This window comes from Drosophila melanogaster, chromosome 2R, assembly GCF_000001215.4.
Source record: "Drosophila melanogaster chromosome 2R".
Classification (NCBI taxonomy): domain Eukaryota; kingdom Metazoa; phylum Arthropoda; class Insecta; order Diptera; family Drosophilidae; genus Drosophila; species Drosophila melanogaster.
The window spans coordinates 18549508-19034932 of NT_033778.4; the positions used below are offsets into that span (position 1 = coordinate 18549508).

The 485425-nt window shown below is 43.4% G+C and overlaps 67 protein-coding genes, 5 long non-coding RNA genes and 7 other non-coding genes across 159 annotated transcripts, besides 4 other annotated features; 38 read left to right on the forward strand and 41 right to left on the reverse strand.

The window, feature by feature from the left end:
* Positions 1 to 4611: 4611 nt before the first annotated feature.
* Positions 4612 to 62270, reverse strand: GEFmeso (Guanine nucleotide exchange factor in mesoderm). Of its 3 annotated transcripts, NM_001274146.2 has the most exons (9): positions 61174 to 62270; positions 10017 to 11661; positions 9762 to 9956; positions 9001 to 9166; positions 8783 to 8936; positions 8568 to 8713; positions 8296 to 8509; positions 7217 to 7477; positions 4612 to 6903 (listed from the first exon to the last, which is right to left on the reverse strand). In NM_001274146.2, exons 1-8 carry the CDS (start codon positions 61223 to 61225, stop codon positions 7413 to 7415), a joined length of 2637 nt encoding a protein of 878 aa, NP_001261075.1. In that variant the 5' UTR covers positions 61226 to 62270; the 3' UTR covers positions 4612 to 6903; positions 7217 to 7412. The 3 variants fall into 3 exon arrangements, with proteins under 3 accessions (NP_001261075.1, NP_788403.2, NP_611343.4); NM_176223.4 differs by lacking the exon at positions 7217 to 7477; NM_137499.3 differs by lacking the exons at positions 7217 to 7477; positions 61174 to 62270 and adding an exon at positions 33023 to 33810.
* Positions 26346 to 32475: a mobile genetic element.
* Positions 41416 to 50509: a mobile genetic element.
* Positions 55259 to 55306: a mobile genetic element.
* CG42697 (uncharacterized protein) lies at positions 62138 to 63223 on the reverse strand. The gene is made up of 3 exons (NM_001202038.2): positions 62976 to 63223; positions 62784 to 62919; positions 62138 to 62571 (listed from the first exon to the last, which is right to left on the reverse strand). Exons 1-3 carry the CDS (start codon positions 63186 to 63188, stop codon positions 62501 to 62503), a joined length of 420 nt encoding a protein of 139 aa, NP_001188967.1. The 5' UTR covers positions 63189 to 63223; the 3' UTR covers positions 62138 to 62500.
* Positions 63224 to 63582: 359 nt separating this feature from the next.
* CG10927 (uncharacterized protein) lies at positions 63583 to 64748 on the forward strand. The gene has a single exon (NM_137501.3). The coding sequence runs from the start codon at positions 63620 to 63622 to the stop codon at positions 64700 to 64702; it is 1083 nt and encodes a 360-aa protein (NP_611345.1). The 5' UTR covers positions 63583 to 63619; the 3' UTR covers positions 64703 to 64748.
* Positions 64703 to 65511, reverse strand: mRpS28 (mitochondrial ribosomal protein S28). Its single transcript, NM_079061.4, has 3 exons — positions 65158 to 65511; positions 64975 to 65096; positions 64703 to 64917 (listed from the first exon to the last, which is right to left on the reverse strand). The coding sequence occupies exons 1-3, from the start codon at positions 65434 to 65436 to the stop codon at positions 64734 to 64736; spliced, it is 585 nt and encodes a 194-aa protein (NP_523785.2). The 5' UTR covers positions 65437 to 65511; the 3' UTR covers positions 64703 to 64733.
* Positions 65512 to 65552: 41 nt separating this feature from the next.
* CG5323 (uncharacterized protein) lies at positions 65553 to 66492 on the forward strand. The gene is made up of 3 exons (NM_137502.5): positions 65553 to 65740; positions 65801 to 65965; positions 66063 to 66492. The coding sequence occupies exons 1-3, from the start codon at positions 65654 to 65656 to the stop codon at positions 66249 to 66251; spliced, it is 441 nt and encodes a 146-aa protein (NP_611346.1). The 5' UTR covers positions 65553 to 65653; the 3' UTR covers positions 66252 to 66492.
* On the forward strand, positions 66481 to 68810 carry CG5327 (uncharacterized protein). The gene is made up of 4 exons (NM_166297.2): positions 66481 to 66630; positions 66690 to 66854; positions 66934 to 67647; positions 67704 to 68810. Exons 1-3 carry the CDS (start codon positions 66544 to 66546, stop codon positions 67129 to 67131), a joined length of 450 nt encoding a protein of 149 aa, NP_725807.1. The 5' UTR covers positions 66481 to 66543; the 3' UTR covers positions 67132 to 67647; positions 67704 to 68810.
* CG5493 (uncharacterized protein) lies at positions 67185 to 69821 on the reverse strand. 4 transcript variants are annotated; one of them, NM_001259480.2, is made up of 3 exons: positions 69651 to 69821; positions 67693 to 68251; positions 67185 to 67615 (listed from the first exon to the last, which is right to left on the reverse strand). In NM_001259480.2, the coding sequence occupies exons 2-3, from the start codon at positions 68228 to 68230 to the stop codon at positions 67437 to 67439; spliced, it is 717 nt and encodes a 238-aa protein (NP_001246409.1). In that variant the 5' UTR covers positions 68231 to 68251; positions 69651 to 69821; the 3' UTR covers positions 67185 to 67436. The 4 variants fall into 4 exon arrangements, with proteins under 4 accessions (NP_001246409.1, NP_001246411.1, NP_001246410.1 ...); NM_001259482.2 differs by lacking the exon at positions 69651 to 69821 and adding an exon at positions 68471 to 68511; NM_001259481.2 differs by lacking the exon at positions 69651 to 69821 and adding an exon at positions 68372 to 68511.
* A 1137-nt stretch (positions 69822 to 70958) lies between these two features.
* Positions 70959 to 75537, reverse strand: Atg7 (Autophagy-related 7). Of its 2 annotated transcripts, NM_137506.4 has the most exons (9): positions 75256 to 75537; positions 74678 to 75199; positions 74408 to 74620; positions 74132 to 74276; positions 73723 to 74070; positions 73498 to 73662; positions 71532 to 71825; positions 71332 to 71448; positions 70959 to 71267 (listed from the first exon to the last, which is right to left on the reverse strand). In NM_137506.4, the coding sequence occupies exons 1-9, from the start codon at positions 75450 to 75452 to the stop codon at positions 71214 to 71216; spliced, it is 2055 nt and encodes a 684-aa protein (NP_611350.1). In that variant the 5' UTR covers positions 75453 to 75537; the 3' UTR covers positions 70959 to 71213. The 2 variants fall into 2 exon arrangements, with proteins under 2 accessions (NP_611350.1, NP_725809.1); NM_166298.3 differs by lacking the exon at positions 74678 to 75199.
* Positions 72034 to 73479, forward strand: CG5335 (uncharacterized protein). Its single transcript, NM_137505.4, has 3 exons — positions 72034 to 72376; positions 72494 to 73081; positions 73138 to 73479. Exons 1-3 carry the CDS (start codon positions 72285 to 72287, stop codon positions 73421 to 73423), a joined length of 966 nt encoding a protein of 321 aa, NP_611349.2. The 5' UTR covers positions 72034 to 72284; the 3' UTR covers positions 73424 to 73479.
* A 204-nt stretch (positions 75538 to 75741) lies between the features above and the next one.
* Sec6 (Secretory 6) lies at positions 75742 to 78211 on the forward strand. Its single transcript, NM_137507.5, has 2 exons — positions 75742 to 76807; positions 76873 to 78211. The coding sequence occupies exons 1-2, from the start codon at positions 75836 to 75838 to the stop codon at positions 78115 to 78117; spliced, it is 2217 nt and encodes a 738-aa protein (NP_611351.1). The 5' UTR covers positions 75742 to 75835; the 3' UTR covers positions 78118 to 78211.
* Positions 78212 to 78410: 199 nt separating this feature from the next.
* On the forward strand, positions 78411 to 79888 carry Cth (Cystathionine gamma-lyase). 2 transcript variants are annotated; one of them, NM_001299649.1, is made up of 1 exon: positions 78411 to 79888. In NM_001299649.1, the coding sequence occupies exon 1, from the start codon at positions 78488 to 78490 to the stop codon at positions 79667 to 79669; it is 1182 nt and encodes a 393-aa protein (NP_001286578.1). In that variant the 5' UTR covers positions 78411 to 78487; the 3' UTR covers positions 79670 to 79888. The 2 variants fall into 2 exon arrangements, with proteins under 2 accessions (NP_001286578.1, NP_611352.1); NM_137508.4 differs by having other exon boundaries at positions 78411 to 79772.
* A 198-nt stretch (positions 79889 to 80086) lies between these two features.
* Positions 80087 to 82538, reverse strand: zda (zonda). 4 transcript variants are annotated; one of them, NM_001299651.1, is made up of 6 exons: positions 82243 to 82395; positions 81626 to 82123; positions 81489 to 81571; positions 81122 to 81431; positions 80831 to 81061; positions 80087 to 80769 (listed from the first exon to the last, which is right to left on the reverse strand). In NM_001299651.1, the coding sequence occupies exons 2-6, from the start codon at positions 82115 to 82117 to the stop codon at positions 80692 to 80694; spliced, it is 1194 nt and encodes a 397-aa protein (NP_001286580.1). In that variant the 5' UTR covers positions 82118 to 82123; positions 82243 to 82395; the 3' UTR covers positions 80087 to 80691. The 4 variants fall into 4 exon arrangements, with proteins under 4 accessions (NP_001286580.1, NP_001286581.1, NP_611353.1 ...); NM_001299652.1 differs by having other exon boundaries at positions 80408 to 80769; positions 82243 to 82538; NM_137509.4 differs by having other exon boundaries at positions 80408 to 80769.
* A 282-nt stretch (positions 82539 to 82820) lies between these two features.
* CG30122 (uncharacterized protein) lies at positions 82821 to 89763 on the reverse strand. 3 transcript variants are annotated; one of them, NM_137510.4, is made up of 10 exons: positions 89312 to 89763; positions 88340 to 89110; positions 87381 to 88232; positions 86833 to 87314; positions 86636 to 86764; positions 85263 to 85434; positions 83919 to 84778; positions 83685 to 83856; positions 83547 to 83617; positions 82821 to 83479 (listed from the first exon to the last, which is right to left on the reverse strand). In NM_137510.4, the coding sequence occupies exons 1-10, from the start codon at positions 89451 to 89453 to the stop codon at positions 83315 to 83317; spliced, it is 3816 nt and encodes a 1271-aa protein (NP_611354.2). In that variant the 5' UTR covers positions 89454 to 89763; the 3' UTR covers positions 82821 to 83314. The 3 variants fall into 3 exon arrangements, with proteins under 3 accessions (NP_611354.2, NP_001163197.1, NP_001163196.1); NM_001169726.2 differs by having other exon boundaries at positions 82821 to 83476; positions 83547 to 83620; NM_001169725.2 differs by having other exon boundaries at positions 83547 to 83620.
* A 286-nt stretch (positions 89764 to 90049) lies between these two features.
* tRNA:Trp-CCA-2-2 (transfer RNA:Tryptophan-CCA 2-2) lies at positions 90050 to 90121 on the forward strand. Its single transcript has one exon. It is a non-coding gene; the product is annotated as a tRNA-Trp (tRNA).
* Positions 90122 to 90218: 97 nt separating this feature from the next.
* On the reverse strand, positions 90219 to 90289 carry tRNA:Gly-GCC-1-9 (transfer RNA:Glycine-GCC 1-9). The gene has a single exon. It is a non-coding gene; the product is annotated as a tRNA-Gly (tRNA).
* Positions 90290 to 90686: 397 nt separating this feature from the next.
* CheA56a (Chemosensory protein A 56a) lies at positions 90687 to 91295 on the forward strand (the record flags this gene model as incomplete). Its single annotated transcript, NM_001032267.1, has 2 exons — positions 90687 to 90740; positions 90807 to 91295. The coding sequence occupies 2 exons, from the start codon at positions 90687 to 90689 to the stop codon at positions 91293 to 91295; spliced, it is 543 nt and encodes a 180-aa protein (NP_001027438.1).
* A 59-nt stretch (positions 91296 to 91354) lies between these two features.
* Positions 91355 to 108715, reverse strand: Ntan1 (N-terminal amidohydrolase 1). Of its 4 annotated transcripts, none has more exons than NM_137511.4 (7): positions 108573 to 108715; positions 92898 to 93255; positions 92625 to 92807; positions 92352 to 92560; positions 92128 to 92289; positions 91952 to 92065; positions 91516 to 91686 (listed from the first exon to the last, which is right to left on the reverse strand). In NM_137511.4, the coding sequence occupies exons 2-7, from the start codon at positions 93148 to 93150 to the stop codon at positions 91675 to 91677; spliced, it is 933 nt and encodes a 310-aa protein (NP_611355.2). In that variant the 5' UTR covers positions 93151 to 93255; positions 108573 to 108715; the 3' UTR covers positions 91516 to 91674. The 4 variants fall into 4 exon arrangements, with proteins under 4 accessions (NP_001163199.1, NP_001163200.1, NP_611355.2 ...); NM_166300.3 differs by lacking the exon at positions 108573 to 108715 and adding an exon at positions 103017 to 103269; NM_001169728.2 differs by having other exon boundaries at positions 91355 to 92065; positions 108569 to 108715.
* Positions 108716 to 108910: 195 nt separating this feature from the next.
* Gint3 (GDI interacting protein 3) lies at positions 108911 to 112041 on the reverse strand. Of its 3 annotated transcripts, none has more exons than NM_137512.3 (6): positions 111604 to 112041; positions 110688 to 111118; positions 110479 to 110617; positions 109413 to 110423; positions 109201 to 109349; positions 108911 to 109141 (listed from the first exon to the last, which is right to left on the reverse strand). In NM_137512.3, exons 3-6 carry the CDS (start codon positions 110530 to 110532, stop codon positions 109030 to 109032), a joined length of 1326 nt encoding a protein of 441 aa, NP_611356.1. In that variant the 5' UTR covers positions 110533 to 110617; positions 110688 to 111118; positions 111604 to 112041; the 3' UTR covers positions 108911 to 109029. The 3 variants fall into 3 exon arrangements, with proteins under 3 accessions (NP_611356.1, NP_725812.1, NP_725813.1); NM_166301.2 differs by lacking the exon at positions 111604 to 112041 and adding an exon at positions 111158 to 111265 and having other exon boundaries at positions 110688 to 111097; NM_166302.2 differs by lacking the exon at positions 111604 to 112041 and having other exon boundaries at positions 110688 to 111107.
* CG42306 (uncharacterized protein) lies at positions 108911 to 112041 on the reverse strand. 3 transcript variants are annotated; one of them, NM_001144228.2, is made up of 6 exons: positions 111604 to 112041; positions 110688 to 111118; positions 110479 to 110617; positions 109413 to 110423; positions 109201 to 109349; positions 108911 to 109141 (listed from the first exon to the last, which is right to left on the reverse strand). In NM_001144228.2, the coding sequence occupies exons 2-3, from the start codon at positions 110971 to 110973 to the stop codon at positions 110538 to 110540; spliced, it is 366 nt and encodes a 121-aa protein (NP_001137700.1). In that variant the 5' UTR covers positions 110974 to 111118; positions 111604 to 112041; the 3' UTR covers positions 108911 to 109141; positions 109201 to 109349; positions 109413 to 110423; positions 110479 to 110537. The 3 variants fall into 3 exon arrangements, with proteins under 3 accessions (NP_001137700.1, NP_001137701.1, NP_001286582.1); NM_001144229.2 differs by lacking the exon at positions 111604 to 112041 and adding an exon at positions 111158 to 111265 and having other exon boundaries at positions 110688 to 111097; NM_001299653.1 differs by lacking the exon at positions 111604 to 112041 and having other exon boundaries at positions 110688 to 111107.
* Positions 112042 to 114941: 2900 nt separating this feature from the next.
* Positions 114942 to 116285, reverse strand: CG33136 (uncharacterized protein). 3 transcript variants are annotated; one of them, NM_001299655.1, is made up of 3 exons: positions 116143 to 116285; positions 115684 to 116090; positions 114942 to 115626 (listed from the first exon to the last, which is right to left on the reverse strand). In NM_001299655.1, the coding sequence occupies exons 1-3, from the start codon at positions 116169 to 116171 to the stop codon at positions 115520 to 115522; spliced, it is 543 nt and encodes a 180-aa protein (NP_001286584.1). In that variant the 5' UTR covers positions 116172 to 116285; the 3' UTR covers positions 114942 to 115519. The 3 variants fall into 3 exon arrangements, with proteins under 3 accessions (NP_001286584.1, NP_788404.1, NP_001286583.1); NM_176224.3 differs by having other exon boundaries at positions 115176 to 115626; NM_001299654.1 differs by having other exon boundaries at positions 115176 to 115641.
* A 1734-nt stretch (positions 116286 to 118019) lies between these two features.
* edl (ETS-domain lacking) lies at positions 118020 to 124029 on the reverse strand. The gene is made up of 2 exons (NM_079062.3): positions 123439 to 124029; positions 118020 to 118882 (listed from the first exon to the last, which is right to left on the reverse strand). Exon 2 carries the CDS (start codon positions 118853 to 118855, stop codon positions 118322 to 118324), a length of 534 nt encoding a protein of 177 aa, NP_523786.2. The 5' UTR covers positions 118856 to 118882; positions 123439 to 124029; the 3' UTR covers positions 118020 to 118321.
* Positions 124030 to 129172: 5143 nt separating this feature from the next.
* CG44435 (uncharacterized protein) lies at positions 129173 to 134691 on the reverse strand. 2 transcript variants are annotated; one of them, NM_001299656.1, is made up of 4 exons: positions 132903 to 134691; positions 132540 to 132759; positions 130623 to 132478; positions 129173 to 130566 (listed from the first exon to the last, which is right to left on the reverse strand). In NM_001299656.1, exons 3-4 carry the CDS (start codon positions 131587 to 131589, stop codon positions 129335 to 129337), a joined length of 2199 nt encoding a protein of 732 aa, NP_001286585.1. In that variant the 5' UTR covers positions 131590 to 132478; positions 132540 to 132759; positions 132903 to 134691; the 3' UTR covers positions 129173 to 129334. The 2 variants fall into 2 exon arrangements, with proteins under 2 accessions (NP_001286585.1, NP_001286586.1); NM_001299657.1 differs by lacking the exons at positions 132540 to 132759; positions 132903 to 134691 and having other exon boundaries at positions 130623 to 131663.
* Positions 129173 to 134691, reverse strand: CG44434 (uncharacterized protein). Its single transcript, NM_176226.2, has 4 exons — positions 132903 to 134691; positions 132540 to 132759; positions 130623 to 132478; positions 129173 to 130566 (listed from the first exon to the last, which is right to left on the reverse strand). The coding sequence occupies exons 1-3, from the start codon at positions 134556 to 134558 to the stop codon at positions 131655 to 131657; spliced, it is 2700 nt and encodes an 899-aa protein (NP_788406.2). The 5' UTR covers positions 134559 to 134691; the 3' UTR covers positions 129173 to 130566; positions 130623 to 131654.
* A 31-nt stretch (positions 134692 to 134722) lies between these two features.
* On the reverse strand, positions 134723 to 137268 carry CG44433 (uncharacterized protein). Its single transcript, NM_001144230.2, has 2 exons — positions 135305 to 137268; positions 134723 to 135249 (listed from the first exon to the last, which is right to left on the reverse strand). Exons 1-2 carry the CDS (start codon positions 137107 to 137109, stop codon positions 134889 to 134891), a joined length of 2166 nt encoding a protein of 721 aa, NP_001137702.1. The 5' UTR covers positions 137110 to 137268; the 3' UTR covers positions 134723 to 134888.
* Positions 137269 to 137864: 596 nt separating this feature from the next.
* CG42855 (uncharacterized protein) lies at positions 137865 to 139134 on the forward strand. Its single transcript, NM_001202039.1, has 3 exons — positions 137865 to 138205; positions 138469 to 138502; positions 138565 to 139134. Exon 1 carries the CDS (start codon positions 137942 to 137944, stop codon positions 138170 to 138172), a length of 231 nt encoding a protein of 76 aa, NP_001188968.1. The 5' UTR covers positions 137865 to 137941; the 3' UTR covers positions 138173 to 138205; positions 138469 to 138502; positions 138565 to 139134.
* Sik3 (Salt-inducible kinase 3) lies at positions 138625 to 156298 on the forward strand. 6 transcript variants are annotated; one of them, NM_001202040.1, is made up of 12 exons: positions 138625 to 139043; positions 142534 to 143355; positions 149798 to 150133; positions 150197 to 150452; positions 150512 to 151104; positions 151163 to 151445; positions 151511 to 151754; positions 151812 to 151978; positions 152414 to 152680; positions 153012 to 153176; positions 153270 to 154372; positions 154485 to 156298. In NM_001202040.1, the coding sequence occupies exons 2-12, from the start codon at positions 143158 to 143160 to the stop codon at positions 155286 to 155288; spliced, it is 4416 nt and encodes a 1471-aa protein (NP_001188969.1). In that variant the 5' UTR covers positions 138625 to 139043; positions 142534 to 143157; the 3' UTR covers positions 155289 to 156298. The 6 variants fall into 6 exon arrangements, with proteins under 6 accessions (NP_001188969.1, NP_001286587.1, NP_001097370.2 ...); NM_001299658.1 differs by having other exon boundaries at positions 138625 to 138861; positions 153021 to 153176; NM_137517.5 differs by having other exon boundaries at positions 139019 to 139060; positions 142989 to 143355.
* Positions 147078 to 147838, forward strand: CG15071 (uncharacterized protein). The gene has a single exon (NM_137516.2). The coding sequence runs from the start codon at positions 147127 to 147129 to the stop codon at positions 147745 to 147747; it is 621 nt and encodes a 206-aa protein (NP_611360.1). The 5' UTR covers positions 147078 to 147126; the 3' UTR covers positions 147748 to 147838.
* A 171-nt stretch (positions 156299 to 156469) lies between the features above and the next one.
* On the forward strand, positions 156470 to 158719 carry CG15073 (uncharacterized protein). 2 transcript variants are annotated; one of them, NM_137518.3, is made up of 4 exons: positions 156470 to 156693; positions 156748 to 157508; positions 157591 to 157785; positions 157846 to 158719. In NM_137518.3, exons 1-4 carry the CDS (start codon positions 156577 to 156579, stop codon positions 158513 to 158515), a joined length of 1743 nt encoding a protein of 580 aa, NP_611362.2. In that variant the 5' UTR covers positions 156470 to 156576; the 3' UTR covers positions 158516 to 158719. The 2 variants fall into 2 exon arrangements, with proteins under 2 accessions (NP_611362.2, NP_001286588.1); NM_001299659.1 differs by having other exon boundaries at positions 156748 to 157421.
* On the reverse strand, positions 158645 to 161358 carry Vps51 (Vacuolar protein sorting 51). Its single transcript, NM_137519.3, has 6 exons — positions 161188 to 161358; positions 160360 to 161111; positions 159663 to 160299; positions 159080 to 159610; positions 158915 to 159027; positions 158645 to 158858 (listed from the first exon to the last, which is right to left on the reverse strand). The coding sequence occupies exons 1-6, from the start codon at positions 161266 to 161268 to the stop codon at positions 158750 to 158752; spliced, it is 2223 nt and encodes a 740-aa protein (NP_611363.2). The 5' UTR covers positions 161269 to 161358; the 3' UTR covers positions 158645 to 158749.
* Positions 161359 to 161883: 525 nt separating this feature from the next.
* On the forward strand, positions 161884 to 162444 carry lncRNA:CR33942 (long non-coding RNA:CR33942). Its single transcript, NR_002547.2, has 2 exons — positions 161884 to 161978; positions 162037 to 162444. It is a non-coding gene; the product is annotated as a long non-coding RNA:CR33942 (long non-coding RNA).
* A 6162-nt stretch (positions 162445 to 168606) lies between these two features.
* On the forward strand, positions 168607 to 205168 carry Hs3st-A (Heparan sulfate 3-O sulfotransferase-A). 2 transcript variants are annotated; one of them, NM_001299660.1, is made up of 9 exons: positions 168607 to 169049; positions 169205 to 169487; positions 183048 to 183077; positions 195759 to 196729; positions 198544 to 198955; positions 199219 to 199434; positions 201296 to 201747; positions 202132 to 202325; positions 202446 to 205168. In NM_001299660.1, the coding sequence occupies exons 4-9, from the start codon at positions 196410 to 196412 to the stop codon at positions 202667 to 202669; spliced, it is 1818 nt and encodes a 605-aa protein (NP_001286589.1). In that variant the 5' UTR covers positions 168607 to 169049; positions 169205 to 169487; positions 183048 to 183077; positions 195759 to 196409; the 3' UTR covers positions 202670 to 205168. The 2 variants fall into 2 exon arrangements, with proteins under 2 accessions (NP_001286589.1, NP_788409.1); NM_176229.3 differs by having other exon boundaries at positions 202446 to 205014.
* mir-4982 (mir-4982 stem loop) lies at positions 170662 to 170780 on the forward strand. Its single transcript, NR_048138.1, has one exon. It is a non-coding gene; the product is annotated as a mir-4982 precursor RNA (primary transcript).
* List (Lithium-inducible SLC6 transporter) lies at positions 178310 to 180774 on the reverse strand. Of its 2 annotated transcripts, none has more exons than NM_176228.3 (7): positions 180236 to 180774; positions 179663 to 180037; positions 179336 to 179525; positions 178997 to 179239; positions 178755 to 178931; positions 178574 to 178674; positions 178310 to 178511 (listed from the first exon to the last, which is right to left on the reverse strand). In NM_176228.3, the coding sequence occupies exons 1-4, from the start codon at positions 180730 to 180732 to the stop codon at positions 179138 to 179140; spliced, it is 1164 nt and encodes a 387-aa protein (NP_788408.2). In that variant the 5' UTR covers positions 180733 to 180774; the 3' UTR covers positions 178310 to 178511; positions 178574 to 178674; positions 178755 to 178931; positions 178997 to 179137. The 2 variants fall into 2 exon arrangements, with proteins under 2 accessions (NP_788408.2, NP_611364.2); NM_137520.4 differs by having other exon boundaries at positions 178997 to 179279.
* CG33998 (uncharacterized protein) lies at positions 188985 to 189636 on the forward strand. Its single transcript, NM_001038870.2, has 2 exons — positions 188985 to 189182; positions 189246 to 189636. Exons 1-2 carry the CDS (start codon positions 188994 to 188996, stop codon positions 189414 to 189416), a joined length of 360 nt encoding a protein of 119 aa, NP_001033959.1. The 5' UTR covers positions 188985 to 188993; the 3' UTR covers positions 189417 to 189636.
* On the reverse strand, positions 189624 to 192151 carry lncRNA:CR30121 (long non-coding RNA:CR30121). Its single transcript, NR_048141.1, has 2 exons — positions 191692 to 192151; positions 189624 to 191462 (listed from the first exon to the last, which is right to left on the reverse strand). It is a non-coding gene; the product is annotated as a long non-coding RNA:CR30121 (long non-coding RNA).
* On the reverse strand, positions 193010 to 194119 carry CG18609 (uncharacterized protein). Its single transcript, NM_137521.3, has 3 exons — positions 194038 to 194119; positions 193794 to 193978; positions 193010 to 193731 (listed from the first exon to the last, which is right to left on the reverse strand). Exons 1-3 carry the CDS (start codon positions 194066 to 194068, stop codon positions 193156 to 193158), a joined length of 792 nt encoding a protein of 263 aa, NP_611365.2. The 5' UTR covers positions 194069 to 194119; the 3' UTR covers positions 193010 to 193155.
* Positions 194299 to 195489, reverse strand: CG17821 (uncharacterized protein). The gene is made up of 3 exons (NM_166304.3): positions 195174 to 195489; positions 194939 to 195123; positions 194299 to 194870 (listed from the first exon to the last, which is right to left on the reverse strand). Exons 1-3 carry the CDS (start codon positions 195214 to 195216, stop codon positions 194310 to 194312), a joined length of 789 nt encoding a protein of 262 aa, NP_725820.2. The 5' UTR covers positions 195217 to 195489; the 3' UTR covers positions 194299 to 194309.
* Positions 205169 to 205487: 319 nt separating the features above from the next.
* Cyp12b2 (Cytochrome P450 12b2) lies at positions 205488 to 207576 on the forward strand. Its single transcript, NM_137526.3, has 6 exons — positions 205488 to 205714; positions 205793 to 205907; positions 205968 to 206214; positions 206273 to 206389; positions 206449 to 206875; positions 206928 to 207576. The coding sequence occupies exons 1-6, from the start codon at positions 205616 to 205618 to the stop codon at positions 207528 to 207530; spliced, it is 1608 nt and encodes a 535-aa protein (NP_611370.2). The 5' UTR covers positions 205488 to 205615; the 3' UTR covers positions 207531 to 207576.
* On the reverse strand, positions 207567 to 211575 carry Jabba. 8 transcript variants are annotated; one of them, NM_001144231.3, is made up of 10 exons: positions 211358 to 211575; positions 209880 to 210115; positions 209437 to 209786; positions 209134 to 209373; positions 208944 to 209076; positions 208718 to 208777; positions 208524 to 208619; positions 208116 to 208421; positions 207941 to 208015; positions 207567 to 207881 (listed from the first exon to the last, which is right to left on the reverse strand). In NM_001144231.3, the coding sequence occupies exons 2-10, from the start codon at positions 210103 to 210105 to the stop codon at positions 207685 to 207687; spliced, it is 1683 nt and encodes a 560-aa protein (NP_001137703.1). In that variant the 5' UTR covers positions 210106 to 210115; positions 211358 to 211575; the 3' UTR covers positions 207567 to 207684. The 8 variants fall into 8 exon arrangements, with proteins under 8 accessions (NP_001137703.1, NP_001188970.1, NP_001188971.1 ...); NM_001202041.2 differs by lacking the exons at positions 208718 to 208777; positions 211358 to 211575 and adding an exon at positions 210401 to 210589 and having other exon boundaries at positions 208944 to 209067; positions 209880 to 210109; NM_001202042.2 differs by lacking the exons at positions 208116 to 208421; positions 208718 to 208777.
* A 675-nt stretch (positions 211576 to 212250) lies between these two features.
* Mctp (Multiple C2 domain and transmembrane region protein) lies at positions 212251 to 225317 on the forward strand. 6 transcript variants are annotated; one of them, NM_001274149.1, is made up of 12 exons: positions 212251 to 212714; positions 218768 to 219417; positions 219640 to 219748; positions 219931 to 220073; positions 220863 to 221057; positions 222233 to 222384; positions 222448 to 222963; positions 223032 to 223391; positions 223451 to 223570; positions 223628 to 223828; positions 223891 to 224098; positions 224156 to 225160. In NM_001274149.1, exons 1-12 carry the CDS (start codon positions 212711 to 212713, stop codon positions 224444 to 224446), a joined length of 2949 nt encoding a protein of 982 aa, NP_001261078.1. In that variant the 5' UTR covers positions 212251 to 212710; the 3' UTR covers positions 224447 to 225160. The 6 variants fall into 5 exon arrangements, with proteins under 6 accessions (NP_001286590.1, NP_001261078.1, NP_001303357.1 ...); NM_001299661.1 differs by having other exon boundaries at positions 219697 to 219748; positions 224156 to 225317; NM_137528.5 differs by having other exon boundaries at positions 219697 to 219748.
* On the forward strand, positions 220624 to 220705 carry tRNA:Leu-AAG-1-4 (transfer RNA:Leucine-AAG 1-4). The gene has a single exon. It is a non-coding gene; the product is annotated as a tRNA-Leu (tRNA).
* Positions 225318 to 225903: 586 nt separating the features above from the next.
* Positions 225904 to 227659, forward strand: asRNA:CR43964 (antisense RNA:CR43964). The gene is made up of 3 exons (NR_073888.1): positions 225904 to 225941; positions 226031 to 226199; positions 226373 to 227659.
* CG15093 (uncharacterized protein) lies at positions 226162 to 227471 on the reverse strand. 3 transcript variants are annotated; one of them, NM_137529.4, is made up of 2 exons: positions 227387 to 227471; positions 226162 to 227319 (listed from the first exon to the last, which is right to left on the reverse strand). In NM_137529.4, the coding sequence occupies exon 2, from the start codon at positions 227315 to 227317 to the stop codon at positions 226343 to 226345; it is 975 nt and encodes a 324-aa protein (NP_611373.1). In that variant the 5' UTR covers positions 227318 to 227319; positions 227387 to 227471; the 3' UTR covers positions 226162 to 226342. The 3 variants fall into 3 exon arrangements, with proteins under 3 accessions (NP_611373.1, NP_001188972.1, NP_725824.1); NM_001202043.2 differs by having other exon boundaries at positions 226162 to 227331; NM_166306.3 differs by having other exon boundaries at positions 226162 to 227471.
* A 6132-nt stretch (positions 227660 to 233791) lies between the features above and the next one.
* On the forward strand, positions 233792 to 245087 carry CG15080 (uncharacterized protein). The gene is made up of 6 exons (NM_137530.2): positions 233792 to 234171; positions 237648 to 237705; positions 239814 to 243166; positions 243224 to 243409; positions 243467 to 243747; positions 243800 to 245087. Exons 3-6 carry the CDS (start codon positions 239825 to 239827, stop codon positions 244614 to 244616), a joined length of 4626 nt encoding a protein of 1541 aa, NP_611374.1. The 5' UTR covers positions 233792 to 234171; positions 237648 to 237705; positions 239814 to 239824; the 3' UTR covers positions 244617 to 245087.
* A 23-nt stretch (positions 245088 to 245110) lies between these two features.
* Positions 245111 to 247171, reverse strand: MFS15 (Major Facilitator Superfamily Transporter 15). 2 transcript variants are annotated; one of them, NM_137531.2, is made up of 4 exons: positions 246970 to 247171; positions 246763 to 246899; positions 245562 to 246659; positions 245111 to 245499 (listed from the first exon to the last, which is right to left on the reverse strand). In NM_137531.2, the coding sequence occupies exons 1-4, from the start codon at positions 247028 to 247030 to the stop codon at positions 245302 to 245304; spliced, it is 1494 nt and encodes a 497-aa protein (NP_611375.2). In that variant the 5' UTR covers positions 247031 to 247171; the 3' UTR covers positions 245111 to 245301. The 2 variants fall into 2 exon arrangements, with proteins under 2 accessions (NP_611375.2, NP_725828.1); NM_166308.2 differs by having other exon boundaries at positions 246763 to 247171.
* A 296-nt stretch (positions 247172 to 247467) lies between these two features.
* MFS14 (Major Facilitator Superfamily Transporter 14) lies at positions 247468 to 254220 on the reverse strand. 3 transcript variants are annotated; one of them, NM_166309.1, is made up of 5 exons: positions 254148 to 254220; positions 252511 to 253776; positions 249566 to 249756; positions 248209 to 249285; positions 247757 to 248148 (listed from the first exon to the last, which is right to left on the reverse strand). In NM_166309.1, the coding sequence occupies exons 2-5, from the start codon at positions 252557 to 252559 to the stop codon at positions 247972 to 247974; spliced, it is 1494 nt and encodes a 497-aa protein (NP_725829.2). In that variant the 5' UTR covers positions 252560 to 253776; positions 254148 to 254220; the 3' UTR covers positions 247757 to 247971. The 3 variants fall into 3 exon arrangements, with proteins under 3 accessions (NP_001286591.1, NP_725829.2, NP_652038.2); NM_001299662.1 differs by lacking the exon at positions 254148 to 254220 and having other exon boundaries at positions 247468 to 248148; positions 252511 to 252898; NM_143781.3 differs by lacking the exon at positions 254148 to 254220 and having other exon boundaries at positions 252511 to 252898.
* A 1867-nt stretch (positions 254221 to 256087) lies between these two features.
* On the forward strand, positions 256088 to 257688 carry lncRNA:CR44468 (long non-coding RNA:CR44468). Of its 2 annotated transcripts, NR_124619.1 has the most exons (2): positions 256088 to 256233; positions 257420 to 257688. It is a non-coding gene; the product is annotated as a long non-coding RNA:CR44468 (long non-coding RNA). The 2 variants fall into 2 exon arrangements; NR_124618.1 differs by having other exon boundaries at positions 256088 to 257688.
* Positions 257689 to 258848: 1160 nt separating this feature from the next.
* CG15096 (uncharacterized protein) lies at positions 258849 to 265512 on the reverse strand. Of its 2 annotated transcripts, none has more exons than NM_137532.3 (4): positions 265097 to 265512; positions 260535 to 260671; positions 259383 to 260468; positions 258849 to 259269 (listed from the first exon to the last, which is right to left on the reverse strand). In NM_137532.3, the coding sequence occupies exons 1-4, from the start codon at positions 265182 to 265184 to the stop codon at positions 259105 to 259107; spliced, it is 1476 nt and encodes a 491-aa protein (NP_611376.1). In that variant the 5' UTR covers positions 265185 to 265512; the 3' UTR covers positions 258849 to 259104. The 2 variants fall into 2 exon arrangements, with proteins under 2 accessions (NP_611376.1, NP_725830.1); NM_166310.2 differs by lacking the exon at positions 265097 to 265512 and adding an exon at positions 261815 to 261953.
* Positions 265431 to 266134, forward strand: lncRNA:CR43418 (long non-coding RNA:CR43418). Its single transcript, NR_048142.1, has one exon. It is a non-coding gene; the product is annotated as a long non-coding RNA:CR43418 (long non-coding RNA).
* A 12-nt stretch (positions 266135 to 266146) lies between these two features.
* On the reverse strand, positions 266147 to 266945 carry lncRNA:CR46234 (long non-coding RNA:CR46234). 2 transcript variants are annotated; one of them, NR_133132.1, is made up of 2 exons: positions 266816 to 266945; positions 266147 to 266731 (listed from the first exon to the last, which is right to left on the reverse strand). It is a non-coding gene; the product is annotated as a long non-coding RNA:CR46234 (long non-coding RNA). The 2 variants fall into 2 exon arrangements; NR_133133.1 differs by having other exon boundaries at positions 266797 to 266945.
* Positions 266946 to 269959: 3014 nt separating this feature from the next.
* Positions 269960 to 272743, forward strand: Phb2 (Prohibitin 2). Of its 6 annotated transcripts, none has more exons than NM_001103902.1 (7): positions 269960 to 270017; positions 270114 to 270258; positions 270689 to 271035; positions 271098 to 271331; positions 271534 to 271611; positions 271677 to 271776; positions 272469 to 272743. In NM_001103902.1, the coding sequence occupies exons 2-7, from the start codon at positions 270126 to 270128 to the stop codon at positions 272591 to 272593; spliced, it is 1017 nt and encodes a 338-aa protein (NP_001097372.1). In that variant the 5' UTR covers positions 269960 to 270017; positions 270114 to 270125; the 3' UTR covers positions 272594 to 272743. The 6 variants fall into 6 exon arrangements, with proteins under 6 accessions (NP_001097372.1, NP_001097371.1, NP_725831.2 ...); NM_001103901.1 differs by lacking the exon at positions 272469 to 272743 and adding an exon at positions 271983 to 272332; NM_166311.3 differs by lacking the exon at positions 272469 to 272743 and adding an exon at positions 272191 to 272332 and having other exon boundaries at positions 269960 to 270258; positions 271677 to 272130.
* CG15097 (uncharacterized protein) lies at positions 272681 to 280192 on the reverse strand. Of its 4 annotated transcripts, none has more exons than NM_001202044.2 (6): positions 279964 to 280192; positions 276512 to 276711; positions 275990 to 276173; positions 275197 to 275293; positions 273730 to 275062; positions 272681 to 273666 (listed from the first exon to the last, which is right to left on the reverse strand). In NM_001202044.2, exons 2-6 carry the CDS (start codon positions 276535 to 276537, stop codon positions 273453 to 273455), a joined length of 1854 nt encoding a protein of 617 aa, NP_001188973.1. In that variant the 5' UTR covers positions 276538 to 276711; positions 279964 to 280192; the 3' UTR covers positions 272681 to 273452. The 4 variants fall into 2 exon arrangements, with proteins under 4 accessions (NP_001188973.1, NP_788412.2, NP_001261079.1 ...); NM_137533.4 differs by lacking the exons at positions 276512 to 276711; positions 279964 to 280192 and having other exon boundaries at positions 273730 to 275293; positions 275990 to 276231.
* Positions 280193 to 280823: 631 nt separating this feature from the next.
* CG15082 (uncharacterized protein) lies at positions 280824 to 283734 on the forward strand. Of its 2 annotated transcripts, none has more exons than NM_001274151.1 (3): positions 280824 to 281793; positions 282665 to 283174; positions 283283 to 283734. In NM_001274151.1, the coding sequence occupies exons 1-3, from the start codon at positions 281739 to 281741 to the stop codon at positions 283606 to 283608; spliced, it is 891 nt and encodes a 296-aa protein (NP_001261080.1). In that variant the 5' UTR covers positions 280824 to 281738; the 3' UTR covers positions 283609 to 283734. The 2 variants fall into 2 exon arrangements, with proteins under 2 accessions (NP_001261080.1, NP_611378.1); NM_137534.2 differs by having other exon boundaries at positions 281586 to 281793.
* A 130-nt stretch (positions 283735 to 283864) lies between these two features.
* On the reverse strand, positions 283865 to 285268 carry CG15098 (uncharacterized protein). Its single transcript, NM_137535.4, has 4 exons — positions 284969 to 285268; positions 284804 to 284889; positions 284458 to 284611; positions 283865 to 284277 (listed from the first exon to the last, which is right to left on the reverse strand). The coding sequence occupies exons 1-4, from the start codon at positions 285153 to 285155 to the stop codon at positions 284144 to 284146; spliced, it is 561 nt and encodes a 186-aa protein (NP_611379.2). The 5' UTR covers positions 285156 to 285268; the 3' UTR covers positions 283865 to 284143.
* Positions 285269 to 285755: 487 nt separating this feature from the next.
* On the forward strand, positions 285756 to 287335 carry CG15083 (uncharacterized protein). The gene is made up of 4 exons (NM_137536.5): positions 285756 to 286005; positions 286773 to 286840; positions 286909 to 287071; positions 287148 to 287335. Exons 1-4 carry the CDS (start codon positions 285885 to 285887, stop codon positions 287246 to 287248), a joined length of 453 nt encoding a protein of 150 aa, NP_611380.1. The 5' UTR covers positions 285756 to 285884; the 3' UTR covers positions 287249 to 287335.
* Positions 287314 to 297112, reverse strand: CG15099 (uncharacterized protein). 2 transcript variants are annotated; one of them, NM_001274152.1, is made up of 11 exons: positions 297066 to 297112; positions 296204 to 296452; positions 295887 to 296065; positions 294596 to 295828; positions 294220 to 294520; positions 293393 to 294161; positions 293228 to 293336; positions 288878 to 293172; positions 288526 to 288721; positions 288127 to 288469; positions 287314 to 288061 (listed from the first exon to the last, which is right to left on the reverse strand). In NM_001274152.1, the coding sequence occupies exons 2-11, from the start codon at positions 296354 to 296356 to the stop codon at positions 287588 to 287590; spliced, it is 8052 nt and encodes a 2683-aa protein (NP_001261081.1). In that variant the 5' UTR covers positions 296357 to 296452; positions 297066 to 297112; the 3' UTR covers positions 287314 to 287587. The 2 variants fall into 2 exon arrangements, with proteins under 2 accessions (NP_001261081.1, NP_611381.2); NM_137537.4 differs by having other exon boundaries at positions 296991 to 297112.
* A 238-nt stretch (positions 297113 to 297350) lies between these two features.
* MetRS (Methionyl-tRNA synthetase) lies at positions 297351 to 301092 on the reverse strand. Its single transcript, NM_137538.2, has 6 exons — positions 300881 to 301092; positions 300672 to 300793; positions 299758 to 300593; positions 299595 to 299699; positions 298387 to 299538; positions 297351 to 298326 (listed from the first exon to the last, which is right to left on the reverse strand). The coding sequence occupies exons 1-6, from the start codon at positions 300981 to 300983 to the stop codon at positions 297576 to 297578; spliced, it is 3069 nt and encodes a 1022-aa protein (NP_611382.1). The 5' UTR covers positions 300984 to 301092; the 3' UTR covers positions 297351 to 297575.
* Positions 301093 to 301336: 244 nt separating this feature from the next.
* CG15084 (uncharacterized protein) lies at positions 301337 to 302456 on the forward strand. The gene has a single exon (NM_137539.4). The coding sequence runs from the start codon at positions 301429 to 301431 to the stop codon at positions 302377 to 302379; it is 951 nt and encodes a 316-aa protein (NP_611383.1). The 5' UTR covers positions 301337 to 301428; the 3' UTR covers positions 302380 to 302456.
* Positions 302400 to 303536, reverse strand: CG18190 (uncharacterized protein). The gene is made up of 2 exons (NM_137540.3): positions 303127 to 303536; positions 302400 to 303066 (listed from the first exon to the last, which is right to left on the reverse strand). Exons 1-2 carry the CDS (start codon positions 303254 to 303256, stop codon positions 302450 to 302452), a joined length of 747 nt encoding a protein of 248 aa, NP_611384.2. The 5' UTR covers positions 303257 to 303536; the 3' UTR covers positions 302400 to 302449.
* Positions 303537 to 303864: 328 nt separating this feature from the next.
* asRNA:CR46485 (antisense RNA:CR46485) lies at positions 303865 to 311756 on the forward strand. 4 transcript variants are annotated; one of them, NR_167877.1, is made up of 3 exons: positions 303887 to 304064; positions 308386 to 308577; positions 310909 to 311756. The 4 variants fall into 4 exon arrangements; NR_167878.1 differs by lacking the exon at positions 308386 to 308577; NR_167879.1 differs by lacking the exon at positions 303887 to 304064 and having other exon boundaries at positions 308080 to 308577.
* Jheh1 (Juvenile hormone epoxide hydrolase 1) lies at positions 303927 to 305580 on the reverse strand. Its single transcript, NM_137541.4, has 4 exons — positions 305337 to 305580; positions 305081 to 305280; positions 304816 to 305026; positions 303927 to 304757 (listed from the first exon to the last, which is right to left on the reverse strand). Exons 1-4 carry the CDS (start codon positions 305544 to 305546, stop codon positions 303954 to 303956), a joined length of 1425 nt encoding a protein of 474 aa, NP_611385.1. The 5' UTR covers positions 305547 to 305580; the 3' UTR covers positions 303927 to 303953.
* Jheh2 (Juvenile hormone epoxide hydrolase 2) lies at positions 306260 to 308738 on the reverse strand. 2 transcript variants are annotated; one of them, NM_176233.4, is made up of 4 exons: positions 308146 to 308738; positions 307697 to 307896; positions 307377 to 307584; positions 306260 to 307184 (listed from the first exon to the last, which is right to left on the reverse strand). In NM_176233.4, exons 1-4 carry the CDS (start codon positions 308341 to 308343, stop codon positions 306399 to 306401), a joined length of 1392 nt encoding a protein of 463 aa, NP_788413.4. In that variant the 5' UTR covers positions 308344 to 308738; the 3' UTR covers positions 306260 to 306398. The 2 variants fall into 2 exon arrangements, with proteins under 2 accessions (NP_788413.4, NP_611386.2); NM_137542.4 differs by having other exon boundaries at positions 308146 to 308433.
* Positions 308784 to 310512: a mobile genetic element.
* On the reverse strand, positions 310868 to 312571 carry Jheh3 (Juvenile hormone epoxide hydrolase 3). Its single transcript, NM_137543.4, has 3 exons — positions 312019 to 312571; positions 311754 to 311958; positions 310868 to 311685 (listed from the first exon to the last, which is right to left on the reverse strand). The coding sequence occupies exons 1-3, from the start codon at positions 312417 to 312419 to the stop codon at positions 310885 to 310887; spliced, it is 1407 nt and encodes a 468-aa protein (NP_611387.1). The 5' UTR covers positions 312420 to 312571; the 3' UTR covers positions 310868 to 310884.
* A 783-nt stretch (positions 312572 to 313354) lies between these two features.
* CG43069 (uncharacterized protein) lies at positions 313355 to 313770 on the forward strand. The gene has a single exon (NM_001259483.2). The coding sequence runs from the start codon at positions 313379 to 313381 to the stop codon at positions 313616 to 313618; it is 240 nt and encodes a 79-aa protein (NP_001246412.1). The 5' UTR covers positions 313355 to 313378; the 3' UTR covers positions 313619 to 313770.
* A 618-nt stretch (positions 313771 to 314388) lies between these two features.
* On the forward strand, positions 314389 to 315051 carry CG43070 (uncharacterized protein). 2 transcript variants are annotated; one of them, NM_001259484.2, is made up of 4 exons: positions 314389 to 314587; positions 314636 to 314781; positions 314836 to 314917; positions 314977 to 315051. In NM_001259484.2, the coding sequence occupies exons 1-4, from the start codon at positions 314485 to 314487 to the stop codon at positions 315024 to 315026; spliced, it is 381 nt and encodes a 126-aa protein (NP_001246413.1). In that variant the 5' UTR covers positions 314389 to 314484; the 3' UTR covers positions 315027 to 315051. The 2 variants fall into 2 exon arrangements, with proteins under 2 accessions (NP_001246413.1, NP_001286593.1); NM_001299664.1 differs by having other exon boundaries at positions 314659 to 314781.
* A 62-nt stretch (positions 315052 to 315113) lies between these two features.
* Positions 315114 to 315711, reverse strand: CG43071 (uncharacterized protein). 2 transcript variants are annotated; one of them, NM_001299665.1, is made up of 2 exons: positions 315633 to 315711; positions 315114 to 315548 (listed from the first exon to the last, which is right to left on the reverse strand). In NM_001299665.1, exons 1-2 carry the CDS (start codon positions 315684 to 315686, stop codon positions 315417 to 315419), a joined length of 186 nt encoding a protein of 61 aa, NP_001286594.1. In that variant the 5' UTR covers positions 315687 to 315711; the 3' UTR covers positions 315114 to 315416. The 2 variants fall into 2 exon arrangements, with proteins under 2 accessions (NP_001286594.1, NP_001246414.1); NM_001259485.2 differs by having other exon boundaries at positions 315312 to 315548.
* A 546-nt stretch (positions 315712 to 316257) lies between these two features.
* On the forward strand, positions 316258 to 316753 carry DptA (Diptericin A). Its single transcript, NM_057460.4, has one exon. It carries the CDS (start codon positions 316302 to 316304, stop codon positions 316620 to 316622), a length of 321 nt encoding a protein of 106 aa, NP_476808.1. The 5' UTR covers positions 316258 to 316301; the 3' UTR covers positions 316623 to 316753.
* A 1130-nt stretch (positions 316754 to 317883) lies between these two features.
* Positions 317884 to 318388, forward strand: DptB (Diptericin B). The gene is made up of 2 exons (NM_079063.4): positions 317884 to 318031; positions 318088 to 318388. Exons 1-2 carry the CDS (start codon positions 317915 to 317917, stop codon positions 318331 to 318333), a joined length of 363 nt encoding a protein of 120 aa, NP_523787.2. The 5' UTR covers positions 317884 to 317914; the 3' UTR covers positions 318334 to 318388.
* On the reverse strand, positions 318341 to 318660 carry CG43109 (uncharacterized protein). The gene is made up of 2 exons (NM_001259486.1): positions 318560 to 318660; positions 318341 to 318500 (listed from the first exon to the last, which is right to left on the reverse strand). The coding sequence occupies exons 1-2, from the start codon at positions 318644 to 318646 to the stop codon at positions 318414 to 318416; spliced, it is 174 nt and encodes a 57-aa protein (NP_001246415.1). The 5' UTR covers positions 318647 to 318660; the 3' UTR covers positions 318341 to 318413.
* A 10223-nt stretch (positions 318661 to 328883) lies between these two features.
* sano (serrano) lies at positions 328884 to 409993 on the forward strand. 6 transcript variants are annotated; one of them, NM_166315.3, is made up of 8 exons: positions 328884 to 329133; positions 330319 to 330621; positions 353359 to 353405; positions 363936 to 363987; positions 405471 to 406619; positions 406750 to 407985; positions 408213 to 408928; positions 409086 to 409993. In NM_166315.3, the coding sequence occupies exons 5-7, from the start codon at positions 406003 to 406005 to the stop codon at positions 408694 to 408696; spliced, it is 2337 nt and encodes a 778-aa protein (NP_725839.1). In that variant the 5' UTR covers positions 328884 to 329133; positions 330319 to 330621; positions 353359 to 353405; positions 363936 to 363987; positions 405471 to 406002; the 3' UTR covers positions 408697 to 408928; positions 409086 to 409993. The 6 variants fall into 5 exon arrangements, with proteins under 6 accessions (NP_725839.1, NP_001137706.1, NP_725838.1 ...); NM_001144234.2 differs by lacking the exon at positions 353359 to 353405; NM_166314.3 differs by lacking the exon at positions 330319 to 330621.
* Positions 359454 to 362388, reverse strand: Vha100-3 (Vacuolar H[+] ATPase 100kD subunit 3). Its single transcript, NM_166313.2, has one exon. It carries the CDS (start codon positions 362205 to 362207, stop codon positions 359493 to 359495), a length of 2715 nt encoding a protein of 904 aa, NP_725837.1. The 5' UTR covers positions 362208 to 362388; the 3' UTR covers positions 359454 to 359492.
* Positions 409994 to 419896: 9903 nt separating the features above from the next.
* prod (proliferation disrupter) lies at positions 419897 to 421626 on the reverse strand. Its single transcript, NM_166317.2, has 3 exons — positions 421289 to 421626; positions 420627 to 421221; positions 419897 to 420560 (listed from the first exon to the last, which is right to left on the reverse strand). The coding sequence occupies exons 1-3, from the start codon at positions 421499 to 421501 to the stop codon at positions 420328 to 420330; spliced, it is 1041 nt and encodes a 346-aa protein (NP_725841.1). The 5' UTR covers positions 421502 to 421626; the 3' UTR covers positions 419897 to 420327.
* Positions 421627 to 421801: 175 nt separating this feature from the next.
* On the reverse strand, positions 421802 to 423030 carry CG15107 (uncharacterized protein). Of its 2 annotated transcripts, none has more exons than NM_145192.3 (3): positions 422738 to 423030; positions 422322 to 422679; positions 421802 to 422256 (listed from the first exon to the last, which is right to left on the reverse strand). In NM_145192.3, exons 1-3 carry the CDS (start codon positions 422924 to 422926, stop codon positions 422084 to 422086), a joined length of 720 nt encoding a protein of 239 aa, NP_660193.1. In that variant the 5' UTR covers positions 422927 to 423030; the 3' UTR covers positions 421802 to 422083. The 2 variants fall into 2 exon arrangements, with proteins under 2 accessions (NP_660193.1, NP_001261082.1); NM_001274153.1 differs by having other exon boundaries at positions 421802 to 422268.
* Positions 423031 to 423104: 74 nt separating this feature from the next.
* Topors (Topoisomerase I-interacting protein) lies at positions 423105 to 427755 on the forward strand. 2 transcript variants are annotated; one of them, NM_001274154.1, is made up of 5 exons: positions 423105 to 423431; positions 423491 to 424215; positions 424276 to 424736; positions 424804 to 426218; positions 426386 to 427755. In NM_001274154.1, the coding sequence occupies exons 2-5, from the start codon at positions 423820 to 423822 to the stop codon at positions 427228 to 427230; spliced, it is 3117 nt and encodes a 1038-aa protein (NP_001261083.1). In that variant the 5' UTR covers positions 423105 to 423431; positions 423491 to 423819; the 3' UTR covers positions 427231 to 427755. The 2 variants fall into 2 exon arrangements, with proteins under 2 accessions (NP_001261083.1, NP_611388.1); NM_137544.3 differs by having other exon boundaries at positions 423420 to 424215.
* Positions 427756 to 428006: 251 nt separating this feature from the next.
* On the forward strand, positions 428007 to 429772 carry CG18605 (uncharacterized protein). Its single transcript, NM_001202045.2, has 3 exons — positions 428007 to 428134; positions 428237 to 428433; positions 428509 to 429772. Exons 2-3 carry the CDS (start codon positions 428321 to 428323, stop codon positions 429641 to 429643), a joined length of 1248 nt encoding a protein of 415 aa, NP_001188974.1. The 5' UTR covers positions 428007 to 428134; positions 428237 to 428320; the 3' UTR covers positions 429644 to 429772.
* An 8064-nt stretch (positions 429773 to 437836) lies between these two features.
* tn (thin) lies at positions 437837 to 459437 on the forward strand. Of its 6 annotated transcripts, none has more exons than NM_001299667.1 (13): positions 437837 to 438184; positions 439877 to 440181; positions 440269 to 440359; positions 444412 to 444552; positions 445504 to 445639; positions 447385 to 447527; positions 447621 to 448880; positions 451585 to 452282; positions 456282 to 457064; positions 458080 to 458239; positions 458592 to 458732; positions 458902 to 458978; positions 459053 to 459437. In NM_001299667.1, the coding sequence occupies exons 4-13, from the start codon at positions 444418 to 444420 to the stop codon at positions 459264 to 459266; spliced, it is 3747 nt and encodes a 1248-aa protein (NP_001286596.1). In that variant the 5' UTR covers positions 437837 to 438184; positions 439877 to 440181; positions 440269 to 440359; positions 444412 to 444417; the 3' UTR covers positions 459267 to 459437. The 6 variants fall into 6 exon arrangements, with proteins under 6 accessions (NP_001286596.1, NP_001137707.1, NP_725843.1 ...); NM_001144235.2 differs by lacking the exon at positions 439877 to 440181 and adding an exon at positions 455098 to 455382 and having other exon boundaries at positions 447621 to 449402; NM_166318.2 differs by lacking the exon at positions 439877 to 440181 and adding an exon at positions 455098 to 455376 and having other exon boundaries at positions 447621 to 448916.
* snoRNA:abba-a lies at positions 445189 to 445335 on the forward strand. The gene has a single exon (NR_048143.1). It is a non-coding gene; the product is annotated as a snoRNA:abba-a (small nucleolar RNA).
* A 13380-nt stretch (positions 459438 to 472817) lies between the features above and the next one.
* 5-HT1B (5-hydroxytryptamine (serotonin) receptor 1B) lies at positions 472818 to 483135 on the reverse strand. 3 transcript variants are annotated; one of them, NM_001169730.3, is made up of 9 exons: positions 482533 to 483135; positions 479111 to 479738; positions 477667 to 477800; positions 477101 to 477210; positions 476826 to 477015; positions 476371 to 476508; positions 475303 to 475482; positions 474355 to 474873; positions 472818 to 474176 (listed from the first exon to the last, which is right to left on the reverse strand). In NM_001169730.3, exons 2-9 carry the CDS (start codon positions 479427 to 479429, stop codon positions 474078 to 474080), a joined length of 1689 nt encoding a protein of 562 aa, NP_001163201.2. In that variant the 5' UTR covers positions 479430 to 479738; positions 482533 to 483135; the 3' UTR covers positions 472818 to 474077. The 3 variants fall into 3 exon arrangements, with proteins under 3 accessions (NP_001163201.2, NP_001137708.2, NP_523789.3); NM_001144236.2 differs by having other exon boundaries at positions 475138 to 475482; NM_079065.6 differs by having other exon boundaries at positions 473864 to 474176; positions 475138 to 475482.
* On the forward strand, positions 480502 to 480743 carry CG43351 (uncharacterized protein). Its single transcript, NM_001259487.2, has one exon. It carries the CDS (start codon positions 480515 to 480517, stop codon positions 480680 to 480682), a length of 168 nt encoding a protein of 55 aa, NP_001246416.1. The 5' UTR covers positions 480502 to 480514; the 3' UTR covers positions 480683 to 480743.
* Positions 483136 to 485425: the final 2290 nt, after the last annotated feature.

Consider the following 485425-nt stretch of genomic DNA (forward strand, 5'->3'; position numbering starts at 1 on the left):
GGTTTCCTTTTGAGCAGAGATTGCTTCGCTTCACCTTCGTCCTTCGCCGTTGTCGTCAGTGGCCAAATCAAACTAATTCCAAGTTCAATAAACAAGCCTAAATGAATATCCCCAACCCGGCGCATTCTTTAATCAGCAGCACCAGCCTCCCGGGCAGTGTAAATTCTTATGAAAATAAGCAACGTTGGCATTGGGCACGCGAAAGTCATTGAGGGTTCCAAGGATGGCCCATGACCCCGCATCTCTTGCCGCATCGCAATCATAATCGAGTCGCTGGAGAGTCGACAAAAATCGATTAAGAGCTTAACCATTATCCCGCTTAAGCTGGTGGTATATGCCGTACAGCTAAATGCCAGGCGCACAATTAAATTTGGGGGTGGATATTGTGTTAATATATATTGGTGTTAATTAAACGCGGGGACAGGTATGAATCTTGTTAAAGATGTCCAACTGGACAGCCATGCCCATCGTATCTCGAATTTCCCATCGATTATATAGCACACGGGATAACGACACACTGCATTATCCTTTTACTTTACCGAACGGATTACTCTGTCCTCCGCAACGGACCTTAAGATCTAGCCGGAAAAGGGATCATAAAGGATGCCAGAGTACATACAATTTTTTAGGGCCAAAAGCTGTTGGCCATCTGCGCACTTGTGAGTGTATGGATGTGTGCCTAGTGCCAAGCCACCTCAAAAAGAAAAAAAAAAACGAAAAAATATAAAAGAAAAAAAGGGCCGGGCCACTCAGACGCACAAACAAACAAACAAACAAACAAACACTCAGGTATTCTCGCATGGCAGATGAAGAAATATTCGCGCCGCTAGCCGTCACTCTCGGGGGATTCATAACCAAATAAGCCGAATTTTTAAAGCATACTTTCCACCCACTGTTCCAACGCCAGCCAGGATTCAGCTGGATCCTTGGCAGGGATTCCCGACGCGGCGACGCAGCTGAAATTTACGAAATGAAACTTTAAGCAGCAGCAGGAAAATGAAATTTAAATAACGATTTATTGCCTTTGAAGTATGATTATTTGCACGGTGGAACGAGGGACTAGGTAAACATTAGCAGGACTGGCCATGTCGACATCTCGCATACCCTAACATTCCGATGGACACCAATGTTCTGAAATTTAACTTCCGCAACAATAATAATGAAATGAGATTCTTAAAAGCCATTTATCAACTGCTACGTTTAGGAAGTAACTACATGACATGAACGTCCCACAGCAGTTAAGCAATCATTATGTTACTATCTTGTAATATTTTAATATTAAACAATTTCGTAATATTAATCTCAATAGCTACTTAAATCTATTAAAAAGAGCGGATTTAGGCAAAGTCCTATAAACTTAGTTCCATTATTTTGTTCTTCCGTGTATTTTTAACAACCTCAGTTGCTCGAAATATGTGTAAAAAAGAAACGGATATATCCTGAAAAAGCAAAGAAACCTATTACCTGTTAGTGGCATTAAAGGTTGTGAGTGGCCGTACTCCGCCATCGGATGCGTCCGTTTTGCGTCCTGCCCCATAAGCGTAATGAAGAGCTGGGCATCTGGAATGGATTGGACGAATAGAGGTCGTCGGCAGTCGGCCCGGACCCACCTATGCCACATATTCCACCGGCTCCACCTGCTCCATCTGCTCATATGGTACACCTGTCCGCCCGTGTGTGCTGGGTTATCAGGATCAAACGCCGGCGGCAGCAGACGAGGTCGCTCCTTTCGCTATCCGGCACTTGCTGCTCCTGCTGTCGCTGTCAATTCATCGCATTGGCATGAAATTGCTTTTTGCGATAGCTGGGAGGCAACAGCCAGCAACAAGTTGCGCCTATACTATACCCATACTATATATATAGGACGTCTACACTCGGGCTCACAAAGGAAATGAGAAAAGGTTGCCCGGGTTGTTTGCCCGCCTGTTGATGTTTGTGGGTCTGGATCTACTTGGAAATTTGCGTGGCACAGGAAACAGGAAGTTGTCGAGGGGGCACGGGCATTGTTTATTCTACGTTGGCAGGCGGGAGGCCGCAAAAAGTCACCGGGAACCCTAACGATACGTAAATGCGTAAAGACCTGCGAAAAGGGGCGCGCGTTGGGCGAGTGGGTGTGGCACTCGCGGCATGCAAATTACAAGCGGAATTTCGACTGCGGCCCACGAACTTCGATCGTTGGTGGGCGGATGGGCAGCGGGGCGGCGCGGCGCAAAGGGAATTAAATGCGAAAAGCGAAAGGACCACGACAAAATAATCTCTCAAATGTAAGAAAACTGGCGGCGGGGTGCCGTCTCCGCCTGCTGCAGCTAAATGCCAAAATGGCAATTTGCTAAAGTTTTCCCAAGCAGACAAGGCAGTGGCCAGAGAGCTCAGATGGGGTGCCAGAATGGCAGGTTCAAGGGGGTTGGGACGAGATTTTCCGGGGGCCATAAAAGTCAAAGCTTGTCTGTTACACTCCCAATATTCTGTTGCACTGGAAAAAATAAATTACTCTTACTTCGAAGGTTTGCAAACAAACTCAACGATGGGCTAATTACTTTTGCCAATCAATCATAATTCACACTCCTTTCATTGTAGCATATTTCCAGAAGAGGAAATCACATAAATCATTCACTTATTCTGCTAAAAATATATACACCACTTTATATGATGTTCCTATAAAAATAATCCTCAGTGACTTGAAATCGGCTTTAAAATGCTCCAAATGTATTGTCTTTTAATAAAGGAAAGCGACCATTACAGCCATATTTAGTTAAAATTTATCCCAAGTATATTTTATGTGAAAGTTAAAAGAATGGAGGAGTTGAAGGTATAAGCGCTTTAATGTACCACCTTTTGTGTAATTACCAAGAACGCATATTTATCAAATTAAAAGTTTGGTAATTTTATATTAACTATCTAAGTGTCCTTATAATTAGACATAATAGGTGCTGCTTAAGTACAAAGACGTGACCATAGATTTTCTTTGAGTGGACGTCAACCTGTAGTAGATACTCGGGCTCCACTGCTCAGCATCCTGGCACTTGTTGAGCGTTTTGCAAACGAACGGCAACAAAAACGTGTCAAAGAAATTGAAATTCTGTGTGTAAGTTAGTGTGTTTTTCTTGTCTCCACAAAAAGTGAGCAGGTAAGCTCGCCTGCGATGTTAGTGGCACAGAACAAAAAATGTGAAGGCGACCTCTACGCCAACGGGGTTATAACATAATGCAGTCAGCTCACGATTGGTAAAATGCTCGGGGCGTTGGGGAAAATGAAGCTCCCTTGGTACTGAAAAACTCAGCTGCAAACCGATTGAACGACTATGCTTGTCTGTTGGATGGAGTTGGTCTTTGGCCTAGACACTCTCGACCTTGCCCCCATGAAATGAGCTGTGAACCCGGCTTGGCCTTCTGGCTTCAGCTGCATCCTGTGGCTTCTGGTCTGCGCCATTAAATACATTCAACTGTCAAGGACATTTGTTCAGTTTAACCAAATGGTATATATCCGGATGATACTTTTGAACTTCTGCCAACTCCAAGTGCGTTAAATAGTTTAAACTGTTTGCACGAATGCGGATTTGAGTGGGCGACTCATAATTGCACGGTCATTTGGCTCATGAATTATGCAAACACAAATTAACGTGGATTTTTGCTGTTTGAAGGTAGAAACACCGTGTTGACACTGTTGATATGTGTGGATACACATCGCAATTAATTTTCCGGCAGATTACGTTAACGGTCGCCAATGGCACATGGCAGCCTGATTTTCATCATTGTTCAATGGCGGAACCTCCAGAGAAATGGTCAAAGTGTGCATAATCAGTGGAAAGCTGCTGCACTGCCGTATATTTCACCCAAAAATATTCCGGACTGTATAAGTGGATTACGCCATGGAACATGTCGGACCGGTCCTGGCATTTGAATTATAAATTTAATTTTGTCGTAATTATCAGGCGAGTGATTGTCAATCAGACCATTTAGCAGGTAACCGGATTAACATTCAAATGAGTTTGAATTATGATAATATTCTGATGCTAGTCATGATTTCGAAGAATAGGAGAGTGTTTGCAAAACAATCTGACTTAGAACAAAAAGGATTTTAAATAAGCTTGAATAATTAAAGAAAGAGCTTTGATTAAATTTTAATTAAATATTTTATATAAAAAAGCGCACCATAAAATGTATAGTTATTAAGGCATTTATCCCAATCAAATCAAACCCTTAAATAAGATTCACAAAGGTTTACCTTAAGGATTTAAACTTATTTTTGAAAAATTTTTAGTGCTTACCTTTTGGCAGTAAATATTCTTCCTCAATGTTTATTTATAGTTGCATACTTTTGGTCAGTTTTTATCGTTTATTAAAAACAAAGCTTTTCAACCATTTTTCAAAAGGTGAAAAGCTGTTTTTTGTTGTAAACAAAATGGTACATCAAAGTAAAATACATTTGACAGCCTCTAGGTAACATGTCAAATAATATCATATATGTTAACATGTAGACTTTAGATAACAGCGCTGTAAAAGTACGCTACAAGAAATGTTACTTTTCAAACTCCTTTAAAACGTTTTTAATACGCTGTTGCTTATTATCCTTGCGATCCCAAAACAAAATTGAAAGTTACACAGCGTTAAAATTTTCAAATTGATTACGAACTTTATTAAATGACTCTGCGGTTATGCAACTAAGCTCTAAATATAAAACAGTCGACTAATACTATCTAAGATTAGCATTGCATACAAAGTGTGTATCAGACACTTATAACTATGTACATGTAGAAATAATAAAGGAATTTCATTTATGGCAATGGGTCGTGTACAACGGCTCGTCTGTGCATCACTAGGATCCTCTACTTGTTGAAGTTCTCAATCTGCTGAAGCACCCAGCTGCGGGAGGCCGACTGGCAGACGATGACGCCCGATCGCTGCTGGATTAGCTGATCCTTGGAAGGCTTCGGCGCAATCTGTGGTGGCTGATGGGGACGCGGCCCCAGCGGAGGCGGTGGTGGTGGCGGACTGCTGGGACGGCGTAGATGGACATCGTAGTCCCCGGAACGCTTCTCGTTGTCATCGCTGTAAATGGCCGAGTCGCGAAAATCATTCTCCAAGCTATCCTCCACCTGCTGCTCATACTCGAAGGTGGCGCCCACGCCGGATCGCTTGCGCTGCTGCTCGCACATGCTGTCACTGGAGGAGGAGGTCAGCGAGAAGACCGAGTCACGTTCCGAGTGGTTCAGGACCCCCAGTCCAAATAGAGCCTTGGGATCAGCGTAATCCACATGGGCCATTCTCTCACCCACCGCCTCGCTGCCCTGGCGATGAAGCACACTCTGACGGCACATCTCGCTCACATCGGACACCCGGCGCTCCGGCGGTCGGTTGGAGCGTCCGAAGGCCATGCTCAGATTGTCTATGGACTTCAGAGCCCGTGGCAGCAGAGAACTCTCCGATCCTGAAACTGAATTCTTCGGCAAGGGACGTGATTCGTGCTCTTGCGCCGCCTCCATCAAAAGATTGATCACTGTGCTCTGGCTGTCTCGTTTCAGCGTGGACCCCGATCCATTTGAGGATGTCGAAGTGGTGGAGGAACTGCAGCTATCCCTCTGCACCACCTCCTCGCCCACTCGCTGCAGAACTCCTTCGGGCGAGTAGACTAGGGTCACGTAATCCGATTCCGGTCGTGAGGCTGCGGGAGCAGTCTTTGATCGCTTCTTCAGTATCTGCGAGGACTTGGCTCGGCCCAACACCGGTGAGAATTTGTAGGGCACATGGACATTGCGCAGCAGAGTCTCGTAAATGGGCTCCTCGCTGACTGAATCCACCTCTTCGACTGGTTTCTTCTCCTGCTCCTCCAGTTCCAAGGGTGGTGGAGATCTCGATGGTGGACGCGGAGGCGGCAGAATGGGACCACGACTTATATCGGGACTCACGGGACTCACTGGACTTTCGCGCCTCTTCTGTTGCTTGTTGTAGATCCTCTCAAATTCCTTGCTATTCTTTAGCAAATCAAGGACAATCTGTGCATCTCGCTTTGACTTCTCTGCTGGGGACAGTAGTTCCGTCTCGTGATCTGGGCTGTAATACTGATCCTGCGTGGACTCATCCAGAGTGGCGGCTTCTTGGGCCAGTTCGATTTCCCCATCTGGACGCAGCTCCTCGGTGGATTCGGTTATCTTGAGTACAGTCGAACTGCTGCTATCGAATTCGCTGAGATCCATGTAGAACCTGGAGCAGCTCTTGGTGGTGCTACTTCGTTGCTTCTTCAAATTGGCTATCTTTTTGGGCATCGTCTTGTGGTTGTATTGCTTAACTTCAAAGAATCCCTTTCCCTTGGTCTTGCGCTCGCTAAGATCGGGCTTGCTGCCCCTCAGAGAGGCTGCGCTATCCTCGTCCTGTTCCCGTTCTCTCTCAGCCTCCTCGTCCAAACTAAAGCCTCCGATCCGGGGAACCGACTTGCTGCGCTCCTTGAGTGCCTTGTAGCTGAAGACAGGAGATTGTGACTTGGCACTGCGACTGCGCTGATCCCGCAGAATGCAGGAACACGGTTCAATCCGCTCGTCCTGTTTCGCATCCTGGTCGCACTTACAAGGCTCCTTCACCGGCGTCTTCGTCTCCTCCTTCACTGCAGCATCTCTTTTGCGATATCTCATAGCAGCAGCAAGTTTCTGTAGAGCAGTATCGTCTAGGCTGTTATTTCTGGCCAGTGGCTTCGAGGGCTTCGCCTGGCTAATCGATTCCTCCTCCTGTTCCAAGGACTCATTGAAACTGTCAAAGGAACTGGAGTTGGCCACCGTCTTCCGCTTGAACTTTGAATTCCGCTGGCGTATCTCACTCCTCCGGCAGGCGTTCCTTCGCTCCAGGTAAGTTGGAGTCGAGTTACTTCCCGAGTGAAGGCTCCACTTCCATGTGCTGCGATCTGGCGTGCGATCTGCGTTTAAGGACAATCCATTAGTGAAGATCTGATTCAGTGGTTCACAGGCAATGATAAGCGATGGGGTGAGTGGTGGGGGATTGTGAGCGAAAAACAAACACCAGTGAGAATGCATTCTAAGATATCAGTCAGCTGTAGATCATGCGGTCTTTGGGATTGATTGATTAGTTAGTGCTGGTTAGTAGTTAGTGGCGTTCTCAGTACGATTATGTGTTTGGTGTTAGGATGCATGCAAACAAAACACAGACCCCGTTCGTGTTAGAAGGCCAATTAAAGCTAGCAATCCAAGTACGGTTCTCGCAATACTTACTAGGCTTTTTGGACACCAGAGTTACTTTTAGCGAACACTACGATTACGATTAGCATGTTTAACAACTAGATGTACGGGGGCTTACAGTTGTCTATTTAGCCCTTCTTTTCTGTCTGATCGGATTTTATTGTTTTTTTTTTTTTGGTGGGTTATCAGTCTCTGGGTGTGGGGATTTAGCCTTAGAACGCCTTAAGCACTAGTCAAAGTTTTTTCGTTTCTTTGTTTTGGGGTGTTTAGTTTTAGAATGCATCACTGGTAGTACTACAACGGTAAACATATAGCATTTCGTAGAGTAAAGTTAGATCAATTTGAATTAGTACAAGAGTAGGACACCAACTAAGCGCGGTAGTTTGTGGGCCAAAACCTCCTAACGATCCAGGAAAGTGGGCGCCCGAGGTCCGCAATTAAAATGCGCCTACATCGCTCCCAAGTAATAAATCAGTCCGCCGCCGAGGCGTCGACAGATCTGGCACGATTTTGGCGAAAGGCTAGCGACTCGCTAGCGACTCGCTTGCCACTTGGTTATGTCACTTGGTCGCAGCTGGAGCGTGCGAATCATAAGTGCACCGCGCGAAAGTCCTCCATGTGGTCGGTCGATTAAGGAGAGCCTCGACAAACGATGCAGTGAGAGAAAATGTTTCTTATTTCAACTATTAACTAGTTGTGCTTGAAGAACACTTCATTCTTGTTCAAATAATTTGAGCTTCTACTTTCAAACTACGTCCAATTAGTTATTCAGATATTAGTTTAGGTTAGTGGAAAGATTTCTTATAAACGACTCGATTTCGCTGCACTTTTCTCAGCGTGGCTCTCCTTCTTCCAGGCCGACAGGCATTACCCAACTATAACAAGTACCCGCATGTGCATAACTGTTAGGCACTTCATCATCTCGTGCAGTCCCCAATCCAAATCGTTAAGTGTTTTGGCCACATGACAAAAAACACAACACAAACGGTGGGAAGAGGGGGTAAAACGAAAAGTAAAACAAAGTAAAAACAAAAAACTAAAACAGCAAGAGCCCTAGAGCCAAGCCGCGGCTAAGCCGTGCTATCCAAGTTAGCCAAGTGGGAAGCACTCACCTTCCTCGTTGCCCAGCTGATAGACCAGCTCCTTGGCGCGCATCGGAATGTCTAACTTCTCCAGCATGACACCTTTGATGTGCTGCGTCCAGATGCGCTTCTGGTCACGATTCCGAGCCGTCAGTTTGATTTGATGGCGCGGCTCGTCGAAGGGGATGACATAGAAGCTGGTCGGTTCACCGGGCAAGTGTTCGCTCAGCATCAGATTGTTTTGCTGAAAGATTGTTGCATTACGAAAATGACTCATGGATCGGAGAAGCATTCAAACTTACCGAAATGTAAGTCTTGAACTGAAGGCGTCCGTCCTCCTTTTGCTTGGTGATGATCAGCATGGTGGCGAATAGCAGTACCAGGCGCTGTTTATTGTGCTGCTCCATCAGCAGGCCCTCTTGGCGCAACTCTCCCAGAACAGTGAGCTCTATAGTTGGTAAGGGTAAAGGGTTTAGTTTGGTGGCCAGGAAGATGCTTAAGTGGCTCCCACACTTACCTGGCCCCAGCCAGCCGTCCAGAATGCCGGACAGCTCCTTGACGCGACTCTGCTGCTCCTGCTTTCGCTTCACCTGGTCAATGTTGTGCGCCACCTGGCGCATGATCACATGGGCCTCGACCACCTCCTTCACATCGCAGTGCTTGCGCAGGCTCTGTTTGGATGGAAAAGAATATGGTTAAGGACTGTCACTTGGATCACCCACTCTTCCCACTTACGTCCAGCAGCAGATGGTACTTGAGGATGCGCTGCACCGGTTTCAGGAGGTAGGATCCCAGGGGCAGGCGATGTTGGAGTAGCTTCTGCGTGGAGGCAAGCAGAGAGTACGTGTGCGTGGCCTGCAGCAACTTGGTCAGCAACGATATGGCTTCCGGGTAGCTTGTGCTGTGGGGAATCGGGATTTATGACATGTGCTTTAGGTCTTCATCATGGTCGGCATTAAATCTGAATTTCAAATAAGTCGCTGGGAGCAGTGTGGTCAGTTTTTGGGCAGTGGGAGGCACGATGATGAATGCGGCGTGTCATTGGAGGCGACAAATCAAACCGCTGCCATCGCATCCCGCTCTCCAAATTGGCATCGCAACCAGGTAAACGTTCGCGTTTAAATGGAACATGGCGTGCTTGGATTGCCAAGAGACGCCATCGCCATCGCCATCGACATCACCATCGCTGGCGTTTTGCGGCGTTTTGTTTCGTGTCATGCTGCTAGCTAACTCCTAGCCTATCGAGATCGTTTTGGCCGTCGTTACCGTTCTTGGCAAACGGCTATGGTCACAAAAACAGTATCGAAGATGGAGCGAACACGCCAAGCCAGAGCGAAGATCTCACCCAGAATACTCAACTAGGTCAGGAGTAGGCCACTATCACTATTCACTTCAATAAATATTAGGTAAGTTTCCAGGATTTCATTTATAGGGACTCCTTAAACTGCTCCCAGGGATTTGTTGAGATATACCGATATACTCTACCATCCACTCACCAGTAGGTTGTGTACACATCAAAGCCATCGCGCAGGTCAATGAAGCACCTGGCGATCCTCCCGGGATCCCTTCCCGTGTTGATAAGTCGCTGCAGAAGCATTGAGTTGAATTCATAAATCTCTTCAATGTTGGCGAAGAGTATTTGCAATTCGTCTACGCGCAGGCACGCACGCTCCTTCCAGTCCTGCAGGTATCTAAAAAAAAAATTAAATGTAAGGTACTTGAACGAAAAGTGAAGCTAGTGGTGTACTTACCCCTTGATGACCTGACCCAAATCCTCGACGAAGCTTCGCTCCGAGTCTACGATCTCTAGGCAGGTTTTCTCGAGGACACTCATCGCCGGCGGATGGTGTTGATCGCCCAGCTCGTTCTCACTCTCCGCCAGACTTTCTACGCTAGCCAAGTAGGAAGTGGCCATCAGTTTTCCATTGAGCAGTTGGTCCGAACCGGAACTGGAACTGGAGGAGGTGGAGCAAATGGAGGAGGAGGACAGTGGGCGGTTATTCAGCCTAGCCAGCTCACTTAGGCGAGCTGCAAACTTGGGCTTGATATCGGTGAGCCTGTCCAGACTTTCCGCCGACAACTTGTTGGCCTCCTCCAGCTCGGCCAGCTGTTCGGCAGTGGGCAGCTTAATAGGCACTCCACCGCCCAAAGTGCTGGCCTTGGCGCCCAAACTCTTGGTGCGGGCATAGGTCAACAGCGGTGAACTGCATATTGTGGAGGCACAGGCGGCGGAGGAGCTCCTAACCAGTGGCTTGTTAACCAGTGTTTTGTTAACCGCTTCTATTAGCTCCGCCCTGGGATCCAAATCTCCTGGATCCGCCAGAGTCAATCTTTCCATATGCTGCGCAACCAGATCGAAGTTAATGGTGTCCACTATATCCACGGGACTCAGTGGCTCACTGCACACAAACTCCTTGGCTTTGGTTGCACTGGGAGTGGGCGTGGCCGGAGTTCCGGGCGTGGCAGGCTTGGCATGCAACAGTTGCGCACTGGTGGCCGCCAGCTGCTCCATTTCGATCAGCTTGATGCTCTGCTGTGAATCGTACCGTGGTAGGGTTAGTTTTCGCCCCTGAAACGGATGCCCATCGAAATGGAAGGGAGTGCCTGGTACCGATTTGTTCGTTGGCGTCCGATCCTCGTCCTGCGGCTTGGATTTCTCGAAAGCGGCGAAGGCCACCGAGTTCAAATACTCGTTGCTGGAATCGAAGGTCGACACCAGTTCGCTGCCAGACTGGGTGGACAACTTGCCGGTGATCTTGGACAGCGGTATGTGCGAGAGCTTCAGCTTGGGTGCGGAACCAGCGGCTGGTGGTGTTCCGCTATGACCGGTCTTTATATACCTGCCCTGGGTGGGACTCCTCTGGGATTGCTGCTGATGCTGTTTCAGTGCCTCCGCGGACACCGCCTCCACTGGTTGAATATCCGAGTGCGTGATGATTCTATGAACATTGGGCGAAAGGATGCGGATGTTGCTGCCCCGTCGACTGCTCCCACTCGAGGCTATGCTGCTGCTGCTGCCGTGAATCTGCGACTCCTGGCTTCTGCGCTGCACCAACCTGCTCAACTGAGCGCCATCCGGTTCGTCCCGCAGGCCCGCAACCACCAGTGGAGCGGGCGGCTCCTGGTGGCCCAAATGAGTGCTGGAGCTGGCTAGCGTGTAGCTAGCAGACTGGTCATCGCTGGTGGGGACACTCGAACAGCTGCCAGTCGATGAGCCAGTGCTGCTGCTGCTGCTGCAGTTACTGTTGCTCCTCTTGGGCGTCGAGTCGCCGCTGCTGGATGCCTTCGATTCGTGAGATGTCGCAGTGGGAGCAGCTGCCACGCCCCCCGCGGCAAAGCTGTTTGTCAATGTGTCGTAGATGCCCAGCAGCGAGGGTGCCAATTCGGTGGAGCTGCCTGCAATTCGAAAATAAGGTAATGGGAACTTTAGTGCACATTCTTAAAAAACTGTACACTTAAATCTAGAAATAAACAAACAAAAATCCGTTTCCTTAGAAGGTACTATAATTTATACGAGAACAAGTTTCCAATGAATTTAGAACGCAATTTTTATATGAAAGCAAGCAAACAGCGTGATGACTAATTTGGATGATAAGTCTCGTCGAGTTCTTAACCTCGTAAGCACGTGGCTAGTGGGCGGTGTCTAATGCCCCCACCCCAGCCATTCTGGAGACCCAACCCAACAATCGATCCCCGGCGACCGAGGTGCTGCAATGTTGATGGGCCTGCGCGGCACACATGCTCGTAATCCCCCGATATTTGCCATAATTTTGTTGCATAAAATGATTTATGCCGGGGCAAACAGCGGACGGTGCGGCATTGGGGATAGCTGATGTATTGAGTTGTTTAGCCCCAGGATGCATGGCCAACGAGACCCAGTCAGAACGTGGCCATCAGTCAGAGTGTGTGCATTCTGGCTCCGTCCGAAACGAAGTTGGAGCTAAAGCTTCGCCTCGGAGCTGGACCTGGAACTGTAGCTGGAGTTACTTGGCCTGGTCTGCTGCATAAATAAGTAGGTTGCTGCTGTTCGCCTGCCTGGCGGCCTGACATGTGAATTGATATGCCAACGCAACATGGCTAAAACCGCAAGGCAACTAGCAAGCGGCAACAGGCAACAAGCAACATGAGGCAACATGAGGCAGGCGGCAGGCAGCAACTGCTGCAACATGGCAGAACAACGACCCGAGTCAACGGCAATTGGCATGAACATTCCGTGGCTCGCTCATCATTTCTCACAAACGGTTCAATTAATCAAATGCGCTCACAACTGCGGATTTAATAACATTATCGACAGGGGGAACTTGATCCATAAATTACAGATCGCGTCAGTCAACAGTCAATGGTGCATGCAGGCACTTTTAATGATGGCCTGCAAATTGCAGTTCAAGCCGGTATCGCATTCTATATGTGGCTTCTAAAAATATAAATATAAAAAATACCAGGCATCTGCAACTCCATACGCGCGAGTGTGAATGCCTCGCTTCGTCTTCGTCTTGGCCAAACTTCATTAAGGCCACTGTTTATGTGATTATCTCTTAGCACATTTGGCTAACAACCCAACAGCGCAACAGCCTAACATCCTAACAGCCCATACATCTCACTTCCCGGCGTAGAGAGGCTGAGCAAATCAGGCAATTAACTTTTTAAGACAAAACTGCGCGGCCCACGTTGCGGCTACCGGTTTTCAGCTATTTAGATTTTTCCTGGCACTAGCATCATCCTCAAGCACATGCACATCCACATCCAGATGCAGCATATCCCCAGTAGCCGACGGGGCACTTTTCTCCTAATTGCGAATGGTGTCAATGTGGCCTGGGTTCTCTTGGTTTTTTCCCCTTTTCTTCGGTTTTTTTTTGCCTGGTTGGGCAACATTTTGCCAAGCCACGAACAACAATTAGTTGGCATGAGTAGTGCCACGCCCACTGTCAGACCGCCGCTGTGCCGCCTGTCTTTTCGGGCAGACTGACGACAAGTCGTAAACATGATTTGTACATTTAATTTTCCATCATTCTATTTGATTATTTTGCGTGGGCCGCAAACGCAGACATTGCAGATATTCGCATTCGCCCATCCAGCATCGAATAGATAGTTTTGCTAACTCGGATGCCAGATACTAACTCGCCGTCATCCTGCAGGCTGACCCAGTTTTCAACGCGAAGCGTTTTGCTTAATTGCTAAAACGTGGGCCGCGACGACAGGTTCTCCAATGGGTTTTAATGCACAGCACAAAATAAAAGACATATTGCTAAAAATATGTACTGCTGCTTATTAATCTAATTCTTATTCATATTGGATGTGTAACACAATGTTTTCCTGCTTAACAAGGAAGCCCCTCATTTCTCTTGAATACGTTATCTAATCTAACCTTACCTTGAATGTAAATCTAAAGTTTAAACAAAAGATCTCGCATTATGTAAATATTTTTTTCTGTGCAATTGTAGTGTCTAATCATTGCCACTTGCCGGCAAGCATTTAATTAAAAACCAACAGCTGTGGTCGTTCCAAACTATTTATGGCATAATTCCGTCGAGACCTGGGTAAAATGTTGGCCATGCCAGGCTAATCTGAAATCTGAAATCTGGAATCCAGGCGGCGATCTCCGCAACCGGAGTGGCCAACAAATTCAGCCTGTCAACCGGGCGAAACAATGCAAAGTAAGCTCTCTGTCATTTTGCAATTTGCAATTGGAGTAGCCCACCTCATGGCTGCACAAAAAGCAAAAAGGGTGTCAGGGCCAGTATGGAAAAAGGAGAAGGAGCTGGACGCGGAGGTGGAGGTGGAGGTGGTGGTGTTTGTGGACACTCCATCCGCCGTGTGGTTTCATTTTCAAAATCCAAATCCCTTTAATGCCCCGGCGACAAAGTGTCTTATGTCCACAGACATAGCCGTAATTTTCTGCAGCGGCTTCAGGTGTCCGCTTCGCACCTGGGGCAAGCAGCAAAAGCCGGCAATTTATGGCCGGCCTGACACAATTTCATAAGGCCCCAAAAGGCTCCATCTCCGAGTCGGAGTCGAACTGGAAGTACGGGCTAAAGATTACGCGATTGTGGCTAAAAATAGCAGGCCATATAGCAGCTAAAGGTCAACCGGCCCGAAGATGCAGCTGCTATCTTCTGACTGATTTACAAGCCAAGTGCAAGTCGCTCATAAGTTGGCCCCACTCGACTTGCCACTTGCGACATTGAATTATGCGCGACGAGCGAAAGTGCTGTCATCGCCAACGGAATCTGTATCTGTATCTGTTGCTGTAGCTGTAGCTGTAGCTGTATCTGAATCCGAAACCGAATCCGAATCCAAATCGAAATCGACAGCGTTCAAACGTTGCACCTCCGGATGGAATGAGACGCAACGGTTTGGTATGCGATGACATTTTATTTATGCACGGCGTGGCCAGCTGTTGAGAGCATTAAATTAATGCGCTTAGTGGCCATCATCGATGTCCCAGCTCCGCGTCTGGCAATTGATATTTTAATCGCCATTTCATTTTGTCTGCGGCAACTTGGCTTGGCGCCATGCTAAGTCCGGTGTTTAGGGAGCTGCTACACAGCCAGAAAATTTGAAACATTCCTTTGCCAGTTAGAAATTGATGTAAAGGAAAGATTACAAGATTGACATTATGCAACACACCTTAAATCTTGTTTATCAAACATTTTTGCAGACCAAATAGTTAAGTATATATAGATATATTTCTCAAGCATTTCTCAATATTAAAATTAAATTCGAAATCAAATTCAACCCTTTTTTCTGTGTGCAGATTATCAACTATCATTACGAACTTGGGCCCATACGTGTCGACTGTTCGCTCGCTTTGTGGGCACGCATTTTGCAACTCCCAATTAAAATGTTATTCAATGCGTCGCCGAACGCGACTTATAAACACATAAACGCATTTCGCCTGATAAGACGACGACCTGAAAGCCACAACTTTAATGGCGCTTAACTCAAACGATATTGCCGTAAACAGAAGCCAAAACAGAAACTGAAACAGCGGCTGGAAACTGAACTGAAATGGGTAAAACGGAAGTGGAATCCGTCTGGCAAATGGTCACAAGAGTTGGCAAATATTCAAGGCACATGTGTCGGGGAAGAACTGCAGGCAATAAAACACAGCTGAGCAACAATGTTTCAACAAAGATGGGGGAAATTCCGATCGATAGGGAAACATTTTGCTCGGTTGAGAAACTAAGAACTGTGTGCCTTCAAGAACTATAATAAAAATATATGGGCCTTTAAAATCAAGTTGTAAAATAGAAAACATACATTTCATAGAAACGTACTGAAGATAAAAGTATATAATTTACACGCAAACATTAAATATATTTTTAGAATGTAATAAAAAGATTGGTTATTAATATATAATGGAATGGAATCACTAGTTTTAAAGATGTCGAAAGGCGTTTTAAGCCCATTAAAGCTTAGTTTTCAAAATCTGATTGCACTTAAGATCTGGCTAAAGTGGCTTTGCTTGGCCATAAAAACTAAGATCCATTCTTCAACCAAGCCAATTGCTGCTAATGTTCGTTAAGCGTCATTGATAGTTTCCCGAGGATTAACGATCGTTTCCGCTTTCCTCCAGCTAAAACTTAAAGAGCCTCCACAAATAGGCTGGAAATTCTTTTGAAATTGAGCGAATCTCACAGACGCATAAGCATAAAAATTCCTGCAGATGCGCCTCCCTCACGGAGGGCAATGGATTTGGTTGTTATTTTTAGCCCGTGCTGGATATCCATGGATCGGAGCCACTTAAACGACGTCTGTGCGCTGCTCATCCAGGCCAACGCAATGGCAAATAACACGGCAACTTTTGCTTTTAGCACAGGCCCCATACCACCAACTCCCCTCCCCGATTTGGCGCAACTCCTCAGAGCGCCCGCGTTTCCAGCGAAAAGTGAAATCCTTTTAAAGCGGCAGCAAACAAAAATCTAGGAAAATGTCGCCGCCAAAAAGTTATAAATCTTGTTCATATTTGCACGTGAAGCTAAAGTCGCGCAGCCACAGCTAAAGCCAAAGCCAAAGCCAGACTTTCAGGCCAGGTTGGGAAGCCATAAATGTCACAAGAGGCGGCCAAGAGCGGCCTGGCATATTAGTTTTCCACGGAGCGAGTGGCAAAACGTGCTAAATTCCATGGGGCAGACGTCCATTAAAGAGCCGCGGCCTGGCCGAAACATGCCACAGCTGAAAAGTGCTAAAATCTCATAAAACATTGCCTGACTGCTGATTCTAAATTAACTTTGGCTTCCCCGCAGGCACAGTGATTCGAGATCGAGGTAAAAACGTGTTCCAAATAGAACGTAGTTCCACTTTCTAGCTAAGATTAAATGGGACATACGTATAACAGAGTCTTACTATTACATTACAAATTATTGCATGACATTTTTGTATTTCATGAGTATATTTTAAGATTTTAAAAGTTTTCTGTTTATTACCCATTTATTCATATGCATTAATATAAAATCTTTCTATGTAAAGCTGCAGCCCATAAACGCACTGTGCCTGCCTCTCTCTTTTTTCTCATCCTGGCAGGCGACACTTCAGCTGAGGAGTGGAGTGGAGCGCCGTGGAGTACAGTGTGGAATGGAGTGGAGCAGCCGGAGCTGTTGCACTTTGCACTTCAGCCCAAGGAGGCGGGTCTGAGGTGCAGCCCGACGTGTTTTTGAGGAACTTCCCTTCGGCGGAAGGCATCTCGTGCATTTTCAATGGCCTCCCTTGACTTTGACATGACGAGCTGCGTGACTGTGGCGTTTTGAGGATCTCCTGGCCGTAAAACACTGTCCATGATGAATGGCAACTGAGCGAAAAATGCATAAATGTGTGAACAAAAATTTGCCCACTAAATATAGCCGCATCGACTGCAAAAACTAATCTCGCGAAAAAGTGCAGGGCATTCACCTAAAGCTTATGCCGTTGGCGGTGCCAAATATGGTGGCTCTTTGGATCTGCATACATGGTCATGACCAGTTCAAGGGCTGGGTGAAATTGCCATGCAAATAGAGATATCAGCCGGGTGGAAAAAAGGCATTGGGATTGGCGCCATTATGTAAGGCCATCGCATTTAATTAGCCACTGAAGCTGCAAATATGGAAAGCGGTTTTTGGTCAGGGCCAACAAACACTAATCTCTGCGGACGGGCAACATTTTCGTGCGGTTTCAGCACGCTGTGGTTTTCGCTTTCGAAATCAATTTTCAATTTTCCCATATCGCACACGCATCGCAGAGCCGAAAGCCAATGAGCTAAAAGTGGCCAGGAAATGTCAGTCAGGGCTTAGGCTTTTTGCCGCTGCTCTGCTGATTGATTAATGTGGAGCACGATTGCATAAGGGATTGCAGTCGCGCTCGCAGTCGCAGTCGCCGAAAATCTCGCATCTACGTGGGCGACACATTGGTAACCCAGTCAAGCCATCAGTCAGTCAATCACTCACTCACTTACCCACTTGGAGGTGGAGTGGTAGGTGGATTGTTGGATTGGTGGATCGCTGGGAGGAGTGGGAGTTGTCGCGCAGATAGAGACCCCCGTCTGTCTGGTTTGAAGGCCAAGATATACCTCACCGATATAGTTGAGTGCGGACCCACTCGAGGGTAGTGTTGACTCTAGATAGGAGCTGGACAGCCCGACGTCCAGACAGTTGGTATTGACTTCTCGGTAATGGCTTACCGCTAATGAGCTTCATAAACAAGCTGCGCTGCGTATCGCTTGGATAAATTTGCATTCGGGCTCTGGGGGTTAAGATATCTCTCTTAACATGGTTAACAAGTTCTGCTGGTCTGCGCTTTATGACAAGTCAATCTTAAACGGTTTAAGTCCAAGACAGCGTCTGGGTTCATCGAACGTCGTTGTCAAGTTCCAAGTAATATTGAATGGCATGAACTCTAACCAGTCTATTTACTGTAGAGCAAACCATTTATAAATAAACTATTATCATGAAAAACACAAAAATCACTCAAGACTACTACTAGACAACTAGACAACTACTATTAAGTGACATGATGTGAAAATTATGTGATTCCTTCTTGCCAGGAATTCCACTTTGGAATGCGATAGAAGTCAGTTACTTTGAAGGGAATCTGCCAGATCACAGGCCGATCAAGAGAAAATTGCACTCCCAGCCGTCCCCGAGGATTGCCAATAGATGCCCCTATTTAGCAAGGCCGCATCCGCGGAATGCGATGCTATCCCCCATTTGGAGCTGCTGCTCCACTATGCTCCATCGTGGCTGTGCCAGATCGCCGCCCAAGGCAGTGGACCACATGCCGCAGCTAGATCCAATGTCAATGCTTTTGAAAGGCATCAATTAATGGTCAATGCTCTTCGCTGCGCGTGGCTGCCAAGATTTTCCAGCGAAAATCTGCGCTGCCGCAGGCCATAAGATTGAGGAGCAGGGTGCGAGGAGTAGGCCAGCTTTGAGGCCATCGACTGTCATCCAGTTCGGGCCAAGATTGGCACAACGACCACCGGCGTGGCAGCTGTTTTGTGGCAGCCATAATTGGCATGTGGAAAACTGGCGGATTGGCCATAAAAAGCAGGTCAGGCCACTGCTAAGACAATCAAATAATGGCCACTTCTTTAATTGATCACCAGTCAGTCTCGTGCTCGGTTTGGTGGCATTATAAAATTTCACTACCCTTCTATTGGCCAGCCATGCCCCGCTTTCAGATGCCAGAATCCAGTGCCAGTACCTAGTACCAAAACCGATCCGCGGCGCAAACATATGTTAATGAACCAACCCAGACGACGATGGCGTGATGGAAGACAGGAAAAGGCGAGCAACAATTTAGCGCTTTAATTTGATGGCCATGAGGAGCAGGCTGCACTGCTCCTTGCTGCAACAGGCCCGGTCCTGGTGCAAATTCTATCAACAGCTACGTTAGATGGCCGACACTAGATGTGGCCGAGTCTGCGCTGGGCAGGCAATTTATTTTAATTACTGCCTGGCCAGGCTGAGAATGTTCAAATAGCTAAATGCCTGAATGCCAGAATGCCTCAATGGCTCGGATGGCGATGGCTATCCGAAAAAGCGCTAAAACCCTAACAAGAGAAATCAATTTTCGCCGGGCCCTGTTGCCACATGTTGCAGCAACAACAGTTGCTCGTTGTGGCGATGTCCCAGATCGTTGAACTCTGGGCCGGGCCCTCGGGGTCTTAATTTGAATTGACTTCCGTCAACAAAGAGGCTGCCCCCGGGGGCAGGCTGTACGGCCCGACTCGAGATTCTAATTGCAACATGCTGCAAAGTAAGTGCGGACACTTGCAATTAATAAGAATTGCTGCCGCTGCACAAGGAACCCATAAAAGTGCCTGCTCTTGGCCTTCGTCTTTGTCTGCTTCTTTTACTGGGAAATAAACTTTACACCGAAAAATATGGAACGTGTCCTGCTTAAGTAACCACTTTCAGCGGTTTGGCAATAAAGCGAATTTTTATTGCTATTTGCAGGAGGAAATCTAAATTTCGTTTTCAAGATTTTCTACTGAGTGGTCCTAAGTCTTACGATTTTTAACGAGCCTATAAATTTGATCTTAAAATTAAAATTTCAATATTTATTTCAAAAGTTATTATTTCTATTATAGATGAATCTTTGAAAGATTCAAGGTTCATCATATGAGATTATGAAAACACATATTTGCCACCCTTGGAGTGGCTATAGTTTTTTATCAGTGCACCTGTGTCCATAGCTGGAGCCGTGGATCTTCCTTCGTGGTCTCGAGTCCGCTTTTATAGCCAAAGGGCTCGAGTTGGTTCAAGGAATGCGGCGTAACGCCAGCAACATTTCACGCTTAATTATAGACGCCAAGCGCTAGGAATTTTTCATAAGACCATCGACCAGGTGGGAGGGGATGTGGGGCAGGCATTTCCTATTGCCATCATCTAATGCCTGGCCAGGGAAGAGCCTGCCACGTTTATTTATGTGTGGGCCGTTGTTTTGTAATTTAATAAGCAATGCAAAAAGGGGCGCGACTAGAAAGTGCAGCACCATCCCACCGATCCGCTGATACCCTTCGTGTTCTGGCCAGGATTGGCATATGCTTTGTGGCGGAATTCATATGGCCAGGTATGCCTGCTGGGCGAGCACAGAGTTGTGCCTATAACGTTCGGCTTTCGTATCGCCTGCCAGCCTGGCTAATAGTCCACCCACCCACACATTCTGGCCAAGAAAGAGACGGGCACACGCCGTTGACGCCTCTGACGACGTTCGGCGCCATGGAGCAAACTGCTGACTCAGATGGCTCCACCGCTCCAAGGTACGGCTCTACCATAGCTTCGTTCTGCCAGGCGAAGGAATGCCGCCGCAATGTTGCATATGCAATTAATAATTGGTTGCACATGCGCAGCAGTGTGCAACATTCTGCTGCCCGCAGCATGATGCGGCAACACGATGGCTAAAAATATCTGGCGGACCTTTGACACTGACCATGTCGCTGGAAATTGTGACTAATTAGTGGCTCCACGGAGTGTCCACCTCCGCAAAACGGGGCCAGTCTCTCAATGGGAGTCCGGCATTGCCACACATTCGAGCGAATTAAGGCACGCAACACATTCATCAAGATCAATTGAGAAGTGCACTCAGAGAAAATAACTTGATTTCCGCACGCTAGCTGAGCGAATCTAATATAATTTCATACAATAAATCACATAAGCATACAAAATCAATTCCATTAAAATGTACATACATACATAATATATAAATTAGATAGCGTTTATATTTTCTTACTGTGCAACACAGATTTATATCATAGGCTATTTCAAATGTGTAAGATTTCGCCAGAATGAAGTTCTCTGGACTTAATTGATCCATAAAACAGAGACAACTCTATTGTTTTGTGGGTCAAGTTTAGTGTCAAAGCCTTGGCCATCGTTTCCCCCTTTCCTTTTTTTTTTTTTTTGGCATTCCCTTTCTGTTATCCCCTGTGTCTGGATCCCTAATTAAATGCCTGGGCATAATATTAATTTATGGTAATTTAATACTTTATTGTCAGAGGAGTGCAGCAGACGCAATAGAAGATTTATGCTGCCTCTGCAGCTGAAACAAATTGCTGGCAATTTCAAAGGCTTCGAGAGGGGCTACAATCTGGAGAAGATCTTTTCAATAATTTGCGCCAATTAGAAGCATATTCAGAGTGGCATTCAAGTGAGTTTGGAGCGCTCTATTCCATTATTATGATGAGGTTGGCCTCCGTCCGTGGGCTTGTGCAACGCCAGAGATCCAGAATCAACTTCAGAAACATTTGGCCCAATGGACTGGCAATCGACTGCAGCTATAAATAGTTCTCCCACTTTTTTTTTTCTGTTTCCCCGGTTGGGGCAACATGATGTTGAAATTTTGATTGCGACATTCCTGCGCTCATTCCTCGAACAAATTGTGCTGAAGGAGTGGAGATGGGGATCGAGATTTGGTGTTGGGATCTCTAGAACTTGCTGCATTTGATTTACGGCAAATGCCCGTGTTGACATGCCGCAAAGCTTTTCGCTTAATGACGGCATTTTCCTCGCATTTTCGTAGCATTTTTCTAGCCCTCTCCCCATGTGGCGTGTGGCAAGCTGATGACCTGGAAAAGCCATGGAAAACTAAACAGAATAGAACGCAGTCGCCTAATTAAATTCTTTTCGTGTGTCCCAGACACGCCATCTTTATCGTCGAATGCGACTTTTTGGTGACTTGACTCTAACCCCGTTTTGGGTTATGCTAATTCGGTCGTGCCGGGATGTAACCACCTATTGCCTGGTTGTTTTTTTTTTCTTTTTTGGCCCACTCTAATGGCAATGGCAACGTGTGGCACCTGCAGCCGGCGGGCGGATCGTGATCGGCGGTGGGCGTGGCTGATAGCTAATGGGCGCGCAATAACAACAACTAATGACTAAATTTCACATAGCTGGCAACCTTTTAGGAAGCAAATGTTAATTAAATTTAATCACGTTTCGCCGCGACAACATGGCCAGTTCAAAAGGTTAAGTGAGTGCGCCAAAAGTAAGTAACCGCATTCGGCTGCAGGCGACACACCCCGCAACCAAAAGCCACAAAATCCAACCAGAAAAACAAAACAAAGTAAAAAGCGGCGAAAATCCAGGCGTATCAACAACGCATCAGCAACATTAGTTGCAGGTTGCATTTCGTCGCTTGTGGCATAAACGCCAATTATGTGCAACATATGCATGGTCTGTGGAGAGCAAAGCGTGGCATGTTTGCCAATTTTTCATTTCCTGCAATGGCCAAAACAAAACTCGAACCTGCTGCTGCTGCTGCTACTCCTGCTGCTTCACTCCCTCCGCCCACAAAATCGCAGTGGCTGTTGCTGCTGCTGTTGTTGCAAGTTGCTGCTGCAAGTTGCCAGCAGATGCGAGCACAGCGATAAGGCGCCAAATGTGCAACAGCCATGAACCAGGTAGCCAGGCGGATAAAGAAACACAATTCAGCCTTGGCAACGGGCGCAGCCTTAGAATGACGTTGCAGCTACGTTGCAGCAATACAACTGCAACACCGCCGCTCTGCAACAGCAATTGTCATTTTTCACGAACGAACGCGGCATGCAAATTGCCGTAAATTGAATTTGTCTGATTACGTTTGCGCCGCAGTCCGGTAATCGATTGTCTTGGGACTTGCAACTTGCGGCGACTCCTCCTAGCATCAATATTTACTCTTTCGCAGGATTCGATCGCCGGTTAAAAGGAAAAAATGAAAAATTGTGCCAGCCAGGCGGCAGATAAATGATTGCATTTGAATTGCATTTCGATGATTGCGAAATTGCCGAGTTGCAGATGCAACGCACCAGAAATTATGTGCTGCATGTGGCAAACGGAGATGCGAGCGCCTAATGGAGATTACAGGGTGCGAGATGCCAATGAAGAAAAAGGGTAAGACACAGAGAGAATAATATTTGTAGATAGTATAAGATCAATACAGTCACTTTAATTTGTTAGAACTTCTTTTACATTTAAAAACTTATTTTGAAAGCACATTAGTGCTAATTTGCATAGGTTTTTTCTTTAATCTGATAGAGAATCTTAATTGTCGAATGCCGCTCCAGAAATCACAGCGTTCCATGTGGTTCAGGTTGCCAAAATCGAATCCGGCGGATGTTTATCATGCCACAGTCACAACAAACAGCATATCGATTACCCCCACAGGCAGTCTGGCTTTCGTTCACACGCTGCTCGAAGTCTGTGAAGTCTGGTTGGGGAGTGATGCATGTTCGACAGGATGAGTCATTTCCATATTGGCCGTAAATTCCAACAGTCTCGGGATCTCGAGGGGGGACAGTAGGAAGCTGTCAAAAGGCGAGTATGAAGCCAGGTTCAGCGATCGGCGATGCAAACAAAGAGCAGCTGCGACTGCTGTTCTGATTCTCGTAGTGCGCGAAGTCAGCGAACAGCAATGCGGCGAACAGGAAACATGTGCCTGCCACGCCCTCGGGCGCAGGGAAACCTTTTTTATTTTCGAAGGTGGTTGATGGAGTTGATGGAGGGGGGATGGGGGTGGAGTCTGGCACCCCCCTATCGATCGAGCTTTTCCTTTCACGAAATGCGTTCGCCGCACCAAAGCCATTAACATAAAAATAAGTTTCGCTTTTGCCGGCCATATCGCGGCTACCAAATCGAAACCAAGGCGAAATGAAGTTGTAAGCATGGATCCGCCGACTTTTTCGCTTTTTTTTTGGCGTTACGTGAGTGCCGAAGAAAAACGATCGAAACGCAATAAATTTCACAAACGCGCGCAACAATTAGAAACCAAGCGGCAATCGCAGCAACAGCGACAACGGCAACTGCAACACAAGCGTTGCAACTGCAACATGGGGCAGACTGCGCATGCGCATGAGCGTCGATAATTTCTTGCTATCGACGCGCCATGATCACGTAAATTATGTCCAAAACTGAAAATAAAATCAGGCAACAGACGAAAAAAAAATGCCATGCGACGGTTTATTTCGTATTGGAATCCCAAGCGATATGCATTTTGGGCATTCAAGCGCTGCCTATAAAATTGTTTTTTTTTTCTCTCTTTTTTTTGTAGTTGGAGGGGGGAGGAGTAGGTAGGCTTTGTATATTTTGTTGTTGCCTTTACCGCTTGATTAATTTTTGGTGCGTTTGGCAACAGCGAAAAACTTTTAAAGCGTCATTTTCTCGATGCCACTTTATGTGAGTGTGTGTGTGCGATTTGATTAGTAAAATCAATTTTCGTCGCTCAGCGATTTCTAATTAATTGCTATTGGCCTATGGGGAATTGGTTTCTCTGGCTTAAGGATACGTACGTAAAGATATACAAGCCATTATGCATTTTTCAATTAAGTTTTCGATAAGCTATCCCACAGATTCTCTGTAAATAAATGAAATACCTATTTTCGACCATCTTATGTTGAGGTGTATACGGAATTCCACAGCTGAACTGCAGTTAAATTAATTCATATTCGCTTAATATAACCAAGTGGTTAGCAGTTAAGCCACGATTGCAGCTGCTATTTTTAGGCTTCCTTTGCGACTTGGCTCTTTCGAGCCTTGTCACTCCGTTCGCCAGTGATTCATGCATTTTTACTTGGCCAACGCCCGCCTAATTAAGATAAATACACAGATGGGGATCTCTGCTGGGCCCATAGAGATGCTGCTGGTGTTGCCGATGTTGCTGCTGTCATGTCATTGTCGCTGCTGCCGGGGAACGTGTGGAAATGCAGCCGCCGCTTTTCAGTTAACACGGTTCTGCGACGGGTTGGGCCCAAACCGTAGCAACGGTTGTTAACATCGCAGCTCCTTTCTAGCCGCAGGTTGCAGGTACTCGTACAACAAATGCCATGGCAATAGCAACACCAACAGCAGCAGCAACAACACCAGATGCAGCAACAAATTGCAGACGACACGAGGCAAGAAGGCAAACGGGAGAATGGAGCGAACGCCTCCTCCTCTGCATAAACAACACTAGCGCCACCTACGTGCTCCGTTCCGTTTCCATCCCCACAGATATCCCCACAAAAGGAGCATGGGTGTCCACAGATGGTATCGCCCTTGCCCCTGGCCCATTCCTGCCTCCGCATCTTGGCCAATTCCTGCCTACGGGGCTTAAGGCCCAACTCGGCTGTCGCTAGTGTTGCAACGTGCTGGTGTTGCCGCAGTTGCCGCTGCCGTCGCTGCAACGGAAGTCAGTAAACTTTCAGGGTTATTATTATGCCTGACTGGTGGGCTTAAAAAACAAAACCTGCGGCCCCACACTTCAGCTGTCATTGCCGATCGTAGCGGGCATGGAATTTCAATTGCCAAAATAAAGCTGTTCTTTTGGATCTACAGCTGCTTTTAGCTAATTCTCGACGAGGAAACAAAGAAACCCACTGCCATTTTCCCAACTGGCATTCACACACATTTCACTTGATAATGCTTGGCTGATATGAAAGCAGAAATTCGTTTCACTTCTAAATATTCCCAAAAATAATAAACAATATTAGTCAACCAAGTAATACTCATGGTATAGCAATCTGATTAGTTAACTCATATGTTTTTTTAAATATGAATGTGTTTTCATATTAAATTATTTATGATAAGTGAAATTATCTTAAAATATCCGGATTTTTTTTCGGTGTGCCGCAAAAACCAGCGAACAGCGCTCTTTTCCGGTATTTCCCCCAATATCCCCATTTGCATGGGCTTTCCCTGCGGAAAGAAGGGCCGGACGGAAAAATTGGTCACGGTGTGGCCTAAATGGCAGGTACTAATGCGAGAAACGCTTATCGGCGACCATCCATCGATTTCGGCGAGGCTTCACTGTAATTTAACTGTTCGTGCGAGCGTTGAACTTCTTTTGTTCGCCATTCTAAATCCACTGGCCATTATCTTGCGTCGCTTTCGCGTCCACCAATCCGTTCACTTTGGGGCTTCTTGTTGATAAGCCAATTGCGCATAGTTCACACCCCGCACGACTTTCAGATACGAGTGACCCCAAATCGCGCGCGTTGATTAATTAACTGCCATGGATATGGCTAATCAATAACTATAACGGCATCTGCGGGCATATGGCTCAATCTGCGCCGATCTAGCTAGGAAATCGTACACCCATTATGCGGTCTTCGCCCGCCATTATCGTCTGTGCCGAGTACTTGGACCCAATATCACTGTTTGGGAACGAGACACCCTGTATACGCGAACAAGTCACCCTTTATCTTTATTTACATTCTTATTTGTCTGCAGCTTCAGCGGAGCTTATCAGCGGAATCAATGTAAGCATCGCACCGCTGTAATTGTCCGCGAGCTTGCCCAGTACTTTTCCAAACTTCTAACTCCCTTCTAACTGTAACTTGTTTACGTCTTATGCTAGACTAATCGTATGGCGTGATTACAGCCAAAGCTGAAGTCAGTCACAATTTTGATCTGCGAGAAAACGTACGCATCGGTGTCGAAATAATTAATATTAAGTGTCTGAACTTAACCAATAAATGAAAATTAACAGTAACACTGGCGGTTTTATTTATAAACATAAAAATTGGTCCTTCGAGCCGGATAACCGGAAGTGCGTTTCGTTCGGGCATTTGATTTTGATTATTGGCCTTTTGGCAAACGATAATCTATAGATTCCTACATCGTGTAGAATCGTTCCCTTCTTTCGACCACCATGCGGAGTGTGATTCAACAACGGGGCTTCTGCAAAAGCCAAATTACTCGTGCGCATAATAATGCCTTAAAATTTGTTGATGACATTCACTCAGTGCAAACAATAGTTGTCCGCCTGGCGCAACTACAGGAAAATTATTTGCGGTTCGTACGGCTCTCGGAAGAGCTGTATGCATTTCAATCGGAAGCCGATTGGGAGAACCCTGACGAGGATTTTGACGCATATGAGGACAAACATTATGCTACACACGCTATTCTCAGCAATACTTTGGAGGAGTTGAGACGGGATGTCACCTCAAACAGTATTGATGCCACAGTTCAAGCCGCAGGCACACCCCAGAGAAGTCATGTCGATTTTCAGTTCGAGAGAATTAAACTTCCGACTTTTTCTGGAAATTATGAGGACTGGAAACATTTTTCGGACATGTTTATTGGATCGATTGCTTCCAATTCGAGCCTGACGGATTGCCAACGATTTCATTATTTAAAATCGTACCTTGCCGGAGACGCGCTTGCATTAGTTAAACATATTCCAGTTACTAATGACAACTATCGGGAAGCATGGGAGCGGCTGGAACAGCGATATAACAAACAATCGCTAATTATTCGATCGTTCTTAAACAGTTTCATGAGCCTTCCGAGTGCTATAAATTCAAATATCGGCACAGTGCGGAAAATTGCCGATGGTGCAGACGAAGTTATTCGTGGTCTACGAGCTCTTAATTGCGAAGAGAGGGATCCCTGGCTAATTTTCATTCTACTTTCAAAATTAGATAGCGATACCCGCCAAGCCTGGGCTCAGTGCGCAGAATCCGAGGAAAAAGGTGTGACCATCAACCGATTCTTGAAATTTCTCACATCACGCTGCGATACGTTGGAGGCTTTTGAATTAACTCGATCAACCCAAGCTCGACGCGCAGCTACCACGCACCACGCAGACACGCATCCAAGACGGGAAGAGCCGAAGTGCACATCGTGCCAGCAGAATCACCAACTGTTTAAGTGTCCTCAATTCATCGCACTCGACATTGCATCTCGCCGAGACTTCCTCAAATCAAGAAAGCTCTGTTTCAATTGCCTCAGCCCGGCTCATATGGTGGGCAACTGTACATCGAGGCATACTTGTCGGATCTGCCGCCGCAAGCATCATACTTTGGTTCATGGCTCGTCGCAGCCAATTCAAAATGGCAACAACATTGACACAGCAAGTGTTGACAGCCGCGATCGACCAGCAGTCTCACATGCGGGATCTACAATTGGCCACAATCAACCGCTAGCTCGAGAAGGTCATCGCTTGGGAAGCGAGACTCCCGCGGAAAACAACTTTACGCATCATACTCTGGAGAATATTCCGGCGGCTGGTTCTCAGACTCTGTTGCCAACCATCCTTGCTGACGTCATCGACGCCTGGGGAAACACTACAACCTGCAGGCTGCTCCTGGACACTGGATCTACAATAACCTTGGCATCGGAATCATTTGTTCAGCGAATAGGCGTGCGTCGAACGCACGCACGGATTTCTATTCTCGGTCTCGCCGCCAACAGCGCGGGCGTTACCCGAGGACGCGCACATATCAAGCTGCGCTCTCGTCATTCGGGCCAAACTGTCGAATTGGTCTCGTTCATTCTCACCTCGCTGACGTCATCACTTCCTGCCCAAGTTATTGACACCTCATCCTCTACGTGGAGGCAAATCTGCGAGCTTCCTTTGGCAGACCCAACGTTCTGCACACCTGGAGCAATCGATGTCATTGTTGGATCGGATCAACTTTGGTCTCTATACACAGGAGATCGGAAACACTTTGGTAACGACTTTCCTATCGCTCTCAATACTGTATTTGGTTGGATTCTTGCAGGCTCTTACTCTGCATTCGATGATCACCCTACTTCTGCGGTTACTCATCACGCGGACCTAGACACGATGGTTCGTTCATTCATGGAGATGGACAGCATTCAGCCTAACCAGGCTCTCCTGGACGCCAGCGATCCCACAGAGCGTCATTTTGCTGCCACACACAAGCGCTCGACGGACGGGGTGTACGTCGTCGAGTATCCCTTCAAGGAAAAGGCACCGCCTATTGATTCGACCTTGCCACAGGCCATCAATCGCTTCTTCTCGCTGGAACGCAAATTTCGTCGGTATCCAGAATTGAAGCAGCAGTACGAAGCTTTCCTGGACGACTACTTGCAACGTGGACATATGGAAAAACTGACCTCGGCTCAGGTTGAAGAGTCCCCAGACACCTGCTTCTATTTGCCGCACCACGCTGTCATCAAACTGGACAGTCTGACTACCAAATGTCGTGTAGTTTTTGATGGATCAGGAAAAGACAGCTCTGGAGTATCGCTCAATGACAGACTACATATTGGTCCACCGATTCAACGCGATCTTTTTGGCGTTTGTCTACGCTTCCGGCAGCACCAATATGTTTTATGTGCAGATGTCGAAAAGATGTTTCGAGGCATTAAAGTCTTTAAGCCACACACCAATTTTCAGCGCATTGTTTGGCGCACGACTGAGAATGAACCTCTGCTTCACTTTCGCCTGCTGACGGTTACCTACGGATTGGCACCGTCACCATTTCTGGCTGTTCGAGTTCTAAAGCAACTTGCCGACGATCATGGCCATGAATACCCTGCAGCAGCTCACGCTCTTCTGCACGATGCCTATGTGGACGATATCCCGACAGGCGCCAACACATTCGAGGAGCTTATGATTCTCAAGGACGAGCTTATAGCCCTCTTGGATAAGGGAAAATTCAAGCTACGCAAATGGAGTTCTAATAGTTGGCGTCTTCTGAAATCATTACCAGAGGAAGATAGATGTTTTGAACCTATCCAGCTCCTCAACAAATCAGCTGCGGATTCACCTGTCAAAGTTCTTGGTATCCAATGGAACCCTGGGAAGGACGTCCTGTATCTCAACCTAAAGGGATGCGATGCGACCATTTCTCCGACGAAAAGAGAACTCTTGTCTCAGCTATCAAGAATTTATGATCCGCTTGGACTGGTAGCGCCGGTCACAGTTCTACTCAAGCTAATCTTCCAAGAAAGCTGGACAAGTGTCCTGCAGTGGGACGACCCCATACCTGAAAGTCTACGTACGCGCTGGAGAGCCTTAGTAGAGGATTTGCCAGCACTTACGCAATGCCAAGTACCACGGTATATTGCGTCACCATTTCGAGATGTTCAACTACACGGATTCGCCGACGCATCCTCGCACGCCTACGGTGCGGTAGTTTACGCTCGAGTTGCAGTTGGATGCAGCTTTCAAGTAACTCTGGTTGCCGCCAAAACACGGGTGGCCCCGATCAAGCCCGTATCAATTCCACGTTTGGAGCTAAACGCTGCGTTACTTCTATCTCGATTGCTTTCTATTGTCAAAACATCACTAACAATTCCTCTTTTCAGCACGAGCTGCTGGACAGATTCAGAAATTGTGCTACACTGGCTTTCAGCTCCCCCTCGACGGTGGAACACCTACGTCTGCAACCGAACTTCTGAGATATTGAGCGACTTTCCCCGTAGCTGCTGGAACCATGTTCGCACGGAAGACAATCCTGCAGATTGTGCTTCCCGAGGACTTCATCCGTCAAAGCTTCTGGAGCATCGACTGTGGTGGAAAGGTCCGTCTTGGCTGGCCACACCCACCTCTGAGTGGCCACCTTCTACAAGCAAGTTCAGCGTATCTTCAAGTTTCGATGTCAACACCGAAGAACGAGCCATAAAGCCCACGACTCTACATAACTTTCCTGATGAAAGTATACACGAGTTACTCATCCACAAATTCTCAACCTGGACGCGTCTTATAAGGGTATCTAGCTACTGTCATCGCTTTATTCACACTCTTCGATCCCATCATAGGAATTCGGCACCATTCCTTACGTCTGAAGAGTTGCTGGACGCACAGCGCCGACTTATTCGACATGTGCAACAAAAATCCTTTGCCAGAGAATATGAGCAGCTAGAGAATCGACGCCAGCTTAACGCTAAATCGCATCTTATCCGGTTTTCTCCGTTTCTGGATGATTATGGAGTAATGCGAGTCGGTGGGAGAATCGAGCAATCTACACTCAACTATAACGCCAAGCACCCGATTCTGATACCTAAAGATACACCACTAGCTGGACTCCTGGTTCGACATTTTCATGTCTCCTATCTGCACACTGGAGTTGATGCAACGTTCACCAATCTTCGTCAGCAGTACTGGATTCTGGGAGCCCGCAATCTCGTCAGAAAGGCAGTCTTCCAATGCAAATCCTGTTTTCTTCAACGAAAGGGCACAAGCAACCAGATCATGGGAGAGCTACCAATTCCTCGAGTTCAAGCTAGCCGCTGCTTTCAACACACAGGGCTGGACTACGCTGGACCGATCGCAATCAAGGAATCAAAGGGAAGAACTCCACGCATCGGAAAGGCATGGTTTTCTATTTTCGTGTGTCTCACTACAAAGGCACTTCACATCGAGGTTGTTAGTGAGCTAACTACACAGGCTTTCATCGCAGCCTTTCAACGATTCATTGCCCGCCGAGCGAAGCCTACTGACCTGTATTCGGATAATGGAACAACATTTCATGGAGGCAAGAAAACTTTGGATGACATGAGACGTCTGGCCATTCAACAAGCCAAAGATGAGGAACTAGCAGGATTCTTTGCCAATGAAGGGATTTCTTGGCACTTTATACCCCCGTCTGCTCCACATTTTGGAGGGATGTGGGAAGCTGGAGTTCGCTCAATTAAACTCCATATGAAACGAATACTTGGATCAAAGGCTTTAACGTTTGAGGAGCTCTCTACTGTCCTGACCCAAATTGAAGCTATCCTGAATTCACGCCCGCTGTGCCCAACTGGGGATAATTCTTTGGATCCACTGACGCCTGCTCATTTTTTGACTGGATCTCCGTATACTGCATTGCCTGAACCCTGTCGTCTGGATATGCAAGTCAATCGATTGGAGAGGTGGAATCAGCTGCAAGCCATGGTTCAAGGCTTTTGGAAAAGGTGGCATATGGAATACCTGACATCTCTTCATGAGCGGACAAAGTGGCATCTGGAAACCGAGAATCTGAAGATCGACACACTGGTAGTACTCAAGGAGCCCAATCTACCGCCCTCTAAATGGATTCTTGGCCGCATCACAGCAGTGCACGCAGGAATCGACAACAAGGTCCGAGTCGTTACAGTGAAGACTGCTCACGGATTATACAAACGCCCAATTGCCAAAATCGCTGTACTGCCTCTGTACTGCTGAACAACCGTTCAGGGGGGCCGGTATGTTTGGGAACGAGACACCCTGTATACGCGAACAAGTCACCCTTTATCTTTATTTACATTCTTATTTGTCTGCAGCTTCAGCGGAGCTTATCAGCGGAATCAATGTAAGCATCGCACCGCTGTAATTGTCCGCGAGCTTGCCCAGTACTTTTCCAAACTTCTAACTCCCTTCTAACTGTAACTTGTTTACGTCTTATGCTAGACTAATCGTATGGCGTGATTACAGCCAAAGCTGAAGTCAGTCACAATTTTGATCTGCGAGAAAACGTACGCATCGGTGTCGAAATAATTAATATTAAGTGTCTGAACTTAACCAATAAATGAAAATTAACAGTAACACTGGCGGTTTTATTTATAAACAATCACATTACCATATATCTTCCCTCCCCCGAACAACAGTCATTGACTTTTGTTTATTAATTTAAAGTGGTGTTTGTCGCTTTAATCCGTTTTATCTGCCGCCTCCGCTTGTTCGCTTCGCATTTGATTTTCGATTTCAATAGAAAAGATTTATATCGCCGCCTCTGCTTGCGGGGGGCCAAAGGTTTTACTAGTGCATAGAGAAATATCTAAAACATTTATATTTCACATTTACTTATAATCATAGGGTGGTTGATTTGCAGTAGTTTCTGCACTGTAATTTGAACCAGCCTCAGCTGGGCTAACCAATTTTCAGTGAATGTATCTTCAGTGCTATGAATAACTTGACAAGCATGTAACCACTATTGAAGTTGGTCCAAAAATAACCCAATCTCTGTGTGTACTTGTACTATCTTTCGGATGCGGGCGTGGGTTAATTTTGGGGGTGGACAGTGACATAGTTCTTTTTGTGGAGAGCATTGCACTCGCTGGAATTCCCGGGTCAAGATATCGATGCGGCAACAATGTTGCTGTCCATGTCCACTTACCTGGCTGTCGCCGTTGTTTGCTGTATCTGGAGTGTACTGTACCCTCTTAACCTGCTTCTATCCACTGGTAATCCGGTAATCCAATAAAGACCAATAAAGACGGGATATAGTTCAAGTGGAGGAGGCCCGATTACAAGGCACAGCAGCCGCGCTGATAACAAGTTGCTGCTGGGTTTTTATGGCATGCAATTATTGCCCGAGACACAGATAGAGATACAGATACAATTGTACAGATACACAACACACTGGCAAATGACCATTTAAGTTTGTTCACTCGAGTGGAAAATTCTTCATTTATTTATGATTTAAAGTAAATGCTTTGGGGCGCTGCACTGCACTTAACTTTGAACTTAACATTTCGGTTTTCGAGCGCTCGTCTCACTTTTTGTTATCGGCAATTGGAAATGCATTGACCTCGTTTCGGGGCAACAAAGTTGCCAACATTGTTGTAAACATTTTTGGTTTTTCGTATTTTTTTGTATTTTTTACTTTGTTATTTTTCTGTTTGCCTGCCAGCGGGGGAGGGCGTGTCACAGGGGGGCGGGGTGCAATAACAATTGGTGCGCAACGGAAGCAAACTATATGGCATGCAATGCATATATCCCAGTGGGGGCTGCCCAGAAACCATTTAAAAACGCATCGCTGCACACACACTGCTCGGAATTTCCACTTCGCTTTTTTCTCATATGTTTAAACAAAAAACGGTCAGCTGCAAGAATGCCCACTTTCGGGGGTTTTCACTTTGGTTTCCTGTACGATGTGCACCGGTCAACGTGAGACTGAAAACTAAAAACTGAAAACAAAACCCAACCGAAAACCCAAATCGAAATGTAACAGTCGCCTCGAGAGAGAGAGTGAGAGAGGCGAAAAAAGAGAGAGAATTGGCGCTTCGGATTGAGTGCTCATGCGCGTGGGCGATGGTCCCGCTTAGAGGGTGACTACTGTCAACTGGCGCTGCACTTGTGCGTGTATCTCGCAGATGCGCGTATCGTATCTGCCGGATGCATTGTGTGGGCCCCTTGTGCAGTCGTATCTGCATCTCAAGGGTTGGACCTCAAACTGGGGTAATAGTCGCATTCATTGCTGCTTCCAGATGAAGATGAAGATGGAGTGAAGTCTTTTGATTTACGAGTATTGACTGCAGTGGAAGCCCCGCTCTTCGGTAAGCGGTGAAAGTGTTTCCCCCCACCTTCCCGCTCCGCCACTCCCCCACATGTGAACAATGGGGAGCAGAAACAGATTTCGTCACACAGCGGAAAACAAGAAAAGCAAATCAACTGCATATTGTCATCTCAAGATTGTTGTATAACACTCAAGATATCAGAGTAACCATTCCTATATTCATATAAGTTAACCACCAAGTTTGAATTCTTATTTGAAAGTAGTTGCGGTCATGAATTATTATTCACAAATTAAACACAATTTTGATTTTGATTTTGAAGGCCGTATATATATTTAAGTAAGTATTATTAGTCAGTAAAAACAACCGCTAGTCAGATTTATGGTTGGTAATTTAAAATCTTTAATAGTAGTATAGTATAGGTCTTTAGCTTTTATATATATATATATAAATTATCTTTTTTATAAGCCCATCAACCCCGGTAAAAGATAACTTTTTTTCTATACAATCAATATTGGTTACAGCAAATATCCATATTAAATATTTATTTTTCGCTCTGTAAAAGTGTCGATGTGGGTTTATTCAACTCTTGAGCGAGGAAGAGAAAAAAAAACAGGGGATGGGATTTTCCACCCATTTCGTGGGGATGCTGGGACCGACCGGCGAAAACTGTTGCGTGCTTTCAGGAGTTCCCGGGAAATTGGCGCACTCGTGCACTGGGACAACAAATAGTCGAGGGCTGGTGAGGTGGGTATCCGTATCCAAGCAGGGGTTGCTCTGCTCGGCCCTTTAAGGGCACTCCTTGAAAACGCAGCTACACTGCACCACATATCGCCATATAAACAGGGTGACTTCGCGCACACTGGCCATTGTAATGGAAATCCAACTTTGACACGCGATTGCTGAGGGCTGAACGCTGTCACTGCAATCTGTTTAATTGAGGTGTTTAGCACGGTGAATAATTAAGACAACAGAAAGAATTCACCATTTCAGGGGAGCAGACAAAGGTCAAAATAATAAATTAGACACGCGTCTGAGTGGAGTTGAAATGGAGAGTGTTTAGGGATGGTAGATGGGCCTAGCTAGATTGACTAACAACAGGATCAAACTTCCTGTGAGGTTGCCTTTGACTTCTCTATACATTCTTCCTCGAAATTTGTCTCCATCCATCTGAAATACATCTCCAGTTCTGAACACACTCGAATTACACGATGTCATCGCTAGCTGCGTGGAGTTCTATTACCATTTGGGCGCAACAAATGTGTCTGGAGCACATTTCGTGACCAGGCACATGTCATTAGCCAAACCAGCCCAAACAAATGATGACTGCACCACGCACTTGGAAGGAATCGCTTGGTTGGGAAACTGTGCCACCGTAGAAAACAAACTACTAAAGGCTAAGCAATAAAGTGTTATTATGCCGGTCCAACATGTCAGCTGCACCGTGAGAAAATGTGTGTCACTGGGACTTAAAAAACTGTTTAAAAATCTATATCCACTGCAAAAAAACAAACTTAATGTATCTTTAAATCTTTATGGCAATTTTTTCAAGGTTAATAACCGGTTGATTTATGTTTCAAACATTTGTTGCACTTCATAGGCGGGGACTACTGTATCTGAAAAAGCGGCGATCGTGTGGGCTCGCAAAGTAATGCGACAGGCGTTAAATGCGCCGGCAATCGATTTGATTTGCAGTCGCGATGCGAATTTAATTGAAATGAAAAATAGCCGCCCATAGCCGCACGGTGGGCAGTTGTGCGCCGGACATTCGACAGTGGGCGTGGCCATCACTGGGCGACTGCGGAGGCTGAGGACATAAAACTGAAGTCAGACCCAGAAAGTGGAGGCCAGCTGTAAGGAAGTCAGTCGGTCGGTCGGCTGGCAAATGCGAATGCAAATGTAAATGCAAATGCAAATGCAGCGCTGCCCACGCGAAATTATGAAAAATTATGAAAAGTGACCAAGTTGCAGCTGGAAAAGCAGCTACAAGGAGCTGGATGCCTGGAGATCTTGAGAGACCTGCAGAGCTGCAAAGCTGACCAAAAGTGCATTTCACGCTGGCTAATGAAACAAATTATAAGTGGCCACTGTCGTCGGAGTTTTTGCGGAAACCAAACCATGTGAGTTGCGTCTGCTTATTGTTCCGCCGATGTGTTGTATAATGTGTAACCCAAGCCCAGGGGCAGTGTTTTCGGGTTTGAGGATCGGGAACGCGATCGGGATCTGGAAATGTGATACTTTCTTCAGAGCGTCTGTTTTGAATTTCTGCTTATTACCGAATATTTTTCTGTCGCAAAACAATGGTTTGTTCGCAGGTTGGTAATTTAACTCTCTCTTTCTCTGGCATTTAGTTTCCTCACGGCTTATTACGAAGACTATGGCCATAATTATGATGATGATGATGATGATGAATGCCTGGCGCGTGACGCATGCGCTGAAAACAAAGAACCTGGGATATCAGGAGAAGAATTTCAGTTCTTGGGCATCATCATGGCATCGAAACCTCAAGTGATTCAGTCTATGGCGTTGAGTCAACTGTCTGAATTATTTCACATTCACCCATGGGCAATAAATAACTTCGGAAATACAATGTTGATAGTACTGTGGGTTTGATTCCATAGGGCACCTAATTTTGGTGGGCATTACGAGCCGAAAGACGGAAGCTTTCCGCACCATATATCTGCAGCTTGGTATCTCGTAAGTGGATTATCTCCAACACTGTCACTGTCTCACGGCTTTTACTTTTGACTCACTTTAATGGGCCTTAAGCTCACCGTCTTCTGGACCGCTTCCTCAGCTTCTTTGTTTTGTGGTAACCCTTTTAACATTCCATTTCGTTTCACTGTCTTTGTGGACCTAAGCTACTTTCGATCTGCCGTTCTCAAGACGTGTTGTCTGGGTCTTATTTTCGCTTTTAATAAGCCACCCAAGTGACTGGAGGACCACTTGACCGTGATTTGTTCTTTGGATCTTAATGTGTCATTAATGTGAGTGTGCGTTGTTCGTTCGAGCTGGGGAAAAGTCGCACTTAAGTTGGTCTTGTTGGCTTGGTTCCTTAATATCTTCGTTGTTGGATAGTATTATGTCAAATTTGTTTTCAGTAATAAAGAAAATTATAACACCCCATTAGCATAATAGGATACTATAGTATATTTTAACATTTTATAAAAATCAGGAAGGGTAAATATACGTAAACTTGATTTAATTCTTCTTGTTTCGAAAAACTCACCAAATTGCCGAGTTTAAAAACTTCTATATTGAATCTCATTTACTGACCAAGTTCAATTTATTTTTCCTCTGTGCGGGTAGTTTCTGTTGTTCCTGCTGCGGACATTAATCACTGTCAGCGGCGCTGTGGCCACCTCATCGTCGTCCGCCCGGGTTCCTGGTATCCCCTGATATACCCTGGTATCCCCGATTCCTGCCCCTTTGCTGCCATTCGAGCGACTCGTCTGCATGTGATTTCATTAATTTCGCATTCCAATGCACAACGGCGAAAAGCAGAATTCCATGCCCACTCCACGAGGAAGTGCAAAGTGTTGAACATGTGCAGCGCATAGCTGGCACTTGCATTTATTCATTTTATTCACTTCTCATTTTATTTATTGCTCTCTGCGCTTTGATCAATCAATTCAGCTCGGGGCTTTGCTCTCTGCGCCTCGGAAATATTTTAATTGAATGATCAGAATCGGGCTCCTTGGGCCTCTGGGGGCTCGTTGAGATCGAATTAGCCGCCGTTGGACATGTGGATGCAGTGCAGTGCTGAAGCTTTATGAATACATACACTTCCAAGCGGACTTAATTGCACGACACCCATATGAAATCAATCGATGCCAACGAGGCGCCAGTCTCAATTTCGATTCCCTCAAACGACCGCCTGACCCACTAAAGCCGCCAATCTCGTCGCCACAGCCAAATCCACACCAAATTGGGCATCGAGAGCGACAGCAGATCCACGGGCACAAAGATCAGTGGAGTCTGCTTGAAAAGGCAAATATAAAATATTTGCTTATTATTTATATTTGAGATTTATTCGCCGAAAGGCAAACACACGCATCCAACATCGATTCCGACCTGGCTCCAAAAAGCACAGCTGCGACTGCGAATGCTGCTAGGGATGGAAATATTTGAGAGATCGCATCGCAATATTTCACACAAAGTGAGGTTTTCTTCAAGGAAAGATATATTTTTTCAACTTTTATTTATATTAAATTTTAAATTTATTAGGTTAAGTAATCTATCTCAATCCGCGCACAGTAGTGAAGTGGTAATAGTGCCTATTCCTTCTTGCAGCTATTAATGGAGTGTACACAAAGATTTTTTTAACATTTTTGAAAGTATCTACTTTCATGTATCTAGAAAGTATTTAGTCCCATGACAGGCTTGTAAAACGAAATAATTGCTCATAACCTTTTTAAGCTATTTTTAAAAAAACAGCAATAAATTTAGTGCAAAACCTTTATAGCTATACTACGATCCATCTTCTAAAGACTTCAGCCTCGACTCCTCCAGTTCCAATCACGCTGCCATCCTCAGCCGGCGAGCATGTCACCATCACCTTGTCGCCTCTGCCTGGCTAAGTCGGTCGCACATGTCGCCGTTGCCATTTTAGGATTTGTGGCCAAAAAGCGCAGAGGAGAAAAAAAAATGAAGTGGAAACAAAAATAATACAAATGTGGATATGGAGACTATATGCAACATGGCTGCTTATTTTTGGACAGTCGGTAGAAAGTGCCGCCGGCGGCACCGTTAAAATAATGAGCTGCAACAGCGGCACTGTGATTTGTTGTTGCCGTGGCCGTTGTCGTTGTGTACCGCTTTCGGTTTTCAGTTTTCCTTTTGCATATCACCATTAGCGTTGACAAGGCAGAACCACAAAAGAAGTCGCCCAAATGCAGTGGAAAGTGAGCGCCAGCTGTCGCCAATTTCCGCATTCGGAGGCCACTTCCCCTGGCAGTGCCACAACCCATTCCCTTTTTCCATTTCAATGGTGACCCCGCTCCGGTGAATTCTGTGACCCCGCTTTCATCCGGCAACTGGCTACGTGCAACATGTTGCGAAAGTGAGTCGCACAAAAGGCATTTTGCATGTTGCCGGCGCTTTTAATTGACAAACAAATTACAGGCGGCTGCCTGCTTGTGTGCTGTTTGTCTCTTTGGCCAAACCCCTCGGACGGATGACATGTAAGACCAGTGCCGAATGACTAATTGGTCGCCGTAATGGTCAAGCCCGGCCAAGCCAGGTTGGGGCCATTAAAGCAAAGCTCGATGCATGGTGGTCAGGCACTCAGAGGTGTACATTATTTTAATTCGTAAGAACCTTAATGGTTTGATCTGTATAAGTGTTTATATAAATCTGGTATAGGCTTTATCTTAACAGACTTACACATATAAGTTTGGTCACTTCGATTTTAGCATTACTTTCGCTTTTTTGCCCCACTGTGCCGCTGCAGTTCGTCAAGCCATTCACACACGATTTAGCGTAGTCGCCCCGGGGTTTAAGAGGTCGGCGACGAGGGACGCGGTTCGGGTTGGGATCTTGGTAGCGGGGGACACTCATGTGATGAATTTGCCGCCAAGGCGCCGCCGCCACTGACGCTTGGGTGGTCAAATGGGGCTGGGCGCAACTCCTGCGGCTTAAATGCTTCCCCCAAAGAGTACGTTTCGTTTGGTTTCCATTCCATTCGATTCCACGGTCGCGACTGGCGAACGACTAAATTATTCATTGCAGGATTTATGCAGCCAGCGGCCGAAATCACTTTCGCTCATGCTTAAGCTCAAGACTCAAGACCGCCCCAAAATCATGAGCTGCTAGCCAGCCAACTGCCCTGCCCTCCGGTTGTTTGTTTTGGGCTCAGAGCTCGGGCAAACATTTGCCACAATTAATGCACATGACGCCGCTTAAACTTTGGCTTTGACAAATGGAGTCAGTTGCCAACCCCCAGGAATTTGGGTCCACTCTAAAAGCCGGGCTCCTCAGAAATGCACAACGAAAAATTATAGGTTCCATGGGTTGGGAAATATGCGAAGCTACGAAACTACTCGAAATTTTCCATAATCTAGATTAATAGTTTTTGAAACATTGTAAATTCCAATCGATGTTAGATTAGAGCATTATCTATCCTAACAATCTTATGAATCTACAGAACTTCTAGAACCTGTATCCCTATTGCGCAAAGTGTGGGTAACTCATTACGCGGATCCTGGGACCTGCCATCATCAAGCAGCCCGGACACACATGGTAGATGACGCCTCCGTTGCCATTGTTGTCTGTTGATGAGGAGCAGGCAGGGGCAGGGAGACATGGTGAAGGCCAGGATGAGGGGCGACGCCCACCTGGGCTGCCGTTTAATGGGCCAGGCAAATGGGGGCTAGGCTCGGCTTGGTTCGGCTCGAAGCTGTCATCGTCTGGCATCTGCATCTGCATCTCCCCGAGGAGCTGGCTGGGTTGGTTTCTTTCTTGGGCCTTATCTGGGCCTTGGCCAGAAGCACGCGCCAGGCTGCATTGTCTGACGACTGACAAGGTGATTTAGAGAGTGGGGCGCGGGGATCTCAGCTTTATTGTTATTGAAAAGCTGGCAGCAGCCACTTCAGCCACTTGGCCGATCGCGGAAAGGTCGAGGACGTGCAGCTGCCAAGTCGAAATCTTGTTTTCAGACCATAACAATCGATGAGTTACTTTCGTAAATATTAAAAGGAATTCTTGTTAAATATTTCTACTTTCTATAAAAACAAAAGTATTTATTTTTTTTCACTGAACTAGCATTTTTGTATGTCATTCATTTCGCTTCTATAGAAAGAAATTCATTTGATTTAAATTAAAACGCCAAGCAATTACTGACCTTTTCAGGCTGTACTGTTTTCTATACCCAAAGTAATGGTACAATAACATTAAAGACTATAACTTCAATGTCGGTTATTTTGGCCTGCCACACATTTGGGCTATCACAGCGGGCAATCGCCTCGCAGCCCAAAAAGCAAAAAAAAGAAATTATAAAAAAACCGCAGCAAATCGCAACGAAACTTAACCCCACCATAATCATAATCAGACGCTGGCCATTTGCCACAGTCACCCACAAAAGACAACTTCCTCATTGCCGCCGAACGCAGCAGCAGATGCAAAAATCAAAGGATCGCGCGTTGCATAAGAGGGCTTCGGGGTGGTGGTGGTGGTGCAACTTAAACAGAGTTTAGCATTAATTTGTGGGCACCCAATGCATTTCCCGATTCAAATTCAGCCCAACGCAAAGTTATGAATGAAAACGAAGCGTTACTGTTCACACATGAACACGAATATATTTAAAGACTTACAATTTTGGGCTCCGTTCATATCTTATGTAAATGAATCGAGAGCGATAAATTATATTTAGGATTTTGTTATCTAAGGCGACATGGGTGCATTGCTCAAAAACATGTAATTTAAGTGCACACTACATGAGTCAGTCACTTGAGATCGTTCCCCGCCTCCTAAAATAGTCCCTTAGTGGGAGACCACAGATAAGGTCCTCGCCGCTCAAGATAGGCAGATGTGCCCGAGCGTGGGACCTCGATAAGGCGGGGACTATTTACTTAGGCCTCTGCGTAGGCCATTTACTTTAAGATGCGATTCTCATGTCACCTATTTAAACCGAAGATATTTCCAAATAAAATCAGTTTCTTACAAAAACTCAACGAGTAAAGTCTTCTCAATTTGGGATTTTACATTTGGTCAATCGAGCCTTTAATCGACTCTGCAGTTTCCCCCTACCAAAGGTAAGGAACTCAGAGAAAGGCCAGCTCCTTTAAGCATCTTACAGCTAAAGGTAGCAAAAATAAGTGACTCTTGTTTCCCCCTACCAAAGGTAAGGAACAGAGTATAAATATAAAAAGCAAAAAGATACAAAAGAATCTTTTATGTTTTAAAACAAGCACCTTATAGTCTATAGCTAAAGGTTGCTTTGTGTACCATTATAAATTGTGGTAAGGCGTGCTTGAGGCCATACATCAGCAATTGTGAAATTAAAAAGTGCATAACAAAAGTGCCTTATAAATGCTCTAATAGCATTAAATCAGCTCATAAATAGAGTGCAGTGTATATGCCATAAGAGCATAAATTAAATAAAAAGTGCCTGAAAACAGTGCCTTATAAATGCTCTAATAGCATTAAATCAGCTCATAAATAGAGTGCAGTGTATATGCCAAAAGAGCATAAATGCCGAAATAAATGGCTAAAAAACAAAAAATCTGACTGGACTACAAAAATAATAAAACGTGCAAAAAAAAAAAAAAAAAAAAAATCATCTTTAAACATCGACGGAGCCTTAAAGAAGAGAAGGAAGTCAAATTCAAAGGAGCCTCTACCAGCAGCAGAAGCAGCAAGCAGCAACAGCAGTAGCAACAGCAGCAACAACAGCAGCAACAGCAGCAGCAACAACAACGACATCAGCTAAGTCAAAACAAGAATTTTCTGTTTATCCAAACACACATATATATATAAATACATATAAAATACATATACACGTACTATATATATTAAGAAATTACAAAAAATTTTCAAAATGATGTCAGAAAAGACTATTCAATTCCTTAAGAAGCAGTCCGAAATTATTTTGGAAATTAGAAAGTTGGAAGTAAAACCAACATTAACAGATGTAGAAATTCTAAAATTAAATGAGCTTCAAAAATGTTTCATTGCTAATCATAGCAATTTGTTAAAGATCGGCGTTGTCGATCATGAATATTTTAACGCGAAGCAGTATGATTTAATAATGATGGTGTTAGAAAAAATTAAAAATAAAAATGAAAAAATTAAGGGCGAGTCGGTAGAAAACACTTTCCCTAAATCAAACACTGTCCCTAAATCAAACCCTCCCCCTACATTAAACCTTGAAATGCGTGGTCACCCTGAAAAAGAGGGTATAGCACAAAACAACGCTTTAAAAGTAGAGCAGGCATTTCGTAATAATGTTGGCCAATTTCGAGTATATCTAGAAGATACGTCTAAACTAATAGACAGTAGTCCAGATTTCCTTAAAATAAGGAAAAATAAAATTGAATTTTTATGGCATAAAATAGATAACCTGATTGAACAGGTGAATAGTCATTTTGAGAGTTCGCTATTCGAAGAAGAAATTAGCGAACTTGAATTTGACAAACAAAATATTCTTACAGCCATTAATAGTCGACTCAGTGGCACAATAAATAAAGCTGAAATGTCGACGGTTGTTAAGGCGGAGGAGTTACCAACCCTGCCTAAAATACAGATTCCCACTTTCTTTGGTGATTCCAAAGAATGGGATCTTTTTAATGAACTCTTTACAGAGCTCATACATGTGAGAGAGGATCTCAGTCCTTCTCTCAAATTTAATTATCTAAAGTCAGCATTAAAAGGAGAAGCCAGAAATGTGGTTACTCATTTACTGCTCGGCTCTGGAGAAAATTATGAAGCCACTTGGGAGTTTTTGACCAAGCGATATGAGAATAAAAGAAACATATTCTCAGATCATATGAATAGGCTTATGGATATGCCAAATTTAAATTTAGAATCCAATAAGCAAATAAAGACATTTATTGACACGATTAACGAGTCAATTTATATTATAAAATTAAAGGCACAATTACCAGAAGATGTGGATGCAATTTTCGCTCACATAATTCTTCGGAAATTCAATAAAGAATCACTCAATTTATATGAAAGCCATGTTAAAAAGACAAAAGAAATACAGGCACTTTCTGATGTCATGGACTTTTTAGAGCAAAGGCTCAATTCTATATCATCATTCTCACAGGAAGTAAAACCTGTAAAGAAAATGATTAATAATAACAAGAATAAAAATTATAGTGACAATTGTGCATATTGCAAACTACCAGGGCATTATTTAATTCAATGCCATAAATTTAAAATAATGAATCCAGCAGAACGGTCTGACTGGGTAAGAAAAAATGGGATTTGCCTAAGATGTCTGAGGCATCCGTTTGGTAAAAAATGTATAAGCGAGCAGCTTTGTTCGACTTGTCGTAAACCTCACCACACGTTACTTCACTTTGCAGGTCATAATCCAGAAAAAGTGAATACGTGTAGAACAACAGGTCAAGCCTTGTTGGCCACGGCCTTGATTCAAGTAAAGTCGAGGTATGGAGGCTTTGAACAATTAAGAGCATTGATTGATAGTGGCTCTCAAAGCACAATTATTTCAGAAGAGTCTGCACAGATTCTAAAATTGAAAAAATTTCGGTCTCATACTGAAATAAGTGGAGTATCTTCCACAGGAACGTGCATCTCCAAGCACAAAGCGGTTATTTCGATAAGAAATTCTCCGAAAAATTTAGAAATTGAAGCAATTATTCTCCCAAAACTTATGAAGGCACTTCCAGTCAACACGATTAATGTTGATCAGAAAAAATGGAAGAACTTTAAATTAGCCGACCCCGATTTTAATAAACCGGGTCGCATTGATTTAATCATTGGAGCAGACGTATATACTCACATTCTGCAAAATGGAGTTATAAAAATAGACGGTCTCCTTGGGCAAAAAACTGATTTCGGGTGGATAGTTTCTGGATGTAAAAAATCCAAAGGAAAAGAAACCATTGTAGCCACAACAATAGAAATAAAAGAGTTAGATCGCTACTGGGAAGTGGAAGAAGAAGAAAAAGATGATATCGAGTCTGAAATCTGTGAAAATAAATTTATCAAAACGACAAAAAAAGATTCAGATGGGCGATACATTGTGTCAATTCCATTCAAGGAGGATGTCACCTTAGGAGATTCAAAGAAACAAGCGATAGCTCGTTACATGAATCTGGAGAAAAAACTAAAAAGAAATGAAAAACTTAAGGTTGACTACACTAAATTCATGAATGAATACATGGATTTAGGACACATGATTGAAGTGAGTGATGAAGGCAAATATTTTTTACCGCACCAGGCAGTGATTAGAGATTCAAGCCTTACGACCAAATTGAGAGTAGTTTTTGATGCTTCAGCAAAAACTACGAATAACAAAAGTTTGAACGACATAATGTGGGTTGGGCCACGAGTTCAAAAAGATATTTTTGACATTATTATTAAATGGAGAAAATGGGAATTTGTTGTTTCGGCAGACATTGAAAAGATGTACCGACAAATTAAAATAGATAATAATGATCAAAAATATCAATATATTTTATGGAGAAATTCTCCAAAAGAAAAAATTAAAACATATAAATTAACCACAGTCACTTACGGAACTGCATCTGCACCATATTTGGCTACCAGGGTTCTGGTAGATATTGCAGATAAATGTAAAAACCAAGTTATTAGTGCAATAATTAGGAATGATTTCTATATGGATGACCTAATGACTGGAGCTGATTCGGTAGAAGAAGCTAATAAATTAATAACATTAATTCCCCATGAATTACAGAAAGTTGGATTCAACTTAAGGAAATGGATTTCCAACAATTCCAAAATATTAACCACTGTGGAGGACACAGGGGACAATAAGGTTCTCAATATTATCGAAAATGAATGTGTTAAAACTTTAGGACTAAAATGGGAACCTCAAAATGATTTATTTAAGTTCAGCGTAAATTGTAATGATGAATCAAAAAATATAAATAAGCGCGTTGTGTTATCAACGCTAGCAAAAATATTTGATCCGTTAGGATGGTTGGCACCAGTCATGGTTTCAGGAAAACTTTTTATTCAAAAACTTTGGATAAATAAAAGTGAATGGGATCAGGAATTATCCATAGAAGATAAAAATTATTGGGAAAAATATAAAGAAAATTTATTATTGTTAGAGAATATTCGAATCCCAAGGTGGATTAATTCAAACAGTTCTTCAGTCATTCAGATTCACGGATTTGCGGACGCCTCCGAAAAAGCATATGCTGCAGTAGTCTATGCTAAAGTAGGACCTCATGTTAATATAATAGCTAGCAAAAGTAGAGTCAACCCTATAAAAAATAGGAAGACAATTCCCAAACTCGAGCTGTGTGCAGCTCACCTGCTTAGTGAATTAATCCAAAGACTAAAAGGATCAATTGACAATATAATGGAGATCTATGCTTGGAGTGATTCCACGATTACCTTAGCATGGATTAACAGTGGTCAAAGTAAGATCAAATTTATAAAAAGAAGAACGGATGACATTCGGAAATTAAAAAATACTGAATGGAATCATGTTAAGTCAGAGGATAATCCAGCAGATTTAGCATCCAGGGGAGTGGATTCTAACCAGTTGATCAACTGTGATTTTTGGTGGAAAGGTCCGAAATGGCTAGCAGACCCAAAAGAACTTTGGCCTCGGCAGCAGTCTGTAGAAGAACCTGTCTTAATAAATACGGTATTAAATGACAAAATAGATGATCCTATTTACGAATTAATAGAAAGGTATTCCAGTATAGAAAAACTTATACGTATAATAGCATACATAAATAGATTCGTGCAGATGAAAACAAGAAATAAAGCCTATTCATCAATTATTTCAGTAAAGGAGATAAGAATAGCGGAAACAGTTGTTATTAAGAAACAACAAGAATACCAGTTTAGGCAAGAGATAAAGTGCCTTAAAATCAAAAAGGAAATCAAGACAAATAATAAAATATTGTCATTGAATCCATTTTTGGACAAGGATGGGGTTCTAAGAGTTGGAGGAAGATTGCAAAATTCCAATGCAGAATTTAATGTTAAACATCCAATCATTTTAGAAAAATGCCACCTAACAAGCTTATTAATAAAAAATGCTCATAAGGAAACATTGCATGGAGGGATAAACCTAATGCGAAACTATATCCAAAGAAAGTATTGGATTTTCGGGTTGAAAAATTCGTTGAAAAAGTATTTAAGAGAATGTGTAACGTGTGCAAGGTATAAACAAAATACAGCTCAGCAAATAATGGGTAACTTGCCAAAATATAGAGTGACGATGACATTCCCGTTTCTTAATACTGGAATAGATTACGCAGGTCCTTATTATGTTAAATGTTCAAAAAATCGTGGCCAAAAAACATTTAAAGGATACGTTGCTGTATTCGTTTGCATGGCCACCAAAGCCATACACTTAGAAATGGTAAGCGATCTAACTTCAGACGCATTTTTAGCAGCACTCAGAAGATTTATTGCTAGACGGGGAAAATGTTCCAATATCTATTCAGACAACGGAACAAATTTTGTAGGAGCTGCAAGAAAATTAGATCAAGAGTTATTTAATGCAATACAAGAAAATATAACGATTGCAGCGCAGCTTGAAAAGGACAGGATTGATTGGCATTTTATTCCCCCGGCAGGACCTCACTTCGGAGGTATTTGGGAAGCTGGAGTTAAGTCAATGAAATACCATTTAAAGCGTATAATCGGCGACACTATTTTGACTTACGAAGAAATGTCAACTCTTTTATGTCAAATAGAAGCATGCTTAAATTCAAGGCCATTATACACTATAGTTAGTGAGAAGGACCAACAAGAAGTTTTAACACCAGGTCATTTTTTAATTGGAAGACCACCTTTAGAAATAGTCGAACCAATGGAAGATGAAAAAATCGGAAATTTGGATAGGTGGAGACTTATCCAAAAAATGAAGAAAGATTTCTGGGTTAAGTGGAAAAGTGAATATTTGCATACGCTCCAGCAAAGGAATAAATGGAAAAAGGAAATTCCTAATATAGAAGAAGGGCAAATAGTTTTATTAAAGGATGAGAATTGTCATCCTGCAAGATGGCCTTTAGGAAAGGTGGAAAAGGTGCATAAGGGGAATGATGATAAGGTCCGAGTGGCTAAAGTAAAGATGCAGGAAGGATATATCACTAGACCCATTACTAAAATTTGTCCCTTGGAAGGAATAAAGTCTGTTGACAAAAATGAGGCTGACCAAGAGCCAAAAAGACGAACTAGAGCGACATCGGGAATGTCCAAGATCGGAATCATTATGGCAATGTTGTTGTTTGTGTTAAGTTGTCAAGTTTCTAGCGCATTACCTAAAGATATAGCACCAAGATATTCTATAGACAAAATAAATAAAACCTCAGCAATATATCTAGACCCGCTAGGAGATGTTGAGATTGTGAGTACTTCTTGGAATTTGGTTATCTATTATAAAATGGATCCATATTTTAAAATGTTAACAAAGGGTAATGCGCTTATACAAAGTATGAGGAAAGTTTGCGAAAGACTTCATAGCTTTGAAGAGCAATGTAGTCTAGTCTTAGATAATATGCAAAGTCAGTTATCGGAACTTGAAGAAAACAATAAATTGTTTATGATACAGTCTAGATCTAGAAGCAAGCGTGCTCCTTTCGAATTTATGGGTTCCTTGTATCATATTTTATTTGGTATAATGGATGAAGATGATAGAGAGCAATTAGAAGAAAATATGAAGAATTTGTTAGATAACCAGAACAACCTTGATAAACTAATTCAAAAACAAACATCTGTGGTTGATTCAACTTCTAATCTATTAAAGAGAACAACAGAAGATGTTAACTCCAATTTTAGAAGTATGCAAATAAGAATTGAGAACATGACAGAAGTTCTTAAAGAAAATTATTATGTTTATAAGGAATCAATAAAATTCTTTATGATTACGAAACAGCTACACTCATTGATTGAAGAAGGCGAAAAAATTCAAGCAGGCATTATAAGCCTGTTGATTGATATTAATCACGGTAGGCTAAATACAAATATTCTCAGGCCAAATCAGCTTAAAAAAGAAATTGCCAAAATTCAGCAGAGTCTTTCGGAGAACCTAGTAATTCCAGGAAAACGGTCAGGTACGGAACTTAAGGAGGTGTATACACTGTTAACAGCCAGGGGTTTATTCATCGACGATAAATTGATCATTAGTGCAAAAGTGCCTCTGTTTAGCAGGCATCCATCCAAATTGTTCAGGCTTATTCCGGTGCCAATTCGAAATGAAGATCGGATAATAATGGTGCATACAACGTCCGAATATTTAATTTATAATTTTGAGATAGATTCCTATCACATAATGACGGAAGCCACATTAAATCAATGTCAGAAATGGCAACTAAATAAGAGAATATGCAAAGGAAGTTGGCCCTGGAATTCAGCGAATGATAATGCATGTGAGATTCAGCCTCTAAAGCCAGATAAAGCGGCGAACTGCATCTATAAAACAGTAGTCGACTCTAAAAGTTACTGGGTAGAGTTAGAAAAGAAAAGTAGTTGGTTGTTTAAGGTTCCTGCGAATTCAAAAGTCCGTCTGCAATGTACTGGCTCTCAAATTGAATTGTTTGATTTGCCTCAGCAAGGAGTTTTAAGCATTGCGCCATATTGTACGGCAAGAACCGACGATAAAATTCTAGTTGCCCACCATAACATTCAGTCCGAAAGTGAAGAATTATTATCAACACCTTATATAGGAGAAGTTAGTGAAGCGCCGAAGATTATTTGGGATCCGCTGAAACTATCAATATTAAATCATACTGAGGAATTTGAAACGATTGAATAATGAAATTAAATTTATGAAAGAGAACCATCAAAAATTGAAAGATTTACATTTCCATCATATTTCCGGACATGCTGGATTAATTATTGCTTTAATACTAATGATAGTATTAATAATATATTTCATACGGAAATGTGCTGTGCAACAAAGAATGCAAGCAATAACCTTTGCAGGTCCGTTGCCAGTACTATAAATATCAATAGTAAATAAACAATAAAATAATATAACAAATAAAAATATACAGTCCACTATATCGTTGTTTAATAGAAAATGTACTTCTACATAGAAAAAGCAAAATGTTTAAAATAAGTTAATTGAGTACAAATTGTTGAATTAAAAATAATATAAACCATAATTGTAATCCAATAAAATTAAAAGCCAGAAAAACTAGGCCCATTGAAATCTTAGTTGCAAAATAAATGAACATATATCAAATAAATACAGTCCACTACTGTTATAAATGCAACTAATATACTAATGTACATCTCAGCTTGCTGGCCCTTTGGCAGAATGTTCACACATGAACACGAATATATTTAAAGACTTACAATTTTGGGCTCCGTTCATATCTTATGTAAATGAATCGAGAGCGATAAATTATATTTAGGATTTTGTTATCTAAGGCGACATGGGTGCATTGCTCAAAAACATGTAATTTAAGTGCACACTACATGAGTCAGTCACTTGAGATCGTTCCCCGCCTCCTAAAATAGTCCCTTAGTGGGAGACCACAGATAAGGTCCTCGCCGCTCAAGATAGGCAGATGTGCCCGAGCGTGGGACCTCGATAAGGCGGGGACTATTTACTTAGGCCTCTGCGTAGGCCATTTACTTTAAGATGCGATTCTCATGTCACCTATTTAAACCGAAGATATTTCCAAATAAAATCAGTTTCTTACAAAAACTCAACGAGTAAAGTCTTCTCAATTTGGGATTTTACAGTTACACAAATAGAAATTGCACTGCGGAGCGGGCAAAAATGAAAAAGCGGCCTCTTTGAGGGCAGGAAAATGCAGGAGGGGATTGGATGGCGGGAATTGGGAATCGGGATTGTATATTGTGGGTGATCGCCGCTGTCCGGGGAGGCATGGCAATTGTCTGCGGCTAAAATGAAAGGCATGAGTGCCTGGCAAATGATAGACAGACGGCTGACTAACTGACTGCCTGACTGACTTCAACTCCATCTGCAATATGCAGTATGCAGTATGCAATTGCAACATGCAACGGAAGCGCAAAAATAGCAACAAATGTGCGGCGTTTACTGAAACCTTTAGCTCTCCATAATTTGTTGAACTTTCGGCGGCGGCGTTTGACTTATTGCCTACCGATTCGCAGCGTGTGTGTGTCTGTGTGTGGGTGCTGGGCGCATAAACAAATTGCAATTTAGCCCGGCACAGGATGCAGCTCACCTCCAGCCACCGTTTCCAGCCCATAGCCACCAACCTCCGACCACCACCCATTGCCAGGCGCCAGCTGTGCCGAGGAGAAAGTGAATGTCTGCTGACGTTTGACAGGTTCATTTGACACAGTCGACCAATGTGAGGGTTCCCAGATGGTCTCGACGAAAGTTTTCTAAACCGATTAAAGATCACTCTTGAAGTTTTACGGAAAATGATTATAACTAGCTGCCCTAATGTCGCATATAATATAGTTGCTACTATGATATTATAAGCTAGTTACAGTTAGATATCTATGGCAAAAACCAGCTATCACTTTTTGGCACTTTTCGCATCATTAAAATGCAATCGAAAATCAGGTCAGTCGGCAGGCTTACGAATAAATCATGCCACTCGCCATTTGCAACATCAATTGCTAAATGGCCAACGCCCGGCTGTGTCGGCTGATTTCCGCCTTGGGCCAGGCCAACTACATTTTAACCCAATTAGAGAACTGGTTGGCACCTCCGCACATGCCGAAATATGGAGCAGTCAATGGATCGGCGATCTCAAGATCTTATCACTGCGGATACCAGCATCATCTTGTCAACCGAGCGAGGGCGAATGGTCGGGAAAGTCGGACTGTCAGCGAAGAGGGAAAAGCGCATTTAATTACCGCGATCTCTCTGGGAATGGGGGACCATAACTCATGAAGGGGCCAATGGATGAGTGGAAAGCACACTGCGATAATGGTGACACATAGCAATAAAGATATCTCCCACATGCAGATCAGATCCAATACATCCCTATTCGATTGGTTTAGGTACGATATCGCCCTGCGGGATTGGAAATCTTCTCGAGATTCCCTGGTGGCGCCACTTGTCGCCGAGCAAGTGGGTCAGTGTTGCTGTCTAGAGATTTGTGGACTGCTTACCTGCAAAGAAAGGAAAATGGTGAAACGAGTGAGAAAAGCAATTAGGCAGCGGCAAGAGCTATAAAAGTAGCTTATAGATACTTTGGCTCAACTCGACTGGAGATGAATTTGGCAAAAACAAAACATGAGAGTGCACTCAGAAAAAATTCAAGCACTTTGAACAATTTAAGTCTAGAATGGGACTACCAAAGAGCAATGAGATCACTATAATTTCTTATATTTTCAGGAATCTAAGAAAGTTTTTTTTTTACGTCCACCATCATAACAATACTTCTTTGTGTACAAAATTCAAACAATTTCTCTGGTAGAAAAAAAATAGCTTCAAAGTAATGAAAGAAAGTCCCGCATTGAACACAGATAATGCTGGCTTAGTCGTAATAAATCGCCCAGAACTGCAGCAGCGATGCTGATGTGAAAGCCAATTCAATCGACCAAACAATCTGGAGAACCAGCATGATCTATGCCAGGCTTGCATATATCACCAGATAGCTAAGTAATTAAAATTCAAAAGTTAAACGTTTTACGGCCTATTAAAGTTACACGAAATTAAAATTTTATGCTTCGTGGATAGAAATTAACATAATATTCCGCAGAGAGACAGACGCAGACAACGAATCCAACACATTAAAATATAATTTTATGAGTCTGCATGTGTTGAATTTAATTGCTTCATTTGCGCCTAAGGCTTGTGTGAGCGGAAAATATTTCTTTATATCTTTTGCCACACTTTGGGATTTGGCTGGATAATAATTGCCTTTCTTCTGTCTTCTGCACTCATAAATTATGCATTTCAATGCAAATGCCAAGGCGACTAATTGGTTTATATAAGTCGAAGTGGTTAAAAGATTAAGGCAGATGAATGTAAGACAGGGAACAATAACAATAATGGCGTAATGCCAACTGCACGACATTGACAAATAAAAGGAAAGCATGCACTCGGAATAACCAAAATGCTCCGAAAAAAAAATTAACGAAATAAGTAAATAAAGAAGCACATTACGCATACGCCACCGATGCCGAAAGCTGCGATTGCGCAAGCGAGAAAATGTTAAATAAAGCATTTACTCCAGTGTTTACTCTACCCAAATTAGTGCTACACCTCGGACCGCAATTAGAGGTGCTAATTGGGTGGAGCTGTTTTGGAGCAGGCCAGGTTCAGGTCACTCACCCACTCCGAGACACGTTCAAATTCAGTGATAAGCTTCCCGAGCCATTTATGTTTTTTATGCCCGTCGTGTGCTTCGCCTGCTAATGGCCATCGATTTGGATTAATTTGATTTGTTTTCGTGTTGCTCGCCAGCTGGTTTCGATTTGATTTGTGTCAAACATGATCGGCCAAAAGGCGCCGACAGATATGTCTCTACTTTTCACTTAATTTGTGCCAGTTTTGGCTTCGCATTTCTTGTTCCCATGTTCGGCAAATGCAAATTAATTTATGAACATTACGTGCGCGTTTCGCTGAGCACTTTACGATCGCTCATTATGGCGCTCGACTTGATTTCTGCAATTGACTGCATTTTTGGCCACTTGAGTGCCAACGCGGAAAATTGATTAAAAGTAATCATTTTGGTAGAGGAATTCAATTTTGCTTTGTCCAAAGTTTATCAATTGAGTGAAGCAACATGAATAAACGATACACACTCTCTATAATGAATTCAAATGGGTCTTGTAAATCAAAAATTCTAATCGCCACGAAAGTGTGATTCTGTAGATAAGGCCTTTGGAAATCCAGTCGTGTTGGCGGTCAGATTTATACGCTGGCCATAAAAATGAGTAGAAAAATGTGTACAAGATGCCTTAGTCTAAGCTGGCCATTAGACCGAAAGCCGAGATGCGAGACACCAGCTTTTGTTGCGGCACCTGACCCGACTCGAGAGGCGTAACCGTAGTCTTTTTGTTCGTTATTTTTCGGTTTTCTGCTTTTCTGGGGGGAGGTCATAAAACCAGGCAATGCCAACCAAATAAGACTGTGCAGCCAGTCGAGAAGAGATAAACCTCGAGTGGGTGTTGTTGCTCGGCTACAAGCTTCACAGACGTGCCAAAGATGAGGAGAAATACTAGAAAAAAAAACTAAGCTCGATCCGGCATTCGAAGGGGGCGTGGCACTCGCATGCGCGCCTTGTTTGTGGGCTACGTGTTATCACGACCAAGTCTTTCGGGCTCTTTCACTTTTTTCTTCCACATCCCAGCTAGCTAGCTAGCATGTCCGCACAATTTGTAGTCCATGGATATTGGACCGGCGTAATCGTTCAGTAATCGCTGCGAAATAAATGTAGGAAATTCATCCGCCAGCGAACTTGAGCCACAGTTCGGATTACAACAAAATGAACGTTGTAACCTTAGACTTGACTGGGTATCATTAAAATCATACGCCACGTTGGCCATTGCCAGCCGACTGGCCGAAATAATGTTGTTAAATAAAAATTCATTTAAATTACAAAGCGTCAGCGACATACAAATGGGTTTGAAGCCCCAGATCGAAGGTGAAGGTGAAGGCTGGGCACAGTGAAAAAAAAAACTAACATAATTCGAAAATAAATCAATTCTCAGATAGATAGATTTTAAAATATACCAGTTAGTAAACTTAGTAGTAACTTAGTAAACAAATATTGCACGATTTCTTTAAATAGTTAGTGATCACATAATAAATTCTCCCAGTACCTTCATTAGCTGATGTTGGCCAAATGGTAAAACTATTGGTTACGGAATGGTCACGCTGATTGCCATTTTTTAATGAGCCCACAAGGCGTGGCGTTAATTTTCCGGGCAAATACGCGTATTGGGAAACTGGTGCACAGGTCATGGGCCCCAAAGCCCCGAACCGACGATCTTCATTCGAATTAATTAGAGCGGCGGTACCTAAAGCAAACTCATAAATTTCGAACCATTCGAGTATACATACAAGTATATACATATGCGTTTGACCCAGCCCCCTGAACAAGCGACTCTTTGTAATTTTTTGACATGATATGCCGCACAGATTGTGTTGGAAATTAATAAGAGGAGAGAACGAGCCGCGATCATCGTGATGATCACTGTTGGGTCCATGACGATGATCTCGGCAGCACTGGAGAACAAGTTGCCGGACTGAAAAGACTATGGACTGCAAACTGCAGCGGGCTGCAGATTGCAGACGACAACGAGTTTTTCCGATTTTCATGCAGCAGTCGCAATCAGTGCTCATGATCTGTACATTAGCGTCGTGTATTGATCACGCAGATTGCTCAAACACCAGACACACACATCACCAACCAGTTTTCACTTGAAACATCGATTTTTGGGCAGACGCCACTATTCATATTAGAAAATTTTCTGTCCTATTCTATGGAAATGAAATATTGAATATTGAATGAATATATGCTTGCTACAGCTCTTGCTTTTGAGTAACGGGTATGTAATAGTCGAGTAACTCGACTAAAGCGTTTTCTATTGTTTTTAATGTGAAAATCATGCAAATGCAGGTATACTGGCATTTAGCAGGTGGGCGTGAGTGAGAGGGGAGTGGCCCGAGAAACTGGAAACTCGACATCGAAATACATAAAGATAGATGCCTACGATCGGTGTCTTCTGCAGCTGATCATGAATCAATGATCGATAAGTGATCACACTTTAAAATTTGATTTAAAAAATTAAACTGATATGGGGTAGTGTGAATTTTACATATTTCAAAACATTGTTTATTACAATGATGCATACGATAAAAACTAGTGAATAAAATTAAACTGCTTACTCATAATTGCTGTCATGAAAAGGGAATTTTGCAGTGCGCTAAGATCGGTTACCAAATAAACTTAACATGTTGTTCTTTTATTTTTTTTTTTTTGGTTATTAAACCCCTTTTAAATATCTTATGTAAGCAGCTTTTGTATTTGGCTTGGGCAAAGTTCAGATTCTCGCTTCTCATTGTTTGCTTTTCACAGCTGCTCACGTTTTCTACTCGCTCTCTTTCCATTTTGTTGAACTTTTGTGCTAAACAGAAAAGGCACAAAAATATAAAAACAAAAATTAAAATAACAAACCTGTTCAGCAGCATATTTTTAGAGCTTTTTCGGCTACGAGAATTTTGCATTTGTTCGGCTTGGAGAGCTAAATAAACACAATTCTAACGCAATTTGTTTTGTATTTGACTCTGGCTTTTTTTGCCAAACAGCTGTGTTTGCCCATGTTTGGCCAAAGGTAAACAATTTGTTTTGGCCATATGAATACTTAAACAATGTCCAGACATTGGCTTTGTTTGATTGGCAAACGAAAAAATGAGAAATCTGAGACAATGTGACTAACATTTGCCCAATAAGACTGCATATTTCGATTGGAATTTCCAGACACTTCACATTGGATGTGTGAATCTTTAATTGTTTATTGTTTTACGTATGCATTTTACAACTTTAAGCCGCAGCAGAGACTCAATGTAAAACAGTCGCTGACATTTGAAGGTTGGCCGCTCAAAAACTTCGTTACACCCAACTGATCGGTATTTATGTATGTGTGTAAATACAGTGCGTTTCAGAACCGTAAGACAGTTGGAAGTTTCAATGCCATGGATCAATGTCATCTCTGTGCCGACTTAAAGTGGTTACAGCAATATTTCAATTATAATAATGGGGCGATTGTGTTAATAAGTAGTTTTGTTTGATAGCCCATTGAATTACTTAGTTGGAAAGCGTCTCATTTATAAAATTGCATTGCCATTGTATGGAAATTATATAAACTTCAACCGTTTGAATTCACTTTCGAAACAACAAAAGAGGGAACTAAAGGCAACGCGGAAATTTTTCGCATTAATAGTAGACTATACGCTTTAATGCGATATGCCTTTTCCATCATAGTTTTTCACTCATCTAATGGGTATCCATTTATTTATTTAGCCATTTTTGGAATTTACTTCGCAGCGAACTAAGCCAATAGAATTTTCTACACTTCAAGTGAGCACTTTTAAAAAGAACGAAAATAAACTCGGGTATTTTGACGCGCAATTAAAAACTTGAGCAATAAAAGCATTTGTATGACTCATTCTAGAGGCATAGGTAAAAGTTATATAGCTCTTCAGGTTTTCACCGCACCAAAGTTGTTCACTAATGATAGTTATGACCTTGACTCCAGTAATGGGCCACCCCCTGCTGTCGGCCGAAATGCGGCCAAGAAAGTTAGTGATACCCCAAGGCACTTAGCTCCCGCTGATTTTGTGTTTTGCCATTTGCAATGACCCAATTCCGTTGCCCAAATCCCAGGCATGGGGGATAATTAATCAATAAATAGAGCTTCGGTTTCACTCGCCAAATGGGAATGAGAAATAGAGGCTCCAATCTTATAAACTATTGAGTAAACGAACAAAAAACGTCGATTGTTCTTCTACAGAGAAAAAAAGGAGAAAGAACGCTAAAGTCGAGACTATTCGATACCCATTACTGGGATAGTGAAGCGCTAGAAAGATATAAAACCAATATAGCGAGTGCTGTAGCATGCAGAAATTGAATGCATTTGTAACATGGATCTATTGATCTGTATAATTATTATAACTCAATCGATTAGATTTATTTGGAAAGACAAAAACTTAATGTTTCTCTCACTGCATCATCCGAATAATAATCGTTTAGCATTAATGCAAATCGTGGCCATTATGTCAGAGATCGGCGATTGCAGTCGATGAAAGCGAAAGTGTGTCAGCAGGATGGGTTTATAGGTGGCCATTAAGAGCAACTGAGACGACTGGAGACATCGGCGAAGCGTGACAGATTCTCTGCCGGTCGTTGCCCACAAGAGCGAGTGAGAGCGGCGACCGATGCTCTGCGCATGCGTGCCTGCCCAGTGAAATGGAATGGAAAAGTGGGAGGGAGAAAGGTGGGGCTCGTGAGGGAGCACGGGTGACTGCAGTGACTACTTTCACTAGGAACGACGAGACCCAGACAAAATAAAAAAAAAAAAAGCGTGTTAACATAACTTTTCACAGCTCTCTTGACCGTCACTCTCTTTTTCGATTCAATGTGACTCACGATCGTGAAGTTTCTATCGATCGGTATACCTATGTATATATAAAACTCAAGTACAAGTATACACGACTATGTAGGTTCTAAGCGGCTTAAGTGCATGTCATAGGTATATCCATAGCCCGCCCCCTCATTTGACGAAGGTGGGCGTAAATTGCCGGAGCAAATGGCATTTCTGCAAGGAAGTTGTAAATCTGCTGCCAAATAGAATTGTGAGCGGCAAAAGCGTTCATTAAACCCCAGGTCCCAATACAACAAAAAGAAAAAACGAAATTTGTGCAGGACTCTGGACAGTCAGTCAGATATCTATATACCCTTCCAGAAAATATGAAGTTCAAAAACATTTTTTCAAGACACAAAATAAAACTATTGAAAGCACTATTCTTAATCCAAAGAAGTATTATAATAACATGCTTGCTATCATAAAAATGTTAAATATTAATAAAAGCTTCATTATATGGTTAATTGAAACGCATTACATGTGCACTTTTATGCAAACAAGAAATCCATTATCTTTTATGTGCTGATTACTATTAATTAGAACTTTTAATTGAAAAAATTTATTCAGTCTATAAAGTTTACAACTTCCTAATGCCCATTTTGGTAAGGGTATATGACTAGACAGACTCTTCAAACTTCATTGAGAAAAACCTTTTGGGACGTGCGTGCACAATACTCGAGTTTTACGACCTTCTGCAACGCCCACAACAAAAGCCGTTGCACTGAGAGAAATGCAATTAGAGAACCGTCGTGGTGCTGGGTGCTGAGAGGACGTCCACAAACGTCGTCAGACGTCAGACAAACGCCGACTGCCGGCCCACACACAGATCACTTCAGGTCTGGTCTGGTTCTCGGATATGACGGCAGCTTCAACTCCAACTCCAAAATCCCAGAGTCTGGATGCAGGCAATTAGGGGGCAAGACTTATAGCCCCGTCTCAGTGGTGCCAACTTGGCTCCATTTGTTGGTTAAAGTGGGATTCCCAAATGTATTTTCTACCTCAAGAACGTGCAAACTGATCAAAATACCACAACTAGATTACAAATGTGTCACTTTTTTTGAGAAAGTTTCAACTACTGATAGTTCTGTTCCCAACACTTGACTTGGGCATTTCCTGCAAACTACGACAACAGTGACTGGGTGAGGTAATGTCATTAACATCCAATTGGCCAATGAACCCGACGATTATGAAACCGAACTCTATGGCAGCGGTTAATTAGATGAACTTTGTCAATTGCCTTAATTGGGACCTTAGGCCCCGCGCCAGCGGAAGTGGAGCACTGCAAAACTGACCCCTTTAACTTTTTGGGTATTTCGATTGGCCGCCACGCACATGCCACAAAAATGTACGAACAGGTCTGTGACTGCTGGCCTTGTCGGCTTTATCAAAAAGTCAATAAATACATGCGGCGAAATCTTATCAACGCCTTAGCCCTACTACCATCGATATCTATTAGTATTTATTGAATAAACCAAATATGAAAGCCAGGCCAGCCAAATAAATGTCACAAGAGAATCGATGGCGAACCGCAGGGCCCAAAAAGGTTTCCTCAGATCACAATCTTTAACAATATCGAATGAACAGACTCCCGTGGTGTTTGTGGTTACGAGTGGTAATTCAACGACTTGACCTGGCACCCTGCCCCCTTGCGCTCATGCACTTGTGTCCACAGATGAAAATTTCTTATTCCCCCGTTTTGTTTGTTTGTCTGGAATTGAAGTTGACTCTGTTGTTGAAGAGGCAAACAAACACGGTGACGGAAAGGGCAAAAGAAGACGAACTGGTGACATTTGATAGTGCATGCGGTCAACTGCTGGCGATATCATTCGGCGGGTTCTATTTATAGGTCGATGCGATCGGTAATATCCTGGACATGCGGCCGACAGATGGCGTCACGTTTGCTGACCCCGCCAAATGTCAACCACTTGCACAATCGTCTATGTCTAAGCTGGTGGGATCAGCAGAACAAACCCATAAATGCCGCAACACCCCCCCATCACCTATACATGATTCATTCGCCCTACTCATGTATGTGTATATAATTGATATAACAAAGGCCACTTGCTGAATTCGCAGTGTCCGTTATCAATAATTGACGCACCATCTTAACCCGTTTTAAACTATTTTCTTCGGGCAGTTTTTTGAAGGTACTTAACTAAATTAGTTATTCTCTCTCTCTCTCTTCACACATTTGGTTTGGAATTGTGTTGGCCAAAAGATTGCTTAAATTCAGTTTTACAGTTTTAATAGAGTTACTTGCAATTAGTATGATAATACATATTACTTATTACATATACATATTACTATTGATTATTATAAGTTTGGAAACCTTCTTTGGCCTAACATGGGTTAACTAACAGAGCTACTTACAGCGCTGTTGCGCTAAGGGCGGCGTTATCTAACATCCGCTGTTAGCGGGCGTGCAATAATAATAAAGAAAGTCAACAAAAGAAACGCAGTGTCAAGACTTATGACTAATGCACTTAATTGAACGAAAGCTTTCGGTGAGAAGAAAAACAAATATGCAGCATGTGCCACAAAGTTACAAGCAAATCGGCGTTACGAATTAAGTGGGTCAGCAAACCGAATGGAGCCACCCAAAACATAAATTGCAAATCCGAAGACAGACCTTTTCTTGGCCACACTTGTATGGTAATATGTGGGTCAAAATGGCCCGAAATTATGTATTATCATTAAATTTCATTACAACCGACTTTTCGAGCGCTTAAATAATGTCGAAAAATTTCGGACTGCGCAAAAGCGGAATGCAAAAACAAAGCGAACCCGTTACACCGCAATTCACGCAATGCCACTCAGTGGGTTGTTATTTTATTTTCCCCCCACTTTTTGTACAGTTATGGGAACGGAACGGTGCCGTCGATCCACCAAATGCATTGGCCCCAGTCCCAGTCCCAGCACCAGCCGCAATCCCCATTCCATCACCATCCCCCAACCCGCCGAGCCAAAGAAAGCCAACTTGATGGTCTGTTCTTGTACGCAAGTCCATATTCGGAGTTTGGAGTTCTTGGAGAATGCGTAGTGTCTCCCACACAGGAAGAAATATAAGATCGGGACATATGTATATTATTCATAATCCTACTGTAAACATATAGTACCCTAAGCTTTTGTATGTTCTTATGCCTTCAATGACGGATTATTAAAATGTAGACTAATGTCGTCTGAAATGCTGAAAACCAATATTACTAGTCTCTATCTGTGATTGATACGTGATTTTTCCTCAGTGCACCTCCCCAGCCCGCTGAGTCATGTCATTTCTGCACGCAGAAGTTCAGTGATCCCGTTCGCTTACCAAAAAAGTCCTCCCATCTCTCCGAGGTGTCCGAATCGGATTCTATGTCCATCTTGGTCTCCTCCGGCTGCTTGATTTACGATTTCCGAGTGCGTCTGGTTTGGTTTTGGCCAGATCTGGTCCCTCGCGCCTGATCTGTCTCTAAATTTAGACGGCGATTGCAGAGCAACTGACACTGAAGGAGGTCGTTATTATCGCGACTGCTTTGGCTGCTGCATTAGATATGGCCGCAGATACAGTATCTAAAACGGGCGAATTGTGGCCAAATGACTTCACCCGGTGCAGAGCGGAAAGGCAAAGCTCAATCAATGGCTGGCCGATAAGATAAGCGCTCGATTTAACTTTAAACACTGGCACCGAACTGTGCGATTTTCTTTTCCGTTTGTTTGTCGTATATGGACGTTTTCGCAGTTTCGAGTACGAGTATCTGGCTTTATTCACCACTAGTCGCCGATATCTTATCGCGGTCTACTAAGCTCCGAGGTAAGGCAAATATCCAGCAGGTACGGAGGCATTGTGGCCAACAGCTGGTGTCCAGCGATTCGGAATGAGAATACGCGAATGTATCTCAATGTTGCGCTCAGTTCTCGGAACTTTCGGATGACTAAACCGGCTCACGGACTTCTGTCTCTGGGGTTGGGGCTTTTATTTTATTACTTTTATTTGGGCTTAGAACAAATTGTGGGGATTCTCCAAAAGCGGGCCACACAACAACCGATCGTTGATTGAATTAAAGTAATGGGCTCTTCACTTGCTATTTGCGAAACCGAAAACAAAACGAAAACACACAAATTGCAGATACAAGTATCTCGCGCTTCGCTGATTTTCCAGTTTCTCCCGTGCAAATCACCTTCGCACCGTTACTTCTAATTGCGGCAAATGGAAAACACTCTCGTCTCACATATACGACTGCACTTGCAGATACACTTGTGTATTTTCAGATATAATTTTTGATATTTTTCCTGCCGATATTTTTATTTCCTTTTTTTTTTCTTGACGGGTAGGGGGCGGTACACTGGCACACACACGCTCATTCGCAGGAACAGCTCGAGCGCTCCAGGAACGACATATCCAGCGCGCGTCTCAGAGTGAACTGACTTACTTGAAAGACACTCAAGTCGGAAGACCCGAGCACGAAGTCACCTCATACACAAATAATGGGGGGATTCGAATACAAGTTCTCTCTCTCTCTCTCGGTGCTCACAGTATTACATCCGATGCGAAGATCGCTGAGAGTTGCATAGTATGCTCATTCCAAGGCGTTCGATCTCCAACATGGTATGTTTGTATCTTCTATGCATGCAACAAGTGGAACCAACTGCAACTCCTAGCAGTCGTGGGTGCATGATCGACAGCACCACCAGGTTGAAATGATGACCCATTCGTAGTACATCTCGACTGGATAAGAGAAAAATATTATTTTAATTAAAAATCGAACGTGAATAGAATTTATGTACTTTTTAAGTCCACTACGTTTTGTTGCTTGTTTGTGTTATATGTTGTGTGTGTGTTATAGAAAGAAGTTCTCGATAGTTAATGTATTAATCTACTTCTCTATCTTCTTTTGTTTTCAGATCCAAAAGAAATTCAAAATTTTTTCACCAACTTACGTATGCTAAGAAAACCGCCCAGAAGGAGGTGCAGAGGGTCCCACAAGAGGATGTAGAAGAGCACCACAAGTGCGATGAGGAGCCCCAGGGCCGCAATACCTATAAAAAAGGACAAGAGCATGGCCCAGCACATGTCCTGTAGAACAGCGATTGGATATCTTTACAAATTTAAGGATAAAAGTATTCACTTACCCACATCGTTCCGAGGAGAAGAAGAATTTTAGCTAGGGCTTGGACAATGCCAAAGACCATTGCCATGACCACAAGCACTGTTTCCGGATTGCCCTTGATCATCTCGAATAGACCCACAGAAAAGACCATTAAAGCTAGAAGCATCCCCGTGAAGCCGATGAAGATGCAGCCAATGTAAAGCGACAAATAGCCGCAAAACAAGCGCAGACACATTTCGATGTTTCCTCTAAGTTTTGACTAGAAATCACAAGCACATATTTCACTGGAATTTTGAATTTAAACTTTGGGTATCAGACTGGGCACTGCTTACATGTAGACATCAAAAAAGATATTGGTTGTAAGGAATTATAATGCAAATTAGACAATTGATCAGATTATTGAGCTGATTAGATTAAGTATTAGGGAATGTATATCAAAAGTAGGAAATATTTGAAACAGCTCCCAAGCTAAATAGCTTTAAAGACTTTTAAACGTATAATCTTTCACTAAATTATTTTTAAATGCATATTTTAAATAGAAGACATTTTTCAAAGTTGGCGCTTAATATCCAAACAGCTGTTTCAACGCCAGCGCTTGGCACTTATCGATAACCTATTTCAATCGATTCCAATTGGCATTCTTCTAATTGAAGAATTAAGTAAATAATGGATATATCCGCGCCACCAAACAAACGTGCTCGAAAATCACCCAATCTGGATGAAGACATAACTGGGATCCGGGCCATCCTCTCCGATGAGTTCGACGAGGATATTGCGCTCATCAAGGCGCACAGTTGCGAGTTGGAGACGAAACAGCAGCTCCAGGCGGTCATCCAGGAGCTCTCACAGAAATTGCCCCACTTTCAACACCTAAAGCGCGTCCAGGATCGCAGCGTGCTCATATGTCCCAGCTCAGAGATCGGAGTGTCTCAAAGCCTGGAACAACACCTTGAACAGTTTGCCTTTTCGGAGCACGTGCTCCGTGCTTTGTGCCAGGGAGTCCGGGTGGTGGAGGTGCCGGAACGGATGCCCCGACTGCGGGTGCAGTACGAGAAGACCCTTAAGCACTGGCCCTGCAAGTTTCACCCTAATCACTACTCGGAGTCACTGAGGAATGGCAGCAACTTTAGCTCCGCACAACGCACATTTCACAAAAGGATCGGGCAATTGCTTGTGAGGCTCTCGCGGGATGTCAATGCCAATCGTCCGGTGGGCATCTGCGTGGATCCGCGACAACCCAGCATTGTGTCCATTGCTGGAACTGGTGAAGTTTGTAGGCCGCACGAGCACTGCTGCATGATGCTCGTCGATTTTGTGGCTCGCAGTCAAGAAGGAGGCGCCACAAAAACGGAGGTTACATTCACCGAAGATTTCAAGAAGGATACCACTCTGCGGGGTATTCCTAAAGCCTACTACGATTACCTGATGAACAATGAAGACTACAAAGACCTGACATTCGGAGCGGAAAAGTCGAGAGAATGCAAAGAAGTGGACGCAGTTCAAGGAGCAGATAACCTGGCCAAATTCGGACCCTATCTGTGCACCGGCTACGATATCTATCTGCTGCAGGAACCCTGCCTTATGTGCTCCATGGCCCTGGTACATAGCAGGGCGAAAAGAGTATTTTTCGTTAAGAACTCTGAAAACGGAGCTCTAGCCACGAGATTCCAACTGCATTCGGTGCGGGAACTCAACCATCACTACGAAGTGTTCCAGTTCACAACCAAGGAGGATGAAGACTTGACGTAACGTTTAACAAACCTTGGTTTTAATAAAGGATTTATAGGATATCTTCGATTTTCGGCGTTGTTTTGGCCGTCGACTGGCGGGTGGGCGTGGACAGGAGACCCAGCAAATGGCAATCTGCCTCTAGAATGGTAATATCCTTGGACGAACCCAGAAACTTGGTGGACAACTCCAAGTCCTTGATGCGCAGTCGAACACGGGCTCCTCGCACATAGTCGCTGAAGTAGGAAAGGCGGTTTATTGGATAAAGAGACAGGAAATTATATTGAACTCACCTGGCATTGCGTGTTGGACGACTGCAGACGCAGTGAAACTTCCAACCAAAGTCTATGTAGAGATCATCGCCCACCACATGAAAGATCTTGCCACTGACCACCTTGCCCTCGGCGTTGTCCAGCTGCTCCAGAAATCAACAAGTTATTACATAAACAATGGGATTACTTAAATAATGTACCCACATCAATTAATTTGGAGTTGCGCAGCAGGGAGGCGAAGGTCTGGTTGTCTTCCGGCAGCTGTGGAGGCGTGGCTGGTGCCGTGTACTTGTCGAAGGCACGGGCGAATCCTCCCTTGCTGCTGCCAATCTCCGCCGTTTCCGTATTCACTGCGGGAGTAGATTCCTCCGCCGGTTTTTCTGTGTTACCGCTGATAAGTCGAATGACCATTGGCATTCGGGAACGACAGGTTAATGAAGCCATCGGTACACCAGATCTGCTTAGTTTTTGCAAGAGCGACATGGTTTTAATTTAATATTGCTCAAAAATATCCACAAGAAAACCAAAACCAAGTGGAAAACCAAAGAAGAAGAGCGGCACCGATAGACTGCTAATCGATTATTAGCAGCTGCGTCGGCTCATCACTAATCGAATATTACAAAAAACACGCTGCCGGCATTTATTTTGATATTACGAAATCGGTTGTAAGACGTAGGTAATTAACAATTAAACAAGCAAAATGATCCAGCAACAGCGCCAGAAAATCGAGGCCGCGGTAACGGAGATGATCGACGACATGGACAAGACGCACCTGCGCAAAATGCAGGTAAGTGGAGTTCGCTTTAGGGGATATCCCGAAACTGACTTGCTTTTCACGAAATTCCAGAATGAGATGCACTTGTGTGCGGCCAAGTGCTGCCAGGATGGAACCTCCAGCGTGGACAGTGTCCAGAGATGTGTGGATCGATGCTCCGCGCCCATGACGAGGGCACAGAACTACGTTCAACACGAATTGGGCGAGTTCCAGGGCAGACTTCAACGTTGCGTCATGGTTAGTATCCATTGCACCAACTTTTTGCCCTGGTGGCTCTAAGAATAATAGAATATTATTAGGCAACGCTCATATTTCACATTCTCCTCTTCCGCAGCAATGCAACGACGATGTGAAGGTGAAAATGCCGCCCAGTCCCAATGAGGATCAGATAGCCAAGTACACCGACCAATTCGAGCGCTGTGCCATCCAGTGTGTGGACAAGCATGTGGGCCTCATTCCCGGCATGATGAAGACCATGAAGGCTGTGCTCTCCAAGGGACCCGAGAGCATTCCCCAAGTCTAACTCAACCTGCATTTACTACATAATTAGTTGTTGAATTCGTTTATTTTAAAACCGTGCAATGAGTCCCATCTCTGGAGTCATTTCAAATTTTGCTTTTAAGAATATAGAACAAAAATTACCTTATTAATTGTTGAAAGTCTTAAGCAGCAACCAACAACTGTTGTGCTAACAATCTTCGGAAGAATGTCAAGTTTTGCCATCAGTAAAAAAAATAAACATACTTTGTACACCGAAAACTGTCAATTCAACATTTTGTTTTGTTCTTTCGAAATTGTTCAAATTTTAAATTGAAATGGTGGAGCAACAAAAAAAGCGCTTGGAGGGCGCCATTAGCGAAATGATCGAGGACATGTACCGCACCCACTTGCGCAGAATGCAGGTGAGTGTGTGGCCTCCACTTGCCTACTATGAATTTCTGGTAAGAACGTTGTTTCCAAGTCCACGATGCACCGCTGTGCCGCCCGCTGCTGCGACGATGATCGAGGGACGCTGGAGAGCGTACAGAACTGCATCGAGAAGTGCGCCGGTCCCCTGATGGATGCCCAGGATTTCCTGCAGCACGAGCTGGGCCAATTCCAGAATAGACTTCAAAACTGCGTTAGGGTAGGAGCTTAAACTATAATTATAAATGCTTAATATTGGATTGATATATCCTATTTTTAATACGATTGCCAACCCGCAGGATTGCAACAGCGATGCGCGGTCTCAGATGCCCAGCAATCCGAGTGACCGGGACATGTCCCGATCCCAGCACATGTTTGAGAGTTGCACGAACAACTGTGTGGACAAGTACATAAACCTGATACCTGGTCTGCTCAAGTCGATCAAGCAAACACTGGACAGGGGTCCGCCGAAAAGATCACGCAACATGGATGTCTAACCGGGATGCAATTCAGGATCTGGTGACATTTAAAAAAGCACATTCAAGCAGTTGTCAATGGTTCACTTATTTATTGAATATTTTTGGTACAGCTAACACTTAAAGTACACTAATCGCTGCTGTGATCCGGGATAGCCAATGGATTGGAATGGGAACTTATCAGCGCCAACGTGGCCCTTGCTCGCCATGTTTGATAGCTCAGCTCCCGGATCTTCTTAGGCCCTAGCTCATTAAATATCTAGTAATAAAGATTCTTAGTATTATGCAACAATACGAGAGGCTATATTTTTAGGATCTTGATGGATCTACTGCTCGTTCTGCTTCGTCCTCACGCCGTATTTGCTCCAGAAGGTGACCTTGGCGGTGGTCTTCTTCAGGTTGTCCTGGAACACGGAGCACGTGTCGAAGGGTGGACAGTATAGGTGAAGGGAGACAGAGGTATCCGAATGGCTGGGGTTCTCCACGCGATGCAGACCCAGATTGTCTATGGATAACAAAACGAAAAAAAAAAAAACAGTAAGTATAGGAATACCCCACTTTTAAAGTTTCTAATTTTCTCACCATTTATGTAGGCCACATCATTGACGGCGATTGGTGTCTCCCCAATCTCCACCAGCTCTCGGCTATCGATCTCGCCATCGGGATGATGGGACCGGCCGTTGTCCCTGGCAGATCTATTGGGATACTCGTAGCGCTTCTCGCGCAGATCACCCTTCAGCATCTTCATGAAGCAATGGGAATCGGCATGGTCGTGCACCGAGGAGCCGTGTCCTTCGCCCCAGCACAGAATCAGCAGATTGAACTTTCCATTGCCAGCATCCACGAGATTCCGCGTGTAGGTGTAACGATCGAACTTGGCATATTTGCGCCACTCCCGCGGATTGGACTTGTAGCTGAGCATAAGGTGATTCACCATCTCGATGTTAACATAGTTCGACTCGAATTCCCGGTGAAGGGCGGCCACCAAGTCCGATAGGGAATTCACCTCCGGTCCGTATTTCAGGGGTTTCTCCAGCGGCTGATAGTAGCTAGTGGCCTGACGCAGGTACTTCTCCTGGTCAACCTGCTCGATCTCGGTGTCGATCTTGGACAGGGCCATTTTGGGCTTGCTCTGATTGACCTAGGTTGCGAAAAGGGAAGCGGAAGTTAGAGTGGTGGTGCATCAGTTGAGGCTGAAGGGCGTGGAAAACTACCTATAAAGTCTATAAAGATCACTGCTCAATTGATTTAGATGAATTACGTTGTAAAGTCGATGATCGCTGATAATAGCTATTGGTATATATATATATGAATATTCCGATTCGTTGCTGTTACAATTGATTGAATTGCTTCGACTAACCGCACACGCTCCACCTCGGATCGCAAAATTCGAACTGAATTCTGGAGATTTCGCTCTCCTGTCCAGGCTGCATAATCAGCTCGGATCCGACGTAAATCGGAGGCGCAAGTCCAAAACAATAACAAAAACAAGAAGTCGCCGGCGATAACCGTCCATCCAACTTATCAATAGCAGATTTTACCAATACCCTCGGCTATATAATACACGTATTTCTCAGTAGATGATGATAGATCGAATGTTGCCAGGAGGGGCTCAACAGATGTGCCTGAATTTGAGACAAGAGGTTAACGGCGATCTAATGGGATCGTTTGGCAAATAAAAAACAAATTTATTCCACAATATACTCTGGAGCCGACAATAAAAAATATTTGGGCGATACGGGCATTGTCACTGATACGTTAATATACCAATTGATAACTGATAGCTGGTTGAATCTGGATGCTGACGAATTTGCTTTCAAGATCTGCGGGTCTTACCAGCCGGGATTTTCCCGCAAATTCATTTGAAAAAAAGAACCGCGACTTTCTCTAGTTTTGGATTATAGTTAACCGAAACACTTTGAGATACTTTTTGTTTCGAGAAAGTATTGCCTACTTTCAGGTTCGTTACAGATTTCTCTCAATTGCCTGCCATTTGTCAGCAGATCAGTCGTGTCTTTGTTACTCAGGAAGTTAATTAGTGACTAACACACTGACCTTACTTTCTCCATTAAAATGTTAAACAAAGAAAATGATTCTGTCATTGTTTCTCCTAACACGATATGAATTGAACTCATAAATTTAATTATATAACTTCAGGTGAAAACTCGAAATAAATAAAACACTTGAGCTTGCATTAAAGGTAATAACTTTTTTACGATCCCCATGCAATGTTGTTAAATCTTTTCCCCTTGGTGCCACATCAAGGTATTTGAAAAATGTTTTGCAATGGCCAAAAAGCATAAACTGCCAAGCTGGCAGCCAACTTTCGCAACAGGTTAAGGCCAATAGCAAAGTCAAAGCAAAAACTAAAAGCTGCGAACTGCCATTTGCGTAAATATTATGCGAACAAATAGCTTGGAAAATTGGTGAAAAGCAGTTGCCAATTTTCGAAACAGTTCAACAAACTACGATTTAAGTTTGATTTTCTGATTTTCGTACAATTTCAGCAGGGAAAGGGATTTGAAGGATAAAGGACTTACCATTTTGTTTGACTTCTTGGAATTTCTCTCTTAGCTATGGCAACTGAATAATTTTTTATGAACTTGAAATTCACTTTTTAAAAACACTTTTAATTTCAGGACTTGGTATTGCACTTTTTCGACTTTTCACTGGGTAGTTGCCACTTGGATGCGCGTCGCCGAGCTTATGTGCCCGTTTTGGGTATCTTTCACCAATTTATGAAGATCTTGGCCAGCAAACCCCGGTTAACCACTCAAAACGCAATTCGAGTGACAAAAGGCGACGCTGGCAGAGGCATCGCAGCTCGAATGGCATTTTGAGCACATTTTGAGCGCTTTTTGGGGCCGCGAGCCAAACTCAAAGCGGCTTCACTCGCTCCAAATTGGCTTGTTGTTGTTTGCTCAGTTGGCCAGGCCCGAAATTTATGCTACCACCACTACCACCACCGCCATGTCGATCCGAGGTTGAGCGGCCAGATATATTTCAATACATTTCTCCCCCAATCCAACTATTAATTATGGAGTCGTGCCGTTTTTTTTTTCTTCTTTCTCGGTCGATCTTCTTTCTTGTTTGTTTTTCTGGCCAAGAGAAATGGCCGGGAGCCTTTTGTCATAGCCAGTGGATGGAATTCTCTAGCTCCATTTTGGCCTGGGGTCAAAATGATGAAAGGCTTTATCATCAAATCGCTTGGAAACGCACACGAATTGTGTGTCAAGTACTTGTTGCCAATATTTGTTCAGCTCAAAACACTTGGCCTAAAACCACTTTGATAAATTAAAGTGGTAAATTTTCATACAACCATTTAATGAAAATTTAAACATTTTATATTCCTGGACTAAAAATATAGTTTTAACTTTACATATCTCTTTAAAGTATAACATTTGTGAGCGTATTTCTAGGATGTCATCTACTTTGACCGAGACATAATAAGCAAATTTACATATGCGATTAGTTCGTGGCTTTCTAACCAGGTTTATTCAACTTTGAACTATTCTTTTCGCATACCTGGCCCACTATGTAAATCATTTGCATATTCCCAAAACAATTTTATACGAACATTCATCTTTGTTTGCGTGTTTTCGCCTTGAATAATGCAGCTAATAACATATTCAATGACCGATCGGGAATTGAAAACAATATTTTGGTATTTGTCAACCACAAAAATGGGAATTCTCAGATCAGAATAATATTTTCGCCTATAAATGAGTGCTCTTATCAGCAGAAACACGTTTCGTACAAACAAACAAAGCTTAAAGGCTGCGACTTGTAAATTGGCGGAAATACATTTGTTCCCGTACTTAAGCACTTTTATTATAACAATTTTCAATAGTAAATTCACACTTTTATTATTACAATTTTCAATAGTAAATTCACATTTTTCTTATGCCTAATTTTCACATCAATTTCATTTGAATGATTCACAATTTGCTTAACGACTAGATAGAATAAAAGCATTGAAGTACACACATTTTTGGTATAGACATTGAACTATAAATGCTGCAGAAAATTAAAGCCACAATAAGCTGAATTTCATATTTAAGATATTTTGCTTTGAAGATAAAACTTGACCAATTTTGTGGAACCTAATCCTCGTCGCTATCGGACATGTCAAATTCTTCATCATCAAAATCGATAATCTGTGCAAAAATATGAATAATTTTTAAATATCTCCATTAGATTAAACACAGGAAACAAACAAACCTCGCTGTTTAACCGCTTGAATTCGGAGATTCCCGTCAAATCCTCCAGAAACTTGGCTGTTTCAAAAGTTTTAAACAGGAAAGCATGACCCTCTTTTTTATATTCATTTAGGACGGCCTGTAAGCGAATATATTAAAAAAAAAATTTTAACAATATTGAAAACGCTATCAAAACCATTTTAAAAGATTGTCAAATCTTACCGCTGAACAGGCTATGCACTGAGCAAACTTTTGAGTGGCGGGCAGAATATTCTCGTAGTTGCACAGCATTCCACGGATGGAGTGAGGCAAAATTCCTAGCAGACCCTCCGGCACCTTTTCTTCCGTCTCCTCCGACCTGCCACGCCCACTCTGTGCATAGTAGGCGGGTGCCAGCTCCTTACGAGGATGCTGCAGCAAAGCCACCAACAATTCCACCGCATAGCTGGCCGCAATGTTGGATACTCCGGGTCGTGTCACTGTGCACTGTTGATCCAAAGTTCGGTCTTTGAGCGACTGAAAATGGAATAGAACGAAATGCAATGAGTATCTGTATCCAAATTTGTACGTACAACTTTATAAAGCGAGTCTATAAGAGATTTTTTTATACAGAGTTTTTTTCAGTGTGATTTGGAGCACATTCGACGCCGGTGCAGTAGTACGATCAAGAGCTTTTGAAAGCTTTTCTGTGTCCACAAACACATGCTCCGAGCAAACAAAGATGACGCCTTCGGGCGAGAACAAAACAAATAGCAGCGCTTAAAAACCAAAAACACAAGATATAGAAAACTTCGGCGTTTGTATCGGTTACTTGAGCAACCCGCCGCTCCGCCCATCACTGATTAGATAAAGTTTTAACATTTGGGAGAGCCGGAGAACTCCGGACTCTCCCACGGAACTATAAAACACATTTTGCGCTTGATTGTTCAGTACAAAGGCGATAGTTAGTTGAATTGGTAATTGCAGGAAGGAATCATGTTGACCGAATTCGCTGGCAATCTATCGCATCCGCTGGAGTTTGGTCATGTTCTGGAGGTCGTGGCCAAGACCATCGATGGAGCAGCCAGGTAAGTGTTGTCCGGCATTAATGTAAGACCGCTTTTCCGTTTTCTGACTAATTACTTGTCAAATTGGGCTTCTTATCAGTACGTGACTAATCGATTGTGATCATTTGGTTCGGATAGGTTCCACATTAACCTCTGCACGGCCAAGAGCACGGTCGATCCGAACGCAGATATTGGGCTACGCTTCTCATGCTATTTTCGGAACGATGTGATCGTTCGAAATTCCCGGATAAACGGCGCCTGGGGCGAGGAGGAGTCCCATGTCATGGACCCCAACACCCTGCCCAATCCCATCGTCAGTGGCGAGTTCTTTTTGGTCTACATTCTTTGTTGCGAGGACAGCTTTGCCATCTCGATAAATAGCCGAGAGTTCTGCAGATTCCGCTACCGCATGCCGTTGGGAACGATTCGTGCTCTGGAGATCCGTGATCAGATCCAAGTCATTAAACAGGTGGATCATCGTACTGTGTTTCCAAATCCGTGGCCAGCCGTTCACGCCTCGGACTACTTTAAGGCGTTCAGTAACGATCAGCCAATTTTGTTTAGTCCGGGCCATGTGATTGTCCTTACAGCTCGGTGTTTCGAGAATAAAAAGGGACAGTTCATAATCAAGTTCATGGACTCGGATACCAAGCGCGAAGAGCTACACTTCAGTGTGCGTTTCGATGAGAAGGCAGTAGTGCGCAATTCCATGAACAAAAATTTTGAGTAAGTTAACTTTATAATGCCGTACCTCTTTGGGCGTTAACTAATTCTTTTTATAGATTCGGAAGCGAGGAGCGTCATGGAGGTTTCCCCTTCGTCTTTAACCAGCAATTCAAGCTGGCGCTTGCGTTTACGGAACGCGAGGTTTTGACTGCAGTGGACGGTTATAACTTCTTCAGCTACACCTGGCGCACACCTAATGCCATGATGAATCTAGTGGGTTTCAAGGTGACCAGCATAAATGGCCTGGTAGTGCAGATAACTGGTGTGGATCACCTGCAGACGGGGGATCCTACGTGCGCTGGCTTCGAAAAATATTCCCGCCATGATTACGAATGCGTTTAGTAACCATGTTAACCCAACTAATGAAGTCTGAAAATACAAATGTTATCTTAAACTATACAACAAATGGGACTTACATTTCCAGGGGCCGTAACATCGTTACAAAAGTAGCAACCTAATTGATCGCCATTAATGCACTTAAGTCCTTCGATTTCTTGGCCATCGTCGCCTGCTTCCTTACGCGTAGTGCCATGTCGCATTACCAGATAACTGTCAAAGCCTAAAGCTGCGTTGATGACAATCTATAAGGGAAACATTTTAGGTACATCTCTTCTGAAAGGTGAGTATATGATTGTTCCCACTTTTTCCTTTGCCGCTCCAAGCAGGGTGGGCAGCCAGCGGCTTTCGCGCGAATCTGTGAGCAGAAAGATGACATCATGGTCCTGCACAAGCTTTTCGATAACCTTCAAATGCTCCTTCGTCTGGGCTAGAAGCGATTCTCCAATAGTATGCCCAGGCATGGGAATCTCCAGCACATAACCCGCCGTTTCCGCAGACGGATTGATCTCTTTCAATCTCTGAGCAGCTGTAGTCGCCTTCATCCGATTGCCTGCCACAGCATCTGCATGCGTGTAGAGATTCTGACGCACTGGATTAGAGAACCCAACCTTGCCGCTGTCCAAAAGGGTTATGTGCTTAAATCCCCAGGACTACAAAATAAATAAACTATTAGTTATCAGATCAGTTAAATCATTTCGTATAAAAGCACACCAGCAGATTTCTAGCTACAGCGCATCCTAAAGTACCAGCTCCAAAGAGCAGGCATTTTGTTTGGGAGATGATTTCGAGATTGAGATCGGGAACAAGGCGCCACTTCATTAGTTTCAGGTTCAGGTTTACAGAGTTCTCAGCGAGTCTACGGAAAGAAATATTGTTAAATTATAAATAATAAACAAGTTACTTTCAACTGTCGTGGTAGCTAACACTAAGGACACACCTCAATGAACTGATAGTTCTTATCATTTAAGTCTATAGCTATTAACTTACTTGGCTGGATCCATGCTGTCCCTCATGCACACCATTCTTGGCCCCATTTTGCCATTTTTATTTAGCTCCCAGCCCACGAACTTTATATTTTCGCTTTGGCTAAGATCGCAAGCTTCAGTCTGAATCACCTTCCATACAAGGCTGTCATCGATGTTCATTTGTTGATTGTGTCGCAGGCCAAGAAACTTCAATGGTTTTCCAACAAAAGAGGGACTGTAATAGACCGACAACTGTGTGAACTGATATCATAACATTGCTATTCCTACCTACCATTGCTGAAGCAGAAAGGCAGCATAGTTTCGCATTATCCAAGCTGGATGCTCATACTCGCTGGGATCAGCAAAACCAAAATAACAGAACTCAACATTTTTATCGTCAAGGGAACTTAAACTACGGGCTTCGAAAATGTTCTTCTCCACATTAGCATACAGAATGAAGAAGTTCTGTGACTCAGTGGGTAAGGCCTTTAGAGCCATTATATAGCTACTACTATTGGGCAAGTCCCGCAGTTTTTGGACGGCTCCCTGAAGCTTTAAGGTGGGCGTCAGCGGGCACGGAAAGGCGAACCAATAGTAGTAGCTGTGACACTTTAAATCGGCAAAGGAGAGAACAAAGAACCGGGTCAATAGACTGGGATCTCTCAAGGCGCCACCACTGCACATATCAGCCAGCAGTTCCTTGCCCTCATCGGCCAGCAGTTGTAATTTGTCCAGGGCCTTGAACTCTTCGATTGTGTTCTTATTGTAGATGGTGCCTATAGCGGAATGGCTGAATTTTGGAGGCTTTGCCATTCTGGAATGTGGGTGGTCAAGCGCTGGTTTCATCAAACTCGTAGTTTTCAAGCTCACCTGTTGTAGGCCGTGTAGTCTACTTCCAAAAGGCATCCACTTGCATTACGATTTGTGTAGTGTCCAGTAATGGAGCGTTTCGAGTCGGACAGGCGATCGTGGTCGAGCTTAAGCTCCGCTAGCTTGTGCCAGAAAGTGGGCGACACAAAAGATTCCCACGGAGCAAATTGCAAAATTATCTCTTTTTCCGTGCTCATGTTTTGCTTAGGGCGTTGTTTACGTTCAAACGTTTGGCTGCAAATTATAAACAAACAAAGCTCTCGATGGCGATAGACCAATGAGAAGATAACTTATCGATAAGTACAGTTTTCCATACTTAGGTCGAATCCTCTGTTGCTTTGGCAAACTAAAAGATATACTTTAACTTCATAATTTTTTAAGCTTGAAGAATAAAATAAAAATTTTAAGACACAATAAAACTATAATAATTTTAAGAGTAGAATATAGCTTATTGTCAAGTTACACTGTAGTTCTTGGAAGTGAGATTGTCAGCCGCACTGCTATATGGTCACACCAGCACTTCCACTGCTGACGAAGATTGACCAAAACAGAGACTGAAAGTGATCCAAATAAATTGAAGATGGATTTACAGCAGCTGGAGGAGCAGGCTCGCCAGGCAGCGCTCAAGGACATACAGAACATGTTGCAGCGACCAGGTCAACTGGAGAAGGTGGAACAATATCGCCACCGAATCGCCCGGAAGAAGGCATCCGTTGAGGCGCTCCTTAAGACCGGAATGCAAGGACAGCTGGACGGGGTCAGGGTGGGACTTAAGCAGTTGGAGACCTGCATGCAGGACGTGCGCGAGGTAAGGCGTCGAATGGACGAGGTGGAGCGCCTGCTGAGGGGCGTTCCCGAAGTCTACGACGCTTTGGAAGTTGTGCGGGAGGAAAACACAAAGCACTCCCAGTACGCCACCGCCATGGAGAATCTGAAGCACATCTTCAACGTAGATGCCAGCGTACAAAAGACGATGGCGCTGATCGAGGATGATAAGCTGCTTAATGCCCATCAGTGCCTGGCGGATCTGGAGAATTCGCGGGATGATCTTCTCTACGAACTGCACAAGCAGCCCAAGCAGCATGCGTCCGACAAGATCACCCTAAAGCGTCACTTCGAGAAGGTTGACACGGTATCCCAAGAGCTGGAGAAAAAGCTGCGACTCATTCTTAGCCGCACGCTGAACACTCTGCGCAAGAAGCCCACCATCATCGTTACCGCCCTACGCATCATAGAGCGGGAAGAGAAAAACGACCAGTTCGCGTTGCAGCAGCAAAAGGTCACAGGATTCCTGCCGCCTGGAAGACCAAAGGCTTGGCGCCGCATGATCATGGACGTGCTACAACAGTCGGTGATAACGCGCATAGAGGGATCCAAGCTAGAGGAGCGGGCCGATAACAAGATGTGGTTAGTACGAGACCTGGAGATATTGCGTCAAATCATTCTCGAGGATCTGCGCGTTGTGAAGTCCCTTTGTGTGCCCTGCTTCCCGCCGCACTACGACATTTTCGGCGAATATGTCAAGTTCTATCACGAAGGACTTTCTAGCTATGTGAGTAATCGTCAATCATTTAAATTGATTAATGTTTTTATACCACTAATATTTACTAATTCCAGCTTGACAACATTGTGCGCTCGGGCTTGGAGGGCAATGAATATGTATCAATGATGGCTTGGGTTACACACACCTATCCTGGCGTCGAGCTGATGTCCCATCCGGATCTTAATGTGGATGTACACCGACAGATAGGTACTCTGCTGCGTCCGGAACATCTCAAAGCGCTGGAAGATGAATATCTGCAAAATATGCAGAGAAACTTCCAGGAATGGATGACCAAGGCCGCAGAAACGGAGAAGCAGGAGTGGTTTACTGAGACGGTGCCCGATCAGGATGAGGAGTACTACCACACTTCAGCGCCTGTCATCATATTCCAGATGATCGACCAGCATCTGCAGGTGACCAACACAATTCATCAGGAACTGACGTTCAAGGCGTTGGTAATGAGCATTCAGCAGGTGGAGATCTTTGGCCAGACATATCTTAAGAACGTAATCGAGCTGAAGGAACACCATTTTCGCAATCGGGACCAGATCAAATACTTCACTCACTACATCATCACCATCGTGAATAACAGTCAGCAAATGGTTGAACTGGCGCAGCAGATGAAACAACTCTACTGGCCCAAGTCACGTACTGAGCATTATGAGGATTTCGAACGTTTGCTTGCCACATTCCAGCGGATCCGGGCTCATGCCGCAAGTTACTTGCTGGAGGAAGCCTTCCTGGACATGGAGTGTCACTTTAACGACCTATTCACTGCCAAGTGGCTGGCCAGTAACATTGCCGTGGACACCATTTGTGTAACGCTGGACGATTACTTCCAGGACTATAATCACCTGCGACCCAATAACTTCGAGATGGTCATCAACGAGGCCCAGAAGCTGCTGGCCAAGCGCTACATTAGGGCACTGCTATCCAAGCGACTGTCTAAGCCACGGGCCGAGTGCGATGCCATTACGCGAAAAATCAAGACCGAAGCCAAGCGGTTTAAGCTCTTCTTTGAGAAAATCGCGCCGAAGATTTCCCTCAGCGACTCTCCATTGGATCTTATATCCACGCTATCGGCACTGCTTAGCTCGGATATCGAACTGCTCGTCTTGGACCTGCACACCTTGCTGGGCAGCTATCCGTCTCTGAACGAGGACCACCTGGTACGGCTCTTTTACATTCGCAACGATGTGAAGGCGGCCGAGGTGCGCGAGAAGGTGCAGGATGCCATGAAGTCGAAGAAGGCAATGGTCAGCATCGCCAAGCAGGATTGCATCTTCAAGGAGATCGTGTTCAGCGACAAACTGTGGTAGACCTTGGAGTATAGTTCCCAACCCATTCCGCATGTCCCTTTCTGTTCAGTATCGTATTTACTCTTAAGCTGCGATTGTAATATTATTGTGCTTTATCAACAAATAAATTATTGTATAAATAATCGAAGAAGTTCTAAGGAAAGTAAGAATATCCATCGTTTCAATGCATATATGTATCGTTACTTTTGAAGGGTTCCGTTTTCTAGCCGTTTAATAGCTAGAGCTCCATCACTGTCGGCGAATGTAGTGTTGTAACGGTCGAAATATTTAATTACCGGCTAGGCGATAACATCTGGCAGGAGTATATATATTCGCGACGGTCTCTCTCCACGTGTCAGTCAGTTCCCAACGATCCTCCTACCCAGACAAGATGAGCTACAGAGTCCAGCCGAGCGGCTTCGCCACCAAGTCCATCCACTCGGGCCAGAGCCCCGACCAGTGGAAGAGTGCTGCCGTGATTCCGCCGATATCGCTGAGCACCACCTTCAAGCAAGATGCACCGGGCGAGCACAGGGGCTATGAGTACTCCCGCAGTGGAAATCCCACTAGGAACGTGCTGGAGACGTGCTTCGCCGCCTTGGATAATGCCAAATACGGCCTCACGTTCTCATCGGGATTGGGAGCCACCACCGCTGTGCTAACTATGCTGAGCAGCGGCGATCACATCATCATGGGCGACGATGTTTACGGAGGCACCAACCGTTTGATCCGACAGGTTGCCACCCGTCTGGGAATCTCAGCCACCTTTGTGGATCCCACGAAGTTGGATCTAATTAAAAGTTCCATCAAGCCGGAGACCAAGTTGGTGTGGATCGAGTCACCAACTAATCCATTGGTAAAGGTAGCCGACATCGAGGCTATTGCGCAGCTGGTCCATGGAGTACGCGAGGATATCGTCCTGGCCGTCGACAACACCTTCCTGACCTCCTACTTCCAGCGACCCTTGGAGCTGGGCGCTGATCTGGTCTGCTACTCCCTGACCAAGTACATGAACGGTCATACGGATGTGGTCATGGGTGGCATCACCATGAACTCGGAGAAGCTCTACAAAAGCTTGAAGTTCCTGCAGAACGCAGTGGGCATTGTGCCGTCTCCATTCGACTGCTATCAGGTGAACAGAAGTCTTAAGACGCTCTCGCTGCGCATGGAACAGCACCAGAAGAATGCTCTGAAGGTTGCCAAATACCTGGAGACGAATCCGTTCGTGGAGAAGGTGTTGCATCCCTCTTTGCCCTCCCATCCGCAGCACAAGATCGCTCTGAAGCAGGCATACGGATACAGCGGCGTGTTCTCCTTCTACATTAAGGGCGAGCTGAAGCACTCCTCGGCTTTCCTCAAGGCCCTCAAGGTGTTCACCCTGGCAGAGAGTCTGGGTGGCTACGAGAGTCTGGCCGAGCTTCCATCAATAATGACCCATGCCTCGGTTCCAGCGGAGGATAGGAAAACTTTGGGCATCACTGACGGTCTAGTTCGCTTGTCCGTCGGACTGGAGGATGCCGATGATTTGATCAAGGATCTGGAGCAGGCCCTTGAAATTGCATCGAAGGCCTAAGTTACTCGCATCACATGTATTTTTTTTATTTTTCGCAGGAATTTGTTTAACCGAAAGCTTATGAATTTGTATATTAATCACCCCAATAAAAGTGTTTTGTCTCAAATGAAAGATATTTATAAACACTTGCTTATAAACATACGTTTGTAAACATATAGACTTTCTGGATAGATCGAATAGATATTACAGATTGTGGCGAACTGATAAGATGTGGTAAATAAAGCTTTGTGTTATTGCTGGTTTTTTTTTCACAATTATTGTTGATATAGTGATCAGATACTGAAAATTGTTGATGTCTTGATAGGTTTATATACGATCGCAGCTGCATTACCTCCACGACCCCCCATAGAAACAGCCTTGGGAGACCCAAATATACCCATTGTCATGTCGATTACCATACGCAAACAATGAATCAGCATGTTTAAATTCGCACCATCATTTAATCATTCTAAGTCGCGATAGAAGAAAATTATATCTCTTGAACGGATGTTCCGATTTGTTTTTACAAAAGTTCGTTTGCCTTTTAGATTAGAGCAGAGTTTAGTTAAATCATGCATTATTTAAGTAACGAACAAAAAAAATCAAGTTAGGAGTTCTTATCAGTGCTGCTCTTATCAGTATCATTACATTCATATGGTATTTCATATGCTTTCTTTCGAACCTTATTGCAAGTTCATAAATATGGTCTGATTTCGATTGTGTTGCTTTATTTCGTTTGAAAATTGTATAAAACATAATGATGAGAATATTGTGTTTATTTTAACAATTCCCGTTACTTGTCTGACAGAATGTAGTTGATTAAACTTAAGCTTTAACATTATATGTACGATATCCAAAACCATACTATTTGAAAGATACATACTATTGTGAAGTGTGCATAGCATTAAATGTACAACGAGAGCCATATCATCATAATAAGCAACTGCGACTTTCCAACATTCATAATTTTGCCTTCTATATATACTTAAAAAATGCATTTCAATTGCTTAAAATAACCAGTAGTTCGTGTGCAATGCTTGTCCTTAGTACTTGTAACGATAAATAGCGACGCCAGCCACTCCAATTAATATCGTACCCATTAGATAGCCAAGCAGCTTCAGCTGAATGACAAAATGAGAATTAACACTCGGTTTTTTTTTATAAACTCATTAGCTATCTCACCTTGGAATTGTCGACAAGCGGCTGCTTTTGCCTGGTGGCAGTATTCTGCTCCATTTTTTTGGCCTGGCCCAGCATCTTTTGATACATCTCCTTTTCGTTGTGCTCCTCACGACGAGCCTTGATGAAAAGTCTGGCCAAATCCGATTGAACGGCTCGATTTTCGGGTTCGAGAGTAGCCACTTTTTGCAGTAGCTTAATAGCACCCTGGGTGTCCGCTTTGCCCTCCAATATCTGCCGGGTAATTTAAGTATTTTGTGAATGAAAATCGATGGTTCTGAGCCAACAACTTACTCTTCCTTTGCGATACAAGGCTTTGGAGTTATTTGGCTGGCACCGCAGCACATGCTCCACGGACTGCAGAGCTGCGTCATAAGCGGCAATCTTGATTTGAGTCATTGCCAAGTTATTGTAAACGATCAACCGATCCTCTAGCAGGGTCTGCGTGTCACTGTTCGAGAGCTCCAAGTCTTCCTTGTCGAACTCGGAGTCCGGATCCCCATCACGATTGTCCAGAAAGTCGAGGGCACGTCTGTACAGGTGAATGGCGGTTGTGAACTCCGAGCGTTTGTAAAAGAAATTGGCACGTTCTTTCTTGCGCGTACTGAAAAGATGAATTATTTTTTAAGAACCGACTAGCAAAGCAAAGAATATAACATACCCATATTTGCGCAGTATTTCAAAGCTCTTAAGGTCCGCAAATTCTTCGTATTTGATATCCAGAAGCTCTATTTCGTAGGTAAGCTGGAAAATTGATATATGTGAAGAGTTCTTATGACAATTTGAATATAAACTTACGTGCGCATCGGGTGGTACCAGGTACTCGGATTCACCCTCTTTTTTCAGTCCTAGGGAGCCGTAGCCGAAGCGGGAATCCACGCTGACTTGGGACACTTCGCCGACCTGCAGCATGGGCAACACCATATCTAATCCTTGGATAACCTCGTAGTCTCCCACGTGACACTGGAAGTTCAACTCGTTCTCGACCACCGTGCCGTTGTCCAGTTTTCCAGTGAAGTTCACGGTGACCAATTCGCCGCGAATCGGACGCCTAAACGAGTCTTGCGGTGCCTTTTTGATGGTGCGCTTAATCAGCTGCTTGTTACCCAGTATATCACATTCCTCCTCTGCATCCTCCTCCTCCGCCTTCTGTCCGTCTCCAGAAACGGATGCCGGGGGTGCGCCATCTCCGGAGGCTGCCTCCTCCGCTGCCACCTTGCGAATGTCTTTGGTGTCCTCGGCGTTGGTCAGGTCCTCGAAGGAGCTGCTGCTAGACTTCTCCGTATCCATAATTACCTATGCTTGGCGAGGCGAAAGTATGTAAATCAGTGGAACTCGGAACAAAGGGCAAAGGCAAAGTGGGAGGGTTGGTCGAGTTTGCTGGTTTCAGAACGGCACACCTAATCTCAACTTACAGCAGTATCTGATTGTGATATCGGATTTTGGTAAAAAAAAAATGATTTAATTTGATTTCAAAAGCAAAATGCGACAAGAAAGTTACTGGGAAACGAAAAATAATTTTACGGACTTCTGCCAGCTAGCCAGTGTGACCAAGTTGCAGTGTGCCCGTTTGCCGAAAATTCCGCTAAGCCGCACTGGTAGTGACTCAAGTAAAAATTTTATCACATTAGTTTATTATTTAAACAGCTTATCTTTAGAAAATATTTATTAGCTACAAATATCCTTTGCTTTATTTTTTTGAATTTCAGTTACTCATAGCACAACTTAAGTTTGAAATCTAAGGCAAACTTACTAATTTTTTTTTGGAAATAAAAATATACATTTAAAAAAAAAAGCAAACGTTAGTTTTTAGTTTAATAAAACTGTTTTAAACACTAAATTAGAAAATACATACTTGCAGACTCCAATATTTCTTAAATTGCATTCGGCCTAATGTAAATTTTAAAATTAGCTGTTTATCGTGTTTTAACGATTTGTCCTTTAAAATGCGAGCGCATTACACACCCTTTCCCAGTAATAAGATCGTTTAAATAGATTTTTTCAATGTATAGATTTATTCGTTAATGTTTCTTCTCTAATGCGTTCATTTCAATTGTTTGCGTTGATTGTAAAAAATAAAACAATAATCGTAATAAACGTTAAAACAAGTTGTACTGCCTAGATACGTAGTGCCAGAGTAAAGACCGCGTTTCATTCAATTGCTTCGTCACTGTCATATAGAAAATGCGTTGTGGAAAATGAAAAGCGAAACATTCACGTTCAATTTCAAATGATATATGTAGTCTTAGTTTTGTACAATCCATCCGAAGGTAAGGTAAGAATTTTGACTTAGGGTTTGGTTAGCCCTCGCAATTGTTTGGTTTCGACTAGCCCAAACTGGCTAAACTAAATTAATTTTGTTTTACTGTTCGTTAATCGTTTAAAACTATTATATAAAGTTTAGTTCAGATTTGTGGTTAACTCCTTTCGGGACAACGCAGAGGGGTCTGGGCCTGGTGGAACACGGCTGCATAGTGTTGCTGCATTCTACTTCTTGTCGGCACCCGCATTGGACTGCGTGGAGTACGAATATTGAGACCAGTAATGATTGGCGGCACCGCCATCATTATTGCCAGCGCCGCCGCCGACATTTACGCCTGATCCGCCACTGGCATTCCCAGCCGCTGCTCCGCCAGAGCCCTGCTGCTGCTGCTGTTAAAGAAACAATATCTTTAGTATTCTCGCTTCCAATGACTTTCATAAGACTCCTCCTGCTTACCTGCCACCAGGACATCCACTGTTGTTGCTGCTGCGGATCGGCACTCTGCCAGGCCTGTTGGTTGCCATAACCTGCTGGGAGAATCAACATAACTCGTATAGTCTTCGCCCTTAAGCAGTCGAACACTGCGTCACTTACTCTGCATTTGGTTATAGGCCCAGTATTGTTGCTGGCCCGCCGCTGCTTGCTGAGGTTGTTGGTATTGTTGTGACTGCTGCTGAGTCTGCCAGATGCCCGTTTGTTGATGCTGCGGCGCCTGCTGTTGCTGATGGTGTTGACTGTACGTACTCCACTTGCCGCTAAGGGAGGCCTACAGGAACGATCGAGATCTTAGCCAGCTGTCATGCGTCGAGGATTTGGTCGCACACTTACCTTGCCTCCGCCAGGTGCTCCACCTTGTTGCTTGTACTGATCGTAGCCACCGCCTACAGCGGTGTTATTGCCATACTTGGGTAGCGATTGACCAGCTGACCGCTCATAGCCACCGCGACTATCTTCTTTGGTGTCGCGGTGGCCAGGCCGAAAATCCCGTTGTTGATGAGTACCACCTCCCGAGCGATAGCTACTCTGGCTGCTGCCCCGGTTCCGGTCGTTACTGCCCATTCGACTGCGGTCGTTGCCACGGTCTCGATCGCGATAGTCCCGCGAGCTGCCGTAGCCGCGGTCGTCATACCCACTTCTGCGGTTGTTCTGCATCCAGTTTTGCTGACCACCACCACCACCACCACCACCGCCGCCGCCGCCACCACCACCGCTGCCGCCTGCGTATCCACGGTTGCGATTGTCGTATCCACGACTGCCGCTTCCACCGCCACCATAGCCGCGATCATCGTACCCGCTTCTGCGGCTGTTCTGCACCCAATTTTGCTGGCCACCGCTACCGCTGTTGTAGTTGCGGCGATTGTCGTAGCCACGACTGCCGCCTCCACCACTATTGCTGGAGTAACCGCCACCGCCGCCTCCCCTGCGGGAGTCGCTCCAACGACTTTCGTGCCGCTGGCCGCCATAATCACGACGTCGGTCATCATTGTATCGATTCCGGTTCCGGTCATCACGACGATAGTTGTCGCGACTTCCTCGGGATCTCTTGTCACGCGACCTCTCCGCGTCAATGGCCTTTTTGCCCTTCTCGTTGTACTTCTTGACCTCGCTCTTGGCCTCGTCACCAGTCAGCTCCGTGTAGTTTATATCATCGAACCAGCCAAACTCCAGCGAGGGAAGTGTGAAGTTGGCTGGAAAAAGATTGCGTGTACATCATCAATAAGGCTGCACAATTGCTAAAATCGCTCATTATCATTACAGATTAGGAATTATTGTAGATGGAGTATAGAGGGAAAGAAGGGATCAACTTTGGCAACCGAACGTAAAAGGGCGCAAAAATTTCGATTTTCAAGAAATCCAGTTGTGAATAAAGTCCATCCTTTATACGTTCCAGTTGCCAAGTGGGGGTTGTTATAGAATAAATGTTAATGAATAATGGTAATAATAATAATCAAATTATGAGATATTTTGAAGGGCTTACAGTTACAATTACGTATAGATACATAAAGTGCAGCTGCTTACAAACTAAATACGTTACATAAGTTTTTATAATGTTTTTCATTTTAACAAGAATGCCTCCTTATTTAGATAGGTAGAATAATAAGTTATACGATCGTACATTATTCTGGATTTTTTTTTTCAATTCGTTGCTTTGGTGTGGTGGATAATATTTACCTCGTAAATTATTAATTGTTGATTCTTTAACTGTAAAAGCATTTCCCTTTTCCTCTTTTTCGGCGATGCGACGTTTCAATTCATCTTCGCTGGGTATGCAAACGACCGCAATTCGCTTGAAGTCGTTAAAACCCTTCATTTTACGTCGCTGGGCCGAGGCATACACATTGGTCTACAAGAATACAGTTGGTTGATCGGTTGGTTGGTTGGTGTTGTTTGGTTGAATTGGGTTCAGATTTTGTCTGCCAGTTGTTGTTTGGTTGGATTTGGTTTGGTTGTTGTTGGGACAGTCGTCGAACTTGAGAAACACGTTGATGATACGGCTCGGTTGGAGACCTCGGTCTACCGGGATCGAACCCAACTCGCATTGAGCTCGCTTGCTTTCAGCGCTTATAATCTAACACATACCTGTTGCACGGCGGGACACCCACTTCCCGCCCACACTCCGCCGGCAAGGGAGCGGGGCCTTACGGAAGCGGTGCGCGCACACCAACATAATACCTAGGGGGCGGCGACGGGTTAATGTTAACCCGGCCACATCTAACAACAGTTGACTTAATACTTTGCATAAGGATAACAGAATGTACTATGGGGGAAAAGTAGTCGCGGTTGGCTGTGCTGCTGGCTGTAGGATGAAGCATCGCATAGCTTTCTGTAGATACACATACATATATATGAGAATAGTTGGCATTTAGAGAGAGAGATAGAGTAGAGATAGTAGGTACTAATACGTATATGTGATTAGATTGTAGGCGAACGACTCGTCGATCGGATTTGTGTTTGTCTACTTACAGTGGCATCCATGCCGCTCGCTCCTCCTCCTCCTCCTTCTTCCATACTTTACTTCACTCCATTCCATTACACTCACTCATCTTTCTCCAATGCCATTTCCATATCCATATCCACTTCCATCCCCACTTTTCTTACAATTCCCTCTTAACTGCCCCGTCAACTGTTGCGCCTGCACGTAAAACTTAAGCTAATGGGAAGTCCACAGATACTTACTGCCTCAAACTTAAGCACTCTAATTATCGGATCGACTTACAATTAGGACATACCTGCACGTTGGTGCCCCTTCTAGGGGCACTTGGGCACTCTATTAAGTTAGAGCGATGAGCAAAAAAAAAATGCATACTCAAATGTACAATTAAAAAATATATAGCGCAACATTGCTGTGCCCCGCTGGTGGAACCCCTCAATCCCGAGGGGATCAGAGCCCCAGTGTGTTGGGTGGGCGCCAAAGTCATCATCAACGTATAATTCTCGCTTGTTTCGTTTTGTGTTTGGTTATCGTTCGTTCATAGTGTAATCTTGTGTGTTTGTGGGCTGGTGTTTTGTTTCGGGTGTATGTAGGTCATTTGTTAATGGTTTACCTGATCAAGTATGAAATTTCGACGCCGCTTCATGGCAATATCTTCCAGAGCCGCCAAGCTATTTAAGCATATCTCGTACACCTTGTCCCATCGACCTTTGTGCACAGTCTTGCGAGAGGCGCCATCGATCTGCAAATATATTGGTCAGTACTGAATATCTTCAGCGCCTAGCTATGTACATTTATTAACCAACTTACTGTCATCTTTGAAATGAATGCGTCGGGTCCAATCAACTCGTAACGCTTGTCAGCATTCTCGGCCACATGCTTATGGGCCCAATGGGTCTTTCCGGCTCCTGGCAAGCCAACCAGTAAAATGACTTCGCACTCCTTGCGAGATCCGACGCGTTGTGGACCGGAAACCAGCTTTTCGACAGGTACTAAGCCGATCAATACATAGCCTTCCAGCAGGGCAGCTGTATCCCTTGGCTCGGGCACGACATCCTCGTACTCATCTTCGGTCGTCTGCGACCTGTCCTTTTCCTTTTCGGATTCAGCCTTTTCCGAATCTCCATCGGTTTTGGGTCGCTTGTTCGGCGAGGGGCCATCCTCATCTTCTTCATCATTGTTTTCGGAGGGTTTCTTATCCTCAGATGCCTTTTCATCGTTTGCCTGTTCTGCAGCAGCATCACCATTTGACACAGCTGCAGTTTCTGACGACTTTTCGGTAGAAGTTTCAGCTAAAAGGAAAACCCAAAATATTAGCATTTTGTGGGATAACTGATTTTCAATCAATCATTACTCACCAGTTTCCGAAGCCTCGGTAGCTTCTGATTCGGGCTTAGCAGCTTCAGCAGGAGCCTCGACTTTAGTTTCGGCTTCTGTTTCCGTTTTTGGCGCCGCCTCATCCTCTTTGGCTTTTTCAGGATCTTCGGCTTCCTCTTCATCTTTCTCCGAAGAAGCCTTGCCATCTTCATCCTTTTTCTCCACCTCATCATCATCCGCCGTGGCTTCGTCCAAGACCTTCCACTTCTCGCCATCGTTGTCATCCTTATCGTCGTCCTTATCCTTGTCTTCGTCTTTACGTGGCTTGCGGCGCTTGCGCGTGGGCCTCTCGGCATTCACCAACAGCTGCTCGGTGTCAGAGAAATTCACTAAGTATTCGTAGCCCTTGGTAACGATGTGCGGAAACAGGGCTCCCTCCTCGCCCAGTATGCTCTTCTCAAACTCGAACGCAACTCCAAGATCCTCGCCGTTCAGAGTGTAGTTAATTGTGCACGGCTCACTTTCCAGATCTAAATAGCAGCCGATAACGTCATCCAGCTGGTAAGGCTTGCCGTAATCGGTAAACTCGCTCTGAGTAGCCTTACGCCCGGTCTCGCAATAGCCAAATGAATGCTCGGCCTCGCCTAGCAACAAGGAGCTCTTGGGCATTGAAAATCCCACGCGGAATCCTCGCACATGCGGCTCATCGCGGAAGTAGTGCGAGTTCTCCGGCACCGACTCCTCGGAAAGGCGCACCTCAAAGCACACTTTGCCTTCGCGCACTCCGTAGTTTGCGCGGGCTCCGGACCAAATAAGCGAGTAAATTTCCGATGTCAGGGGTTTGGCCGATGCAAACGTGGTTGGGTCGATGCGTAAATGCAAGTCAGAGTCCACTGGAATATAAAAACAAAGGGATATTAGTTACTGTGAATGATGGATCAAGCTTTGAACGTTAAGGAATGTGTGTATCGAATTCGTTGCAAACAGCAAGTCTACTTACGCCAGCTCAATCCGACTTTGTTCTCCTCGATGGTTGGCTCGTCCTCAGGAACTGTGCGTTCCTCGGCCGCTGCCTTTGACTCACGCTTGTCACCTACGCTGCCGCGATGTTTGGACGAGCGGGAGCCACTGCGCGATCGGGATTTGGACCGACTGTGTGATCGCTTGCGGCGTTCCGGGGGCTGATCCTCAGGCTTAGCTGCTGGCTCGGTCTCCTCCGCCGTTTTCGGGGCGGCCGAATCCTCCTCATCAACGTCCATTTTCTGGCTGTCGCCATTTGACTGATGCTCGGCCACAGTGCTCTCGGCTGGTTTCTCCTCTACAGGCTCCTCAGTTTGTGTAGGTTCCTGCTCCTCAGGGGCAGCATCATGATCCTCTTCCATGGGTTCATCAGCCACTTCATTCTGTGGTACGACGGCGGGTACTGCCTCTTCGATTGTCTCCTGCTTGTCGTCTGTCTCCGACTTTTCATCAAACTCTTCGGGCTCAGGCTGCGACTCCTCATTGACCGCTTGGTTGACGGTTGTGTCCTCTGTCACTGCTGCAGCTGGCTCAGCTTCCTCCGGCTCACTTTGTTCTGGTTCCGGCTCGGCTGCTGGCTGTTCACTTTCTGGTTCTGGCTGTGGCACTGTCTTATCCTCCGGCTGCTCCTCCTCTTCGAGAGTATCGAGCACTGGTTCTGCGGCCACGGGAGCAGCTTGCACCGGCGATGGAGAGCGGGACATAGAGCGCGTGCGACGCTGACGGCGGCTTGGTGTGACCGGCGCATTTTCTGGACGCGGGAAAAGTGAAATGTGATTACTTTATCATTATATAAGGAAAACTTACAACTAACTCACGCTCAGTCGCACACAAACAGAAACCGAAACACAAGCATGACTTGGACGCGGCAAAGCACACGCACACAGTGACACCCACACACATACACACTGGAACAATCGGGCGGTCAAATGACGCATACACACAAACTTACCACCGTCGCCGGCTCCTCCTTCCACATATGCCCTCAGGCGCTCGACGAGCACCGCTTTGACTCCTTTGGTGTCCAGGCCGCGCGACTGGAGCTCGTTGCGCAGGTCCACCACCTTCATCTTCTCCAGCTTCGCCACATCCATTCTTGCGCTTCAATTTGGATTGGCGGCAGAAACACACACGCTTATTCACTCAATGTGCACCGCTGAAAAGCTGGCGATGTGAAAAACTGAATTGGGGGAATTTCGGGCCAAATCACGCTGTCTGGCAAATGACACCCACACTGGAAATGTCACCGTAGTCAAGTCGCAATGGTTGCTAGCACCGTGCGCGCACAATTAAAACGCAATATTCGTTTTTACATTCGCATTTGTTGCGAATAAATAAATGGACCTAAATATTATACCGAACGCGTTGAAGTGAAGTTGGCTGCGATTGGGAAAACGAAAACGTAGAGCTACCGTGCTTGGGTTCGATACTTGTGCTTGGTGGCTATCGATAACAGGCTGAACATCACTAGCGATAGAAGGCGCTTGTGTGCATCAACCGTTTGCATGTGCGCTGCAAGAAAATATTTAATGATTGAATGATTTGTAGTAAATACTATATCAATAAAAATTAATAGGCAAAGTCAATGTTTATTTCAAAACATAATTAATAGTATTAAAACCTGCATAACAAAGTGTTTTTCGTAAATTGACTTTAGGTATAATGGCTGTTTGGCACAGGCATTAACAACGACTCCGTGGCGCAACGGTAGCGCGTCCGACTCCAGATCGGAAGGTTGCGTGTTCAAATCACGTCGGGGTCAAGCAATTGATGTTTTTTTTTCATTATTTTTAGTTTGCAAACTATATAAAATAAATACGAATTTAAGATTTCAAAAAAAAAAAACAGTATACAAAATTTGCATCGGCCGGGAATCGAACCCGGGCCGCCCGCGTGGCAGGCGAGCATTCTACCACTGAACCACCGATGCTTAAATACTAGATGTCTTACCTTCAATATAAGCTTGGATTGCAAATCCATTGGGTCATTTCTATAAATTGCTAAAATAGTTTAAGGTTGATTAATAAAATGTAATGCTGAAATAAAACTAACTTAATACGCAGCGTTGCTAATATACTTATTACGAAAAACTGCATGTTTTTTATATTATACCATTTTCCTAACTTGTTATAACATCCTAACTTCCTAACTTTTGTAACATCGATTGTGGCCATGCCCCTTCAGCAGAACAAGTGCTCATTAACACTCACTTATAATTAAATTTGAAATATATTTTATCGACATGCCATACTCATGTCGCTATAAAATCTATAAGTTAAAGATGCACAATCCAAAATTTCGCAATTGGAGCGTTTAAATTCAGGAATATGTCTTTTTGGTGGATGATACAAAGCCTTTTGATCCTGTGGACAGTGTCAGTGGTAAGAATAAATAAAATAATCAATAAAGAAATTTGTGGCAATAATATATTTATTTTTAATTTTTAGGGATCAAAAAAAAGCAACTATGAAGTCCGCTTTGAGTCGATAGATGCCGTAAAAGGAAGTACCGAAACCCTTTTTCTATACCAGCTACGATTGCTCGGTAGAAACCGCATGATAAATGGAACTCTTATTTTCTTAGAAGACTTGGACGAAACGTTCGACGTCCTTTTCGAATCCCACGCATTTAAAAATGGATATTGGGTCAAGGGAATCGTGAACGCCGCCGCCAGCAAACCCTGCGAATTTTTCAATCGCTACTACATTTCCTTTTTCCTAGTAAAATCGACCGAATCGAATTTACCCACTACCGGTGCTGAAATGTGTCCTTTTCGAAAGGGTACATATTTTGTGAAAAACGGCGTTGTTTCTACCGAAGATTGGCCACCCATTGTCTTTAAAGGTCTTAACAGATTCACCATTTCGTATCTAAAAAATGGCGAATGTGTTGGTGGAGTTCAGTTAACAATTAGTATAGCAGAAATCATCACATAGTCTTAAAAATTTATAATACCACGAAAAAATATATGGCATAAATGAAAACTCAATTATTTCTCTGTGTGTGTGTGTATGTATAGCCAAGCCATTTTTATATATTTTTCTTCTTACATTTTTGATTACAGTTTATAGTTACAGCTAAAATGATTGCATTCGAAATTGTTTCGTTTCGTTTACACGGAATATGCGCATATATATTTAGCTAAGAATCTCTTTTAAATAGTAATAGGTTCTTTAATGGGGTTCACATAAATATTTACATGCACATTTGCACATAGAATTGTAATAATTATTTATCGTTATATATCGCTTTTACGTTCCCAGTTCAGATCCATTTCTAAGGCTCGTCCCAAGCAACCGTCTCCAGCGTCGGAACTCAATCTTGTATCTAATTGAAGAGAGATTATGTATGTCGCATTCATCAATTGCTATTGCTAATCGGCCGATAATTACAGCAGATACAAATTAATCAGGAAATCAATGACAATTACAGCCGAATACAATCAACTTAACGATCAAAACTTAAACAAAAGGCAAGCAGAAGCATTTGCGGTGGACAGCGACAATTAACACATGCACCAGTCAATTAACACATCTGCGACATTTTCGAACTGCGTAACAACTAAACACTAAAATAAGCTTTAATATCTAACCAGCACCCAGAAGCCCGTGGCGTCATCCCGCCGGAAGTAGCGCGGCCGATTGTCCCTGAAAACGGTGACGGCGGGGAACTGATTCTCCTGTATAAACCTAATGGTGGCACGCGTCTGCAATTAAAAAAAAACTTATGTGTCTGCACAGAAACATATAGTATATAGTATATGCATACCTGAGGCGCAAAGTGAGGCGGCTCCACGTCTGGACTGGAGGACAGGTGCTGCAACAGAAACTCATCCGTTTGTGATAGCCACAGATCAGCGCCGCGCAAAGGATCGTAGTTAAAGGGTCCAATGCGTAGCATGCCCAGCGAGGAGTCGTATATATCCAGAACCTATGAAGCACAGCCAAGTGATTAGCAGGTTAACTCATTGGGAAATTTTGGCCTTTACTTACCGACTGCGCGCCCATGAAGATGCGAGCATCGCGTAGCTCCCGGTCGGGTCCTCGGTCTGGAAAGGAGGCCGGAAAGATCTCACCAGTCTTGATGTTCACGCCCACTCCATAGATGATGGGGCAGTTGATCTCGCCGCGCATCATGGTATTTAGCTCGCCCACGCAAGCCTGCGTCAGATCGATTTCAAGTAGGTGATTGTGGAATGATTCTGAGAAAAATGATAAATGAAATTCATATAAGAACTAAAACACGCAGCTTAGAAATGAACTCACGCATAATGCTGAAGAATACGTCCTCGCCGTATCCCTTGGCATCGCGATAGCCACCAATCAACTGCAACTCGATGCGACCCTCCGGATAGCCGACGGCCAGCTCCTGAACCCGCGACACCATGGTGCACACAGCCTCGTCCACGCCGCTGCCATCGAAGTGCGCCAGGGCCACAGCACCAGATCCTGTCGTGAATTGTTGGTAAACATTATTAGTACGGGTTAATGAGCCAAACGACGCTTATTTATGGGGCAAAGGATATTGGGTATGCTTACCGGAGTGCCGGACCACAACGATAATACAGGTGGTGGCATCGTCGGCACCGATGATGTTGACGTGCTTGTCGTGCGGGGCAGAGGCGGCCATCTCCCGCTGACCCACGTAGAGCAGACCCACCGGACCCACCGACTTGGCCTGAATGGAGTGCAGCTGCTGGGCGTAGTCTCTGTAGACGGGATGCTGCAGGAACAGGCTGTTGGTGTCCATGGGGCAGTCATCCTGCAGCACACCATTCAGCACGAGCACCATCCTGGCTGTCTGTTCGTCTGTTGTATCCTTCCTTGACCCTCTCGCAAGGGTTTCGCTTTCAATTGCTTGGATTTTGGCTCTCGAGCAAGATGAGTAGCAGGCAAACTAGAAGCGGTAGAGGTAACACAAAATGACTTAGAATCCAATGAATATGGGATATATGTATGTATATTTTCCCCCCCCTGGGAACTCAAACTTCAACAGAAGCAGCAGCATAAAAATCAATTTACGATGCCCGCAACCGCCACAGATTTGCATGTTTGATAATAATTTCATGCAGCCGGAGCTGAGAAATATGTTTACACCTCGATCCTGCCACGACTGACTCGTAAATTTAACCAGCTCTCGAACGAGAAGTGCTAATAAAAATGTCAAAAGTTGGGTGCCTGCGGCTGATTCGATTCCCATTCGCTCACCGGTTAACCAACAATGGACACCCTGAAATTGGTTCGCAGAGGCGTGGCCCAGAAGGGGATCGATTCCCATTTTGGCCGGCTCGTGCGTCTCTCCAGCGTGGAAATCTAATGAAACAATTAGAAGGCCACCGGGGGGGTCATCAATTTACGGAGTGTTAACCACTGCCCATATGACGGCCAATTGAGGCGAACACCCCAAGTCACAGATGTCACACGAAAGTTTAATAAACATTAAGTGGACGCTGCGGCAGCGAATTAGCCATCAAATGAACAACAAATTTAATATGTAGAATTTAATAATGCTCAACATCACCCTGTCGCTGAGTGCAATTGCAACTCGACTTGAGTCACCGCCCGTCGGCTAATTGAATTATTTACCTACGGATGCTGTCTAGTTTCAATTAAGTGAAATAAAGACGAGTTAAAGTTCAAGTATAAGTGCATATGCGAATACGAGCAAAGTAACAACACATCGTAAGGGGGGCTGCTCATAAACATAAATGATTACATGGGTAGCGCAAAAAAAAAATGTCTCAAAAAACAATTGTCTGAGCTAATTCCCGATGCAAAAATCGTTGTATGCTTGTCCCAAAAAAAAACAAAAAAAAACCTTAAACGAACACAAAATAATAAACCAAAAGAGCAAACAAAGCCCCAAAGAATCCCCAACCAGGAACAACACTATTAACTTCGTTCGGGGCGGAAAACAATGGAAAACGTTGTGGAAAAATCAAACAGCAAAACGTGAAGAGCCCGCTCTGGATGCTTGACTTGGATTCTGAAGCTGGATGCTAGATGCTGGATGGCCCAGGAACCCAGCTAGGATAGCAATTGTTATGCTGGTCTCCATCTCCGAGTCCGGCCTGGTCTGTTCTTGCCTGGAAGCAATTTAGCCGCGATCATGCATGAATCTTGATTAGATATTCAACGAGAAATAATTTGAAAATGATGACAGTTGGCGATAGGCTCGCTCCACTCTCGTAGCCAAAGGATGGATGGTCACAGTGAGAGAAAAGAGGTGTAGAAATAATAGTTGTAAAATACTCTAGTATTTTGTGAAGATATTGCATATAGCACAAGTGTATCGAAACGATATTGTATTGTATATTGTATCTGCACACAAAACTGATCAACTTCATAGTAATATAAGTAGTATAAGTCCTTTTATTTAACATATTTCAATGGAAGTAGAATTTTCTTTTGTGCAATCCAACCAGCCAGGCAATCGAACCAAGCAGGAAAAGGAACCGCAAAATGCAGCCGATCTATGTAGGTGAGGCAGGATGACCGAGTTTTCCACCAAAACCGATTCCTAATCAAAGACCCAAAAGTTCTGTTGACTCTGGCTGAGCGGGCGGTCTTGCCAGTCAGTTCGTGCCTGGGCCAGAGATTCCCTCCACCTGATAGGCCGTCCAGCCAAGCACAATCCCAAGAAATCCCACTCAGCTAGTCAAAGAGGAGTCCCCCAATCCCGTGCTGATCGATGGCAGTCGAACGGGTATGATGGCTAAGAAGACGAACAAAAATGTGGTAGAAAAGGAACGCAACAAACAAGGCCATCAGAAACGATTCAATTCATTAGGCCGGCGACGAGTCTATTAGGAGCACGGACTGGTCCGTAGAACTCGTTACGGTTCTGTTCTGGCTTATAACAATCACAAATTATGGGTTTGTGGCCGAGCTGGCAAAATGATCTTGTAGATTTAACACTGATAGCCCGGCCAGAAAACAGGTTCCATTTGTCTGTCTACTGTGGCCGGGCATTCTTGGCCACATGATTGATTGCAATTTTGACGAGTGCAACAACGGCGGCGGCAGCAACTGCAACTGCAACTGCAACTGACAGCAGCAACAGCTACAACTGCTACTTTTCTTCTTGGCCCATAGTTTTTGGGTTCTTGGTTCTTGGCTCTTGCTTCTTGGTTTTGGCCAAGTAATTTACACCCAGCCTCAGCCATCCGGCTCATCTGTCCTCGTGTCTGAACAAGCTGGCCGCACACTTGAAATTCTTTTAGACAGCCCTTTTTCTTCTTTTTTTTTTTACACAACACAATTGTCAACGAGAGCGCGAACAAATTTCAGCTAAGAAAAACAAGCTGCAACACAACCGGTTCGGTTCTCCGCCTGGCCAAAATTCCGGGCAAAATGAAGAAATTGCTGGCGGGAAACTTAAGCCAACAGCAACATGTGATGTGACAGAGCGAGCGGAGGAGTTGGAGGAATCAAATCAAAGCAAAGCCACTTGGATCTGGCCAAATCTGAAGGCCTTCTTCCGGGTTCGTGATTTTCCTTTTGTTGCTGCTGCTGCTGCAGTTGCTGATGCTGCTGCAGTTGCTGATGCTGTTGCAATTGTCATTGTTTTCCACACATTTCATGGCCAGCATGCGGAAATATTGTAAAATTAATTTCAATCGTTTGTTAATCGAAAGATAACTCTATACAGACAGTGGAGCTGATTCTGCCCCCCACTTGTGTTGATCCCCAATAATCTGGCATTTAATGCCGCACTGACAATTTAATTTGGCCCATCTGCAGTGGATTGTTTTGGCCGTGGTCCAAGACCCAGGTCCAATGGTTTTGGCCAAACGTGACTGCCAATTGACTTCCACACAATTTTGCTTTGGCACGCAAATATCGTGAGCCCGGCTACCTTCCGAGCTGAGCTGAGCTGAGCTGGGTTCCCCCAAGAAATGGTCACCCATGGAAAAAGAAAAGCAAAGCAAAAAAAAAGAGGAGGAAATCGAAAGTTAACATTGAGTGGAAGCTGGGCTTCGTGTTCCTCCCTGGCGGTTACAACTTTCTGGGATGCCAAAATCCGCCAAAAGAAATAACAACAAGCGAAGGAATAGACCGAATTCAAGTTGACATTTCTGGCCATGTTTTTCGTGTCGTTTCTGTTTTTTTTTTTGTTGCCAACTTTGGTCTAAACCAGCGACTCTGAATCGCTGTGGAAGATGGAAATACATGTACGGTTGGCTAAGACAAAAATCCAAAGTCTATAGTCGAAGATTTCCTGAATAGCTCTAATTAGAATTACCGATCGTCGTGCTCCCCGTCGTGGCTTGAATCAGTAATTCAATTTTATGATTCTATTTCATCCAGATAATGATTAATGATGATAGGTTCATTATACGCGTACTGTCATCGCCTCATTCACTTAGAAATGCAATAAAAAAATAACTGAAACCTATGGCTGTCAATCATTCGACAGTTGAATGGCAATATATACGTTCAAACGAGTGAGGATAGAATAGAATGGAATTGAATTGGTTATGTTATTGGAAATGTGTGATAATATTGCCTTCAAATAGGTAAGAAACTAAACCATACATGGTTAATTTTGATCTAACCAAAGTATGTAAATGATTCTTGAAAGTATCTTTTATCTTTGTAAGGGTTTATTTGCTTCGTAGACTTTGAAGTTTTAAGAAAACCTGTAATAAACAAGTAATGGTGGCCTCTTCCAGTTGTATATTAGTTAAGAACCCATCGACAAAGATCCAATTTAGTAAGTTATTTAGTCGCTCGGGACAAATGGCCTATTTGGCGGCATTTGCATTGCACAATTCCCTCGACTTGGCCGAAAAGGAAATTCATTTTCACACAACAGTGCGGCCCAAGAAAGGCGAATTCTGAGTAAGTCCGTTGTCCCATTACTAAGTTGGGATCGTCTGCCGTTGTTGCTGTCGTGTAGTATCTGCTAAGTTGCCGCTGCCTCCACATTTGATTTTTTTTATTTTTTTGTTTTTTAGCGAATGCCTTGGCAGCCAGTTGGTTTGTTTTTCCTTATTTTGTTTTTATGGCTGCTTATGCAAATGCAAATGCGACTGCGGAGCGGAGTGTGCGTAAACGCTTGCGCCTTTTGTTCACATGGATTTCGATGTGGTTGGGGTCCGTCGATTCCGAAAGCAATGCGCTGCCGTCATGTCCAGTAATTAGCATAGCACACAGTACCAAACGCAGTCGTTGTCTTCGGTTTTATTTTTTTGTATTTACATTTTGGATACCCCCTACTCGCAGAGTAGTATGCTGGGCATGCTGGGCTATGAAGGCAGACAGATCCTTTTGAACTTCATATATGGCTGATCGAGAACGCCATGTCCGTCTGTCCGTTAATCTGTCCGTTTGTCCTGTCCGTAAGTAGAATATCTTCTGCATCTGAAGGTGAAGAAATGCGAGTAATGGGTATCTAATAGTCGAGCCACTGCACTGAAGCATTCCTTCTTGTCTCTGTGATATTGTTGCTGTTGCTGCTTGACAACCGCGGCACTTTGTTTGTCGTCCTCTCCTCCGCAGTTGCACTCGTCAAACAAAACCCGCCGTCGGTTTGCATTAGCTGAAACCAAAGTCTGACTTACTCTAACTAAGTTAAACTCGTTTGGCTTTTATGGACTGCGCTCAACGCTACGCGTACTAAAAAATTAGCTGCGAAATTCTCGGAAAATCGCCGCACTGTTGATATGTGTTATGGATTATTATTGAGCAGCCGCGAATCTGTAATTTCAACAAAATTCGTTTGTGATCGGAAAATTTCATTTTGCAAGCGATCATGATTTATCTGCGCAGTATCTGAGTATCTTTAAGATTATAATTAATATTTTCATATAATTTTTAGCTAATTTTAAGGCGTCTTTGCGCCAAAATATCTCCTAGTAGTCTCGAATTCCCGCAAATTCTGATCAAGGATTGCCCATCTGGTCTTGTCTGATGCGCCGCCAGCGTTGAATATTTGCTAGCGCAATTGGACATGTTTTCCGTGGGCTCATTTCTGTTTTTATGGCCAAAAAGCACACACACCGACATACATATATACAAAACAACTGCAGCAGCAAAAAACGACAAAAGTCCACAGCAGTCGGCTGGCATTTACAACATGCCTACAACGTGGTAATGGTAATGGCAACCCAACTGCAGCACCACTGCCAAAAACACACACAAAAAAATGTACGAGTATTTTGAATCTTATATTTTAAATGCTGAATTTTAAATGTAGATTAAAGTAATCATTTTAATTCACGAAGCTAGAAAAGAGCAATGAATTTTTCTTAATTCTCACAAATTTAAGTTGGATCAAAAATATGGAGTAAGAAGGTAAAACCTTACAGACCTATGTATTTGCTGCATTAATTTAATATTTTTTAAAAGGATGTTTGCCTGATTTTTTTTACAGTGCTCTGCACCACTCAGGCGGCATGTTGGTACGTCTTGGAATACCAAATTTCATAGCGGTACACTGCTAAATATTTTGATGCAACAGGCGGCATGCAACAGCAGTAACAACAACAACAACAGCAACCACAAATGACTACGTGCGGGGGCGGAGGTTTGTTTTTATAGCCGCCCAACCGCCCAATCGACCCTCCCTCCCTCACCGCACCGGTACGGTGATGCATGGCTATATAGTATGTGTGCACCACCGGTTTGATCTTGGGCATTCATTCCGCATGCGGCACTATAATTTATAACAACTGCTGAAGGCGCTCGCCGAATGTGCGACTCTTGCTGCTCCGCGACTCCATCTATCCCAACGCTTCTCTTGCTCTTGTCCCCAACTCCTTTCTCTTCGTCTTCTTTCTTCCCCTCCCTGCCACTTCTTTGCCTCCTTTATTTTATTTTCTTCCCCCAACCGGCGTACGCGATGCGTTCATCCTTTGTGGCCAGAAATTGCAGCTCATTGTTTGACTTTGCCTTTTGTATACCCTTTGAAACGGGTGGCATGTTATCACGGTTATCACTGGAGACTTTAGGGATCTTCTTGGAACATTTTCGTCAATTTGTAGTTTGCCAAATCTTAAACTATCAATTTGGAAAGTCACAGGAATTACCAGAATATATTCTCCATCCAAAAGCGTACTTTTGAATATTAAGGATCAACTCATTACAACATCATATCCTATTATCATATCATATATATATTCCTTGAAGATTTTCTTTTAAATCAATGATGAAACCAAACGTATGGTGACTGAACTATTATCCATATACAAACATTTAATTCCATTCATTTCTAGGGTATATAGATTTCGCCACGAGATTTGTCACTTCTCGATTTTGTGGAGTGGAGTGGCAGGCACGCCTCTATCTGCAATGTGCGATCTATTGCGACGGGCGCTTTCCTTTGAGCGGAGCAACTCGGTCTGCGATGACTGCGAAGCTGGTTGGAATTGTGGGAGATTGGATGGCTCTGCCTGGTTTCCTGCTAACAGAATGGACCATTGCTGGCCGGGATGTTGTAGCTGGGAGCATCTAATGGCCGGCGGACGCAGCTCCATTTCACCTGAGATTGATAGCGGTTGACGACGTGGCAGCTATTCGGCTTGATTTCGTTTTGAAAGGCTTTCGAAAGAAACCTTTGTGATTTGGCCAGGTGAAATATATATATGCATGAATATTTCAGCTCTGAGCGATGAGATCTGAATAGATTCTCGTCGAGGCTGCTGGACGGTGTGTCTCCTTGGTTTGATTTATAGGAAGCGATTGTGCATTTTGCAAATTACGATGTCTCGGGAGCTCTGCGGATTATTCGCTGCCCGGCATTATTAATACGTGAATGCAGGCTGGCAGGCGGTCAGGCACACCGGCTATAACAACATCATCATCGTCGGCTCTTTGGCCTCCAACTGGACCGTGCTCCTTCCGCTGATTGAATCTTTTATGTGTGGATTTAGGAGCCATCAGCAGACGGGGCCGGAGTTGAAATTAAATATTTATTAAATCGACAGCACACACACACACACACACACAATAGCATATAAATCAGCTTAGAAACTATTCAATGAATATTCCAATCAATAGACCATCGCACACAAAATAGATGAGGAGGTGGATGATGTTGTTGCCGAAGCTTTAGAAAATCTGTGACCCCTCCTCCTCTCACAAAGTCACAGGAGGAAATTAAAATGTTGGCCAATGAGATGGTTAAGGCTGAGTTAGATTAGTGAAAGGACTCAGAAGCACCACAATGTAACATACATATATGTATACGAAATTGGTAATTATAAGTTTAAGCAGAAAACAAATACTCCGAAGGTAAATGGTTTGATTTTCTATAACCATGTGTAAATTTCATTGCCGTTTTCTAGTCCCTGTAAGGACATCCTCAGCTGATGCAACCTTTCAACTTCTGTCGAGAATCTATTGCAGCAATTATGTCCTTTTCTTGCAAGGACCTCTGACGAGCAGACAAGTTTTGGGGCCATAAAAGGGAGTCGCAGGCGGTCCAAGTCATTGTCCTCGGGTTACACTGACCAATTTCGAAGAGCACAAATTGAGCTGCACTCACCTGGCTGCCACCGGGGGTTACCCATGCCTTCAGTCCAGCTCGGAGTTAGTTTAATTAATTCAGCATCGGCATCGGCATCGAAGGCTGTAAACAAGCTTTTGGCCAACAGGCCCGTCTTTGACAGCTTACTCGAAAAAGGGGTGTACACTGGACGGGCACTTGTCGTTAGTCAGTCAGGCGACGAGCTCTTTTTCGGCCCCCATTGTCTCAAGGAAATCACACAAATACACACACACACACACGTGCACAAACTGAAAGAACTTTGACCCTTGACCCGGAGGAGCTGGCTGCTGGGAGAGTCGCCTATGAAGTTGTGAAGTTGCCTTCAATTAGCGCTTTGGACACAGATATTAGTTGGAAAAACAGTTACTCCAATTTTTAATGGCATCTTAGTTTTGTGTTTTTTCCCTTTTTTTTTTTTTTGGAACACCCAATGTAACTGGGAGAGAGTTGGCTATTTGGGGCGTTAGCACATCCATATCTATATACGTACATATTACTCGGAGTCTGGCGGTCGCCATAAAAGATCTTCGAGGGAAAAACTAATTACACAAGTCGTAAAGTCTTAACAAACCTAAAAGGCAAGCCAAATTAGATCTCCCGACATCTGACTGAAGTTTACTGAGATGATCTGACTCATGCTTCGTATAGAGACATATGTTGTCCACCGTTGTATTATCAATGTTTTTTTTTATATATATAAGGTGTTTTTATATATTCAACACATGTAAGCTACAATCTTGTAAAAAATAAATGCAATATTTTCTTTGTTATATTTGTATTATTATGAGTTAATTTAACTGCATTAACTTTTAAATCTGTCAGTATCGGCATAATGCAAAATGATTAAATTAAATTAATCATTTGTTTACGTACTTCCTATCAGCGAATGAAAGCACGGGCATCTAGAGAAGTTTCTTTTTTTTTTCCTGACTCAACTAAAAATGTAATCTATTTTTATTTAGCTATATTATGTGCCTGCCTATTAAATAACACACAAACACAACAGTGTAGCCGACTATCAGTTGAAAACTAAACGAACCCATTTAGTTACTTGTTCTTCGCCTCTTTTTCTTCTCCAATCTTATATGGACAGAGATGGCCAGTCTACAATTATTTTTAGACCTGCTAATATTGATCATCTAGCCGGGCTTGATTGATCGCCAGGGATAGCCGGATCCTCAGACTCCTTTTCCCAGAGCCCACGATCATCGATTGCACTGGCGATCGATCCACTGGCCGGTGAAATAAATTGTTGCTACACGTATAAGACATCGTGTACGACAAGTTAAGACAACGATCTGCTCGCCTCTGCAACTTCAGATGGTCTTGTCTTGGTTCTGGCCACGGTATCCAGGCGATCCAGCTATCCACCGATCCGCATCATGTGGCGTTGGTCGCTGCAGGATCGACAAGTCTGTGGATCTGCACAGCGAAGATCTCTAACTCCTTCTGCGATTGCGTGGACACTATTGCGCAGTGTGTCTATATCATTAATTAATTTAATCACTCGAACATGATTTCACTGTGCGCGCCTGCTCGTTGTCGCTGCCAGTTGTTCTCACAAAAGTTATTAATTTCGAACGGGGAACGTTCGAATGGTGATCGATAGGCGGGGAAAACCCGTCGGGAAAATCGAAGATAAGCCGCCTGCGAACGCTGCTAACTGAATGGAGCAACACAATATAGATCTCTGATGCATATTACTGAATAATCAGCGTCGTCGGCTTATCAGCTTCTCGCAGCTCGGATGCCCATCCTCTATGTATATTCCATAAATATTAACGATCTTCAAGCGATGCGAGATAAGAAGGCATTTGTATTTCGTGAGTGTTCCTTCTAAAACTGAGAATTTGAATCTGGAAGCGGATGGTCTGCTAGATAGGCAGAACTCACTTTCGTTGGCTTACATAGATTATTATTTTGGAGGCATATAAATAACCTCATAGGCTCCGTTAGAAGTTACCATACCTCGGAATTGGCAAAATCCGACTTATTTTTCTAGGATGGTGAAAGCATTTTTTGAACATATCTCTACATACTCAAGAATGTAAAAAGAATTCCTTGACTTTACTACTTCCTTGCACATTAGTTGTATTAAAAATGATATATCTTTAAAATTTATGTACTTTGTATTGCTTTCTTGAGCATTAGCTTCTAGAACTTACATTGAATTCCAATTTCTCACTGCACTATAGGAGATCTATGTATATAGACTTTAGCTTAAGGATTGTTATCTTCACTGATTTTCACAAAGCCATCGGCATTTCTTAACAATCGTTTTTTAGGAAACTTTTAGTAACACTTGTGTTTTTAAATATTATTTAATTCTAAATTGTATTTGTCTGGAACTGCGTGTGCGCCAAAGTTTCCGCGAGACGACGAGACGCAAACCGGAAAGAGACTGAAAAGCAACTGAGCCGAAAGTCCAAGTCGAAGTCGACTGGCGAATGGAGGGCCCAAAAGACACTCGGCGAGAATAGAAGAGAGAAGCGCCAGCGCCAAAGCCTTTGGAACAGTTTTCAGTTGAGCGTGCGTTGGGCAGAAAGGGAGCGCATGCTTGTTGCCGGTAATCTAATTGGACCCCACGACGAGTCGCTGCTCTCTCCCGAGCCAAGCTCAACGGCAACGAGCCTCTCGCTCTCCCAACTTGTGGAGCCTCTCTGGAGTGGTGCGAGCGGGACGGCGGCTGGAGCAACACGTGTTCTTATCAGTTGGCTATTGAGTGCTTTCCCTCTAGATGAGTAATCCCAACTCGATTGAAACTGAGTGGAGTGGCTATTGTTTGAGTTTATCTTAATTTCATCAAGTGCCGGTCCACTGTGCCACTCGGTCTTTTTTCTAAGTGGTCACTCATTCAGTTGGGGTTGCACTTCTGTGCTCCTTCTAATTGGTCAGTGGCCAGTACTTTATGTACCAGCAACAAATGCCCCTATATTTTAAGTAAAAGTCAAAAAAAAGGGTTCTTTTATGAAAGAAATTATGAGTTATGCCAATTTATAACCATAGAAATAAATCTAATTTAAGCGTATCAGCTGTGCATTACATTTTTATAAATCTGTTGGTCAAGGGTAATAAAAATATGGGCTAAAATTGTTTTTACTCCTTATCATGGAATCAAGCGACTTACAAATGCATTGTTTCATATTACTATAAGTCTAGAATAATATTTAGATTTCATATTTTTATTCATACATAAGTAAGCTCGTCTTAAACAGCTATTTGTTGGCCTTAAGCCCTAGAAGTGATGAAGTTTCCAATGAAAATAGATTGTATTGTGGAGTGTTTAATTTTACAAAGAATCCCCCGAAACTGGAGCACAAATTGCAGCCCTCTATCACTCGCATACCGACCTCCTGCCAACTCAATTTTGCCAACATTTTAGCCCAAAATGCAACCTTTTCCACACCTCCACCTCCCCCCTCCCTACAATGACCACTTCATGCCGAAGTTGGCTCAAAAGCCATTACGCACCGCTGTGAGATTGTAATCTAAGCTCTTGTTATTGGAGCAGGCAGGGATTTAATTAGACAAATGTCCCACAATTTGTAATGTCATTTTTCTCAGCAGTTGCGGAAAATCCGAATGTAAAACTTTTCGGTGTTGAAAATGCAAAAGGTGAACGAAGATATCGTGGAGGGAGGGAGGCGTGGCGGTGCAGGCAGATAACACCCGAAGTAAAGAAGGAAATATGTCTAATTTTGCACCATGTGGACAGTGGTCATTATTTTGGCCAGTGATGGACGCAGGGGCGTTTCACGAGGGGGTATACCAGGTACCAGAAAATCTTCGTGCCAAGGCAGCTCTTATCGCGCCCTCTCTTTCTCTCGCCCCCATTGCCCGTCTCTTTCAGCATACGAGAGCGTGTGTGTGTGTATGTGTGTGTGTGTGTGTGAAGCAGCATGCGGTCCGTCGACAAAAAATGAGATTTGCTGACCGGTGGTCATTAAAGCACATTTACAATGAGCCAAGCCATGTTGGCTTGTGGCTAACATGGTCTTAGCCAAACTTAGCCACCCCGCCCCCTTCATTTCACACAGCCATGCAAAATGACCACAGAGACAAGCGATCAAATCGATGCCGAAATTAATTTATCTTGGCACTGGCTACCAAAATTTGACAAATTGCAAATGTGTTTGAAATTGACTGCAGTTGCTAGGCCAAGCGATTGGGATGGTTGAGTTTATCGAGGGGGTACGTTATAAATTGAACGAGCTGCTGGTCGCAATAGCCAATAAAATGTACATTCGACTTTTGCAATATCTGATCGTTTTAATTATGCTGTTTAATCGCAGCGAATTCGCTTGTACAACATTGTTGCAACTAGTTTTGCATATTATGAAACTGTAAACTTTTATATCGTTAAGAAGTATCTGAAAGATAGAAGGATTTCTTTCGAAGCCTATAGAGTATATGGATAATATTAATAATAATACTAATACTAATAGTTTGATGGGAAAATTAAGTCTTTTATAAGTCATTAAATTTGAAAGAAAGACGCCAAAACTATCCACAGTTAAATTGAAGTTAGTATATTTGTATAAGTATGTTATGATAGTTTATAATGGTAAGTTATGATAGGTAACTCTTTGAATGAATATTGGTTTAAGCGAAGTTAGGATTGGTACTTTGTAGGTCCAAGCCCCATATTAATATTTCAATAGCTTAAAGTTTCTACCACTACACCAGGGATTGTGTTACATTTTAGCTGACAAACCGAAGGGAGGCCGAGTCAATTAATCTTATCAAGTGAACTCTGTAAGATTTCCCTAGCAATTGCCTAGGTTGAGGTCCAACCAAATGCAACCCGATGAAGCACCCAGTCACTGAGGTCCAGAAAAACCGCACCCACCATCTCAGCCGCACTGTTGATTGCACTAATTGGCGATGAGCGTGACCATCGGACGATGGACATCGAGATCGACTGCTGGACAGCGATGATGATGGCGATGTGGATGGAGATGGGGATGGGGATGAGGAGCTGGCTGAGACAATGAGACAAGATTTTCATTCATAAAACACTCGCTGAGTGGACCGGAAGTTCTTATTTGATTGCGAATTGTGATAGGTTGCATGGTAGGGTAAATTGGAGCATATAATGTGAACTAGTTAATAGTTAAAGATAAAGATGGTATTTTAATGATTATTAAAGTTATATTTTAACTTGTTTTTATTGGTTATATTATAATTATATAATTATAATTATTATTATATAATAATAAGTAGTTAACTTATTATTATAAGCATGAATACAAATATTTATATTCTATTTGTATCGAATGCAAAAGAGTATACTTGCTTCCGGCTTCCAGAAATATCATTTCTTACTATGCCAGTTGTGTCGCCCAAGTTCAGTGGTGTTAATTAAAGCACAAGCCTTAATTATGGTTATTTATTTGTTTTTCCCGTCATAGGGGAAGTATTTCCGCCAGGAGCGAACTAACGCCGCTGTCTTCCTGCTCACTTTTTTGGGATCGCATTTCCTTTGGCCCCTCGAGTTCAGGGTTCAAATGCAGGCAGAAATATGCAAATTCAGGGCGCTTGCGTGGAGCGATAAAAACAAATCGAAAAGCGAACCCACTGCTTGCTAACCGATTTCCACTTCAATTTCGAGCCGGGTCATAAACATGCCCGGCGTATTGGAGAAGTTCTTGGCCACTAGGCAGCGGGAATGGGCATGGGAATGGGTCACGAGCTTGGCGGAGCAAGCTAAATGCTTGTTAAAGGGCGGGTTCGCAATTGTTGCCGTTTTGCGGGCAATGCGGTTGGTTCGTGGCCAAACCACAAAAACAAATCAACCGGAGAGTGGAGCGATGCGAAGGCAGCACGGCAATTGGCAAATTCGATTTGCAATTTTTGCACCGGCGCCGGAGGATTCGCGAAAGAAGTGCCAAAACGGCTGAGCTGCTGGGTTGAGCAAACAATTTAGAATGAAGTGCAATCGGGAGTCAGGAGAGTTGATTTGCAATTTCATGGCAGCGGCAATTTGCACCTCATCATCATCATTATGTACAGCCAGATATTTTGCGCCGGGTGATGATCTTTCAATCGTTCAATCAGGCGGCGCAGCGAGGCGAGGCACGTGCAGGTTGCAACCCGGCAATGGGTAACAGCTAACCCCTAACTCGTAATCCCTATCCACATCCCCATCTCCAGCTCCCCCCCAAAAAATAAAAAAAGAGAAGACAACGATCCTCAGGATGTCCCACATATTTCTCGCTATCTCCCGACAGAAACAAACTATTCGTATCATTTTGGAATTTCTGGCCTGGCTGGGCTGCAGTGGCTGCAGCTGGGCCCAAGAAACCAGGAAGTCTGCCTGCAACAAGTTGCCGCTGCAGCAATGAGAAAAATTTCGCTAGATAAATAATGCATATCTCACGCACTAGCCTCGCGGACCAAAGTTGAAATAAGGCTCTATTGTACACAGGGAGAAAAAGCCGTGTATGCAAGATGTGCTAAAGTTTCAAAAGGGTTTATTTAAATACACATCTTAAAGATAAGGCATTAAAAAAGGTCACTTAATTGGACTGAGTATCATTTAAGAACTGTAGCCTACCAACTTTGGTGACATTTCTCCCGGTGCAACTGCAGCCGCTGCCTTTGGCCGTTTAATGAAGGCCTAGATCCGCTGCCCGGCCATAATAAGCAATGGCCAACAATGAAATCTTTGGCTCCAGCCCAGGCCAATTTATGCGATGGCTTGCAGTCTCTGGCTTTCTGCCTGCTTTTTATTTGGCTTCTCGTGGCTGCGTGTTTCGATTTGGCGCGATTGCTTGGCTTAATTTAAGCCCTGAGCCGTAGAGATTCATTAATGTTTGATTTTGGCTGCTTTTCTATTTACCTTTTCCCAAGATCAAGCGAGATTTACGCCAAATTGCCAGTGCCCGGAGCCTGGGCGAAGCACTCCTTAATCTACCCACTCCTCTCCTCACTCCTCCACAGACTTTTAGTTTGGCCGTTTTCGATGCCGCCGTGATAGACAGTAAAGGCCAACTGCGAAATTGGTTCATTAAATGCAACTGTTTGTTTAGTGGCAGCGAAGAAGCCAGCTTGGGATTAGGATCAATGCTCCAGTTTTGGGCTCCCACGATATACGATATACGATATATGTACTTTCTCATTTCGTGTAAATGTTTTGGAAACAAAGGGGATTCATATATATCTATTATATAGCATAATCTTATCTTTCTAAGGTATCTTTGTTGGGTATATTGATAAGCTACATTTGTTGTAAGTTAATGAGTCTGATAATATGTGTTTAAACTATTAATTCAAATTGATCATATAAGTTCATATCGTATTGTTAAAAAGAGGGTTGATTATTGAGCTAAGTTCCAAGCAGTTTCTAAAATGTGACAGCCGTACGATCAAGCTGCCTGCTTAATTAGTAGTCCGCATCAACAAATTGCACCCACATGCTATTAATAATTCGATAATGGCCAGGAAAAGTCGCGTGGATTGGGAAATTACAGTGGGCCACAAGTTTTCAGCGGAACCACGCGATGCGCTGACCGCACAAAAGAGTGCGGGAAACTTCCAAAACAGGCGTAACATTTGCTCCGCTTATTAATGGCATTATTTATGACTTTTTGAGCCCCGAAACTAATGTGACTAAGCAACAATTAGGCATTTGTTAATGGAATTATGGTCAAAATGCAATTGGCCGCACTTTGTTATTGTTTGGTACAAACATATGATTCTAGACTTGCGTACTCACTAACATTTACATAGCACCAAATAGTTCAGCGATTCGTGCACTTTTCACAATTCCTCACAGCTCACAGTTTAAGCTCATAGTTAAATAATAATTCGTCAATTTCCACTTGCTAGCGTTGCAATTTTTGTTTATTTTTGCAATAAGTAAGACCGTTTGCAGGTAAGCTTAAAAGCCCACCTGAAATACCGCAGCCAAAAAGATACCAAACAGCTGTTTGACGCACAGTGGCTTGAAAGTATGTATTTAGTTAAGCAAATATATAAAAATAAGTTTTTAATATAAATAAATTTCAAGCGAACAAGTAGCAACAGCCAAATAACCAAATTAATTTAAAGAAATTTTCTTTTGTGTAAAGTGCGTTTATAATTGATTTTGAATAATAGATTTGAAAGTAATAAATAACAACAGCTCTGTTATAATATAAGGGACAAATACCGCTGAATATATGGGTTAAAGCACTTCTACATAGCCTGCACCAGCATTAGAAGGTCTTCCTTTAAGTAGTTTATATCCGTTTGCAAAGGAGCGGGTGTATCATTGGCGCTAAACAGCAGCAGAGTGTTCGGAATGAGTCTGAAATGAAGGAAATCATGTAGTGTTGTACCTAAAGAAAACATTATTGCATCACTCACTTGCAGTCATATAGTGTCTTTTCCAAGTCCTCATCGCCCAGTTTGCCATCGCTGTTGGACACCAAGCTAAAATCCAGGCTTTCGTCCGCCAGGCAAGATTGGACAAACTCGAACACATCGGATATTTTTTCGTACACATTGAAAGTGCCCTGAAAATGATTCGGCTTATTACATAAAATTACTTCAGATGACATCATCGCGGAATGGCTTACTTGTATAAAGAGTCCATTGGGAAATTTAACCCTGACTAAAGCGTATCGATACATGCGCAAATTGCGCTGCTCCTCGCGTTCCCGCATCGCCTTTGTCCGCAGCATCTGTGACTGGGCAATGGCCTCGGATCGCAGCTGTTGCTCTTTCTTGATCTCCTCCGGCGACAGGCGATAAAACTCGTCGGGGAGGGCGACACGACATGCCTGCGATGGAAGTAGGACCTTAATGTTGCGATCCAGCTCCAGGGGAATAATCTCCGAGCTCTTGAGAGCTTCCACTAGTGTGGGCAAGTCGAGATCCTTCTCCGTCTGCTCCTTGGTCCACAAAAGGAAGGGTTCGCCATCGATCTGGACCTCGTTGAAGCCCGCTGCTTGCAGAACATCCAGGGCACCCTCCACGTAGCGCACCTTTTCGCTGAAGATTTTGTTGGACATCCGTATCTTGCAGAACTTCTCCTCCTCGGGATTCTTGATAAGATTCTCCAGATATCGGATTAGCGTGGCAATGCACTCGTCGGCCTTCTCCTTAACATTGCAATTGTGGATGATCAGGCAGGCGGTGAGGCCGCGATCTGCCTCCAGCTGCTGGTAGAGGAACTCTTTGATGCGAACCTTCCACACGCTCTTGGGTAGAATCTCCTCGCTGATTAGGGGGCAGCGGAAGAAGACGCCTTCGCAGGCCAGGTTGCGAGTGTCGCCGCCGGAAGCCGATGTGGATGTGCTGGTCGTTGATGGCGTGCCCATGGCTTCCTCTCTCTGGCGACGCTCTGCCTCCAGCTCTCTTTTAGCCTGTGCCTTCACTGCCGACAGCGAGGTATTGAATTCCCTGGATGTTTTCTTGTCAATGCGCGCCAGTGCCGCACTGGCAGCTGCCCTGGCCTCGTTACTTATTTCATTTCGCTTTGGTGGCACATAGGCCTCATACTTTTGGCGGGAACTACTTGAAGGAGTCTCCTGTTTGGGGGAATTCAGCTTGTGGCCAGTGCCCATGCCGCTGCCAGTTAAATTGAGCTGTAAACGAACTTGGTAAGGGATTTCCAATGGCTTGGCTAAAGAAAGAACCCACCTTAAAGGCAGCCTCCGCCTTCTTCCGCGAAAAGAACTTCTTAATCTTGGACATGGTTTCTAGATGCGCGGCGAGTGTTCCTTGGGCAGCTTCAACTTGGCCACCGACAATTTAAGCTCCTCGATTTCCTTGAGCGTGCCTGAAATGCAAGACGTGGCCTTCGTTTAAGTAAACTTATCGTAACATCCTGATTTTAAGCATATTCCTACTTGGCCTGACAAACTTCTCCGTAATGACTTTGCCGTAAATGGACCACGAATAGCCGGCTAGTACGCAGGTGCCCAGAAGCAGCACGATAAGCACCTTCAGCAGTGTCGCCTGCAGATCGGTGAAGGCAATGGGTCCGTTTTCCCAACGAAAGTCACCGGTCAAAGATTCCAGATTTCCGCGCAGATCGACGGCTGCCGTCAGTGCAACGCCAGCAAATTGCTCCACTTGTCGCGCAATCGACTGCAACGTTGAATTGAACGATTCCACGTAGAAATTGAAACTCATTGCCTGATTGGTAAGTGCCAAAGATCGTATTTAATACGTTTTCAACGCAATCCTTTGTTTATATTCGCAGCATTATAATAATTTCGTCAACACTTTTTTCTTTGCTGGTGTGCCCGTTGCTGGTCTGTGTGTAAATACCTACGGGCTAGTAAAAATACCAAATGAAAATGCGTCAACAGCTTACTTATCGATAAAAGTATTTCGCTGCTCTCCAGTGCTGGTTAATTTCCAAATGCTTTGTTTTGGCGCCTGTTTTGAATTTAAATTGTAATTTTCGAATGGGGGGAACAATTATTTATGGATTTCCCTGAGGGTTCTGACCTCATTCGATTTGCCTTGATTTCTGCACCCGCATCCTGTAATTAATGTGTGCACCTGCTATTGACCTTATTCAGTTCCTGAAGAAGTGAATTGAACAATATTTATGGCGTTGTTATTAAGAATATTTTCCACATTTTTAATATAGGCTAAAATATTAAATTGTGTATTTAAATGATTATAAAATTTCAAAAAGTAGCTACCAACTATTAATTTTGCTAAAATATTTGTATATTTAATTCCAAATTTGCAACCTTGGATTCTTTCAAAATAATTTCGAAACCCACCGCTCTTTTTTCACCGTGTGCTTACATAATGATATTTTGTGGAGCACACGCCCATTTTTTATATGCAGGGCCAGCTGTCGTAATTGAATGATTTTCGATCGTTTCGCCAAGTGCTTTTGCTTCCTGTAATTTTCGGCGATTGGAGCCTGGGCATCTCTCTTCCTTTCGCATATTTTGCGATTGATTTTCGATGGCATCCTTGAGTATGTTTTTCGGCCAAGTAGGTAGCAGAGTGAGAGATTGGGGATGCCTATCTGGGGGCGGGGAGATCACGCTCCAGCGATGCGCTGCGGGTTCAACAGCCAGCCGAAAGTCGAGCGGAGGCCAAAGAAGAGAAATCTCTTGCAGCCTATGGCTTCCGTATGCGCCATGCCTCGCGCTCCACTGGCTACGTGGATGCGGAGATGGCCCCCATCTCGGTGTGTTGCTTCTCTCTTAGGTTTTAGGTTTTGTGGCTGCTTGGCTCGTCTCTGGCTTTCTGCAACTTCAATTACGCCAGCAGCCAACAACAGACACAAACAGTCTATTCTATTCCGCTCCGCCTTGCTTGGCTTTATTTATGCTGGCTCATTTTTCCGTGGCGACTGTTAGTTAGGCAAAATGTCGACGACTTATAATTCGAGCAGAGTGTAAGATTTTCTTCCATCGGCTTCGTTCTGCTCTGGTCCGTTGGTTTTCTGTTTCTATATCTGTATGTGTAATCTGGCTGTGGCTCTGTTTGCCATCGCAATCAGCAGTCTGCGCATTTGAGTCTCGAGTCCAAGGCGTGTCTGCAGCCCCATCTTCTGGCATGACAAGAGCACTGTGTCCCATGGCCATTATATCTATCACCATCACGCGATATGTTCTCACTTGCAACCGGGCTGCAACTAACCATCATTCAACGTCATTCCCAGCCATTCCCAATCCCATTCCATTCCAGCCACCATCGCATCGGTTGCAATTGCAGTTGCCTGTCCCCAACTCCTCATCATTGCAGTTTTTTTTTTGTTTTTTGTTTTGCGCAATTAAAATTCCACAAATGCCCGGATGGGAGGGACGGCTGGGGGGAGAGTTCTGCGCACCCAGAGCCATCGAAAGGAATGCAAGAGTGGCGCGCATGCGCCGTCGTCCGGCGTCATTCGCATTGCAATTGTTGTTATCAGCCGCCATGCGCCGAACCTGAAAAACTAGTTCCAATCGCCAGCTGAAGACGTCGAGTTGTGTGTGGCCAAGTCTGCGAAGGAGAGAGAAGAAAACTGGGCTCCCAGCAATGGAGGGGTATGCTGGAATACAGGAAAATATAAAGCTACCAAAAGAATAGATTCAATGATTTCATAACTATATAACCAATTATATTCACAGCTCGAATATGTCATATTTTGAAGTTCTTAAGTTAAATGTTGGAGTTTATATTGCGACGTAAGTATGCTGACTTTCTACTGATATGCAGTACTTGTATTATGAATGTATCTGAAAGATACTCCACCTGTCGATCAGTCTGACGCACCTGTACTCCTCTTGCACGAATTTCACGGTTGGGAAAGCCAGTAAAAGCAGCAACCATTTGGCCAATGCCTTGGCTTTTCTTTTGTTTTCACCCGTGGCCCAAAACTGGTTGTGCCAATTTATGGCCAACATAGCCGTGACTTTGTGCTCGCTGCGCGAAAGTCAAGGTAAGAGACACTGGACACAGCCAAGGGTTTCCTTTCCCACTGACGGTTGTTTTTTTTTTGTTTTAAAAATATTATTTATTTTCTTATCTCGCATTGATAGTGTCTTGATTGGGCGGCCAGCCGAGTCGGTGGAGTTGAAGGCGGGGAATCTGGCTCGCTCATTAAAATTTATGCACAGGAAACGGAAGCGCCGCAGACGACGAGCAGACACACAAAGTCGCTGCTTCTCTAGGCCTCCTGATGATGATGATGGTCCTCCTTGGTGGCTCCGTGCCTCATGCCAAACACCACTCCCCACTGCCCATCCCTTTGTGGCACAATCTTTGGCTACGCAAGCGGCGTGACAAACAGGCAGAAAGTGTCACTCAAATTGGCCGCAAAATTGAAAGTGATGACACGCCCACACAGTCACGTTGCCTTGCATAAGCAAGCAATTGGATGGGAAGTGCAGGAGACGCGGAGTTTACAGGCTACACAGGGAGAAAAACATCTTCATTGCTCATATATATGAAAAAATCAATGATAAAATGTATTATCGATATAATTTAATTAACCATATAATTTGGCTCAATCATTACTTATATTTCCTCCATGTGCAAAGCGCTGTTCTCATCTTGATTGCCGTTTGCAGAAGGAGCAAATCATGAATGGTGGATGACATTAATTGTCGTATTCATGGCTCGCACTCGTATCTATTAGATGAATGCACTTGCTGCAACGCGGAGCGGTTTGCCCCTCCACCAAAGTAACCGAATTCCCCTGGGTCCACCACTTCACACTTGACTTACAGGGGCCACGAAGTTCGTTCCCATGAACTTCTTCTGGTGGTCTTCTGGTCTCTATGCATAACATTCTCCCATCTATCCATCCAGTTTAAGATACCAAGTATCTCTTTGTTGTGTGGGTTTCTGCTGGCAATGACAGTTTCTTCGGCTGCCCTGAGACTTTTGTCTTTGGGCATTTCCCTCAAATAACCATTCACACACAGCTTTTCCAGCTCCCATGAGCGTGGGAGTGAGAATGAATGAATCCAGAGAAGCCCCCCCGCCAAAAAAAAAAAATAAGAAAGAGCAGCAAAACGAAGAAAAAAAAGGCTGAAATACAATCCGCTGAACTTCAAGTGTTCTTCGGATTCGCTGAAACAAAAAATGTTAATAATTCATCTAATGCGGCCGGAAGTCGCCAATGTGAGCGGCAAGAATTTGGCCCCCTGCAATTCGCCAACTCAGTTTGATTCTTCCATGTCTGAATTCTAAATCTACTAATTATCCATTTTTTAATAAAATTGACTTTCCCGCTGTGGACCGCCTGAAGCTCTGAAATATCTCGAGACTTTCCACCACGCGGGTATTTTCATTTTTTTGTTTTTTTTTTTTTGTTTAAAACTCTAAATGGTGTCCAATAAGTCGCCCAATTTGGGCTTGGAATACTTTATGGCATCCGATTCTCACCTGACTCACTCACCTGCGTGGGTCGTAATGATGGGTTTTATGTATTGAAACGTATGCATTAGTTCGTTCGATAAGGGACAAGGAATACCCATATATCGTAAATTCTTTGATGCTGATGCCCCACAAACATGTTTAGCATATTTTTTTTTTTTCTTGGACCAGAACAAACAAACGAGGCAAGAACAACAAGTGGCTGCTATACCCCCAAAAGCATTGTGTGTGGCTTCGAAAACTCTTTTCATAATTCTGTATTTTCAGCTTGTTTTTCCCCCATTTTTCTGTTTTTCTGTTGATTCACTTCATTTGTTTACCCCATGAACAGATGAAGTTTCGTGGGAAATATCGCGCCAGTGCAGGCAATGAACTAATTAAAAAATATAACATTGCTCTGGAGTTCTTTTTTTTTCGTTGTTGTGCAATTGAAAACCCATCCTATCGAGCTTCCTGAGCCACTTGAAGATGGTATAAATAAAAGGGATTTGGTTTTTTTTGGTTAAGTCATTTCCTTTACGAAACGAAATTCAATTGCGGCGCCGGGCCGGAAAAGCGGAAAAAGCATTTCGACAAATTGGCAACGGACAGAAGACTCAAAAATGCCCGGTAGCCGGTCTATTGGTCTATGGATTACAATATGTGTCTATATCTATTATGTGGCATTCGTTCGACATCCGTCGCTGTCCACTTCCGTCCGCTTTTTTATTGTTTTCGCACCTCGCCTTCCGTTCGCCTGCCAGCGGATATTCTACTTTACATAAGCGGTATTTCCTCAATTTTTCCCGGTCTTTATACGATTTACTTGATTTTGTTTTGGTCACCGCATTCGCCACAATTCGATTCAAAGATACATTTTGCCGATCTTCGATAGGAAATAGCCATGATAGATTAAAGCGCATACGCTGCAAGCCATGATCACAAGCCGTAATATAAGCCATAAATTTTGTTCTGAAATTGGAAAAACTTTGTTTAAATTAATGCCTAATTCTAATGATTTATACAAACCAATTGCCTTAATGGATGCAATGTAATCAAGTTCAGTTTTTCGCGGCGTTTCGTACAGTTTTCGGTATTCGTTAAGCAATATTGTCGACTTGAGACGCACTGGCTCCCTGAACTTCTCATCTTCGTCGTCATCGGTGAGATTATTGTCTTCATCCGTAAGTATTTGGCTGGGGTGCATTTGTTTTAGTAGATTCTCCTGAGATTTCAGAAGAATCTTACGCGCCTCTCGCTGCCTTTTCTTATAGTCCAAAGGACGAAGAGTCGAGTCCACGGACGAAACCAGGGCCTGTTCTATTACCAAACCCTGATCACAATCCGGCTGAATGGAGTCCCGTGGCAATTTCGATATGCAGGTCATATATAGCGAACTGACCGACTGATAGACTTTTACGGGAATAAAACTGGTGCTGCAGAACGCCGCTGTAATTTGGGATTTGAAATATTTTAAACCAAACTTACTTCTTAATAAAACCATTGTTGGTCTGCATTGCGGATTTTGTTAAAAAACTAGTACTTCCCGAGTAAAAAAATTATTAAAAAATGTTTTGGTTTGATTTAAAAATCCCAGCATGTTGACTTATTTTATAATTCATGAGAAAAAATGAAATATTCGTTAGAAATAGCGGCGATTTATACACAACATTAAATAAATATAAAGCTTTTGTCGCAAAATATAGACAACAAATAATCTATGCCAGAATATAGAAAGGAAATGAATATATTTTTGTCTTTCTTAGAAACTTTCTTATCTAATCAACACAATTCGCAAATGCGGATGTATAGAAACATTCAACAACAATGCGCTATGATTTTTGATTGACAAATGAAAAATACATAACAAATACCTTTCACTTCAAATAAGTTAGTTAAAATCTTAACTAGAGAGTATGTTAATTTAATAATTTTCGTGGTTGAATTATTTTTAAAAAAAAGTGTAGTTCTGTTTACACATAATCTTGACCTGCTCGAAAAAGATGAGTCCTAGTGGTTCTGCTGTATTTGTAATTGGAGTTCAAATTCCTGTTTAGAGTATCTGGATGCAGCGGCGTCAGCTGGTGGACAAGTTTGTGGTCTGTGCCCCTGGCCGTGGCATGTGTCAGGTTGCGACATCTGTTTGCTGTTACTGATCGTTTTATGTTTGGGTTTGCTGCTTTACAAGGTAACGAGCGGGCAGGGAACTCGGGTCTGGCTCATTTGTCTCACTTCCTTTACCTTTAACTACATCCCGGATGCTCCCGAAAAAAACCAACAGCCGAACTGCACTAAATGCAAACTTACAGAGACCAGCGACAATGAGCCACATGGAGCGAAAAAAAGCAGCAATGCCAGCAGCAGGAAGAGCATCCAAATGTATCTGATTCTGTAGCTGTATCTGGGTATCTATGCAACTGTGTATCTGCCCATTCATAGGAGGCACAAAAAGAAAAACCCAAATCAAATGAGCGGATGCACGGGCGGATGGAGCGCTTTGAATCTGTATATATATACTATACTATACATATGTATATGTCATCGCACTCACTCGCCCACACACGGATGTATCTTTGTATCTATCCGGGTTCTATTTGACTACCGATGCTGATTATCGTTATCCGTTATTGTTATTGTTATTGTCATAATTGTTGCGCTGCGTTTTTTGCAACAGCTGAATTTTAAATGGGAAATTTGGGTTGCATTTGCCGGGAGGTTTCCGCTTTTTTTGCTTTAATTTCCTGTATTATTCGGAAATTCAACTAGACTATGATTATATCTTATTAAAAATGTAAAGTGTAATGCATATTTATAGATTACTTCTATTGATATACAATAAGTTTTCAATGGTCATTTTTATATATTTACCAAATTTTCTTTTAATTTATGTGAAGTATCTTAAGTAGTAGCATTTTTCCCTATTTACCGAGTCGTAACTCCTGTTTCCCCACCCACATTAATCACACAGCCTAAAAGTCTTTGGAAAATAAACACTTTCTGCTGATCTATGTATGGCTCGGGCCTAAACAAATGTTGGCACTAACTTCTGGCCAACAATAACAATGAGTTTACTGCACTTGTCTGTGTGTACATATTTTTAAGGGTGTTAGTGGTGTGTGGCTCCATCCAAAATTTCAACTCGGAGCATTTGTTGGGACTTAATGATGTGCTAATTGGGCAAACGTATATTTCACTTGTCAATGTGAGTTCGTCTGCGGGAAATTGTGAAAGACATAAACAGAACATTAGGTCCCAAAGTATGATTACAATTTTAAAAGTAGCTAGAGATAATATTATATATTGCAAACAATATATTTCACTAGTGAATTACCAACGAGTTCCTTCAATAAATACACCAGCTTGTTCAGTTATAAAATTTCATTTTATATTTTCATCATATGCGAACTTAGTTAACTAATAGGACAGCATTGTAACTTCAATCTTTTATTCTATTCACTCCAATCACTTTTCTTTCAAAATGAATTGAAAACTTGAAGCAATCTTTGACCATATTGAAATGCAGAATATTATCGCTAATACTTAAATGACGAGCAGAACTAAGGACTAGGCATTATAAGCTAGCATAACTAGAACTTAACTAATCGAATCCTAGAGATATGTACAACCATAGAGAGGACTGGGTATCCGTGAGATATATGGGTAATCCCTATGATAGCAGGGCCATTGCTCGGGCGAGTCGCACCCGGAAGTCGCGGTAGAGCATCTTGCCGCCCACGGGAACTCGGCACAGGTACATATCGAGACTCATCAGGCACAATGCCTTGCCGTTCATGGGGAATTTCTGTGGCAGTTCGGCGGTGACCTCCAATCCCTCGGATACGGCCATATTGATGAGCCATTTCCAGACATCCGCTCGCGTCCAATCGCGCGGATCCAGAGGCAGACCATCGGAGCCCAAGGGATGCAGCAGACTGGTGGTGCCATCATCAGCGCTCATCAGTCGATTGTTATTGTCGTCGGAGGAGTTGGATGTAGATGAGATGGCGGATGATGCACTGATCAGGGTTACTCCGCCGCGGCACTTGTCCAGCATTTGATAGGGATGATGCAGATGGCGTCTGGCGGATGCGTTATTGCCGCCACCATTGCCGCCCCACAAATCTTGGCCACCATTCACCTGGGTGAGGTCCAAAGGTGGCACACGTCCGGCATATTTGGTATAGCTCGATTCCACTTGCATTTCGCTTCCGTTCGCAACGTTTGAGTTCTGAAAGTGGAGTAAGAATTGCTGATTAAGGCTTGTGATTCACGTTTTGCGGGCGAAAGCGGCACATTGGCGGGCAAGTGATGGGGTTAGTACAACGGAAATGCTTTCCACAAGCTGGCAATTGTTTTAATCGTTACAACGGCAAGAAACAACAAAACAAGCGCATACTAATATAAATAATAACACGCATACGCCGATTTGTACACATCACAAGTGTGATGACCCTCGCTCTTTCACGATTGCAGGGTATATTGACAAAAAGATTACGAGCGATTATAATCTTAATGATATACACATAAACATATGATTCCTGATGAAATACAAAACTTCAAAAAATCAGCCAGCTTAACAACAAACAAGTTTGCTAAGCATATTTTGACTTTTGCTATACTTTGCATGAGGGTATCTGTTATTCGCCTATCGGCTGCTGAACTTCCTTTTCGAATTAATATTTCGTTATTAAATCTGACCTTGCTGCCGGAATGGGCGGCGTCAGCGGATCGCGGCGGATGGCGAGCGAAAGGAAGCGCTGAATAATCATTACGAAGCGGTGGCTGTCATATCGATCGGCGGTCACATTTGAATGGGGGGGAAACATAGGGGGCGGGGCCGGCGGTATCGGCATGTGGCTGACATAGAAACGCAGGCCAAGCTGCGATTGCGATTACAAACAAGATGGTCAGAGATCAGGGGGAATCCGGCCCAAGGAGAATAAGGAGGAGGAGGACATGGTGGTGATGAGGTCAAAACAGAGTGGAACGGAAATAATTACCAGCCAAATTGGCAGCTGCGAATGTGGCGAGCAAAACAAAGAGCCACCGAAATGGTGGTATTAAACAAAATAAAAATATATATATATGTGTACATCCGCCGACGGATCATCATAAAAGGTGTCAATGCGAATGTGGGTAAGAATGGCAATGGGAACGGGAAAGAGCCGGCGGAAGAGCGGCGTCGAGATTCCCAGTTCGCCAAAAGGGAACCTTAATAGTTTTCCGGAATGAGCTCCCCGGAGCTTCCGTTCAAGGAAATGCGTAAGGAGACGACGCAGTGGTTTTAATTACACAGCCCATTGGCGGCTTCAAAGAAATTCCCACGAAACTGTGACTCAAGCTGGCAAAAGGAAATAGGGTATATCTTTATCGCCATTTCTGATACATATGTACGTGTTTTCAAAATTATTTACTCTTGATTCTTCTGGGAATACATATTTATTTATCTACTTATTTACAAACAAACATTCAGAGCAATAAACCATAGGAATGCATCACAGCAGTAGGTATATATTGTAGGTAATGCATCCATCGAATCTTAAGTTACGATTAATGTGTAGAAGTGAAAGCAGATATTACAGACCACGGCAATCAAAACGAAATGGTGAATCACAGCGGTTGCCATAAACAATTTGAAACATTTAGTAGAGCGACACTCCAGACACCATTAGTTGGAAATAACAAAGCCCTCGAAGTAGAACCCCCTGGTGGAGAATGACCCATTAAGAATCCCTAAGTCTGGTCGATCTTCGGGTGGTCCCCCAGCGGGCGGAATTCAATTATTTCACATTATTTCAAATTCAATTTAAAGTGGAATAAACTAAGCCCACCCATGAAGCATAGGCTCTAAAATAACTTATCCATTATTATACGATCCTAACTAAATGATATATTAACTCAAATTAGCATGCAATCTTCTTGACATTTGGTTCAAACTGCATTCACAAACTGCATTCACTTCCGCCCACGTTAGAAGCCAATAAAGGCCGAAGTTTCTCACTCCCACGCGCGCGAAAAGCGTGTGAAAAGCGGAAAAATGGAAAACCAGAGCGGATTAGTCAGCAATTGCCGAAGGGAGCTGTCTGCGAGGCTTCCGTTGACTCGAATGCACCTCCACCCACCCAAATTGAGTTTCGAAGTGATTGATTCGTGTTGTCGGGGAGGGGAGCCAACTATAGTATACCCTGTATCCTATATGTACATATAGCATATGGCATTGACATTCGAGTTGATCGGTAGCTCGTGCTCAGCACGCGTTGTTTTTCACGCTTCGCTTTGTTTTCGGTGGATGGATGAATGGATGGAAATGGAAAAAGGAAAAGGAAAAGGAAAGGGAAATGGTTTTCAGTTACTATTCGGTTGACAAAAGTCAATGGCAGGAAGTTGAGTCGTCGGTGCAACGTTCGCATATCCGCTGCGCACAGGATGCACACCCCCATGTCCCTTTTTCAAGGAAATGCCCGCCAATACACTCGCACAAATAAATGAGGAAATGTGCGCCAGTTTTAATTGCATACACGAAAATATATTGAGTCTGTCTTCTCATGCTACTTAGTAGCAGCCACTAAACCAACACTCACACATGCAGAACTTTAAGTGTCCGGAAGACAAGGAAACGTAATACAAAAAAAAAAAAAAAATCGTAATTTGAAGTTCGTAAAAATGACGCGTTTCCTGTCATTTGGCGAGCACTTTAAGTGCGTAATTTGCTATCCGCCAAATATATGTGATTCTCGCTGTTTCGAGCGTGTATCTGTATCTGTGTATCTTGTCTGTTTTTGTCGGCGGGTGTTTATGCCCCACAATTTCCTCTTTCTCCAGGCTTGTCTTTTCATCTTTCAAGCGGTTTCCGCTCAACTAAACAGATTCTTCTCCGCGGATCACAATTTGTATGAGTTTTGCAGGGCCACAGGCATTAACATTTAATATTTCCAAATATTCAAAAAATTTAAATTGACATATTTTGTAAGAATTTGCGTGTAATCCGCTTGCAGAATAACTAATCTGACTAATGTAAATGAGCCAGTGGCTTATCGGCGATATTTGGATGAAATGACTAAGTAAATAGTGAGATATTTTTATATCATGCTAATAATCAGTCCGTTGTTGTTTTGTTAATTTGCTAAAATCTAAGTCTCATTTTCTTGGCTAGCCTTCAAGGCAACAAACTCGCCCATTCATCGAAGTGCATCAGACGACGACAGATGATAATCTGTGGAATATTGTTAAAAATAAACATTTTTTGCTCGTCTAGCTTGGCGGGCAAGCGAACCGGATTGCATTTGTGCACATGCTGCCACATCTTGTCGTTGTTGTTGTTGTTGTTTTTGTTGTTGTGACGTATGTTTGCTGATACTACAAATCATGTAACGCCATCGAGGCGAAGGCAGCGCAACTGCATCGTCTGCCTGACGTCTGCTATTGCCGTCTCATTCAGTGGCACTGTGACGCTGTCGCGCCGTCTCTGTCTGCCCCCAACAGCCCCATTCATCATTTCGCTGCACACTGAGAGAAATAGTCACAATGCAACAACAAAATTGGCTATTATTCGACCAGTAGAGTTGGAATAAAGTCCCAGTGCTTTTAATCTTTAATATTATTTTTATATTATTTCTTGAGAGATATTTTTTTCGCACACAACCTTTTCGCTCAGTGTGCGGCACTGTGGCCCCCAATGTGTGATGGACGGATGTGTGACGACTTTCGGTCTTGTTGTCGCTGATGCGTTTAAAAATATAAGTACCGTGCGGCCAAATGGCGCCAAATGCATTTCGAATCGCTTTGAGTCTTGTCAAATGTGCAGTAGCGCAAGTAAATTAAAATGAATGTGATAGGAACTAAGAAAGTAGGGGATTCATGTATGTTCCGCGTTCACTGTTCACGCCTCGCACGTGTCATCGCGAAGTGAGCCATTGCAGCTGATCCCCAGCTCCTCGCCGCCCTTGGGTCAGCAGGAAGTGGGTCCCCTGCCCGATGGCCCAGTAAGTGCTTATCAAAGTGAGTGGCATAGTCAGAGGTTTGTCATTTCCACCTCCCCACGAGAAAGAACGACGGCGAGCTGAGTCAGCTGGGAAATTAATTAAGCGGGCGAGGCCAGGTGCAGATTGTTCAGTCCTGCAGCTGCAAAGATTACCCAGAACACGCGGGGCAAACGGTATGCCACTCCTGCTGCAACCCTCGACGCCCATACAACTCCATATCCTTTGCGCATGCGCGCGCATTCAGTGTGAGCAAGAAGAACAGAATGAACAGAGAAACGGGTCCAATAACTGGGAGAAACCACGAAACCATCCAGCCGAATGCATCTTTATCGACTTGGCCACAACAATTCTGTTTGCAGCTGCCGTCTTGGCATTTTAAGTGTCGCTTTGTTAGTGCACAGAACGAAATTGTATGTTATTAAGGGATCAGTCGAGCAGCACAAGGTGGTCTTCCTCTTTTTGGCCCAAAAGATGTATCTTAGCCGTTATGTAGCTTATTTCCCTTGGCAAATGCCGAACCAGTCGAACCTCAAGATATCTTGAAATATGTATCTACGTGAACTTTCAATTTGTTACTACCGCTCGGCTTCATTTTAGCTTAATTATGAAAACACCAGCTTGGAGGTCAATTAGCCAGAGTCACATCAAAACTGACAGACAACTTTTGTCGGTTTTTGGGCTGCAAGACAGCTACATACCAACTATAAAAGCCAAGAGTCAACTTAAACCTTCGGAATGCTTTTGAGTGTTAATGATGGCCATAAAAAAAAAAAATGAAAACAGCATATGTAAACCGACTTACCTTGATCGAAAAAAATGTTAATCCAACAATAGTTTGTGTTGCGAATCGTCGTCGTCGAGGTTGAGTTGTTGGAAAATTTGTTTTTTTGGGTGTATTCGAATTTTTCAGCCTTTATTATTTGTTTGGTTTCGGTTGGGTTATAAATATGTTTAAATGGTATCTGCTTCTGGAAACTGCACTTTGCTTGGCTCTCGCTCTCCCAATGGGATTGTATCTCTCGGATACGTTTCGTTTCACAACTTTTGCAGCATATAACGTATTTTTCACGCTCTGAACTACTTTTCCTATTTCGCTATGGCTCGGGTTTTGAAAGTTTTTCGTTGCTACTGCAATTGGCTTCGTTTTTCACTTAACACGATTTGTAGTTGTGGCTATTGTTTTGGTTTTCTATTTTTTGTTATTTCTTTTATTTTATTTTTTTTTTTTGGGGTGGTAAATCCAGTTTGCCAGTTGCAATCGTCAGGCGTACTGCGAAACGTATCTTTGTATCTGGCGGATGAGTGAGTAATGCGCACTGCAAATCTATATGAAGCTCAGAAATGTATCTGTGTCTGCGTTCTGCTCGCGCGCGCTCCACGTTCTCAACTGATTGCGATCGTGCTCGTGCAGCGGTTTTTGTTGACTGCGCTCTCTTCGAATTCGAGTTCGAATTTCGGCCCGGCTTCTCAGCTCTGCAGTTTCTCTCGACAACAGCTGTGGACATATTTGTAGATCGCGTACAGAAAGAAATTAGTATTAAAAGGACAATTAAAAGTTGGAAAAATTAAAAAAAAAAAATATTTTTACTTATTGCGTTAACTTTAATTTTTGTTCTTATTAACAAATGTTTAAGAATTTAGTTTTTGATATATGTCTATATATAAATATTTACCTAATTTATATAAATAAATCATATCAAAGTATAGAATTATATAGTTTATTACTGACTTAATATCGGTGAATATATTGAAAATTTTTAGTTTTTTGTTTCAGTGTATATGCAGACCCGCATTTCGAACAATCTTTCCTGCTTATTGAGCCAACAGCTAAGGTCAATGAAAAGAGGTTCTTTGGCTTCCAGAATGAAGGAAATACGAATAGTTCCTTGGCCTATAGAAATGTGGGTTAACTTTAGCTGTATGAACTTTTTTGTTCAAGGATTAAGGGATTTGAAAACAGACTTTATGGTATTTGTATTCTTATTTATAGGGGTATTAAGGAAACGAAAGATTCACATACAGCCAGAGAAAGGCAATCCGTCGGGTTAATCCCTGCATTCGAATGTTCTAAATATCTTTTCTGGAAGCTGTCATCGAGTGTCTTTGACACTTCTGTGCGCAGTTGAAAAAAAAGTATTTTAAGGAGTAGTTATTAAAAACATGTTTTGAAATAAAATGTTGAAATTAATATGTCATAAAAGAATATACAAATATCCATAACCTTTATATTTTGTACTTTTCCTATATTATTCCACGTTTTCTATGACTAGACCTTGACACTTAATTTATCACCATATTCATTAACAATTTTCGAAGATTTATCATGCACTTGTGCATTCATTAATTCTGTAAGTAACTAACTCATTAATTTCGTGGAACGTTCCTAATTATTCAGCCAGCATTGATCGTCGAGTAATTACAGGAAATCCTTTTCCTGCCGCGCACTAAAAAGCATTTCAATGTTTTGCGGCTGGCACGCATGCCAAGCGATATCGGGATACCTCTGGAGATCCTTTTTGGGGATTCGAATCGGAATGGTATAGCATATGGTAATACATACATATATATATTTATCTGTACTGTAGGTCAGCCATGTGTGCAGAGCTGTCAAGTGCGTGCTGGAATCCTTTTAACCATCGCGTGAGGCGGGATCATGCCGCTGATCGAGTTACGCCAGTTTTTACTTGGAAATTTTATCAGTAGTTGCAGGACCACGCCCACGGGCACGCGTACGCCCTGAAAAAGGTGCATAGGTGCAGGATCGATCAGCTGCACTCGAATTGCAGCGCAGATGCAGCAGCTACTCTTTGAAGCGGTGTCCTGTTGCGATCTCAAGTGCATCTAATGGCTTGTTTATCAGCAGTTGTCGATCGCCGGGCAAATAAATTGAGTAGGTACCATTTTCCTTAATTGATTGCGGCGTTGTTCTAATCATTTCTAATTGCGATGCGAAGGACGCGCGTAGATAAGGACACACGGAGAAAAATGTATACCCACAAAAAAATAATGTAAAATCAAGCAGAACTTGAAAAGTACTTTTGATTTTAAGAATATAATATAGACCATTTTATAATTTTAAGCTAGCAGTATCTTTAATATCAATATAAAAGTGATCAAGCGAATGTTTGAATATTTATTCACTAATTTTATAATCCTGCATGGGTTTTTTCCAAGTGCACATACAGTTAATCCCCGGCTCATCCTGTCCACATACGAACCCAAGCCAAAACAGCTGCCTTGCATCCAATTGCAACGTTTTTTCCCTATTGTCTGGCCAGGAATCGGAATTTGAATCTAAGCATTAGGTACGAGTATCTCGAAGGCGATAAGAATCGTCTTGGACACAGGATGTGCAATGAGAGTTGCCAAAAAAAACAATATATGTACATATATATATAATATATAATGCCGTTGGAAGGAGAGACCCGAAAAGGATGTTTACTTAGGCGCACGTACGTGACGCAGTGAGGCAATTTCTGTGTGTCCGGCTGATAATTGCCCAAAAGGAATGCCTGGGTGGATATTTGCTTAGCTTTGTTGATTTTCAATTACGTGCCCGGGTCCGGATTGTGTTTGCGCATAAATTGCCGGCAAAGGAAGTTAAATCCCCCAACACGATCGGCCACGATAGTTGATTTACACGCATGTATCTACATCTGGCAGCTGTGTGGGGATGAAGATCGAGAACTGGGATTCTCGGATTGAGAATGGGGGGGCGTGTGCCATGGAAATATATCGAATTCCCAAAAATATCCATCCCATATACGGGGTGTCGCCAGCTATTTATAGAGCCAAACCAACCCCGAACTAAACGATTTACGAGCCATATATACATAGATATATAGTTTTGAAAATTTCCTTGGCTCCATCTAGTCATTAAAGGTCTACAAAAATATACAGAAAGTAGATGCAGCGAGTGTTGGAATAGGATGGTAATTTTAACGATCCCATCGAGGGGATTCCCCTCCGCTGAACTAATCCCCAAGCAGACTCCAGTTTTATTGGCACTTTCGCCAGACTATAAATCAATAAACAGATTGTGTGGCATCTTCCGTCATAAAGTTTTCATCGTTTTCCTTCGTAGAATTTCGCCGGAGGCGTAGCAGCTGTCATGTTTTTCCCCGTTTTCTTCGCTTTTTTCCTGGTTTTTCTCAAATTTCCAACTGAAATCTTATTACGAAAACGTTCGAATTGATCAGGGGAATAATAATAAACCGAAATCAAGTAACCGTAAATAAAAAAAAAAAAAAGCTGGAAAAATAAGACGCGTTCGTAAAGAAACCGGCAGACACAAACATTGCAACGAAAGGCCACACAGTTGGCCAGGGATTATACACTTAAAGAAATATTCTGCATAAAACTTTAACTATGTTTTATAAGAACAGTGGCAAAACTTTTCTTTTCTTAATTTACTAATACAAGTATTCTATGTTCTAGTTAGTTGAGCTATTTAAACTGATATAGAATTTTCTTTTATCTGATATGATCTTGCTACAAATGATTTATCTCGAGTGTAGCATCCAAGGCAAGATCTGATGGGTATATCACCGGGAGCTGGGAAACCGGGCACCGAATACCGGAGACAATGGGGCAACAAGCCACAGCCGACTTCCGCTTTCGTTTCATAAATTCGGATTAAGGCATTTTCAAATGATAACAATGAAAGTAAATAAAGAGAACGGCGATGAAGAAATGCTCCGTGAATCTGATTAACGGCAACAACACCATTGTCCACAATGGGGAACTTACAAAACGTGTCACGTAAATGGTTTGTGGTCCAACCCACCGGGCAATAAACTTACGAAAACCCACAACAACATGCCCCAGAACAATTCACGCATAGAACACAGATAAATAGCAGAAAACTGTGTGTGGAAAGCTCAGCGGCTTCGGATTGTCTCCGAAGGGAAATCTCTAATGAGGCGAAGATTCTTTGTTAGTTAAACCACTTACACAGATTCAATCCGATCACGATTTTGTAGGCGGCTCTGCTCGAGGGGAAGTAGGATGTCTTTATGGAGGTAGGGAAGTGATTATGGGCTTAGGGAAGTACTTAGCTACGGAAAGAGATTGGTAGCTAAGTGCCAGAAACTAACTAACTAGGCTTACGTTGTCAGTAAACTGAAAAAGATACATCCATAAAACATACTTTTTTTAATTAGTACTAATTTTAGAATGATAGCTATTAACTACATAAATTACTAAAAGATATACTTAAGATGTGAACCCATGACATGTTCAATTGAAAACAAACTAACGGATACCGTTTGGCAAGAACAAACAGAACAATGCCCAGATACAGATACCAATCGACAACTCATGGATACGTGCATCCGCTGAATGAATGGCTCGTCGCATTTGCCAAATATTTGAGCCTAGACAATTGCATTTCCTGCCCGCATCCCGTTCGCCAAACAACACATGGGATTAGGTCCGCCTCCTGCTGCAGGAGCTCTCACAACTCACAAGGATTCATCTGTTGCTCGAGGTCGGGAGTGCGAGGGCAGAAATTAAGGCTACTTCTGAGCGGAAACGGGAATCGAGATGGGAAGGCGCGTACTCTGTACACAAAACAGGAGCGGGGGTAAGAAAACGAAGGACGTGAAACGCAGGGAATTGTAAAAACAAATGTTGTCAAACAACAATAACAAGGAAAAGGATGTCCTGCTGAGCGGAGAAAAGTGCGTAGAATGCTGAGCGTTGCAATTAACATTTATACACTGAGCCCCGAACCTATCATCTTAGCTGGTTTATAAATATTTTATATTTTGATTTTTTACCAAATAACAAGGGCTACTTATTCCTTGTAAGAAAATTGATTTTTTAAATTAAATAGTAATTTAAAATTTTGTTGCTGATATTTTCAGCTTCAAATATCGAAATTAGTGAAAAATATTACACAATCCTTACTCGACTTTTTCCAGAGTGTACTCATCCTGACAGCCTCTCCGCAGGACATGTGGCAAGTCGCAACGCAGCAGGGATACCAAATTAGTTTCTCATTTCGAGGCAGTGTGAAATGCAGTGCAGGAAGCTGCTGCAGCAGGCTCAATTTGATTCTGAGCCCATTGTTCGTTCACGTTTCCGCTCAGGTACGAAATTGAAAACTCCCAAAATATTGCCGGTGATTAGTGACTTTTGGTCGGTGGCGATGAGGAAACGCCTGTGGCGTTAATTGTTTGTCCCGGCTCATTGCTGGCCACGTCTTTTGATTCGAGCCGCTCAGAGCGGTTAATCTGGGCCACAGGAAGCGGAAACGGCAGTGCCAACGACGGACGGACGTACGGACATCCGGAAGACGGAAGCCGGAAGATCCGGAAATTAGTTGGAAATTTGCTGGATTGTTGCAAACGAGGCAAACAGACAAATAAACGGATTAATGCAGATGCGGGTAGAAAAAGACAAGTAAATTTACTAAAGGGCTAGGACTGTAACCCATTTTACACGTTAGAATGGATGCAAATACGAGTTCAAGATAGTTTAAAAACCTTAAAATCGACAGTTGTTGATGGTGCTGTTATCCTAACCGGTTTATTGCATTTGTGAAATATTAATCAGAACTACTTAAGAATTTGGAAAAAGAAAACTATAAGCCACTACGCGTCTGGGCGAACGTATGCACTGTATGGATCGAAGGATAACCATCTACGTCCTTCGATACGCTACAATGCATATAATTCGACGACGCGTTCTGGAGCTCAGAGCCACTTTTTAACGGGTGCTCGACAGTCGGGGCTGCTAGTCTTCTGGCGGCACGGAAAGCTGGGCAGATCCTTGGCATCGTCCTCGTTCGAGTACGGATTCTGGTGCAACGTTACGCCGGCGGCGGTGCGAACGAGCCTTCGCCGGAAATTGGTGCCCGCCAGTAGGTAATTCACGGGAAACTGCAGCATTCCGGGTCGATAGTGGGCAATGGGACTGAGTCCCAAGAGTGCGTTCTTAACAACGCCGCTGCCTCCAGCATTTCGATTCCCGGTTTTCATGCCCGCCGGACAATCGTTGGCGCTAACTTCCTGCCACTGGCGACCCTCACCCTGGTTGCACTGCTGGCAACGGGAATGCCTCTGATTGGATCGCTGCTTGTTTTTCGATCCCTTCCTGCGGCTACGCCCATCACCTCCGCCTGATTTGGAGCAGGGACCGCGACATCTCGACTTGCAACCTTTACCACAATCATGCGGTTTTCGCGAACAAAGCCCATTGCAATTGCGCTTGCAGCGATGTTCCTCGCAGTTGGGCAGGAAAAATGATGGTGTCTTGTTGTGGGATGCCATGCTATCTTCATCGTGGCTGGATTCGTTGTGTGCCGCTGCCACCTTGAATTGGTGTCCCAAATGTTTGGCTACTTTGGGTGCCGAACTTTGGATGGAAATCGTCTTGTTACTTTGCGTGGATTGGTAGCTAAATTTTCCCTTACTACTCTTTTCGTTTCCCAATTGAGTTTCTTTGACTTGTGCATTTTCCTTCGTCTTTGACTGTGGAGTTTCCTTTGGAGTTTCCTTCGCCTTTGACCTTGGAGTATCCTTCGTTCGCAAATTGCCAACGTGCTCGGAACTCTCCTGCTTGGACTGTGGTGCAGTCTTTTCGCCTGATTCCGCACCTATGCTCTTTGCCACCTTCTTTTTCTTTGCTTTAGTCTTATTGGTCTGCTCACTTTTCTTTTCTTCCTTGGTATTATTATTACTAATGAAGATCTCTAAAGCCTGGGCAATGAGCAGAGCCAGCTTATCCTTGGTTTCGAAAGCCTTGCGACAGAATTGGCAGCTGCAGGTGCAACTTTTGGATTGGCCATAATCGTATGACTGGTTCCAAGGCTGATCAGTTTGATTGTTGGTGTCTGGGGATTCTAATTTCTGGTTGACACTGTTTTTGGCGGGACAATCGTAGCTGTTGCATGATCCGTAGTTCTGATACCCGTCGTCGTCGTAGCCTAAACATAATATGCTATAGAATACTAACATAAGTATACACGCTGTATCAACTTACCATCTCGTTGGTAGTAAGGATCCTGGCGCCAAGGATCATATCCATAGTCGTAGCGATCGTCTCGTTCCGCTTCGTAACCATATTCCTTGCGATTAAGGTCTACGTACTCGTAGTCTATATAACCAGATAGCGGATTGTTTTGATAGTTATTGGAATAGTTATTGGGGTAGTTATTTGAGTAGTTGTTATTTTCAGATTGCTGAGCTCCCGTTTGTATATTCACTTGACCGCCACCGCGGTTTATGGCAGCTGTTAGCTGATCGATCAGCGAATGATTGTTGCAATCCTGAAGCACAATTATGTTGAACGGTTGTTCTCCCTGACGCTGTTGACCGTTTTCATATGGATTTCCACTCAACTGTTGCCACTGATCAGCTGGCTGTAGTTGTGGCTGGTATTGCGGTTGATTTTGTTGATAAGGACACGGCTGCCCCGCTATCGGTTGACATTGTCCTTGGCACTGCACATGGTAATTGTCTACGGCTGCCTGGATCTTCTCATTGCACTGTGCACACATATTCTGTCCTGGCTGACGGATCTCCTCTTGACCACAAAATTGGCATATGGGACAGTTGCCGCCCATTCGACGATCTGAGGCAAGGTCATGTAAGGACTTTGATGGCTCAGACAAGGACGTGGTCCTTGGTATCACCGCTTCTGTAATGCTGTCCTGGGAATGCGTTGGCGATCTATCCTGATACGAAATGTTGCACTGACCTGTGCAGGGAGCCCTTTTCTTTCGACACTTACAATTCCAATTGCAAGGTTGCACCTTATAGTCCTGACATCGATCGCAGTTCTTCAGAACGTACATTTTCTCTGGTTCATTCTGGCTACCAGGACACGATCTTTGGGGAGGAGGACGTGGATTTGGACACACCTCGGCCTGACTATCTTGGGAACGATCCGTTTGACTTCCCTGGCCCGCATCTTTTCTCTGCTGCTCTGAACTTCGGAAATGGCCCATAATTTTGTTTTTGACGAAATGTTTCATTTTTAAAAGAGTTACTATTTAGACATCAGACTCTAAGCCTATGTACTGGCGTCCATTGTCTTAGCTGGCTTATCCTTGGTAGTAGGACTCTTCTTTTTGCGGCCAAAAATTTGGCGCCAGCTCCAGGTTCCCGTATTGGTTTTACCCTTTACGAAGGGGTCTCCAAATACCCATGCCTGCAGCTGACTTAACCTCGTATACTTTACGGGTAAACCCATTCCAGGAACTGTTGGCGGCCTGGGCACCTCCGAGATCTCCCCTCTCTGGTGAATGGGACTCAAGCGGCTCTGAGGTGAATCCCTTGAGTGACGAACTCTAAGAAAACTACCCCTGTAGAAGGGATTCAACTCAGTGCCCAAATAGGAAGCTCCACGTCGAACGGGTTCGGTTATCTCCGCATCCATTGAAGCGGGTGCTATCAAAGATGTTGGTAGATCGGGGGTTTCAGGTCTAGATCGACTGGATGCTGGTGGTTCTGTTTGGGATCTATTCGTTGGTTCTCTTTGGGATCTATTTGATGGTCCTGGTTCTGGTTGTGATCTATATGCAGTGGCTTGTTCCTTGGGAGTACTATGAATCTCTATAACGGGCTGCATAGTCCTTGTTCTTTGCTGCGAAGGATGCTGGTACTTTTCTCCCTCCCGTTTCTCTGACTTCTGCACCACGTTCGCAGAAGGAGAACGCATTTTAAATGGTGGCGGAGCAGCTGGTCTCTCACGTGGCTGAGCAGAAGTTGATGGACTAGAGCGATCCTGGTCTAAATACGAGTGACCTGCTCGGCTCGCACTCCTGACGTGTCCTGTCGGCTGCGATACTGGATGACTGGGCATATTCAGAGGTGGAAAAGGGGATTGTCTGACACCTTCAAAGAAAGATCTTTGCGTTAAAGAGAATGTATCTCTGAATGCCACGAACATACTAACCCTGTCTGTGACTTGACATACGCGGTGGCGCCACTGGATTAACCCCAGTCATTGCCGCCTTGGCCCTTTTTTTCAAACTCGTAGCCACAGTGCCCGTCATGTAGTGTGAGTTCCGACCTCCCTGGCAGCGTTTCTTACAGCAAATGGTCAATTCGTATCGTGTCTTGGGCAATTTCCTCGGTCGACATCTACCCAGAGTCTTGTAGATAATGCGGTTGCCCTTTGGGAGGAAACCATACAAAATTAGCTGTCAGTTGAGTGTTTATAGTGCAGCTGTTATGAAAAGATTATATATGGTAATGGTATGATATGAAAATCTATTTGTGGAAGGATATAACTCGAGCTATGCCTCAATTATCTTACACTGCCAACGTCCGGAATGGAAATATTCGGCATCATGGGTAGTAATCCGCACATGGGACAGCATTTTTGGGCCACCGATGCTGCGCACTTCTTGGCCGAAGAAGTTTTCTTCTTTTGAGCCAAAGCCTTGTGGCATTTCGGGCAAAGTTTTCGACATGACGCACATTTGCCATTCTCGGGGCAACTAAATCGATAGCTTTTCACCGGCTTTTCCATTAGGGTTTCATTGGAACAGATTGGTGGTTCCTTACGACTACGGTTCTCTGGATTGGTTCGCTTGCAACTAGGAGATCGTTCTCTTCGCTGGACAGGACACTCTTCGCTATAGCTCTCGTAGGGAGGAACACCATTGTCATCATACTCCGAACGAGATTGAATCAGGGGATTCCTAAGTACCTCCGTGCGGGAACGATGGTGCTCCACGTAGTCATTGGCATCGCTTTCTACGTCGGAACAGCGATTGCAGGCACCACATTGCCTGGTCTTACCTTTTGGCGTATTCGTTGGCTTGGTCTTGGGTGTGGGTTTTCTACACACCGGTGGCGGTGTTGCAGCAGGACATTTTCGTTTTGGGGCCGGTGGAGGTGGTGGTCCTTGAATGTGGGAACGAGCATGGCAACGAACGGAACAAGTTTGAGCTGCTGGAATTGGTTTTCTTAGGTAATAACTTTTGTCCGGGGTACTTTTTCTATGAACTTGCGGTCTTCTCGATGAACGTTCATCCCCACAGCTGCAATCGGATGATGATGTCTTCAATCGTTTACTCTGAACATGTTGCTTTTCTTCAGATTCACAGCTACATTCAGATGGTTGTTTTTGCAATCGTTTAGTTTTCTGAACTCTTTTGCGTTCTGGAGATCCACAACTGCACTCTGAGGTCTTCTTTTGCAATTCTCGATTCTTTCGTTGTGACTCTGGAGGACATTCACTATATTTTCTATGTTTCTCTATAGCAGGATTGTGTTTGGGACTGTGCTGAAACTCCCTGTATTCCATGTAGTGCGAGGAGGGTGTCCTGTAAGCTCTTCTGCCCGATGGTTGATCGCATCCACATTCATTTCCATGTCGATCCTTTGGCTGGGATTGGGTGCGTTGCCCATGGCTCTGTTGGGGTGTTCTATTGTCACAATAACACGATTGATTCTGTGCAGGTTGTTCATTTCCATGTCGATCCTTTGGCTGGGATTGGGTGCGTTGCCCATGGCTCTGTTGGGGTGTTCTATTGTCACAATAACACGATTGATTCTGTGCAGGTTGTTCATGCTGATAGCGATGATCATAATATTGATTCGATGGCTGCTCGCAATTGTTTTGTGCTTGATAATTTCCTCGATAAGGGCAATTGGGATGGCACTCTTCATCATCTGGTATATTACCACTCCTAACGACCAATGGATTTCGCAGTAAATTCGGCTGCTGATAGTACTCGCAATCCCCGCCAGAAACCCTCCGTCTCCTTTCCGGATTCAGCGTCAGACCGACAAAATGGGATCCAAGACCTGTGAACGAAGCACTTTTCTTGAGCTTAGTTCTCTGCCCTAGATCCATTGATATTTCAGGGTTGTCGGTGCTTGAGCTCAAACCATTAGTTGCATTTTCAATGGCCAAGAAAGATTTGCCAGAAAGTTGACCGGGCATAACACATGGATTAGCCATTTTGCACTGGTTCTTGTAGTTTTAACATCCGTTGTTTTTATGGATTTTTGGATATAAATAATTTAGAGATATTTCTTATGCGTGAAATGTGTGTAAAAAAACATCGGTATAGCCCAACATTTTTGATGTGTGTGTGTATGACATAAAAATCGAAGTTAACCTTTAAAGCCGAAAACAGTCTTTATTTGTAGCAGGAATAAAATCTCAGATTAAAGACGAAAACAAAAGGTCAGCTTTGTTCTTCAATGAAAATATCATAAAACAAAGCTGCACTTTGGTGTTCGTCGATGATCTGAAGTTGGTCAGTTTACAAAACAAGCTATAGATGTTCTATATATCCGCGGAGTTTCGGATAGCTCCTGATAGGTTCAGCATGCGGCTATAAGCCTTATTCAGAGCTTTGGCGGTCATCGGAAGATCCTGCCACAAACGCCAGCTTCGCTTCTCGTCGAGCGTTGCTCTCAAGGACCTCTGACTTCGCTTGGCCACAACCTTCTTGGCTGAGGAGTAGGATCGAGCACGTGATGGACTTCGAGTACGATTCGAACGACCCTGTGTCTTGGAGTAATCCGGCTTGGGCCAGTGGAGTGGTCTTCTCATTGGTAACTGAGTCTGCGTATTGGGATAGGGTATGGAAAGATCACGCAGGCGGGGATTCAATCTCTTCCTCGAGCGTTTGTGGCGAATGAGCCTATGGTAATAAAAAGGTGCATAAATAATGATTTGCATTCATCATCATAATTTACCTCGGATGCTCCGCTTCGTAGACATTGCTACACCGCTGGACGTACTCGTTCCCCCCATGAATCCCTTGATGGTTACCCAATTTGAGATCAATGCCCTTCTGTTCATCATTGGTCTTGGTGAAAGTTCTATCGTCGTTGTCGTCGTCTTCTTCATCAGAGGTAACCATTAGGTATACGGAATATTGCTTCTGAAGACCATCGGCACCAGATCCTGCCAGCAATCGATTCTTTTGCTCCCTATCGACCTTCTCGCTCTCCTTGGTCTCGCACATATGAGCAACCAGTTGCATTAGCGATTGCCACGTGGGATTGTCATCCAGCCCCTTGACTTTTTCGTTTCGCAACAGCTCGTTGATGTTCATTTTCCGCGATCCTTTACTAGTTGCTGACGTAGTCGATGTGGCTTTTTGTGGACCAGGCTTTAGATACTTTTTCAGAGGGTCTGATGATCTAGTATTCGTAGCCTTGTCGGTCAAAGAAGTGCGACTTTGATATGGCGGTTTTGACTGATTCTGCTCTGTAGTCAGCGTAATTGTGCTGCTATCAATTTCCAAATCAAATTCTTTGGAAACGCGATCAAGCAAGTCTGTCGATGATGTCTTACTCTCCTTGTTGGACAAATCCAACTTTTTAGGCTTGGCCTTCAACTCGGGTTTTTTCTCCAGTGTGTTGCCCTCATAGGAAAAGTTTATTGAATGTGGTTTATCATGTCCTTGATTAAGTGGCTTGATTTTAGCATTGGCTGCCGTAAACATGGGAGTCTCTGTATCTGAATCGCAACTGAGGCCTTTTATAAAACGATCTGCTAATTTTCCGAAATTGAAGCTTGCACATGTATTAGGTTCCAGATGGGTTTTCTGATTCCACGAATCCTTTTGGTTTTGATGCCCTCGCTTCAATTGTTTTCTTTGATTCTGAATAGATTCTCGCTGTTTGAGTAGCTCACGTTGCAGTTGCAACTGCTCTAGTTGCTGACGCTCTTTTCTCAGTGTATTTAGTTTGGATTTCTTATTTGGCTTTGGCGGAATATCAGGCAAAGGTTTAATTTTCTCCACTATGGGTTTTTGATATGTGGAGGTGGGGGTGGGAGATGTGCTCCTGATTGTCACTTTCTTCGTTTTTGGAGGAGGACTGGCAGCAAAGTAATCCCCATTGAGCTGCTGACCAGCTCCAGTTCTTGAAGAATTCTTCAGAATGCCAACAGGTGCTGCCTTCAGCTGCTGTTGCTGCTGCAGTAGAAATTGCTTGTGTTGCTGCTGCACTTGATACTGCTGTTGTTGCCACTGCAAAGGACTAACTGCACCCGGATAGTTGAACAAATTTCCTTGATTCAACTGAAGATGTTGCTGCTGCGACGCGGATGCAACTCCCACTGCTGGAACACCACCGTAGCCTTGATTTTGACAAGCAGCTAAGATGCAACCGGGTGTCAGCAGAGCTGCCTTAGAAACACTTCGACTTGGATAGGATCCATTGCTGGCGTTTTGATAGCCCCTTTGAAATTGCATTTGAGGATGCTGCTGCAGTCCGTAGTTTGGTATGAAGCTCTGAATCGAAGCGCTTTTTCGCTGGGATTTCATTAGCTGCCCTCGCAAACGACTCAATTTCCGGCTACTGACTTCCGGCGGAGCTAAAACCGCCATTCGCGGCATGGCGCCACCAAATTTGTTGCACACGGAATGCCAATATTCTGGCATAGCGGCAACTAATGGAGCTCGGGCGAATTGCTGCTGCTGCCACAGCTGCTGATAGGCATTCATCGAAGCCTGCTTGGCCGAATTAGTCAGTACCCTTCTCCGAACCATGCTGGATTTAATGGATTCTTATTGATTCGCTTGAGGTTTTGTTCTTCAACTGCTGACTCTGAAAGTTTCTGCTGGCTTGCTTTGCCGTTGAATAGTTTTTTTTTCTGGTTTAATTGGGGCTTGTGGGTTCATTGAAAATTTTGGATGCACTTTTGGTGCCATATCTGTTATTGGAAAAACCCTGACAATTGGTAAACGGCCTGCTATGAAATGTTTGTTTATAAGGCTATAGAACTGCAATATTTTGTTCATTCTTGTGATAAACAACATATTTTTATCAAAAAAAAAAAAAAAATTTATTTGTCCATTCAAGTAATATAAAACTTTCAATCTTAAATGTATTTTCAAAATATGGTTTTCAAATTAATTTAAATCGTTTAAATTCTGTCTTATATATATTCCTTAGTTTCTCGCAGTGGTGCACAAACTTTGAAATGACGTCACGCGACTCCTGGTGCGTAACTCATTTGGTCCTCTCGCTCATTCTTACTCTCTCTCTCTCTCCACCTACGCAATTTCCGTTTTAGTGGTGTAGTGAAATTCCCGGCTCCATTTTCATTCAGGTGGCTGCTGGTGGAAAGTTGAATCAACGGCCAGCTGGAAGGCATTCATTCATGGACGGGGTCCTTCCAAGATGCCACTTGGTTTCGTGCGTATTCCAAGCTGCGCAGGAAGTAGAAATTTCCGTTACAAAAGCAAGCGTCGAAAAGGACTTTCATGAACAGACAATCAAATAAACTCATTTCATTTACAAGTTTCAAGTGAACATAATCCAGTTTTCAGATTGTTCTATATTTTCCATAGATTTTTTAAGTTTTATTTCTCAAGAAAAATGGTCTCCTTTGGCGGTGTGGCAAAACTATTGAGCAGCTTCGAGTGCTGTGCCAGTTCGTGGGTCAAAGCCGTAAATCCCGGATGGTACGAGGCTCGTGAGATTCCGAAGACCATCCTGATCCAGAAAGTGCGACAGGTGCCCCAGAATACCAGGGTGATACGCCAGAGACCCCAAACCGCGGAGCCGCCCAAAAAATCCTCCAGCCAAAAGCGCCAACTTTATCTCTAAGCTCCAAAAAGTTGGGGAAATAATGACTCATTGGTTAGTATTTTACTAAAGCAATTGCTCTGATTCTTACCATATACTCTTTGATGGACGCCTGAAAGTATGCAGAGAAATCCAACCTTTTGTTAAGACTTTAAGCCTTGTAAATTGATGCAGAGAGGACTTCAAAATCTTACAAGCTATTAACTTTTATTTTATTACTATAAATTTAATGTTTTGTTTCTTTGTTTGCTTCCAGGCTAAACATTGTTTATATATTTTCAACAAGTCTAAAGCACACATATAATTTTCATTTACAGATTTAAGTGTTTTAATCGAATGTACATTGTATTGGTAAATATGTAACGAATTTAAATCTGCATTTAGTGTTGGCTAATATCCGCTTTCTTCCACAGAGTTGTCTCGCAGTCGTCATCGATTTCGTCATTTTGTCTGCTTCGCTACACGGCCACACTGAGTCGGTGCCGAGTTTTTGCTTCGCGAGCAGGTGGTGTTGTCCAATCAGAATCGCCGTAGACGGCACGAATAACAGAAAAAAATTCCAATAGAACAGCCGAGGGCGATTATTTATGTGTGTTCATGTTAAATGTTAAATGCAAAATTACGCGTCGCACGCTGCGCCCACGCGATTTCGAATCCGCATCCGATTGTTCAGTGCAAACACACACACACCAACCAAGTGAATATAATATGTAAGCGAAAGGCAAGAAGCCAGCAACAAAGCGCCAGTGATAAGCGCAATAATATAAATGCAATATAGTATAAATTCAACGTGAAAAGAAATCTCGCCAGCGAAATACAAAAAAAAGCGGAGGAAGCGACAAATGGAAATCAAGTAAAATGAAGAAGAGCGGAGAGATAGAAATCGTAATGTGTAAGCGCGACCAGAGCGTATGAAAAAATCGAAAAAAAAAAACGGTGGAGCGAAGATTAAATAAATTTACAAGTGTGTTTTGTATTTGACCAGCTTTTGTGAGTGTTGTTATTGTTGTTTTTGCGGAGGCTGAAAGAAAAGCGGAATAACAACAACACAGCAGCAGCAGCGCTGTTGCATGTGTGTGTGTGGTGAGCAACTATTTCCAGTGATGAGCGCGTGACACGATATGCGCTTCCACCAGTTCACAGCATAGAGTGCAATAAAAGAGCTCGTGACCCACGCGGCCATCTCGAATGGCCACCGAGATGCGGAAGCTAAAAACATATTCATGAATGGCAATTATGTGACGTGCGCTGCGGCAAGTTTTACCTTCGATTCCGAGCCGTGGAAAAAGGAAAACAAAAAAAATGCGCGTACGATTTTCCACTTTGGAAGTCGTGACGTTTTCCCATACATAACGGTGTGAGCGTGTACGAGTGTGTGTGTGGTTGTATGTTTGCGGTGGGGGCTCTCTGTCTCTCTCACTCGTTCGCTTTTATACGCATGTGTGTGTGTGCGTGCGTACGTCATTGCAACTCCGGTAAAACGCAAATAAGGGGCAGCGAAAAGCCAATTGCCGTTGAGTGGTCTAATTGGACACCTTGCGTATGCATTGTTTGTACTATTTACCATTTGGCGACCCGTTATCAATTGCAGGTGCTTTCTCCTGTAAACAGTGTGTGGTGTGTGTGAGTGCGTGCGACCTCGACAAGTTCTTTTTCATTCTTTTGTCGTCACACATATGCAATTGCACGGGAATAAAAGAAGTGTAGTGATCTTGAATAAAATCTTGTTTCATTAACTACAACACTGAAAGTCGAAATGGACATTCCTAAAATGAATTGATAGCTATTTTTGTATGGATTGAGCAAAAGCGAAAAGCCCAAATTCGTTTTGCTCAATCTTTACTGTTTTTTTAAAATTACTACTGAGAAGCAAAGAGTACGTTCTCATTATGTTTTGAATTTTAAATGAGTTTTGAGATTTTTTTTATCTCTAAAGCAAATATGTCACTGCGAATTAACCCAAGAAACCTTAAAAATGTTTTTATAAATGTTTTAAAATATATTTAAAAATCTGTAAAAATAACGTTCAATAGTATTTCTTTCAGTTTAGTTGGCTATTTCTTGGAGTTACAAAAATTATTTTGAAATTCATAGCACAGATCACATTTTCTCTTTGTGTATGCCCCAGTAATTGTAATTTTCATACGGGTTGCGGTAGTTTTCCTGTAAAATTCCTTGACTCCTTGGAGTCCCAAGCCCCCAAACACATACACAAGCTGTTGCTGCGCCCCCGCTCACGCACACATGCAAATGGGCGCCCTGCTGATAGTGCCTTCTCCCTCTTAGCTTTGTCAGTCGATGGAGAACCCACGATTGTCTCTCTTCTCGCATATTTGCTTTGCTCCGTCGCCCTATCCCTTTTTCTCTGCCCACTACCCACCGTTCGCCACCCCCACTCCCACTCGCCCCCTCTCTTTCCGTCTGCTTTTCTGTCTGGCTTTGGATGCTGTGTAAGTCCAAGTTCTCTAGTTGTTGTTGCTGCTGCTTTTGGTTTTTCGGCTCTCTTTTGCTTTCGGCTTGTTGCCTCATTTATTTTACTTGTCGTTTCTTTTTTGCCTTTCGCTTGCTGTTGTTTTTATTTTTTTAATCATTTTTGTCTCTCCGATTTGGTAAAAAAGAGTCAAAACAACTGCTAGTTATCAGCAAAATTGGCCAGATACGTTGAATACCCAACTCTTGCTTCAAAAGCAGTTTTAAAAGCGTTTTTTTCAAGTAGTAGGCACTTTTATGCTACTAAATGTTAAGGTTCTCTATGTTTATTTAAGGATATATTTACTGTAGCAGTTTAAAATCGGATAGTTCAAAGATTTACATATGTATAGGTTCAAATCACACTTTGCTTCAAATCAGTCTTTTGTATAATTCAATACTTTTTAACTTCCATTCAGCGAATTAAAGCTAGACTTTAATAATGATTCAATAAATTATTTAAATTATTTATAGTTTAAAAAAAATAATGAATAGAGTAACTCCTCTTTGAGTACACCGTGCGATACATATATAGTGGATTTTTAGCACCTTTGACCCGGTGACGTCTTTTACATCCCCACCACATAGTGCTGCGTGCTCTGTTTCCCTCTTACAGTCGCTCCCTCTCGCTCTGCGCTGGAAGTGTGTGTGGCTGGCTGGAAGCGAGGTCGCAGCCTCCCCGGCTTCAGTTAGCCGGAGAAGTATCTTCCAGGTTGGAAGTTCATTCAGTTTTGACTTTTGACTCCGTCCGCTTCGTACTTCGCGTGGTTCGGTCTGCGGTATGCCATTCGCTTGCTAATTCCACAAAAATTCTACAACTGTTTTGTGTCTTTCCACTGATAAATGCAAATAAACAATAGGAAAGCGTACGCGAAAACCTTTCAGAAATGTGAGAAAATCGGTGGATGTGAGAGGAAGCGAGAGGGTGAGGTGTCCAGCTGCCGCGGCTCTTTTCACACCCGCGAAATATCACGAGAAAGTTTTGGGGGAAAACAATTTGTTTGGATTATGCGAGTGTGTGGCGAGTGTTGGTTGGGTTAATGTTTGATCGTCGTCGTCGCCGCCTGCTTCCTCTTCTTCGCACACACTCTGGTCTAAATTGATTTCAATGAGCTTTTTGACGACTACCCCTCTCTGTTCCCCACCGCTATCACCGTCCCTTTCGCTTCACGATTATGTGCGAATGTGGCTGTGCAAGTGCCCGGTTTTCATACGACCTTGATGTTGTACATTAACCCATTGTGAGCCCCTATTACTCGCTGTCTCTTTCGCGCGATCAGCTTACAAAAAAAAAAAAAACAGACATGGGCCCTGTTTTCTTTTTTTATCGTGGTCTTAACGCGCTTCATTTTCTTAACGTTACACTGAAAACTTAAAACTATTCCTGCCTAATAAAAATATGTTCATTGAGTAAAATATCTACTTTTTCGTATTTGGAAAAATATCTTGAAAGTATTCTGAAAAAAAATTCTGAGATAATGTACTTTTTAAGCATAACAAAATTTTTTAACTAGTTTACTTCAAAAGTTCCGTTTTTTATGAACATACGCTGAACCAAAAATGTTATCACCAAGTTTTTTTGAAAGCTAAAATAATAAAATAAAATGAAATAAAAACATTGCCAGCGCTTAGAAATCAAAGTACAAAAAGCGGTTATGGCTGGAAAAATATTCATGTGCCTTTTGTTTTCTTTGAGATTTCTGCTCGAATAGATAACACTACTGCTCTCTGTTTTCATTAGTTTATTTCTTTTTCTCTTTTTGCTATCTTTGGTGTTTGTTTTGCTCATTAAACCACACGCACACATGCGCCACGCCCACCCGCGATAAAGAAAAATAGAAATGAAAACCCCAAGGTCAAAAACTAGACAAAGTGAAATACTTATTTAATAATTTTCCCTCTCTTCCCTCAAGACGGTGACAAAAAGTGCAAAATCGAAATGTGAAAAGTAATTTGCGTTCGAACAAAGAGCCATTAAATCGAGACTTGAAGGCGTCGTAAACCAAAAAAATATATATACATATATTGAGAACAAATAAAACGTTCGAGGAAGTGTCGCTTCAATAAATAAAAAAAAAAAAACTAAAGAACAAAGTGAGCATTGGAGTTGCCTGGTGGGCATGGCCCACTGCCCGCCGAGAATCCGCTGGAAAGTCCGAACGAGAAGCTGCCATTGACCTCTTAATCGAGTTAAGTGAATATTTTAGAGTCCGCGCAAACTCTACACAACTCACACAATCCACTGTTGCTGGCGGCGGCTCCCCCGTCTCCAAACTCCCGGATCCCCAACCAGTTTCCCGCATCCCGTCATCCCAATTCTCCGTTCTCCATTCTCAATTCTCCGGTTCACCATTCTCCGGTTTGTTAGTCTCGCCGCCAGCAAATGAACTCTCGCGTTCGCGTTTGAACTGCGCGACAAAAGAAAATGCATATTAAGTGAATTTCCTGTGCGCGAAAAGCCAATTACGCATCCGCAAGAATCCTCATCCTCCTACGGCAAAAAGAGAAAAAGGGAATACACCGACGCAGCTGCGACGATGGCCACCACACCAACGGCTGGGCCAGCAGCAGCTCCTCCAACGTCCTCAACGCCGCAGAACTACAAGGTGCCATCGACCAGCAAGATATCCGTGGACAAGCTCCTCCGGGTCGGCTACTATGAGCTGGAGAAGACCATCGGCAAGGGCAACTTTGCAGTGGTCAAGCTGGCTACCAACATTGTGACCAAGACAAAGGTGAGTTTCCATGCAAATACCTCAACTGATTAACTGACTAATCTTGGCAACTGACATCGGCTTAAAGATTGGTTATGATCTGTATGGGTGAAAGATCTTTAAGTTCTACTTCGAATCAATAGATACACGTACTGATACAAATTGCTGGGGTTTAGATACTTTAGGAAAATCTCCGAATTGTCGAAACAATTTGTGTAAAATTCTTGTTATTTCTGGTTCCTGCTCCACAATAATTTTATTAATTAACAAAGATTTTTGATTATAAGTCTTAGTATTTGTATCTATCTAACGCTTCTATGGCACATGTAAATTGAATGCCTTTTTAAATCTGAGCATATTCATACGCGCTTTTTGCGCATTTGAGCTGATCGAATTGATTTTAGTTGTTGTTGCTCTTTGATGATTTTGTTTATTGCCGCGTAAATATGTGTACAATAATTATTTACACAACTTATTGACAATCAGGAGTTTCGTTTCGTTTTCGGCATCTCGGTCTTACTGATTCTGTTTCGGTTGCTTGGCTTTTTGTTTGCCTTCAATTGACAATGGCTTGAAAAAAGGGTGGCGGGGGGGAATGTGAATCCGGAGGTGGAAATCGGTAGATGCTAATTGAATCGCATTTGTAAAGCGTCTCAAAAGTGTGAGTGTTGTTTATTACCTTACTGCCATGTGAGTGTGGCAGTTCCTTATGAGGAAGTAATTTGATTTTGTCTCTTTTGTTTTTTTTTTTGTCGATGATACATGCATTTGTTATCGTCTTTTCCCACCGAGAATTTCCTGCTATATAAAGTCAACCGAAGTTGATGAGCCGGCTAAATAACAATTAAGCGTCTTTCCTTACCTGTCGCATCTAAGCGATTGACTCACCTGCATCTTATATTTTTTTTAAATCTTTAGCATCCATTGCGGGTGGAATCATCCGACGAAGTGCTAACACAACGGGAACAGCTGTGACACTTGTTAATTGGGATTGTCAAGTGAAATGTACCTACTACAGGCAATGAAAACAGAAGCGAACACAAAAGAGCATGCAAATTTATAGAGCAAACAATCAATTTTTGCATAATTGACAGCGTTGAGGAATTTGTGATGAGCACGTGCCTCTGGCGAAATCGATCGTTATAGTCTGATTGAATGATTAATGCTGTGACATTTAGTGGGCCAAAACTAACAATTGTGGTACTCACTAATGGTATATATAACTTTGAATGTCAAATTATCGCTCAGTGCGACTATAGTATGCCATATTTCTCGAAACAGTCGGTCAGTGTGGCACATCAAAGCAGATAGATAAACAAATCGAATCAGCTTCCCTCGATCTGGCGAATTGTTTGTTGACTGTAACGAAATTTTGTTACCCCTGATAAGAGCGCACAGCTGTTCGACAACTTCAAGGTCCAATGGTGGCCACTTATCTTATTTCTGCCATGTCCACTCAATATGTGTACTCATTCTATATAGTATAGCTATATCTGTGCGTTGGTAAAACATGAGTACGTTAGGATCTGAATACAAATGAATTTATTTACGTATGGTGTATGGCCTTAGAGCCCATGGCTTATCGCTCCTAAGCGCATTTTGCCAATAATTCACTATTATCAATGGAAAAATGGCAAAAGTTCACTTGTACACACAACTGTGGGTACACACACACACATTCGAATTATGATTATTTGTTTAAACCGAAGGAACTGCAGAACCCATCGATAAGAAAGTGTGCGATACGTACTTTGATCAGCGTATCGTAAAAGCAAATCATAGCCTAGCTTACATGATTTCCTCTAGTGAAAATCTGCGGGGGAAATGACTCTGAAATAAACAGTTTTATCATTTCTTAGCCAATATAAATAGTATTAATTGATTTCTTTCTTTGTTTAGAGTTCTACGCTCTCTTGATCGCTTTCATGTGCCGTTTTTCAAATTGAATTTCAGTTTACTTTCTTTGTGTGCGGAATGTGTTTGCACTCAATTGGCAAGTTTTAGTTTAATTGAATTTTTCTGTAGTTGCCTTGGCAACTGTTTTAATGCTCCAATTGATGCAATTAAGCACCAGCCATGCAGCGTAGACACTCTATATACCACTCGTGTTTGTTTTTACATAGAGAAAAGCAGGGGAACTTAAATAAAATATTTTTTAAATTTCATTCCAAGTTAAGATGAAAAACCGCATTGCAAATGTGAGTTTTTAAACTGTTTAAACTGTATGCTACTATACATTTCATTATTTATATGTCGATATTATTTCTCTCTGTGCAGCCCTATGCTCTACCCGTCTCTTTCTGGTCAATTCACACCGTCTCGCTCACATTTGTTGATTGATCTTTCGCTATGGGCAAATATTTAAGCTGCCGTCTGAGCGTTGCCTTTTGGCCAGCAGACCGAAAACATGTTTGAACATCTAACACGCGTCAGACCGAAAAGAAGCGAGTGCAAGCGGGACGGAGATGATGAGCGAGCGAGATGGGTGGCTGAAATCGTTTAACAATTTTTATTTACCTTTTTATTAACAATTTCGCGGCTTTTTGCAGCTCACCATTCGTGTGTCTGCGGTTTTTATCATATTTCTACTGTGTGTGTGTGTGTTTACAAAACCCAAAAAATTATGCGCACTAAATCTAAGGTCGACCTTTTGCCTTTCCTTTGCATTTCCACGTTCATATTTGTATGCTTTTGATACTAACAAAACTATGCTATCTGCAGCAAAAAAAAAAAATACGCATACATACATACATTCCAATGATAAGCACAAATGCTATCAGTGGAGTTGCTTCTTCTGCTGATTTTTCATCCACGATGTTTTGTCATCGCAAGAAAAGTAAATTCGCAAATCAGTCACGTGCGTTCGCTCTCTGTCTCTGTCGCACAGCGGAGTGGGTGGTGTGGGCGCAAGTGGGTTGTGGCTGGTGGGTGGGAGGGAGACAGAAGACAAACAGCACGCGCCAAGTTAATGCTGCCCGATTTGACTTTGCAGGCGATAGCAAAACAAATAATAAATCAACATTTCATCCGCACAAACAGTCAAACTTCCATACCAAGCACTTTTGTAATTCCAGCAATTTTAGCCGTACATAAAAAAAAAAGGCAATTTAAATATAAACGAATTTCGTTAGTTAACAGTGAATCTTAAATATAACGAACATTTTTGCATAATATATAAACCTTCTTAGCTTTGATTTCATTGATTGTAGATTGTGATTTAATATATTAGTTCCACTAAAGCAAGGCTCACTGTTGTATTTCCTACTTTTACTTTATACTTTTGTTAGTCCATTGAAACTTGATTAGCTCGCCAAACATTTGATCGTCACTTGAGTTTTTGGCTAGCAGGTGGATTTTCCCGGTCTCCCACAAGTACTGATTAGAAATTAGTTAGCCACGAAAGTGGTCTTCAAGCCACGACCCCGTTTGTCCCATTTCCATGGGCAATTAAGTAGGCCATGACATGGAAACAGTAATTGTACTAATCGATTTTCCATTTCCACTGAAAGTTACCGCTGCCGTTTGGAAAATTGTAAAATCCAGCCAAGCCAAATAAAGTTTACTGACCCCCGGCAGAAGCATAGAATTGTTGGCACAGCAGCCGGAAAAATCGAGGGGGGTGGAAAGGTTGCATATCGATTAAACACGTGGAAGGAGTGGGTGGGTGGTTGGGTGTGCTGGCAACACGTTTGATTACCGCGTGTAAATAAGAACAACCAAACGAGCGCTGCAGAAGTTGCAACGACTCTCTCCTTGGATGTTGTGCAACAATCACATGCTACCGAAGCCCCAATGGAAAATCCAAAAGACGATGAACAAAAGCCAACGGCTCCAAGGGCTCAACCGCCGGAAAAACCCGCTCGTAAACGGAATCAAGTTAAAATTCCGCCCAAGATCAGGGCGGCAAAACTAACACCTACCGCCATTCTGTGTGAATTGACGCGCCTGAAGGCGCAGCAAAAATATCTCGAATGCAATCAAGTCAAGCTGAATCCCAATAATTTCATACTCAAAGATGATGAGGGCACAGATTCAAAGACCGAGTCTTGCCAAGAGCCGGAAACTGGTCGAAATCCACGACCCAACAGTTCCTCCACGGCAGATCTAATAGGTCTGATCAACGAAATCGAACAGGAGAAACTTGTGCTCCATGAAAAACTTAAGCTATATAGCAGCGAAAAGCGTGGAGAGCTTCAGGATATGTGGCATTTTGTGGCCACCGTTAAGGAGGATGTCTTTCGGCCAGAACGTCTTAGCCAATATACAGTGAATGCTCTAAGGGAAAGAATCGTTGGCCTAAATGCCCAATTGTATCGCTTGGCTGCTAGGAACTCAAAGGAACTCGAAGAACTGAGGGAGCAGTACGCTAAAATGGAAATTGAAAATAAGCTGTTGTGGAAAGGTAGCATGTAGATTAATATACAGCAACTTTTGGATTAGTTTTTTTTTCACTTTTTCACATAGATAATATCCCAAAAATTTGTATTTGTTCTATAACTTGAATAGGCTTGCAAAACAATAAAGAAATATCTTTAAATCAAGTGGAATAGTTTCAAAAGTAGATATACCTACAAAGTATTATCCAATCCAATTTAAATGCAAATACCATTAGTTTTGAAAAAGTATTACGGAGCAAATGCTTTTCTCGATGGCCATGCATTGCGATTTGCAGACAAATATTGCTGAAATTCTTGACATTGTTTCAGGGCCCTTATTTAATGGGCGACACTCGTAATCAACAACATTTTAGACCTTGCCTTGAGCTGCTTGCCTTTTAAATCAATAGGACCTTTTGATGCGACTTTTTTCGCCTTCGGCTGAAGGATTCCCAAACGGAGGCGACACTGGTATTTTCTGCCACGACTGCTATACTTGTTGTTGGTGTATTTCTGGTTGCGATTATTTTGAAATGTCTCATTTGCGAGCGCCGAGCTTGAGGTTCATCGCATTCGCCGGGCGACCAATGGGGAAAGGTCAAACGGCACGTGGCAATGGCATTTCTGTTTTTTCCATACTTTTTTTTCAGCCCTACCCCCCCCCCCCCCAAGCCTTTGGTTTTTCCTTGTTTCCCGTTGTTGGCTGAAGTTCAAAACCGGCTCACGTGGCATTGGCGATTTATAGGACGTAATATCAGTGCAGAATCAGCATTTGTTTCATGCAATTATGTAAAAGTATGACACTCATCTCGATTTCGCCGGCCATCGTCTAATTCGCTCAACAGACATTACGCATACGCCGCATTGCCCGGCAGCGAGAGCGCTCTTTGTCTTTATTATAAACAAATAGTTTGCATTGCATTGCATTGTCTCAAGTTCAAGTTCTACTCTCTCGCGGTGGAATTTTCACAAAAGTGTGTTTGAATTGATTGAAAAGATTCCCTGCTTCTCTTTTTTTTTATATTTTGACAAATTTTCATAAAATGCTGAATATATTAAAGAAATAAGTACTCAGGAAGCAGCAGGAATTCGCTTAAATGTTGAGCAAACAATAACAAAAAAGCAAAAAAAAAAAAAGTTTAAAGAAACCGGTGGCGATGATGATGCTTTAGCTCATTGTCGTCGAGCGAGAGAGCAACAGCTGAGGAGAAAGAGACGGCGCGACTGAGTGAGTGTGCGCTCACTTGTGTTGTTAATTATTTAACATTGTGATAAATTTTTAAAATGTTTCGCGAATACACAAAAGCAAATAAACAGTCGGCCACGGCAACGGCAATTTCGTCGTCGTCGTCTGCGAACAGAAAGTCGTGAGCAAAGAATGTTTTTGTCTTGTCTGCCGCCATCGCCGCCGCTCCGCACTCATCATCCATCCATCCATCCATATCTCATACTCACATATCCGTAGAGATCCCGAGATCCGAACACGCGCACCATGTATGGCGCTGTCATTGTGTGTAGCCACCGTTTATGCTGACACTGCAGACTGTGCGCCACCAAGCCACCCACAAAGACGCCTGGTAACAGAAATACCTACAGTGGTCTGACACTATAAGAAAAAGCCACTTAAAAGGGTTAAATAATAGCAAAAGTACCCAACTTTGGTTGTGAGAATACAAATTTAATACATTTTTCTCAAAAATATTAACCATAATCTGTCGAAATAGCAATTATGTATTTATCAAAAGGGACATAAGATGGTTGACCTTGCCCCTCATTTTAGACCATCTTCCTTTTGGCTTTTTTATACCATAGTAACAAAGTTTTTCTCTTACCACTGTTGTGTTAGCCATGCGAGACACTTTTTTGTTGGTTTTGTGTGTGCAACCCACACATCTTGATTTTTGGGGTCTCTTTCTCTGATGCTCGTACGCTTTTGAAATCACATTTCTCCCCATTTACTTGCTCCACCGCAAACGTTCGTTCACCTGGGCCAAACAAACCAGCAAGGCGACAAACAGTCGGTCGAAGAATGATATGTATTTTTTGGCTAAAATCTTGTTCCTGTTTTCTCGCGACATATTTTGCAGGTGGCCATCAAGATCATAGACAAAACATGTCTGAACGAGGAGTACCTGAACAAGACGTTCCGCGAGATAGCGATCCTTAAATCGCTGCGGCATCCACACATCACGCGATTGTACGAGGTGATGGAGTCGCAGTCGATGATCTATCTGGTCACCGAGTACGCGCCAAACGGGGAGATCTTCGACCATCTGGTGGCCAATGGCAGGATGAAGGAGCCGGAGGCGGCACGTGTCTTCACCCAACTCGTCTCGGCCGTTCACTACTGCCACCGGCGCGGGGTGGTGCATCGCGATCTCAAGGCCGAGAATGTCCTTCTCGACAAGGACATGAACATCAAGGTATGATAATATAATTACCATTCTAGTAGAATTTTGAATTGAGTTTCTTTCTTTGCCTTTCAGCTTGCCGACTTTGGCTTTAGTAATCACTATGAAGAGGGTGCCACCTTAAAAACTTGGTGTGGATCACCGCCCTATGCCGCTCCAGAGGTTTTCCAAGGCTTGGAATACGATGGACCCAAGTCGGATATCTGGAGTTTGGGCGTTGTGCTGTACGCCTTGGTTTGTGGAGCATTACCTTTCGATGGAAAGACTATCCTGGAACTGAAAAGTCGCGTGGTGTTGGGCAAATTTCGCATTCCCTTCTTTATGTCGCAAGGTGAGCTCTAAATGGTAGTATGAAAGAACATATCTTAAACCAAAACTTATGTTACACAGAATGCGAGCAGCTAATACGGAACATGCTGGTGGTGGAGCCTGATCGGCGATACACTATCAAACAAATCATCAAGCACCGCTGGCTCAGCGAGTGGCAGTCAGAGATGCAGGAGCAGGAACGTTTCGGTGACATGTCCCCCGGCTCGGGAACAGTGTCCAAATCGGCGTCCACATCCTCGCTGGGAAGTGCGTCGGATTCACCGCCGCAACTGGACTCTGTGGTAATGACGCATATGCTCCAATTGCCCGGACTGACCGCCGACATGATAGCACAGTCGGTGCACGAGCAGAGATTCGACAACATCTACGCCATTTACAACCTGCTGCATGACAAGCTGCAGCAAAGGCGACGCGAAAACCAAAGACTGCAGCACCACGCCAGCCTAGCCTACTCCCGATCACGTAAGACGAGCATCACGACGGGCGTGGTGGATCGCTCGGAGCCCGTCAAGCAGGAATCTCTGGACCGACTCAGTCCGTTGAGCAATGCCAATGCCTCCAGCTCAGCTTTGGGCTTTGGCTGGTCCGATGTCGCCGTGGATCTGGAGAAATATGGTGATTTTGAGCTGGAATGCCTGGCGCGATCAAATGATGTGAGCATTAAATGATTCTCTTGAAACTTTCGATAACAACGTGGATTATTTTTTTCAGCCCCCTGTTAATGCGCAGCATTTGAGTGCACACGCTGGTGGAGGTGTCAATGGTGCGAATACCAGACGCCATACAGTGGGACCCGGCGATGTGGCCCACGAGCAGGCGCTGGCTAATCCCAATGTGCCGCCCATCGACTTCAAGTGTCCACCGCAGTGCAGCGATCCCACTCAGCCAGTTCCCTACTATCCAGTTAATCTGCCCATGCTGCAGAACCAACCCCTGCACAACCTCACCATCAAGGATCAGCATTTGCTCAAGCCGCCCGTTGTTATGGGAGCCAGTGAGTATTTGCCAATATGACAGAAGTGTTCATTTACAACATTAATGTGGCATCTATTTTTCTAGGCTCATTTGGGCGTCGTGCCTCAGACGGCGGGGCAAATCTTCACATCTACTATCCCGCCACGGGCACCGTTGTGGGTCCAGCTCAGGGTCAGCAAATGGACACGGCCGGGTACTATATCAATCCGAATTGCGGCACAGATCCTTTGGCAGTGCAGGAGCTGTCGCCGCTCAACGAACAGTCGGTGGCGCAGATGCAATGCTGCCAGGAGAATGCCACCGGCGAATGCAACGAGGAGCTGCAAAGGTTGACTTGAATCTATATTTCCTTCTTAGGAACATGATAACATTCAATTCTTTGTAGCTATATGCAAAAGCGTGGAGGCACCCAGCGCCATACGGTGGGCTGCACGGAGGATCTATCCGTAGCACATGGATCAGGAGCAGGATCACAGTCCCAGGCGCCAACTACCTCCTCCAATATGCGGCAGCGGCGAACAGGATTGCTCACGGTCACCGAGAGACCGCCAGGTGCGTTAGAGAGGCTAACTAAAATATTATAAAATATGCAATATCGAATCATTCTGAATATGTGGAATATAGGATGCCATTTTAATAGGAAAATTAAGATTATAATTTAAATTTGGCTTAAAAATTTAAACTGCATGCTGCTCTATATATAGCCTTAAATCAGAGATATAGTGTATTATTAAGTGTTTATATAAGATATGTGCTCACATGTTCATTTTGTACACATGTATTTAATTATAATTTGATTACTGTATTAATTTGATGGTTTGCCTTTTTAAACTTTCTTTTTATGTAAACATTTTTGGTTTATTGCAATTGATAATTTTGCATTGCCCGCTACTGCACAACAACAACAACAACAACAACTACAACCGCTACCGCTCCCGATCTCGCTGCTTAAAAATCCCCACTACCTAATCCGACCACAACCGATAGTGATTCCACCCGAGATAATTCGCGAGGTTGAGTCTCGCATGAAACGTGACTATCTACCTCCCACCCTGAAATCTCTCAGTCAATCGCCCCCCAATGGCACCTACCCGGTGGGCGCGGCTCTGCCCATGGGTATGTCCAAGGGCCTATCGCCGCCGCACTCGCTGCCCTTGGTGGCGGCCGCCGGTGGCTCTGTGCCACTGGTGGCGCCCAATAATCGGCGAATCCATCGGGTGGTCCACTCGAAGTTGCCCACCGTCCAGGAGGGTGGTAAGTCTTGAGTTTTCTTTGTTGGGTCATCCTGGAGTTAAGCAAAGTGTTCAAACAATAAAATAACCAATAACCAATACATCTACTCACTTTAGGTACATTTCGTGTTCATTTTCCTTTAAATAATTAACATACATAACATAATTTTTTTTGTTAGTTGATATGTTACGTGTGTAACATATCATAACATATATGTTTTCGCTTCCAAACATAACCTTTGTGAACCATAAATAAAATCCTTGTTAAAACTATTTTATAAGTTATGGGGTTGCAACAAAAAGGTTCACATTCTCGATTCTCCTTTCTTTTTTTCCTGTTGCCTGTCATTTAGCGACAATAGGACGTTATAGTCCAGTGCGTCGAGCATCGGAGGGATCGAAGAGTCAGTTCCAAGGACCACTGCAGGAATGCCAGTCCCTGCAGAAAGGTATTGCACAGAGAAACTTTTTGGTTGCACCCAGTCCGCCGCTTTTAGAAAATTCGATCAGTTTGCCAGGTGAGATAAAAAGACCAAAACGAACGCCACAAGCTTCTACACAAGCTTACTATTCAAATGGATTTTTAAATAATATGAAAATTGCTTTCACAGGTTCGCCCATACATGGAAAACCGGGCATGGGTTTGCAGCTGGCTCTGCGTCGCGGCCATGACATCGAAGTTCCTCCGGAAGCCATCAAGAATCTGATGCCCGCATTGGATCGACTGGTTAAGGAGCAGCGTGTTAGCTTCGAAATAGCCAACAAAATAATCTCAACGCATGTGGTGCCGATGGACTTGGCTCCGCTCCTGGGACTGGCAGCTCATGCTTCGAGTGCGGCGGCGGTTAGTGGAGGTCATCTCGACCAGAGCCACTTCACGCATCTCCAGCAGCAACAGCAACAGCAGCACATGCTCAGCTTCAGTGTATCGCCGCTCAGCATGCCGCAGGGCGGAGCTGTGAATGCCTCGCTGACCTCGGCCAAGCAGATGTTTGGCCAACCGATCTGTGGCTATACGCAATATCAACCTATGACCCTGGCCCTGCAGCCGCAGCATCAACAGCAGCTGGTTGGCCAGTTTAGCAGCATTAATTTGGGAGCCAGCAACTCGAATTCAAGCAGCGGCTGCCAGTCGCCTGTTTTCAGCACCAGCTTCAGCGGTAGTTGCTCGCCCAATCCATACCTGCCAGGTGCCGCCGGTGGCTCTTCGCCGCTGCATCAGATCACTAAGGGCATCTCTGGTTTAAGTACGGGATGTGCTGGTGGTTCTATCACCAGAGGCACTTCAGCAGCCAGCGAAGGAGCAGCAGCGGCCGCTGCCGCTAACCAACCTCTAGACCTGTCCATGGATGTTTGCGGCGGGGTAATGGATCAGCAGCCCACGGACTATGCAGCAACCAATTGGTTTATGCCCACGGCCTCGTACTACGACATGAAACCCCTTAACCTATCGCCCGCACAACCTGTGAGGGTCGTGCCCACGCCGCCAGCTTCACCCAATTTGTGCATCATCCAGGAGGAGAATGGAAACGGACAGATGTGTCATACTATCAGCACAGGTACTCCATACGCCGGTTGTACGGGAGGAATTACGCCGCAGATATGCCTCACCGATGTCCAGGGCAGTGAGATCACTTTGGTGGCTTTATCCTCGGACAATAGTCGTGATAGTGAGGACTCCCTTGAGCAGCACACTCCAGTAATGTCACTGCAGGTGAGAGGAATAAGAATTAGAGATATATTGATTGTTTCTTGTGCATAATCATTAATCTTAATATTGTTCATAAATATCACGAGAATTCATTTTTAATAAAATACCTTTACAGGGGCTTATCATCACGGAGCCCAGCAGCGATATGCCTTCAATCACCAGGGGCATTGGACGTAAGGCCAGCCTAGACTGCGATTCGGGCGCTGGAAGTCATTGTCCAGTAGCCAGTGGCTCCTCCCACGCTAACCAATCCCAAACACAAGCTCAAACCGAAGCTCAATGCCGGCGTGGCAGTGACAAATCGCTTGGTTTCTCTGATGATTCACTAAGCAATGACTCGAATAACCTGTCGCCGTGCCAGGAGCCATCCGCCAGCTCTGGTTTTAAATCGGATTCCCACTCGGAGATGGGCGATCACACGGAATGTGGTCATCTAACGCCCGATTCCATGTGCGACTCGCGGCGCATGTCGGATGAGATGTGTTACGAAGTGCCGCTGCCACATGAGTGCTCCAATCTGGACTCCACGCGCATCTTGGAGATGGTTAAGCAGACCATAGACTCGACAATGCCACCGAAGGGCTTTGTCCTGCACAAGGGAAGCATTAGCTCGGAGGACAGTGGAGCGGAATCGCGGCATAGCAGTGCCTCGAATGCATCCACCTCGAATCCTCTGGCCTGCGAGGCGGCTTCTCTGCTCGCTTCACACTCTGGATATGGAGAGCCAACCACAAATCTCAGTTTGGAGTACTCAGGCGGCCTGCAGATCGAGCTTCAAGTGTGCGAGGGACGCAGCCGCGATCATCATGGCGCCGGCAAAGGCATCAAGCTGCGTCGCATTTCCGGGGACCAGTTCGAGTATGGAAAGATATGCCAGCAGTTGATAAGCACCATCACCATGCAGCAGGTGGCAGGCTAAATTATGGAATCCCGCCCTGCTAGCTACCCAAAATGACTACTCGCCTTGCCTAAACTCTGCGTAGCTGTGATTAAAGTCGATATGTACGATATAGCCATCCTAAACCAGTAGCAATTGGACAGGAGTTATGTTTCAATTTCATAACAAAGTTTATCCCTTTCCCGTTTTTCATGTTCAGTAGCGTAATCAAAATTTTGAATATCAATTATAAATACATTTTTCAATTTTTCGTAGGCCACACCGATTCTTAGGTAGTTCAATTCAAAAAGAAACGTGTATATACGTGTAGAAATATTTAAAATATTCGCTAACATATTATATTATATTTTAACGAATAACGCACATGCCAAGATAGTTTAGTGAATTTGTAATACAAATTTGGTGGCGCAAGGTTTTTCAGCAACAGGAGCAAGTAAAGTACATTCCAGTAGCCGAAATTTCATACAAAGTAAACCAACGTTCGTTCTAGCCGTAATGATTATCAATATTTAGAACTATACTATATATAAATATATCGACTAATGATAATTTTGACTTATGTGCAATTCGTAAACGAGATAAAAATGTTTATTTTGTCAACTCAGTTCAATGACTATACGTACATCTATATCTGTATGAGATATAGATACACTTAATTTTAATATATATAGGTGATTACTAAATCTGTAGTTAGTTTGCAGTGGCAATTAGTAGCTCCGATTAGTGGTAAGCTCTTGATTCCGTTAAATTTTAAACATTTTTTATGAGTGTAGTGTGAAAGTTTGTTCTGTTATTATACACACGATCTATGTTTAGAGTTATATTCTACGGATTAAACACAACATTGATAAATCTATTTTTTAATGAAAGACTGCTGTGATTTTACATGTAATTAATTTAGAGCGAAAGAAGGTAGGAGTAAATAACAACAAAAAGAAATACAAACAAAAACTACAAATTTCAAACCAATTAGTTATATGATTATATAAATAAACAATTGAACTTTATCTTAAATAAATTACCAATTCTCTAAACATTGTCCCATGTGGTTTTCATTTATTACATTTAAAGTGCAAAAGGTTAATGCGACTTGGAAACATCTTATTTCAAAATTTGGCGCCTACTTCGATATCGATTACCGACAGTTTTCTGCGGACTTCGATTGTTGGACTTTTTAGCTCATATTCGATTTCGGGCCGATGACATCAGACGATAATCGTATCTCATATATCGAAGAAATCTTGTTTATGTTTTGATTTGATATAAAAAATATAAAAATTGGCTTAGGCTTGAATGTATTAATTTAAGCATGATTTGCCGTTTGTGCCTGAACAACGTTAACGATACAGATACGATTCGGATATTCGAGGACGTTGGCCTTTCCCTAAATGTGGCCAATGTGCTGGCCAAATACTTTTGGTTTGAGGTAATTTCTTATCTTCTCTATTTTTGGTAACATATGTAAACGATTTAATTGCAGCCAAAAAGCGATGATCCCATTTCCACGGTGATCTGTTTGACCTGCTGGAACCAGGTGAACGATTTTCATCAATTCTATGTGGCCGTGGAGAGTGCACATCGTTTGCTCACCGAAAGGTTCTCCCTGAAATCTGGCCAAGATCAGGGGAAAGTTGAGCACGGTGAGGACTCGGAGCAGCAGGAGGAGGAGCAGGATGAGGACCAGGAGCTGGGATTACCTGGAAGTGAGGGTGGTTCCTTTACCAACGAGCAGTTCCTCACCGAAGTTATTGCGCAGCAGGAGCAGCAAACGGATTCCAACCCACCAAAGGAGCAGTTCATCAAAGAAGACAATGCTACTGTCAACGATCCAGAAACCTCAGCCACCTTACCCACAGAGCAGCGTAGAGAAACTCGTTCGACCGCCAAAAGCAAAGCACATCATTCGTTGCCCCCTTCAACACCTCCTGAAAAATCGAATTCTGTGGCGAACAAATCCAAAGCGAAACGAACCCCGTGCAAAGCAGAAGGAACTCCACAGAAAAGCAAACGCTATGCGGACTACAAGCAGTGCATGCTGGATATCGATGCCAAGATCTCTGCCCACATGCGACTCACCTGCGATGTTTGTCACGAGGGGCAGGAGACCTTTCTTCTGCTCTGCAAGCACATGCTGCAGGAGCACCATCGCAAGGGGTATGCTATTTGTTGCAATAAGAAGTTCTACAAGCGCTCCTTTCTCACCGATCATATTGATCGACACGCCGATCCGGAGAAGTTTAAGTGAGTGGTAAAGTGGAGTGAGCCAATCTAATGCGAAAATCCCATGAGCCGAACCCATAACCAATAGGATATTTAATTACAGATGCACCCAGTGCGACAAACGATTTGCCGACAAACAGTGCCTGAGGAACCATGAGCTGCTGAAGCACCATCCGGAGGAGGAGAAGACCTTTATGTGCGAACAGTGCCCGAAAAGATACACCAAGCAGTATCTGTTGGATCAGCATCGCGTTATCCACAAGGAGCGCAATGTGGTGTGCGATCTATGTGAGAGGAGGTAAGCTTGGTTTTACTTATCTTAAAGTTGCCTATGATTAAGCGCTGTCTTTTCGAATAGATTTCCCAACCAATCCCTTCTTTGCACGCACGTCAAAATGGCGCATGGCAACTATGGTACCATGTGCGACATCTGCGCCCAGGTTATACGTGGACGAGCTGCCTTCCAGCGACATCAGCTGGAGCACGCTGGTGTCACGGAGCCCAAGGTTCAGTGCGACATCTGCGGATCCTGGCATAAGAACAAGCACAGTCTCAAGAAGCATGTGCGGCGACATAATGGCACTGCTGCCACTTGCGATCTGTGTGGAAAGGTTTCGCCCAATAGGAGTGCCATGCTGAGTCACCAGCGATATGTGCATCTCACGGATAGGAAGCACGAATGTAGTGTGTGCAATAAAGCCTTCAAAAAGGCCATCACACTGAGGGAACACATGACCATGCATACGGGCGAGGTGCTTTACAAGTGTCCTCACTGCCCGAAAACATTTAACTCCAATGCGAATCAGCACACGCATCGTAGGAAGTGTCATCCCAAAGAGTTCGAGGAGGCAAGGAAGGCACGCACCGAGAAACGAAAAGCCATCGAGGAGGAGACACCCAGCGTGTTGACCATCTCAACGGGCGAAGATGGGGAATCCCACAGCATTCTGCTGACAAATACCGAGGAGGATATTAAGGGAGATACCATCGAGTTCACTCTGTGTCTCAGTGCCGATACCACAGATTGAAAATGATTTCTGTTACATTTGGTGTACCCGTAACCAGCACAGTTAAAAAATGGCAGAATTGGAATTTGAAAGATTTTTCTAACAAAAAAAAAATGAAGTCAATTTCCTAGACATTTTAAATAACTATCTAAATTAGAAACAGGGTGTTTATTTTTAGATCCTTAAGCTAGCAGCGTTTAACAAAATAGACGGAGATTTTAAGTGGAATGTTGCTTTATGTTGTGGAAACAAATACTAACCCCGTTCACAAATAATTTCCACAGCATTGGGCTCCATTAAAACGGACTCCAAGCACCTTTGCACAGCTGAGCCAAGAATCTCGTCCAGCAGGAAGTTCACCAGACTGCCAAACAAGTGTGTTTAGTTTATCATATCTTTCAGTTTTCGAAACTAACTCACTTTTCATCGCTTACAAATCGCCATAGGTTCATTTGCAGATAATGAGCATCCACCTGAATCTGCTGAAGTCCGAATTTGCTAAAAGTTCTCAGCCTCACGCATTCCAAAAGGGTCTAGAAACATAAATCACGTAAATAGCCACCTTCATTTCATAAACTCACTTACTTTTAGACCAATTTTAATAATTCCCATTATAATTGAGGCCTTGGTGAACTCTACTGAAGTAAAGATTTCCACTCGCTCCGAAAACAAGCGATGTATGTTGGACACATAGCTGGATTCCAGCTGCGAAGGCGTGTAGTTTGACCAATTGGAACGATACTGTGGCTTTGAGGTGGAAGCAAAGTTACTGAAATATGTTTTTCGGCTAGAGTCACTGCTCGCTGTGGTGCGGAATCCTGACGTTGCATTAGTGTTTGCCTCGTACAGACTGGCCACCACCGTCTCGATGCTGCCGAGTTCCTCCACCACACGCTTCATCACCGCACGAACGGATCGTGGTTCCAGGCAGTTAAGCCAATCCCTTGTTTCCACGCTCTTGCGTAACATTTGCGAGATATTGGTGCCCTGCAGCCGCACATAGGCGTCCAATAGTGACTGTGCCGTCTCCCGCATTTCAGCACATATCTCAGTTTCGTGGGTAAGCGTTGCACTGTTCTCCGAGTCGATTTCGTACAGGTCATCAACCAGAGCAATCTGAGGATTTAGTTTGTTAGGGAATCAAAAATAGTTGCAATAGAAAGCTCACCAGTATGTGAACGCCCTGTTGCTCGAGTTCCAGACACGTTTTCGACAGCACCAGCAGTAGATTGGGTGGACTGGAGCTGGAGGCATCTCCGAAACCACACATCACCTTGGCAATATGACGTAGGAAGCCAATGAGTAGGTTCTCCCGAATGCCCTCTACGCACAGGGCGCCCTTGTGTTCCGCCTTGATGTTAAACGACCAGTCGGTGCGCAGGAATATAAGCAAGTCCTGCAGTACACCCTTTATTTTCTCCACCATGGACACATAAAGGTTGCTTATCAGATCACCGAGATTGAGACCAGCAGCTGCATCGCTCTTGGCAGAAACCAGCGACAGACGAACCGCACTCAAACTGTCGGCAAAGTGATCTTTGAGGTTTTTGGCATGGGCATCGCATAGTTGGTGGGCAGCCGAAATAATGATAGATACTGTGTTGCGTTGGACCTCCAAGCCGCGGCAGATATTTCGCATGGCCTGAAGGCGCCGATGAAGTCGATCCAGAGCGCGTAGCATTACCTGGGTATCGCCGTAGCCAATGTCGGACTCAACACGATCCTGGACGAGTGTCAGATACTTTTCGATGTTCTGATTGAGGAAGACATTTAGCTCCTGCAGGGCGTTCTCCTGAAAGTCATCGCTGAAAATGGAATGGATAATAAAACTCAATTAAGATTATACAAAATATTGTTCAATTTACCGCTCATGCTCGTAGTGCTTGGCCACAAACATGTCAAAGTAGGAAGTCACTACCAGTGCCAGATCGTTGAGGAAACCATCGATGCCCATGTCCACAAACTCCAGCATATCACGCTCTGTTTGATCCTGCAGCATGACGATTTGCTCGTGCAGTCGTTTGCCAGCGCAAGTCAGCATTTCGCTTGCCAGATCCGAAGTCTTTTCGTCCAGCTGCAGGAGTAGCTCTCCAATTTCCGTCAAGGATTGGGCCGTGTTCCCAGCCCTTTGAAAGTCACTTCGCAATTGCTCCTTGAGATCTGCCATGATGGCGTCGCAATCTCGCTGGATTCCATCGAAGGACGGCTGTCGACCGTACTGGGCGAACACCTTCTGGGCATGCAGGTAGTCCTGGACAGCTTGTGCGTAGTTCTGTTCCTCGATGAGGGACTTCAGTTTAGCTGGCAGAGTTGAGAGAAACTGCAGCCTTTTGAGGAGCGAGTGTTTCTCGGACAGGCGACATAGTTGCGATCTGGTGCCCTGCAGCGTTCCGGTTATTTGCTCACTAAAAGTCGTTATGGATTGCATCTTGGTCATCAGTAGGTTCACATCCGTTTCCATCTGCTTGAAGTCATCTTTCATCCGGCGAATTGTATCCGTGGCGGAGATGAATTTGTTGTAATTCTCGTAGACCAGCGTCTGCATATCAGAGTGCAATGTCTGTGTGTCCTTGACCACCGCCGCCTCCGTATCCATTATTTGCTTTAAGGAGCAATCCTTTATTTGTGAGTAACAGCCAGAACAAAAAGTGCATAAGTTAATGATTATTACTTCACTATTTTGTTGTTCTTACCTTGAGCAACCTTTCCAGATACTTTTCCGCATCGAAGCTGGAGCTGTCCATGTCGAAGGGATTGGCTTTGGTTTCAGCCATTTTGTAGAACTTTTTTTTACCACTAGTCTAAATAAATAAATAAACTAAATGTTGTGAACTTGTTGTTGCTGAAGATTTATCGTTTTTTTCGTATATCGATAAGTTAAGGTGTGTTGGGCAACGAAAAATGTTTCCCTCATTTAACAGCTGACTACCAATATTGTTATCGATATCCAATACCGCCACACAATCATTTTTTGAACGGTGCGCGTTTAGCAACTTTTTATTTTAAATTAAATAGAAATATTATTATATTATTATTATATTATTAAGTGAATAATAATTTAGACAGTTAAATGTTAATGCAGAATAGTACTGCTATGGCATTATATTGAAAGAATTTTAATTTTTAATATTTTTCTGAGTATTTATAAAGTTAGTGTCTTTATTAAATATATTATTTTATTATCTTTTTTATTGTTTTTTCTTTTTGTTTTTATTTTTAGGCACATAGGTGTGTGATGAATTGGTATTAAATCGTGAGAGACGTGAACTGAGATTATCTTAGTTTGCAAAGCTCTCTGTCATTTTTATTCTAATCGCGGCTTTGTTATTGGGAATCTCCCATTTCAAACTGATAAGAAAATACTTGTTTGTTTTTCATAAATGGCATTAATGTAAAAGGTTTTATTAAAGCAATCACAACATGAAGCTATTACTCTTTGTTTCCGCATTAATTGCAGCTCTGTGCAGCTCATTTGTGACTGCTGGTTAGTAACAACAAAATGTTAGTTAACTAATGTACCTAATTACTTAAACATTTTGTAGATTGCTTAACGGACCCCGTGACAATGCTGTGCATTTTGGACCCAAATCATGGCAAATAACTTTGTATATCACCTGGCTCAATAAAGCACAAAAGTAGAACACGATGTGGGCTTCTGTATCCTAAGTAATTCAACAGTCTCCCCAGACTGAGTTACGTGTGGCAAATCGCATTAAACATTCCACGCCCACCGCCTCCACACTACCAGACATCTTTTTTGTTAAGGTCTTATACCCTGTCGTTGGGTATTTCGAAACTGCGATTAACTATGTAACGCTTATTGAAAGATATATTCTTCTGAATTCTGAATTGCCCTATGTTACAGTTTTAATATCTTTTAAACATCATTAAATCATTTTTTGTAATGGGTATTTTCAGTGTCGTGGCATAAATATGTAGCAGTTGTTTGTACTTCTTGGTGCGTCCTTTTTTATTTCGGTGGGAGTTCGTCTGCCCGCTGGCGACCGTGTCAAGTTGAATGAACATGGACAAGTTTTTGCCACATTCCGAGGGCCTAAAGTTCCCTGTGCTGCTGTATCTCGCATCTGAGTCTCGCTTTTCGGCTGCTGGCCCTGCAGCATTCCCCGTAATTTTCCCACCATTCGCACTATATTTTATCCTGGGCTCCTTTCGCTCTCGTTCCTTTGTGGCGTCTCATTTCAAATACATTAACATTTTGACCTTTCGCAAAAAAGTTCGAGCTGTTGCCGGGGCCGAATTTAATTTCGAGTTGTGTGCAGATTGTGCAAATCACACGCTCTCCAATGCCATCAGCCTCCAAACTTGTATCATGTGCACTGAGAAAAATGTATAGCAATGAGGAGTTTGATGAGGATCCTAATTCGCAACACACTATGCTATTATATGTTTGTAATGAATAACCATTATTCATATTCCAAATCATTTCTATGATTGAAAACTAAAACTTTTAATTGCAATGGTCTTCTTAAAGGTTAGACAAACAAAAAAAGAAAAGACCGACAGTGGGACAGTGTGTCACACACTCGCGCTTGTGTGTGGCATGAACTTTGCTTTCATCAAACTGAAAATTGAATTTACGTAAGCCGAGCGAAATATAACAAAAAAAAAAAGTGAAAAGCTGAAGGACGTGAGGGCGGCGGAAAGCGTCGAACGTGTCAAGGTCAAGTTGCCATTGTCCCAGGTTTTCCACACCTCACTTTCTCCCCCACCCCACTCCTGCTCCCCTTCTCACTTCTGCGTGCGGCACAGAGAAAGCTGTGCACACCACCCACGTTCGGCCCACTAATATGTTTTGTGCAGTTTGAAGTGCGCCAAGTCGTTAAATTAATTTCAGTGCACTCAAAAGCAGGAGCAGCGGAAACTGGAGCACACAGCCAGTGCTCATTTTAAACGGATTATATGTACGGCATTGGAGTGGGCCGTGGGTGGCAGGTGGGGTGTGGCGTAGCGTGGCGTGGGTTCAGAGATTACTGGCAAGTGGCCGGGCCAACTGAAGTGAAGCTGCGTGAGTGGACAGCAAATGAAAGGCAAACAAGTCGAGCGCCATAACACACAGCTTTAAGCCAAAGTCAAAGGCTGGGTGGATTTTCCGAAAGGAAAGTGTGGGCGGGGGAAACTCAAGTGGCATGGCTGATTTCACTTCGAGCTTTCAAGCTGACACTCAAAAGTTGTTCGTCTGGAAAAAAAATTGCACAAAAGGGAACAGTAAGAGAGTTGGAAATATGTCCATTTTAAATGCCGAGTTATTGGCAAATCATAAGCAAAATTTAATGGGCATTTTAAACATTTGTTTAAGAACACATTTCCAGTTGTAAAAACTCATGTTTTTTAGGTTTTCACTATCCCGATTTTGCAAAGCTGTTAATCATAACCCTTCGCCAATAAATCCGACCTGAAATTTATGGCTTCCATGGTTTTTAACCACGACTTTAAGTGCGACGATAAGGTTGTCAAGTGCGGACAGTTTTATCAGGCCGCACAGCAAATGCAATTTAAATGCATTCGAAAATAAAAATGCAGGGGAGCGTGGAAAGCCGAAGGATGTGTGCCCATAAAACGAAGCACACGCATGTGGATGCACACACACAGATAAACTCACTCACATGTATGTATGATGCATTTCCCACGGAGGATTGAGGATTGGCTTGGGGCGAGCCATAAATCTGCACGCAAAGTGCTTCCGGCCTTGCAGCCAAAAATGGCTGATGATTCCACTTCTTGCCACCGCTGGGGAGCTCTTTAATAGCGCCAAAGTGCCCGGCCGCAGGTGTTTACCTGTGGGATGAGAGTATTTTCCATTCCACCACCCCCTCCCCCCCACGGAGAAAAGCATTCGGCGAATAGTGATGCAAATGCAACTTCAGTTGACACTGCACCTGCATCGTGGATTTCGCTGCAATGTAGCACTTTGTACATTTGCAGCTGTGTCGAGTGATAGGCAGCAAGCCACTGGTTTATATTGCCACTAGTCTCGTTTTTTTTTTTTTTGGCAAATGATTGGGGCAATGCGAAGTTGGCTTTGCGTGCACAGAGAAAAAATATGTGCGAGAAGCTGTCCTTTGAACTTTAAAAAATGGTAGCTTACTTACAAATTTTTTACGACTACTTCATTACAATGCCTGATTATTTAGACATATATTTTATTTATTTTTTAACATCTAGAAATAGCTACCTAAGATAAGAATGATTTCTCTCCGTTTGGAATCTCCTCCCACGCCTTTTTGCTGCTGTCTGTTGGCGTTGTCAATTTTTTATTGCCCTTTGGCAGATGTGTTTGACTGGCGAGGAATGGGGATGGCAGCATCCTGGCCTGTGTGTATTGCGCTTTCGAGGTTAGCGGGTCACGTGCCGCACTCGACATGCTCCTTCGACATTTGCTGCGACAAAATCAGCGCCGTGGCATCTTCGCCAGCAATTGAATTCAAATGAAGCCGGGCTAAAAAGGCTCCGACCGCCAACGACCCCCTCGCCCCAAACAGAAAAATAAATGCGATGCCATAAATCAAGCATAAAAATTGACATTAATTTTGCCCATAAGAAAGGGGGGCACCCGTAGATAGAGTGCGAGAGGGAGGTTGGTGGGTGTGAGGGAGACGGAACACTGCTTACGTGTGGGTCTTTTGCGAATTCAATTCGCTAGCAAAGTGGAGGAAACCAAAAGCTTTGCGCATCGATCACGCCTGGAATATTCAAGTGACAATCCGCCGGATGGAGCCAGTCTGCCCATCTGCTCATCAGCCTTTTAACATTTTTTCCATTTCCCAATTTCCCACTCTTCCCTTCATCAAATCGAATCTCAGGCGGGGTAATCGAAAAAAATAAATGTTTTCCATTTAATGCGATTTGTTTGTGCATTAGCTTGTGGTTTATTTGATGGGAAATGTGCATTTGGCATCGGCAATTAAAGTTCGCCCCTAACTGTGTTTATTACAATGTGTGGTTTTTGCAAAAATAACTAACTAATCAAACCGCAGTCACAGCGGACCAAAGTGCTGACCGCAGTTGGGAAATACCAATTGTGTGCAGTGAAACGAGTTAGAAGCGTTTATGGTCTAATAATCAGCATTTTATGCCTAAATTTAGAGTGTTTTCTTTTTGAAGGGTTGATTTTGAGCGGGGCAATCTAAGTTATCGACTGTTGACAAAAATAACCGGAAACAGGCCGAAATTGATGTCCTGATGGTTGTGTGTCTTCTGTCACTTTCGCATTTTTATAGCATACTTTCGGGAGTATTGCTTTGTATTTTGCCCAGCAACGAAATGTTTACGTGTGTTTGAGTGCATTCAGTCGGACTTTATGGCCATCTGGGGACTGGATCTGGTTTATACTTCACCCTGAGAGCCGCTCACACCCATCACTGTAGCGTTTCGTCTGGCAAATGAATGCTATTTCTGGACGAAATTGGAGAATGGCCAATGTGCACTGAAAGAAACTCCTTCGGCCAAAGGTCAAGAGGTAGATAAACTCAGTGGAAGTGCCACAAAAAGGCATTATTTCTTACACCATGAATGGATACAGATCTTTTTGTGACCTGCTCTATGTTAATAAAGGTACAGTAAACGTTAAATAAAATTAACTACATATATACAGCGAACTGTTCCATTCAGTGCCACCAAGTGGGATTAAATTTATAATATTTTCATATTATCGATATATAAACTAAAGATTTAAGATTGCCATGTGACAGATTGGGCATTCTCTTGACGAAGTTCCACTGTATAAACATATAAACTCGAATGTATGTACCTATATTCCGACGTGGACAGATAGCAGATGGGTGGCAGAGGCCAAAGTTCTCACGTGGAAATGTGTAGTGTGGCTTTGGGTTTTTTTTTGGGGGAATCCTCGACAATCGTGTCGCCACATGGAATCAACAGTTTACCTGGCTGGGTGCTCCTGCTGGGAGCAGGCTCACCGGTCTGTCCTGGCTAAATGGCTTAAAGCCCGACCGAGGCTGACAACAAATATACCTGATGATGATAATGATGATGGTGTTGCTGATGTTGATGGCGAAGTAGGGTGGGCTAAAAGAGGGGAGTGCCATTTTCCAGACGGAGGCGCATGCACAACGGCAATTACTCATGGAAATAGTTCGTGAACAGGGAGCAGGAGGCTCATGAGTTACGGTTAGAGTTTCCGTTGCTGTAGACACCGCCCGCGTACAGTTTCCCACGTCCCACCAAAACGACACAACCCACCTCCCTCCCTGAGCGAGGGGTGGCGCTTTGTTTATTTGTTTATTCTGCACTCCGTTTGCTTAAAATCAAAATTCCTGTTGCTGCGGCAGTTGTTATGCTGTTGATTTTCCACGGGCCTAACGGGAGCCGTTAGAGAGGTGGAAAAATGAGGGAAAACTCGGCAGATATACTGGCTATCAATGGCGAACAGCATCATCATTTGCATCCAGCTCGCTTTCCTCTCCCCCCATCACTTTTTGGACATGCCAGCAATGCGAAACAATGCTGCTCAAAATGTAAACGAAATTCGAATATGCTTGATGCCGATTGCGATGCTTATGTGCTGTTTTATGCTATTTTACGCTGCGTATCCATGCTGCTTATGGCATCCTCGAGGCCACAGGACAATCAGCATGCATGATTTAACATTTACCCAAAAACAAACATCCAAAATGCCATAACACACTTGGCAAGCGATTCCATCGCTCAATTTCACTAAAATCTTCTTGATGCACATCGATAATTTTTGGGTAACTAATAGTTGCTAACTATGCATTTTCCTTATTACTCAACTTTTATGGTTTGTCTTACTCACAATAAAATATAATTGAATTTTTTTGCATTTAAACAACTAATTCTATTTTTATATATTATAAATATTGTATTAATTGCAACGCAAGTAAAACTTATAAAAGGGTGATTGCGAAAGTAGGAATGGTCTATGCTTCGTCAGAAAGCATATGCAACACACATACATATGTGTGTGTGTACTCGGAAAATGTGAATGCAGAAAAGGCAGACGCTGCACATAACTAACTGGGGACTTGAATTCGGTTTTGGGCGTATTTTGCGCCAATTTCCATACAAATCTCTCACATGCACAGCTACACACACACACACACACATCAACACACCCTGTCGATCGTAAATGGAAAACGGTTTGCATAGTTTCGGCCCAAAAAAAAAGAAAAGGAACCAAAACCCAGCAAACGCCGTATGAATGGAATCAAACAAAACAAAGCAAGGCCCACAAGGAAAACAAAGGACCACACATGCGATAAAGAAAAACAAAAGCCCCAATAGGTGGCAGCACCAACAACAACAATAGCGAGTGGTAGGAGCAACAATAAAAACAAATGGCAACTGAGGCTGAGAGCAAGGAGAAAATTAAAAAGTAAACACAAAAATTCACGTGCTTCGCATGCAATAACACTAGTGTAGGCCAAAGAGAGAAAGAGGGGGAGAGTGACGAAATTGTAGAAGTGGGCGGCAGGGAGAAAGCGTTTTTCCTCGTGCGTCTGCGCTGTGAGCGAAGATAATGTGAGCGAGCGAAAGGAATATAGTGCGCGTGATCCAAATATGGTGAGAGGGAAGGCAACGCAATTTGTGCGCTGTATGGGAATTTCTCTCTGGCTAAATTTTGTTTACCGTTATGATGACGTATGCCGCTAGTGTAGGAGAAAACTGGCCATAGCAAATTATTTAAAAATTGTATGTAATTTAGTAAAATTTTAAGTGCGATAAAATTGACTGGATTATAACACAATATCGATAACCATCATACTATCATTCCGTTTTATTTTAATTGGTGTTGTCAAATCGCGTAATGCCTTTTCCGTCAAAAGGACATCTGCAAGTCCTTATAACCTAAGCTTTCCGCCTCCCACCCCTCATTTTTAACACCTGCCTGCTGGAGCTTACTTTGCATGGAAATGAGAGTTGGACCACCTCGCTCCCTCTTGCACTTACAAGTTTAACGTGCACCGTGCGTATTATTTATGCGTAGACATTGTGGCGCCCAAAGAAAGGCACCGAGAGAGAGAGAGAGAGAGTGTGCTGATGTTCATGAAAGAGACCGTCTTGGCGGGGGAGAGCGCTTTGGATAAAAACGCAAGAGTTGCGCTCGGATCCTTTAGAAGTGTGTGAAGCGTCGTGGAGAGCAGACGTGCGCTTCTGCCACTGCGAAATCCTCGCTCTCGGGCAGCTGTATTCAACCAACACATGGCCGACACACGGACACTCACACAAACACGCAATCGGACACGCACACCTGTACACCCAGCGCGCGCGCAAATCGCCGAAATTAAAGCAAAGCGAAACGAAAAATGCTTAAATGTCCACGTGAAACGGTGCACAAAATAATCGAATAACGAAAACAAATCGAATCAGTGAAATTAAAGTGGAGTTCTTGTTTTTTTTGGAAAAAATCAATGCCGTTAATCGACGCACACGGATACACACATAAACGCACACGTGTGCTTCAGAAGCCAAAACACAACGATACACTAAAACACACACACACACGTGCATACAGAAGGCCTAACAAAGTGAAAGTAACGAAATTAGCAGCACAATTGTAAGTGAAAGTAGAGGGCCCAAAAAAAGAAACATTGCCTTAGGAAATGCATTCCAAACTTTGCAGCGTTAGTCGCTTAGTTTTGAAATTTCCTTGATTTTCATTCCGTATCTTAATTAAAAGAATGTGTGTGTGTGTTTTTAACTCGGTCACAGTTGAGACAACAAAAAAAAACAAGAAAAGAGTTTAGGGCTAAAATATAAGTAGATAAAAAACAAGCGGCAACAGCAGCCGCCAACGCAAAAACAACCTGAGCAAGATAAACACGCAAAACAAAGCGAACTGGGTCAGTGAGCGAAAAGGAGGAGAAGGAGAGAGGAGTAGGACGTGGAGGAGGAGAAGAGGAGAGGAGAAGGAGCGGCGAGGAGGAGCACGAAAAGTGGCTACAATGTTGCATGTGCTGCAGCCAAAGTGTAGCATACTTAATGGGGCAAAAGGGTAAGTCACTCAACACACGAAAATCCCTGAATTCCGATATGCCACGCATATTTAACCTTGAAAACAGCTTTAACCCATAACGAGAAAGGATCACAAAAAAAAATAGCAGTTCTGGGGCGCAGGGGGGTTTCGAAACGCTCAAGGATATGCGCTGCGAGTCGAAAAGTAAATGTCGAAATGCCGAAAGGAGCAATAACAAAAGAACAGCGACTGTAAAAGCAACAGCAACAAGAAGCGGGAAATGGAATAACAGTAAAATAAAATATCCTTGTGAATCTAGCGCTTGCAGGCGTCATTCCCTTCCCATCTAAAACTTCCTAATGTTCATCCACACCCACGCAAAAGCATTTTCGTTTAGCAATACAGAGGAAAATGCTCGAATACCTTTCCATGCACTTTTATAGTTTTCAATTACATCATTTAAAATGGTCAGAAAGGATTGCAAGATACACAGAAAATCATTATCTTATCTTATCTTAAAAAAAGTGCCGAGGAACTCATATTGAAAATTAAAACACAATGATTTTTAAGCGGGCTTGGTGTTGTGATTGATATGAATTGATCAAGGGAAAATTAACATTTAAACGTTTTAAATATGTAAAATAAAATAAAATAATTTTCTCTTATCTTAGTAATTTGATTTTCACATTTACTTAATATCAAAGTAACTTTTAAGGTTTATTTTCCTCAGTGCACTGCCTGCGTCCAGAGTCCTGCTGCGTCTGTGTGTGTGCGCTGCCTTTGCTTGTGTGCTCCTGATGTGGGTCATAAATGTTACTCCATTTTTATGGCCAACTTGCACACGACGATGGCGCTGGAGCAGAGCAGAGTAAAGAGCAAAACGCAAAATGAAAGAGCTGCCAGCATAAGCAAATGGCAAGGATATAACAAGGATATGACGGGAATAAACCAGAATAGAACAAAGTGAGAAAAAGTGCGGGGAAGAGGAACATTTAATGGCCAGCCACGGCGAGGGCAGCTCCAAATATTAAGCCAAATAAATACATATAAATATTCATTAGGGTCGCCATTCAGATTTCGTTCTTTTCGGTCCCTCAGTCTTTAACAAATTTACCAAAAATTGGAATTAATGTTATTAGCCGGAAGTGCGCTTTCGGTGAGGAAAATATTCGTATTGGAGTCGTCTTTCGTTTGGGTTTTTGAGTCGAAAGGACCAACTTTGCTGGCATTCGGTGGCCAATAATGCAATTGCATGTCCTTGTTGCTGTTGCAATGTTGCAGCTGGAATTGCAATTGCATTTCTAGTTGCCGCTGCTGCTGCTCGAGTGGCAATTAGCTGGGTGTCTCGGCGACATTTACGTCGGTCGCCGGGACTTATATAATGGTCGTCATGTCAGCCCGTCCTTACGGGCCGCAACTGTTCCATTTGCGGTAGGCATCGCGTGACCTTGAGTGGGTTGGAGTGGGGCTTGGTGGGCGGCATGCAAATCCATTGAAAGCGCACGGCTGCAGTTCAAGGCTATTTTTACGTTACGCAAGCAAACTGCAAGCACAGATACATATACATATACGACTACAGATACAGATACACACCAACATCCAGCGTTGTCGGTATGTGTGTGTGTGTGTGTTTGCGTATCCTTGAGCGTCAGTTGGGCGCCGGGCATGTTGCATGCGTTGACATTTTCCCCCATTTTCCACACAGCTACTAATGTCCTGTTTCCTTTCTATACCTACCAGTCATGCAATATATATGAGCGCCTATATAAGTGTTTCATACGCTTCAGCTGACTTATGCAATCGCTGGCAATCCTTTCGCTTCCTTTTCGTCTTTGCTAACTACTCTTTGTTTTGCCTAATTAGCTGAGCCAAAGTTATGCAATCACTGCTGAAACTCAACTTCGAGCCAAAATTAAGAACTTTAGCATGTTAAAAAGGATTTTTAATAGAATTCAACCTTGAGGGGTAAAGCAGAGCAGAGAGCCATTAAGCAAATTCAAATCAATTCCAAATATATGTATATATTTAATCCCAATCTCATCTAAAAGCTCAGATTCCTTAACAAAAATCAGGAATAGAAAGTTTCATGAATGAAAGCGCTGTATGTGAAATGTATCTATTAAGCCGCCAAGCTTAAGTCACATAAATGATTTTAGTACTTTTACATCAATCGTTTTCCAGCGATTGAAATGTGTCTTGGGGGATTATAACACACGAAACAGCCCTGATTTCACTCCACTAGATATTCCCGTGCCCTTTGCTTCAATGCCATTGCATATTTGACAAGGTTTGTTTAATCGAAACGCAAACGACTCCAAGTCTATCTGTATAATATGTGGAATACCTAATATGTGGCAGGAAAGTCGCTAGTCGCTCAGGGGGCGTGGCATGTGTGCGTGCTAACCTCTGACTGTCACTGCCACTGAAATATGACATGAGTGCAGGAACTAGCTGTTACGCCATATTACTTATAATCGCAATGGATCGCCATTGAAGTCACGCCCACACAAACTAATCAGCTAAGCAAAATGGCAGTGCGCCTAGAGATATCACATCATTGCGACAGACATCTATCCAGTCATGGTTATCAACCTATATATTTTGTATATACCCTCTCATTAGGAACAGTCTAGAGTTGAAGTAGCACTTAACTTCTGCTTCTGCTACGGGGGCTAAAAGGGAACGGGTCCCGCGGGTCTGTTAATTTCATTAAAAAGTTGTGCATCGAAAAACTTGCTAATTGACGCCAGCAGCAAACTAAACATAAAACAAAAAAATACCTTGTGGCAAAAATGTATTTAACGGGTGCAAGCAAATAAACTAGCTGGTTATTACTTGATTGCCATGCAGATGTTTAACAAAATGATCGGCTATATGTAATTTTACAAATATAGTGCCTTTAATTGATAAATAAATAAGGCACAAAGTCGGCCAAAATTACTAAACAAATAGTGGCATTTATCAGTACTTAATACCAATGGCACGCAACTCTCATTTGCACGGGATTTTGTCAATATTTAGGCCGGAGTTAAGGTCAGCAATTGGAGTTGAATATAATTTGCGACTTGACCCGTGATTACCGCGGCTATAAATGCAAATCAACGGAACTGGGCAAACTGCACAAATGCCGCAATATAAACTTGGCCACGAAACAGGACGACGGAGGCAACTAAAAACAATTTGCCGTAATCAAAACGAAATCAGCAAAGCGCAAGCCGCAGCGTCGCAGCGGAAAGTAGAGCAGCTTTGGCCGGAAAAGCCAGGGAAAATTAGGAAAAAGCAGGGGAAAATCGAGCATTTGATGCCCTGCAAAGAAGGGCGTTCGCTGAGATTGCAATTCATAATAGTATTTTATTAGGAAATTCGCAATGAATAGCAATCATTTATTGATGGCAGTGTCCCAAAAATATTAAAGATTCATTTTTACATAGATGATATTTAAAAAGATAGAGATAAAAATTTTCTTTATTAATATTCAAGAAGCATCTTCATCTATCCTTCTCCTTTAAGGTAACTATTGAAAGTCAAGATATTGTATATATTTGTCCACCACCCACTATGATAATATTACATTTCGAATATAACCCATCCAGTTAGAGTAACCCTCTGCAGAAATCATGAGAGCGGGTGGCGCTGTTTTCCAGCCCAAAAAAAAAAAAAAAAACAACAGAGTCAACAGAAAGGCACGGTACTCAACTCCCGGCAGCGTCCATTCAGGTGCTCTGGTATTCCGGTTCTGGCCAAGAGGCAAAGTCCGGGGAATCGTCATTATATATTTGTTGTCACTTGAAAAATATTTGTGCTTTGCGCTTGATTTATGCTTTAGTCATGGTGGGCAAATGGGTAAAAAGTGGGTGGAAAATGGGTGGCGATGGGCGAAAATGGGCAGAGTGTACACGAGGTATTCAGTTGCAAATGGCAAACAATGTCGGAGCTGCGAGCGTGGAAATGGCGGATTGTCGGGAGTCAAACTGAGAACTGTGAAAACTGGACTCTTGCGGTCGGGATATGCAAATGTTGGACGGGCAAAAAGTTAATAGAATCGGCTGCCAGGACCACAGAACCATCCAATGCAGGTGTAGCTCTATCTGGCCATCTAGCTATCTAACTACCCAGCTATATGTACATATATATTCCCCATTGACTCCGGCTCAGTTATAACCAGTTGGGAGGTTTTAGTTTGGGGGGCCAAGTGGGAAAAGTAGGGATGCTTTTCCTGTCCTGTTGTCACTGGCAGTTGAATGTTTGCATAACGCAACAAAGGCCAAAACAAAAGCTGCCACAAAAAGGGTTCAACATAAATATTTTCAACCGAAACGAGTCAAACAAAAAAAAAAAATAAATAAAGAATATATGTATAAAGAAAATCGCATTGATGCCAGACACGCACACACAAAAGGCAAGAAAAGGGAAAAGGTTTCGGTGCCGAATTAACAATTCAATTTAAACGGACTGCGGGGGGAAACCGCTTGACATCTATTTTCCAGCGGCGTGGAAATGGAGGTGGAAAGTGGAAAGTCAGAAAAGTGGGGACGTACTTTGACACAGAACTGATGCCCTGGGACGGGTTCAAAGGTTGACGCACACACTTGGCAATGACAATCGTTTGTTTTGCTGTCAATTGTTGCTGTCATTCTGCTTGTGCTGCTGCTTTTGCTTTCCCTTCTGACTTTGGACTCACACTTTAATAAAGGCTTAAAGTTGCTGCAAGGGCAGCAGGACGAGAAAACTAAAACATAAAGAAATATATATGTAGGTATATATAGGTATATGAATGGATAACGGGAGTAGAGCTCAAAACTTTTGCCATTTGCCAGGCCAAAAACTTTACCGTCAATCGTTCTTGTTGTTCTTGCCGCTGTCGCAGGTGCTCCTTTCCCGCCCACAAGTAGCCCCTAGCCTGCCACGCCCACATTGCGTGCAACGAAACTCTTTGACATTGTCATAGTCTGTCCTTTTCAACGGCGGAGTTTCATGTCCTTGCCAAGCGTGTCCTGCCCCAAAGTCGCCACCCACCAAACCCTCTATTTCCTTGGCGGTGGGGGAGAAAGCTTTATTAAATTTTCGCTAGCTTATAATTCAAACTGTAAGCAGACAGTACAAATAAAAGGGAAATGCGGGGCGTGGCCAATATGCACTGGGTGCCTTCGGGGGAGGTGTTGTCGGTTGGCTAGCAGTTACCTTTGTCCTGGTTAATGCTCATTCCTTGGCGCTTTTTGCTGTGCACACAGCGAGAATATCTAAGAAATTAGCAAACCAATATACATTGAAATATACATTGATTTTAAGTGTTAAAGCATACAAAAATAGCGGATTAATGAGTTCAAATAAATTACGCGAATGTTTTTCTCTGACTCAAGCAAATAACTTAAAATGCTTACTTCATATTTCGCTGAAAATCTATAAAAATATACATATGAGTCTGAAGAGCAGCTAAAAGATAAACAAATGAAATCCAAGAAATTTCCAAAAATTCGCAACCTGCAAAATGTTCTGTTTTTCGTATTTCTTGGTAAACGCCAAACATTATCTAAAAATAGTGAGCTAAACTCAAATGATATGTAATTTATATTTTATTGATTGGGTTTTTATTTCTGCTCTAATTTTCTCACTGTGCTGAGTGCTCCTTTCGTTTTTAGCTGTCTGGCTTCCCCGTGGCGTAGACGTCACCATCATTTTGTTTGCGTATTTAGATTTTAATTTGCGATAGAAACTTCTTAATAGGATTTCACTGTCTCGTTGCTTTCACTTTTTGTCTCGTTTTTTCCTGGACTTGGCGTGGATTTTTCCCCCCGAATTTCCCTGCTACCGCCGCGCACACATGCTGACACATTAGCAGACATGGAAAATATTGTTTCGACATTCGCATTAGATTGTCAGCTGAAAGCGTGAAGCGAACTCCTTTCCGACTGCTAATGAAACTCGAATTGGGCAACAAACATTTTTCTGCCTACTTGAGTGGACGGAGGAAAATGGGAAAACGAAGTGATAGGGAGTGGCTTCGCTGCTCTCAAGGCTTTTAGTCGCCCTTCCTTGAGCTCGGGGTTCTCTTAATTGTTTGACTTGACTTTCCCCCCTCACATCCCACAGCTTTGCACCTTTCTTTCTTCTCGGTCCTCTTGTGGCCATCGCGGTTTTTTCCTGCTGACGTCGCTGCTGTTGCTGCTGTTTATTCGCCCAGGTTATCTTTCTCCCCCAACGACCGTCCACTTCCCTTGGCTTTTTCACATTTTCCTCATCTGTTGGATGCGTGGGCAGCTGCTGAATTATGTAATAAGCGTAATTGGCTTTGGCTGACAGAAGCGAGGGGGATGCGTTGGGGCCGAGATCATTTCTGTTTTAATTTATTGTGACTTTGATAAGCGGCAAATGCTCGTAAATGACATAAATTACCCAAGACAATGGCTCAAGATGAATCAGTAATTTCCAACGCCAGCAACGTAAAAATCAATTTATGCTGTCTAGACGAGAGGGGAGCAAGTGAAAATATCGATTCAATTCATTAGGTAATTGCCTTGGCCCACGTGCTCACTTACATATGTATAATACCTATGTATTTGATGAGAGACCCTCGAAATAATCGACTCGAAACGAAATCAATGAAAAAACCTAACTAACCGCTGCCAGTTGATTCCCTTTTTTTTATCGAACCTGAATCCATGTTGAGCACAATTAAATTTCACTTAAGTGACATCGTCAAGAGGTGGGTTATACGAGGGATATTGGAATATCGAGAGGATTGGCCTGGGAAAGTGCACAAGTTGTGGCATACGGTATGTAAAGTATACGACATGTTGGACGGACCATAATACTGCGACAGATACTTGTTACAAACACGGTAAACGTTTTAAGTCATCGAATTGAGTTGTTGTCGGTCTAAAATAAAGCATACACAACTATTTCAATAAATTCGCTTAGTTGCCTGCTGACAGCTAGACATGGTAGTTGGAACGGATTTTCCGCCTCCATTCAACTCTCGGTTCATATTTATAATCCTGAGAGCAGCTCCTGCATCCTGACAGCAGACCAGCTGCCAGCTGCTTCCGAAACTCAAGTCTGCTGGATTCGGGGCACGAAAGTTGCTGAAAGGTACAACTCCATCTGCAGCGCATGATGATCATTATCCTGATGCTGCTCCTTGTGGCTGATGAGGACTTGGCACTGGCCCCACCACTCAAGGGACTTTTGCATGTGCGGCTCGGGTCAGTCAAGCGGGAAACAACTCTTGTCAGCTTTTGTGCGTGCCTTACTCAGTGTTGTGCAGAACATCTTATTCGTAGATCCTATAGTTTTTTTTTGCATATTAACTTTACCACTAGTTTCTAGTTTATGCCGGAAGTATAGGTATCCGTAATAAGAGGGAATGCAGTACAATACAGAAGATTAAGTATCAAGAAATGAGAGAGAGTTACCTAACATACTTTTTCTATGAATGCATTTTCCGGGTTTCTTTACTTATTTTTTATGCATATGTGCATGTGAACTCGATTTGCTTGTGTCTATTTTAAACTAGAAAGACATTAAGACGGCACTGTTGCATGTTGTGCGCTGCCCCAAAAGTGTAGTCTACATTTCGACCAACTGCGCTGACAGGGGCCAAATCGGGGTTTTTGGCCATTACTAATAATGGGCGTGGGATGTGCGCGTGTGTGTGAGTGGCTCTCTTCCGCTTTCTTCCACTTTCTTCCGACCTCTTCGTCGGCGGCGTTGAAAGTATGTCAAGATTTACGCGCATCGTTAAAGCAATGAACAACTACAGCAACAAAAACAACGACGGCAGTCCCAAAAAGGAGGCACGAAAGAAATGAAGGAAAGTTGTTTGCCGCGTGGCACAGACGTGTGGAAAGTGTGTGGGTGGCTGTTTGGGTGGTGGTTATGCCGCACGCAAGTTAGAGGCACGCTTGGAATCTCCATGCTCTTCAGCACTAACGACACGTCAGTCAAAGTCAACACACACTTCAATTTCATCTGCTGCGAGGGATGAACCAAAAATTTAACACTGTCACTTTTTTCCGCCAACAAACGGGCACATAGTACAACAAAAATGGTGTAGTAAATAAATGCGCTGTCATATGTGTGGGGCATTGCAGCGGACTGCCAAAAAGTGAGGAGCGCCTGTATCCTCTTCCTGAAATCCCATTCCCCTTCTACACACCATGCCACCATTTTTTTGCCCTCTTGCATATTTACTTTTCAACTTTGTCACATGCCACAGACATTCTGATTTGCGACCTCGCTCCACCCGCCAGATGAATGCGAATGTGTCGAACAGCAGCTAACCAAATGTTTTATTTACAGTGCCCTGCTGTGCTCTAGTCCCCATTTTTTCATCCTTTTCCAAGTCATCCCGCTTGTCTGCGCTGCAGCACTTTGTATCCTTACAAAAGGATATTGCAATTTGTGGCCAATTTAATGGAAAACGTAGAACTTTCCGAATAACATTTCGTTTTTTACATCTGATTGTAAAATTTTAATTTGTACAATAAATGAATATTAAATATTCGTATTCTTAAGTATTTCTTTAAAAATATATATAAATCATCCAAATGGGAACTTGTGCAATTTTTTAAAGAAATCATTTTCATATGAAAGAGTATTATAAGATTCGTCGTAAGGAAAAGTAACATCTGCTACTTGTTTTCATTTAGTATTTGCGCATTTCCGCATTGCTGACATGACTGACATGCCAAGCGGACTAACACAAACACAACTGAGAAGGAGTGCAGCTGCCACGCCCAACTGGAGCTCTGCCCTGGGGTAATTAAAAGTGCTTGCAGCAGCTCCTCCTCCTCGACTTCCTCCATTCGCCAGCTCAACTCCTTCGGGCAGTTAAATTGTTCCGCCAGAATAAGCCCGCTTTTGTTTTTGGCTCCACGAGCCCCATATATTTCACTTTATTCTACCCATTTTCATCTAGACCATATCAAATAATAATGCCCCTGACTACTGGAGCCATTACGTATACGCAGTGTTGGGTACCGAGCTAATTTTCTATATGGTGGCATCCAGCTGAACGTTGGCCGGTCCCCAAGTGTCCGACGGCTTGCAAGCGGCACGTATTCTCTAAAAGACGGGAAATGGATATAAAGCCCCTGGAAAGGAGGGGTGGGGGGGGGTGTACATACCTGCCAGAAGCTGCCGTTATGGCCACGCTTTTTATAGATGGCATAGATGGCCCAGCCGGGTAGTTGAATCAGCCCCAAGGTGGCCAAAAAACAGCCAAAAACTGTTAGTGGGGAGAGAAGAGAACACGGATACAATATAAACCCTTCAATAAAATTGAAGTGCAGGAAGACGTGGCCTTACCGTGTGCCAAGGTGGGATAGCCAACACCTTTGTACTCCAGAGCGGACATATCGAGCAGCATGTAGATGAGCACGGCGGTCATCAAACCAGGTGTAATGAAACGCCAGCAGAGGCGCCAGTACCAACCGGTTTCAATGCCCATCATAAACTTGATGTCCTCGCAAAAGCGATTAACTCCTAAAAAAGTGAAACAAAAAGGACTTTGAACAATAGCTTATCCCACGTTGGATATATAAACCCACCGTAAATCCATGCAACAGCCACCAATTCGCCAATGGCCAGGATCAAAGCGGTGAAGGAGACACCGTAGAAATCCACTAGATTCAAGATAAACTGACCGCCCGGGGTCATGTAAACGATGCTCACCGAGAAGCCTAAAACAGTCAGGCCGCTGGCCAGTTTCCAAATGGGCGGGGAGCGTAATCCGAATTGATCCCGAATGACGCGCAGGATGCATGATCCCATGCCCACGGTGCTGCCAATGCCTAAGACGAATAGCATGAGGAAGAAAAGGACCGCGAACATCTTTAGGTAGTTGTGCTTTAGGGCGCCCATGGCGCTGGCTCTTCTCGATACCTTACCTGTGGCACATACTCGAACTTGGCAATGGCCTCCGGATACGAGATGAAGGCCAATCCCGCGCCGCCCTTCACCACACTGCCAATATCCGGGTTGCCAGTCTCGCGTGCCAGATTGCCCAGAATTCCAAAGGTAATGCAGCCAGCAATTATGGATGAACAGGAGTCCATGGTGGTGATTATCACAATGTCACTGTGGGGTGTGGCGGTTAGTAATCTTATTGCTCGAATAAATCTCTTGGCTTAGCTTTAGATTTCGTAATGAAATTGTTAAAGTAATATGCATTCTAAGCTTTCATTCCGTATCTTATCTTAAGCCAATAAACTCACTTGTATACGTTGCGGTTGAAGTTGTTGTAGCTGGCATAGGTGATCAAAGTGCCGAAACAGATGGCCAGGGAAAAGAAGACCTGTGTTACGGCTGCATACCAAACGAGTGGATTCAGCAGCTCTCGCCACTGTGGCTTGAAGAAGTATATAATGCCATCGATGGCTCCTGGCAGGGTAACGGCTCTCAAGAGCAGGATGAGCAGCACCACATAGGGAAATACGCCCAGGAAATAGGCCGCCTTGCCACTGCTCTTAATGCCGCGAATGAGGACTCCTCCGATGACCAGCCAAGCAATCGCCAAACAGGCCACCAGTTGCCAGTTGGGCAGACTCAGTCCGTTGTCTATGTTGGGCACCTCATGAAGGATCTCACGTCTGGAAAGGTAGAGCACAAGCATAAAATCATTTATAACAATTTAGAAAATAAAGCCTAGTCTATATGAATTTGTGATGGCATTAATGTATAATATGTCTGCCAAGAAAATGTTCTCTAAAAATCCTCTGCTTGTCTTAATTAGTTTAATAAAATGCTGTCAACAACTACTTGAATGATTTAAAAGTGGAGGTACTTGCTCAAAGTACAGCTGTGCCGGTGACATTTTTCCACTGCTATTTTGAGCATTGCCGTCGTGGCAATCGGTGCCCCAGCTCTCCCAGCACCTGCTCCATGGCAGCTCGGAGCCGAAGGAGGCCAGCCAGAATCGTAGAGTCAAAGCCATAATGCTGGAGTAGTATGTGATGGAGGCGGCTGTGGCCAGGACTTGACCCAATGCCACGCCCTTGAGCAGGGGAGCCATATCGAAGGCCTTGACCACGCCGCGACCCGTGAACTGGCCCAGGGATATCTCCAGATAGTAGACAGGCCGTCCAATTACCAGGAGGGCAATCAGGTACGGTATCACAAAGGTACCGCCGCCATTCTGGAAGGCAATGTAGGGAAAACGCCAGATATTCCCCAATCCCACGGATAATGAAATGCAGGAGAAAAGAAATTCGAGTCCATTTCCCCATTGCTCCGCCGGTTTTTCCGCTGGTTTTTCCGACTTCTTGGAAATCTCTAGCTGCGTCATGACGAGAACTGTTCACTTTGCGATGCCGCGTTTAACTAACCGCAATCGAGATATGTACCTGAAAACTTGGATGCTCGGATTCAGTGTCAGAATCGCGCGCCACAAATTCTCTGCGGTTGATTATCTAGTTTGGGGCAGTCTGGGGTCTGTAATCTCGTCGTGAACGCATCGTGAAATCAGTCTTAATTGGCACTAATAAAAGGTGCTAAGTGGCATGCAGATGCCGTAGACTGAATCCGAATCAAGTTCAGAAACAGAGGCAATTTGTATACAGATCCATTAGAGAGAAGTTCTATATATTATTCGAGCTGGACGATAAGCCAGTTTGTAAAGGGTTGAGGCATAGGAGAGATGTCAACATGCTGTAATGTAATTCAGACAACGCAAATTGAGTCAAGTTGTGAAATTTGAAACACGGAAGCCGGCTGAGTTAATCTGGAAAGGCAGCAGAGATCTTTGATTATATTTAATTAAATTAAAGTACGGATTTATGCCAGCTCACAAACAATATTAAACTCTGCCGCCTTCATTTTAAAAGTAATTTCTCAAGTGAAATATACTTTGAGAAGCCATCAAAAAGGAGCTAGAAAATTTTCTTAAAAACATTTTCCACCGAGCTGGCAACTATTTGAAGTTCTATTTTACCACTACTATCTCTTCAGCTCTCGCCTGTCTGACAGCTTTGGAAAGTTTTTAATAATTTTCAAGAGTTTTCTAATTAACATCTCTGGCAGGCTGCAACTGAACTTGGCAAAAAGATGGAGCAACCAAGCCATCGAGCCAAGAAAATAAAACGCATCAGTTGGCGGAGGAGGGAAAGGGATGGAATGCGATGGGATGTGGCAGATAGTTGGTTAAATGCCACTGAGCCGCTTGAGTGTGCTATTACGGTGACAATTTTAAATGGGTTTTTAACAACTTTCGCAGATTTATGACAATTAAAAGCCTTTGATAATGCTGATTGCCTCTGGCTTTAGCTTCACTGCGTGGGCATTGCAATCCACGGTAATTGACTCTAATGCACACGAATGCCGTTTTAAACATAACTTGTTTGCATTAAATGTGGGAAAATATGAAAGGACCTGAAAGTATCGTTCACATTATGAAATATTAAACTAATATTTAACTATTTAAACTTATAGCTTCTAGCTAAGACTTGGCATATAAACAGCAAACAAAACGGCAGTTTCATGGTCCAACTGTTTTAAGCGAGCAGCTTTCGCGTGCTTTTGGCAAACAATTAAATTTAATACAATAAAATTAAGTCCATAAAAAAAGTACATTTTTCTGCTTTAGAGTGTTTCGTTATTTAGTTGATTGTTATTCGAGTCGTCGCACTTGTTTTTATGGTTTCCATACCACAAATTATCGCACATAAATTGCCATTAGTTGGGTGGAAAGCGTATGGGATGTATAATTTCTGGGTTCGGTCTCCTGGTGTTGGGTTAATTAAAGTGCAGTGCATTAGCTTGTTGTCGGCAAAGCCGTGGGAAATGCGGGAAAAACGAAGGGCTGAAGGCGGTGGGCTAACTAACTTTAATTGCAGCTGTAAAATGTTGTTACTTGCGCACGCAGATTTTCAACGACCAGCAACAATGGCAGCGAAATGAGGCAAATAAAATTGGGGGGAAAAACTTTTTCCGATGGCACAAGCGAAAACGCATGTGTGGATACAGGGATGTATCTGTGTGTGTGTGTGTGTGCAAGGATCGATAGAAGGAGGGAAACTCGAAGCTCGTTTGCAGGCCCATTAACAAGGAAAAAATGAGCACTGCAATTAGTTTTCCCTTTCTGGTTTGGACTGAACCCAGGCCATTCGGTTTCCGTTGGCATTCTCTTGTTTCGGCTATTCCTTCTAACAAGTTTTCTTTTAAAATTGATTTCAGCGGACTTTGTAACAACTTCCGTTTCCGCTTCACCTGCCTATATATTCGGGATTCAACCACACATATGATTGAGCCCCGTTTAAGTTCGCAATTTTCCGTCCAATCGGCTTTTTTGCTTAGCTTGTCAATTGTCACGTTTTTTTCTTTCGCTCATTGAACATTGACTATTTGCAGTTACAATTCGATTGAGTTCATATTTAATTTTAAATAAATTTTTAATCAACTTGAATTGAATTGAAACGCGTTGTTTGCGGCAGGTCGCAAAAAATGAAACTTTTCCCTTGAATTCACCTAATTGGCCTGCCAATCGTAGGATTTGGAGCCCTGCGGCGGTCGGACTGTAAATAAATTAGTCTCATTTATTATTGAATTGAAAATGCGTTAATATTAATTATAAATTACGTTTCATTCATTCCATTTTCGTTGCAGGTGCGTCGTCCAAGCGGAAATTAACTTTTGGTGAGTAGAGAAACTACACACGCATAAGTTTGCCAGCGATGTGTTATGTTGGCTTATGAATCGAGTACGTGTTTCGGGGAAAATTACTGGCTTTCCTGCAGTGTGTACGCAAGCTTGTTTTATCAGCCCTATTACAGTGAAAAAAAAGGTTAAATTAGCCAAACATTTCATACATTAAAACATTAGTCTTACCTTTATATTGTGATAGGTATCTTTTAGCCGTTTTTATGCAATTAGGCTCTCACCTCTATATCTAATATCTATATCCTATATTTTAAGCATAAATAAAATATAAAATGGTATTTTAGAAAATATTCTGAAGAATTACTCTAAAATTCAATTTATACATACAAGAAAATGACATTAAGAAATTGAACAAATTGAATAGTGATACATTAAAGTTTAATATAGTTTTTCGGCACGGGTTCTTGATTTCGAGCACCTCTTTTCCTGAGTGCCTAACTTGAATTTAAAGGGTTTTCGGGGCAGCAATCAGTGCTTGAGCTGCTTGTGCGGCTCCCCTTGTTATTTGTTTCGCTTAGCGCGTGCCTCAATTATGAGCAAGGTAACATCCACTTGAATGCATCGCGCTGTGGCAGTGGCAGTGGCACCACCAGCGGAGGAGCAACAGTAACGGCATTGGCAAACTTAGTTAGTTGCCCCGGCCAAATGTCAAGGGACTGGAGGAAGAAGGAGAAACTCTGGGAAGCTCATGGAAATCCAGGAAAGCCCGGGCAACGGGTCGGATGGGTGAGCTAGCTGGCAGGTGGTGGAAACTCCGGCCAAGTGTTTAACCCAGTTCGCAGTTTGGCGCACAGCTCCTGATCCAGGTATTGTGGCCGCCTTTTGTTGCCATTGTTGTCGATTGCCACTGCATTCGGTTCGGTTCGGTTCGGTGCAGCTCAGCTCAGCTCAGCTACGTTCAGTTTTGTTTCGTTGTTTGCCGCTTGTTTGCTGCTCTTGCACTTGCGGCACGTAATTGTTGCAGTGCTTGTTATTTTGCCGTGGCTGCTGCTGCAAAAGTTATTAAAATGGAAAAGCCAAAAGCGAATCGATTATGCCGGATGCAGCAGCACGGCAACCTCTCACAATTGCTCCAACTTTGCCACGCAAAACTTTTATTTCGGCACAAAAAAGCTGAAGAAAAAAAAAAACAAAAACCAAAAAAAAAAGCAATAGAAAAGAACGAGATGAAAGGGAAGTAGAGGAGAAACTTTAAATTGACATCGAATGGCAAAACCGAAAGCTGCTGTGGCAATACCTAACAAAAGTGAAAAGTTGTCGAAAGTTTTCTTTCCGAAAAATGATAAGCCGGCCTCCCGCCAACCCCATTTCCCTTTAGACGGAGTCACGCACGCTTTTCGATTAAGCGCAGAGAGCAAAAGACAAAAGTCCAAAGAAAATGGACCATGGGGCGTATGAGTAACGAGTGTTAGGAAAACCGACCACGGGGCGTATGAGTAACAAGTTCCATTCCTTTTTTTTTTGTATTTTGTATGCACGGCCAGCAATGTCTATGGCTTAGTGGGTAATGCGAGTTTAACAACTGAATTGTTGACTGACATTTAAATTTGCCAACACAATTTGCATTTCTTTCTCTCTTTCAACTCACCGCCTCTCTTTAGCCTGTCACTTTGGTCTTTTGGCTTCGTGCACGAGTATGTGTGGAATTTATGCAAATAATAAGCATTTCCTTTCTGGTGTCTCCATTACTTGCTTGCCACGTCTAATTTCGAGCAAGTTTCTTTCGGGGCTCTGTTGCCCCATGTTCGTGTTTGAGTTGGCAAACAAATTTCAATTGCAAGTTTGGGGGGAATTTCTTTTTTCTTTTCTTTGACTTTGATGTAATTTAATGTGGCATTTGGCTTGCACTTTGGCTTTGGTATTTGGCCACATGTTCTAGTATCCTGCACATAGCGAGTGCAATTAAATATGAAAAGTAATTTTCATTGTTAGCCAAGGAAAAACTGGCACAGCTGCGGGGCACTGGAAATCCATTCGTTTTCGACTTATCTGCATTTCGCCGTTGACAGCCAAAGAAAATGGTATGGAAAAAGCACTAGGAAATGCAATTTGCATGCCACAAAATAATTTTCTACCACTCGCAATCTGTTCTTTCTCTTGGTTTGAAAATGAAAATGGTGCGCATTCAAGAAAAAATGTCTTTGGCAGCTTGCGAAACGTAGTTAAATTCAACTTGACATCCTCCCGATTTGGTCCGCCCTCAACAAGTGTCGCTTTAGCCAAAGCTCTCTTGGCCTGGCCAACAAATTTCTGCAACGTAATTGGGAGTGAAAATCTCTTTTGGCTTGCCCATTCGGCGTATGCGCAATCTCATTGTCAATCGCTTGGCGCGCGCGGCTGTCTGGCTGACTGGCAGACATAGTGGCATTGCCTTATTAACAATTATTTGCCAGCTTTATGCTGGCATTTGGCCAGGATGAGACGGAATGCCTCTTGTGGCGCTGACAGCCGACAACTGACACTTGAGGCGCCCGTTTTGCCATTTACCATATTTACGCTATAAACGTTATTTATTTGCCGCCCTCGCTGCCAAACGGAGCAAATTTGCTGGCGCTGTCAGTTAAGCCACTCAACTTTGATATTGTCAAAATGTAGCACGTTCAAAGTGTTAACCAGTTTAGAATGGGGGGGCCAACACTCCAATTTCCCTGCATCCTCGTCATCCGAATGGGTTATGGGAAGCGCTTATTTTCGGGCAGATTTTGCCGGCTTTAGTTAAGGGCGCAATGCCACACAAAGTGGCTTTTTATCAAATGTCCTTAGTGCCCTTGCACACACACACACACACACACAAACACACACACACACACTTGAGCGCGTACAGTTGGTTTGGCTTTAGTGGCATCTACGTGCGGAAGGGGCGTGGCCAGTGGTGGTGATGGTGGTGGATGGTGGCACTTAGCCATTGGAGGGCCTAAAATAACAATGATTAAATGTAATTTTAGGAAGTCCATCTAACACCCTCGGGCGCCCAGCTCTCAAGCCTAATTACAATTGGGTTTGTTTTATTCCAGAGCTTTTGTCCAGAGCTGCCGTCGGGTTGTGGCGGACACATTTTTAGGTGGCGGATGCGTGGTAGTTGGCCAATTTCAGAGCTCCGGTGTGCCATCCTCGAGCGTGAAAAGTGCCGCGAGAACTTCGCCAACATGTTCGGCAACAGCTCCCAAAATGAAGTTGTTGTGGGAGTTTGTCCACTCGGCGCCATGTCGTTCGCCATGTTTGCCCTCAGTCTCAACTTGTCACGAACAACAGCGACGCCAGGAGCTCTTCCTGAAAAAAAGGATGCATTGAGAAAAAATTTCATAGTAATTTTATTTTTTATTAAGTTTAAATTTTTAGTTTGTAAATGTGTGTTTTGCATGCTTTGGAAAAGAGGTGAAATATGAAGCGTGTTAAATCATGCCATTTATAATATGTATATTATACAGAAACCTTAAATCACAGCTTGGGTTTTAAGCAGTCGATTTAAGAAGTGTTTTATCCGATGTAGCGTTTTTGTTTTTGTTAGCCATGCTGCCTCTGACATAAACATTATCGCAAATACCATGAATAAATTGTGATTAAGTTATTTATTTCTGTGTGTCGCTTCGTTCGTGTTGCATTTTGAACAGCAAGAGCAGTACAAACGACAGCAGCAACACCACTTGATTCAATGCACAAACAAGGTTGGTCCTGCTGCCCCTGCCCCTGATCCTGCCTCCTGCGGCAAACTTTTCCCCCTTTGCCCATCCCTCTCCTGTCCGTCAAGCGTAATTACACGGCATGTCTGTTCCATTCAGGCGCCCCAACCAACCCCCCCCCCCAACAGCCCAGCGAGTCCACCCACTCCTGTTTGATGTGCGTGTTTTATTTCGAGTGCCATTTGTTTTAATTAAAATTATTTAAAGCGTTTTCAGCTTGAAGAGCTCCGGCGTGGCGGCAAAATTTAAGTTTTTTGCCCTTGCCACAATTTTGTTAGAGACGAGCCATCACTGTACACCGACCGACTCTTTTGGCTATTTGAGAAATGGTTGCTTTGAGAGTAATACGAGATAGGGTTATCCAATTTATCCAATTAGTTCGTGACCCAGGGGAACATGCAATAATTGCCACGCCACAAAATAAATTTCACTGGCTGAATTGGGGGCATGTTGTTATAAAACAGAACATTCAAGATTTTCAACAAAGGTGAATGGGTACCAAAAAACAGCTCTAATGAACATGATTATGCATATTTTATGTTTATTTAATATGTATTTAATATAATATAAATATAAATATAAATATATTATATATATAATATAAATATATATCTATTTAATATGTTAACATTTTTAGATATAGTAACTTCTTCTTACGGCTTGCCAATAACCTTTTGAAATATATGTAGTTTTATACCACATATTACCAGGTAACTAAAGTGCTATATGTGCGTATGCAAAACATATTGTGTACTTTTTATCCGATTTCATGCTCAAATAGAAGACAGCATTATATTTATTGCCTTTCGTGTGTTTGTGACTGTGTTTTTGCATGAGACCCTGCAGCTGAATTTTATTGTCCACCTAAATTTTGCTTTGCTGATTTGTTTGCCAACGAATCGCTTTTTGTTTGTTTGCTTGCTTTTTTTGCGGTAAACACATGCAGACCTACACCTTTTAGTCCACACCAACACATGCACACATCCATACACACCCACACAGATACACACACAATCTATGCACCAATACATAGACAGAATGAAACGCAGCTATGAGAGACACTTAACAACGGTTTCTCGGCCATTTTGTTTGTGTTACTGCCATTTTTTCGTGCGTCTGTTTGTGTGTGTGTGTGTGCATAAATGAGAGAAACCCAACGTGGCAACCATAAAACACAAATACAAGCGCACACATAGAGACATTCTCATGTTTGCACAATAAAATTTCAACAATATACGCGACCCAGTCGCCTCCGTTCTTGAGTAAATTGGATCTGTGCAGTGGCACGTGAGTGCGGGGGATGTTAAAATTAAATAAATATTTGCCTTAAAGCCCACCGCCGCCGCTTTTCAAACCGAAACAAGACACCCACACAGCGGTATTTAAAGCAGCCAACCACAACAACAGGAACAGAAAACCGGGTCGAAACAAAAGTCTCGAGTCTCGGAAATCTTGGCAAAAGTATTTCCACTTGGCAAAATATGAGACTGCGGGCTGGAAGTGGAAAGTGGGGCATTTTCGCCAGACCCGAAAGGTTCACTCAACAGCAAATAGGAGCCTGAATCTAAAGTTTTAGCCGCTGGCCATTTACAATGGGCTCATAAGCCTTAAATTTGTGCTCATTATTTAATTACCAAGTTTATGCAATTGCTAAACAAAAAAAAATATTATTTTGCGGTCATAATTAAAGCAAATACTGGGTGAGTGGCGAAAAGCTTTGCTCTAATCACTGGGATTATATGGCTTATATAAGTGACATGATTATTTAATGACTGCCATATTGCCACGCAAAAATTATTAATTAAATTACGACTTTAATATATGCGATATTTGTACTAAGCTTAAAATCATACAAATATAACTTTGTTGTTATAGTGTTTTTTTTTGAAGTGTAAATGTTTTATAATTAAAGTGAGTAAGACCATATTTATTTACAAAGCAGTCTGTTTATTTGGATGGCTATTTTGTTTTTCGACCGCCAGTCTATCTACACTTTTATTCTATATAAAAGTAAAACAGATTTTTGTGTATTGCTTTATAGTGTCACAATTAATCAACTTTATGTAGTTTATTGTTCAGTAGAACTTTATTCAATATCCATTGTTTATTGTTTTAAACAAACAGCTGGGCGGAAAAAAAATGAGCTATTTTTGGCTCGCACAGTGCACCTATAAATGTTTCGTGTTAAGAAAAAATCAAATCATTTTTAAAAATGAAAATTTACGTAATACTACTAGTATTCGCGCTGACCGCCTTTGCCGCGGCATCGGGGCGTGGCCGTAGTCACAGTATTACCTGGGGCGCCAGAACCTATAGAGATATGCATTTACACAGGGAAATCATTACGGAGAAGTCCAAGTTTCTGCGCGTCGTGACCAGAGAATTTGTGTTTGATCAAAAAGTGGGTTACTCACACTTAAAAGGATATTTCACTTTATAAACGCTTGCTTTTTTTATTTCAAAGAAACTGGCACGCACCATCACTCAAATTGTGATCACGGATCAGATCAGAGATGGAAATGGTGGCTATGCGTATCTAACTGCTGGTGGACCACAGACCACATATGCCAAGATCCACTTGAAGAGTCAACGGAATCAGGGCTTCAGTTTCATCATCGACATATACGGCGTTTAATTATATGATCCTTAATTTATTCCTCTCAGATTCATATGCAAATACAGATAGTTTGTTTATTTAACGACGAGCACATATTTACATACTGAATACATATCCGCAAGCACACTTATATGCGTATTTATGTAAATGGTTATACAATTGACACACGCCAAATGAACTGCCGCTAATTTGCAGCTGACGTGGGAAAAGTACGAGTAAACGAATACTGATTGATTGTATGAATTACCTTTATTTGAGCTCTATTATAATAATCAACAGATACTTGAACAATCTACTAAGTGCAAACTTGTAAGTTCATTATCTATTTAAAGGATACCAAAAGGCATGACCAGTTTTTCTTTGTTAGCTGCAACTTTGAAGGTTATAAGCCAAGTAGGCGATGAGTTGTTGGGAGGCAATTCCGACCACTCGTAATTACCCAGCCATTTCGACTAACGAGGCAAGTGCAATTTTCGGTTGAGCAAATGGGGAAAGTATAACCAGCAAAAGCCTGTGAAGCCGTTCCCTTTGCCATTTAGTAAATGTCAGGCACTTAGCCTTCCAGCGCACCACCGCCTAAAAACCATCAGAAAGCCCTAAAAACCACCTTTCACCATCCCAGGCCGAAAAACCCCAGCCATCTTCGATGCGATGCCATCAGGCAGTGTGAAAGTCAAACAAATCCAATCAATGTTACGCAGACACATATACTCGTATTTCTATGGTCGTACGTATGCCTGCATATATGCAAATTAGCTGGGGTTATAAAATGTAATGTATTGGTTGTATCCCTCGGCTCTGGGAAATCAACCATCGATGCTTGTATATATGTATACGTATATGGATGTGGTGGTTACGTTTGAGGGGCCACCATCAATCGCAACGAATTAAAATTTTATTATGCCATATTCCCCAAACGAGCGGAGAAGGTCGGCGTTTGTATCTTTTATGGTTTTCGAATGTAAATGGTTTTTGTCTCCCAGGTCGCCAAATCGCCTGGTAAATGTGGGTTAACAGGTCCTCCGTAGACTTGGCCCAAAGGTGCAACGAGTTGCAGTTGTGGCATTTTTGATTGACGGCACATTTTGCATACGGGAATTTTGTTTAGAAGGCGAGAAGGATCTCACGCAGGACCCTTTTGGTAACCTCAAGCGCCAGTCAATGCCAGAATGCCACCCACAACCCCACACCCACAGGTGAGCTGCCATTCCTTACGAGTCCAGGACAAAACCAAGAGCCATACATTATGCAGGTTGTTTGTTATCGTTCGATAAAGTGTAAATTATGGGAAAGTTGCCAGGCAGCCAGGTCAGTTCCCCTAGGTACGGCAATATATATACATATATTGTATATATATATCCATGTGTTACCTTTTGCCATATAATTTCAGATAACTTTAATGTGTGTCTTTTGTGCGTAGTGTGCTCAGTGGTCTTGAAGCCTGCATTGTTAATCGCACAAATGGCATTTGCATACACGCATTTGACTAATTTATGCTGACCTCTGGAATGCCTTTTAATTGCCCACCCAGCTGTTCGATGTTTTGGTGCTCGGTTTGCTGTTCAGGTTCTGTCAGAGGCCACAGACATGGGAAACTGAGTGGAAACATCTCAAGGACTGTCAATCGCAACTGGAGGGTCTTATGCAGATTTCCGTTTGACTTTGGCCTGCCTTTTGCGCACGCAAAGCCAAGTGTTGACCTCAGTTTCGCTGCTGTCATAGCTATTACCCTTGTATTCCCTCAGATGTTAACAATAGCCGCCTCATCTCGTTCATTTCACAGCCAATTTTGTGCATTTTCCCACACTCCGTCCCCATTTTTTTCATTTCTTCTGTGTGCAGCTGCATCCTTGGCTTTTTTTTCAGCACTCACGTCCCTGCTGCCGCTTTTTTGGCCTTTTGTCCTGCGTGGCTGGAAAGTGTGAAAGCAGCAGGCGAACGGATTTCTGGTCTCGTTTCGCCAGGGACTTTTGTTTTTCAATTGCCATTTGCCATATTTGCGGCAATTGTTTTCGTTTTCTCCAGCAGTAAATACAATTGCAGGCAAGTGAATGTTCCATGTTTCTGTGCACAGAGGAAAAAGACTTTGCAGTTTAAGGAAACAATTTCATTAAAGATTATGTTGCAGTGATCTATAAGAGCTATCTATTTAATCAATATTCAATACCTCTGTGATACATGGGAATTTGATATTAAACTTTAATTCTGTACATAAAGTAACTGAGTCATCTATTGAGTCTAATACTGAAGTTTTCGCTTAAAAATTGAACAACTATTCTCTCTCTGTACTCACAGTGAATTTCCGGCTTAAGTTTGACTAGTGCAACAGAGTTCAGCTACGGTTATAGCGCCTCCGGTTTGTCCTATCAGCTGCCAAGGAGCAGCATAAATGGGATAGAATGGAAGCTTGTTATGTGCAGTCGTTCGTTGTGCCACACACACACACACACACACACACCCAAAATCCCACACACGCTCAAGCCAACGCACTTGTTAGTTGCCTTCCATTTCTTATGCTTATCAAGCGAAGCTTTTCCAACGTGCTAACAAACGAGCAAAAACAGCAGGAAAAGCTGGAAAAGCAAAGAGTAGGGGGCAGCATTTGATTGCCTCGAGCTGTTTTTCCGGCGTGCAGTTTTCACTCTGTCGATATTTAACTGGCAGGGCTTTGCCAAACCTTTCTCAGTTTGATCGATTCTTTCAGTTGTACTGTCAGATATTCCAAACACTTAAGGGATCGGCTGGCTATCTAGCACAATATCATACCTCTGATTTTTGCTGCTTTCTCGCCAGCTGTCTTATAGACAATGCGATGTGAGTAATACGTTGTAAACTTACAATAATTATTCGATTACAACTACTCAATATATATGGATTGAGCTTAAAGCTACGATTTGCAGAGCTCTTGATTGAAATTCCGACCTTTTTTGAGTCGAAATTTCTCTTTAGCATACATTATTGGTGTTCTCTTATTTCCACAAAAAAAAAAACCTTTACTTTCAATAGGAGCTTTTAGAAATGTTTTATAAGCTATTGACAATAAACAAACCTTGAACAAATAAATTAAGAATACGATTACCACCACGATATATTTTGTTATTTTGTTTATGTAATTGTCTACATCGCTATGGAATATTATGAAACTTTAGTACACACGGTTCTTTCCTATAATCATTCAGTACTTTTCCCCCTTAAAATGTGAGTTCAATGTGTAGCGGATTCACACGCTAATTCAGTTCCAAGTCCAATATAACACGCATGTTATGACATCGTGCTTTGTTTTTTAAGCCGATAACAGATCAAAGGGTTCCTTAGTCATTTCAAATATTCATCTTTCATAATATTCTTTTGGGTGTTGGCAATTTTTCCAGTCGCCGGTCGCTTGAGCTTTATGTTATTAGGTTTTCGATACATTTCGACCGCCCATCGGCAATCATTTTCATGGAAATTTGTTGAAACACGCGACTTAACGTGGAATGGAAAATTATTTTACTTTCTGTATACGATTAAGGTTTTTATAAACATCCCATATATAGCTTTGATTATATCACGTTTCACGCTGTTCCGTTGGCACAAAAACACAGCCCCATAATGAAATGCAGAAATAGTTCGGGACAATACCATTTTATTGTTTCGTTCAGTTTAGTTATATCTTCGGTCCGAAGTCACATTTGAGAGAGCAGAAGTCATAGTGATTGCTTAGTTAAATACATGGACTAATTAAATGTGCATTTACGTATATTTAAATGACTTAAGGCTACGATTGCTTTGCGTTGATTTTCGCCTTCGGAGGTCTCAGATAGTTGTCGATATAGAATTTACCAAACAGATAAATGAACACAACGCCTTGCACCATATTTAGATAGAGAAGACCGCGTGGAACGCCACAATTCGGTGAAAAGAATCGCACATAGATGGCATAACTGAGCAGCATGAAGAACTGGCAGAGCTGTGTCAATGTTATATACTTCTTCCACCAGATATTGGCCCTCACTCCGGGATATTCTGAAGACAGAAAGTAGTAGAAATACATGACCGTGTGCACCAAGGAGTTCAGCAGTCCAACGGCATTGACATGGCCTCCAGTTCCATAGTAACGGGTTAGGGCATAACTTCCAAAGGACATGAACACGTGGTGATATATGTGCAGGAAGGTGATCTGCTTATAGCTCTTTCGCAGCACAAAGAACACCGTATCCATAAGATCGAGGACCTTGTTCAGCAGATATGCGGCATGCAATACTCGTTCCAATTGTTTGCGTTCATGGCCCTCGGGAAAGCTTTCTATGCAGTGCAGATTGCAAATGCCCACGATGAAGAGATAATAAAAAACCTGAAAAATAAAGGAACACACTTTTTAATTTCAAAAAGATTGTAACAAGTCATCCAACTTACCATTCCGAAGTAGAGACCATTGTATAGCACCTGAAATAGATTGTAGACCTTCAAGACCGTTTTCAAATCATATGGTTTCCGGTTTCTCATAAAGATCTTGCCCAATTTAAGGACAAACAACAGATATGCTATCAAAATCAGTGTGATAGGCCATGGTGATCCAGCCAGCGGAATTGGGTTAGGATCTGTTGAGTATTTCAAAGAAGTGATATACTTGTAGTAATCAGCACATTGCCGAACTTACCCGCTTGAGGTATGCGCAAGTATCGGAGCATTATTAAATGGTTGATTGTTGTTTGAGGAACCGCTGGCGACTGTTTCAGCAGTCTTGAAACAATCCAGTTTGTTTTAACGAAATGAAGCCAAATCAAATCACATAATGTATTATTCAGCTATTTGAACTGCGATGTCTGTCCTACATTTCGGAATGAGAGACCCAGAATAAAACGCTCAGTCTCAGTACACTCGATTGAGACCGGCTCAATTGCGTAAAGAGAACTGCATTGTATTTATAAATCACTGCTCTTTACTTTTGGCTTTGACATAGGTTTGATAGTAAAAGTTTCCAAACATGGTCATCATGGAAACGGAACCTCCCAGCTGAACGTACTGCAGGACCTTGGGAAAACGGCAACCGGGATTTAGCCACAATGTCAGTACAGATTGGGCGAAGAGGATCATGAACTGTAGGAACTGCAGCTTGGTGATGTACTCTTTCCACCAAAATGTGCTCTTCACGTTTGGATACCAAGCAGATGCGAAATAGTAGGCGTACATCACCACATGTACAAATGAGTTGAGATATCCCATCAGGTTGTATTGTCCTCCGGGTCCGTAGAAATAGTATGTCAATGGCACACCCAAAACCATGAATACATGATGGTATACATGGAGTACGGTGATTTGCTTGTTGCTCTTTCTCAGCACAAAGAATATCGTGTCTATCAGATCGATCACCTTGTTGATAAAGTAAAAGTAGGTCAACAAACGATCGACATCTTTATCTGGATGATCCGAGGACAGCATGGTCATGCAGCGGAAATCGTATAGTTTTTTAATAAAAAGATAGTAAGTGCCCTGCAAGTACAGAGATATGAAATTAATTTTTTTGTTTATAGGTATAGCAATTAGCTAAAAATGCCCACCATTAAAAAAATGCCAGAATTCATTAGAACTTGACAGAAGTTGTAGATCAACATGGCTTTTCGCATATTGTAGGGCTTACGAGATCTCATGAAATCGGGTCCCACTTTGAAAATCAGCAGCAGGTAACCCAAAACTATCACAATCGCCGGTAAAGGTGTGCCAAACATGGGCAAATGGACGGGATCTGTGGATAAGTAAGTAAGTGGATATTTCTGATGCAAAGATCAGGCTGACCTGCCGGCAGCCCTCGGAATAAATCCAATAGTGTGAAGTTCATGGTGTCTCCGTCGAATGCAACTGAGTAGCGCGTTTGCCATTCGCCACTTTATATACCAATGCACCTGCAACAGTGTATGCGGACCCAAAACACAATAACACCTGATTATGTATGCTCCTGCAGACACTATACTATTCTCGTAGTGCAGTGCCCCGACCAAGAGTCGTCAAGATTTGAATTTCTAACGAAGTTTCTAATTCATCCGCACGCATTGCATGGATCCCACTTTGGTGTCAGGTGGTTCGCTTTCCGGGCATTCAAACCTATGTTTAGTACTTGCAAAAATATATAAATTTAAAATTAGATATCAAATGTGTTTTTCAAAGTCTACTTACTAAAACTGTTTTCAATGTATTGCATTTCTGAATATCCTCTTCTAATGAAAGTTGTTTTTTCGGAAAGAATTTTTGCTCTATTGCTAAAATATACATCATAATTTTATAATAAAAAATGATGAAAAGTTAATGTATACGTACTATGGTATCAATAATTTATGGCCCTGACTTGCCTAACCGATTTCTTTGTTTTGCTACTCTTTTCAGTGGTTTAAAGCGTTTTGGCAGACAATAGACGATGGCTATGGGCAACATCAGTAGCAGCAGCCAAATCGGAAGAGGCCATTACGGCTTTAATCCCAGGAAAGGAGCAACAACAGCCACATCAGCAGCAGCAACAAATCTAATTACAGAACAACAATAAGGCCAGGACCTGGTGCCACCGATGATGATGATGATGATGATGTTAGAAAACTTCCGTTTTGTTTGCCCGGGCGGAAATGAGGCTCAATATGTCGCCCAGTCACAGGTTACCTTTCCAATTCTGTGAGCAGTGACCTCGAACGCATAGAGCTAAAGGAATCCCAGCCCCCCTCGATTGCCTGAAATTTAATTAAAGCGCAAAAAACTCGAAACGGACTCCTGCGATAAGGGTCGAAACAAAAGAGCAGTTTCCCCCCAGGAGGAGGACGTGGAGGAGGCGGCGTCGGTGTGTCGGTGGGTTGGCCCATAAATCTAACCGCCCACCAGCCACCCGGCAACCAGGCAATACGGCAATCCGGCAGCAACCCATGTTGCACGTTGCTGCAATCGAGCTGGCCCACGTCCACTGGCCAATTAGCTGCTGCAACAGCCGAGAGCGGCTATCGTTTGGGCTCCATTGAACGCGTACTCTAGCCGAGCGCAGCTGCCTCTCTGATGACTGCCGCCAAAAGACGTGCGAGCAGCAGCAACAGCAGCGGCAGCAGCAACACTAGCGGCAGCAGTAATGGCAACGAGCAGCACTCCCAGCAGCAACATCTGCAGCTGCAGCAGCAGCAACAGCAGCATGCCCAGCCAAACGAGTACCAACAGTTGCTGCAGCATCCCCACCATCACTATCAGCAACACTACAGCGGCAACAACAACACCAGCGGCAACAACAGCAATAGCAGCAACACGCAGCAATACCACCAGAGACAGCAGCAACATCAGGCGACATTGCGCGACTGTTCCGTCAAATTGCCGCTGGATATCCTGTGAGTACGGCCAACAAATCATTTGGGGTTCGAGTTTTGCTATTGCACGTAGCCGATAAGAAGGCCAACAGTCGGAACCGTAAAAAGGTCAAGCCCAACTCTCCATCTCCATTTCCCCAGCGCACCAGTGTCCCAACACCCATGGGAATCTGGTGTGGAGATAGCCGCACGTCTGGATGGTTTAATAAAATTTACATTTTAACAACGCGATTGAAAATTGCATTAACTTTAACGGCACAACATTTGCTCGATTCGAATTTACCGCGCTGCTGCACAGAAAACCAGTCCACTTCGGCAAAATGAATCTGGGAATTATAAATATTTATCCGTGGAGCAAGGAGCGGGGAACAGAAGACAAAGTACAGCAGGCAGAGGATTGGAGACAGGGACAAATGAAGCGTTACAAATGCTTAGTACTGCGAAATGGAACTTATTCCAGTTTTGTCAGGATTAGAGTGCTTGAGCCCGTCTTTAAAGCTTTGCGTTCGGCGGGGATTTGGGCTTAAAGGCTGCCTGTCTGCCAACCTAGAAAGTGTGTGACAACGACAGAACGAAAAGGAGCAGAAACAGCTAGAGAGGGAGGACTCCTTTCTGGGTGGCGCTGCGTTTATGCAGATCGCAGTCAAGTGGCGGGCCGCCTTGTGGAGCGCGAAACGAGGCCAGTCGCAGCCGGGCTGGTACACTCAGAGAAATACATAAGTGAAAAGATATGGGCTGGTAGAAGTTGCAATCATATTGTTAAGATCTCAGATTAAGTTCTCAGAACGATACTTATTATTCTTTAAAAACATTATTTTTTTAAATAATAGCAGATATTTCTAGGTAGGATTTTATAATTGTTTTTCTTTCCGTGTTGTTACTGCAGCTGCGGGCTTAAAACGGGTTAAGAAAATGTAAAAAAAAAAAAAAAACAGCTGGGAATATAAAAAGAACTTAAAGCGTGTCGACAACTGGCAGAAAAAGGAATGGGGGTAGAGGGGATGCAGGGTATCCAGGGCGAAAATATAGAAATGGGGGGTATGTAGAATGGCAGGAAGTCGGTCGGTCTTGCTCTGAGGTTGCTCCGTGCGCCGCAAACGGCGCCGTCGAGTGAAGTGCCTCGACTCCTTGCGGGCCTCTAGCCCAGTGTGTCGTTACTTTTAACGAGGTGTCGCATGCGAAGTGGATGAGGCACTGGCAGCCACTGGCGGCGGCAGGGAGGAAACTCCAGGGGCGAAGCCACCAGTTGCCACACGTTTCCCAGCCATGCCCTGCCCTGCCCCACCAGTACCACCACATCACTTTGCTATGGCTATGCCTTTGCCACCACGCCCCTACTCTGTATATGAAATTGCACTTAGCCGCAGACTGGCAGCAGCTCCTTCTGTCACCTGCTAATGCCCGACATAGCGGACCACCTGCTCACCCTCATCATTCCCGTACCGTGCAGCTGCGGCATGCTGCAAATGAAGTCATCCATTAGGCCACGTTACGTATACGCCTAGTGTGCTGCAATGTGGTGCTCATAATAATGCTGCCAGTGTTTGTTGCGGTCTAAGCGGAAACGTTTATAATGGAATTCGCTTAAGCGCCGCCGGACGTGAGCGTTCAGGTGGTGGCTGAAAATGGAGGACTGCGTCCAGAGTGTCGTCTTGCTAATTTAGCTAAAGGCAACCGGAAAACGGGAGGAACAGTAGTGGGTTGAACAGAAGTGCTGGAAAACCGCCAGCCTTAATTACTCAGGACAGCCGGCAGGGCAATCTAATTAGCTGAAACCAAAACCAAATCCTAATCGATGTCCTCTCTATCTCTCTCTCTCTCTCTCTCTCTTATAGATGGCTACCGAAATCGGCAATGCGGCCGGCGGGTCCTGATACCTCGCCCACGGACTGCATCCTGGTGGTGGGCGTTTCCCGTCCAAAATTGGCCGTCGTCTTCCTTACGGTCATGTTGATCTCTCTGTTCCTCACCTTCCATGTCCTGTACGATAGTGCCGTATACAATATCCAAGCGGCCCAGGCTGTCCACGAAAGGCATCGTCTATCTATGACCGCCTCCGCATCGGCTCTGGCATCCTCCTCCTCATCGTCGTCCAATTCCGGCTCCTCCTTCTCCTCCGCCGGTGGCGCCTCCAATCATCTGCCCGTGTTCGTAAAGCCCGTGCCCAGCTCCAATCAGCTCAGCCATCCCATGGTTTTTCCCTCCAGCCGTGTGCACTTTCCAAAAACCAGTCGACGGTTGCCGCAGGTAAGTCCTGAGTAAATTTGATAAATTCTTAAATAGCTTAAATGCAAAATAGCCAGGAATTGTTAATTAGTGTACCTACTCCAATCCAAGACTAAAATATAATGTAATGAGGCCACAATAATATGTTTTAAAGTAGAACAAACTAGGTAACTATTTAGTTGCTCCGCATGTAGATGGCTAGTATGTGTGGCAGTCAGTTTGGGACCCGACTAATTGCTGCAATTTGCATGTTCGTGTTCTTTTGGCTCGACTTCCGCACCCAGGCACTCATCATCGGTGTGCGAAAATGTGGTACACGGGCGCTGCTGGAGATGCTCTACCTACATCCGCGGATCCAGAAGGCCGGCGGTGAGGTGCACTTCTTCGACCGGGACGAGAACTACCTGAAAGGTCTGGAGTGGTACCGCAAGAAGATGCCACATTCGTTCCGTGGCCAGATAACCATCGAAAAGAGTCCCAGCTACTTTGTGTCGCCAGAGGTGAGTGTGTGTGGACATTTTTAATTGCCTTTCTCTCGGCCTGTCCGTAATTATTAATTAACTGTCTGCCGGCATGGACGTGGTACTACTGCTACAACTCCTGCTGCCTGGCCATCTATCAAATTAAACTGAAACGCTGGCCATGTCCCAGCCAATTTCCGTGTCCATGTCGGGAGCCGGAGCGGAAATGTTTGCAAATTCATTTGGCAAACGGCAACGTCTAACACCCGAACTGAATCGCTTTTTGGGCCAGGTTTTATTATTGTTTCTTTTCCGGTCGCCTTGTATTTGTTGCCCAGCCCGCAGAGTGTCACAAAATTGGGTTATTGGCCTGATGCAATTTCGCTGCGAGCCGGAAGTTGCATGTGCCACACACAAGGCCCAAGGTGAACGAAGTGGGGGCCATGTGGGGGTGGGTGAACTTGTCTTGCAGCTGATGCAGCAGTTTCAATTTGTTTGGCACTTTGATGCGCGGATAGATGGCGTAGCTTCCACTTCACTGATTCGCATAAATCTTCATTATTGTTGTTATTAATATTTATTAAGATGGAACTGATGGCGGCAGTGGGGCCAACTAATGCCAGCGAAACTCCGGAGCTCCCTCAGCGCAAAATGTCAAATTATCCTGTGGAGCAGCATAAATAATGCATTCAGCTCCCAAGGGTGCACTTTGGCCTCAAACTGAAACCCTCGATCTGCTCCCATCTGATATGTCAAATGCATTTTGGCCGCATTAAAGATTCAGCGAAATGCATATTCCCACCGGGCCAAATGCGAAATGCAAACGGTTCATCAACGTGAATAATTCTGAAACGCTTGAGTGCCCAGGCGACCAAGCAAAAACAAAAAACAAACACAATATTGAGAAACACAAAAAAGTTATGAACTTGTTGCACGGCCTGGTGGCTCTTATTGAAATTGATTAAGTTTATTTACTCGGCTCGTTCCGCCCATTTGCGAGGCTATTTATACAACGTGGCAAATTCAAGGACCCCGCCGTAGTCGACAACGGACTCGTTCCGCCAACATTGTACGGCAATATTTTCCGGCTTAATTAAATTGTTCACAGCACACTTGCTGCGGAAGTGCAGCAGCAGGAGGCGGACAGGGGAACGGCGACGGTTGGGCGTGGCTGCCACAAAAGGCTGCAAATTAAAGCCAACAAAAAGGGGGGGGGGGCGACCATGCTCCTCTGAAAATGTAGCAGCCAGAGTTTGCAATTATTATCGATTGTTGGTAGGTATCCGGCATAAATTCATTAATTGGAACAGAAGGCGAAGGCACAGCATCAAATGCCAATTTTACACACCTTGAGAAAATATCGAAAAGAACTGCACTAAAAAAAGCATCATTCATATTTCCAGCTGCAAGAAAGATGAACCATTTTATTTCTTTAAAAGTTAAAGCACACACTATTTATTTTGATTAAACATCGTTTTTCCGTTCAAGCTGCCAACTTAATTATATTCTTTTTCATGCGCTTTTTACCGCGTGCAATTTTCTTTTATATTGTGTTTTTGTTCCATAAATGATAGGTTGCTTTAATATTTGCATAAAATAATAGGAAAAAAAACTATTGGTTTTGGTTAAATACAGATAATAAGTTTTCCCCGCTTATTGGCTTATTTTTAATTTTATATTAGCTGAAAAATTTAATACTCTTGAATGATTAGCTATGCTGGATAAAGCGTGCATAACTAATTAGACAAGAATTATTTTAATCGATTGTTCCACGATGGTAAACATTTTATATGGAACTCAACAGATTTTTCCGTCCAGTGAACTTACCTGCATATTTTCCTTTCATTAAATATTTTAAAATGCTGGGTAAATGTGTTTCTTAACTTTTCATATATTTCAGGTGCCGGAACGTGTGCGGGCCATGAATGCGAGCATCAAGCTGCTCCTGATTGTCCGGGAGCCGGTGACCCGGGCCATTTCGGACTACACGCAGCTGCGTAGCCATGCGGCCACCGCCATTCTGCCGTTGGCCGAGAAGGATCCACCGAGTCCGAGGGAGAGTTCTGGCGGTGGGGCAGGTGGTGGTGGTGCTGGTGGTGGTGGGGGAAGCGGGACCGCAGCTGCCAAGATGCCAACACAATCACTGCTGTATGCCAAACTGCAGTCGGCCCGTGGCTATGACAATGCCCTGTTGGGTGGCAGTGGGGCGGGCGCCAAGGAGACGAAAGGCAAAACGGTATCTTCGTCTTTGGTCAGGAGACAGGCGTTGGGCAGTGGCGGTGGTGTCGCTGGAGCTGCGATGACCACGACAACAATGTCGCCAATGGCGAGCGCCGCCCAAATGGCAGCCAAGTAAGTGAACCGAACTGAGGCATTTGCCCGTGCCCAGTGCTCCATGTCCGCACTCCCTTTTGCCCCCTTCCGCCGCTGCTTGACATGCAAATGAAATGCAAACTGCAAATGAAAGTTGCCCAAAATGCGACTCTTGTCCTTGGCTCTGGCTGCTTCTGTCTCTGTCGCGCCGATGGTGAAACTTTCTTGTTGCGGCCTCACTTGTTGACAGAGGGTGTGTGGCAGGCGGAGCCAAAGGAGCCAAGGACTCTGTTTAACATGGTCGTAGAGCTGGCTGAAGTGGGGAGCTGGGAGCTGCTCATTTGCAGCTGCTGGCAATTCAATTTGCCATCCTTGTCGAAAGGAAGATTTAAATTCCCTCGCCTCCTTTCACCCCGTTCGCAGGTCCTTTGAGGAGCTGGCCATATTTCCCAATGGCACCGTTAACGAGGCTTATCGACCGCTCAGCATCTCCATGTACCATGTCCACCTCCATCGCTGGCTGGAGGTATTTCCGCGGGAGCAGCTGCTGGTGGTCAATGGGGATCGCCTCATCGAAGATCCGGTTTCTCAGCTGAAACGCATCGAGGCTTTCTTGGGTGAGTAACTTTTGAAGTGTGCTCTGTGATTGAAGCTATGTTTGGTATTCAACTGTAAATGATACCTTTAAATGCTTAAAATTTAATTTAATTTTATTTATTCTTTTTTCTCGTTTTCAGGCATTGAGCATCGGGTGAATAGCGAGCACTTTTACTTCAATGAGACCAAGGGCTTCTACTGTCTGCGCTATGACAACGGGGATCGCTGCCTCCGGGAGACGAAGGGCAGGAAGCATCCGCATGTGGATCCCGTGGTGGTCTCCAGATTGCGAAAGTTCTTCGCCGAGTACAATCAGCGATTTTACGAGCTGGTCGGCGAGGATCTCGGCTGGCCGGAGGAGTAAGCTCGTCGTGGCGAAATTCACTGGCAAATGGAGAGCTCTTCGCTGTCCTGGCTGGCCATAAATCTGCTGTTGGTCAAACGTTTGGGTCACAGTGCAGCCAATTTAATTACAAGCAGGAGCGGCTGATGGAAAAAAACGAGCAAAGTTATCCAGGACTTTCATTTGCCCTTTTCCGTTGCATACTTTTGCGGGAGGCGGAGCGCAGTATTTCTGCCTGGCCGAGTCGAGCTACTCTGACAGTTCAATTATGTGCGCGTATTGAAAAATTGCATTCCTATTTTCCCGGGCCACCACCCGTTCCGATCCCCATCACAATTCACCATCACCACATGCAAATTTGCTTTTGCAGGAGCAAAGAGCAAGCGAAGGAACAAGGATCCGCATAAAAAAAATATATATAGTAAAATAAACTGCACGCATTTTGCTGTGCAGCAGGCCATGAAAATGTGTGTGCATGAATGGGGCATACATGTCGTATATATATATATATACATATATACATATAGTATATATATAGCGAAATGAAAAGCAATATCTACATGATGTTCGAAGGTTACACGTTTTCTACGTCTGCTTGTGTTTTACATACTCATTCTCTCTCCTGCGTGTGAGTGAGTGAATCGGGAGTGTTCGAGAGGATAAAAATTAATTAAGCAACTAAATGTGATTTTATAGCATGTAAGCATAGGACAAATTGAAAATGATTGCGATGGCTGCTTGTGGGATATATGCAGTTGATGGAGGGAGAGAGAGTGAGAGATATGGAAATTAGGAGTGAAGTGGCAATTAAAAATGTATTTAGACTAACAGTCGGCTGAATTAAATGTGTGCGTACAGAAACATAAACAAAACTAAACATATCACATTTATCATAGCATAGTATAGTTTAATATAGTGTAGTTTATACACAACATAAATACATATCAGGGGTACTCGAGGTCCTCAAGCAACTTGAATACTGAAAATGATTGAACTAATGCAAGTGGTGCGTATGTTACATATCAAAAGCTAAACCAACCATGAAATCGAAACATATCAGCTGCAAATGTCGGCAAATATACAAAGGAAGTAAATATACAACCATATATATATACATATATATTATATACAAACGTATCAAATTTGTTGTAAATGACTTTGATTTTGACCTAGTTTGTAGTGCGCGATGTGTCACGGAATCGTCATAGACAAACTTCTAGTTGAATATAGCCGTATTCTAGTTTAATATCGCACTGCCTAAACCAAAAAATAGTTATGTCTGTTTAGATAATTATACTGCACCAAACTTAGTGATAGGTTTATCAAAGATAGTTTTTTAATGCATTTTTAAGCAAGATTATTTTATATTCCTAAAGAGAGAAAAGCATATCAATTACGGCAACTCTACATCTAGTTACACATAATATATACATACATATATATATATACATACACTTACCAGCTGTTTGGCTAACGTTTAAACATTTCATATGCATATCAAACTCAATGTGAAAAACTCAACCTAGGCTAATGCTTTCCGTGACGATCCATCCAATTTCGGTTTACACCAACTTGAGCACACTCTTTCATAGAGAGATATGTGTACGTATTAATACCCCTTTGGTTCCGAGTACCAGTTCATAGGGATCTTCAGCACAGAACTCGACTAGCGCTTAATCAATACTAAACAGAAAATAGACTATGGAATGTATAAGCCTTGTTTTTACAGTGTATCTCCTTATATACATCCAATGCTGATATCCTAACGACAATGGAACCACGAAAGGAATGAAACAAACCAAGCAATATAAATTCAAAGCAAGACTGAAGGTCCTCCGCAGAATATTTTATTCTCCTACATTTTTTTTTTAGTCAGTCACTGAGTTGTTTTGAATTCTGTAAACCAACCAAAAAGCAAATGTAGTAGCAAAGACAACGAACATTTCTAATTTGTTTATATTTTTATACAGATGGGAAAAGTACATTAACCGAAATCCAGGAAAGATAACCGAAATGGAAACAATTTCCGTTTTAAAATATATTATAGTAATGCGAAATTATTTATTAATATACTCAAAGAGCAATTTGTAGTCACATTTTGTCCTCTAACTTCAACTAAGCCAATTGCATACGAAATACATATCAAAAGTTTAACTCAACTCTAGATCCTCCATTGATATTGATATATTGATATAATTGATATTATTGATGTATTGTCTACTTAAATTGAACGTGCAAAACTCAACAACTATAATGTACCTTAAAAATCAACTCTCTATTTCTTTAACTTTAACTTAAACTCTAATGATAACTCAACTCTTACAACTTATTCAAACTTTCAATGTACATACATATACAAAATATTCAAAAATTACAAAAAAAAATAAACAAAAATAAACCAACTAATAACGAAACAAAATCGTATATGAATTCAACAAATTGTAAGAAAACCAACAAGAATCAACATTTTATGCTATGGAAAATTTTACGCATGCAATAAATAAATGTAATTCGAAAAACGGAAAATATGTTGGAGTTTGTATCTTAATTTCTGAGACATTGGACTTATACATTTTACACACATGTAAAGTTTTGGGTAGAAAGCTTGCTCAACTTTTGGACACAAACCTGTGTAAATTTACAGTAAGATACATAAATTTCAGATGAAATAGAATGAAGGCCATATACAACAGATTATGAAGAAAAACTTGATATAATCAGTTTAAATAATTTTGATGTAAACTTAAACCTTATGTTTGCAGTGTACGGAAAAGCTGGAATTCTAATTTCTAGAGAAAAAGCTTCATCGGCGTGATACTTTCTTCTCTAGATTCAGTTTCAGTTGGCAAATTCTCGCCACCGGTTGCAGTCAAGCCCAGCCCCGTTTAATTTCCAATTATATGCTTTTGTATAGTATATAAATAATATATACCAATTTAAAGCAGTTGCCAATCAAAGGGACTTAGAATGTGGAAATATTCTAACAAAATTATCTACCGGAACGTATCGGGCAATCAGCTGTGGTTTAATAGGAACTCATCTGTTGGTGGCACACTCAGTCAGCAGGTAAGAAGTTGGCAAAAAGAGCAAGAGCTTTTAAAGAGCAGAAATTTGTTTACAAACAATGGCTATATCTGTTCGCAGACCCAGTTGGAACTTGCGGACTCTCGCATAGATGAGAAATGGCAACAGGCCAGGTCGTTTGGAGAAATTCCGGGTCCCAGCCTCCTGCGAATGCTATCCTTTTTTATGCCAGGCGGTAAACTATTTAGTTTAAGATTTTATATCATATAAGAAGGTAATAACTCTCCCACTCTAGGAGCACTTCGCAACACAAACTTGATTCAAATGAACCGCCTGATGAGAGAAATGTACGGCGATATATACTGCATTCCCGGAATGATGGGTAAACCGAACGCAGTCTTCACTTACAACCCAGACGACTTCGAAATGACCTACCGCAACGAGGGTGTTTGGCCCATTCGCATCGGTCTGGAGAGCTTGAACTACTATCGCAAGATACACAGACCTGATGTCTTTAAAGGTGTTGGCGGTCTGGCATCTGAGTAAGCTACACAACATATATATCTTACAGATAATATCTTTAAAACGTTATATTTTTAGTCAGGGTCAGGAATGGGCTGATATTCGCAACAAGGTGAATCCCGTTCTTATGAAAGTTCAGAATGTCCGGCAAAATCTACCACAACTAGATCAGATATCTAAGGAGTTTATAGACAAGTAGGAGTTACAAACATATATTAACACTATTTGAGGTAAAGGCATTTTTTCCTTTTTAGATTGGAAACCCAAAGAAATCCAGAGACCCACACTCTCACTACTGACTTTCACAATCAGCTGAAGATGTGGGCCTTCGAGTCGATTAGCTTTGTGGCTCTGAACACCCGCATGGGATTGCTTAGTGATAATCCAGATCCTAATGCGGATCGTCTGGCTAAACATATGAGGGATTTTTTTAACTATAGCTTCCAGTTCGATGTGCAGCCCTCCATTTGGACTTTTTATAAAACCGCTGGCTTCAAGAAGTTTCTCAAAACCTACGACAATATTACCGATATTACCTCAAATTATATAGAGACGGCAATGAGAGGCTTTGGTAAAAATGATGACGGTAAGACAAAATGCGTTCTGGAGCAATTGCTGGAACACAACAAGAAGGTGGCTGTGACAATGGTTATGGACATGCTTATGGCTGGAATTGATACGGTATGATTATTAATATATTTGGTACGATTCAATACTAAATGCCTTCTTTTAGACTTCATCAGCTTGTCTGACTATCCTCTATCACTTGGCTCGCAATCCATCAAAGCAAGAGAAACTGCGTCGGGAGCTACTCCGTATATTGCCCACCACCAAGGACTCGTTGACGGATCAAAATACCAAAAACATGCCTTATCTGAGAGCCTGCATCAAGGAGGGTCTGCGCATCACATCTATTACGCCGGGAAATTTTCGCATAACACCCAAGGATCTAGTGCTATCGGGCTATCAGGTGCCACGTGGCACTGGAGTTCTGATGGGTGTCCTGGAGCTGTCCAACGACGATAAATACTTTGCTCAGAGCTCTGAGTTCATACCGGAACGCTGGCTTAAGTCCGACTTAGCTCCGGATATCCAGGCTTGTCCAGCGGCCCGAACCCGTAACCCCTTCGTATACCTGCCCTTTGGCTTTGGACCTCGAACCTGTATTGGCAAAAGGATTGCCGAGCTGGAGATCGAAACGCTGCTGGTGCGACTCTTGCGAAGCTACAAGGTCAGCTGGCTGCCCGAAACTCCGATTGAATATGAAAGCACCATTATCTTATCACCCTGCGGTGACATTCGCTTTAAATTGGAACCAGTCGGTGACTTAATGTGATATGTTTATCCTAAGCTCAAGTACAGACTATCGGTTAAGTTCAGAGATTTACTCGCAGTATTCACTAACAATATGGGAATGTAAAAAAAATAGAAGAACGGCTAGCTGGCTAGGAGGAAATTCAAACGATATGACAAGGATATCCTTCCAAGGACTAGCGCCGATTGCGTCCACGATAACGTTGGTGGGGATGATTGCGTTGGCGCTGCTGTTGATTTTGCTGCTGATTCTGATTATGGACTTCCTTGGGAGTTTGGGGCTGAGTTTTCTCGGTCTCAGGTGTTTGGGGCACCGAGTTGTTTGCCTCTTCAATGGGTTGATCCCTCATCTCCGTCGTGGGCGTGGAGTGGGCTGAGGAACACAGTGATATTAGCCAGTTTACAAACAGGTAATGCTCTTTAATTACTTGCCCAGGACGGATTGAATGCTGGCCCTCTTGAGGAGAGCCTGGGTTCCTAGGCTAGTATTGAAGCAAGTGGGTGAACCTAAATGGGGAATGATAAGTATTTAAGATATTAAAAATGCTTAAAAATATTATGTCGGCAAGTTAGCAAGCAGAAGAGACTAAGATGGAAGAGCACACACCAATAGGGCTATAGAATATGTCTTCGGAGGAGGTGGCAGGAGTTAGGGTGTCAACAGTGGGATAGTTGGATAGATGTGAATCAGTTAACGTGGCGGCAATCTCAAGGATCTGTTCAGCTTGGGTATCTGGCTGGGTTTCATCGGCCTGGTAGACAGTTATCCCGGTTTGATTACTGCCACTGGAGCTGCAACTATCCTCTGCATCGTCATCTGTTTCTTCGGTTGAGGGTTGGGACTGGGATGTAGGTTCGGATGGGAATTCGGGTTCAGGCTGAGTGTCAGGTTCTGGATCAGGATCAGTGGTGACTGTTGTGTTTGAACACATGCACGGAGTAACAGAAACAGAGACAGAATACTAACGTTAAAATGTTAATTGGGACGACGTGGAGCGATTCTCGCGTGAGTTACCTGCAGCGGCAGTATTGTTGTACAGTCGGGTATTCATCACGGCTGCGCTCATGTGTCCTGGCGAAGATTTCCACTCCTCATCCGGCTGGGCAGCGGCTGCGATCGTTATCATTCGGTTGGGAATGGGGGAGAAACAGAGAGAGATTCGAGGTCAGGGCAACGGGAAGGAAATGAAACGAGGGGGCCAAACTCACAAGTGGCTTGGTGGCTAATTTTGAATTTTTCGTTTTCGGGCCTGCAAATGAATGGATGATCTACGGAAATGACTAAGTGTATTGTTGTATCGGTATTGTATTGTATTTCATGACAACGTTTCAAGTTCAGTTTTCATCAACGCTTAATTCGATAATCGATACTTGGAGTTAACCTAGACTTAGGGGGCTACGCACGAGAGTCTTAATAATGTTCAATGTCCATTACCAACATCCGCCTGCTCCTTGTCGTTGTTGCCATTGCTGGTTGTCGTTATGTTCAGTTTTCCCTTATCATTTTCCTTCTCCTCGGCCTTGTGCACTCCGTTTTCCACCACCGCTCCAGCTGACTTCTGCTTGGGCTTAAGGTATCATTTTGATTAATTGGAGCACTAGTAAGAGGCTATTGTGTAACCCACCTGGCTGACAACCTCATCCACCTCGCCGCTGCTTATTCCTTCGCTGGAGCCGGATTCGGATTCGCTTTCCCCGCTGCTGCTGCTGCTTTCCTCCTCCTCCTCCTCCTCATTGGGCACAAAGTCGGAGTCATCTTCGGAATTCTCGTTGGCATACTTGGCCAGCATTTGGTCGATGGTCAGGTCGGCATCGGCATTGCAGTCCTCCTCTCGAGGGCGCTTAACTACGAAATTGCTTAAACCCTGTACAATCAATTTGGAGATACATTTATTAGTTAATCGAAATTTTCAAAGCCTCAAACTGACCTGCTCCGAATGGCGGACAAACACCCGGCGACTGCTGCTATCCTGCTGAACTCCTGGACGGCACATGGCTCGGGAAAACCACTGATTGAGCTTCTGGGTCATACCCTTGCCACTGCCATAGGACACCTCCTGCTGGCGCCGTCTCATCACCTTTAGGCCATGAACCCGAATGGCCCGCAGCTTGCGGCGTCTAGTCTGTATAAAGTATACCATATCCGTAGGAGATATTGGACCATTGCCGATCATCAGGGCGCCAACCGATAACCAAATGCGTGTGAGCCGCAGCAGGACGATGAGCATCAGGAATGGAGCCCAAGGCAGGGGGCGTTCCAAGGGAGCAGAAGACTTGTCTATATACAAGAGGGAGGCAAATTTAGTTAGGTTAAGGTTTTAGTTAAGGTTTTCATATTAATTTTAGGATATAATATTTGATATTTGCTCACCTTGCGGAAGACTCCACTTGGCAGTATCCTCGATCATGGCCAGCGCTTTATCAGCCCGTTCGATCACGAATTGGCCAACTCGTGTGCTAGCAAATCGCTCCGCCTGTTCGCGAACCCGATCGTAAAAGCTGCGTGACTCGTGGAGTTCGATGACTTCTTCCTCGTCGATATGGTCTCGTTGGTTCTGGTCTTTGGCTGTCGCCACGGTCTTCGTCTCCTGTGCCATCTTGCTGATTCTAAAAAGCAAATTTTATTGGATGTATTCAAGTGAGATAAGCAACTGCAACTGTAAGTAGTGCGGTATATCTGCTAGGACGTTTCATCTGTATAATTTTTCGCTGTTATATGTCAATATATGCACTTTTTTAGTGCACATTGTGGCTTTAATATGCAATCTTGTCTATAATTCGACTTAATGGCAATTTAATTCTCGGCAATTACTAGAGCTGCCATAAATTTGGGATTGCCGCGTGATTAGGTGCTGAACGAGCGAAGAATACGGTAATGCCTTATTAATAAACCTGACGATCCGAGGTCGTCTGCCAGAGGAACCGAAAGTGGATCGCTTATCGGAGCGGATCGGTACTTCGCACTTGTTTGAGTTTCGGATGGAGGATTGCTTTTGTTTTTTGTTGCTGCCGTCTGGCAAAACTTATAGTCGCTATATGTACGTATAGCTCTAATGCCTTCCGCCGACAATGACTAACGGCAAATGAAATTAAGTAGACCTAGCTGCAGAATCAGCAACAAAAATCAAAACAAATTAAGTATTTTATAATTAGACAATCCGAACTTTGTACGATTCAAGCCGGCGGAATAGTTCCAATCGTTGATTACGGGAGATCTCCGTCTCGGAGCAATCGTTGTGTGGGTGAGGTTACTAGTTAGGTTATTGGTGATTTGAAATAATACCTATCGCGAGCACTAGGCTTGCCCATCGTTTGCTCGCACTTGTGAACACATAAATTACTTTCGAAATTGATAGCATCCATTCTCATTCTTGGCGCGATGAAAGAAATCTGGCGTATAATATAAAGTTACACAAGCATAACACTCAATTATTTGATATTTTTAGCGCTTATTGCATCGCCCAGAAAATACGCGAATTCTCAATAAAATAACAAAAATAATAAAATTATCACAAAAATTTGTTCTCGGGATCAAAGTGTATCTTCCTCTCTCATAAAATGCAAAATTAAAAACATTCTGCCACACACATGCCGCACTCCGAATGAATCGTAGCGAAACCCTGTTAGCCAGTGTAACGAGATGGAAGTGCAGAAGTCTGCTCTTCGGCGAGTGAGGAATACGATGTGAAAGGGGGCGAAGGAAAAGTAGGGGAAGCAGAGCGAAAGTATAAAGTGCAAGGCACTGGGGGGAATCGAGCTGATAACGGTAGTTTCGTTTTCCTGACATAATGGCGATCGCGAATCAGCGGAGCGGCCGCACAAACCGACTTATGCGGAATTCTCACTTACCGGTCTTTTCGATTGCCTTTCTCACGCTATTTTGTGCAATTCTATAGGCCTTCTTTTAAACTCTCGTACCAGCCGATAGTTTGCCCAAAAAATGCAGTTACTAGAAGATTTTTGGATATAATAAAAAACACTTTGGCAGAACTTTCTTCCAAATCTGCCTTGAAATCCTGGAGAAACGATCTACCGGCTGCACAACTCCCGACTGACTGATCAGTGGTTCTGAAATCGCGAGTTCTCGAACCGCAATCGACTTAAGCCGGGCAATCGGCTTTGATTCGGCTCCAAAACGAGCAGTCGAGTCAACTGTCAAAAGCGTTATCTCTCGTTTGAGGTCTCACCGAATGCCTCTCTTATTATTATAATCTTGCAAAGGTATTGTTTATAGGAAGTCTAAGTGACGATGGTTATCTGCTATTGCAGATCTGCATTTAAGATCTCCCAATTATGATTGGAAATTTACAACTAGCTGGTATTTCGATTTAAAAATTTTAAAACTGATCAGTCTGAATAACCAAATATTCAAATATTTCGAAATTAGTACTTTTATTAACTCTGTGAAAGTACACATAATTAAGTGTAAGTTATACTCTACCCATTTTACTTTTCAATTAACGTTAATGTTAAATGTTAAGTAATTCTTATTTAAGGAGATTAAATTAAATGAATTTGCCATGAATATAGGATCAGCAAAGCGAAGCTTGTCGCTATAGATTTTAAAGCCTGTCGCCAATGACAATCGTGTTTACCTGGCTTGTTTATCCTGTTTGAAGGACCCTTCGTCCTTTCGGTTCTTTTGAGCAACCACTCGACCGAATTGCACTCAATTTCGTTTTCGCTCGGCGCAAAAAGCTCTCGAAGCCCAGCAAGCGCGGAAAAGCTCTCGACAAGCATTCAGTTGCGCGAAAATTCTCCACGGCAGCGGACGGCATTGCGGAGCGCTTCTCCGTCCCGCTCACTCGAAACGCGCGTTTCTGTGTAAAATCAAAGGGACTTCCCGCTCCGCCCGTTTCCCACGCGAATTTCTGGAAGGACTCCGTTCATGCTCCTCTATTTGCGCCCGCTGAAAAACCCCATTCATCTCGCGTGTGTGTGCCGCAACTAGCTGGGGATATAAAAGCAGGAAAAGTTTAACCGTGTGCAGTGTGTTGTGAAACATTATTTGCCCAACTGCAAATGCAAAACGGCAGGGCAAGTCCTGAATGGGAGAATAGGAAAATCACGAGGAGTACCAGCAGCCAGCAAGGAAACTCGGAAAAACGCGCAGGCAGGAGGATGTAGTCGCGAAATTCGTATGCACTTGTCTTGGTGACCTCACTCACACAAATTCAGCGAACTGTGTGTGTGCTTGTCAGGATGTGTAAGTGTTTTTGGCGAAATAAAAATGTTTGGCTCCCACGATTGCCATTGATAAGCCACCAAACACACCTGGCTGACTAGAAACATTCCACCTGTGACAGCTGCGTGTGTGTGTTTTACATTTTTGTATTTTGAAGCAGCCCACCTCACGTAATCCGTTATCCCTTATCCCTTATCCTTTGGGCCCGACCAACTCCCTTTGATGCTGGCGTGTGGTATATAGCCACGAGTATATGGCCGGGCTCCACTGAATGCTGCCACTTGAGCAGCTGAGTCGCTCTCAAAAGCCAACGCCGCACAATTTGGACAGCTATTTTTATGCGGGTTGAGTGCGGCTTTGGCTAAATTAGTTTGCGCATAAATTTTTGCCACGACAATGGGGTGCTCGAGTTGTTTGTGAAGAAAAGCAGACAAATAGGGCATTAAGAAACATTTACAAACACATACATAAATCATGGTCTACTGACCTATATATATAAAATCTTTAATTTGTCCGCATTTGTGGGATAACACTTGTTCAAATGTTAAGGCATGTACGCAATAGAAAAATCTTTAAGGTCAAAGATGTCTATAAAAAGTTTGCCCTTGACAAATGTGTGTTCTCTTCGAAATAATTAATCAATAGACTGTAAATAAAATATTAACAGTTAGCCAAACGAATAAAAAACTTTGAACTAAAAGTAAATGTTAGCTTTCTGATATCCGTTTGCAGCACGGAACTTATCGAACCTCCCTCGCTCCGATTTTGGCGCCATGTCAGCAAGGGGTTAGGACCGATAACCTCTGAAACGCACAGGTTCCGCGGACTTTACGACGGCCATTCCACCACCCAAACCGCCACCCCCCCCCCCTCATTTTCAGCTGCTGTTTCGTCATGGCAGTTATGGCGTCTTTGCATGCCGCTGCGCTTCCGGTCCACACACACACACACACTAACACACTCACACACACTGAGACACGCAAGTACATCGATGGCAGTTGGCATGGCTAAATGAAAATAAGTGGCCAACACACTGGGCATTCTGTTCGGTTCTGTTCTGTTTCTATATGCTATATAGTCTGTCTAGATGTCGCGTGCTATTTGCCTGATATAGTTTTTAATTATCACATGGCGCTCATTTCTCAGCTCTTCTCCTTTCCACTTTGCCATTAATTTGTTCCTGTTTATGTGACCATTTGACAAATCAACATCCAAGAGCGAAAGAGCTAAGGGTAACGGGGAAGCAAACTGTCGCCACTGGTGGCCTCGATGTGTCTGCCCTTTTCATCCCTAAGATGAACATTCACCTTCCCCACTTTCATCGCCCGCTGTTTAGGGCCCAATGAATTTCTTGATTGAAACTGCAGCCGCCATCTGCAAATTGGAAAGTGTTAAATTGAACATAACAATTCGAGCACGAACGCATAAATTGATTGTCGGAATTGGCTCAAACGCAGCTGGGAATGAAGTCAGGATGGAGTTGTAAAAGGACTCCCCTTGGCAAGATTTCGACACATATGTATGTAGGGGAAAAGAGGCAGTGGAAAAAGAAATTTTTCCCGCAGCGACAAGTTCTTTTGCTGCAATTCGCATTTTCTTATACAGAGAAACCAATAAATAATGTTTATTCTCTGTCAGCGACTGTAAAATGGAAATATTACTGAAATTTAAAAAGAAGTGTCCATTAGGGACATTAGGGATTTATATATATAAGTATTACAATTGTGTTTACCAAAAACATCAATTTTTAAACACCACTTGCATTACATTTTTGTGAGACTTTTAATTTAAAAACGCATTTCTAATGACAGGAGTGCAGCACACCAATGGGAAATTTAGAAAGTTAGTTTATTTCTTTTTCTCTCTGGATTTTTTCCTTTTGGCTATTGTTCGCCGACGTGTTGTAATTACTTGGCTCCGAAATGGCCGGCCCACAAAAGGTAACCCAGTTAATTAAAATGAAAGCTTCGGGCCAGCGCATATTGTGGCTCCCCAACTAGCACATATTCTGGTAGTATCCTCCCTAAGGGCAGACATACTTGTTCAGACACAGAAATTGAGTAATCCCTGCTTTAGAGACTCTTATGAGGCATCAGTGTAAGCCAGGCCATCAAAATGGCTGGCATAATCTCACTTAATATCGTCATTATCCTGGTAGTTAATTAAGCCACAGTCCATCGGAGATGTGCTGCATTTATGAGCTGCCAAACGAGATGTCCATCAGTTGGGCTCACGCTGCGTATACGCAATTTACATAAAGAATTGAAGCACGAATGTAAATCCTCGTTCTATGCTCCTCCACTTGCGGTACATTTTTAAGGAGACCACGATTCAAATAAGGACACAATTCGCATATATAATCCATGCATAATTCAGTTCTTGGGCTGAAGCGCAAAAAAAAATTACTAAACCGCCGGTTGTGGTGGTGGCCGAGAAAATATTGTATGCATGGTAAAAAGAAATTCCATGAATAATTCAGAGTCGCAAACAAATTGGGAAAAATCATTTATCCGAGAGCACTGCAGCGTCGGAAAATGCAAAAAGTTCAAGAATTTCCCATCGAAATTCGAGTAACTCAAGGCAGATGTTTTGATTTGTTTTGTTTGGCTTTCTGACAGCCCAGAATGTGCTAATTATGAATAGCTGATCCATATGGCGGGGATGAAAGACTTTCGTTTGTCTGGCGCGAAGCATATTTACATATATATTTATATATATACATATAAATACAAGAAGACCATAAAGCTATTCATTCATTTTCGCCTGGACGACCACCTGGGGACCCAAAAGTAACGCCCTGGCAAACGATATGCGATTAAACTCTACACTCTGTGATAAGTCTAGTTTCGGTTCGTTGCGTGCCGCGTAAACATGATAATCAGAACCACAACAAAGCCGCACAGTGGGGTACAGTGTTGCAACGCTAACGCCGATGGCAACCGGCAAAGTTGAAAACAGCGGGACACCCAGACAGCTCCATGTCCCCCAGTTTCGCATGAATGGAATGGGGATTGTGCTCGCCGGCAGTGACGTCATTTCTAACTAAATAGGACCAATAAGCCAAAGGGCAGAAAAAGACTTGAGAACAACAATGCAGGAAAGAACTGCGAAAAAAACTTTTGCTACACACGCGAAAAATGTTTAGAATTAGAAATTCAAAGTTTTAAATCAAGTCTGTGAAAACAGTTTAATAAAGAGTCGGCTTTCATATCACAGTATATATAAATGGACAGATTTCATTCATAAAAGAAACCATATTTAGTTTTCTTATGAATACATATTTAACATCAGTGCGTTCGGACGGAAATAGAACCGCTGAAATGTCAGAAAAAGTCAACAGGTGAGCAAGTGGAAAGTAGAAAGTAGAAGGGCGCAGTGAAAGCGCAAAGGAGACAGCGCTATTAGTGCCATATGACACTTGCTGACCCATGTCTAAATAATTGATGACTGGCCTTGATCGAGCTCGATTTATTGACTAAAGTTGTGATAGAAAAAGTCCGTGCACCATGTCGAATCCATAATTGATGTCTGATGTTTCCTTTATACTGCGCGATTACGCAGGCCAATTTCCGATATGGTAACGTGCATGATATGGCCAAAAACAAAAGCATTAATGACGCTGCTTTTACGAACCTGCTGCGATGAAAAGGATATACAAATACAGCAACATACAATTTCATTATTTTGGTGCCGTAAAAATGGCGGTAAAACATTCCGCTTTTATGCCTATCGAAAGCACGTGCTTTCCAGCTAACGAAATGCCACTCAGCATTGTTAATGGTATTAAATGAGGCTCGGCCACATGGCGTATGTGCGATAATTTGAAGGAACTTTCCCTTTGGCTCAAGGTTTATGGTCACAAAAGTTTTTTCTGATTGGGGACCAAAAGTTGGCTAATTGCAGGGCGCAGTCAAGATTCAAATAAATTTATTTTTTCTTAAGCAAGCAGCAACTAGAACACTTGAGAGCCCAAAAGTCTGCAACAATTTTGGGGGCCAAACACTGCCGTCCAAACTAAAGGGCCCAGTAAAACCATATATTTATGTGGCAGGCCGAACCAAAAAAGTAGGTTGAACATATGTGGTGTGTGTGTGTGGAAAACTAATGACAGGCACATAAGCCAGAAAGTGCTCCTCCGGGAAATGTTGCCCGCAAATATTAGGAATTAAAGGGCGGTGTACGAAGCCACACCTGTATGTGTGGGCGTTGGGAAATCTGCATTTCACTTGCATTAAATTAATTGAAAGTACATGGCAATGTTTTCGGTTGCACAAGAGTCAGACAATTTGCTACTGCAGCAGCAATGTCCTTGCCACAGTTTGGGCCCCCCAAGGAATTGTTGCCACCCACTGCCTATGGCCCTCTCACTCGCTTGGCTTCCATTTCATTCATTAAAATAAAATAAACTTTGTAAAATGTGCGAGAAAATACCAAAAATTTAAAGCTTTTTTACACGGGGTGCGTAAAGCTTTGTCCGTTTATCCCACACCAATGGGCTCACACTCACATTTGCATTCGGTGACGCCATCGTTGGATGCTTTTCCAATTTTCGCGGCACCGGAGAGAGAAAAATAAACCCAACTGCAGCATCGCAGGGCATTAATAATGCAAGAGGGAAAGCCGGGCGGCCACCCACAAAATCGCCCAAGAGCACCCACAACCAACAAGCCAACCACCCACCACCCTCTCACTCACATTGAACCCAATGCCACACACGCACGCACACACACATAAGCTGGCGAAAACTGTAGCTGTATGTGCGCCTTCGTTAACAATAACAAATGCCAAAGGAGAGCAAAAGTTACGGTTGGCCAAAAGCGAAGGGGCTGGTGGTGATGGAACCATAACGCCAGACAGCGAATCCAAATCCGAAGCAGTCTTCTAGGGGCACTGCCAGCGTGCAGTTCGCTCCATGCTCCGCATTGGAAAATCGCGTGAAAATCCTCTGGTCGCATCACATTTCTGCAAAATCTGATACATTCACTAAGCTTTTGTGTCGTGCTGATATATCCACCATAAATAAATAAAATAACACGTACCTCAAAGTGCAGCTAACGCAATCAAAAAGTGCTCTAGTCAATTATTCATTTCAATTTAACCCATGCTCGCGGGTATTGGCCATGTCATGCAACCGCTGCATCTCGCGAACTCTTTCAAGTCCTCGAAGAACTCGGAGAGGCCACAAGCCTCTGTGTTGTGCCACAGAATTAATAAAATATTCCCAGTTACAGGTAGATTGTGGGACACCCAGTGTATATAGCAAAGATAGATATAACGAGATTCGTTCATAATGCATATATGTAGCTTGATAGAACCCAACTGGCTGTCACTTTTCTGCGGAATGCGTGTGGAAACTGAGAAATGGCAGCAAAATAAGCAATGATTTATCACGAAGTCGAGAGATTTAGCAATTTGGACAAAAATCCCCTTCTCTAAGTGCAGCGACCATTATTTTTCAAGTTTATTAGACATCCAAGTTCACATTTATTCAAATCAAAGTGTCAAAAGTTGGCACTCTATAAATTTAGTTTTTATTGTAGTAGGTGGTAAATTAAATAAAATTCAAAATATACTTAAAACTACATTTTTCTCATTGACCCATAAAAGTTTTTACGATGCGGTGCAGTTTATGTGAATAATATTAAAAGTATAAAAGCTTAAATTTCGAATGACTGGCATTTATGTAAACACAAATGTCAAACTTTTCGGGTTGTAAAACTTGCATAGTACGTATGAGCAATTTAGGTATTATACATAAGTAGCGGCTAATTTTCTACTTTTTGATGACCACATCAACAAATGGAAAGAATCATACCATTTTCCAATTGCTCTGTGTAATTTTTATAATTAAGACAATCGCAAAAGAGCAGTGATGTCATGGATGGCAATTGAATCGCCTGAAACCATTCAATTTTCCGCGATTATTGCATTGGGCGGTAAATATGTATGAGTGTTGATTTTCGTAGTACTTGATTTATCAATCGGTCGCTGGAATTTTGTTAAATCGATTGTGGGAGTTGCGTGTTAGGTGAAATAACACTTACCCCTTCTGCCATCTTTCCACCTACTTTCAGCACGCATCCAATACGTTGACCAGGTGGATCAGGTGGAGTTGGATCAACAGCAGCAACCGGGCAGCAGCTCCACCGTCAGTGGATCCACACCGCCGCTCCAAATATCACCACATGGTTCGCCAAGTCTGCAGCAATCGCAGCGCCTGGGCAAGCATCTCAGCAAATCTGCCTCGGAGTTGAATGGTCACGATTGCCATCTCAGTGAATCACCGCACATATCACCGAAGAGGGCCAAGAGTGCCGTGGCCCAGCAGTTGGCCGGAGTCAGTTCGGGGGGCGTGGCCAGTGGCGTGGGCGTGCTGCAGAAGACGCACGGATTCTTCAACAATCTTCGACATCGCTGGAGTCGCGCGAAGAGCAAAGATCGTTTGGGTCGCAAGTCGCCCAGTGATTTTCTCGAAGAAAGCACCGACTATGCGGCGGATTATAGTTCCGAAGGCAGTTCCGTGACGCACAGTCCACGGCATCGCAGCACAACCATTGGTGGCTCACCACTGGCCAGGGAATTTCGAGCCACGGCGAAGATGGCGCAGGTTATCCAAAGATTCGGGGGTTCCATGGAGGGCAGGATAGATGAGCATCCGGAGAACGGTTCAGCTGGCTGTAGTCCACCGGAATTGAGCACTCAACAGCAACTGGAGGCCCTGCAGGTTGGTGGTATCATCTGGCATCTCTTACTTTGCTTCACTCCTTTTATCAATTGGTTTTCACTTGAATTTATCGCCTTTTCTTTTACGCAATGGCACTAACTGAAATTTTCTGGAATTTTTTTTTTTTTAAATTTTCGATTATTGCTTTGCCAACGACTTGCTGTGCTGCACAACTCTAACTAACTGATTAATGCAAATGAAAACGCAACTGCAATCGATCAGGCCAACGAACTGCGTCGCAAGCGCGAAGCCCAATTACGTCAATTCGTCTTCTTTCAGCTGCGCGTGCATCTCAAATCCGGCAGTGACCTGGTGGCCATGGACAAGAATGGTGAGCACATCCCAGCACCCAAATCCTTGCCCTGTGCCCATCACCATTACCATTACCATTACCATCACCATACCCATACCATTACCATTATCCTGCCCACTTCTTTGTGCTTAATCAAGCACTGGTCACAATGCACTGGCACTGCAGCGAGAAATTTCTTTTGTCTTTCGTCCCTGCCGCAGGACTGAGTGATCCTTATGTCAAGTTCAAGGTCGGTGGCCGTCTCCTCCACAAGTCGCGCACCATTCACCGGGACCTGAATCCCGTATGGGACGAGGTCTTCATCGTGCCCATCGAGGACCCCTTCCAGCCGATTATCGTCAAGGTGAGTCCGGGGAAGTTTTGGGGGTGACCTGTCAGGCGCTTCAGAAAAGTTGGGCATTGTTTTACACAAAGAGAAATTTTGGTGAATAAATGGAATCAGTTGTTGTGGCACTGTTTTACACAAAGAGAAATTTTGGTGAATAAATGGAATCAGTTGTTGTGGCACTGTAATATAAGGAAGAGTGGCATGTAACATATATATGTTCTAAAAAATTTGTTTATGACTTAACCGTAGTTCTTTTATATCGGTAAAAACGAAAGATACTAGATAATTACTATTTATAAGAAAAAATATAGAGAATTTAGTTGGACATTCATTTCCCTGTTTGATTCATTCTTCAAATGTATAATGCTCAGTTGAACTTTGTCCTATTTTGCTCGCTATTGCAGTGTCCAAAACATAATTAAAAGTCTTCATCTAACTTTTGTGATGATATGATATTAAATGGGGTTTCTTAGAGTTCTTAAAGTTCTTAGTGCTGTCAAAATTAGTTTTTGCGTAGATAAGGACAGCAATATGCGTTAAGAAATCGGACGCCGGACGATAGCATGGTAGCGTGGCCGAGCGGTCTAAGGCGCTGGTTTAAGGCACCAGTCTCCTCGGAGGCGTGGGTTCGAATCCCACCGCTGCCAGAAGGAAACTTTTTTATTGCACAAATCCATTTTCAGCCAGGCAACGAATAGTTTTTGAAGTGTCGGATCCACAATCTGAAGCGAATTCCCAAAAGCCCCATCTCATCTAATCAAAATGAATTTCCGTTTTGTCTCGTTCGATACGCTTTCCAATCAGGTTTTCGACTACGATTGGGGACTGCAGGACGATTTTATGGGCTCGGCCAAGCTAGACTTAACCCAATTGGAATTGGGCAAGGCCGAGGACATCCACCTGCAGCTGTGCGATTCCAGCGGAAACGGCGGAAGTGGCTTGGGCGAGATACTCATCAATTTGACGCTGTGGCCGCGCAGTCAGGAGGACAAGGAAATGGTAAGTGGCATCGATAAATCCATATACTCTATTGTTCGGAAGCGCTAATGGTGGGGGGGATTCTCGTCTGGGCCATCAATCAGCCCTTCACCCGGCGGTTATCCACAGTGAGCCAAGCGATTGTCTCGCTACCTTTTGTCTGGCACCCTTAATTGCCTCTCGACTAGCTCCGACCAAAAACCCAACTTTTATTTATAAGCGCTTGCTTACCTACTTAAGTTATTTATGGCGGAATCAGTTGGACATGGCTTCTAGTTTTATTTTTTGGATAGACACACACGAAGCATTAACTTTGATCCAGTGCCCGCAACTAACACGAACTAAAGCCGCACAATTGAGCCGTTTTCCAACTCATCATGACTAGCTTTCATGAGGTGAGAGTCACGATCGCAGTGGCTCAACAAATAAAAGCTTGAGCTGCCATTGGTATTGCATGTTATCTCTCAACGAGGGCGCTCCAAAACAAATAAATGACAAAGGGGGGCTGTGTATTTTCCCGTTTCGAAAAAAAAAACATGCGAACGTCGATTTTTAAATACCCTATGGCCAAAAATTTTGAAAACTCAATATGGAATATACAAAAGATAATGCTAACTGTGGGAATAGAAACAATAATGTAATCAAATAATATAATAAACAAAGCAATTGATTTAATTGGAATAATATTTACATAGAAATATATTTGATACTCTTTTTAGTGCAAAAACTAATTAAATGAGTAATGCTGATCCGTATCAATTATTAAATGCTTTCTGTAATGTGATACCTATTACTCTGTATTAGCAGACATGTGTAAAGGTGACTCATAATGATATGTAAGAGCAATTATCTCTAGTCCGGCATACCTCGTAATATTGCACTTAGTGTATGTATGTACATATTTCTCTCGCAATCGCAAGACCTCACTCCCAAATGGTTTTAGTCACCGTTGGAGCTTCGAAAGCGAAGTGCGGCTTTTGGGTTTTGTATTGGGGCCTGTGTAATTTGCTGTCTGCATTAGTTGGGGCTCTCGAGCGCGGATCATGTTGGGCAACAGTTGGCCCGGTTGCAAGCGGGCTCCTCGCATGGTGCTCAAACATGTGAGGCGGCAGCACGAGGAGTTGCGGGAGCAGCTGGAGCAGGGATGCGACGATCTCATGGAGGTGGCCGAGTCTTATTTTCCGGATGTCTTGCAGCATTTCCAGCGCAACTCGAAACTGGCTGAGTCATCGAAGCGATTGAAGTCACAGATCTGGAGCTCAGTGGTTACCATATTGCTGGTTAAAGCCAAGGATTTGCCCTTAGCTGAAGATGGCAGCAAGCTGAATGATACTCACTTCAAATTCAGGTAAGTTGATAACTATTAACTGGTAGTGATATCATAAAGGTAATTGATTACTATTGATTTCAGATTGGGCAATGAGAAGTACAAGAGCAAGTCTTCCTGGACGGAACGCTGGCTGGAGCAGTTCGACTTGCACCTGTTTGATGAAGATCAAAACCTGGAGATCGCACTTTGGAACCGGAACACCCTCTATGGCAAAGCCATTATTGACCTCAGCGTTTTTCAGCGCGAAAACACGCATGGCATTTGGAAACCTCTGGAAGATTGCCCTGGTGAGGTCCACCTTATGCTCACTATAAGTGGAACCACTGCCTTGGAGACGATCAGCGATCTGAAGGCCTTCAAGGAGGATCCTCGAGAGGCTCAATTGCTAAGGGAAAGATATAAATTCCTAAGATGCCTCCAAAACCTCCGCGATGTGGGTCACCTAACTGTAAAGGTCTTTGGAGCCACTGGACTGGCTGCAGCGGATATAGGTGGAAAATCCGATCCTTTTTGTGTATTGGAACTGGGTAACGCCCGACTGCAAACCCAAACTGAGTATAAAACACTCACTCCTAATTGGAATAAGATATTTACTTTGTAAGTAAAGCTAACCTACTTTTAAATGCTATATATTGCTAAAAAAAATTATTTAATTCGCTTTGTAGCAATGTTAAAGACATCACGCAGGTCCTGGAGATCACCGTTTTCGATGAGGATCGCGACCATCGCGTAGAGTTCCTGGGCAAGCTAGTCATTCCCCTCCTAAGGATCAAAAGTGGAGTCAAGCGATGGTATACGCTGAAGGACAAGAATCTCTGTGTGCGGGCCAAAGGAAACTCACCGCAAATTCAGCTGGAACTGACGGTAGTCTGGAGCGAGATCCGTGCCGTGTGTCGAGCCCTGCAGCCCAAGGAGGAAAAGCTCATCCAGCAGGAGGCCAAGTTCAAGCGACAGCTCTTCCTGCGCAACGTCAATAGACTCAAGGAGATAATCATGGATATCCTAGATGCAGCGCGCTATGTCCAGTGAGTGTATAGGGTTCCAATTACAATTTCTTTATAATTCACTGCCTGTTTTTTTAAAGGAGCTGTTTCGAGTGGGAATCTCCTGTGCGATCCAGCATAGCTTTCGTCTTTTGGATAGTCGCCTGTGTCTACGGCGATCTGGAGACAGTACCTCTAGTTCTACTGCTCATCATACTTAAGTAAGTAATTAAGTAAGAGATTCAGAGAGATCCAAATACTCAACAATTTTAATTTAGAAACTGGCTGGTTCGCCTTATAACGGGCACCACAGATGCAGCTGCTCACTACGACTATGAGTACGATGAAGATGATGATGATGACAAGGAGAAGGAGGAAAAGAAGTCCATCAAGGAGAGATTACAGGCCATTCAAGAAGTCTCCCAAACGGTACAGAATACCATCGGCTACCTGGCTTCTTTAGGCGAGAGCACCATTAAGTAAACTTTATTGTTATTTATGAGATGCATCACAGTCTATATGAACACTTTGTAATCACCAGCACATTCAACTTTTCCGTCCCCGAACTGACCTGGCTGGCTGTGGTTTTGCTATTGGGCGCCATTCTGGTCTTGCATTTTGTCCCGCTCCGCTGGCTGCTGCTCTTTTGGGGCCTGATGAAGTTCTCCAGACGTTTGCTGAGACCCAATACCATTCCCAACAACGAGCTATTGGACTTCCTCTCGCGAGTGCCAGATAATGAGGAGATTGTAAGTGGTCTTTTAACTAGCTGCATTTGCTATAAATAATAATAATATTTATTGCAGAATCAATATCGAGAGCTGCCACCATCGGCACCCACCGATCAGACGCGCAACAATCCCAAGAAGAAACTGAAAGGATCATAGTCCATAACCAGCGCTGATGCGGCAATGGCGTCCCTTTCGCCGCTGCAGTCCAGCGCACTAGGAGGAGCAGCAGGAGGAAGCGGATCGGGATCCGGATACGGCGGAAGGCAGCAGCAGTTGATGCAGCGCTTCCGGGCCAACACCAGCCAGTTGAAGCACAAGTTTGGCCAGGCCAAGAGCCTCAGTCTGAGCCATAGCGAATTCAATTAGACACCAAAGTTAGTTAGCTAGTTAAGAATCGAAGTCAACCAGTTCCACCCATAGAAGGAAACAACACACGCAATTCACCTTGACTCAATTATGCAGCACAAAATTGCTTTACTTATTTTAATATAATTATATATATATATATACACAGAAAATGAGAATATTAATGTAAATGTGCGCAGAACTCAAACTATTTACACAAAGCGATTATGTACATACACAATGATAGCGGATATAAATAGGAATCTATTGAAACATTGCATGTACCTAAGGTAACCTCTCTCAAAGATCTATTCGAATATTTACCAAAACTCAAATTGCTAACTACCAGATTCCTTTTTGCGCGAATCCAAATGCGATTAATTATTTATTGTGTATTTCAATTTGTGATATTTTCAAAGAATTTTGCAACTAGGCTTACTACTTAATGTGACTTAAACCACGGAAGCTCCGTACCGCACAGAAGTTTCCCCCAAACTCCATTTACAATTTACCACTCGATTGCACTCGACTCGTTTAAGGACGCTTTTTCATTATATACCTTTACATATATACCTAATTAAGCCTTATCCTAACCAAATTGATTGTAATTATTTCACTCGGAAAGATTGTTCAAAACATTTTCTAAAACATATAATTATTAACTTTGTCTAGGATAATCAGCTCTTAAAAGGCCCCGGCCCAGCTATACAAATAAATATAAATTAATTTCTATGTAACCCACTCCGATTGATCGATTTGATACATTTTAGATAGTTGAACTATTTTATACCCCACAAAAAGAGCAACAACAAAGTTTTTATATACATACATACCAACTCAATTAATTAATTAGCACCTAAGTTAAGTTTGTTATTTTTAAATATATATATATATATGATTGTAAAAATAAAAATATTTTTGGATTTCGCTCAAAATATGTCGCTTTGAAAAATACATTGACCACTGTGCGGAGTGATGCTAAAACTGTAGAGCTGTAACTGTCTGGGTTCTATGCAGATTCTACAGTTGCCACAAAACAGTTGTTTGTTTTGCTCGGTCCTCTGTTTACTTGCCAATTAAGCTTTCTGTGGCAGAAAATTATTAGAAGATAAAAGCTGGGATGTGTGAGTGTCGAACTAGCCACTTAAATAAACACCCCTCTTTGATATGGCTTATCAGAGTGGTTCCACTACTTATCTCTACGTTTTATAAAACGAATCCCCATTTTTTCGGTAAACAAATATTAATATTTAAACATAGTTACTAAAGCTGTGAGAATTTAATATGCAAATCCTTATATCTATATATGTTTTCTTATTAGATTGTACCCATCTCAAAAAGTATGTCAACAAAGAGCCATTCAAACTGTAAGTTTTAGTGCTACCCACATAAAATTACTTTGCGAAACATTCCGCCAGTGCTTCTCAATCCGTGAGCTTTTGATAACCACGCCATAATTTCCATTGGGATCTTTCAATGTTGTTTGTTTTGCTCGACTCTATGCTCTGTTTACCTGGCAAGCTTTATGAATTAAAAACGATCTCCATGTGGAATCTAATGCCACGAGTGCTGGAGATAACCCCTAATCAGGAATTGTATTTGCAGGGGTCTCATAAGTGGCAATAAAATATAGCAACCCAGATGCTTTTTTGTAGGTGCTTATCAGCACTCGGAGTTCCGTTCGTCAGACGATTCCCAGACCTAATCAGACCAGCCCCACGATTACGCAACAGCATGGAACTTTTTCACTCAATACGATACGTCTTTAATATATGTACGTATTATTTGCATAGAACAGGGAACAGTCACAATAGAAATCGAAATAGAGGGAACTTAGTGCTATATTTAAATGCAGGACTGGTTTGGATGTGGACATGACGTGGTTGTGGCCACCACAACCTGTAGTCTGTGAGTAACCTAAACGCTGAACTTCTCCTTCTTCATCAGGTCGTACACCACGGAGAAGTCCTTGTTGCCCAGACCCTTATCGCACAGCGACTGGTAGACCTTGTGCGCCAGAGATCCCAGCGGGATGGGTGAGTTGGAAGCGTTGGCCACTCCGGAGGCCAGACCCAGATCCTTGGTGATCAGAGCCGAGGAGAAACCGCCGGCGTAGTCCCTGTTGGCTGGGGCACTGGGGCAGACTCCGGGCACAGGGTTGTAGATCTCCGAGGCCCAGCAGCGTCCGGTGGAGGAGTTGATGATCTCGGCGAAGACATTGGCATCGAGACCCTGGCGCACCGCCAGATTCATGGCCTCCGAAACACCGATCATCGAGATGGCCAGCATCATGTTGTTGCACAGCTTGGCGGCCTGGCCCATGCCATAGACGCCGCAGTGGGTGATCTTCTTGCCCATGCACTCTAGGACGGCCTTGACGGCATTGTACTCCGCCTCGGTGCCGCCCACCATGAAGGTGAGGGTGGCCTGCTCGGCGCCGGGAACTCCGCCGGAAACGGGGGCATCGATAAACCGAGCTCCCTTGGCGCTGATCTTCTTCTGCAACGACTTGACCAAATCCGGCGAGATCGTCGACGAGTCAATGAAGATGGTGTCCTTGTTGACGCCATCGGCAGTCATCTCATCGTAGGAGGCATCCACAATGGCATTGTTCGGCAGCATGGTGATCACAAAGTCCGAGTTCTTGGCCAGCTCCGAGGTCTTGGCGTAGACGGTGGCTCCCTTGGCGGCCAGACCATCGCAGGCGGGCTTGGAGATATCGAAGACATGCAGCTTGTGGCCGGCCTTGATTAGATTGCTGGCCATGTTGGCACCCATGTTGCCCAGACCCACGAAGCCGATGTTCTTGGCTCCGCCCTGGGTGGACATGGCCCTCACGAGGGTCTGGCTCCAGGCATTCAGCATAGCGGGGGACATCACACGGAGCGACATGTCTGCGAAAAGTTCTACAGTGTTATGTAATCACTTCAAATAGGCAACTAGCCACCAGATTTCACCCACCTGTTGGTGTAAGAAATCTAAGGGGATACGGCTGAAACTGCAAAAGTTCTACGTGATCGGACCGCTGTCAGAAGCACACTGCTCCCTGCTGTTGGAAGGTCGCTTATTTTCAGCTCATTCCAGCGGCCGCTCGAGGGTTGTCGGCTACACTAATTAATATTAATTAATTAATACATTGAATTAATATAGTAAAACCATTTCCAAACAAATCTTTATATCTATTAATTATTTATTTATTTATTTGGAAAAGTTCGATATGTTAAACAATAAGTAATAATATTAACTTTTTATATATTTTAAAAATCTTTAAAAAACTTAAATATATATCAATATATATAATATAATAATATAATAAAATATAATATATAATTCTTCTGAAGTCGCGACAACTCTGCTAGATCAAAACAAGTTCTCAACAAGTAGCTCTGCTAGCTATCAACCATATGGTTAGCACATTATACATATATTTTATCTTGAGTTCCAGTGACGCCGGCAAAAGCTTTTCAGCTCTGGTCTTTCCAATGCTTTTATTTGATTTATGTTATATGTGAGCGACACGTGCCGCTGGTTTCGCTTATCAATCTGGGCAAAACTTTCGATTTTATTTACTTTCATTGACCTTCGGCGTATGTGGGGGCTTGTGTGTGTGTTTGACGGGGGGTGTATAGAAATTTGTGGGTGTGTCGGTTTGACGTTGAGTGCCCAGACCAGAGGCTCCAAAACTGTAAGCTTTTACGCTGGTTGTGCAGTTTCAATTCAAGTGAAAATTAAAGTAAAGCATCTAGAACGATTGAATTTATTAAACTTAAAAAACTAAAACATAATTTATCCCTTCGAAGCAATCTTCATTCGATGCCTCTTTCCTCAACTGAATGAATGAATGAAGGGCAACATGCGAATGGCTTCAATTGCGTGAAATATCGTGCATAACTAAATTCACACGAGCAATTTCCAAACTGATGTTTCATTTTACACTCACTTCAAGGGCTTATTTCGCTTCACAAACAGAGATACCAGTGATACCTTAATCTACCATAATTTTATAGCCTAATAACTGAAAAGACCTTAGACCTTGAAAGACCCAACTTAATGGGTAATCATTTTAAGCTGCATTGTAAAAGGTATGACCATTGTAAAAATTAGTTAAAACAAAATTAATTAATTAGTGCTTGTATTTATTCGGTGAACAGGGAAGTACATATACATTTTGTTGTACAATTTGTAAGTGTATCTGAGGATCGTTATTGTATACCCAAGACTTTATAATGTTTTTATTTTTGCAACTTTCTTGCGCTAGGGCTTTGCCAATACTTGATCCCACAATAAACAATTTGATGTTTCGCGATTTTGTTTTCTTGTGCTATTTTTATCACTGCTTTCCGAACCTCAATTGGCGCAGATAGTTTTTTTTTTCGCCCAAATTGTACAATGGTCATAAGGTTTCGATGCTGTTGCTGAAGTTGTTGTTGTTGTTTTTTTTTTAATGTTGGTGCTCGCATAAAAATCGGCATGCATGAAATTGCAACTGCTCGAGCTGCGTTTCGCAAAATCTCGTCCAATTTACGGCCCGCCTGTCGTGGCTCCGATCTTACGCAATCCCACGGACCTCGTTGTCAGCCAACTGAGTTATGCTTATCAAAAGAAAACAGAAACAACTGAAATAAAGTATGTATATTGGCTATATTTTCGACATAACCACTTCTATGAATGATTTTCAGAAATATTATTTGAATAAGGGTGGCAGTAAATAGCCATATCGCAGATGTAACTATGTATAAATGTGTATTGGATATCACCGTTCTCTGTGTTCGCACTGATGATGATGATTTTTTGGTGATTTATCTATGTCAGCGCGTCTGCAGCATCCGTCGATCGCCTAAGTGCATTTCAATTTGGGGAGTGGAGCGGATCGAGATCGCGACAATGGCGCAAAAATCACATCGAATGGGGGACATCGGCTGCCCAGCAGCGCTCGCTTATATAATCGCTTGTCAATTGTCAAAATAGCGGCAAGACCCTTATCTAACGCCATAAAGTGCAATTCAGCGAATGATTAACACGAATATGGGCCGAAACAACAGCAAATACAGGTGAGAGCGCGTCTCTTTGAAACAATTTACAATTTACAAGTAAAAGTGAAAAAAAAATAATATTAAAAAGCCAAAGGCGCCAAAGAAGCCACAAGCGAAGTGAAGCATTAAAGCGCAAAACTACAAGCTTCAAGTGGACCATTTGGGCTTGGCTTTGGAAAATGTTCATGTTCATGGCATTTGTACACACTCTTATGCGTATATCGTACATCAAGTATACGCAGCGGTGTGCCAAGCTCATTAGGCAGACATTATAACATTTCTTCGCTGCGGTCGCACACCAACGTTTGCCGCTACTAATTTCCATGTCAAACATAGGCAGACAGCGAAATTTCACTCATCGTCAACAGCGCGCACCCACAAATCACTAATCACAAAACACAGAAAACAGAAAAGAGCGTGCACTTGAATTGAATCACATTGCGATTGAATTTTATTCGCCCGCAAACATTGCGTTATAAGCAATCATTACAGTGGAGGAGCATAGGAATGTCCTACAGGCGGGAAAAAAATATAATAGATTTTATGTATGTATATATATTTAACGATACAACTTTACATAATTGATTGCTGGGGGTATGTAAGTCCTCATCATTAATTCCCTAATCATAACTTTAAAATAACATTTTGATTTATAGATTTCAAAGTGTTTCTATTCTCCCTCGTGTCTTAAGTTTTCTTATTCATGAACATTCATTTTGTATCTTGTATCTGCGAATCGGACTGTATCTCGCCTGGATCTGGTTTCTTGACCCGTCTTCAGCCGGCTGCACGCAATTTGATGAATGCGACAGGTCGCAACAATCTGCATGCCACCGCGTAGATCCGTGAGTCAGCGAGGAACACATTACCATGTAATTTGCCAGCCAACGGTTGTGACATCGTGAGCGACTACTGACATTTTTCATTCAGCCTGTCTTCGATTTCGTTTCCGGCCAGCACGTAATTGAAATTACATTAAGCCAGAAATTTTGGCAGTGAAATTGCGTTCGATAATCACTTTCATGGGATTTAATTGTTTCCCTGTGCTAGACGTCACTGCTGGACTTTCGCTCTGCTCTGCTCTCGATCGAATGTATGTACGTTCGGACCTACATTAACATGCCAACTGAAGAGACCACTCCAAAACGATATGAAAATGAAAAACTAACTGAAAACACACACACTCACACTCACACACGCCCAATGCGGAAAATTGAAATGCAGTTGGAGTCACTGCAGCAAGTTTGGGAAAGGAAAGTGAAATTATCATCCCCCCGCAGCCACAGCCACAATCCAACTCAACTCAATTCGATTCAATTCATTTTCGATTTCATTCGGCTTGAGTTTTTGAATCGTTTCTAAGGTTCGCGCTTTTTAATACGCCGCATGCATAATTATTATGTGTTCGCATATGTATCTCCGCACTTAGTTACCAATTGCCGACACCCTGGCCTACAGTCTATAGTTTAGTGAAATTGAAAATCATTTTTGAAAGTGGTCAAATTATTCGCTACCCGACAAAACACACATTCCATGCGACCGTTTAGAGCGAATGTGTTTTTCTGTTTGTCGTAATTTTTCATCGCGATGTTGTTTGTGCTTGGGTTATATTTTCCATCTTTTTTGCTTTTTTGGTCACCGTATTACAAAATTTTAATTGCAGTTGGCAGAGTGAACCAAAAAAAAAACAACAATCCAGTTGAGGAAAGAGAAATGCGGAGAATGAATGCTCTTCGAATTGCTTGGGAGCATATGAACTCTGAAATGTATAAAAAAGATTTATTATCCTCAAGAAAAACGGTAATTAATTTATGATCGACAAGCGCAACACTTGAAAATGCACATTACCAATTAAAAGAGACCGTCTAAAAACAAGGAAAACTAAACCCGTACATAATGAGCTGATTAAAACCCCATTGTTCGGACCAATTTCCCGCTGTTTTCACCCACTGATACACTTCTCCCTCCTGATTTGTATCCCCCAATCTCGACCAGCGGCGACATCAACATAAAAACCAACAGCTCGAGCGGCAGATAAATGTTTGGCTAACCCAAATCCACACACAAGGAAGGAAACTAGCGATGCCTCTCGGCTCGAGAGGCTCTCCGCTGGCAATCCAGTTTTCCAGATTTCGACCACATTTTGACCAGCGCACTGCTGCAGTGCATTGCAGCGGGAGCAGGAAGCGTTTTATGGCCAAAAGCACCAAATAGCCAGCATTTTGGGCATCACCCGAGGGGCAGAGCAGCGGCAAAAAGTTGTCTTACTTTCGTGAGCCTAAATGCATTTGGCTCTCGATGCGTCGACGCATCGACAATCCAGCTCTCTCCTTTCGATTGCATAAGTGATATTTATGTCTTCTTGTCAGCGTTGCATCAGCATCAGTTGCGAATCACAAGCGACGGTTTATCTGCACCTGGCCCAAAAGATTCTACGTCTAATTGGTCTGAATTATGCCATAAAAACATGTCCAATTAAGTTGATCTATTTTATGTCGGAGTGTGGGAAATATTCGTGTCGAATTTTATGCAAATCTCGTTACTCTTTTCCGCATACGTCGCGGAAAATGCGCAAAGAGCTTGGGAAAAGCCATTCATAAACAGGGGCCTGAAGGTCGCGATCTGTTACCTTTGCCATTTGGCAGCGCCACCTTGGGCGTGTGAGCCATTTCAGTGAGACACCTGTGAAAAGGTCAACGCTAATTGCCGTCCCCCAACCATTGGCTGCCAATTGAATTCGATTGAATTTGATTCTCTATCTGCGAGGCAGGTGAAAGTGCTTTGTTCTAGAAACAGAGTTGCAAGCCAACTAAATAACATTCAGCGGAAGTTCAAGACGCGAGTCGCGGTTGAATGATCTCCGAACGCCAAGAGATCCCGTCACATAACTTAGGCCATGAGGTGGAAACCTTCCTCGTACGTCATCAGTCCGCACATAACTCACGCCCACCTGAGGCGGCAGGTGAGGCACACGGACAGACAGGTGGGCAGGCGTTATGACAAGTTGACTGATTGGATTTGCGGCGACGATGTTGCTGCTCCTGTCAATGCACTCATCGCCCGTCGCAATTGCCGCTGGAAAATTGAAATTGAAAAAAAAATGCGATTGAAAAGCGTCCGAGCATCTCGTTTGGGTTACCCAATGCATAATGGATAATGGCGGACGCTGAACGATATGCTAATTAACTTGATTTCCACGATCCATAAACGTCTCACTTAGACAATTGTTTGCTTAACGGAAATTGTGCGGCTGCCGGCATGAGAATATTTTAATTGCCCCAAAAGAAGTTGAAAAAGACCTCTTTTTAAGGCCAATTCTAGCAGACCAAAGAAATATTTGGCAACAAGCTGAGCACAAAAATGTATTTTAAACACCAAAATATTATCTGGAAAATATTATAAAAAGATTTAAATATTTATTTCTACCTGCGCTACTTGATTGCAAACATTTCAACCACATATTTAATCCCAATTTCGCACTTTTTGTTATTATAGGTTTTATAAAGTTTGTAACCAATTTGTAACAAAAGAAATGCGGCAAAGGCCAGCGAAGAAAAAATGGTTTCTACGCGTTTTAATTGCTAAATGTCAATCGGTTTATAGGTTTCCTAACAAAACAAACAAAAATACGAGGAAACGCGTACGAGAGAAGAAAAAAAAACCAAAACAAACAATTCAATTAAACTCATAATGGAATTTGTGTAGCAAGAAAACGACCTTGGCTGCAGAGCAAAGCCTAAAAAGCCAATTAAAAGCTAGATGCACGGCTCGAATGCCACATGGCACTGAGTCAGAATTATGGAATTGTTGTTATGTCTGGCCATATAGCCGCACATATACACATATATCACATATATCAGCGAGGGGTGTAGCACGATTCATAAGACCCCCACACAGTCGGATCGATTTTCCCAGCAAATGTGGTAAAAACTTGTCGCCAGCAAAGATTGCAAAACTGGAACAGCATCGCCGCAACTAACGCTAAAACAAGTTAGCATTTATGGCCGACTTGATTTGCATTTAGTGCATTCTTGTGGACACTCCCCCTTGGCAAAACTCTATCCCCATCCCCGTTTTGTTAATTTCAATTAACCACAACAAATCATTGGAGGATCATTTTTAGCTAGGAGCTATACCGCTCTGTTTGACCAAGTCTTTTGTTGGCCCAAAAGCTGTTAAAGCCGCTTTAGTTGCGCCGTTAACGCTGACTGCGACTGCGCTGCCTACTGATCTGCTAACTGCTCGGCCAGCGTCGACTTCGACGGAGGCAGTTGGATGAAAACCACGAGCGAACCACTCTTACTTACTTTGGCCCGCGACGCTTTTCATTTCTTCAGTCTGTTAACGGCACGCCAACGATGCAGACGCGTCTAAAAACCAGCTCCGGCTAACTGTTAACGCAAGATAGTAATAACTTGATTTGTAAGTGTAACACTCATACGCATCGAGTATACGCACAGTGGTACCAACGACATTTGATTTTGCATCTTTTGCCGAAAGTGCGTGAGCTTCCTGACGTCTCAAGTGGATAAAGTCAAAGTGAATTTCAAGAAATCGAAAATATAATTAATATACAAAAATAAAAGTAAAACGCTTGAATTGCTGCTAATTTGGCGAGTTGGGCAAGTTAGGATCTTAATTAAATTAAGCCAAGTGAAAGAGAAACAACAGCTGCCGTTCAGGAAGAAGAAGAAGAAGCAATAGAGGAGAGTGGTAAGTGGGGTTTTTATTTTTTATTTATTTTATTTTTTTTTTTTTTTTGCCAAAAAAGGCGAATAGAAATTTCAGCTCTCCATTCAACTAACCACACACTCAACGCATTCGACTGTCTTGGCAATTTTGCTGTTTATTTTTTCATGCTCTAATTATTTGGAAATTTCATTTTGTTTTTGCCCACCGACACTCGTTAACTGGCATGCAATTTGTTTGCCCAAAGACTTATGGACCATACATCTAACCAAAACAACCGTCCATCCTCTAGAGAGTCAAGTTGAGTCAAGCTTTATGGGCAGACTTCCTCGTTAAAAGATAAGGTGGCCAGACCCCTGACCAAAAGAAAAGAAACTGGTCCATCAGTATTCTGTGGGTTCGTTTTGGGTTTTTCATCTACATCTCTAAGTCTATCTCCATTGCCACTTCATTAACCCAATTTTCACCTGGAGAAATTTTATGTTTCGTACAAGAAAAATCTTGTTTATCAGGCCAATTTGCATACAGACCCCACTTCCGAGGGCCAGACATTTCTCTTCCCTAATCTTCGATGTGGCATCTGATCTTTAACGGAACTAATGTGTACACTTATTCGTTTGTTTGTCATTTTAACATGAGGGCAAACAGAAGAGGGAAATCATAAATTACGCCGTAGCGTCTTATTCGTTTTATATATGTATTTCTTTATTTATATTTATGCGAACTTTGTTTTTTTTTTTATGTGCGAGCGGACAGCGTTTTCGAAATTAAATACTTTCTAATTACAATAAACGCAGGCGATGGCCGCCGGCCGGCCAATTGCCTGTCGCACGTCCAGCAAAGTCCATATCGTAGCCTTTGGCAACGGGCTGAAATCACGTAGCCGCCGCATCGGCCAATGCCAGCCGATATAAAAGAGGGATGGGTTGGCAGCGGAGTGGTGAGGGGGGAAGTGGCGAAACAAAACTCGCGAAAGTGTCAAGAAAATATAATACTGCTCAGACTCACTTTTTCTTTATTGTCATGTCTTAATGTGGCGCCTGATGTGTTTATTTGCCACTAGCCTCCTCCGCCGCCAATTCATATTCCTACCCCTCCCTCACCTTCCTCCGATGAAAGTGAAACGTGCGAATGACTTTGCGTAGCTGCAGAAGCTTCCATCACTCGTCACTTAGCACGTGCCCAGCGATCCTACCCGTGTGGTCTTCGTCTTTCACGGCTTTCAATTACTCAACCGCATAATGTTCAATTTGTCAAGCGTTGAGCCCGGATTACGACTTTCTCAGCGGGCCAAACAAAAGACTTAAGACACAAACTTGCTTCATTAGTTGGCTTTGTTCGATGGAATGCGTTGCAGATCCTAATGCGCACAAGTTTTGGTGTTGATTACTCACGAATTGAGAAATCAATGCAACCATACCTTTGTTTATATTACAACTTAAATTATCCCAGATGATTTAGCCATACCAAAGAGAATTTCAATTTCAAAGATCAATATCGAATATGCCCAGCGGTCTTTCAAAACCATAATTATCTCGCACTAGTGACACGCACTGAATTCTAAATGTGAGTAATTGCAATGCATTCAGCAATATCAGATTCAAAGTGCATTTAAGCGGAGGTAAAAACTAAAAAATCAATTCAAATGGCTTCCAGGCCGGGCATTTATTGCTGGTTCGCTGGAACTAAATCGTGATTTGCAGTTGCATGTACGGCCTCCGTAAGACCCCCTGATCCTCCTTCGGCACCCCTGGAATACCCACACAGTTGATTAGTCAGCACCCGGCTGGTAGAGCAAGGCAACCATTTGGGGCTTTTTGCTCCGTTTTGTCTCTGTGTTTTCCTTCTAGACCGACAAGTTGAAGTATCTTGGCCTACTGAATTTTTTCTCACACTCCGTGTCTTGGTCACGGATGTGGATTGATTGCTAATGTTCATCTGGGCACATATATATCTGTATATATGTATATATATCTATCTGCGGCAGGCGGTTTATGTGGATACCCTCGCCAAGTTGCCGAGTTGCACAAGTCTGGTTTGGTCTGGGCCAGAATGAGGCCCACACTCGAGACGTGGCCAACAAGTACGGGTACTTGTGGCTATACATTTGCCGAGCCACTCTTGCTTTCTTCAGCTGCTCCATTTGGCGGCTGCTTTGTTTTGTCAGCGCTTGCTTTATGGTTTTTCATATATATAGAGTAGCTACTAGCAGCTACCTTAAGTATTGCTCTGTTGCAATTGTCACATTGTTTTGGGACACTTTTCTGCGGCTCAGTGGCGACGACGACTGTGGCAATAGTTTTGTAATTAGCTTGGCCCATCATTTGCGCAATTCGATTTGCGATGTCCCAGGTGATAAGTGATATTTAAGGCACTAATTTCGCTTGTATCCGGTTATCCGGCTTTTATTACGAGTTGCGCAACCACAGCGCCCCCGCATACCAAAATGTCGAGGGAGAAATACTTTCGCTTTCAAATGCTCGAGCATAAATTCTTGGGATTACGCAAGCTAAATGCTTGCGGCATGTTTTGGTTTGCTGAGCAGGTGCCGCCAATACCAAACCAAAACCAAAAAGCCACCTCCACCAGCTAAACAGCCACTTACCTCATTTGGAAAGCAGCGAGAAATGAAAGTTTTTGTTTTTTCATTTTTCTGCGTTGCGTGAAATTTACATTTCGTTTAATAATTTCAAACATTTCTTCGAGGTCGCTGTGGCATAAAATTTGAGGAATTAGTCGAACAAGAAATCAGCGTTTTTCCGTCCGTTTTCCTTCTGGTATCGAGTGGCTCTTTCCGGCAGGCCTGGCTAGCAACGCCCCCTAGCAATAGCAGCCATCAGACAGAAAAGTGCATTTCATTGTCGCTTTCGTTTCGGATTTGTATTTCTCTGCATTTTCTGTTTGGCGACGAGTTCATTGGCTTTGCATAATTTATGCGTTCGGCGGCCCAGCAGCAAAAACAATATGCATGCAGTATATGGTGGCCATCAATCCTAGACTTATCGTTAGCCAGTCACGCTAATTGGCCATAACTGTAACTGAAAGATCAGCGATTTCAGCACCCGAGCGATACAATCAGTCAATATTTAATGTGCGAGTTGTGCAAGTTTTTTGGCGGACAGTTGGCACAGTTTCAATTGATTTGCCAATAGTGATTCACATGGGTCACGCACATTCTTGGTTTTTTGCGCTCTAGTAAACCAGCTGCAGATCCGCAGGCGTTTCCAAAAAAAAAAAAAAATAGAAGAAAAATCCCCCTTAAAGTAGGTGTGTTTTTTTGCGTTTTATGTTTGGCCAACTAAGCGTGGCCGACACTGCAGCCTGCAGATGCAATTAAATCCAGATAGATAGCTCTAGAAACCGAGATACAAACGTGTCTGCCTGCTGGTGGCATTGCCACACCGAAAATAACACATCTTGTAATCCCAAGCATTTGCATCCCTTTTAATTACTCGTCCGCCTGCCAACTAATGATATATTGTTTCGTTTTTTCTTTGCAGTTACCTCGACGATCTTTGGGCCAAGTTAGTTAGCTGTCGACTGCTGCCGCTGTTTATGGTAAGTCTACAATGGAGCCGGAGTGACCTTGTCGCCTCCCCCGCGGATTAGATCGTGTGGTGTGGTGTATCAGGGTGTGGACACAGGTAATCCAATTAAATCACACCCAAATGATCAGCAAAGCGATGAAACAATGTCAATGCCAGGAGGAGGCATACACCATAATCCCTTCATGTTCTGCAGAGCAGATCTAAGCGGCTTAACTCTAAAGCTTGTTTACATCCGGCTCTGTGGCTTTTGGCCACTTACCAAAACGATTAATCCGAGAGACAACCACAGACACGCCCCCGTCAGCGAGGAAAGTCCGCTTCGATTCCAAAATGGATGTGTGTGTGTGTGCTCCGAAATGAAAGGGAAATTTTAAATTTCGAGTTACCTGGAGCCCAGACATTTCGCCTTTTCCGAGGGCATTGTCACATTTCACTTTCGATGATCACTGTAGATTTCAAGTGCAGTCCGCCTCTTTGGAAATAACAAAAACAAAAAAAAAACCCACTGAGGTGTGACGTTGTTTGCTTTGTTGAACCTTTTGATAACTGGTTTTTTCGTAGCGGCGATACGAAATATTGACCGCAAGTGAGTCTAATTTTTATTATTTTCCTGCCATCCCGCTCTGGCTGGCTGTACCCATTTAATAGCTGGCCGCCGAATGAACTTTCTTCTTTCACTGTGCCACCTGTAGACGACAGTGCTCTCCCGTTTTGATGCACCGCTGCAAGTTCCGTTTTTCGAAGCTGTTACGATATATATATTTCGCGTTATTTTTTTCTGCTTCTCTTGCCTGCGCGCGATTTTTGCGGACTTTTGCTTTCGTTTAACCCATTTAATGCGGCATCCGTTCGTTGGGGGCATATGTGCGATTAATTCAGTGGAAAAGTGAAAACGAAAGTGCTGAAGTTGTGCGCTCACTTGGCCAATGGTAGTGGTCAGTTATCAGGTTTGGTCAGTTGCTTGCCAGACTCACTTTCGTTTTCATATTCATATGGCGAATCTTCTGGCGTCCTCTCGGTCTCGGTATCAAAAAAATATCGAAGAAACTACTTAATGATTACGCCGACTGATGACGTAATTAGCATCCCAGCCGTATGCAAAACGATTTTGCAATGAGGAAATCTGTCGCCGATCATTGATCGCGTTTCATGGATCATGGCTACCCAATGGCGCATTACCAAAGCCAAGCCAAAAGCCACAGCGAACTGCCATTTCGCCTTAAGTATTGCAATTTCTCGCATTGGCCAAATGAAAACAAGCGCACAATTATGGCCACTTGGCTGCCGGAGCAGTTATGGCCACAGTCCGCTCGTCGACCAGTTGCACCGACAGTTACACTTGCCACACCAGCAAACCAATGCACTGCAATCCAGATGCCGTTGCGAAGACCAAGACCCCGGCAATTATCTCTTGATTTACAACCCGGCCAGCCAGCGAAACGGGGAGAAACCTTTCACTTGATCACCCCTCCAGTCACCTGCGATCGTGAAAGATGCAAATCCGCCCAGAATCGAACATATAATTCAACTGCATTCAACGCCCAGCGACCTTGGGTTTGTGGGTAGTGGCAATCGAACGAATGGAGGTAGCCTATGGGAAAAGAACTCATTAGGCATTCAAAGAACTTGGCGAATTTGCATTTGGATTTGTATAATTACAAGGGACAATTAGTTACCGGTTCTGAGTGTTCCGGTTTCGAGCTCTTGGCATTATAGTTTTTTTTTGGCATTTTCGGTATTGGAACCAGCGTTTGTGACCTTTCGATCGGCCCAAAAAAAAACAATGTGCAGTTCATTAATGTTTTCAGTATTTTCATTGTGAAATTCAGATAATTGTGGGTTGAATTGAAATTTTATCGGAACTACCTTATTACAAGTTGGTTTCGATACGGGCAAACAGCAGGTGACCTCTTGCTTTTGGTTTGTTTTCAAAAATGGAATTTTATAATGTCATGCTTGGAGTGTAGAAGACAATTTTTCTTGAGGTTTTAGAGGGTAATCGAATTTAGACAATCTACATTTTAAAAGCTGATATAACTAAAGGTTGCATTAAATCCTGTTTATGATCAATTTAGAACAATATATCATCAAATCATTATTCTTTTCAAATACTTTCAGGCACTTAAGCTATGAAGCGAGGCATGCAACTCACCGCCGCCTGGCTGTGCTTATTGGCCACGGCTAGTCTGGCTCAAAACCAAGAATCCTCCTCCAAATGGTCGCGTCAACTGGAGAATGTGGCCACATCCGATACGGACTCACTTGACTGGGTGCCCTTGGCGCAACCGCTGGATGGCAGCAAGGATCGCACGGGTAATGGTCGTGTGTTGACCTACTCGCAGACCTTTCCACCCAGCGCGCGTTTCGGTGATCTGACCAAGACGGGCTCCCAGTTCGACTATCCCTTCCAGTTCCAGCGGTATCCCAATGGAGCGGGACAGGCTCTGCCGCTTCGCCAGGCGCCACCACCACCTCCCTCTACGCTAAAGGCGTCTGGTCAGGAGCCCACGTCGCAGTCATTCTTCAAATTCGAGATGCCATTCCATGGTAACAATGAGGGACAGGCTCAGGCACCACCCACTCTGCAAACGGGCTACCAGATTCAGCACACCTTCGGTGCAGGAGCTCCAGGATTCCCAAGTCCCTCTCAGCTCTTCAGTCCTCCATCTCTTTTCGGACAACAGCAAAGTCAGCCTTTTGGTGCCGATTTCCATTCGCTGGGCTCCCAAAAGCCCTTGGCTCAGGCTCTAAACAAGCCACTCCATCAGCAAAACTACATCCAGGACATCCTTCCTCCGAAAAGCCTTGGAAAACCTTTGCCCACACAAGCTTCACTGCAGAGTGTGACCCCACAAGTCTTTCCCGTGGATCCTGAAGCGGATACGCTCTTCGGATCGAATAAGGCTGCTCCATCGTCTGCTCCATCTTCCTCCCGAGATCAGGATGTCCAGTTACTCTATGTACCGTACGATACCCTGTACAACCAGCAGCGTCAGCAATCGGGATCCGTATCGAACTCCAACTTCGAGGTGAACAAATTCAATGTGAATCCTGGTCTGCCCGCCGTGAATCCCTATCAAATCAACCAGTTCTACACCCAGGATCCCAGTGTGGGTAGTGATTTCTTTAGCTCGGGAACGACCACCCGACCCAGCACCACCACCAGCCAGCCCCAGAGCATCTTCCAAAACTACAGACAGCCACAGACGCAATTCACCACAGCGAAGCCCAAGCCGAAAGCCCATCAGCCTCCATTGGCCATGTTTCTGTTGCGATCCAGCTCTCGTCCCTCCCAAACGGATGTGGTTGCTGCCCTGAGGAATGCGCACAGCATATCCGTAATTGACTCGCCCACCAAGCAGACACCGGAAATCTTTGTTGGACCTGCTGGCATGCCCATTCCCGATGGCTATGTAAAGTTCGATCTACCTTATCTGTCGCAACTCACCTCCAATCGCGATTTGAGTGATGTTTCCTTCTTTGTGGCGCCATTAAGTTACCGCACACCCAATGGCTTCAATAAGATCCTGCTACCAGAACCCCATGTAGGTTCTATTGTGATTAACAGGGCTAAGGATATCGCTGCCAGTCAGCAAATATCACCTGCTCCGCGTCCCCAACGTCCGTATGCCACGGTTAGTAGTACCCGCAATCCATTCGAGACTACCACACAATCGCAGACCCAGGCTCAAGGTCAAGTACCTGAGCGGGGCAACAAGTTCAGCTATTATTATGTGCAGGATGGCATCCAGGAAGTAAGCTCGCCAAAGGCTCCCGCCAAGCAGGAGAGGCATAAGAAGAAGCGACCACAGAATGTCCAGGTGCAGCAGCAGCAGCAGTCCATCTACCGTCCGTCGCCAACCAAAGCCCAAAGCCAGGATCCCTTCGATTCGCTGAACCAAATTGGAGGGGATGACTTCTTCAAAACCCTGGGCAGCAAGCCAACGACCAGTTCCACTTCCAGCACCTCCACGTCGACCAGCACATCTACCACTTCGACGACGGCTGCTCCACAATCTTTGTTCACCTACAGCACGCGGCCACAGATCGAGTTCCCTGGCTCCAGTGGCCAATTGTATCCCCAGTATGTTCAGCAACCGGTGCAAGAGCAGCTTCCGCGACTAACCACCCGTCCACCAACTGCGTCCACGGCTGAGGAGGAGCTCCGCATGAAACAGTACTTCCGTCAACAGGATGCCTTCCGCCAACGTCCTCACACCACAAATCCTCCCTTCGAATATACTCAAAGCATTGCAGACTATGAGGCTCCTCTGCCGACAACCACAACTACTCAGAGGATCAAGACCAAGCACAGGCTGAATCAGTACACACCTGCTGCCGTTCCTGTGACCACATCGGATGTGGGATATAACAGTGTAAATCAGCAGGGCCCACTTAACCATCGCCCCAGCTATAACCAAGTTCAAAACGAGATTCTAGAAAACAGCAATGTGGAGTACGAACCAAATCCCTACCATGTGCCCTCGGAGCTGCCTCCATTGACTCCGGATATTCCCGGACTCGTTAACAATCTGCAGGAGAAAGACAAGTTGCAACCCCCAATTCCAACCACTCCATTGGCCGAACCGGAACCGGAAACGCGACCCACCAGAAGACCCGTGCTGCGCACTCGTAAGCCAGCTGTGACCAAGGTTACCTCCTCTGTTTCCTATTCAGAATCCGAGTCCAGCAACAAGCAGCCCACTCACCGGATCAGGAGGCCATACAGCAGCCGAGGAACCACCGCACCAGATGCCTCCACCGGCAACGGAGATGGTGGCGAGGAATCAGCAGTGACTCCCACCCGTCGTCCCACCAGTGCACGGAACCCACTCATCCGCAATCCCAATCGCATTCGCTATAGGCCCACAACGGAGGAGCGCCAAACTCTGAAAACCAAGACCAGGAAAGGTTCAAAGAACGGCAAGCCACAGGAAGATCAGGACATTGATTACCAGCGGGATGTGCTCAAGCAAAACTATCCGGTGTTCAAGGCCCCATCCAGACGACCCACCAGTCCCACCGCCATTCCCAGTTCCTACGATGTTCAGGCCACCACCGAAGGACCCGCATCTGAGTCCCAGCAAGTCTATACGGTGACCCCTAGCAACAGTATCGATGGTGGCAACGAGCAGAGCGTCTTTCCCGCCAATCTTTTGGAACCCATGCAAATTGCTCAGCACTACCAAGAGTTCTCCAAGGATAACTATGGACCGGGTTACTTCCCCAACCAAGAGGATCTTAATCCAACAGAGGCCATCGTGCGCAACGAGGTGAGCCCAATCTACACCACTCTGGCCACCACAACTCCATCAACCACCACGACCACAACCACTACAACCACTGAGGCTCCATTGACTACAACAACGCGTCGCTCGCCGTTCGTGAGGAGAAACTATCCTCGTCTGCGTACAACCACAACCACAGAGACGCCAATCACCTCCACCACACCCGCTGAGGATAGACCATCGGTAAGATCTTACATTTTCAAATTTTAAAACTTGTTTTAAATGTATTACTTTCTTAAGATCCGTTCCCGTCTGCCACCTCGTCGAGTGGTTAAGGTGCGTCAGCGACAGCGTCGCCCAACTCATCCTGCCTCCTCTTCGACAGTGGCGCCCGAGGAGGAATCCGAACCCGTTACCCAGAAGAGCTATCTCCGCAAGCTGAGCCGCTACAACAACCAAGAGACAAAGGAAAAAGAATCCACCGTGGTATGCGAGTTTGATACAATATATTAAAACTCCTTTTAACATATGTAACCCATTAAGTCTCCCATCACCCATCGTCGTCGGTACAAGCAACCCTTCCAGCTGGAAGGTCAGGAATCCCAGTGGTCGCCATCATCGGAAACAGCCAACAGCAACTCAAACACGAACAGCTTCAAGCCATTGAGTCCCAAATACAAAACGGAAACCCATAACTTCGAGAGTGAACCGGAGATTGTGACCGCAGGACCAACCAATCAACCAGAGACCTATGATATTAATGTTGCTGCTGATCTTGGTGGATCGTCGGTTCAGCGCACCACTATTATGGCGCCCAATCTGAAGTAAGAACTGTTGCTTTATATATCGAACAATACACTAAATACATATTTATAGGCCAGAGAAATCCTTTGCCGAGCTTTTAGAGGAAGTGATGGGCAAAGCTCCCGAGGAGTCGACCACTGAAACCACCAGCACTACTTTTAGTCGCCTAAACAGACGTGGCAAGTGGCAGAAAAAGAACCGCTTATCTGGCTCGGATAACTCGGAAAATTTCGAGACGGCTGAGTCCCAGAATCTAGGACCTCAGCTCTACAATGCTCTTCAAGCAGCCAGCGAAAAGGAGGAGCTACCCAAGACCACCACTCCATTAACTCCATCCACCGAAGCCCAGACAGAGCCTTTGGTTGTGACTACCACAGTGGCAGCCCCCACGACGCCCGAGGAGTATGAGGTCACCACTGCCCAAGACGTTGAGGAGGCCACCATTACCTCCATTCTTCCCTTGAGCGAGGAGAGCGCCACACGCCGCATGGACACGGCAGCGGATGTGGACGATCTGGAAGTGCAACCGAGCATCTTCTCCGAGGTGAAGAAGCAACTGCACGATCTGTTTGCCATAGAGGAAAGTGAAGGAGAAGCAGTGACCGCCGCTCTAGCGGCCGTAGGCAAGCGTCGCCAGGAGTACACAAGCATCCGACGAACCAGTCCAGTCACTCCCCCGGAAACAACGACTTTAGCGCCCACGGATGAAGCCATCACCACGGAAGCCACCGTGGCGGAGAGCAAAAAGGACAGCTTCCACAAGGATCTGATGGAGCATGTGGTGTACGCCACGTCCACGTCGACCAAAGTCACCTCCGAAACGGAGATCTGCTACCGCGGACGATGCATCCGTTCCGAAGATCTGCCCGCCAATCACAAACTGCACTGAGCACACTCCTCCGGCAGCGGAAATTGAAAAGATTCATCATGTACATAGGGGCAGAGGGGATACGGATGGGGTTCACGGGGTCCAGGACGATGGAGGATAGCTCCTCCAGCTGCATTGGCCCAAAATACAAAACCGTATCCGCTGTAATTACTTAGCTTTAATTAAAAATATGTTAAAAATAAGCACTTTAAAAGAATAATGAAATATCGAAGAGTGAAGATAATTCCATACATTTTTTTAAAACGAATTTTGAATAAGATAACAATAACCACAAATGAAATTTCTATTAAGAAACTTTACCTGCATTGAGCGCTCTTTTGAAAACCCTTGATATTTCCAGTTAGAACCATTAGTATGTAGACCTTAGAGATAGCATTACGTCAGGATACCACATAGCCAGCATATAAGTCTACCATATGTACATCATTGTGTACAAACAATGCAAATACAAATACCAATAAAAACGAAACGAAAAATTAAAACTATGAGTGCTTCAATGCTTTATACGTAAATTGTATATATATGTATATATATTTCGCATATATGTAGACATAAATGTGTGTTGCGTGTATAACTAGTAATACGATACTAATTGCGATTCATCAATTCCAAGGAATGCTTCGCCTTCAAGGTACAAATGTTTCACATCTACAACCAATCCTTAGGCCACGTTTTTTGTTATTTCTTATGCGCCAATGAGCGGACCTCGATCCTCAGTACCTTCATCCCGCTCTCCACCACCTCCAGGCGACGGAGTTCTCGTTGTGGGGCGACTATTCCACGGTTGAACCCTTGTGCGTCCGAAAAGCATAAACAGTAGATTCCCAATGAAGTAAACAAACGCGGTGAAGAAGAATACAATTCGCCATTGCGCCGGATTTGTCTGGAAAGGATAACGAAAATCATTTAAAAAACCATTAAAGATTAAAAGGTCGCATTTCCTACCTCATCCCAGACTATTAGTCCTACTATCAGGGGTGCCAGTATGCTCATAAAATTGGCCGCACAATTTGTAATGCCCATTAGTGTACCCGCATAGTTCGGTGACAAATCGATGTGGTTTACATGGAAGCCCAGATAAGTGGCCGAATTGGTGGCCACCGCAGCGGTTAGTAATCCAATGGCCAGCCGGACATTCGCCTCACCCTCGGTAATGTATCCCAGTCCGATAAGTGCGAGCATGGGAAGCCACATTCCCAGCGTGTTGAAGAACTTCCTGGAGAATCCCAGGGGGATAACTGTTCCTCTTTGTTTCAGTGTGTCTGACAGCCAGATGAAAACACAGGTAAGCAGGATCATAGCGAAGTAGGGTAGCGCGGAAAGCGGACCATTATTCTTAATGTCCATGCCGAGAACGTTTTTCATAAAGGTGGGAATCTCCGTAAGCAAAGTCCAGAAGCCCCAATTGTTAGCACAGTGCGCCAGGACGAGCACTAGAAAAGGTACGGAAGTGAAGATGCGCCACCATGGAGTCGGTGGACGTGGCTGTTCCTCGCGTCCTGCATCCGATGGTCTCCTCGCCTGTCCAGAAGATTCAATGAACCTTCGCTCATTTGGCGTTATCGTTGGATGTTGCGCCGGCGTACTGGAACATAGGTATAGCCACACGAATGACCAAACGATACCAACGCATCCGGGTATGTAAAAAGTGCTGGGCCAGCCCAGTGAGGATGAGGCAATGTATCCGCTAACTGACAGCATTACGACGGTGCCAAACTGGGAGCCAGAGTACGTGTAGCCCACCAGTCGTCCACGTTCCTCAGCCGGCGCCCACTTCGATAGGAACGTATGTGTCGAGGGGAAAATGACGCCCTGGCAGAGTCCTTGCACCGCACGGAGCACCACCACCACTGTCCAGCCACCGTTTACGGCGCAAAACGGTGTTAGCAATGCCAAACAGGAGCAGATAAGAACGCCGTAGAAGAGCATGTACTTGGCACCGTAAATGGCGGATAAGTAACCTCCAGGTATTTGGGTGACCACGTAGCCCCAGAAGAAGCTACTAAGCAGGTACGACTTTGTACTCTCATTCCAGTCGAATTCCTACGAAATTTTAAGTTGATTTAAATTTAAATTATGGTCCTCATTAAATAATGCAAGCGAAAATAATTGTTGACTCATTCTGCGCTCTTATCTGCATACATACAGGAAAATCCGGATTGCTGGCATTGCGATCCGTCATGGCCACAATGGCCACGGAGAGATTAACGCGAAGGGAGTAGGCCACGGCCAGTCCGAAGAACACAAGGATGCACTGCAGATGACGCACTCCGAACCGTGGACCTGCAAAAGGTGCGCGTAATTAACAAAGCGGATGCGGTAACAAAGGCCAAAAGGTCATGTCACCACCCACCCGTGTTCCCGATCTGCTGGTAGCCGTTGTGATTGCAGCATGGCAGGCATCCCAGCACCATATTGCAGGTGCAGTGTCTTCCACGTAGCCAACTTGTGTGATGCGTTGGATACTTGCTAGGGGCAGCTGGGAATGGATGGAACTAGCGTCTAAACATAACACAGCTGATGACAACAACAAGTGCCAGCTGCTGCCCACTTAGATAGAGGCGGCACTATCGACACTATTGCTTCAACAAGTGCAACGATAGATTAGGGTGGACTGCAGTTTAAAACTTGTATATTGTTAAACAAAATGTTCATAACAAGCATAAAAGCCTGTCTTTCTAATTATTATTACTATTATTATTAAAATCAATAAGATACTAACATAACCAAAACCAACTAGTGAAGAAATCTCATAATTCAACGCTACTATTCGATAGTTCCATTAGGGTTGATAGTGCAATTCAATCGATAGCAACAAGTGTCGGACTATCAAATTCAAACCCCAGTTCAAATAAAACACAAATGATTTCGTTACATTTTGACTCTTTCACAGCTGCGAAGTGAGCTGCTTTATTCATGGCTAGTGTTGTCTTCATTATTCATTTTTTGCCTTTTTTAGTTTACTTTTTTCATCACAAGTTTTCGCTAATGCCTAACTTAAAACTAAAACATAACAATTACTAGAGTTGATGCTGCAGCTCGCCGCGGGCTTTGTCCCTATTTACACTGAACGTATTCTCAAGTTGCACGTTTAATTGGTTTGATTGATAGTTTGTGTTTCTTTCTTTCTTTCTTTTTTTGGATTATGTACATTATGGAAATACTGCAAACAATAATAATTTACGCTGCCTTAGGACTAAGCAATTACCGTATAATATCGCTAATGGAAGCACGCGATCGTCACTAAAGTTAACTTTCAGCTTGTCTGGTGTCTAACTAACTAACTACGCCTACGAATCTAAGAAACAACAGCCCGGATGATTCTGGATGCGGTATGAACATGCCATCCCAGGCTCTATTTGACCTGGCCATTGGGCGCCAGAGGCGTGCCCTGCTCCGCATCCTCCTTATTGTCCCGTGGGGAGTCCCACCATTGCACCTCCGTGCGTCCAAATATGACGAAGAGAAGATTGCCCAAGAAGTAGAAGGCGGCAGCCAGCAGGAACACCAATCGCCACTCAGTTACGCTTGTCTAAAGATAAAAACGAGAGTTAATTGGGATTCACTGCCATATCAGGGCCAATCAACTCACCTCATCGACGACAATCTGTCCCACGATCACTGGTGCGATTCCACTCATCACGTTTGCCGCACAATTCGTAATGCCCATCAGGGTTCCGGCGTAATTCGGGGACAGATCGATGTGGTTCACCTGGAAGCCCAGATAGGTGGCTCCGCTGATTCCCACCGTTAGGGTGAGCAGTGTTACCGCCAGTGGAGCATTATCCGCCGGCACATAACCTAGCGCGATCAGCGAGAGCATAGGTATCCAATGGCCAATGCTGTTGAAAATCTTGCGGTTGAAGGACAGAGACATGCCTTCCTTCTTTTGGAGCACTTTGGATAGCCAGACGAAAAAGAAGCTGAGGAGCAGCATCACCATGTAGGGTAGGGAGGAGAGCAGCGCACCCTTCTTGATGTCCACGTGGTAGATCTTCTTCATGTACGTGGGAATCTGCATGAGCAGCAGCCAGTAACCGAAAATGTGGGTGCAGTGCACCACCAGCAGAGACAGGAAGGGCAGGGAACTAAAGATGGCCTTCCAGGGCGTGGGTGCCAGTTTCTCGGCGGATTGCATCTTGCCATCGCTCCGCGAATCCGTAATGTACTTCAGCTCTCCGGGCGAAATCAGACGGTGTTCCTCCGGCGTGCTGGCCGAGAATAGGTACCAGAAAACCATCCAAATAAAGCCGCATGCTCCGCCCAAATAGAAGATACTCGGCCAGCCCAAGACGGAGTCGGCAATGAAACCGCTAGTGGCCAGCATCACCACCGTTCCGAACTGGGCGCCCGAGTAGCAGAGTGTTCCCAGCATTCCTCGCTCATCCGCGGGCGACCACTTGGCCAAAAGCGCATGCGTGGCCGGATGTACTGCACCCTGGGCCAGGCCCATCACGAATCGCATCACGGCAAGGGCGACCCATCCGAATTGCAGGGACATCGGCGAGAGCATCGTGATCAAAGCGGCTATACCCAATCCGTACATCAGCATGGTCTTGGCTCCATAGCGCTGGGCGATATAACCACCTGGCACTTGGGTCACGATGTAGCCAAAGAAGAAACTGGCCTGCAGGTTGCCCTTCTCCTTCTGGGTGAAGTTGTAGTAGCGCTGTGAATAGAATAGTACTGGTAAGATAGGGTACGGGTGAATAGCTCTAGAAACCTCCAAAACATAGGAAACATATGCTTGAAAAAGCGAACTTCAAGTTCAAACGATAAACCTCAAAAACCACATAGTATGTGTATGTGATTTAATGTAATATTTTGTTGTAATGATTATAAAAATTGCATGAGTAACAACTCAAAATACATTTGAATACGAAGTTTCAGATCGTTTGGAGAGTTTCGAATCATTAGAGATCGGTTGTTTGGGAGCTTCCGGCACTTACCTCGGAATTAAAGAAATCAAAACCGGGTTCGCTTGGCGCCACTCCGGTATTGGTGTTGTTCTGAGCTAGGGAGGTGCTGTTGTCCGTCATGGCCACCAGGGCCACACTGAGGTTCACCCGCCAAGCGTAGCTCATCGCGAGGCAGAAGAAGCACAGGATGCACTGCACATGCCTCACCCCGAAGAATTTCTCTGTAATAGGAAAGAGAGATCGGATCAGTTGGTTATGCCATAGGGTCTACGAAGTGGGGAGCATTGGTGACGGTTGGTGAGGGGTTGGGGCGTGCTTCACATGTGGCGCTTTTACTCCGTCTCGCTCTCTCGCGGCGCCTTATCAAAATCAACGAGCGCGGAGCTCACTGTCTCTCTCAATCTCTCTTTCTCTGCGAGTTGGCCGCTCCGTAAGCCCCAAACTGGTAGCCATGTAAGTATGTGGGGCGCGTTTATTTATAAAACACTTTGACTATGTCAAAATCTTGTTCACGCACGCACTTGCCAGCGGGCCAGAGAGAGATGGGTGGTAACATCACATATGTACATATACAGAGACACCCACTCGACCAAAACTTGGCTGCGAACACTGAGAATCGAGCATTGGACTTTGTGAGACCTCCTCTTTGTTATTGTCGTGTAAAATGCAGCGAGACGGTGCTGTACTATATGTACCCCACCTCAAAAGTATAGAGTATAAGGTACATGTGCACAAACGCACAAACACACTACCTGTTTCGGGGCAACCGGCCGATCGATCGGCCGATCCTCACGTGACGACGATCCCTCGGCCGCGGCATATGCCATCATACATTGTACACACACATGGTTAGCTCTTTCCTGGCCTGGTCTCTGCCTTACGCGGATTTGTTTTCGTGCATTTGGCTATTTTTAAACCCGACTTTGGCTCGCCATAAATGGCTTAGTCTTTATAAATAGGAGTGTGGGCTGACAGCCGGTAGGCGGTGGCAGGGTGGTGCACATTGCAACACCGCCTCACCACTGGCAACCTTGCAACGCGGCCTTACACGGCACTGGGGTCTATTGAACCCCGAGCTGGGGTTTGATTGCAAACCATTAATTACAGCTACAGTCGAAAGTCTCTACAGTTTGAATATTTAAAATGTGATATTTCATAAATTTTTGTAACTATCACGTGAAATAATAAACGATCATACTCCGAATTTCGAAATAAAAAAATTTCTAAAAATTAAGTTTTGATAACAACTTTAGCTGATAAAAAAAAACCAAGTCTTGCTAAGACTTTTTGGTACAGCTTAACTTCCATAAATATTTTCTCCTGAATAAGACCTTAAATGGTGATTCAAGCTATACGAGTTTTACTGTGTTTCCAGTAATTTCACATTTGAATTGCTGTCCGAAAACCAAACTGACCGAACTTTGAGCTCTCTCTTCCACTTCCATTTCCTCTTGTTCAGTGGCGCTCCCTCTATCTATATATATCTCTCTCTCTCTCTTTCTCTCTGTCGCTCGCCCCCTCTCTTTCGACCGCAAACGCGCCGTCTCTTTCGGTGCGATTGTATCGTGTTAAATGCGATGACTCGTGGTCGAGTGAGAACGCTTTATCTGACACGTTTTTAAATTTATTTGCGCAATGTCTTCTTCCCCTTAGGCGTAATGCCCCATCAAATTTATGGCCAAGATATAGAGCTTTTTGTCTCGCGGCGGAGAGGCCCAGGAAAAGAATCAGACAACGATCACAATAACGATTGCAAACTAATTTTCGGGCGAATATATACATGTCGACGAGCCAAATCAATCAGCATTTATGAGCCGCCATAAAGGCAGAGCACCAGCTTGCTTGGAGTGTTTATTGGTGGCCATTTATAGTATATTCGCGTATATTTTGATTGATTGCCGGTCGGTCGGTCCTACGGTCCGATGGTACAGTCACCGACATTTCTGCCCATTAGTGGGGCGGGACAATCGAAGGACACACAGCACTAAGTGAGTCAAGTGTGCCGCATTGATAACCGATAGCTGGGGCCCCGATAAAACTGGAACCGCCGCCGAGTTTTCCAGGCGCGGACGGAGGCATCCGAGCTGTGATAAGATAATCGCCGCTTACAGCGTCGTTTTTCCCGCTATATCAACACCCACCCAAGCAACCATTATGTTTACCGTTGGGCCCTGCGAAAAGCCAAGTGATGAGAGACGCACATGCACTTGGAACGTGTAAAGTGTACAGATGGGCGGACCAGTTTACAGTCGGGAATTTGTCTTTGGGTTTATGGCTTATCAGCTGACTAAACTGTCTATTGCCCATCCCGATGCCACCACCCTCCCCCACATGCCCGGCACATGGGGGGATCTATTTAAAATTCTTAATTTCATTGGCGCAGATATACTGCCACTGCCACCGCTCTATTCTATCTCTATTTTCTTGTTTTTCTTCGTTTTTGTTTATTTTTATCACCCAAAAGTGCTAAAATGTGATTTTATTTTGTTTGTCAGCGTAACTAAAAATCAAAGAAAACAGCAACGCACGTAAATAAATTGAGGAAAAAATTTAATTGTATCTCGGAGGATGCATTTCGGTGCAGTGGAGGTCGTCTGCTGTCTGTACAGCTGCAAAATTATTTCAGATACATATTTCTGAATCGCTGAAGCATCGCTTCCAGTTCAACAATTCAGCAGTTGCACATTTCAACAAAACAACAAACAAAAACAAAAGGTAGTGATTCTAGAAATGGAGCGAGCTGGCGACTCAGATAGAGATCGAGATGGAATATGGGAGTGCTGTTAGAGAACCAATTAAGCGGTTTCCGGCAACACGAGCTCGGATCAAGTCGAACGATCGCGACGCTTACATAAGACACGTGCTTTGGACAGTTGTTATATGATGCATGTGGCTGGCTGGCAGAGATCGGCGATGGGAGATGGAGCTTTGGAGGTGGGCCTAGTGGATCTCCGGTGGGGGCGTGTTCTACTCACCGTTGGCGTATTTACCACCCGTTTTCACCATGGTCAATGCAGTTGTCATGTGTGCGGCGCGGGTTGAGTGTATGTATATATCTGATATATCTTATTTGACTTTTGTTGCTTCTCTTTCGAAACGTTACCGTTCGCGTTTGGGTCACTGGAATTTTTCGATTTCTCACGCAGCGTTTTCCGGTTCCGTCATGAAGTTGCCGCACATGTGTGTGCACGCGATTTTCTTTGCGCGTTTTTTCCCTATTAGTTCGAATAGCGAAAAGCGAAACGATTACGGATCCAGAAATTGATTCTGACCGTAGGTCTTTTCAAAACTCTGCGTATACTAGTTGTTCAGCGGACGAGCGGGTATTGAACGTTCTGGCGAACGACTGCGACTGCTTGAGTAGCTGGCGGTGGTCGATTCTTTTATAAATATGATCGAACTCGGACCCAGCCGCTCTCACCAACACTCGCAAATCGCCGGAGAGAGCGCGTGCTGTATCGCGTGAGTTCCAATTCCGCTATCAGTCAAACCGAACACGCTGGCACTCACAGATACACCGCGCACATCTGTGCATGTGTGTGTGTGTGTGTGTGCTTCTATGTGGATTTCTCTCTGGGTGAACCGGCGAACGAACGGGAGTAAGTAAACAACACCAAGACCAGCACATGGTTATCAGTTCAGGCCAAGTGGTTACCGCCATCCGCTCCGCGGACCTCGGATTTCTGGGTATTGTGCCTGCAGCGCGCTGTAACATTAGTCACAGATCGTTTGCTCAGCTTCTCTCTTTCTCTTTCTGAAACAGAGAGAGAGAGAGAGGGAGAGTGCGCCCTCTGTTCGGCGAATCTGGTATCTTCCAGATACAAATTCCGACTAGAGGCATGAATGGACTGCAACCTGCGGTATCCTAGGTAAACAACATCGCCCGTCAACCGAAGATAACGTGCCACAAAAACCTCAGGCGAGGTCATCGCGTTCCCCTGATAAGAATGAAGTAGCCTCATCCTAGTGCCATTCCATCTGAATTCTGAGAACACTCTCTGTGTGCCCTGGCCGGCTAATGACATAACCCAGCCTCGAGACGATCCATTACAAGGCGCTGCTTGATCGATGGACACCCTTCATGCACGGACCCTTTGATCAATGCAATTTTCATTTCAAGTCGACACGAAATTTTGCCCGGTTTCTCCCACTTTAATTACTTCACTTGTTTTTATGGTACTCTAGTTTATTGTTCTTATTGCTTTTCTCGCACACACACACGTCTTATCAAAATATAATTGCTGAAAATGAAATGTTTTAAACAAATTATTTATGCTTATCAGCGCCCGACACTTCAGACTTTGATTTTCGACTAAGTAAATAAGCCGACCACCGGCGATCCCCACTCCGCAACCCACTTCTGCCCACATTTCCCCCCAGGAAACACTCTGCAAATTCATTCTGATTCTGACAATCGACGCAGGGATGGGGGCCTGGCGGCGGGGCAGGCGCAGGAGTCAGGGGCCAATGACGACAGCCGCTGTCTGATAAGGCTCCACCCCCCTTTCCCGTTTTTACACACAAAGAAATAATAAATTGTACGCATATGGTTAAAAGTAAACATTTTTTGGAATTTAAGAAAGGAAACGAAAGATAAATGCAGATATTCGACTTTAAACCAAAGTAATGACGTAAACATCAAAGTAAACATCCTTTGAATATGTCTTGGCTTGACAGGATATCTAAAATGAAAAAAGAATATTCATTTATTTTAAAAGTTTATATTATCAAGCTTAGTAATTGTATAATTTGTTTAGTTTAATTAACAGTGCCCAGACCATTGCACATATGATATACTATATTTATTTGTTTTCAGTGCATTTTGTTTGATTTTGGCACATGGCAGACACGTTTCAAGGCACGTTCATGTGTCGACTGCCTGGATCGCGAATCTCGAGACACTTGCACGTTATCGGTTTCCGATTTCGGGAGGGCATTCGATTAGCCAAGCCCCCGGGACCCAATCCATAACCCGGCTATCTGCACCGGATCTGCGGCTAAAGAATCAGCCATCGTCTCTAATGGGACGGTTTTTAGTAAGTGATTTGGTCGAAATTCGGATTTATGGCTGGCTAAATTTAGAGAATGCGATGGAACTTCCACTGGATGGCAATCTAATCGGATGACACGCCCACTCGAAAAGGCAGGCACTGATGGATGCGATTGTTACAGCAGAGTACAGCTTATTCTGCTTATCGCCCGATGAATGGTAAACAGTCAGTTAGTCCGCTTGACGTCAACTATTTGGCGAGGAAAATGGGGGGTTGGGTGGTCAGGTGCAGGGTTTGGATGAATTATACCATATGGCGCACCCCGACATGTGAGCCCTGTTCTCGACTAATTAATATGCAGCCTTTTCTTCTTACACGAATTGTTCGAATACATATCGCTCAGCTGGAAAATTATTTACGCTGCATTACGTATACGCCAGGTGTAACCAAACAAAAACCCTCTAAACGGGCTAATTGCAAGCGGATGATGTTGTGTACACCCATCTGTGTGGATGGTTCTGGCTCCTGGCCAGTGGCCGTCGGGAGTTTTTTTCCAGTGCTAATCATGATGTCCCCGGGACACTTGGACATTGTTTGAGGCGATGGCGCCAACAGCATTTTAATGCTCTCCGCAAATGTTGTTCTATGGAAATTTGTCTTTGTTGACACACCCTTTCTAGAGGGTATAGCTCATAATAGGGTGCACATGATCCTTATCATTCTAGCTGCAATATTGTCTAAAATTCTTAGAAAAATAAATGTATCTAAAAACAATCTGTAGGTATGTAATAATGAGTTTTATTATTTACATGTGTGCCTAAATAACGTTATAAACAAAATTCATAAAATACATAACATTTTCTACCAATTATATACCTCCTAACTGGGCTAACTATCCGTGAAAAAAGAAACCGATCAGTTACCCAACATCTTTAAATAGCAGAAAGTTTTCCATTCCTAAAGATAGCAGTAATTAACGTTGATCAATATCAGTTGCCGTTGGGCAGGCAATAAATTCGAATAAATTGAATAGAGTATTCCATCGTCGATTGTTTTTGACCAGACTGCGAGTGCTTTGCGAGCAAACAAGTCAAAATAAATCGATCACAATATTGGAATTTATATTTCGGTGGCATCTAAATGTTTGGGCAAATGCCTCATTACAGCGGGGGATCAAATCGATGGTGATTGTGTGAATTCCTATAGCATATTTGAGTTACCGACTGTCGGCGGCGAGGTAATTGAATTGTGTCCAATCAGCGGGCAATTGTCCATTGTCCACTGCTACCCGCCAATTTCAATTAGCGTGGGTCCACTGGAAACTTTTATCGAATATTCTATATGCAAGTGGGTATTGATCCAGCCAGGTGGGTGTGGCAAATTCGGGGGCGTGGCCCTCTATTAGCACCCTGTCATCGGAGGCCGCGGAAAAATGTCTGTGGGTCAGCCAATTGGCAAACACTCAAAGATGCGTATTTGCGGAAAAAATTTATTCACATTTTTATTCAATTTAATTGCGGCCGGTTGGACAGAGCGACAATCTCTTATAAATAGATCATTTGGGAGCGGTTATTTCCGCCGGAGGTGGAAAAAAAAGAACCAATTGCCTTGAGTCACTCGACAAATCTCGCGTGGCCGCAGTGCGACTGCAGAATCTCTTTTCTAGAATCTTATCGCACGGAAGATTTGGAGGAGCCATAAAGAAAGGTAATATGTGTATTTTATTGTGGAAGCGCAATTGTGTTATCATTTGCAGGCGACTCCAACAGTAGCGCTGATTTATCACCTGCGGCGTGACATCATGGGCACATCACTAAAACTATCTAGTCACTATCTAGCTACATTGTGGTAAGGCCCAGATCCAAAGATCAGGCGAAAGGTGCTCAAGATGACTGGGCAAATGTGAATAGGATTGAAAATTAGTTTAAAGCGGCATCGAGTTGGTTGTGAAATGGAAATGAACAATTCATTATCGCCGCACAGACAGCTGAATACTTGCTTGAATATAAATACGAATATAATTTGTGGCAAAAAAACAACAACAAACAACATTTATTTGCGTTAACAGTGCAAAAATGATTAAGCGATAACCTTAAAGACAGAGACAGAGAGAGAGAGAGTGGGCGAAAGAGAGGGGCACAAAGAATGTGATCGAGAGAGAGAATGGGGCGCCGCGCTGTGCTAATTGTTTTTGCCATTTTGCAGGCCCCAATCCGATTCACACCAACACACGCACACACACATGCGCACACACAGCCCGAAAGAGAGAGGGGACTCTCTCGGCCGATCTTTGATCACGTTTCCCGCACACGACGAAGGCACCCGATTCCAACGCTTGGAGCCTCGTTCACGTGATAACCATGTGCTGGCTCTCCCGCTCCCGCTGCTCTCTTCGTATATTTTTTATGTGAAAAACGAGTCGCGAAATGAGTTTGCCATTCTTGGCACTTTAGCGGTGGGGGCAGCGAGTTCGGGACAAGATCGGGGGAAGTTGGAGACCCATGGGTGCGCTATCCATGATTTCACCATTGGGGAGCGCCGCTGAGAGAGACACGCGAGAAACTGCCGATTCATATTGAGTCGGCCGACTATCACGCATTGCTCATTCCCCATTCTGGTCGAGATTTGCACACTTGATTTCGGGCCCCCCTTCCCATCCAACCAGTTTACGATGATGGCCAAAAACCGAGGCCAGAAACCTAATCAAGACCATACACCGAGGAAACTGAAAATCTCACTTCCTTGAAATCTTTTAATAATAATGCCACAATGATACATTTCTTTTTTTTTACTTAATGTTGCAGCTAACGCATTTTATTAGCCAGAGAATTATCTACTATATATTATAATATTAATTATTTTAATCGTACAATATATTACCCTTTTTTTGCAGTGTTCAACATTACTTGGTCGGTAACGTTGCGCGGTTTTATTGCGACTTGATAAGATCTCTTCAGATTTCATAAAAATAAACTCCTTTAAATGGGCATTTAATGGATTCCCTTATCGTGAGATTGCTAAAGAGATCAAGATTCCTGCACATGTGCTTGGCGAATGAAAATTGCTGAAGCGCCCAGAACTCGTAACTTACCCAGCACGAGATCCGATTCGAAATGATAGTTTTACTGGGAATCAAATTTAAATTGTGTTGACTCAAATACTCGCTCACTCCCGTCACATAGCTAAAAATACATGTGTAAATATATATATAAAAGTAAATATATACTGAAGTCGTCTCATACGTAACACTGCCATTGTTCATATCGCGTGCTTGGAAAAAAGGCATTTATTCAAATTCCGCTTATCAACAAGTTCGCCCCGCCAGTGGAATTTGCCCCCCATCCCGCAACCCAAGCCGCCTTGTCCCCCACTTTTCATTCGCCCGCCGAGTTCGAAGCTATAAAATGTGCACGGCACTCAAATGTGAGAGATACGCTCGAAATAGGGATTAAGTGATTGCAAAATTGATTTGCCAGCTCGTCTTTGTTTTGTGATCCAACTTTATCTGCTGGCGGAGTCTAGAGTATAAAGTATTTAACTCAAATCTGCGTTTTCAAGTCTGCAATCTTTGCTGCGTCAGCAAAGCGTTGGAATGTACAGGTCGTTCTCAGCACGTGATTTTTTTTTATTGAAAGCAAATTTTATTCCATAACCAAAACATCAGATTTACGTACCTAATGATAAAGACGTTGAGGTTGATCACCTGGTAACTTCTGTTTACATGAGCTAATTCTACATGTATTCTACATGTATATGCAGCTTACACTGTACAAGATTTCTCCACAACGATCTCTACTTTTAAAGCATACTTTTTGGGGCGTTTTGTAAACCAAATCCAAAGTTTCATTGTTTGCTCCTTCATTCAGAAAATCGTCAAGCAATTACTAGTATAAGTAGACGAAAATGTTAAAGTAAGCAGATTTTCATAATTTAGAATATTTTTTCAATTCAAAAGTTTGCTATTTAGTTGGGGCCTGCTATTAGTATAGGTAACTATTGATTTTGCACAAAGAAATCCTCAGAATTAGGAACTAAACATTTTTACTTGAGCTGATCATAAGACCGTTTCCAAAAACAATAAAATATCATAGTTAAAAAACTTCAGAGAATGCAAAACGAAAGTGTTGGAAACATTTCTAAGATTATGATTGATCTTGAGCACTTTACTCAAAATAGATGAACGAATAATTTTAATTTACCTGACCTTCAAAATCGAGCAGTTCCCACCCACATTAAAGACCCACCACATGTGGGAATCAAACATCTCTGCGGTTTTCTTTTCACATGTTGCTCATGCTCTTTTTATTGTTTTTTTTTTTTTTGTAATTTTTGTTTTCTTATTTTTTGCATGGGTATTCTTATCACATAGTATTAACAAACTAAAACTTAAGACGAGTGGAATGCAAATACGAAATAGTCACAGTTAACAAATACAATTTACAAATATACACGGCGAATGCGAGAATGCATTGCACCTGGCTGCAAATAGGATTGATAGTTTTGGATTTGAAGGAGAGCGGAACTAGCTGACTAGTAGTTTCGGTAACCATTTAAATAAACCCAAGCTCAAAGCTTCATCTAGTGCTGCGACTCCACCTGGGGCGTGGAGTTGCGACGAGGCTTCGCCGGAGGATCGTTCCAGGGCTGGACATTCGCCTTGCCGAAGATCACGTACAGAGTATTGCCCACCAGGTAGAATCCGGCTGCAATGAAGAACACAATGCGCCACTGCTCGGGATCGTGCTGGAAAAAGGTAGCAGGAGATTGGGGGTTTAGTCAAGGCATTCAATAAAATAATTATCCTGACAAGGATATCAGGCAAGGATATAATGATTACAAATCGATTGTGAACTCACCTCATTTGTGACAATGAATCCGACGATCAGCGGAGCAATGATGCTCATAATGTTGGCCACGCCGTTGGTGATGCCCATGAGGATGCCAGCGAAGTTGGGCGACAGATCGATGTGGTTCGTGTTGAAGCCCAGGTAGGTCGCTCCATTCATGCCCACGGTGAAACAGAGTAGGACCACAGCCAGTTCCGACTGATCTGGGTTCACATAGCCAAGGCCAACCAAGGTGACCATAGGAATCCACAGACCAATGGAGTTGAAGAGCTTCCTGCTCGTAGACCTTGAAATGCAGTTGCGGTTGTTCAACTGTGCGGATATCGACGAGAATACAAAGGACATGGCGAACATGCAGACGTAGGGCAGCGAGGAGAGAAGAGCATTCGACTTGATGTCCTTGCCCAGGATGTTCTTCATGTAGCTGGGGATCTCGGTGAGCAGGGTCCAGAAACCCCAGTTGTGCACCGAGTGTGAGACGATCAGGACGAGGAAAGCGGGTGAAGTGAAGAAGCTCAGCCAGGGCGTGGGCAACTGCTCCTTCGGCTGTTCCTGGCCACCGCTCACCTCGTCGGCCTGCGACATCTCGATCAGCTTCTTCTCCTCCGCCGAAATGGACTTGCACTCTTGTGGCGATCCTGCGCCGAAGAAGAAGTACACCACCGACCACACGCATCCGATTCCTCCAGAGATATAGAAGATGCTGGGCCAGCCGATTGGCGAGGCTGCAATCACTCCACTGGTGGCCAGCATGAGAATCGTTCCGAACTGGTTACCCGAGTAGGCACAGGTTCCCAACGTGGCACGCTCCTTGGGCGGTGCCCATTGGGAGAGGATCGTGTGGGTTGAGGGAAAGACCACGCCCTGGCACAGACCTTCCACCACTCGTAGGGCGCAGACCAGCTGCCAGCCTCCGATCTTTGCGCAAATGGGTGTCAGGATGTTCAGGATCGAGCAGATGGCCAGTCCCGACAGGATCATCACTTTGCCGCCATATTTGCGAGCCAATTGACCAGCTGGCACCTGGGTGATCACATAGCCCCAGAAGAAGCTGCTCAGCAGCAGGGATTTCGTCTTCTCCGACCAATTATACTCCTGGAAAGCAATAGTAATTTAGTATTCTGCTAACTTCATTACTGACTTCGCCATATATGTACTTACGGGAAAATCGGGATTGACGGAGGCGGCATCGGTCATGGCCACCACAGCCACGGAGAGGTTGACTCGGCAGCCATAGGCCACCGTAAGGGCAAAGAATAGCAGTAAGACCTGGAAGTGACGGACACCCAAGCCGGAGTCTGAAAGGAATCAGAACGCAATCGATTAGGTAAGTTTCGGTAATCTGACACCTATATTGATCTTCAGCCCAGTCAATGGGCAATCACCCATCGATTAGCATTCCTAATCAGTCGCATTATCAGCCGCATTATCAGAGGCACATGTACCTAAATGTTATGACTGTGGGGCTGTCTCTGTAGGTCACCTGTAGGTCGCTTGTGGCCAAGACACGGTCATTCTAAGGCCCACAGATCCGAGATCGGGCCCCCAACTGAATGGATTTATAACTGAGAGACTACATGCTATAGTAGTTATTTCTACCATTTCAGGCGTAATTTACGCCTAAATTTATCATCCCTTATCAGCCAGACAAGCACTGGATATACAATTATTTGCCTTTCTATTTGCATTTTGGGGGGGGGGGCGGCTTCTGTTTCTGGTTTCTGGATTACGAAAAAAATTCCATTCATAGATATGGCGCCCAATTGTCGGCCACACTTCAGCGGCTATGTCTGCGCCTCCGAACCACCTAACCACCACCCACTTTCCAACCCTTTGGCCCCAAGTTACTGAGATATAAAACTATATCTCTATGTATTGTAGTTGTGGGCTAATGTTCGGTGTTTGTTTAATCTCGAGTTTGCTGACAGAGATTAACTAGCTGTGAGTGGGCCATAAAAAAGCAGTTACAACCGCTTTACACCGAGCTATTTAAAAATCCCGAATTAATCCCCATTTTCGCTTCTATGCATTCTAACTGAATTTGGGGGCTCGTCTTTTATGGATATTCTGTTATCATCGCTGATAAGAGTTCAACGCAATTTTTTGCCTGTTTAGAGCTGTTTATAGTAAATATATATTTTTCGAGCAAGGGGAAAGAAGCTGTGGCAATGTTGGAATTATTTTGCAGTCGATTTAAAAAGTTTGAAAATAGTCGTAAAAAATATATTACTTTCAATTATAAATAAATTTAGAAATCGGGTTGTAATGTGAGTTTTCATGCTTTATGAAACAAAAATTGGATGGCAGTTATTTATTTAATTGCATATTGCATACAAAAAGATATGACTTTATGTTTTAAGAATCACCTAAAGGTACTTCTTTCCTTAACTAAGCTTAATGTCTTTTAAGTTCTTTGTAAAACCCCTTAAATCAGGACCCACCTTCATCCTCAAAGCGACGATTCTTCACAGTGGTAACCATACTTGGATTTGGTTTAGTTAGTAACTATGAATATGTAGTGTGTGGAATTTAAGGCAAAGGCACTACCGTTCGGCTTGGAGCCTGCTCACTAACTGATGGCTTCTTGGCGGAGCATCAGCAGGTGCTTTACGCAAATAGTCAGATCATCTAACCAGCATCGCCCAGTAGTCGTGTGGCTATGTGGGTAAGCCTATCTGTATTTGGTTGAGCTACAGCTCGCGGCTACAGCTGTATCTGTATCTGTATCTGTGACGTTGGCTGTCGCTCTGATTTGTTGACAGTGTAAGAGCGCGTGGCAGTTGCACCCCCACCTCCACCACCCCAAAACACAAACCCATTTTCAAACCCTGAAGGGGTTCCACCTAATCTCCAGCTTTTGATGTAACCAATTTAGGCATTATGCTGATCACACGGTCACCGAATGTTACGATCCTATCACAGATCCTAAATTATCTGCGATTTATTGCCTAGCCGCTATTTTCAAATCGTTTTCCGATAGCTTTGAACTTGAAAGCGGTTGGAAATTGGATCGTATTCCACATAGCGAAGCTTTGCATTCAGCGCCAAAAGCTCAAGCGCCAAAAGCCAAAGCTGACCAAAGCTGCAATGTTATTGTTTACTACGGTAGGTAATGGCTATAAAGAACTGGCAGCAAAACATTAAAGCTTTTGCTAACCACAAGTCACGCAATTAGAATCGTAATTACGGAATAGTAAAATAGAATTATGCATTTTAATTGAGTTCCATTTCCCACACTGATGTTCAGTCACTCAATGAATGAAGACCGCTGGACACGCTTCTGGGGTAAACACATCAGAGCCTTAGGGGTCTTATTGCCACTATCATATGGCTGATAAGGATATGGCGAATGTGACAGGTGGAAACTCCGCTCCGAAGACGTTAAGACCAACGACTTTCAAATGTCCAGGCACTTCAGTTTCACATTGACCAGATAGCGAGCGCCACTCGATGACATTCTAGATAGGGTTTCCTTTGATAGCCGGGTGTCGTTGCTGTTCGTGGGATAATGGCCGTCAAGTGGCAAGATGTCACAACTTGCCCCAGACAAGGTCCACTCACTTGGCCACCTTGTGCCGCCGTGCGGATGGATGGTTGATTGGGCGAATGGATGGATGGACGGCTGATAAGCCTGCATTTTAGCCGGGTTTTTTGGTTGGGTACAGACGAACGCACAGCAAAAACTGGCGGAGCGAGTTTTTTCCAAGCGATAGAACCACCCACAATGCAGACGAAAAATAATAAGTAACAAATTTGCATTTGAAATTGAATTGAATTGAAATTGAAATGGATATTCCATAGGTTGGTATTGGAAATGTATGTCTATGTCAAATGGCTGAATTCTAATGAATGCCACACGGTACTAGAAGAAGTGGTATTTGGTTGTAAAACAACTAGCTTAAGCATCGAAAAGTGGAAATAGACTGTAAAACATTATTGTATTTATTTTTTTAAATACTTGTGCATTTGGTCATACATTTTTTCCAGTGCCTTTGTTGGCCTATCAGCTCCATAACCTTCCGTTCTACCCGTGATTTGTGACCCGACTTGCGGTGTCAGCCTCGTCTCGTTATGAGGTTTTTTGCGTTATTTAGCGGGCGCCATGGCGCCTGCCTTGCCAATTTGAATATTTAGTGAAATTATTTAAATATGCAATTACAAGTAATCCAAACTTGGCTGTTCATTTCGAGCGTTCATGTGTAATTTATGCTCTGACGGAAGAGTTCCCCGCATTTTGTCAAGTGCTAATGAATTTGCATGCCGGCCACTTGGCGCCCGATAATTGCACGCAGCTCTAAATAAAGATATTCGATTTATTAGCGTTAAATGTGCATATTTAATTAGCCACGTGCGTTATCCCTAAAGGCTTGGCTCCAAGATATCATCAAATATCCATATTCACTTCCCCCTCGACAGCCGAGTCGTTTAGTCAAAGCAGGAACATAATAGGAAATATGCGAGATTTATGTTTTCGCCATATACGCGGCCGACTCTAATTGTTCAAAGAATCGTATCTCTCAATCTCAATCTGAATCTGAATCTGAATCTAAATCCGTAGCCGATGTTTGCTGTTGTTTAGTAGCAGTATTTGTGCAATAGTTGCTCATTAGTTGCCGGCACTAAACTGGATTCGCCTCAGACAGCCTGTCCCCGCATATTGGAGCATTCTTTGTGATCTATTCTGTTTTGTTTGTTTATCTCAAAATTCCACATACGCCCGGTTGGCTGCCACCCAAACAAAAAGAGCACAAAATGAAGTGATTCGATTCGCTTTGTGTGTGTGTGTTTGTTCTTACTTTTGCCCTGGGTCGCGATTTGCATACAAACTTTGATGATTTATATTTGCAAAGCCACTTCCTGTCTCTTCGATTTATCGGATTAGTTCTGTGGACAGTCCACTTTCATCCCAACTAAACTAATTCAGATTTAATGACTAGCCTCTGTTTTCGACCATAATAATAATTATAATAATAATGAGCTGTTTGTTCTTACTTTTGCCCTGGGTCGCGATTTGCATACAAACTTTGATGATTTATATTTGCAAAGCCACTTCCTGTCTCTTCGATTTATCGGATTAGTTCTGTGGACAGTCCACTTTCATCCCAACTAAACTAATTCAGATTTAATGACTAGCCTCTGTTTTCGACCATAATAATAATTATAATAATAATGAGCTCAGTGACTAACACCCATCGAGCGAAACACATTTTGGCACCATGAAAACACTTGATGCAGTTAGAACGAAAAAGTGAAATAAGGTGAATAACAAAAGCAAATAATTAACCGTCACTGCCACTTAAGATTTAATCACATTTTGTGAAATTAGCAAACTGACCGCACTTCAAAATTAATTGTTCGTCGTAATCGAACAGCACTTCAGGTTTGGAAAACTTTCGGCAAACGATGTTTTATGTTCGAGCCTATCGCTTTGGCTTTTGCAAATCACTGAAAAAAGACTCAAAAGTCAACACTATTAGTTTTATATAACTTTTTATGATGCAACACATCGTTAAATCACTTTCCAACTAAAATTCTCGCTCTGTGGCTTTTTGTGGGTTTTCAAATAAATTAGACTATTGGCCATTATTATTATTTCTGGAAAGTAAAACCGCCTCCCTTGTCGCAACCCACTTGTCAAATTGGTTATTTCCTCCCACCAGCAATAAAATAAGGACCGACCGACCCATTGGTGTTATCTAACCATGGTGCGTTGCTCCACTTACGTTTGCCCACGGCCTCATCCTCTTTGTTAGAGTTTTTGGCTTCCATGTCCATGGTTCCATTGCTGCCACCGCAACACATGAGTTTCATGATGACTACTGGCTTTTAGCTTTTACTCTCTCGAATAAATTACTTTCTAAACGCGTGTTTGGCAGTGTTGTTTTGGTGGGTGGTCCGTTTGTATTGTTCTAACACTTTTTCGCTTGGGCCGTTCTTAATGCGGCGTGGTAATTAAATATTTGCCAGCGATCGAAGCAAATGTCAACATATTCACAACCGATGCAATCGCTTTCGTTTCTTCCCGATTTCGATAGGGTCGTTTCAATAGGATGTTGTTAACTATTCAGTTCAGTTTCAGTTAGAGTACTTGAGTACCGCTCTCGACGACGCTGCGCTTTCACACCGACTGAACGCTGAGTCGGCGCGGCGACTCCATTTATACGCTGCTAACGATCGATCGCCACTCAAACACGCTCCGTGCTCGCACGCTCCAAAATACGTCACCGGAGATTTCAGCCAACTAGCCAACGGGCCAGCTAGTCAGCAGGCACTCCATGAAAAGCACTCTCCACTGCAAAATCCGGCGGACAGAGAAATTCCCCAGAACCAGACCACTTGCCCGGTTCGTGGACAGCCCGTGGGGTGGGCGTTGTGGCAGAGATATCCGTAAAATCGAATCTTATCGAAGTCATCTTTAGATTACCCGACTTGTCAGGGACTCCGTGTACGAAGTGTACATATGTACGCGTAGATGGGAAAGACATCGCGCCCAAGTCAAGTGGCCGGACCTCGCACCCAATCAAAGGAGGCTCATTTGTTGATCTTGACATAATGATATATTCTATGGTATCAATCCCGAGGGCGATGCGAACGGCATGCAATCCACCAGCCGCACCGAAATGGGCCAATGGAAAATTTACAGCCGGCTAACTGGGGGTCTTCAGCTTTGCGAGTGAATGAAACTTTTTTGGTAAACACAGATTGAATTATTGGGCGTCAAGGGAAACCCCGATCAACAAAAAATAAAATACGAAAAATACGAAAATACGAATAAAAAAAAGAGCTCAGAGTGGCGTAGCTTAAAAACTGGTTAAGCGATCACTTGCCGTACTCGTGGATGCCACGGAACTTCGCGCTTAACGATCTATCAAACTATCTGGAAATTCCTGGCCGAGATTAGAGTGGAGTGCAGTGCTCTTGACATTAGGGCACTTTCACTTTCATCCATCCAAAGGGGCACAATTAGAAATGTTCTCGGCTGCCGCCCAGTCAGCAGGTGTCGATTGAAATTCTTAGTTATGCATAGTTCATGCCTGGCTGCTCCAATGGAATTCGTTTGGGATCCCATCTATTGTCGCTATATGGCGATTGTGTTGTTTGTTTTAAAGACAATAACTGGAATTTCTTGCAACTATTATTATTATTACCACCACGTCGCGTACTTTGTACACAGATATCTCATTGTATCTTCGACTTTTTTCTTGAGACGCACATCACATTGCCAAATTTATGGGCCCCGCAAATGAAAGTTCGATCTAATGGTGCGTCAGCAGAGCAAACAAGTGTCTTAGATAGCTTCGCGACAGTTGGGTCGATGTATCTGGCAGATATTTGCTCACATGCCCGTCTCATGTCCCCTGGAAATGAAAACAAACTGATTATCTTTAGTCGCTAAACAGTGGAAGCAGACAAACGCGTGCACCAGAATGGTTGTACTAAACGATCTTAAGTCCGCACGTATAACGTGTCCCATCTAAAAATCGGCACCAGGCGGGGGGTTGGGACTACGGATCTCCTCCTAATACACTTGTCATGATGCCGCTGTTTGGGTTTCGATCTCATCAAACGAGTTACGACGAGTCAATGAGAGCGAAGTTATGATGCTCGGAGTCACGAATCGATTGACTAAGTTTCGTTAAGCTTTTTTGGCAGGTTTTGGTAGACTTTGATACCCTACCGACTCTATAGGAAATTCACTGGGGATTCCAAATTTATCAAAAGGCGCTACACCGAATACGGTTATAAGTCGCATCATATATAACACGACAAATCTCCTTTGAAAGCCAATGATTGTGTCAGTAAAACGCTGAAGTAGTATCACATTTCATGCTATCAATGTGACTGTAAAATTTAAAATTTCAATCAATAGAGATTTTGGTATGATTTATATGTTTTAGATTATACCTTTAGTAAAAATTCTATGAGCTTTAAAAAAGCAAATAATAATTAGTAGACTACCATTAAATGGACTGCCTGAAATTTATCCCCATAAAAATCCCCGTAGTGATCGCAGAATTCCCCATAATATCATTGTTTACATCCATTACAAACATAGAGAGCTAATCTAACTTTGGTTTTAGTAAAGCTACTTAACCATTTACCCAATCGGGCTTATGCATTATTGAAATCTTAGCTCGCTGTACCGAATTAATTGAGTTTCGATGGCCTAATGTTTTATAGATTCACCCATATATCGTGCTTGGCACAATAGGTTCGCCACAAAGCGCCAAAAATATATCCGTTAATAGATCCATCGGTTGCAAAAATAGCTACCTGTCGTATGCAAATCGATTATTGGTTTATGTAAATTGGAAAGTTCTGCCGCACAGCAGCTCTTCCGTTGCCGAATGATGCAGCATTTTCCGATCCCAAACCGAATTTCCATCAACCCCCCCCCCAGCGAAGTGATCACGCTATGCTCCACTGGCAAATCCGTATGATATCTGTGTTTTTGTTTCACCTTTCCGCTTTTCACGTGTCAGGTGGCAGAAGGGGCGGAGTATTGGTTGAAAATAATTGCCAGTCAATGCAATTACACATCCTCCGTCGGATTTTATCGGGCGGGTGTTGTTCGACCAATTACAATCCGTTACACATTTTTATTTGCAGCCCAGCGAAATGAGCAGTTGTTCTAATGGATTACAGATTCGTACTATACTATATAGACTTTCAGTCTGCATCTGATTGCACAAGTTTGCCGCCGGACTGGTGATGAATGATGCCCGGGTTCTTAATATGCAAAACGTGCTGTTTGGCTTGAACTTGGCCAACATGTCGACTTTAGTTCCTCAATACGAAACTAAAGGCTTACACCCCCTCAAATTCAAGTTCAAGTGCCTGTCGTTCAATGGAAAACGAACGAACTGCCGCCAAATTGGCAAGCTTTGTTGGCCCCGTCAGTGAGCACATAATCACATAACTAAGCTAAGTACGACCTATTCGATGTTGGCCATACTAAAGTCGACCGATCGCAATTGGCCGTTCGAGCGGCCCGTTGCGCATGTTAATTGCGGGCCAATAGCCGATTTTGGCTCAGATGACATTGACTAGGGTACTTCCACCCATTTCCATTGTAGCCCACTCTAGAACTTGGGTATTCCGATGGTGAGTTTCTGCGGTCTTTCAACCGAACTCATCAGGAATTAAGTGCACACGAAGAAATTATGACGTATTCCGCATATTTGATTAATTATCAACAAATTTATAATGATTATTCAGTGCAATAGTCAAATTTATAGCATCTTTCACTTGATTTTTTCTTTTAAGAATTCCGCATAACTTAAATATTTTTTTTCAGTGCTGTGAAGCTTAAAACGTAGATTTCCTTGGGGAATTCTGGAAGTGCGAATACGAACGTCATCGTCAGATATATTTTTATGCAAACTTTGCACTTCGAATGCCAAATGAACCCAATCGAATTGGGTTGTCTTAGGTTCGCAGTTTAATTTTCGACGTCAGATCGAAATTTAGCAGCCATTAGGAGCCACCTGTTAGCATCTTAACGTGATGTGATCAAAAGAAAGGTGGCAGGTGCGTCAGTTGACCACCCGAAATTTTGGCTTTTAGCGCGGCTAATTCGAGGAATTTTCCTCGCCGCTTGATGGGGGAGGCAAAACGACATCCATCTAATCTAATCGATGCTGTCCCTAAATTAATTACGAGTCCATCAGTGGCTAATTTGCGACAAGCGCCATAAAGCAATAAGGCCCAATCAGGGGGGGGACTAAACCATAAATACTAATCTATAAACACTGCGCAGAGGGTAAATCCTCAAATCAGATTGTCAAAACATGACGAAAACAGAGGCCACCTTTTGATAAGGGGCACAGATAATTTCTCCGGCCGATTTAAATTCCTTTCCGCTCCAGCACACTGGAGCTATTCGCTTGAAATTGTAATTGTCACAAATTTACAAAAAAAAAAAAAAAAAACACAACATGTGAGTTTAAGTGCTGCAACAAAAACAAAAAGCCTCAGGCATCAGGTTTCATCATCTATTTATAACTTTTGGCTACAGCGTTAGGTGATTAGTGGTAACGCACCATGAGTTATTTTTTTTTGCCATATCTTTTTTATGTTTATTTTAATTTACTTTTACGGTTATGTAAATATGTTTAATTTTAAAGCTAACTAGCACATATATTCATTATTATATTATAATATATATTTTTTTCTTTTACTTTCGTATAACTGATTTGGGTAAAGATTTGAAATTTTAAACCAAGCCGTTATCAATACGCCTAAAATCGCGATCAAGCCGCACAGAAATCGCACTCAAAACGCGCCAAACGTGAAAAACGCGCCGTATGAAATCGCGTGCAAGCCGCAATACTCATTTATCAAAACCAACGATCAAACCTTATTCTATACAAACAAACATGTGCGCAATTCGTTCGAAAATTCGTTTTCTAATTTATTAAAGAAATTGCTGAAATACTACTATACAAATGAATGGAGTAATACACTTAACTAACTCGGAAAGTTTTTTATTAAAAATTAAAATACAAATAGTTGTTAGCAAGCACACAAACCGATAATAGCAAAAATATTACATTTTTGTATCGATTTAAATAACGAATGATTATGTGACAACGTCACATACGGTCACACCGAACCAAACGTGCGTGAGAGTTTCCCAATTTTGTACGTGGAAAAATCATACGTTTATTATCACAAAATCTATACAGAGTGCTTTGCGTTTACCGACATTTAATATATTTTTTAAATTCCTCGTCGCAGAAGACAAACAAGATGGCACAGAGCAAATTGAACGATCTTGCCGGCAAGCTGGGCAAAGGTGGTCCGCCGGGATTGGGAATCGGACTGAAGGTCCTGGCCGCCGTGGGAGCAGCCGCCTATGGAGTCAGTCAGTCCCTGTACACCGGTAAGGATAAAGCCGATAGGATAAAGCCACCGATTTGAGGGATAAAACCATAAACACGGGCAATAGCGGCATGTGCACATAACCTCAAATGATTACAGAGTGCATAGAGATGTTGCTTTGTGTGTGTGTGTTTCTGCTGTTTCCCGGATTTCATAACTTCCAATATGATTTGCAATATTCTTATTAGACTCTATCTAATAAGATGCATGTGAGGAACATGCATTAACTTATCAGTTATCCTCACTTTAATTACTTGTTATTGTTGGCCAGTCCCACATTTCATCTTCCCATGATTGCATAACAAACTCCATTATATTTGTGTTTACTTTCGGGTCTTAAGTCCAAAGTAATTACATATAAGTTATATATTTAACTATTTACTATACTATGTATGCAAACCCACTCACTTGATTAATTCTCCTTTCAACAGTTGAGGGTGGTCACCGCGCCATCATCTTCAGCCGTCTGGGCGGCATCCAGAGCGACATTTACTCCGAGGGACTGCACGTGCGCATCCCCTGGTTCCAGTATCCCATTATCTATGACATTCGCTCGCGTCCCCGCAAAATATCCTCGCCCACTGGCTCCAAGGATCTGCAGATGATCAACATCTCGCTGCGTGTGCTGTCGCGCCCCGATTCCCTGAACCTGCCCTATCTGCACAAGCAGCTGGGCGTGGACTACGACGAGAAGGTGCTGCCCTCCATTTGCAACGAGGTGCTGAAGAGCGTGATTGCCAAGTTCAATGCCTCGCAGCTTATTACCCAGCGTCAGCAGGTAGAAATCTTCATACTAACCATGGTTAATTCAGTTTGTATATAGTAGTTGTCTGTTACTAGGTATCCCTACTCATCCGCAAGGAGCTGGTCGAGCGCGCCCGCGACTTCAACATCATTCTGGACGATGTGTCCCTCACCGAGCTGAGCTTCGGCAAGGAATACACGGCGGCCATTGAGGCCAAACAAGTGGCTCAGCAGGAGGCACAGCGGGCTGTCTTCTTTGTGGAGCGCGCCAAGCAGGAGAAGCAGCAGAAGATTGTTCAGGCTGAGGGAGAAGCCGAGGCTGCTAAAATGATATCCTTTTACAAAACACTAACTAGAACATTTTTTCCCTTTTACATCTGACTAAAAGGCTGTTAGTATGTTGTGAGCTGGAAAAACTGTATTGTTTTTCTGTGTTCATCGTTTATTTTTGGCCTTCTTGAAATATGTAAATAGGGATTATGCTTACCCAATTTATTGCCACCTACTGGTTCTTCTTAACTGATATGTTTACTTAGGTCTGGCCGTGAAGCAGAACCCAGCCTACCTGAAGCTGCGCAAGCTGCGTGCCGCTCAAAGCATTGCACGCACGGTATGATTAATCTTTTAAATCTCTTCTGATTTAAAATTAATGAAATGCTTTTCCCCTATCAACAGATTGCCAGCTCACAGAACAAGGTCTATTTGTCGGCGGATAGCTTGATGCTTAACATCCAGGACTCTGGCTTCGATGACATGACCGAGAAGGTTTACAAAAGTAAATAGCTCTCGTTTTGATTAACAAAAAGAGTTTACTTTTAAGTTGAAAACACTTGTACTTTTGGTTTCAATCACATTGGCCAAAACTTAGACATAGCCTTCATAATTGAGTAATTTCTAACGCGTTTTCCGTACTCCATCTCTCTTCCTATTTGCCGCACAAAATTTCGTTCTGTTAACGTTTCACCCGATCGCGCAACCCAGTAGCCGATGACCTGGACTAGGAGGCGATCCACATTCGTTGTTAATTAATTTTTATTGAAATTCCTTCGAGCTAGAGCCTAAGTACCGTTTAGTTTTAACCACTCCCAAGCGGCGCATTGGCTTCATTTTTTCACGAATTATCTGCCAAGTGCTAAGTCCTTGTCACCCGGAGGCAGCTTCATCCCACATCCGTTCACTGGGTGCCAAGGATTGAAACACGGCCAGGCATTTTGTGGACCAATGATACCAATGCGGGCAAATGGCCGCATCAGCATTTAACTTTCCATGTCCCATCATCGAGAGTCACGTGAAACGGAAACTGAAAATAAATGCGTACTGAGAACTGTCTGAAGATCGTTGTGTCCCCCTTTATAGATTGCAACTGATTTCAGCTTCAACTGCCGGGGCACACCACTCGTGAAAAAACGAAGCGGCGTCCCCGTGCAGCGATCCCTCCACTAATCCCAATCCACCCAATCATTGCAGTTGGCACCGGTCTGCCCAAGGACTGGTTGGACGCGCGGAAAATGGCCTCGAAGGTCGCCCAGCCGGCGGAGAAGGAGAAGAACGTGGGCAACGTGGCGAGCAGCATGGCCGAGCGGATGATGTGATCCACACCTTAGCGGGGGCTTCCTGTCAAGATCCTAGTACAAAGCGCATACAGAACAGAGCCAAACAGAACGCCGACTTCGTCGCATACGATTACGAAACATTTACTTATCGTTTTAATTGCGTGTATAAAATACATAAGAATAGTACATAAGAGTGTATACAGTATATAATTTAAGTGTATAGAGGTTTATGTATGTAAATTGTAGGCAGATTAGGTTGCTTCTCCAGGAGTTGTGTCCCCGCGGCATTCCCATGTTGTGTGTGTGTGAGAGATCTTGACTAGAAACATGTGTGTGTGTTATGGGCATGCATTCACTGCGATGTTCATCCTTGATGTTGAGCAATCGAACCACCGCCCGGGGTCTCCAAGTCATATAAATATTCTTAAGTCTATCCATAACGAACTCGAACAATCAAATTCCTGCATTAGGCGCGTGGGGTTAGCTTTGTATGTGAGTTAATTTGTAATTGTTAGGTGGCTTAGAAGCGACGCGACATGGACCAGGATCAGGCCGTCGCCGGTGGCTTTCCTCCTCCGGATCCGCTGGCCCCGCTGGTACTTCCGCTCTCGCTGCCACTGCTGCTGGCATTGCTGTTGGCCCTGCGGCTCTCGGCCAGACCGGGTGTGTCCCTCCGATGACGACGCAGCGTGGAGCTAGCCGATGGCGCGGAACTACTCAGAGCAATGTTGGCCGTAAAGGCAGCAGCCTCCGCTCGGCTCGGAACGGTTAGAGTGCCTCCCACGCCCGATGACGAAGGTATGACTCCACCGGAACCGATTCCGTTAATGGTGCTGTTGCCATTGCTAGTGCCGCTCGCTGCAGCTGCGGCGAAGGACTCGGTTATGCTGGCCAAGGGTCATAAGTTCGTCGTCTGCACCAGTCCACGCTCCAGATGGAAGCACTCCAAGACGGCGGCGCCGACGGAGCTGCGTCGAGCCACCATGGCGTTGACCACGCTCCACTTGTTTAGCCGCGTATCGTATCGCTCCACGGAGTTGAGCGAAGAGCTGCCATCGTTGCCGCCCAAGGCGAAGAGGGCACCCTCCACCTCAACCACTTCATGGGTGGATCTGGAAAAGAACCGAATTATTAAAAAAGGGAATGAAGTTGGACTATTTATGAGGTATCCTTACCTTCGCGAGTGCATTGCTGCGATGGGTTCCCAGCTGTTCCTGCGCAAACTGAATCGCTCTCCGCTGGACATGCACATGGTGCCATCATTACCACCAATGCAATACAGATGCCCGTCGGTGGAGGCGACGCCGCAGCTGCTCCTGCGTGCCGACATGCTTGGCACCGGTTGCCAGCGACCCACTCTGGGATCAAACCGCTCCACGCTCGACTGGTAGTTGGTTGAATCGAAGCCGCCCAGACTGTAGATGCAATTTTCCAGCACAGCCAGTCGGCAGTACCTTCTCCTTGTGCTCATCGCCGGACAGGAGCTCCAGATGCCTGTGAGCGGATCATAGCGCTCCATGCTGCTCAGACAGGAGGCGCCATCGTAACCGCCACAAACGTAGATCAAGGCATCGTAGGAGCAGATGCCCAGACAGCTACGTTTCGTACCCATTGGGGTGATGTTGCTCCACTTGTTGGTCAGAGGATTGTAGCTCTCCGCCGTGGCCAGATCACTGACTCCATCGTAGCCGCCGACCACATACAACTGCTTGTGCAGGGATGTTACTCCGGATCGAGATCGTCGCCACAACATTGGTGCCACTGGACTCCAAGAGTTAGAGCGCGGATTGTACACCTCGCACTCGTTGTGAATGGCGAAGAGACTGCCTCCTCCCACCGCAAATACGTAGGGTTTCATGCCCTCCGGACGACGCTCCTGGGTTCGCTGGCTGCCCATTATGCTGCGCTGCTCCGGAAGCAAATGGTACTTCATGGCTTCCAGCAGCAGCTCCTTGCACTCGGAGTCATCGCGCATGAGGGTCTCCGTTTCCACGCAGCTCATGAGGAAATCCCTGCTCACCAGCGGCAGTCTGACGTTTGACATCAACTCGGCAATGTGGAGTCTTCGTGTGGGCAGGTCATGTTTCACCCAATTGATGACGGCGGCAAAGACTCGCTCCTCGGAGCTGATGTTCAGCTGGCTGTTGGAGATCAGCTCGCGAACCTCCTCGAACGGCAGCAGCAGGAACTCCTCGGTACCCACAACCTGCTGGAAGTTCTGCAGGGCGTACTTATGCGACCGCGTGTGCAGCTCCTTGCAGGAGTGGGCATCTGCGAAGCTGCGTATGCCCAAGCAGTTGGAAGGATGCAGCTGGCGCAGCAAGAACTTACAGCAGGCATCCCGCACCGAGTGCATCTGCAGCAGTCCGGACGCGGGCAGCAGCACCTGTACGTTCTGCTCGGTGATCGTGATCTCGCCGGTGTAGGTGTAATCGATCAGCTGCCGCAGCGCTGAGCTGTCCACGTCGTGCAGCCGGACTAATCCCTGAGTGCGCTCCAGCATGTCGTCTGGTAAATGAGATCGGTATGTATCAGTTTACATATTGCTTTAGTAGTTGGATTTATATCCAATATCGATGGGATTACCAGCTGAACTAGAAGTTCCAGGAAAGGATTGCTTTTTGTTATAGAAGTGCACTCACCGTTGAACATCGCATAGAAATAGGGCGATACGGAGGCCAGAACCACTCGATGGGCATTGATGGTGTCGCCGCCCACTTCCAGGCGCACATCGCATAGCTGAAACGGGCAGGAGAACGATTGAGAATGAAGTTGGGAAGGCTGTTGAGACCTGGGAGTGCTGACGCGGCCAAAGGGTCGCTTTACAAATCCGATTAATGCTCGACTACGTGCTCAATTTGCACTCCAAATTCCTCACTCCCACGCCCAGTTTGGAATCCTTAGAAGGACTCTCCATCAATAACTTTTGACAGGGCGCCCGCAGTCAATGAACCCGATAGTTAGTGGAGGCACTTTTGAATGGCAAAGTGTCGCTTACATCATGGCGCGCTTCTTCTGGTTAAGGCCAACTCATCCATCCACCCGCTGGGCTACTAAAATGGCAATTTGCTCTAATAGCCTCACCCAGCTGAACTTTGTGAGAGAGGGGCGGCATCGGTCGCAATTAATGTTGCCGACTGCCCAAAATGAAAGAGAAACGCGCGAAAGACATTATGTATGCGCCATGTGGGCCAGCGTCAAGTCGGACTTGCGACGACCCCAATCACGCGCCCATTCTAAATAAATATTTTAATTATGTTCACGCCTTATGCAATTAGTACGGCAATATCAAGATCTGTCAATTAATGCTATATATGAGTTTGAACCCTGTGTTATGGCATTGCTGATTTTTGATGAAGAAATTGATCTGGCCATGAACATAATTTGTTTGAATTTCGAAATGATGAGATTTTCTTGGCGTATTTTTTCCCTCACCTGCGCATTGTTCCTCATCTGGTTGATGGCTGCAAAGGAGGCGATGCAGTGGCCCGGATTCTGGTGATGCGCCTGGGGCAGTACCTCTTCATTGGGTCCCGGTGGGCTCAGATCGCTGGGCGTCTGTGTGGAATTGTTGCTGGTGGTGGTGACATCTTCGTTGTTGCCACTCGCCTCGCCGGAACTGCAACGAGAATTTGATGAGTTCGTAAATTGAGTTCGCCGTCTTGTTAACATAATGGTAATGGCGGCGACAAGGTGTCGACAAAAACAGAAACAGGAACTGCTCCACTGCTGTAAAGCCAGGCGTTGTTTATGCTACATGTTTATGTTCATGTCAGTTTAAGGGGGCTGGCATTTTTGGGGGTTGAATGGAGCGAACATGGAGCACCAAGTCGTCACTTAAATTCACAAGCACAACAAATATTAAACTTTAGGCATTGAAAACAAAGTACAAAGTTTCTTATACCAAGTATATATGATTATTTATCTGTATATTAGAATTATTTTCCGTGTACTTACTGATTGGATTTCACGGGCAGAAACATTGCGACTTCGTCTGGTCGCTGTTTATGCTAATGATGGGGGACTAGTGCGGCACTTCCCTTATCTCTCTGGGCTGCAGCTTGCTTCTAAAACATTTCCTCGTTTTGGTCCTTGGTTGGTGTCTTCAGTTCGGTTCGTTTCAGTCTTTTTTATTGGCAGTTCAGCTCCAACTTCAGCTGAAATGGATGGAGCAAAAATCAATACTGTGGACAATTGTTGTGGCCACCCGCATGGCAGAGAATAGCTTCGAATTTGGGTCAGACGGATAGAGGGATTGGTGGTTGGCTGGATATGATATCATTCGGGCTTTTTGGCATGTCAAAGTGTAGAAAGCATCTGAATGAAACTAAAAACTGGGTTAAGTGCCGCCTCCCTTCACTCAACCATTGTTTACTGCTTTTGTCGGGATGTGAAGTGGTTATGCGTGGGAGCCTTTGAAGGACCCAGGAAATGGGCCAGGATGTGGCCTCGCCAAATTGCTTGTCGCATGCAACTTGCGCATTTTGTCAGCCATTTTACTGGCGAAACAAAAAAGCCACGAGATTTGTGTACGGAAAGAAAAGTAATAATGCAGCAGAAAAAAATTTATAAATATTTATGTGACGGGTAATTTGAAAATGTTTATTTCGATGCAATACAATGACTGTTGCAAGTGGATTATAAAGTATTTAAAGCTTTCTTGAGTCGAATTTCGTTTACATAAGATAAATGCCGCGTTCGTTGACATTGAAAAGTAGGCAAAATGTATAATATTTTGTTTACATTTTTATTTAATACTAAAGGAGTTGGATACGAGGAATTATAGCCAAAAAACGAAGTTCTTTAAAAGTGGCGAGAGCGTTTCTCTTTATCGCGCTTGGAAAGTGCTCTTTGGGGTCAACAAAACGTGTCTCTGGCACATGTTTGTGAATTTAACGTCACGAATTTATCGCTGCATTAACAAAACAAGGCAGTGAAATGGCAGTAGCAGTAGCATTAACATCAACCATCAACCGCTTAAAACATACAAAATTTCACTTTGCGCACAACACGAATTAACGACAATTTCAGTCGGTGTTTTTTTGTTTTTTTTTTGTTTTAGCTTTTAACTGAGCAACAGCCATGGAGGCGGCCTGCCATGCTTGAGGGCGCAATTGTGCTGGAGGGCAATGTACGCCGCCGACTGCTTCTGCTCAGCACCCTCCGCCCTCCCCAAAAACGCCCCCAAAAACGCCACCTAAAACACCAAAGAACCCCCCCTTGAAGAGAAGCCCCATTAGGCTAAATGTTTACTGCGCTGCCAAAGCAAAAGCAGGCCAGTTTGCCATCGTGGGACAGCCCTCGATTGCATTCTGAGTTGCATTCTGCAGCCAGTTTCCCTTGTTTTTCTTCTTTTGTTTTTTTTTTGGGCGGGGTCAGCACTCTCCGTCACACGCGGCGTATGAGTAATTAAAGGCTTCCGACCAGGGTCAAAATGCGGTGCGGTTGTCTCAGTAACAAAGCTAACACGTCTAACGGTTGTTTGTGGCCAAACAAAAAACAATGAAATTATGCTAAATTTGAGCTTTATTCACGAGCTAGTTGAGCTCATTTATGCACGGAGGCAAAGAGCTGGGAAATTTCGCTTGTTTCAATTCAGCTAATATAATATATGATATATATCGCTGATTAAAAGTAATTTTCACATATTTGAAATAAATATGATATTGCCAGGAATAAGAGGTATCTTGTTTTATGTTTTTTTTTATTTATGACCTGATGTTTTGTTTAAGATATGAGCAATGATATTCTGGCATGAAAACTTCGCTGATGGGATTAAGTCAGTTAACTTTTTCTTAGTGTAGTTAAAGGGGCAATCATGTCTAACACACACGCAATGCCGCACAAAAGGGAGGAGGTTCAGGAACCGGAAGTGCTGAGGGTGGAGCAGGAAATGTGTTTTAACCCAAGGTGTAACTCTCGCTGACCTTCAGGTGTGCGATGAGCTGGGGGGTCGCTGACTCAGTCGGCAGGGTTGGTATTATATTTATAACAAATCCAACTAAAAATATGATTATCAAAGAAGCGCTTGCCAGAGAGAGCGGCGGGAAGCTGTTCCCTAGCAACATCTGCGGTTCCGAGTGTGAAATTTAAATTAACTGCCCAGCATGCTTCGCACGTAAATGTGGCCCGAAATGTGGGTAAACCGACGACAGGGGAGCCGCACTCATTCAGTAATATTTAAATGCTTTTTGGCGACAGAGCAGAACAGAGCGAAATATAAAAACAAATAAAAGAACCCGAAAAAACACACGGAGCCACACAAAAATTGTGCAAACATTGAACCGGTTGTAGTTTTTGCCCAACCACCATTCGCCCATTTGTTGTTGGCCACCACCTATGGATACCTCTCCACCATTCTGCCTATGCTCCACACCTCCACGTGATTTGGCCAACTGAAATCACAATGCAAAATCGGAAGGCCTTAAGCATGCTTCTTGCACGCTTCATTGATGATTAAACCCGCCATTGTTGCTGCTGCAATGCAATATTCTGCGAGACACCAAGGTCAACTGCTTTTGCAATCGAGCGGAAATCGAGAGATCGTGCTGCGGACTCAGCGCTAGTTACAGCTAAAAATTAATGAACAAGGTGCAGATTATAGCAGCTAACTCAAGTGGAGAATAGGATACATTTCTAAGCACTAGCCAGTCTGATCAAACTGAACTTTGGGTTTCGGGGTAGCTGATTAAAACAAATTTCCTAGAATTATTAGAAATAATATTTGTTAAAATATTTTAGCAGGTGCTTTTAAGGTGTATTACCATTTATACCTTCAAAACTCTTTTGCAGTGAACCTGAAATTCGTCGTACGCAAAAGAGTCCCAAAAATGTTTAGCACATTTTTTTTCGATTTTAGCGGAAAGAACAAGAGACTCTTGAAGACGCCCGCGCCCAAATCGAAAATCAAGTGCCAGTGCGTGCTTGGTAAAGAGATGCCCACCTCCGAATTTGGTTGAGGGCTACAGCTGGATGTGGGCCAAGTAAACAAGCGACAACAACGAAAACGAACACCAATGGCCAGCCATTATTAAGTATACGCAGCGTAAGCCGACAGATTGGTCTATTAGGCGGGCCCAGATGTTAGAAACGGGTGGAAAAAAAAAGGAACGAGGAAATGTGGTAACGTGGAAAATGCGATAAGGGCTGGGAAAAGCGCACACCGAAAGTGAGCGTGGAAGCCGGCATTTCGGATTTTAGGAATGGGTTTGGTTTTGGGTGCGGGTCGTCAACCTGCTGTCAGCGCGGGAAATGTGAAAAACAGCCGTTTTCCCCCATGGCGCCGGCGCACTGGCCTGTGAAAAACTCCATGGGGTGGCCAAAAAGGAGTTTTTAAGATGCAACGGCATGTGCACATACTCCTCCCACAAAAAAGAAAAACCTGGTAACGAAAAGAGCATTCGCCGCACCTTTATCCAAAAAAGTATGACTTTTTCCTTGGGTATTGCTTTTTCTTCACGCTTTTCCCGATCTTAATTGCACTTTAATTCTTTGCTGGCTCCTTGTCGAGTCCTTTTCCGGTTGGAGTTCACTTTTCACTACGAATTTCAACTGCTGTGAAGCCAATTATTTGGTCGCAACTGCAACAACGGCGCTGTGCTGACGGCAACTACGCGGCACGAAAGCTCAAGAGCGACTGAGCGAAAATCCGTTGGAGCCCCAAAAACCAAACCCCCAAAGCTTTTCTTGAAGCGGAATGTTTGGATTTTGGAACACCAGAAAAGCTCGCCGTTCTGAACGACTTTTTAACGCTCTACACTGGATCGATTTTATTGCATAATAAAACATCCATTGTTTAGTTAAATAAAATTTACATAATGGAAAATTTATTGTAATATTTTTTTTGAAACTCGGATTATTAAGTTAATTTTTATTTAAAGATTTGATACATTTAAAAATAATTCCAGCAAGAAAGGGCTTACTTGCATATAATTGCCTGTTTTGCTGTCAAAATGTATAAATTTATTGGCAATCTAAATATGATTAAAATTAAAAATTGCCCTCTAGCTCGTTTTAAAAAGGAAAACTTTTTGCGTTTGTGAATAACTCAAACGAATGTTGATGCGCCGTGAGTTGACTTGAGCTAACTTGTAATTGAAGCTTAATTAACGAACAGTTAGTGCTCGCAAGTTTTTCAAACGCTGTGGAGGCAAACTTTCAGTGCTCCAACCGACTTGCTGGTGGACCTTTACCATTGGAGCAGGGTGGTGGTCGTCCAGCCAAAGCAAACCAAAGCATAGCTGGCCAAACCAGACCTCCGGACCATTAGGACGCCCAGCGTGTCACAAAGAAGCTGCATGCAAATCCAATTAGGAGCGTGGAGCGGCCAAGGCCCGAAGGTGGTGCAGCTCCTGGATGGATGCACGGTGGCTCACAATGGACGGTGGAAGCCACCGAAGCCAGCCACTGACCCAATTATGCTAATACGGTGGCCAAACTCAAAAGCCTTTGACGTCATGTCAGCTGGATGCAGGGACGCGGGATGGCTGGATGTATGCCCGGATGGATGGATGCCTGGGATGTTCCCTCGAACAATGGCATGTGGCAAGACCGGCTTACACCTGGAGCAATATCCATTGCTGGAGAAATTGCGAAATATGACAAGATAATTGCATAAAAAAAAGGGTCCTTTGGCACACCTGAGACTTATTGGCTTGGCTTCGCATCAATGGTGGAATGGAATCCAGCTTGGACACTCGACTCCCAATTGCTGTCAATGCTGTGCGCCATTCGCCATTCGCCATTCGCCATTTCCGTGCATATTAGAAAATTACCGAAGCTCAAGTCGCACTTCAAAAACCAAGCAAAGGTGACACTGCCATCCAGCTGGTGCGCATGTCCCTAGCGTCCTTTATATCCATTCTGTCCCGTCGTCCTGCTCCTTTCGTCGGGCAACAGGTGCTCGCTGCTCGAGCGTGGAGCGTGGTCGGGGTGGCCGAAAGGATTCGCGTGGAGTTGGGTTTGGTGCGCTGCCCGCGTGGAGCTATAAAAGCGCACGATGCGAACAACTTGGCCGTTAGTCGTCACTCCTCCGGCGTGGAACTCGATCTTCGCCGTGGGAGCAGCTGTATTCCGTTAGAGCATAGCCACCATCAGTTGAAATGTGTTTGCAAACTATTTAGCATCGGTGTATCCGTAAAATGTAAGAGCACCCAGAAGGCGGTACTCGAAAATCAGCCACACAATGTCGCACCTGGTGATGAGGCGACGGATTCTGCTTATGGTTTTGCTATTTGCAGGTAAGTCCATCAGTTCCAAGAGTTTGTGAAATTGGGCAGAAAACATTTCAAAGATACTAGCTAAAGTAGCTGAGATCATGATTATTGTTGTAGGAATTTGGAATCTTAAGTATATCATAGATCACAAGTAAAATCAAAATTTATAGAAAAAGAGAGCCTTTTCTCAAAAAAAACATTCCATTCTGCTCTTTAAAAATCTTAAAATTTAATTAATTGAAAACACAATTGAAGATGCCTAATAGGTGCATAAACTACGATTATACGTTATAGCCATTTAAAAATGGCAGAAATCTTCGTTTTTCCAATTTATCCGTCTCTGAATCAACCGAAGTTCTTTTGATCCCATTAAAAGAGATTAATAATAGTGATGTTTGTTTAAGTAAATCAAATCAAAAATCAAATCAAAAAATTTCCAATTTAAAAGTATATGTAATGCACAAAGAGTTATTTAATTATGCTATACTGTGTTTAACTACTTTTTATCCAATCTAAAAAACAATTAAAACTAAATAGCTTATAAACTTAAACTGAGACTAATACATTTTACTACGACAACTAGTTAGTTGTTCTTCCCTGCTTATGAAATTAAACGGAAGATATGACATCAATTCCATGGGGCAAACTTTATCGTAACTATCTCACATTTTCGGCAATTTTTCATTTCTCGGCAATTGTTCTAAATTGAAACCTGACCTTTTATTAGCCGCCATTGCGCCTATCACTAATTAAAATCTGTAGGGCACTAGCGGAAATTGGATGTCATGTAGTTTTGGCGAAGCCAACCCTGTTTGTACCCAAGTGACTACCCCAAATCCTGCGGGAGCACACACAATTAATGGGCCCGTCTGCCGATATGCTTCTCCACCGCCAGGTCCACTACGAAACGCACCTTTCGGCGGTGCACAGGTGGCGATAGCGACATCACCAACAACTGCTCGTGACCGTCAAATTCCGCCGGAGTGGGACCGAAACTGGAAGTTGGATCCGGACTGGGATTTCGCTGGAAGCGAGGGCAGGGAGTCGGTCGCGCCGATGACGTCACGCACCTTGGACAACTTTTACCCTTTCGATGGCGGAAATGCCCCGCCGAAAACCAGTGAAACGGAAATGGATAACCAATTCGGAGATAGCTATCTCGACCCGTATCCTACGCTGTTCGGTCGCCAGTGGCACCTCCAGCATCGCAGCAAGCAGCTGCAGGTGCAGCACAAGTGGCAATCTCCGGTTCCTCCACTTGCGGAAGTCAAGGCTAAGAGGGATCCCGCCAACTGGCCACCCGACGACGAGGAGCCACCGCTTACGTACCCCTACGCCTACACCTTGCCCTGGAAACGAAAGGAGGTTCCGGACTCACTCCGATATATGCCCTCGATCAGTGCTGGTGAGTAATGGAGTATTGGATAGGATTTGGATTCTTTGATTTAATTTAAAGCGGATTTAATCCTTAACCAATGAACCCATTGCTAGTGACATTCGTTCTACATTCCAGGAGCCATGACCAATCTGGGCGGCTTTTTCAACCGCCTGGAAGCGAACCTGCGCTTCGCGGAGCAATCGCAACTGGGTGAGTCGGAGACGCGTATGCTGGAGGGTAAACACCCGCACCCACTGCACCTGCCGCCCGTGCCGCCCGACGCTCCGGAGGATTCCGAGCAGAAGCAGGAGCACGACCGGAAGACATCGAAGCTCCTGCAGGCCCTGCGCAGCTACAGGCCCTCCCAGAAGATCCGATCGCTGGTGTCGCGCAATCCGCAGGGATACCGCGGCTCCCAGTTCATTGATCCCAGCTACATGTGGCTGGGTCTGGGCAAATGACAGTGAGACCGCCGGAGCAGCAGAATGGCCCATCAATAGTTACCTAAGTAGCTGCAACGAATGCCGCCCCAAGATTCGATTTAATTTATGCCCTCTGTGTGTGTAGAAATATATGTTTGAAAGCCTATCACAGTGTGTTAAGTTTTAAGGAATGGTATGTATTAACATTTTCGAATTACAAACAAATAATAGTAGCATCTCCAAACATTACAACAAGAAGCGTAAACCAAGCCCCTAAATAATTTTCCATTTGATTATTTATATAAAAAATATATATTTTTTTTTTTGCAGCCAATCGAAAAATCTTGTATTGGCCATTTCGTTTGGATATACGTATAGACACAATCGCGTTAATGTAAATATATATGATGTACACACAGATTTTCATTCTCTGATGCATGAAATACAACGTAGTATATAATTTTGGTGCTACTAGCTAGAAAAATATTGGGTTTATCGGGGAAGCCCCATTGGAAACATTCGAAAAGGGATATGATGAAATAAGAGCTGGCCAAACGGGAAGCTACACTGGAGCTTAAATCTTGGTGTAGCTGGGATAGGAGTTGGTCTGCTGGGTCGGCTGTGGGATCAGCGGGCGCTGGATCTCACGGGATGCCTGGATCTGCTTGAAGAGCGAGTAGATGCCGTAGTAGAGATACCAGGTCAGCACTGAAAACGAGCGAATGGAGAAAAATAAGCATCGTGCCCAAGCGCAATTATAGAACGATCGCAGACCGTCGAGCGATAAGCGCAATGGGGATCCACAATTTCGCAACAACGGCCAGTGTGTATTGTGTATACCCATTTCCAGATAGAGCTTATGTATGTATGAAGTGGTGAGTCACTTACAGAGCAGGCCAACATCCACGAAAATGATTGGAAGAGCGCTCAGGAAAGATGTATTTCCGATGATCTGGGCCAGCATTGCAATATTGGTGATAATTCCAAAGACAAGCAGCACTCCATTGTTGATCAGCCAGGGCAGCAGGAGTAAATGGCGTTCCTGAAAGGCAAACGCTATTAGAACCATCTCTATCTCTAGTTAGTATGGTGTATGTACATATGTATTTGCAAAGAAACTTGCCGGTTTTTTTTACAGAATAGTGGGCTTTTAAAAAGGTCTAACTCTAGATATGTACTATAGTAGACACATATATACGCGATTGTACAGATTGCATATTGATACTAGACTTACCTTAACGGTACCTGCAACCAACATGGCCGAAGCCAGAAGATTAATCACCTTGAGCGCCAGGTAAACACTGAAAACGATGATTAGCACTGCAATAACCGCAAGAACAATGAAATACAATAAAAAATATACGATTGGTTGTGGGTGCACTCGATGGTTAGCCCTTACCACTGCGAATCTCGGTGGCCGTCTTGTTAGAATCTTCCGATCCCTTGGCGATCTGCTGCGCAATTTCATCGACGAATCCGAGGGCCAAGGACAAGAGGATCGTGGCCAAGAAGGATAGAATCACGCCCAGCCATCCAATGACCACACCATAGGTGTTCAGGCGCATACAGAAGACCCTGGACAGCATTCTGGATTCACTTGATTTCGTGCTAATGCGAAGATAAAGACAATTTTACTTCAGTTCGCCGGCGCAGCAAAATTGCAATTGCTTGATAAGTCGCAATTGGCTGACAATTAAAAGCTTTTGGGTACAGCGGCGTTGCCAGACTGGTTCAAGCAGTTGGTGTCGAAACTGTGACTTGTTCACCAGCTTTTAATGTGACTTTTTAACGCTAATTGTTTAAAATTCTTTTAATAACATTTTTATATTTTAAATATTTTTATGCATTTATTATTTGGCATGATAGTTAAAAAATATTTATTTATGTATTCATTAACACTGCACAGCAGCGGCTTACTTTCATAATATTTTTCAAGGTGCTAATAGTAGCTACATTACATATATAATACAGCATTAAATCTCTCTATTATTTTAAAGACAATTCCCCATTTTATTCATTTCACTCTTAAATGACGAAACATATGCAAACAAATTCATATAGTAAATGAGTGCACATATATTTTTTAAGAACATATCAGACGTAGTTTTTCCACGCTCGAAAAAAAAGTATTTTCGTGTTGCATAGTTTACGCAACCGTTTCTTCTGAGCGGCATCGGCATTTGCGCCACACTTATTATTTGATTCTTGCCCAGTGCGGTTGTGTTTCCGTGCGCTAGGTGTTCCCAAACCGGTTTAAGTGCCATACTAGCCATATTTGTATTTGGAAAATTCGCTGTAAACCACAGAGTTTCAAAATGAAAATCGATCTGACGGTGGAAAATGGCCCGTGCAATACCGATTTGCGGAGCTGGTGCCTGGGAATCGCGATCTATTGGCTATTGAGCATGACTTTCAACGTTATATTCGCTCCAAACGGTAGGAGAAATGCGAGAGGCGTGGCATTTGTTTATTTTCAGAAGCTGATTGCCCAGACTGACGCTATTTCCATAGAGAGACAATACATTCATGATGTTCACATGCGAAATAAACGAATGAGCTAATCCATTCGACACAAACGCGTTCCAATTCACAACCATTTTGGATACAACACCTCACCATCGATGACGACATCGCCGACAAATTCGAGCTGACAATTCATTTTAGGTGGCCCGAAATGCCATTTTCTCACAGGCTTGAATTTTCCAGCACAAAAAAGAAAATTAAATAATTTCCTTGGGCTGTGCATGGCGCAGAATTAAACTTAAAAGATTATTGGGTTTTAACAGTTGAACGCCATATGTCATAAAAACACTTAAAGCCCTGCATTTGTCCATGTCTCAAAGAAGTTCTATAAACCTTATTCTAAGCTGTTTTAAAAAGTTTGTCATATTTCATGTATGAAATGTGTTTAAAATATAAAAGAAGAATTTATGTTTTAGTTCTTTATGTATATGTACACATGTACATGAAGTGCATCAGTGCATCAATATGTACTCATTATATACGAAGATACATTTAGCAGTCGTGTTCTCAAATTTCAGACGGGAAGAAAGATAAGAGCACAGCAACGTTTTGCTTGGAATACATTGAGTCACTTATAAGCCCAAGTTTATGTTTACTTTCCACTAATTGTAACGGCTTTTTTTATGAATGAAATATGTACGTTCAATAATTTCTATTTAAATTCACTTGAATCCTTGCAGTTCTTACCTTTATTGGATTTGCCATCGTAGTAGTCGCCAATATTTGCTTATTGATAGGAACCCTGAAGGTAAATAAAATACAACCCATTCCGTTTTATTGAGTCAACGAAACCCAATCTACCTTTCCGAATTGCAGGAAAAGCCAATTCTGGTGTTCGTCTGGCTGATCTTCGCTGCCATTGAAGCCATCTCCTTTCCGTTTGCCGTCTTCGGGGTTATCTTCCACTACGGAGGATATCGCGAGGCTACCGGAATGAACAACGTTTTCGGTGCCCTGCTCGTTTACATCATCACATTTCGTAAGTATCGGCTATGAACATCAAATTGAGTTAACAAAAATGTACAGATCATACATATTCTCCGCTACACTTTCAGTATTGATCCTCTTCAGCGCACGAATTGTGTACTCCTTCTACCTCCAGCTGAAAAACAGCGAAGCCAGCAAACAAACACCGCGCGCCATGAATGTGGTTTAGTCCTTATCATTCTACACTACATAAATTGTCGGGGAAGAGCCCACCGTTCGTTCATCTCAGTGTTTGCAATAAAATGCTTTGTTTTTTATTTGATTGCAGTTTGTCGTTAACGCACATCTCTTACTCACATCGACTTGGGATCAACTATCAACAGTTAAATACATTGGTTACATACATATACATACAGGGTGCTATTGGCTATTGGGCTACCGCGTTCTTAAACATTCAACATTTAAAACGATCGATCACACTACGGACAATTATATACTCTCGACACAGTTCTCTATCTATATAGCTAGCTATCATACTCGGCATCGTCTTCTGCTCCAATCTGCTTACTTAGACATAAAATGGAAAGTTGGTCATCTTATTGTTGCTGCTGTTATTGATGTTTTGCGACTGCGTAAAGCTCGTCTCGGCATTTTGGGTAGTTAGCTTAGCCTGCACGGCCGCCAGTATTCGCACAGCCTGGCCAGTACTGCCCGACTCCATGGCAGACTCCATACCTAGGTTCAGGTTCAGCTTGAGCTCGAAGTGTGACCCACTCGCTTGGATCTGCGACTGCGTCTGCCGTTGGGCAACAGCCGGTTTTCATCTCGGCGTGGTTATGCTGGGCAGCTTTTCCAGAAAATCATTGGCCAATACCTCTTCGATCTCCTTCAAGCAATTGGCCACATCGTTCTCCGTATCGGCAAAGTTACGCGGCTGGGGGCAACTGATGCCCAGCGTGGTGAAAAAAGCGTACAGCTCCTGCAGCGACTGCAGTTGCTGGAAGTGCAACATCAGGTGTCTATTGCTGGGGCGTTGCAGTATCTGGAACAAAGCCAAAGGGACTAGTTAGCCAGATGACGCATACGATGAGAGTGGGAATTACTCACCGGTGACTGACTGGTGTACTTCATGTCCATTAGCCTGGCCACACGTCTGACATGCGGAACATACAGCGCACTGGGCAAGGTAGCCAGGTTCTCTAGACTTCCGTTGGGCAGGCACACCTCCTCCTCGTGAACATCGAACTCGGTGCCCACAAAGGCCCATCGATACATCTGGAAATGTGGCAGTTTGGTTGCGGGCAGCACACATCCCAATTCAAGCAGCTTGCAGGCCTCCAATTGCACAGATCGCCAGTGCTGCATCGGTGTTTGGGAATTGTAACCATTGCTAGCTCCAGAAGCAGCGGACCAGGACACGTCAATCCCAGAAGGCAGGCGCAGTTGTTGGCTGCCAATAATGATACTATTAGTTTGACTACTTTTTTTCATTCGTGTTCGACTTACTTCCTCTCTTCGCTCTCCGATTTGAGCTCTTGTTCCATTTGTAGAAACACCTGTACCATTTCCGCTATGATTATGGGCCACAGCGAGGTGACGTGGTCGGGTGACATGCGAAGAAGCAGCACACGGAAGCACAGGAAAACGGCCGCTTGCACGGAAGGACCCATGGGAACCAGCCGCAGACTGTTGGCCAATTGTTCTAAGGGAATTGAAAATGTTAGTGCTGATGTTAGTTAATTCCCCAAAGAGATGGTACTAAGCTATAAATAGTAATTATATTTTTACATACTAAAAGGGTAAAGTTTGTTATTAATTGCTTAGCATCTAACAAAGGAGGAACATTTCGTTAACTTACCCTGGATGTCTGGCATGTACTTGTTGTGCTGGTCAAACTCGCTGCAATAGATAACAAAGGCGAGTCGCTTGAGCAACATGGCCCGCTGCTCATACTCCTGATCCCGGGAGGTGAATATGTTCAGACTGCCCGCCTGCGAGAGGGAGACGCGGGTCATCAGCTCTCGGAACGTGGTGTTGTCGTAGGTCATCAGGCTATCCATGATCATGCGCCAGAAGGGCAGGCACGAGAGATGCATCTGGAAGAAGGCGTTGTCCAGCAGTAGATCCAGCATATCCTTTCGCCAAGCCTTCCTGGTGTACTGGTAGCCACTTAAGCTAGCCAACAGGGCAGAGCAGGCGTAGAAAAAGGGAACATTCCGAGCAGTGTGGTTCTTCAAATACGGAGTAATATTGTACAGCAGCGGCGTCACTATGTTCACCACCTTGTCCTTCTCCTGGGAACCATAGGCCACGTCCAGTAGATTTGAGAGTATTGCTGCCAGAACACTCTGAGCCTGCAACGAATATTGCTGTAGACCTCCGCCTCCAACACTATTATCCTTGGCTAGCCCATCGGTATCCTCTTTCACGGCCAGGTTGCGACGCAACCAGGTGGTCTGCTCTAGACAGGATCCAGCCACGCTAGAGAGAGAGTCCACCAATCGAGAGGTGACATCGTGCAGCTCACGCACTTCCTTCTTGTCCTGGAATGGCATCTGCGGGCAGCGCTGGACAAACTCGTTGAGTAGCATAAGCAATGCAAACTGCGCCGGTGGTGTCAGATTCAAGCCATCGCGGATGAGGGCCAGCAGCGAGCTCCAGGCATCCGCTAATTGAGGAGCTGGAGCCGACTTCATGTAGAAGTAGAAGAGCTCCAGAGCACTCACCTCAATGCTTAGCTGGGCAGGTGGCCGGTGAATTGGCGGAGGTGAGCGCACAACATGGTGCAATGTCATTACGAAGGAGTCCATGGGCATTACACGTATGCTGGATACTAGTGAAACCAAAGATAGTTGGGCAGGACATGCCTGCAGCACGGAATTCCTTTGGAACTGCTCTGCGATGCTTAAACCGTTCATATTGGTTGCGATTCCCCGCTGCTGCCAGGTGACAGCCACGGCCGCAAGGAAGTTGGACCCGTGATGCAGGGACACCGGAGATAGGAACTCTAGAAGCTGCTGGCGAACCGGTCGCAGTTGTCCCAGCTCGCTGTCCCATATGGCAGCCACGCTGCTCATTATCCTTGGAAGATGCGATAGGACCGCATTGCGAGCAGCCTGCAATTGGGGATTCCGTGGAGCAGGCGCTGAAGTGGAGGATTCGCTGGCCGAGAGGAACGAATGAACGATGCTGTTGAGCAACTGACCCGTGCTGGAACTTTGCGCCGACGAGCTGGTCTGCGGGTAAGCTTGGTTAAACAGATGTGAGAGCGCCGTCTGCTGCGTATTGTCTAGTAAACAGTAGTGACACAAGATGGTTAAAGCCTCCAGTTGGGATACCACATAATCCGGAGGAAAGTGGCGCTGCTGTGGTAGACCCATCTTGGAAATGCGGTCAAGATTGCTGCACAGTTGATGCACTACGCTGATCACAATATTCGTGAGTGAGCCAAAGGAGAAGCAATTGAGCGAGGAGGTTACCAAATCAGTCCAGTTGCGGTGCAAGTGACGCAATCGTTCTTGCTGCAGTGCACCCAACACTGCGGCCAGGAACATCGGCTGCTGGCTAATCAGACAATTGGGAAGGTACTTCACATTGGCCGTCGCTCCTTCTGCTAAGCGAGTGGGCGACGCATTGCCTGCTGAGTCCTCCCCAGCTGCGGGCGGCGTATCCTGGCGGAGCTGATGAACCTCGTGCTCTAGTCGGATTACAGCCAAAAGCAAACGTAGCAGTTGAAGCTGGAAGCAGTCTGCATGCAGCTGATCATCCTGAGGATCATTGAAGCTGAGCACCTGCTCCGCATAGCTCCCACTGTTAGTGTTGCCTTTAAGACCATAACTGCACACAGAGCTGTTTAGGCAGTGCAACATGACCTTCTGGAGCTTAGCGCGTGCCAACAAATCGGCAATATAGTTGGCCAGACCACGGCCCATGCCCTTGACAATCTCTATGAGTTCCGAGCAGATCAGGGTCAGCAGTTCAATGCTCTCCAGCTGAATCCTTCGATTATTTACAATATCCTGCAGTGTTGGAGACTGCCGCTGGGCATCTAGCGATTCTTTCTGAAAGTATCCACGCGCGTAGAACAAACAGAGCGTGACCAGCAGCTCCAGTTGCATACAACCGCGATATCCCTGGGCATACTCGGAGTTCCCTACACTCCCATCAAATCCTTTGCCGGAGATGCTCTTTCGATGGCGCACGAGCAACTGCTTTAGACTTGCGCTCGAAAAGGATGTGGTGATGGACAAGCAAAGGAAGGTGCGTTTGTCGCAGCAAATGATGTTGCGAAGTGTTTGCAGGGCATACAACGTTTGACGGGTGTCGTAAATAGCCAAGTAAATCAGCAAGTGGTTGTGGTACAGGTGAGCCGCATCTGTCAGAGAAACGGTGCTCTTCATGGAGCTGCGCACACTGATCTGCTCCTCTGCTGCCGCAGCCGCTGCAGCTGCAGCAGCTGCATTATTTTGCCGCAGAATCTCCACATTCTGTTTGCCCTTTTCTAGGGTTTTCTGCATATCGGGCTGAAGCTTGCTGGTCTCCAAGCTGAGGTTTCGTCGCTTGTCTTCTACATTAATGGTGGATTCGGTTCCGGGTTCTGTTTCTTCCTCCTGCTCCGGTTGTTCTACATGGGAGCCACTGATGTTGCTGTCCGTGGAGGTCTTTGAAATGCAACTCAGACGTTTCTTTTCCCCAGATGTGAGCACCTTCTTACGCTTTCCCAGCTTCTTGTCTTCCCGGAAATATTCATCAGCAGGAAGCGCATCTGCCTGCAGTTCAGAAATACTATCGTGATCTTTTTGCTCGAGCGAGTTGAGACTGTTTTCTCCTGGGGTTTTCTCCCTGGTTAAACGATAGGTCTTGCGGCTTTTGATCTTTTCGTGCTGAGTCAAAGCGTCAGTGACACTTTCACAGTCGCCCACAAAGCGCTTGACATCATCACTAACTCCTGCACTGGAACTGACAGTGATGCTGTCTTCCTTTTCTATGCTCGTTTCGCGCAGCTCAGAGTCCGACTCAAAATCGCTGCTGTCCGAATGGTCTGTGATATCCTGATCATATTGAAGACTGTTATCCGGTTGATTCGCGGGTTGCTCCTGTGATGGCTGCTCACTCTCGTCCATTGCGCTGGCTAGTTTCTGCTCCAGCGGGGTTTCCTTGTGTGGGATCTCAATGCGGGGCTCCTCCAGGTCCGTTTCGTCGTCAAAGTCGTTGGCATTCTCGAGTGGATTGATTATCAGACCTATGGTGTTCATATCCTGGGTTGCCTCAGAGCAAGTGGCGACCGTAGATTTGTCGCTAACAAAATTGGATACCTTGTTGGCTTTTCCTCCACTTAATGTCACTCCAAAGATCTTCTTAGGGAAGTTTCGAATGGGACTCTTTTTCTTATTTCCACTGGATGTCTCCATGTGATGGTACTTTACATTGCCTTGCTCCGAACTGATGGCGTATACATCCCGCTCGAAAGCAGGTGTAACCTCCGTCTCCGATTCACGGTACAACTGCTGCATGTGAACGATGCCTACGCGCTTGGAGCTGGCCGAAAGTAGGATCTTGTAGAGAGGCTTCGTCAGTCGAGCAAGATCCCCACGCAGGAGCGATGCCTGCAGCCAGTTGGTCACAAACGTGCGCTCGGACATGTAGTGTGGTAATGCGAGGGTATCCAGCACTTTCAACAGAGTTTTCTCGAAGCCGCGCGCCGTCTGCTTGTCTCTGCCCAGATGCCATAGAAGTTCGAACTTTTTGAAGCTTCGGGCCTGACTCTCTCTTAATCTCTCAGTGGACTCCGTTGGACAGAGCAGCTGAGCTTCCGCCAGCCGTTCCATTTGAAAGTTACGTATGGCAGCCTTTCCCAAGTCTGAGCGTGATTGTGATTGCATTTGAAGCAAATGTTGCGACTGCATTCGATTGCCAATGACCGTTTCTACCAGACCGCTTTCGAGGCAGCTGTGTAGCTGATGAAGGAGGGCTGCTATTTGAGCAGGATCTATGCCTGCGGTGCCTAGGTAATCCCACAGAATGGAGCTCACCAATTGAAAGACGCGCGTGTGCTGCTCCATATAGCTGACATGCCCGAACTTCAAAAGCGGCAGCATTACTACGAAGGTGACTCCTGGACTGGTCGTGTGCTCGATTTGGGAGCGCAGTAGGCTGAAGTCATTAATGGGTTATAGTAATCTCTTCATTGAAGTATAATTTCGCTTACCTTATTAGATCGAATAATGTGGTTATAGAAGCCACTTGCAGCTCCTTGTCACTCTGGGCAAAGCATGCCACCAGGCATAGGACCTTCAACCAGTTGGGCAACTCAGGCTCTGAAGCGGAATAAAGAATAAATTCAACAGTCTCTTAAAGAGTCTTAACAACTCACCATTTTTGTCCAGCACAACGTGTTTGTTGCAGTTGGGAAAGGTTGACATCTCGACCAGTAGAGTGGCCGCCAGTTTAACAGCTCCTCGGAGAGAAGGACTCAGCTGGAGCTCAGCTAGTTGTTGCACACTGCGCTGGGTCTGTCCATCAATGAGCAGGCTCTGTTGCTTTTCTTCCTGCGCTTCGCTATCGCTGCTTAGCTCACTTGCACTGGCGGGCAGCGGCAAAGATCGATTGAGCAATCGCTGTAGCTGTTTGGAACGCGGCACAATGTCAACGCGTAGCAAGTTAAACAGTCGCTCGATTTGTGACTCCCTCACTGGGCACTCGTGATCCAGCACCTGCTCAGCCATGAACAGATTGGAAGTATGGATGGTGCTTGTAGTTCGCTGTAGCTGAACCTTAACAGAGCATTCCTTTGGTTCCGATTCGATATGAAGGAGTTTGCGTGACAAGTAAACTTCGAAAAAGATCTCATACTGTCGTATGCACTTCTCAAGAATCGAGAATCCACGCTGTTGGGTAGCCCGGCTCTCCTCATCCAATTGAAACTGCGGCGTCTGATCGGGTGGAGCACTTTTGGGTTCTTCTGCGCTAGGTCCATCTGACACTTCAGCTGATGTATTTGATTGAATTAATACCATATCCTTAGGTCTCTGTTTCTTGGGGCTCCTTATAAATGGTACCTTGGCTTTTGCCTTGAGCTTCTTGATGCTCCGCGGAGTGTCCAGATCTGAGGATGATTGCTGGCCAGTGTCTGAGGCACTGATCTGTATTTACGAAACGATAAATAAGAGATTCTGACATATCTTTATACCAGTTACTCACATCTTTATCCAACTCAGAAAGTCGAGATATTGATTTGGCCTTCTTTTTGTTGGGACTTTGACGCCCCACGCTCTGATTGGATGCTGAACGATGGATGAGTTCTTCATCGTTGGGATCTGCACTGTGCAGCGTATTTTCGGCAAACTGATTTAATCTAGAGTCGGACTTGCTCTTCTCTAGGGAATTACCCTGCGCTCCGGCCTCGGTCTTACCGGCATCGCTAGCCGAATTCATCGTAATCTTTTCATCCGACGATGAGCCACCGCTCTGCTCTATCAGCTTATTCAGTTTTATGGGACTTCTGCATCGAAAACAAAGAGATAAGGTGGTTAATAGGGATCGCCTGATAGGCCTTTGTTTCTCATTTTTCACTTACGTTATCATGGGCTGCACCCTCGAGACGATCTTCATGCAGAGTTTTAGCGACGCCGTGATCTCGTTGCTGCTGATGTGATCCATGTGTAAGGATAGAAGTTGAGTGATGGCCAGGAACACCTTGGGTAGATACACCCTTGTGGTTTCCGTGTACATCTCAAGCGAAACGGTTTCCAATAGGAATTCTGTCAGCACGCAGATCTCTAGTACACACGGATCTCCAGATCCTACGTCGCATGCATATTTTCCGGAGGTTTCACCCGCCTGGGATTTTTCTTGCATGGAGTTCGCCTGCTGGCAGGCTTTCTCAAACATGTTCGTCATGTAGCTCCAGATATATGCTGGGTCGAATGTGGCAAACAGCAGATTGGCAGATTTTAAAGCCTCTGCGTTGCCACTCGAGATATACATAGCCCGAATAATGTCATGAAGCACATAGTCAAGTACGGCGCTGCCAATCTCTGCCTTATCAAGAAGGGAAAGCATGATTCTGTAGGGCTTTAGGTCCATGGGAGCACACTCCAAGCTCAGTCGCAGGGTGGTGATTAAAGCTTTGATTAGAATGTGACGCGAATGCTTGACAAAATAAGGTTCCGGTTCCTCCTCCAATGGGGCGTTTGAGGTGTCCAACGATAAGGTATCATAGGTTGGTGAGTTTTTGGCCACCTCGCTGCCCAAAAGCCAGCTGAACAATCTTCTATTCAGCGACATGTCCCGCCGCAGTATAGTATTGAGTCCATTGGTGACTAGTTTCACTAAATCATCCTCGGAGAGCAGCACCGTATGCATGGGAAAACCGAGCAGTAGGAACTCCAGGGTGTTTCGCTGGACCAGGATCAAGGAGTCATTTAGGCAGACACACAAAGCTGACATCATGATCTCTCTGTTGTGCCCCATAATGTAGATCTGCTCCTGCATGTCCAATCGCTTGTTGAAATGCTCCAGCAGGTAGGTGATGGCCGGCAGTCGAATTGCCGCATTGTTGGCCACCGATTCCCAAAGAACTGTGTAAAAGTGCATGGGATTGACGGCATTGCAGACTTGTTTTAGTAAAGCGCTAATTCGCTCGAAGTGATCCAGACCGCAGTCGTAGCCAGGTAGCACTCCGTTCAAGAAACCGCTTAGAGCGGGCCTCAGTTTGTCACCCAGGGGTACGAAATAGGTTTCATAGATGGCCAACAAGGCGGGTCGTACATTCATGGCCGCATATCCAAGGAGCGGAAATAGCCCAGCGCTGCAGGCAAAAAATACATATTGTTAAGAAAACAAACGAAGTTATCTCGTTCACTGACCTATATATAAACTCCGTGGCCAGGCGCTCCGGTCCTGTTTTGCTGAATATCACCGAATAGGTCTCCAGGGCTTTCAGATGCACCCCGGAGGGCAGGGCGGGATGCATGCATTGGGCCAATCGCTTGGCTATCTTGAGTCGCCGGGGTATGACCTGGTACTGCGTATTGCTCGATATCGCCTGTCGAAAGAGGAGGGCACAAATTAAAAACAAGTCGAGATAAGGCTTTTGGAATTCAATGGGTTCCCGGAAACTGCTGTGAGTCAGTTGCTCCGACGTTTATCTGTATTGCCACAGATGGAACCATGAGTGTTATACCTTGCTGAGCTTGCCCAGAGCCGATATCAAATCCGCCCATTCGCTGGAGTACTCGAAATTGCGCAGCGCCTTGTCGATATTGGTCATATATGTGCGGTACTTGGCCTCGGCCATAAGCTTCTGCTCCTCGACGAGTGCGTCCGCGGATTCCATGGCGACGTCTTTTGCCAGTGGGCTAGCTGGCTCTAAATGTTGCTTTTTGCTTGAGTTCGATGATTTCTTGATGGGTTGGCTTTGTGGCAGAGCTCTCTGTGAATAATCAATGGCAATCAATTAGCAAACACTTGTTGCCCGCGGCGCTGCGTCCTTGAATTCCAACTCCCCCACACAAATGGGTGATTTTCTTTTTTTAGTTCACTAAAAGTTTAATGCTTTGCATATTGGAGCAGTGTGGCAGCCGAAGCACCTGTGAAAAACTGGCGATTCTTTCGCCTAATTGGAGGGTCTGTCAATTGACCCTACATTGAGTGTATATATATTGGAAGCCTCGACGCGCTTGACTGCAAAATCGGGTTGAAAGTGATGTCGCGTGGCAGGAACAAAATAAATTAATTTTTGAATAAATTTCAACTCTCTCTCTTTCTTTCTCCTTCTCTCACCAGTGAAGTGCAGTTAGAGCAAAGAAGAGAGGGGACCAGCTGATGACGAATATTCTGCTGTTTTCATGAAAGCAGGTTGGAAGGGGTGGGGGCTCGTGACGGGACAGACAAACTTTGTTTTTGTCGCCCATTCGTTGTTTCAACTTTTCACAAATCACTCAACGGGTTTCAACTACTTCTCCCCTTACCACAGCGAATGTTTTTCAGTTCTAGCACATTTTACATTTCTTAATATTGCACTTTTGTTTTCGTGTTGCATTTACATGGCAAATTTTTTTGCTGTAACTCGCTAGCGATGGCCCTTCGATTGATAACCGTGACTTCTTCACCGATATTCCTAATCCGCGATAACCAAGTGTTGGCGAATTTCAAAACAAAACTGCAAATTTCATTTAATTTTAAAAATAATTTAACTGCTAAGCAACCAAAAAATGTACTATAAAACTGCACTTACCATACTGAAAAAATCACTGTGACACATAAGTAAACAATGCTTATCGATAGCTAGTACTGTAATCTAAAATCGAAATTTAAAATTCAATTCCATTGAAAGTCAATTGTTTTTTATTTTTCTTCACAAACTCAATAAATTACTAACTGAATATTTAGCCATACTTCGAATAAATACAAAAGGTTGTTAAATGCAAACGCAAAACTTATGGGAGATGAATTGAACTGTGCCAGTCCGTGACTAAAGATTTGCCATCGAATGCCTGATTAAAAGGGCTGAGGTAAAAGCGTCCAGCGTGATTTTTAGTTAGGAAGTGTGATGTCTACTTCTTCTTTTTGCCCTTGCCCTGTCCACCAGCGACCGGTGTTCCAGTCAGCGCCGCCAGCTCGTTTTTGAGGGACAACAGAATATCAACTTCGGGTTTCCACACGGCGGCATCTCCAGTGGCCTTCAGAGTCCTGACCTTTTCGGCCTGCTGGGCAATCTTGTCTTCCAAAGCCTTCACCTTGGCAGCATCAGCCGTGGCGGCGGGTGAAGCAGCAGGTGCTGCGTTTGCTGCGGGAGCTGCCTTTGCCGCCTTTTGAACCGCCTCCAGTTGCTTTTTGAGGTCCAGCAAGATATTTACCTCCGGCTGCCACACTGTTTTGTCTTTTGTGCTGCCTTTAAGCTTGCGCACTTTGTCGCCCTGCTCTTGGATAGCCTTCTCCAGATCCTGAACTGATTGTGATCCATTCGATGGTGCTGGAGTCGCGGCAGGCGCGGCGGCAGTTGCAGTCTTCTTCTTAGCCTCTTCCAGCTGTTTCTTAAGATCCAGCAGTTTGGTCACCTCCGGTTGCCAAATGGCCTTATCCTTGGTGCTTGCCTTCAGCTCACGTACCTTATCTGCCTGAGCTTGCACGGCTTTCTCTAAATCAGCAGCGCTAATTTGACTGTGGGCAGCATCATTCGTGGCCTGAGCTCCGCCATACTTGCCCTTAAGTTCGTCGATGAAGGACTGCTCCAGTTTGGCAAAGAGCGGAGCTGGTTTGCCGATTTGGTGACCGGCGGGCAGTAGCAAAGTAACAAGTGGTTTCCTACGATGGATAAAGTTATAAGCTAACTTTAACTTAATGATTCAGTTAAGAGGTACTTACTCAGCATTGAGCGGCGTCTGTTTTGCGTTGAGCTGGCCAAATAGAGTCCTGGCCGTGGTTGGCATGTAGGGGAAGAGGAGATTCGCCAAGAGACAGGCGATGTTGACACAGAGACCAATTATCGTGGACGCTCGCGTCTTTTGATCATCCGTCCCCTTGAGTAACACCCACGGCTGTTGGCTTTGCATGTATCCATTACCATGTCGGGAAATGGCCAGCAGATGACGAACGCCATCCCGAAGTTTAGCCTTCTCCATGGAGTTGATGTAACCACGCAGCTCTCGGTTTATCAACGCAAGCAGAACGAGTTCATCCTGAGTGGTGATCACTCCGGGAACAGTGCTGCTGAAATTCTTTTCGCAGAAGACCAGGGCGCGGTTCACAAAGTTTCCCAAGTTATTCAGAAGCTCGGAGTTATTTCGGGCAGCCAGATCATTCCAGCTGAAGCTAGAATCCTGACCTTCTGGTCGCGCAGATGCCAAATAGAATCGCCAAACATCAGCTGGAATGCCAGTTTCCTGGGCATCGTTGCCGAATACGCCAATACCACGACTCTTGCTGAACTTGCCGTCCTCGTAGTTCAAATACTCGGTTGCCATGATGTGCGATACCAGTGTATGTCCCTTGTTGATGGCCAGTAGGACACTGGGCCACACCACCGAGTGGAAGGGCACGTTGTCCTTTGCCATGAACTGGAAGAGCTCGACGTCTGTTCCCTTGGCCGGCTGCCACCACTGCTGGTACTCCTTCGTGTAGCGCTTGGTCATGGACACGTATCCAAATGGAGCATCAAACCACACATAGAAAACCTTCTTCTCAAAGCCTTCGTGTGGAACGGGAATGCCCCACTTAAGGTCGCGTGTAATGCAACGTGGCTTGAGGCCTTCCTTTAACCACGCCCTTGTGATCACTTTGGCGTTATGCGTCCATCCTCCCTCTGACTTATCAACCCACTCCTTGAGTTGTGGTTCCGCCTTTGGCAAATCGATGAACAACTGATCGGAGGAACGCAGGACTGGGGCACTGTTGCACACCTTACATCTGGGACGGATCAGCTCAGTGGCGTTGACCAACTTTCCGCACTTGTCGCACTGATCACCGCGGGCATCTTCATAGCCGCAACCAGGATGCGGGCAAGTACCCTCGACAAAACTATAGCAGAATAATGGGTAAGTTGGAGCTTGAAATAGTGTACCAGAAATACCCACCGATCAGCCAGAAAACGATCACACTTTTGGCAAAGCAACTGCTCCACGCTCTCTGTGATGATATAGCCAGCTTTGAGGACATCCTTAAATGCCTCCTGGACAATGCTGTAAAAAACAAGCGTTTTTTGATAAGGATATCATTGCTTAAGCAGCCAAAACTTACTCTGTTTGCTCTTGGGTTGTGGTGCGTCCAAAGTAATCAAAGCCAATGCCGAACCAGCGGTAAATGGCGTTGTGCAGTTCGAAGTACTTGTCGCAGATCTCACGGGGAGTAAGGTTCTCTGCCAGTGCCTTGTTCTCGGTGGCCGTACCGTACTCATCCGTGCCGCAAATCAAGAGTGTGTTGTAGCCAGCAGAACGCGAGTAACGAGCATAGATATCCGCAGAGAGAACACAACCAATGATGTTGCCCAAATGTGGCACATTGTTGACATAGGGAAGCGCCGAGGTGATGAGCACGTTACGCTCACCGGGCTTGGGAAGAACAGTTCGCTCCTCCTTGATTTCCTTTGGAGCTGTGTAGGTAAAGGCAGCCTTCGCCGCGCTTATTTCCTCATTCGTAACAGTATCCGCCACCGTTGGCGTGGTATCCACAAGAAGTTTGCTTGCATCCGCCAGGCTGAGACGTTTTAATGGTACATGATGCAAACCTCCATAGCGATTTGACTGCTGCAGAGCATTAAAGCTTAGATCCTTTAGTGGCTGTTCGGCAAGAACTTCCTGAACTTCGGGAAGCGCTTTCACCCTGCCATACCAATCCCTCAAGTTGTCCACGTTCTGTGCTCCCTTGAGAGTGCCATCGGGAGCAAGGAGCGACCAAATGGCGATGTCGGCGGCACTGGGTTTGTCGCCAGCCAGGTAGGGGGTAGCTTTCAGTTTGTCATCCAGCTTCTTGACCAGAGCATTCAGCACGGGCAGCGCGTTTGCATCTGCCTTGTGGCCCACAGCCATGTGGTGGGCCAAAGCCGGGGCCAGCAACGTGGCAGACCATTCCAGCCACTAGGGAGAGAGCACATACGGGAATTAGTTTAACCTTCAGGGGTCAATGGGCCAATAAGTAATTTTCGGAACCCATACCTCATCGCGCTGCTGCCCCTTGCCCACGAAAAGGTACTTGGCAATGGCCGCCGGCGAGAACAAACGCAATCCGTTGTCCAGCTCCAAAGTGGGCAGCACCAGCAAGTCCTTGTACTTAGCGTCTGCAATTAACAATAGTTATTGCATCAGAAATGAGTCATTTTCAGAGCATTCCCCAGAATTCGAAGGGAATCCGTGGCAGAACTCACCATTTAGGTTAACCAACTGCACCTGCACCGGCTGCTTGGCAAATTTGGCGAGCATTAGCAGCTGCAGTCCCAGCGGGTTGCCATCATTCGTGTAGATTATCATTTTGCCTGGATCGGACGCTAATTCTAATTCAATTTACGTGGCAAAAAGGGTTAAAAATCCAACCAAAGTTTTGACGATGCCCACGAGAAACTATTATTTTGGTGATGGGACAGATGGAAAAGCTGTCACGCCGTCGGTGATGTTATCGATTACTTATTTATTTTATATGTCAAATAATTTGAAATAAACAGTTGGCATTAAAGTAACAGGTAATATAGTAGGTCATATTTATTACATATTAATTGTAATATGACTAATAATAACAAGACTAATTCATATATGATTTTCTGGCTATTTTTAGCGTTTTCCGCACCACCGATAATGTCATCACCAGCGACCCGAAACAGCTGATTTAAAAAAAGCAGAAATGTTTATTTACATTTGACAGCAAAAGATTGAGCTTGTAATTAGTTTAAATATTTAAGTAATCCTATCCACTTAAAAAATGGGTGAACGCAAGGGACAGAACAAGTACTATCCGCCCGACTATGATCCGAAGAAGGGCGGTCTCAACAAGTTCCAGGGAACCCACGCCCTGCGGGAACGGGCCCGCAAGATTCACCTGGGAATCATCATCATCCGCTTTGAGATGCCCTACAATATCTGGTGTGATGGATGCAAGAACCACATCGGCATGGGCGTGCGCTACAATGCGGAGAAGACCAAGGTGGGCATGTACTACACTACGCCGGTTTTTAAGTTCCGGATGAAGTGCCACTTGTGCGACAACCACTTTGAGATCCAGACGGATCCCGGCAATTTGGACTATGTTATACTTTCGGGGGCTAGACGGCAGGAGAACCGCTGGGATCCCTTGCAGAACGAACAAGTTGTACCGGAAACCAAGGAGGTACAAAAGCGTCTCTTCGACGATGCCATGTACAAGTTGGAGCATCAAGCCAAGGATGCTAAGGCAGGGGCAGATGCCAGGCCCGTGCTCCAGAAACTAGTGGAGCGCAACATGAGCGTCTGGGATGACAGCTATATGGCCAATAGTCGCCTACGCGCCGAGTTTCGCCAGCAGAAGAAAGAGATCAATGGTCAGCAGGAGCTGGATCGACAGTTGTTGGCCAAGAGCAGCTTGGACATTGCTCTCCTTCCGGAGACCACACAAGATCGCGAAATGGCAGCCCTGATGAAGTTGCAGACGAAGTCAGCTCTGGAACGGGAATCCGAGCAGCGGTTGGAGCTGCTTATGCGTCCAGCGCTTCCCGGAGCAACAGTCACCACATTTGGTGGACTCAAGCGACAAAAGGTTCTGAATACCCAGCTCCAAGTACAGGATCTTGGCATACGGCGTAAAAAGTTGGAAGAAACTACATCTTCAGCCACGAACGAAAAACCCATAAGCTTAGTGGGGGATTACTCCTCCTCAGACAATGATTCCAACGGCTGATTTTATAATGCTTTCTTTATAAATAATTAAATGATTGTATAAAACAAAATAAGTACAAATAAAAAGAATTCTAATATAATCCGTCATTGGGATCCGCGTGTTCGGCGCCTTCATCACCATTATCCTCATTAACCTCGACGGGTTCCTCGTTGATTTCACCATCTATCGTTTTGTAGAGCACCGCTTGAATGCGTTTGCACAACTCAACTAGCTGGTTGTTGTTGATCATGTCGTTGACCAAATCCTCGACCAGGCGCAGTTTGTTGTAGATCTGATTGCTGGCCTCCATGATGTCCTCCCGCTTCAGGCTTAGGTTCTTCATTTCATCAATCAGCTCTTTGAGCGCATCATCATTGGCGTTGACTGGTGATCGCTCCTTGGCGAATTGGCGCGGCTTTATGGGCTTTGCCAACGGCGCATTGGCCAGCGACTTAATGTTCTCCAAGCCCGGAGCCTGCGAGTCGAAGAACTTCTTGAACCACTGCAGGAACTCAAAGTTGTCCTGGAAGCGACCCTTGATCAGTCGATCGATTGGTACCGTTTTGTCCAGCTTCAAGCGATTGAAGGCTTCCTGGAAGAGCCTAAGATTGTGTAGATACTCGTGCTCTAGTTTGGCGGTCATCTTGACGCGCTTCAGGTTAATGCAGTTGGGAAAGATCATCTCCATCATCTGGCAGTAGGCAGCACCTGGAGAAGACCATAGAACTTAGCAGCATTGCCCAATTTTATGCTCTTTATAAGTCTTACCTGAGCACAGCTCTTCGATCTTCTTGAAGTGGCCGTGGACCATGTTGTTCACCCACTGAAGCATGTCGTGCCGCGACATATTCTCCGCATTAACGCTGGTTAGTGCCACAGTTAACTTTAAATCAGTCATTTTTTTCGTGTTTCAGAAAATGTCACCCTTTTACTGTTACTCCTTTTTTTCTGAGTTTCTCTAAGTTGAAGTTTCTTTGTCTTCGAAACTTGATGGCAAATTCCTAGATCGTGGTATAAATTGTTCGTTTTATGAGCTTCTGGACCAGCCTGTATCTCACACAAATCCTGTATTCCAAATTTGTAATTGTTTAATATTCCTATATATTCTTGACCATCTGCGCAGCCACTTTAACTCCGATTCCCGATTGTAATGTTCCAGGATCAGGGATGGGAGGTAACTTCACGCGTGTACCTGGCCCTAAAACAAGGTACCCTTTTCAGTATTTTGTGTTTGCTGAGGTACAACATTTAAAAAATACCGATAATGATAAAAATTAAACTATGTCCCGATTATTCTTCTAAAAATTTAATCTATGCGTTCCATAGAAACTAAACCAAATTATTATTATTATGAAAAATATGAATGAATTGTTTTGGACTTATTCATTGAAGTGTATATAACAAATTAAATATTCCTAATACAACATTGAATATTAAGGTTAAATAGAAAAGTGAAAAGTTGAAAGTGGAAAACGGTAACATCTACTACTATTTTTCCGGGTACCTAGTCATTTCCAGGATCAAAACCATTTAGGTTATCGATACCAAATAAAAACTAATTTTTTTTTGTAACAATTAAGCTTTTATTGGAAGATCTACAGAGTCTTAATTTTAAACTTACGTTCCACCGTTTCGACAAAGTCTATAAAATCCTTGTATAGAACCTTTGGAACCTCTAGAGCGGCAAAGTGCCCGCCCTTTTTGTGGTAAGTGCTGTGCACTAGGTTCGTGTACTTATCCTTCAACTGGACATCCAGGAACTGCATAATGTCGCTCTTGAAACGGGCACATCCAGTTGGCACTCGGGTGGGAACCCGATCCAGGTGCAGGTCCCGCTGTGCCTGGGCATACTGCTCGGCATAGAGACGCTGGGAGGTGGTAATCGAATTGGTCAGGTAGTAGATCATCAGGTTGTCCAGCAGGGCATCCATTTTGTAGCGCTTAGTGAGTCCTCCATCTGGCAGAGATCGGTAGCTGGGATTTGTCCACGTGGAGAACTTCTCCAGAATGTAGGCGGCCAGACCCACTGGGTTATCGGTGAGGGCGGCTCCGATGGTGTCCGGTTTGGTGGCCTGGATGTGGAAGTAGCCACTCTCCTCCATTAGGTATCTCATCTCGTTAGACTTGGGAAAGAAGAAATCTTCAAAGCCAGAGGGCACAAACAAACTGGGCCAAAATTCGGCCACTAAACCCTTAGCCAGCGACTTCGGACTCAAATTGTTGCACATGTTCGAGTGGTAGCCCAGCACGTTTTCCGGATACAAGGTGGCAATGTTGCTGCCAATAATGCTGCCCCAGTCTCCACCCTGGATAAAGAATTTGTTGTATCCCAAACGCAGCATAAGATTCCTCATCATCACCGCCACTTGAGCGGGACCCAGTCCTTTTCTGGAGGTGCCCTGCAGGATAAGAGACAGATAAGCCTATAATACACTACGTAGATTGGACAAAACCCACCTGTGACCAGCCATAACCTGGTAAACTCGGAACCACGACGTTAAAGATGTACTTGTTATTATTGTCCAGATTGGTCTGATGCAGCAAATGTATGAAATCGTAAAACTCCCGCACCGATCCCGGCCATCCGTGGAGCAGCAACACCGGATAGTGTTTCTTACCCACTTTGTTGTCATCATAAACCATCAGGTGGAGGAAGTGTGTGCGTAGCCTAAAACCCCATCGTTACTATCTGTGCATATGATAAGTGGGCACCTTATCTTACCCCTGAATATCGGTGGTGAAGTGATTGAACTGCCAAAGGAACACCTCGCGTTCGCGCCAACGCGGCAGGTAGTCATCGCGCCAGTACTCCACGACCTCCTTAAGGTAATTCGTATTGAATCCGTACTCAAAAGCCACGCCCTCGAGCGGAGGCGTAAGGCGCAGGGTGCGATTGAGACGCTCTTTCAAATCAGCAATGGTCTGCACATGGTATGAGTTAGTATATAGTACATAATAATGGATAGACCCCCACTTACCTTATCCGGATAACTAAGCCTATTGCCTATCACCTCCGAATTGTTCTTCAAATAGGCCTCGTAATCCTTGGGCTGCGCCTCATCGCCCCACCACTCCTGGGGATCCAACTTTGGTGCGGGCAAGTCCGCCCATAGTTGGGTCACATTCCTATAGACCAGCCCACCGGCAATGGCCAGTATCAAGACCAGAATTTTAACAGTGACACCCATCTGTTCCTATCAGCGGTTCCACTCAGACTGTCTCGGATAGCAGCTACGATTCCACTGATTCTACCATATCATCGTGGGCGCAGCTCTCGTTTTCGACGCTCATGATGATAAGCGACTTTGAGTGACCACCCTACGCCGATCAGTTGGGGCTTATCGCGGGTTTACTTTGGACTCGACTCCACTGAGACGGAGTAGCGGCTTTCCACATCGGGGATGACTCGAATGAATCGGCTTGTTTGTTTATTTACTCAACAAAGCTTACATGCCGGTTTTTGGTTTGAAGCTTTTACGGGTAAAGACCGGAGGGGTATGTATGTATGTATGTACTATATGTATAAAGAATGAGACCCGCGAATTGTTTTTGTATATTTTGCGACGCAGCTGGGCTACCAGGTTAGCTAAAAAATACCCCTTATTTTCGAACTACACTGGGGTAGACTGAACATGTGTGAGATCTTTGTTGCCAAGTAAAATTTGATGTTCATTTGGTTTAATATCACTCTACTGTCATTTAGTTAAGTAATAATTCAACATATTACATGATTTCTTATAAAGGGTACACCAATGTCGACTATAGCCCATGGGAATAAGTTACGTAACATCGTTCCGAGCTTAGATATATCATATATGTACATATACTTATGAAAGCAAACACCACACACTGCCCTTTTGCTCGCCACTCGTGTATTCCAAACAAAAAACTCTTCAACTTTCGGTTTTCAAAGCAGATAAGGCAAATACAATCACCAAGTCGATTTGATTTAATTTTTGCAACAAACATAACCGTTTCTTTCAAGAATCACGATGAAAATGTACAATGGACTTCTATAACTAATGATAAACAATTTTGTTTTATGAGAAATTGGCTTTCTGGACAAAAGACACAAAGTCGTCGTACAGCTGCTGGGGCAGCTCAAAAGCGGGAAAGTGACCTCCATCCCGGTGGTGGGTACTGTGCACCAGATTGGGGAACTTGTTGGCCAAAACCGAGTCGGAGAAATGTGTGATCTCATGGGCGAAACGGGTGCAGCCAGCCTTGGCCTTGATGGGCACGGAGTCCACGGCCAGTGCAAACTGCGAGGCAACCATTGATTCGGAATACAGACGCATGGAGGTGGTAATGGAGTTGGTCACATAATAGATCATCACATTGTCCAGAAGCTGATCGTAGGTAAATCTCTTGGTCAGACCACCGTCAGGAAGCGATCTAAATGCCGTATTCGTCCATGTGGAGAACTTCTCCAGAATATAGCTAGCCAGACCAGTTGGATTGTCGATCAAAGCATTGCCGATGGTGTCTGGCTTGGAGGCCTGAATGTGGGCATAGCCCATCTCCTCCATTATGGTGCTAAACAAGTGACCGAGTCCCTTGTAGAAGTCCGCATACTCGCTGTCCACAAACCAGCTGGGGAAAAAGGAGGCCAGCACCATCTTCAACTGACCCATAGGGCTGTTATTTCCGCACATATTAGAATGATAGCCCAGCACGTTTTCCGGAAAAAGTGAGGCTACATTGGATCCAATTATGGAACCCCAATCGCCACCCTGCACCAGAAACTTATCGAATCCCACTCGGAGCATCAGGTTGCGCATCACCACCGCCACTTGCGCCACACCGAATCCAGTTTTTGAAGAGCCCTGGAGTTGGAAAAATATAAAATTAGTCATTTTTCAATTTGTAATTTGGAGAAGGTTGTGTAATAACTTGTCTACCTAAGTGCTATATATTAATGCCATAGTAAGAGATAAGTTCTATGGCTTACGGCTTTTGGAGAATATAGCATTACTTGGTTAGCAATTTATTGTTGTCCCTTTGGAAACAAATCTAACCTGAGACCATCCGTAGCCGGGCAGACTGGGTGCAATAACCTCGAAGACGTAGTCGCTCTTGTCACTGGGCGTGGTCAGGAGAGGGATGAAGTCGTAGAATTCGCGAACGGTTCCCGGCCATCCGTGCATCAGAAGCAGAGGCAGCACCTTCTTGGGCTTTTGGCCTTTCACCTGGCTTGGCTTGGCATGAATAAAATGAATTTTTAAACTGCAAAAAAATGGAAAAACATTTGGGGTTAACTTTTCATGTTAATTTGCAAAAGCAGGCGACTAATTAAGCGTGGAACACTTCGGTTTTCCATAAGTTCTGTCGCACTCACCCCTGAATTTCCGTTTGGTAGTGATCCAGCTTCTTGAGGTACTCCTCCCGTTCGCTCCATTTGGGCAGATATGTATCGCGCCAGTATTTCACCACCTTGGCCAGTTCGTTGGCATTGAATCCGTATTGGAAACCCACACCCTCCAGTGGCGCCTGCGCTTTCAAAGGACGACTCAGCTGACCGATTAGATCCTCAATAACCTTTGATAAGAAGTGATGAAGGATATTAAAAAAATTATATAACTTAAATTAAATTATTAAATCAAATATAACTTTAAATAGTATGAATTTGTACAAATTACCATAAATTCTGTATAATTAATGATACTTGCATACCAGCATGATTCGAAATATTTACATATACTATACATTCATAGCTTTGATTGCATATCATACTGATTTGATATTTTGCATTTGTATATATGCATTTGTGTATGTATATTTATTTACCTCTGGCTTTACGCTGATGTCGAAGGGTAGGATGGCCTTGTTCTCCCGATAAGGTTCCTTCAATGTTGGACCCCAGTAGGCGTTGTTGTCCAGATCGGGTCTCTTGCCGGGCGCCGAGAGATCGCGATAGTTCTTATAGCCAACGGCCACCAGGATGGTCAGAGCTCCGACCAAGATTCGTGGCCAGATGTTCGCCATTGTGTGTTTATGCTATATTCTTTATATATTCTATATACACAGATCGGCGAACTGCGCAACTCCTCGCTTACGATCGTCGAGCACAAATGATTTGTAAAGCGCAAGCTACCGGCAAACAAAAGCTTTTTGTTGGCTTGTGGATTTCAAGTGGATCGTATTCCACACGGCAATGCAATGCGAGCATGATTGGACAAATAATTTGAGAATTTCGGCGAGCTTTTGGCAACAAATTGAGTGAGAGCAATTTTTGTACTTAAAATTTACATTTAGTTTAGGAAGATGATCAAGCAGTTCCATTTATCAATCCACGAAAGTAAAGTGAACAAGAAACGATTCATGCTTAAAATGAAATTGTTATATGACATTTAACTAAATACTGATTTAATTAATTAATAATGATTAAGAACTCGAATTACCAACACGCGGAGCCCTTAATATATACAGAGGTGGTCAAAAGTATTTTCACAACGCACAATATTTGCAAACTTCAACTTCTTTTTGTTATATTTCTTCTTGTTGTTGTCCGATTTGCCTGAAATAGTTCTTATCGCTTAGCTTGATCTATGCAGAAGGTAGTCGAAAAGAAATACGAAAGATAACGGTTCATAGTACAAAGCTTAAAGCAAAAGAAAATATGCATGCAAGTTGTCAATAGTATTTTCACATGTTTATTGCGCTTCAAAAGTATTTTCACTCAACTTAATTTAGTAAATTTCAGCTTAACATCTAATTTCAACATAAGAATTTTTTTTATTTTATATAAATACAATACTAATATTTTGTAACACCACCTTTGGCATCAATAACTGCTTGAAGTCTTTTTGGTATTGACCTTACCAAAGTTTGTGCAAATTCTAATGTCAATTTGGACCAAATCTCCGCTATTACAATGATGGCTCCCTCTCGTTTTCTATTTTTATCAATAGTTCGTTAGTTTTTAATAAAAGCCCAAACGTTTTCAATGATATTAAGGTCTGGGCTTTGGGGGGGCCACGGAAGAACCGCCAGATTAAGGTCGTTTAAAAATTTTGTTGGTATCCTACCCTTATGGCATGGAGCATTGTCCTGCTGAAGAATCCATTCAGTAGTTGGAAAAAGTCTATTTCCAGACGTAAAAGCATGGTTGTTTAAGATAAGAAGGTATCCGTTCTGATTTAAAGTTCCTTCTATCGGTACCAAGTCTCCGAATCCATAATAGGAAAGACATCCCCAAAACATGACTGTGCCCCCACCAAATCTATTGGTTGGCTGGGCTGCCAAATGCTTTTGATTATTTTTCAAATGCATAAAATGCTTGCTGTATGACCCCTGGTACTGAAATGCAGACTCATCAGTCCATAAAATATTAAACCAAAAGTCAAGAGGCTTCTTAACATATTCCAACGCAAATCGAAGACGTTTTGTTTTGTTGGTTGGTGTGATCTCAATCGTTTTGCGAACAACGTATGTCTTAAAATCAGCTTCTTTTAGCCTGCGACGAATTGTAGAACTACTAACTTGTTTGCCAATTGTATTTTTTGATTCTAAGGCAATTTTTACCGGACTGGCACTAGGATTCTTCGCCACAACTCCAAGTATTTGCCTGCATTGCCTTTGGTCCAGCACAGGTTTTCGGCCTGATCTTTTTTTATTTTTTAATGTGCCAACTGTATCAAGCTTTTTTATTAAGTAGTAGACAGTTCTACGCGAAATTTGATATATTTCAGCTATTTTGGCCGCAGGTGTACCGGCTTTAAACCTAGCAACAATACCAGCCCGGGCCTCAACTGTTAACTCTTTTGTTTTGGGCATTTTATTTAATAACTGTAATAGGAAAATGATTAAATCTAATTTTTATTCAATAATTTAAATGTATTTAAGCAAACAAACCGGCACTTGTCACTCTAAACCAATCACTGAAGAAGAAATTGCGTTGTGAAAATAATTGTGATGCGACGAAACCGTGTGCAAATACTTCTGACAACTGATAAAGATCTCTTCATTTGCCTCTTCCTTGCGCATAGGAACAGTTATTTTTTCAATTCTTCTTTCATCTGACTCTGCATAGGTTTGAATTTGCAAAAGCAAAAGTTTTTTTGCATTTCACCTCCCCCCACTTGCTGCACAAGCAACTGTTTGTGACCCATGCACAAAAATGCACTTTGTGAAAATAATTTTGACCATGACTGTATATATATAAATATACATATATACATATATATAAATAAAGAATCAATAATATTTTTTTAGTTTGCGGTCAATTACAAACATGGATTACAAGCAATTACTTCTTAACCATACCTACTATTTATAGTTATTAGTTTTATTGTAATGTAATTAAAAAAGATTTTGTCTTACCCCCTTCTATTTCCCTTCCACATTTGTTAAATATTATGTAACCACGTTATGGTGGTACTGAGGTGGTCCCAACCACCTTACTGCAAAACCGTACTTAAAATACGTTGACCTTTTGTCGCCTTGCCAATTTAATAGCTATCTCATGTGCCTCCCGATTCCCAAGCGAAAGTACAAAATCCGTTTGGTAATTATACTTAAAACAATTTATTTTCTCTTCTCGCCGTGTAGGCCAATTTTTCCCACAAAGGCGGTAAAATCATTGAACAACATGGCCGGCATCTCCAGGGCGGCAAAGTGGCTGCCCTGCTGGAAGTACATCGAGTGGGTCAGGTTGGGGAACTTGTCCCTCAGCTGCCAGTCAGTCACCGAGGCCAGATCGAACCGGAAGCGGGCACAGCCCATGGGAACCGGGGACTGCACACGATCCAGCTGGAGATCCCTGTACGTCTTGGACACGTTCTCCAGGTAGAAACGAGCCGCTGTCGTGGCCGAGTTCGTCAGATAGTAGACCATCAGGTTGTCCAGCACAGCCTCCAGGCCGAAGACAGTGACTATGGCGCCAAAGTCCTGCTTCAGGCCGGGATTTGTGCAGGTCTGGAATTTCTCGAGGATATAGGAGGCCAAGCCGACGGGACTGGAGGTCAGAGCCGCTCCAATCGTATCCGGCTTGGTGGCCTGGATGTGAAAGTAACCGCTTTCCTCCAGCAGCTCCAGCCATTTTTCCCACACGGGGAAGTGATGATCCACAAAGAATCTGGACGGCAAGTACTTCTCCGGGAAGAAGCTGCCGTAGATTCCCTTCAGAATGGCCAGTGGCGTGTGCAGAACGCACATGTTCGAGTGGTAACCGATTACGTTCTCTGGATACAAGGTGGCCAAGTTGCTGCCAATGATGCTGCCCCAATCTCCGCCTTGGATGAAGAACTTCTTGTGGCCCAGACGCAGCATCAGGTTACGCATCACAGTGGCCATTTCAGCGGCATTAAATCCGGGACGCGTGGCAGCCTTAAGTTATAATAATAATAATAATAATTAAAATGAAGAAATTCAACTGAAAAACAAATAACACTCACATCGGACCATCCGTAGCCCACCAGGGATGGTGCCACGACCTCAAAAGCGTAATCCGTGATGTTTGAGTGCTTGGTTAGCATGGGTATAAAGTCGAAGAACTCGCGCACCGATCCTGGCCAGCCGTGGAGCAGGAGCAGAGGATATACGTGTTTCTTTTCCTTAGCCTCCTCGGATACCTTTTCGTGGATATAGTGAATATTCAAGCTGCGGAGGTATTACGTTTTTAGCATGGCATCCATGTTATACAAAAGCACTCGTACCCACCCCTGAATTTCGGTCTTGTACTGCTTGAACGAGTTGAACAGCTCCTGGCGCTCATCCCACTTGGTCAGGTAATTGTCCCGCCAGTAGTCCACAAACTGCTCCAGTGCATAGGTGTTGAATCCGTATTCAAAGGCGATTCCGTCCAGCGGTTCGGTTAGTCTCAGCGTGCGGTTGAGTTCCTTTCGCAGATCATCGATCTCCGATTGCGGCACCTGCAGCTTAAACTCGTAGATCTTTTCGTCGGGCACAAAGTCCTTGGCATCGCCGGGACCCCAGTACGTATCATCCTTGAACTCCGGCTTGGGCAGGGGCTTGGTCAGTTCCGTGAATACCACGTAGCCATAGCCCACGAAGGCACCAAACAGGGCCACAATCAGACCAAACACTATCAGGCACTTCATTCTGGCCACAGGCGCAATTAGCTCCCCCTCGTTATGAATTTAAATTAGCCACCTCGTACACCTCCCAGAAGAGATAATGGTTTGTGATTCCTAACCCGAATTCGGAATAAACACGACCGTGCAACCAGAAAGCCGCTTAAGAACTGACTGCCGGCGCATATACTCATTCCCCGAATTGTCTCGCAAAGCTCTATCGAAATTCGCTGTCGCCGTTATAGTATATGTTCGTATAATATTTATAAATTCGTTTAGATAGCGCTGGCTATCGTGCACAGTGGTTCACAATATGATCTGTCAAATTGATCTTTGCTTGATCTTGGTTATAATGGTCTGCTCGCAGCTCAAAGGTTAATGGGCTTGGGAAATTAAGTATAAAGTATAAATATATTTAAATGTGGTTAAAGCTTTGCACTTTATAATGAAATTTTTGTACTTTATAATACTTTTATACTTTTTGTACTTTTGTACTTATAATATATAATTAGATAGTTAGATAGCTTGCCTATCTAAGGGTATTTAGGAATACCAATTCCCTAACCAAAGGGTATTTAGGAAGTATATATATTTTTTTTCATTATTTTCTATTTCCAGCATTTTATAATAGACTTAGCCCCAAGGTGCATTGCGGTTAGTCTGCCTGGTACTGTGTTACTTGCCCGCGTCTGCACCTTGAATAGCCCATTGATTTCCGAGCGAGATAGGGTGACCCATACGTGTGTACCATATGAGACAAGTGCGATGGTGACTTGAGAATAGTCCCAGCTACTTATTCGCCACCACTATCTTATCGAACTTATTTATTGGTAAGCGCTACGCCGGCAACTGATCATAAATCTCAGCCCTTCTGCCACTGATGATGTGGCTCCAAAAAATGAATGAAATGAAGTCGGCCGATCAGAAGGCCACGTGGCACCTATCACTATCTAAATACACTCCTAGTAATTCTAATGTAAAATAGAATGGCCAATCAAAGCAAAACCATTTGGCTTCTATCCTCAAATCTACCTAAACTGCGGTGCCATGTGAGAACGGATCAACCTTTGGCCGCACTTCTTAGGCAAAAATATGCCCAGGCATTTGGAGTTGCTACTGAGTCTCTGATCCTGGCCTTCGATGGTGAGAAAATCCAGGAGGAGGACACATTTGACTCCTTGGCCATGGAGGATAATGACATCGTCGATGTTGTAGAAGAATGTTAGTGCTCGAAGACCATGAAGCCAAGTTAATAGAGGCAGTGAACTGCGAGAGGTTAGCAGGCGACATTGTACACTGAAAATATTAGATAAAAATTGTAAAATAGAAACCCATCGCAAATATATGCATAGACTTGGTAATATTTTGTCTAAATTTTACACATTTCTATTTCTGGGTGCATAAAAGGTAGGGGATAATTCGCATAAATTGTAAGGGCACCAATAATGCTGTCGACATGCAACTATATCGAAGGACTCAAGGGGCAAGGAGACTCGATAAAAAAAACCACAAAAGTGCCGCCAAACATGCAAGACAGCCAAATGGGGGCGTGGTTGGTTCGCCGTGGCAGAAACAATGATGGGAAACGTAATTCGAGCGAAATTAACGCAATTACCGTGCCGCAGTCAAAGGACTCAAATTCACTACCTTTCGATGCACTGCAGTTGAAAAACATACAAAAATAAGACTAAAGTTTGTTCGCGTGCCGCAAAAACAATCGCATTGATACTTGGAAGCGTGTCAAAGCTGCCACCTTCCGGGGAAATGGAGAGGTTCCTATTGCGGACCCGAATCGCGGACCATTAATGCCGGCTCCGCCGGGCTAATTCACATTTTATTGAGTGCTCCAGTTACGGCCAAAGTTTGGCACCAACGCCGCTGCCATTGGCAACCGCCTCGCCCTCGAAGAGGGGGCGTGGCCTTAATGGTCGCAATTAGTTTTTCATCCAGCTGACACGCACTTGTCGTAAAAGTCCATTGAACCTGACGCTAAATTGATTTCCATTGGGGCGGGCCTGGAAAAGTTATTCAGCATATTTTACCTACTAAAAAAAAAAAATACATTTTTTATGAACAAAAACGCAGGTACACTATGCCAGATCGATCAAATCAACGTTGGTTTGTCATCGCAACTCTGGCTTCGTGGAACTTAATGAGTGGTTTCGGTTTCTACGCCTACATTCTGGATTGCTATGGTCAGTTAGTACACGTTTTGCCAGCTAATGTTTATATTTTTCCCTCAGTAAATTATCCATTTGATCACCAGAGACGTCAGTTCAAATATCACACTTTTGCCGGAACTATTGACAAAGATGTTGTTATGGGAATCACTGTCGTAATGCTATGTCAGATAGTATCTTCGATTCTACTATGCTTTGCATTAGATGAGGTGAAGTTTAAGAATATAAAATCCTGGCGGTATATTAATTAGTTTTCATTTTAGAAGAAAAGAACATGTCTTATTTACGGAATTTTCATTAGCCTAACTTTTCCGTGTGTCTGTCTCCCAGTTTGGCCATTAGCTGGTAAGTTTTTAGAATTTTCAAAAATCTTTTTCGAGGCATCTAATAGTGTGTTTCAACAGTAACACATGTCAGTCTTGTTTTGGTAGTGCTGAGTTATTACTTTGAGTAGTTTAGAAAATGTTGTAAAAAATTGTAATTATTTTGGTCCCTGTATACAAAATATGTTTGGAGGTTCATTCATTTAAAAATGGGAATTATGGGTATTGATATAGAATATATTTATAAAGTAGTAAGATATAATTTAATACATGAGTAGAAAGAGTTTACTTTTATATAAAGCCAGTTTTGACAAACAATAGGTGGTTTATATATTATAACTGACTAAATTAAATTAAGACTAAGTCATACAAGAGTAAGTTATTTTTCTATGGGCCCAAAAGTATAGTATAATTTTGGTTATAACAAGTAACTTTACTGATAAGACTTGGATTCTCTTTATAATATATTTAACAGAGATGTATATGATGCAATTTATAGAATTTAAAAAATCTTAAGAAACTTAAAATGTTGCTTCAAGATCCTGGTCATCATTGCCCCAGGGAAATTCCGTCTTTTCCGGTGGACCTTCACCCCTTGAACCAATTTCAAGCTCTATATAATCGGCAGATGACTGGGCTGTGACGTGTCCCAGCTGTAAAGTAAATATGCATATATATTTTTTTTTATATTTTTTTATTTTCGGATTAATTGTATATTTTTCCTTTGCCGCACTCACCCAGCAGACCAAAAAAACGGCCAATATTTTCATTAATATCGATTGTAACAACATTTCTCTCGGCTGCCTCGGCACTCAACTGCTGATGGGAAACTGTTTTTACGTTTGCTCAACCTCTGCTTTTAATCAATTATCACTTATTAAATATTTATATTTGTTTTTTTTTTTGTTTGCCTGCATACAAACATACATCGCTCTTTGTCTGTCGCCGCGGAGAGGTTTTAAAATTAATCCGTGGAACTGGGAAAAGGATGAACTTTCGTTTATTTTCGAAGGGAAATCATTAATGTTTTAATTGTTAATAATAAGCTGGGAGGTTGGGATATTGTTCTTAAGATACATATTTAAAAACTTCGTGGAATAAGAGGTTACAAATTTTATCATTTAATAAGTATTTAACCTCTTGTTTGTCAAATGAAAATAAGGTGTGAGTCCTCGTTTAAGAAAGATCCCCTGGTGGTATTTGTTTTTGCATCGGGGATTCCTTTTTTATGACCGGTAATCAATCTTGGGTTCTAATTATGAGACAATAACCGCCGTAGGTATACTTTCTGAGTAGATAAGGTGACATCGGGGATTCCTTTTGGAAAGCGGCCTATAAAAGAGCATCGAAACTGCAGCAAAGGTATCAGTCAGCATATTCCAGTTCTTCAATTGAGAACAACTGAGATGCAGTTCACCATTGCCGTCGCCTTACTTTGCTGCGCAATCGCTTCTACTTTGGCTTATCCGATGCCCGACGACATGACCATGAAGCCCACTCCACCACCGCAGTACCCACTCAATCTTCAGGGAGGCGGCGGTGGCCAGAGCGGCGATGGTTTTGGCTTTGCAGTCCAGGGTCACCAGAAGGTGTGGACCAGCGACAATGGACGCCACGAGATTGGACTGAATGGAGGATATGGACAGCACTTGGGAGGACCATATGGCAACTCAGAACCGAGCTGGAAAGTGGGAAGCACCTACACCTACAGATTTCCGAATTTCTAAGCTTCATAAATATTTTATTGTAAAAAACTTCACCAAATATTATCTCGATTGGTATCCGAGTCTAGCTATTATAAAAACCATACCCACTTTGTATATTCAGATAATTGCAAAATATATAACCGAATACAACGATATGCATACCTGACCATAATTTCACTATCTCAAATGCCATCAATGTCCTTGGCGTTGTTTGTTTAACCCGGAACATTGAGGCAGACTTCTAGAGACAGAGGCTGGTGGGTCACAGATGATCTTGCAGTTTGGCTAATTGTTGATACATCTTGTTTGGCCAACTCCGTTGGGTAATAACAAATTACGATGACAGGCGGTCTTAATGAAACCTGCCAAGACAAAATGTTTTTTGCTAATTGGATTTATTGCGTAAACTGTCGAGAGAACCTTCGATGGAAATTTATCATGCGCAACATCCGCAGCCTAACCCGAAGATTAAAATATTACGCCATCCCCAACGAAAGCGAATAAGATTCGCTTCGAGTATTTGAAAAATGATTCGTGCAGAGGCTGTATTCTAAACTCTTTTACAACCAAATTTGGGGATTACCAAAGCTTTTCACATCATTAATTCCAGCTAAGAATGGCCAAATTGAGTTGACCTTGTAAAATGATGAATCGATTTGGGAAACTAAATTCTGCTTGGGTCTGCGGAACCTGTAAGGTAATTTTGCTTGGGAGGAAATCAAATTTTGGCGAAAGTAACATCCGATATTCTTACTAATAGAAAACACGAAATTGGAGATGATTAAAAATAGAATATATGTTGAATGAAAATGTATTATATATGCATAAAACTCAGGTTACCAGAAAGAAAGTTGGTGTTAAAATGATAAAACATAGATTTGCATCTTAACTAGAATGCATAAAAGAAATATAACTCTTCGTATAATGCTCTTTTTTATTAGAAAGAATTAATTTAGAAAGAATTAATGTTAGCCTAAGAATCTGAAATAGAATTAGCTTGTAGTAGTTAATATACATATATTATTTTCACAGCTGCCACACATGAATGGATCCCAATCGAAATGCGAGTACCTCTACATTCATTGTTTCTAGATGGGATTCACTTTGGCATCTGCCTCTATTTGAGGAGCCTACACGTACCTCTTATCAACGAAATGTGGGGATCCACTGGTGAACCACTGCACCGTCGTCTTGACAGGGATTCCCAATTGGGGAATCTCATCTGCGAGTACTGATAAGACACAGATCCGAGCTATATAAGACCTGAGTTCGACTCTAGCCGCATTCAGTTGACAAAGCCTAATCAAATCAAAATGCATTTCACCGCTAGTCTTCTATTCATTGGACTGGCTTGTGCCTTCTCGAGTGCCTGGGCTTATCCCTATCCTGATCCCCGAGAGATTGTGAATCTGCAGCCTGAACCACTGGCAGTAAGTTTTTATGAAACTTTTCACTTGGAGCACAGTTTAATAGAGTATTTTTCTAGTATGCTCCCAATTTTGATGTGCCCCTGCACAGAGTGCGTCGCCAGTTCCAATTGAATGGCGGTGGCGGTGGAAGCCCAAAGCAAGGATTCGATCTGAGCCTCAACGGACGTGCTCCCGTTTGGCAGAGCCCCAATGGACGCCACTCCTTCGATGCCACGGGATCGTATGCCCAGCACCTTGGTGGACCCTATGGCAACAGCCGGCCTCAGTGGGGAGCCGGTGGAGTGTATACCTTCAGGTTTTAGGGCACTTCAGAAGCTACATAATTTTTATTAAATAAAATAAATTTATTACAATTACAAGTCACTTTTTTTTTTACAAGTATTCAGTTCCAGGTATTGTCCCAGGGTGATGATCCCTTATCAGTTTGATTGTAGGCAAATATTGTGGGATCTGGCTGAGGCATGAAAAACTATAGGGAGAAATACAAAAATGTAACAAATAAAGCAAAACTTAAAGGGCAAAACTAACCTCGTCATCCAAGTTTACAGACCCACCGCCCACAGAACGCCCTTGGATGAGGCCAATTAGGTGGAGAATAAACCAGAGAAGCCACATTTCACCGGGAGAAGCTGCGTCCGACTGAATTCATAGCCCGATTCGAAATGCCTTTGGCTTCTCTAACAATTTTCAACCAGCTGATAAGAGCCCGATAAGGCCGACACTACCGAATGTCTGGATGTGTGTCAAGAGCTTGTGGCCAGACAAAAGACCATAGCCCCTGGAACGGAGACCAGGTCAAAGCTACAGCCAAAGCCAATGCCCAACCCAGCTGAACTGTATTAAATTTTTTTTGGGGGGGGGGGGGGGGGGAACGTCCAACTGGCAGCCAAATTTGGCACGTTTTCTGTTGAAATCGAAAAGAAGCCAAAACAAAAGCAGCACAACAGAGCCCGAAAATAATGGAAAAGCAAAACAAATTTAAATGTTAGAAGCAACTCAACAATGAAGGTCAGGCTATGATGACTTTTTTCCTGCACCCAGTCCCCATCCTCACAGCAAAAAAAAAAACAAATAATAAAAAATAAAAAAAAGAGAAAAACTACCGAAACGGAAATTTGGTTGCGCTTTGCCACTGCTTCGTTTTTGAGTCCAACTCGCTGTCTTGGGTTAACTGGCCAAGCTCCTTTTTGATAGCTTCAATTGCGGAGCAATTTTTCTCTTCATACCCTGCATTATGCATACCCTTTACTATTTAGAGCTCAACGAACTGGGGCAAGAGCTTACTTTAAATTGGAATAATAAGAACTTTAAGTTCCATCTATAAACTGAGAAAATAGTTAAAGAAAGCCAACTCTTATGCTCTTTTATAATTATTTTACTTAGTTGCCAACAGCTTTTTTTTAAGAGTATTTGGAGCCTCAACTGACCCCATCCCAGATGCACTTTCCACCTCTGGTTTTCACGTCATTTTCATATGGAGAGTGCTCCAATTCAATGGAAGAGCTATTTTCTAAATCAATGCGCAAATTGTCAAAGTCAAAAGCGGTAGAATTTCTTTTGTTTAGCTTCGCTCTGTTTTCCTTTGCATTTTCGTCTGACATGGGGGGAAAATTGGCTCGTTCGGAAAATTGCTGGAAAAGAGAGGGAGTAAGGGGAGCTATCGGGGAAGATCTAAAGTGGGTGGATTGTTTTCCAAATTGCACATGTGGCAGTCAACTCATTTGTCAAGTGGCAAATCAGTTTAGGCCAGGACAGTAACACAGAGCCAAAGACCGAGTTAGAGTCGACGATAAAATCAACTTTGCATTTTCCATGTACCTCAAGTTGACGGTGAAGTTTCCCCTTCGCCGTTTTTGATCGTGACGATCGACGGCATTTCCCACGCAAAACTTGCCTTTTGGTACCGAAAGGCAACTAAATTGTTTGACACACTCAACACTCGGCACTCTGGCTCTTGTCTTTGATTGTATCGGAAACCGAACAAACATTGCTAAAATTTATGCTCTCCATAGGAAAAGTTTCCAATTAGAAAGTTGCCAAGGGTGGCGGCGGATGATAGGCGGCGAAATTCATCTCCCACTAATGGCTTTTTAATGAAGCCACCGTAAAACACCAAAGAACCAAAGAAGTTCCCTTCCTTCCAGCGCGACTAAGTTACTCAAGCTAAGCGTATTAATTATGACTGACACCGTCTGCTAGCTGGCCAAAGAAATGGCCAAGCGAAAAGTGCAAGAGTTAGCAGGTGCCACACAGACTTGGCTTGGCTTTTCGCATTTGCATCTGACATTTGCCAAGATGCGCCGACCTGCAACTGCAGCTCCTGCGCTCCACCGCTCTGCCCTTCATCCATTCCACTCGCGATAGTCAAAAAGCGGGATCGCGGCATTTTGGCCTGCTTACTGCATTTGGCCAAAATGTCTATAGTTCAATTGCTGATATTTTGGCCAGACACACGACGGAACACGTGACCTATGCAATGGAGCAGCGCCAGCAGACGATGAAACATCGCCGAGGAGCGTGAGCTACTCGCGATGGCTGCGTAACACGAATTGAGGTTCCGAATCGGTGTCACCAAGTTGCTATTCCATGGAAATCTACATCAATATGTAATGTCTAAAACTTATTGATTAACTTAAGTAATAGTTATGGTTCTGACTTATCTTATTTTACATTTATAGAAGTGCTTTTTTGGAAGCCACACGCTGCCATCTCTAAAGATCAGCCAGGTTTGTGATGGGCAACAGTTGAATAAATTGTTCGACTTAGATTTTAAATAAATCGACATCAAAAGGTGCACAAAGCTTTGGCTGCAGAATACTTATGCCTTTTATCTCACCTAATGAAGGTTGACTCTTGTGGTTGTTGCTGGTTGCAGGCAGCAATTGCTGTTGTCATGCAAATTGGACTCACGTTTTGCACATTAAGCAACCGTCAATTGTTTCAACGAATGCAATGATTGAGTTCTTGGCACCTGGCCAAGCCTCCAAAGCCTCCATGGCCCTAAGCCCCTCAAACTGAACAGGCTTTTTTTTTTATTAGGCCTGAAAGCCCGCATGTGTTGCATGGGGAGTGCTTGGCTAATTGGCGTCCAGCAAGCAGCAAGCCGCAACTGCAACAATGTACCGACCAGCAACATTGACCAGCAGGAACGGACAGGGAATGATGCCTCAACTTCATCTCGATCTTAACAGTAAAAATGAAGACAAAAATATTTACCGTAACGCATTAAGAGAACAAGAACAAAAGTTACTGATGCTGCTGATGTTGCTAGTGCTGCTGCTGCAAGTTGCCAGTTGCTGTTGCAGTTGCAGTTGCTATCAGTATCAATAGTAATTTGAGGCGGTTTATTTGGGGGAGGAGAAATAGTGTCGTAGGTCAGGCGGCAGCAGCAGTTTAAGCCGACTGCAATTTGTGGCCTACGAGCAGCAGCAGCAGCAGCAGCAGAGGCAGCAACAGCCGCAGCAGCAGCAGCAGCAACTGCCGCAGCAGAGGCAACTTCAGCAGCAACACAGCAACGAGCAACTGCAATGACGATTTGTGGCCAATTATTTCAAATATTGTATTGAAATTGTAGGCCAGTGTGAGTGTGTGCTTGTATCTGTGTGTGGTTATCTCTCGATTGGCATCTGCAGCAGGCCCAATACTAGAATCTCCCCCCCCCCCCTCCCAACGACTGCTATCTCCACTCTCCATAGCCAATTTCCCCAATCTCACGTAGCCCGTTCGAGTGTGTCACAAGTGACCACTGCAAGTCCAGCCAGTCCAAGTGGACTGCCAATCGATGGCAAGTCCCAGAAGCTGCCGTCCAACTCTCGGCTAAGGTCGCAGACTCCGTGCGGTTCCCACAACCTGACGCATCTTTGTCATGTGTCCGATTAATCACCACTCTTAGCCTCAACTTCACTTCCAGAACGACTCGGCTTGGACGGCTCAACTTGGCCAACAATGGGTCACATCAACTGGCAACTGGCAACTGGCAGCAGCAACAGCACGCGCTGGCTGACCTTTGTTGCAGCAGCAGCAGCATCAACCCATCAGCAACAGCAAAAGCTGCAGCACTTATCTGACATTCATACGTTAATTTTAGCTTGTTGCATCAGTCAGATTGCCGGTGTCATTCTCTCACATTTACACTGCTCAGCAAAAATGTGGCACTTGAATGAAAATGTACTAGCTCTGCCTTTCACTAGTGTTATTAACTCATAAATAACAATAGATCAATTAAAGGATACAGCTGGCTTGTTTATTGATTAATTTATGATCAATTGGTTGTTAGCAACTATATATTTACGAATAATAAAGTGCATGTAACAGATTTATATCTCATCATTCCCAGAACAATAATCCCACTTTATGGGCAGATATGCCTGACAGTACGTAAAGTAACTGCTGCCTAGTGTGGATTTGTAATCATGCATTTAAAATTCAGCAGCACGATCGAAAAGAAAAAAAAAAAAACAATCGGCAAACGGCTAACAACCAACAAAGAAGCCCAAGAATGCAATGCAACGGCAATTGGCTGGTCTTGGCCAAGGCAAAAACTTATTAATACCTTATTAGACAAGGGTCGTAGTCGCCGGCAATCCGTCTCCATGGAATATCAATGAGAACGGCACCAGCGGCAACGAGCGCGGTGGCATTTCCGCTTGGCCACCAACTAGTCCCACGGTGGCACCATGGGCGACAAACCAACGGTGACCGATCAATTCGCGTTTCGGTTTTTGGCTTGTGCAGCACACAGTTGCAGTTGCAGTTGCAGTCACAGGAAATGCAATCATAAATCGCCCATGATGACGATGACCGTGGCTAAGACTCCCTTTCCCGTTCCTTTGGCTTCCTCCCTCGGACGTCGGCCAATGTTTATGTTCATGGCTGGGCAATTAGCCTGGCCGAGATCTGGGCCCAACCAGGAAACGATTCTCGGCACTCTATGCGTAGGGTATCCCACTTTTTTTTTGCAATGGAAATTTTAAGTGCTGTCGAGATCTTCAGAAACACAGTCTACTTAAAAACGTTTAGTAGAAGGTATTAAGTGGTACTTTCATAGAGTATGGAAAGCATTAGGACTAGCTTACTCTAATCTCCCGTAATACCTTCATAATTCAATGGCATTATCCTTTGGAGCAACTGAAGTATAGGGTATAGGCGCTCCAGAATGTTTTCCAGCTGCTTTCCATATTGTTTCCATACTATTCCTTGGACCAGACACTTGTCAGATTGCATGTTCAATTCTAATAATATAATCCACAGCTGCGGCCTTTACTTTGCACTGCTTCGGAAATATTTGCGTGCCTGGGCATTGTCTAAATGGTTTGGTGTGAGGAGGGGGGGTGGGGGGTGGGGGGATCCTCTCCATTTTCCAACCCACTTTGTGGGGTTTTCGTTTTTTCATCGCAGGGTGTCTGCATTACAACATCATTAGAATTTGATTTGCGTTTCCTTGGGATGCGGCTGTTGCTGCCCCTTCGCCTTGGCCTTCGCTGCTAACGTGGCATTAAAGCCCATTTAGCTGTCGTGTGGCAATTATTGATCAACAAGGTGCCACAATCGGCCATGGCCAAGTACTTGCCTCTTTGGCTGTTAATTCTGCGTGGTCTTCTTGGCCGTTCAGCCAGCCGGGCATTTGCATAAAGCCGTTTAACCGTTTTGCCAGCTAAAAGCAATTTTATGCCCCCATGCAGCCACGCCCCCCCCTGCTCCCCAGCGCCCCTGCGCACCGTTTGAATCCCTGAAACCGCACTTAACACGCTTCATTTGACCAAACTGCTGACTGTCGACGGACGCTTTCGCTCAACGCTCCATGTCCATGGCCGCAAGCGTTTAAATATTTATGTCTTGTGTATTTAAGTTAATCACATCCGAATGATGAGCTTCAACTACTGTGCTGTGGCATCTTTTTCTCGGAGGCTGCCGAGGCACTCTAATGATTTGCATGGCCAGCTGAAGAAGGAAGACACTCGGAGCCTGAAACACTCGGAAAAATAGAGCTGACAACAGCTTTAATGTCTTTTAAATTGATTTTTTTGGTTTGATATTATGTTTGGGCACATTTAATTAAAGAACTTTTATCTTTAATTTAAGAATGCAAATAACATTTATATCCTTGTGCTATTCTCTAACTCGAATGTATTATCGGATTAAAACCATTTCAGGTTTACAACTTTTTAACAAAACGTTAATAACTCAAAGAGGCAATTTAAAAAACCGCTGTGTGGAGTTTACTATGAGGCGTCGCGAAATGTGGATAGAACTTCTTGCTCCGCCACAGGTGTCATTTGTTTGCATCTCTTATTGAGTCGTTAACATTCCTGTCTTTTCCCGTTTTTTTCCCTCTCCCCCCTTTTTGGGATATTTTAATTATTTAGTGGTGGTAACCGAAGAAAAAATAAAATAAAGTACCAAACACAATATACCAACAAATTCCCTCACATTAAGCGGTGAAGATACAACAAATTACCCCGAAAATGGCCACACGAAATGCGCCAAACAAGGTGAGGTGAGACACACACACGCCGAGTGCGACCTGTACAGTGAGGCAATGCGGAGGTAGAGGAAAAGGAAGCTGGCTCTACCCATCAGTTCCCATAAACATGTCCCCTTCCAATTTGCTTGTTCGCTGTTTTGCGTTGTCGCGACTGTTTTAGCATTTCATTAATTTATGTTTATTGTTAACACACACAAACACACATACATACACACTCGCAAGGAGAGAGACCATTGCCAATTGGCCGGGCTGACTATTTTTGGAATTTCTTCCATGGGTCTGGGACAGATTAGGCTCTGCCAATTTAGTGTGAAGTTTTGCATTTGCTCCTTTGGCGGCTCAAGTCGGCGACTAACGGCAGCTGGCAGAGCATCAATCAATGCAGTCGCGAATGCAGTTGCAGTTGCATCCACTTCCAAGTCCACATCCACCAGCTCGTGGGAGGGGAGTCCCGACATCCCGAAATCCCAGCGAGCAGTGGGCTGCCAACTGACCTTGCAATAAGGAAGTGACATTCGTCACTGTCTCGAACAAAAGCCGCAGCGGAAAAGTGCACTGGCAAAAAATAATTGCATTAATGGAGTAGCTAATTTTAAGTATATTGTATATCCTAGCAGCTTACTTTCGCCCTTTTCCATCTATACATTTTGGCCAGAACACGACAGCCTATCGTGCGAATTTTCCCCATACCACTTATGCTGGGCAATTAGTCTGGAGTTGGGTCGAAACCCCCCACCACCCGTTACCCTGCCCTGCCGTTCGAGCTCCATTTGGCCCCAACTGCTGGCCTCTAATGAGCGCAGCCTCCGTCTGGCTTCCATCTTTTAATTTATTTATTTTTAATATGCTGCACACTGCAGTCGGCCGTTTGCCTCGCCGCCGTCCGCCAAATTTTACAACTCAATAAATTGGCAACGCAAAGGCTTTTCTATCTCCGAGCTCCAATCATATGTTGGCAGTATGGTGTGCGCGAAATTATTGTTCTAACGGCATTTCAAAGCAATTTAGTGCCGCCTTTTTGGGTGGGCAGCAGTCCAATGACCGCGGTCCAAACTGCATTGTCTGCCTCGCGATGCCGCCTCCTTCCATATACACAGATACTATATAGAAGCTCGCAACTTCTGATCCAAACTCCAATTTGAGGCTCTCAGTCTGCGTGCGCCGCCAGCGAAATAGAAAAAACAAGAGAGAACACTCGTTGTCGAGTGTCACGAATATCGTATACCTTTTACCCAGCTAAAAAAAGTTCTCTAATTTATCATAAAAATTATCGAGAACTTGGCGGAAAACTAAACGGAAACGAAACTTTTTCTTCCCTGTGTAACATACTATTGAACGAGTCTAGTATACCCCTTCTACCCAGCTTGTAATGGGTGTAAATACCGAAACTTCAACTTCTGACTATGGCAATAGGCCGCCGCGCACAAAATCATCAACATAAATTTACTTTTAGTGCGTTGGTACTGTCAGGGGGGGGGGGGGGAGAGAGAGGGAAATGTTTGGAGAATGGGTGTTGAAACTCATAAAGAGAAGCGCCGCTTTTGGCCATAAAATTGACAGCTTATGGCCGGGAAATTGATAAACGTAAACAATGGACGATTTAAGTCGAACTACAACTATTCATTACGATCGATAATTTTGATATTGCCAAATGTCCTGCACAAAATGTGATAACGGTTTAATATATTGGTTACTTCAATGTGCATTTTTTCAAAACCTAAAATGGATAACAAAATATTGAAATGTGCGTTTTTAAAAGGCGTGTAATATATATATATATATACGAGTCAGCTTACAAAAATGTTCTTCATAAGTGGTGCAGTATAATATCGTTAATTTGTTCCTAATTTGCAATATGTTTAATTATTTTTTTTTATTCTCCACTTATCGCCCTCTGATATACGCATTTTAAATTCTTAATTTATGCATTTAGAACATTTCAGCGCCCATTTGTGGTTTTAATTATTTTCTTTTTCATTTTCCTTCCAGCCACTTATCAAGCTTGGGCTAATTTGTTCAGCGTCGAGGTAAAGAAATTCTTAATGAATTTCTATTATTCACCTCTCTTTCCATGTGGCATGTGCAATCGGTGGGGGCGAAAGAGATGCAAAAGGTGGGGCCAAGCGGCGTTAAATGTTTCGCTGGTCGGAGTACCGTTGTTTGTTGTGCGTTATGGTTTGTTGACTGCCGGCGACAACTTCCGACGCACTGCGGCAGCAACAGCAGAAGCAGCAACAGCAGCAGCAGCAACAACCCCAAAGTGGACGCTCCATTGCGGGTGGTGAGTGGTTTTGAGCCCGTTCTGGTTCGGAGTTTGCCACTCTTTGGGGAGCCACACACAATAAACAAAGAGGCCAGAAAGCGGCCAAAAGAACAAGCTTAGAACAACTCGAAAAGCATGCCGAAAAGTGTATTTAATTTAGCAGTTAATTAAATTTTCTACACTTCGAATGCGCCCCGTTCCACTGGCCAAAAAAATAAAAATAAAAAATACAACAAAATTCTTATGCTCCTCTTTTGTTTTAATAACTTTGATTGGTTGCGCAGAGCTCGAGGCAAAGTTTGTGTGGCTTGGTCGGCAAGACGGGTTGTTGGTTGGCCATAAAAATAAAGGAAATTGGACGAGATGACAACACCTGCTAATGACCCAAATTGGCGACTGCAGCAAAACACTGGAAAAGCTAATGGCCAACACCTGCTGTTTGCATAATTTTATTGCCTGATTCCCCGATAGCCCGTTACCCCGCTCCCGTGCGATTCACCTCCCCCCTACCCTGTTCTCATTTTCATTAATTGGAATTTCTTTTGGCCCGACTTGAAGCCCGCTGCTTGATGTAGCCACCGCTTGGTGGTTGGCTGCGGCTTCTTGTCTTTTGTCGCGCTTGAATTGGCATCCGTAAACAACAGCGTACCCCTCCCCCCCCTGTCATCAGCCGAAACAATGAACGAGTGAATTAATAAAGTTATGAAATAACCGAAATGGCTAAGAAAAAGGTTCACAATCGAACCATGTTCAATACCATTTGTATTTCTGGGTGTGGAGTTGCAAAGTGACGAGTGGGGAGTGTGGAGTGGGTGTGGGCCAAAAAAAAAAAATAATAATAACAAACCAGTAGCCGGAAAACAATTCAATTGTTTCGATGAAGTAATTACAATTTGTGAAAATAATTGAGGCCAGCGATTTGAAAGCAGGCACAGACATCTATGTTTATCTGTCACAACGGCCAAAGCGATTCAATTAAATGTATTTCACCCAATCGATTGTGAATTGATTTAAGATATGTTAGTCACATTTATGTAGGTATCCAGTTAAATTCCACATGGAATAATCCGTCTTGGGACTTTGAATTAACTGAGGTATTTGCGGTCAGCTTGTTGTTTAATATGCATATATATCTACCAAATTTGGTAAATAATCCCAATGGATTATAATCGATATAATTGAAAATACCTACTTTAATAATTTTCTTTTAATATATTTTTATTTGTTCAGCCAAGACAATATTTCCTAACAAACCTTTAGTGGAAAACCTCGTTCGACAAATTTCACTGGAAAATCAACTTTTTTGACAAATTGTAAATCGATACCCCTAAGTTGCAGGAGCCAATCAAGCCAAGTGTATTGAGTGCCCAAACTTTGGCTAATTGTTGCAATTGCACTTAATGAAGTCATCAATCGGGCAAAAGTATTTCAATTTATTTCCCCTTGCGGCAAATGCAATCGAGAAGAGTGAAAATTTGACTCAATTTGGGCAAACACTTGAAACTGTTTATTTATTTATTTGCTTATTTATCAACACGCCATGGCAACCACCCACTAACTTGGAAAAAAGAAAACTGAGTATCAACACACAAACAGCCACCACGGAAGTAGAGAGTGTGCGTGTGTGTGTGTGTGTGTTGGCCAAGTCACAGCTGTTTGGCCGGTATAACAGTATGACACGTAAAAAAGGTAAACAAACCGGCTGATGCAGTTTTACTTCCGCCGAAGAGAGCAATGTGTGAGTTTTCCAGCTAAGAGAGCGGGCCAAAATGCGAAGAGCGGCTTTGAAAAATGGCCAAGTCATTTGAAGGGATTTAAAAAAGAATTTGGTTTTCGGAGCTAATTGCCTTCATTTGTTTGGCTGTGGCCACAGATGAATTGCCTTGGAATTTTTTTTTTGGCTCTTGGCCACTTATTATTTCTTACCAAATCTAATAATCTACTACTATTTTCTACTACTAAATGTGGTCGAAAAGAGCAACAGCTATAAGCCGAAGCCTTCGACTTCGGGCCATGCCGGCGTTGCACGAAAACCAGTTCGTGGCCAACTCTTCCTCTTCATCTTGGCCAACAGCGACTCAGTGGCGAGCATTTTTGTTTGGCATTTCAGTTGAGCTTTGCCAGCCGAACGAAGAAGTCGAACTCGACGCTGCGTCTCTTTGCGTGTTGGTTTTCCCAATACAAATCTCTCAGTTCGTGTCCGCGCTTTAGAAAACTGAAAACCCAAAGAAGCAGCAATATCACTCGCAGCAGCAGCAGCAGCAACTGCTACAGCAGCAACATCACTCGCAGCAGCAGCAGCAGCGGCAGCAGCAATAAAATCAAAACACGTTTTACTCCCGCACATTGAAAACGGTAATTTGAACCCAATAACAAAAAGCGAAACAAAATTGTTGAATTAATTTAACACGGTAGCCTGTTTTCTAAAGTATAAATGAAGAAATGTTCTGCCAGAGAATTTTAAGCAAATTCAAACCGCTGATTTTGATGACAGGAGAAATGAATGCCAGTGTGGCCGAATGCGTGTGTGAGTGTGAGTGTGGCTGCCTTCTAAACAGCCTTGAAAGCTGGCTGGCAGCCTCTGTCAACCGAATAGTTGCTGCTGCAACAGCAGCATCTAGCGGCAGCGGCAGCCGAAGCAGCAGCAGCAACAACTGGCAACAAAAGGCTGGCAGCAAGTCACAACAAAAGAAAACAGAAGCGGCAGCTGACTTTATGACGTCGCCAGGCCTGGCGTGTTAACCTGGCCAAGAGCAGCTACCTTTACTACCTACTATATAGCTACCTGGCTAGACATGAAAGCCTGTGCTTGTGGTGTCTATCTGTTGCAACTGCAACCTAAGCGCTCCACAACACACACACACACACACGAGCGGCACTAAGTCCAGACTAAACACAAAACACACATACACACACTGCTGCACATGTGGAATGAAATTCGCTTTTGTTTTATGATTTTCATAAATTCTTCAACAGCAAACAAACGAAAAAAGTTTATATTAAAAAGAAGAAAATAGCTAAAAACGCGCAAAAAAAAGTTATAAGAAAAAATCCCTGTGTGTGCGAGTGGAAAAACCGGTTGCAGTTAAGGTTCCCGAGTCGCTGGGTGTGTGTGTGTGTGTGCGTGTGTTTGGCTTTTTTCGCTTGGCACAGGGCGAAAATAAATAAAAGCGATTAACTTGAGACAGTTTTAGTAGCCACTGTCCCCCTTCGCACCCTCTTTCGAGCCCTAGAACCCCAGATATAGCCTTAATCCCATCGGAATCCAGCGAAAAAGACGGAATCCGGGGGGCAGGCAGTTAGCCAAGTAGAAAGGAAAATTTGCAGACATTTGTTTGCCGGCAGATTTTTTCATAATTAAAATGGCTTGAGGGTTTTGTATTAGAAGTAATTTTTATATTGCATTACTCCTTTAATATTTAATTTTTGTAATTAATTAACATTTTAGCAGCTCATCTTTATATTTGTTTAAATTATTTTTCAATATTTAATGCTTTACTCTTAATTTATTCATTATTTCGTATTTCTTTATTGTTTCAGCATTTCCCACATACAAAGAGGATTTAATTTCCAATTGAAAAACCATTTAAATTGGTTTATAATTTCCGAAAATATTTGTGTTTGTGTTTTTTGAATGAAAGTGTGTAACCAAAAATATGGAAATTTCGCTCATAAATATTGATGTGTAATATTGAATATTTGTGTCTTTTACTTTGAAGCCGGTTTCGTTTCTGTGTCGATATTTTGCATTATTAATTACAATTTACGTTCATCAAGTGGAAACAGTCAAACAAATTGAGAGACAATTCAGAGACAAAACATGGAAAACTATGTGTGAACGATGTGAGTAAATGCAAAGCAATTTTGTTTTCTTATCCATATATCTTTGAACTGCGATTAATTACAATCCTCATTGAAATTTTCATCCCACTCCAATTCTCGGGGGGGCATTTAAGCAAATTTGGCAAAATTTCCATTTCAATTTAAATTTGCAATTAAATTGGATTGTTTTGCATCTCATTTGCTACCTCATATCCCGTGTGTAATGCCATCTAATCAGCATCTTTCCATTATTTAATCGTTTATATTTACACCCCCCTTACTCACCCACTGCTGCAGCTCAGTAAATATTACCCATACGACATGGTAGCCCAGCGAAACGTGCTCGGCATGCTCGAGTGAGGCAAATCAATTAAAATTTCAGAGATTTTACGACCACACTGACTAAATGATGATGCCGTTCGCTTAAAACTAACTTTAAAGGCAGCGGGACGCGCCTCCATAAAAACTACAAAAACAAATATCAACAAACGCGTGCAACATTTGCATAAATTCCAATACATTATTATTATTTCTGTTGCTGTTGCGTTTTTGTCGTTTTGTGTTTTGACCAACTCTCGAATATTCAAAAGCCAATTGGGCAAAGTTTTTTTTTTGCCAAATATGCAAAAACACGCGTCGAATAATATTTTTGTTTGACAATTTCTGCTGGCATTTAATCTGTTTTTGTCGCATTTTGTGGCAATTAAATGGCAGCGAATTAATCATAAAAAAGGCGTAAAATTTTATTTACAACATTTATTCGCCAGCTGTCGATGCGGCACGGAACGTTACAGTCATAAACATAGGTCGATTTGTGGATGCAGATGGACCAGCAAGGCGTTTATATTAAAATATAATTGGTATGTGATATTGGTTCCGATTTCGAACTATAGCCACGAAGCGCACTGTACCAACGATTTCCTAAATGAAATTGTGTGTACAAATGAGGCACGTGGGCATTGGTTGGCTTAGGTCGAATCAACTTGATTTATGTAAATTGGAAACTGTTCGCATAGAAAAACAAAGTTATAATTGAGAGACGAGATTAAAATGCACTTTTCGATTGGCTGTCGTGAAGAAACAACATACAATGGCTTATAAATCTCACACTTGAAAAATATTTTAGATTTTTCCCGGAAAATTTAATCTACAGTTTGAATGAAATAGTGCTTAAACGTTTTTCATTGCAAAACTTTTGCTTCTATCCAAAAATATATTCCTTTGCCGCCATAATCCTGCGGTAATCCCCAATGAAGATTCGAGTTTCAGTTGGACCAAAAATATTTTCCACTTGAATGCCGGAACAGAAATGCAATTAAATTCCACTAAATGCAGCAGCTTGTGGGCGGAATGGTTTCTGAATGAAATTTGCAGTGGGAACCGAATCACTTTTGCCTCGCCCTTCTTTTCCTCTTGCAGCTAATTAATTTGGCATTAATTTTAATGCAATTTGCTCGCTTATCTCAAAGGCCAATAAATCAACACGGAAATCGGATTCCCATAATTTCAAATGCACCACATAACTCATATTTGCCTTCGGCTTTTGGTATCGGTTAATTAAGAACCAAAAAAGCAAAAAAGAACATTGAACACCATTTAAAGCCCAACAAACGGTAGGGCAAAAAATAATGAATAAATTGCGTAGATCAGGAACTATAGCATTTCTGCCCTGTCGAGTGTTAAATTGAAGATAATTTTTAATTATGCCCACAGTCGGGCCAGGCGCGCACGTTAAATTGCCTTTTAAAATTCAATTTACATTCGGTTTGGCTTTTCCGTAAAGTGTTCACTTTGGGATCGCAGCTCCAGGCATCATTACTTTGCGAGGGCTGATCTAAGAGTTAGCCGACTATTTCTGCCTAAACATGTGCTTAAAAGTTTAAGTTGATAATTTTTAAGTGACTTTTCCAAATCTTATTGTTTTATTTCTAAGTCAAATTTCCCTAATATTTATTAAGATTCTCTTTGAAACTCTATGAACTTCCTCCGCCAAAATCCGATGGTCTTGAATTCGACCTGGAAACCGGAGACGGGCCAGAATAAAAACAATTACACGCATGTGCGTAAGACTTTGGCAACTTCGTGGCTGGCCCAACTGGGCACCCGAAGATCTTTTGGATCTTTGAGCTCTGGGGTATAGGGTCTCGGATCTCCCCAAGCCGCCCTCCACTCCATTGTATTTTTTTTCTCTCTACAGGAAGCTGCGTGGCTTTGGCATTTAAAAATGTATTAATTTTGACGCGCCGGGCCGTAGTTGTTGTTTATGCTTGTTGCGTGAGCCGACACTGATGATGGTATCTGTATCTGAATCTTTAGCCATGTCCGATGCCGATGCCGGTGCCGATGCCGATGGTTCGTCGGTATTATATCGGAGGCACCACCGATGAGAGGAGTGATATAAATGCGAATAAGTTACGTCAATTTTCGTGTGTTGTATGTGTCTGTCTGCCCTGGCCTTTGGAATACTTTATCATTTCGTTTTTTGTTCTTCCTACTCCTCCATCTGCTCCAAAAAAAAAAACCCCTTCCTCGGCAATTCTGGTTCTTTTTCTGGTATTCGCTAGCCGAAGGTCTACAACCTTGGCAGAGTTAAGTCAGCTTTACTGGAGCTGACTGTCACTTCAACTCCGGCGATATGGGAGATTTCCTCTTGACAGACTGTTCTGCCAAGGGTACGCCAGCAAAGACTTGGCCTCCCACACAAAATAGTAGGAATAGAGATTGTAAGGATGAGGCAGGATTTTGAATTATATCTACTCAGGTAAGATTCGTAATGACATATGACTTTTATGACCAGCAGACCATTTAAAGCCTGTTATAGCATGATGTTTCTACTATTCATAGGTAGTAATAGGGCACCTTTAACTTCGTCTGTCCGATTCCCTCAGATTTGCTGCTTCAGTTTAATTCTTGGCGCATAATTAGCTGCTATAAACTGATAGGTTTCCCTATGACAAATGATGTGAACCAGCCAGCAGAAACAGAAGTTCTCCAGAGTGCTGGATGTGCGCGTAAATATTTGCATAAATATTACATATATTAATGCTAATGAGGCATCAAATGGCTGACGATTACGAGCGGATTGGCTGAAGCCAATGACCCACAGAGGAATAAAATGCTGGATTGATGGAATCTTAAGACCTAAGACTCAAGAAGGCCAAGATCAGAGACCGGCCAAAAGAGCCGACTGGTGTTTTGGTGTCTGTTTTGGTGTTATAAAACATTTCATTACACGATACAATTGAGTGAACGCCTTGAACTTCCGCTTCAAGAAGTTCAGCGCAGTTCAGAGCGCCGGGCCAAAACCAATGAAGTCAGAGTTGGCCAACGGACTTTGTTGTTGTTATAGTTATTGTAGCACTGCTCGTTGCTGTTGTTGTTGTTAATAATATTATTGTTGTTGTTATTGTTGGCAAGCAGGAGGTGGGGGAGTCGCTGGAATGACAAGCCATGCCAAGACGAAGACGAAGTCTCTTGTCCGCAGTCATTTTGTGCTGAGTTGTATCTGTGTGTCTGAATCTTCATTTGTGTAGATACACTGTGCGAAAAAAGCTGCCATATATATTTGAGATTTTTTTTTTACATGCGTTCGTTAAATTTAATTCATTTTTAAACAAACTAATATGTTATTTGTGACGTAATTTAGTATAGAATTGTAGTAGAATACTTGTAGTACAACATTTCTCTCGGTGTACATTTGTGCGGAGCCATGTTTCACACTTCAGAGGGCCTATCGGCGGCCTCAGCAGGCCAAACAAATTGTAAAGTCATAGGCAAGGGACGAGACCAGCCGCAAGCCCCAAGTCGAAGAGCAAGTCCAAGTCCATGACCAACTCCAGGTCCTCCTCGAGTGGCCGGAGCAATGAGGGGACGGCAGAAAATAAAGTTAAGCAGTACAAAAAGGCTTTTAATTTTAATTTGCATATGGCAGAACGCGCTGGAGCGGAGCTGAAGAACCCAGGGCAGAACCAAACCAATCCGAACTGAACCGAGTATCTGTAAGATACTCGTACATGCAATGCCAAGTGGTAGAATGAGAACAACTTTGGCCCTTCGCGGTGGCGGGGAAAATGCAAGTTAAATTTAATTTATTTCTCCAGCAATTGCCGAGCTTGAAGAGGAGTCTTTTTTAAAGATTTTCTTTCTTTTTTTTTGTTATTTTCATTTTTGCCATTGTTGTTGCTGTGTGAAAAATGAGCCAAATAGGAGTTCCAGCCCGAGTCTCACTCTCTTCTTAAGTGGGTTCAACTCTAATGACCGCGTGTGAAAATGAAAATGGAAAATGCTGCCTCTACTTGTGTCTGCTATGTATTTGTTGTACTAAGCTTGTAGTTGGCGGCGTTGGCGGCTTCATCATCATCGCCACCATCATCATCATCATTATCATCTCCGCGCTCCAGTGGATTCAACACGGCCAAGGAAATCGCGGGGAGCAACATGTGAACTTGTGAAAAATCGAAATTCCAATTCAAAGTCGCAACTTTTGCCAGCCATTCCAGCCCAGCCAGCCAGCCAGCCAGCCAGGTCTTCTTGGCCAACGTTGAGAAATGATTTACGCTTAAATAACATGTTGCATGTGGCAAGTATGTCGTTGTTGTTGCTGTTGTTGCTCTTGCCGACCAGATCGTGAAGTTCTTCTTCAACTTCCCCCTTTTTTTTGAGTGGCCCATGGCAATGATAATGAATTTCTACCTTCGCCAGGAAATAACTCCGAGAAAATCTTAAGAACAGAATAATACAAAACGAAAAAGAAGTCAAGTCCGGGAGACAAGAGCCACAAATTAAGGGATTCAGTGGGGGATTAGATTCAGGTCAGCGCAATCGATGCCCGCAAATTATATTCAATTACAATTTGGCATATCAAGATTTCAGCAAATCAATTATGGCCCAGAAATTGCCAAGCAAGAATTAATGAAGAATTAAATTTCTTAGAAGAGTGAAAACAACAAATTACACACAAAATTAGAGAGTGATATAAAGAGAATGCTTAGCACTTAGAAAATTAATTAGTTTCAAAGATTGTAGTTGTAATAAATTTTTAAATTTAACATTTTATTATTGAACATCAATAGGAATTAAAAACATTTGAAATCAACCGGAAAACTTATTCGGTAATCATTTCCATTTTTTGACAATTATTATCAAATTATCACAAGTTTCGTTGAAAGTTTGCAACCAACCGAAATTGGTTTTGATGTTATGAAATTCAGTGTTCAAGAAAAAGACAATAATGAAGTCATGAAAACAAAAACCAATCGGTGACAGTCTGGGCAAAAAAACAGACTGAGTGGACAAAGGCAAACAACTTGGAGGAAAAAGAAGCTGGAATAGAGGTGGAAAACGCTGAAAGCATCATCGAGTGCAAAAACTATTTTCGAGGGGGGAACTTGAATGACTTGGGCACGAATTGATGATTTTTTTGTAATATTTGTTTTTCTGCACATTTTACATAATTTTCCCTTTCCACAAACCACTCAATTTTAAATTTCTTTTGTCGAATGCTTAAATTCACAGAGATTATTTTGTAATATTTCCCATTCATAATTTGGCTACAAATCGTGGCTCATTCTCGATTACTTCAGTTGGCATTAAGCAAAATCCACAGCTGACAATGTAAGCACAGAAAATGGCTTTTAGCCAAGCTCCTGAGGGGAATTTTCCACTATCCGCTACTTTTAGTCCACAGAAGTTTTAACAAATTCAATTATGTTCCACTGATGGCTTTTTCCACCTTACTTTTTGTTTAATTGAACAATGTGTCGAATTTCGATGGTTTTTCCAAGCAGACATAAACCAGCTGGAAAAATGTGCTTATTTCACTGCGAGAATGGAAAATGACTTAATTATGCAGATTATATTTAATGCTGCTAAAAATGGCACACTGCCCTAAGTAAATAATTTCATTAGCCGGTGCCCAAAAGCAGGCAAAGAACTATAAAATAAATGTGCAGCATATTTCTACATAAATCCAGTTCATGCATATTTTGGCTCGGTTTTATTTTGCTTTTAATTTTTTTTTTTTGCACCGGACATGGCTGTGCAATTTGGGGCACGCGCCCACAGGCCGACAGAAGGGGGCTAGAAAAAAACTGAAAAGGAAAAAGAATATTGATATGTGTGAAAAATGGCCAACTGAATTGGCAGCGACACCAACAATGCACAGTCAAATTGGCCCAAAAAAGTGACAAATACCTCGATACAGGACCGACAGGTAAACTTTTCCACTTTTCCACATATCCACAATTCCACTCCTCGCCCAGCACTTTTGTTGCGACATCTCAGTCGCAGTTGCAACAACAATCGACAGACAGATGGCCAGACAGTTGGCAACCCAGACATATGGGGCTCAAAAAAGGCTGCTTGGCACATGCCAAAATGGCAACCGCAGCGTAAAAATGCCAAACTAACAAAAAATGTGTTCGCATAAAAAAATAAAAATAAGAAAAGAAAAAAAAAAAAAAACAAAGGGAAAATGCAGGCAACGCAGCCCAGTCAAATACCAAATGATTTGTCAGCAATCGTTGCAGTGGAGTGCGCAGGGTTAAGGGAGAGTAAGTAATGGGTTAAGGGGCAGGAAGTGCACTGCCCCAAGGTAGAAACCAAAAAAAAAAAAAAAAGGGGAAGCCTTTGATGGCGGCGCTCATCAAAGTCAAAAGATATGCGAATATTTGCATGCAATTCAGCAGTGGGAATGTGCAAAGTTAGTTGAGGCAATCTATTACTTAATTGGATGAAAACCAAACAAATTAAAGATTTGTTGGTGTTTTTAACTGGCTCTTAACTCTTTATTCAGTTAGACATAACACCAAGTCCAATGCCCTTGTCCGAATTTTATTACTTAATGTTATTGCATTTCTCCTATTTCTCTCCAAACGATACCATACCACTCATTCGATTTGCATAAGTCTTTAATTGATTCGTGTCATTAGGCCGATTGGTTTCGTATTGAAAATAATGAATAACCAAAAGCTACGCCAGCTGGCTGACTCGGGCAATCATTAGATCAGCCAGGTCTGAACGATTCTGCAATCCCGGAGTTATCCAATACGTTTGGATCGTGATTGCCAGACAAATGACATTTGACATGTTGTCTCGAACAGAGAAAAGCCAACTTAATTGTTGCCTGCATTGTGGCCTCTCCATATGGCAACTTTATGCTTATCTGGACATAAGAGGAAACCGAGAATAAAAGAAGTAAGTTGCTCATAAATTTGTTTGTTGCCGTTGCAATTGTTTAATTGTTGCCCGGGTCCGGCCAAGACCAGGCCAAAACCAGCCAGCAATGTGGCTGGCTCGGACTGGGCTTGAAAGCATTTTTGTTTCGGGCTGATAATCGGTTTAAAAGTGACTCAACTTTTCGGCTTGCATGTGGCAATTGTCTGTTGTTTGTTGGCCGTCGCTTGTTTGTTTTTTTTTTGTGGCCGCTACTGCTGCGGCTCCTGCTTTTAGAAATTATTGTCAATTGTGTGCAGCATAAGCTGAATTAAATTTCAAACAATTCAACAAGTTTTAATTGCGCCACGGGCAGCGAAAGAAAGAGGATTTTCGGTTGCGGTGCGAGATTTCCAGAAAATGTTGCGGTTACCCACCAAAGCCGGTGACCTTAGGATTTTCGGAGTTGTCGAAGGGGAAGGCGGAGGCGCAATCAAAAATCTGATTTTTCCCTTCATAAACTGGCCGCGGGTGATGTCAGCCAGTCAGTTAGTCTGTCAGTCTGTCAGATCGTGATCGATGCTCACAATTTTCATTCAGTTTGTTATTGTTCTCCAAGGACCGCCGCTTGGGGCTAGAAATCGGTTTCGATTTGACCGGGCCAACTGTCAACGAGCCTCAATCCGCAATCCGCAAATCCAGCAACTGTTAACTGTTGGCAAGCAATTGCAGCTGCAGCCGCAAAATATGGCCCATAATTCCTGAGCTTGGCCCTTTTGCTGTCACTAAATCGTGCTGTCAGGTTTCTCATTGCTCATAGCTGATAGCTCTTAGCTTCGAGTTCCCAAGTTCTTAGCCCTATAAGATCGTGTCTTCAGTATCCCCGGGTTCTAATTGCTAATCGAATGAACTTATTTAATTTCTTGCTATTTCATCCTCGGACCATTTCTAGGGCATCAATATTTCCCTCGTTTCAGGGCAACGAACATACTACTGTTGAGATCTAGGATTTCCGTGAATTAATTAACAATTCGAATATTCAAGAAAAGTGTTGAAAATATCCAAAACCATTTTGGTAAACTTTTCTTTAAAGGTATACAAACATAATTGGTTTTTAAAGAACTTCTTACAAAGAGGGGACGTTTCATTAACTTTTATTTAAATTGCGATGCTAATCGTGCAAAGCTTTTCCATCTTGTGGCCATTTCCTGGTCATTAGCATTTCCATTTTCGGTAGGACACTACGAGTAGTAGATTATGATTTTCTTAAATTAATTTTAAATTCGACAGGGTTTTAATTGAATCTCAGCACTCTGTACGGCGCCACTTCAATGCTGGCCAAATCCAAAATTGGAGCAAAATGCGACTGGAAACTTTAGCAGCTGAAAGAGCCCCAGAGCCAAAAGTCCGAAATGAAGATAAACACCCAAACATTTGCACACATGTTTGGGGGCGGTGGTCCGGAGGGGGCGTGGTCTGTTGCCAGAACTTGTGACAAACTTGGCTAACCGCCATGGCAGAGTTTTGCATGCTGTACGCTGTTCCATGCCATTCCATGTTCTGCTGGCGCACATGTCGTATACGCAATATGCACAAATAAATGTCAACTTAGAACCGACTGCAGCTATCCCTTTTACCCCCTCTCACCATTCAACTTTTTTTATTTTACCAAAGAGCTGAGCCCGCATTTAATAAAACCGAAATGAAATTAAATATACCACAACTGCTGACAAAATGTCAAGTGTAGCAATAAAGATGGGATAAACCAGAAAAGGGATAGCCAACGGCAGCCATCCTAATGAATTCCACCAAAAATGCGGGAGAGCGCAACAAATAAAAAATTATTTAAAGTTGAAAACTGGTAGGAAAAAAAAACCAACGGCGCAGAAGGAGGAGAAAAAATTAATTTAGCAAATTTTTAATTGCTCATGTCGTTTGGCGAGGCAGCCAACGATCGCATCAAGCTTCGCTGGAGCTGGCGGCTATTTGCTTTTGGCCCGGCTTGCGTGCTTTCGGCCGTGTTGTCTTCGCGTTGCCTTTTCTCTGTTTTACTTTGTTTTTTTTTCGCTTTTCTCGCCTTTTTCCCCCGGCACGTGAAGTTGAAGTTTAAGGTCAAAAAGAGAGGATTTTGCGAATCGCGAAGCGAGATATTCGCGCTGTCATCAGGGCTAAAAATTCGCATATGGCTCGCTTCTTTGCAAGTTCAAGAGCAGCAGCCACGTATGTATACGAGTACAAGTATAAACTTATTCGCTCCGAGCAAATCAGCTTAACCCCAGAAGAGCAGCTGTCATCATCTGGCGCTGATGAAAATTTCATGTTCGCCTGCTGGTCCCGAATACTTTTTACATTTACTGTCACGTGTGCGACAGTTCAATTGAAAAAGCATTCCTATGGCGAAATTCCTCATGCGAAATTGATTCCCCTCAAAAAGAAAAAAAAAAGGGTGCTGGTTGTAAGCGGATGTATTCGAGCAGCTTGACAGTTTTGATTTCGTGAAAGTATATTTGGAATTTTATGAAAACAAACAGCAGCTGGACTGGACACACAATCATTTGATTTCTGGTGGAAAGTAATAGTAAATAAAGCGGCAGTGAGAGTTCAATTCAAACAGAACATCTGATACAATTATTTGGAAATTATCAAAAAGTATCTCGTTTGCTATCTTATAAGCTACAAATGAGTTGTGGGATCATTCAAAGTCGAACTTTTATTATTAACATACAATTTAAATGCCTATCTCTGCATGCCAATTGAGCCAGTAATCCGTTCTATTATAAACACATTTAAACATATTTTAATTAAATTAGCTAAGCCGACTTCACCAAATGCCAAAAAGCATTTTGCCAAATTTGTCCAACCGTAAAAACGTTTGATTGCATATATCGGAAATATTAGCCAAATCCGAGCACTCAACGTAAATGAGATTTAATCACAGTTTGGCATTTGTGTTGTTGTTAGATCGGCTCCCAAGTGGCTTAATTTGCAAATATTTTTCTGTCGCCACAACAAATTGCTCCCCATTGAACCAATCGAGTACCCCCCTTCCCACCAACGAACTCGGAAAACTCCTCATCTCCATGGGAGCCCAGCCAAATGATACGGAATGAAACGAAACGCATCCCATGGGGATCGATCGGCGGCATGGTGGTGCTGCTCTTAGTGCTCCTGGCCCGTTTGTCAGTTTGGCAGCTGGCTCATAATTTGTAAGCCATATGACTGCGGGCAGGAAGTTGGCAATTGGCCAGGAAGAGATAGAAAGGAAGAGAGAGCGCGGGAGAGAGAGAGAGGGAAGCAAAGACGATCCATTTAATTACCTATGTATGTGGCAGGATACGGTGGCAGCCACCGATGCACCGGCCACTGCTGCCTCATAATCGAGTGGCCAGATGGACCTAATCAGCCATGGATATGGCCATTTATAAAAGCCAACAGAGACAGAGCTTCTCATTCTGCACTCCACTCCACTCAACTTCAATCCCGTCGCAGTTGCAGTCGCATAAAATGCAAATTTGCATTTGCCAAAGCGATTAGTTCGTGTCGAGCAGCAAGAGCATTCGAGAGCAATAAAAATATTTGCCATTGCAGCAATGCAGCTGAAACAAAACTTAATTAATCAAGGGCGAGGGGGATGGGTAAGGGGGAATGGTGATGCGAGAAGGGAGGGGCCAAAGTGGCAAGTGACATCCGTTGCTCGTCAGCTTCCGCAGGCTAACAGCTACACTCGAAGAAAAAAAAGGTAACCGAAAATTCTTCTGTTAAGTTCGACAATTTGAACATTTATACATTTGGAGGAGCACAGCACTTAAAGTTTAATTTGCATATGCTTACATACATATGTATGTGTGATACCGCACAACGAAGTGCTCGCCTTTTGTTGCAGTGCAGCTCTTCATCGACCATGTTCTGTTCGTTTTGCTTGGTGCCTCCCCAAAGACCGAACAACGGAAATGTTAAATGCCGCCAAGAGGCAGCCGCACCGCCGCCGCCGGCAGCGCCACCCCCCTCCCTTTGGGCCACCAGTCAGGTCCTTTCATTGATCATTGATTGAGTTTCGATTCGTTTCGATTCGATTCGATTCGTTGGGTTGTGTTAGGACTCCACAGTCCAGGTTTGTCCGCATTTCCATTTGCCCAGTGTCGTCTCCCGATGGCGACTCCCTTTGGAGGTATGTCCTCATTTTTTTTAGCATTCTGCTGAATAGACATGTTGGCCATGTTTGTTGACCAGCCAGGAGCCAACTGCCCTCATCAGCTACTTATCGCAGCTGTGCGAGCTTGTGTGCGTTCCCTGTATCCGTATCTGTATCTGTATCTGTGGACATCTGCATTTGTGTCTGTAAGTGACTTGCGACATAAAGTGCTTTTATTGATGTTCATTTGGTAAGGCAATTTGTAGCATTTTGTGACATTTATGCGTCTGGGCCATTTAAATGCCATTATGCAATTTGTTGTCCATCTGCTTGGGTGGCGCAGGAAGGGCTATAGATATATGTAGATATAGAGATACATGTAGAAAAGGCGCATTGGGATTAGAAGTTTGGGGGGGGAGAAGTGTCAACAGCCATCGACTTCTTCGATTAAGTGGAAATTCCAGTTGAATATTCAATGATATTTACAGAGTTCTCTTAACGAGCTGGGATGAGTATAAAATCTGAAATCTGGCTAATTATAATGTCATTTAAGTCAGGAGGAAAACAGTTGAGAACGCTTGTGCAAATGCATATATACCAACGAATACATTTGAATCAACTTTATTGACGCCTACAGCATATAAATTATAAAATGTATTTTTGTCATTATCCTAATTATTATCAACCTAAAAAAGTAATAGTAATGCCAAATATGAACTTTATTTCAGCTCAAATAACTCACACATTGACAGATCAGTTAACAACCTTTTACCACTCATTTCGAATCGATTAGACCCACATTCAATTCGCACAAGCTTATGCATAAATTACACATCTCATTTTATTTTATTTATTTGTCAACAGTATTCAGTTGGCATTTCCAACAGAGTTCGGCTTTCAGCACTCGCAGCAAACCAAATTAACTGACCTGCCGCAACTTGATTTTATTTTCAAATTTTTACGAATAAGCTCGAACGTCACTTGGCTTAAATATTCCGTTTTAAATTACTGAAATATTTTTTGTTTCGATTCGGCTTGATTGCTCTTGTTGTTTTTGTTTTGCATCTATGCGCTACACATTTAGGAGTAGAAACGAGTTTTCATAACCAGCAGTTATGTGGCAATTTCGGTTCTCTCCCACTCGGCTGCAGTTCATATTCATTAATTTATCACCGTTGCTGCGGGTTGGGTAACTTGGTCTATAAGCATATATACACATATATACATATATACTTTTGGGAGCGTGAATGTTTGTACTTTTCAGTGCTACCAATTAAGTGTGAAAAACCTTTTTCACTTCTCCACTTCTTTTTCGGCTGACTTGCGGCCTTGCCGCGATGCCAGCAACATTTACTGTCACAAAAAGCGACGTGGTTACCGCAGCATCGAGTTCGGATTCGGTTTTGGATTACAATGAAAAATGGCTTGAAGGCGTCTGCGGAAATGCCGAGCGAGTGGGGCTAACCGATTCCTGAAGAGGGTTTCCAGTTAAAAGGATTGGCAAGGGGGATAGGCGGTGGTACGGTAATTCAAGCCTTAATGAAGGTTGCTTTCGCCTGAGATTAATTAAAACAATTTATTGCCGCAAATTCCTTGCGGGCTCATCAACAATTTTCATATAAATAGCTTGACTTCAACACCCCATTTAATATGGGGTGTAAGAGAATCTTATTGCTTATTATCGTTATATTTACATGTACAAGCATTTGGCTTTCACCTTTAAACCGCTTCGATGCGAAAATCCTAAACTATTTTATGGAAAAATGTGGGCGGCGTTGGCTAAAAAAAAAAGACAACGATTCAATAAACTTTCCTTGTTTGTCCTTCACTGAATTTTATTTGTTTTTCCCGTTCGATGAATATTTTATTTGCAATTGTTGCTGCTCTCTGCCCTATCTCCCCATAAATTTTACATTCTCCAGCCGTTTCTTTTATTTCTACTTGCCGTGTTCCAAATGATTTAATATGCAGAGTCGTAAATTCCATTCAAAAACTTTTTGGCACTCAAATCTCGGTGTGTATTTTTCAAGCGATTTTTCCTCTATAGTTTGTTTGTTTGTTGTGGCTATGTGTTTTTTGCACCTCCAACTTGGCGTTACGTGAGTTGTCTGCCCCAAGGAGACTGCAAGTCGAACTTTGAGAGGGAAACAAATCAATGTCTCTCGTGGATAAACCACCACAACCCCCCCCCCAGAAATGCCACCCACTCCCCTTTCTAAACCATCGATGAAATTGCATTCGCGTGTGTGTATCTGTGTTTGTTTTAATATGCGTTAAGTATAGTGGCTGCAAGTACACGGGAAAAAATTGTTGATCCATTTGATTTGTATATTTGGAAATAGGTAGATGATATTGTGACTTCATTTAAATTTAATAAAAATATAAAGAGTTCTACTTAAAAAATAAAAATATTTAAGAAATTTTTGACATATGCCAGAAATTTTCTCTGTGCTCCTGTTGTTTGCCCAACCAGCCACACTATGATTTGGATTTTCCACCCAGCATCTACAATCCCCGCAGCACTAAAAACTTCAACGAAATGCATTTGCTATTGAAGTTTTTTGTTTGCATTTTTCGTTGCTTTTTTAGTTGCATTTTTGTCACCAGCTGCTGTTGTTGTTGCTCCTTCACTGTTTGTGCAACGTGTTTGCGGCAGTGTTTGTTGAGCTTAATTTTATTTTCAATTTCGAGCAAAAAATAAAATATCTTGTTGGTTTTCGATCGGCAACCGAATCATATGTTAAATAAATATGCCATTTTGTTCTATTAAAATTGCAATTTTCATTCGTTAAGCTCTGCGCTGCAAGCAAGTACACACTTAAAAAGCGCAATTTATTGGCCATATTTATTATAAATCATGGAGCGCAGAAATGGTGGAGCAGTAGAAAATGCAATGGAGAAAATGTCCACTAAGAAAAATACGAGAAAGCCAACGTCTTGCCGCTGCGGCAACGTTCGAGTTGCCGCAAATTGTGGCATTGCTGCTCCCTGCTGTTCCATCCACAACCACCACTTCACCACCTCCTTTTCTTCCTAGTATTACCACTTTTTTTGTGGCGTGGCGACTCGTCTAAAAATAACTTTTCCACACGCTTTCAGTGTGTTAAAAATAACATAATATTTTTCATAGTTCTTATAGCTGCGCTGTTGCACTTTGCGCTCGAATTGAAGAAATGTGTTGCAAGTTGCGTGTTGTATGCCCGGGGGTAATCGGAGTGCTTAGGGCGCTTAAAGCTAATAGTTAATAAAATGCCAGAACCCTTCAAGGCAGTCGCAATATCCCCTTGCCCCCTAAGTCCGCCCAAAGTCCCGTGGCCATAATCAAAGTCAACAACAAACGTACCTGTTAGCATGCTTAACACACTCATATGTGTGTGCGTGTGTGTGTGTGTGTGCACCTGCCTGTGACTCGACTTGACTTGAGGTTGAGTCGAGTTGACTTGGCCGCCTGTCATTCTGCCCTTAAATAGGGTACTGTGTACAATTTCACTCCTTCAAATATATGTTAAATATATTATTATTAATATTATGTATCTTCGTTATTGTTTTTATGATGTAAGAGCATTTAAATTGAAAATATGTATGTTATCTACTGGCGTTAGAGTATTCCTCGCGTCGGCTGCTGAAACGTATCCACAGCCTTATGGTTTCCCATCTCACCTGTGTTGTCTGTGGCAAGCTTTAATGCCTGCGTGTCATGAATGGCATCGCAATGTTTCCACTTTAGGGCTGCCAGCACACATATGTACATACTATACGTACCGAGTTGGCTGATAAAATTATGACATATGAAACTTTGGCTGACATCGGGCTAAAACCAAGCGAAAAGGCATGCAAAAGCTGTCTGCTGTTTTTGGCTCCCTTTTGTGCCCTTTGTTTCGGTGATTCGCCGCACCATTCCATTCTGGCCATAAACATGCACACAACATGGCCTGATAAAGCGAATCGGCCAAGTTAAGCTCCTCAACTTGTGCACTTGATTAAAGTGGCTAAGAACTGGCGAATGTGGAGTTTTCGGCTAGCATGGCATTAAAGTGCCCGCTGGTGGGTGTTGGCTGAGGTCACGAATTTTCCTAGGTAATTCTGTGGCAGCAGCAAACGTTAATGGTCGTCGAGCACATTATATTACGTATACGCCGCATGGGCGTCGTCAGCACAAAACTTGTCGAAGGAAAAAGTGGTTTTCGAAGTGGAAGCCAAATACCCATCTCGAAGGATTCTCTCCCTTGAGAGCTGATGCTGTCATTGCCATTGCCACTGCACATTTGGTGTTTTAATTAAAACGAAATTAACCCAAAGGACAGCGAATCTCCAGAATGGTGGAAGCAGATGTTTGTGGCAGTTGCGGGCGAGTGGACACAGCCACTGTGATGTAAGTCACTTTCGTAATATAAATTGTAATATTGTAACAATTTCACTGTGGCTGAAATGCAATTAACAGGTGTGAGTGTTTGCTGGCCGCCAAGCGACAGTTAATGCATATCAAGCAACAATGTGAAGGAGAGCAAAAATGTTGATTGGATGTCGGACACTCAAGGGGTTGAAGTTCATTCATAAATTTGTAATTAATTTGTTCAGCTTCGGAGGAATGCATTTATTGTCATTAAAAATATTTTTAAGGGAGCGTTCTTTTTAGAATCTTTCTATAGCCAACAGTTTTCTGAATGCGTTCTTAAATGAAATTCTTTGAAAATATTTTCTTGTCGCTACCATTTATGTCTTTAACCATATATTAAACGATACAATACACCACTATTTCCATTCCGTTTTACACCATATTGCCATCTGATATTTTTTTTTGCCCACTTTATGTGTACTCCTTGAAAAGGCGAAAAGCAAAATTTGCGCGAACAAGTTGATGATGATCCGATTAAAACTCTTATCAGTTAGTTATTCCTCCCACCGACATGAATTTCCCTATAGTGCGGCAACTTAGATTGCTCCTGTAGTCGGTGGAGTGGCGGGGGAACCGAGGGGTGGGAAGCTGGAGAAAAATAAATTCTGTTAACTGAAGAGGCAACAGAAAAGCGGCAACCAAGTCCGGCAAAAAGGCGCATCGAAGCGGCAACAAAGTTTCGGTTTCAGTTTTATATATACATATATATTATATATATATATATATTTTTTTTTTTCTTTTCGCCAACTCTTTATGCGCAAGGGTGTAAAGAGGGGGAAGTGAGAAGGGAAGTGGTGGAGGGGAGCCGGAACAAAAGGCCGACCAGGGCTACAAATTTCACTGGCTTTGAATAAGTTGGCTTTTTGTTTCAGTCCCGGCCGCCCATCTTATAAATAAAAACATATTTATGCAAGGCTAAGACCAAGGATAAGGATGATCCTTTTCGCAACTGCCGGATAAGTGCTGCAGCAACTTTTTTTTTGCCCAGAACAAAGGGGCTGCGGCGGGCAAAGTGGCAATTTTTATGTATTTATTTGCCCGGCCTGCGGCCAAAAGAGGCGATTGCAACTGCGGAATGAAATTTATTGCAGGTCGCGACGTTTTTTGTAATTAAATGTTTGGTCAGTGGGCAAACTTCAACTCGGCGCTCGATTCGAGCACTAAAAAGAATAAAACAATGTCTCGGAGCTGCCTGAAAGCCAAATTGTTGCAACAAGCTCTCGGCCGCATCAATTTCGTAATAAATTCTCAGAGCCCAAAAGAATACAGCGAAAAAATGAAGGTATTTGGCCTTGATGGTGGGCGTGGCCGTGGTTATGGCCAGCCCCTCGATGTATTGCACAAAGTTCTTTCGAAATGCCCAGCATAATTTATTTGCTTTGTTCTTGCTGATTTTTTTTTTGTTTCTTCCGAAACGCCCAGGAATCATGCAAATTAACTACAATTTTGATTTTATTTAATCCGAGACGCCCTCTGTACAGCTACAGCCAAAGTCAATATAATGATTATTCTTAAAAATAAAATTTAGAAAATCCTATACTACTTAAATTGCTAATACATGCAAATTTAAATTTTTAAAATAAATATGTTATGAATTGAACAAAATTTTGTTTTATTTATTTTCCTAACTATTCCTAAAAAGTTGAACATCATAGTGCATGTTCTGTGTTTGCCTCTTCATCGAATGTGAAATTTATGCTTTTGTTTGGTCTCATATGTTTTATGTTTTTTCCATCAGCCTTTGTTTTTCTGCTTTACTTCTTGTTTTTGCCTTATGATGTTATAACCCGCTAATTTTGGTTAATTATGGGTTTTTGATTGTCATTCTGCGTATCAAAAGGGGCTTAAAGAATCCCCGAGAACTCGCCTCTGATGTCATAATGTGAAGTCATGTGTGTTTGCCAGTGTGAGATGGAGGATTTTTGGATAAAATAAACAAACTCAATAAAAATAAAATATTTGTCTGCATTTGCAAGTACAAATTAATATTTTGCATTTTTCATGAAAATAAATAGATAAAGGAAACAAAAATAACAATGTTTATTCATTGTTTTGGGCCTTGCTGCATGACATAAAATTTTGAAAAGCACATGTTGAGCCAAAAGTGACTGAATTTCCAAGTGAACATTTATTTTCTGCCACTTTTGTGCCCGAGCTACAGTTACACATTGAATTTCAAATGTGCATTTTTCGATTGCTCATTGTTTTGCCGTTGCCGTTCTCTGTAAAAGGGAAATTGAAAATTTCAAATTTTGCCTATGCCAGCTGGCTGGCAACTTCAATTGTATTCAAATATTGCCGACATAAATTATCATTTTGTGAGCCAAAGTGCATAAGACTTTACCCGCCTGCAACTCGACTTCCTACCTCCCACCACCGCCCACTTTTTTGTGTGTGCTGCAGTGACCTTGTTACTAATAACCTCAATATGAGTTGCACACAAGCACACACACTCACACTCGAATGCCGCCACTCTTGGCCATCTTCCATTTGTTTTTAAAAGGGTAAAAGTCTTCAGGGAGTTCTCATGTTACTCGCTCAGAGTTTTCCCTTTTTCGGTTTCACTTTTCACCAGTCGAGTTCTCAGATTCGGATTCAAGTGCATGACGAGAGCAGGGACGGTGGGGAAAACGCCCCAAAAGGCTGGTGGAGGGGGGGCGATTGCGAGCGGCAGACCCTCAAGAGCGTGAGTGTGAAATCTTAGCCATAAAACATCTGAAGCTCATGAGGCCTGATAATTAGAGTACAAATCTGCTCGCAAAGCTCCAGCGAGCAAGGGAAAGTTTGGTAAACAAGGGGTACCAAATAGTAGTACACTATATATACTACATATGTGGAGCAGATAGCAAGATGCGTACCATAACTGTATAGCGATAAATGAATAAATTGATGATCGGCAGCGGCATGCTGAAAAAGTAAATTACCAACAATTTAACCAGAACCGTTAAGGCAGCGAGCCACGTTCATTAGCCTGCTCCTCGCATTTCCGCATCTGTGCCAGCCATCTATCCACGGGCATCTATCTGGCGATCCCCAGCATCCTATACCCAGTTTGCCCAGCATCCCCAGCCATCGACATAGCCATTCCATCCTATCAGCTACAAATTGTATCGAGTGCAATGCATAGAATTTATTGCTTCCTGCCAGAGCGCGATGCCAAAACCCAAAACTCCGACTCGAACTGCAACTCAAACTCAAACTGAAAACTAAAAACCGCCGACGAGTGCAGCAGCTGCTGATGCTGGACTGGCAATTATGCCATTTGACATAATTCATAACTGACGCTGCAACAGGACACTGAGAAAAATGAACTAATATGAGCTGTCAAAATAAAATACTTACCTATGATGCTTCATAAGTATAAGTATTAGTATGGAATGAACAAAATGAAATAAAACACTATGATTCCAAAGCAGATTGAACAACCATTATTAAACTGGATATTGCAATTTCATTGGAATATTAAACTACAAAAAATGTTGCTTATTAATTTTCTAGATTCGTCACTGTGCACTAAACGTTTGGAGCAACCAGTTTTGGTAGCCCCAACACTGATTCCCGGCCTTTGTTATCAACAATTTATGCGAACGAAAGTTGTTTGAACTGCGTCTTGACTGCTGCAGCAACTGCTGCTGCTGCTGATGATGATGATGAGTATCAGTGGTTACATGAGGGAAATTCATGAGGGGCTTTCCACAGGGGGCTAACACGAGGGCATCCAGCAGGAAACTCATTTCTCCGGCTGACCACGTTGCCGCCTGGCTTCTTGGCTTCTTGGCTTCTCCTGGGAATCAGGTTAGCCTGGCTAGCACGAGAGTAACCATATTTCTTTGCTTCTTAATAAATTGACAAAAGTTTGTCATATGCATTGTTAGCCAAGAGCCCCTTGGGCCCAGTTCGGTCCCCTTCTTGGCCCAACGCCACTGCGTTCGGTTGTTTGGCAGTTACCCCCTTCGCGTTGGCCTATTTACCCGCTTTAACGCCGAGTAGGTGGCTCGGGGCTTTGGCTTTGAGTGCGGAAAGCTACAACTGCAATTGCAACTGCAACTGCGGCTGCAGCTATGCTGTTTTGATGAACTTTGGGCTGCAACTGTGAAAACTCCTCGTCTCCCCAATATTCCTTCGTTTTTATTCAATGCCCTATAGCCTGCTTCTCGTTATTGAGGTATTTGGGTTAGAGATAGTTCAGAGGGGGATGACATCTCAAGAACAAATTAAAATTTGCTTGAAAGGCAGGCACTCTACGATGCTATTTTATTGGAATAAGTTCGTGTTGAACTTGGAGCACAAGTACCTGGTCCTATTAGTTTTTCACTATTTTCAAGAGTGTGTATGATTCGTTTGATTATATGCCCATTTCCTTATTGAAGTTTGCAACTTTGCCGGCTAGCTTTCATGTTATGAATTGCAACTTGTGCACAAAGAGCATTTGAAAATTGTTTGCGGCAAAAGAATCCGTTGCACGCCCCGAAGAATTTAATTAAAGTAGCCCCAAAGTCTGGACGCTCCTGTTTTTTTTTTGGGCGCAAAAAAGAAGGCAATCGCAGTTGCATTCAACATGAGCAATGGCAAACAAAAACTGCTGGCTCTAATTACCTGTGCATCAACTTTTCCCAGTAAATGTTCATATTTATTTTTGCAGTTGAGCAATTTTTGTCGACGTTTTTCTCTCGTTGTTTTTGCGATGTGAGCATGCAACACAGCAACAGTTGCCGGTGCAATGTGTTCTAGTTGTTTATGCATTATTCACATATTTATGCTGCATGCTCAGTTTCAGTTTCAGTTCACTGGGCTTTATTTTTACTTTCAGCTTACTGAAAGTACTGCAAATGTGGCACATGACGACGGCACAGTTTGCAATCAACAAAAGGAGAAAGGGCGCCGCCGCCTCTTCATATTTGTTTTTTTGCGAACATGTAGAAATCCCCGTCGGTGGGCCAAAACTTTGTAGTTTTCAGCAGCCAGCCAAGAATTTTCACTTTTCATTGCTGCAGGGCGGCAGGAGCAGCGGCAACATTGCATGCCACATGCAACTATAATGAAAATCAGCAGCAGCAGCAGCAGGTTACAGCCTTGTTACTGATTATTGTTATTTGTCAATGATTTAATTCGGATTCGACTTGATTGACAGACACTCGAAAGTCTGGCTCAATAATTTGCCAGTCACTTCAGACTGTTTGCAATCCTAGTTTCAGCCTGCAACAGTTCAAGGTTGCCAGTAAACAATGCCCCAAAAAACTTATTCAATGCTAGATTACATAATCGATTGTCTAGCCGAAATTCATCATTTCAGTTCAGAGTGTATTCGGACCCTTTTGGTTGTGCGATTCGAGCAGCTTCCCCTTCAGATACTCGGCGGAAAATTGCATTTCACATGCATGGCCTCAAAACTAATTACCAACTGAAAGTGTCAGGCCATTGAGGCCGCCTCTTGTAGTCGAGTGTTCATTCGGCTAGAGTTCTTTCGGTTCAAGTGTCAAGTTGAAAAAGTTTGTCTGCAACAAAGGCAGTTGCAACAAAAAAGCTGGCAAACTAGACCTACACAAAATGCTCATACGTAACTTTAAGTGCAGCAGACAACATAAAAAATTTACAATACAAAAAAAAAAGAATTGAAATAGAAATGGAGGATAAAGAAGCAAAAGAGGTTTTTCGGTGGAATATGAACCACATTAATATCCTGTAAAAATTAAAATTATGAACCACTATTTTCCGTAACATTTCTGAAGCTTTAAAATTTTAGAGACACCCCAAGGAAAATCAGAAACCAACCCGAAGAATTCTAATCATCATTAAAGTCATGGCATATATACTATATAGCGCAAATACTGATTTCGTAAGGGCGTAAAAAGAGGTATAAAAACGTCTTAAGTTATTAAAAAATGGCGATGGAAAAGAAACCAAGGAGGTTATACTGAGAGAATAATATTTAATAAGCAAAAAATACATGTTAGTTTTGGTGGACCACAAAATGACTGAAATTGTGAAAAATCTTGCTGAGCAACGTGCAACAACTTAAGATGATAGTAATATCACATGTAAATCGGTATCACAGAATGAATCCTAAATAATTTCTTTCAGTGCAGAAAAGCGAATTTTCCTATTTACTTTTTTTTTTTGTAGCTGTGTCTCTGAAAAATGGCTGCAACATAAAAATTGACCTCAGCGACAAAAGGCGGCCAACGACGCCGGCAACTTTAGGAAGCAAATACAAGCGGCCAAAATGGGGAGCAGTGGGGTGGCAGGGGGGGGGCTGCCCAGGGGCGATGGTAGTGGAGGGGGGGGGGGGTGGAGCACACACTCAAAAGTAGAGCAGCAATTGCAAACTGGCCCGGACCAAGTCAAGTCGGGGCAGCAGCAACAACAACCGGCTGGCCAAACGCGATCAGCAACCAAGTTTAGGGGCTTGGAAATTTGGTGGTGGAGCAGCTGGTGGAGCGGGAGGAGGTCGTGTCTTTGGTGGGCAGACAAATTACAGTAGCCAGATTTTCTCGTCTTCAATGTTGTTTTGCATTTTGCACTCCGGCCACGCCCAGTGCCCAACGCCCACCGCCCGTGTTGTTGCTATTTAAGTTGATGTTGCTGCTGCTGCAGCTACACGCGCTGAACATGTTTTTTGTGCTCTGGCTATTCATGGTTCTAGTTTTTTGTTTGGTCAGTAGTTTTTTTTTATTGTCGAGCTCTTTTTTTTTCTGTTGTTAGTTCAGTTTCTAATGCTTTCAAGAATGTGGTTTACTTTTTGGATGAGTTAACAAGCTAGCCCACTGTGTATGTAGTACATGTGCTGACCATTGTTGCCATATGCACACGTATGCACTTCTATACGAGTATATGAGCACCTCGAATTTGTCATGGAAAGTGTTTGCTCTAACAACTCGTACATCAGATGCAAGTGATAATTTGAGTCGAAACTGCGACGTGACTTGGTGAATAAATCAATTTATGTTTACTCTTAACACACTACCCATCAGATTTATGCCCCATAAATGTTGAAGTATTTTGTTAGAATTTTGATTTAATGCCTCGCAAATTACTAAAAAAAAAAAAAAATATGTTTTACCGCTTCTGCTCGTTACAGAAAAGGCTACTGAACTGGTTTTAACGCATCTCGACGTGTTTGTTTGGGTAAGTTGGGGATAAACAAATCTCGAGCTTATTTGCTTATTAATTTTTGCAAATATTGAATGGCAATCAAGCTAGAAGCTCTTAAAATTTTCTAAAGGCACATTCACAACATTGTTTTCACATATTTGGCTATTTGTTTTCATAGACTTAAACTCATGCTACTGAATAGTTGAATACCAAACCGAAAACGTTTTTAATTAAACAATGAATTGGGATATCAATTTTTAACATATCTTGCGCATGACAGCAATAATCTAATAAAATATGTAAGACCCATTTATATGTTTGTGTAAAAAAAAAATGAACTAGTTTTGCGATTTAATAGATATTCCCATTTGGCACTGGTTTGGCATGAGTTCGAGCGCATGGCTTCCTACTTCCATGCAATTTATTAAAAATAAATGCAAATTCGGAACGCAGTGCTCAGTGTGCCAAATGTGTCAATTGGGGGGCATCCCCAGCTCCACTTGGAGTGAGTTTCAATCGCTTGAAGTTGGTGCTTGGTGCTAAGTGCGTTGGCCTAACGGCAACTTTCTGGCTTATATATGTTTGTGACAGCTCGCTGTGGCTCATATGGTAATGAGGCCTAGTTCTGTTGACCATAAACAGATTATCAACCAATATTGCCATGCTCACTCTTCTTTTTATTGCCATTAGACGCGAAGGAGATGCTTTCAAGTTGAGTCATAAGATGGCATTAGCTTGATTATGGCTCTACCAGAGTGTTTAATACGCACTTGATGCCACCTCTCAATCTGCGGCTTTTTGGCCAACAAGCTCGATGAGGCGTGGCCCCATTTGCCGCTTACGTCTTTCTCGTTTTTGGGTCTAGAGGAATGGCTTCGAGGACGGGGGCTCCGACCTGCCCACGCTTCTCGAGATTTATGGCCAAGTGTGCGCTCGGCGTCAGCGTCGCTCGTTCTCAATCTAAATCTAAATCTGACTCTGATGGTGACTTATTTATGTGACTGGCGGGCTGCTGTTGCTCTCTGAAGAGGCGTGGGCAGCTCCACGAATTCCCAAGTGCTTTTCGCCGCCTTTCTGCGCGTTTTTCGGCAGCCCAAAACGGTTGCAAAGTGCTACAGTGCAGAGAGAAAAAAATTCCAATCCATATCAATAATTTCAATTTATTTGTGACAACATGTTGTCACATTTGTAAGTAAACATTGAAGTATCAAATGAATAATAGAATAGTATTAGTAAACAGTATCTATGGATGTTTTGTATTTAAGTATTCAGTATTTAAAAGAATTTACTTTAATTTGATTATTATTATTTTTTCTTGTGCTGCGCGTTTCCCTTTAGTGAAATTAGTTAGCCGCCTTCCGAGCTCGCAATCTTTGATTTATTGCTAATTTCGGCAGCAAGAAATTCCCTTTGCTGTGGCAGTTGCAATACGGTAGCATTTTGTTGCTTTGACACCAATTGGTGTTTTCGGCTGTCTGTGGCACGCTATTGTGCATTGTTGCTGCGATGTTGCTGCTCCTGCTGCTGCTGCTGCTGCTGTTGCTAGTGTTGCATGTCAGTCACTCAAATGGCTGACAGCCAGCGAACTTCGTGTTCGAGTTCGAGTTGTTGCTGCAGAAGCTGTTCCTCAAGTGGCCCACTGAAGGTCAGGCAATTGGTGTTGCTATTGCCATTGGTAATGCTCCCATTGCTGTTGTTGCTGCTAATACACTGGTTGTTGTTGCCGCTGCCACTGCATCGCAAAAGTGATCGAAACAATGTGTTGAGAGTCATCGAATTTTGAGCACTTGAATGGTCAATGCCGCTTTTGTGGTCACACTTCAAATTGTTTGTTTCAATCACTTTTGGTGGTTAATTACAATGCCCACGTAAAAAAAATTAAATTTGAATTCACAAAAACATTTCTACTAGCACTTTGTTTTATAAACGAAAGAAGAGTGAACAGATTATGGAAATTATTTACTGTCTCCGCCGAGTAATAAATATTATTTTCCCTATTGAATATTGATGTCCCAACAATATTTCATGACTCAATCTTGAGCAATTTTGCTTGGCAAAAATAAAAAAAAAAACAAAACAAAACCCAAACAATACGAAAACAATCAAAAAGTCAAATGAAAGCAAACATTTGGCATATCATGAATATTTTATGAACTGAACACAAACCCGTTTCGTTCACTTCTTGACTGCCAGACTTTAACTTCAACTTCATCTTCGTCGGCGGATACAGATACAGATACGTATTCGGATTCGAATTCGAATTCGTTCGACATTTTTCGCGCCGCCACTCACTCACTCACTCGCCCTCATTACAAAACACAAATCATGCATTGCGTTTACTTAACGGTTAACAAAAAGCTGACAAATTTATTGTCGCCGGTGACATAAATATCGGTATCAGAGCTCAGAGCTCAGACTTCAGAATGCTGACCCACTGGCGATGTGTCGCGAATTTGCCAAAAGATCGTGCTGTAATTGACATATATACGGGCAGTATATATGGCATATATAGTATATTGCCATATATCAGGTTCTCATTATGCATGACTTTGGGGCCAAGACAAAAGGCTGAAATGGCGGAGAGAAAACGCTTGTGAAAATAATCAAAAGCGTTCTGCGCAGTTTTTGTGTGGTCGCCGCTGCAAGATCAAAGGAATAAATACATGAAACTTACTTTTAATGAGGGTCACATGGCTGACGGTTGTATTTTCCTGCTGGAGAGTTCATCATTTTGGGTTAACTAATTTTGGATTCTTATCTTGGCTGTGACACAAAAACACCACATTAAACCCAATTAATATTTCCACAACGGGAATTGTTAAGCGTGTGATCCACTTAAGTGGTCTTTTAACCAGCAACAAACAATGATTTTTCCATTCTTAATTGATATAATTTTATATAATTAAGGATGTCAACTGCATGACATTTTTAAATACAGAACGGTGTGGCTTTAAGTTTGGAATATTGGAATAATTTTTGAAAACAACAGATGTTGCTGAAACGTAATATTTAGTTACAAATACGTTTTACTTTTTTTCGTAAATTTCTCTGAACATTTTTGGGCATATCACGCGTGTATTTCTGCATTCTTTCACTTTCCGCTTTTGTGGCCCATATTTGGTAACATCTGATTAATTTTATGCATATTTCGTAGCTATCTTGCTAATGAACTGCTAAATGCCAAAATTGGGTTCTGAAGGCGCGTTTGAGAAATTTCACTTTTCCAGCTGAGCATTGCGAATGCAAACTCCCAACCGGTTACACACACAATATCTAGTTTAAATTAATTTCTTTCTCGAGCTTTGTGTGTTTTTTTTTGCCATTTTTAATTAAAACATTTCTGCTGAGTGAAAGTTTTTCCCCTTCGCATTAGCAGATCTTGCTTGTTTTTGCTTCTTTAATGGTCAATTGTCAGCTTCCGTTCTGCAAAAACAAAACAAAAAAAAAAAGAGATAGTCGAAAAGGCAGATGAAGACCAAGATGAACAAAAGACAATTTTAATTAAGGCCCAAACAATGCACAATTTGTGGCGAATTAAATGGCATTTTTCCACTTGACAGCCCGTCGAGCGAAATGACCAAAATGTGCCAGGCCAACAAATTGTGTAGCCAGTTAATTAATTGGCTTAATAGCTCACAGATGTTTACACTTAAATCTGCATGTTATTGTATTCGCTTGACTTTTTCATCATGCTGACTTCATTTGAATGTTTGGATTATTCGCTTTAAGCACTTGAGGTGCTTCAAGCCTCCGAGTTTGGTGCTGGAAATGTCCTTCTGCCAAGCCAGCGAATTCTTTAGAGTGCATTGACTTTGACTCCATCTCTGGCTTTTGGCCAGCAGTTCGCTTTGGCCAATCCATGGGCTGAATTTAACACCTTTTTTGTTACGGCCGCGCATGTAAAGGCCCAAAAGCAGAACTAGACACAGTCGCAGTGCCAACAATGGTTGTTCTCTGTTGCTGTTGCAGCTGCCGCAACAATGACAACAGCGGCAGCAGCAGCATCTGCAACTGCAGCAGCAACAGCAGCAACATCCACGGGCAAAACCCTTTAAAGGACAGCGGCAATGCACTCAAAAAACTGACGACCCAAGAGCATGAGTCGCAGAACGTGACGTGACGTGATGCGACTGACGAACAGAAAACGGAAAGCCATCCGCATTTAAGTCTCAAATTGATTCTCCCCAGACAACAATGCGACCTTGCTTTTCTTGCAGTGCACACAGCGCGAAAATATTACCAAGTTTATGATCGTTTTGATCAAAATCAAAATCATACCGAATGTATATTTAAGCTTAGTTGGAAACTTATTTTCTGTAAGTTAAACATATTTTTATTGATTTTCTTTATTTGATATCCCCTATTTTTCACCTTTCATTTAGACCTTTTAGGGCTTCATATATTTCTTGCAGTGCAGCCGTTCTAAGCTGCCGTGGAACCAATCTGCTGCCCCTTAGAGACTTGACAATTGTTGGCCATAAAAGTGCTAAGCAGTTGGCCATTGGGCCCAGCATTAGAGCCACGCACAGCGGCCGCATCAAGGAAAGTATAAACAAAAGACTTGGGCAACAAACTTGACCCACCCGGGCCGCTGCTGTCGCTGCTTTTTTGCTGCCTGTTGCTGCTTTTTGCTGCAGCACCTAAACAATGGCGCGTGCTGCGGTTTAAAGTTATAGCCAAAGCCATGGAGTCAAAGCCTGTTTTGCGCTGGCAATTGCGTAGAGTGCTCAAAGTGCTACATAGCTGGCCAAAAACCTGCTCTGGTCATGAAACTTACTGCACATTACTGCCATCGAGTTAGTTCTGCTTTCCGTGGCAGCGATCTAATAAAGTCAGGCCAAGTCACTATGGGCCATGTGGCTAACGAAAGTTATTTATGCACGAGCCAGTCTACTTAGGTCGGCCTGCATGCGTCATCGGTTGCTGTTCATAATTTATGCCAAGTCTTGGCCCAACCAACCAACAACCAACAACGAGCAACCCAGAGAACAGCAACCAAAGTTGCTGGCGTGGGTGTTAATGGCAAACAGAGCGGCAACAGCAGCAGCAAAGACACTAAAACACTTGGCTCTGTGTGTGTGTGGAAAACTGGCAAGAAGTTGGCAGTCAAACTATTCGACAATGAATTACCCAACAATATGGTATATGGTTGTCATACAAAAGACAGGGGGAAAGTTTTATATTTATTTCATAAATATAAAATGGTCGTCATTACTAGAATATTCGATTTCAAGGAAGGATTTTGATTTCCTCTTACAAATGAAAGCTACCTTCTTGCATTTAATTATATTGGAAAGTAAGGAAATACTTTTTTTATTAATAACAATTTTGTAAATTCATTTTGTCTTTCCGGGTAAATTTTAGAAAGCAACCACTTTTATTACCGAGAGAGGGTTAGAATAATTAAAACAAATCAATCTCAGGCTGCAGGATACAATAAAAGCCTTTCATCCCGTCTTTATTGCCTTTACATTTATGGCATGCAATTTCCAATATAAGCCCCTGTAAAACTATACCCATTTCCTTTGCAAAAACAGGGTATTCGACTAGAATTGCGATGTAGAATAGAACAGCAGCTATAGCTGTACTGGCACAAGAGCAGCACCAAAGGGTCGACGACTTCCAGCGCCCGCATCGCAGGAAGGAAGCCTGCCACGGCAGCAGTCGTAACTGCAACAGCAGCAGCAACAGCAACTGCAGCAGCAGCAGCAGCTGGCAGTGGCATAAAGCAAACAAATGGAAATTGTTTAAAGCCAGCTTTGGTTTATGGCCTTTTGCATGGACCCGGGCCAATGCTAATTGCAAAGGAATGTACAAGTCCAAAAACAGCGGGCGTGGGTAGCTCTCGGTTTGCTCTTGGCCACAGTTAATTGCCAAAAGATAGAGGGAGCCAACATTTAAAGTCCATCCAAAAAATATACACTCGATTTTGGGTTGGCTTCAAGTAGTTTTTCAACAGGATCTTTATATAAAGTAATTCATTCAAGTGTTTTTGTAGCACCGTGCAAAGTATTTTTATATAAATACTTAGCCTTTATTATAAATAAATTGTAAATAATAGCAGTTATCTAGAATGTCATAAAACCATAAATTTTTATTTGTAAACTGTACGAAATATAACTAACTCCTCTGGTTTGACGTCGGGAAATTGAATGCCTTGAACGACTCGCCCGCTCCGCCGAAGAACTTCGACTGGAACTCCACCCAGTGGAGCCGCAGGGTGTGCAGGAAGGCGCTCAATCCCTCCATCATCACCAGTATGGCCACTGTGAGAATGGCCCAGGCGAAGAAAGTGGCCATGAGCACGGGCACACCATAGTACAATGGCAGAGTGTTGGCGAATCCCTTGGTCAGAACCATGTGCCACAGGACATCGGACAGCTGATCGTGTGCCAACGAGAGGGCCCACAATCGAAGATAGGAGGCTGTATGCGATACTGAGCCCAATACCGTTTCGATAGTGTGAATTCCAGAGTGAATCCAAATCTCCGACATCTCGTGCTCCTCCTCGTTGTCAACGCTTTTCTGCCTGCTGGTCTCACTGTTATCATCATCCGTGTACCGCATTGTGGATCGCATTTCCGCGATCGTCTGACGTCGCATCCTCTTAAAATCCCGTTCCCGTTCCTGTTGCATTTTTCTGCGACGACGCATGAGATATATCGGCTTGCCGGCCAATAAAATGGGTATCGTACAAAAGGCTATTCCTACCAGGGCGAACTCTATCATCCGCTCATTAGGATACATATAATCCAGGCAGTTTTCCACCGGGTCTTCCTTTTTCATCAGCATCATGTTAATGAAGGTGATCAGAACGGAGGGAGCACACGCAGCATTGTAGGGCGCCGGCTTATGGCCTCCGTACGACATCCACTTGTAAAAGATCAGAAAGACGAGGTAGCCGAAGAGGCACAGCATGAAGATCATCTGCGGAATGACCACCAGAATGAGATCTGCTTTCCGATTCATCAGCACACAATTAGCGGCAGCCAGGCCCAGTCCAAACATCATTTGTGATATGCCCAGGACAATGGCCATCTTCATCTTCAACGAATTGGTCGTGGTTATCGAGTCCTGTCCGCACACGGCCCACACTGGATCCATTCCCAATGGATACGGATGGCCCGAGTAGAAGTGAGGATGCGAAGAGTCCAGGGTCACATGAAAAGCGGGATCATACACAGTGGTCTCATTGTATCGACAACTCCAGCTCGAACCAAAAAGATTGAAGCCCTTGGCCATGACTATGTTGTAGACTAGGCCCATGTAGACGGAAAATACACCCATCAGTAAGATTATGTAGCGTCCCGCATATAGGATATTCAGGATCTCGTTCTCCGAGGTCGCGTTAATCTGATACTTTTCGATCTCCCTGTGCTTCCAAATCATGAGCGAGGAGAACAAAATTAGCAGAATTCCATGACCCAGATCGCCAAACATAACGGCAAACAGGAAGGGGAATGTGATGATGGTGTACGGAGCGGGATTCAACTCCTTGTAATCGGCCATACCATAGGCGTCTATTAGGTTCTGGAATCCCCTGGTGAACTTGTTTAGCCGAAAGTACGTCGGTGGCATATGATTGACCAGTCTGTTTTTCTTTAGCAATATGGCTCCAGCACTCATATCCTCGAGCGGCTGGAAGTCGGCTTCAATGGGATAGGGAGTAGTATTGGGCATTGTTTTCATATCATTCATCTCGTCTTCATCGGATGAATCAATATTATCCGCACCACCACTTATTCGGGACGCATTTCGTAGGATTACCTCCACTTCGGGAACATCCGACGATGGTATATACACCTCGGCCAGCAGATAACGAGGTACCTCTACTCCACCCACCAATCTCAGGCGATTCATCAGATCGTACACCTTCAGCGCTTTGCGCAGATTCACACGTATAATGAATAGATCCCGACCAGCAACCTCCAGGATCTGGCGGCGCATCAGCTCGGCCTCCTTGAGGACCTTCTCCACGTTCACTATCTCCTGGCTCAGCTCCTTAACCTTATCCTCCCGCTGGCTGGCAGAACTAGGGCAGTCGTAGATGTTAACATGATAGTGAGCACATATCTTAAGCACCTTGGGCCAGATCATCGTTGAACTGGCCATCATGAGAATTGCAAACTTGCGCACCCTTTCCGGCTTATACCCATAATGATATTCGTAGACCGGACTAGGCATTTCGGAAAATCGAATGATCAGGTTGAAGGAGCACAAGCGGTAGAGCAGCAGCTCAAAGCTATAGAATTTATCAGCTCGGATGCAGCCGATCATATAGTTCAGATGAGCCGGATAAGCTCCAGAGGTGGTCGTGGCATCCTGAACCAAACCAATCACTGTGCTCTCCGAATAGAGCAGTTCACTGCCCATGTCGGAAACCATATACTTGTTGGCCTTGTTCAAAGCGAAGCTGTGCTCCATCATCCGATTTCGACGACTGTCCAGTCGGTAGTAGTGCTCCGTCACGGCACTGGCCTCCACATGGATGCGTTTCAAACTATCACTATACTTGGCCAGATCCTTCTCCTTAAGCCGATTCTCTCGATCGACATCCGGATAGAATATTTCGTTCACATGCAATTGGACGATGTAAGTGTGCAGACTGTCCACGATGCGCAGTAGCTCATAGCACTGCGTCACCTTTTTGGAGTAGAGGTTGTTCAGCAATCGGTCCTCATCGTAGACATTGTTGAACTGCACTGCTCCATGGTGTCCCACCTCTATGAGGCAATCGAAGGCGTTTTCCGTGTGCAGCAGCAGTTGGCACAAATCCATGTCCTCGCTGCGGAAAAAGGACTTGACTTTCGTCTGCCGTTTCTTAAATACTCTCATAGTCCCGAGTGTCTTGTGTCCAATATACGACAATTAGATTGAAAAACGAAAACTAGTACTTTGTTTTTTTGTTTCATAGATAAAGATACAACTCCTATAAAAATATATTCCTTTAAAAAAATGTTTAGGTTAAGATTTTCTCGGCCCACTTGGGTTTGGGTATTTGACTTCTGCTAATTGATACGTTTGTTTGCCTCTCCTATTGTTGGCTCTATTTTTTTGTATTTCTTTTTTTTTTTGTTTTTAATTCGAGTAGCAAACATGTCCAAGACCAAGCTGCCCCTTGCTTGAGATCAACTGCAGATAATTTCATGGTTTGCATGCAAACTAGTTGCAGTTGCCAGTACGGCCACGCCCACTCCGCCGCCCCCGTCGCCGCCACGGTAGAGTGAACCAAAACTGGCCAACTGCAATTTATGCCCTTGTCTTCGCGGCTGGGAACACTCATTGTCAGACTGCTCAGAAATTGTGGGAATTCTTGCATATAGTTAGTAATTGCCTTATACCTAATATGCCATACATCAGTGGCTTTTATAACTAAGTTCTCACTTTAATTAGATTATTACAAAACGTTCCAAGGATTTATTATTTAAATTAGAGTGCTGGAAACGTTGCCAGAAATTAGTAATAATAATGCCTATAAATGAAAGACACGTTACGAGATTTGTGAAGAATAAAAGATACATAAATATTTTGATTGGCCAACACTGAACTATAATCAAACGATTTGTTGACATAACACAACGGTATACATTTTTATGACATCAGTTTATGATCATTTAGTTTAACGATAAAAGGTTGTTTACAAATTCGGAAATAAATTTACATATTTGACCAAATAATGGGGCTTAGAATATATCAAGAATGTAAAGAATTCATATTGAGATTAGAAAGTTGAATCAAACTTAAGATATATTTAATGGCTTTTCGTTTATTCACAGAAAACAAAGCCTTTTTTTCACACATTTTACTTACATAAACATTTTTGTTAACACTTTGTGGGAGCTTCATTTCATTTTCGCTCCGAAACATTTTCCCATAAAAATCGACTTCACATTCAAAGACATTGAAATTGTTTGGTAATTTGGCTCTGTGACTGACTGCCGACCCTATAAAATGGGCTCGAAAAGCATTTTCGACTCATTAGCCGATGCTAAATGGAAAATGAGCATTACTCACTCAATTGAAAATTGTTTTGAGCCCGTTTGCTCAATTGTTAGCACTTCCACGACAATGAAAGTAAAAGTGCCAAAGCCCAAACTGCACTTGATAATTTCTTTGGCAAAGCAATGCCTTGACAATAAAAGTGCTATTGCCATTGTTAAGCGGCAGTTCGATTTCATTAGGCCGCTGGCGCTGCACAAAAATTAAGTCACCGAATTGAAAGTTTCGAAAGCAAAAGTGAACAAAACCGCGGCGGAAAGTTTTCACTTTTTAGCTGTGTGCGACAATTGCAGGCAATAAATCAAATCGAAATCAAAGTCACTTACAGAACAACGGGCTAACACGTGTTGTTGCCGCCACATGAATGTGTCGAAAATAAATACAGAAACAATGTCAATTTGTAGCTGACGGCAGAGGTAGTTTTCAAGATTCATACTCGTATTTGAAGAGCTGAGTCCATAAAAGGAATCGAGTTGAGGAGTTCATTGTCTGCTTGAGTGTTTTCATAAACTAATTTGCATTTCTCTTTTGCTTACTCATGTGTTTCTCTTTTGCTTTTTGCAGTGGTAATGTGATCGGCGCGATCTTCGGGAGCAATTAGAAGACTAAACAAAAGGTAAGCAGCAGCTGCCATCGATTTTGGCATTACGCCCGCGCACATCTATCTCAAGTCCCAATCCAATCCAATTCAATCCAAAACAATCCATTTTAACTCACTCACTTTTCGCGGCGGCAAAGAGAAAGTGCATTTCATGTTTCTGGCCTCTTGGCCAAGTCTGTAATTTGCCAGAACCCGCAATTAACGCCTAAACAGACTGGGCCCAGTTCTCTCTTTCAGCTTCAGTGTGGCAGTGCCAATCAAGTGCGTGGATCCCAAATCAAGTGGACTTTGAAGTTAACATTTCATTTCGTTTCGTTTGCTTGCCTTTTTAATTATAGAGAACCCGACTCATAAAACGCCGTGTGGGTGTTTCCCCACAGAATTGGGTCAAGTTTGATGTGTTGGCAGGGAAAACTGGTAGCGAAAGTTGAAAGTGACATTTTTGGCCCTATTTTCGGGGTGTTCTTGAAGTCACCTCCACGTTTATATATACGGCAAAGTCCAAAACTTAGGTAATCCAACGCACTAACTGCGCTCATCAGGTTCGTCGCTTAAGTCATTCGTTTCGGCCACAGACGCCGGTGCGTTGACTTATCGCTATATAGACCCGTGGACTTGGCACCGTTACTAGCCAGACGGCCAAGAGTGGCTGCCTCAAATGCTGCCTGACGGCGGCTTCATTAAAATGTCTGCCTGCCAGATTGGCCCGACCAAAACCGTTTTGTTGCTTTTTAAGAATACCTTTTAGTTAAGCGGGTAGGGTATCTTTGATATTTACAAACTTACATGCGTCTAGTTTAGAATCAAGCAAATACATTTTCAGAACTTAAACATTACTCTTTACATATACTTGAGATATATTAGTAGGTTCGCTTACAATACTTGGGATCATTGATATGCGAGTATTTAATGCAACATAGTAACTGTGGATAAAATGAATGCGTATCAAATGCGACAGGTATGGAAAATTAATTTCCACTTAGAGTATTTCGAAGTTCTGGCGTCGGTTGAAAGAGCTCTTCTCGTTTGAAATTGAAACGTCTCTGTCTGGTGCGTCGACTGCAGCGACTGATGCGGCAACCAGTTGCGAGTACCTTGGCAAATGCATCATCGTCTGTGGCACGTTGTGGATGTCAGCTTATCTGGCCAGACGAACGCATCGCAGGGAGTTAGCGGGCTTGAGATAGGGGGGCCTTAGCTTTAGGCCCGCTCAGGGTCTTTTGGTCTGAAGCTTCCGTCTGGCCCGGTCAAAATCAACTTGAGAACATCAGCATTGGTTGGAGCTTCGAGTTGGGCTCAAAACTCCAACGCCGCCGCCACCAGCGAACAATTTTCAATTTGCCAATTGTAGCAGTAAACTTCTTTATAGCTGTTCTTTCTCTCCGGCTTCTCGGCCGTCTTCTTGCCTTCTTGGCCATCTTCTGTTTGCCGGTGTACCGTTAGCTTGGGTGCTCATGTGGATTGGCTTTAGGTGTTTGTCTTGACTCCAGTTGTCTTGTCTTGACTCCACTTCACCTGTTCCGTCTGCCTGTGTATGTTGGCCATGTGTGCGTGCTGGGCTGGCCTCCACTAATTTGCGACAATTGGCCAGGCCATTAGCCGGGCTCTCGGTGGGCCGAAGGGGGCGTGGCACTGGCCATGGTCGGGCAGCAAGTCAGCCAGTGAAGTGAACCAGCATATATATCAATTTATCGAGGAATTCTGGCATGAAATTATAAATGCAAAGATCTTTCTTCGTTATTTTGTTTTCGGTCTCTTGTGTGACTTAACTGGCATTTGATGGGGCACTGGCCGCAGCGAGGGTTGTTACGGAAGTTCACTCTAAATTGGAATTCGGACATAATTGTAGTTGATTTGTGTGTTTGAAGGAAATAATTTTGTGCGAGTTCCATGAAATCAAAGGTCGTTGATGGGATATGAATTACTGACGTGTGGAACATTGATGAGTTGCGATTTAGCAACATTAAACTATATATTAAATATAATTTACACAGAAGCAATAAATACAAGCATAAATTATTTTTCCTTGAAATCAGGAAATTCATTTTGTTGTAAACGAAGAAGTAAATACTAATGGTAAATTAGTTTTACCAATTATATAGAATTCAATCAGTAATCAAATACCTGAAGATGTTCCAAGGAAAACGTAAAACAGAATTAGCTGTAAAAGAAGACTGAAATGGAGGTACATATCTCTAAAATACGAACCCAACTGATTCATTCCTAAGCCAGTCGACCATAAAAACCTCTACCCATTAAGGCAAAACCCCAATTAGTGAATGACCCTTCAGGTCGGATTTATGTTCCATAAATATCGAACAATTGACAGACAGTCGGCGTTATTCTTGCACCGGTGGCAGCTCTTTGGCGTAACTGCAGCGACCACAAATCTTGACCAGCCGTTTTCCGCTGGTGAAAAAAAAATGTACAAAAAAGACTGCATATGGGTGGCAATTCATTAGACACACGCTGGTTTGCATGATTTCAGCTTAAGGTTTTTTCCTTATTTCGTTATATTTTTCCCATTTTTGTTTTTTTGGTTTTCGTTTGGCAACATGAACGGCCAAACATGACCCAAATTTCGCCTATGACCGCACACACATGAATTGCAGTGGCGTCCAGGCCCAAAAGTTCCACCCCCACGGCGAGGGGGCTTGGGTTTCCCCCCTCCCATCCTACCAAAAAGTGCGGCTCGAGTTCAAAGTGAAACTGTGTACTTTGATTGTTGTTCACATGACCGCGATGGGTTTGTCAGAACCTAATCAACACATCATCAATAACAGTGGGGCATCGCCACATTTTGGCGTTGCTGTTTGATTGGTTCTATGTTGGAGATTAATGATACACCAACAACACGAACTCGGCGAGAAATGCAAACACAGCGTTGGGAAAATAAAACAGCAAACAAATGGCTAAATCAAATACTGCGGGATTAGGGGGCTACTTCGAAATGAACGTTGATTATGGAGTTGCCAAAACAAAAAAGCGGCTGAAAACTTAATGAAAGCCAAACCGAACAGTTTGTGGTTTTAGCAAATTTTTCCAGTGGCTCAGTGGCTCAGTGGTGGTTTGTGTGGGTGTCGGTGGCTGTGGCAATCTGATTGCCACTGTCCACTGGCAATTTGATTGCCCCTCTGTGGCACTGAGTGGGTGCCACTGCTGCTGCAATTGATGCCTGCAATTATCCCCAAAAGCCACACAAACAATGCGCAAATTAAACGCAATAAACAAAATCAAAGAGTCGAGGGGAGCGGAATTACTGGTAGCCGAGTAGGTGATTACGCGTTGAAAAATTAACAAACTGCAGGGGAGATAACGTTTTTATGAGCGGTATTGTCTTGTATATGTATGTGTGTAAAATGTTGTATTTTGAATGTTTACCTAATTGATAAAATTGTTAGAAAAAAAAATTGTTAAAATTTTATTTATTGTACACTGTACTATATGCTTAGCTTGCAAAACTAGGCCACAAGATGGATATTAGCAAAGTGTGTTCGATCCGAGAATTTGCTCTCATGAATTATGGAGCAATGAGGCATATTATAGGAGGTCGATTGGAATACATTAGAGTAAATAGAGATGGAAGTAGGAAGCTCTGTGGAGAAGCTCGTGGCTTTAAAAGTCGGCAGCTGGCGGCACAGGGTCGAAGTGGCTTTGGTCGAAAGCCCCGCGGCGGGGGCCAATGTAAATATTTTACGCCACAATTGGCGCGTTGATTTGTTGCATATTAAACAACGGCCGCAGGCTGCGTAGGCCGCTCCACCAAAATACCACCGAACCCCAGAGCCACCGCACCACCGAGTGGGGCACCACCGATCGCAACGTGTGTTTGTGGTGCAATTAGCTTTTTTCCGCCGTGGATTTCTGTGGGGCATGGCATTGGTTATGGCTGCGGCGCTCCCGTAATTTGCTCATAACCCGGCTAATAGACAGCGTCAAAGGCCCGAAAGCCAAATTGGGTGTGTACCACTGTGGTGTGTTGCCACGTTATATGTGTGGCTAGCAGCGAACCGCCAGCATTTAGCTGCTGCCCAATTGCTCAGATGGATGGTTTTAAAGCGCCAGCCGATTTTTGGCCACACTTGATGGCGGCCAAAAGCCTCGAAACACGCGCCAGGAAATTGGTAGTGGGGCAGGGCCATAGACGTACACATTTGTTTACCAGCAAGTGTTAGGCAAACTACTAACTACGGCCATAATTGAGATATGAAAAAGCATATCTGAATCTTATACGCAGTTTAAATACATAAGGAATTTTAAATTATTTTTTAAACGTACATATTTTAGCTTAAAATGTTAAATTAGTATTAATTTAGCTTTTGCCTTAAAAATTGGCATTTGCTGTTAAGAACATTTTAGAATGGCGGTCAAGAACTTTGTTTCCATCTCAAATTGGTTATAAGCATTTAATGATGCTAATTACTTTCGACATAAATAAAACATCATCAAAAATTATCTTCAAAGGCGTTTAAGTGATTCTCGACGATCTTCATCGCGTTTGCCAGCCTCTTTATCACGCAATCAGCCCGTCTAAAGCTGTAAGCGACCTTGGCTCAAAGCGCATTTTTGTGGCTTAGAAGTTGGCGCCTTGTCATTGTTTTTTTTTTTTTGTTTCGTGGTTTTGTTGATTTTTTGGTTTGGTCTGGTGTGTAAATTCATGAATTTATTCATGCGCTCATTGCCTCAATTAATGCGACATTGAGCGCAATTTGCTGTTTGTCATTAATCTTCTTTTCAGTTTTTGGTTACGCTACAAAGGTGATTGCTGGTGTGATTAAAAAGGGTTTTATTAAAATGGATGGGACAGGAAGTTGCTTGTCGCCTCAGCGGCAGCGAGTTAATCAATTTTGAAAAAGGCTTACCTGATTGAGGATCTTTTGGCAGCGGATTTTACGTCGTACTTTGTGGCTGGCTCACGTCTTAGCACTCGAACTTGGTTTCTGGCCCGGTTTTCTCAAATTGCCAAGTTTTGAAGGGGCACGTATTACGTGCATTAGTATCCCTTTGTCACAGGGCCACAATGCACTTGCGGGAAGCCCTTCAGATTCGTAACAGTGTGTCGAGCATCTTGGCTGCAAGATTTATGACACTTTTGTTTAAGACCAGAGCACATGGCCAAAAACCTCAATGCAAAATCAATGGCGCTGATGGCTATCGCTTATTGTTGGCCCGCTTGTCAAGGGGTCTTCTGGCTTAATTCGCCTAGCCGAACTCTCTCCCTTTTGCTGATTGAGACGATATCTTCAATGATTTATGCTTGACACGCTTTATTGAAAAGCCATGGGTTCGCTCTGTGCTCTGAATGGGGTCATCAGCTGATAGCATTCTGATTTATATGCGCCAACGGTTGACATTCATATTTTATCTGGCGGCGGAGCTTGCCACTTGCTGTGCTGCTGCCGCTGCTGCTGCTGCTCCTGCTGCCTTTGCCTCTGTGCAACGTGTCGTATGAGTGACATTAGCGAGAATCCCCCAGCTAACAAGCTGCCATCTTCAGCCAGGAATAACAGTTAGACTTCATCTGGGTCTTCTTTCCTTTGCATGCACACTGATAAGGCCGCAAACAATGACAGCAGTGGAAGCAGCAGAGGAGCAGAGGAGCAGCCGCATCAGTGGCAGTGGCAACCTGTCCCAGTCCCATTCCGAGTTCCATTCCAAGACCCAGGTCCATATGGAGCTGGGCACCCACCCCAAGAGATGCGACAACTCATGCCTCGATACACTAACAAAAATACAGCATTTTCTTAAGAAAAGAATTATTTTTAAAAATTACTTAAGAGTTGCTACCTGTTTAATTTGTAAACTGATGATTGTTAATTCAAAAAGTGTTACGGAACATAAAAATATATGTTATACCTATAAGCAGAAGTACAAAAATGTATTTTTACCTAATTTTAAAAACGTTAATGCTGACTAGCAGCTACCACTTTTACTTACATAATTGCATAATTTCAAATCCACCTAAATTGCATTTAAAGATCTTCTGCCATATGCATTTCATACGCCTGTCGGATTTTTTATCACTGCACTGTCTGCGGCATATACTTAACAGTAAAAATAAATATTTTACTATAAATCATGCATTAGAGTCGCCTGCTGGCTGTGCCCCATCCCCCCTTTTTACCCGCCCCTTCCGTGTTCCCTGTCACATGTATGTATGCCTGTGTCTGAGGAGGCTGCGACTCACGACATTGCTCGGAAGTAACACACATTTAGCGCTTGGCAGTCACAGAAATAGTTTGGACTTGCGGCCCGCGGATTGGCATGGCTAAGAGATACCCGTTTTTGGCCAAGTGCCGGCAATGCTGGCTAAAACAGACAGCTGAAAGAGCAACAACCCAATGGCTAGAATGTGATTAGGCCTGACTAAAGAGAAGATACTTAAAGAATTTTTTTTAATGATTTAGGGAAGTATTCGTTGAAAAGGCACGTGAAATTTGGAAAGAATATTGAGGAACATCCCATAGAAATCTAAACGAAATCAATTTAACTAATTAAAGCTTTTATTGTTGCAAGTAATACTTTTATAAGCTAGCTATAAATCCATACTGGTTAACTTAAACATCTCTGACGATCGAAATATTTACCCAAACTCCTGCTGCTGCTGCTTCGTAGCACCGGTGACACTTAACTGGGAAAATGTTTATAAATAAATTGATAGCGATATATTTGTGTATAGCACACGCAGCAGCAACAGCAATAGCAACAAATGTGCTGCATAGCATAGACAACATATTACGTATACGACACGAGAGTCGCCGCCGGTGCGTTGCAATTTCCCAAAAGGCAGCAGCCGCAACGCATGCGCTATGGTCAAGGCAAGTCTTGGCCTCGTAATCGATGAGTACGCTGCACATTTGGTCAATAAACGCATTTCTGTCATTTTTGCCTGCTTTTACAGCTCCGATGGCTGAAATTTATGGCGCGATTTGTGAGCCGCAAGTTGGCAGCCTAGCAACTAAGCCACTGGCAACCAGCAAACTTACAACTTACAACTTACACGTTGCACATTGCACGTTGCGCTTGCCAAATACCATTTTCGTTTTGACTTTGACATTAATTTGTGTGGCTGCCAGCTTGGCCAAAAGCAACCAACCAGGAAGTGCTGCTCGTAGATGGAAAGAGCATTCATCATTCATCTTTCCATATGCAAAGCAGCCCCATCCATTGGGGCACCATTGTCATTGGACCAACTAACAAGCTGCAATCGATTTATGCGTGCAGCAATGATGATGCCACTGAGCCTGCGTGGAGATTGCTTTCGACCAGGTTGTTGGCTTCACTGCCATTTTCCTGGCCGGGGCCCATGTCACATCATTATTTGTGCCACTGACTTTGGATTCGGTTATTTATGGGTCTCTGGGTGAGACAACGGGGTATTTTCTCTCCGCATCTTTAGTTTTGCGGATTTATTTATATTATTACTTTTTTTTTTGCATTTTCCAAAGGTTTTCCTTTTGGCGTTTGGTTTGTTTTGTGTGCGACAAACCGCTTCAACGGTTTGGCTTATATCGGTAAATCACAAAATCTCCTTTGGCCCATAACAAGTGCGCAGAGCCGGAGGAGATAAGTTGAGTTGAGTTAAGTTGAGTTGAGTTGCCAGCCTTTTGTGGCCGAAACGTAGACGAGGCGAAGGTTTATTAAATTTATGCAAATTTTATTTATAAAAGGCACTGAAGGAGGACCAGGTTTGGCAGGAATTGCTGTGGACTCCGTCGTCGTCGTTGTCGTTGTCGTCTCCCATCGATACTCCACCGAAACTCCTCCTCATGTTGTCAGCTGCAGTTGGCTTCCTACGCCTCATGTGTGTGTGCATCCCAACTTCACTACCCGCCCCCGCCGAATATTTTATGATTTTTGATTTAGTTTGAGAGTTGATTGGTTTTTAGAGACGTCAAAAACGTTGACATCGCTGACATGGCGCGGGCGTTACTGCTCGATTGCCATGTCTTTATTACAATCAGCCGTCGGTTGCCTAAGGAGTTTCTCGATTTATATGCTAAAGAGCTCAGTTGTGGGGAATCGAATTGACAGGCCCAGCGAACTTGACTCAATTCGCGCTGACCCACTAATACCGATATAAAATAATAATCACAGGGCCTAATTCAATTGCGTTTCATTAATCAAGCGGTGGGTATAATTAGGCCAGGGCTTAGCTAAGCGAAATAGTCACAGGGGCAACGCCCCAAGCCGCAGCTCGTTCCGATATTAAATATTAATTTTTAATTATGTCTGCAACAGCGGAAACATCAAACATACCTGTCATAATTTTAATTGTTAACTGGGTCGAGCGGAGATCGAACCAACATTGATTAATATACGAGTTCCATTGGCAGCCGGCAAACCCAAAACAACAATGATAGACGGACAATAAACAGTGCACTGTGCTGAAGAGATATTCAATTTAAATTCGCACAACAATGGCCAAAACGACGGGCAGTGTTAAGAGATGTCTATAATGGGGGAATTGGAAATGCAACAATCCTATAGGAGTAACAACAACAACAGGTACGGCAGCATAAACGTGGGCGTGTGATTAAAAAATAACAAGCTTTAAATGCGCATAAATAACAATCAAAGATTAAAGAAAAAATCCATTGAAATATAGCACAATAAAAGGTAAAAGTGGTTCAGAGGGAAGTGGAAGTAAGACCATCCAGTGGCACAGAAAATAATAATTAAAATTGTGTTTTCTTAATATTCGAATATAATTATAAACAAATCCTTTATTCTTATCCTCTTAAAATAAAAGAAAATCAAATAGATTTGGGAATAACTTTTTGCTACGTGAACAAAAAAATATCAAATAAAATAAAGAACTTTTTCATACATTTATATAAAACAAAAAACATATAAAGCTATGCTTTTATTAAATTGCAAAATGAGCAAGTTTTTTTGTTTAATCCTGACAAAAAGGTGCAGAAATTTTGTTCTACATTGATTACATTAAAAAGTCGAATGAAAGTTAAGCGATATGAAAAGTATCAATTTAAGCAATCAGTGACAAATAAGCGATTCAAGTGTTTAATTTGCAATTAAACAAATTGATGATGAATTAAAAAGCCTTTGAAAAAGAATTAAATCAATTATATATGTATTTACAGAAAGGTTAAGTATACGGCACTTCGGTGAAAAAACAAACACATTGCCTGTGACAGTCAAAGAATTTCAAAAAAAAAAAAAAGGTTGTCAGCAAAAAGACAAATGAAATGCCATATAAACAAACAAAAGTCAACTGTCATATGGACTCAGACGCATATTTTGATGGTCAGTAAAAATATGAAATGAAAATAAATTCCGATAGACATATAGATTGACGGGCAGATAGATCCGAAATGCAATTAAACGGAAGGGGGAAGTGGAAAACACGAGCGCAGTAAATCGATATCTTTGCTTGGATTTGACCAGGCGAAAGAACTTGACCACAAGTGAATGACCCTTTGGAAAATGTTTTCTCCGTCGGCAAATGCCCCACGCCCCACAACTCCCTGCCCAGAGTCTTTCACTTTAACCCCATCTCGCCCTACCTACCTATCCCCATCCCCATCCGCCGCATTTCCATTTCCAACCTCCAACTCCATCAGCATCTGCAGGCACACGCCCACTCCCAGAGTTGCCAATTTAACACCTTTCTATTCTGCGTGGCTGCCTTTTACTTGGCTCACGCGTCCCAGCGTTACATTTCAATTGTTTAACCCAAAAAAGCGAAGAGGCCAAGGGAAAAAGTTGAGGCGAAAAATTAACTTACAACACTAATGTTTCACGCCGCATCGATATCCGATCCGTATCTATAACTCTATTGGTGTATTCATTCTGACACACTGCCCTTTGGCTCATCTTTGGATTTTTGGCTTTTAGTTTCGGTTCATTTACTTCCTCATTGTTTGCCGATGCTGCGAAGAGAAAGGCTTAGCAATTTCAATTTGCTTTGCCGGGCTAATTACTTAAGCGATATATGAGTGTGTGTGTGTGTGTGTATGTTTGGCAACAGCAATTGGCCTAAAACAAAAGCAGCACGACACACACATACACACCCTTTTTGGTCAATGTATGATTAATGGGTCGCGACAGCCCCCAAGGACAGGCCAACCACTGAAACTTGAACACGAACCTTAAACAAAATGTTAGCATTTTGAAATAATGTTAAAAAACTATTTCTTACAATATATTTAAATTTTATGTTGTTTGTGTTAAATGTAGTGTTAACTTCCAGAGACATTAAACTTAAGGAAATTTTCAAAATGAGTATCCATAACTTTTGCTAGTGTAGAAAGAGGCTCGGCCGCTGCAGGATCGTTCGTTTCGATTCGGATCGTTCGTGGCTTAGTCACCTTGCCGGCATTTTGTCGCATTGAAAATATATAAATTCAAATTGTGTCAATTACGTCTCTGCCGCGTTCGCTGTCTGTCGCTTATCGTTGCCACATGGCAGCGGGGACTTTGTAAGTCCGCCACTCTGTCCGTTTGTCCGACTGTCAGATTGTCGGTGAGTTGGATAGTCGCACTGACTGGCTGACAAACTGCTGAGCTGCAGTTGGACTTGCAACGGCCTGCTGCACTGCAGTCGGGCCAAGTTTGACAAACCTGCGGCTAGCCAGGCAACTTTTAGCCATGAGGCTGAAACTGCAACTGCGACAGTGCCTGCTGACATGTCTGCAAGTTGTCAGAGGTGGCGATGGTGGTCGAGTGGGGGAGTGGGGAGTGGTTTGGCATTGGGCGGATTTATTGTGGCCGGTTTGCCAGAGGGTTGCTCGAGTGCTTAAGATTGTCGAAATTCCATAGCAATCAGTGAATAAACTTTATCTTTTTGGCTATGGGGAGTAGATAGGGATTCATTTTATTGGATATAGTCAAATAGGTATACATCAAAGATTCATTTCTTCAAAAATTATTCTAGCTTAGATTATCTTAAAACTCGATTAACTACCCGCTGTTTGTTCAAACGGATGTGTTTGTTGTTCGATTACCCTGCGGGCTCCTTTTTGGCCTAATTGAGTTTATAGATTCTGCAGCTTGATATCGTGTTATAAACGTGCGGCTGGGGCTAATGTCATCCGTAGCCAGGGGCCTGCGATCAAGTAGAACGACGCCAGCAACAATAAACGAGAACAAGAGCAACCGAGCAGCCGAAAGAGTAAAAGTTGAAGTGGCACGAAGTATGTCACGGAAATGACTTGGTTAAAATGCGTGCGAGAGCACTCTGCTCCAGGGTGTGGATGGCCCGGCATCCATAAATGTATCTGCATTAATAAACCAAATAGAAATCGAAACGGAACGAATTGGTCGGAGGCCTGCAGCGAACAACAAGAGGCCAAGACATCCCAGACATCCAAGACATCCTTTAATGGCCAAGTTAGTCACTCAGTTGGGCCGTTGTTGTTGCTCTTCTTGCCACTTGAACATGCAGCGCGGTGCCCTGGACTAAATGCAACTCTCAACGGGCCGAAAGGACTAGACACGACAGCAACAGCAACAGAAACAGCACAACATCTGCAGAATGGGCAAAAATGAAGTAAAGAAAAATAAAGCAGGCAACAGCAATGAACGCATCGTCAAACATATAGACCAGGCTATATGTGCTATAACTCATTAATATTAAATGCCTGTGCCGAGACAAGCCCCTCAGCCAGAAAGGAAAATACATATAGTATAGTATAGTATGTGGCAAGACAGATGCCCGAGGAGATGGAGCTGGAGTTGGAGTTGGATGTGAAGCTGTGGCTGGAGTTGGAGCTCGAGCTGGAGATCCCTGTCCCTGGACTCGCCTTGACGTTCGCTTCGTTACAAAATTTATGCGCATTTTGTTTCAATTTCATACACACACGTGACTTGTAAATTATCCATTGATGTGGCAAAGGGAAAATAAAACAGAAAAAAAAACAACAGCACCCAACACATAATGGCATGAGGAATTTCGCATCGGGAGGCAAGGCAACAGACACAGACTACAGATTTGCCAGATCCTCTTGGCACCAACGATAATTCCTGCTGGCGACAAAGAAAAACGTACACCAGAGTGCCCTTGAAAGTGCTTGGAAAGCAGATCAGTCAAATAATAATATAAATAAAACAAATTTTTAAATGGCAACAAACTTAAGTTACGAAATGTACAATAATATTCGCTATAAAATATATTTGTATTAGTTTTGTAATATGCTTATATTCATACTTTTTGTTGATGTATCTGATGAATAGAACTACCCTGTCTCACAGAGTATGCTAAAATGGAAAAAACTCGCCCACGGGCAGATAACTTTCAAGTGACACAGGAAGCCAAAAGAAAGGGAACTGCTGTAAGTAAGATAAATTTCTGGCGGCAACTGCAGCGAAATTATGTCACGAGGGCCGAGACCAAATAAAAACATAAACTCCAGCAGAGGAAAGGAAAAGTTAACCCAAAGAACGGTGACAGCACCCATGGAGCACACAATAAAAGCCAAATAAATATGTGAAAAAAAAGTGAAAATGATGACACGTTATGGCCGTGGCTGTTGTGTGAAAGTGTGGAGTGTGTGTGTATCATAAATACGCATATTAGCCTCGTTTTATGTGGGGGACGCTTAATGCTTCCGTCCGCCCCATGCCCCAACACCCCCAAAATACACATCAGTGTAGGAGGTCGCTCACACACATTTTTTCCCTGTGTATTTGTGTACTTTTGTCTCGCTGTCAACGGAGCATGCATGTAGTTCTCATGCTGTAATTAAGCTTAATTACCTGTGTCAACAGCATAGGGCAAGATGATTTTGACGGATTTCACTTGATGGGCACGCAGGAAATATTCAATCTCTCTGGTCTGGACCATGCCACATGCTCCACTCCCAGCAAGCCAGTGGATAGCAGACATCATGTGAAGATGTCTTGCCCTCATCTGTTTCGGTTTCTGTCTCTGTTTCCTTTCCGTAATTATTTGCATGCAACTCCAACTCGTGCAGACCGTTCTGTGGTCAGCATTAAGCCCTGAACTAGTCCCGCACTCAAATTACCCATATATACATACTACGTTCTGACCCGATCCGAACCGTAGGCACTGCTGAAACACGTTAATAACACATATACACTGAGAAAACTGACCTAAGAAAACACAAGTCTAGTGTGTATGTGTTTTAAATATCTTTTAATATTTATTCAAATCAATACAGCTTCTAACATGCAGTTGCCCTCTAAATAGTCCAATATTTCCAATTCATATTAAAAATACATTAATTTATTTTATGTTGATTTTCAAACAAGATCAACAATTATTTTCGTTTCGAATTTCCCTGAGTGTAAGAGTCGTACGGGTCGTAAGCTGAAGATTTCTGCTCATCCCTGCTCTTCTCAGTCTGCGGTTGATTTTTATGGTTTCATTAGTGGCACACACACTCTTTGCTCTTCACCTCTTCGTCGACGGCTATCTACGTATCCATGGCTCTTCCCGCCAAGAAGAGCTTCTTCTCCAGATCCGCGGCCTGGCATCTGCGCATGCGTAGTCGACTCCGTTGGCCTGTGTCCACGTCTCTGGCCCGATTGCCATGCTCTGCGCTGATTGCGGCCTGAGAAAATTCTACTGACCCACAGAACTTTAACTTTTTGAGTGGCATTGTTCAATTTAACTGCAGACAGCAACAGCAACAACAACAACAACATCAGCAACGATGGCAATAACAATACCAAGACAACGGCAGACAACTAAGAAATTTCACAAGCCTGGCGGCCATTTTTCTCCTCAATATCAGAGGCCTTCGTAGGTAACCCCCATACCAAACCCAATCCCCATTCTTGCATCTCTGCGGTTTTCAGGCTTTCTAGTCTTGGCTGGACGGGATTTTTGAATTTTTATGGACTAGTTACATATGTAGTGATTATTGGCTGGCAACAAAATCGCGAAGGGTTTTATGTGCTTAATCAAGAGTTAGATATTTTCGAAAATTTTAAAGACACTTTGGGTATGCATTAAAATTCAAAGAGTACAAAATTCAATTGCCCATTGGGAAAGCCTATTACCGCCACCTGAACTTTCCCCAAAAACTAAAACCATTTAAAGTTTAAGCCCATTCGAACGCTGCGAGACTCCGAAGTCTGCCACTTTAGGCCACAAATGGGAATAAAGCGCAATGGAAATGGCTCGGAACGAGAAAAGCCGCGACCTGTGCGACACATTTGAGCAGTCAATTTCAATAATTCGGAGGAACATTTTTGGGGGGCAGTAACGACTGCAAAGGCGTTTAGGAATTGCGGAAATTGGCTATCGAAATGGAAAACATTTTCATTATTTGCCAACCTGGCCAAGCTGGCCATAAACAAGCGGCGCCCAGGTGGGCGTTTATGTTTGGCAATTTATGGCTGAAAACATAAATTCGTTGGTACGCTTGGCTGAAACATATTTTGTTTGCCAGTTTTTCGCGTGGATTGTCAAGCTGCCTGGTTATATTTTAAATTTTTTCCAAGCACTCGACGCGTTGACATTGCCATTGATTTATACGAAAACGGGTTCAAGAAATTGTCGTATTGCCGAAAATGGTTTTTATTTTCTTCCTGCTTACGTTTAATTAATTGGCGCTGGCCACAACCCTAAGCGTTTTTGTTTTAAATTCATTTGAACGTGGCCAGGACTAAGGTTCTTGACATCCATTCATTACCGAAACAAAACCGAAACACCGAAAAAGTGCTCGAATGTGTTAAAAGGTGTGTTCAAGTTGGCGCACCGCACCTCGTGATTTATGCTATGCATTCAAATGCAATTTTTTTTTGGGGCTACGAGTATGTGCTATATGCAATATGCTTGGCCGATCCGACTGGCAGCAGCCATAAATATGTCAATATAAGCGACCCGACAACAGCCGCAGCAATAACGGAGAACAACGAAAACATTTCAATAAAAATCAAAATCAAAATCAATAGAGCCAAAAAAAAGATCGAGTGAAATACAACAAAATTCGAAATCATTCACCACCGGACGCTATCAATTTTTATAAGCCATTGTTGTTGTCGTTGCTGTTGTTTTGGGGCAGATTGGGGGATTGAGTAATCGGTTATCCAGGCACTGCCATCTACCATGTCATTGCCAGCCAGTTTTTGTTTCAGTTTACCGATTTGAGTTCAGTTTACCATGTGCTGTTTGTTGTGTGTTGTATGGCCTGCCCAGGTGTGCGGCTGCAACACACGAGCCCACGAAAACGGAACAGACCCAATTTTGTTGCATGACTATGACACTGCTGAAGGTGCCCGTGCCCCAGCAGCCGCCCCAAGCCACCAACAACAAAGGCACAGCAGCACAACAACACTGTTGTTGTTGTTGTTGTTGCTGCCACATAGCGCATGACTCAGGTTCAAGTTGCCGCACAATCAAAATCGCCCGGGTGTCTGTCAGCCAACTCAAATCAGCCAACCAACCAGCCAGCAGCTCGTTCATTTGGGCCATGTAATATGCCGCATATTGGGCTCACCTGAAATATGCAAAAGATCCGCCGGAGAGGAAATTGCGGGGGGGGGGGGTCCAAAGTCCATGGAGAGGAAAATGGATTTTCCTGCGATGGAAGCACCCCAAAGGACTGGCCAAAAAGAGCGGAATCAATATATAAGCATGGTTAGTTCACTGAATTTAATGTTGCAGATATCCAAAGGGACTGCATACAATGGAGTTTTAAGTCTTTGATTTTGTTTTCAACATTTTACATCAAAAATGAAACAATTTATTATATAAATTACTGACACAACTTTGTACATCTATATTTGCCTGACCCACATCTGAATAATAAAACGAAATACTTTATTGAGGCAATTTTCCGAAAAGAAGCACAAAACAAGAGCGAGCGATTTGAAGGCGGCCAATCGGGGTAACCCACATGACCAACTGACTGAATGAGTGTCAAAGCTATTTTGCGCTAATTGCCTTTTACGATTATTTTCACATTTGGCCAGCACACAAAGCCAACTTGGACTCCTCCAAGTAACCCCACGTGACCCCTCCCCTGTGCGAAGCACTCGTGGTCCCATTAAGCCATACTTTTTGGCCCAAATTCTCGTCGCTCTTCCTGCAGGCCAAAAACACTAAAACACTTACAAGCACGCATGAATATATGGTGGCAAATTATATTGGGTACTAGGTCAGCATGCCAAATTGCACAAGACATTTAAAGCAAGATATAAATAAATGTTATTTTAGATATCTTTAATATATAAAAAATCAGAATCGGAAATCCATTTAAAACTTTTATTCATTTCACAATTATATGGATTAAATTACTTTAAGAATTGTAAAATTTTTAGTGGAAAAGACAGTTAGTGTAGAAAAATCTTTTTTATTTATTTACTACCTTTTTTTCCCCTGTGTACCACATAAGAAACAGATAGATTGTTGAGAAGGTTGAGGTGGGCCATGCACGAATGCGTCGCATTACACACAGATACTCACTCGCACAGATACTCACACATATACTCACATGGAGGACCGTGGATATGTCTTTGCAGCCATGGCACGCAACATATTCGCTTATTAAATTGAATTAAATTTTTCGTACGTTTTATTTGCGGCCCGCGACGTGAGAGAGCTATGCGGATCGGGATGGTTTGGAAAATGGGGGGGGAATTGCGTTGGGGAGTTAAAAATGTGGGTAGGAAGTGGGGTGCTGGTGCTGCGGCTTGCGGGTTAATGTCAAAGATGGGGCCAAACCACACAAATACACAATAATAACCAGCGAGATAAAGAGCGGCTGGCATTCCGGCTTAACTTTTGGTTATTACGTTCAATTATGGCTTACGGGTCAGAGAGCAAATGAGAGTGGGCACAAATAACTCTTGCGTCGGGCGACAATGCAAAAGCCATAATTTCATTAGGTGCCTGACCCACTAACTAAATAAAATACCAATTAATTTGGTACCGACTGTTTGGTTTGAGGTGAAACAAACACACTTATTGCCCCAACGGTTTTAGTAATAATTATGCAATTAGTCTTAAATTGTTTATTTGAACTAGATAATAAAGAAATCATTTGGGAATTAATAAATATTGCACTTGTTTATGCTTAAGGCGTTAATTAAACAAAATTCATCAGGCACCAAAGAAAACAAAGAAAAGTTAATTAATACAGACATACATCATACTTTTGGGAAGTACACCTATTTTGTCCAACAATATTATTCTTAAAACTGACAAGATTATTTATCCAAAGAACTGGTACTTCCTAGCACAAGTCCATAGTAGCTACCCAGTCTTCCTCAATGTTTGTTAAATAAATTAATTACCTTTTAAGCAAGCGATTTTCAATCTTTTGCTGGCGTGCAAATAGTTAATCATGCAGCCAACTCAGGTGGGACTTTGATGTCTCATCTTGTGGTTGTCTAGCGCATGTCTAAAAATAAATAGATATAAACATTGCGGAGAGGAATCTAAAAAGCAGCATCAAGAACAAAAGGCAAACATGTTTTTCAGCCAATCTTAATCGGTAATTGTCTGGCGAGCACTTGGTGCTTAATTGCCAGCACAGAGCCTCAATTGGCGAGTTACTTTGCTGGATTGATGTAACTATTAGACAATAAAATAACTTTGGAGTTGGAGAATCTACTTGTCGGGGCGAGAGGTTGGGGCTAACATGGGCCAATGTCAAGGCGAGATGATCATCAGATTATCGGAAGGCCGGCAAGGTCAATGAAGTCATCGCAAATTCCATTGTGGCAAGCTTATTGGTATTCAGCGATGTTAATCAAAACCGATAAGATCTTTAATCATTCTTAAGATGTAATAACTAGGATATTTTCTTCAAGGAAAATCTATAAATATTTAAGGTTTTCACAATCTCAAGAACATCTCATCTTCTCACATAAATTTTATAATACCTTTCCACGTCAGTATGCCACATAAAATCCAATCATTTAAACTCGTCAGTGGGTTGGGTGAATATGTGCCAATATTTTAGGACAGCTGCTCAAAATGCGCCATTAATCCGAAATCCATAAATACCATCAACCATTCGGAGATATATTAAGCTGATGTCGGATCAAGTTGAAGGCGATCATCATCATTATGGTGTAGAAGAGCGCCAAGGTCAGTGGAGTCATCTGCGCGGCTCGATTCTGCGAAGTGGGAGCCCGACTTCTAGCGGGCTTAATGGTTCGCATAGCATTCCTACCAATATCCCCATATACATGTATGTAGGTTTCTCTTTCCCGTTGATTTTTATCGCAGCCAGTTAATGGACATTTCAATTGCACGTTCGGGGCGTGAGTGGGGGCGTGGCCGGGGCTCTGTCAAGGAAGTGCAGTCGAGATTGAGCATTCAATATTATAATTGATTGCGGCTCAAATGATTCGAAAGGTGTGGGAAAACAAAAGATAAGCACTTCGCTGGGCAACTGGGAAATTGAGAAACTGGGGAAAGTTCGAATAGTTGTATAATCGAGTGGAAAAGAATGCAGCACGTGTCCAAATCAACTGACAAATGTGTCTGAGCATAAATAACAAATTGATTGGGCAAATAAACATATTTACTATTCGTCGTGACTGAGTGTTTGAGGCAATGCAATCAGTATGTAAATTGGCTAATAAAAGCCCATGGACGGAATTGCGGCTTGGCCATATATCTACAATGATCATGATAATGATCTCCGCGATAATTATCAGCTTATCCCACGTCTGGTCAGAACATAAACATAAAGAGCTTTAAGCCAAGGTTAAAAGATTTTTTCCAAATATTTTTCGATATTTTTTTTTTTAGATTTTTGTTGTGGTCTAGCGGGGCAAACAAACCGAATCTTTGTTTGCCGTAAACCGAAGAAGCTGCAAACTGACGATATTAGTCAAAGCTAAATAAAGCGTTGCTGTGGATTTTTCACTTTCATCACGCTTGACGCTATAATTAAGCGAATGCGTAATATTTGCACAGTTTCTTTCTTTCCACATTTATGTTCGATGATGATGATTTGCCAAAAAAGTAGCCGCTTGAGGGTCAAGTGCATGAAATTCGACATGTTACGCGATCGTAGCCACCAAACTGTGTCGATAATCACGATGATAATGCAATGTAAATCGTAATTAAAATCAACAGTTGAGCGGCAGTGCAGACGTCGGTGTAGATGTAGATGTAGATGTATGTCTCGGTTGTTAGCCAACTTGTGTTCTAGACCATGTTTTGTGTGCATTTGAAATTAATTTATGCCAGCATTCGTTGCGAGACATGACGAGCAGTCGGTGCCGCCAGAACTTCGACTCCTCGCAACTGGGAACTCTGGAGTCTCGGAAGTCTGAGGCCCAGACTCTGACTCAACTTGCACTGTGGGCTTAAGTTCGACTCGCAGTCGGAGTTAGTTGGTCGCATACATAAATAAATTAAAATTGCTAATGGCTGGCGGCCAGAGAAGAGAACTCTCTTCTACGCTGCAACGCCCATAATTAAAAGCAACAAGATGTACAACGCCAAAAAAGCACAATAAAACCATGACCAGCTCAAGGGAAACAGGAATGGTGTTTGGGTTATGGGGAAACCGAAGAGTATAATGCTCTTATGGGTTAGGAAAACAGCATGGGTGCCAAATTCCGTTATTTATTTCAATTATACAGTCATGAAACCTAATGGAATTATATTATATCACTATCAAAACCGGATGTTCTTTTATCATTATTAAATTAAAATATTCTGCCAAAATATGAAAAAATTCTACAGTTATGATGCAATATGCCATATTCCTTATCAAAATGTTAATACCTTCAAAAAAGTGTATATGAACCTAAAACGAACGATCTTCTAGCGGAGAATCCCAGGCATAAATCAATCAATTTATCGTTCGCCGGAGTCAGAGAAGAATACTGCCGCTTCCTACTCATCCGGCAAGTTATTGCACAGGAATATCCCCCACATTTCTAAGCGAGTGAGTGCAACGAACGCGCTCAGTCACCTTTAAGCCATGTTGTGGATTGCCCGGGGCTCTCCCCCGCCAACCAAGCTTGTTTGCATACGCCGAAGACATCGCCCCAGAAGTTACCTGGAAAATTGCAACTTTGCCACAAATAACCCAAGCAAATCTCCAGCCACCTTGCCCCCCAAGTTCGTTTCCCCCACTCACCACTTCACTTCTCTGGTGGCCAGGCGTAATTTGCTGTCTCTGCAGTTAAATGGAACTTGCCTCGTAATGTTCTATAATTCATTGCCGCTGGAAAAGTTTAGCCGAAATGGAAAAACATGGACATAAGTCAGCGATGGGGACATGGCAAGAAATCTGGCTTAAATATGTGCAGAATAAAAAAGCCAATTTCGCTTGGCGCAAATAATAATTTCTCTACTCCATTATGATGGCCAAGAAGAGCTTTGGCCTAACAAGTTCTGGTGCTGAATGCAAAAAAGATCGGGCTGCAACTTTTGGGGAGCGGCCTGGAAAATTGGCAATTGAAGTGCCAGCCATGTAATTAACACTTGGCAGCTGACACAGCGGCAATTCCAGCACGACCTCTTAATACTTTTGGCCTTCTATGCGGATTTCTTTTTTCTAGGCCATTATCAATTGGCAGCCAACAATTTTTTTTTTTTTTTGGGCGAAGCCATCCAAACGGTTCGAATAATCCGGTGCATATAAATGTTAGGAGTGGAGTCAAGTGGAAAATACGTGGAACGTTAAGTTAACTTAATAAAATTAAAGAATTTCTCTGTTAAATGACCAAAGTGTTTGTTAAAACAAGCAAATGAATTCTATTTATGCATGAAGCCCCAAATCCGACACAGTTCTCATTTAATATTTTTTCGGATTCCGATTACCTAAATGGAAAACAATGCGTCTGATGGCTTATTAAAGCCGTTGTCGTTTTTCCAGACGAACGCCAAATTGATGAAAGGCTTTCCATCACAGCTGTCCACTAAAACGCTGACGACACACACTGAGATGGCGGCAATGCATCAAGTTTAAGGCTTAATCGATACCACTTACCACCCCGACATCCCCAACAAACGCCTTCCCCGGGGCTCCAAAAACTCGATGCAATCGCAATTCTTAGTGCTCTTTTTTTTCTGCACTTCTTTTCCACGCTTCGTTTGTGTCGACAGCAGCTTTTCATTAGACAATTTCCCAAGGGTGATGGCAAAAGGGGGGGGGGGGGGAGTCGGAACGGGCGGCAGAAGATTTTCATTATGTCGAGTCGACACTAACAACAACTTTTACTTCCACGCTATCTCCGTCTCATTCGACGCTAGCGTGTGGTACATTGTTAGCTTAATTGTTGTTGTTGTTCTGGCTGTTAGAATGTGCGCATTATTGAGTTACGTGCTTGGCGGCACAGCAGCAGCAACAACAAGCAGCAGCAGCAGCAACATGCAGCAACAATTGCAGCAAGCAGTTGCAACTTGGCACGTTTCTATTATTTAACTGTCAGCACAGCATACCCGCTAAACAGTAACAACAACGCCGAGAGTTCGAGCAACAAATGCTCCACTAATTGCCCGACAAAAATGTCTCGCACTTAACATTGGTCTTCTTCATTTGCCAACACTTAATCGGCGGCGAAAATTAGCGCAAATCCGTTGCCACCAATTTGCGGGCGCGGTCGCGGGCTCGATCCTTGGATCTGATCTCTGATCTCCGCAAGCCCTAAAACCTTTACTTAAACCTTAGACAGGCGACACCTACGACAAATGCATCAAAAGTTGCCGCCGTAAAAGCCCACGTTCCATTATACAAAAAATATATGAAAATGCACAAAATGCACAGGGAGAAAAAACCTGAATCGTTTCCTAATTAAACGAATTGTGTTGCTGTGATAAATCGTATATTATTTTTTTACAACGTATTTTTTGTTTAATTCACAACTCTGCAAAAAACCCATAAAATGTTAGCTGATATGCACATTCAGCATTTGAAAAGTTTTTCTATGCTTTTAATACCCCTATAAATTATGCAACCACAGGGATCTCCCATCAGATAAAAACTGCAATTGCTGGCTTACTATAAAGCGATCACAATTTCCGAGGTTATTCATCTCAAAAAAAAAAATAAAAAAAATAAAAAACAACGAGTCGGCTCTTACGCTGATTGCAGATTTTGTAGCTGTTCATTATTCTGATTGAAGGCGGCCAATGAAAGTTTTTTATCCTCGCCCGCCCACGCTTTATTTCTTACCCCCTGCTCTTGCTCTTTTTAATGGGAAGTGCATAAGCAGGAACAGTGCGGAACGTGAATATATCGATTGCTTTTGAGGTCTAAAAGGAGTTCATAAATTGTCCCAGGTAGTCAGTTTTCATCCATGGACAATCGGAACTCCTGCTGCAGATTAGACTTACTTTTAAAGAAAATCTGGTTCAACTCTTAATCTTAACTCTTTAAAGTGCTTTAACTTTTTCTAAAATTTATTTATAATTTGGAAATATGTGTGCTCTTTGTATACCTCGCAAATGTAGCGCAATAAATCACAATAGCAACATTTAAAAGTAAATCTTTACGCTCCAATAGACTTTCATTAAACTAACATTATGTTTATGCAACGCACTGTGAATGGAATGAATATCTTGATGGCTTTTCGACGACATAACGGTAATTGCTTCCCGGTTTAAATAATTCAAGTTGCACGTGGGCTGCTTTTTATATACATCTTTTTTTTTTGTTTAACCATTTTTTGTTCGACGAATCGGCAACAGAGAAATTTATTAATTATTTATTGCTGCAATATCGGTGGCGTTTGGTTTTCGGCAATTCGTCGCCATTGTTCGCTGCATTCAAAGAGATTTCTCTATGAGCCAAGGCAAGGTCACCGCTGTGAGCTTTAAACTTAACGGTCGCCTCAGATGCTCTTTGTATCTTTCGAATACAGATATATACATACATATATATAAGTATAAGTCTTTACAATAATACCCTGGCACGAAGTCAGGGCGCACAATTCGATTCAAGGCTTAAACGGAGGAGAGCTATGCAAATAGACCTGGCAAACCCAATAAATGAACCGTCCGCGAGCAGGGGGATATACCTATATATAATATAGAGGGGGCAGGGGGCGTGGCAAGGGCAGGGGTGGGCTGGCAGAAGGCGCCCACGCGCACCTATCAAAACCGCTTTTGTTCGACAAGCGCTTTTTGTTCGCTTTAAGCAACTGTGACAACTTCTTTAATCAAAATCGTTTTCAAAGACCGGGGCGTGGCCATTCCCCTCCCCCCTCCGCCGCCACCACCACCACCATCTTTTGGCCAAGTGTGTGTGGGCCAAGTTTTGTCTCATTACAATTTTGACGCTCTGCCTGACAACATTTGATTTCTTGCTTCTACGCGAGTGCGTAAATCTTTCTGCTTATGTCATTTAGTTTAATGGGAATGGCATATTATTTGATTCCCAATCTGGCTTCGCTGTCTGTCGATCTGTTCGATTATAATTATAGGCTCAAATTTGTTTCCCGCCTGACAACTGCTGAAAGTTTTATGGGCTTTGATATTAAAAAATATTTCTACAAATGATTGGTCATTGATTGCAGATAAATGGAGAGGCGTAGATTGGTATACATGTCTTGAAGTTGTAAAAAGTTTTATTTAAATACAGCTTGTTAATTAATATCATAATATAAAAATATTTTAGGGTATGATGATTTAATCTAAGTCCCAGGAAATCAGAATATATGGAGGTATTATTTAATCTATTACCAATCCTTTTTTACAAAAATCAAATGGTAGGATGTTCTGTAGATACGGTCAGCAATATCTGTTTCTCATGGTTTTTTCCCATTAATTTGGCTTGAGTTTAATATTTTTCATCCAAGTTCAACCCTTTCTTTCAAAATTCTTAATGGCACCAAAGGGGCATTCAACTTCCTAGTAACTGTTGGCTAATCTATCCGTCCCCACCCATTTCTTTCTCTCATTTATATTTGTTAAACTAATTTCGCGTCCACTGGTTCAGCGTGCTGACCTTATGTTGTTGCCATCTAAAATTTTCTTGCCATTTTTCGTGCATTTGCTGGCCACAAGCGTGAACGACAGATGACGGACCAAACCGGACTGTTGGATTGTGGGGGACATTGACGTTGACGCAGGCCGATTGTTTGGAATCAAAGAGCGTGTGAATCAAAACAAAATACAAAAATCCAAATTATTTGATTTCTTTATTTTATTTTGTCGGCTTGGAATGGTCTAAATAATTAAGCTTTTGTGACGGTTGCTTTGGCGGCTCGATGTATTATTATTGACAGCGATTTGCCGTTGATTTGGGTGACCATGAAGTGGGGGCTTCTCTTGGGTTCAATACGCTTTTGTCTTGGCTAATTTATGCAGTGCGTCAGGGGGAAAATGCCAAAAGCAACAGCCTGAGTGATATTAAATGAACTGAAGCTAGGTGCAGGAAAGTTCTCTTTATTAAATTTCCAATTTGAAGGCACTTGACGCCTTTCGAAAAGGGGCGGGACTAGAAGATTCAACAGGCGCCAGATTTTCATTAAGGAATCACTGCGGCAACGTCTAGACCTGCAAAAGATGATCAGATCGAACCTGACCAGACTGAGACTAGATATTAATGCGGCAAACTAGTTTTCGTTAGCTTTGTATAGTGTCGGATATGCGCCACCTGTTGCTCAAATGTGGGAACTCAGCTAAATTGCAGAGATGTTTTTAATTTGTTGATCCCATTTTGATGTTGTCAAGGCCGTGATATGAATAATAAACAGAGAAGAATATAGTACAGCATATTAACAGCCTAAGCTACTCGCTGCTTTTATTATTGCTATTATTCTTCAACGGAGAAAAACAACATTAAATGCACTTAAGCCAAATTTCGTAACTTCTTTTGTTAAATTAAAACTTTCAGTTGGCATTATTACTGCCAAATGTGATTACTCAATTTGTCATGCCAAGCCCACTTTCCAATGCTTACTGTCAAGTTCACTTATTAACTTTCGGCAGACAATTCCACTTCCAAGTGCGCTTTGTGCCACTAAACCAGAATTATATTTTTAGAGCTATCAAAGTGGAGGAAAAAAAATGGTTATTTAGTAATTTTCACTTAATAAAAACATAAAACATTTAGTCCAACCATTATAAATCAGTTTCTTTTTATTTTTCTTTGCTGCTGTTGTTAAAACAAATTACACATAAATGTTGTTAATGCTTATCTGGGATTTCTATCTATTTGCAGGTAAGTCTGAGCCGCGAGACCGAAGGGCAGGTGACCTCATAAACCCAAATAGAATCGTGGCACGCGTGAGTAAAAGCTACCTATTCCCAAATGGCCAACAACGAACAAAAAAAAAAAAAAAGCGGTTAAGAGATAAATCTCGAGGCGGGGTCGGGATTCACTTTCTCCGCTTTTAATTGCGGCCAGCTTCATTTTGATGCGTGCGCAATTTAAATGCAGGAAAGAAATCCTCCATCGCTCTGGCACTTCCAACCTCCAGCTCTTGCAACTCTTTTGCCGGATTTTCAGCCATGTCAGACATGTCGACGGCATTGCACGTACCGAAGAATTCGAGAAGTTGGCCCGAGGAAGTCGGAGGAGCAGAACATTTAAGCCGCTTAACCCACTTCCGCGGCACATTATCGTGAACGGCATGAGCATCATTACCATTGTTGTCAGCAGCCTTTGCTTTTGCGACCGGCTCTTTTTTTACCTCTTTTAATTTCTTTCAATTACACCGCACTTGTCACACGAACACAGAGCGGAAAAAGTTACTAGAAGTCTTGTCATTTCGGTAACATTTCGTAACATCTTTGAGTAACAACGATTTTTTTGAATACATAAACTTCAAATTACTTTTGATACACTTGAGTGTTCTAAAAATTACACGAATTACATGAAAATATCTTTTAATGTAAAAGAAAAGCGGATTACTGTTTCTCAGTGGCTACATTTTTCACCGAATTCGCTTGAAAAAAGTTTCCCTCTTATTCATTAGCCGCTGAAAGACGTGAATCATATTTTATGTGGCAATCGTTCCAGAACCCAGCTAATGACGTAAGATGGCTGGCAGGTTGCAATGAAAGTTGCATCATAGTTGCAGATTGGAGTAACAAAGGAAAGTTGGCCTTTCTAAATGCCGCAAATGTTATGTAGAATAGAGGCTGCTGCCAAGTGGAATTGCCAATGCAATTGATGCGCCACAAGCTTGGCAGAAGCAGGGAACACAAAACCAATTTAAAAGCCCCAAAACAGGCAGACTCCAGACTGATAAAGCCTGGCCAAAAGATGGCAAAAAGCATCGGGGAAAATGGAAAAATAGGCAGCAAACCGCAGCGTCAGAGGAGCCAAGCAGCAGCTTTTGTAATGGACATGACTACAAAATGCCAGGCAGTAAAAACAAATGAAGCCAAGCCGAATGCAGAGGTCTGGGCATGGCTAATGCAATGGCTATGACCATACCATAGATCTGGCTTTGGCTATGGCTATGGCTATGGATCTGGCTCTGACTCTGGCTAACTAAGATCCGTAACCCGCTCGCTTCGATGCCAACTTAGACGCTGACCGGGCGCACTTTCAGTTTTCAAATAGCCAAGACAACGGCAGCAGCAGATAACAAGAAAGTTGCCATTACCAGCTGGTTAGCATCGAACTTGGAATGCTCTTTCAGACAGATCATTTTGAGGTTCTCAACAAAAAGTTGGCCATAGAAATTTAATTTAAAGAATTTAAGTATGCAAGAAGCTATACCAAACAAAATAAATTCTTCCGTTTACTGATAAATATTTAAAAAGGCCTGGAATCCTGCAGATATCAATCAATTTCGGCAGGTAACCCAGGCCGAGCTCAACATCCTTCGTTTACCTTAAAAAAGATTCTGCTTATTGGCTTAGCCAGAATCTCAAGGCAAACAAAATTTGTTATCATATTTCAAAGGCAAACATCATTAGACCCAACTCGAACATGCCCCGTCATAGTCCAATCAGTTTGGAATACCAAAACTGCAGCCAATTTGAGGGCCCCGCGCATGCCGCGCATCCCTTTCCCTTTTCGATGGCCAAGCATTATGACCAAGTCGTAAATACCCTTTTTGGTAGTTACTGCAGGCGGGCCAGGCTCGATTCGCTTTTATGGCAAAGTCAAATAGGAAAACAAAATAGAAGTTAATCTAATAACAAAGATTGAGCGCAATAATTTTAGCGATTGGCAGCGCAGATTTACCATGGCCAAGAGCTAGGAGTAAGCCAAGAAGAAAAAGCAGGCGAACAAAAATAAAGAGCCACAAAAGTAAAACCGTCTCGCGGTAAAAGGGAGCGTCCTATGTTTTTGGTCTAAGCCGAAGTACCTGGCCAAGACGGCGAGCGTGGCCAAAGTCTCGTTAGCGTTTTGGACCCTGTCTTTGGATTCGGCCGTGTTTTTTTTTTTTTTGTTTGCTTCTTCTTTAGCTTTAGCATTGGCAAGTGCAGCTGCTGCCACTTTTGCTGGCTGCCACTTTTGCTGCCGGAGACGCTTTGGCTGCTCGGCCCGTTCGTTGCACTTGCCGACTGCCGTATCTGCAGCACTCCCGACCAGATAGCGTATCTAATGGATACATTTTAGTGCATACACCGAACGTATCTAATCGGCTAAACGTTTTATTAAATTACGTTAGTCTAAGCTTTGTTCAGCCTGCCCACAGAATTGGGTGGGTGGTTCGGGGGAAATGGGCATTGTAATGGCAAATGGGCATGGTCTTGGTCTTGGGCCGACTGGCTTGCCCGACTGGTTTGGTTTAGTTATTTCGCTGAATTTGCCTAACTGACCTTGCCCAGATGCCAACGCTGATGGCTCCAAGTTCAAGGTTAAATGTTAGAGCCTGGAATGGGGTTGAGTTATGCATTTTTTTAATTTTATTATCTATCTGATCTCTTTAAATTCTCTAAAGGAATTTAATTCGGGTAAAGAAACTTAAAAATTGCCTGGTCAGGTCCTTTTTTTTTGTTTGGGTTTGTTTTATATTCAAAAAATTTGTAATTATCTCCACATGAGTAAGACAAAATTCCCAAGAGGCAAGAATTTAGCTCGAAAATATTTTGTTAGAGTTTTGAGCCGGCAAAAGGCCGCAAACAGAAGTGTCCCAGCAAACGAAGCCCACAACTGGGGGACAAAGGCACCCAAAAGGACCCAACTGCAAAACATTTATTGAATGCACTCATGTTAGAACTCGTATTTTGCCCCGCTGGCATTTGGATAAGTTCAATGTGCTGACTTTGAGATCAGCAGAAAACAAATATAAATAGACCAGAAGTTGTCAGGCGAAAAAAGAACAATTGCATGCTGAGACAGCCTGCCGAAGACCCACAAATGAAACTGAAATTGAAAACGAAATCAAAACATGCATATGGATGCCGAGGACCACAAATCGAGAGGAGTTACTGCCAGGAAGCCACACAAAAACCGGACGAGTTCCAGGGGCAGAGGCGAGCACGACATTGCCATTGCTTCCATGCAAATAAGCAAATGAGCCAACAAATAGCAGGAGCAAGGGGTCATGAGTTGGTAGTGGAGACTGTTTGGAATGGATTATTATTGTAGCTGATGTCCAGAAAACCACAAAAAGATACTACAAATTAAAACCATTATGTTAGAAAAATAGAACTTCCTGTGTGTATCTAAATAAGACAAAGGGGAATGGACCATCAAGCTTAAGCAAACATTACAAAAAATAAATACATATTTTTGGCAATGTCATTTATAAAAGACACTTTCTTAACTTCTAGCAAACTTTCTTTGCTTTAGACAACAAGTATTTCTTCAAGTGCAGGCAAGTAAAAGTACAAAAAGCGTTCGAGTGCGAGCGAGTCAAGAAATAATTGCTGCATTTTTTTGTGTGCACATATATATACGCGTGTCGTATCGTTCTGTTCTTCCTTTTCTTGAGCAGAACAATTGAAGTCAAGCCCCATTGCATTTTAACTGCCGGCGAAAAGAGAGTTGAGTCGAGTGGAGTCGAGTCGAGTCGAGGGTCGCTCCTTGATTTGTTTGCTTGGGGCGAAAAGCTGGGGACAGCGACTCCTTCGACCATTTGGGCTGCCCTTTTTAGCCAGCAGCATGAATTTATTTGTTTTGAAATTGTAACTTTTGCACTCATCCGCATCCGCAACTGCAGCAGCAGCAGCAGCAGCAGCAGCAGCGGCAGCAATTGCATCTGCAGCAGCAGCAGCATCATCCAGAGCATCCACATCATCGGCAGCACCATCGTCATTATCATGTTCATTGCCAGTGATTGGCTTTTTCCATTTTTCCCTTTGCTGATTGTGCGGTTTCGATAAGAATGCAACTGCAGTTGCACTCAGTAGCTATATCTTCTTGAAAAGAAAAAAGGGTTTAAGCACACACATTCATATGTGGCAGCGATAAATTAGCAAAAGGGAAAAGGAAGTGCATGACTGCCAAAATGTCAATTGGAGGCTAAGAAAAAGTGATGGCACGGCTGCAGAGCAATGCCATCGCGAAAATCGGGGGAAAGCCGTAAGAACAGGCAACGAATTTTCACTTCATCCGCAGCGGCGGAGAAATTAAAATGGGAAATGCAGTAGCAAACGTCGCTGTGGAAATGCTCTGCGTGGGGACTTAAATGCGAATTTCAATTGATTACATTTTCGTATCTTTCTCTTTGATTTTTCCCACTCTTTTTTGTATGCCAAATTTACTCGGGATGACGTGCACTGAAAGAAATATTACTAAATATATGTTTCTAATCATTTTAGACGGGTTTAAAAGGCTTAACAGAAAGAAAGTAAAGGGGCTATATTCTATATTGATATAAATCTAATATATTCTATAAATTTCTGACATTTAATCACAGTAAATTATTTTCCATTTCCCAGAGCATTTGCTCGTCGCTTAGAGGCATTTGCAAATTTAAGATTTGTTTTCCTCCATCGCCAATTTTCCCCCAATATTTCGCTGCTCTCGATGCTCCCAAACGTGAGCGCGTGCAGAGCCGCCGATCATGAAGGGGGCATATGGCGGAGTCGGGGATATAGTAGTATGATATAGCCGGGATATAGTGCGGGTGGAGACGACGTTGGTGATGGAGGTGGAGGGAGTGCAGCTGGAGGTGGAGTCGAACAATGAGTCGCACCGAGGAGCATACATTACAAAGATTACGGCCGCTTCTACTGCGGATGCAACTCTTCTGGTTCTTCGATTTGGCAGCAACTTTTACTTATTGCTTTGGCTCTGTGCCGTGTTTATTTCAATCTTTTTGTGTGTGGTGCTGTTTTTCTGGGCTCTGGGCTTTAGGCTTTGGGTGTTTCGCTGCTTTTGTTTTCTTTTAATGTGCCAGAAGTCGGAGCCGTGTTCTGCTGCGAATTCGTGAAACGTGATGCCGAAAGTCGTTTCTTTGCCAGTGTTTTTTTCCACTTTTCTCCCCTTGTTTTTTCGGGGTTTTCCCCTGGTTTTCTTGTTGATTTTGGTGGAGCTGCCCTTGGTTATGCTGTTGTTTTTGTTGTTTCGTTTTCCCTTTGTATGTAGGATGCGGATGCTGTGCATGTTTGCTCGCATTTGAATATGGAATCCACCGCTCTGCCGGCTGGCTTTACTGCCTCTGGCTGGGAGCAGTCATCCTTGTTAAGCGGATCCATAACAGGGCATTGTTTCAGCCACTTTTTAGTCGCTGCTGCCAGTTGAACGTGCAGCCCTATTAAGGCTCGGATGTTGAGAAAAGGGAGCCACAGCGATCGCTGTTTATGTTTTTCAGAAAACAGGTAACATGAGAAATATTCTAATTTTAAAACGAACAATTCCATTTTAGATATATATACTATTCTATACTATATATTGTTATTTTTTTCAAATTATTTACTAAGTCATACTTAGATCATTCTTCACTATGCGAGTCCCTACTGTATCTAACTTCCATAGAACCGAAAGTCGCCTGGAAACTTTTTACCCATGGCCGTAAGTGAACCGAAAACGAAAGCCAAATTGGCAACTTTCAGCCATTCCTGTCGCTTCCATAAAGAATGAAAAATGTCCGCGTTTCTCGCCCTAATTGGTGGCGAAACGTTTGTCGCACCAAATAAATAATGATAATGGCACCCGGAGCGTGAAGTCGCGGGTTCGATTCCGATTCCTTCCACCCGTAATATTTCTACTTCTACTTCTGGTTCTATATTTCTATATATTTGCTTTGACTTCAACAGAGGCCATTGACTGGCAAAATGCTTGCTGATTGATTGACGCTGCCATTGGCAGCTGTTAACAATTCCATTGCTGTTGTTTTCGGAGGTGCTGCTGGTGGTTATTGGCGGCTTGGTTTGGTGGATAGTGGCGGTAGTCCCCATCCACGTCCCATCCACGTCCACGTTTGCGTTGTAATGTAATTAATTGCTTTCCAACCTGTGGCCAAATCACAAAAGGGCAGTCAACAGTTCCAGCGGCAAAGTGGGTCAGCTGTTCACTTGATGAATGTGTGTACGCATGGTGGTGCCAGGGAGTTCGGACGGTACAGGTGGTGCCACAGGTAGTGGCAGATGCGGAGAGTGGCAGCTCAAGAATGCAAGTTGAGTTGTCAGCCGAGGAACGTATGAGTTATGAAAATAAAGCTGGTGGCGAGGGTTAAGTGTACAACATTTATCAAGAACAAATAATGCAGATAAAATAAATATAAATAAGAGGGAATAAAGATTACACATTCGTTCTCAATAAATTTTAAAAAAAATGTGTTATTTGTTTCCCAAACACTTGTAACTGGATATTACAAAGGTCAATATTTAGAAGATGCCAAATAATCATATATTTCAATATCTTACTAAAAGAAAGAAGGGAAAATATTTAAAGTTAAGTCCATAATTAACTGAATATGAAGAATACATAAAAGCAAATAAAACAAAACTCCATCACCAGTAAAATAAATTATACCTAATACGCTTTAAGCAGCCCTCGCTTGACCACTGCAGTTAGCGAGTTCAGTGAACCGCCGCATTAACTAACTTTTCGTATGAATCAAACGCTAAAACATCAATCAAAGCCAAATTAAGCGTAAAATTCAAAGAGCCGGGCCAGTCAGCAGTCAAATATAAGGCAGAGTAGGGTAAGATGGAGTCGGACGAGCAGACCAGAAGTGCGAGGCACGATGGCAGGAGGAGGGAGTGCACAAAGGTTAGGCCCGCACGGCGACTCCGGCCATTCAGGGAAGACCCAGCCCGCATCTGCAGCGGGGGCAATCAATCAACGGGCGGACAAGCTTTCCAAAGAAAGGCGGCGAGCGGCGAGAAAAAACGCTGAAAAACTGAAATAAGGCCCGAAACATGAAATAAAACAGCGACAAAAGTGCAAGCTTCGCCAGAGTCACTGAAGCCTAACAAACGTTGCAGCTAATTTTAGATCGCAGTCTCAGCCATCGCTTCATTTGCATGAGTGAGTGGGGTGAGCGGGGGTAGGGAGTCGAGTGGTGCAAAGTGGTGCGGAGTGGCGCAGCACAGTCGTTCGCGATGATCTGCAGTGTGTGGGTTGCTGCTCGCAAAAGTGGCGCACGCACAAAGGCGAACAAAAGGCTGGAGATTTATTTTAGCTGTCTGCTCGCTCGGTGTGTGTTATGCAAATCTTCCGACGGTTTCCTGATAAATCCCTTCTACCGTTATAAGCGATTTCCACAAATTTGATAAGGCCCAAAACGAAAGACTCAGGCAACGAACTTGCGCTGATAAGAACAATCTTCGCTGTCTCTCCGCTCAGAATTTTCTTCGTCCCTCGCGATGCTCCTCACAACCCATCGCATTCTTTTTTCACTTTTATATGTGTTTTTTCTTTTTATTATGCAGCCCTACGTGCTCGGCATGCTGAAAACAGAAAATCAAATCTTTTCCAATGCATTTCCCACACGCCTGTGCCTGTGCATTTTTAATTTTAGCTGCCGGGCGAAAAAGAAATTAAAAAACAATATTTAATCAACGCACATAATCTGCATTTTAAACACAGACTTCAAACGGCCCTTCAATATATGGGTGTTGACCATTTAACGCGCCCAGCGAAGAATCCAAACTTTGTTAGATTTTTATCGACCGTTTCTTCGGGGTTTTTTTGTGCCCTCGCTGACGGACTTCCTTGAAATCCGGCAGAGTTTTCGGTCTTGTTAATCCTTTGACGTGATGTCTGTTCATAATTTGTGCTCATATTTCATGCTTTGCCTTTTTTTATGGCTCTTTTGATGGCTTTGGCCTTGCGGCATTTTGAAAGGTTTTGTGTATGCCAGAGCGATTGAATATTCTAAAGTTTACTTGTCGTAAATCATATCTGTGACAGTTTTGCCAACTTCTACCTCCTTTCCCGCGGAAAAATCGCCCGTCTTTGCATGCATTATGGACCAAGTTCATTGGCTCGACCAAGTTTCGGCGGAGAAAGAGATTCTCCCACAGTCCCTCCCAAAATGCCAATCTTCTGCTATAAATAAACTACGAACTGGCGAGCTCTGCTTTTAATTTTAATGAACCATAAAAAATTCACACGCACCGCACACAAAGACGCTGAATATTACGATGCCACCAAATAAAGGTTGACACCGAACAGACCTTTCCTCGATCCCTCGAAATGTTAATGAAACTTAAATACCTGCGAGAGTCGCATTTCTCAGCAAACAAATCAAACGGCCGGCAGCAGCAGCAGCAACATAAAAATGCTCAAAATTCAAAGAAAACTATTAAACAACTGTTTGCCGTTTATCTGAGGGAATCTCTTGAGTTTCGAGTCTGCAGTCCCGAATCTCGAATCTCTCACCATCCAGAGTTTGCTTAGAAATTAGAGCCCAAAACAAAGCGGTAGATGGATGGTAAAACCACCCATACATACACGCCTGCACATCTACAAACATACGTATGTGTGTGTATAGGACCGGTTTAACATAGCCCTGTTAACGCGGGCCAGTTAACAGCGACGACGACTGCGACGCCGGCAGCGGCAGCAGCGAACTTATCTGCGTTCTGGCCACTCAACTCAACTCTCGGGATCCCAGAACTTCGGCTTTTCATTAGCTTGGAGCTCGTCGCTCCGACCGGTTCGGTGTGTCCCATTGCGATCGCGAGTTCAGAACGCTTTTTAACCAAATAGTTCGCAGAATAGAACACCCAGCAACGAGAGTGAGTTAAGATATTGTGCGCGTGCGCAGCAACCCACGCGAGATTTTTCTTTAGCTCAGCGGCTTTGATCATCCAGCTGAAATTCGTTTCGTTTTTATGCAAATTTTCAACGGCGAACAAAATACTGGTATCAGCGTGTGTTTCGTCACAGTGTGAAAGTAAGTGAAAAAAAATTCTTTGTGCAAAAAGAAATTTTCACAGTTCAGCGAATATTACGAAATACTTACGTTGATTGCTAACAAAAAAAAAATTTGAGTGTGTACGAAAGCAAATAGAAAAGAGAGTTTCGATCATTGTGTGCGTGTTAATTGATCAACAAAACAGTGTATATTTGTATTTGTTAAACGTAACGGCAAATTTTGGATTTCGGTTGTGTTTATGTGGAGCAGAAGGTGAGCAATCGGTGGCAAATAATATTTAAAATACAATTAGCGTCATGCTCTATAAATTGGGTTAAATATCGGATATAAATAAAGTGTTTTCTTCATGTTTTTGGAGTAAGCTGGCTGCGAGAATAATCAGATGCCAATGAATGACACATATTTACTGATCGGTAAATTAGATTTGACTTTGGGAGAGATGTAATCGATTTGGGGATGTCGAAATGGGGTTATTGTGGATTTGATGAATTTTCGGGAATTTAATAAAATTAGATCTTAAGTAGATATATATTTATATCATATTTAAATTTTGTAATTGGTTTTTATGTTTCTGTTAAGAAATAGGAAACTTTTTGATCGAGGCTTTATAGATTTCTTTGGAATTTGAAAACCTATAAAAAGATGTACGCCTCATCGTTTTACCACCTAACAGTTATTAAAGCCTCCATTAAAACCCTGAGAACCTTGGATAATTAATGCTTTCGCTCCGAACAACTTCAATGCATCTTCGCCTCTTCAACAATTCTTATTTATGGGAATCTATTAACCCATTCATTATCGGTTTCATTAGCGGAGAACCCAACTTGTAGCTGACAACTCAATGCAGATGTGAGCCCCCTTCTTGGCCCTCGTTATCTCCGTTTTAGCCACTTTTATCATCACTCAACGCCAACGCGTGGAAAATATCTTTCAAAGACATTTTGGCTGATAGCGTTTTTCAAAATTTCACTTACAAACGAAAAAGGCGGGCGCAACATTTTCTTATTGTATTTCATTTTCTGGGTCAATAGAGAGGATGGTCGGGATAGATGTTGGCCCAACCCAGAAATGAAAAAAAAATACAAACCTGGCCCAGCCCAAAAAAGGGATTTCCCTTTTACAACGAAAACTTTCATTGGCATCAAACGGAGGAAAAGAACGAAGAAAAGTGTCAGGGCAAAAGAATATGCATACAATAAACACTCGCGGGGCATAAATAAAAGCCAATGAACATTTTGGATCCATGGCGTCTTCAAAAGGCCATGGCCAACGGTTCTTTGGTTCTTTGACAACGTTTTGGATTAAAAGCGGTATAATCGTACCAAATACGTTGGGCCAACTGTCGTTGCATTTCGGTTTCGATTTCCTGTCCCCAGACATGGTATCACCCATCCCCCAAAACCCCATCCATCGGAATTCCCGATCTTTTTGTGCATTCACCGCATGATTAATAAAAGAGAAGTTCTTGACGTTCTTTCCCACTCATTGACCGTTTCGTTGATTAGTAAGCATGTCGACATTTCAATAAAAAAAAAATATCCAAAACGACATAAAAAAAAGTACAAAATCATCGGCGGGGGCAACTCCTCATCAACGTCACATTTTTATACATTTCTACCCTATGAGACGTTCTGTGGCTTTGCATTTTAATTGCTTTTGATTTCGAATCTGCGATGTGGCTGCCCCCGCTGATGAATCGGGGAATTGGGCGCGACTCAACGGACTATTCAAATTGGCAAAAAATCAAAAATATATATATAGAAACACGCATGTGTGCTACTAATCTCTAAGGCAGCTAAAGGTTTGAATTTCCAAGAAGAACCTTTTCAAATTTAAGTGATTAATCCATTGAATCCATAAACAAATAAGGAAAATCACAAACGCAAACAAATAGGGAAATTAAAATATATAAAAGTATATTCAAAAGCTTAATGTTTCATATTGCTCAATAATTCCATTTTTAAATTCCGTTAACGAACTGCACTGAATACGGCTATTTCAAGTTGTTTATTTTCAACTGATAGTAACCTTTATACAACGCACTTTTCATACAAAACTCCATATTACATTGAGCTTCATTTGTAACTCACAATGCGAATAATTGGAAACAAAGCTGAGTTCACATTCAAGTTTCGCATAGGTATTCTCCCAGAGTTTCGATTTTATGACTATGTATCGGGGATGACCGTGGAATTTCGAATCATTGGACTTACCTTTATCGAGGGCAAATGAATAGCAGCTGTAATGCCATGGGAAATTCCATTTTGGTTAATCATTTTACTATTTTTGTCGTGCCAGTTGGTATGGGTTCTTATTCCATTTCCGCTATTGATTCGATCTACATCTACGTCAGTGGGAAATCTATTTGTATGCTATTTATCTTCTTTTTCCAGTTAAGCACCAGGAATTTTATGGATGTGATTAATGCTTTTCGAATAAAAGCTTGAGCTTAGCAAACTTTTCCGCTTCCTTCGGCGAACATTGTTTTATTTCCTCTTTTATTGTGATAAAGCAAATTAATTCAAGTGCAGAAATATAACCGGAAAAAGATTCTTTCCAATACTCCTAGTGAATATATTTAATTATTTAGAATAATTTTTTTTATGTTTCCTGTACTGTGAAATCAGTTGTAATATTACAAGTAATTTGATGAGCACACACTTCTCTAAATTAATTTGTTGTTTATTTACGTTGATATCAATTTCTGTTTCAGTTTTAAGAATATAATATGTTATAAATACTTTATAAAACTCTGTAGTGTGATGCAATGTGTGTTAATCCCTTGTCACAGAGTATTTGAAGAACGACTCAACGCCACTTGACAAATGAAAGCAGAAATCCAAACTGTCCGCAGTTAGAAACCAAAAGCGTGCAAAAAAAAAAAAAAATAAACAAAAAAAAACACAGATAAACCAAAAACAAACACTAAACAAAAAAAAAAAAGTCAAGAGTGGTCAGCGTTAATTTTTCATGGCGGGACAACAGCAAAATAATATTATTTCATTTATTTACATCACGGGTTTGGGTTGTGGAGATGGGCTTTTGGATGGGGCTAAGCTAACGCAATCGCTGTCCGTGGTCCACAACGTCATTAGTCACACCAGACGAGGGGGCGGGGGGCGTGGCGATAAGGTGGCTTTTCGGGTGGAAATCGGTGGAGGTTGGGCTTGGGATATATAAACCAGGAACAGCAAACAAAAGCAAAATGCTGTGAGCTATGAAACCCGCGGCCGAAAGCGGATAAAAAGTAATCAAAAGTGCTCAGAACGACATAATAAGGCAACTGAGAACTTGAAGAGCAGAAGTGAGAAAAGGGGGCGCTGGGGGAGTGGCTAGTGATGAGTGGTGAAAAAGGGGGCTTTTGGCTGAAGGTGTTTCTTTCGCACAGAAAAATACTTGACAAAGAGGAAGTGAAATCAAATAAAGAAAAACGAAGCACAAAAAGGCGATTTTGCGGCAGAAATATTGCATTTATATGTGAGAAATACAGTCCGGATTGCTTAAGTTGCATTTGGAATCGGCTTAAGAGGATGTCTAAATATTTTATGTTCGCAATGATTTATTAGGGAATCCCACAGAAGTCTATAGAGATTTAAAGGCTCTTGAAAACACACCTGAAAGTATGCAACAGCCAGTGAGTTTTGAAATATTCCTTTAAGGACTTTCAACTGTTTTTGTTAGCCCTGATGGAGTTGCGTCTACAGAGGAGCCACTGTAGGGTGCTGGTGAACATGAAGTGTTGGTGTTGGCGGACGCCGCGGATTCTTAGCCGCCAAAGCCCTGAGCTGTAAGCCGCTTGCCGAGAAGTGCGAGAAGTACGCGATTTTTAAGCCGCGGCTTAAAGTGGTGACAACAGCAATAGTATGAAGTTACAGCAACAACTTTTGGCTTCGGCTCCGCCAGCGAGTTGAGTTGCATTTTGTAGAACTCTTTAGTGTGATTAATGTGCCACACACTGGCAAACACACACACACACATACATGTGTGTGTGAGAGTTTCCTTTTATGAGCTCTTTGCTTTACAAGCAGGTCGTGCTCCTTACACTTTTCCTTTTTCTGCGGACTGTGGACTCCTTCTGCCTGCGAGTTTTTTATACACATTTATTTTTTTTTTTTCTGCCAGTTCTTGCTTTTGTTGGGGACAAACAAAAGCCCAGCCACCCACACACACCTTCATGCACAGACATTTTCCGTTTGCACACACACACACACACACACCCACAGCTGCAACGCCCTAATCCTTTTGACGTGGCTTTTATCGCACTTGCCTGCTTTTTCGTCTGCAGATTGTGCCGAAAGGGTAGCGAAAAGGATTTTCGAGTTGTACAAACTATTTTACCGCATCTAAAACTTATATGTCCACTTACTTTATACGATTTCAGCGGCACTCAAATGGTTAGACAAATTCCCAAAAATCGGTTTACATTTTTATTTCTCTTTGGATTGCTGGTTTGAGTACTTTATCCTTCACTTGGCTTATTTTAAAAAGATTTGGTTAGTATTTTACTATATTGTGAGTTGAAAGTTCAAAGTGTATCGTTTAGTCGGTTAATCCTATCCCGTTCCACTTCCTTTTCCTTTTTCTTAAAGCTTTCCGTTTCGTTCACGTTTTTTAAGATTTTTTTAACATATTTTGTGTGTTCTGGGTATCTCATTATGTGCTCGAGCTCCGTCTTGGGTTACATATTTTTCATAAGCATATGTATGTGCATAATGGCCACCCTCCCCGCGCCAGCACATATTGACTCTTTGGGGGCTTCATTTGCTCAAGTGTTTTTTTCTTCAATTTTTTGTTTTGTTTTTGAGGCCCCTCGGGGGCGGTGGCTCTTGGTGCGTTGCACAGGAAACAGCAACAACAAATAGCAACAGGCAGACAGGATGTTGAAAAGGATTCCGCTGGGGGAGAAAAATAAAGGAAAAAATCATAAACCTTTTGTGGGGCTTCATGCCAAGTCATCTCGTGTCGTGTCAGTCATAAATTAAGTGAGTTTCTTCCAGTTTTTTTCCGTTTTTTTTTGGTTCAGTATTTTTTTTTTGTTTTTTTTTTTTTGTGAAGAATATTCTGCGGATGTTGGAGCAGCTGCTTTTTGTGCCACTTTCCAGTGCAAATTCATTAAGACATTTTCGATGAGATCAACTTAAATGCGAGACGGGGCCAAATACAAATTACGAGCGCTCCGCACGTGAAAAACTGTGTCATTGTGTGACATCAAAACCAACAAAAAGCCAACAGAAGCCGCAATAAAAACTAACGAAAAATCCAGACACGTACGGGCCAGGAAACAAGACAGTTGCTGCAGCTTTTTAGCTCCATCTCCAGCACCAGCTTTACAGATTGCTGATGCTGGACCAATCCTCTCCAGCTTCAGCTCCAGCTTCAGCTCCAGCTCCAGCCAAGACGGCTCGGCGGCATCAATTTTTGTCCAGTAGCCGAGAAAATGTCACGTTTCCACATAAGTTACAAAGGCTTTCGGCCACATTGAGCGTGAGAATTGGCAACTGGCAGTCGCTCTCCTTCGCAGGTCCGTATGTGTGTTTTCCTGCTCCAGGAAAAGGTACTTTCCATGGTGAAAATTAATTGCCAGCCGTGTTGCAGTCTCACTCTTTGTCTGGCAATTAATTGGAAAGCAGATCCCCTAAGAAAAAGCGGGTTCAAATATGTACGCCTCACATGTCCACACACAGGGAAAAACTTTAAAATGATTTTATTTAATTATTCAAAATATGTGTGTATATATTGGTTATTGCTCAAAAAAAAACCCATAGAAATTTAATATCGATTTTAATAGTTTTTTTATAATGGTTTTTTTTTTTCAAAAGAAGAACTTGATAGAAATACATGCTCTTGATCTATGTTTTTTCCAGTGAGATTGCTAGCTTTAACTGAAGGCTTTTGTTTGACAATCCCGGAAAAGTCGGTCGTACTAAAAATCAATTAAGCGTTTGCATGCTGCAGCCAGGGGCCAAAAAAGATTTAATAACCTTTGCGGACCAACTAAAGTTAGGGTTATGGTATTATGACCCAATAATCGCGGCCGTTGCATTTGGGGGAAGGTGAAGGAACCTCCCCAGGGCTCGTTAAATGCTTTATGACGGACTCTTTATGGCCCCAACTGGGGTTTCTATAGCTGCTGACTGCTATTCATGCTCCAGTTGGAGAAGGGACGGCAATTAGAGATGGATGCTCTTCCCGGTGGACGTAGAGCATAGTCAACTGGATGGGAGAACTGGCATAAGGACCGCAGCAGGTGCGGTCACTTTGCTAATTGCCAACTAATTTGGTGAAGTGGATTCCACACACTGGACTTTCATCTACATATTGCCCCAAGAGAAACATGCAAATGTTGCAATATGACAAGCAATCAGTGATGACAAGCTAATATGATCCTCTAAGAATCAAAAATATTTGTAGGTGCATACTGTTTATAACCATAAGATACTAATTCAAGATTTAGCTACATTTTTGCAGTAGAAACTTAGCCAGTATTACCCGTAATGCAATTTTGGCAACACTGCCAGCCATTCAGGCAATACGACGTCTCGTAATCAGCCGCATTTATGTTTGGCCATAAAATATGCAAATATCCTTTAAGTACTTTTAATGTCTTGCCATTTGTTGGACCGCTGGCTGTTGGCCCATGGCCATGTCCTCCTCCTCCGCCTCCGCCGACAGTCCTCCTCCGCCATCACCTCCTCCCTTTTGTTAATGGCATGTTTGGCATTGTCGCACAGTCGTCTTGTCTATTCCATGGAATATATGGATGTATATGCACGTTCCTCTGTTGCTTGCATTTTCATTTTGTGCACTTTGCCATTTCTTCAGTTAAAGTCTTCTTCCCTACTTTATGGCCCCCATAAATAACACCCTGTCGTTGTATCGGTGTCCATATATATATATATATGGATATATCCCTGTGTGAGAACTTCAAGAGCTGATCTGCGGACTCAGGAATATTTGAGCTTCGTCGAACTGAAGGGGGGAAATTTGTAGGCAACATTTCATTTACCTAATGTCTACTGGGTACCAAAGGTGTGTGGGCATTTATTATTCAACTCTGTGACAACACACTTAACATTCTATGATTATTCAACGGACTTCATGGGAAAAAAGCATTTCCCATATCTCAACAAAAAAAATCTACAATTTAAATTCCAGTGTTACATTGTGTGTCATTAATTTTATAATAAATATCTGAAACGCTTTTTGTTTTATTTATATTTAAGTTAATATTTCACCTTTGCAGGGTATCAAATCGCACGCTCTTTTTATGCATACTCATAATTCCTTGGGAAAATTGCGAACTTTTGCATATTTTTTAAGCTGATTTCCCATGCATAGCATTATATCCTTGTCGTTGAGTGTGGCATTACATCGATTAATGTCTCTTCATTTAATTTGATTCTTTGCAGGAGAAAAGGCTTCGGTAAAGCAGCTTACCAACTGGCAACGCGAAGGCGTCAAAGGGAATCGAAAGGAGTGCAGGCAAATTGAAAAGGACTATTCGCACACTGTGGCCAGCGGAGGAGGAGGAAATCGAACCGAATGCAGTATCTCAACTACGCTCTGCAGACATCCACGCGACTGCTGACGTACCAGGGCCCGAACCAGGATCTATATCCTGACCAGACAGGAGTAGCCTCCGCCCACGAGGAGGAAATCAAGCACGCCTGCTGCAGTCGCGGCGCTCAGCTGCTGAGATTGCGCCACCGAGAGCTGGCCAAGCGACGAGCTCTCGAGGATCAGATTAACGCCAATCAAGAGGAGCAGGAGGAGACGGAGGAGGACTCTCGGGATCAGCAGGAGCCGCTGCCGGAGGAGTTGGACAGCGAGCAGGGAGCCGTCGGCGGGGAGCAACTGCATCCGCAGCCAGTCCAATGAAACTTACTCTCATTTAATGTCCAACTGGCGCGCAGCAAGCTGCTATCGTTCTTCAACCGCGACATGGCCGCCACCGATGGCCAAATCATATTGGCCGCCTCCCGATTCGGCGATGCCACGCCCGTTTACCTGCGCGACTTTTCCAAGCAGCCGCTGCCGGCGGTGGCCAAGATCATCAAGGGCCAGCACCAGGCGCTGGGGGTGCCCACATTGTCGGCCCCATCTCTGCAGAGCACCGCCCTATTTCTGAGCGCCGGCAAGAAGTACCAGATCCTGGCCCAGCCCATCAAGATCAAGGAGGGTCGCAAGCCCACCAATGTGGGCGCCAAGGTGCTCATCCCGGAGACCTACGGCGGCTACTTCGAGCTCCTCAGCGAGGATGGTCGCTCCACGCGATGCATTGACTCCGTGCTGGAGCTCTCGCGACGGCGAAACGCCCGCGTCCTGGTGCGGGAGACCTTTCGATGCCAGCAGATGAACCGGACCATCCACGCCGGCGAACTGCTGACCACCATGAACGACAACGGGAAGTACCTGCAGTGCAGGAACATCAAGGACGAGATCATCAATCTGCCACTCGATACCAAAGCCAAGTTCTCGCCGATCGCCAGGGAGGACAGCATCAGCGGTGTCCACACCGTCAAGAATCTGCTGCTCAAGCGGATGCCAGTCATCGTGAGGTGAGTTTAATATAATGAACGACTTTAAATATCTTAAATATTCGAATATTTTCTCAAAGTATCTTAAATTTAGTTTGAATTATAACTTGGGAACTAGTTTTTAACACCCATCCTAATATCCAATCCACAGACTCGTTCACGGCAGTGCGCCCAAGGGTCTGAAACAGCCATTTGTGCCCGAACTGCGACTGCTGGGCTGCGTGGAGATCGACAGGATATTCGCGTTGCCACTGCAAAAGGACACGGATCTGGTGCCGGTGCCGCTGAATGCCAAGATCAAGCTGCAGCGAGCCAAGAACATGGAGCAACTGGAGCACTTCATCGAGTACTCGCGATTCCTGGACAAGGCGCAGCGATTGCTGGCCGATGCACGCGATCGCCTGCAGATCGTCGATCTCAAGCTGAGCGAGAAGGAGAAGAAAGACTCCAAGTTCAATAGTCGCAATGGGGGCAGGTTGCCGGTGGTCATGCTGCCATCTGCAGCGGGAATGGCCAGTGGACTGGCGGAAAGTGGTTATGTGCTGCGCAAGAGTGCCAGTTGTGATTCGTGGTCGAAGCAACAGCAGCAGGCACTGAGCAGCAGCGAGATTGCGGAGGAGTACAACGAGATCGATCATATATATGATTATGTGAGGGGCCTGACGCCGCTCTCGAAGGGATTGGCCCGCTTCGAGCCCATCTGCGAATCACCCACTCTGCGGTCCCATCACACGGACAGCGGCAGTGGCAACTATTGCAGTTTGATCAGGGCTCCGGTTCACCAGCAGGCCACCACCTCCGGCAACAACAACTACAGCAGCTTGGAGTCGAACAAGCACAGCAGTAGCGGCGGTGGCCATCATCCCGGTAGCCACCATCACCACCATCATCACGTGGTTAATCACTACCATCATGGCCATATTCAGGAGGACATCAAGCCGGTGCCGCCGCCCATTGAAACGATTCCGGGCAAGAAGCCGGCGGAGAAGCGCCAGCGTCCCACTCTACCAAAGCTTTACATCAAGAATGCCCACAGTGCTGGGAGCAGCAGCAATGGCAACTCCACGGGCACCACCCACAGCACCAGTCACAGTCACAGCCATAGTCACAGTCACGTCCACAGTCACAGTCACGGGCAGTCACAGTCGCAGCAGCAGCCGCCGACACCCAATGGGAATACGGGCAATGCGGTGGCCAATGCGGCCGCCTCAGCGGTCGCAGCTGCTCATCACGGTTCCCACGGATCGCACGGATCACATCTGCACCCCCATCCGCATGCCAGTGTGCATCCACATCCGCATCCTCATCACGGCAAGGTGCTGACGCCCAACAATCATCTGCCGAGCAAGGAGGCTCTCGAGCCGCAGTCGCCTCTGTTTCACATCAGGTAAGCAACCTTTTGGGTCGACTTAAATTAAGTGGCTGCATGGCAAGTAAACTTCATAATCAGCTGGAATATTAAGTTAGCAAATGCAAAATCTATCAAGTTCCATTCGAATACTTTTTTAATGAGAAGTAAGGATCGATGTCATTAAACTCCTATTGCCAACTTTATTTACTTTTTTACTTTTGATAGTTATAGTTAACTTGCATTACTTAATTAACTTATTTCAGGTACAAGAGTCTTAGCAGTCTGCAGCTGACGCCGGACAACAACAATTGCTCCTCTGTGACGCCGCCGACGATCTCAGCCCACGGCAAGTCATCAGGAGCAGGCGTTGGATCGGGAGCAACTGCGTCGGGCACACCGGGCACGCCGGGCACTCCACCGGATGTGGGGCTCAAGTGCGGCAGCATACTGAACGTGCACGGTTACCTGTCCAGTCCGCATCCTCTGCCATTGCCGCTGCCCCACAGCCGGAGTTCCAGTAGCAATAACCATCACAATCCGAGGGAGGGTACGCTGGATTCATCCCGCAGCGGAGGCCGGACATCGGGCGACTCGAACAAGCTGCCCGAGAAGAAGACACGCCGCCTGTCCCGGCCAAGAAGTCTGTCCAACCTGGTCTGGGATCTGCGGCCCTCGAAGGAGAAGTCGAAGAAGAAGCTCTACATCCATCATTTCGATCAGCGGCAGCAGGCGACGCTGTATCTGTAGGATGATTGCATGGATGTATCTCCAGGATGACGATGACGATGAGGAAGTAGCAGCACGATGATGATGATGATGATGATTCGTTGCCAACTCGTTTCTAGCTGCCATCGACCCCCACAATACAGAAACAAAAACAGTAACAGAAACAGAAACAGAAACAGAAAAACACTGAGAAATAAAACACAATAAAAGAAGAGCAACTACAACTTTTGGCACGCTGTGTGTGTTCCTGCAGGTGAGTTGGATAGCCCATGCAAATCGTGCTGCGTTTTGATTGTTTTTTGCTTATTAAATTCGTGCAACAAACTAAGCCAACAACAGAAATAAAAACTAAACAAACAATTCAAACGGCCAACTAATGCTTCTTCCCCCCGCTCCATTTCATTTTGCAGCTTTCACCATTTAGCCTGCAGCAGCAATTTTAATTAATATTGAATTGTGCCTTTCCCTGCTACGCCCAGAATTATGCTTTAAAACCAGATTCCAATGGAGTATTTGATGAGAATATTTCGACCGGATGGAACCACGACAAAATGAAAGGCTGCCAGCACACACACACACTACTCACACCACAAAACGACCACAAACACATACACAAAGCCAACATACACACACACCACACACACATGCATACACACATCAAGTCTATAAAATTGTGATTTTAATTTTATGTTTAATTTAATAATTATTGCGAACCATCTTCAAATTGGAAAAAAAAAAACGAAAAGCCATTAACGCTGCTCAGAAAAATTCACAAAACGAACTTTAGAAACCACAAAAACTTAGTTGTGTCTACAAACGAGATACTTATGCATTAAATGAGTACTGTATTTAAACAGGATAGCAAAAGACAAATGTAACTAATAGTAAGTCAATATTATCGAACAACCATAATCAATCATTTAGAGAATGTTATGCAACACTTACAGCTAGCTAAAATGAATTTATTAATTAACGCAATGAATTTCCTCCTCATAATTTAAATGTTGTGCAAACTGTTGATTGAATGCAATTAAACCATAATCGAACAGCTCTTGTTTAGTAATTAGTTTGCTCAGAGCCAGATATTTCCCACAATGCCCCCCCGAAATCCCCGGGAATATTGATTTCCCCATGATCTGCTCGCAATCGCATTGTCTTAGTCGTTTAGTCTGTACATTTTAGTTGTATTACCCAGCTTATATGGCCTACACATAGGGAGTATATATATATATACATACATACATATGTAAAACTATATAATATAACTTGTATTTGTGTCTAAATAAATGTCTCAGAAAAATAAATGTATATGCAAAACAAACTCGAACGCTGAAAGTTGTCTTGATTCCCGAGTGTGGGCGGCTAAACTATCCAATGAAAGCTTAACGGCCTGGAAATTTACTCAATAATAACCTGAATTGACCATATATAATTGCCAGTAAGCAGTTGAACAAAAAAAAAACAGAAGGCGCCAAATGGGGTAAATGGAATTTCTATATTCTATATAGTGTGAGCAACAAATGATTTCATAGACTTTTACAATAGGTAAGTATACAAAACAAACTAAAATATAGGAAATTGGACGGGCAGTGCTGAATATATTTAATTTCTAAATATATTAAATAACGTAATCTTAAATGTCTAAATACTTTTTCCATTCAAACTGAGTAACAATGTTTTGTAATTAACAAACATGTAAGATTCAAGACGCCCAAAAAATGTGTTTGGAATTCATAATACTCCTTTAGTATTTCCATATTCAATACTCAATAGAAATTATAGATTCCCGGCACGGAACACCTATAATATTTGATATGATCTCACATGTCTAAATACACTGCGATACTAGGCCGTAAAAGGTGCCAATAACAGCTGAAGCAAAAAACCAGCTCTGACCAAAATCAATGAAAATTGCGCAGTTTTTCTAAATGGAAAAACAAAAGGAAAACGCAAAGCGTAAGAAAAAAAATCAGTTTAAATAAATGAACGCATGCCAAATGCTTCCTGGCCGCAGACAATGAGCCAAAACACCTGCCTCATACTCGTAGACACCTGTCCGCGTTTGGGCAAAGAATCGAATTAAATCTCAATTGCTATGCTATGAAAGGGGGATCATGGGTGAGGGAGCAATGCGGAACAGGGTCTTTATGAAGACGAAATTGCGTTAATGCCGGTAATTAGTTGCAATATCGAACGGCTGCCACGCGAGTTCGCTGCTTGAGTCTTTCGTAATGCCGCATAAAAGCGCTATGCAAATACATTGTGGGTACACGGCGAAAAACTAAAGAAATATTCCGAAATGCTGCGTAATGTTTTGAATGGATTTTTTTTTAGGATAAAAAAAATAATTTAATAAATATTAAAACCCTATATAATTGGCTAGCTTTAGCAATTACAGGAAGTGAACTTAGAAAGTTCTTAGGAAGATTGCTTTAACATTAATGTTATTTATATTCGCCGTAGTAATACAGATATTAAGATGAAATACGGATATAAGGCTATTAATTACTTTTTATTACTTTTTAGACTAGAGATAATTATTTTATGTGTAAAAAGCAGAGCTGCAGCTGGGCCAGGAACTGGAGCTGGGGGCAATGAATTGAATAACATGAAAAATGCGCTTGCATTGCGATATCATCACGTTTATGACGTTGGCACAATTAATCAGCCGCATGCAAGCGCTAAAAGGCAGAGGAGTCCAAGGAAACTCGGCAGATCGGTGGGGAGAAAATCGGGAACGGGATCCGCATCAGGATCGGGAAGAGCCTGCAGATGAGGGAGAACCATAAACGTTTCTCTGCTCATCAAATGTGCAATTTATAACCACCACAGACGCCCACGCCGAAGATCTTTAAAGCTTAGTGTGCGACTGAGGCTCAAGTTCAGACGGGATTTTAACCCTGTATGTCCATTTAGATATTTATATAGCAACTTTTATATTTTAAATACTTACAACTTATCAGAGAGATTTAATTTCGATATACAATTATATGTATTTTAGTTTAAAGCAAACCTATTTTGTACAAATTTTTTATCCGTATGCATGAATATAATTTGTAGCCATAAGGCTGCATAAGGTTAAGATGCTTAGTTGCGGGTCGGGAACTAAGAACTGAGATTGGGGCTAAGTCAGGGGGACCTGCATGTTGCCTGGCCATTTGCTACAGTTATGGCACCAGGAAGACTGGACCTGCAGCTGCTCCATCCCCACCTGGCCCCACCACTCCCCCATCGCCGCCGTTCCACCCCCTCTTTGAAGAACTGGCGATTTGTATCGGGATGTCTGTTTAAACTGTGTGTAAATCGCCCTAAACTACGCATCAGTTTCGGTTTCAATCTCGGTCGGTTGCATCGCTTTCCCGCGGTTCTTATGCCAATGCAGAGGAAAAAATCCTTATGTTATCCTTATAATATAATTGTATCTTAACACAAATATAACCTCAACTTACTGTGCTGCTGAAATGATGGCCTTCATTTCAAATGGAAAGAGAACATTTTACATTTAAGATACATCAAATGGTCACAGGAAATTTAAACGGATTTATATAAATGCAATACTTACTTTAGTACGACTAGCCACCGGATAAATTAAGTTGCTAAATTCAGTGGAAGTGGGATTATTATAGCCGCCAGAACTTTTTGTCCGTGTTGCAGTATGCAGTATTTACTTGAGGAAGTGGCTGCGTTTAGCGCGGCAGTTTTATCGCGATGCAAGCGAGACGTGAAGCGATATAGCGGTAACAAATTGGCTTTGGCTTTAGCTTTGGCTTTGGAAATTCTGGCCCAGTTCGAAAACGCTTCCGCGACACAAACACACAATTAAAAGTTCTCGCAGCTCAATTACCCGGCTATCGATCAGGGAACAAATGGGGGACGAATGAGGTTTTAGCTGAAGAAAAGAGCAGGAGGAGGAGTTGAAAAATGCAAACTTCCCTTGCAAACTCGTAGATTTATAAAGACCTAGGGTCTTTGATCCATGTGATCTGCAATTACGCTCCGCTCGTCGGCTTGTTTATTTTGCTTTCCTTCTTTTTTGCAGCAGCAGCAGCTCGTCTGCAGCAATTGCGCAACTGCTGCAACAAATGCTGCAACTGCAACTGCAACAACTGCTGCAACTGGCTCGATAATCATTCAAATTTACAAGAAAACAATCAAAAACAAATTCCTAGAACACAAATCGACGAAACTCATTTCATTTCAATTAAAGTTGCACGCCGCGCGCCACAGAACCCAGTGGAAGTTGCAATAGAACGAGGGGAGTGCGAGGGAGGGGCTGCAACAGCTTTAGAAAAGTCCATAAAGGAAACGAGAAATGAAACTGGGAGCTCAGTGAAGAAACCGTCTTCAAAATGACCTGTAAATAGAAGCAAACAAATGCCAAAACTTGCGAAAAGTCTGCCATTCAAGAAATCCTTAAAGCATACAAAACATTTACAATGCAAAACATTTACAATACAATCCGAACAGATTGGAAAGAAATCTAAGATGGTAAATTGTTTTATAATCATAGTTATTTAAAATATCTTAAAAGTAAACCGTTTACTGAGGCTGATTATTATGCATTGATTCTAAACTTGCTTGCTCACTCGGCTATACACGATCTTACACACATTTTACAGGGTATCAGATCATGGGAGCGTGCAAGAATCGGGCGGGAGTAGCTGCAGAAGAAATCAGCAGCAGCAGCAGAAGAATCAGAATCAGCAGCAGCAACGTTGAAAAATCCCAAAGAAAACAAATTTAAATAAGACAAACGTCAACCAATTACCGTCAATCGCATTTCCCGCAAGAACAACAACTGGGGGCAGAAGGAGTCGCGCCAAAGTTGCAAAATTGCCAAACGGCCAATTGGGGGCGGTGGAAAAGGGGGCGGGACGGGGCGGTCCGGGGAACACGGCGCGCGCATGTGCAGTTACAATTGCGAACGGCGACTGCGTCACACGGAGAAAGGTCAAGAAACTGTGAGAGGAGAGCCCATTTGAATAGGTCTTGCAGGTGAAGAGTCGGGGAGGACTGAGGTGTGCAGAAGCTGAAGGTATACACTGATCGAAATGATCCAGTTACTAATTATGAGTACAAGAGTTCAAAAACAAGATCATTTCGGTATGGTCTAATATTTTTATGTAATGCATTAACATTCATAAAATAATATTTTACTCTATAAAATTAAATTAAAATATGATTGTAGTTGTTGCATGCGCATCACTTTGTAATTTATATCCAATAATGAAGGATTAAGTAACAGAAGGTAATCACTTTTATAAATAAAGTGTAGCAACACTTGAAGAACCACTTTCGTGACGTCAAATTTTGTTCAGTGTAAAAGAACTGCTCTGCCTGGAAATCAAATCAAATCCAAATCAAACAAACACAAAAATGGTGCAGCGCGGTGGTGGGGAGGGGGTATATTGAAAGACAAGCCATCGAACAAATTTCCATGCTCCGCTGTGAAATTCCACGACAGAATGGAACGACAACAACGACAACATTGACGAAACCAAGAAGTTTCCCTGCCAGCCTGGTTTTTCTTTACTTTTCCTACATTTTCCCCCTGCTCGTTGGGTGAGCGCAATTATCCGTCGCGTGGTGCGTACAGTGAACTCTGGTTATGTAACCATTGCCAATTTGTCTTCAAATTGTTGGAAATTTAAGATGTTAAATAAGATCGCTAGAAGTTCAGTTTCAACCATTAGCTATTTAAATAGTATTACAAATCCTTAATTTAAGCATGAGAGATACTTTTTTATAGAACTTTTATTAAATATGCTAATTTAAAATAAATAATTTGGGTGCAACTTAAAGTTTGGATAATAATTAAGTACCCTTTTGAATATTATTTAATTATGCTAAAGTGTCCAGAGTACCCCAGCATAAAGGTCTGGAAAAATAGTCGCTTGGTAAAAGGAAAGCCACTTTCCTCGCACCTAAATTGCCCAAGACGAGCTGCACGTAGTGACAGCTTCGGCTGACATTGCTCCGCGGTCCGCTTGCCACGCTCCTTTGGGCACAGATCAAGTTGGCTGTGGCAGTGCATCCATCATCGGGTGCCGTCGATGATTCTCATGCGAAAAGGTCAGCGGCGGACGGCTGTGGCTTGCAACTTCGTCTGGGAGTCGCTTTCGGAGGCACTATTCCAGATGCCGACACTGGCCTTAGAATTTCAATCATCGGGACCAGTGAAATGTGGCAGCAACATCGGAGCCACGTCCTGTGCGTCTGCAACATTGTCGCTCCGATCGGCATCGATCCTCTCGGTTTGGCCACTTTGTTCTCGACTCGCTGAAATTGCAACCGATCACGTTCATTGCATGCATACAAAGCAGCAACATCTGCAGCAGCCGGAGCAGCAGTAACATGAGCAACTGCAGCAGCACTGCAGCTTCAATTGGCCAGCTACGTCGATTTCTCATTCGATCCATTTGAAATTGTTTGATGCCAGTTTGATATGGAGGCCATGTTCGTCGCCGCTGCCTCGTTACCTCCGAAAGTACTTCAATCATATTCAGCAATTGCAGCAATTGTTGCGCCCTAACGATGTCAGTGCAGGAATCCATTGCTGGCCCCTTATGGCCGCGATTGGAATTGGAGGTGCCCCTAATGGGGCTGGGTCACCCAGATCTAGGTGGCCAAAAGGTTGGCTGGCTAAGTGCTTTGCCATGGGAGCAAGCCAATAGAACAAAGTAGTTAACAGTGAAAAATCCATAATTTACAAAGTTACTTGCGGACGCTTCGAAATATAATTGAAAGCAATTAAAATTTGAACTTGGATTTGAATAAATAGTAGTACTTAATTCGTCATAAGATGCGCAGTTTAGGCATAAGCTCAATATTGAATGATTAAATTTCATACGTATCGCTTTCTAAAGAAAACAACTTACTGCCAATATTATTCCAAACTGGCATACACATATTTTTCCTATTAAATGCCTTCAAAAAGTGTGTGTCATCAGGTTTCGCTGTCTGAATGAGCCCAGCTCCCTCTTTTCCACATATTTAGCTAACCTTGGTTCCGAAAAAGAATAATAAAGCGTCCCCTCGACACCATGAATCAGCATATGATGGCTTCAACAGAAACGGAAACATAAACATGCATTTCATTTCGGTGCAAAATGAGAGCTAAATGCTGCAGCTGCAACACCAGTGAGTGCGGCAAGGTTGCGTTCACGTACGGCGCATAAAATCAATAATCCAACACACACTGGTGCACTCGGCAACGCAGCAGCAGCAACACTTGCAGCAGCAACAGCGGCAGCAACAGCAGTAGCAACACTTGCAACAGCAACATCAACGCACCACTGTCAACAGTCAAGTGGCAGTGCATTAAAATTGTAAACTTGAACAGCAAACAAAAGCCACAAACAGACGGCGATCCACGATGGAATGGATTGGACCTGGCTGGCATGGAGGAGGAGTAGCAAGTCAATGCTGGCTAGCTGGCTGGGATTGTGTGCATTTGGACGCCGGGTATCCGGCTTATAAGCCCTCCCTTTCAGCCATTCAACCATGCTGCCCCCCGTTTTGGCTTCTGCTCCTCCCAGCTCCCAACTCCCAGCTCCCAACTCCTGGCAATTTCAAATTGTGCGTCACGTACACGCATAATGGGCAAAAGTAATGAAAACATATGAACAGAAACGCAGGATGGAGAAGGTTGAGGTTGAGCCAGTAGGCACTTGCAATTGCAAATGCACAAAATAATAATTTCGCAATACGCGCAGTTCAATTACAACCAGGAGTAGCAGCAGACACTGCAGCATCAGCAGCAGCAACTGCAACTAGCTATCATTCTGGGCATTTATTTTACAATGCATTGCCGTAATATAATTGATATGCTCTAAGTAATTGGCGCTGACCACGCGAGCAACTTTTCATGTTGCGATTGGTGATTCCTGGAGCTGCTGCTTCTGCTGCTCCACGTTGCACGTTGCTGCTGCAAGTGAGAGATCAAGCAATCGATTTGTATATCGACGAGATCGATCCATTCGATCGCCACACTGGCGACATGGCGGACCACCCCAACTGGCCGTGCGGAGCCTAATTGCAGTAGCAACATCATGCCAACAGCAGCAACTACATCATTTTTAATGCCCTAAATCGCGGTACGGTTGTTAAATTTTGTTTATAAATCAGAGCGAGGCCACTTGGGCCAATGCTGAAAGCTTTACGCTTTGATGTCGCCAACGAAAACTGCCATTTATGGGCAATTAGGCATCGATTTGAGTCGTTGCTACTGCTGCTATTGCTGCGGCGGCTACTGCTGCTGCTGCTGTTGTTTTGCTGTGCGGATCCTGTGAGCGCCATTAATGCAGTGTGCAACAAATCACGGCTGCAATTAGTGCGTGTTTATGACTTTCGGCTGAGAGGGCGCCATTTCAGCGCTTCATAATTTTTTCCAGCTTAGTTTGGCCAAGCCATCTCACCCCTTTTGACTTTTGCGCAGCGTTTAGGCTGCCGACAATTTGCATGCAGCAGCAGCGGCAGATGCAGCAGCAGCAACAGCAACATGGAGCAACCGCAGCCATCGATGATGGCCAGTCCATCGAGTGGCGTCAATAATGGCCTGTCGTTGGCCATAAACGCCCGCTGGCCATATTGTTTAGCCGATAGTTGTACTTGTTCGCCGTCCAGCTCACTAATTGCCGCATATCGATGTGTGTGCGCGTAATGGCATAGATCATGCTAATATAATTACACGCTGGACAGCAGCAACATGGCGTAGACTAGGATTGGGAGCCATCACATTTGATATGAGGAAGAGATCCCAATAAATGTTCGGAATTAAGCTTTTAAGAAAAGGATCTTTAGATTTACGATTGCTGACCGCCTTCAGTTCGGCACTGCAACAACCTGGCCTATAAATAATTTCTATATCGCTGGCCCCGCTTTGATGATGGCCTGATTTGGCTGCGGGGCATTATCTCTGCCTAGTGATATATCAAGTGGCCACAGCGGCGAGCAAAGCACATGTTGCTGCTGACGCTTCATCGCTGCCAGCCAAGAAATGCAATTTTCGGCAGCAGCAGCAGCAACAGCAACTGCAAGGCAAAAATGCATAAAACGGATGAAAAAATATATATATGTATGTACATATATAAAATAAAAGAAATGGCTGATATTCGCCAATGCTTAAAATTCCAAGGCAAATTGCGGGCAAGCGACCGCATCGGTGTTGCATGTTGCATGTAGCAAGTTGCTGTGGCTACGACGAGCCACATCAACACAATTCAGCGTCATCACAAACATCAATTGACCCTTCGGTGCTTCAGGATCAAGCGTAATAATCGCCGGCATAAAAACGCTTTGCACTTTTGCGCCACAATAATGGCAGAAAGGTTGCAAGTGGGCTGTTGCAAGTTTGCCTGTTGCAAGTTGCCAGTGCCAGTGCCAGTTGCCGCTGTTCCCAGCATGCATATGTGCCTTGACCATGATAGTGGCCTTTGCCTAATGCCATACCATCACGTATCCACATGATTGCGGTGGCAATAAAAGACATAAAGTGTCACCAATAATAAAAAAAAAATTGAGAAACACTCATATGAGTTTAAACATACATAGGCCTTCAGTTATATATTATTAAATAAATTAAATTAAAAATGTTTTAATGTTATAGATTCGTCCGCTGCTGTTTTAAGTCTAGTTCCAAAAAGCTGCTTGATGTTTTTTATCACACCCAGCCAACTTTTCCATTCAGCAGCATTTTTTTGCTCCCATCAACTTTAAAGCTTCAACATTCTGGCCAGTTTATTTCCTGCCTTTATTTCGAAAAAATGCGCAAATTCAGGATGGCAAAGTTCACTTCGGCGTTGTTTTGTCAGTTACGAGTTAGTCATTCTAAAAATATGACGAAACGGATTCATTCATCAATATACATGAGAAGGGACAACATACTGGGCTCTCTACTGGCTGTTTCTACATATACTCGTATCCTTCATGGGGTACTAATAATATCATGCCGCTAAAAGTAATTAAATATTAAATAATGGCCACTTTCGTCTTTTTCAGAAACAATTCACTTCAGTCGAAGGGTATTCCATCTACGTATCCCAGCATCTCACATACTGGTCGGCTTTTATTTTGTGCAGTTTCTTTTGCTGAATTTTTATAGCACCCGCCCATGGGGTCAATTCTGCACGCTGGCCGTCATGTGTGCCCTGGCCCAAGCCCAAAACCAAAGCCAATTCCAGGCCTAGACCCTGGGCCCATACCTATAACGATACCCATACCCATACCCATACCCATACCCACCATACCCACATATCCAGTCCCAAATCCATGGACTCATATAGCCGTGGATGGCAGAGCGAAACGAGTGCAACACGAACTGCTTAATGGACTGGGCATGCACTCTGAGCGACGACCCATCAGTTCCTCAAACTTGGTTCCAGTCGCAGTCCCAGTCGCAGATGGAGCCTCCATTTCATGGCCATGTGAGAAGAAGACATCTGGGTCCCAGACACTCATTTCCCGCCGAGGTGTGTGTGCAGGTTAATCAGCTTTGCCAGCGGGCTTTTCATCAAAGAGCGAGCGGCACCCACACAGGCGACACCACATTGCACTCAAAAAAATCAATGACCAACAAGGAGCAAGCCTGAAATATCAAGAAATATGCCTAAGATGCAATTTCTCACCTGTGAGATAAAACACAAATATCAGGAATTCGATTAGCTGGTCATTTTGTTGAGTGCACCTTTACATAGAGCACAGATTAAGCATACGACGTGTTGTGCAGTTATCAACGCGATGCCAACGATTCCTAACGGAACACCGTGCGTCGTCCCATGGCGGAGGTCTGTTCCCTCAAACGCTCCACCTTGGTCTTCGGTAATTTATGATTCGCAGCGCACGGCCCGCAAATGATCTATTGCCCATTGCAGTTATCCAAGCGGAGTAGGTGGAGCAGGGAGCAGCCGAGGACTTTGGATCGGCACTTGTTGCATCAGCATCGGGCGACCATAACAGCCACAAGTGATTTCTTTCGCATCGATGCCTCCAGGCGCTGCTGACAGTTACAAAGTGCGCCCACTAGTTGGCGGTCAGGTTAAAATGACCCAAACTAAAAGCCAAAGCGAAGCCGAGCCACAATGCATATACGCGTTGTCGACGCCATCTCCCTAGCTTTGATTAATGGACTTTTCGTGTTGGCTTCGATTCTGGCCACGGCGTCATAAATAAACTCTAAAAATGCAACAACAGGCAAAAGGTGGAGCACGTCTGTGCGGCGCATATTTATCATTGGTAAACTTTATTCTTAACATTTACATACAACGCGTTAAAATTACTTGTCCAATTGTTTTTCACTTTAGATATTACAATTTTATGCCTATTTCATATATATGGATATCGTAGATGAAGTGCTTGAAAAGTTGAAAATAACTGTTTACACAATAGAATTCTATGTCAATTTTAAACTAGTCAATTTAAATCTGGCTACTATAAGTTACAGTTTTGTGTGTGTTCCGGCGGAGCGCAGGACTTGGAGAGCTAGAAAACGTTCGAGTGCCAAAGAGCACATTCGTAAAAGACCTATACAATTCGAGCTGACTTGACTCGTTCCATTGCTTTTGCTAATGCTGATCCTTTCGCCGTGGCTTCTGCTGGTGCTGGAGTTTTTGCCGACTGCTTAGACCCACTGATCTCGCCCTGCCGCTTGGGACACTATAAGGACGGCGGATCGTACTGGAAGCCCGGGTTGTTGAACTTGAAGCGCGCAATCTCAAATTGCAGTGTCTCGAATTTGATGTCGGCCAGTCGCTTCAGCTGGTGCGCGATCTGCTGGGCATCGCTGCTGCTCAGCGCGCTTGTCAGCGAACTGGGTTCCCGCTCCAGCTTTGTACTGTGCAGCGGCGGCACGGCCTGCATGTTTGAAATGCAACGCGGCGCATTTTTAACTGAAAGATATGGAAAAACGTGATGTTAACTGCTTAAACTTAAGCAAAGTAAAACGGCATAGTTACCTTCGTAGATAATTTGCTCCCTGGGCTGTGTGCGCATCCGCTTGACGGGCAGCTCGCCGTTGATCAGCTTATTGCCGGAGGAGGCTGTGCCCGGATTGATGACGGGGGCAGCAGGCCTGCGGGATGTGACGTACTCGACGGCGTGCGGCTGCACCGTTTGGGGATCCTCCTCGACATGCTCGAAGGATGTGTTGTCCACGACGATGGTGCGATAGGTGCCGCCACCCGTATTGACCGCCGTTGTGGACGCGGTGATGCCGGTCTCCGCCAGATTCTCCTCCATCATGTCCTCGTGATCGACATGCTCCTCCACCATCTCCTCCTCGTCCACCTCATCGTTGATTGCCTCTTCAACGGCTGCCTGAAGTTCCTTTTGAAATGCCACCGAAGTACGCTGGCCCAGTTCCTCCATCTCGTCGTCGTGCTCATCCTTTTCGGACTTCAGATTGAGCATCGTTTCGCCGCCGGTGGTGGGCACCTTGCCAAAGAGATCGAGAGCGCGCGTCTCCACGGAGGTCATCGAGATGTCCTTTTCCGTGGACAGAAGGCTGCGTCTGTACTTGCAGCGAGTGGTGTTCTTCCAATCGTTTAGGCGCTGTATGTGGAGCAGGAAATTCGCGATTAGAGGTAACATTATTTGGGTGATGTAGTGGTACTCGTACCTTGCGCCACTCCTCCGGCGTCAGTGTGGGTCCGGAGCTGCACTTGTTTAGCCGGTCGGAGAGCTCCTTCCACTTTTTGGTCAAGTAGTTCAGGTCATAGTCGCGCGGCACTCGTCCGGTGGCGAAAATGGGGTCGCTCTCCATCATGTCGATGTACATTTGGTACTGCTCCGATGAGGTGCGTTTCTTGCGGCGGTCCATCTTGCCGTTCATCCGGGTATCCTTGCTCTGTGCCTGCGTGCTCGATGCCGTGTTTAAATAGCTGGCAAAAGCCCTAAAATGCAAATCGACGCCACCAAGCGATGCGAGATGTTCACAAACAATTTACGCATTTAGCGTTTGGGATTTTCTAGTTGCATTTTGTTGCTGTTGGCGCAGGGTTGCATTCGGCACGCCAGTGGTGCGCATCTGGCGGGAAGCCAAAAAAGCAATTAGATGCCATGCGATAGTTATGGCTAGATGTGCAATAAATAATTCAATTTTGTTGCAATAAAAACATGCGGATTCAGAAATGATTTGTCACAATATTTATTAGCGGTTTCATATAAATCAATAATACATTTCAAAATATATGTGCAAAAAGTATTTCGTCGAACGATATGCATAACAACAGTCTTAAAAACGACTAATTGGTATATGGTACACACTACTCAAGAATTTGTTTTCAACGAATGCCTACTGTACTACTTATTGAGCGTTCCGCGGCTTTTAATTCGAGGCGAAATCAGCAGGTCCCTCTGAGCTCACATATTATATTACATTATACATTATATCAATGTGCATGGCTAGCATGGGCTATAATTCCGGAACGTACTCGAATCCGGGATTATTGTACTTGAAGCGGGCTATCTTAAAGTGCAGCGATGCCTCGTGTATGTCCGAAATGCGTTTCAGCTGCTCCTGGATTTTCTCTCCATAGAAGGCAGACGGTTCTTTCGCGGCAGATTGATCAGATGTGACATCCGCGACTGAAATCAAGGCTATGTCCCTTTATAGGATATTTAGTATTTACATTAGATTTGCGTCTACCCACCTTCGTAGATAATCTCACTGGAACCATCGAGCCTTAGCTTTTTCGCGGCACTGTGACCATTGATGATCGTTGGGTTGGCTTGCTCGTGAGGCTCTGCTATGAACTGCTGGTACTGCACCTCCTCCTCCTCCTCCTCATCCACCAACTCCTCCAGGTTCTCATTCTCTTCTTCATCCAGTTCCTCTTGCTCCTCCATCAGTTCGTGCAGGCGCATCGAAATTCCCTCGCGAAAATTCGGTTCTAAGGAGAAGATCTGCAGGGCTCTGTTCTCCAGAGGAGTCATTGCATTGCTCTTGTCATCCGAGTTGATGCTGCGTCGGTATTTGGAGCGCGTGCTGTTCTTCCAGTCGTTGAGGCGCTATAAGCATGACACACTGTGGGCTTGTACACTCGATACCCAACTGGTTACAACATACCTTTCGCCATTCCTCGGGCGACAAAGTGGGACCCGTGGAGCACTTGTTTAGCAGATCGCTGAGCTCCTTCCACTTCTTGCCGTCCTGGGTGCGACTCAGTTTGTTGGCCGACATCGGGGGATTCTCCTCCATGAAGTCTAGGTATACTTCGTATTGGTAGTACGACGTCCGCTTGTTGCGTCGATTCATTTTGGGGATCCAAATTATGACCAACAATTGAAAACAAACAAATTGAAACAGACGCCACAAAAAGGCAATAAAGCAACGAGCTATCGATAACACAAACAATTAAGGCTCCGAAATTAAATACCAAAACCGAAATACCAAACTATTTTAGAAAATATCAAAATAATTGTTTGGTTCTCCTAGGTTCGAAAAGAAGTTTCTTGGAATTTGTAATTTACCCGCGCCACAATCTCACAAGATTGTGTAATACATCTAAAAATATTTATTTTTCTCAAAATATCACATTTCAATTTATAAAATAAATTGGTCTAGTTCTTTAAGCATTTTTTGTGTATTTCGTAATTTTTGTAACAAAGCTAGTCCTGCTTTTTCAATCAAGTTCAATCAGAGGGTAGAACAGCTAGTAGAACCGCTGACTCAACATATTTTCCAAACCTTTTTTATTTAAAATTTGTATTCTGAAGTAATTCAAAAGTATATCAATCTCCGTGGTCTGCAGCATTTAACTGTACGCGACGAACGGTATCACCGTAGTGGTCAAAAAAATCAAGTTTCCTGCATTTTCAGGTGTAAAATTAACTGAGATATAGTGCGATTTCTGGCCCGAAAATTGTGCTATTTTACAGAACAGGCCACTGACCACCACATAGACCGCAAGAGAATACGGATAATGCGTCCCCTAGCCCGGAAAAGGCCGCTGGAAAACGAGGATTGAGAACCGAATTGCGAACCAGATGATAGAGTAGCGTGCCAGCCAGCGAGTGCGAGCGAGAGAGGGCGAGAGGAGCAGAGTGAGAGAGAGAGGAGGACAGAGTAGACACAAAACTTCAGGCCCGAGTTCTCGCCCATCTTACGGCCGATTTTACAGCCCATATAGCCGCTATATAGTCGCCAGAATGGCGGAGGAGAATCCCGGAGCTCTTGCCGCCAACGTGCCCTATTTGGGAGTGGATGAGTTGGGCGCATCGGTGATTGTGGAGCCTGGTTTGGAAGGATCCAATGCCGGAGGCCGGACGCTACCGGCTGCGGCCATTAAGTTTGCTGATCTCACCGAGAGCGGCAGTGAGTCGGGAGACAACGAGGCCGAGGAACCTGTATCCGCTGGCCCGGATAATGCCAACGCCATCGGTGAGCCGGGCACCAGTGCATCCGCCGCGGAGGAGAACGGAACAGTAGAGCGCAACTCGCCGCCGCCCAATTGCGCCATCTGCTTGTCCCGCTGCAGGAGGAAGTGCTTCACGGACTCGTGCATGCACCAGTTCTGCTTCAAGTGCCTGTGCGAGTGGAGCAAGGTAACCAGTCCGCAGGCGAGTAAACCATTATTTTAACCATCTAATTATTCTCGATTGCAGATAAAGCCCGAGTGTCCACTGTGTAAGCAGCCCTTCAGAACCATCATACACAATGTCCGCACCCTGGACGACTACGATCGCTACCCGGTGCAGACTACGTCGCCGGTTCCAACAGAAAATCCCTCCCTACGTTACCACATTGTGAGGCGTCCCAGGTACACGCCGCTGGTGCAGAACCAGGCCGTCATTGTCAACGACATCGAGGCGGCCATAGCGGCAGGAGCTGCTGGTGAAGATGTGCTTTCGGCGGCAGAAGTAGCAGCTGGCAGGCGATCGTACAGCCGCTTTGAGCCGTATCGCTCGGAGCTGATGAATTACTACCAGCACGATCAGGATGCATCCACGTCGGGTTCATTGAGCCAGCTCTGGCGACGTTATGTGTACGATAGAAAGCTGTATGCTCTGCCCGTCAGCGACAGCGTGACTGGACACTTTCGAGAGTGGAGCGCCCGTTTTTACAGGTCTGTTCGTATACCTAAAACCGCATACTTAACCATACTGATTTCGATTTCAAATCCTTGCTTATAGAAACAATCCTGCTCAGATTCATCGCCTGATGCCTTGGATCCATCGCGACATCATGTGCCTACTGAGGAATGCCGCACATAGCGTAAATACTGTGATGACTCTGATGAGCGACCTCCTGCCCATGACTAGCTTACTAGGTCCTACATTCCGTCGACGGCTGTCGCCGTATCTCGGCGAGCGCACCAGTCACTTTATCCACGAACTGTTTAACTTTGCCCGCTCCCCGTATGACATAAACGGTTACGATCATGTGGTGCAGTATTCGGCACGAGTGGCTGAGGAGGTGGAGGTGGATCTGTTGGACATGGTGGAGACACAATCCTCGAACGGTGATGATCTGAATTTGGAGGTCGGAGATAGCGATGCGGATGCTATAAACGCTGGCTTCTCTCCGGATTGGAGCCCCCCTAGGGTACGCCCGTCGACCAGTGTGATTGTGACCAATCCTGGTGCCACACATTCCTTCAGCGTGACAATGGCCAGTGATGGCAGTGAGCTGCCGGGGATTTCCATACGCCGTACAACCAATGTGGGCTCACAAACGGTTGCCATTAACCTGAGCATGAGGCGCCCAGCGGCGGTTGCCAGCGAGGAACCAGAGGTCATCGAGATCGACGACGGCGATGCGGCCGCAAATGCAGAGGTGGCGGCCATCAATGATGGCAGCAACACCAGTAGGAGACACGCAGGTGCTACTCTTCCAGTGACGGCGCACATCGAACTGGAGAGCAGCAGCAGTTCCGGCGATGAGGATGAGTGCGTCTTTGTGCTGGAGCTGAAGCCACCACACATGCGCACTCCCGAACAGGTGAGCCTTGACTCAAATAGTGACTCCGATGTGGTGTTCGTAAATGAGCAGCACGAAGCTGCGCCGGACGCAATTGCCGAAAACCGGTCGACACAATCCCCTTTGGATCTGGCCTCCAGGGATCAGGGCCTGTTTATGGGGCCCAGCACAAGTGGCGCAGCGGCCAACAGAGGCAAGAACTGGAAGCTGGTCATGGCGCAGACACGGCGCCTCGATCAGTTGCGCACGCTGCGCTCTATACGTTCGAAGAAATCACGCCGTTCATCCATGCCTGCCCGCAGTGACAGTGGCAGCAGCCCCAGCAGCTGCAGCAGCTCCTCCTTTCACTTCAGCAGCAGCAGCGATGAGGATAGCAGTGACAGTAGTACCACCAACTCCGAGCCACCCAAGAAAAAGTCACGCAAGCGAGTGGCGAATAATAAGCGCTCTAAAAAGGAGTCAATCGGGAAAAGGACATCTCGTAAACGGAAGGCCAAAGACCAGAATATGGAAATGCTTGAGCAGCAGCAGATAAGCCAAAAGAAGCCCCAGCGCCAACCGGAAAGCAGCAGTGACAGTCCAAGTTCGTCCGATGACGAGTCAGGTGGCGATAGCAGCGAGTCATCCGGTAAGTGGTTTGTGAATCTAGACGGTTCTTATCAGCATGTATGAATGTATGTATAACACCACACATTCTGAACAGGAAAACACTAGAATGATCTCTAAAAACAATCAAAAAACTATTTATTATCCTATCAGATCAAACTTGTATAATTACACAAATTTGTTTTCTAGGTCAACCCAACACGAACAACAACAAATCCAGCAGCGATTCCGATGATGATAGCGCTGTAAACATGCAGCTCAGTGCCTTGCGCGCCACACTAAAAGCGGAGGCAACTCTGGAGGATAGGAAACCTGTAAAACTGGAGCTTCAGTTGCCGGATGACGACCAGGCGGGGCCCCTCCACTCACGGATGACTCCATCGCCGAGAGAGGATAACGAACCGGGTTGCAGTGCACCGAAACGGCGACGCAGTTGCAGCCACAGCAATCAGTCCAGCCAGAGTGCCAGTTTGGCCAGCAGTTCGACAGCCACCTCGAGCTCGGCTCCATTAAGTTCGTTTGCCTGGGGAGCAGCGGGCTTTTCCGGCGATCCGCTGATGCGCGGACATCCGGCGATGGAAGAGCACGACATAGCCAACTCCCTAATCGAACTGTCCACTCTAACGCAGCCTGTGAACATCGGACTCTTCAACGAGCATTATAATTCGGCAGAGAATTCCATGGGCATGCTGAGCAACACGTTGTGCGACAGCCCACAAACTTTGGCGGCGGATGACGCCAATCTAGAGAACTATTTCGATACAGATGCGGATCCGGAGGCCAGCCGTGAACGGGATGCCTATTCGCTGGAGGCCGCAATCGATGTAGTTGGCGAATCAGAGTTGCAAATCGCCGAGGATACAGCCACTGCCACCGAAGAACAAGATGAGGAGGACGAAGAGGATGAAGATCAAGAGGAAGACGACCAGGAAGAGGAAAAAGCTGCGGAGGAAGAAGAGGAAGAGGAGGAGGACGACGATGATAGCGACAACCACGATGAAAACGATGAGAATCAGGGACTACTGCCGTATTAAGCATAAGCCACTGATTTAGATTTTCATTTAAGTTGCTAGTGTAAGGGAATGTTTAACTGGTTTCCGTCTTGTCTTGTTCCGATTCCTGAAATCCCCAAACCCCATAAAATAATATTTGTAATTGTAACTCATGTATTGTAGGCCTAAGATTGCCATTTTAAGTTGTACATACATATATAAACACCCATCCCAACATTATTTAAATGTTCTGTCATACATACATATACCACCCCCCCCCTTCCACATCAAAAGACGCATTCAATATCCCCCTGAAGAACATCGATTGTAAATGTATTCACGTAGGTTAGCGGCATCTATAACTAACTAACTATAAACAATGGCAACTAACTTTACTATCGTAGCTTTTAAATCGTAGAATTAGCGCTGATCAATGTATGAGGAGGGTGTTAATGTTTTTTGCATAAGTGGGCGTGGCCAGTTATGAATTTTAGTGTACTCAACATACAATGAACAAAAGATATCTGTAATACGAATCAAATACATAATAAATGTAAAGATTAAATTAAAGATAAATAAGTGTCATTTCATATTTCGTAAAGTTCTAAAAGTAATTCTCATTGGATCAAGGATGCCCCCCGGCATAGGCACCTTGCGCATTTTTTTTTTTGTTAAATTTATGCATATTTTGTTTCAATTCAATGTTTCCAGTGATTTCAGAGTATATTCGATTTCCGATGTCCCGATTTGTCACGATTTGCAGGTTAATTTATGGCATTGTCTAAACAGTCCCTTACTTTCCACACTTGACATTAGGCATCGTGTAGATGCGCCCCAAATAAAAACGTGCCACAGAGCCGTTGTGCCTGCGCAATAAGCAAAACTTTTTCGCTGAGTTTCAATTGGAATTGTTTAAAGAACGAGCTAATTGTTTAATTCCTATAAGGTAAATACTGTATCATATTGCACAGCTGGAAAAGTTCCATTTCGCGAGCGACAGTGAGCAGTGAAATCAGTATTAAATCGAATTTGTGATTGACAATTCCAGGAATTTTCGTTCACGTGTAAAGTTTCTGTTTCTGTTTTTTCTTCGAACAATTTCGACATTGTCGACACGTGGAGTGCAGCAACAATGATGCCACGGCACATGGTCCAATGGCGCATATATGTCTACGCCAATTCGCTATATTCTCTGCCGGATCGTGAAACGGGCGACTTTCGCGGCTGGTCCCCCGAATATTTCCGGTGAGTGAAAATTTCCTCCTCCAATACAAATAAGGGAAATTTCAGCCATGTTCTCATTTCTGCATTTCCTTGTAGTCTCAATCCCTTCGAGGTTCATAGGGTAATGATGTGGGTGAACCGCGATGTATCGGTGCTGATCAGGACCAGGAAGGCGGATATTTTCTATCTGTACGAGACCATCAAGAATCTGCTTCCACGTCTTAAGCTGGACAGCGAGGAGTTCCGAAAGCCCATGATCCACTTTTTTGGCGCCAATACGGACCTTTTCATCCACGAACTGATCAACTTTGCCCGTTCCCCGTACGACACTCTAATGGCCTATGAGTGCAGCACACAGTACCGGGCCTTGTTGGATTTTGATAATGGTCCTACTACGTCGGCGAAGTCCAGGGATCGCGAGTTTTTGTCGACGAGACTGCACAGCTTTGTAGAATTTACGCGCCGCATCAACTACGACGATTGCGGTGGCTTTGAGGCGGATCTGGAGCTGGAGGATGAGGATTTCGGCGAGCTCGACGATATGATGATGGAGCGCTATGGTGGTGCTCCGTTCTTGATGAAGATGGACGGACAGCTGGTGACAGCCCGAATCATACCGAGCTCACAAGCTAATGCACCTAACCAGGGTCAGGTGAATCAACAAACTCAATCCCAGGCCCAGGCTCAGGCCCAGGCACAGGCTCAGGTCCAGGCACAGGCTCAGGCCCAGGCCCAGACTCAGGCTCAGACTCAGGCCCAGGCTCTGGCTCAGGCCCAGGCTCAGGCCCAGGTCCAGGCACAGCCACAGGCTCAGGTCCAGCAGGCAGCAGCTCAGCCTGCCCAGCTGCTCCTCCCTCAGCTAACGCAGGCGGTGATCCAGACTCAGCAACGAGCGGTTCACCAACCCCAGCAGTCGGGACAGCAATCAGGACCTCAGCATGCCTCATCGACCGCCGCCTTGGCTACGCCTCTGGAGGATCTGGAGCTCGGGTTCGCCATCGAGCGCAGCATGTTCGTAGGAGCCTCAAACGCTGATCAAGGAGGCGATTTCATCCTGCCATACGGACAAGTTTTCCGCTTTGCCAACACTAACCGTGCAGCGCGCCCTTCCAACGGGAATGGATCCGGCTCTGGTGTCATGAATCCACCACCAGCACCACCCGTGCCGAATAATCCGCGAAATGCGTCCGCACATCAGGGACGCCGCCGCCGCACGCAAAACCAACGCTAGAAGGGATCCCTAATTACAATATCCTGTTGCAACATTTTCAACTCATGTATAATACAATCGAGTGCGCCGAGGTCTTTGTCAATGGCCTCTCGCAGCACAGACAGCAATAAAAAAAGGGTTTTAAAGGGCATTAAAAATTGATAACGATAACGGGAAAAAAGGATGGCCCATCAATAAGGACACGCCATGTAAAATTGCGTGCCAAATATGCCTTTAGCGCATATTTCCCTTTGTCTTAATTTCGGCAGAAAAGGTAGCTGCAAACCCCACACACCTTCCCAACTTCCACATCCCCCTGTCACATGGCGCATGAAAAATTGAATTACACGCACTTTTGCGCATAAACGAGGGAGCTAAGATAAAAAAAAAGCAAAAAAGCAAAAATGTTGAGTGAAAAATGCGGCCGATTTAGGGTTTCCGCTGGAGGAATGGGCCTGGAGGTGCCCCAGCTGCTTGTGGTAGCAAATTCAGGTCCAGAAAATTGAGTTAAATATTCCCTTTTTCGGTGCGGCTTACTTGTTTTTCCCCTCATTTCTTTTTTTTTTTTTTGGTATTTTGTTTTGGGAAAAAAAGGTATAATATAATTGTCCTGCCTGCACGGTAATTCAATGCATATTTGATTTTATGATTCCTTCGGCACAAAGAAGCATTAATGCATATCGAATGAGGCCCCAGAAATCGAATCGAATCATCATAAACTTGCGCATTTAACCGAAGATGAAAAGTATCCACTCTTATTGATTAGACCTTCTTGTTTTATAAAACTGTCTGCATTTTTCAATGGATTTATAAGTTTAGGTTTTCTAAATTCCCAATCAGCATCATTGTTGAAATTCAAATAGGTTGAAATTTCCTATTATTTCGCAAGCTGTTTACTAGCAAAAGGATTTGCCTAGCTTTTTGGAATAACTTCGACTTAAATGGAATTTACTAATTCGTTTTCACAACTCTCGACTGCACAAGGGATAATCCCCGAAATCCAATCGAATCATTCCACATAGCCAGTGTGAAAAAGTTGAGGCGTCGAGGCGTCGAGGCGAAGTCAACTGTGGAGGGAAAACTGCATCTTGAGGCTGTCCAAAGGACTCCATCACCGCCAGGATCTCGGCTTGGCTCTGGAAAAGTTATCCCTCAGTCTAAATGTCATTAGGGTTTTGTCGGCTGCATTTGCTTGGCTCGACTGACAAACTAATTTGCGTAATGTTGACGAAAAACTTTTTATTTGACTTGCTGACTTGGCCCACAGTCGCAGCCCACTTTTCCCAGATCCCTGCCATTTTCCCTTCTCTTTTTCTTTATTTTATTTTTTTTTGTGAGCAAAACAGGCAAGAAATAAAAGCGAGACGATTCAAAACTTTGCGCCAGTTTGCACTGCATTTTGAGATGTTGAAATGGGGCGGGCTGATAATTGTGAGGCTAAAAGTAGTTTGGTTGGCCGGATTTAAGTTTGAGTTGCAAATTACCGCCGCCGACTTGAATTAAACGTTTCAGATATCACGCATACGCACCGTTGACTCACAGGCGCCAGCCAAGGGATCGTTAATGTGCATTTCATGGAAATGCCCGGCTCGATCTGCATAAAATATTCATACAAACGCCGCGATTTCACCGACACCCCAACGAATTATCGCGCATAAGTGTTTGCTTCCGAGGGTATTTCGCTGTTCGTTAGTTTATCACAAATTATGCGCGTGGGTCTGCGGAATTAAAATAATTTCCACATTCGCCGCGGCGAGCAATTAATCAAGACCGCCGCTGACTGATATGCGGTACGGCAGTTATGAGTTCTTCTCATTTGGGCCCAATGTTTTGGGCCAAGTTTTGATTTACGAACATCCTCCGGCCACCTGTCGCCGGTCCCTTTGGATTCTGTACTAACCCTCGGCAAAACCCTTGACAATCTGCCCATCGTGCCACTCGATATCCCGCTGCAATGTGCCACTTTCGTTTTCACTCTTGTCTTGCCTCAGATTTCCTCCACCGACTTCCTTCTTCCGTGGATGCTGATTTTGCATTGAAAAAAATTGGGCATAGCTACTTCACACTTTCTAGCTGTTATTCTATTTACTGTCTGATAAAAGGAGTATGTTTGAGCTAAGTTTCATTTGATACGATTGAAATTATTGCCTATTGTTTATATAGGCATTAAGTTTACTTTTTACTTAATACTTTATTTATGTTTACCACATATTTATGTAGTTTATATTTATGCCAGTGCATTCCGGCTTTTTTGCCCCTTTCGGCATTTGCCAACTTTAATATGTTGGCACAGCACGGAGGCACGGCTTTCGATTCGCGTCGAGTTTCCATTACATTGCAGCGGAAGCCGGATGTTGAAATTGTTGAGGTTTCTCCGCCAGCGTGCAGAAGTGTGTGTGTGTAAGTGTGTGTATATAGGGTGTTGTGTGCGTGAGGCAGGGGAGTAAGCAGCTTAGGAAAACTGCTTGGAAGGCTGGCGATGTTGAGGAAATTGCCAGGAATACCATGGCTACCGCGAAGCGATTCGAAATCGAATCCGGACGCAAACACGAAACCCAATCGCGCTGCCTTCTTTAAATGCTCAATCAAAAACTTCTCACGGATTCTCGGGAAATGATTCAATTTTTGCGCAATTGTCGCAGCTTAACTCTTAAGCAGAGACTCGCTCGATTACGTAAGCGATTTGGAGTGGAAAAGCCATAAAGCAGGCATCACTTTTCAATAAACACGCATACTTTGCATATTTGGCTATGATTCAGCACCAAAATAAGTTGGCAATCTCCGTTTAAAGAGCTCTTTATTTTCTCGTTGAATTGCTTAAATAAATATAGTAAAATCGCCTGGAAATCCATTTTCCATTTTCCTTTCCTTATTATACAAACATATAGTATGTGCAATTTAAAAACATCATATGTTTTTTTTCCCCTATGAAGATAGTTATGCTTTAAGGCCACGCTTAAATAATTATAATAATTTTTTAAATGAGCGATTTTCCGATATTTTACTCAGCGTTGGCCTGTTGCGTGACTTTATGTATTCGTGTTTTTTTTTCCTTTCCTTTCCGCTGCCGCTGACTTTCCACTTTCTTGGCGAAGAAAATGCGTGTGTCATAAATCTACTCCCGCGCCTTTCGCTTAAAATCAAGCTATTTATCACAAGGCGGCGAGGACGACGTCATGCTGCTGCGGTGGCAGCCAGGATACAAGGATATAAGGATGCCTGGATGCCTGGCTGCCTGGATTGTGGGCTGGCAAGATGTGGGAATGCCAGAAGAACGCTGCGATGCCGTGGTGTCGCCGCACTCTTATCATCATCGAAGTGGGTCGGGGGCGCATATGTTCCGTGGCTGTTGATGCCTCTCCGCAGGATTTTTTATGGGTCTGCCAACGCGGACCGCTTGCTGAGGTAAAAAGTTGCGGACAACAAACTTTCCTTCTTGACGGCTCGACTCTGTTCCTTTTTTTTTTTTTTTGCTACGCCTTTTCGGGCTGCCTGCTGCGTGCGAAGGTGACAAGAATCCGGTAATTTGTGACTCCAAGGTTAAATGTTAATGTTTGCCATTATACAAACATTTGACGTTTTGTTTCGGCAGCAGCGGTGGCGGCAGTTGAAGCAAACGGGTTATGAACACGTGCGACAGTCCAAAGGGTCCACGTTGCGTATACGTTATTTTTTATGCTCCTGCTAATTTGACTGGCGCCAGGTAATAATGCTCCCCCGGCCTTGAGTCAGTCCCCCGTAGTTTGCTTAGGCTGCCGGCCATAATTTAAAGAAGCCAAACTAAACATGGCCAAGGACAATGTTTACGCTTAACTGTTTTTGGTCAACGAACGGAGCTCCGCAAGTCCAAAGTACGAGCAGTTGGTCCTCGATAATTTGATAAAAAGGTAATAAAATAATCAGGTTTTTAAAGAAATATGTACATTTTTTTTATGATTATATGATATGATTTATTTTTACATTATTTAATATTTTTAATAAAAACGTACAAAGATATTTTTAAAATTATAATTACCATTGCTCTTTATCGCTTAAATCCAAAGGTCAGTCATTTATTGCTATTTGTTAAAATTATTTAAAACGAAATCAATTAAATTTTGGGAAATCCAAGACTATGCAATGTTCAACTTATTGAAGTTGGACCGTACTTGCGGAATGACCTTTCGGGTTCAGCTTGCGAGAGACTTGAAATGGCTGCTGAGCGACCGTCTTAATGGCAGCTCCGAATGTTGCTAATGTTAATTTAAGAAAATATTCCGACCCGGCCATCTGCGAGTGGATGTGTGTCTGTGTGTGTGTGTGCGTGTGTTGCCTGGAAACACTTGCGGTGCGGCAGCATTTGTGCATTATTATTTGCGGTCAAGTCTTTTGTGGCTTGGCCTTTTAGAATATCCAAACCCCTTTGAAGCCGCAGCAAATGGCAGTGCCAGCAGCGGACTAATTAAAGAAATATTCATTTCAAAATACTTGTAGCTCCGCCGGAAATTGCACACCCTCACACACATTGACACACCGCTTTGGCTTCTCAATATGTGTGTATATGCGTTAGTGTGTGTGTGGTTGTGTGACGTGCATGAGGCAATCAATTACGGCGAACCGTTTTGCCAAAAAAAGCGTGTTGCCTACTTTCCGGCGCCCGCGTGTTTGCCAACACAGCAGCACAATTAATTATGTACATTGGGGCCGCTTTTTCCCTTTTTCCCACCATCACTCCCACCATTTTCTCGCCCCTTTCCTTGCTGTTTGCCCAAGTCTGTGTTTGTGCACACAGAGGGAAAATAATTGGCCATATTATATTGTAATTGAGTCAGCCTTTATAGCAACAAAACATATATTAAATTTAAGTATGAAGGTTTAATTGCGATAATTGTTACTCATAAATAACTGCATACAATTGATTCAGTTATCTAAAATTTATTGGTGACATTGAATGGGGGAAATATTTTGCCAACCATGTACACTTATTTATGAAGGAAATCATAAAACTAAAAAAAAAAAGTACTACAGCTATTTTAAAATAAAAAAAAACAACATTTTTTTGTCCCTTAGATTTTTCAAATCATAAGTTATTAAAACTGTGGAAATATAAGATCGATTGGTATTAAATTTCTTGCACTGCACGACAAAATATCGCGGAGGATGAGAGTCATCCTTGAGCTTAGACGACAGCATATGCTCATGCATGCCTAATTACGATAAATCCTTGCCCTTGCCCGTTCTCACTTACCAACTTTCACCCCATCCTATGCCTTTCACATTCACTTTCGCTTTCCCTTTCCCGCTCTCACTTTCACTCTCGAGTCTCGAGAACAAGCGCGCCCAAATGAAGTAGGCAGAAACAAGAAGAACAACAGCAGCGCCACTTCACAAGGATCATTCGCGTGTGAGTGTGTGAGTTTGTGTTTGCCAGGACTCTTTGGATGTAAGAGTGTGTGTAGGCGTTCATAATTATGGCCGTATTTAGAGAAATTGGTTATTATGTGCTTAACGCCATTTGTCTGACTGGAAATAGTTTGTTTTCGGGGGCCCCCTGCTGTTGGACATATCTTTGTGGAGGTGTGCTTAGCCAGTTTCTTAATCCGGAACCACTTAGTAATTTTTATCTTTTAGTAACGTGTTGGAAGCAAAATAAATAATGAAATGGCTTTAAATATTCTTGAAAAGCTTAATGCCTAGAATATTTTTAATAGTTAAATTAAATTGTACCCTTAAAGCTTAAGCGTTTAAATATGTGTGTTTAACATTATACAGGAATTTTTCTGAGCGGAAAACGGTTGGAAAAATGTAGCATAAATTTACAGAATGTAAATTTCACACTAATTCAAGCTTAACAATTTGAATCAATTATTATTTCGCGGAAAGCTTTAATGTCAATATGCTTTAGTTTATAGAAAATATGCATCAATTAAAGAAAAATTAAGCAGTTCATAACGAGTTTAAACATATACAAGGGATTTCTCTGAAAGCGAATCCATTGGCAAAAAAGCTTAAATTCCTAGAAAATGGATTTTCCACAAATTAACTCTCCATAATTCAATTGAAATTTTAATCCCCCAGGAATTCAAGCTTAAGAATCAATTTCAATATTGGGTATATTTTTTTGACTCTCCTTTAAATTTATCAATTTAATACAGCTTATTGCAAGGAAAAGAGATAAGCTTGGTAGCTATTTTCTTTGTAAAACAAAATGGATTAGCTTACTTCAAAAGCCCTTGAACTAAGCTTATTTTCAGGGCCATAATCCCTGGCCGATTTCAATTAAACTTTGCTGTAAAATACCAATCAACTAGCAACTTTTGCGACCACCCTCTTAGTAAGTTGGACTTGGCTAATACTTGAAATTGTCTGCTAATTCGTAATTATTGCTACTTTACCATGTTGCTCCTGCGTTGACTGAATTGGCTGCCCTTTCTTGGGCAATTAGGACGAGGCGCTGGCTGGCAATGCCAAGTGTCCCCTGGTCGAGTGGCTTTCACTGGAGGTTCCGGATTCCCAGCATACGTGTCCATCAATAATGCGTCCTGGCTGCTGGCTCCTGGCTCGCATCGCCGCAGCCATGCCTTCCATTCGTCAATTGGCCATCCATCAGTTCTAATTAATCATGGCTCGGGCCTAATGAGTTGCTCTCAAATATGCTGGGAATGAATAGATGCCACTATTTCGGACGCTCCGCTAATGGAAATGGGTCTTAACTCGTGCTATACAATTGTCGCCGTTCCGATAGCCTTGTTGCAGTGTTCACAATGCAATGTCCGCAATACGCAATTTCAATTTCACGAGAACCAGCAACTGCGCACAAATCCAGCGGTGATTCTCATGCACATGGAAAATATACGAATCCTTAGTTAATTCTTGGAAAGCAGTTTGATAAATTAATTACTTTCAAAGGAACATCGTTAATTAATAATTTTCGTTATATCAGCATCGAATAGGAGGGGCACACACTTTAACTTTTTATTAGTGACATCAAAATATTATATTGATGAAGAGATGCTGTTCGAAACCTAATTATGTATGTTATATATATTCAAAAAATACATTTGGTTACCATTTTAGTAACTTTTTCTCAGCGTGTAATAGAGGATATAGCTGTGGCTATGGCGTTGTCAGTGGGACTGACCTAGAGTCCGTCAACAACTTGAGCTGCCTTGGCGAACGTGTTGACATCTTTGTTTTGGCCCGCTCATAATTCGCATTTTTTCGGTTTGTTTTTGTTTTGACTGCGGCTGCGGCTTTGTTTTAGCTCGCTATTTTTTCCGAAAATATATTAACGGCTAACCCGATTCATCAGCCTATTGACAAGATGTCATGTGGGACAAGCAAATGACCGAACAAAAGACCGAATGTCTGGCGAGGATGGCTAAATGCAGACCAATCATACTGCATGTGATGACGGAGAGGAATTTGGTATTTATAGAATAATAAGCGAAAAATAAGTAATATTAAAGAACTAAATGATTTAAGACAACATAGTAACAAATGTTGATCTTCTTAGGCATATTATTAATATATATTACGTAAACAAGTGCTTAGAAACAGAACTTAATAAATTAAGATGAAATAAATATTAATAATTCAATGACAAATCTTAAGCGTATATATTTTATTATGATGTCTAGAGTAAAAAACCTACCTATCTCTAAATCATTTGTCTTTCTGTTAACACTTTTAATTATGCTGAATTCTATAACTACATAAAACTCGCGCGATATTTGCTAAGACATCAATTTCCTTATTCTATATAAGTATCAATATTTCTATAAATATTTAAAAAAATTCGAAAATGAATCATTCTGCCAGATAAATGCGTGGGCGTCGATCTTTTCCTCAGCTTTTCTTTCCGCTGGACTAAAGAAAAGTGAAAATCTCACTCTAATAACTGCGAAATAAGCCAGAACAATAACAGGTAAGAATACGTATTGAACAATATATTGTCGCTCTTGGACTTTCTGCGCGACATTGTAAAAAGCGAGAGGAATTCTTACAGACAATTATGGTACATATATTATATTATATGTATATATGTATATAATTCTTGCACAGGTTCGTTGGGGTCGGGTGAAGCTGGGAAACAACAAAAGTGCTACGTGAAAGTGGGAAGAAGACGCAGAAATATTTGTGGCACTTTTGTTGTTGCCTCAGGTTATATTTATAAAATTTCACCTCAAGAACGGCTGATCATCAAGCGTTCGAGAGTCGAGCAGAGAAAAACATTCATTTTCATTTCTGGCACGCTCGCGAGTGGACGTGCGGACCGATACGCCGATAATAGCTATAGCCCAGTTCGATTCCCAACCACCTATATCCATATATATATATCTATTAAGTGTATATAGAGGGGTGCAAAGATCTACCCAAAGATCTTTCACCTGTCGCGCAGTGCGTGAGGGTGCGTCCAAAAGCACCAGTAATCGCGACGCGAGTGTTGGTTTGAGCCAAGGCGGTAATACATCGTACCTCAGTTTGAAAGTGAAGTCAGTGAAAGTCCTTGTGCCGCCAAGGCATGCGAATAAATTTGCAAAAGTTTCGCGAAGCATCAGGAAATAGAGGAAGCCAACGCAAGTGAGTCGAACGGGGTGGATACGTCCTGATTTTAAGCTCGTTTTTGGAAACGCATTCAAATGGAGATGAGCTCGACGCATTCAATGGCTGCTGATTATGTAAAAAAAAGAAGAGAGAAAACGGCGAAAGGCGTGAGAATCTCGGCGAGAGAAGGAGCTTGGGAAAATGTCACCTGGCTGAAAATTGCGCTTTCTCAACATCCCACCGTGTGCACACTCCCACATTCGTGAAAAGCTGTCAAAATTATTTTCATCTCCTTCGGCTTCGCGTTCAAAATTTATTAACAAATTTTGACATAATCATGTATACAAATATATGTTGATGAGGATCTGTTATACGCTATATTACGTGTGTGTGTGTGTGTGTGTGTGTGTGCATATCTCATCAGAAAGCATGGCAATAATTTGCCCACACTCACACACACAGGCACGCACACAGAGACGCACATTGCTCATACGCCGTGTTGCTGCCTTATTTTTAGTTCGATTCAATCAGCGACATTTTCAGAGATTTTCTATTTCCATTTCTGTTGTTTGTGTTTGTCTTTTGCCCGCTGCTCGCTTATCATTGATTGCTTTGTTTGCTTTTGTTTCGGTTTCGGTTTTGCTTTTGCTTGTTCCTTCTCCCATTCTCGCCATCCATTTGGAATGTTTGTGGTGGGCTTTCTCGTATTTATTTTTATATTCACACCTCTCACACAAAACAATTAATTTCTCGTTTCGAAATATAAAAATAAAAATAATACGGAAGATTAAGTGAGAGAGGCGTGTGCGGTTTAAATTTATGTGCCGCCGGAAAGTAGGCAACAGTTTTTTCCAGTTTTCCTTTTAGCTTTATTGCGAGCACTCGCCTCTTTTCAATTCACTTCATCTGCCCTCCAACCCCATCCCTCCTCCGCTCTTTTCGAGTGTGCTTCAGCTGGGCGGAAGTTCAAGGTCGCTGGCAGCATTAAAGAAGTGCCATTGCAGCACGCTGGCAATAGATATCCACCTAAACTAGTTTTGATTCGAATTTACTGGCCACTTTTGCAACTTAAATTAAAAACTGCTCGAAAGTAGCGCGTTGGCAACTTTAAAGTAAATGTATTGCTTATGATTTCTTAGTGTTGTCTCATTTTCTTTATCCATTCATTTAAAGGTATTTTAAAAACTACATAAAGTTGTACACCTTTTTGTTGAAAAGTTTTTGTTTCAACAGACAAATAGCATTTATATTACCAAAATCTAATATGGAAAAATATTCCAAATGTTTCCGAGCTATTGAAGTTTTTAAGTCACTTGTTTTAAGTCAACTTGTTGGTTGCTGAAATCTGTATTATGTTTAAATATTGCTATATTCAAAAGCTTAGTGATTGCAAATAAAACCAATCTGCAATAATACTAAAAACGAAATCATCATAAAATGTATGAATTGATGTATAATTTTTCATGCCACATTTTACTGTATCATTTTAGTAACGCAATGAAGCTCCGAATTGTGCTCATTAAAGAAAATTAATTATAAGGGATATCAATGCAATTGTGTGAACAATTAATTTCTATTAAATTCCCTTTACGCGTTCGATGCTCAAAAGACCGCCGATGTAATCATGTTATTATAGTTTCGGAAATTGGTTTTCCATTGTTTAATTGTTTCCTTTGGTCGAAAGGAACTCGGCCACGGCAAGTTAATTAAAAAGATCTACCTTCGCAGCCATATGCTCGACCCCAGCTGATTATTCATTAACCTGGTCAAGAGTGTGTGGCCCACCGAGGAGCTTATCTGTCGCAGTGCACAATAAGCGAACCTTAAGCGCATTCCGAACTTCATTATCTTCGACTGTCAACCGCGCCCAATCGAATCCCATTCAATACTATCCAATCCCATCCAATCCCATGCCATCCAATGAATTCCAACTTTCACCACCCGCCTTCATCATTGTTTTGCGTGCCGCAGCCTTTGAGGCCGTATAATTAAGTTGGCATGATGCGGCTTATGCGCAGCGTGTTAATGGCCAGGTAAATGGCTACTCGACCCTCACTCCCCACAATTCACTCACAATTGCCTTTGGCTCTAAATTTAATATATTTTCTTTTTAATTTCAGCCAGCAGAGTTAACAGCCAAAGGAACAGGCCCCTTTCAAGGGCGCCTCGGATACCCAAGTAGACAATAAGAAGAAAACAACACTTGGAAACGTAAGTTATCACCGCTGAAATTGGAACGTCACAATACTTTGTAGTTTCTATAGTATTCCTTTGGGAGTGCAGCTAAAATTTCAAAAAGTTTCGATTGCATCTGCTTCTCCCGTCTGCTCCGTTTATTTATAGCCCAAAAATACAGTGCAGTTTTCATTTCTTTATTTGTTTTTCTTTTTGGCCTAGGAGTGCAGACTGCAGTCTGTGAATTCCGGGCTAGTGAGTTCTATTTTCGGCATATTCCCATAGGGAGATAGAATGATATATACAGAGCTAGAGGAGCGAAGTTCTGACCTTGAGAAGCATGCACAGAAAAAAAAACTGCGAAACTGGATAGAATTATTTTGGTAAAAGTAACAAATGTTTGTGTAGGGAACTTAACCTACTTACTTACCGAATGCAATTATATGTAGTTAATAGATACAGATAGATATTTTGAACATGTTTGAGAAAAAGCTTAATTGTAACTTTTAGGGACAACTTTTTGAATGGAATATGAAATTTTAGTTCGTATTGCAGCAAACTAATGGTTTACTGCTACTTAAGTTAAGGGAAAACTTCTAATGGAAGTAGAAACTTTTCACTTGGCACAGAGAAATGTTCCACTAGTTTGACGGAACAGCGAATTCGAGCGATGTTCGCTCCAATTTTCAATGAAATTTATTTTTAGGGCCCGTTACAGCGAGATACACAAAAGCACACAAATAGCCCAGCAATGAGATATAGATGGAAAATGCCGGCGTGCGTCCGAATGAGAAAATCAGCTCAGTTGATGACGTCAAGAGTGTGCGTGCATGTATTCGTACTAAATGGAGGAAAATCTTTTCGGTTAATCCAATAAGTAGCCGATGTCCAGGTTCGAGGCGAGAAATGGGAACTCCATTTGGAAGTAACATGCAGTGCGAAGTACTCATTTGTATCTTTGTATCTTATTAATGGCGCTGCAGCCAAACTGTAGATAAAGATACATACGCACGATGCCAAGAATATATTTTTGCGTTTGTGTCTGACGATCGCGCATTTTGTTTTGTTTCGCTCTCTGGCGATATATAGACGGTATATATCTGCAGATACACAGCGAAATCGGGAGAGAATGCCGCGGATTGTATATATATTTAAAATATTGTAGACTGTTGCTCAGCTCGTGTGCTTGGCAATTTTCACTTGCCATCAGTCGCTTTTTACATTTCCAATCGAATTCTACTAGGCGTGTTGCCCAGCAAAAACTGAAAAAAAATATAAGAAAAAAATCTAAACGACACCGTACCGAATTAGATATATTGAAATTAAAGTAAGGCGAACGGAAATCGATTGTACTCATTAAATGAAAGTGCCCAAAAACGAGTTGAAAAGGACTGAATTATAAGGATTCTCGCATTGCCAAAACCAATTGCATTTTATGATTGCCTTCGAGTGCCGCTTTGACAGCAACAGCAAGGATTGCCAAATAGTTTCCCATTTCAATTGGTAAGTTGGTGAGGTTTCTATGTATTTCAATTTTTTTTTTTTTTGGTTGGTGATTTCTGCTCAGTTTTGGCTGACCCAAATTTCATCGAATTCATTTCAATTTAGTTGTGTTGATTTCAATTTTCAGTGCTTTGCGTTGATGATTTTCTGTCACCAACTGTCAGCAGCGCGAAAAGTTTGACCCATTTTAGTTTTTCACATTTGGCAAAAAACTCTCCCAGGGTCAAGTGATTCGTTTCCGTTTCCCGTTCGCCATTTACTGTTTCCTGCCGCATAACTCGACTTAATTTTAACCCCCGCCAAGGTTAATGATTTTCTCGTGCTCTTTTTTCTGTAAACAAAACATTGAACAACTGTCGCCGTCAATTTGGCGTTTGAATGAAAGCAAAGAGCCGTGGGGAAATTCAAAGGAAACCAGAAAACACAGATTTCAGCTTCAAGAGCATTTAACATTTTCACGGATAATTGGTTTGGTATTTCTGAAAATCGCTCACACAGCCCGCGAATGCATTCACCACTATATATACACATAAATATGTATGCGTATAAGTGTATATATGTATTAACGGACCCAGCTGAATGACCTACCCACCCTTTAAATGAAAATGTAAAACGGGGTGGTTGGATTTTGGTAGTTATGCCGCCTTCTGGTGGCTTTCATTATGCTGGCGAGCAGCGTTCGCTATTCATTTTAATCCTTTCAGCAGCGATTCACAAATGCAATGGCTAAATTAGTTTCGCCACACACACACACACACACACACACAGTGCACTTCGCTCGAAACCAGAAAAAGGACCTACACTTTCTAATAGGACCACCAGTTTTGCCTTTATTTACCACGCACAATTTGCGAGAACGACAGAATTTCTATTCAATTTGATTTTAAGCGCATTTTCCAGTTAATTGCACTTTGTTCGCATATGTCCATAAGCTCATACATATATCCACTTTTTGCGATAGCTTCATTGTGAACTTTTGGCCGCATTAAATGGATGCTTTAAATATCCGAAACCAAACCGAGCCAAACACGACAATAATGGCAAACAGGCGCACGACAATTAGCGGTGGGCATCATGGACATCACGGTACCGATTCCATGGCTATATCCTCATCCGCCCACACTCTCAGTTTATTTACGAGCAGGAAGTGCGCATTGGTGCGCGTTTTTGTGCGCGACACACGCGGCGTATACGCGATGCATATTGCCAGCAACGGCGAAATCGTATTTATATTTATACTATACTTCATATACGCGGCTGCTGCCTGCTTTTCTTCCCTCTTAATACGAAATGTGTGTCATTTTTATTATTAAAATCTCAACTGCGGCCAGCAATGATCCCTTTTCCAAATGTGAGAAAGCTATTGCAGAGTGCTGAAAAAATGTTGCAAGTAGCTTATGAAATTGTGCAATGGAAGCTGATTTAAATATATGATTTATTGCCACACACACAAATTTACTCGGAATATGTGCTGCTTGCTTGTGGTCGATTACTTGATGAATTATATGTCAATCAGATGGACTATTAAACATAAGTTTCTTACGAGTGCTGATGATGGTTTGTCTTAAACATATCCCTACTTAAAATCAATCAATTTCATTCGAATTATTTCAAATATTCAAGCCTCTTTTGAATACAAATAACCAAACATGGGTTTTATTTACAAAAAAAGTCATATTTATTCAACGATATAAAACGAACAGGGAATTCAAATATGCCAAAGAAATGAATATTTATCAGCTGATTTATACAGTTCGCATTTTTATTTTCATGGATATGGTAAACATCATAAAAGTGAAACGTTTAATGCAAATATTTGTTGGTATTTGTTGAAGAGTGAATCATGCTGCGCGTTTAGCATTGAGAATCGGAAATGTTAAAAGGGTTTAATATATGCAATTACCTAATTACACAACTCATTCGACAAATTCCTAAAGTCATTTAAACGTAAATACTTATCATTAATTGGTGAAAATGTTGACTGACATTCAAAGGAAGTCAAAAGTCATGTGCAGCGAAATTGGGGATACACAACGTATAGAGAATTTTCATCTGCGAGCGTCGCTTTCCTCGCTTTTCATTTGCTGATGAGGGCAAAACATGGGAGGGATGGCAAACATCTGATACTGTTGAGCATCTCGGTTTCGTCTAAATAAACTTGTCAGATCCGCTTTTAATGAAGCAGCCATAAGCAGATTTGTGGCTTAGTGTATTTACCCGGGCCAAATGAAGCCGGCTCGCGACTTACGACAACGAAATGGTCAATTTATTGTATGACATTTGGGTTCTGGCTTTTAGTCAGTCCTGTGCCGTTGCTTGTTCATTCAAATGCAAGAATTTCGTGGCAATCGGATTCCTTCTGCTTTTTTTCGATTTTTGCGTTTCTTTTTTTTTTTGCGACGAGGCTTACCGGCTGACAGACGGTCTGTCGTCTTATGATGAGATTAGAAAGGGCAGGGAGTCCTGAATTTATAATGATATGAATATCAAATTGACAGCGCTTTTTGCGGTATAATCGAATCAGGTCTAATGACTGTTTTGCATTTGTTTACCCATCCACCGTATTTTTCTCATTTTCATGTCAGTGAGCCATGGAGCAATTCGAGCAGCTGTTGACGTGCTGCGTCTGCCTGGACCGGTACAGGATTCCCAAGCTGCTGCCATGCCAGCACTCCTTCTGCATGGAGCCGTGCATGGAGGGACTGGTGGACTACGTGCGACGCCAGGTAAGGCGATCATCATTAATCATCCCACTGTGCGAGTGCATTGTGTGCGAGCGGCAATTTGGTTATTGCCGCCGACGTCACACATCGCTGATGTGCACTCAGAAAAATTGCCAAAGCACTGTAAGGATTATGTCAAAGCTCAAGCTTTATAACCAATAATTTCTCAAATTATTTTAAATTTTTATAAATAACAATCGACACATTGTAACATTTATCAATATTAGATTCCTAAAGCTCTTAAATTTGCTTCAGTGTAACTGCTTAAGCTAAAATCTCGCATGGGAAATAAGGGAAAATACGATGGGTGGAAAAACAAAGAGGCGCCCAACAAGACGCCCCCGAAAATGTTGTATTTATCTTGCTGCTTGCGGCGCATTTGCGTAGATATCTTGTTGAAAAATTATATAGAAAGGCGTGGATATATGTAGGCTCGAATGAACCCACAAGTGTACGAAAGTGTGTATCTGTGTGCCGCGCTACTTATAGAGCGCCTCAGTCTGCGTGTATTTATAAATTTTGTTTTGGCTTTTGGCCAGCGCCACGCAAATAATTGGAAAGCATTTTCATTGTGCTGGCCAAACTCAAGAAAAATGCTTACCAAAAAAAATATTAATAAGGGGGGGAAATCGCTGCCTGCAATACCTGTCATGCGAATGAAAAAGCCATAACTGAAATGGATCTTTATGGCAAAACGGAGATGACAGGATATGAAGAGCGCACTCAAGATGCCTTCACATGCAACTAACAAAATGTGAAAGGTTTTTAAAGTTGCGAACAATGGCATTTAATAGTTGGCTTAGGGTTATGCAATTTGAATTCAAAGCAGCTTACTGCCAAAAGCCTTGTGCTCAACATTGTTTCAATTACCTTAAAAGGGATTTAGCATTGTATTAGCGCCTTGGGCCAATTATATCCTCTTGACTAATAACAGCATTTCTGCGAATCAATTAGGTGAAATGCCCCGAATGTCGTGCCGAACACCGGATACCCTACAATGGCGTCCAGGCTTTCCCAACGAATGTCACCCTACAACGGTTCCTCGAGCTGCATATCGAAATCACCGGAGAGCTGCCCGATCCCACATCAGGTAAATATGTTTGCCCTTTTTATTTTGTAAATGCCTGAAACAAATCAAATTTCTCCCTTTGATAATAAATAATAAATATTGGCTTGGAAATTCCGACTGGCATACAGATTAGTTCGCAAACGAAAAAAGCTGAGTGCACAAAGGCAAAAGGCAAACAAAAATGTTATTAATAAAAAGTATTGCCTTGTAGTCATTGTTGTAACTTTAATTAAATTCCACTAAATACAACGAGCGGAAAATTTGCAAAGAATGCCGATGGAAATCAAGGCCGAAAAACTATCATTTGCCATTATGTTTGGCTTTCCAATTAAAAAGTCAGGCGCTCCTGCCATCTGATAGCAATTAAAACTAAGCAAAACCAAATTGATTTCGTTTGAGCAATTTGCATTTAGCCAAAACCAATTTGTGGAACAACCTCCTCTTAGGCATGACTATGCAATTCCATCTGACAAAACTTGATGGTGGTGGGTAAATATGCAAATGGCTTGCAACTTTTGAGCTGCAATCAGGATCAAGTGTGAGTTAATAAGGCAGACAAAGTTCTTAGCTTAACTATCGCACAGAAAGAAAATTAGGTGTAATACTATAGATTGCAGTCAATAACAAAAATGGCTAAATGTTGTTAAACTGAGGCATAGGCTTGACCTTTGAGGTTATACTAGATACAATTGATTAATAATGTCTTTTAAGCCAGTTCGTTAGCATAGCTAAAAAATGTTTACTGTGCATCCGAAACTCTTCTTTTTTTTGTACTCTTGCTGCACAAATTTCCTAAGCTATGCAAATGTGTGAAACAAAGGAATCCTTTTCATGTTATGGATATAGCAAGGACAACGAGCACTCGTACAACTTTCATGTGGAATTTGCAAATTCACTTTTCCATATGATTACATGAGAAAATACTGAAGCCAACTATTGGCACAAGGCACTCCGGCACCCCTGCACCCCTTTCCCACCATCTCCCGCTGGTTTATTGTCAACCAGAAGGAGAAAGCTGGGAAAACTACTGAGGGGTGTTCATCAGGCATTGCCAATGCCAGCAATTGAAGCAGAAAAGTTTACTTTTTCAAGCTGGGACTGTTGCAGCAGGAGGACATCTACATCTTCATCGCCATGTTTGCATTGCAGCTCCCCATTGCTGAGGCTCGTTATTTGCATTGCCCCACTGAAGGCATCCTGTAGTCGACGAGCCACAGGATCCTTTGCCAAGGGATGTGACCCCCACCAAACGGAAGGCTCACCAAAAAAAATCTCACAAATATCCGAGCTTCCGACGATTTTTGAAATTTCTGATGAAAAACATAAAACATAAAATCTCAGGCTATTAAATTTGCAAAAATCCTTTGTATGTGACATCTAAGTGACTAAAACGATAGTTTTGAAACATTCAAAGATCTTTTAAGCCTCAGTTTTAAGTCTCAGTGCAGAGATATGCACTCGAGTATAGCTGCATAACTGGCGCTTAGGTGCAGTTGATTTCGTGCTCTTGAAATCGCATTAGTGAATGCAACAGACATCCGCCTCGACATTTCCTCACACCCTCCATTCCGCTTGGCATCCCTGGCATGTGGCAAGATTGTTGCCAAGAGTGCAAATTGATGAGCTGCTGTTGCCGCCGGCATACTTGGCATTTTATTGTCCAACCCAAGTGGGCAGAAAGTCATTTGTGTTGCCCCTTTTGGGACTGTGTTTTTTGGCAGCCAGGTGTGATAAGTAATTGTGTTTTCCCCGTTCACCTCTTGCAGGTCAAATTATGGAGCGTTGCGGCGTTTGCTCGGAAAAAGCCTATCTGTCCCATTGTGCACACTGCGAGAAAAAGATCTGCGAGGACTGCAAAAGCGCCCACATGGACATTCTGCGACGAGAGATCACGCGATTCAATTCACAGGTGAGCATCAATATTACTTAAAATCGCTTTAATTTAAATGTTGCCATTACTTACCATATTACTTACTGATCCATAATCCAAATCTCTTCTTAGATCCGTCGCAGTTTGCACCGACTTCAGGATTCGCTGGCCATCATCGAGAAGAACACCATGAGCCTGCAGACGAACGCCATTAGTGTGACGGAGGAGATCGATGAGATCTACCAAAGGATCACCAAGGCGATCAAGGATCGATCTGACCAGCTGAAGGGTGAGATCGATCGCTATTTGGCCGTGGAGCTGCGCAATCTGACCACGCTTAAGGAGAATCTCGATCTGGAAATCACGAACATCACCAGCAACTGCGACACGGTGGACAAGTACATGAACGAGACCGTGGAGTGGGACGATTGCGAGCTGATGGACACCAAGGAGATCTTCCTGAAGACGGTGGAGTTCCTGCGTCACTTCGAATACGAGAACAACGACTACAGTCGGCGAGTGAGGTTCCTGGTCTCCATAGATCCCAACCAGCTAGTAATGAACCTGGCCACCTTCGGTGACCTGAACATAGCACCTCATTCGACACCAAGTGGCGGTTCGGTTAGCAGTTCCCATCTGGCGCCGCCCAGTGCTCTGCAGCCGGGTTTGATGCGATCGAAGAGCGACCACCGCCTGGCCACCCAGTTCCGCCAGCAGGAGGAGCGCAGTGGCTACAACGATGAGCCCGTGCTGGGCGGTCGCAAGTTCGGTGAACGGCCGCAGCGCAGCGCTACCCAAGCGAACAACGATCGCTATGGACGCAGCGGTGGCGACTACGACTATGAGAACGACTACGACAACGAGGGTTCGTCGGGCAGGGCGGGCAAGTCCTCCCGCTTCCGCTCGCGTTTCGTGAGATCCCACCAGAACGACGACTCCGACAGCGAGCAGCAGCAACAGCAACGGCAGCAGGAGCTCAAGGAGCGCAAGGATCGCGTCCTGGACAGCGAGGATGTGTCCCGCGGACAGTTGAGCGGCATCATCCGATTGAGCGACTGCTCGCGCGTTGTCCAGCGCTTGGCCGATATTGGCAAGGAGAAGAAGGAGAAGAAGTCCGATGCCGCTGCCGCAGCTCAGGCGGCAGTTCAAGCCGCCATTCAGGCCCAAAAAGCGGCCATGCAACGGCAGCAGCAAAAGAATCAGCAGAACGCCGCCGACGAGGAGGAGCTGGCGCGCCAGAAACGCAAGAATGCCGGCTCATCATCGACAGGTGGAGCAGCAACATCGACGTCCAGTGGTGGTGGCGACACCGCCAGCGATCAGCGAGTGGCGGCTCTGAAGAATCGAGGCGGAGAAGAAAGCGATGGCAGCTCCAACCAGGCGGCGTCCCCAGTGCGTAATAGTGCGGCATCCACGACGCGAGCTGAGGTAAGTGTGAATGAGGCAAATACAGAAGAAGAAGGCGTGGCCAGTGAAAGCAGTGACAGCGAAGAAGATGAGGAAGTTGAAGATGAAGATGAAGAAGAAGAGGTAGACGAGGAGGAGGAACAAGTAGAAGAATCTGTAGAAGAAGAAGAGGCTCCCAGGGAATTGCTGAACCTACCAGAGGAAGCTCTGCAACCGACCTCATCTGAAGTTACAGAGGAGGAAGAATCCTCTTCCGAATACGAAGAAGTAACGGCCACTGAAAGTGAAGAAGAGCAGGAGGAAGTTGAAGGAAGGGTAATCGAAATAGAGAGTCAAGATCTGCCAGTGATCAATGTACTTCCACCCGAGAATGACATTGCGCACAAAGTGGAAGAAAGCCCAGTAGACCACATAAGCAATCAGGAGCTTATGGAAGAAACAGATAAATCTACCGACGAAAGTCCAGAAGAAGAGGAAGAGGAGGAGTACACAGAAGAGGAGATTGAGGTCACGGATGAAGAGGAAGAGGAGGATTGAATTGAGTTACAGATAACACAATAGTAGGTAAAATTCAAAAGATTCTAAGAACGAATATTTTGAGTACTTCTTATCAGAAAATATACATATATATACTTTTAGAAATCAAATTCACTTTCGTGTAGATAGCAATAGCAATTTACATATTACTGAGTAGCCTGTATAGTAGGGATCGCTGTCACTGTAGCCTAGCTGAGTATTTTACCCTTGTGTTGTGCCAACTCCCGCCGAAAGAACTTATAACGATAATTGCGTATACGCCATGTGTGCTTCGTTCTTTATTTGTGCTCCATCGTTCACACTTCCCTTCCGCTCCGTAAGTGTTATCCTTGTTTCTTTTGTCGATCCTGTCGAAGGAGCAACCTAACTTAACTGTTTATCGTTACTTTTACTGTTAATCTTACCTAACCAAAAACATTTCCTCTGAACTTGTCCCATTATGTTTGGTTTTTATTTATTTTGATTTACGCAACTGGTTTTCTGTTCTTGTTATTTTATGTGTACGTTAAGCTCAAGTCTTTATTTATTTATTATGATTGTTTATTATTATTTCCATTCCGTTTACTTACGTTTATTGTCTTGTGAGCGCCTTTCACCTAATGCTGTTTTGGGTCTGAACCTTTTGCCTCTACTAAGTAATCTGAATGCAATGCAAGGTAAAGTTTCGACCCAAAGCTCGGACATCAGAATTGTACAATATTGTATACAAATATATGGATATATATATTTTTTATTTATGTAGCTTAACATCCTTTACCTTATCGTTAGTTAGAGACTGCACAAAATTTTAAAGCAAATAAAGCAACCAGAAATTACAAAATTCCTTTGATGTAACATTTATTTTCTTTTGAAACTTTCTTTTTTCTCCCTCTTTCTCTCTATATCTATCTATCTAACTATGTTTATATCTACATATCTCTGCGAATCTCTCTTGCAAGTGGAGAACCGATGTGGTAGTGATGTTAATTTGCTTAAATGTTACTAAATTTCTTTGGCAAATGGTGTCGAGTTGAATAAATCGCAGACCCTGGTCAACAAGATATACATCTCTTGGTTATTTCCCAATTTATTTGCTCCCGTTCTCATTATAATGGAAACTTTTTCAACCATTTCTTTATATTTTCGTTGCCGTTTTGTTGGTTTACAATTTCTGATGTCCGCTGTAAATATTTCTGTTGTGTATGCATTTCTTTACCCGCCTCCCATATCCCCACCCATCGTTTTTTCGCCTGTCATGCATTCACACATTGTTGCCACGCCCCCTTCCCCAGTCCCCAGTCAGCTGCCCCCCGAAAATGGCAGACAGAGCCGGGTTCAATGGCGAATATTTCACCATCATGCGAGTGTCAGCGATGCGGCTGCTTCCGTCAGTTTAACAATGTTTCCAGCTGCCAGAGTGTGCGTGTGTATCTGTATGAATGAATATACCACACACTATATACGTGTACATATATACATGGAGTTGTGCTTTAGTGGCATATGCACCCTTGCTGCATATTTGTCTTGTTTTTGGCATTTACTGAATGGGAATAGGAAAAGGTTGTCTGATCAATTAGGAGCACATCAAAGGAAGTGGATGAAATATCAAACGTAATGAAAAGGCTCGTATGCTGGGAACTTTGTATTTCTACGATTTTAAAATTTTCGATGCTTCCGAGTTAGAGCTTCAACAGATTTTGCCAAGGAAAATATAGAGAAATAATAACCAAGCTTGGGCTAACTTCAAATTAAACCAATATATATAAAATATGTTAGTGCTACTAAAGTCACTCCATGAATATCTATAACTCGACCTAGAGCTAACACTTGGTATTTTCAACGTTCATGTTAAATTTTAGTTCTTGTACTAATCAATTGAATTAGCTTAAAAATTCTTTACTATTTTTACTAGTATACACAAACATTTTCCCATAGAGAAATGCCAGCTGCGATTCAGTTGCTTCTAATAAATCCCAAATTTCACTAGACTCCCGCCCATCAGCAATCTACATCTCAGCATCGTCATTTCTATTTCTTTATCTATAAATCTTTCTATTTCGCATCTGCATCGCATTCGTTACTCGTTCCGTCGCTTGCCAAAACCGAAATCGAACTAACTCAGACCGCGAGCGCCACAGACTCTGATGCAACTCCCACTCCTACAATCCAACAGTCGAAGCCGCCCGTTTCCGCCCAGGTGGCAGCGGTCAAGAAGACCCAAAGATCCGGTAGCAGTGACAGCAGTGCCTCCACCGAGAGCTCAGCAAGTTCGGCGGCAGCAGCGGCTGTGGCAGCCACATCCACATCCGCAACTGCGGCAGCACCTGCAACATCCAGCAGCAATTCGACAAGCCAAAATGCCAAGGCGCCCAGCTCATCCAGGTATTCCACAGCCAGGGATACCACGGCAGTGCCGGAAAAAAAGCCCTTTGTGAGTCGCTTCCTGCCACAGCATAGCACCGCCAGTACCACCAATGGCTCGGCGGACAAGAAGAAGGCAGAGTCCAGTTCCAGCAGCGAGGAGGAGACCAGTTCGGAGTCCGAATCCGAATCGGAACCGGAGACCAAGGCGAAAAGCAGTGCCACCAGCAGCACCACCAATACCAAGTCCACGCCCAACAGCGCGGCCAGTTCAACCACGGCAGCCAGTAGTTCCACCACTAGTGGATCCTATCGGGATCGCCTGGAGGCGCGGCGAGCATCCCGCGATGACAGCTCATCGACGGCAGCGGGCCGCAGTAGCTATGCCACGCCCTCGAGCAGCGGATATGGGAGTGGCAGCGGCACCACTGGCGGACGCACACGAGCGGTACCAGCGCCACATCACACAAGTGAGAGCGAAGATCGCTACGGAAGCGGCACCGGAAGCAGGTATTTCCACCCAACATCCCATTCTAAATATTCTAGCGTTTTTTCGTGATTTCGTAATTTCTATAACCGACTAATTTGCATGTTTAATGAGGTTTAAATAATATGAAAAACACATATGGTTATCCGCACAGAGGATAAAAACTTTCACGGGTTTTATGGTACTTACTTTTTTTGTGAAACTATGCCAGACACTTAATTATATTCGGTTAAACGTACTTTCTTGAATTCAATCGAAAAGCTCTGGGCAGAAGATAAAATGTTTTTCTTGTCTATACATTGCAAAAAGTATGTTTTTAAAACTTATGAATTTTTTCTTCTCTGTGTAATAGCTTAGTAGCTGCCGCTCTTTAACGAAAAGATAGAGATACATATCTGATGGGCATGGAAAATAAATTGTGTGTCAAATATTGCAGTTCGGTAATTTATTGCCTCGTTGTTTGCCGCACTAATTGAATTACCTGCAAAAAACATGGCACGCTATTAATTTACAATTTGACCTAGGTAATCAGTTGCATACATGACTGCAGAGCGGCTTTAATCGATATGCCTAATGGATAATTATGGTTTTTGGTTTGGTTTCGGATTGGTTACCCCACGAGTTCAATGCGTTTAAATGAGTGCTTCTAAGACTTTCTTTTGTATCCAATTGTATCTCACTGCTGCAGCTTTGTACAAGTGCTCCGTGCTGGCATTAACATGGCATTGGCCACTTTGTTGCTCATACGCCTCGTGTGGCGTCTAATTGTCAAGTTCATAACCTTCACATAGCAAAACGACACATACGCATATACAGACACAGATACACCCAAACACAACATGCAATTCCCCCGGATAGGTAAACACACACAGTACACACCGTTCTATCACTCTCTTTCTCTTTGTGTTCTCTATACAATGATCTTTGCAGTGCACTGCCCTTTAGCATACCGTACATAAGCAGACCCAGCCGGGCTCGCTACCGAAAGCGACTTGCCGATGTCTAGCCCGATATGTATACTCTATACAATATATGTGAAACTCAGGCCAAAGCGACTCGAATTCAATGCAATTCATAGTTCAATTTGTTTGTTAACCCATAACGATGAATGCGTTTTGAAATATGCCCTAAAGTATCAATCCCCCCGCCTAACCCATACCCACTAAGCCAACTCATGTTGAACGAGTGCTTACCCTATTGATTATACATTTGAATGTTAGCTGAAAATAAAATTGAACAATTGACCTTTGTGCCTGGGCGACAAAAACTTCTTTAATTTTACTTTTGCACGACAACAAACACCGTACCAGAACCCTTTTTCTTCTGCAACAAATCTAGCGTAATGTAATTACAACAGTCCTTCGTTCCTCCACCAATTTCGCACCCTATCCCACTGCCACTCCCACATCCACCTAATCACTCTTACTCGCTCTTACTACCCGGGAACAATGCGATAAATTGCTATTTGTCATCCGTCCGAGTGGCAGCATATATATATATATACATTTTCCAGGAGTCCATCAGTCAGTCTGCCGTATTTACTCTAGGTGTTTGTTCAGTGAGAATGAAGCTGGATTTATGCATACACGAGAAAGCAAAGGTTTTCAGCCACATAAAAATACTGTTTTAATTGGGCAACTTAGAGCTGAAAATTCTACTAAAATTCCTCAAAAAGAACCAATCAAAATCAATATCAATTGCACCGCAAATCCGATTAAAAAGGTTTTCGAACATGCGCATCTAGTGATTTTATTGTGAAAGTATATAAATATTATAATATGCGGCAATACGACATAAACTTATTTGTTTAAATGTTTCATATTTGCCTCAATGTTCAATGTGAATTAGTATTTTAATGATTTTATTCAGACACTTACTACAGGCTTATATTCTTTAAAAAGTGTAGCCTCTCATCGGATTTTATGCAAAGTAATAAACTGATTTCATATAACAATATCAAAACGTTTTTATGAGCTTTAACTACCCAGCATGTGTTCAGGTTTTTTTATGATAAGTACACGCAGTAAAATAAAGCCAATATTTAATATTAGGCAGCAGGTATCGGATGAACGTCGCATTCGAGTACATAACATCCAATTGTTTAAGCTATTTTTTATCGTTGGCAATTAAACAGTGTAAACAGGGAGTCAGTGGCAAATTTCAGCCAATTTTTTTTGAGTAAATCGAGATGCAGCAAAAAGTGTTGCCTACTTTTTTGGGCTGCCTGACGATACTGCCTGTTGCTTTTGCTGTATTCGCCCCCATTTTGCGTTGCGTTGCCTTTCTGCACTCGTACTCACCTAGATTTAAGCATTTAATTTATGTTCTTTATCCGTGCAACGGTACTCGTTGATATTTTTGTAGTAGTTGTTGCTTTTTGTGTTTCTTAACCCGCCCAACCACCACCCAGCAACATAAAAACACACACTGACACACAGGCAAGGACGCCTTTTGGCGCCATAATTTCACGTACTTAACCGAACTTTTCCCAACTACTTTGTTCAACTTTCGATAATGCGAAATGTGTATTTAATTATAAACTTTGTGCTCGGGTTTTGCGATATTTAATAGAATTTAATGGCCAATAAATGCGACCTACACACACAACTATAGACACGGACCTAACCTAGTTAAAAGTTAGTTGATAAAGCGGGATTAGTCTTAATTAAAAAATGAGAAAAGAGATACACAGCAACAGCTACGGCAAAAGCAAAAATACACATCTACTAAGTTAAAAGACTGTTGAAAATTAAGTATACAAACACCAAAAGACGTAGATCAAACCAAACCAAACCAAAACCAAAAACCAAAAACCGAACCGAATCAACATTTTTGCAGCTACACAAGCCGCTTTCTAAACAAGAGCAAGAGCAGCGCCATTGTAACGCAACCCTCGCTATCCACGCCCACCGCCTCCTTCGATGAGGATGCCACCGGAACCGGCGACGACTCGGACAGTCGCTATGGAACTGGCCGCTCCAGATACTTGGCCATGAAGGAGCGACGCACCCGATTGGCGCGCAGCCGTTCGTCCCATCAGTTTGGCAACGATGACGAGGATCTGGATGAGCCGGTATCCCCCACCACGGTCTCGCCGTCCGCTTACCTAGCATCAAGGTGCGCGTGAGACACCAGATCTTTCAGCTAAACTCCTGACCAATGCCCCCTTAAGCTATTTGGGCTCTGTACTCATGCTAGCAAGCCGTATACCTAAACAAAAATGATCCCACAAAACAAGTGCTTGTTTTCAGGATCTATGTAGTTTTGGCTGCAGTTTGTTTTGCCTGAGTAAGGAACCTTAAATTGTACATAGGTTATTTATCGGCTGTACAAATAGATATTTAAATTTCCGCCGATAGTATTTTGTCCTGCGCTGGGCGCTTTCATTGTGCGTGTGTGCTGTTCCCCGGTTTATAATTGTATTTTTTCTACCACTTAAATTGAAATTTAGTTTTACATTTGATTTTATCGTTTTTATATTTTTAAGTTGAGTTTCTGTGCGTGCCACGTCCGAAGTTCGCCACGTTTTGTTCTCGTTCATGTTGCACTCTAGACTAATTCAACTTTTTGGATTTACTTTTTATTTTCTGTATTTTTTGGTTTCTATTAGTCATTTACCTGTGGTTAAGAAGAAAACAAAATTCTGCGCGTTTTTAAATTAACCGAAATTAACCGGAAATCAATCAAAAAGTTTTCCCCTTTCTGAATCTCTCTGTACATACGCAGCACTAGTAATCATGCACCAGTCTCATGCAGATCAGTTAACTGAGAAAGGAGTTGCTCATTAACAATTTGGAATATATTAAAATATAAAAAAAAATATTTTTATTTTCACAAATTGCGAAAGAAGAAATATGGTAACACTTGAATATTCACAATTTTAACTGCAGCTCCTTTTCTCGGTTGAAAGCGCCTCATCCAATTCAAAATCAGTCAGAGCACTCAGCACCATTCCATCTCACCCCATTCCCTGTGGGCTCGTCCCCGTAACCATGTGCTTAATATCCAAAATGCTCTTGCAGGTACAGCGGCTATGGCAGCAGCGATCTGTCTCGCAGCCGCTCCTCACACGCCCTGAAATCGCGCGATAACTCCCCGATCACGGATCGCGGAGCGGGATCGTCGCGGTCAAGCGGACTGGGCGGCAGCTCGACGACGGACAGCAAGGACGGCGAGGCGCTGAGCTCCTGGGCACGGTACTTGAAGAACAAGTACGGGAACAAGAGCAGCAAGGACTCGGCCGGAAGTAGCGGCAGCGCACGCGACACGCACGCGGGCAGCTCGACGTCATCTTCGGCGGCGGCGTCGTCCTCGCATGCGCACGGCTACGGAAGCGGTACGAGCGGCTCCAGCGGACGGAGCACCGCTAGCGATGTTTCGCGGCGGCTGAGCCTGGGATTGCCCTTGCGTCAGGCCAACGAGCTGGCCTCCTCTGACGATGACGGGTCAAAAAACGGGCTAGGCTCCCCTACGTCCCCTACGGTAGCAGCAGCAGTGGCAGCAGCCGGTATAACCGGAGCGGCAGGTACTATCCCTAAACAGGTGTACCTGCGCAAGCGCCAGCAGCTGTTCCAGCTGGGGGGCCGGGGGAGCGAGCCCGGATCCTTCACATGGCCACGCGGCCTGGCCGTCGGCCCCGATAATAGCATCGTGGTCGCCGACTCCAGCAACCACCGCGTTCAGGTCTTCGACTCCAATGGCATCTTCGTCAAGGAGTTCGGCGAGTACGGCAACGGTGAGGGCGAGTTCGACTGCCTTGCCGGAGTGGCCGTCAACCGCATCGGCCAGTACATCATAGCCGATAGGTAAGTTAAGGGGTACCACATTACGTAGTTAAGATTAATGGGCGGAAAACTTCTAAAGTTTAACATTTTATATAGATCTCATTCATAAAATAGCTTTAGCTAAGTCCTGGCTATGTAAAAGTAAAAAATTGATATTGGCTTGTCTACTTTGGCGGTGATACTTAATCTCCGAGTGGGTGAGCATCTGCTGGTGGTCAGTCTGTGTTTTAATTAAGCCGAAACAAAGGCGAATGATTAATTCCCCGGCTTCCCTAGCTCCTCCTCTAATTGGCAGGGCTAAGCGCATAATAGCCGCGTTAATGAGAAACATGTGCCGGTTCAGTTGGGCGTAGTGCGAGATTTTGGCGCTCCTGCACATGTTATCTGCAACCTTTTTACGAGTGCTCCTGGTATCCGCGCGTTTCCAGCCCCCACATCCCAGATCCGATCTCCCAGCCTCCGGCGGCCACTGTCATTGTTTGACGCAAAATCTCGTTAAGCACCCAAAGACCCGGGGTATCCTCATTGTGCGAGTCAACTTTGATTTTGCACGTTAAGCGGCTTAGACCTAAGCCCAACACCCATCAGCCCACGCCGAACAGCATCACCACACCACCACCGTAACCCACGGCTGAAAACCAAAAATCCACGTCCAACACCTTGGAATTCCAAGGCGTCGCATTTTGGCTGACGACCCGCGAATCTTTTTTGGGGACCGGTAATGAGATCTCTCTTTTGGCACAGGGTTCACAATTAACGGGGGGAATTCTCCGATTTGATGGCCTAATAAATTGGCCAGTTAGGTTGAACATGAAAGAAAAAGAAGGTACACGCATTGGTGGAATTTGGAGAGTGAACCAATAAAGTCAAATAAAACATACGATTTTTGCTTGTTATAATATTTGTCAGATGAGATTTAAAATTTAAATTTACTTAATGGTTTCAAAACTTGTTAACCTGTGTTATAACTTTAATGAGGCACTATATATTTCAATAAGATAAGTAAGTTTCCTCTGTTCTTACTTTTCGCTTGCAGATACAATCATCGCATACAAGTGCTCGATCCGCAAGGACGATTCCTGCGCGCCTTCGGTTCGCAGGGCACCGCAGATGGCAAATTCAATTATCCTTGGGGCGTAACAACCGATGCACTCGGCTTCATTTACGTGTGCGATAAGGAGAACCACAGAGTGCAGGTGAGGAGGAAACGGAGGATGCACCCATTTGGTCCGGGCCCCCATCCTTTTCGCAGCCTTTTTCAGCTCGCCTCGCCATCTTCAGTCTCGATTTGCATGCAAATATTTATATATGCAGTGGGGCATGCGGAAAGTTTTGGGCGGCGGAGAGGCTCGAGCCTTGCCCAATTTGTCACACTCGAGCTGCAGCATCCAGCAGCAATTTTCATGGGCTTAACTAGCATATATACATATACATATATAAGAGTGTATATTTCAGTTTTTGTGTGTACTTTGACTGCATGGTCCATCCTTTCGAGTGCTCCTGCCGATTTCAATTTGCAAACTTATAACGAATATTCGCATTCGTCAGGTTTTCCAATCCGATGGTTCCTTCGTTGGCAAATTCGGTTCCTGCGGCCGTGGCGAGGGACAACTTGAGCATCCGCATTATATAGCCGTATCGAACACGAATCGTGTGATTGTTTCCGATTCGAATAACCACAGGATTCAGGTGAGCCAATAGCCCCCGGTTGCCACTGGTCCCTTGGGCTTTTCCATGCCTGTCTGGCCATGTGAACAATTTTAATTAAAATATGCTCACCATCGAGATTCATTCCCAATTTATTTGAACTTCCTGCACCTTCCGTGCCTGTCACCTCTTTCCGTATCCGTATCCGCAGATTTTCGACGTAAACGGCAAGGTCCTCTCCACGGTGGGCGGCGAGGGTTCCGACGATGGCCAGTTCAAGTTTCCACGGTAAGCAAATCGAATCACCCATTTTAATTGACAAAGTATTGAGGTCACACTTCTGTTTTTTATTTCCCGCACAGCGGTGTGGCCGTGGACGATCAGGGCTACATATTCGTGGCCGATTCTGGCAATAACCGCATTCAGATCTTCAATCCGGATGGCAGTTTCCTGAAGACCTTCGGTTCCTGGGGCTCCGGCGACTCGGAGTTCAAAGGACTCGAGGGTGTGGCCATCATGTCGAACGGCAATATCTTGGTCTGCGATCGAGAGAATCACCGCGTCCAAGTCTTCTGATCAGAATCCGCGAAAATACCGATACAAGGAAAATCCATTGCATTATCTCATCATTAATCGACCATTTTTATTTCGTCTTTAATTAATATTGGTTACGAAGTGCCAAAGCAATTAATGTCCCTCTTTCTACGCCTAGAAATTGTGTCAATTAGCAATGGAGGAAAAGCAGCTAAAAAAAAAAAAAATCGAAAAACTTTTATGTTAAACTAGAGGAAAAAAGAAAACTTTGAATAAAAAAGCGAAAACTCGACAGAGTTTGAGTGAACGAAATTTTCGTTTCCTTTTGGGTATATACGAACATTTTGAATGGGGGGCCCAACTGTTTATTGCTGCATTCAAGTATTCCCTAATTGAGATTTATCTGCGTGCAGCCCAACAATTTCCAAATCTGCCGTACGCCCCCTGGTTTTCCTGCCCCCGGGGCACTTTATTAAATTAAGATGTTCTGTGCTAGCAAATTGCAAACTTTTTTCGGAGCTTTTCGCATAAACTATTTGCCTCCAACTGCCAGCTGCGTGTGGCGTGTATAACAACAACAACAGCAAACCTCAGTGGCAACCGAATTGGTAGCAGCAACTGTGGCAGCTACAGTTACAGGATTTATATGTTGCCGCATAAATTTGTTTGCCGGCAAATGTTGCGCATACGCCACGTATGTAGTACAAATACTCCAACGCAAATGTGTTAGATAAAAAAGAGACGGGGAAGGGCCAAAGTCATCTAAAAACCAATCAGACAGTTTTAATACTCTTAAAATTTTATCACACAATTAGGAATGTTGCCATGTTGCAGCTGAAATCCAAATAAAACAACTATATTAAAACTTCTAATTAATTTAATTATTCTGTGGCTTTTTAAATGAATATAAAATGGGTTTAAATCTATAGCACCATTATTTCTATAACTTTTATTATATTTAATTGGTAATTAAATCCCGTCCCATCTCCAATTAACCGCTGGTGAAATATACCCATTTCTTAAAGTGCTCTCATATCCATCCTCTGCTTCCATCGTATTCACACTTTCCTCTTACAAATGACGCAAAATGTTGCCAGGATAAGTGAGTTTTATGTGATTAAAATGCGTGTGAGTGCGGGTGGTTGTGCGTTCGAGTTGCGATGAAAGTTTATGGCTTACTTACTACAACTTATGGCGCCCTTCAACAGCTACATTACACCCTTATCCTCTTTCCCCGCAATAAAATTCTTTGATTTGCAACAATTTGCAATTAACCTTTGATTGACTAGAAGTAAATTCTTTGATAAAGCCGGCAATTCCGTTTTACATCCAACCCTCTGGCCATTACCTTTGTAATGTGACAGTTTTGCCTTTCAATTAGTGAAAACAATTTGCAGCATTTTAATCAACATTTCGCATCAATAGAAAAACGCGACAAATTATGGGTGTGCACTGAATGTGTGTGCGTGTGTGTGCAACGCATGCAGAATTTAAAGCACACGAACAATTTGTTAAAGTGCCCCGTAGTCAAGTTTCATGCTGGCTTTGTGCTTCTCCTTCCATATTCTACAATTTTATGGCCCGTATGGGCGTGGCAGCTGGCAGCTACAAGTAGCGACATTTCGGCACATTTTACACAAAGAAAAAATAGTGATTATTTGATTTTAATACGAAATTAACCTTAACTTTAAAGATAGTTTAAGTGGTAAGTTTGTATATCATATCTTATAATAATAATATTTTACATTTTTGAAATTTAAATTTAAATATTCGATTAAATTCCGCTTAATTTATTATATCAAAAGTTTATTTCCTGTGTAGTTTCCTTGTACTACACAGTTTCATCAGCAAAATGATGACTTCGCTTTGGAGGGAGTCAATTTTTATGAGTTGTAATTTTTATTTGCCATATTTGCATGTGTCACGTGCCGTCAAACGAAATTTACAAATTTCATTTAAATTAACTATACGAGTGGGCGGGGCACTGGGCGTTTAATTGGAACACGTTTGACATCGGGCGATGCCGGCAACTTAGCTATTTTACGACGGCCAAATGGCAGGGGCTCATAAAAAGCGCTCCTGATGGCGTTCAGCGAAAACTTGGAGCGCCGTAAAGTATGCAGCGGCAAGCTGAAAACTTTCAATCGCCAACGGGGCGGATGATCGATTCTAAGCAACTTTTTTGGAAAGCTTAATCTTTTTACTATCGCTGCGCAAAGTTGGACAAGTGGCAAGGTGGCCGTTACTTGTGATTTTCATCGCCAAGCGTTTGATTTTCATTTGTTTGCACATTCCGGCTCCTTTTTTCGACCAGAGAGAGAGAGAGAGAGAAAATCAATCCGCTGAACCACGCAATCTGAGCGCAGCACCATTCTCCTTTTAAATGAATCTGAATCTGACCCTGCTGTGCAATTTTTATGGGCATTCGATTTTGTTCGCTTGTTTCTGCTCGTTTTATGAGCTGGTAAAAGTTTATGCACCGCCTCGAATCCCAAACCTTCTCTATAAACGTATACTACGTACACATAAATGTATGTGTGCACTCGCTTTAAGCGAAAGTTGCATAAAAGTGAAAATTGTTCAAGTGCTCGGACGGATGGGTTAGCGAGGCAGGGTTGGGCATTCTCTTTGTTTGTTTGTTTTTTATTTGGCAGCCGGATTTGGTTTTTGGCTTATATTTCAGTGCCAAAATAGTTGTAGGTTTATGGTAAATGGAATGGCAAATGGATTTTTTAGTTAGATATTTATACATGCATCAAAAGCATAGTGAAGAATAAAATGTGGCTGGCGGAGAGAACGTATTGGCAGCCATTTCAGTTGGCTCAACAAGTCCACAAACAACGGCCATTCAGTGGCCTGGAATGTGGCATTGGGATCAATTAGTTATTCAATGTTTTCTGACGTAACGTCTCTGGAAACTCGAAAAGGATCAATTAGTGATTCAGTGCGTTCAAATGGAAAATCCTGTAATTGGTTTTTGTAAACACTTTCGTAATCCTGATCAGTCCCAAGTCAAAAGAGAGAATTACATTTTTCATAGTGTCCTTTGCATTGGAAGCTACTTTCTTAGCTTGAAAATTTCAAATGTATTTTCTGATTGGAATTTAATAGGATTTTAAAATTAGTTTACTAATTAAGCGAGTCATTAAGTTGACCCAGTTAGTGACTGTCGGTGACAGGTGTTCCTACTTCCTGCACCTTTCGCATTTCATCATCCTTTTAGTCGGCTTTCAAGGGTAATGCAGGCTTCGGTGCACCGCAATAGTCGCGTCCTGGTTTAATTTCTCTAAACATGCCCATTGTTGTGCCACTGGACCCAGCTGTGAACGGGTGTTGGTCAAAATGAAAAACCCTTTTTCGCTTATTACTTTTATTTTGCCTGGTTGCTCGTTCAGTTTTTTTTTTCTTTTTTTTTTCAGAGGGGAGTGCAGTGGTCTTATTTCATTTTTTTAGGGTGTTTGTCTCGTGCCAGTGCACAATAAAAATTGTGTAAAAAGCAGAGCCATTGAGCTTCGGATTGGCCGAAGGCCAGAAGCAACAGCTGCCCACCTTTTTGGCAGTTAAGTGTAAAGGAATGCCTAATGCCTCGGACAGCCGCAAAAAAGTTTCCAAATAAATAAGTGGGCCGGAGTAGCGATGAGTGGCTCACTCGGTTTCAATCAAAAATTACACGGCAAGCGGAGAAAGTCGATTCCAGGGAAACCAGCTTTCTCTATTTCGAGAGCTCACACATGCGATGGCTGATGGCGTGCGATTGTGTGTGTGAGTGTTCTTAACCTTTTGTGGCAGGTGCTCCTCAAAGCTTCCATACCGCCACCCTGCCACCCGGCCATCCTGCCGCCTTCCAGCATTCGTTTCCGCTCTCCTTCCAGTTTCCTTTGCCACTTGCCATTTCCCATTTCCCGATGCCGACTGCACTTGGTGGTACATTTAATACCACTTGAGTGACTTTTTATGGCCAGCAACGTAGTCATGTGTGTTTGTGAGGGGATCTCTGTATGTGTGTGTATATGTATCTATGATAGCCCGGTTTGTTTTGTTCTGTTTTGTTTTTGTGTTCATTTGGACTTAGCCTTGCCATTTGTCCGCCGTTTGTTAGTTTTTTCCTCCTGTTGTTTTAGTTTGTATATTTTAAACCACCTTTTTTTTGCAACGTGTCAGACATTTTTATATGCATCCAACAGCAGCCAGAACTTTTCACTTTTATTATTTCCATTTTGAACTGGCTTTTGTTTTCGTTCTCGTGGCAAAAAGAGAGCATCTGGCTGCATTTAAATAAATATTTTAATAAATAATATGCTCAGATCTAGCCGTGACCACATCTGCTGAAGAGATTTCGATTTTCGGGATAACTACTCTCCATTCATGGCCAAATCTCAACTACCAACAGTTCGAAGAATCAACAGGAATTTCCACGAGCAAGGCGCACACGGTAAAATCTGGGTAAATAGCACTGCAATAGATAAAGAGTCTTTTTCCCTCACACACAAAGGCGAAGTAGACGAGAAGAACTAACTTTCGGAGAGTTCTGGATAAATAATGGGAGAATGAGGTGCTGCAAAGCTAAGGGGAAACACATTGGAAAGTGCTTTTTAGTTTGCGTAAATCAAAGTAAGAGAAAATTAAACTTCAAGCCAAAAGCTGCTTACAGTTTCGAGCACTAAATGGATTTGGACACGGAATGGCAATGGTATTTTTGAAGGTGAGATATCATTTGATGTAGTTTCAGGCATTTGATAATCACATCTGCGGCTATGTAATAATAATAAGAAATATGGAAGTAAAACATATAATTTCATTTAATTAGTTGGTATCTATCCACTTAAACAGTTAACTAGCGAGTATTGTTACCTTAAAAGATCCAGCAATTGAAATTAAATTTCAGTTACGCAATGCCAAGGCAATGTTTTCAGGACCTGCATTAGGTAATTACATTGATTGTTGGGGCGATACCTGGCTGAGGTCAAGACTGTTTGTATAGCCCAATGGTAGGATGTGGACCATATGTGCGCTCGCATGGTAGATATACTATATCTAACCCATGGCGTGGGTCAGAGGTCAGTGTCTCGCTGGAGCTGGGGAGAAAAGCAGGCTAAAAGAGCACCATCAGCAGCTGCTTGGCTTTTGTTGACGAATTAACATTTATCATGCGCCACGTGAAATCCATTTATCACATCCAGCCCCGGATTCCTATTCCATTTTCGCTGTTGCACAAAAACAAAGGCCTCGCAAATCAGCACAGAAATCGCATTGATATTATTCGTATTCGTATTTGGGGTCTATTTCGATTCATCAAAAAGGCACCACGCTCCCATTTTATGTTAATAAAAACAGACGAACCACTGGCAACAGGAAGGCCCCCGGATTGACCTTGGCAATGGTCGTTTGTCTGGCCGGGGGGTTTCACTCCTGGCATTTGATTTATATTTAAATGCCTATCGGGGTCACCTCGTGTTCATAACTCTTTGTATCGGCCAATTTATCATACAGCGTCCTTTGGTGTTAAATTGAAATTCCCCACAGTGCCGTCCCTTGATTTCCCTACCTAAATTTGGTAGCTCTGTGGCTTTACAAAGGCATTCAGACTTTAAGAGCTTTTCAAACGTACACGTCACAAAATTTATTTTTGTACCCAAATGTATATTATAAATTGATATTGTAATAAGTAATAAGATACAGCTGATACGTTAAGTTAAAATGAATGTGGCCTATATTATCAAAGCATATTGCGTATAACATAAATAAAAAATTCAAGCCAGTTTATTTAAATAAATACTGTGGTACATATCTTTTGCTTATCTGGATTTAAAATAGCTCAGAATTATTTTTTGTGTCAGTGTTTCCGAATCCCCAGGCATTTGCGAGTGTGGCTTGTCTTGGCTACCGCGGCAATTAAAATTTGTTGGAGTAGTTCAAGCTCTTGTCAATATTTTGGTTACCGCCCAGGAATCTTATTTTGTGAGGCCGACATAATTTATGGCCTGGCTAAATAAATTCTCCAAGGTGCTCTACTGCCTTTTGTGAGCCCTTTCTTTCTTTATTGTGGGTGGGGCCGAAAACGCCCCGTTTGCTCGCCTTTTGGCAAGTATTACAAATTTATTGCCAACTTTGACATGAGACTGGGCTATTTTGAGCCAATTTTTCCACAGGCGCTGCCAACAATTTGTATGCAAAGTAAGCTATTATCGTGAGAGCATGCAATTTGGGGGCGTGGCCAGTTGGTAATGTATATATTGCACATATATCCATGCCTCGTCCATGTGCACAGCCTGCATGATGGCGTGCAACAATTGGAGCAGACATTATTTCTGCCTCGGCTATTTTTTTTTTTGTTTTTTTGTTTTTTTTTGTTTTGGCCATTTAGCGATTAGACACACGAAAGGCGATTCAGATACGAGTACGTGAGGTCAGCGGCGGGTCAGTTCCGGTTCATGTTCGGCCCTGTTGCATGTCGGAGCTGAAAATTGATATTAAATGCTTTGGCATAAAAACATCAAAAGGAGCGGCTGGCTACGTTTACCTGCATAATGAGGCCATTTTATTAGCTGGTCTGGTCTGGCCTGGTCTGGTCGGATCAGGACTGGTGTGGCCCTGATATATGCACCACCATTTGTTACGGTTGCTGATTGTGCAAGAAATGTGTGTATGGCCGCTTGGTCACTGCAAATTAATTTGGGATTTTGCGTCTATTTGTTTTGCCTTTCTGCCCAGGACACAGTGCCGGCACACATGATACCTGGCTAACTGGGTAGCTGGGTACCTGCTGCTCCACTGGTCAACTGGCCAACTGGTTGGCCGACTGCCGGCATTCATCACAATCACACTGGGCCAACAATGGAGGGCTTTCGGATACAATTTATGTTCCCGGGCTGGGCTGTCTGGACTCTCTGGACATTTCAAATGCTGCCAAAGCCCAACTGACATCTGATATATTGGTCGGGGGGTCACTCGACAGCTGCAACATGCGGATTCCTTTGTAACTGGAGTCCTCGCCTATTTCCCTCTCGATTTCTGAGTGGGATTTGGTTGCCACTCTGCGCTTTTTAAGCATGTGTGAGTTCGGGGGTTGGGCCAAGCTCAGCCCTTCAAGTTTGGTCAACATGTGCCAGATTCTTCCACTCACTGCCTTCCATTTAAAGCTATCGCGACTATACTAGTCTTGGCAGCGAAAACTGTTTACTTGTTACTCTTGTTAGCCGACTACGTTGGCCATTAGTCACTTCATTAACATGGCAAGCAGTCGCTGAATGAAGAGATAAATGCAGCGAGCAGCCCAGGAACGTGCCAAAAATTAACAAAACCCAGAAAATTGACAAAACACAAGAGCAAGCGGAACAAAAATAAACACAGCTACACGTTAAGAAATGCATAATGTATTTAGCTTCAGGAATAAATGCAATAGGTAACGATAAATATTTAACTCACAGTTTTGTTCTACTAAATATCCAATAATAACTTTATTTCAAGGTAACAAAAATATAAATAGATCCGTGCATTTTTTTTTTGTGTGCACCCATTCAAGAGAACTATTGTGCCCAGAAGGTTTAGCACGCGCTGAATTTTAATTTCACACTTTCGCACTGCAATCAAAGGGAATTAGCCGCCATACAGCTGGCGCCCAAAAAACACAGCAAACCACTCACAGCGCACACCACCCATCGCCCACCACCGCCCACTGCTTTCGAGTGGGCGGTAGGTGTCAACTTTGCCTTGCATGCCATGGACGGTCTGCCACGCCCACTGGAAAGGAGGCGCTCGTGCTGGCACTGCTGTTGACTGTTATTAGCGCACTTTGATTTGTATTTGGCTAACAATAAAATGACAGCTTGCGGCTAAATGGCACGCAACGCCCAGCCAGAAAATCGAAAATGGTATGGGAAAATGGGTGGGTCCCGCTTTCTGGACACAACCTGGCCGGAAATGCCAACGAAGTTTTGGAGTTAGCTGGCGTGCGCCTGCCTTTGGTTTACTTTTCATTCCATTCCGATTGCCCTGGCCAGAGGCAAAAGTCAGCTAACAAGTCTCCGCTGCACGCCATAAATTGCAATAAACGAGCGCAGGTGCATTGCATTGGCTAACTGGCTGGTTGCGGTGGAGCAGAAATATGATAACCGCTAATTAACGTCAAACGGATGTGGATGCGAAAAGTCATGCCAAGAAAATATGAAACTTGTGTTCTTTAATAATGAACAAGAAAGTCTAAACTAAATTGAATGGTCGTGTTAAAACATACATATTTGAAGAACGTATTTTTTTAAATTTAATTGAACTGAAAACGTAAGATTATCTACTTGTGTCTTAATCAAACATAAAGCATAGTATTATTATATCAAATCTTATTGTTTATAAGTTTTTCAACCTAGGCAAATTAATCTAGTCAGATTCTTGATTCTGTTTACTTGCAGTGTACATAAGAAGATAAATGAGCAAGGGAAGTTAATGGGAAAAGAGTTCATTATAATGAGCGAAACTGGTTACAGTCGCTGCCCAAAATGAACGTGACAGTCCGAGTCTACCGGCAAATGTAACCCCAGAGTTTCCATCACCCCACTTGGCTGATAAGATTGGAAAAACTCTACAGTCCACGCTGCGTATACGTGATACGGGTATAAGAGCTCGCGTATAAGAGAGATAGGACCACACATTTCAATCTCTATGGAGTAAACAGAAAAAACAGCCATTTGGCTAAAACGCATTGAGTACTCCTCTGCGTGTAGACTTTTAAAGGTAAAAAGGCGAATCGAGGACGAAGCCGAGACAGCCGATGAATGGCGAAACGAAAGCGAAAACGAATCTGAAACTTAAACAAACACGCAAGCGGCACACAACAAAGGCAGAGAGGTGCGAAAAAGGCGTGGTATGATGTCGGTGGCGGCCCAGAGACATGCAAGGACCACAAGGACTAAACACATTGTACCACCAGATAAGTGTTCTAGCCATTACTTACCAGATTGCAAGGAGTGGCATTGGTGACATGAATTTTGATTTCTAGGTGTCAACGCTGATTCGAAAATGAATTATTGCGATAAATGATAAACGAGTTAGGAATAATTTTTGGTAATTTTGAAAAAATTTGAACTAGCTTTGAAATAGGATATGAAATATATGATAGGAATATACATTTTATTTGCAATTGCGACTTAATATTTATAATATAACTTTCTATAATGAAACGAAGGTGTATAAAAAGTAGAAAATTGTGTCTTTCGCAATGAAAATATTAATTAATAAAGGGAAGTTGTGAAACACAAGTCAAGTTTATAAAGAAATGTCTTTAAAGACAAGCATTATTTAAACTGATATGTTGGTGGCCATACAAAATGAGCGTGTGCATATAAGGAGGAGCCCTGTTAATACGAATTACACAAAACTCCATTGAAATCAGATCGCGTGATGGTAATGGCCATAAATCCCATCAGCTGCATACATTTACATACGTATGCAAATGATGGCCGTGCAGATGTTGCGTTGCCGCTGCAACCGATGATGCTACATTAAATTTCAATTTCGGGTTCATTTATCGTGGCTGTGGGCGGCTGGCACGGAAGTCACAATGTCAGTGTCTGAACTTAGCCAAGGCCACGCCATTCGGCGGAAAGTTTACCCTTCAACTGTGCGAAACTTGGCAGCCCAGCAGGGCAGCCTCGTTTACGCAATAGCTCCCCCAGCGACCCAATGCCCCCTCATTTCACCGCCAAGTAAATATGCAGAAAACCAAAAAGAGCAATAACTGCTCTACACACCAGCACTACTACCAGCGCCACACACGCTCGCGAGATACGCACACATGCACACCCTGGAAAGTGCATAAAAATTAAGCAAACGGCACTTGTAACTGGCAACAAGAAGGACAGCAACAAAAACTGCAATTGCAACAACAGCAACTACCCGCAAGTGCTTCCTAACTCGTACACTGACAGAAATGTGGTAGGGTTGGCTAAAAAAAATTAGCATTTAACACATATTTCATTAATCTAAGTTTAAAGTACTAAGCAAAAATGGTAATATGCATTAGGACAGTAATAATATAATAATTAATATAGTAACACGGCTTACTGTTTAAATTTGTAATAATAATGGTATTATTGTTACAGCTAGTCAATCAATAATATTTTGTATACAAAATACAGTATAATGCATTTAATTAAACTTTGTATGTATTCAAAAGGGACTTAGTTAACTAAAGCAATAAAAAATGTGTATAAATTTGAATATTAATTTATTTATTTTATATTCTCCGAAGTGCCTATTAAAATGAATCCCATGGGCTGTCCTTTTTTTTCTGTGTTTATCTCCGTTCCCAGTTGGCAGCTTCGAAGCTTCCAAAATGCAACAGTCGACAGGACGGGCTGGCAACTTCCGTTGGCGTTGAGCGTCACGCCGGCTGCACATCCTCCTGCTCCTGCTCCCTGCTCCTTGTGCCCATCTCCTCGCCCAAACCCATTTTTAGATCTAGGACCTAAGAGAAACCCTAACCCAAGACCGCTCCCATCGCCCTTCGGTTAGGAGAAACTACAAATGCAGCAACTGCAAAACTTTTGCCAGCAAGTTTGAGTTTTTTCTTCCGCTCTGCCGTTCGTGCTTGGCCAAAAAGGCTGCCGGCTGGTGGCTGGTTGGTTGGGTGTCCTGTCTTCTTGCCTCATCTGCGCTATTGCAACTTTGCCAGCTGAAACTTTAAGCCAGGTCCTATCTGTGGGCCAAGTCTGGAGCGTTGTCGCTGATGTTCCTGCCGTTATTGCTTCGTACGTGTTTGTGTTCATTACGTACGTGTCCTTTTTGGGATTTTGCGCCAAAAGCGATAGCAGACTTCCAGCTACAGTCGTCAGTCGTTGGATTCACTTTCTGAAGTTTCAAATCGCCGATAAACTATATAAAACATTTCTATTTCTAGCTAAACATCTACTTAGTCTTGCAGATGTCCCTGCTAACAAGGTTCTTCCGTACATATTGAAGTTGTAAATTGCAATATTTCCGATTCGTTGCAATAGCCACAACCGTTCATGAGTTAAGTGCGCAAAGGACTCGTGTTTGCGCTAGAGAGATGGCAGAGCATTCAGTGAGATATTGAGCTGGTGCTTTCATTAACTGAAACCCTACCCGTTAGGAACTTTAACTTGCTGGCACTCATTTTGCGTAATGATTTCAATTATTTCGTAATTAGTGCAGACAGGCAGCAGCCGTAGTTCTCGTAGTTCGCCGGGTAAACACAGACCGTCCTGTCTCCTCAGGACCTCCAAGCCAACAAGATGTCCAACCTGCCCACCTGTCAAATGTCCATGGCTGTAGCAGGCACCACAATGCGGCATCAGATTCGAAGGCAACGAAAAGTGCACTTGGCCGCAATTTGCAAAAAGTCTTCACAAAGTCGAAGTTTTCCAGGGCGGTGGACACTCAACTTTTGTGTCCTGGCCAAGTCCATTGAATGGGCCACCCCCGATGGTGTCAACAACTTCGCAATGAGTTTGTTTGGCGCCAGAAGCTTTAAGTATTCGTACTTACCTGCTTACTTTTCTGCCCATCTCCTCTTTTTACCGCTCCGAGATGTTAACGCGATTTTATGAGCTGTCTCACCTGCAGCAATTTAATGAATAGCGTTCAGGTTTATAACACCTCGATGGTATCTGGTCACAAACCGATGCAGTTAAGCTCAAGTGCAGACAGGCATAAATGAAAATCAGTTATACAGTTCTGAAAACATACCTACTAATATTAATATTATCTAAATTATATAAACCTTAAGTAAATGGCTGAAAAATTATAGGAATGTAAAAGCCACCAGAAGCCATATCAGAAGTTTTTTTTATTGAAAATAATATATAGAATACTCTTACGCATTTAATCAAGTTAAACTACAAGGTTACTTTTCCTGTGCATAAGCATGGGGTTGGGTCTTAGTAAAAGCCATGGCTATGAGCCCTTAATCATTTAAAGCAATTTGCACTTTCTCAATGCAATTCAATTAAAAGTTACCCACACGTCCTCGAAGACCCTAATGCGGACCACCAATAGATAGATAAACATATATATATATATATATATATATATGTATGTATGTGCTTGGGCCGCACTTATTTCCGTTTTAATACTTTTAATACCTTTTGAATTGCTTGGCCAAAGTTCGCTCGGTGCGGCTCAAGGAGACTTCAAAAATTGATGCCCAAGCAAACAGAGCGGCATTTTGGTCCTACTGCCGCCTGTCGAATGCCTGCCCCACTCATGTGGCATATTAACTGCCCCCTCCCCCCAGTTCCCAAGTCCCCCGCACACCGCCCATCCTACACCGTCATCCCTTAACGATTGCCGAAGTGCCACTCGATATTTATTCGATTTATGGAATTTTTTGGCAAAAGAATTTTTTAATAAAACGAATTTTATTGGCATTATCCTGCAGCTATTGCCATTGCTGTGTGCCAGAGAGGAAATTAATAATGCTACTAGGCTAATAAAGGCCCGCATACACAGGCACGCACCTTCATATGAGCGTGTGTGTGTGTGTGTGTGAGGTAGATATATCGATGATATGACACATTTGGGACACTCGTCCTTTTCAGTTTCTCCTGCCTCATTTGCTGTACGGTTCAAATCGAAAAGTTCCCGAGTGGCATTATTATTATTTGCATGGCCTGACTGCTCAAGTTGAAGCTATTTAATTTGTCATTACCCCGAACTTTTGTTGGCATCCGAAATTTTCACTCACTTTACGAACAGATTTTGTAATTCTTTTTTCGTTTAATAATGGCGCTGCCGCAGGACATTCGTCCTCGGGCCAACAGGAAATTAAAAGTGTTGGTAAATATTATTCCTGGCATACTTGATTGTGTCCGGATCTACAGTGAATCTCATAATTGTTGGACCAGCGAGCAGGCGAGAACTATGAAACGAAAAGACGTGCTAAAACTACTGGAAAGTATCGAGTTCCATATTTATATTTTCTAACACAACAAAATTAACATTTTTCATCGCACTTCGAACATTGTGAAGTGGCAAATATGGTTACGGCCCATTGACTAATGGCTCTTGAATGGCACACCTGAGTTTCGGCTCTTGAGCACCGACCAAGCACTCAACACTCCATTTTCCATTTTCCATCTGCAGAGGGCCACTGTTAATGAGCTTACTTGCAGCCAGAGACAGGCTGATGGAAAAAGTACGTGAGAGAGGGGCCGGGATGTGAACGTGAAGTACCGTAACGAATTACACGAATTCGAATTCCGCACGCCCAGCCCCTGGGCCCTATATGTTGTATCGATTTTTGGGCCATTTGTCGGCTTTGGTCTGTTCCGGCGTTGATAATGCCAATGCGTAATCCATCTCCCCGGCCATCCGTCCGTCCGCCCGACCGGCCACACCCACTTTTTGGGGCGTGAGTGTGCACTTGAACTTTGACATTTCAATGCGCTGACATTTTGCCCATCTACAAACAATACAGACGTGCGTGCGGTCAGCACTGGACTGAAAAGTTAGTCAATTTAGAGCATAGTACCGAAACTCACCCCACCCTCCTCCACTCAGCGAATGACCAAAGACCCTTGAATATATCTCCATCATATCTCTCATCCATGAATAAAATATCGAATGCAGGTGTACGCTTTTGATAAAACACAATTTTAATAACTTTGACATCAAGTACACATCGAGAAGTTGCATAAACACATACACACACACACACACCGACAAAACACATACAAATACATATACATATCAGATAGACATATGTGTTGGTACGCATACATGTGCATACCGAAGCGTATTAGGTTTCAACTGCAGCATTGACTTAATGGCCCTTACATACAGACCGACGTGTATATATCCATGGTTGTTATTCGAGTGGTTGTTGCTCTTGTTGTGGTTGTAGGTTTTTCGGTTGGTTTACTATTTGCTAAAACTGTAAGTCCGTTTATTTACAAGAAAACTTTTCAAAAATCGAACAATAAATATACTATACTAAATATATATATATATGTATATATGTATATATGTGATGCTGTACCACTATGAATGCGTGTATCATGGGTCAAACTTTTTGTTGCGGCTTCCTGGATTTCAAATGGCACGTATATGCATGTGTTGGAGAAATATTAGTAACGAAAGTTCAACTTTCCGTTTTGGATTTATGCTAATTTAGCCGAATAAAGTTGTGTGTACTGCCTAATTAGCCATTGCGTTGGTGGCTTATCCTTTATGGGGTTATGCAAAATTTTGGTTTCGGTTTTTAGTGTCGTCATGAGCTAACTGTGTAAATTCGTTTAATCTTTGTTGATATTGACCTTTATGTAAATGTGCTTATCCAATTGAAATAATTGAGCATTTTGCAGCTTAGGCTATAACTAAACGCGATTAACTAACACAGAATATGAAAGCGTAAGAAGTTCTTTGGACCCAGCCTATATATAACCGATCACTATCTTCGATCTCCGATCACTGTTCATACCACCTACTTAGGGTTTCTAGGGTATCTAAGCGTACTACTCTTGGGTTTCTTTAAGACACAGGGAAGACTTTAGAAATATCTATAAATTACTAATACATACGCATAGCTTACATCTAGTGAGTATCAGCTACCATAATTCCACGTTTTCATTTCTCGTTTGGTTTCGGTTACATTTAAGTTTTGTTTCTATTCATATTTCGCTTTTTTTGTCTTTTAGGGGCACGTGTGTGTGGTGAGGAATTTTAGTTAATTAGTTACAGCTAGTTAGGATTGTCACTGCTAAAACATCTTCTCTACTTGCTAGTTTGCCTTTATACAATGCCAATTCCGTAGCATATTGCCTGCCCGTCTGTATAGACCACCTTTACTCCTTCGCCTGACCTTAATTACAAATACTGGTCCTCGTTATCCTTCAGTTGAAATCAAATTTTCGCACTGCGCGCTCGAGCGGCAGCCTTTCGACCGAAGAGAATCCTCTTGAAGGCCCGTCGAAATTCTGGATTGAAGATGGTGTAGATGACCTGGTATGAAGGCAAATATTTATAGAAAATTTAAATAAAAAATGGTATTCATATCAATAAAAAAAAATGGTCTATACTGAAGCTATTTCATGCCAATGCAATTTGCTCGAAAGGGTAAAGGTTTAAAGTGAGCTTAAGCTGCGAGGAGAGGGAACGAGCCAGGGGCTAATTTACATACCGGATTCAAGGTCGAGTTGAAGTAGCCCAGCCAGAGGAAGAGCGATGCCACCGCCGTGTGGATCTCGCACTCCTTGCACAGGCTCATGGTGAGGGCCATTACGAAGAATGGCAGCCAGCAGATGACGAAGGCGCCGGTGATGATGGCCAGCGTCTGGGCGGCCTTTCTCTCCCTCTTCGCCTCCAGGAGCTGTCGCCGCTTGGCCAGTTTCTGGTGCGGATTGGCAATGCTGGCCAGCACTCCGCCCAGCCCCACTCCGGCATTCTTGCCCTCCGTTCCGGCTCCCTCCTCACCACTTCCGCTTCCACTTCCGCCAGCTACGGCTCCCGCTACCGTTCCTGCTCCTGACAGTGCCTTCTCCGATGGCGTGGTCGTGGTCAGGCAACCAACACCACCCATGGCGATGGACTGGGCCAGCGGCGTAATGGCATTCAGATGCGAGGCTATCAGATGGTGCTGCGTGGCATGGGCCACCTGCTGCGACAGCGTGATGATTTCATTCGCGTTGCTGGTGCGATACTAAGGGGTTAAGCGGGGGTATCATGGGTTAATCTCACACGAACAAAGGGCGCGCCACGAGCAAATGACTATGAATATAAGACGAACAAACTGCCATAGCAGAACCTTCTTAAGCACTTAAATGGTTTTGACTTATTTAATCTGTCTGTCAGCTTTAATTTCAGTTAACTTAAATGTCGTTTTCCTTAAGAAAATATTCCGTGGCTTAAAGTGGCACCCTACTTGCAGCTCTTAATTATATTCCAGCCCAATGGGCGTACTTACATCATCCGCATCGCTGGACACGGTGGTTAGTTCGGTGCCCGCGTGGCTTTTGTTGTCGTAGTTGCTGGTGCTGAACTCGGTCTCCTCGCGCGTAATGGCCAAACTGGCGAAATCCACGGCAATGGCGGCCATCGATCTGGCCACCGCGCCCTCCGATCCCGCCACCACATTGGCCGTGTTCGTGTTGCGGCCAAAACATATACGCATCCGTTTGCGGGTACGTCGCTGCAACTGTCCGCCCGTCCCGTCGCCGTCCACTGGTGTCCGCTCGCCCGCCTCCAGACGCTTGCGCTCCGCCCGTCGCTTGCTGCGCTCCTTCTTCAGCTCCCGCACCGCCGAATCGCACTGCTCGATGATCGATAAAATTAAATGTGTGCGAAAGGTAAGTACTTAATTTATGGCAAATGTTTGTTTACGAACTTGATGAGAACTGTTCGGGGAAGCACATTTGGCTTGTGTCTTGTCAACGAAATGAAAACAAATCAAATGCATTATGCGAAATTCTCGACGTTCCTTTGGGCTTAGCTGTTCTAGGTACACTGAGAAAAGTGATGAAATGAAAAACTTAAAAATATATATTTCCCTTCTTTTATGAAAACTGGCTTAAATAAATTGTGCTAAGAACTAAAAATAAAAAAAATCTATTGATACCAATTATTTAACAAGAAGAATCTCTTAAAGAATCTTCCCTCGAGAATAGCAATTTCGCATTATATTTTAATTTTCCAATTGCTGAATTATTAACAGTGTATTTATCTGCCCCTAAAACATCGCCACACATTGGGGTGATCATAAATCTCGGTTGGCATTTGTTTGGCTTTCGCGGCAGCGGCTCGCTTCGAGTGCTCACTTGGGCATGCTAATGAGCAGCTGAGGACTGAGTACTGAGGACTTCCCCCGACCACCAACCGCCGACCACCCGATAAAGCCACGCCCCCTTTCTCTTTATTGTTTCTGTTAATGACACACTCATTATGGAAGGCAAGCAAATACACTTCTCGAACAGCAGCCTCAACATCCACTCAGCCAGCTTGCCAAAAAAAAAAGGATGTAGAGGAATAGAATAGCAGCTAGCTTGTGGAACATGTATGTTTATTTGTGCCACTGGGCGTATGAGTAATTTTTCCACTCTTCTCCATGGGAGGCTGGCTAAGTGGACACTTGGCATTTATCACTCGCATTTTGTGAGGCACTTAGCTCTAACTGAGATTGCCTTGTCATTGATTAACTTACGTCAGTCTCGGTTAGTGTGACATTGAATGACTTCTGGGCGCGTCGTTGGATGCGCTTCCTGGCAATAATGTAGATTTTCCAGTAAAGAAACAGAATCACCAGCAGCGGCACATAGAAAGTGCAACAGGTGGCAAATATCTATTGAATGAAGAAAGAAAAGCAAACTATCTATTACAATCAATTAAATTCTGTACCATTGTATAGTTATAATACCAAATTATAACTATTATAAATTATAATAGTAATATAATTATAAATTATTATAAATTATGTCTTAGTGACAGATTTTATTCAGCTGTTTCTAAAGTACTTTACATGCAGATAGTTTTCGTTCACAATTGAGAGAATAACAGAATGAACCTAATAAATGATTCAATACCTAGTCTAGGTATCTAAGAAGTCAGACTATGCTGAACTCCCCACACTGCAACACTACGGCAATCAGGGTTGCTCACCTGATAGCCCACATCCTGTGACACCATGCAGTGCTGCTCCTCGATGCGCTTCATGTAATCCGGATCCTTCCAGCCAAATTGGGGGGCCAAGGAAACAATCAGCGCCGCAAACCAGACGCAGAAAATCATGAGGAATACGCGTCGCGGTGTCCGCAGATTGTTGTAGTCGATATTGGTCACGGTCCAATATCTGTAACGGAAGGAGAAAGGACGTCCAAATTGCCATCTGTCGCACCGGGAAAGAGCTGACTGGCTGACTGAATGGCAGCACTCACCTGTCCGCCGCAATGGCCACCAGGTGCAGTATGGATGCTGTGCAGCAAAGGACATCGCAAGACGTCCAAATGTCGCACAGTTCCGGTCCCAATATCCATCCATTACTTATCTGCCGGCGCACAGATTTCAACGAGAAGTCGTGCAGGGGCGAAAAGAAAAAGGGAAGAGAAAGGAGTGACTTTTAGCAACACATTGTTTGCCTGCGATGATGCAATTGAAACAATTAGTCGCCCAGCAAACGAGCTTGCCCTGGGCCAGTGTCAACTCTTTGGCGCCTAATTTCATTTGCCAGCATTCCTGCTCAAGTTTCCATTAGGGTAATCGAGTTGGTTCTGCAATACCAGTGGCAGTACACAGAAATAAACACTTTAAGTGCCCTAAAATATTCTCATATTAAATCAATAATATAACTACTCATTAATAACAGGTAATAAAAAAACAGGTAGCGCTAACTCTCCAAAAATAATATTTATACAATAGTATTTATCTTCGTTCTCTCTTTTTTTTTTAAATTTAATAGCGAATTATTTCTTTCTGTGCACAATGAAAGAGAAGAAGTACTTACCTCGTAGACGGCGCCAAGCGGCATGACAAGACAGGCAACAAATAAATCAGCCACTGCCAGAGATGCAACCAAATAATTGGCAACATTCTGCAAGTTTCTCTCGAGTATAATGGCGGCAATTACGAATACGTTGCCTGTGGATAGTTTAATATAAGACAGGAGACCCATCAGAAAGCGATAAATTGATAAATTGATATATTAAGTGAACCGTTAAATGCCGCACTAAGTTTTCCGTTTGAGTGCCAATGAATGGGTAAGCAAATTTGAATGCAGTTCATTGGAAACCTTGAGTGGCCAGAGTCATTAACTTTAGTGTGTTCGTTTTTGGCAAATGGGAGAGATGTTGCGATGAACGATGGAAAACTTTCCATGGAGACGTGCAAAATCAATCAGTGGCAAAGGCTTCGTGTCAAAGGAGTCTTCATTTTCCGGCCTAATTGCAGGCAATCGTGCATGTGCCGCACTTCCCCCACCTTGCACTCGCTTTCACTCCCCGCCACCCAACCGACTATGGGATGCAAATGAGAACTGGATGGGTGCTCCAAGCTCCATCATCGCCATCATCATTGTCGTTGCTTGCTTTGATTAAGCGCGTGCAACTTGGCAAATTGTAATTGCCGCACTACCACCTCATCTCATCCATCCCCTTCTTTGCCAGCGTAGCCACAGTGACGCCAGTACCCCGTTCGAGTATGGGACGGAGTACGGGACCAGGTACGGGACCGACTACGGGACTGAGTACAGCACCGACTACTGACCGACTACGGGTCGGACTACGGTCGACTACGACAGATAGCCAACAGTTTTAATATGTACGCTAAGTGCTTTTTATTTTACTTCTTGTATCATTTTGATATGTTTTTAGTACCCTTTAAATTTCTAGCCGTTAAAAACATCACCTCCTAACACCTCCATCACAACGTGTGCCAAAAAGTGTGTGTGAGTGTGTGTGCTTGTCGTAATTTGCATTAGACGCCTTGGCGCCATTTTAATAGCTTTTCACGTGCCGCGGCAAACACTTTTTGGAAACTTTTCCTCGTTTTTCCTTCCCTATTTCGCAGGCATCTTTGCGGCGCGCTTAACTCAAAGAACTCCTCGTACATCATCTAGCCAACCAAAACAATCAACCACCCCTGAGCACCCGACACCCATCTTTCGAGGTATTTCAAAGGCCCATTTCTTAGAGCGAGCGGCTGCAAATCATCTCTGTAAGCCCAAAAATCAATAAAAATCTTCCAAGAGGGCGCAATAAAAATCTTCTGCATCATAAATTTTACTTCATTTACAGTTCAGTTTTTGTCGGCGATATGGAAACTTTTCGCAGCCATATCCCCACGGCATAAATTCGAGGATAATTTAATGTCCAAAAACCCCACCCCCCACCCCTCACGGCATTTTCGCTTTGGTAATTTAAATTTGGATTTGGTTTTGATTAAGTACTTGCCTATGATGGTGACGAGTATCATGAGTCCCAGCACCACGGCCATGGCGATCATTTTGACTAGTAGCCAAAACTCGACCGCCGCCCGCTCTTGTTCGTCATCGACCAGGTCGAAAGTGTTGCTGTTTCCATTGCCGTTTATGCTGCGATTCCAGACGATTTGGCTGAGATTGCTAGTCGTGTCCACCAGCTGGGTGAGATTGCCATTCAGCTCGATGAAGAGGCTCTCGTTGAGCAAAATGGCTGGCAGTTCTATTTCCAAAATGCTCGCTGGGACATCGTCATCGCCGGCAGCCATTGCTGTTGTCACAGTTTTCAGCATCTCGCTTGTATATATGTATATGTATATCCGGCTATATATTTCTGTATGTATGTACGACTATATATGAATCTGGGTTGGGGGCGTGTCAATGTATGTGACTACAGCCGGATGGCTTGCTGCTGATTCTGCTGCTGCTGCTGCTTTTGATGTTGCTGCCGTCGCAGCTGTTGCTGTTGCTGGTGTTGCTGCTGTTGCTGCTGCTTCTGCTGCTGCTGCTGCTGTTGCTGGCGTGCTTGTCGTTCGTGTTGCTGCCGTTGTTGCGGGTGATAAAGCGCCTTAATCGTGCTTGCCAAGCACTTAACACGTAAACTGCAAAACATAGGGCGGTGCGAGAGTCAATGGAGAGTCAGAGATGAATGGCAAACAATGGTGGAAAAGTCTATGGAAAACAAGAAATAAAAGCTGTAGACGAAATCATAATGTGTGCCCGCCCTAAAATAACACAATTCCCCTCTATATTTCCCATTTGCCCAAGTGAAGCCGGTCTGGCGTTCGTATTAAGACCACACCGTGATAAATGATGCTCGTCTGGACGCGCTCAGTTTACCTCGATTCCAGCAATTAATTAATCATTTCAATCGGGCGAACTCTTTCACAGGGTTTTTACAAGCTGCCAACCCACTGTAAGCCGGCCCCTTGACCCTAGGATCCTTATCTCGATTGGAGCTGGGAAAATCCGCCACACTTTTAAAATCGTGCTTGAATGATTGCTTATCAAATTGAATTTAAACAAGTAGTACGTAGTATTTTATAATAAAATTAATTGTTAAGTTAGTTTCAATATTTTAAAATTTTTAAATGTATAAAAATATTAAATCATTCTGAAATTTTATGGCACATAAAATGCCAGACCGAATTTGACATTTTATCATCTAACTTGTATTGATTTTTGTCTGGCTTTAATCTATAACCTAAATATTGTTATCTCCCAAAAATATATTTCAATCTCAGCACTCAAGTTTGCATAATTATTTTGGATATCCACTTATTACTGATCGATAGTGTTTTTCGCGGTGTGCTATTAATATTTCCCTTTTGCTGACGCTGTTTGTGCTATCAGCTTGTTTTGCTCAGTTCTATTCAAAATGTTGACGCTTACACTTGGATTTGCGATGCAGTTGCTGCTGTTGATTTCGCTGCTACTGCTACTTCCACTGCCCGGATTTTCGAGAGAACTAAGGCAGCCCTATAGATACGACAGATACGACGGTAATCCTGGCCAAAACCAACCAAGGAATTTGGAGCGGAACTGATATGCATAACTAAAACGGGTTCCAAAAGAAACACAATAAACTAGCGTAACACGAAGGCATCTGCATTCCTGCTTAATTCACTTACGGATAGTCGTAGCTGGGGTGTTTGGATGCCACTTGGCCTTTGTGGCGCCCAACACATCTGCCCTGACCTTTGTCTGTGTCAAGGTGTGTCCCCAGGTGAAGGCAGTTAACCAGTCTGAGGCGAACACTCGGGTCAACCAACACCTGAACAGCTGCGAAGGCAGTTTGATAGATTGCAGTCGGTCGGAAGTCTCCATCTCCGTTTGCAGTCGAATTCGCGAGAACGCTTCGCACAACCCTCGCTGAATAGTGGCTGCCTTTCGGTTTTGCCTTTTCTCGTAGACTAAAACGCTAATGGGAGGCACCGGAAACGGAACGAGGGCCGTGCGATGCGCTCGAGCAGCTCATGTGTGAGAAATATTTTCATAGTCAAGGTAATCGTCATCCTTTTCAGAGGATTTCTTGGCACGCCAGCTTAAGCTGCTAATAATAAAAGCACTATAAATGTTGCTGCGGTTTGGAGTTCAAGGCTCACATCCAAATGCTTTGATAATAAAAAAAAAAGAATCTACAATATATATTTATATATTGTGCAGCCTTAAAGTATGCTGAACTTGATTTAACACATCTAGTTCAGTAAACCCTATATATATATATATTTATATATATATAAGCATTGTTTATGAAAAACCAATCAATCCGCAACATAAATTGTTTCCTCTGGGTATTTGGCGGGGTATCTTGAGGTCGCCACCCTGGGCCACATCTTTCTGCATTTTAATTATGAAAGCGAGTCTCGCAGACCCATTCATTTTTCTATTTTTTTTTTATTTTTTTTTGTTTTTGTTATGTAACAAGGTCGTGTACATGAATTACATTCGCCATACATAGTGGGTGGAGTGAAAAAAAAGATGTGCTAACGTTTGCAACAAAATTCCCTCTAGGGGATAGTCGAAAAAAAAATCAAGGAGAAAAAGGAAAATCGCGTCGGGCTGCGGTGGCTTTTCCTCCGCCCGCCCCCTTTCCATTCTACGAATCTGATTCAGAATATGCCTCGAAGGCTTAACTCTTTCCCCACAACCAACACACACACACAGACACACACACATACACTCTTGAATTAATTCATACTCTAATAAATATACAAAAAGTTCTGCTGAATGTCTGCTGCTGGCAGTGCTCTTTCTTTTTCCACTTGTGTCAGCGTAATCTTTTAGCAGCCTTTTGGTCATGATCACAAGAATGACTCGTACAATATACCAATTAGCAGAGGGTTGGGTGTGATGGAAGTCCGCACATATGTCTGTGTGGATATGAACAAACCGAATGGGGTCATAACTCAGTTAGCGACTGAGTGGAAACAATAGATTGGCTACCAAACAAAGACACCGAGTTCATGGCTGCCAACTTTATGAAGATGATTGGACGACAGCAATTTGCACTCAAGTTACCAACTTGCCGGCGGAAAGTTTTCTCTAATGCAGTTGCCTAATTGCACTTCCAACCCGCAGCCAGTGCTGCATTTCTGTGAACTTGATTAAGTTCGGAACCAATAAACCAGCGCCACATCCCCTCAGCCCAAAGCCAAAAGAATAGTGCAATTCTGAAGGGAAACCAACCTGGACAGAAGCTGGAAATAAATAAAAGGAGAAGTCCTAGACATTCAACCGTAACGGAAAGCACAAACAAACGAAAATGCACAAAATTCCCCCAGCGATTTTCGTTGAACAAAGTGCACTCGTAGCCATTGTTGGTATGTATGTATGTATGCAGGTGGTTCCCTGCTGCTGGCCTTGTGGAATGAAATTCGTATTCATTATACTCACACATAAGCATAATTATGTCCTTTCATTTTCATTTCGCCCGCTTCATTAGCGACGCTCTGCCGCAGGTAGATTCGTCAACATAAATATTTATGCCGGGATGTGACAACGATGACGACAGCACTGGCGACCACCAAGGATATGAAGCTGCTCCAGCTGATAAAGATGATTATGATGTTCCCCAGCTTCTGAGGACCTCACACACACAAGCTCACGCACACAGGGATACAGCTTCCGTTTGGCGTTGCTTGTGTGCGCGCCTATGGTTGATTTGTATTTATCTTTTTTTTTTACATTTAGTACTCAGTCTCGGTTTTATTTTGTTCTTGTTCGCCCCGCTAATTATGCGGGTCTGGTTATTCAATTAGGCGGAATAAAAAGGTTAGTAATAACTCGCGTTTATAAGGACTTCACTTAACATTTAAACAGCTTTTAATACCCGTTTTTTAGCGTTCAGAGTTCAGTGTTTTGATTACGGCTTTCAGTCTTCGGCGTTGGGTGTTTCGAATATGAATTATTTGAATAATTTTCAGATTTTATGCTCGGAGCTTTTCCTTAAACGTTTCGGCAGACGCGTCGCGTCTTCAGCGTAACTATTGACAAACTGCTTCAATGTGGCCGTTTTGAAGTAGATGGAATCGCCGAAAACCAGCTGATTTTCCTGTAGACTTTTCCAACGCAGGCGCCTCAGAACGCTCTCTTATACGCAAATTCTGGCAAGTCTCCATTTAAGAGAAATCGCTTTTCGAAATCGAAAATCAGCACTCTTTGCTGCCTGTTGAGTTTCGACGAGTACGAGTAGAGTGAACGCAATTATTATTATTTTTTTTTTTGGAAATTAGAGCCGAGCAAAATGGGAAAATCCTCTGTCCACGATTTTCTGCCCCAGTGCGTTTCCCGCTAATGGATGCAAACAAAACGCAGTGGCGAACAATGCAAGTATCCCAGGACTACAGATCCTTGGCCGATTTTAATATATCTAATGCACGTTCCAGGGCGGCTAATGCGCATTAGGCCTTTGTCCTGGTTATTGGCAGTTTCGATAGGTTCGCCCTTCTTTGCCGACGTCAATTTGATGGCCATTTCTATGCAGCGGCCGTAATGCGCAACATTCCGGAGCTCTCGAGTTGGCCAAACTGCTTAGGCGTTTGCCTTTTGACTTCCGCTGTATCGCCTTTTGTTGGCTGCCGAGCAGCAGTAGGAACAGGACTCGGACTTTGGCCAGGATCAGGAGCAGCAGCAGTCCGGGCAGCATCGTAAATTAGCAGCGGTTTATTGCCAGTACGTGACATTTTGGCCCCGTTCCGGCGTCTGTATTTTCCTTGGCAATAATTACGGCCTTCATTTATTTGCCAGCTCGGGTTTTCCCTGGGTTTCATGCTTTTTCCTGCCTTTTGTGGCTTGCGGCTTCGTGGCATCGAGTCTTGCCTACCGTATTTGTTCAACAATATAACATTGATTGTTGCAATTGCTTGGCCATTGCGCATACGACGCGTGGGCCCTGATTGAAGCCACACTTCTTGTGGGCATTAGAACCGAAGGGATTGCAATTTATTTCTATGACCGGAACTATCTTAATGTGCGCTCAACTAACTATCTTGCTGCTTTTGCGATGCCCTCGAGTTGCACACATTTAATATTTTTAAGCATCATACTAATGAGCCAGAAACTTTAACCGTACACGCTACGTCCTTCGGAGCCAGCCAGCACGTAAAACTCTCATTGTGTGGACCCCCTTTCCCGGAACGAGTTTATGCGTGGGTACTGGGGAGCGTTAAGCATTTTCCAGTGCGTGACATGCGGCCCCTCTTCGAGTTGTATCAATACACACAGCGAAAAACTATGCCATTCTTGAAATACCAATTGCTTTTACTAAAGCTAAAAGCTTTGGATATACATACAATCTATTCAGAAAGCAACAAAATCTGAGCTTATATCTTATAGTCCATTAAACCATTTAAAGGAATTAATTTCGCATTTTTAACAGTGCAAAATGACAGCGGGATATTGCAAGGACGCAACGCAACTGCACCAGGCGAAGGTTGTTGACTTTCTGCAATGCGTGTGTCATTGTTTCAAATGGCAAAAAGTTAAGCGAAAATCTCAAATAATTTGCCATTATAAATGGCACCCAGATAAGCAGCAGCAGCAAGTTTTCGATTGGGGGAAAACCGAAGAGCAACTAAGGTTTGACAGCATCATCACTTCATCGAAGTTGCCACTTTTATGGGCGAGTGCAATAAACTTGCTTCGTCACCATGCTTAACATAATAATTATAATAAAAACAATTTTTTCGCATTTTACGAGACGAATAAAATTGTAGCATATTCTCCGGCAGATGGGCTGACCAAAAAAACCAAAGAAACCAAAAACATGAGAGTAGAAAGGAATTTACTGATGAATTGCGGTTTAGTTTTATGAGATGCTGCGACAGGATACACGATATGTGTACGTATAGTACACACAATACACACATTCAAGGGAACGTTGTGTGCGTAAGTCCTTGAGCTGTCAATATGAGACGGTTTTATGAGGAGGCAGGAAGAAAGCCGCGGTGCTATGTCAACATTTTATGCGTCTTTAATGCTTTGTTTTGTTAATAAAATCGACAAGAGTCGAGACGTTCGCTTCGTTACGACAGGCGTCACTCCACCCCGGCGTTTTATATAATTTTAATGTGCGCACTTTGACACTTTTAATGAATCCCAAACATTAATTTTCTTAATGAGCGCGCTCATTTAAAGCCCGGCTCCTAAAGCATCCCGTTGACAAATGCCCGGTAGGCCATTATTAAAGGAAGTCTACTGCAGTGACAGTGAGAATGGCACTAGGATCAGGAGTGGTACTGGGAATGGGAATGGGAATAAGAATGACAATGGCCCGGCAATTTCCTTT

What these genes read in the sequence shown, in the direction of transcription:
- GEFmeso (NM_176223.4), bottom strand. Translation starts at nt 61,225, where the DNA reads ATGGACATAGAATCCGATTCGGACACCTCGGAGAGATGGGAGGACTTT. An exon ending in AGTACCATCTGCTGCTGGAC is followed by an intron (nt 8,937 to 9,000) that starts GTAAGTGGGAAG and finishes CCATCCAAACAG; the next exon opens with AGCCTGCGCAAGCACTGCGA. An exon ending in GGACGGCTGGCTGGGGCCAG is followed by an intron (nt 8,714 to 8,782) that starts GTAAGTGTGGGA and finishes TACCAACTATAG; the next exon opens with AGCTCACTGTTCTGGGAGAG.
- CG42697 (NM_001202038.2), bottom strand. Translation starts at nt 63,188, where the DNA reads ATGTGTCTGCGCTTGTTTTGCGGCTATTTGTCGCTTTACATTGGCTGC. An exon ending in TTCTCCTCGGAACGATGTGG is followed by an intron (nt 62,920 to 62,975) that starts GTAAGTGAATAC and finishes GCTGTTCTACAG; the next exon opens with GACATGTGCTGGGCCATGCT. An exon ending in GGGCGGTTTTCTTAGCATAC is followed by an intron (nt 62,572 to 62,783) that starts GTAAGTTGGTGA and finishes TCTCTTATCCAG; the next exon opens with TCGAGATGTACTACGAATGG.
- CG10927 (NM_137501.3), top strand. Translation starts at nt 63,620, where the DNA reads ATGGATATATCCGCGCCACCAAACAAACGTGCTCGAAAATCACCCAAT.
- mRpS28 (NM_079061.4), bottom strand. Translation starts at nt 65,436, where the DNA reads ATGTCGCTCTTGCAAAAACTAAGCAGATCTGGTGTACCGATGGCTTCA. An exon ending in GCAACTCCAAATTAATTGAT is followed by an intron (nt 65,097 to 65,157) that starts GTGGGTACATTA and finishes TTTCTGGAGCAG; the next exon opens with CTGGACAACGCCGAGGGCAA. An exon ending in CGTCCAACACGCAATGCCAG is followed by an intron (nt 64,918 to 64,974) that starts GTGAGTTCAATA and finishes TTCCTACTTCAG; the next exon opens with CGACTATGTGCGAGGAGCCC.
- CG5323 (NM_137502.5), top strand. Translation starts at nt 65,654, where the DNA reads ATGATCCAGCAACAGCGCCAGAAAATCGAGGCCGCGGTAACGGAGATG. An exon ending in CGCACCTGCGCAAAATGCAG is followed by an intron (nt 65,741 to 65,800) that starts GTAAGTGGAGTT and finishes ACGAAATTCCAG; the next exon opens with AATGAGATGCACTTGTGTGC. An exon ending in GACTTCAACGTTGCGTCATG is followed by an intron (nt 65,966 to 66,062) that starts GTTAGTATCCAT and finishes CCTCTTCCGCAG; the next exon opens with CAATGCAACGACGATGTGAA.
- CG5327 (NM_166297.2), top strand. Translation starts at nt 66,544, where the DNA reads ATGGTGGAGCAACAAAAAAAGCGCTTGGAGGGCGCCATTAGCGAAATG. An exon ending in CCCACTTGCGCAGAATGCAG is followed by an intron (nt 66,631 to 66,689) that starts GTGAGTGTGTGG and finishes GTTGTTTCCAAG; the next exon opens with TCCACGATGCACCGCTGTGC. An exon ending in GACTTCAAAACTGCGTTAGG is followed by an intron (nt 66,855 to 66,933) that starts GTAGGAGCTTAA and finishes GCCAACCCGCAG; the next exon opens with GATTGCAACAGCGATGCGCG.
- CG5493 (NM_001259480.2), bottom strand. Translation starts at nt 68,230, where the DNA reads ATGGCCCTGTCCAAGATCGACACCGAGATCGAGCAGGTTGACCAGGAG. An exon ending in TGATGTGGCCTACATAAATG is followed by an intron (nt 67,616 to 67,692) that starts GTGAGAAAATTA and finishes TGTTATCCATAG; the next exon opens with ACAATCTGGGTCTGCATCGC.
- CG5335 (NM_137505.4), top strand. Translation starts at nt 72,285, where the DNA reads ATGTTGACCGAATTCGCTGGCAATCTATCGCATCCGCTGGAGTTTGGT. An exon ending in ACCATCGATGGAGCAGCCAG is followed by an intron (nt 72,377 to 72,493) that starts GTAAGTGTTGTC and finishes TGGTTCGGATAG; the next exon opens with GTTCCACATTAACCTCTGCA. An exon ending in TCCATGAACAAAAATTTTGA is followed by an intron (nt 73,082 to 73,137) that starts GTAAGTTAACTT and finishes TTCTTTTTATAG; the next exon opens with ATTCGGAAGCGAGGAGCGTC.
- Atg7 (NM_137506.4), bottom strand. Translation starts at nt 75,452, where the DNA reads ATGAGCACGGAAAAAGAGATAATTTTGCAATTTGCTCCGTGGGAATCT. An exon ending in AGTGCATAGCCTGTTCAGCG is followed by an intron (nt 71,449 to 71,531) that starts GTAAGATTTGAC and finishes ATTCGCTTACAG; the next exon opens with GCCGTCCTAAATGAATATAA. An exon ending in TCAAGCGGTTAAACAGCGAG is followed by an intron (nt 71,268 to 71,331) that starts GTTTGTTTGTTT and finishes ATTTTTGCACAG; the next exon opens with ATTATCGATTTTGATGATGA.
- Sec6 (NM_137507.5), top strand. Translation starts at nt 75,836, where the DNA reads ATGGATTTACAGCAGCTGGAGGAGCAGGCTCGCCAGGCAGCGCTCAAG. An exon ending in ACGAAGGACTTTCTAGCTAT is followed by an intron (nt 76,808 to 76,872) that starts GTGAGTAATCGT and finishes TACTAATTCCAG; the next exon opens with CTTGACAACATTGTGCGCTC.
- Cth (NM_001299649.1), top strand. Translation starts at nt 78,488, where the DNA reads ATGAGCTACAGAGTCCAGCCGAGCGGCTTCGCCACCAAGTCCATCCAC.
- zda (NM_001299651.1), bottom strand. Translation starts at nt 82,117, where the DNA reads ATGGATACGGAGAAGTCTAGCAGCAGCTCCTTCGAGGACCTGACCAAC. An exon ending in TGGTACCACCCGATGCGCAC is followed by an intron (nt 81,572 to 81,625) that starts GTAAGTTTATAT and finishes TCAATTTTCCAG; the next exon opens with CTTACCTACGAAATAGAGCT. An exon ending in GAAATACTGCGCAAATATGG is followed by an intron (nt 81,432 to 81,488) that starts GTATGTTATATT and finishes TCATCTTTTCAG; the next exon opens with TACGCGCAAGAAAGAACGTG.
- CG30122 (NM_001169725.2), bottom strand. Translation starts at nt 89,453, where the DNA reads ATGGATGTGGCGAAGCTGGAGAAGATGAAGGTGGTGGACCTGCGCAAC. An exon ending in GAAATTTCATACTTGATCAG is followed by an intron (nt 85,435 to 86,635) that starts GTAAACCATTAA and finishes GTATTCTTGTAG; the next exon opens with ACCAATGTGTATGCCTCGGC. An exon ending in AGTGGATGTCCTGGTGGCAG is followed by an intron (nt 83,480 to 83,546) that starts GTAAGCAGGAGG and finishes TTTCTTTAACAG; the next exon opens with CAGCAGCAGCAGGGCTCTGG.
- Ntan1 (NM_001169728.2), bottom strand. Translation starts at nt 93,150, where the DNA reads ATGGTGCTCGTGCTGAATGGTGTGCTGCAGGATGACTGCCCCATGGAC. An exon ending in CGTTGTGGTCCGGCACTCCG is followed by an intron (nt 92,808 to 92,897) that starts GTAAGCATACCC and finishes AATTCACGACAG; the next exon opens with GATCTGGTGCTGTGGCCCTG. An exon ending in CGCCTCACTTTGCGCCTCAG is followed by an intron (nt 92,066 to 92,127) that starts GTATGCATATAC and finishes TTTTAATTGCAG; the next exon opens with ACGCGTGCCACCATTAGGTT.
- CG33136 (NM_001299654.1), bottom strand. Translation starts at nt 116,171, where the DNA reads ATGCAGACCAACAATGGTTTTATTAAGAA. An exon ending in AACAATGGTTTTATTAAGAA is followed by an intron (nt 116,091 to 116,142) that starts GTAAGTTTGGTT and finishes GGCGTTCTGCAG; the next exon opens with CACCAGTTTTATTCCCGTAA. An exon ending in TGCATCCATTAAGGCAATTG is followed by an intron (nt 115,642 to 115,683) that starts GTTTGTATAAAT and finishes ATTTAAACAAAG; the next exon opens with TTTTTCCAATTTCAGAACAA.
- edl (NM_079062.3), bottom strand. Translation starts at nt 118,855, where the DNA reads ATGCAAGTGGAATCGAGCTATACCAAATATGCCGGACGTGTGCCACCT.
- CG44433 (NM_001144230.2), bottom strand. Translation starts at nt 137,109, where the DNA reads ATGGTTCGGAGAAGGGTACTGACTAATTCGGCCAAGCAGGCTTCGATG. An exon ending in TACGAAGCGGAGCATCCGAG is followed by an intron (nt 135,250 to 135,304) that starts GTAAATTATGAT and finishes TTATTACCATAG; the next exon opens with GCTCATTCGCCACAAACGCT.
- CG42855 (NM_001202039.1), top strand. Translation starts at nt 137,942, where the DNA reads ATGGTCTCCTTTGGCGGTGTGGCAAAACTATTGAGCAGCTTCGAGTGC.
- Sik3 (NM_001202040.1), top strand. Translation starts at nt 143,158, where the DNA reads ATGGCCACCACACCAACGGCTGGGCCAGCAGCAGCTCCTCCAACGTCC. An exon ending in GCCTGGCGCGATCAAATGAT is followed by an intron (nt 151,105 to 151,162) that starts GTGAGCATTAAA and finishes TATTTTTTTCAG; the next exon opens with CCCCCTGTTAATGCGCAGCA. An exon ending in GGTCACCGAGAGACCGCCAG is followed by an intron (nt 151,979 to 152,413) that starts GTGCGTTAGAGA and finishes CACAACCGATAG; the next exon opens with TGATTCCACCCGAGATAATT.
- CG15071 (NM_137516.2), top strand. Translation starts at nt 147,127, where the DNA reads ATGGAAAATCCAAAAGACGATGAACAAAAGCCAACGGCTCCAAGGGCT.
- CG15073 (NM_137518.3), top strand. Translation starts at nt 156,577, where the DNA reads ATGATTTGCCGTTTGTGCCTGAACAACGTTAACGATACAGATACGATT. An exon ending in CCAAATACTTTTGGTTTGAG is followed by an intron (nt 156,694 to 156,747) that starts GTAATTTCTTAT and finishes ATTTAATTGCAG; the next exon opens with CCAAAAAGCGATGATCCCAT. An exon ending in TGCGATCTATGTGAGAGGAG is followed by an intron (nt 157,786 to 157,845) that starts GTAAGCTTGGTT and finishes CTTTTCGAATAG; the next exon opens with ATTTCCCAACCAATCCCTTC.
- Vps51 (NM_137519.3), bottom strand. Translation starts at nt 161,268, where the DNA reads ATGGCTGAAACCAAAGCCAATCCCTTCGACATGGACAGCTCCAGCTTC. An exon ending in ATCTGGAAAGGTTGCTCAAG is followed by an intron (nt 161,112 to 161,187) that starts GTAAGAACAACA and finishes TCACAAATAAAG; the next exon opens with GATTGCTCCTTAAAGCAAAT. An exon ending in CGATTTGTAAGCGATGAAAA is followed by an intron (nt 158,859 to 158,914) that starts GTGAGTTAGTTT and finishes CTTGTTTGGCAG; the next exon opens with TCTGGTGAACTTCCTGCTGG.
- List (NM_137520.4), bottom strand. Translation starts at nt 180,732, where the DNA reads ATGACGCAGCTAGAGATTTCCAAGAAGTCGGAAAAACCAGCGGAAAAA. An exon ending in TTCAACCGCAACGTATACAA is followed by an intron (nt 179,526 to 179,662) that starts GTGAGTTTATTG and finishes CACACCCCACAG; the next exon opens with TGACATTGTGATAATCACCA. An exon ending in GGCTGTTGCATGGATTTACG is followed by an intron (nt 178,932 to 178,996) that starts GTGGGTTTATAT and finishes TCACTTTTTTAG; the next exon opens with GAGTTAATCGCTTTTGCGAG.
- CG33998 (NM_001038870.2), top strand. Translation starts at nt 188,994, where the DNA reads ATGAAAATTTACGTAATACTACTAGTATTCGCGCTGACCGCCTTTGCC. An exon ending in AATTTGTGTTTGATCAAAAA is followed by an intron (nt 189,183 to 189,245) that starts GTGGGTTACTCA and finishes TTTATTTCAAAG; the next exon opens with AAACTGGCACGCACCATCAC.
- CG18609 (NM_137521.3), bottom strand. Translation starts at nt 194,068, where the DNA reads ATGCTCCGATACTTGCGCATACCTCAAGCGG. An exon ending in CTTGCGCATACCTCAAGCGG is followed by an intron (nt 193,979 to 194,037) that starts GTAAGTTCGGCA and finishes AATACTCAACAG; the next exon opens with ATCCTAACCCAATTCCGCTG. An exon ending in ATGGTCTCTACTTCGGAATG is followed by an intron (nt 193,732 to 193,793) that starts GTAAGTTGGATG and finishes TTTATTTTTCAG; the next exon opens with GTTTTTTATTATCTCTTCAT.
- CG17821 (NM_166304.3), bottom strand. Translation starts at nt 195,216, where the DNA reads ATGAACTTCACACTATTGGATTTATTCCGAGGGCTGCCGGCAG. An exon ending in ATTCCGAGGGCTGCCGGCAG is followed by an intron (nt 195,124 to 195,173) that starts GTCAGCCTGATC and finishes ACTTATCCACAG; the next exon opens with ATCCCGTCCATTTGCCCATG. An exon ending in ATTCTGGCATTTTTTTAATG is followed by an intron (nt 194,871 to 194,938) that starts GTGGGCATTTTT and finishes CTGTACTTGCAG; the next exon opens with GGCACTTACTATCTTTTTAT.
- Hs3st-A (NM_001299660.1), top strand. Translation starts at nt 196,410, where the DNA reads ATGACTGCCGCCAAAAGACGTGCGAGCAGCAGCAACAGCAGCGGCAGC. An exon ending in AAATTGCCGCTGGATATCCT is followed by an intron (nt 196,730 to 198,543) that starts GTGAGTACGGCC and finishes TCTCTCTTATAG; the next exon opens with ATGGCTACCGAAATCGGCAA. An exon ending in ACGCATCGAGGCTTTCTTGG is followed by an intron (nt 202,326 to 202,445) that starts GTGAGTAACTTT and finishes TCTCGTTTTCAG; the next exon opens with GCATTGAGCATCGGGTGAAT.
- Cyp12b2 (NM_137526.3), top strand. Translation starts at nt 205,616, where the DNA reads ATGTGGAAATATTCTAACAAAATTATCTACCGGAACGTATCGGGCAAT. An exon ending in GTGGCACACTCAGTCAGCAG is followed by an intron (nt 205,715 to 205,792) that starts GTAAGAAGTTGG and finishes ATCTGTTCGCAG; the next exon opens with ACCCAGTTGGAACTTGCGGA. An exon ending in GTTGGCGGTCTGGCATCTGA is followed by an intron (nt 206,215 to 206,272) that starts GTAAGCTACACA and finishes TTATATTTTTAG; the next exon opens with TCAGGGTCAGGAATGGGCTG.
- Jabba (NM_001144231.3), bottom strand. Translation starts at nt 210,105, where the DNA reads ATGGCACAGGAGACGAAGACCGTGGCGACAGCCAAAGACCAGAACCAA. An exon ending in AATTAGCCACCAAGCCACTT is followed by an intron (nt 208,620 to 208,717) that starts GTGAGTTTGGCC and finishes TAACGATCGCAG; the next exon opens with CCGCTGCCCAGCCGGATGAG. An exon ending in CAGCATTCAATCCGTCCTGG is followed by an intron (nt 207,882 to 207,940) that starts GCAAGTAATTAA and finishes TGTGTTCCTCAG; the next exon opens with CCCACTCCACGCCCACGACG.
- Mctp (NM_001043094.2), top strand. Translation starts at nt 217,795, where the DNA reads ATGCTCGCGGGTATTGGCCATGTCATGCAACCGCTGCATCTCGCGAAC. An exon ending in GTCAGGAGGACAAGGAAATG is followed by an intron (nt 221,058 to 222,232) that starts GTAAGTGGCATC and finishes GATGTCTTGCAG; the next exon opens with CATTTCCAGCGCAACTCGAA. An exon ending in TGGAATAAGATATTTACTTT is followed by an intron (nt 222,964 to 223,031) that starts GTAAGTAAAGCT and finishes TTCGCTTTGTAG; the next exon opens with CAATGTTAAAGACATCACGC.
- CG15093 (NM_137529.4), bottom strand. Translation starts at nt 227,317, where the DNA reads ATGTCGCTCCGTGTGATGTCCCCCGCTATGCTGAATGCCTGGAGCCAG.
- CG15080 (NM_137530.2), top strand. Translation starts at nt 239,825, where the DNA reads ATGAAGCGAGGCATGCAACTCACCGCCGCCTGGCTGTGCTTATTGGCC. An exon ending in CCGCTGAGGATAGACCATCG is followed by an intron (nt 243,167 to 243,223) that starts GTAAGATCTTAC and finishes TACTTTCTTAAG; the next exon opens with ATCCGTTCCCGTCTGCCACC. An exon ending in ATTATGGCGCCCAATCTGAA is followed by an intron (nt 243,748 to 243,799) that starts GTAAGAACTGTT and finishes ACATATTTATAG; the next exon opens with GCCAGAGAAATCCTTTGCCG.
- MFS15 (NM_137531.2), bottom strand. Translation starts at nt 247,030, where the DNA reads ATGGTGCTGGGATGCCTGCCATGCTGCAATCACAACGGCTACCAGCAG. An exon ending in CCAGCAATCCGGATTTTCCT is followed by an intron (nt 246,660 to 246,762) that starts GTATGTATGCAG and finishes AAAATTTCGTAG; the next exon opens with GAATTCGACTGGAATGAGAG. An exon ending in GACTAATAGTCTGGGATGAG is followed by an intron (nt 245,500 to 245,561) that starts GTAGGAAATGCG and finishes TATCCTTTCCAG; the next exon opens with ACAAATCCGGCGCAATGGCG.
- MFS14 (NM_001299662.1), bottom strand. Translation starts at nt 252,559, where the DNA reads ATGACAACTGCATTGACCATGGTGAAAACGGGTGGTAAATACGCCAAC. An exon ending in GGGTGGTAAATACGCCAACG is followed by an intron (nt 249,757 to 252,510) that starts GTGAGTAGAACA and finishes TTCCTATTACAG; the next exon opens with AGAAATTCTTCGGGGTGAGG. An exon ending in GACAGATTGTCGTCGATGAG is followed by an intron (nt 248,149 to 248,208) that starts GTGAGTTGATTG and finishes TTTTATCTTTAG; the next exon opens with ACAAGCGTAACTGAGTGGCG.
- CG15096 (NM_137532.3), bottom strand. Translation starts at nt 265,184, where the DNA reads ATGAAACTCATGTGTTGCGGTGGCAGCAATGGAACCATGGACATGGAA. An exon ending in CCGTCAATCCCGATTTTCCC is followed by an intron (nt 260,469 to 260,534) that starts GTAAGTACATAT and finishes ATTGCTTTCCAG; the next exon opens with GAGTATAATTGGTCGGAGAA. An exon ending in GATTCATTGTCACAAATGAG is followed by an intron (nt 259,270 to 259,382) that starts GTGAGTTCACAA and finishes ACCTTTTTCCAG; the next exon opens with CACGATCCCGAGCAGTGGCG.
- Phb2 (NM_001103902.1), top strand. Translation starts at nt 270,126, where the DNA reads ATGGCACAGAGCAAATTGAACGATCTTGCCGGCAAGCTGGGCAAAGGT. An exon ending in CAGTCAGTCCCTGTACACCG is followed by an intron (nt 270,259 to 270,688) that starts GTAAGGATAAAG and finishes TCCTTTCAACAG; the next exon opens with TTGAGGGTGGTCACCGCGCC. An exon ending in AAGCCGAGGCTGCTAAAATG is followed by an intron (nt 271,332 to 271,533) that starts ATATCCTTTTAC and finishes TGATATGTTTAC; the next exon opens with TTAGGTCTGGCCGTGAAGCA.
- CG15097 (NM_001202044.2), bottom strand. Translation starts at nt 276,537, where the DNA reads ATGTTTCTGCCCGTGAAATCCAATCA. An exon ending in AGATGAGGAACAATGCGCAG is followed by an intron (nt 275,294 to 275,989) that starts GTGAGGGAAAAA and finishes TGCCCGTTTCAG; the next exon opens with CTATGCGATGTGCGCCTGGA. An exon ending in GCAGCAATGCACTCGCGAAG is followed by an intron (nt 273,667 to 273,729) that starts GTAAGGATACCT and finishes GTTCTTTTCCAG; the next exon opens with ATCCACCCATGAAGTGGTTG.
- CG15082 (NM_001274151.1), top strand. Translation starts at nt 281,739, where the DNA reads ATGTCGCACCTGGTGATGAGGCGACGGATTCTGCTTATGGTTTTGCTA. An exon ending in TATGGTTTTGCTATTTGCAG is followed by an intron (nt 281,794 to 282,664) that starts GTAAGTCCATCA and finishes CTCCACCGCCAG; the next exon opens with GTCCACTACGAAACGCACCT. An exon ending in TATGCCCTCGATCAGTGCTG is followed by an intron (nt 283,175 to 283,282) that starts GTGAGTAATGGA and finishes TCTACATTCCAG; the next exon opens with GAGCCATGACCAATCTGGGC.
- CG15098 (NM_137535.4), bottom strand. Translation starts at nt 285,155, where the DNA reads ATGCTGTCCAGGGTCTTCTGTATGCGCCTGAACACCTATGGTGTGGTC. An exon ending in GGCCACCGAGATTCGCAGTG is followed by an intron (nt 284,890 to 284,968) that starts GTAAGGGCTAAC and finishes CGGTTATTGCAG; the next exon opens with TGCTAATCATCGTTTTCAGT. An exon ending in CGTGGATGTTGGCCTGCTCT is followed by an intron (nt 284,278 to 284,457) that starts GTAAGTGACTCA and finishes GCTCGTTTTCAG; the next exon opens with TGCTGACCTGGTATCTCTAC.
- CG15083 (NM_137536.5), top strand. Translation starts at nt 285,885, where the DNA reads ATGAAAATCGATCTGACGGTGGAAAATGGCCCGTGCAATACCGATTTG. An exon ending in TATTGATAGGAACCCTGAAG is followed by an intron (nt 286,841 to 286,908) that starts GTAAATAAAATA and finishes TCCGAATTGCAG; the next exon opens with GAAAAGCCAATTCTGGTGTT. An exon ending in CGTTTACATCATCACATTTC is followed by an intron (nt 287,072 to 287,147) that starts GTAAGTATCGGC and finishes CTACACTTTCAG; the next exon opens with TATTGATCCTCTTCAGCGCA.
- CG15099 (NM_137537.4), bottom strand. Translation starts at nt 296,356, where the DNA reads ATGGAATCCGCGGACGCACTCGTCGAGGAGCAGAAGCTTATGGCCGAG. An exon ending in GCCACGGAGTTTATATATAG is followed by an intron (nt 295,829 to 295,886) that starts GTCAGTGAACGA and finishes TTTTGCCTGCAG; the next exon opens with CGCTGGGCTATTTCCGCTCC. An exon ending in AGTACACCAGTCAGTCACCG is followed by an intron (nt 288,062 to 288,126) that starts GTGAGTAATTCC and finishes GCTTTGTTCCAG; the next exon opens with ATACTGCAACGCCCCAGCAA.
- MetRS (NM_137538.2), bottom strand. Translation starts at nt 300,983, where the DNA reads ATGATAATCTACACGAATGATGGCAACCCGCTGGGACTGCAGCTGCTA. An exon ending in GCAGTTGGTTAACCTAAATG is followed by an intron (nt 300,794 to 300,880) that starts GTGAGTTCTGCC and finishes TGTTAATTGCAG; the next exon opens with ACGCTAAGTACAAGGACTTG. An exon ending in GATCGTTTTCTGGCTGATCG is followed by an intron (nt 299,539 to 299,594) that starts GTGGGTATTTCT and finishes ATTCTGCTATAG; the next exon opens with TTTTGTCGAGGGTACTTGCC.
- CG15084 (NM_137539.4), top strand. Translation starts at nt 301,429, where the DNA reads ATGGGTGAACGCAAGGGACAGAACAAGTACTATCCGCCCGACTATGAT.
- CG18190 (NM_137540.3), bottom strand. Translation starts at nt 303,256, where the DNA reads ATGACTGATTTAAAGTTAACTGTGGCACTAACCAGCGTTAATGCGGAG. An exon ending in GATCGAAGAGCTGTGCTCAG is followed by an intron (nt 303,067 to 303,126) that starts GTAAGACTTATA and finishes GGTCTTCTCCAG; the next exon opens with GTGCTGCCTACTGCCAGATG.
- Jheh1 (NM_137541.4), bottom strand. Translation starts at nt 305,546, where the DNA reads ATGGGTGTCACTGTTAAAATTCTGGTCTTGATACTGGCCATTGCCGGT. An exon ending in GGCTTAGTTATCCGGATAAG is followed by an intron (nt 305,281 to 305,336) that starts GTAAGTGGGGGT and finishes TACCATGTGCAG; the next exon opens with ACCATTGCTGATTTGAAAGA. An exon ending in TTCACCACCGATATTCAGGG is followed by an intron (nt 305,027 to 305,080) that starts GTAAGATAAGGT and finishes ATGGGGTTTTAG; the next exon opens with GCTACGCACACACTTCCTCC.
- Jheh2 (NM_176233.4), bottom strand. Translation starts at nt 308,343, where the DNA reads ATGGCGAACATCTGGCCACGAATCTTGGTCGGAGCTCTGACCATCCTG. An exon ending in ACATCAGCGTAAAGCCAGAG is followed by an intron (nt 307,897 to 308,145) that starts GTAAATAAATAT and finishes TTCTTATCAAAG; the next exon opens with GTTATTGAGGATCTAATCGG. An exon ending in CCGGCTACGGATGGTCTCAG is followed by an intron (nt 307,185 to 307,376) that starts GTTAGATTTGTT and finishes TTCCAACTCCAG; the next exon opens with GGCTCTTCAAAAACTGGATT.
- Jheh3 (NM_137543.4), bottom strand. Translation starts at nt 312,419, where the DNA reads ATGAAGTGCCTGATAGTGTTTGGTCTGATTGTGGCCCTGTTTGGTGCC. An exon ending in TACAAGACCGAAATTCAGGG is followed by an intron (nt 311,959 to 312,018) that starts GTGGGTACGAGT and finishes ATACCTCCGCAG; the next exon opens with CTTGAATATTCACTATATCC. An exon ending in TGGGCTACGGATGGTCCGAT is followed by an intron (nt 311,686 to 311,753) that starts GTGAGTGTTATT and finishes TTATAACTTAAG; the next exon opens with GCTGCCACGCGTCCCGGATT.
- CG43069 (NM_001259483.2), top strand. Translation starts at nt 313,379, where the DNA reads ATGGCCAATCAAAGCAAAACCATTTGGCTTCTATCCTCAAATCTACCT.
- CG43070 (NM_001259484.2), top strand. Translation starts at nt 314,485, where the DNA reads ATGCCAGATCGATCAAATCAACGTTGGTTTGTCATCGCAACTCTGGCT. An exon ending in CTACATTCTGGATTGCTATG is followed by an intron (nt 314,588 to 314,635) that starts GTCAGTTAGTAC and finishes TTTTTCCCTCAG; the next exon opens with TAAATTATCCATTTGATCAC. An exon ending in CCCAGTTTGGCCATTAGCTG is followed by an intron (nt 314,918 to 314,976) that starts GTAAGTTTTTAG and finishes GTGTTTCAACAG; the next exon opens with TAACACATGTCAGTCTTGTT.
- CG43071 (NM_001299665.1), bottom strand. Translation starts at nt 315,686, where the DNA reads ATGTTGTTACAATCGATATTAATGAAAATATTGGCCGTTTTTTTGGTC. An exon ending in CCGTTTTTTTGGTCTGCTGG is followed by an intron (nt 315,549 to 315,632) that starts GTGAGTGCGGCA and finishes TTTACTTTACAG; the next exon opens with CTGGGACACGTCACAGCCCA.
- DptA (NM_057460.4), top strand. Translation starts at nt 316,302, where the DNA reads ATGCAGTTCACCATTGCCGTCGCCTTACTTTGCTGCGCAATCGCTTCT.
- DptB (NM_079063.4), top strand. Translation starts at nt 317,915, where the DNA reads ATGCATTTCACCGCTAGTCTTCTATTCATTGGACTGGCTTGTGCCTTC. An exon ending in TGCAGCCTGAACCACTGGCA is followed by an intron (nt 318,032 to 318,087) that starts GTAAGTTTTTAT and finishes GTATTTTTCTAG; the next exon opens with TATGCTCCCAATTTTGATGT.
- CG43109 (NM_001259486.1), bottom strand. Translation starts at nt 318,646, where the DNA reads ATGTGGCTTCTCTGGTTTATTCTCCACCTAATTGGCCTCATCCAAGGG. An exon ending in CTGTAAACTTGGATGACGAG is followed by an intron (nt 318,501 to 318,559) that starts GTTAGTTTTGCC and finishes TTCTCCCTATAG; the next exon opens with TTTTTCATGCCTCAGCCAGA.
- Vha100-3 (NM_166313.2), bottom strand. Translation starts at nt 362,207, where the DNA reads ATGAGAGTATTTAAGAAACGGCAGACGAAAGTCAAGTCCTTTTTCCGC.
- sano (NM_166315.3), top strand. Translation starts at nt 406,003, where the DNA reads ATGGCCGCCACCGATGGCCAAATCATATTGGCCGCCTCCCGATTCGGC. An exon ending in CGGATGCCAGTCATCGTGAG is followed by an intron (nt 406,620 to 406,749) that starts GTGAGTTTAATA and finishes TCCAATCCACAG; the next exon opens with ACTCGTTCACGGCAGTGCGC. An exon ending in TCGCCTCTGTTTCACATCAG is followed by an intron (nt 407,986 to 408,212) that starts GTAAGCAACCTT and finishes AACTTATTTCAG; the next exon opens with GTACAAGAGTCTTAGCAGTC.
- prod (NM_166317.2), bottom strand. Translation starts at nt 421,501, where the DNA reads ATGAACGGCAAGATGGACCGCCGCAAGAAACGCACCTCATCGGAGCAG. An exon ending in CGCCGGAGGAGTGGCGCAAG is followed by an intron (nt 421,222 to 421,288) that starts GTACGAGTACCA and finishes CTCCACATACAG; the next exon opens with CGCCTAAACGATTGGAAGAA. An exon ending in GGAGCAAATTATCTACGAAG is followed by an intron (nt 420,561 to 420,626) that starts GTAACTATGCCG and finishes CATATCTTTCAG; the next exon opens with TTAAAAATGCGCCGCGTTGC.
- CG15107 (NM_001274153.1), bottom strand. Translation starts at nt 422,926, where the DNA reads ATGAATCGACGCAACAAGCGGACGTCGTACTACCAATACGAAGTATAC. An exon ending in CGCCCGAGGAATGGCGAAAG is followed by an intron (nt 422,680 to 422,737) that starts GTATGTTGTAAC and finishes TCATGCTTATAG; the next exon opens with CGCCTCAACGACTGGAAGAA. An exon ending in CAGTGAGATTATCTACGAAG is followed by an intron (nt 422,269 to 422,321) that starts GTGGGTAGACGC and finishes AAAGGGACATAG; the next exon opens with CCTTGATTTCAGTCGCGGAT.
- Topors (NM_001274154.1), top strand. Translation starts at nt 423,820, where the DNA reads ATGGCGGAGGAGAATCCCGGAGCTCTTGCCGCCAACGTGCCCTATTTG. An exon ending in GCCTGTGCGAGTGGAGCAAG is followed by an intron (nt 424,216 to 424,275) that starts GTAACCAGTCCG and finishes TCTCGATTGCAG; the next exon opens with ATAAAGCCCGAGTGTCCACT. An exon ending in CGATAGCAGCGAGTCATCCG is followed by an intron (nt 426,219 to 426,385) that starts GTAAGTGGTTTG and finishes TTTGTTTTCTAG; the next exon opens with GTCAACCCAACACGAACAAC.
- CG18605 (NM_001202045.2), top strand. Translation starts at nt 428,321, where the DNA reads ATGATGCCACGGCACATGGTCCAATGGCGCATATATGTCTACGCCAAT. An exon ending in TGGTCCCCCGAATATTTCCG is followed by an intron (nt 428,434 to 428,508) that starts GTGAGTGAAAAT and finishes ATTTCCTTGTAG; the next exon opens with TCTCAATCCCTTCGAGGTTC.
- tn (NM_001144235.2), top strand. Translation starts at nt 444,418, where the DNA reads ATGGAGCAATTCGAGCAGCTGTTGACGTGCTGCGTCTGCCTGGACCGG. An exon ending in TCACGCGATTCAATTCACAG is followed by an intron (nt 447,528 to 447,620) that starts GTGAGCATCAAT and finishes ATCTCTTCTTAG; the next exon opens with ATCCGTCGCAGTTTGCACCG. An exon ending in TACCTAGCATCAAGGTGCGC is followed by an intron (nt 455,383 to 456,281) that starts GTGAGACACCAG and finishes ATGCTCTTGCAG; the next exon opens with GTACAGCGGCTATGGCAGCA.
- 5-HT1B (NM_079065.6), bottom strand. Translation starts at nt 479,429, where the DNA reads ATGCTGAAAACTGTGACAACAGCAATGGCTGCCGGCGATGACGATGTC. An exon ending in TCACACTAACCGAGACTGAC is followed by an intron (nt 475,483 to 476,370) that starts GTAAGTTAATCA and finishes ATCATCGAGCAG; the next exon opens with TGCGATTCGGCGGTGCGGGA. An exon ending in TCAACTCGACCTTGAATCCG is followed by an intron (nt 474,177 to 474,354) that starts GTATGTAAATTA and finishes CCTTCATACCAG; the next exon opens with GTCATCTACACCATCTTCAA.
- CG43351 (NM_001259487.2), top strand. Translation starts at nt 480,515, where the DNA reads ATGTTGACGCTTACACTTGGATTTGCGATGCAGTTGCTGCTGTTGATT.